Here is a 510,803-nt window from a genome sequence, read left to right on the forward strand (position 1 = left end):
ATCTAATTTAAATACCTTACATTCCAACGATTTCATTACATTGTGGGATAAGTCCATAGTTTAATGTAAGAACTACATCCATAAGTCTCGCCGTATTAGGTAGCCAATTAGAAGTTAATAAATTGTTGCCGTCATAAAAACCTTGGAAAATCCTACAGCAAAATGCTAAATAATAGAGATGTCAATTTTGCTAGTTTAACCAACAGGTGTATGAAATCAAGGTTGGAACACTTAGTCTGACAAGACAATGAACAAACCTATTAATATTTACGACCATAATCATGCTGTAAGTGTGAAAAACTAAGTAAATCCTTAAAACATTCAACAATTTTCTTGGCATGCGGTCAACAAAGAAGCTTTTGTACAAAAACATAATTAAAGTATTAATTATGGAGGTGTTTGTATCAAAGTTAAGACACAGTCGATAACTATGCATAAAAACAGTAAAATTCGTGCAAGCCTTGAGGGTAAAATATACCCAGAGCCAAAAATCGAATTTAGTGCAATTATTGTTTTGTCGATTTGTTCATAGATGGCGGTAGTCACTGGTTTTTATTCTATAAAACTTTTTTAACGACTAGTTTGATTTTAAAATCAATGATGTTATTATTATTTAAACAAATTTAAATTGTCAGATTTATTCTTACAAGACTTCCAAACGTAATTTCGAAATAAATGAAAAAATTATTTGAACTCATAAGTAAAATAAAAATATGTTTTATTGCTATTGACCCCTCCCGTATAAATAATTTATTATCATAACCCTAACAGGTTATAGGAAATTATTATTATTTAGGAGCGGTTGAAGTAGCGAGGTAATTAGCAAAACAATATTTTTTGCTTTAAATGTTATAATTGAGTTATAACTGTCGAAAGTTAACAGTCGTTGAAGTAAGTCATCAGTCATTACTAACTTCCTAAAATTGCTTGGCAGAGATAAATTTATTGCTTAGATTGAATAAGTAAAAAAAAAAATACTAAACGAGCATTAAAAACTAACTGACAAGTATATAAATGAATTATTACATAATTTACGGAAAAAAATGATTTCATACTTTTTTTAAGTGAAATCGTCTGTAAAACCCAGTACGTATAAATAAATAAAAAAACTGTTTCATAAAAATTATAATAAACTCTAAGATTTTCAAGCTCGGTAATTAATTCAATGCAGCAAAATTTAACTGTATGTAAAAAAACCATATGATCTGATTTCCTTATGCTGCGTAAAATCTTGGTTGAATGTGATTTTGTTCGGTTAGAGTTGATTCCTTCTGTTTTTTTAACACTTTAACAGCCATTCACGAACCTAATTCATGAGGTTTTTTTCTTCCTTAACAGCTGCGTATTTTAAAGATGGCTTTCTATGGTTCGCCGACGTTATTGTAAGATTTAGAGAAAAATAACTATTATAGTTAAACGCATAATAGTTTTTCTTTTTAATATTTATAAGGTGATCTTATATATTTTGAGGAGAATAATAAAAAAATAAATAATTTTGTTTTTTTATTTAAAAATCAGCCTGCAAAAAAGTTACATTTATTGAAATTAAAAAACTTATTTTGTAAGCATGCACTCAATAGTAACTAAACGGCGCGCAGGGCCGGCCCTGACACGAACTTGCCTGGCGCAAGTAAAATTTTGCGCCTCTTGTCAAAATCAGTAAACCAGCCTAGGAAGGTGATCACTGTTTATCAAAAATTCTCAGATGATTATTTGTATATTTATGTAGAACTGTTTTTATGAAAAAAGCTTTATCGTGATGTGTTTGGATTGTTTTAGCTTTAGCTTTATCGTGAGGTGTTGGGTATTATCAGCGCCTTGGCAAAACGGCACCTGGAGCGGACTGCTTCAATTGTGCCCGCATTGGGCCAGCCCTGACGGTGCGGGCGATGTTTTGTCTCTTTGCACCCGTGTACCTCAAGTAAATGAATTGCCTATGTTTGTAGACATTCCAATAACGCGGATCACGAAAAGAGCTTGAAATTTTAATCAGCCCCGATTAATTAACAGTGGTCAGCGTTTTCTAGGAAAAAACGTCACTAGTGAGGCTCGTGAACAGCTGACAAACTGTAACAGTAATTAAAATCCGTGGCTGTTAAAGTGTTAAGTTACTCCCTTCCCGTTTTTTTTTTTCATTGTGGTTTTTGTATGAATCTACAAAGATGTTGGCTTTTGGAGTTGATTTTAAGAGTTTTGTTGATGAAGTCTTTGTTATTTATATTACGTATCCTGTGTATCCTTTTATTACACAATAGTAAGCAATTAATTGCTTTAATTAAAGTCGCATTCTTTATTCCTGGCAGCTAATTGATCTAATCTAGGTAGATTAAAGTTTTGGTTTGTTGAAGTTGCTCTCCTTCTGTATCTTGTCCCTGGCAGTTTATTGAAGAATTAGTTGTTATCTGTCTATCTTTTTGTCCTTGGCAGTTTCTTAGTTTGGTTAAGTATTAATTATCGCTCTGCATCCGTCATTTGTGCCTCAGTTTCTTGACGTTGGTTGATCAAAATTTACTTCCTATTCGCCTGTTCTTAATTTATTTCCAACTAGCTTCATGGTCTTGGTTTGTGGAAGTTTTAGTTAATATCATCCTATAATTTTTCCTGGCAATTTCTTGGTCTTGTTGGTAGTGTTCTTTCTTATTATTTTGCTACTTCTCCATGACAGTTTCATGTTCTGATTGCATTTACATAAAATAAAATTTGGTGCTCATAAATCGGCAGTCAATTAAGTTACTTTCTATTCTCCTAGCACTTTTCCCTGTTATGAACATTACAGTTTCCTTATCATATTTTAGTTTTGTCGAAGTGTGACATTGGCAGTCAATTCCATTAGTTTAAGTTGAAGTTTTCTTCCTGGTGTCACTTCCTGCCCGTCCTGGACAGGTCCTGGAGTCCGTTTGACTGGTTGTTGCTGTTTTGCTGCTGTTGCTGCAGATGGAGCTGTTGCTGTAGTTGTTGCTGTTGGTGCTGTTGCTGAGAGGCGGTGGTGGTAGTCTGCGAGGCGGCCGCTGCAGCCATGGCCATTGAGAGAGGGATGGTGATGAATTGTGGTTGGCCAGTGCCACCTGGAAGCGGATAGTAATTATTTAGTAATAATGCAGAAGAATCCAATTAATAATAGAAAAAAAAACATTTTATAGTATTTTGAATCTTAAAAATGCTCCAAGCGCTCAAAAATATATTTTATTCGCTTGGCAAGGAAACGATTAATTATAATATCTTGTCGTTTGGTCACCTGCAATTGAATATGTGTAAAAAATATGTTGCAAAATTATATGACAACTGCCATAATTCAGATTTTCAAAAGTCATGTATGACTTAATTTTATTGTAAAGAACGCTTATACAGGGTGTCCGGAAACTCGTAGTACAAGCGGGAAACTGGTGAATCTACATCACATTTGGAGTCGATTTTGTAGTATATATTTTTTTTTATTTGAGCTTTCGTTATCGAGTAAATCGAGTTTGAAGTTGATTTTTTTTTTTTTTTTTTTTTTTAATCAAATTCTTATAAATTATTACTGAAGATCAAAGTACCCAACTAATTAAAACTATTTGAAAGTAAAACAAATGAAGAAACTCGGATTTGAAGCATTATTTTGAAATCACCCTTCATTTAACCCGGTGTAATCATAAAATATTTCTGCTCTGCAGGGTTAAAACATCTGTTATTCAACCCTAAACACCAGAAAAAACTTAAACCCTAAAATAGCCGAAAAATATTTTTTTTTGGTTTTTTTTTTGAAAATGCTCAAATCAAAAAACTTTATGTTTTTTTGGGTTCCCCATGTGGTGTAGATTCTCCAGTTTCCCGCTTGTACTACGAGTTTCCGGACACCGTGTATAGATGGAAAATATAAATATATTCAAGAATATTTTTGTATTTTTTCATTAAATTATATATTTTTTTTATAATATTGGAGAAAAAAAATCATTTCTCTGAATATAAGTAGGGGTCCTGGGAAAACTTCATAGGTTAGATATATATTTTTTTTTTTAAAGAAAGACAAACATTCCCGGGTTACGAATAACTTAACAATGTTTGAAAATCTCCTACTACCACCACAGAAAGCCGAAAATGTTGCTTGTGTTGTGATGGAGGACTTAGCCAGCCGAGGAATCGAACACGCGACGCTCGGGTGAGACCCAAGCGCTATGCCCACTCAACCACTGACCGGTCTATATATATATATACATTTATAAATTTATTTTTTTATTAATATGTAAACACACTATCTGGTAAGGCGGAACAATTCACAAAATCATCATTTTGAAAAAAAAAAGAAGTAATTATTATGAATAAAATGTCAGCAGGCGTACGGCGGGCAATTGGCATTTTACCAGTAAAATTAAATTTAAATCAGTACCCGTACTTTTATATTCGAGATCAGATATTTTATTTGTTATCATCCGATCACTATGATAGCAATGATTTTGAAGCGACAAAACCAAAGCACACCGATATGATTTCTCACAGCGGAAAAAAAACCCTTGAAAATATAATAAATAAAAAATATTTTTTTGCCTTTTTGATGTAATGGCATGCAGAGCTCCAGGCCAAAAATGCCCCTTTCTATTTCATCAGTTTCTCTAATAATAATTTCTGATCATCAAATGATATGTATTAATGAAGTAAGTACGATAAAGAAAATATAATTAAAACACTCTTATAAAAAAATGTGTAATATTACCATACACACCTTGTTCCTGTGCTGCAGCAGCTAAACTGAGGATGACTCCCGGGGGATATAGGACCGGCCCGCCGGGTCCAAATATTCCCTCAGGTCCTGCGTCCCTGGAAAATAATTATAAAACTTTTCATTAACATTGAAGAAATTAAGGAAAATTTTGGGTTACTTAGAAAAATGGAACAAGTCTATCCTGTCTATAATAACTCTCTGAAACATTTAGAAAATGACAGAGTGGTTTAAAAAAGTATGTAAAAAAAATGGAAGAGGGGTGATTTTGACACAGGATTTTTATAACATAACAAAGCCAAGATTAAAATATTTGCAGGAAGTTTCTCTACTCCACCGGAGTGTCATTTTTTTAACTCGCTTTAAATAATGTCTATGTAATGACGGCTTATTTTTTAACTCGCTTTAAATAATGTCTATGTAATTCTGGCTTATTTTTTAACTCGCTTTAAATAATGTCTATTTAATGGCTTAATTTATGATTGAACAAAAATCTTGTTAGTAGATATATTAATATACACTAAGGGCTTTACTTTTTTTTTTATTTTTTTTTTTACAGTAATACCGCACAAGAGTCCCAACTGCTCCCGTCTGGAGCCAGTGAGACTATGGCATCCCCAATTGGGGTATGTTGTGAGGCTGAGGGTATTGGGGAGGGGAGGGAGATGGGGAAGAGGAAGGTGGGGAAGTACCTGGCTATTCAGATCTGGTCACCAAACACGGCTAAAGCCATTTCAAGCAACGTTTCAATTCTGAATGGTGGTCTTACACCAGGGCGATACTGAGAGTATCTTCCACTCTGGAACGTGCCGCAAACATACTATATATTATTTTTTAATTAATTAATTGTGAAATAACACAAATTAATCAAATAAAATTTATTTGCGCACGCCGGGTTCGAACCCGCGACCTTCGGATCTGTAGTCAAAAGCGTATACCACTAGACCACGCCGGCCGTCAAAATAATAAACGTGTTTAAAATTGTACACAACTGATAAACAACCATTCACGGTAGATTAACCCCTGGAATGCCGGGAGTAAAATGCAAATCGCCCGCCGTACGCCGGCTGAAATAATTTACGTAATAACTTACTTGTTTTTTTGCAAAATTATGTTTTTTTTAATAGTGCTGTCTTACGAGACAATGTGTTTATATGTGCATAACAATAATATTATGTATATATATATTATTTATCTCTCATAATTATGTAGGATAGCTACTTATATTCGGAGTAATGTTTTTTCTCCCTCTAATTTTATTAAAAACATAGGAAAGAATTCTTGAGTTTTATTACATTTTCCAGCTTAATAAGAGTTATTATAAGTCATATGTGTATTTTACATAAAAATCGGAATTACGATATTTGACATGAAATTTAGCGACGTGCTTTTTCACAGATAAAATAAACATATTTGCAATTGACGAAACTAGAGGCTAGAATAATATTAATCAACATTATTTCCTTTCCAATTGAATACAATATATTTAAATGAAACAATATTACTTTGTTAGAACCACTAATATATTTTAATAACGCCGACCGGTTTCGGAATAACCGTTCCTTTCTCAGGGCAAACATACGTCTCTGAGGAAGGAACGGTTGTTCCGAAACCGGTCGGCGTTAATAAAATATATTATTTAATCTAACAAATTAATATTGCTTCATTTATAATGGATAACCACAAAGCTATAGCTACTTTCAAAAGAATACAATGTATTTTAGTATGCTAGTATTATTTTTTAAGGTTCAAGATACCATAAGCTATATATTCCACCTGAGCATTAATAAATTTAAATCCCTAATTAGGCAATTATGATTGTGTATTTGTATAATGTATATTTGTTATTGGAATTTTTTATTCTGTAAATATGCATTTAAAATAAATGAATAAAATCGTGGCAAGTTCGGCGGGCTACTAGCAAATCCACGGTGGATGTCTTGGCATACTAGGGGTTAATGCTACTTGAAAGCTCTTTGCTTTGATATGTATGATTTCCATAACAGATTCTTCTCAAATCTTACTATTTAATGCACCAAATAGTTTTTTTTTTAAATTATTAATTTATTTTACGCCTATTAAGGCTTTTACATACATGTATAACAATATTTAAGAAATTATACTCGTAAATAGTGCAGGAAATGACTGTTTAAAACACATATATACAAAAAATATTGTTGAATTTGAACCACACAGTATGTAGGTACAAAATATAAATATAAAAAATTTAAAAAAAAAAAAAAAAAAACTTTTTTTTTTTACCGGGACAGTGGCTGAGTTTGCAAACGCTTGGGTTCAATTCATCCACGGTGGATTAAATTATCAGTTGTGTAAAAATTTTCACACATTAACTAGTAAGATCCTAGCGGTTATTAGTAAGAATAAATAGTATGACCCTCCGCCCTTGTATAGTTACCTAAAGGCCCCATACCTGTGCATGTTCATCCCGTCCGGCGACGGACTGCGATCGCGCCTCTGGCCCGGGGACTCGGGCTCGCTACCTGACTCTTCCCCGCTCTCTTCTGCACCTGAGTCCATTGGTGACCGTTCGCACTGGAAATACAAAATCATATTATTAGTTTGTTGTCTTTAAAAACATTAATCCAGAGGAATAAATAAAATATATAAACAGATTTAAAGTTAAGTGATCAATGACGCTAGTTCCACGGAGCATCTTCCATTATGATACCGGTAGAACAAGGATGACGCCTGTGTTCTAAGGGTTTCAATACGTTTGTAAAGATGAAGCTTAATGCTAAATCACTATTTTCGATTAATCTTTATAACGAATTGGTTTACATTATGATTACCAAAAATATGCTGTAGATAAATTGAACGTTTTCCTAACGTCTCCCTCGAGTAGATAACAAATAAAAAATTTAATTATTCAATAAAAAATATAAATGTAAACTACTAAAATATATTTTTTAATAAAAATACAACTTTAAAAAAATACAATATTATAGCTAAGATTATCTGTGACAGTTTCCCTTGATTAACTTTTTTGTTTTGTTATAAAATTATTTACAAAATAAATTAAAACCACTTTTGTGCTTGAAATTGAGGGTTCTGAACTACGTTTTTCGAGCGATTTTAATTCCTATTATATATAAAATATCAGAACAATCGAAAACGATAAACACCTACTAAAAGCAATTAAAGAGTTCAATGTAAAAATACGAAAACGATGAAACTATCTTTTTAATTAATTATAAATTTTAATATTTATATTAGATAGAATTCTTCATCTTGATGCTCACCACTCTTTTAGACACATGCTCCAGCTTCTTTAGAAAAAGACCAATAAAAAATCAAAAGCAGTGAAAACTAATTTTATGAATTATTTTAGTTAACATTAATGATTATACTCTGTAAATTGATTAATTATTTTATAAAGAAAAGAAAAAAAAATATAATTACATATGTATATATTCGTGACGATATAAGTCATACAAATATACACATTTTTGGCTTGTAGCTTCCTCTTAAGGGAAGGGAATCTATTAAACGGAATGCCCGTTTCTGCAGAGTCGAGGTTTTTTTCAGGTGTTTTGGGCTCCAGACCAGAAGTAACTGCCAAATCCAACAGTAGGGATTTGTACAAGGTTAGCAGTTACTTTCTACAGTATCTGGGGGCCGTGTACAGTAAGCACAGCTTCCGTGAGGCTAACTTGACTCTGGCTTCGATGGAACCTCCGTGCCTGAGCTGGTCACTTTGAGTTGCACTAAGCATATCTATAACGTGTTCTATTACACGTAAATGAACTATAAATCAAATCCACAATAAATACGACAATGAGGAGCTCATTCAATTGGTTTTGAATAAATCACGGGAAGTGGAATGAAGGAACAGACTACCTTGAATTCCCCACAATCCCGGCAATAGGGCTGTCGACGAACTTGCACTATTCATGGGGTGAAATTTCCTCCGAAACGAGATAATCTTTAATATGATTTTGATATTTTGCACAAAGCATGTGAATAATACAACGAAGACACTACGATTGCACCTTCTTGCTACGCGACACGAATTCGAATGCTGTACTTGCGACAATTTACAATGCAACAAATATAATCTTCTTATTTTCAAGTGTGGGTAAGGCTGTTTTTAATGAAGGAAATGATAGATAGATATTATCCAAAACTGTTTCAATACCAAACAATATCTATGGAAGGCATCTTGGGAAGATTGTTTCCGATGAGATAAATGAAGCTCAAATTGTCTCTTGGATAATCTGATTTTAAAGCATTGAAATAATTAGGTAAGTACCTACATATTCTCGGCTTCCCCTTAATAGATTGTAGTTCGTAACTCAGTTTTGTAAAAAAAAAGATAAACTACTGAAGATCATCAGTAAAGTGCAAAACTGATAATATACCTTTATTTTCTTTGTTGCAAAACGTCGACAGGAGTAACATACATCAAAATGCAGAATAAATTAATTCCGACAAGGTAAATAATTGCAATTCAGTCAACGGTGCCATAAGGTCTCCACCATCGGCAAGATGCCCTTCTAGGGTCTCCCCCTACTATACCCTACCGACTACTAGAATAATAAGCCACCAGCCACTCCCCATACCAACCTCAAGAGGGGGGTGATCACTGCTCATTAACCGGACTGAAAAGCGCAAAGAGAACGGATTTCATTGAAAAAATGGAAAATTAATGCTAAGCATTGTTGCTATGCACGATCAGATAAATGATATCATAGTTAACCCATGTATATATACACATAAATGATATCGTATGAATGAATGAAATTCTAATGCGTTCATAAATAATGCGGTAAACTTCATTCAATGATAATATTTATGGCGAATAATTACTAAACATATATAGGAGGTATTTCAGAGCTTTACAGCAACCGCTAAAATTTGTTAAAAATGACCAAAAATGATAAATTTGGGTAATTTTTAAAGTTCAAAAAAATAATTTGTTGAAATATTAGACAAATACTGAAAAAATTTTTTTTTCAAAGATCCGGAAGTCTACCGAGGTCGAAAACTTTATATTCATTTGGCCCATCATGTACAATATACAAAATATCATAACTACCCCATTTGATGCAATGTAAGACGTTTAAATTTACTGGACTAAGGATATTACTAAAATATCGAAGTTGTTTTAATAAACGTAAATATTAAAACGATGAGATGAGAATTGAACAATTGATGAGATTTTTTTTGTATTAAAAAAAACTTTATCTGTTGTATCTCTACGGTTTTCTCACAAACTCATAAAGTCAATAAAACTCCGGCTAGGGATTGATTGCGTTGTAGATAGTGCCATCTATGGGTGAACTCAAACACTAACATCAAGGAAAGTACAGTATCTATATGCAAACAATATTATGCACACTGAATACGTAACCACGTTTTCTTTTACAAACTATGTGTAATGATTAATGATCTTCTTTTTTTTAACACGTTGACTGCCAACTACAAGATAACTCGTAGATTGCGTTCTTTGCTAGGACGCCGACTACGAGATAACTCGTAGTGTGTTTACTTGCCATATGCGCTAAAATACGATAAAATTCGTAGAATATCTGTGCTAATATGGATAGATGGCTTCTGAAAAGAGAACAAAAAATCAATGCTGGCTTACATAAAAGAAAATTTATTAATAAATGAACATAAAGTATAATTATAAAAAATTAGAGTTTAATTTAATTAAATGCAATTGGCTTTTTAGACCGGAATTCTGAAAATTACCGTTACAGTCAACGTGTTAAGGCGATGCACTACGTAGTAATGCAAAATCATGTGTTTTTGGTTTGAAAATTTGGTCGCCTAGAAATGTTTCAGATGCTTTAATTAAATACTGCGAGTAGTAAGCAAGTCTTTTTATAAGCCCAGAAAAATAATGTATAAGGCCTATGAAAACTGCTTTAAAGATCAAAATCTCCTATTTACGAACCCATTTTCGGTTATGATTTTATTGTATAATGTGGCAAATTAAGTTATTTATAAAATTATCGGAAAAAATTAAATATTTATGCCTGAACATCCACAAAATAAAATAAAATGCACTTTTTGGCCATGCTTTTTTCTTGCATAAATCAAAACAGGCGGATGGTGATAAGCGGGAATTTAAACCTTATCACCATCTACGTAAGGGGTGTTATTGATAGCGGATCGATTTAAAATATTACACGACGTAGTGCATCGCCTTAAATTCATCAGAGTTAATGGAACATTCTGGAAGAAAGTAAAAACATCGTAAGTGGCCTACGAAGGAGACAGATTTTCATTAGTTAAACGATTCCGATTTTTTGCAAAAGCTAAAGGGTCAAGGAAATTGCAAGACTTCTACAGCAGCCTGTATACGAAGCCACCTCTAGTATCTAGCATTATTAGCGTCCCCCAGTCTGCAAGGAAATATACTATGGTGAAATATTGGCTGCAAACAGGTGGCAGGTGGATTGCGTCAGCGGTCGTGGGAATGCTGAGGCGTTACTACGGTGGCAGTATGTCTTTGGGTACTACTTTGCAGTAGCAGCTATATACTGTACTAGTGTACTTGGTACCTTCTGCAAGTCAGGATTTAAATAACTAATTAAATGTGTCTGCAGTGACGCAAGCGCTTAATTGAATTTCCCAGACATTACGTTTAACGAATTATAATTTCATTGTTGGATAATTAAGGTAATCAGGACCAGACGAGCTTAAGCGCAATAAGATGTAAGCTTGGTGTTGTGTGAACGTTTTGGATAAACAAATTAAGGCGATGCCATACGTAGTAATGCAAAATTATGTTTGGTTTGAAAATTTGGTCGCCTAGAAATGTTTCAGATGCTTTAATTAAATACTGCGAGTGGAATACATCTTGGCCTTTGAAATAATCGAGTATTTTTTAGATAAGTCTTTTTATAAGCCCTGAAAAAAAATAATGTAAAGGCCTATGAAAACTGCTTTAAAGTTCAAAATCTCCAATATAATGTGGCAAATTAAGTTATTTATAAAATGATCGAAAAAAAATTAAATATTTATGCCTGAACATCCACAAAATAAAATAAAAGGAACTTTTTGGCTATCTTTTTTTCTTGCACAAATCAAAACAGGCGGATGGTGTTAAGCGGGAATTAAAACCTTATCGCCATATACGTAAGGGTTGTTATTGATAGCGGCTCAATTTAAAATATTACACGACTTACGTAGTGCATCGCCTTAATAGTATTTATTACCACACTCGCACAACAGTTGAGGACCTGTTATTTGTAAATGACTCGAACTACAAACATGTTCGGAAACCATTTTGATAAGAATTACCAAAATACCAAAATAAAGTTTTGAAACCTTATTTATGAAAAACTCAATTATTCAAATTATAAAAGAAAAAGATAAATACTCATTCATAACTGAAAATCGAACCAGACTTAAATATATATTTGCATGCCCTAAACTACACACTTCTTTTGCCCAGCACCATTATACCCACCGAGGAAAACATTTCTTCAATAAATTACCAGAAGAAATCAGAAGCATTAATTATTTTACAAGCAATAATTATTCGCCTGAAACACTCATCCACATTGAAAAAACTCCTTTTTTCAGATCGGAGATTTTTCAACGTGGATGAGTGTTTCAGGCGAATAATTATTGCTTGTAAAATAATTGTTACCCTTTGTGCTATGCATAAAAAAATCTTGTCTTAAACATTCTTCTTGTCGTTGTGACAGAAATGCCAGATCAAGTTCAAAGTCAAGAGGTGGAGGTGTTTTAATAGCAATTAAACGAAAGTACTCATCTAGGAAGTTACCGACGAAAAACAACAACATTGAACATTTATTTGTGCAAATCTCTACTGGAATGGAAAAAATTATTATTGGAACCACCTACCTACCACCACTCTCCGATATTCAAACATACAGAAACCATTGTGAAGACGTTGAACATCTGTTGTCAAAATATCCAAACTCAAAACTTGTTATTCTTGGAGACTACAACCTTCCAAATCTAAAATGGGAATCCAACGACAGCGGCTACATCACAAACGAAAGCGAAAATGACAGGGCACGAGAAATCTTGGACACAGCAAATTTTTTAAACCTGTACCAGCACAATTTCATCTATAATAATAACGATCGCTTACTAGACTTGGTACTATCAAACATCCCTAAAATATCTGTAGAACTGTCTAATGATCCGCTCCTACCTGCCGACAATCACCATCCTCCCCTATACACGAAATTAAACATACCCCGTGATAACGATGCCAAACCTGAACAAAAAACTCTGAACTTTAAACGAGCAGACTTTGACTCAATTAACTGCCATCTCTCAAATATAGACTGGTCTTTTTTGTGTGATGAAAATATTGATAAATCTTTAGACATACTTTATTTTACATTTTCTAACACTATTAAATCCTATGTACCTTTTTACACGCCGAAAAAGTATACTTACCCAGTTTGGTTCTCATCGGAGCTAACTGCCTCTCTTCAGCAAAAAAAAAGACAACACAAAAAATTCAAACAAAGCAAATCCATAGCTGATTATATAAACTTTAGGGAAACTAGGAAAAAATGTAAAGATCTTTCTAAACATTGCTACAAAATGTACATAACTACCATCGAGAATAATGTTTTTAAATCCAAAAATCTCTGGAAATTTCTAAAAAAAATAAACAATGAAAACACGGATTACCCACCAATAATGCAAATGAATGGAATCAGTGCAAACAATACACAAGACATTGTAAACCTTTTTTCAGATTTCTTCAAAAACGTATACGATGACGAAACCCCCGATGATAAAATACCCGAATACAAATTTAGTAATACTACACACTTAACAAATTGCCATATCACACAAAAATCTTGCGAACAGAAATTACTTTCCTTAGACACTGAAAAATCTGCTGGCCCAGACAACATTCCACCAATATTCCTTAAAAAATGCTCCAATGCATTATCTAAACCGCTTACAGTACTATTCAACCGCCTCTTGTTCCTTGGATATTTTCCAAGCCGCTGGAAATCGAGCTTCATTACACCTATCCTCAAAAAAGGAGACGACACTGACATAACCAATTATCGCCCCATTTGTATACAGTCAGTACTTTCTAAGCTTTTTGAATCAATGGTCCTTGATGAAATCTATCCCAAATTAATAAAACTAATCGACCAAAAACAACACGGTTTTATCAAAGGTAGATCAACCGCAACTAACGTAACAATATTTCAAAACTTTATATTAGAATCTTTTGCAAAAAATAAACAAGTCGACTGCATATATACAGACTTTTCAAAAGCATTCGATAAAGTATCCCATAAACTACTAACCCGAAAACTATTTGCCCTAGGAGTAAGAGACAACATGCTAAAATGGTTCACTAGCTATTTAACTAATCGTAAACTATTTGTTAAAATAAAATCTTTGCTATCGAAAGCTTTCTGTGCGACCAGTGGCCTACCGCAAGGTAGTCACCTTGGTCCCGTTTTGTTTCTCATTTTCATTAACGATATAACAAATTGCTTCGACGATGTCGAGGTATTGCTCTTTGCTGATGACATCAAGCTATACAAAAAAATAACTGATGTAAATCATTGCCAAATACTACAATCAAATATTGATAAGTTTAAAGATTGGTGCGTACAAAATAATCTGTTTTTAAATGTAGACAAATGCAAAACCCTGACTTTCTGCAGAAATAAAAATCCTGTTTTATTTGAATATTCCATTAACAATACAGCTTTAGAAAGAGTCACGGAAATGAGAGATCTCGGAATTATTTTGGATGAAAAACTAAGTTTCGCCAATCATATCCACCAAATTGTAAACAAAGGCATGAAAACACTAGGCTTCGTATTAAGAACAACTAAAAACTTTAACTCCATACAAGCCATTAAACTGTTATACATATCTCTAGTTAGAAGCATAATTGAATACAACTCAGTAGTTTGGTCTCCCTCTTACAAAATTCACATTAATAACATTGAGCGAATACAAAAAAAATTTCTGCGTTTTATAAATTTTAAATTAAATATCCCACTAGAAGACTTACAATATCATTTCTTATTAAACACTCTAAAAATACACACACTGGAAGACAGGCGTAAAATAAACGATTTAACTTTTTTATTCAAGATTCTAAACTCTAAATTCGACTGTTGCGAACTTCTGCAACTCATAAACTTACGAATACCTACAATAACAACACGACAAAATACACTATTCTACTGCAACACACATAAGCGAAATTACATTGCGAACTCCCCAATACAACGGTTTCACACTATGGGAAACCAATACTTAGGTGATGTCGATATATTTAACATTAACTTTGCGAATTTTGTGGATTATGTAAAAGACCTATTTCAATACTATTCCTAAATGGAAGTTATATTTTTGTAAACCAGTCAAATCGCTGTATTTTTTAATTTATGTTCTTGATATTTTTAATTTTGTTTCTCGCATATACTTATGTAATTTTATTTTTATTATTTCTTTCTTTTCTTTCTTATGTTTCAATACTGTCATTAAATTTGTACCACCCACATGTAAAAGCCCTCTGGGCGTTAAATAAATAAATAAATAAATAAAAATAAATAAAATAAATTAGTTTACCAAAAAAAATAATAATTAATAGGAGATTTTTCAATGTGGATGAGTGTTTCAGGCGAATAATTATTGCTTGTAAAATAATTGTTACCCTTTGTGCTATGCATAATAAAATCTTGTCTTAAACATTAGTTTACCAAAAAAAAAAAATAATTAAAGAAGCATTAATGATAAAAAAACAAATATTGAACTATATAAAAAAATATATTTTACTGATATTGAACTGATTCCCCTAGTTTCACTTGAAAATCCCACAAATTATCCTACAATAATCTATTAGTGCTACATAATATTTTTTTCTTTTTTCCAAATACAACAATTTGTTTGGATTTAAATTTCGTAATTATTTTTTGTGCTTACGTACGCAGCCGAGACGTGGGTTCTAACTAAGAAGAATGAGCGAGCACTGGACGTTTTTGAAAGGAAAATTTTGAGGCGCATCTTCGGACCGGTTCTAGAAAATGGATTTTGGCGCAGACGTTTTAACAATGAGCTCTATACTCTGTTTAAGGATCTAAACGTCACAAAATTCATAAAACTGGGAAGACTTCGGTGGCTAGGTCATGTGGAGAGAATGACCGAGCATCAAGAACCAAAGTCCCTGCTGAGCTCAAGACCGATAGGGAGAAGGAGCCTGGGAAGGCCAAGGTTAAGATGGAGCGACAACGTCCTCAAAGATTTGTCTGCCTTGGAGCTTCGAAACTGGAGAGAGCTGGCTCGGGACCGAGATGAGTGGAGGAAGACTCTTGAGGAGGCCAAGACCCACCAGGGGTTGTAGAGCCAAAAGTGATGATGATGAATTATTTTTTGCTTTGTAACCAAGTTATATTATTTTTTGGCAAATGTACACTCCTCTTCCATCCACAAGCAAATGCTTTTAATGGAAGTGTAGTATAAATTAAAACAGCATGAGTTGTAAACATTGTACATTTATTGTAAAAAACACAAATATTAAAATATGTATTAAATGTATTATTATTAAATATATTATGTTTTAAAAAAATGATGTATTAAATAAAAAAAAATAGATACTAGAAATAGAAGATACGTCACGAAAGTGTGATGACTGTCGCCCAGCTACGAACAAACTGCACGGACTATCAAAGCGAATGAAAGATGAGTTTGGTGTGTAGGTAAAAACAAAGACGGGTGGTAGATGCGATTTGCAGTAAAAAAGGACGAACGATGTTGGCGACACGCATTACGGAAACAGTTTTAAACTAATTCTCAACTGACATGACTCGACTCCCTCGTTTTTATATCTATGACCAAAACCATACCTTTATCGTACGACTGCATTAGTAACATCTACCGTATGACGGTTTTCATGAATATTTATTTATTTATTGATTAATTTTCGGGAAATCGACAATTTATATTTATTTCAGTTTGTACATAAGTATTATATAGCAAAAACAAAACCAATTATGGATTTCCTCCTTGTGACTTAACCTCTACTGAGACAGCATAGTAAGGAATAAGTAAATTAAATTTGTAAGAGAGGAATATGAAATCAAAAATTTATACAATACAAAAGATTATATAAAATGAAAAATTTACAAAACAAAACATTTATCAATACATTTATAGCCATGGAGAGAGGTTGTAGATATAAATAAAATCATAATAGAAATATAAATATAAACAATAGAGACATAACATTATTCACAAACCATCAGAGAAATATTCTTTTATGGACCTCTTGTATTAGGTAAGTTCGCAACTGAAAATATCCACCTTGGATAATACGCTATTGTAATTATTGCATAGTCTATTCAGGCAAGAATTCTGATTAGAGTTCGTTTTGCATCGATCCACCCTGAACAGGACAGAAGAGCGTGTTGAACGCGCAGGTACATTGAATTCAATCTTATTTAGCAACTCTGGGAATTGAATATTACTGTTGATTACTTTATACAGGAATAGTGCATCCTTATGATGCCTTCGTACACTAAGTGAATCAATATATTGCATAGTTATTAAATCTTACAAACATTTTTCAACAGAAAAAAAATCGGATTTCCAGTGCACATATTATAATTATTTTATCGACAGTAAGTCTGATTCTAGGAGTTTACACGATTTTTCAAAGACAGGAACATTATTTTACAAATAAGGCTCTATTTAATTAATTATCATGAACGTGTGAATTCGCTAAATTATTTTTAGACATGTTTTATAATCGTAAAATGAAATTGAGTTCAAGACTATTATTTGAAGATAAATGGATGTGATTTTTCAAAGTTCAATCGAATGATTTATTTAAATTTAAACCGACTGATTTATTGAAAGTAAAATCCAAATGTCTTTTTCAAAAAAAACTAAAAAAAACCTCCGAATTCGTGTGCAAACAGTATCTATATGGAAAATTTAAGTGCAAAAAAATTTTATTTGATAAAACAGTAATAAAATAATACTATTCTAGCGGATTCTAAACATTTTTATCGAAAGTTTTAAAACAACCTAAGATTGTGTGTTTGTTCTCATTGAAATGTCCATCCCACCGATGCCTGATGAATGCTGCCATCGGCGTAAAAAAAGAATGCTGGACATGATGACGTCCCCATTACAAAAAAAGGCCCCGGAAATGATTTCTCCAGTGGTTGAAGATGAGAAATCTGACAGGGCATTGGACTATTCCGACGTGTCTGAAAATGAGAGTGAAATCCCAGTGTCCTCAGTCCAGATACTGAACGACACTGAAGCAAGTCTAAGAGCACTCCAAGATGTCCTTGCTGAAAAGCAGTCAAGAGTCTCAAAGGATCAACAACTGCGGATAAGCGCATATGTATCCTCTGTATTCAGATCAGTTTCACAGCTGTTATTGGAACGAGAGGGCTTCAAAGCTGATCTGGCAACAGTCAATGCCAAATTAATAGTGGCAAAGGGAGAGATCGCGATTGAAAAAGCAGAAAACCAACACAGGTTAGAAAAAATATTGCAGTTGGAGTCGGATCTAGGACCAGTGATGCGTAGAGTAGCCGATGCCACGGAAGCAAGCCTATCATTTGCCGATATCGTGAAAAATGGCCCACAGAAGATGATACCATCAATCAACCGCTCAGGACTTAACGTTGGGACCCCCAAACCTGCTGTATGCATCTTCCCAAAGCTGGATTCTACAAAAGATAGCGACGATACGAAACAGCTACTAAAAGATACATTACGACCATCAGAACTTGGAATCCGTGTGACGGGCATTAGGAGCATCCGAAACAAAGGCGTTGTAATCCATACTGCAACACAAGAAGATCAGGATAAAATTCTGAAAACCCCATGTCTAGCAAACTCGGACACTCTAAGCGCTCGATTACCAACAAAACGGCTTCCAAGGGTGATCTTCTTCAACGTTCCTCGTGACCTAACGGACGAGTGCTTCCTGAAAAATGCCTTAGCAGGAACCCAGGACAAAGCAGGCCTAGATTTCGCAGTAAAAAGTTGCAAGCTAAGTCACCTTGCTGGCGCTCGAACTGGATCAACTTGCCACCGGGTCTTCGAGGTTCCTGCCCACATTCGTCACGTGCTGGTGGAGCAGGGGAAAGTCTTTGTGGACTGGAATGTGTGCCGTGTTCGTGACTTCATTGGACTTACAGTGTGCTCCAAGTGCCAAATGATCGGACATTCCTTCAAGTTTTGCAAGGACCAGCAAAGATGTGGACACTGCGCAGGCCAAGGTCACGCCCGGATAAACTGCCCAAAAGCCGCCGCCGAGCCTGTCTGCGCCACCTGTACAAGATTTGGGAAACCCGCTGCACATCCGACTGGAGACAAGGACTCCTGCCCGGCCTACAAGGCTGCCCTTGCCAAGGACTTTGCAACTATTGATTATGGCGTCTAATTACATTGAAGAAGATGACGAGGTAGATTACGAAAATACTCATAATTTCTGTGATTGGCTAAAGTTTCATAGCAACTACAATATGGAAAATATTAATATTGTTCAGTTGAATGTTAGATCAATTTATAAATACTGGGATACTTTGAATGTCTACTTAAATACTTGTTGGAAGCATATTCATGTGTTAATGTTATGTGAAACAGCTATAACACCGAATCTTGTCTGTCTGTATAATATTCCTGGATTTAATTGTTACAACTATTGCCGAACTAAAAAATCTGGAGGAGGTATATTGCTATATGTTCGAAATGAATTCACATTTCAACAGAAAACAATAGAAACAAATCATTTTGCTACTTTAAATGGGACATACAAATACACAAAATTTGTAAACGGCTGCGGGCGATAGTGGGTAGAATATACAAATTGAAGTGTTTCGTTCCTGTGAATACCTTAAGAATTATTTACATGTCACTCGCGGAATCAACTTTAAGATATGGAATAACCACTTGGGGACATTCTTGCAAAACAAATTTAAATTACGCACAATCAATACAAAATTCTATCGTTAAATTACTAGTTAAAAAAAATATTTTTTCGCAAAGACGAAACATTTCACTTTTGTATCAAAATTTAACAGTTTTGCCGGTGCAGGCCTTATTGTGGTATAAAATATTAATTCAGCACATATCTGACTCTGAGTATAAGAGGAAAGTTGAACATGGGCACAATACTAGGTTCACAAAGAATGAAGGCATGCTTGTACCTAAACATAATAATAAATACGGACAGCGAACCCTTGAGTATAATGTGCCTAAAATATATAATATGCTACCTGGTAATATTAAGAAATGCGAATTTCCAAATAGAGTCAGATATTTGCTGAAAACGTGGCTACTAGGTAGAAATAATTTGTATTAGGCGATTTAATGTGTAAGTTTATTGTTATTGTATAAATTAAGGTCTAAGTTGTAATCTGTAAAAAGTTGTAATATTATTATATTATAATATTATTGTTATTGTATAAATTAAGGTCTAAGTTGTAATCTGTAAAAAGTTGTAATAAAAATCCTGTTTGACAAACTACTTAACTGTAGTTTAACGGGATATATATGAAATAAAAAAATAAAAAAAAAAAAAAAAAAAAAATGTGTTCTTGGCTCTATGACACTTCCAAACAAGAGTATTTTAAACATCATAGCAATATACCGCCCCCCCAACTGTAGCCAACCACAATTTCTTAATGAAATATCTGACATTCTGCATACTATAAGCCCCAAAGAAAATGTTTTACTTATAGGAGATATTAATCTAGACTTGTTAAATTGTCAAAACCCTATTATTATGGCATATGAAAATATAATGTCGGATAATTATTTAATCAAATGTATTTGTGACGTAACTAGAGAAGCAGTTTTAGCAGGAAAAGTTACTCGTACTTGTTTAGACCACATATTTGTCCGATTTAACAGTGGATGTAAACAAAGCGATTCTCTTTCCTCATGTGTATGTAATAATATTACTATAGCAGATCACTTTTTAACTGCAGTTAATATTAAATATAGTGCAAGGAAAGAAGCCCCAGAACACGGGGAAAGAATTTCGTTTTTATCGCAAAACAAAATCGACAAAAACATTCATAATTTTAAGTGGCACTCCTTGCTTGAGGAACAAGACTGCAATATACTATATAGTAAAATTAAAAACAACTTTAAGAATTTGTATGAACAGAGTAAAATCGTTATGAATTATAAACCCAAAAAAAGACCTCTGTCAATAAAACCTTGGATAACTTCTAATATCTTAGAAAACATAAAAAAAAAAGATTCATTGTACAGAAGGTGGAAGAATTTTCCTAGCAATCAATTCTTTGAATTGGAATATAAAACTTTCAGAAATAAGGTGACAAAAGAAATTATTAAATGTAAGTCTACCTTTTTTAACAATAAATTCAAAAATTATTTTGGAAATACAAAAAAAACTTGGGATGAAATAAATAAATTATTAGGACGCAAGTCCAAAAGTAGTTGTGACGAAATAATCTCGAAATATATGTTAAATACGAATAATGAAGAAACCGTAGCAGATAAGTTTGTTGAATATTTTACAAATAGTGTTAGCTCTATGATACATAAATGTGATTATTTAGCATCGACCGTCAGGCCGAATGAAGTGCAACATAGTATGTACCTACCCAGAGCTACCTGCCAAGAAATCAATATTATTGTTAGCAAATTAAACAATTCAAAGTCACCAGGGATTGACAACATTCGAATGTTTGACATTAAGACACATATTAATATTTTAGGGCCTGTTATAACACACTTTATCAATTTAATTTTATCGCAAGCAGTAATACCAGATGAACTAAAAAGTAGCATCATTAGGCCAATTTACAAAGGGGGCAAACATACAGATATTCAAAATTATAGGCCAATAAGCATATTGCCAGCCCTAGAAAAAATACTTGAAAAATACATTTCCATAAAACTTAATAAATATCTAGAATCTTTCTCTTTGTTGGATCCCAACCAATATGGATTTCAAAAGAAAAAAAGTACGGAAATGCTGCTTCAGGAATTTTCAAATCACATAAATTATGAATTAAATCTAAAAAAACAAGTGTTGGTTTTATTCATAGATAACTCTAAGGCATTTGATACCATTGATACAAATAAACTATTAGAAACACTGGAGGCAATAGGAATTAGAGGAAAGCTGCTAGTTTTATTAAAAAATTTACTAACTGATCGACAAATAAGAGTAAAAATTCTTAAAAAATTTAGCAAAAGAAAATATATCTCAACAGGTGTTGCACAGGGGTCAATTCTAGGGCCAACCCTTTATATTATTTATGTCTCAATTATGAGAAAATTGTTTTCATTCGCTAAACATTTTGTATATGCAGACGATACGGCGCTCGTAATATCGCACGAAGATCTGGTTACTGCAATGAACCTTATGCAACATGATTTTATTGCCCTACTGAAATGGTCGCATGATGCAGGCCTCTTTATAAACGCCAAAAAAACTAAAATTATGCACATCAGATCTCCACACGCCAGATGTAATGTAATTCCTTCATTATATACACACACATTTGACTGCATACATAAAAAATGTTGCACAGCCCTGTTCATGTGAAACCATTGATTTTGTCAAAAGTTATGTATATTTGGGTGTTACTATTGACTGCTACATGAAATGGGATATACACATTGCTAATGTTTGTAAACGTCTACGAGCTATTGTGGGTAGGATTTATAAAATAAAATATTTCGTGCCTATAAGTACTTTAAAGTTAATCTACTTATCTCTGGCTGAATCCACTATACGTTATGGAATTACTTCTTGGGGACATTCTTGTAAAACTAATATAAGCTATATACAAACATTACAAAACTCCATTATAAAATTGTTAATCCATAAATATGACAATCAACACAGAAGTAACATTAAATTAATATACAAGTGTCTGAATATTTTACCTGTCAGAGGATTATTGTTTTATAATATTGTAAGTCAACATGTTATATTGTCTGATTCATTGTATAGGGAAAGAGTTTGCCATAAACATAACACAAGATTCACTCAAAATGAAGGACTGGTAGTTCCGAAATGTACTAATAAATATGGTGAAAGAACTTTAAACTATATAGTACCCAAATTTTTTAACCTATTACCAATGACAATTAAAAATAATAACATGTATACTGCTAATGTTAAATATAATCTAAGGAAATGGTTATTGGATAATAATGATTTATACTGATGCCCCTGAAATGGAATTCATATTGTTAGAAAATGGAAAAACAATTATTTTGTAATACATGACTACCTACCTCTATTTATGAAACTATTGATGTACTTGTTGATAATACTAATTTGTTCATACATTTATTTTTACTTGCTTATTATATAAGGCTTTTATGCTGCTATTTAAACTTTTCTGCAATGTAACCAATTTATGTAATTATGTACCGTTCAAATTGTATCTTATGATTTTATAAATGATGTCTCTATGTCCCTGCTGACAAACTACATAAGTAGTTTAGCGGGTTTAAATGTGAATAAATAAAAAAAAATAAAAATAAAGTTAATTCACGTCATTTATTTGAGATCATTCACATGATTTATTTTTGTATCAACCCATTAAAGATAAGATCGGTACACTTGGAAAAATGCAGTGATAATCATGTATATTAAAAAAAACGGGAGATGCTGGTTAAAGTGTTCACTGGTTTATAGAGAATGAAGAAAATTTTAAAATATTATTTAATTTTAAAATTTTAAATTTTAAAAGTAATTTTCATTGATTTTTTTCTACATTCTAGTACCAATCTAACGTTTAGTAACGTAATAGTATGATAATCGTGATACGTTTTTCGTAAACATCGAAAATCTACATTGGTTTTCTCTGTAGAATTTGGTAAAGCAAAACGATATTCAAATAAATGAAAACGGATGATAAAATGTTTTTCCTTTGCATTTATGGTGTGTTTTATTTCGTTTGATCTTTCATGAGAAATTTTCTTTATAGTACTCTTTAATAAAATCGGCATTTTTTATATAAAAAAAACATTTACAATTTGTTGGAGGGAGGAAACATATAGGTCACCAAATCATTCAATAGCATGAACTATTCGTAGAAACGACCCGTTCTCATGTGACAAATCTAAGTGAAAAGACTGTTCACAGGGATCAGTGGCGCTAGTTCGCGGGAGCATCTTCCATTAAAAGAGCGATAGAACAAGCACAGCATTGTCGCAATCCGTTTTTAAGATAGGTGAATCTATTAAATGGACGGCCAGTTTCTCCATTTAAAAAAATAATAACTTAAATAAATAAAATTATGAATCAAAACTTTTGAATAAAAAGGTCACCGCTTAATGTGCTCAAAAACAGCGGGAGGCAAACATGACCACATTAACCGGTGTAAACGGAATTATTAAAGTAAAACATGGGTTTATGTCTAACGACGCGAAAATTATACAAATAAGTTGCAACGCCTCTGGTGCCGCCATAATGGGGTGTCGTGGCTATTGGCAAGGTAGAATGGTACATTGGTACAGGTAGATTGGTAGAGAGAAGTAGAAAGACACAGGTAGATAGGTTGATGGATACAGGTAGATAGGTTGATAGGTAGATACTAGGTAAATTGCAGTGGCAGTGTCCGTGTCCAGTGTCGAGTGCCTACCATCGTTGGCCAATCGCCGCAAAATGCTGGAAAAGTTGCCATACGCGAATATGTTAACATTAAAGTTACGGTAGATACATTTCTGAAATGCAAATTCAAACGATTGGCTTGATGTGTATTTTATTTCTAAGCCTGTGTAAAGGATGATGACGGCCGGCATAGTCCAGTGGTAACGCATTGGACTGCCATTCCGAAGGTCGCGGGTTCGAACCCGGCGTGCGCAAATAAATTTTATTTGATTAATTTGTGTTATTTCACAATTAATTAATTAAAATAATATATAGTATATAGTATATTTGCGGCACGTTCCAGAGTGGAAGATACTACCAGTATCGCCCTGGTGTAAGACCACCATTCAGAATTGAAACGTTGCTCCAAATGGCTTTAGCCGTGTTTAGTGACTAGATCTGATTAGCCAGGTACTTCCCCACCTTCCTCTTTCCCTTCCCCACTTACCTTCAGCCTCACAACATCCCTCAATTGGGGATGTCATAGTCTCACTGGCTCCAGACGGGAGCAGTTGGGACTCTTGTGAGGTATTCACTATAAAAAAAATATAAAAAAAGGCGTGCTAATCCACTTTGTTTTTATCCTTTTTTTGCATAGTACGTAAGGCGAAGCTTAAGGCCCTGTATTAAGCGTTCAAAGAAGGTTTCAAAGGGAGAAATGTAAATACGAATGTTAGAGGGAGCGCGTTAATATTAAAAATGGTGGAAATATTTGATAAAACACGACTCGTTATATTTAATATTTAATAAAGAAAAAATTTCACGACAAATGCTTTAGTTGCATTTAAAGATACACTGTGAATTTTTTCATGCCTATAACATAATAAATAACAGAACAAAATTTTTTTTCAATAATTTTCAGAGCTTACGTTGCGATTTTTTTCTATCGAGGGAATTTCAAATAATTAACCTTTCGGCATAACAAACATATAAATGTTATCTTAAAAAATAACATTTATATTTTTTTAGAACTTAAAAACTTAACAAGTTCAAGAGAAACTTGTTATAAATTGGGAATGCGGGGGCTTAACGTTAAATCAATATTTTCGATTAACCTTTCATACGAATACATTATAAATACCAAAAAAATATGCATTGGATAAATTGAAGCTTTCCCAATCATTTTGTTTGAGTAGAATTAAAATAAAACAATAACGTAGTAAACACCACTTTTATTTTTTAGAATTAACGTTAACCGGTTGTAGCGAAACCCGGTCGCATTAAGTATAAAAATTAAAAGTTGTGTTTACTAAGTTATTGTTTTATTTTAAATTATAATTTCACATCGTCGTGTCTGATTTGTATGAACAAATAAAATAAAATTGTTAATTAATTTGTAAAAGTATAAGCGTAAACGATTAAATAATGTTTTTTTGTTATTTATGTTTTAATTTTCCACGTAAATTGACAATTTCGAGACTACAGTTTCTAAGCGATTGTTATGCCTATTACCTATTTTTGTGGTGATTTAAAACACACAAAGATTATATAATTTTTTGGCTTGTGTATTCCCCTGAAGATACCGCATTCAGAATTTCTACCGACAAATAATAACATACTACCCTTGAACACTCTCTGATAATCTATATTCATTAGCAGAGTTGAAAAAGTAATTAGATGAATTTTCCTTAATAGAAAAAAATCGCAAAATATGCTCCGAAAATTACGACAAAAAAACATCCGGTTCTGTTATGTGCTGTAGGCAATGACGTTCCAATATATATAGACGTGTTGTAGAGCACTCAAAGTGGCAAGCAAAAGAAACGCTAATTGTCGTACTTTAGTACTAAACTGTCACGCGTCCCGTAAGGTCGTGAACTACCCCTAGGTAAATTACGTAAGAAGTGCCAAAAAACCCTGCTATGCGATAAGAAATTGTTTCCAATTACACGGAAAATAATTCGATTATTTCCCCTAATATTTTAAGCGCTATTAGAGAAAGCGAGATAAGGAACACATAAGGACAACCTACCGGCAGTAGTTCGTCACATAGACCTTTCGTATTCATCTTAGTGTAAGCGAGTAAGCTTAAATAGTAAGTTGTCATCGTGAGTAGTATGATGTAGAATGTAGTATTCGCAGCAACTTTTAAATAAAAAAAACGCAGCCCGATCTTACATATATCTATTTGGTTTGTACACACATATTCTTTGAATGTCTATTTTTTGTCATAGGTGAACGACGACTAAATTAAGAATTTACTGGAAACAAAAGGGTGTTTGTTACTTACCACATTTAATTTAATTTTATGAGACCATATCAGGTCTACATGTATTGTAAATGTCATTAGCTACAGGTATAACCAAAAATCAAAGTGTTTTTTCAAAAGCTTCTTAAGATATTTGTCGAGAAATTTTTGCAATACATTAAATATGTCGTGTTTTACTAAATATTTTCACAACAGCCGTCATAACCATTTTTATAAATATTAGCGCGCTCTCTCCAAGATTCGTATATACATATCTACGTTTCAAACCATCTTCAGTAACCTTAATTTTGAACGCTAACTACGGAGCCTTAAGAAAAAATTCCGTATAACACTATCAGCATTATTTTTTTCGAAAAATTTCCATTCACTCATCAAAACATTCTATACGGAACACCAGTCAAGTACACACAAGGATACTCGCTTTCGTCTATTAAGAACTTTTGGTATTACTTGTGTCGATAGCACGTGGAACTGAAAGAGTATTAACCAAAGATAAGATGTTTAAGTACAAACAAATTAAAAAATACCTCCCAGCAGAAAAGATATGTAGTTTCGTTCTACCCGCTGGCTACACACACACCACATATTAGCACTGTGCGATCATGCGCAAGCAAAACGAGCTTTTACAAGAAACTACGAATAATTCCTCTTCCTGCCGCAGACTTTTTTAAAAGCTGCCTCGGGGACGTTTAGCAATTCAAATAATAATGGAGGCTTGCGTATCTCACGGCGCTGGGCACAGATTGAATGCATTCCCGTGTCTGGGGGAACATTTTCAATGGAACATTGTTAGCTGTTAGCTGTAAGCTCCGTAGGCTCTGTTGGGTGGACGGTAGGCCCCGCCGCTTGAATATATGCATGAGCCTTCTGCCGACAACTGCTGGCGATAACGGATTGATCAAATTTCAATAAATTTGCCATATAATAATTTATTAAGGATTTACTACGATCCATTGAAAATCGCTGTTTGATTCCGAACTACTTGCTTTAAGTGGATGAGACAAGAATTCAAGGAAACGCTTACATCTGAGTTCGAACGTGTGACATTTTATCCCCCTGTCTACGTGCCGACAGTGTACAATTTTTACGCCGATTGGTTTAACATTGAATTATTATAAGCAATAATTAGTCGCCTGTATATCAATACAAATTGAAACTCGTATCTCCCGAGTAAAAATAAATGCCGCCGACGGGAATTGAACCCGCGCCTTCTGATGTCCGGTCAGACGCTCTGGACCACTGAGCCACGTCGGCAAAGCCGACTAATTATTGCTTATAATAATTTATTATCTTTTATGCTATGCATCAAAACCTTGTCTTATAAACATTAATTTATAATTTAAAAAATAAGGTTTAATATTGATTAAACCGATACGATTAGGTGTTGTTTCAAACTTCACCCGTTCTGATAAGCAATTTTACTTAATTAACTAGATGAGTATTTTAAAATTATTTTATTACTAAATCATTGAAGAAGAATATAGTACTAACAAATCGAAACGAAACATGAAACAGAACACGACACATAAAATAAAAAGGTAACGGTCACAACTAGGAATCGAACCCAGGATCTCTTACTGGGACTGTTGAGACTGTCTTACTGGGACAGCGTCTTAGCCACTCAACCATTGGACCTAATTATTAAACTTCATATTTGTCAATCTCATATTTCAAATTCAGAATTAACAATATTATCTTGCAGCTAATTTTTCCCAATTTTTGACTTTTTTAAAATAACAAAGTTCTAATGAATTGGTTTGTAACCTAGATAGTGTCTCGGATAGACATATCCGATTTGTATTTACAAGTGAAACCTACTGACTTTTTCAAAGAGTCAATGAATATTCAATTTTTATTTAATCTTTTTTTAAAGTTATACACATCAATGGAATAATTTAAGACGATAATATTAACAAATATAAATATTTAACTTTTTATTTTTTATTTTTCAGTTTTATATTTATGAGTATTATATTCTTCTTCAATGAATACATTTATTACTTTTTTATACGCCCATGGGGCTTTTACATTGGTTACACGTGGTTAAAATGTTTTACTAAAAGGTTTTTAATAAAGATAATAAAGTTGAGATTAGCTGACGACCGAGAGAATGGTCGTCTTTAAATATATGAACGCCGCAAAGAATTGGTATAAAAATAGACATATTTGAGGTAGAGAAAGCCTATTATGTCCAAAACTATTCACCAGAATGTTTTAGAAGGAGAATTTAATGAAGGTGGTGCTGTCGCTTCAAATTCACTCGGAATTGTTGGTAGGTAAGCGTACATAAATTTTTATTTATTGTTTTTTTTACATGCGGTATCACTGTTTACATTTTAATTACTAACCTCACTAAGGACGGGTTGTTTCGGAGAATTTGAACAATTCATCAAATTTCAACGTTCATTTTCGGGTTCTGTGAAAGACTTATTCAAGTTCTGTTTTTATATCATTGTAGGCTAGTTGCTTGACAAAACTGAAATAAAAACAGAACTTGAAAAAATCTTTCACAGAACTTGAAAATGATCGTTGAAATTTGATGAATTGTTCAGATTCTCCGAAACAACCCGTCCTAAGACTAGCCTAAGCGAGGTATATATATATTTTTTGTGACAAATTTGGGCATTGCCGTTTGGGTGCTGTAATTTAACGTGATTCAAATAATTCACAGCTTTCGTCTGAAGCTTAAAAAGCAAATAAAAACTATAACATTGTTATCTGAAACAGCAGAGTCTTGTTAAATCAGGATTGAAATGTGTCATGCTCTATTTGCGTAGGCACGCTTTTAATGAACCGAGAAAGTTCATTCGCCCGAGATACAAAATCAAAACAAACAAACACATAAAATCCAAATGCAATTTGTGCAATGTGCAAGGCACGAGTGATGTCACTGCCGCAAATATAGCCGTGATGCGGACATTATAATGTTAAGACTTAAGGAGACCAAGCCAAACTACCACACGGATACAGTTTATACATTGGATGTAAACATAAAAGCTGTAAATAGATAACGATTGCTTCATCATCAGACACTATTGAATGAAGAAATCTATGAATTTACTTCAACCCTTCTCGTCGCTGTGCTTGTCTGTTTTAATTATCTAGTCCACAGGTTCTCCAACTTATTTCGACCACCGCCCACCTCGAGATTTGTAGTGGTACGCCACTACTTGACTCGAACGTTATTCTAGAAGTTTCCAAACAAGTTCTTGGATTTTCTTTTATTTTTTAAAATATTTGTTTCTGTAGCAACTGGAATGTTCGAGAATGTTTTATTTTCCACCTAGATAAGCGACAACGTGAACGAAATGGCCAGTACAGTACCAGCAACCGCGACATCGAGATCGAATTATTTTGCCTACGTGATGCGCTTCGGAACATTCTCGAACCTTCCTTTCGTAAATCATTTTGTTGTATTTGCTACGTTTATTTATTGTTTTCGGGTGCATTATTAAAAACCGCTTCAGCCAAATTTTGTTGTTATTTATTAATAAAAAGAATACCGAACATAACTACAGATTTAAAAAAAAATCTAGTGCCCCCCATATTTTTTAACTTATCCTTTTACATTACCATCTGTTGCGTATCTTAAAATAGTTATATATATATCAGATAGATAGGGTGTGAACCATATCTTATTACTGAGATCAAATAATGTTTCAATGAGAGGAAATAAAACTCATACTTAATCATTGTTACAAAGAATACTACATTTCAAAATTGACTGTCCCGAATTACTTCAATTTATCAATATCCATGTTCCCAAAATCATGCCGATATTTCTTACCTTTTTACTTCAATAACACCAGGACACTAGCTTATCGAAATTCTCCGATTCAACAAATATTCTGATCTGGGTGATATATTTCATCTTAAAACTAATCGGTATAAATGTTGTATATTCTGTCACTTTTATTCTTCTAGACACAAATAGACCTATGTACCGATATAAATTCTTTGCTTCTACTATTTTGTTTTGTTGAATCTTTTAAATTCAATTATATGCGTGAGGATTCTTAGTTCCTATGAATTTTGTTCTGTGTTTTTTTGCAACCTTTTTTGTCATTATTCTAATGTGTTTTTCATTGTTCATATGTATTTTGTTCTGTTTTTTTTTGTTACATCCTTTTTTGTCATTATCTTCACATTTTTCTTTATTGTATTAATTTTTAAGTGTTTAATCTGATTTTGATACAAATAGCTTGTATTTTTTATAAAAAAGCCCACTAGGGGGTGTAATAAATAAACAAATATTTAGAAGTATTAACATTAAAAGAAAGCTTTGAATTTTAAACTTTTCTAATGCGGAGGATGCATCTGATGCATTTCGATGAGTTTGTTAACATCAGGCTCGAATTCACTTAAAAACAGCTGTAAGTGTCCGCGTTCAGTAACTTGTAGCCGATTTTTATTTTTAGTTAGCAACATGGCTAAATTCACGTTCAAACAATATAATCATTGTTATAAGGAAGTAAAACAAACGAATATTATTTAATTCGGCTTGATTCCGTCAGATTTTTATAGATAGAATTTGTCTGCGGTCGTCCTTCTAGATTTCCTTAACACCCCCTAATTTTCTTTGAGCCTTCTACTGCCCCCCCTGGAAGCCTCCAGCGCCCACAAGGGGGCGTTATCGCCGGCTTTGAGAAAGACTGATCTAGTCGATCATAAGGTGGGTTATTCAGAAATTTAATTTTCGAATTCCATTAATTCCCGCATTATCAGTTTCCAATCATGTTTCACGTTTTATTCAAATATATGTATTCAATACAATACTTTAAAAGCCAAAGTTTTGGTGCTTAGCACATGGAAAAAAATACTAATATTTAAATTATTCGTAATCCGGTTAAAAACGGGATTGCATACCCTTAATGAATGAATTAATAGGCTTCCTAAAAAACTTGAACTAACTCTTGACAGGCCAAGATGCCAAACAACACGTCTGTAACCAAGTAGGTCTTCCGACGACCCCATGCATTTTTCTGTCTTATGGGCCTTTAAACTATAGAAATCCCAATTATTCAGTCAATTGTTAATGGTAACTTATGTATTTGCGCAGAAATACGTAAAATACTAAAAGGATATGTCTAGATTTTAAGCTAATATAAGGAGGATAGTAATTTTGTGTACTACCTACTCCCCCACTTGGCTGCGGGATAGTTGAACTACGAATGTTTTATTTTCCGCATTTCGTCATTGTATATTATCAAGGCAAAGTCAGGTGTATGAACACGTGTTCCGAGATATTGAAAATTTACTAAAGTTAACAAATAATTTGAGTTAGAGAGTTTTTTTAATAAAATTGCCGCAATTTCCTGACTCACAGTCAAATGCGTTGACAACAACTGAGGAAATATAACCAACTTAGCAAAATGGGTTTACGTTATGTTCATAAAGAAAAAAAAATCGACAGTATTTAACTAAAATCATTAAAGCTTTTTTGTCCGTTTAAACAGGAAAAAAACAAAAGCACCTGGTGGAAATAAAAACCAACCTAAATGGTCAAATGAGGCCGATGCATTTCGCTGAAGAAAAAAGTCGACGGTATTTAACGGAAAGCTCTAATAGGCAAGTTTGCGTAAAAAGCACCAGATGCTGTGCTGGACCTAGGACAAACAAAGCTCTACGTGAATATGTATTAAGCCTTTTTGCCATTTCAAAATGAGACACTTAGTGAAACAATAAAAGTTTTCTAATTATGTTAGATTGTGAGCAATTTAATGATTTGGTATTTTTTATTCCGGGTGTTGATTTTGTCGGCGGTTTTCAGCAGGGTTGTTGTTAGCAGGGATGGCGCACCGCTCTCAATTACAACGACCAGTTTAGAATTTAATTTATATAATTCCCACTGTCGTATTGTGCGGCCCACGCGGCGCGGTGTCCCTAAAGGACTCTGAGAGGGTATTCCGATAGCCAACTGGTTAAGGTAAACGATGAAGGAAAATACTAACATTCCAGACTAGAGGAAATTTGATGTAAACTGCATCAACTAACAAGTCTTCCCTTCACCGCTACACGAAGAAAAATGATATCGTTAAAAAAGTGATAGCATGCCAATTTCCTGATAAAATATTAGTCGTTCAGAACATATCGAGAACACGTATTCTTTTTCTAATATATATCATGACAGAATGCGACAATATCAGTATGTCAATATCAATATGAATAATTGTATGAACACGTATTCTGCCGTCCTCATAAGACATTCGCTTTCGACTGATACATTGTTAGGAATTCTGTCGATTCATTGGTTGAAGTCCTGCAGTCCCATTTTTAACAGGAACAGAATAATTTGACTAGATATTTTTATTTTATTTTTTTTTATTTTATTATTTTTAATAAGGTAATATTGTTTCATATGAGTAAGTTTTCTCTGTGTGGTAAAAACAATAAAAAAATCTTATTTTGTTCAATTAGTGATTTTTCTATGATTCTGAAGGCATTAAAAAAGGCTGTAAACTGATTGTCTTTAGAGTATCCGAAGATATTTAGTTATAACTGACATTTTGAACGCTCTACGTTAATGGCTAATATCGCCATAAAACGACTAGTTACTATGGCAGGAAAAGTGAAAAGAAGAAAGACTCTCTGGGTTTGCCAGGGCATATAAAAGCTTCGGAATATGTTTACACCCACGGAAGTAAGGTTTACACCTACAGAAGTAAGATTTACACCAATAGAAGTAAGGTTTACACCCACTGAAGTAAGGTTTACACCTACAGAAGTAAGGTTTACACCTACAGAAGTAAGGATTACACCTACAGAAGTAAGGTTTACACCTACAGAAGTAAGGTTTACACCTACAGAAGTAATGTTTACACTCACGGAAGTAAGGTTTACACCTACAGAAGTAAGGTTTACACCTACAGAAGTAAGGTTTACACCAACAGAAGTAAGGTTTACACCATAGTTATGTAAGACGGAAGGAACTCGGATTAAATGACGGATGAAAGACAAATACCAGAAGCGCATTCCACGTGCTTGCAATTTTACCAAAGAGTCGAAAACACGACTTGTTATCATGCTGGCGAGATCTGTTCCGCTCTTGTTTCTAGATTTGCTGATGTTGATGCTGATTTATTGAAAATATCTTCAAATTATTTGTCATTCTGTTAAAAACGGGATTGCAACGCCGCTTCCTGATGAAGTGTAGGTAAATTAGTACAAATATCGGATCCATCTGCGTTTTTACTATTGACTTTTATAAACATGTGTTCGGACATCGTAACAAAACATTGGTATTTTACAATACAACTTTTGGGCAAAAAAGCTTCTTATATCATAGTATTAAACTCTACAATAAAACACCACTTTCACTCAAAACCCTCAACATTATAACATTTAAATCTCAAATAAAAAGCTGGATACTTAATATAGGGAGATCTGAAATAGAAAATATACTGATATCATAGACATATGAATATTAGTAGACCTGCCCTAAGTGATTAAAAGCGTATTATCCCCACTCCCCATACCGGTTCCATTGGAGCCGGCTGGGCTCGCGTATGGCCTCAAGTGAAATTTGAAAACGTGACGTCATCATTCTTGTGCGAACTATGGTCGAGGCATCATCGGTTCATTTTACGAAATAACACGGCAAAATGTTGACTTGTGATATGAAAACTTGTAAAAATAGATGTGAAAAAGAGAATAAACCCAATTGTCGTATTACATTCCATAAGTAAGCATTATTTTACTTTATTTTAAGCTTATTCACATCGTATTATATGGATCAGTTTTAGAAACATATACTATCACATCACAATGTAGCGATTCTCAAGTGTGCTCATCGTTGTTTACTGGGGTAAGTAAATTATGAAACATTTGTAAAAGTGTCTTAACTAAATACTCTGAAACTAACTACGACTCTGCAAACAGAAGAAATTTATTTTGCCGAATTTGGACTTCGCAAATTAGTTCATAACGTGGCGAGTAATTTGCGCTCCCATGTAAAAATGTCTATTCATTCAAAAGCAGATTTTACTTTTAAGGACTAAATGGTGATATTATAATGCGAGATGCCTATTTACTGTCAGATTGATTTATTGACGAATCACAGTCAGCTTAACCCCCTTCGTTCTTCAACAGTTGATTTTACCCCTCGCCATTATCTTCTCGTCTATTAATTCCTATGTCTGTGACTGATATCAAACACAGACTAAAACCGAATCTACTAAACAGAACTATACAAAAAAAAACACTATCTTACTTTTTCTAAAATTATTTAAAAATATATATACACTACATGATTTATGTTTATAATTAAATTCATATGTTACTTTGTTGTAATATTAATTTCTTATAATTAAATTATAATATGTAAATGACATCCTCAGCACGGGAGATCCCAGTGAGGATATCATTATCTCTATATGTTACTAAGAAAAGAAGACAATAAATCATTATTATTATTATTTTACTTAAAGATTATCAGGATACATATCAATTCATCCGTTAGTGGCCACAATCACATTTTTAACAGAAATACGAATAATTTGAAGAGATTTTTAATAAATTATCAATATTCTTTAATTAGGAAGTTTTCTCCGTGCTGGATATCATTGTTGCTGGCCAGAGACAACAGGAGCCACTGTCATCGTCCCTCAACATCGCAGGTAACGGAATACTTCCCTGTACAATAGGTGGCTGTATGGCCGGCTGGTAGCGTGGGAGGGGTAAGGTAAAGGTAATACCGTCTGTCCAGCCCCAGCCGGTAAACACTTTGATAAAATCCCTTATCACCGCGAGATGGAAACAACAAACAAGCATTGTTCCCCACTTACCGACTAGATAATTAAACGAATGCATTATTTAATGTGATTGTATTCATATTAATAGGGATAAATGAACCCGGCCATTGTATTACGCGAGGGGAAATTGTATTATGGAGAATTATATGCAGGCTTTATTATGTATATGGGTGGCTGCCGTTTACAGGCGGATAGACGGCTACGTATGGACCGTCGATGACTCTGTTATTATCTTGAATTGTTAGCAGCTAATTAATATCGATAACAAAGGCAATTGAGATAAAAGTAGACAGTCCACTTCCTAGCGTTTATTAGCATTTTTATATAGTCTGAGTGTTATGGGGTTGATGGACCGCAAACAAGTAGATAGTTCATACAATGATTTTTCAAAGGCCTTCGATACTGTTAATATATCTATACATTTCCTTGGACGATCGGGGGTACCCCAAGGCAATAATTTAGGCCCACTCCTCTTTTGCATATTTATAAACGATATTTCAGAAGTAATTCTGCATTCTAGGTTTCTTCTAGGTTGTGTTTAAAAACAGGTTAGGAACAGAAAGACAATTGAACATGTTTTTAAACTTTTTAAATAAAATACACAAAAATATTCAATTTACATTAGAAATAGGTATAGATAAGAGTTTAAATTTCTTAGATTTAAATTTAACAATAATATGTAATAAAATAGATTTTAATATTTTCCGTAAAGATACGTACACTGATATTGTCATTCATAATTCATCAAATCATCCCTTTTCTCAAAAAGTCGCAGCTTTCCATTCTATGCTTAATAGATTAATTTCTATTCCTTTGTCGGATCCTAATTATATCTCAGAATTAAACATCATAAAACAAATAGCATCTAATAACGGCTATCCTAATAAATTGATAGATGAAATACTAAATAAAAAAATTAAACATAAATTCTTTAAACTTTATATTTATCCTATTTATAAAGATACAAACAAACAATGGCGTAGAATTCTATTTGTAGATAATGATACTTCCAAAATTATAAATAAAAACATTCCCTTCACTATTCAACCGGCGTTTTATACGAATAACAAATTAAAAAAATATATTCTTAATAATAAAGATATTGATAGTCAAACTAAAAAATCAGGTGTTTATAAACTCAACTGTAATGATTGTAATTCCTTTTATATAGGAAAAACTAATAGAAACTTTGAGATCAGAATTAAAGAACATCTTAGGGCTTTAAAGGGAAACTGTGAATCAGAATTTGCGGATCATTTATTAAATAACGACCATACTTTCGATATTAATTCAGGTTTTAAAATACTACATTCTGGTTACAAGGTATCTCAAATCAATAATTTTGAAATCCTAGAAATAAGAAAACACGTGAATATGAAAGCAGATATTATTAAAAAACAAAAAAATTTTATAAACCCCATTTTAAATATTTTCCCAATTACCCGGTCTTTCCCGTCTAATGACATTTTAATTCCTACTTTGAATAACCCTCCCCCACTCTTACCCCTCCCCGCTCCTTCTACCTCTTCTTTCTAGACCTAATTTTAATTATAACTTTAGTATAATTGTGCTCCTGATGAAGTGAACTTGGTTCATGAAACATGTTGAGATTTTGTATCGAAATAAAGTGATGTAAACAATGTTATTTGTGTTTTAATAAAAAATAAATAATGCCATCGCAAAGTGAAAAGCAGTTAGAAGAAGTTTTCTTCGAAAAATTAAATTTTATTTGATTGGTTTATGTAATTTCACATTTAGATCATTTAAAAATAGGGTGGAAAATACTCTCAGTACAGCCCTGGTGAAAGACCACCGTTAAGAATAGAAACGTTCCTTGAAATGGCTTTAGCCGTGTTTGCTGACCAGATCTGAATAGCCAGGTACTTCCCTACCTTCTTCTCCTACAATTGCCCCATTGGGGATGCCATAGTCTCACCGGCTCCAGGCGGTTAGGAGCAGTTGGTATTATTGGGAGCATTGTTTAGCATAATCCACATAAAAATAGTTTCAACACAATAAACAACTGGGTCAGTTAATTCTTTTCAGTGAAAGATTTTAAAGTTAAAATTTAGAAACAATTTCAAATTAAAAATATAAAAGCAATTTCAACAATAAAGTTTCAAAACGGTAAACTGATTTCTATAAATTTCTCAATGGTACATAATGATTATTGAAATATTAACATCGTGATAATGTATTCGAAACGTTCAAAAAATTTATCAGGAAAACTGTAAATTCATTCGTTAAAGGCCTGCAATCCCGTTTTAACCAGATTACCAATAATTAAACAAATAACCGACATACTTAAATTTAAATCATCACTAAAAACATTTCTTTTAAACAAATGTCACACACCTTAAATGAATACCTCTCATAAATTAAACACCTCTAATTTTTATTTTTTATTTACGTACTTTTGTAAACATGTAATTGTTGGGTTGTGTAATATAATGTGTATTTGTTGGATAGCTGGAAGAAATAGGATGTAACCTATAAGCTATACTATTTGTACTCTGTATTTTTGAGCAATAAATATTTTTTAATTTGATAATAGTCAGTAAATAACTTTAATAAAAACATTATGCAGTTTAATAATATGTACAATAAAAGAATATATCTGCTCTGCTTACCAACTCTGGCATTACCGTACCTAATTGAATTTGTCTAAGAAGGAACTGATCCATTTAATGTGGCTACTACGCTAATTATTTCAATTACCGATAGCGCTATCGGACGTGTTCGGGCACAGATAAGTCAAAGTGGATTATTCATACAAAGTGGGGTCAGAGTTTTGGCTGAACAAAGACTCCAGCGCATAAGCCTCCCCGTAAGGACTTCAATAGAGCCTACAACCTACAGGACAATAGACAGATAGCGAGCAAAGTCGCTAACAATGAGCCACAGCGAGCTTTGGCTAGAACCTTAACTGATAGTGGTGAGGGCGATAGCAGAAGGTGATTCATAAGAGTCAAAGCTTGTAAACGGTGGTTGGAGAATCGGTGCAAAGCTTTTAACTCCAATGCTACGTATACACACGCGAGCCGAGCTCCCTAACTCTACCTCAACTTATGGGAAAGAAACGAAGCAACCCTAAATGTCGCGAAACGCCGCTTGCAGTTGATTTGTTCCTTTCCCGTAATTCGTGGTGCGGTTCGCGTTTCGATTCGCAAATGTTTACGTACCCTAAGAGAAACAGTTGCGCAGCCTTTTTCACATAAACCTTAATTTTGGATTAGAGACTAAGATATTCAGCCTAGCTGAATTTATTTTTCTTAAATCGAAACGAATAGCAAATATCTAGTACGAATGTGAGATATTTTATTTATAAACCAAATAACTAACCATCACGCCGATCCCGCAGGGGTAGGCAGAGGGGACGAACAGCCAAACAACTCGGTCTTGGCCTTATTCACATTCACACACCGTCTCATTCTACCATTCACATTTACGTCATATATTCTCTTTGCACTCCTTTCTTCGCGCATTTACTCAGAGCATCACGTATTATATTTATTTGTGTTTTAAATCATAAAATATGGGCCATTAAATAATACGATTGTTCAAGATTTCATAGGCAATGATTTGTGAGTTGAAGATAATTATTTAAAATGGCTGACTCAATTATTTGGTGCATTTGAATGCTTAAAATACAAATGAATAATATACCTCAAATCCGTACTAGATATATTTCATATACTTTTGATTTTAAAATAAAATTATTAAGTTGGATGACTTGACTTCAAATCCAAAATTAAGTTTTGTATAAAATAGGTAGCCGTTTCTAGACATGACGTGTAAAAAATTTCGTCATTGAATAATTCTCACATTGGCTAAAACAAACTTGTTAAATTAACTAATTCGGCAGAGGTTAAAATCTTTAAACAGCGACTCTCATGTTAAAAAAAACGCATTCATTTGTATGTATTAATTGTGTACCGGTGGAAAAAGTAAACAAAAACTATTACTTTAGAGCACCTTCCATTGAAATATCAGTCAAATATACACACTTTGGCCCAAACGGAGAAAAATGAGTAATCTTGTAGAAAACTGGATTAACTGTTAATAAATTCATTTTTAGAGGAAACCTATCGATTCATTCGCTAAGGGCCTACAATCCCGTTTTTAACCGCATTAGGAATAATTTGAAGATATTCTTAATAAATTAGCAATATTCAGTATAAGCAAATTTTTCTCCGTGCACGTTTAAATTACTGCAATCCGTTTATTAAGCTAGAGAAATCTATTGGAAAAAATCGTAAAAACTTTGAAAATCGCGAAAAACGTAAACCAAGACACGTCACTGTATAGTCGTTGTGTGGTTAAGAAAATAATTTAACCTGTATAGAGTACCTACCTGTTAACCCCTCAGGATAATTTAACAAACAGCTATTACCCGTAAAGTATTTTTTTTCGCTTTTGGGAATAGCTCTTGTGGTATCATAGAAATCGTTGTATCTCTCTTACTGTCGTAGTGACAAATAAGATTTAAACGGCGTTAGAAAGAGAAAACACTACACTTTACATTAATATCTAAAAGTTAACCACAGAATAAATTAAATGTGCACCTATACGAAACCAAAAGTTCAGACCACAATTTGAGAAAAAATTGTAAATTTTTTAGAAATTATTTTTATATACAACGACAAAAAGTGGAGTGGAAATAATATTTAAAATGCATTTGTTTAATAAAAAGTATTTTTTCAGTGTTTAGACGAAAAAACCTGAGGTGAGTCATTTTTAAAACTTTTTGTTTTCATTAAAAAAATGTTAATGTAAAATGTACATGTTAATTTATGACCATAAAAAATTGGAAAGCTAATTTTATCATCTTTCATAAACAGTTTTTAGTTTTTGGATACGTTAAGAAATATTACATTTGTTTAAATTTTACTCTAAACCGAAAATACACTCGAATTCTTCGAACTTCTGACAGCGCTTTTAAGAAATGTAATGGAAAATATGTCAAAGTCCTGAGAAATTAATTCTAGATATAAGAGTCTAGAATTAATACTTTGAAAGAAACACAAAAGGTAGTTCGTTTCCATTCTATATCAGGCCACTTTAGAAGCCGAACGAAGCGAGAAGCGAAACGGCTACCGCGAAATGACACACAATTTCTATTGAAAGCACGCATTGTAAAAGCTCTCCAGAAATGAAAGAACGAACAGCTCAACAATGAATCCTTGTACAACTGCAGTAGTACATATCTCAGTTTCCATATTGGCGGTGAGTTATGACAGCAGAACACGTGCGAGCCGCGTGAGAGCAGCAGTTGTGGCAACAATTCTGGACGGGTGCGATTATTTATCTGCGGCGAACTGGACAAGGAACGGTGTACGCTACAAAAGAAGCTTAAAGCAACATTAAAGGAGATTCGGTTAATTAATGTGATACCATAGAAAGTTCTGTATTAGGGTGGTCAAGATACTTCATAAATTAGCAGACAGATATATGATTCAGATGTATTTCCTTTAAGATAGTCAAAACAACACAACATCTCGGTTCTTTTTGTACAAGTAGTAGTCGACTTTTATTAATACAATACATACACAAACATATACATGTACAGCTTGAACGTTTGAACAGATATCTACTGTAATAAACGTGTGACTGAAGTCTTAAGGTGGAAACACATTATTAAAACCCGACGCGACCCGATGAAACGCGATGCGTGTTGAGTCGAATCAAATGTATTGTTTTCTTATGACCAGAAACACACTATGAACATCCGACATGGCGTCGCGTCGGATGTTCATAGTGTGTTTCTGGTCATAAGAAAACAATACATTTGATTCGACTCAACACGCATCGCGTTTCATCGGGTCGCGTCGGGTTTTAATAATGTGTTTCGACCTTTATAGGTAATATGACAGAGACGGAATGAAAGCGAAACAACTGTATCTATGGATATCCGGTCTTAGGATCCGAATATTTATATTTATCGCAGTATATTACGCCATCCCAATATCACAGTGAAAACCTTAATAATAATAATAGTAATATTTGGATGATTTGTATAGCGCCGTTTCCGTACAAAATCACATCAAGGACACTTAATGTAAATGTAAGGGGCCATTATACAAAAGACACCAAATTATACCTACTTAGTCATTCGAAATTTCAGGTACCTATTTACGTATCGTATATATTTACGTAAACCTTTTTTATATCAAACCACACAAAAGTCAACTGCTCCCAACCGTCTGGAGCAGGTGAGACTATGGCATCCCTAATTGGGGTATCTTGTGAGACTGAAAGTATTGGGGAGGGGAAGGAGATTGGAAAGAGGAAGTTGGAAAAGTACCTGATTATTCAGATCTGGTCACCAAACACAGCCAAAACCATTTCCAGCAATTTTTCAATTCTGAATGGTGCTCTTGCACCAGGGCGATACTGAGAGCATCTTCAAAAATTAAATAAAAAATTACTTGCGCACGCCGGGATTCGAACCCGCGACACACGACTTGCTAGTGGAGAGCCTTACCCCTCAACCACGAAGCCATCTAATAATAAAATTATCAAAATCATTTTATTTTTAATTACCTACATACTGTAATAAAACAATGTACACTCCATTTCCAGCCACAAGCTAATGCTTCTATGGAAGAGGGGTCTTGAAATATTTGATCATATATTGTAACAAATAAACAAAAATGTACTTATATTATAATTAAAAAAAAATAATAAAAAAAATAAAAAATTATAATCGGAAATAATTCCATTGTCTCGAACAAAATTCCCAATTGGGGGTGTTATCACCAGGACACCCCTAATTGAGGAACTTGAAGACGAAACTTGTGAGACGAAAATAAGTAGGAAAAGAAAGAAAGGGAATGGTATTTATTCATAACTAGTTTACTAAATGGTTTCGATCCTGAACGATTCTATTGAATTTTTGTTGCAAAATGATTGCGTTGAAATTGCTATCGCCTGATTGCATTTATCCATTCAGCGTATGTCGGAAGGGAGTGCATAAAAAATAACGGCAAATTTATGTAACGCGGCTCAGGCATTACCGCCAAAGTACATATTCCCCGATCACGTCGACACCTCGCGTATAAATCCCCGGTGCCGCCATTAGAAGTAGACGGAGGCAGGGTCAGGACCGGATTTACCATGAGGCAGGGTAGGTGATTGCCGATGGGCCCGCGAGAATGCAAAAAAAATCAGAAAAAACTATTGTTAAATGTTTTCAAAATTTAAACACTAAAAAATTAACTTTGAATCAACCAGTTTATCCGAGTGGTTTCCAGATTACGTATAAGAGGTATAAATTTAATGATTTTCAAGGTTAGGGCCCGCGCTGACTAGGGACAAAATTAACTAGGAATCAACCAGTTTGTCTGAGTGGTTTCCGGATTACGTATAAGAGGTATAGATTTAATGATTTTCAAGGGTAGGGCTCGCGCTGACTAGGGACAAAATTAACTCGGAATCAACCAGTTTATCCGAGTGGTTTCCAGATTACGTTTATAAATTTAATGATTTTCAAGGGTAGGGCCCGCGCTGACTAGGGACAAAATTAACTCGGAATCAATCAGTTTGTCCGAGTGGTTTCCAGATTACGTAAAAGAGGTATAAATTTAATGATTTTCAAGGGTAGGGCTCGCGCTGACTAGGGACCAAATTAACTCGGAATCAACCAGTTTATCCGAGTGGTTTCCAGATTACGTATAAGAGGTATAAATTTAATGATTTTCAAGGGTAGAGCCCGCGCTGACTAGGGACAAAATCACAGCGATTATATGTAAAAAGTTATTTTAACGTCAGGTTATTTCAATAAACAGAATTCGATAGGAAAATATTTATTCAGCATGGAGAAAAGTGATCCTGTTAAAAAAGTGATGGCATGCCAATTTCCTATTGAAATTTTAGTCATTCAGAATATATGGAGAATTTTTTTTAATAAATGTCACGACGGAATGCGAATTATGAGTATTTGTATGAACAAGTGTTTTGCGGTCCTCGTAAAACATTCGCTTTTGACTGATACTTTGTAAGTAACTCTGTTTATTCATTCGTTGAAGGACTGCAGTCCCGTTTTTAACAGTAAAACGAATAATTTGACCAGTTTTTTAATAAATTAGCAGTATTTCATACCAGTAAGTTTTTTCTGCGTATAATATAGCCAAGTAGCATCGGTTATATATATGGGATGTATGGGACTGGGCACCAACATTTTGACTGTCTAGGGGCCTCCACGGGGCATAATCTTGCATTGGGTAAGGTAGACAGTTATATCGCAAAACAACGTCCCTTAATATCAGTTGCGCCCTTTAGGTTATTTTGCACAAAAACGGCGCTATAAAAATAATCTAAATATTATTATTACTAGCCTGCATCGCTCCATGTCAAAAGGTCGGCGGCAGTCTTCAACAAAAATTACGATTGAATAAGATTTACTATTTTAGTAGCCTTGAAAAGGGACTATAAGATTACTATACTTTGTTGATATAAATGAGAGTAAAAGTTATATTTTATAAGATCTACATTCTAATAATTCAAGTGTTTTTCTTTTTTTTTACATGACCATTTATATCTCCATTATTGCTCCACATTTTAATTACTGCTCAACTATCCTTTTTCTGTGTAACGACCGAGAACAAAATAAATTTCAAATTCTCCAAAATAGGGCAATGAGAACAATACTCAGACGAAATAGATATTCAAAAGTAAATAAAATGTTAAACGAACTAAATTGGCTAACGGTGAAACAGATGTTGACCTTGAACACGATGATATTTGTACACAAAATAGTAAACAACCTGCAACCCAAATATTTTCAAATAAAATTGTATACAACAAGGACATACACAAACATAAAACTAGGACGTGCAATGAAATCAGGCTACCAAAAAGGGACAAGGCGAATACTCAGAACAGTATATTATATAAAGGGATGAAATACTATAACGCGCTGCCGGAAAACCTAAAATCTGCCCCAATTGAAAAGTTCAAGATGTTGTGTAGAAGCCACATAAAGCAAGAAAAAACATAGAATATTAATATGTAACAACCAGCGTAGGGAGTGTGGCGAACCCATCGCTCAGGGAGTGGAAACACGACCTGCAATAGCCATCCCAAGCTAAGGTGTGGGATACCGTGCTCAGGGCTGAATGACACTGGGGAACAGTGTCACGAACGGTTCCTCCGAGACACAAGGTCGCATCTCGGAGTATACAGACCTTACCCCTGCATTCGGGGCTCTGCTGGGGTGGACCTTTTATTTCCCTAGATACTCGTGGGACCAAATATGGACTGCAAAAACAAAGACAACACTGACGAGGGACCTTTAAGGAACCTAGGGGGAGTGGAAGGAGGAGTTGAGGCCGCCTCGGTGGACTCATCCCTCTTGGGGCCTTTGAGGAACCAAGAGGAAGTGGAGAGGAGAGATGGGACCACCCTGGTGGACTCTTCCCTTGAGGGGCCCTCTGGGAACCGTAAAGAAGGACCTCCGACGGACGCAACGCGGCGGGATCCCCCAGGGGATCCAGACGTGGAAATGCAGGAACCATCAGGGGACCTGGAAAATAGCGCAAGTCGGGATAAGGAAGGCCACTTTCACGGTGCGCCCTCCTAACACCGAGGAGCGTAAATAGGAGGAATGACCCAAGGATTAGGCAGTAATGGCTAAAAACTTACAGTTCATTCAAATAAACTTGCACCGCAGTCCGGCAGCGACTGCAGTGCTTAGCAGTAGAGTCACTCGGGACAGTGTGGACGTCGCGCTGATCCAAGAACCCTGGACTTATAGGGGGAAGGTCAGAGGACTAAACATGAACCAAGGTCTACTCTATTATAACGAGTCGGGGGACAGACCCAGGGCCTGTATTCTCATCAGAGGGATACCTGGCACACTGCTACCCGAACACTGCAGTAGGGACTTAGTGGCTGTGAAGCTACAGGTCACGCTGGACCAAAGAAGCAGGGAAGTAGTTGTGGCATCAGCATACATGCCCTATGACTCTGTGGAACCACCACCCTCAAGGGAAATAACGAGACTCGTCCAGGACTGCAGGGAGAAGGGTAGGGAACTGATACTCGGAGCAGATGCTAACTCGCACCACACTGTGTGGGGGAGTACGGACATCAACAAACGAGGACAGGACCTCCTGGAATACCTGATGACAGTGAATCTTGAGATTCTTAATAGAGGTAGGGAACCCACCTTCGTTATAAGTAACAGACAGGAGGTGATAGACCTGACCCTAGGAACATTAAGAGTCTCAGGATGGAGAGTATCGGACGAACCATCCCTGTCGGACCACCGACATATAGAATTTAAACTAGAGGGAGAAACAAGCAAAACGGGGACCGATATATATAGGAACCCAAAAGCAACTGACTGGACTAGATACTCGGAGGAACTAAATATAGGAATGACAAGATTCCCAGCTAAATACGGCTGCCCCGAAGAAATTGAGGACGCAGTAGAAGTACTGAGGGACTCAATGATAAGGGCATACGAAAATAGCTGCCCTCTGAAGACAAGTACCAGGAACAAAACACCGTGGTGGAGCAGAAGACTGCAGGAGCTACGGAAAATAGTAAGGCAAGCTTTCAACAAGGCCAAAAAGTCAGGAAACTGGGATGCCCACAAGCAATACCAGAAAGAGTACAAGGTGGCAATCCAGAAAGCCAAAACATGCTCCTGGGAGAAATACTGTGGGGAGGTGGAAACCATCCCACAGACTGCAAGAATCCAAAAAATTCTTGCAAAAGACCCAGGGGCAGCAAAAGGCCCATTCAAAAAATCAGATGGAGGATTTACCAACAGTTGGGAGGAGGAGTTGGAGGTACTGCTGGGGAAACATTTTCCCGGCTACAAAAAGTTAGAAGCAGATGACACCGGTCCACCACCAGCCCGAGTTACACGGGAAGGTAAGGACTGGGACACTGCGGCTAAAATAGTTACTCCCTCCAGAGTTAAATGGGCAATCAGAGGGTTTGACCCTTTTAAAAGCGCAGGAGAGGATGGAATCTTTCCGGCACTTCTACAGAGGGGCCTAGATACAATCCTACTTCCGGTGACGAAGATCCTGAGGGCATGCTGTGCCCTCGGATACATCCCCATACCATGGCGGAAGACAAGGGTAGTGTTCATACCCAAACCGGGGAGAGCTGACTACGACCAACCAGGTGCATTCCGCCCAATTAGCCTCACCTCATTTCTTTTGAAGACAATGGAGAGGCTAATGGACAGGCACATAAGGGACGGGGCACTGAAAGAGAAGCCCCTCCACGAGTTACAATTTGCTTACCAAGCAGGTAAGTCAGTCGACGCGGCACTGCACAGGTTGGTGTACAAACTGGAGCAGGCACAAGCGACTGGGGAACTAGCGGTAGGGCTATTCCTGGATATAGAGGGAGCATTTAACTGCACCACTATTAAATCCATTGATGAAGCGGCAGAAAGACATGGACTCGACAAAACCACCAGAAGGTGGCTGAGGAACATGCTCTCAGGCCGGATACTTACGGTGACAAGGGGTGAGGTAAGCATCAAAGTGCTGGTGACACGAGGGTGTCCACAGGGAGGGGTCTTATCACCCTTGCTGTGGAGCCTGGTGGTGGACAACCTCATCCGGAAACTCAACAACAGGGGCCTATATACGCAAGGGTATGCGGATGACATTGCAACCATAATAAGGTGTTGGGATGCAGACACAACCCGAGGCCTTATACAGTCAACACTGGCAACAGTGGAAGAATGGTGTGAAGAAACAGGACTGTCAGTCAACCCAGACAAGACAGAACTAGTAATCTTTACGCGTAAAAGGAAACTAGGAGGATGGAGCAATCCAACCTTCTATGGAAAGGAATTAGAACCCTCTGACACGGTTAAGTACCTCGGAGTCATCATAGATGCCAAACTGAGCTGGAAAAACCAGGTGGAAACTGTAGGCAGAAAGGCCTGTGCTCTGATGTGGGCAACTAGGCGAATCTGCGGCAGAACGTGGGGTCTCAAACCTAAAATGATGCAATGGCTTTACACAGCCGTTGTAAAACCAAGGATCATGCACGCAGCCCTGGTCTGGTGGAGGAGAACAACACTGAAAACAGTGATGGTCACACTCAATCACATACAGGGACTTGCATGCAGAAGCATCACAGGAGCCATGAGAACCACTCCAATACTAGCCATGGGAGTGCTGCTGAACCTACCCCCACTAAACATAGAAATAGAGGGGGCGGCGATGGCGGCAGCCTACAGGTTACATTGCAATGGCCAATGGAGAGGAGAGTTGCCCAGAAACAGTCACACGGAGATAGGAATAAGACTGAGGGCAATTAGTCCGACGGCTGGGATGAAGCAGGACGGCAAGCAAGCCGAATACTTCTTCGGACAGCTGTTTAAAGTAACGTACCCCACAAGGGAGGAATGGGACTCGGTCCCAGGTCCAAACTCCAAACAGGAACTAATCTGGTTCACAGATGGGTCCAAGATGGAGGAAGGAACAGGGGCCGGGGTCTGTCTACAGGGATCTAAGAGGGAACTCAGTATACCTCTAGGAATGCACTGCACTGTGTTTCAAGCTGAGATGAAAGCCATCTTAGCCTGCGCACAGGAGAATATGAGTATCGGGTACAGAAATAAGAACATAAATATATGTTCAGATAGCCAGGCGGCCTTAATGGCACTGGAAAGTAACCGATGCGACTCCAGACTGGTGATGGAATGCAGGACTATCCTTATAGAACTGGCGACCATCAATAAAGTAACCCTGCTCTGGGTACCAGGACATAAGGGTATTGAGGGCAACGAGCGGGCTGACGAACTAGCAAGGAAAGGGGCAAAAGCACCACTTGCGGGATCCGAGCCGGCCGTAGGAGTAGCAGCTTGCCACACCAAACTACATATCAAGAGGTGGGTCAAATCCCAACACTGGAAGGAATGGAAGAAGGCACCCGGAATGAGGCAATCTAAAGTACTCATAAACGGACCGGACCCTAACCGAACCAGGCAACTACTCGATATGGACAGAAACTCACTGAGGGAACTGGTAGGACTATTAACGGGACACTGCCATCTCAGGAGACACATGCAACTGTTGGGAGTGGAAAACACCAACATCTGTAGGAAATGTGAAGAGGAGGAAGAGACTCCAATTCACCTATGGTGCCAATGTCCCGCTCTGCTGGGAATAAGGCTCAGATACCTGGGAAGACACAGTGTGGAACCAGAAGACATCGCCACATATCCAATGACAGCCCTGGTGAACTTCATTAAAGGGACCGGGTTACTGGCAAGGGAATGAGGTAAAATGGGAGATAGTACAATGGGCCTATGGCCTAAGTGCTCGCGGGGAACTTAAGTAAACCGCCTCCGACTTAAAAAAAAAAAAAAAAAAAAAAAATATGTAACAAATTAATTAGTCATTTGTAAACTTAAATGTACAAATTACTAAAATAAAATTAATAAATAAAACTAATAAAGCTACACAGTTTTTTTTCCGAGCTGGACACAGCTTTTCAGCCTTTATTAGGTATGTCTGTCGGTAGGCAGTGCAGGTATCGGGTATAAGGTACCGACCGAGTACTGACTAGGTATCGCTAGGTACAGTGGTACGGTGATAGAATACCCGCCCTCCATCACCGCGGCACTGGGGGCGCTCACGACCCAAATCTGCTAATCTGCAGAGATCTGCAGGAGGGTTTTAACTGGGTGGACTGTGGGGAGACTACACTGCGCAGCACTGCTTAGCTAAAGAACTGTGCGGTTCATGATGTGTTAATGTTAATTAACAAGTCCAAATTTGTTTATGTTTATTACTATAAATCATACTTGATGCACAAACTATTGTACTTTTAAATAAAACATAAGATAGTTGTTTTTAGCAGCATAATATAAAATCTCAAATTAAACCATATTTTGATCTGGTTGTGTTACACAGAGTCATTAACAACTTAATTGATAGTTCTGCCATCGTTGCCACTATTAAATTTCATGTGCCGACTAGGAATACAAGACAAAATATAACATTCTTCTGCAATACATACACGACCAACTATCAGACACACTCACTGACCAATAGGATGCATGATCTGGGCAACAAGTATGGGGGTGCTATTGATTTATTTATTGACTCCATTTATAGAACTAAGCATAATCTATACCAACACTTTGTCGAATCCTACAAATTGGAGTAGCGTTGGTAAATTAGTTTTGATGTTTTGTCTTATATGTAGTGTTGTTGTAATTTCTTTTTTACTTTATGTTACTCTAACGTTTACTAATATGGCTTAATATTTAGTTTTATTTTTATTTTTTATTATTTCTTAATATTTTCTCATTATACTTGTAATCACAATTTTACAATTTTTTTTTTTTTACCTACTTTACAATGGATTACATCTATTTACTCTCAGTATCTCCTGTATAATACAAATATTCTCTTATGTACACTGCATCATGTATCACTTTTATGTGAAAGCCTTTTTAGGCGTATATATATAAATAAATATTTTTATGAACTATAGTGATTTATTATTGGGGTATTATGCCATGTTGCGCTACCTCCGTCTTCATCCAACGTTTCGGAGAGCATTACAGTGTCCATCATCAGGGCAGATGTGTAAAGATTGTGGTGAAGTGTGTTCATATGTTGTCGCCAACTCCAATCCTGGTTATACATTATAATTTAAGATGGTTTTTCGCGTTTAGTTTCGGTGTAGCCGTCAATTATTATCGGATCCCAAGAACTATTGAGCTTAGCCCCGTCGTCTTTATTGATATTTATGGGATTTTTATAAATTTCAATTGCCTCCGTAATAAGGCGTGCTCTATGGATAAAGGATAAAGAAGGAGATAGTGAGTGCTACGCGACATAATTCCTCAAAAATAAATCACTATAATACTTTCGGCCGTGAAACTCTCAAATCATATTTTATGAGAGTTAAAGCTTTCGCATAGCACAGAACGCAGACTATGTTGTGAGAATCAGCCTTTAACTTTACACGATAATATATCCAATATCCATTCTCAATGCAGTTTTCCAGAATCTATAATAAATCTGCCAAGTGACAACTCCATGACGTTGCACGGACATCTCACGGAGACTCTCACAATTCTATAAAAAATATATTCATAGGAAACGAATGAGAAATATCGGATGGCATGCAGAGCGAAAAATAGTGCCAGCAATTAATACGTAAAAGGGTTTTACAGTAAACACGACAATTTGCTGAATAATTAACAGTTTCTTTTACAAGATCTAACTCCCGTCTGATTTATCTATGTCCTTTTATAATGTACAAGGAAATAGTTGATTCATTATAAATTATGAATATCTTATTTCCTTGCATGATTTAATAGGAATAACTAATTTAACCCTCAGTGTGCCAGCTAAAATGCCGAGCGACACTATTTTTAAAATAACTTACTTGTTTTTTGCCAAATTACGTTTTTGCAAATTGTACCGTCCTACCAGATAATATTTAAATACATTTGTAAAAATTGTATATATCTATCCCATGTGGTTTCCCCAGGATAGGAACATATATTTAGAGAAAAAAAATTCACACATTCAATTTTTTTTTAAATATATTAAATCATGTAGATATACAACAATATTATTGAGTTATATGAAATTTTTCATTTAAAAAACTATTTTTTACAATAAAAATAGGTCTTAATATGAGATTTTCCTTTAAAATAAATACAGTACTTTGACTGAAAATGAAAAATGATGACACTTGACAAAGAATTTCCGAGGTGCTTTTACACAGATAAAAAATCAATGTTTGCTAGAATAATATTAACACACATTATTTTCTTGACAGGTGAAAAAAATATTTGTTAGTATGCTAGGGGCATTTTTTAAGGTTCAAAATACCATAAAATCGTGGCAAGTGCGGTGAGTTCCTAGCAAATCCGTACAAATTCGCTGGTATTCCAAGGTTTAATGGGCTCGTATGAGAATTTAGGTAGAATGACTACTTTTTGCATTAAAAATATATATATAAATATATTTTTTTTAAAGAAAAACAAACATTTCCGGGTTACGAATAACCTGACAATATTTGAAAATCTCCTACTACCACCACAGTAAGCGGAAAATGTTGCGTGTATTGTGATGGAGGACTTAGCCAGCAGAGGAATTGAACACACTGCGCCTGGGTGGGACCCAAGCGAGATGTCAACTCAGCCACCGACCTGTCAAAATATATATTTTGTTTCACAAAACAAACCTAACCTAAGTAACAGTTTTCTTTAATGGAACAAATTATTTTGTATCCACTGTACACATACATTTAATACTTCTTTATCTTCTTCCAGTGTTCATAGTTTTAAGGGGGGTTTTCTCACAAATCTGAATTGTTGACCTACTTTGACTGTCTCGGGTTCGGGTTTCAATTCGGCCGAATAAATAAAATCACATTGACAATTTTCAAATTTAGGTAAATATGTAAGGATTTTCGGTCTAAGTTGATCCACCTAAGTGGCCTGGGGGAGATTCCGGCTACACGGATATTGTGCTAAACCTCAAAATTATTAACGATTTTACGTTAACTGCGATTCCAGTTCTCTCGCATGATAGCAGAATTGTCTTTAATATAAAATTTAGAACTTTTTCGCTAATGCGATTCCAATTTACTCGGATGACAGCTAAAAAGTCGTTAATATTCAGATTAACGACAGATCCTTATCCTTAAATAGTTCCGGAATCGCCCCACTGAGTTATGCTCAAATCAACAACGATAAAATTGATGGAAGAGGCCTGTGTATCATAACCCATATATTAACTAAGGTTACCACAGAATACATAATTCTAATTTGAGAGGGGTTATGGGTACCGCCGCCCCAGGAATCATTTATTGGCTAGCCAACACCTCTGCTATGGGTCACCCTAAATCTTTCGCTTTTTTTGGTGACTTAGCAGAGATGCCCGGGTTCATGTGGTGAGGTTTGTCCGAGTTTTGGCGACAGATGTGCCTGCCCACCAACTGCGTGGCAGGACAACTGTTTGAGGGAGACCTTTTGACCTCTCCAGCAGGTGGGAAAGAGGATACATACGTCCGTTACTCCTGAATGTACTGATCCCAAATTCCTACCCACCTCGCATACCTTTTTCCGTCCCAGAACTTCCTCCCTTCCTATCCAAAAAATACACGCTATACAGTATCCCCAAAGATGACATAGGTCCTGAGGGGATTTATTTTCCTCACTGCTTAATTACTGCCTTTTTTTTAAATGAGTACCGGAAAATCAAAAGGTACCTAACTCCAAAAACCTTATATTCGGAAAAAGTGAGAAAACTGTATAAAGGCCTAAATACCATTAGAATATTTTGAAATTATAGCTGATTTTAACCAACAATAAAAATAATTTAAATGAAAAAAATATTTTATCTGAACAACAAAAAGGTTGTCGCAGAAAACATATGGGATGTAAAGAACAATTAGTTATTGATTCTGTAATTCTAAAACAGATTCAAACTCGAAAACGTAATTTACATACTTGCTATATAGACTACCAAAAGGCTTTCGATAGTGTCCCGCACTCGTGGCTGATCAAAGTATTAAATATATATAAAATTAACCCCATTATTATTAGCTTTTTGGAAAATATTATGTCCTTTTGGAATACCAATTTACTTATCAATTTAAAAGGTAAGAAAATAGTAATACCGGGCATTTCAATTAAAAGAGGAATTTTTCAAGGAGACTCATTGAGTCCTCTTTGGTTTTGTTTAGCATTGAATCCTCTATCTAAAATGTTAATTAAAAGCAAGTTTGGAATAAAAGTTAAGGGTAATACAAGGGAGAGTAGTACAATTTCGCATTTATTATATATGGATGACATAAAATTATTTTCGAATTCTGAACAAAATTTAGAGAAAATGATCGAGGTAGTTAAAAACTTTTCAGATGATATCAAAATGACTTTTGGTTTAGATAAATGTAGAACGATCCATATAGAGAAAGGCAAAATTGTAGATGGGGACGAGAGTATATTTAGAAATTTCCAAATTACTAGTATGAAAAGGGATGAGGTGTATAAGTATTTAGGATACCCACAATCAAATAGATTAGACCATAGTAGTATTAAAAATGATATTAGGATTAAATTTCAAACTAGGATCAGGAAAATTTTAAAATGCAATCTATCTGCTAAAAATTTAGTAAAAGCAATAAATACTTGGGCAATACCTCTATTAACGTACTCATTTGGCATAATTAAATGGTCTAATACAGATTTAGATAACTTAGAAAGATTAATTAGAACTACGCTAACAAAGTTTAATTGCCATCATCCAAATTCAGCTATAGAACGAGTTAATTTACCTAGAAATTTAGGAGGTAGAGGTATAGTCAAAATAACTTCTTTGAAACATAATCAGGTAGAAATGCTAAGAACTTTTTTCCATAGGAAAGCTCATAGCTCAGAAATGCACAAAATAATTTGCAAGGCAGATATAAATATTACACCTTTAAATTTATACGATGAGAATGCCAACATTTTTATTAATCCCAACCAGGAATTATTAGATTCCTGGTCAAATTTTAAATTTTACACGCAAAACACTTCAATTATCTCAACCAAACGTATGTTGACAAAATTTCGTCAAACAAATGGTTGAGTATTGGAGAGTTGAGCGCAGAAATAGAAGGATTTATGCTTGCCATTCAGGATAGAGTCATTAATACTAAAAATTATAGAAAGCATATAATCAAAGATACAAATCAAATTGATGATTTGTGTAGAAAATGTTTGGCTTTTCCGGAAACTATAGAACATATTATATCGGGATGTTCTATATTAGCACCGTCCGAGTATACATTTAGGCACAATCAAGTTTTAAAAATAATTCACCAAAATTTGGTAATTAAACATAACTTGATTGACTGCCGTAATGTAGTACCATATTATGAATACGAACCAAATTCATTTTTAAAAAAGGAATTTTATAAAATATATTATGATAAAACTATACTAACAGACCGAGCGATTAGTCATAATAGACCCGATATAGTTTTACATGACAAAATTAAAAAAATAACTTATATCATTGATGTCGCTATACCAAATTCCTGTAATATTCAAAAATCTGTTAACGAAAAAATAAGAAAATACACAGATTTAGGAAATGAAATAAAAAGAATTTGGCATTCTCAGACTATAAAAATATTACCATTCGTTATTTCGGCTACTGGCATTATACCTAGCTCTCTAATTAAAAATTTAGGCGTGTTAGATTTATCAAAAAAATTATATATAAAGATGCAAAAGTCGGTCATTTTGAATACATGTAGGATAACAAAAGATTTTTTAAATATTTATGTTGAGGGATCAGTAGGATTTATAGGCCCTGTTAGAAGTTCTACCGAGCCGAACCCTCTGATATGAAAATATCTGGAGACGGTGAATTTTTTTTCCCATTTGATATCTGGTGAGTTGACGTGTTGTTGTTCTTGTATTGTTTTGTATTTATTTTACTTATATAATGCACTTACATAATGTTGATTGACTAGATGATCATTTGTGGAAAAGTGAGTGGAAGGGTTAAGTTTTTCCTTTGGGGAAGATTTAACCCGGACAACTAAATCGGAAGTAGAAAAAAAAAATGATTTTTTAAATTGAAAATTAATTTTCCATATTGAAATTATCGTGACGAACATAGTTGCATTCAAAGTTGAAAAAAGTGGAAATGGTAGTTAAGTACGTTTTGAATTTCAGGTACTTAAATATTAGAAAAGCTTTCCGTGTAGATTTGAATGGAAACAATTATATCGCCACCCCATTTGAATTACATAATGACAATGAATCACAGTTTTCTATTGGAAATTTAAAGGCCCGATCGGCCAGACTTTTGCATCACGAAAAACGCCCACTTCGCATTTCTTGTCTTCTTCTTTATTCTAGGGAGTTTACCCATAGAATCCATACATTATGTATTAAGATAATAAAAATCGCCTTACTTTTCACACAGTAACCTAAATCAAGATTTACGAAGCCGATTTTTTGCTGTTTTCTCTGCACAAATAAAATAGTCTCGATTCAGACTTTGAAAAGTCACAAATCAATTTCAATTGTCCTGCCAAATTATGAACACACAATATCATTTCGAAAAGCGCGTCGTGAAATTTTCGATTAAGGCGATTTTTTGTGGCAAAATGCTTATGGTTAGTTTTTTACAAACATATTAATATACAAAATAAATCCTAAAAGATAAAATATTTATACTATTTTTTTCCATGCGAATTTTAAAAACTTGCTGTCTCTCAACCTGAATAAATAACAGCGTTCGTCTGGTTGCCCACGAAATACCGTTTATTATTTTGTATAATATAACTATATCAACCGAGATGTTCCCCTTTGATCATCCACAATACGAAAGAAGAAAATCAAGTATGCAAAAGATAGACCTGATTAATTTGACGTACACTATAAGCTAAGATTATCATTTATGTTGTGTTAGGTCATGCTAAATCCACCCAGCAGTCTAAACCAGCGTTTCTCAACCTTTTTAGTGTTGCAAGTCGCGACTCCCGTATAGGGCAAAAAATAAACGTTTATTAAAGCACCAAATTACCATCGTAAAAAAATAATAAGTCTCAAAAACAAACTCAACCGTCGCATTACTTAATTAATTAACACATATTTATTTATTGATTTATTTAGGAGTGTGTAAATTTATTGTAACATTAATATAATTAAACATAATTTTTGTGTCTCCCATATATCAAATACTCTTTTTTCTTTGTTGCATTTTTTCTTTCCTTCTTGCATTTTATTTATTATTTATTTTGGGCACATCATTTGTGTTAAGCATTTGAGCGTATTATTATTTCATATATTTTTATTTTTTACACACTTCACAGACAATTTTACTGTTTTAAATGTTTTATTTTTATTAAGCCCTAATTTGTCTACAAAATGTATGTAATTATACTGCTACCCGGCTCAGAACAGATATTGTCTACTGAGTCGGGTATCGCACATGATTTTTTTTATTAAACTTAAATAAAAAAAAAATAATAAAAAAAAAATAATAAAGAAAAATAAATAAAAAATTACATTTCGGGGGTTTAGGCTCACAGGGTATCTACAAAAACATACTTTTGATATAAACGCAAATAAATATTGACATGCTCATATGCCTAACTGATATGACCAACTGTGTCTCTTAGAGCTAGACCTTCGTATCACTAATAAATATGATTGTAGCATTAACGAAAATCAGTTTTTGTATTTAGGCCCCTGTAATCCTAAGCCCCCGAGTTCAGATACCCGAGCGACACCCAGGTTGAGAAACCATGGCCTAAACCACATCCAAAAGAGATACATATCAATGTGAATAACGCATATCGCTGTCAAAAACATGAGGTTACCAATAAATCATATCAATTTATTATGTTTAAACGCATCAGACGCATGGATTTGGAGAAAGCTAATCCAATAAAACTAATCCAAAAGCTAAAAATCCAATAATATCATCCATGGTGTGTGGGGTCACACCCCATGAACTGAGCTATCTAAACTGTCTAAAAGAGTTACGTATCAACCTGAATAAGGCATATCCCTGTCAATAGTTAGGTTTCCTACGAATTATCTCACATCTCGTGTATCGATACCCGATACCGATCAAACGGTGCGAATCAGTCGTGACCGTGCACAGCCCCGGTCCCCGAGCGTGTAGAATTAGTCTGTTGGCAAGGGTCCGCACTCGGCTCAGAGCTCAGAGGGTATTCGCCCCGAGGCGATGCAGTGCGCGGAGCGCTGTCCGCCCCCGCCCGTCGCTGTAACTCGTGACCGCCCCGTGGGCCGGGGGGCGCCGAGGGGTAAGAGGTTAGCGGCTGCTAGTTAACCCTGCCCGATACCGGACGCGTCAATGTGCAAGATATGAGCTACTCATAACTTACTAAGTTAGGTAATTTACATGTACATACAAACGAGAACAGGGCGGCAAAATATCTTGCCAATATAGCGGGATATTTTTTTCATTTTGCTTGGTGACATGGAAACCTTAAGAAGAAAAATTTTGTAAATCGGTAATAGTCAAGACTTTTTACTAATTACTATGCGAAAAAATACAAGAATTAGGAAAGGTGGAAGTAAAGATTGTAGCGATAGCCTGGTAGATAGGATATTCACTGGGAGTTCTAATGAGGTTGAATAAAAAATATTAATTTTCCAACCAGAGTTACCTAAAAATATTCAAAAACTCTGTCCTCAACTTTAAACTAAACTCAAGTTAATATTCAAGTTCTGTTAATATAACTCTGTTACTATCCAAATACCATGAAACAATCTGCCACCGATGAAATAATAACAGTACTTTACCTTTGAAATTTTATGATTTTTTTAAATTCTGTAAAAACAAACCGTCCCTCTTCAGAATGCTTATAAAAATATCTTACTCACAATTGTTCGGAGTTTAGCCAACAATGATTTCTTCAGGGCTGATTTAGGATACTAAATATTAATGAGTACATACATCTTGTATTTATTGGGATTGTGCTGAACTCCGATATTTTTTATGTATGAATTAAATCGGAAAAAAAAATAAATTATAAAGCTTTTCACACAATTTTTTCAAACCATGTTGGTTTTTACAGAAAATATCGAGAATTCACTTTAAACATCATACAGATAAAAAAAGGGTAGGGAAAAAACAGAATAAATAAATTGTTTCAATGTGGCTTATCCTTTAACTTTAAAAATAAAATTACATTCGAAATTGGTTATAACGATCACGGCTATAGCGATTTCACGGTTATAATGAGCAATTACAAAACGATATTTTAGTTCATCCTTATCTTCATATAATTGTTGACTGTTACTACCTGTGAAAGATTATCGGCTATGTGAACCATTGCTATCCATGAATAATAAAGTAATAGTGTTATAATTCTTAATAGGAATTGTATTATTAACGATAAATATAAATATAAGGAAGGAATCAGAAAGAAATGTGAAAGTAAAACATATCGTGGAAATGGCGTGTTACTAAACATCGAACCCATAACAATTGAACAGATAATATGTAAATAAAAATCAAACTTTTTAAATCTTTTACAGTGACATCGATTCCATTCTTCTGCAAAATAATCTTGATTCTCTTTTCTAATGGCCGAAAATGAAAAAATTACCCGTCAGTTTTGAGAATAATAATATTTGGATGATTTGTATAGCGCCGTTTTTGTGCAAAATCACCTCAAGGGCGCTGTACAAATATATAATACATTTCTACATGATCTATATTATTACTAACTATATATGGAGATAATATACAGTACCATACTTACCTGGTAGGTCACTTAAGATTAACACTTAAAACATGAACTAATTGTTTAGGATTTAGGACATGATTGGAAAATTGGATATAATTAGTAATAATCTCAGAAATGGTGTATGTAATTTAAGGTTATGACAGCTTAAAATGGTAAGTTTTAGTTTAGACCTGAATTCTGTTGGACTTGTTATGGATCTTAGTTCCGGAGGGAGTTTATTCCAAGCCTTCGACCCAGATACTCCGAAAGCGCGATCACCAAACTTAGTAGTTGGCTTGCGCTTAGGTTCCATCAGTATGCCTTCAGCTGATGATGTTGCTGATTTATGTAGTTTCGTCACATTTACAAGATCCAAAGATACATTCCTGTTCCCTACCACATTAATAAAAATTATATTAACACGCTAAAATGAGATTCGAGACATTTGCAAACGGAATCGAAATACGGAGAACGTAATTAGGAAGCCCTTGTTTGCAGTATTCTGGAATATAGCTTCATGATTGGGGCCCCCTTCTGAACTAAACCATATCCTAGAAATAGAAGATGTACAAAAAAGGATAATGCGTAACCTGTATACGAGAGAATTATGTACAATCCATTCCTACATCAATTGTTGTTCTTAACAGGAATACTCGGTTTCAACACCTTAGGAGCAAAGCGGATTAATAAACAGAGTGACAAAACTGTTTACTGAGTCTACATTGACCATCGACATTTTCAACGTCACTTACAGACAGTTCAGCAATTATCTTTTGACGCAAGTCACAAAATAGTAAAACTGCCCCCCATGGCCTTTTATACTTTCTTAAATCTAAAATTTGTTTCTTATTAAAACTCTCAGATAGAACTTGATTTTGATTTATAAAATTATTAATGGAATTATAGACAGCCCTGATTTATTGAGTGTAATTACCTTCCATATACCTATAAGAACTAATCGATCCAAAATTCTTTTTAATTGCAACAAAAATATAAGGACCGAGTCATTTAGATAGCAGTTGGCAATGTTTTCTCAGAAGTAGTAGATGTGTTCAACTTCACGGAATATAGTTGTAAGAAGGATATAATAACATACCTCAAACACAATAATCAATATCAGGAATGATAATATTCTTCTGCTTGGCTCCTATATCATATTTTACTACATCTAAACTACAGGATTTTCCAATAAGAGGTGTTATTTTGAATAGCCCGCTATTTCGGTAGATGTTACTTTTGAAGCTGTCATTTTTTGACATTTGACAAGTAGAAACTACGCCATTAGTAAAAATGGAATGATACACGCTTCAACAACGCATTGATATTATTAAAATTCACTTGAGCGAATCAAATGCAAATCATCTTGAGTGATGAGGCCCATTTCCACCTCGGTGGCTTCGTCAACAAGCAAAATTGTCGCATCTGGGGCTCGGAAAACCCAAGAGTTATTGTTGAAAAGCCTCTCTATCCTCAACGTGTGACTGTTTGGTGCGGTTTATGGTCCGGCGGAGTCATTGGACCTTACTTTTTTGAAAATGAGGCTGGAGCAACAGTTACGGTGAATGGATTGCGCTATCGAGAGATGATTAATGATTTTTTATGGCCGGAATTGGATGGTATTGATCTGGACAACGTTTATTTTCAAAAAGACGGCGCTACGTGCCACACAAGCAACGAAACCATTGATCTTTTACGATTGAATATCAAAATAACACCTCTTATTGGAAAACCCTGTATTTACTTCAGATATCTTATAGTGTTAGCTAACATATGTATTATTTTATTAAAAAATATTATTTCTTATCCATAAGTATCATTGAATCGATGACAGCCCTGAATTGTTAAAGCCAAATTGCGATGTCTACCCAGCTATTCCAAGTACAATTAATTTTATGGGTAACAATAAACTCACTACTGACTATTATCATAGACACCTCATAATTCGACTTATACAAGCATAGTATAAAATAGTTCAACTATTGTTACACTGGAATAAATTTCTTTTGAATTATGCATTGTCTTCCTGCACTGCATCACTTGCAATAGTGTTTTTGTGTACTCATTAATTGTTCTTTAATTTATTGCTATTGTTATCCTGTTTACTGTACGCTTGTAATTCGATTATCACTGTATTGTAAAAGCCATTTTATGGCGTTTGAATAAATAAATAAATACCGTGTGACCAAAGTTTCATTTTTCTTCAATCTTCTCCATGATTGGTGAATAAACGTTTTATGTTAAACATAAATAAATTAATAAGAAATACTATTTTAAGGGTGGAAAAAACAATATGATTGAAATTGAAACAAGTGAAAACATTACATAAAAAATATGCCCATGGGTTCACGTGAAAATAGCATTAAACTTGTAGGTGTATCTAGGTAATAACATCGTGTTACCTGGCTGGTTAGCAAACGGCGTCGTGAGATGTCGCTAGCGGTCTGCCGGCGGGATCACTTAGCGGAGCCCCGAACCGTGTCATTAGCCCGCGCAGTGTGAGAAAGCTACCGCGCATTACCTGCCGTGTAGCATTACAACATGCACACACTACATGTACACACCCCTGGCAACAAGGTGATAATTTGGTTCTAGGCATCGCATCGCAACGATCCTGTAATGGGTAGTGATGTAATGACGCATAATCGAGATATCCATTTTGATATGATCGATTATTTTAAAAATCGAAACACTTAAATTCTACAATACATTATTTGTTATTTGCATTATTCTGTAAATGTTAAATTTCACGCAAAGACCAGTCATCGGCAATATTTACAACATAGATTAATGAAGAAATCGGTGCCTTCCATACATATTGTAATGGAAACAGATGATCCATTTAGCCCAATAGCCCAGTGCTCTGTCTCACTTTCGCTCGCCTGACATCGTAGATCTCCATCTTATTTGAATTTCGTCAAAGTTTTGTAATTTAAGTATTTATTTATTTAATAATTAACGGACTTACGTCCAATATATTACAAAGCCACACGAGATTTAGGACAATGTACAATGCAAGAGTAAAGGATGGTATATAAAAGCAGAGACAAACAGGGAATATATAAGAAAATAGAAATGAAATAGAAGTGTCAAGTCAAGACCTTGCTAAAACTAAAGTGATACAAAATCTCCTTATTTGCATAGTGAGCTCACTATGCAAATAAAAAACATTCTGACTAATTAGTAATGTAGGTAAGTCAATAATATTGTTGATAATTTCAAAGAGACAAATGAGATCAGATTTTTTCCGACGGTCTTCCAAAGGAGAAAGGTTTAGAATTTGTTCAATTTCATAATACGAGCACTCGCCTCTTTCTAATCCTAGCCTCCTAGCAATCCCTTTTAGGAACCGATGTTGAACGGACTCAATATGACGAATATGGATAGCAAAAAAGGAGACCATATAACACAAGCATATATTATTCAAGATGGGGACGAACCAAGGAGCAGTAAAGAGTTATAAGGGTTTTTATATTTTGAAGTCAGAAGTGATGAAGCCAAGTAGTTTGAAAGATTTAATAGCAATCACATTTATATGTTCCCGAAAAGAAAGCTTACTGTCAAGAGAGACACAGAGGTCTTTAATATATTGAAAATTAATTAATTAAGCTTCGATTAGGCAAATATTTTGATTAATGTGTTATTTTTTTATTATTTTAAGGCTTTCAAATTAAAAGTTTGTTATTCTTTATTTGAAGTGCACGGAAAACGTACTAAAAATCAAATGGGTAGACCCATCAATAAACACATCGATCGTGTAGACCTCTATGCAATGATGATTCGTGATTCAACAATAACATAACTAGTATCAGTAATCGAAATAACCACTTGAACCAAGATATCAGTTCAGAGACATCAACTTTTATTTTCCTTTCGGCGTTTTTAAACAAAATTCAGTGCTGTTTATTTTCAACCTAATATTTCAATTATTAAAAATGATTCGATTATGCCCATCACTAGTGATGTGTAAACGCATACTTTCAATGCACTAAATGTTACCTTCTTGGAACATTGATTATTACATCCCTTCGAAGCATAAATCAACCGATGTTCGAGAGCGCCACTGGCCTTTATTTGGTATATTTTTATCACGGTTCCTGATTTTATAACTTATTACCAGATTCGATTAATTGTGACGACAGCAGCGATCGATTATGGTTCGTTACTTTCTTCTTATCGTGTAATTTTTGCAGATAATTCCTTTACATTTGCCGAGTTCAAAAGGTAATTAATTATATGAAATTCTCTCGATAGAAAAAAAAACGAAAAGAATGGTACAAAAATTATTTAAAAAATCTTGTTCTATTTTTTAACATGTATGGGCTTGAAAATTTTCACCGTTTCTTTAAATGCTACTTAAGACATTTCTCGAAAGATTTTTGCTCTATTTTCGCTTTTTTAAACTAAAACCCAATCCCCTAACCTAACACGGAGAACAAAATAACGTTGCTAATTTATTAAGAATCCCTTCACATTATTCGTAATCCGATTAAAAACAGGATTGTAGGCCCTTAACGAATGAATTGATAGATTTCCTGATAAACTTTTTATCACGATTGCGGATTAGTGTTCATAAAAAAAAATCGCATTTCGGTGCATTTCAAATGCACATGAACACGTCTTCCTATACATTAGGAATTTACTAAGAGTTTATCAGAAAACGGCCTGACAAACTCTTTAAATTTTAAACGAACCATAATCGATTTCTGCTGTCGTTACGGTAAATCGAATCTGATAATAATAATTTAGAAAAAGTTATTTACCTTTTTTACTTTTACTGTCATACCACCCGAAGTTAGCGCACTTTACCCCCAGACACCCTGTATAAATAACAAGATAAACGTAGCTGTATTAAGAGGTGTTCCGATATATTATGAAAGTACTAATACTTTATTAGGAAATGGAATGCTGTCATATTTTTAACAGTATTTTAATAAATCCGCAATAATCATTTTTTCTTCGTGCACTGTTTTAAATAAAATTAAGAAAACAACCAGTGACTAAAGAGATTAATGAAAAAGTATTTTATCAAAATTATTTTGATTTTCATTTGTCAGAAAGCAGATTCTTCAAAGATCACTAAATATGTTCGGCTCGTACTGGCCGCTATCAGATTTGATTGATTCGAAAAACATTTCACGGATAGATTCAGTTTTTAATAATGCCCGGCAGTTTATAATTTATCCCCGGACATGCCGAGGAAAACAATAAATAACGCGGGGCTCGGGAGAACAGAATATTGAGAAGTTAACATGGAGCATTGGAACGAATACAAATTTCGAATGATGATTTATCAATATCTGATTCGATATACTTAATGAAAACGGACTGGAAAATTGAATTTATATAATATTCTGTCATCACCACATACAGTATTTTTTTAAACAAATAAATATTTATTAATAGCATAGGTTATTGAAAAAAATCTTTTCCATCATTAGTACCTATATGGAAATTATTCAAATGTAAAGTCTCTAAGCAAAACCTCTTAGATCACAAGGCCGGGACACTGAATCAAATCAGCCTCCTAACTTGTATGGGATCCTCATAATTTTTTTTAAAATTAATCCAAACATCTTGAGATGTTTTAATAAATAAGAATAAATTGAAAAAAAAATTAAAACGATTTTTTTGTAAAATCTTATACAAGTTAGGAGACTGCTTTGAATGAGTGTCCCGGCCTTGTGATCTAGGGGGTTTTGGTGTAAGTGGCTTCACCCAAAACCTCCTAGGTTGTTCTAGGAGGTATTGCTTCACCACAGTTGGATAATTCCTTCAGAAGGCAAAACAGCTGTCATGTGTAATAATAATTACACAGCACAGATCTTGTTTATAAATAATATGTTTTTTTTAAATAAATTGAAAAATAATATTGTTGAATATATAAAAATAAAAGTTTTTTATTTAATTTAATAATGCACAAGAGTCCCAACCCTCAGGAGGCAGTGAGACTATGGCATCCCCAATTGGGGTATGTTGTGAGGAGTGTAAACGGGAGGGGAAGGAATTGGGGAAAATGAACAAATTCAATCCGGACGTCGAATAATATTCAACGTCAGGAGTTGCTAAATAAGATTCGATTTAATGTACCTGCGCGCTCCACACGCTCTTCGGTCCTATTCAAAGTGGATCAATACAAAACAAACTGTAAACGAAATTCTTTCTTGAACAGACTACGTAATAATTACAATAACCTGATAACAAAAATGGACATTTTCATACAAAAAGTCAATAAAAAGAGTGTTCTTAGAAATTGTCAAGAGACATTTCTGTCGTCGTTTACACAATTCTGTTTTGAATTTAATTTGTTTTTATGAATCATAATAATGTGGTTTTTGTTTTATACAAATATGTTTTGTTAATTCTGTTCATTTCTTGACACAAGGAGGAAATATATAATTGGTTTCATTTTTAGTATAATGTAAACAAATTACATAATTCAACATTCAGTTTTTACCAAAAATTTAAAAATAAAAATAATAATATTATCATTATCGGTATTCTCTGCGCGTAGACCTGATGTTGTAGTTTCCAGTCGTTCGGCGTTAGATGTGATATCGTTCTAATTGGACGCACAAAAGTGTAACCTATTTTTTCGCTACATATCTCATCTAAATACAATATCTAAGTATAATCAACGATGACGGCATAGTTTTAATTGAAATTAAAACATCGCGCTCTGTTTAATCAACGTAATCATCTTATTGTAATGAAGGGAACAAATCAATTCGCACAAAGAAATATGTCTAGATTTTATTTCAAGAACTTTTAAACGGTATTTCTGATAGAATTGAAGACTATCGTAAACAAATGTTGGTGAAAATCTAAAACTTTTAATCCTCTTCAAAATAATAATATTAATAGAAAATATTATTATTATATTACAATATTACACAGATTTAGGAAATGAGATAAAAGAATTTGGCATTCCCAGACGATAAAAATATTACCAGTTGTTATTACGGCTACTGGCATTATACCTAGCTCTCTTATTCAAAATTTAGGCGTATTAGATCTATCAAAGAATTTATATATAAAAATGCGAAAATCCGTCTTTTTAAATACATGTAGGATTACGAAAGATTTTTTAAATATTTATATTGAGGGATCAGTAGGATTTATAGGTCCAGTTAGGAGTTCTACCGAGCCGAACCTCCTGATATGAAAATATCTGTAGTCGGTGAATTATTTTCCCATTTGATCTCTAGTGAGTTGACGTGTTGTTGATATTGTATTGTTTTGTATTTATTTTGCTTATATAAACACTTCCATAATGTGGATTGACTAAATGATCATTTGTGGAAAAGTGTGGAAGGGTTTAGTTTTTACTGTGGGGAAGATTTAACCCGGACATAAAGTCGGAAGATTAATAATATTAATCCGTAAGAAGTTTAAGATAATAAAAAAACACCACTGTATGAGCAATATTTCAGAATTTTTTCAGAGTTCATTGGTGCAATTTGATTCCCTTCTATATGCATTGGCATCATCTTAAATACACTAGGTACAAGATAAGTGAATGTTCGTTGCCCGTATTTGTAACCAGCTTTACCCCGCCACGCGTTTTGTGGCTCAGTCTGTATGTGCAGATAGAGAAACGCGTGTTGCTTTTACATCCAACAGATGGCACTGTTTGTAATATAGATATATAAAAACACACGCGTATTCGAATTCTACGTTGTGCCAAAATTTCAAAGCAATCGGTGAAACACTTTCAGAGATTTAAAATTTTGAACAAACGATCATTTACATTTTTGTTTATATAAATTTTTGGAATGGTCAAATGGCCATGCCTTTATTTTGACTAAATCTTATGTTGTGTGTATGTTCTACCTTTTCTTTATATGAAATTAAACAATAGGTTTTGAAATACAATTTTAAACCATAATATCCCCTTAGAGTAACAATATCTCCACTTTGTTCATAAATACTTTTGCTTAGCAAAAGCTTAGTTATAGATTGTTTATATAATACTGTTATGATTAGATTTACAGGGACAATTATTTAAAGAATCAAACTGATATCCTTAGTAATTTTTTAAATGACATAACCACAGAAAAAAAAAGTTAGTATCTCAATAAATTTGTCACAGATTTTACAAAAACATCATTGCTTTTAAATCAATTCAGGAAGATTGTCAGTTGTTTCGAAAACCGTTAGTAATAATTCAAACAATGTTGTTATTTACTACACTGACATTCGAATAATCTCTTCACTGAGAGCAATTAATACGACTCCTGCGATATGTGTACGCAGGTATTGCAGGTAGCATTGCAGGTACCCGGCTGTCCATTAGATGAAATGATCCTTAGTAATGGGCAGCAGAAACAACACGGCTCGGAATAAACTATTATTATCGGGGCATGTCGCAGCATCCTCGCGATTTCTCAGACCTCAAATCACTTATTTATTCCCGACGTATACGACACGCGGCCATCAAACCCGAGTCGGAGACAATACAGAGGTAAAAACTCCGCGATTCGATGCGTTTGAAGCGAGGGGTGGACACACTGGGTCCGCGAGCCGAACGATCAATTAACAGCAAGAAAGTGACAACATATCGACTGAAGATAAACATTAAACAATACCGCTCACATGCCACATCAAATTATTCAAGAGATATGAAAAACATATCGGGTATTTATATTTCAGATTCCTTCATACGTCATATTCAATGTTTGTTCGGTTTTTGTGTATAAAAATACTTGCACCATAAAATAATGTTACTGAGATATATTTACTTTAATATTACCTGATAATATTTTCAATAAAATTCCAAGGCAGAAAAGCTAAGACAAATAGTGGAGATTGACAGCATTTCTTATATAATGTGTTACTTATTTGATGCTTCGAGCTCCATCAAATTACAAATATATAAATAAAATCCGCAATCTTTTGAATTTCATTAAAATGTGAATTTTACAGAGGTGTTATGTGTTTGTCAAAGAAAAAAATTGGGCCTCAGAAATGGTTAACATTTTGATTAAATAACAGTGCAAAATGAGAAAGCTATTCGGACAACACGGTAGAAAAAAATGTTTATATTACACGTTACAGTTGATTTTTTCTTAAAGTGGAAAATTGTAAAACACGCAAGAACACTAAAGAGAAAGAAAAACACAGGAATTATAATTAAAATGTTGGTTTTCTTCCAGAGAGCTTAATATTTCGTTGTCTAAGTTAAAATTTTCCACTCATCACCGACTCGTAAATGATCATGAAGTTAAAACGAAGAATATAAATTAAACTAAAAAAATAACTGCTTGATGAGTGAATTGTACAAAGAAAATGTCAAGGCGCCACACTGAAATAATGGCGAATCACTACAAAGGCAAAACCATGTTTTTTTGGTTTGAATTAAAAAGTGATATAGAGTCATTAAAAGTGATGAAACAAAAACTAGGTTTAATGGTTACCTATGTAACCTATCACTTAGAGATATTTCAAATTCTTTAGTTAAATACTGCGAGTAAAATACATCTTGACATTTGAAACAACGTTTTATTGTTTAGTATTTAGTATTTTTACGAGACCAGAAAAAATAAACTATCAGACCAATAAAAACTGATTTTGAAATATAAAATTAAACTTACGAATCCCTTTTGGCCATGGTTTTAATGTATAAAGTGGCAAATTAGAAATTGATCGTAAAACATTTAAAACAGTTTTTGGCGATATTCTTTTCTTATATAAATCAAAATAGGCGGCTGGTGTTAAGCGGGAATTTAAACCGTATCACCATCTACACAAGGAGTGTTATTGTTCGCGGCCCGATTCCAATGTTACACGACGTGGTGCATTGCCTTAAACTTATTCGAAGAAAGGCAGAATACTGTAATTATAAAAAATATTTGCAGAGTTGCTTAATTGTGCGGAATAAATAATTATTGTACCTATTGTTTGATGGCTCTTTTAGATCATTTAAGTAAAAAACTACTTGTAAATGTCAAAAAGGTCCTGGACTCCCAGTGGACATGATCCCTGCGGCGGCCACACTGCTCGGCAAGAATAAGGTAAAGAAAAACGAGACGGATTTCTGGAATTTTGAGTATTTTTCGACTCAATTGTTAAACTTCAAATCAAAACGTTTGTGCAGATAATAAACGGTGATAAGGAAAGAACCCCCGACAGACAAAAGATTGGACCGACGATACGATCTAAATTATACGGGAAAGATTTTAAATACAAGAGGAGAATCTGATGCCCACAGTGTTTGAGGAATATATTTAGTATTGTAAGGCTCTTTATATTGCCGGAGATATTTAATCTGTCTGTTAGGATCAAATCATATTCAGAGATGGCGTGATTGTCATACTTTCTACGTGTCTAAAGTGGAAAATTCTGATCGTACAAAAGTTAACATTTCGGATATTTTGACATCAATCAAACTCATTGAATTTCAAATAAGTAAGGTAGCTACCTAAAAAAATGCTTTAAGAAAATAAAGGTAATGTTGGTAGTTCTTAGTCGAAGTACGATACAGTTAAAAATTACGGAAATTGAATGTACTTATTATTATGTTCAATGTTCAATTCCTCGGCTGGCCAAGTCCAAGTCCTCCATCACAACACAACATTTTTTACTGTTGTGGAGGTAGGACATTTTCAAATATTGTCAGGTTATTCGTAACTCATTCAATTCGTAAAAAATAAATAAAAATGTACTGTGTTATTTTTTTAAATTAAATAATCTACTTAATTTATGTACATATTATTTACTTTATTTATTAAAGTACTTAATTTGCTTATATTTATTTCCTTGTTATTATTTACTTAATTTGCTTATATTCATTTCCTTGCTATTATTTACTTAATTTGCTTATATTTATTTCCTTGTTATTATTTACCTAATTTGCTTATATTTATTTCCTTGCTATTATTTACTTAATTTGCTTATATTTATTTCCTTGTTATTATTTACTTAATTTGCTTATATTTATTTCCTTGTTATTATTTACCTAATTTGCTTATATTTATTTCCTTGCTATTATTTACTTAATTTGCTTATATTTATTTCCTTGTTATTATTTACTTAATTTGCTTATATTTATTTCCTTGTTATTATTTACTTAATTTGGTTATATTTATTTCCTTGCTATTATTTACTTAATTTGCTTATATTTATTTCCTTGTTATTATTTACTTAATTTGCTTATATTTATTTCCTTGTTATTATTTACCTAATTTGCTTATATTTATTTCCTTGCTATTATTTACTTAATTTGCTTATATTTATTTCCTTGTTATTATTTACTTAATTTGCTTATATTTATTTCCTTGTTATTATTTACTTAATTTGCTTATATTCATTTCCTTGTTATTATTTACTTAATTTGCTTATATTTATTTCCTTGTTATTATTTACCTAATTTGCTTATATTCATTTCCTTGCTATTATTTACTTAATTTGCTTATATTTATTTCCTTGTTATTATTTACCTAATTTGCTTATATTTATTTCCTTGCTATTATTTACTTAATTTGCTTATATTTATTTCCTTGTTATTATTTACTTAATTTGCTTATATTTATTTCCTTGTTATTATTTACCTAATTTGCCTATATTTATTTCCTTGCTATTATTTACTTAATTTGCTTATATTTATTTCCTTGTTATTATTTACTTAATTTGCTTATATTTATTTCCTTGTTATTATTTACTTAATTTGCTTATATTTATTTCCTTGCTATTATTTACTTAATTTGCTTATATTTATTTCCTTGTTATTATTTACTTAATTTGCTTATATTTATTTCCTTGTTATTATTTACTTAATTTCTTATATTTATTTCCTTGTTATTATTTACTTAATTTGATTATATTTATTTCCTTGTTATTATTTACTTAATTTGCTTATATTTATTGTTTTAATTTGCTTATATTTACTAACTTAATTTGCTTATATTTATTTACTTAATTTTCTTATATCAATTACTTAATTTGCTTATGTTTACTGACTTAATTTGCTTATACTTATTTAATTAATTTGCTTATATGTATTTACTTAATTTGCTTATATTTATTTAATTAATTTTCTTATATGTATTCACTTGTTATTATTTACTTATTTTTATATACTTAATCTGCATTTATTAATTTACTTATTTTTATTATATTTATTTACTTATTATTTTTTATATACCCTATTTGCTTATATTTATTTACTTACTATAACTTGTTACCTGTTAGTGTTTACCTATTTCTTATTTTCAATTAAATATTTTTGTTAATTCATACTGTTCCTCTTACCATTGTAAGTATGGTTACCCTATGATTATGGCTGATAGGCTAACACTGTTACTTTGTAATACTTATTTAGTCAGTAGAATTTTATTGTTACAAATGTACTGTCCGGCTGTAATTTTAGTTTAAATAACTGTAAACGGTGTTTATATTTGTAATAATTTTGTAGGTTTATATCTTCAATATTATATTAATTTCACTCACACTAATACTGACGAATAAGGAACTGCAGTGAAAAACATTATGTATTAAAAAAAAATATATATATATATATATTCGTATAGATCAACAAACGCTTATTCTTAATATACAAGTTTTATTATATATAATTATACATAGACTTTATAAATCGCCACTTACAAACAGTCCACATCATTAAATATCTATGATCTAAATTTTCTTCATCAGGGTTACCAATTCGAGGAAAATTCCCCGAATTGCGGGAAATTTAAAAAAATATATATTTTTGGGGAAAATGCGGGGATTCTGGGCATAAGTTAATTACCTAACGATATTGAATTAATTGTAATAATTATGAAAACGCACTATATTTCGTTTTCGTTAAAAGGAAATTTAAAAAAAGTCTATTTTTAGAAAGAAGACATGCTAAAATGCCTAGATAATAAAAAATAAATCGTAATTTCGTTTTCTTTTAGAGATAAAGGAATTTTTGGGGATTTCATGAAGATTTTTAAAATCTCTTCATCTCTTGTGGGTATTTCAGAACATAAACATTGGCAACTCTGGTCCACATTCATATTTGAACCGATGAAAATGTTTTGATGCAGGTTTTTAAACCCCGATAAATATTCGTCAGATGCTGTCATGGATACATTAAACACTTTGATGCAATATGACAATATTAGTGACGAGATGCTAACATATTAAATAGTTTTTTTTCGATGTTAAAAGCGGGTAATCTTAAGAATAAAAAAATGTCTCAACTTCCATACAAAATACAGCGCCGCTTGAAAAAAAACATAGGCGTTTTGACTGATCTGTCACCACAGATTTGATGCGTTTTTGGGAGACAAGAAAAATGAAAATTTTGTAAATTATCTTAACTATTAAAACTAACTATAAAACTTTTAAAAATATACCGGTATTTGATAGAAGGTCATTATTAAGTAAATAAATTAAATTAAAATGAACCGACACAGGAATTCGGATGATCAGTTTATGATTTTATTATAATGACCGACCAGATGCGACCAAATCTTTATCGTTTGAGAGTCGAAAAAATTAACTTGTATATTTATTTATGTACGCTAAAATGGATTTTTACATATTATGATACGTACATAATATTATAGCGATAAAGTAGTAAATTATTTGCTCATACAAACAGTTATGAGTAGTAAGACGGTGGAAAATTTTACATTTATATTTATTGACGAGATAATACGATATTATAGCCTTCATGTATCTAAATTTCATGGAAATCCATCAGCAAACTAGGTGCGAGCGAGCATCTAAATGACACCGCCCTTACAACATAGATTGGTACTTTTAATTATTATTTAAAATCACAAATTATCTCTTCGTAATTATCGTTTGTATGTTTTTTTATATGACAAAAAGTAAAATGAAGCGTTAATACTGAACAGACTTAATTACTTACACCAAGAGATAATAAGGCGAAAATATTTGTCGTGCGGATATGCAACAATGCTGTTTCAGAATATTATTACATTTATTAATTTAATCACGAAAACATAACGAGTGAGAACTTTTTACCGAACAATGATAATCATAAAATATTAAGTGAATCTTCATACGAGTGTTATGTTCAATTAAAATAAAACGTGTCCATGTTACAAAATTCCTGCTGCGATTCTTCTAAGGGAAGACCGAGTAATAAAAATTGGATAAGATGATATTCAACCACGCTGCACGTATGTATTTCAGTCGAGTTAGCTTTTTCAAAGGATTCGAAACTTTCCGTCATGTCGATAATGCGAGGCCTGTACGCTTGTCAACATATAACATATGAATAGTTGCGGACAAAAAGGAGAATGCCTACGTCCAATATGGTATGGACTTCGGCCAACACAGCTGATGGTGGAACAGGGGAAAAACAACGATCCGAGGATATTTCACTGCTTCCCGCTGATGCCATGATGCTGCGAGCAAGCAACGAACCAGCATATCGGATGAGCAAGCAGAGACGAGAAGGACAATAAAAAAGCCAACATTATCCAGTATCGTATAAACGCGAGTAAATTACTACCTAGTTTAACCCCGATATCTCGGGAATTGTGGCATTCTTTGAGATCTTTTGCAATTAACATTTTTAAGGATTGTATCAGTCTTTGAGCGTTACGCATTGTATCGTCAGGAAAATCTATAATTAAAAGAGTAAGCATTTCTCGTTTGGTTCTCGGTATCTGTTCGATGGCAACCTTTTTATTCGGCAAATGTTACACAGTGTATTTAGAAATATATTTATATGGCGTATTTTAAGAGCCAAATCAGGAAACGTCGTTCACGTTGACCACGTTTCATCAAATTAATTCATTGAAATAACGGTTTTAAATAACATAACATCAGATACACTTACAATAATAAAGATATTGAAAAGGATGCTTGGACGTAAACTATGTTGTACGAGTAAATAAATTGTAAGGTAGGATCAGAAACTTCGTTTTGTAGTTGAATGAATTAAAGAGAACAGTTTAAAATGATAAACTCCTCTTATTCAAGTTACCATAAAACAAACGGCCAGCCCTCACCTTCAATCTTCCGTTTGCGCACGTGTTGGAATATCGCTCATCCCTCTTCCATACATTACAAAGAAAACCATTTAGGAAAAACGAAAAAGAGTTGAGATATCTACTAGTACAATTGGATTGATGGGATGAAAAATGGAAGGCTGAAAGTGCTACAAAATTACGTCCGTACATGCGCCAGGACATCCCACGTCACAGGCATCACATAAAGCTTTCACTGACTTGGTATTTAAACTTAAAATAGAAGTATTTTCACTGACTATATAAAATTTTAAATGATGCATTTGACTGTCCAGAATTGTTGCATTGATAAGTTTTCCGATTCCATTACGTAATACTAGAAGTCAGGATTTATTTCAGAACAGAAATTCTGAGACTAACTACCATATGTATTCCTCACAGCCCTGAATATTTAAAGAGGGAAATAATTATACCAAGTCAATGGAAATCATTAATTTATCACTTAACGAATAAAAAAATATTGTTTTTGAGGCAGTTTAGTTATGTATACAGAAATATTTTTTATATTCATATGTAAAAGCTTCTAAAAAGGGAGTCGATAAATATTTAAAGAAACCATTTTGGAACCACGAAATAATGAGGTGTGGATTATAGGGATGAACAGGGGTGTTCAGAAGTGAGTGGCTCAAGTTTCTAGGTATGTTTAGGATTAAGAGCAGGTGTTCAGTTGAAAATTTATAAATATGGTTAATTGAGGGTTGGTTGGTTAGGGATAGTATAATGTATAGTGTCCGCATTGCAAAGGGACACCGTCGCTTCTCGTGCCGAGCACAAATACTATACGCTACAACCGGGCCGGGCTAGCTGGTTATGTGTCCACTATTACTACCGACCTTACTACCGCCGGCGTGCGTACAGCCCCTACATGGGCACGGGGCCGGGACGGGATTCCTCGCGGGGACACGTCCTCGGGGGCGCGAGGGGAAGGGGCCCCGAGGTGGCAGGGGAGGGACCTGCCACTGACAGCAGATTTCTGCGATTGTCAGGAAAACATTCGGTAAAGGGTATCGATGTGGAAAAGAAGCAACGCGTGGCACAATGGATTCCATAGATTGCTCGGATAACAATTTGGAAAATAAGGTACACGGAATATGTGAGATGTCTTAGGAGGATTGTTAGAAAGTGTTGATCACTTGATGTAGATACTCCTAGGCGACTAGTTACTAGGAAAACATTCGGTAAAGGGTATCGATGTGGAAAAGAAGCAACGCGTGGCACAATGGATTCCATAGATTGCTCGGATAGCAATTTGGAAAAGAAGGTACACGGAATATGTGAGATGTCTTAGGAGGATTGTTAGAAAGTGTTGATCACCTGATGTAGATACTCCTAGGCGACTAGTTACTAGGAAAACATTCGGTAAAGGGTATCGATGTGGAAAAGAAGCAACGCGTGGCACAATGGATTCCATAGATTGCTCGGATAGCAATTTGGAAAAGAAGGTAGACGGAAGATGTGAGATGTCTTAGGAGGATTGTTAGAAAGTGTTGATCACCTGATGTAGATACTCCTAGGAGACTAGTTACTAGGAAAACATTCGGTAAAGGGTATCGATGTGGAAAAGAAGCAACGCGTGGCACAATGGAGTCCATAGATTGCTCGGATAGCAATTTGGAAAAGAAGGTACACGGAACATGTGAGATGTCTTAGGAGGATTGTTAGAAAGTGTTTATCACCATGCGTAGGTACCCCTAGTCGACTAGTTGCCAGGAAAAAAATTGGTACAGGGTATTGATGTAGAAAAGAAGCAACGCGTGGCAAAATGGATTCCATAGATTGCACCGATTGCAATTTAGAAGCGAAGGTAGGTACGTGGAAGACGCGCAGAAGGGGTGAGATGTCTTGTGTATATCACCCAAAGATATTAGAAGAACGAGATATGCTATGTTGGCCGCCGGACCGTAGCCGGAGTACTACCTAATTAGGGTACTTTGAACGGTATCGGGACGTGTACGCACAGAAATCTGTTCTATGTATTAGTGCGGATACCTTAGCGCAAGCGAAGGTGTGCAGTAGTATTGGTGAACAAAACCGGCGACACTCGGCAAAACAATTCCACTCAGTACGAACTGCGCATAGCACATCTCGTTCTTCTAATATCTTTGATATCACCTCACTAGGGTACTTCTAGATAGGTATATTTCAAGTAGCTACCTAGTGAAAACAACCGTTAAAGGGCTTCGATGCAGAAAAGAAGTTATGCGTTGCAAAATGAATATCGTAGATTTCTCAGATTGCAAATTATAGAATTTAGAGTAGGTATGTATGTGGATATGTGCGGAGGGGATTAGACTCTTACAATGAGTAAACTTACTGATATAAAATATTGCCAATTTAATAATAATCTCTTAAAATTATTCGCAATCCAGTTAAAAACGGGATCGCAGGCCCTTAACGAATGAATTGATAGGTTTCCTGAAAAAAAATACCAATTTATTGTGACGATATCGGAACACGTGTTAATAAAAATCTTAACAATTTCGCATTTCGTCATTACATATTATCAAGACAAACGCAGGTGCATGAACGTGTATTTCGATATTATTACGAAATTACTAAAAGTTTATTTGAAAAAAGCCTGCAATCCCATTTTTAACAGGATTACCTATTATTTGAAGAGATTCTTAATAAAGTAGCAAAATCTCGTATATAACCTCACTTAGTTACTTCTAGATAGCCAGATTATCAGTAGTCACCTGCACTGTCGAGATGAACCGATAGAAGTGTTGTGTCCGAAGTAAGCGCAACTTTACCTTACTTCTGATCATGCTTATTGGGATTATCTGTTCAGTAACCACCAGCTACTGGCTATCCTCATCATTGCCTTCTGAAATCGGTACCACGTATTTGTTGGGCGTTTAATATACTACATGTGAGTATTCGAGATATATTACATTAATATTCGGTCAGCGTCGGGGGCAGTTTTGAACAAAAAATAGCATTCTTATGAACCAATTACCAGGACAAAAGTTTCTGGCAAGGCAATATATTATTATAAGGTCGTTTTTATTATTAAACCTCGTTGTGCTTTTGAGGCTGTCGACGGAACGGAAAACTTTATTACATTGAGGCAATGTGTTAAAGCTGTACGAACTACGTCAACTTAAAAAATATTTTTTAAATCTATAAAATAAATAGTGGTGATTTATTAAAATTCTTTAAAAAAAGTGATTCACGCAATTTCCCAAAAAAATATTTATCAGTACATTCAGAATATATCGGAACACGTAAGCGTACAAAGATAGTTTGAAGGGGAGATAAGTAAATACGAATGCTAAAGGAAGCACGCTTATGTGAAAAAAGCGATAATTTTAAGCTAAAATGGGGAAAATATATTAATAAAACACGACTCGTTTGAAATAAGAGCAAAAACCTCTTTACAAATGCTTTAGTTGCATTTAAAGATACACTGTGAATTTATTATTTTTCTCTTATTCCGCTTCACTCTTAATACGCAATATTTCACTTTCAAATAAATGTATTTAGCTTTATTAATTCAAAACGTGATTTATTATGTCGGGGGAGACGGAAAAATACGCACTTTTAATTTTAATTTCGTTTATTAAGTCACTTACGCGATATGTCAATTAGTATGCCGCGGCGACTATGTTCATATAAGAGTTGGATTATATTCATAGTATCGTATTAGAATTAAATCACAAACCAGTCTATACAAACCTAGCGTAGCCCACAAACTACTTGAAAACTGGGATATAACTCTAAAGGGGACGCGAGCAGGCGTTATTAAAGGTTCCCCAACATTTATAGTAACTTTGAGTAATAATATAACTAAATTCAAGTATTAATTCAAAGAAAACATTCCATATTTACCGTGAAGCGGAATTCGTAACCTTTACCGTGAATTTTTCCATGTCTATATAACATATTAAATAACAGAACTGTTAAATTTGTAGGTTTCTCCAGTAAGAATATTTTTTGTTTGAATACACTGGTTTATTTTATAAAATGTTACAATACATTCACTTGCAAATTGTAATATATTTACTACCCGGTTTAAATAGATTCCCCCAGATTATCACAGACCTTGCTGTTTTATTAAATTTGGTTAAAAATTACTCGCAATAACTAAAACATGCATTTATAAAAAAGTCCAACTGACACAAATAACAAAAATGACCCCCTCCTGAGCCTCCTGTCAGCGAATTTGGGTAACAAGGAATCTACTTCACCGACTGTCAGTGTTGCCAGAAAATAAAAACTAATTACCTCAGTAAATAATTACTTGAAAAATAAACAAGAACAAAACGTGTTTTTGATAATTTTCGAAGTTACTTTGCGATTTTTTCTACCGAGAGAATTTCATATAATTAACGTTTCTTCATAACAAAGGTATAAATATCATCTTAAAAAATTAAATTTTTTTGGAACTTAACTTAAAGAGTTAAAGAGAAACTTTTTATAAATCTGTATAAATTGGGAATGCGGGGGCTAAACCTAATAAATATAAGGACGAAAGGCGAAAATATTATAATTTTTATGAACACGTGTTCCGACAACCTAATAACATATTTGTATTTTACCGAGAGTTTTTTTATAAATTAATTATTTAAGGGCCTGCATTTCTGTTTTCATGGATATTTCAGGAATACGAATAATTCTAACATATTTTCAATAAATAAACAATATTTTTTATCAGTAAGTTATCTCCGGGTGTCGAATGGTGTTCGGTAAATTGACAGTAACATTTTCTTAAGTTTTTAGTTTATATATTCACTAATATTACTATTCACTTATCATTAGAGGCTTTAATGACGGCGAAACAGCTGTCATGCAATAATTACGCAGCAGGACTTGTTTATAAATAAAAAATTAAAAAAAATTAAATTGAATAATATTTATTTATTTATTTCACGCCTATTAAGGCTTTTACATACATATATATAAAAAATATTTACGAAATTATACACGAAAATAGTACAGGAAACGACTATTTAAAAAAATTGCAGAAAAATAAATATAAAGTCAAAATATCACTGAACTCGATGTACACAGCATGCAGGCACAAAACATAAAAAATCCAAAATATTTTTTTCTGTTTCAGTTGACAAAATTATTATGTGTTAATCAAATCAAATTAAATACCTTTATTAAAATATTCCACTACTTAGTGAAAAAAACTTCAATAGGATATGCTTATATATTGAAATTGATGTTCTAAATACGAGTATATCAACAACATCGTAGTATTTGTTTCCTAGCTGTTGAATCCGTCGCATAGGAGTGTGATATCGGGACGTTGATATAGAATTGCTACAATAATATGGTAGATACTGTCATGTAACCGACCTGCTTGGAGTATGAAAGGAGATTAATATTATTGAAAATATAAAAGAAAAAATTAAAATTTAAATGGAGTTCTTTCTACAAATCAAACATTATGACAATAATATTATGAATTATTCTATGAGGGTTGAAAAGCTATTCATACAAACGTGAAAATGTTTTAAAACGTCCATATAGCGCATGCATACAATCAACCTTTGATCAAATTTTCAATCAATCAATCAAATTTTGACGGCCGGCATAGTCCAGTGGTAACGCATTGGACTGCCATTCCGAAGGTCGCGGGTTCGAACCCGGCGTGCGCAAATAAATTTTATTTGATTAATTTGTGTTATTTCACAATTAATTAATTAAAATAATATATAGTGTTCAATTTTGCAGGCTACCGACATCTGTAGTCTAGAAATTTGAAGTTACTACGTTTAACCAAAATGGTGTGAGTCCTTGCTTAGAAAATATTGTCAATTTGGTCGGTATAGCAGGTTTCATTTTTACTGCTAGACATCACGATGACAAGTGGTTTATTTACATGTGGTGGTTTTTGAAGTCTTTAAAAAGGCTCGCATTATGTGTTTTTTGGTTCCTTTCTCAACAATAACTCGATAATAAACAAGCTCATAAGTCAGAGCGATCGTAGCAGTGTTATTCGCACAGTTCTTTATAAATATTATACCTGTTTCAATAGTTTGAAATAAATGTAAAGTTGTGTCAAGAAAACCAGTTTTTATTCAAAAAGGATCACCCCCCAATTTTTAACATTTGATCCTTCAACCGGATTACGATCAGGAGATTGTATGTAAAAAAACAAAGAACCAGCAGCCAAAAGGATACAAAATTGATTGAAACTGGAAATCATTAAGGAAAGTGGACCACATCGCAAATCTGAGATAAGTATTCAGTGCTTTCCTTCCTATCATCCATTTTATGTTTATTCAGGTCTCATGTAATTTAAACGAGATTAATCTTAAATAGAGTCAATATTATAAATAAAATCACTACCCACTTGAAAATAAGAATATAATATTATTGAATAGTGTTCTCAAATAGTATTGTCAAGGTTGTCGTGGTATTCTTTCAAACGGGTGTTTGCTAAAATAAAATAATTGTCAACCGATATTAACAAAATATAATTAAAAATGGAAAATATGAAGTCATTAATAAACAAACGCGGCGTAATCAAAGGAAAACTAACCCGATTCGCGGATTCCTTAAATGCATTGTCGGTAAATGAAATTAAATTAAGATATGAGCGGGTGAAATCATTGTTAGATGAATTCGAAGCAGTTCAACAGAAAATTGAAATGTTACCGGATTCAGACGAAATTGAAAATTATAGTCAACGAGAAGCTTTCGAAAACCAATATTTCTCAGTTTTGGCAACGGCCAAAGGTGCGATCGAATCCGTCGATCAAAGTAAGGTGGAAATTAAACTACCCAACCTCCAATTACGGGAATTTCATGGCGATCAGAAAAATTGGGTTAATTTCGTCGAAACCTTCAAGACTTTAGTCCATAACAATAGTAAGTTAAGCAACGTACAAAAATTCTTTTATTTGCAATCAACTTTAAAGGGAAACGCATTAAAGATAATTGCTAATCTAGAAATTTCTGAATTAAATTACATTTCCGCTTGGGAATTATTAAATGAACGTTATGCAAATTTAAGAACTACCGTTCATAAACACATCCAAGCTCTATTTTCATTAAAAGACATGAAACAAGAAGAGCCTGTAGCATTGAGGTATCTAATTGATGAAACAAACGTTAGTTTAAAGGCATTACAAAATATCGGGGTCAAGGTAGATCAATGGGATCCATTGGTTATTTATATAATATCAAATAAATTAGACGCAGCTACCCGAAAAAATTGGGAACAATATACATTACAAGACGAATTACCTACGTTAAAGGAATTCTTAAAATGTTTATCTGCTAGAGCCCAAGTATTGGAACTGATGAACGCTTCTGAGAAAAAATTTTCTAGCTTACATAAAACACAACTAGGCAACAATAATTGCAAAAAAGATTCATCAGTATTTTTAGCGGTAAAGGCTAACAACTGCATTTATTGTAACGAGAAAGGTCACCATATTTATTATTGTAAAAAAATTCTGAAATTAAAATTACATGAGAGGATTGATGCTACGAAATCAATCCAAGCTTGTTTTAAATGTTTAAAGGTGGGTCACCAGGCACAGAGTTGCAAGGCAACCTTTTCTTGCAGGCGTTGTGGCAAAGATAATCACAACACCTTGCTACACAATGAGGTACCTCTGCAGGAGGCCTCCAATATGGATGCTGATAACGAGGTTTCAGTATCGAATTTTTCTGCATCGGATAAAGCAGAAAAAATAATATTATTGTCAACTGCCAACATAGGAGTTGTGGGTAGTAACAATAAAATTTTTAAAGCCCGCATTCTGATTGATTCAGGGGCCCAGTCAAATTTTATGAGAGCAGAATTTGCTAATAAATTAAATTTACCATGTGAATTGATAAACAAACCCGTTTCTGGGATCCATAATAACATCACTCACATAAAAAAGAGAATTTCAGTGGAGATGAATTCGCTTCATACTGATTATAAAAGTGAAATATCATGTCTGATTTTACAGGAGATTATAAAAGTGAAATATCATGTCTGATTTTACAGGAGATTACAACAAATTTACCACAAGTGACAATGGCGAAAAAAGACTTCAAGTTACCACGAGGATTGGAGCTAGCTGACCCGAACTTCAATATAGCTGCACCCATCGACATCCTGTTGGGCGCGGAGAGCTTTTGGGAAATCCTAACCAACGATAGATTGAAACTCGAATCGGGACCAACACTTCAACGTACGCAACTGGGATGGATCATATCAGGACCAATCCACATGTACCCAAAGCAAAGGCCTGTATCAGATTGTTGTAATTTATCTATAAATAAAATAAGTCATCAAATAGAAAAATTTTGGAAATTGGAGGAGATTAATCCCACTAAGATTCTAAATCATGGAGAAAAGGCTTGTGAAGCCAGTTTTGCTAGTACTCATACTAGACAAGACGACGGTAGATACGTAGTAAGTTTACCGCGTCGAGCATGCATTGATCAGCTGGGAAGTTCATTGCTCACTGCTGAAAAAAGATTTAAAAATTTAGAAAGAAAATTTGTGTCAAATCCCGAATTGAAGACACAATATATACAATTCATGCGTGAATATGAGGAATTAGGTCATATGGAGGTGTGTGACCAGTCAAAGGGGGATCGTGAATCCTATTTTTTACCTCATCACGCTGTAATAAAAGAATCAAGCACTACTACTAAAGTGAGGGTCGTTTTTGACGGCTCCGCCAAAACTTCAAATGGAATTTCTCTCAATGACGCCTTGATGACAGGACCTGTTATACAAAAGGACTTATACACCCAACTATTGCATTTCAGGAAACATCAAGTAGTACTGACGGCTGACATCGAGAAGATGTACCGCCAGATTAACGTGTGTGAAGCGGACCGTGACCTGCAGAAGATAGTGTGGCGCGAGTCGCCGCAGGAGGTGCTCAAGCATTACCGTCTGAAGACAGTCACATATGGTCTGGGGCCTTCCTCTTTCTTAGCCACTAGAAGTCTACGGCAAATTGGTATGGATAACAATATAAATTTTCCTAGAGCTAGTCAGGTCATAGAAAATGACTTCTATATGGATGACTTGTTAACCGGAGGAGATGACATGGAATCCTGTAGAGAGTTAAAAGAGCAATTAATCAACATCTTTTTGTCTGCGGGGATGACCTTGAGGAAATGGAGGTCCAATGTCTTGGAGTTGTCAGCCGAGTCGGGCCAAGCTAAGATTGCCGAATCAGGCAATTCTGAAAAAATTATTACTGACAATCCAAAGACTGAGAAAATATTAGGATTAATATGGAATAATGAATCTGATTATTTTTCTTATGTAATAATGAAACCATCAAGTCGAACCGAGAGTAAAAGACAGATATTAGTACAAAAGAGATTCATGCGTTACCTATATATGAGGGAATATATGTACTACCCTTTCCTGTATCCATCCTTATTCTTAGCAGGAATGCTCGATCTTAATACATTAGAAGCCCGCCGAAAAATATTTTTAGGAAAACATTTTTTTAAGATAATCTCTGGAACTATACATAATCCACCTATTTTGAAAGAGATTAACTTATATGTCCCAGACAAGTATACTCGTGGAAGGTCCCATACCCTTTTTTATGCTCCAAAAGCGAGGACTTCTGCCTATCAGAACGCCCCAGTCAACAGAGCGACTGAACTGCTCACCGAGTCTGCATTGACCATCGACATTTTTAACGTAACCTACAGGCAGTTTAACAATTATCTTTTGACGTATGTCACAAAGTAGTGAAACTGACCTTTTTATGTGTTTTGCTATACTTTTTGTCTAATTTGTAATCTTCTCCATAATGTATTGGTGAATAACCGTTTTACGGAGAACATGAAAAATAAATAAATAAATAAATAATAAATAAATATTATCTTGCATCGCATCAACCTTCGATCCATTAGGTCTTCTAGGACCGATTATAGTTGTAGCCAAATTGATAATGCAGAAGTTATGGCAGTCTAAAGCAGCGTGGGATGATCCATTGCCTAATGAAATATTAGCACCCTGGAGGTCCTACCTTCAAGAATTAATTCAACTAAATGTGTTGAAAATACCAAGAAAAATTATTTGCAGGCAATCTACATATCTACAACTACACGGTTTTTGCGACTCATCTGAGAAAGCTTACGGAGCCTGCGTTTACATGGTGTCAGTGGACCATGTCGGTAAGCGGCATTCACATTTAATAACGTCCAAATCAAGAGTGGCGCCATTGAAGTGTATTTCCCTGCCCAAGTTGGAGCCTTGTAGTGCTGTGCTACTGGCGAAATTAATTAAAAATGTAAAACAAGCGCTAAATATAGTGGAGATCGACACACATTATTGGTGTGACTCCATGATAACGTTGTGCTGGCTGAAAGGTCAACCTACGAGATGGGCTACTTTCGTTGCAAACCGAGTAGCCGAAATACAAGAACTTAGTGATCCAGATCTATGGAGACATGTATCATCAGCCGACAATGCAGCAGATATACTTTCAAGAGGAACCACTACAGATAAATTGATAAATTCTGCAATATGGTGGAATGGACCAAGTTGGTTGACCGAGGGAGTCAACGCTTGGCCTATATCAAATATTTCGTGTTCAAACCCTCCGGAACTCAAAGGCAAAAATATTCTATTATCCACAGATATTCAAGAATGGGAGATATTTGAAAAATTCTCATCATTTATTAAATTGAAAAGAGTTACTGCGTATGTATTGCGATTTGTCAATAACTGCAGAAGTGTTAAGGGTAAAATTTCAGACAATTTAAGTGTGGCTGAATTGGAATCAGGCTTGAAATGTCTATTGAGATCAGCTCAAATACACGCCTTTCAAAAGGAATTGAAAGAATTAAAAAACCATGGCATCGTCAACAAGAAAAGTAATTTAAAATCTCTTAATCCCTTCTTACATGATGGTCTAATATATGTAGGCGGTAGGTTGAATTTGGCTACACATTTATCTTACCAACAAAAACACCCAATTATCTTGCCGGCTAAACATAAGCTAACTGAATTGATAATACGTCACTACCATTATGTAAACCTACACGCAGGACCTCAAGCTTTGTTAGCTGAAATACGATTAAAATTTTGGCCCATCTTTGGTAAAAATACTATTAAAAAGATATTACATAAATGTATTGTATGTTTTAGATGTCGTCCCCGAACCGGTCATCAAATCATGGGAAATTTGCCACCCGAAAGAATTACGCCGAGTCGTCCTTTCGCTATCACCGGAATAGATTACGCCGGACCAATTCTAATTAAAAGTGGGACGCTGAGGAAGGCTTCCCTCGTAAAATCGTATTTATGTATCTTTATTTGCTTCTCAACCAAGGCTGTTCACTTGGAATTAGTTTCGGATTTATCTAGCAATGCTTTTTTGAACAGTTTAAAAAGGTTTATATCCCGCAGGGGACAACCTGAAAAGATCTTTTCCGACAATGCTAGTAATTTTAAAGGAGCTAGCAGCAGGCTCAAAGAGCTGTACACCAGCTTGAGGGAAAACAACGACAATATTCAAAATTATTTAGTGAACAGAGGTATTGAGTGGAAGTTCATAACCCCTCGAGCCCCTAATCAGGGAGGTTTGTGGGAAGCAGCAGTAAAATCAGCAAAGTTCCATTTGTATAGAATCACTAACAATTCTTCATTAACATTTGAACTCTTGTATACCTTAATTTGTCAGATTGAGGCCTGTTTGAACTCCCGTCCATTAACTTCCTTATCCGACGACATCCATGATTACCAACCTCTTACCCCAAACCATTTCCTTATAGGCACTGAATCCTGTATCATTCCTGAGAGAGACGTCCGGGCGATACCGGACAACAGACTAACTCAATATCAGAGGATCAGTTCGCTAATTCAATCTTTTTGGTCTAGATGGAAGCAAGATTACCTGATGGAACTACAAAAGAGGACTAAATGGCAGACCAGCACTCAACGGGCACTGCAAAAAGACGATCTGGTGATTTTAAAGGAAGATCATTTACCTCCACCTTTATGGAAAATGGCCCGAATTCTGCATACACACCCTGGAGCGGATGGAGTAATACGAGTTGTTACCCTAAAAACACCTCAAGGAGTCTTTGTGAGGCCCATCACAAAGATATGTCTGATGCCCCTGGATTCAGACACTAAACCTGTAATTGACGTCCCGGACCTTACCAAGGATTGATTATGTACATTACACTATGATGCTTATCTTCTCGACTCCACCTTGGATGGATCAAGCAGAAGACCTGAGAAGAAAGAAGAAAAAAAAAGGAACAATAATTGTGTTGTGTTCAGTGTGAACTATATTATTTGTGTTATTGAACTATTTAAATATGTAAAAATTAGTATGCAGACGTGTGTAATTTAGTCATTTTTGAATTTTTTTTTGGTTATTTAATAGGATTAATAATTTTCTAGTTATTTTTAGTTAATTAATAGAGTAATTCAACAGCATTTATACAGTTAAATTTATAAGTTTACCAGTAGGGCATAAAAAAAAGGGGGTTTTATTTTGTTAATTTCTGCTATTTTGAATTATTTTGTTAGTATTTTTGTGGTATATTTAGATTAAGAATTTTTAGTTTATTCTGTTTGTTTTATAGTTTATTTTTAAATAGATTATCATTCAAAAATTTAGTGCAATTTTTGAATCCCGCCCCCTGGCAATATGTTCAATTTTGCAGGCTACCGACATCTGTAGTCTAGAAATTTGAAGTTACTACGTTTAACCAAAATGGTGTGAGTCCTTGCTTAGAAAATATTGTCAATTTGGTCGGTATAGCAGGTTTCATTTTTACTGCTAGACATCACGATGACAAGTGGTTTATTTACATGTGGTGGTTTTTGAAGTCTTTAAAAAGGCTCGCATTATGTGTTTTTTGGTTCCTTTCTCAACAATAACTCGATAATAAACAAGCTCATAAGTCAGAGCGATCGTAGCAGTGTTATTCGCACAGTTCTTTATAAATATTATACCTGTTTCAATAGTTTGAAATAAATGTAAAGTTGTGTCAAGAAAACCAGTTTTTATTCAAAAAGGATCACCCCCCAATTTTTATCATATAGTATATTTGCGTCACGTTCCAGAGTGGAAGATACTACCAGTATCGCCCTGGTGTAAGACCACCATTCAGAATTGAAACGTTGCTCCAAATGGCTTTAGCCGTGTTTAGTGACTAGATCTGAATAGCCAGGTACTTCCCCACCTTCCTCTTTCCCTTCCCCACTTACCTTCAGCCTCACAACATCCCCCAATTGGGGATGCCATAGTCTCACTGGCTCCAGACGGGAGCAGTTGGGACTCTTGTGAGGTATTCACTATAAAAAAATTTAAAAAAAACCTTTTTTTTTTTAAAAAAGACAAATATCCCCGTTTAAAAATAACCTGAAAATCTACTACCACCACAGCAAGCGGAAAATGGTCATTGTGTTGTGATGGAGGACTTAGCCAGCCGAGGAATTGAACACACTACGCCTGTGTGAGGCCCAAACGCGATGTCAACTCAGCCACCGACCGGTCAATTGTTATTGGTTGTTATATTATAAATCTTAAAAGTTTAATATAAAGTCCGACGGGTTTTCTCATTTGTTTATTTGACGGTCTGTCCGCTCTCTCTACCCCTACGGAGAAACGGCGTGGTTTTTTTTTCGTTTCTTGCTGATATATTATACGCGTTTATTGAAAAATTGTTTTAATGGTTTTATAGAATATAACAAACAATACAAGTGTCATAACTTTCTACAAAATTTAAATTACCTCACCAGGTGACCTGATGAAATGGTTAGTTTTACTTACGGTTTCAACCCTATAATGGATCAATTCCCTAAAAGAGACTCCCCTGAATATAAATGTTAACACAAAAACAGTTCCATACGCAACAATTTCTGAGCGTTTATGTTAGCAACTACGTTCTCGTCAAAGAATCGTCATCCCTCAAAAGTTATAATTCCTCAGAATTAACTGTGGAGACAGACGCGTTTATGTTAGCAACTACGTTCTCGTCAAAGAACCGTCATCCCTCAAAAGTTAGAATTTCTCAGAATTAACTGTGGAGACAACACTGCCAGACCCGGTAATGTTACAATCTCACCTTTGACAACACATCCAATATCTATGCGTTTTCTAAACAACTAAAAAAGCACAATTCCTTCTGTCTACAGGAATCTATTCCTGACCACCACATCGGGAGATTCTACACACATAGAGCATGGCGTAAATCTAATTAAACTATAGTTATCTAACTAAATTGGTATACCGCGTACCTCATATTAAAGTGACACCGTTTTCTTTTCAAGTAAACAAAAAACGATTAATCTTGAAATTTTTGACCTACAGGTACCCATTATAGATGGTCACCAGATCAATAACTTCTTAACAAAATAGTAAAACATCTCGTACATCAAATTAAGCTGTAACTATCCAGATAAAGAGATATAATGTTTTCTTATCGAATTCGAATGCAATCTGTAACTTTTGATATGCCAGGACCTTGCCAGCAACCCTGAGGTACGCCAGATTTAAAAGTCTTACGTTTTCACCCTTCCCGACACCATGTGGTGGTTGGTTGGTTGGTTGCTAGGTTTCCCTGTGGTAGTGTGCCGTCTCCCCGCCGCGGCACCGGTTTAGCGGCGAGTCACCTCATTATGCGTGACATGTCCTCGGCCGCACAAAGTAACGCGGTCCCTGAGCGGCGGGTTTTTATTGTCCTGGCCCCACAATGCCCAGCGCGAATAATGATGGAACTACAAGGGTCATCGATACTGCGGACCTTTATTTATATAGGAGACCGATTGGCGGAATTTAGATTTGCAAATGGCCACAGAAACTTGGAGGTATATAGCACACAGGTTACCCTAAGTGAGCCTATTTATTCTGGAAAACATTATTCTAGCTTATGTAAAAGATTTACACGAGTCAACAGTTATCAATAATGCAAGCCATCTTTATTTATATACGAGACTGAGTGAAGGATTTAAGATTGCAAATTGCTACAGAAACTAGAAGATATGAGGTATATAATAGTACACAGGTTACCACGAGTGAGTCTACTTATTCTGAAAGCATTATTCTGGAAAAAAAACTATGATCTTAGAAGATTAACATCAGTCAACAGTTATCGATACAGCAAGGTTTCTGTATTTATGTACAAGACCGAGTGGAGGATTTTAAATCGCAAATGGCTAAAAAAACTAGAAGACAAGGAGGTATATAGCGAACAATTTACCATAAGTTAGCCTACTTATTCTGAAAGCATTATTCTGGAAAAACCTATGATCTTAGAAGATTAACATCAGTCAACAGTTATCGATACATCAAGGCTTTTGTATTTATGTATGAGACCGAATGGTGGATTTTAGATTGCAAATGGTTATAGAAACTAGATGATATTAGGTATATAATAGTACACGGTTTACCACAACTGAACCCACTTATTCTGAAAAAAAAAACTGTGATCTTAGAAGATTTACATGAGTGAACAGTTATCGATAGAGCAAGGCTTTTTTATTTATGTACGAGACCGACTGGAGGATTTTATATTTCAAAAGGCTACAGAAGCCATAAGATAGGAGGTATATAGCGCACAATTTACCAGAAGTGAGCTTACTTATTCTGAAAGCTTTATTCTGGAAGAAAACTATGATCTAAGAATATTTACAAGAGTCAATAGTTACTGATATCGACATTGCAAAGGCTTTATTTATATATGAAACCGATTTGTGGGATTTAGATTGATTTGTAAGTTTAATGACTACGACAATAGTAAGATATAAAGTAAATAGCACACGAATTACGATGTTTGAGTCTTCTATTTTCCGAAAAAAAATACAAGCTTAATCCTGAAGTCAGAAAGCCGTCCAGAACATATTGTGATGTTGTGCAGTTTACAAGGGTCAACATAGAAGAATTACTTTGGTCGAAAGTCATCCATGCCGCAGACCTTTGTTTATACCAAAAACTGATGGAAGTTTTTGGTTGAAGTCCGGGAATGTTTGTTTTTCTTTTAAAAAACAAGAACGAAGTAAGAAGTTTCTCACTGAAATGTTAGCTAGGTACCGGGAAATATTTGTTTTAAACAGTTTATTAGTTACAGGAGGTAGGTTGTAAAACTCGATAAGGACTGCATTGGATAACCTTTTATTTGAGGTTGTTTGGATCATTTAACTAATTTTGAAAGTCCCTTGAGATGAATTGTTAAATATTTGTAATATATTCGATTGCCTGAATAATTTAAATGACTGAGCGTAGCGAGGTCCTGTTTTATCCCGACCGTTTGGCATTTCATCTGTTCGTAGATTTGTTTTTACATTCCGTTTTCGGTTCAAGATGGTAACCGTGCTGGATACTACATTTTTATTCATCTGCTGTCAAATTAGAATAGTAGATATCATGTTACCCACCTGCCAAAATAAAAGGTTTAAAAAATAATTTTCATTGGGGTAGTGTCGTTTCTTTAGACAATGTATAATTCCTTATTAGATTTTTTTAAATATTAAATAAAATATATGGCTCATAATTAAGTAGGTAGGTATTTACGTACCTACTTACACATCTTATGATTTCAGAGGAAATTTTGGTTTTGATTGATTAAACAAGAGAAAATTCTTTTTGGGCGCAAAGTCTAATAATGTTCACAGCATTATTAGTAATTAAAACATAAATAAAATTTAAAACATAAATACGTGATAGGTATTAAGAAGAATGTTGATTAAATTTTTTTTAATTTCACAGTTATGTAGACTACCGAAAAGGAAGCTCTAGCTAATTTTAAGAAACACACCGAAAAATACCTGTCATATTTTTAATTTAAGTAAATGATAACCGAGTAATTTTATTCGCGGTACTGATGGTCATGGAGTGAATCAACCACAAACTTCATTACAATGCATCAAATAATATAAATATGACACATTTTTAACCTTAGTCACGACTGTACGTGATAATATTCAAAATCAAAGAATATCGATGCGTAATAGAATAATTGCCTTCGGAACAATTCTAAATTTAATTACTAATCTAATCAAAGCAGCACGTGACAAGTATAAACAAATTCAAACGTGACATTAATAGCAATTAAGTTTTACACATTTGTCATCATAAGAAGTTACTTTATTGAATGCTCTTTTTCTTTTTTTTTAAAGGGCGGAGACGGTTTACATGTAGTTCCCGTGAGCACTTAGGCCATATGACCACTTAGGCCTCCTATTTTACCTCATTCCTTTCATAGTCATCCGGTCCCTTTATAAAGTTCACCAGGGTTATCATTGGATATAAGGCTAAGCGTTCTGGATCCACGATGTGTCTTCCCAGGTCTCATCTCTCCTGTCCACTCCCCTTTGGTCCATGAAGGCCACACGACGGAAGAGTCCACTACCCCTTTGTTCCCTGAAGGAACCACGAGGAAAGAGTCCACTACCCATTGGTTCCCTTAAGGCCCCACAAAGCAAGAGTTCACGGAGTTGGCCTCATCTCTCCTCTACAATCCTCCTTGGTTCCACGAAGGCCCATCGAGGGAAGAGAGCTTCGTTTCTCCTCTCCACTCCTCCTTGATTCCCTGAAGGCCTCACGATGGAAGAGTCCACTCTCCATTGGTTCCATGAAGGCCCCAAGAGGGAGAGGGCCTCATCTCTTTTCTCCACTCCTTCTTGGTCCCAAAATGCCCCACGAAGGAAGAGAGTTTTCGAATTTTCGTCCCACTAGCATCTAGGGAAATAGAAGGTCCACTCTACCAGACCCCAAGTGCTGGGGTAGGGTCTAAATACTCCAGAGATGCGACCCTATTTCTCGGAGGCATCGTTCGTGACACTGTTCCCCAGGTTATTCTGCCTTAGCACGGTAGCTCTCACTTTAGCTTGGGATGGCTATTGCAGGATGTGTTTCTACTACTTGAGCGATGGGTTTGCCACACTCCCCATACGCTACGTTATCAAAAAAATGTCAAAACAAGTTAACTAACAACACAATTTGGGAAGCGGGTATCGATACCGCCGGCCCGGAAACCATTGATTGCTTAACAAACACCCCTGCCCCAAGTGGTTTGCTACGTTTGGTGACTTAGTGAGGGCGCCCGGATTCATGGGGTGAAGTTTGTCTAGGTCTTGACGGCGGATGCGTTTGCCCAACTACTGCGTGGCGATTCGGATCGGAAACTAAAGGTTGAGGGAGACCTTTTGACCTCTCCACCCTGACTCTCTCGAACCGTCACCTTCCACCACAATAGGAGGGATGTATTCATACGTCCGTCACTCCTGGACACACTGACCCCAGATTCCTACCCACCCCTAATATATTTTGGCTTTCCAGAACTTCCTCTCCTTACTTTCCCTAAAAATTCCCTCTACACAGCATCCCCAATATTTGGGAATGAACAAGAAAGAATTCCCACTTACCATGCTGCTCCCAATATTCGATGTTAAGTATTTTATAGGTGTTCACTTACCTGAAACAATAAAGATAAAATTTGTCAAAATACATAAATAATATAGGTAGCCATCTACACGATATGATCATAATTAATCAAAAATTTCAACCACAAATAAATTACATGATGTAAATATCCATATAAAAGGATTGTATTAGGACATAGGTAACTATGTATGTTCTTCAATAGTTGCAAAATTTACTTTGTGACGTCATTTTATTTACATGAAAATGGATGATATTTTTAACAAATCAGGATGTTATAAATTAATTTGTTATGATTGTAACTTTTTTTTGTGGGTAAGAATTTTAGAAATTCTAACACCAGAGTTAAGGAGCACCTTAGTGATTGAATCATAATAATAATTATGCTGAATCTGACTTTGCCAACCACATTTTGGAAACAAATCATTCTTTAGATTTAAATAAACGATTACAAATTTTACATACGAATACAATGGGTTTACAAATTTAATTTAATAACTTTAAAATTTTAGAAATTAGAAAGAGTGTTAAGAGGTAGCTACAAGCCAAAAATCTGTATATTCTTGGTATACCTTATATTGTAGGTAATAGGCAATAAATCGCTTGACAAACGGAGTCTAGAAACGTTCGATTTCAAGCACAAAACTGTTTTTTTTTATTTAATTTGAAACAATTTTATAAGAAAGCAAAAAAGGTAATCAAGTGAAACTGTCACAGATAATCTTAGCTATTATACTGTATTTTTTTAAGTCGCTTCCTTTACCCGTTCATACATTTCTATTGAAAAAATATTTTTTTATTTGTTTACATTTATATTTTTTATTGAGTAATTTATTTTTTTATTTGTATTCAACTCAAGCGAAACGCTAGGAAAACCTTCAATTTATCTAAAGCATATTTATTGGTATTCATCATGTACACCAAATCGTTATAAAGATTAATCAAAATAGTGATTTAGCATTAAGCTTCGCCTTGGTAGTTAATTAAATATTACTAATAACCAAATAGTTTTAAAATAGCCATCTATAGATACCTATTTAATAATAATAATTTTATTTTTTAAATAGCCATCTATAGATACCTATATTGATAATAATTTTACTTTGTGTTTTTATTTTATTTATTTATACATTTTAGTTACTCCTTGATTATTTTATATTGAATTATAAAAGTTTTTGATTTATACATAATTTTGAAAGTCAAAATAAAATTTAAATAAATGTAATAATGAACTATTTAATAATTTAATTTTTATTTTTTATGATAATAACCACAGACATAGGAATTAATAGACGAGAAGATAATGGCGAGGGGTAAAATCAACTGTTGAAGAACGAAGGGGGTTAAGCTGACTGTGATTCGTCAATAAATCAATCTGACAGTAAATAGGCATCTCGCATTATAATATCACCATTTAGTTCTTAAAAGTAAAATCTGCTTTTGAATGAATAGACATTTTTACATGGGAGCGCAAATTACTCGCCACGTTATGAACTAATTTGCGAAGTCCAAATTTGGCAAAGTAAATTTCTTCTGTTTGCAGAGTCGTAGTTAGTTTCAGAGTATTTAGTTAAGACACTTTTACAAATGTTTCCTAATTTACTTACCCCAGTAAACAACGATGAGCACACTTGAGAATCGCTACATTGTGATGTGATAGTATATGTTTCTAAAACTGATCCATATAATACGGTGTGAATAAGCTTAAAATAAAGTAAAATAATGCTTACTTATGGAATGTAATACGACAATTGGGTTTATTCTCTTTTTCACATCTATTTTTACAAGTTTTCATATCACAAGTCAACATTTTGCCGTGTTATTTCGTAAAATGAACCGATGATGCCTCGACCATAGTTCGCACAAGAATGATGACGTCACGTTTTCAAATTTCACTTGAGGCCATACGCGAGCCCAGCCGGCTCCAATGGAACCGGTATGGGGAGTGGGGATAATACGCTTTTAATCACTTAGGGCAGGTCTACTAATATTCATATGTCTATGATAATAACTAATTAATCACCTCTCGTTATATATATTTTTTCTATATGTACTTATGTCTATTTTTAAATTCTTCACTTAATTTTCACTATCCTGACGAAGAAGTCACAGAGCTTTGAAACGTGCAGATTATTACAATTTAACTAGCTGACGTATACCCGGCATTGCTCGGGGTTGTGAATCATTTGGAGTAAAGTTGTGAATCATTTGGAGTAAAGTTTTGATGTTGTGAATTCTAGGAAAAAAATCGACTTTTCTATACTTTCTACAAATATAATATGCATGTCTTATATACATAAACCTTTCGGAAAAAAATCTCTAAATGATGGTGAAAACCCTTAGCTTAGAAGAACTTAGCGCACAAACAGACAGACGCGGATCCCGACTTTATTTCGTACTATATCGCTATAAGAAATATCGTGTCATTAAAACAATTAAAAAATGTTTACTTCGCGCTATGTTGAAGCCTTTTAACGTACGGTTTATCAGCATGGGGGGGAGCCGCTGACAAGTTTTATAAGCCCCTCAACACAACGCCTAAAACATTAATTAGGATTATGTTCAAAAAACCTTATATGCATCCAACGGAAAATCTCCTAATTACAAATAATATACTAGATATTAGGAAAATATTCATTAAAAAGATTATTCAAATAAACTGCATAAAATCCTCACCATGCCACGTAAGTCACCCATATAACACAAATGACGGCCGGCATAGTCCAGTGGTAACGCATTGCACTGCCATTCCGAAGGTCGCGGGTTCGAACCCGGCGTGCGCAAATAAATTTTATTTGATTAATTTGTGTTATTTCACAATTAATTAATTAAAATAATATATAGTATATTTGCGGCACGTTCCAGAGTGGAAGATACTACCAGTATCGCCCTGGTGTAAGACCACCATTCAGAATTGAAACGTTGCTCCAAATGGCTTTAGCCGTGTTTAGTGACTAGATCTGAATAGCCAGGTACTTCCCCACCTTCCTCTTTCCCTTCCCCACTTACCTTCAGCCTCACAACATCCCCCAATTGGGGATGCCATAGTCTCACTGGCTCCAGACGGGAGCAGTTGGGACTCTTGTGAGGTATTCACTATAAAAAAAAAAAAGGGCAAAATCACAGAATCAACTTCAAGTGCCAAAAATTAATTCAACCTTTGCCAAAAAGCACGAATCCTTCCTAGCACCTTACATCTTCAACACCTTCCTAAAAGAAACCACTTACTGCAACACTCATAAACACCCAAACAGTTTACTTAAACATTTCAACACATGGTTACTACATAAAAAAAGAGCATGCATCAGCAAATTTCTAGCAATCCCTTCTTAGTCTAATTCTCATTCCTTATTTACAAACATGTGTTATGTACATTTATAGTGATTTACTCTTTCTTATTAAAACTGCTTATGTTTTACGCATGCCTAATACCTAATACTGCTGTTTAAAACTATTCTTTGATATGTTATTATTATGAGATTAAGATTTAGATTTTGTAAATTTAGAGTTCCTACGAAACTCCTGTTTTCTTTTTTTTTAAATATATATGAATGTAACTATATATGGAATGCTCCATGTATATATTGATATATGTATATATTTGTATAAATGTATGTGTATGTGTAAACAAATATATGTGCCCGTCTCAGAACAGAAACCTTCTAGTGAGGCGGGTTACTTTCACATGTGTTATATTAAACATGTAATTGCAATAAACGCCCGGGTTTCCGACAATTAAAAAAAAAATAAAAATAAAATTATAGAAAGTGGTGAATTCATTTTCATATAACTAAGTATGTATTTAAAAACCATAAAAACATCCATTTAATTGTCAAAAATAAGACAAGAGTCCCTATTTTGCTTGGCCAATATATTGATACATTGTTAAATCAGTATGACCTAAAAACCTTGAACCTTGAAATTGGACGTTGCCTGGACTTAATGGACGAAGTTCTGTGGTCTATCGGCAAATTTCTCAAAATAATGCGATGAAGCAGGTACCTACTTACAACAATGTATGTTCATAAATATCAAAGGAGCAACATATACCGATGAAATATATATGTATGTGATTTTAATGCCCTGCAGAGGGTATGCGGCGAAGGCTTTTAGTTCAGACTTAGGCCTTACATCAGATCCCTGCGGTTCCCCAGGATTGAGATTTCCAGCTTTTGACCGCCTCATAACTTATTTATTTTATTCAGAAATACCCATACATTTAATCAAGTCCATGCCCAATACGCATGCACTTAATCAGGTCATAGAAATCCAAACCCATGGCACCACAACTAAAATATCAAAATTGCTAACAGACGTTGAGGATATGGGAAGTTCCTTTTGAGAAATGTTTTTGAATTGCAAGAAAAGCGTGGATGAATCTGGACCATTTAGGGAGCATTTTTTTCCTAAAGACGTACGACGGCGTCTACGGCGGCTGTAATAAATAGGGCGACAGAAATTTGTGAAGCTACTAAATATTTGAGGATTTGAGAGGGTGGTTCAATAATTGCTGGAAAAAAAAATAGTGTAAAATAATAACATTTTATTGGAGAAGAAGACTTGAAGATTGTATTGAACAAGACACAGAAAATAAAAATGGAAAAAATTGGAAAACGAACCCAGGATCTCTATTTTACTGGGACAACACCTCTATTCAAGAAGGCAGGTGCGTGAAGAAAAACTGTATGCAAATATCAAAGATTTTTATAATGTGAATATCGCGTCCCAACTAGTGAAACGAGGAAAATTGCGAGAGTTTTCATTTAAATGAAGAACTACAATCTCCTACAGTGAAATTTCATGTTATTTACAAAATATATGTTATATTAAATAAAGCATGCCGATGACAGACCTTTTGAATTTTTGGAAAATGTCGAATAGTTATCTTCAGTAAGTAATAAGTCTTCAAAATGTAAGTAATAAGTCTTCAAAATGTTGATATTTGCGGCCTGCCGATAAGCTTGTGATGTCACGGAATATGCAATGACTGGCCCAGCAGTTCTGCCATTTGAATCATGAATTGTATGTGACGTCACGAGACACGATTGTAGACATTTTACCTCCGAGGAAATATATATTTTACCCATTTTACTTTGAAAACTCATAACTTCGTCATTTTGACGATATAGATAAAAAATAGTTATTAGAAAACTTCATTTAGAATAACTTTATTGATAAAAATAAATATATTTCCAACGTATTAAAATTAAAGTTTTCAAGGACATTTTAAAATAGATTTAATGGTAATTTTTTTTTGTTTTTTACGGTTTGATTACTTAAGTTTACACCGTTAGTTCATAGTATATAAGTACTCTAATGTTATGTAAAAGCCTCGTGGGCATATAAATACAAATAAATTAATTAATAAATTTAAGCCTTTTCAATTGATCCACACCCAAAATATTGCAATTCTGAATTAAGTTTTATGTCGGACGCCGAACGTCCGACGGGTCTTTGATCAAAATCAATAATTCAAATTATAATAAAATATCTACGGATTCCAAAGCTCAAAAAATATAATGCTTTGTGAAGGGTAGGTCCCGAGTCAGCGGGGACCGACACGTGTTTTGGGGCCCAGGAACAAAGGACGTAGAAAGGAAAATAATGATTGGTCGTTACTGATTGATTTCGGTTTTGCTCCCATCTAAATGTGCATAATTTTGAAGGCATAATGAAAGATTGAGAATTTGTTCTGCAAGGCTTTTTTGTGGTAATAATAAAGACTTTTATGAATTTAAAAAGGAACAGAATGAATTGTTTAGTTTTCATGTGTTATATCAGTGAGATTTAACTGTGTTATTTTAAGGAAATAAACAGTTATATAATATAATAATAACAATGTGAAATAACATAAAGCAATTATGTTCCCATTAATTAAGCAGCTTATGCGTAGTACATTACAAAAAAAAAAAACAAAATAGACAAGATATTATAAGGACAGTAAAAACAGTAATCCAGAAAGATATCTGCTATAAAAAATTAGCGGAGAGATATATTATTAGATTAAAATAGTATTGGACATACGAAAACTAGATTTAAAATAAGAAGCAAGGCAAGTTTTAGAAGAGTTCAGAAAGTCATTATCTGCCATAATAAATGAAGAGAAAGATTAATATTATTAAATAGTAGGTATTAGAAATACCTTATAACAAATTGATTTAAAATACTTTTTTAAATTACAAAACTAATAAAAGTTTTAGGAGAGTTCAGAAAGTCATTATTAAATAGTAGGTGTTTAGTATTGAAACAGTTTGGGATATGGCAGCTTCAAGTTACAAAATAATGCTTCTAATTACACTATGTACACAATGGTCGGTCGCTTTGCATAGTACAGTACACAGAGCGTAGCTGTTTTCTGCCAGACTTTAGAAATGTAAATATTCTAAAAAAATGTTTTTATATTTATATATTTTTTTTAATTCACTCCAAAGAAATAGACCAAAAAGGTTAGAATATTTAAAAAAAAAAATTATTTATCAGTAAAATGATATCTCCACATCATTCTTAAAAGCGATTTTGGGACACTATTTTTTATTATTTCCTGAAAATTGTAGGTGTATTACTTCAAAACATACGAAATAATGGTCGTTAGCATTGAAGCAAATACGATATACTCAAATATCTTTTCATCCCATGGTTTTTAGATATTTCAACAATAGTAAATCACATACATTCCAACCCTTCATTACCATTTTTTGATGAAATAAATACATCGTCAAAATGTTCCCATTATACAACTGCATTAAAATTGCTATACTAAATATTTACCATCGGTCAGAGGCCTAAAATATTCATGCTAACGAATCACATTTCAATAAACGTTCGAGTTTTGCCATTGCAGCAAAAAATGAATACCGCCATCATATTATCAGCTATTTAAAGATGAGCTTTTGATTTTAAAAATCGAATGGTTGTCCTAATGGCAAAATTTTTTGTTTCGAGATATTCATATCACGCAAGAATGCTCGATGGCTGAAACATGCCATGAATTGATTTTAATAATTATTAAATTTAATAGCCATGAATTAATTGTTAAATAGACTTATGATGCAATTAAGACATAATTATGTCCTTTCAGACTAAGTTACGCAAGGAAAAAATGAGGATATAGTTCATTCCTATCTGAGTTTGGTAAAGACAATGCTATAAAATAAATTTGAAATGTGTAAAATGAATTTTCCGCGCTTTAAAAACGAAAATATTGAAACATAACATGTCAATCAATATTTGAGAAGGTTGTAAAGGTGTTGTCTCCACCGCGAAAATGTAAATTATGACATTATAAACGACCAAATTATTCGAAAAGATTGATAGGATTAATCTAGTATATGTTTGCCGTTAATTAACATGTAGGTAGATATATATATATATATATACCTTCGTTGTACTTATTTACATTATTTAATATATTTTTCTTCGTGGTGTCTATGATGGTTCGTTGTATTTTTTTACATGTTTTCATATATATTTCTTCGTGGTGTCTATGATGGTTCGTTGTATTTTTTTACATTTATTTATTTATTTATTTATTTATTTAAACGCCCATTGGGCTTTTACATACATTGTTATTAGAGTTATTACATTAACTATGTGACATTGAAAAGTTTACGTACATATATAAATAAAATAGTTATTATATCTGTAGTACATAAATGTTTTACAAATAATACAGAATACCATTATGGAGAACAGTTTTTTTTTTCTTTTTTTACTTACTTAGAAAAATAAATGGATTGAAATTAATCAGCATTTATAGGGACTTAAAATCATATTCGAGTTGTTATTTAAATTACAATATTAATTTGTAAAGTTAAAACATATATATTAAAGTTAAAAAGTCATAAAAGAAGTCATAAAAGAAAAGATTGAAAAAACAGAAGCTAAAAAATGGGTTTTTTACTATGGAGTGGAGAAGTCATACATATCAGCAAAGTGTTTATGTAGATTTCGTTTGAGCACTGCTACGGAATCTCTAAATATATCAACAACATTACCAAATTTATTACCAAAATTTTGTATTCGATTTAACGATATGTGCGCATGATAATTAGATTTGAAATTGTTACAGAAAAAGGTGGAATTTTGTCTCGTATTTTTGGAAGGTACAAATAATTTTATTGTGGCAAGAATTTCAGGGCTGTCGATTCTATAATTAATAATTTTATTTAGTAGAACAAGGTCGGAGATAATTCGCCTATCTGATAGCGTAATCAAATTTAGTTGATGCATGAGTTGGATATAATTTATATTTTGGATTGGAATATTTAGTTTAAAGTTAATAAATCTTAAAAATTTGTGTTGTACCCTTTCAATATTGTTGGAATGTACTTTATAAAACGGGGACCAAATAGGCGAATTATACTCTACTTGACTTCTTACTAAAGATGTGTACAGTGTGTTCAAACATTCTAGTGACTTGAATTCACATGCGGTTCTACATATAAACCCAAGCATTTTTAGGGCTTTATTTGTGATTTCATTTATATGCGGATTGAATGTTAACTGTTCATCAAATATAACACCCAAGTCCCTGATTTGAGTGACAGCTGTCAATTTTACATTATTAAGCGAATATTCATAAATTGAATGATTTCGTATTTTACAAAAACGAATGACCTGACATTTTTTAATATTAAGAAACAGAGAGTTGATGATGCACCAACGATATAGTTTATTTAAATTAAGTTGCAAAGTATAACAATCGTCTAAACTGCGTATTGTTTTATATATTTTCAAATCATCTGCGAAAAGAAGAACTTCTACATCTTTAAATATGCTACCAATATCATTAATAAATAACAAAAAAAGAATTGGTCCCAGGTGAGACCCCTGAGGGACCCCACTTGTGGCTTCGAAAATGTAAGATTCCACAGATTTTATTTTGACACATAGCTCTCTTTTACTAAGATAACTTTCAATCCAACTTAACAGATTACCCTTGATACCCAACATACTTAATTTTTGTACAAGGATATGTCGCCTAACTTTGTCAAATGCTTTGGAAAAATCAGTATATATTGAATCCACTTGATGCTTCAAGGCAAGAGAATCAGTTATGTAATTTTCGTATATGATCAAGTTACTTAGGGTGGATTTACCTGTGATAAAGCCATGCTGGTTGGGTACAATAATATTATTAATTTGTTTACATATTACATCTAGGACTAACGATTCAAATAGTTTGGGAATAGCGGACAATATACATATTGGTCTGTAGTTCGATACATCGCTTTTATCTCCCTTTTTATGAATAGGCGTAAGATAGCTTTTTTTCCACTGTTTTGGAAAACACCCTGACGACAAAGACTTATTAAATAGTAAAAATAATGGATAAGTCAAACTGCGAACACAAGATTTTAAATATATTGGAGGGAAACCATCCGGTCCAGCGGATTTATTAGTATCTAATGCTTTTATATACATGTTTTCATATATATTTCTTCGTGGTGTCTATGATGGTTCGTTGTATTTTTTTACATGTTTTCATATATATTTCTTCGTGGTGTCTATGATGGTTCGTTGTATTTTTTTACATGTTTTCATATATATTTCTTCGTGGTGTCTATGATGGTTCGTTGTATTTTTTTACATGTTTTCATATATATTTCTTCGTGGTGTCTATGATGGTTCGTTGTATTTTTTTACATGTTTTCATATATATTTCTTCGTGGTGTCTATGATGGTTCGTTGTATTTTTTTACATGTTTTCATATATATTTCTTCGTGGTGTCTATGATGGTTCGTTGTATTTTTTTACATGTTTTCATATATATTTCTTCGTGGTGTCTATGATGGTTCGTTGTATTTTTTTACATGTTTTCATATATATTTCTTCGTGGTGTCTATGATGGTTCGTTGTATTTTTTTACATGTTTTCATATATATTTCTTCGTGGTGTCTATGATGGTTCGTTGTATTTTTTTACATGTTTTCATATATATTTCTTCGTGGTGTCTATGATGGTTCGTTGTATTTTTTTACATGTTTTCATATATATTTCTTCGTGGTGTCTATGATGGTTCGTTGTATTTTTTTACATGTTTTCATATATATTTCTTCGTGGTGTCTATGATGGTTCGTTGTATTTTTTTACATGTTTTCATATATATTTCTTCGTGGTGTCTATGATGGTTCGTTGTATTTTTTTACATGTTTTCATATATATTTCTTCGTGGTGTCTATGATGGTTCGTTGTATTTTTTTACATGTTTTCATATATATTTCTTCGTGGTGTCTATGATGGTTCGTTGTATTTTTTTACATGTTTTCATATATATTTCTTCGTGGTGTCTATGATGGTTCAAAAATGGTAGAAACCTTCATAGAAAACTTTTCCCTATCCTCAGGCATTTGTTTTGGCTAAGCGGTAAAATCTTTGAGCCAAGAGATCCCGGGTTTCTTTTTATTATATATATGTTTTATTTGATACGATAACATAAACATATTTTAAAGCGTCCATGGTGAGGGCCCCCATTTTATAATTTAATAAAATTCAATAAAAAGATATTATTAAATAATAAATTGAATAAAACTGAGAAGAAATAAAATATGGAAGGCGGTAATGAATAGAAAAATAAAAGTGTGTATTGTGTATTCCGTATAAGTGTAACATTTAATTTTGTATCTGAAATGTCTTTTGTTTCCTCATTTTTTTAAATATTATTGAATGCTTATATTGCCTGGTGTTTGTGATGTCATTGTCCAAAGCTTGTATTTAATGTCGGAGTTTTTTTTGTAAGCTTGTCTAACTGATCTATTAATGACAGTTTGTGTTTGTTGAAAATTGTTTTTTTTTGTCAAAATGTAGTTTAGTAATGTTTTATGTAAAATTGGAGCATATTGAATTTTTTTTCTGTGTCAGTCATTTCATGTTTTTTAAAGTATTACCTTTAAGATAGTTTCCTGTGTGATTTCCATAATATGACCGATACCGGGTTCAAAGCCCAATGAAGGTTAATAAAAAAAAGTTTATACGGTTTCAATACGAATCAATTTAAAGCTTATTTATTTGCCTCATTTCAGGGAGGAAGATATTCTCGGTATCGCCCAGGTCAGAGATAATCAAAAAGTTGCTTGACATGGTTATAACTATGTTTAGTAACAGGACTTCAATAGTCAGATAAAAACTTCAAAACATGTCTTCCAAATCTCTTACCCCTCTATTACCTAAAAATAGATAAATAAAAATTATGTAATTAAAATGAATTAATTAAAACAATAAAATCTTTAAAACATGTTTTATTTTTTAAGACAGTCTCTGTGAATTAGCTGAGTTGAAATTTAATGATGTGTATGCAATTCTTTTGATTAAAAAAATCTCACGGCATGCCAAGAAAATTATAGACACATCTGGTTCTGTTATTTAGCATGACCTGTAACACCTAATATCTATGATTTACCTAATACAGGATTTTCCAATAAGAGATGTTATTTTGATATTAAATCATAAAAGATCAATGGTTTCGTTGTTTGTGTGGCACGTAGCGTCGTCTTGTTGAAAGTAAACGTTGTCCAGATCAATACCATCCAATTCCGGCCATAAAAAATCATTAATCATCTCTCGATAGCGCAATCCATTCACCGTAACTCTTGCTCCAATGACTCCGCCGGACCATAAACCGCACCAAACAGTCACACGTTGAGGATAGAGAGGCTTTTCAACAATAACTCTTGGGTTTCCCAAGCCTCAGATGCGACAATTTTGCTTGTTGACGAGGCCACCGAGGTGTAAATGGGCCTCATCACTCAAGATGATTTGCATTTGATTCACTCAAGTGAATTTTAATAATTTCAATGCGTTTTTGAAGCGTGTATCGTTCCATTTTTATTAATGGCGTAGTTTCTACTTGTCAAATGTCAAAAAATGACAGCATCAAAAGTAACATCTACCTAAATAGCGGGCTATTCAAAATAAGACCTCTTATTGGAAAACCCTGTACTTGTAACACATAATGTCTAATACCTGTAACACATAATACCCATGAAACAGGTGTTTCTTTAAAACCTACTTAAGACATTATTTGTCGAGAGATTTTTGCCCTATTTTAAATAAGTCGCGTTTTATTAAATGTTACAGTTTTGCTTACTTATATTAATTCCTTTTTTATCTTAGCACGCTTCCTCCAACATTTTTATTTATACATTAACTCCCGTTCAAACCATCTTCAGTAATCTTCTTCTTCTTTTTGAACGTACGGAGCCTTAATTCATGTTCAATGAGTATGTGAACAACCCTATTTGTTGGGACAATTTTACATTGATTTTATATTAATATATTAGATTGATCGGTCGTGTTTTTATAATTTGATTGTTAGCAGAATACTTACAATACCTACACGGAGAAAAATGGGTATTGCTAATTTATTAAGATTCTCATTAAATAATTGGTAATCCGGTTAGTAACGAGATTGCAGGAATTGCGAATGAATTAACAGGTTTTCTGATTTTCTTTTTTAGAACCGTCTTATTTATCGACGCAGTTTCGTAAAAACAATCTTATATCGACCCTAGTGTTAATTAATACATTTACCTACAGGGCCTACTTACTACATAAGCAGGCCTCGTACAACCAACCGCGAGTGCGCTACAATAAAGCATATAGTATACAGTTTGGCCTCCCGCACGATTGCAGCGCTTCGATGCTACGTTTATATACAGATCCATAAAATATTACCTGGCGTAACTCGCAAGCAATCAGGCTGCCTTATATAATAATAACACTCGTATTATGTAGTGCTTTTAAGCACAAACTGCTGTGCACTTATGATAATAGCAGGAATTGCGAATGAATTAACAGGTTTTCTGATGAACTTTTTTAGTAAATTACGATGTCGGAATACGTATTATCTAATATTTTTGCATTTCGTCATGATATATTGTGAAGCCTGCACGCGCGTTTGGTTCAATAATATACCATTTCGTAGACACCTACATATAGAATAGGAGTATTAAAAATAAAAATAAAACCGTTTGGGGTATGAAGATATTTCTCTCTGTGAAAGCGCTCCTCAATTCTTGAGATATTTCTTTTTATCAGAGGGAGTTGAATCATAATTTTCTTTAGGTGTATGTACATTTAATTTAGGAATGCTAACCAAAATTAACTATACAGCTCTATTATACTAGCGCAGACAAGCGAAAAATCACGGGATGTTATAATTGTTGCAGGATTTGTGAATCTGAAAGTATTTATAAAAAATATATTTGTTTCAGGATCATTGCCTTTCAAAAGACAGTCAAAAATTAAATTTTTAATGAACAAATTTACGCTATCTGTCAAAAATTTAAACAAAATAAAATATAATATTATTAATTAATACAATAATTTTGGTACCTACTTTATCGCTTTTCCGAATCGTGCCTAAAATCCGTTCAAATATTGAAAATAAATGTACATTCCAGGTAATTCCAGGAAATTATTATTTGTATTCAATAATGCGGCTATATCAAAAAAAGTTTTAATATACCTAATAACATGCAGGGGAATGATAAGTTTGTTTACTAGGCATTGAAGAGCAATCTCGCTCCAGTAACAAAATCTCTTTGGAACATATTTAATGCAACTGATTAGAGGAAAAATCTGATATTTCCTAGTTGGACCGACTGATAGCATAATTCATTTTTAAAAAATATATTGAATTTACTTGACATAACGAGAGTGGAACCGCCCATGTGGAGAGCAAAATTAAAAAACTATTAATTCTGCATCATATTCTTAAATATTTAGTTAGTCCATGTAAGTTGGGGTAAGACCGGGAGCATCCGATACTGTCAGCGCGCGCTACCGTGATCCCAGATTGCTACCAGGGACTTATAATATCCGAGGCGGTATTATGCTGATCGCTGCTTCGCTTACTTGTACATCGCGAGGAATGTTGGAAATGGCGCGTGGATATTATATTATTCAACTGCGAAGGGACTGACCGATACATCAAATATTATGATAAGCGGATGGATTTAATTAGTAAGATAAGTAGGTATATTTGTAGATAAATAGATTAAAGTTTTTGACCTACTTAATGTACTCATGATAACAATTGCGTTATCAGTCGACCTTTGAACTAGTTGTTATTATCAAGAGTATTAATGTATTTGTTCACACTTTCATCCCAGGAGGACAGAAATCATGGTGGAATGTATTTATTATTCATATAAGTAATTACTAATTACCTTGCTATGATATTTTGTACAAATTAACAGGAATATCATAAATGGGAGGTTAGAAAAAAATCCAGTGTTTTTAGTAGTATAATTTTTTAATAATACATCTATTTTCAAATGTCTTTTAAAACAAAACAAAAAATGGTTTGACAGAGGATCTGATGATTAACCTTACTACGCAGGAACTGGAGTCGACATCTCTACCAACCGAGCCAAGTCCCGATTGGATAAGACCGAAATTTATTGCGTATTTACTTCAGTAATGTCAGAGAAATGCGTACATGTGCGTGCGTAATTGCGAATGGTGAATGAAATGCATTGTCATCGATAACGAGTCTATAGGCTTTTTTTGGATGCCGGGAAGTGGATTTCAAAATTTGCACTCCTTCACGAAAACAAAAGTGAAATTCAAATAGAGACGATGTATTTCAAAATTAAGTTAAAATTGTTACGTCAGAAAAATCAGGAAGGTTTCAAGGAACTCAGAAAGGATAAAGGATGTTTATCACGAACTTCAATTTTAATAATTGAAGAAGATTTCTTCAATTATTAATTAATTAATTCAGGAAAATCTGAAGTCCAGAATACCAGGATCAAAGAAAATGCATGAGATATTTGGTTCCTGTTCATATATGAGTTTTTGAAAATATTGATAAATTAAAAAATGCTCAAAGAGTTACTGAAAAAATATTTCAACGCAATATTTGTTTCAGGAAAACCTGAAATAATCCCAGGAGCACATCATATACGGGAGGTGTCTAACCAACTCTTCCGAGCCCAGTAAACATGGTCAAGTGTGAATAGTAATCTACGATTGTTCGTGATTGTGTGCGTTTGTAAATATGTGACACAACACGTGACGTGACCGCTACATCTGGAACAAAGACGAAATCTATCCGTGTTCTTTATGTTCTCCTGGTAAAATTTCAGCAATAATTCCTGAATAATTTAGTGGGTAAACACTCAATTGTGATTGATTTAATAAAAACAATATAAAACGGAATAACAATTAAATAATGAAATTAATCAAGAGAACAGAACTTAAATGGATGAACACATTTTTTAATATTAAAGCTGTCATCAAGAGGGATTTCTTGTATTATTATTTAGTATACATTTTATTTCCGTAGGTACAGTTTTGTCACCATTATCATTTAGTGAGATTTGTTTAATTTTTTTACAACCAAATTAAAACAGGTAAAATTTTGTTAGTTGTAAAAAAATAAATACGCACAATTTAAGTAAAATCAACGAATATGAGATCAATCAGAATCAATCATCAGCTGATTTATTGTATCAACGTTTCCCTATAAGTACATAATGGGCAAAGATGATGGATGAAACGCCACATTTAATTTAGTCTTCTATCTCAAGTGGTATTTGATTTTTTGTTAATATGAATACATCAAGACGTACAGACTCCTTCCACCTAAATCATTAAACATACTGCACATATTTTAAACAATACTACCCGGATCACAGAAAGCCAAGAAATATTCATTCCATAATCATTAATTTCATAAATAACGACAGCAAAAACTGCACCCAAATCCACCGAGATCTGCCAGGAGCACAGAAGTGTAAAGAGGTGAGTGTTACAAATAATAATTTCTTTCCCGCTTAGAACAGCGGCACTACTCTGGCTTGCGTCACCCGTCATAACTCATAATCGTCTGGCGTATGCAACATGAGAAATGTTTATTATTCTTGGCTTTGTTGACATTACACTCGCAATCGCGCTCAATTTCATTTCAATATTATGCGTTTGTGTGGATAACCGTGTTAGAAAAACAGCGGAATTAACTATTAATAATAACACATATAAAAACATGCCCTTCCGTCTTATTTATCGACGCAGTTTCGTAAAAACAATCTTATATCGATCCTAGTGTTAATTAATACATTTACCTACAGGGTCTACTTACTACATAAGCAGGCCTCGTACAACCAACTACGAGTGCGATACAATAAAGCATATAGTATACAGTTTGGCCTCCCGCACGATTGCAGCGCTTCGACTGTGTGTTTATATGCAGATCCATAAAATTTTACCTGGCGTAACTCGCAAGCAATCAGGCTGCCTTGTATAATAATAACACTCGTATTATGTAGTGCTTTTAAGCACAATCTGCTGTGCACTTTTGATAATAGCGAGCGCTATATTATATGATAAAGGGAATGATATGCCCCATTGTCGAACTCGCAGATGCCGACAGAGATTAAGAAAATTATTGCACAGTTGGAAGACGGGTAATGCAAATGATTAAAAAAAGTTTTTTGAGAATACAACTCGACGATCCGTAGTTAAAACTAATCGTTAATTCTAAGTGTTATTTTAAAACGCATATTATAACCATAGCATAGAAAATAGGTTTTCAAGGTTAAGGCATCAATTCCTATGTTTGGCTGTCCCTGTACTGAACTTTAAAATCAACTTTAAAAATGGATGAATTGTTTTAATTCTGTGAAACAACTGGCCCTTTGTGTCTGAACACACAAACAAAATAACAAATTATCGAATAGGCAGGTACTTCCCACCTTCCTCTTCCAATCTCCTTTCCCTCCCCACTACCTTCAGCCTCACAACACACCCCGATTGGTGCCATAGTCTCACCGGTTCTATACGGTTCGGAGCATTTGGCACTCTTGTTCGGTATAAGCCATTTTCCAAAAGCAGTATTCCCATGTTCTTCACTGAAAATACAACATACTCAGTTCTAATAAAAATACGAATATCTCAATGAAAATGTACCTAACACTTCGTATAATCCTGCTCTCTTTACAATGGCAATATTCAAATAATAACAGTGTATGCCCGAGAGTTCCTATTTTCCATACAGAATGATCTGACAAGCATAGAACATACAAAAAATAACAAGTGCGTTCTTATTTTATGAAAATACACCATCCATGTTCTGGGTCACATTTCTCAAACACAGCGAATCGAGTAATTTCGCCATTAACAATGCAATATTCCTAAAATAACATTTCATGCCTGAGCGTTCCTATGTTCTGCACTGAACAACCTAACATACAGAACAGAACAAGCATACATACGGCAACAGAACAAGCATACATACGGCAACAAACATACAATATAACGAGAATCACACGACCGCAAACGCAACTGCGGCTGTAATGCAGTAATTCTGCATGGTTTGCTACCAAACAAAACATTGTCTTTGAATGTGCAACTGGCATAATGCACACATCGCGCACGGGCCAGACAATGGGCGGTACATAAAAATGCACGGTCGTAAAATATTAATTTGATAACTGCTACAGTACAGCCAAATTAAATTCAGTCAAATATGGAATGCGAACATTGTTCTTCTTCGAAATACACATTTTTTTATTAAGTTTATTCAGAAAACATACAGTTAATAAAAATAATAATATTTGGCTAATTTATACAGCGCCGTTTTCGTGAAAAATCACCTCAAGGTTGTACATAAAGAGCGTTAAGGGAAGTACTTGACTTACTGTAACCAGTGATTCCTAATATTATATTGATTAATATTTTTTTTATTAAAAAATTACAAACTTTACAAATATAAGGTAAAAAAGCCCCTATAAACTAGTTTTTATCAGTTTGTCTAACGGGTTCTTTACATTATAAATCTTATTATAGTGAGTTTACAGTTACATTTTTACAATTAAATAAAACAAAAATTAAAATTTTACACAAATATAGCAAAAGAAAATTATGAAAATATAAATAACAATTTTAAGTCTTGAGAATAATAAATCATTGTAAGCTAATACAAATTAATTCTTTCAGTAAACCAAGTCTTCAGTAAGTTCACAAATTGTTTGTTTTAGGCACAGGATTTAATTTCAGCAGGTAACGTATTAAAACAATTGGGAATCATATAGTTTAACGTTCTTTGTCCAGCGCCCTTGAAGTGATTTCTCACGAAAACCGTGCTTTATAAATTAGCCAAATATTATTATTTATTTGTATGCTTAGGTACAAAAACTTCTTCATTCAGATCTGACAAACTATTAGAACAGAATTTCCCTTATAGAATAGAATCCTAACGCTTTCTCTCGTTTCCGTCTCAGGCCTGTCCTTGGAAAGGCAGAAAAGATAAAATAAATTTTTAAAATTTCGATATAAAACTCGACAGCAGAGAATCTATCTACGCTGATTAATTTTAATTAGGATTTACGATACCCCTCCAAGCTCCTCCGAGATTAATTAAGATTCTCATGAACAATAATGCACATCAAAATCATTACTAAAATTATATTGCATTCCTACATCTTTTATTATCATTATAATAATAACTGTTGAAGATGGGTAAAGTAATCGACACTCAAAACGGTTATTATCCGTTCATTAGCGATAAAAGCTTCAAATTTATGACAGCTAGACAAATGTTAGTAATATTATACATAACCTAAAAAAACAGATCACAGACCGGAAAAAAATAAAGGCACACCAATTATCACTCGAAACCAAACAGGGAGAAAGAATTTTTACTCTTATTTGTCGATCAGTTAGTATTTTTTTAATAAAACTAGCAGCTTTCCTCTAATTCCTATTGCCTCCAGTGTTTCTATTAGTTTATTTGTATCAATGGTATCAAATGCCTTAGAGTTATCTATGAATAAAACCAACACTTGTTTTGTTAGATTTAATTCATAATTTATGTGATTTGAAAATTCCTGAAGCAGCATTTCCGTACTTTTTTTTTTGAAATCCATATTGGTTGGGATCCAACAAAGAGAAAGATACTAGATATTTATTAAGTTTTATGGAAATGTATTTTTCAAGTATTTTTCTAGGGCTGGCAATATGCTTATTGGCCTATAATTTTGAATATCTGTATGTTTGCCCTCTTTGTAAATTGGCCTAGTGATGCTACTTTTTAGTTCATCTGGTATTACTGCTTGCAATAAAATTAAATTGATAAAGTGTGTTATAACAGGCCCTAAAATATTAATATGTGTCTTAATGTCAAACATTCGAATGTTGTCAATCCCTGGTGACTTTGAATTGTTTAATTTGCTAACAATAATATTGATTTCTTGGCAGGTAGCTTTGGGTAGGTACATACTATGTTGCACTTCATTCGGCCTGACGGTCGATGCTAAATAATCACATTTATGTATCATAGAGCTAACACTATTTGTAAAATATTCAACAAACTTATCTGCTACGGTTTCTTCATTATTCGTATTTAACATATATTTCGAGATTATTTCGTCACAACTACTTTTGGACTTGCGTCCTAATAATTTATTTATTTCATCCCAAGTTTTTTTTTGTATTTCCAAAATAATTTTTGAATTTATTGTTAAAAAAGGTAGACTTACATTTAATAATTTCTTTTGTCACCTTATTTCTAAAAGTTTTATATTCCAATTCAAAGAATTGATTGCTAGGAAAATTCTTCCACCTTCTGTACAATGAATCTTTTTTTTTAATGTTTTCTAAGATATTAGAAGTTATCCAAGGTTTTGTTGACAAAGGTCTTTTTTTGGGTTCATAATTCATAACGATTTTAATCTGTTCATACAAATTCTTAAAGTTGTTTTTAATTTTACTATATAGTATATTGCAATCTTGTTCCTCAAGCAAGGAGTGCCACTTAAAATTATGAATGTTTTTGTCGATTTTGTTTTGCGATAAAAACGAAATTCTTTCCCCGTGTTCTGGGGCTTCTTTCCTTGCACTATATTTAATATTAACTGCAGTTAAAAAGTGATCTGCTATAGTAATATTATTACATACACATGAGGAAAGAGAATCGCTTTGTTTACATCCACTGTTAAATCGGACAAATATGTGGTCTAAACAAGTACGAGTAACTTTTCCTGATAAAACTGCTTCTATCCGACATTATATTTTCATATGCCACAATAATAGGGTTTTGACAATTTAACAAGTCTAGATTAATATCTCCTATAAGTAAAACATTTTCTTTGGGGCTTATAGTATGCAGAATGGCAGATATTTCATTAAGAACAATTTCATAGTGACAATCTGAACTTGAATAAAATTCGATCAGAACGACATGCGAATTTTAGAAGCAGACGGCTTGCGGTGGGTTCCTGGAATGCACGTTCTCTGAACAACAAGTTAGAGGAGGTGGATGATGTTTTTAAAGATCAAAAACTCCACATACTCACCATCACAGAAAGCTGGCATGAAAACAGTGAATCTTATTCAATCAAAAGACTTCAAGCTCTTGGGTATGTCGTTCTGGAGCAGGCTCGACCCAGAGCTACGGAACACTCTAATAGTATATCACACGTAAATCATGGGGGTGTCGTGATAATAGCCCGACAAGGACTGCGGCTTACCAGGGTCGAAAATGGCACATTCAGTACATTTGAGTACATTGGCTGCCGTGTTTCTTCTGCGGGATCGTCATTTATACTATTAACGCTGTACCGACCCGGTTCGAAAACGATCTGTGTAGAATTTTTTAAGGAGTTTTTGCGTTTTTTGGAATGGGCAGTGGGTCTTTCCGAAACTCTCATCATCACGGGTGATATAAATATTCACCTCGAGCGCGAGACATCACCCAACGCTATCAAATTCATTGACCTACTGGATAGTTTTGGACTCCGGCAATGGGTCAACGAACCAACTCATGATGCTGGTGGAATTATAGACATTTTTGTATCCATGTGTAGTAGCCCACCACTGACCGCTAAAGTCTGTGATATAGGCTTATCAGATCATCGACTTGTCCGCACCGAAATTCATTTCAACCCGCCAAAAGTGTCCTATAAAACAATAGAATCGAGGGAATGGCGTAAATTTAATTTCGAAAATTTCCTTGAAGATCTCAAAAATTCTTCTCTATGCATAGAAAGCAACTGGGAAATTAAGACGACGACAGATCTAATCGAGGAGTATAACACCACTCTTTCAAACTTATTAATAAAATATGCTCCAACCACCTCGAAAACGCGGAAAGTTCGAAAGTCTGACGGCTGGTTCGACGAAGAGTGCCGAAGCCAGAAAAGGCGAATGAGGAAACTAGAGAGGTCATATAGAAGAAACCCAGATGTTACTACACGAGATCAGTGGATAAATGCTCAAAATGAGTACAGAAGCAAAATAAGTGCCAAAAGATCCGATTATTGGATCAATAAAATTGACTCTGATCGGAAAAATCCACGACGTCTCTGGAACTCGGTCAAAACTATCATCGCTGGTAATACTGTTCCAACTGCTACAGAAATTACACCGCAGGCCTTTTCTAAGTTTTTCTGTGAAAAAATAGAAACCATACGCGCCTCCACATCTTCTGCCCCTCCGCCAAGATTTACAGCCAATTCCACAAGGATACTGTCATCTTTTGAACCTACAACGCTGGAAGAAGTAGGAAAGTTGATCCTTAGTTCGCCAAACAAACAATGTACTCTTGACCCTATCCCAACGTGGCTTCTCAAGAAATGTTGCAACGTGTTATCCCCTTTCCTGGTTCACGTGTTTAATAAGTCCCTAAGCACAGGTGACTTCCCGGAGCCACTTAAGTCTGCTGTAGTTACCCCAATTATTAAAAAACCACAGCTTGATGCCGACAACCTGGGTAATTATCGACCTGTATCAAATCTGCCTTTCGTAGCTAAACTACTAGAAAAAATTGTGGCTTCTCAAATAATCTCCCACTTAAATCTTAATAAATTAATCACAAATCATCAATCTGCATATAGGAGGTTCCACTCAACAGAAACCGGATTACTTCGTGTCCTGTCAGATATAACCCTTGCCATAGAGTCAGGTAAGTTAGCACTTATTTCACTTTTGGATATGAGCGCTGCATTTGATACCATTGACCACGACTTTCTCATTAAGAGACTAGAAGTAACGTTTGGCTTACATTCTAACATCAAATATTGGCTAGAATCCTATCTATCCAATCGCTCGCAAGCAGTAAAGGTTGGAAATAAACAGTCCAACTTCTCAAAACTCTCTTCAGGGGTACCCCAGGGATCCGTTTTGGGTCCACTTCTCTTCATTCTTTTTACAAATGACGTCGCAAAAATTATCGAGTCATTTGGCCTTTTATCTCACTGTTATGCTGACGATCAGCAAATATACTTTTACTGCTCACCAAATGAGATCGACGGCCTAAAAGTTCGCACAGCTGAGTGTCTAGAAGCAATCAATCTCTGGATGTCCTCAAATAAACTTAAGCTAAATCCTTCAAAAACGGAGTTTCTCTGGGCAGCCACACATAGACGCCAACATTTAATAGAAAACTCACCAATCGCTATTTCCGGCAACGACGTAACTGCTAAAACAACCGTCAAACTTCTGGGAGTTTATCTGGATTCAGACCTTTCTTTAAAAAGTCAGGTAAATAAGACCGTTAGCACGGGGTTCTTCTACCTTAGACAACTTAAGTCAGTTCGTAGAAACCTTTCAACAGAGGCAACTAAATTACTTGTGAACTCATATATAGTATCACGTCTTGACTATTGCAACGGCATTTATGCAAATCTTCCTAAATGCGAAACTGATAAACTACAATCAGTGTTCAACGCCGCAGCAAGGCTTATCACCGGGGTACCCAAGTTTTCGCACATTTCGGAACACCTCCGAAATCTTCACTGGCTGAAGTGTCCTGAAAGGATCCAGTACAAGCTATGCTGGATGGTGTTTAAAGCTATCAACGAAATGGCGCCACCGTATATTACTGAGCTATGCATTCCGGAAAATACTGGTCTAAGGCAGTCAACTCTTAGATCAGCGACATCATCTGCAATTGGAAGGTTGAAAGAGCCTAAGCGAAATCCGAACACTAAGTTTGGTGATCGTGCATTCGGAGTATCCGGCCCCAAGGCTTGGAATAAACTTCCTATGGAATTGAGATGTATAACCAGCCCAACAGAATTTAGATCCAAACTAAAAACTCACTTTTTCAGACACTCATTTCCATAAATCCGTCATTCTATCCAAATATTTCTTTTTTTTCATTTTTATACCGTAATTGTTACATTATCTAGCGATTCCGTTCATTCAATTTTGCTATTGACTTGCCTACCAGTGGACAATGGACAATATCAGCGGGAACATAACTAGTTAATCGGTTTAATTGTTGACAGATGAATCATCTAAATGCGTTTAAGATTGGCGATTGATTGATTTTATTCATTAATTTAATTCATTTAACATATAATATATCCAGCTAACAATAAATCCACCCTAATATAATAGAACTTCCTTCTTCTTCTGGCGTTAGTAAGATTAAATTGTTAATTTTAATTTTAGTTTTAAGTTGCCAAATATGTAAATACTCGTGTATATGTCGTTAAGATAGTAGTTATAGGCCTTAGTCGTAAGTCACTAGATATAAGTCTTAGAGATAAGTCAGTAGTTCTAGTATTAAATATTTAAGAAATATATTTGTACAGCGCCCTTGAGGTGATTTCTCACGAAAACGGCGCTATATAAATTAGCCAAATATTATTATTATTATTATTAAGAAATTGTGGTTGGCTAGAGTTGGGGGGACGGATATTGCTATGATGTTTAAAATACTCTTGTTTGGAAGTGTCATAGAGCCAAGCACACATTCAAAATGATTTGTTTCTATTGTTTTCTGTTGAAATGTGAATTCATTTCGAACATATAGCAATATACCGATAGATGCTTTAATTAAATACTGCGAGTAGAATACATCTTGGCCTTTGAAATAATAAGAGAGTATTTTTTAGATAAGTCTTTTTATAAGCCCAGAAAAAAAATAATATACAAGGCCTATTAAAAAATGCTTTAAAGTTCAAAATCTACTACTTACGAACTCATTTTCGTTTATAATTTTATTGTATAATGTGGAAAATTAAGTTATTTATAAAATGATCGGAAAAAAATTAAATATTTATGCCTGAACATCATCAAAATAAAATAAAAGACACTTTTTGGCCATGTTTTTTTCTTGCATAAATCAAAACAGGCGGATGGTGTTAAGCGGGAATTTAAACCTTATCGCCATCTACGTAAGGACTGTAATTGATAGCGGCTCGATTTAAAATATTACACGACGTAGTGCATCGCCTTAACACCTCACAGTGATTTTATGATTATTTACTTTATGATTATTGTAAAAAATAATAATATTTTGATAAAAATAAAAATTTAAATAAAAATTAAATACATTTATCTTGTTGTTGAAATCGGAGAGAAAATTATGATATATGAAATATAACTGAAAAGTTTATTGATTGATAAAAATTTACTTACTTGACTTTCAAAACAAGAAGGTCACTGACTGATTTCTAAAAACTTCGTGAAGCCCGAGCAAAGCCGGGAATTTCATCTAGTCAATAAATAAATAAATCTTGCTTTGTGTCCGAACGATTTCTGAAACATAATATTGGAGGAAAATACTATTTTATTTTAGTTCTAAAAATGTCAACAAAAAGTTTTCTTTTAATTTTTTTTAAATAGCTCTTCGCATTACGCTTATCAAGTAGACCGGTTAGTGGCCACATGTACAAATACCTCGGGTTCCTTTCCCACACTGCAGCACCCTGCGATCAATGATCAGCTCTCCATCATAGCATAAGCAACATTTTCCACTTATAAATGATGGTGAATTCAAATATTGTCAGGTTATTCATAACTCAAGAAAGTTTGTTTTTGTGTGAAAAAGTAAAGGAGAAAAATACCTATGGATAGCTTTATTTATACATCATTTCGAATTGAGTTCTTACACCCTTACACAGTACCTACGTACGAAAAGTCAATTTGGCAGGGCATAACATCCTTTCGGCAAGTCCTGTGATTGTGTAGGTTGTCCCTGCAACGAGTGACGTCACTGGCATTAATTAGGGGCATCGACAGGTGCCACGTCCGGACGCGCAATTCGTTCCGCGGTCAAACGGGCGCTACCGGCTGACGCTAATTGGCGCCAGCCCTGGCCGCCATCAGTCGGGGTCGGGAGGCTCAAAGCGATTAAGGGGGGAATTGCGAAACCGAACTGTAAGAAAATCGACGGCCAGATTTGATATTAATGGTCTCTAGATAAATCTACTTTAAACCTATAGGGGAATTAAGGAGGTAATAGACTCCACTATACGTACACTTCGGAGCGGCAGTACTGCGCGCCACTTCAGGACACTAGAAGACTGGACGAGTAATTTCGTCGTAATTTGATATATATTATTTTGGATCTTAAAAATAGTATCTGAATAAAAAAATGCAGATATAGCACAAAACGCTTATTTTAGGAAGTGTGATGTATGGTAATTAGGTTAAGTAGTTAACCGGTAGATGGCGGTAGACATAAAGCCTACGCCAGGGCCAGCCAGATGACGCAAGTATATAACAAGTACTTGCGAGAAATATTATCGGACAGAGCAAGCATTTGGAGGCTCAAAGATTTACCTACCCTCGGGTAACGAACAGTTCTATCTAGCCAGACAGGTTATTGTAATGTAAATAAACACTTTTATATAATGAACCTTTTACTAATTACAAGAATTCCCAACACCCAAAGTTTGCTTGAGTAAAGGCAGATATAACAGGAAGTGTAGTACCCCATTGGGAACGGGAGTGTTAACATGAATGATAGGTCTGCCACAACTCCCTTAACATCTCCAAGATCAATTCATACGTCCCAAATATCTTTTGACATTTATGTAAAATTTACTTTATGAATGGCCAATCTTGTTACACTTAAAAAAAATGTATTAAATATACTCAAAATGTGTACTCGAAAAAAATGCGTGCGATAAAATTTAATAACTTCACATAAATTTTTTATCTCCATCATAAGGTGAGGAGTTTTGTAACACCCACTACATTATCGAAAATAGGAAAATACGCCAAACAGTTCGTTACATATTTTAAAATGTATTTTTAATCAAGAAAAAATATTAAACCCGGGTACTTAATGCTAATCATATAATTAATAAAGAATTGGGTGTAAGTTGGGTGTAATTAATAAAGAATTGGGTGAAAGTTGTATAATAATACTTTTACCGTCATTCCCCTGGTCCATATAAACGTCCCTATTATGCAGTAAATTGAAATTCAAAAGAGTGGCTACTTAATAAAGAAGTTTGCCATGTATTTACGATCGTCCGTTGTTTGCAAACGTCATGTTAGCCGGTGTCGTATGAAAGGGAGCTTACTCAAACCGGAGAGTGAGCTTAACACAAAGCACGGTGTAAATTAAGATGAAACTTAAGCCTTGACGGTTGAAAGAAATATTTCGACGATAAACGGTATAAACTTTAACGGTTGATGAAAGACATTGGAAAAAACCAACTGCAACTTGTGAGAAAAAACGTTTTTGATTGAGCAAATGTACAATGAGAAGTAATTAAGTAGTTCGCTATTTAAATATAATTTTTATTTAATTATTATTTTTTTTTTATTGTGAAAAACAGTTTACATATATAACCAATTACATTCCACAATTTGTAGTTAATAGCTTAATTATAATAACATTAATTATATAATATAATAGGTAGGTACATTAATAATGACAGGTGCTAAAGAATACCATTATTTCGCTCTTGAAATGATTGAGATTCAATTGAAAATGGCAATTTCAGAAGAAAGGTTTAATAGTGAGGTCATTCTCCCCAGAGGCATGTTCATTGGTAGGTTGGTCCTGCCTCTGGGAAAAATAAACAGCCTGTGTTGCCTCGCTCTGGTGAAGTTATCGGGGACATAAAATAACTATAATTTAACTATAACTAGCCTTTAAGCTGATTTCCTCACGAAAACGGCGCTATACAAATAATACAATCATTATTATTGCACGAAGTTGGCAATAGTTACAAGAAGGACATAATAATATTAATATTATTCTTCCGTATCACTCATGAGATCTACATAATTGCATTAGCTAAAGTTAACCCTTGATTACTGTTGTATTATATTATTATGTATATTATAATGTTTGTAAAAGCCCTAATAGGCGTATAAATAAATAAATATTGGGTTTGTAATCGTTTGGACATCATAGTATTTTTGTCGGCAGTGAAAAAATATCAGGCTTAATACGTGGTTAGGTTAGTTTAGAGGGGTTTACATTATTTGCTAATCAACCTTGTTCCACTTGCTGACCACAAGTGGCTTCTTAACTGAAGATATTTTTGGCAGAACTGACAAAAATCTTAATATTATGCTGACCTAAATGAAGAGAACTTTTAAAAACAACATTATGTGGCATTTAATATCATTGGGATTGGATTTCACGATTAAGGTGCTTAATTCATGATCTGAATTTTGCTCAAATGTTGCAAAAATGTAGAAATCAAGGAAAGACCGCAGATATCATCAAGATAATCACCAAAATCGAACCTTCCTGTATCACATCTCCTCCCCCTTCTCACTTTCAAGTCTCCAACTGCTCTCAACCCTCTGGAGCCAGTGAGACTATGGCATTCCCAATTAGAGTATGTAGTGAGATTGAAGGAAGTGGGGAGAAGAAATAAAATTCAGATCAGATCACAAACACGGCTAAATCCATATGAAGCAACTTTTCGATTATGAATGATGGTCTTTCACCAGGGCGATACTGCGATTACCTTACACTTTGGAATGTGCTGCAAATAATGTGTACATTCTATCCATTTATCCATATAAATAAAAATGTTAATGTTCGTTTCTTCAAAATCTTAAATATACGAAAGTTCTACACCGATTGCTGTGAAATTTTGACACAATGTTCTGCCAACTAATTGTACGGTGAGACAATGTTGGTAGTGTTTATTCCACAGACATAGGAATTAATAGACGAGAAGATAATGGCGAGGGGTAAAATCAACTGTTGAAGAACGAAGGGGGTTAAGCTGACTGTGATTCGTCAATAAATCAATCTGACAGTAAATAGGCATCTCGCATTATAATATCACCATTTAGTTCTTAAAAGTAAAATCTGCTTTTGAATGAATAGACATTTTTACATGGGAGCGCAAATTACTCGCCACGTTATGAACAAATTTGCGAAGTCCAAATTGGGCAAAAAAATTCGGTTCTATTTTCAGAGTCGAATATTTCGTTTAAGTATTTAGTTAAGACACTTTTATAAATGTTCATAATTTACTTCCCAGCAACCAACCAGCTTTGTGTTTCGCGTCCAGACGTTTCTCGATGTTATAGTATATGTTTCTACAACCTATCAATATTATACGATGTGAATATGCTTAAAATAAAGTAAAATAATGCTTATATATGGAATGTAATACGACAATTGGGTTTATTCTCTTTTTCACATCTATTTTTACAAGTTTTCATAGCACAAGTCAACATTTTGCCGTGTTATTTCGTAGAATGAACCGATGATGCCTCGACCATAGTTCGCACAAGAATGATGACGTCACGTTTTCAAATTTCACTTGAGGCCATACGCGAGCACAGCCGGCTCCAATGGAACCGGTATGGGGAGTGGGGATAATACGCTTTTAATCACTTAGGGCAGGTCTACTAATATTCATATGTCTATGGTTTATTCGAAGTATGAAACAGTTAAATATGACCGGAGGAAATAGGGTTCCAGTAGCTCAGTTGGTAGAGCGATGCCCCGGCAAGGCAAGGGTCCTGGGTTCAAGTCCTAGATGTAAAAAAAATGATAAAGATAAAACAGATAAGATTGCACATAATTCAAAATACAGGCATGAGAGCAGTATTGAATTGTAATATGTATTCTAAGATAATTATTTTGCAGAAAAAAACTAGGAATGTTAAGTGTGAGACAGCGAATAATTTACAATACCCTAATATTTATATTTAAGCTAAAAAATGATATGCTCCCGAAATACATGTTTAAAAATGTGAATTTCAATTTCGTTATACAATGGCTACCCCACGAGAAACTGGAGATTTTAGACTTCCAAGGACAAATTTGTCGGGAACCCAAAATAATATCTATTTTTAATGAGCTACCGACGGATGTTAAAGAAGCTAAAAGCCTTGCTGCTTTTCGTAGGTTATGCCAAAATACTATAAAGAATAAATTTTTGATGTATTGTAAAGTGTCCTTAATGTCATAGAAATAAGTTTTTTAAAGGTTTATACTAGATATAAAAATGTAATGTTTTTATAACTAAATAAAAACATTAAAAAAGAAAAAGGTGTGACCGTATCTTTTTCTGTTTCAAATTTTCGTTTAGGAATTGCTAATAGTGTCTTTAATAATTAAATATTACAATTCGAGGTTTTACTCATTATGTTATTCCAAAAAATAAAATATACATCTTAGACTTGCAGAAAAAGTCAATAGATGTCGCAAATAAAAATAAAAATAATATATATTTATCTAAGACACTGTCTAGTTTGCAATTAGTTCGAGTTGAATCTTGCGTTCATATACGAGTATAAAGATAGCAGCCAATAAAAATGTGCGGTGATAAAACGAAGAAAATGTTGGTAGTTCTTATTCGAAGTGTGATACAGTTGAATATTATGTCCGAAGGAGATAGGCTCCCATTGGCTCAATTGGTAAAGCGGTGCCCCGGCAAGGCAAGGGTCCAGGGTTCAAGTCCTAGATGTGACCGTACCTTTTTCTTTTCAAATTTTCGTTTGGTAATCGCTAATTTTGTCTTCAATAATTAAATATTACAATTCGAGGTTTTACTCATTATGTTATTCCAAACAATAAAAACTTAAAATTTAGTTTAAATTAGATTTTTTAAATCGCCCAAATTCAAAAGCCACCACAAAATTGAATTTAATAACTCCTTTGCACACCCATTCGAACTTGAACCTTGCGGTAATATTCGATAAAATGTGACGTATTTACGTACCCACAGCAGCACAGCTATTTATTTATTATTTTATGATATAAAAATAGATTATATATATCATTTGACAAATGAAGAAGAGAAGTGGTAACGTATCTGTACCGGAAACCGCTAGTCGTGGGTTTGATTCTTAGTCGCACCTAAGCTTTTCTCAGAAGCAACTCTCGTCTGTTACATAAAATAATAAACCAACCGAGAAAAGCTTGCAGTGTCGATTAAACGTCGTTTAAAATCAGTCGCTGATTTCCTGCCATCCACAATACTAGTAAAATACTCCACGCCATACTACGAGATAACGGAAGATGCAGACATGCGTGACACAAAATACTGAAACCGGCCTGTTACTATCATTGTTTTTATTGTATTCTTGTTATTGTATTGTGGATTGGTTTCTGGTTTCAACAGTAAAAGACTCTACGTTAGGTAGTTGTGACTTTATGCTTTTAAAACTGGATGGCCAACTGCAGTAAGAAGTAAGTACTAGGCTTCTTGGGTGTCTCTCCGTTGGTTTCTGTCGCATCCGACCCGGACGCTGGTCGTGCCTTTTAGATCAGCGCTTGTATTGTTAAAATAAAGATATCTCGTGCCGGAAATCGACGATAGATGGTCAAATCAAGTAGTATTGTAGAACAAAAATATAAATAACAACGACTTAATTATTTAATACCAAAATTATTCATGCGGAGGAATTTAACACTCCAACCATTCCAACCGCCTGCACGGAAAAAATTACTGAAAACAAATTATTAAAAATCTATTCAAATTATTATACAGAACTTTAACGTATGAATTGACAGATTTCCTGATAAACGTTTAGTAAAATTCGAATGTATTATTATAACAATATCGGAAAACGTTTCGTCATTGTATGTCATCAAGACAAATGCAGGTGCATAAACACGTGTTCCGATATGGTGAAGGATTTACTAAAAGTTTATCAGTATATAAAAATTAATGTGTCCTATGGCTGAGTAGATTTTGGTATTTGTTGTACCTATTTGTATATTAACTGGGTTTTTATAACTGGATTGTTCTCACGTGAGTGATATCGTCTGTAAAAACCCAGTATAAATCAATAAATAAATCAGGAAATAGCCTGAAATCCGTATTACCAATAATTTTAAGAAATATTTAATAATTTGGCAATTCTCATTTTCTCCGTGTGCTAATCCCAAAAATGATCACCTATGAACGACGATAGATGAGATAGATAAGATAGATGAGATAGATAAAATATATGAGATAGATAAGATATAAAAAGACGAATCCGTACACACCTGAGCAAAATGTTATGTTTTAAGCGAGAGGATGAACTGTATATCATTGAAAAGGATTGTTGTTTATTATTTGATGCTAATTTGAAGAAGGCGTTCTGGGCAGAGAATACGATATACATAGATAAGATATATGAGAAAGATGAGATAGATGAGTAATACGATCGTTAAGATAGATTACCATATAGAATCCAGCTATACAAATCATCCAATTATTATTATTATATGATGGTAGTAGGACATTTTAAAACTTGTCAAGTTATTCGTAACCCGGGAATGTTTGTCTTTCTTTAAAAATATATATATATAATGATGCCACAAAATGAATTTGCAATTATTGAATAATACTTACTTGACAATTACTTACAATTGATCATAATACTGCACAATTACTTACAATTAATTAATTATTAATTTATATTGAGGGATCAGTAGGATTTATAGGTCCAGTTAGGAGTTCTACCGAGCCGTGCCCTAATATATGAAAATATCTGGAAGTCGGTGAGAATTATTTTCCCAATTGATCTCTGGTGAGTTGACGTGTTGTTCTTGTATTGTTTTTTATTCATTGTGTTATATAATGCACTTGCATAATGTGGATTGACTAGATGATCATTTGTGGAAAAATGTGTGGAAGGGTTTAGTTTTTCCTGTGGGGAAGATTTAACCCGGACATAAAGTCGGAAAAATTGAAAAACTAAATACGTACTTCAAAATTACTCACATTAATAATACTTACTTCACAATTAATAATAATATTTACTTCACAATATTACTACCGTATTACAATCAAACTTCATTTGTTGATTTTCAATGAATTAAAGCATTTTATGTTTTTTATAAAATTTTATTTTTAAGCGATAATTAAACATATAACAACAATATATAAATTGAAAAAAGCTTTTAAAAAAATTAATGCCGCCGACAATTGAACCCGCAGCATTCTGAGTGCCAGTCAGGTGCTTTACCAATTGTACCTAGTTATACTTTTGCCTTGCCTTTTAAACATATTGGGCCTTACTAATAAAGTAGTTTTAAATTTTACACAACTGATAAAAAACCATTAATATTTGGTAAACGGTTGTTAAAGGTTGTAAAACAGTTAAAATATGAAAACATAACAAGTAATTTTATGTATTCGTTTATATTTTGAAAGTCTAGATGAGAATATTCAGATTCCAAGGATTTATTTTGCACTAGTATCCCCAAAATGACTACATTACCGGCTACAAATTTCGATCTGTAAAACCTTGTATTTCAGCAAACATCCCATCGCAACAGTATACAGTATAATAGTATAATAGGCAACAGCAATATATGAAAACAATAATCAATCGAACCGGATAATAGAACATCACCAATCAACAGTGTTTGACGATGATTATTTTTCTATCACGGAAGACGCGCAGCATCCGCTGACCGGATAACCTCATCACCAATGTGGTTCATCCTCTTCTAGAACTTCTACCCGTGACACGTGCGGGGCGCAGAAACGCTCAACGGTATTTATAAATTATTATCGCCGGGTATGGGAGAGTGATTGAAGCGGCCCATCGCAGATTTGACGGGATACTACCAATTGCCAATTAAAAAGCTCATTATTTTATCTGGAGAATTGCCGATGGAATTAGGGACACGTAGAAAAGTGGTAAGAATCCTAAAGGTAATATAATTAGGAATATTCTAGCAATCTACCCGAATCGTTCAACAACTCTTATTATCTCATGGAATCTCAAATACACGAAGAAAACTTACTGAAAAAAAAAATATATTGTAAATTTCTTCAAACCAGTTGAAAACGGGACTACAGGACTTTAAAGAATGAATTGACAGATTTCCAAATAAAGTATCAGTAAAACACCAATGTGTTTTGGCGACGTCAGAACACACGACGTGTTCATAAAAATACTAATATTTTCGCATTTCGTCATTACATAATAATAGGATAAGCGCAGATGTGCTAACACGTGATCCGATATATTATGTAGGTACTGATAGTTTATTGGGAAATGGTATGCTGTCATCTTTCTAACAGGATTTTATTAAATCAGCAGTAACTCCTCTTTCTCCGTTTAACATTGTGAGGTATTAATAAATATGTGTCGATTAATTTAAAAATAGGTTTTACTGTTATGGGGTTTTTAAATTTATTTATTTATTTTATTTATTTATTTATTAATTTTTAAACAACATGACATATTACAGTGATCATTGGCTGTCCAACTAGGAGATTACCTGTTTTAGGACAGTCAGAAATAGGCAGATTTATTAAATGCGATTCTTGTTTAGTCTAGTGTATTGACTTTTACTTAGTTATTGCACTTTATAAATAATATGAAAAGTTTTCTTGGTTGATATAATTGTAATGCGAAAATTGTATGCGAAAACTGATTTAGCAGAGATCATAATATTGACAGGTCGTATTTTTAACAAAAACTTTATTCTTTTGGTGTCCTCTACTAACGAAGGTAGTCAATCATCAGGGTAATTAATCTTCACCTTGCAGGATGCAGCCTATAAACACTGAGAGGAACTGCAACAGTCGCAAACGTGTCGAAGTCATTTAGCAATACAAACTACTTTATCACACAATTAGCGAAATTCAGCAATCTGTGTTAACTGATAACCACAAAGTGTGCCAAAGATGTTCATCAATTAGCAATGACTCTTTCTTCTTCCGCTGTGACTGTTTCAGCCTCTCTCCGGAACAAGAGGAATCTTATCCGGCCTTGCGAGGTGGTCAGGTGGATGGAGGCAGTGGCGCGGCGGTGACAGTGTAGCCTTACGGGGTCACTATGCCACCGGATGCCGCGCCCCTGGGTCCGGCTCGTGGCGACACTAGATATAATATGTATCATTGCAAAGGAGAAATTGCCACGCGCAGGTATTTCATACGTCATTTCTGAAGCTACCCTCTCGAGCCCGAGAATAGAAAGTGCAAAAAAATATGTTACCTCGGGATTAGACAGTAATAAATAAAAATAAAGAATTGTAAAATTTAAAACAAAATTTGAGTAACAAATGTACATTGGAAAATAAAACTAAAATTCTTCACTGCTGTTCTGAAACGGTGGTTTTTTTTACAACAGAAAGAAAATGTTATAATTAAAAAAAAACATATATTGAATATCAAAAGCATCCTAAATTAAACTGTCTGGCAAAAGGGTTTGCTTAGAATAATAATATGGTTTGATAAAGACTGGTTCCTGAAGCGTTGTTGATGAACATTTTGGCAGAAGCCAATAAAATCTCTATACTCCTTATTATCTTTAAAATTATATAATTTATATATTTATTTTAATTTTTTCTATTATCTTCTATATTTCTTCTTATTTTCTTTTACATTATATACTTTTTACATTTCTTTTAAATTATATATATTTTACATTTCTTTTAATTTCTTCTTATTTTTATATTTCATACTTGAATTCTTTGAATGTACTGTGTATATAAAATCAACCACCACAACAAGGGGCTTGTGCCCAGCTCGGTGATCTAAATATTCATAAAAATTGTAATATCCATTTCAATGAATAAAAAAAATAATATATTTATCCGAGACACTCTCTAGGTTACAAACCAATTCATTCGAAAATAGTGATAATTTAAATAGGTAACTGCTAAAAATATGGAAGAATTATTTGCAATGCGATATTGATAAATATGAGATCGACAAATATGACGTTTCATAATTATGTCAAAATGGTCGAGTGCTTAAGATGCTGTCCTGGTAATCAAGAGATACTGGGTTTGATTCCTAGTTGTGACCGTTATCTTGATATTTTCTGTTTCACGGTTCGCTTAGATTCATTAGTATTATCTTCTTTAATGAAATATTATTGTAATCAAGGAATCTTTTATGATTGATTGAAATCGGATTGAATCACCGATGGAATATTGTATTTGTATGTCTTTCTTGAAAAAATTGAGTTTTTTCACGCATAAAACAATCCATCTTTATTAACACTGTGTTTCGCAAACAAATAATTATTAATATTTTAAAGCATAACTTGCAATAAGTATACTTTAATAAAATTATTAAATTAACGCGATTATAACGTACGTTACGTTTAACCTTTTAAATGATTGAACGATTGCAAATACATAATATATGATTATTGAAGACAATATTAGCGATTCTTAAACGAAAATCTGAAACACAAAAATCAGAAAAAGATACGGTCACATCTGGGACTCGAACCCAGGACCCTTGCCCTGCTGGGGCACCGCTCTACCAACTGAGCTAATGGGACCCTATTTCCTTCGGTCATATTTAACTCTATCATACTTCGAATAAGAACTTCCAACATTGTCTTCATTTTTCTCACCGCACATTTTTATTGGCAACTATATTTATGTATGATCGCAATCATCAATCAATCCGAACTAAATGCAATCTAGACAGTGTATTTAGATAAACATATCTTATTTTTATTTTAATGTGCGACATCTATTGACTTTTCTGCAAGTCTAGGATGAATATTTATTTTTTTGGAATAACTTAATGATTAAAACCCCAAATTGTAATATTAAATTATTGAAGACAATATTAGCGATTCCTAAACGAAAATCTGAAAGAGAAATAATATATGGTCCACTTTAGATACTGTTACAATAACATTCGGTGTATAAAGTGTTAAATAAAGTCGACGGTTGCAGAACCTGCGAAAGGGAAAAGCTCATGAGATAATTGAACCGGAAACAAAAATATTTTTTCAAAATCTGTTAACTTATAAAATGAAATAATTACTATCATCGACAGGTACCGGGTGTCGTACAGCAATTTCAAGAAAATTCAGTCCCAAACGTGATTACTTTTTTCATGGTAAATCTCATGGTAATTTCTATCTGCCAATAAAATAATGACTGTTAACTAAGAATTTATCAGAATGTAAAAGCAATTATTAGGCAAAATTATGCAATTACTTGGGAGACCAATATATTAATAATGATTTTACTTGCAGCGGTATTTTAAGGCTTCCTTTAATAATTAATGAAGACATAAGCGGGAATATCTCCAAGACATATATGGAAACTAAAATCCTCTGTTACTATAACGGTAGTAGGTTTTATGAAAACAGAATTCACCTAAGTATTAAAAGAGTATGGTAACGGAACAATAAAAAAAGGTATATAATAATTTAGTCAAACAATTAGGAAATGACAACGTTTCTTGGTTTGAAAGTGGCATACAGCAAAAAAAACAACAATTTTTTTTGCGAAGTTTAATATGCTAAATCGCTATTTTAATTAAAATTATAACGAATTGGTGTACATTATGAATACCAAAAAATATGCTTTAGATAAATTGAAGGTTTTCCTATCATTTCGCTTGAGTAGAATACAAATAAAAAATAAATTACTTAATAAAAACATAAAAGTAAACTACTAAAAAAAAATTTTTTTCAATGGAAATGTATGAACGGGTAAAGGAAACAACTTTTAAAAAAGATTATCTGTGACAGTTTTAATTGATTAACAATTTTGCTTTCTTATAAAAATATTTAAAAAATAAATAAAAACCAGTTTTGTGCTTGAAATCGAACGTTTCAAGACTCCGTTTGTCAAGCGATTTTAATGCCTATTACCTACAATATAAGGTATACCAAGAATATACACATTTTTTACTTGTAGCTTCCTCTTAATGTGAATATCGCACAAGAACCCCAAAACCAGTGGCGGCTTGTTACTTTTGAGTGTGATAAAATGCTAAGTTTAAAAAAATTGACAGTATTTTTGTTGTATTTAGTCCAAAACGATTCTCATTTTTTGGGAAATTCTTTTTTTTGTATGAAGATTTTCAGGGAAATTTCAGTTTGCCCTGCAGCGATTTCCTTACAAAAAAAAATTAAAAAAATAAAATAAACCGTTCTCGGTTTCGATAACATCACTAATGACATTTTTTTAAATTTAATTAAAATCAAATTTAATAATATAATTATTAAGTTCTACAAGTATTTCTTGGTTTTTGTTATTGTTACAGCTGTTTCGGATTTCAAGGCCATTTTCAACCTGTGGTTTTAGCCACGTTTAGACGACTTATTTATATGATATTTTACCTCCTCCCAATTTGGGAGTTGAAAAAAATTGTCATGATTGTTATTTTAAAAATGTAATCTTCCTGGAGCGACGAAAAACATTTTTTTTATTAATCTCGTTGCTATATTGTGTTTTTTGATGTTAAACATCTTTAAGCGCGCCTAGGCAGGTAAAGCCGACTCTTGCGTAGCAAGCGTGGCAAGACGGAACGACGATTCCTGCGGCCAGTCATAGTCGGCTCTTTCCGCCCAGCAAAAAACTCTGTGCGGTGTATTTGCTTCTCTTCTTACTAAAATTACAATGGTTCTATTCTCAATACATTTATAATTTATAATATATTTCTTTATGTTTATTCTAATAATAGGTATTAGAATTATTTACCATAAAAAATATAAAGACTTGTTTACTTTCAATTTCACTTTCAATTTCACTCTTCATTGGAGTAGAAATTCAATAACATATGTTTTTCCCTATTACCTAATTTTATGTACAATGAAACAATGTTATAAGTTAAACAAAAAAAAAATAATAAAAAAATAAAACTTCATTCAATAAAAATCAATGTCAATGTTTCACATCTACCAAACGTCCCGTGACGGTTATTTTTTTTATGTCAGTAAAAAAATATCATATAATGATTAATAATTTTTTTTAAATATATTTTATTAAGTACGTGAAGGCAATGGACAAAGAATGTGTATTTTACCGTTAATTAAATGAAATAAAGTTTTTACAACCATTCTCTAAAATTGACGGCTAGGATCGCATAAATATGGTAATAACGTTAATGAATTATCCATGCAAACATAAGACGTAGACTCAGTGTGGTGAATTTTGAGCTTTGTAACGGGATATTTAATAGGGTAGGTACTTGCAAAACAGTTTTAATAAAGCGACTTGAGTATAGACATTCACATTGATAGACCAGCCAATCAAGGAAAGGGAAACAAAGTGCGCGGAGGGGGAATCGGCGTGACTGCCTCCCTTTCAGTGATATATTAATAAATGAAGCTCGTATTGTAATCTACGCCAGGCAGTTCGGTTAAAAATGAACATTCTGATACTGCGCAGGAAACTCTGCCTTACTTCAGCGAACTATACGTTTCTGGACAAGGTCTGGTTATTTTAACGTGCGCTATTCGGCGGTCAACTACGACTGATTTCGTTGTTTATTCAAAGCACTGTGAAATTGAGGCACTGTAGAAATTTCTTTTGAATTGTTTTATTAAATATTTTTAATCCATCAGGAATAACGAATATTATAAAAATGGTTTAAGTAGAAAACGTAGATGATTTTTCTCAAAACAACCTTAATTATAATTATCAATCCTTGAAATATTTTAACAGGATTAAAAATATTATTGATTGAACAATTGCAGAGAACACCCTTTTTAGGTTTTCTAGCCTAAAAATATATCTTATAATACACATTTATAAATACGCATTTCCTAATTAGTTTGACAAGTTCACAAATGTGTGATTCCAGTTAAAATGATGATCTATATATATGTTACAGCCAAAGTAAAAAATCTGGATATAATATATACTATCCAGCCATTATTTATAATGTATACCCAATTTAGACAAAGTGATAATTGACACAGAATTAATCACACCGACTAGCAATTTTATATAATATCTTCGAAGACTTGGATATAGCAATAAAAAAAATAGGTTTAGGTAAAGATTATAAAATTATATTTCAATTTGCCTTTAATTTATAAAGTAAATTTAAACTAGGTTGGGTTATTATAGTTAAGGTTAGGTTACGTTGAGTTATGATAGGTTAGGTAAGGTTGGGTTATTATTGGTTAGGTTACGATAGGGGGGTAACAATTCAGTTGGACCGTATTTATTACTTTGGCTAACTGTGACCCGATATTATGAATAATATCCGGAGAGCGTGATTAATTTATCCCATTGTCTAAATTTTGTTATTAAATATAATGACCAGTAATTATGTATTATAGCTATTTAATCACTGTGACTATAACATGAACACCATAATAAGATATTTAATTTAAAAAATTGCACTTAGTATAATACCACATGCTTGATTGCAATTAGTTCTATTAAATATAAATTAGTTCCAGTTGCTCATTTCACGAGTTCTTTTTGAAAAGACTTTTGAATTTTCACAGACCATGTATCAACATCGAAAAAAATTGGTAACCCCAATCGCTAAATAACTTATCAGTCTCAGATGATTGTAGGTTGCAGTAGAACATACACAGGAGAACAGGGGCTCTATTCCTGAATCGAGGGCGCTCGTAATCGCCGTCGAAAGTACGTACGTTGGTCGTCGTTGGTATTCCCGAAATTGGTCGAAGGTACATACTTCGACGCCAAACGTCAAAAGTCATTCCACACAACAACTACTGGGTATAACCAGTAGAAACATGGCAGCGAGTGGTAGGTTGTTGGCGTTTCTATGGAATTGGCTGTCAAAATCTAGTCTAGCTGTCAATTTTTGTTTTACCGCGCGGATTCCGCAAATGTAAAAGTGGGTGAAAATTTCCCACTTACTAAGTCTTTATCGGAGCTTACAAGCTCAATTAAGAGTTGCTTTTGGCAATTTGTAATTTGTCTGTTTGACAGTCACACCATAGAAATCCCAAAAACATCAGGAACATAGACAATATTCACAGGGGTGACAATATAATCATCTCTTCTACCAACTTCGACCGTTCGACGCTCAAGAATACGTAAAATTGAAACATTCCAAAAAGTTAGTCGCGACGACTAGTAGTTTTTCACTCGAAGACGGCGCATACGAAAACGATTGATCGTTTAACTCCAGAATCGCAGACCAGACAGGAGAACGTGGCTATCGGTCTCCCCGCGGGGGATAGCGATAATTACTGTATATCAAGGGAAAACGTACTGTAGCAAACAAGTAACTGCACATGCTGTAAGATTCTTAATATTATTATAAATATTCAAAAAAAAAATTGTATGTTTCAAAGTTCTTTCAAGGGTTTAACCCTTTCATGTGTATATTTGAAAATTAGTAGATTTAAGAAATTTTTACTAAAATTCATCTATTTTTATCTTTGAATGAATTAAAAAAAAAAAACATTTTTTATTTGGTTTTATTGAGAATTGAACCTTCATCCCCAGGGACTGGAGTAAACTTCGTTTACGACTGAGCTAAATCCCAATTGGGTAGGACCGAAATTTATTTCGCATATTAACGATGTAACGTAATCCGATTTCAGAGAAATGCTTACATTGGTGCATACGTGTGATTGCCAGCAAACGTTGAATGAATGCATTGTCATTGATAACGAGTCTATCAGCCGAGTTTCAGCTCAATCGGATGTCGGGGAGTGGGTTAATTTCTGCTTCGAAGATTTGCATTCTTTTATACCCGAAAACAAAAGTGAAATTAAATTATTAACTTATTTGAATTTTAGCTATTAGTTCAGGCGGTAATCATTTTTATATTTGAAATGTGTTTTTGCTTCTAACCTCCCCTCTTTGTTTTTTAGATGAATGTTTTGAAGGTATTTCAATAAGTTATAAGTTTTTTTTTATTTAATAAATATAAATATCATATTTATGGCATAAAGTTTAAGATTTGTCATATTATTTGAAACACGCTCTCTGAGACCTAATGTCAAAATGATAGTAGCAATAAGTTTTAAACCATTGAAAAAAAATTCAAATAACTACCAATTATTGTTTTTTTTCAAGTATCAAATATGTTCTACCACTGTCAGTGTTTTAATTCGGGTCTGAAAGGGTTAAAATAAGGTGGCCAATTTTTTTTACCTTAAAACGTGACATCAGTAGAGATGCGGGTTGTGAAAACTCTGAATAGTGTCATACATTGAATGCCCAAATTAAGGTCAATTGTCCAACTTCGAGTGAAATCGGTCCAACATTGACAAATTAATATCGAAAGTATTTTTTTTTAATCAAATTTCACTGTTTCCAATTGGCGACAACAGTTTTTCTTCCAATGGGTACTAGATTTATTATACACTATACATTTTCTCTATTACGTTGGTTGTGAAAATTCTTGGCTCACATTTTAATGTCGTGAGTAGCCTGCTTTCCGAAATCGGGACTTTTCCGTCTCCCGACGCTTTCCTTTGGAACAGCGGGACAGTGTCCCTTAAAACGGGACGGTCCCGCATAACGGAACCTACGGCCACATTAGTTTAAAAGTAAACTATTTTAAATAACTACTATCTATCTTCCTCGGGGTTTGATGTATTAAAGAGAGGAAATACGAAGTAAATATATTTTTCAAACAAAGAGACCTCAAATCTTTGAAATCTTAAACTTTCACTGTGTAAGAAATGAATTCTTAAACATATATTTATGTTCAAGGTGTCCGGGGGTAAAGTGGACTAACTTTGGCAGGTGATTCTACATCTACATGACAGCACAAGTAAAAAGATTTTTGAAAAAAAATCTAAATTCCAACGTTTTGAGATAGTTTTCAGGTACCAAAGTTGAATTGTTTTAATGGAAAAAATGGGGAAAAAACCATGGAGTTATTAACAAAAATTTTAACTTTTTTTCCTCCACCATCATTTAGAATCACTTCCCGGTGTTAGTGCATTTTATCCCCGGGCACCCTGTACAAAATCCTTATTTCTAAATTATTTCTTAAAAGTATAAATAGTCCTATTTATTTTATACTGGATTCCGAGAGATGGGTGGTCGGTGACAATTTAAATAATTAAATAACGTATAGGTTTATAAGAATAGAATAAGAAAAATGGAAATCTAAATTGTAATTTGTTCTGCAGTTTAAAATACAGTAAATTTAGAAAGGTATTCTATAAAGGTATAATTATTAAAGACAATGAAATATACATGATAATAATTGAACAGATGTCAATAAAACCTTCTAAGAGCAATTAAAAATTAATTAAAAATAAAAGAAAAATAAATAGTATCACAATTCAAAAAAAATCATATTGATATCAACCCAGAATCATCCATCTCAAAGAGTGGCGTACGCACTACGCACTCCTCAGCGCGCATGTGCCTATACTTGATGCCCTTCCGGGAGGCGCAATTACAAAGCCTATATAGCATTTCAGTAACGGTCACGACTGTAAGAGAGTAGCATTTTTGAAGGAAAATAATTTACAAAGCCTATACCATTTTACTCACGTCGACGAGTGTAATCTGTAATATGTTATGTTTTGTTTTTCAAACTTAATTACAAAGGCTATAAGAATTTCAGTCATAATGCCGTTTATTACATAATTATTTTTTTAATGATAAACTTATGTTTATAAGACAAGGTTTTTATGCATAATAATCATTGACGTATTATACTAGATTAGCCCTGTCTAGTTAAATTCATTTTAAAAATAACGCCACGTAGCGTACGTCACAAATATGGAGATGAACTTAACAACCCAACTCTGTTTAAACTCCTTGTACAAGCGTTCAAACTCGTAAGCGAAACTACGGAGAATTTGTTGTCAGAGGTGTTGTAATATGGACATAATTCAAATTTAAATATTTGGAACTCGGTTATTTTTGTGATTGAAAAAATGAACTTGCCCAGCATAGCTGAGAAGCAAAATAGACCAACAAAAGGTAAAACGCAATGCACAGTGCCCATTTCGCATTGCGACATAATGCGTGGGCCTTTTCATAAATGTCCATGTGAACCAAACCAAAATTGTGTTGAGGTTATTTTTAAATGAATATGCCGTGTCTAGTCTAATTTAGTCTATGATAATAATTTATTATTCTTTGTGCTATGCATAAAACCTTGTCTTATAAACATTAGTGTATCATTAAAAAAATAATAATATTTGACAAGTCAAAATATTTCATCAACAAATGTAGATACAATATATTTCGATGCCATCTAGTGGGAAATTTAGCACTAACAAAGCCTTTCCTACAAAAATAAAGTTAGTTGTTTACAGGTGGAAAAAATACAATAAGCTGTAATTGTTGATTGAAGTACTAGTACATATTGAATTATCTGGCTGGTTGGAAATAAGCCTACGTGGCTCAGTGGTCCAGAGCGTCATGCTTTTGTTTGTGGAAACTGAACTAACCTTACCTATAGACTGCGTTAAACGATACTTAGCTATCATAATGCATCTTCTAATCTCAAATAAAATAAAGTTTATGGACTTAACAGTCGTCAATGGTATAGGCTTGAAAATGATTTTGCACAAACAAAAGCTACACTAGTACAGTCGTCACCATGGCTGAAATTGTTAGGCTTTGTAAAACCACCTCCGGGAGAGGGAGATGCGCGTCAACGAACTGAACGCGTGCTTTCCCACGGACTGCGCGCGGACTCTTAAATTAGCGGGGCCAATCACGTTGGCGATATCTGTCATCGGGAAATATCGCCAGCTCTAATAAGCATATTGTCGGGTAATTAGCGGGATAAAGACCCTACTCTTGTCACACGAAGCGCAGTGGAGATTGCCTACCTAAATTATATGAACCTCGTATAATATATTATGTTATATGCAGTTAAAAATATACCCTAATACAGCGGTCGCGTTTGGGGAACGTTGAAACAACGCAGAAAATTTTCTTAAGTTGCGCGGAAACCTGAAAACCCTAAAGCCTTAAAATTAAAGTAAAATATATTGTCCATGCTATAAAATTATATAATACCCTTACTATTGAAATTAAAAACACCATGGATATAGAAAAGTTTAAAAAATAATAATAATCAAATTATGGCTAAGTAAACATGAAGATGAGGAAATCAATAAATTTATGAAGTAACCCCAACGCAACCTACAGACAACAAACATAAATACTTTTTGCTTAATTTATTTTATATTTTGTGGGAACCAACAAATAAGAAGATGAGGAAATCATGATCAAAACACATACAACATTCTACAGTCCGCCTCGGAACAGGAATACCTAGCGAAGAGGACTGAGAACAAACTACATCACTTTATATTTTTATTTTACTTAATATTGTATCTTTTTTGCTTCACTTTATATTCCCGTTAAATACAAAATAAAAAAAAATGAAATAAAATAAAAAAATATATCAAAAACTGTAAACTTTAAACCTGTGGAAGTAAAATAGTCACACAAGCTTAAGTAACAAGACTAATAAGATATTATATATGCTACGATTCATAAATATTTGATAAATGTAACGTTGATGATAATTACCGCTCCTAGCTTATTATATTTTTCTTGTGAAAATTTAATTTCTTCTTCTTCTTCTTCGATGGCGCTACAGCCCATATCGAGCTTTGGCCTCCTGCAACAGTCGCCTCCAACTCCTCCTGTCCTCAGCGGCTGACTTCCAGTTTGTCTCCTGGAGAAACTGTGCTGCATCCCCTCTTACCTCATCTTCCCACCTCAGTCTGGGTCTTCCCACTTTTCTCTTTCCACCTGGGTGACCAGTCAGAATTCTTTTTGGGACGCGTGTATCCGGCATTCTCTGTACATGCCCGGCCCATCTCAGCCTGAGGAGTCTCATGTGTGCAGAGATGCTAGGGGCCTTATATATATCGTACAATTCTATATTGTGCCGGATACGCCACTGTTCGCCCTCTTTCACGGGTCCACATATTCTTCTCAGCACCTTTCTTTCAAAAGTATCCAGCATTTCAGCCATCTTTACCGTCAGTGTCAGCGCCTCACATCCATATGCCAATACAGTTCTTACAATGGTCTTATATATGGTTATTTTGGTTTTTCTGTGGACACTACGTGACTTAAACACTGGCAGCAAAGAGAAGTAAAATTTAATTTGGTACCTGCTTATTGTGTTTACTGAATATCACACCGTATTGGGGTAATTTACCAACGTTTTCCCAATCTCTGCCCTAAATGGACATCTCAAAACGTATACATATATTTTTTTATGAATTTAAATGTTGACAACGTAATTAAGGTTTAAATTACTTCTGTTGGAAAACTTACGTATTTAATGATGTTAGTATATGCAGACATATCTCTTCAGGGGAGTATAAGAAAATTGAAATGAAAATTTTCTATTTTTTTTATTTATTTTTTTTTATATTCAATAATATTGTTATTGGGTTTATAAAAACAGTATATTTAAAAAAAAATTCTACTGTGTAATTATTATTACGCGTGACAGCTGTTTCGCCCTCTGAAAGCATTATCAAACTGTGGGCAGCCCACTTACACTAACACTACTAACAACTGTCACGCGTAATAATAATTACACAGCAGAACTTGTTTAAAAATAAACTTTTTTTATAAATCCAATAACAATATTATTGAATATATAAAAAAATATTAAAATGGAGTTCTACAAATTAAACTTGATAACAATAAATAAAAAAATCTAATTTTAAGTATCCAGTTAATCCAAAATAAAGCCTTCACAAAAAAAAAACAATTAACTCGATGTCGACCATTTCGGAAACATTTTTTTTCCCATTCTCGCAGTCGTAGTAACATTATTTTACATCCTTGCAGTCATAGTCACTTTATTTTCTATCCTTGCAGTCAAAGTCTCTTTATTTTCTATCCTTGCAGTCACAGTCACTTTATTTTCCATCCTTGCAGTCACAGTCACTTTATTTTCCATCCTTGCAGTCACAGTCACTTTATTTTCCATCCTAGCAGTCAAAGTCTCTTTATTTTCTATCCTTGCAGTCACAGTCACTTTATTTTCCATCCTTGCAGTCACAGTCACTTTATTTTCCATCCTTGCAGCTATAGTCACTTTATTTTTCATCTTTTCAGACATAGTCACATAATTTTCCATACTTGCAGTCATAGTCAATTTATTTTCCAGTATTGCAGTCTAGTCACTTCTATGATAGTACATTACAAAACTAAAATTTTGAATCACTAAAAATTATACACTTGTCAATAAAATGTCAAATATGTTGTTGTAAATATACATAGAAGCCATGTTAAATGTTTTATTTATAGAAAAAATGCCAAAAATGGTAATTCGGAAGACATGCAAATTGAAATGGAAAAAAGATATATTTGTTTAATGTCACAACATGTCACTATTCCATCCATGTCATGTTCATTTGTCATGCAGTACAATTTACATGTCACCTTTATTTATTTCTATGCTCATTCATATGTACAGTTTACAGGTATATAGATGATAATTGCAAGTAATACAAAAATGTTCTTAATATAAAACATGATAGTAGAGTGTAAAATATGTAAATTGTTAAATAGTAATGTTTTGTGTAAATAAATAACCCCTCACTAGAAAAAAATCATGTTATATAGCAGTTAAAGTAGGTACCTACATCATAATAGTTATATAGACATAGTAACTATAGTAATAATGTAGTAACCGATCAGTGGCTAAGTTGGCATCGCGTTCGGATCCCACCCCAATTCCTCAGTCCACCATCACACACAAGCAACATTTTCCGCTTACTGTGGTGGTAGTAAGAGATTTTCAAATAGTGTCAGGTTATTCGTAACCCGGTAATGTTTGCCTATTTTAATTAATTACAAATTCATTAAAAAAAATCGTTATGTTATACAGATATTAGCCACCGCTTCCAAAAGCTAATTTAATGTTTAAATTAATCTTTGTACACTGTGCATGATCCGAATATATTTTATAAAACGAGCCACTGACCAATGGGCGGGTTGGGCCTCTGGGCGAGTGACGTAGCGCAGGAAAAACGAGATCGGCGCGCGCGGCCCCCGGGCGGGGAAGCCGCCACTGCAGCCCCCCGGGTGACTCATCCCGCGGGCGGAGTACTTCCGTTACGCCACTGAACCAATTCTAATACTTTCATATTATAATAGACTGTATGGGTACTTATGGGCAATTTGTTGTAAGTTATAAGTTGTAACACAGTATCAGTCTGCCAATATATATAAACGAGATTGTGTGTGGGTATTTTGATTAGGCAGAAAAAACATGTGTGTCAAAAAAAACTGTTATTTTTGTGTTAATTTTGGAAAGGGTAATTTAATGAACTTATAAGTAGGCGAATAAAATAATCACATCAAACATACTAATTTCAGTTGTCGGTGCGTGAAATGAAATATTCCGACGTGAAATTATTCACGTTCTATGAACTCAAATTTTCTTTTGAATTTAAGTATCATTTTCAAAACTGGAATCAGTTGTGAAGAATTCAGTAATAAAGTAGGTATATAATATAATATTTTAAAATAAAAATTACTTGAATAAGTATTAAAAATTGGAATTATAATATCTTGTGATTTCACTCGTTTTCCTCGGGTCTGCGCTAAAATTAGACTGATAATTATTAAAGTATTCGATTTTAAACAAATAAAATTCATATTCCTTCCTTTTATCAAAATCTGATGTTATGGTGAAAATTTTGGTTGCTTGAGGAACTATGAGAATAATGATCACAACACAAGCAATAGTTTCCGCTTACTATGATGGTAGTAGGAGATTTTCCAATATCGTCAGGTTATCCGTTACCCGGGAATGTTTTTCTTTCTTTAAAAAAAAACAAGTTTTAAATGCGACATTTTGAAACCCATAAAAGAGTTGTGAACGATTTCAGGTGATTTCCAAAACATGTGAGCGATCTTCATAAAGCATTGTTGCGTTGTTCAAGATAACGATAAAGTATTGATTGCCAGTTTTAATTGATCGCGGCCGCTTGATTTTCCAAACACTATTGTAAATTATTTTTCATTACAGATTGCATATCTTTCTTTCTTGTTATATCAGCCCACCCAGCGTGAGTGAATGTCTACCATTTTCAAAAACATTTCAAGAAAATTTAGCCTGTTTTAGGTAGGGACTGCAATCCTCTGAAGCTCTCCTTGGTCACCTTCCCTTCTTCTTGTCCCCTCGTCTCCCAAGGACCAGGTCCAGGCAGCAACAACTTTTTCACCCATCCGACAGGTTTACCCAACGTACGGCAGTAGTGGCCGCTTGCTCCAAACCGAACTATTCCTCCAAGTCGTTAACCTAACAATACGTCGACTGAATGCGTAATGCGATGTCGAGAGAAGACGAGGGTTTGCGTAAGATGGGAAGACGAAGGAGAAAGGAAAGAAATGTACAAGAGAAGAATATAAAACCAAAATATTGCAACTAAAAATACTCAAAGAGAAAGGGGGAATACTGCAAGGACGCTTAATTGGTACTAAACTGTTTTAATATTACATACATCTATTAAAAAGATAATCTGAAAGGCTAAAAAGATAATCTGAGAGTAACTAAGGTGAAGTGTCTAAGATTTGATGGAATAACATAAATATATTGATCCACCTAAAAGCAGAAATTCGTATATAACTTTGCATATGAAAAAAGTTCATCGAAGGCAAAATAAACATTTAAAACAAAATCAGATAATGCCGAAAACAGAGATAATTTTAAGAAGTATCATGAAAGACTAAAAGAAGAATGGGTAGATAAAGAACACCCTTGCTATTGAACGCCAAATTACTGCTGGCGCAATTCGCATGCTCCCATCTGAGATTTAATGCCATCCAGAGCAAATACAATACAATAGCTTGAGGTTGGATTCTTTAGTGGTAAAAAAAGATCGGGTGATTAATATTTTGATGCGCGTATCGGTCCTGTGCCGGGTAAGGAATGCGGGTTGTTTTTGGATACTGGATATTGTAGGTAGCCAGCGTAAATATGTAGTGGAAATAGTACTACGAGAAATGAGGCCACATGGTCGTACTTGACAGGTGATAAGGGTGCTTCCGGGGGTATTGGTGGTGTAAAATGATTTTTAAGGTGCAGGGGTACAGAAATACTGATTGAGGTCAAGAAAAACCAATAATTAACAATATTTTCAATAGACGAAAACTGGTTTTGAACCAAACGTAATGTCGTGATGCGACAAAGGTATTTTCATGATTTGTTGGTATAAAAATATTTTTAGATTTTCTGGATACTGTTTAGGAGAATCCTGCATGGAATAAATTAAATATAAACGTTTAGTTTACGTTTTGTTAAATTAAGTCTTCAAAGCTCAAATGTGACGAGTTTTGGATTCTGTAGATGTTTAAGCAGATTTAAAACAAGTACGATTTTGTTGTAGAAATATTTTGTACATAATATTACATGTTAAGACTACGAGTAGTTGGTTGATCTTGATTTTAGGTTATCTTCTGTAAATTTTTCTGGTGATTAGAATAATTAACCAAAAAAAATAATTCACAGGTTATCGTAATTTTCTATCACGTACAATAAGGTTCTAGAGAGGCACAAATAAGTTGGCCCACGTGTGGGAGACACGTTTCCGCCATTTTCGTCTTCAATTTGCAAGATGGCGCCGCTGGACTTCCGCCCGGCTTATCAAAATACCCGCCAAACGGAAGCGGATGACCGTGTCCGAAATACGAACGAGATTCAAAATTTAAACACCGTTCTAGAGCCGCCCAAAAAGGGTGTAGTTCGAAAAAAAAATACCGCTATACGAATAACGTAATTCCGCAAATAAGGACCGGGGATCTAATATGGAAGTCGACAATATGACACGCATATCTGTGTGTCCGTGTGTGTCGTCAGTAGTCAGTAGTCATGCTATAGATATCATTTGCGCCATTAAAACTTCTGGATATGGCAGAAAACGCATAGCAGAAGAATAAGTACCGGGGAAATTTATTACCGAGAAATTAACACTGTTATTTAATATCGGTTTTTGTATTCCTGATTGCAGCGTATTGTTCCGTTCAAACGGTGGACATTTATCTTATCGGTACCTATAATTGTAGAGCAATCGTAGGCGATAAATCAAGCAATTGAATTGTCAACATGTAGCATCGATTAGACATGATTTTCATAGATTTTCATCAATGCATTGGATGTATGGTTAATAAAGTATCTTTTTTTATCAGGTATCAAAAAATTCCGTATTTATTTACAAGATTATTTAGCTTATATTCAATATCGTACAAGAAATAAAATTATTTTATCTGGTTCAATTGTTTTGTTTGGTCCATCTTAACCTGTACACGTAACCCATTGGGTATCCTTACTTCTTCTACCAATCACATTCGCGTAATATATTCTTCTTAAACTCCTTTCTTCGTTCATTCGCTCTACATCCCCAAATCATAATTTCAGATAAGCTATAAAGTAGGTACAAAAATTATTTTATGAATGATAATTCTTTATTCGAAATGTGTATTTATTTTGTTCAAATGCTTGGCAGATGCTTAGATGAAACAATAGAGTGGAGATACGTCACATGCGTGGACATACTTAAGCGGCCCGTTCATATAGGTTGTACTTTTTTTATGGCTATCCTTTTCATAAGCGGTGCAAATTTTTTTGTTCGATTAGTATGAATATAGAGTATCTTATATTTTTATAATGTCATGTTTTATAAATGTTTTCTTTTCAAAGGAAATGATCCTGAGGCAAATATATATAGTTTTTAATACTTTTAGTTTCACATATCCCGTGATTTTTCATGGGTCTGCCGCTAATAATAAAGGTTTTTCAATCATTATGAACCTATTTTTTAAGTATAATTAAGGTTCACTATACAGGGTGTCCGGGGGCAAAGGGCACAAATTTCGGGAGGTAATTCTACATGATAGTACAAGTAAAAAAGATAAAAACTTTTTCGAAACTTCAACAATTTAATGTAGTTTTCAGAAACAAAAGTTTAATAGGTATTATGGAAAATAATAGTCTTTTATGGAAAAATACGGAATATCGAAAGATTTTTTAATCTTTTTTACTTCTACCATCATGTAGAATCACCTCCCGAAGTGTGTGCACTTAACCTCACCCTGGACACCCTGTTTACACCTATAAACAACTAGTCGTAGTACAAAAATGCCGGCCAAATTATAGACGCGGAATTAACGGGCTGCATATTGCATCAGACCGTCAAAATAGTATATTAAAAAGTCATAAACCCCATCAAACACACATCTCCTGCATCCCAAACAGGGTTATCAACACGTTCCTATCAAAAATATTAACATTTTAATATAATATTTCAGTCATCAACACTATTTTAGGTTAATATATTATGATTATTATATAAATTTGAATATATTTGGCCATGCATCGTGGCTGCAGTCGTGGTGCACCTACCCAGTGGCCAGCAGGTAGTTCCGGGCACTTCCGCATGGCGGACAAACGGATGGATCCACCGTCACGTGTCCTGTAGCGGAAATGGCACACATCACACGCACGGTGCACGTGACTGGATAAATCGAAATACTGATTTTGATGTGTCTACGACTTCATTGATAAAATTTAATGATTGATGAGTTGACGATAAAAATCGTAAAAAGGAGACGTAAAATTTTACACTTATTTAATCTTTATCACTTTCGTACTGCTTTCTTATATACAACCTTCTGAAGTGTCCACCATCCTAATTATTGGGATTAATAAAATATATATACCTACCTACTAAATATATATATACATTTTATATATTTTATGCGAAACGACACGAGAGTCCCAACTATTCCCAACCTTCTGGAGCCAGTGAAACTATGGCATCCCCAATTGGCTGAGGGGAGTAGGTAGAGGAATTATATGGGTAAGAGAAATGTGGGGGAAGATGTAGGTAGGTAAGTGCATAGCTATTCGAATCTGGTCACAAAACATTGTTTAAAGTAATTTCATGTTTAGATTCTGAATGGTGATATTTCATTGCATGTTGGGTGAGTCCGAAGTAAGGTCAATTACCCCTTATTTTGGGTGAAAATTGGCTAAACAATCAATTTCATTGGCTATCCCGAAAAGTCTTCTATGTATTGGCAAAATCAGTTTCCTTTAATTCGTACATTATTTAGAGATCACATTAACTTCAGCGTTTCTGAATGCTAAAAAAAAGGATTAGTATGAAAATTTTAATCAATTTTAAAGCCTACCACACAAATACAGGATATTTCTCTACTGCACCGCGAACATTAAGAAATAATTTCGCTATACACTGCTCTAATAATGAAAACGGCGATTTTAATAACCAATTTAAACACTTAAAAAAAGGTTTTGCCACTAATCACATCAAGCTGATACTGTGATGAAGCCCTTTATTTAAAGACAGGCAATATTGTACCTACCAAATCAATATCTCATCAGTAGTTACAGGTGACAATAATGTCTCATCGGTAGATACAACTGACGATAATGTCTCATCAATAGGTACAGGTGACAATAATGTCTCATGGGTAGGTACAATTGACAATAATGTCTCATCAGTAAGTACAGATGACAATAATGCCTCATCAGTACGTACAGTTGACAATAATGTCTCATCAATAGGTACAGGTGACAATAATGTCTCATCAGAAGGTACAGTTGATAATAATGTCTCATCAATAGGTACAGGTGACAATAATGCCTCATCAGTAGGTACAGTTGACAATAATGTCTCATCAATAGGTACAATTGACAATAATGTCTCATCAGTAGGTACAGTTGACAATAATGTCTCATCAGTACAGGTACAAAAAATTCATTGTTTTAGACATATTTGTATTCAACCTTTAACACATTCTTGTTTGTCATTTACTTTTGCATATTTGGCTAATTATTTTTGTCATTACTATATATTAAAACATCCATGTATGTAAATTTTTGGGCATCATGCCTGTTTTATATACTTAAATAAAGTAACTTTATTTTTTTATCTAACTCCTTAATTATTATTTGAAATAATTTTTCAACTAATAACAAACGATGCACGCCTGCAGTATACACTAATGACGTCTTTAACAAAAGGCAATTATTGTGAAGTTATAACGCTACAAACGCCCAATAAAAGTCCTTATCAGAAGCCATTAAAAGCCAATAATGAATAATCAATGCCCAAGAAGGATCAGGATTGTTCAATAAAGGATCCCGCGCAACGCCGGGCGCATCCTAATCGCCAGGCCGGAACAGGTGGCTAGGCGTGCGCGATTAGAACGTGACTTTTCACGTGGTGATGTGCGGGAAAATGGCGAACGGGTTCAGACTGAGGGCAGAAAGACCTTCCGGTCGATGAGGGTCAAGTTTTAACAAAGTTTCTCAAATATTGAAACAAAATAATAACACATTACTATTTGGAGAGAGTTTCAAACATACTTTTATTTATTTATTGTTTAGGAACATTTACAGACTATTAACATGAAAAAAAAATCATTAGATAAGCGCTGCAAAAAACGTATATGTCAACACTCCACTTAAAAATGTTTACATCGTGCATAGTTTAAGTGTCATTATACACTATGTATACGTTTGTCGATATATATATTCCGTGAAGTTGAATACGTCTTATAAGCAAACTACATGCAATCCAGGTACAAGGGAATATCTAAATGACTCAGTCCTGATATTATTGTTGCAATTAAAAAGAATTTTTGATCTATTAGGTCTAGTTGTTATATGAAAAGTAATTAGGGTGAGTAAATTAGGGCTGTCTAAAATTTAACTAACAATTTTAAAAAGTTTAATAACTTTCATTCTTTAATCAAGTGGTTGAAATTTATAGATTCAATAGATCAAGTTTATAGTAGAAATGTATACTGATTTTTTTCAATGGAATCGGGGTAGTTTTTAAAGTGATAGAATAATTATATTCCACTTGATGTATAATGTTGAATAGTTTTGAAGTCTCTGCCATTGCGGAGAATGAAGCCATGTTTTTGTAATCCTTTATTTGTCACTGTGTTGATGTGAGAAAGAAATTTTAATTAGGAATCGAAAATAATTCCAAGATCCATAATTTCATTGAGAGAGGAGGGGAACATTGATAATTTGATATTGAAGTTGAAAGGCTAATTTGTTCTGAAAAATCTTATTATGTAACATTTACTAAAGTTTGGATAAAGTTTGTTAAGTTTGCACTAATCCTGTAATTTATTTGGATGTGAATACTGTCAGTCATATTTAGTTTTTATAAGAAAGAGTTTTAAATCGTCGGCAAAAAACAACACTTTAACATTGTTATCATATTATATAGTAACGATATTATTATTAAACAGTAAAAAAATATTGGAACTAAATGTGATCCTTGAGGTACACCGCTTGTAGCCACGAGTTTTTACGACATATTAATACATATATATGAGTTTAGATTTTAACGTCCATGGTGATGATGGACACCGTAACGCGGAACGAAATGTCGCTAAAGAAAAAGGAAGCGCAACACGGCATACAAACCCAAATATTAATCACGATAAAATAATCAAAATAAGACGAAAATTACTGTCTGTTACTGTCTAATCTGATGTCTAAAAATTCTGTGTAAAGCCCGGGCAATGCCGGGAACTTCAATGAGATATTTCTTAATATCCACTGCTTTCAGAAAATTTTGTATTTTATTCATAAAATGACATTTTATGAAATAATAATTCATGTGACTAAATAAAGGTGGTTTTGTGGTTAAAAAATGATAGGCAAATTCCTTGCGCATGATTTTTGTTCTGAAATTTGATAAGAAATGCGTGGAGGTACGAAAATAATATTTTGTTCTATTATGGAATTTTTTTCTTACAATGCGTGGGAAATTAATAAAAATATTGTGATAAAACCGCATTTGAGAACCGCAGGTCACGTTAAGGATCTAATATCTAATCCCTACACCGCTTCCTTTCCGGGACGGTGATAGTTAAGTGTTTTTTTTAATGTATTCAGCACCGCCCCTCTAGGCACAGCTGTGTCAATGATCTTAAGGATGGTAGACAGAAATAAAAAAATAGAATGTGCAGACAGGTATTATTATTATTTTTTGTATATTCGAGGACAATAAAACTATTTTGGAAGCTTTTTATAGACTTGATGCACAAAGGAAAAAAATATTTGCAGGGAAAGAGTTATTAATACAATACTGAATGCAGTTCATTGACCACAAAAATAGTTAGGACGGGTTGTTTCGGAGAATCTGAACAATTCATCAAATTTCAACGTTCATTTTCAAGTTCTGTGAAAGATTTTTTCAAGTTCTGTTTTTATTTCAGTTTTGTCAAGCTACTAGCCTACAATGATATAAAAACAGAACTTGAATAAGTCTTTCACAGAACCCGAAAATGAACGTTGAAATTTGATGAATTGTTCAAATACTCCGAAACAACCCGTCCTTAGTGTTTTTGGTGATTTGATTTTTTTTAAACACATATTTGAGTACCACACTGACCTGACCTGAATTCCTAAAACTGTCTGGAATCAGAACCACAACAATAGCCTTTTTACCATTGTTGGTTGATTACAAAAATAATTTGTTATTTACAAAAAATATATATTTGAGTACAGCATGAGAGTCCCGACCGATCCCAGCCGTCTGGAGCCAGGAGTCTATGCCATTCCCAATCAACATTTACACAAATTTAACATTTCCCAAATCCGTCAATAACATGGCAATGACATATTTTGACTGTAAATTTGTTACCTCAGAACAGGTTACACCTGGTGAGGTAGGTAATGTAAAGGATACAATAAAATTATATAGAAAATGAGTTATGGTAAGTACTAATAATGTTGTACGAAAAATTAAAAAGTATATTTCAATAAACGCCGATTAACGGCACAGAACTAAAAAAATAGTACATTACTACAGTATTTTACCGTACATACCCTGCTTACCGTTTCTTTGCAAGCAAATTTATAGCGAAACTGACATATTACATTGGAGTTAGCCCATTTTTGGTTCAGCCGCATAAGGGCTGCCTAACCCCAAGTATAATAAGATCAACCTTTGTAAGGAAGCTGACAAATCTACAACCTCTAAAGCTGTAAGCTCTCGGAAAGCTTAACAAACAACAAGGCGGGGAGTGCAAAAGTTGAAAGTTCTGACCGCGGCGACCGTCCCACATGCCCAAATTAGTATTAGAGTCACCCACCTCCGCACTTCCGGACTGCGCGGGGGCAACGACCGGAAGAAAGGTTTGACCACTAAATATGTTTGTTATTATTATTATTTATTCCTCTGGATGAACCGTGATGAACCTCTGGAACGGAAGTCACATCGTTTTTTTGTGCAGATCGATATAATAATAATGGTGACCGGATAAATCATCACAATGATAATTCATCACATCTTTAAAAAGTTGAAAAGTGATGAAACAAAAACTTTATTAACTGGGTTAAATAGGTTAGGTTATGTTAAAACAAAAATCATCGTTTCTAATGACTTTATATCACTTTTTAAAAGTGTGTTGAATTGTCAATGTGTTGAGTTATCATGGAACCAGAATAAAGTACGTAAGAAGTTTAAATAATACACAGTAAAATGAGAATGTTTGCTTAATTATTAAGAATCTCTTCAAATGATTGGAAATCCGATTAAAAACGGTAATGTTGACCCTTAGGGAAAGAATTTAATAGGTTTCCTGATAAACTTTTAATTAATTACGAATATATTATAACGATGTCGGAACACGTGTTCATACAAATCCTAATATTTTCATTATATTTTATCAAGGCAAATGCAGGTGCGTGAACACGTGTTCATAAATATTTTGAATTTACTAAAAGTTTATCAGGAAACGGTCTGCAAACCCGTTTTCACCTAGATTGCTAATAATTTGAAGACATTCTTAATAAATTGGCAATAGTCATTTTTCTCTCCGCAATACCTATATATAAAAATAGGCTCAGAACATAGACATATGAATATTAGTAGACCTGCCCTAAGTGATTAAAAGCGTATTATCCCCACTCCCCATACCGGTTCCATTGGAGCCGGCTGTGCTCGCGTATGGCCTCAAGTGAAATTTGAAAACGTGACGTCATCATTCTTGTGCGAACTATGGTCGAGGCATCATCGATTCATTTTACGAAATAACACGGCAAAATGTTGACTTGTACTATGAAAACTTGTAAAAATAGATTTGAAAAAGAGAATAAACCCAATTGTCGTATTACATTCCATATATAAGCATTATTTTACATTATTTTAAGCATATTCACATCGTATAATATAGATCAGTTTTAGAAACATATACTATCACATCGTGAAACGTCTGGACGCGAAACACAAAGCTGGTTGGTTGCTGGGAAGTAAATTATGAACATTTATAAAAGTGTCTTAACTAAATACTTAAACGAAATATTTGACTCTGAAAATAGAACCGAATTTTTTTGCGAATTTGGACTTCGCAAATTTGTTCATAACGTGGCGAGTAATTTGCGCTCCCATGTAAAAATGTCTATTCATTCAAAAGCAGATTTTACTTTTAAGAAGTAAATGGTGATATTATAATGCGAGATGCCTATTTACTGTCAGATTGATTTATTGACGAATCACAGTCAGCCTTACTCCCTTCGTTCTTCAACAGTTGATTTTACCCCTCGCCATTATATTCTCGTCTATTAATTCCTATGTCTGTGGCTCAGAATGTGGAATGAAGAAACAATAGACTTTTATCACATAGGTACTAATAATAATTTCAGTCGTATATGCATCCTTATTGAAATCTGGTTCAATAATCTCAAATTTGCTTTGAATTTAAGTATCAATTTAATTTTTTTTACTGATTGAAGAATTCAGACAAGCGATAAAAACGTATAATAAAATATTTTAAATTTTTAACAGAACATTATTTTAGTCATCTGTATGACCTGCATGAAATCAAATTCAATGAATTCAAATTTGCTTTGAATGTAAGTGTCACTTTTAAAAATTGGAACGGATTATATGAAAAATTTAGACGAGCGATAAAGAACCTTCCTAAAATGTAATATTTTAAATTTTTAACATAAAATGATGTTTCCAAAATTGGAACTGATTTGTCGAGAATTCAAACCGTCCCTCCTATTTATCACGGGTCTGCGTTAATAAAAGAAATAATAATAATTTTAAAACAACTACAAGGTAGCTTCAATCAAAAGTAATAAAAAGGGTTCATTTAAATATTAAGATTTATCAAATAATATGTACGGCGTTTTAATATTTGCTTCCTCCAGCACTAAAAGTCATCACTGCCCTTGGATTGATTATTATACAAAACGGTGAATGTAAGTGGCCTTACCATAGTTTGATAATGCCTTCGGAAGGCGAAACAGCTGTCACGCTATAGCAGGAACTTTTTTTATAAATTATAAATTAAATAATAAAATTATTAAATATAAAAAAAACTTTAATTTTTCTACTAAATGCAACAGAAGTATCATTATATTGTTGCATAAACCAGCATAGAATTTTCCTTTTTTATGATCTTAGAAATTTGCTTTTCTGGTCTGTATTTGACAATAAATAACGTAATAAAGATACATCAATATATATCTTTCACTAATAAATTCTTTACACATCACATATCTGACATTGTCTCCCGCGCCAACAAAATGCTTGGATTTGTTCTTCGTAATGCGAGATCATTTACTAATGGAATTGCAATACGGAGAACATATGAAGCACTTGTCCGTAGCATCCTGGAATACAGCTCCATTATTTGGGCCCCTTCTGAACAAAACCATATCTTAGAAATAGAAAAAGTACAAAAAAGGTTTATGCGTTACCTGTATATGAGGGAATATACATACTATCCATGCCTGTATCCATCCTTGTTCTTAACAGGAATGCTCAATTTCAATACATTAGAAGCCCGCAGAAAAATCTTTTTAAGCAAACACTTTTTTAAGTTAATCTCTGGTACAATACACAATCCGCCTATGCTGAAAGAGGATAACTTTTATGTCCCTAACAATTTTACTCGAGGGAGATCCCATGCACTCTTATATGCTCCGAAAGCGAGGACTTCTGCCCATCAGAATGCGCCAATAAACAGAGCGACTCAACTGCTTAACGATTCTGCATTAGCCATCGACATTTTCAATGTCACCTACAGACAATTCAGTAACTATCTTTTAACATATGTCACAAAATAGTAAAACTGCCTCTGTAAACTTTTTAATTAGTAATCTTCTCCATGATATATTGGTGTATAACCGTTTTATGGAGAACATGAAAAAATAAATAAATAATCTTTCGATTTCTCCGATCAAAAACTATGTTTATCATTTTTGTAAAGTACGCGCTAAGTTCTTCCCTGAGAAAGCGATTATTCACAGAATCATTTAGTGCAGCAGCAGAAATTAAGCATTCTAGGGATTCCCCGATCGATATAATCTAGTGGCTGACACCGATCCTATATCCTAATGAGGATCTGCCGACGGACCCGCAGATCTCGTATCACTTCGTGTCGAGACTGCAGACCGCTCGGACCACTGTGCCACCGTACCTGCCGCTGCACCGAGGGGAGGAGATCGGAGATTTGTATGCCTGCTTAATAGTAATTGGTCGGTAATGAAGGGGAATAAACAACAAACAAAAAGGAGATAAAAGTAGTTTAAAATCATGTAGACAGATAAAAAAATCATTGATTTAGCATCGAAAAATAAATAAAGAAACATACTAGAAGATGTTTAAAATACTATTTAATTCAATAATTAATCAAATTTACACGCTGTAGGAAATAAGCATTAGCCAACAACTCCTTTGGTAAATAAATAATCATGTTTGTTCTTCAAAAAAACCAATTCACTGTGTGGCGTAATTTTAAATAAAATAAAATAAATAACTTTTCAAAATCATAATAATCTCAGGATAAACGTATAATGAGAATGAACAAATTTAAGAACAGTCAAACATTTTGTTGGCAATCACGCATACACATTACACATGCAGACATGTACGCATTTCTCTGAAATTGGATGATATTTATACGAAATAAATGTCGGTGCTATCCAATTAGGATTTGGCGCAGTCGTTAGCGGAGGAAGGTTCAATAATATTTAATCCTCAATTATAATTAGTAATAAAAATAATATAAAAATTATTTAAAAATTTATATATAAAGATGCAAAAGTCGGTCATTTTGAATACATGTAGGATAACGAAAGATTTTTTAAATATTTATGTTGAGGGATCAGTAGGATTTATAGACCCTGTTAGAAGTTCTACCGAGCCGAACCCTCTGATATGAAAACATCTGGAGTCAGTGAATTATTTTCCCATTTGATCTCTGGTGAGTTGACGTATTGTTCTTGTATTGTTTTGTATTTTTTTTGCTTATATAATGCACTTGCATAATGTGTATTGACTAGATGATCATTTGTGGAAATGTGTGTGGAAGGGTTTAGTTTTTCCTATGGGGAAGATTCAACCCGGACATAAAATCGGAAGTTTTAAATAGATTTGAAGGCTATTTTCCTTTAAAAAATCAATAACTTAGACATTATGCACTTCTCTCGTTTTTCTGTACTTCAATTTTTGTACATTCTTTTACCTTTAAATTCACATGTAATTTTTTTTAAAATTTGTTTATCTCCTTAAGTTAATCCACGAGAAATAGTAAAGATGAGAATTCTCCAGTTATTGTCTTATTAATTACTAGTTATATCTGTGATTTCTCGTAAATAAAATAGTTAAAAATTTCATGATTTCAGAGGAAATTTTGGTTTTGATTTATCAAATAAAAGAAATTTAAAAACAAACATTTTTGAACGCTAAGTCTACTGTTCACAAAACTACTAGTCTACAAATCCCTAGCTAACCATAAACCAACGTAACTGCTGACTTAGATCCCCGTCAGATATCGCTACAGCCATTGCGCGTGTCGAATGCGAACTATAAATTGTTTCATCCTTCATTTCGCATTCAGCAGGGAGGCTTTTCATCGCCTTTCCATCTCCCTTGGTCCGAGGACGTGATAGGCGACCTCAAAAACAATGATTTAATGAGGCAAAGCTACGCAGAACCTTTACGATACTTGTTTTTTTACGTGACAGACCAAAGAAAGGAAAGACTTGATATAAAACAAATCGTTAGTTATATCCCAACAAATAGCTTGTATCAAATACGTTGGCAAGAATACTGATTAACATTAACAAGCTGTCAGTATTATTTTAACACAAGGCCAAGCATTTTGACGGAAATTGAGCAAAAATGATTTTAGGCTTTTACAATGCAAAAAAAAAGAAAAAACCGTGTACTACAGGAAAGTTTTATTTATAGTAGTTTCATAGAAAGGTCGTACGTACAACACCGACAAAAAATCTTCTTTCGTACATGTCTTGTATGAAAACAAAAAAGACAGAAGATACAAGAACGATGATGTCACTTGCGAAATCTTTTTGGGACTACAATAACACTATTTTCAATGTTGTACACTCGGCACTCGGAGAAAAATGAGTGATGCTAATTTATTATTTATTAAAATCCGGTTAAAAACGCGATTGGATGCAGTTTCATGTAAAACTTTTAGTACATTCCTAATATATCGGAACACGTGTTCATGCACCTGCATTAGCCCTGATAAAATATAGTGACAAAATGCGAAAATGTAATGATTTCGAATGCGATAGTATATTCCATTTTAAATCAAAGTTTAACAGGAAACCAATTAATTCATTCATTAAGGGCTTGCAGTCCCATTTCTAGCAAGATAACGAATAATTCCATGAGATTCTTAATAAAGCAATATTTTATATCGGTAAGTTTTTTCAGTGCAAATTGGCATTTTTTACTAATTTATTTATTCAATATTAACGTTATAAACATAACGTTACAATAAATAAAAGCATTATAAAATATGTACTAGAAATAATTTTAAAGCGTAATAATAATTAATGTGAAATTTGATCATACAGTGAAATCAGAAAGTATAAAATGAATACAAGCTCATAATAAAGAGCAAGAGATTCAAATATATAATTAATCAAACGAGGATCTGAAAATATCGCGTCATTTTTGGCTAAATTCGCGGTATTTTTCAGCAAAATTTGTGGTATTTTGTAATAAAAGTGATGACTTATTAATTTTTGAGGATTTTCTTTTTCAAAGTGGAAAATGATTTAACATTAGGTACGCGTCATTTTCGACGTGAAGTTAGCGGCATTCCATTCAAACCCCTAAGAATAGGCCTGAGAACATGAAAATGGAAAAAATCGCATTTTTCGCGTGAAAATTACGAATTTCGCGTAAAAATTCGCGTTATCGCAAACGCGAATAAAACTGGTCAAGTCATATAACAATAACTTAGACCACCATATTACGGATATGTGTCTATCTGGTAGTCGTAAGAACCTATGAAACCCGAATTCAATTATCGCACGAATTAACCTTAGTAAATTTATGCAGTCGCAGAAATAAAACATGTCCATATTTCTGCGACTCGTGTTAGCAATCTTTTACCCTCCATTATCATAGGTATTGTCTTAAGTATAGGTGCAAAAAAAATTTCTCACTTACCGCGGTGCCCTCAACTTCTTAACGTTGCTAAGTAATATAGGAGTTCACTTACCTGAAACAAAGAAAAGAGTATTGGTTAATATACAAAAATATTAATATTACGTTGACCTATAAACTCTTAACAGATTATTAATTACTGTTACTTGTAAATATTCTTGGCTTTCAGAAAGTTTAATGGTATTTAATGCATGGTCAGTAATAATTACAAGTAATTATTTCAATATGTTTCATTAGTCTATTTACCAGAGTGAAATTAAAAGCATTATAAATGTTCACAATTAATTTTGTGAAAAAACCAAAAAATTATATCATATATTCATTGTTAGTCATGAAAACAACATAAAAAAATATTAAAACAAAATAAAAACATTCAAACAACACAAAAAGTATATCCTTATTCTTCGAACAACATTGAAACAACACAAAGAGTAAATAATTATTCTTTTAACAACATTAAACCAACACAAAAAGAATATTATTATTCTTCTTAAGGTGATGCACTACGTAGTAATTGCAAAATCATGTTTTTTGGTTTAAAATTTGATCGTTAGAAATGTTTAAGATGCTTTAATTAAATACTGCAAGTAGAACACATCTTGGCCTTTGAAATAATTGTCTTTATTTTATAAGCCAAGAAAAAATAATGTATAAGGCCTGTAAAAACTGCTTTAAAGTTCAAAATCTCCTACTTACGAGCCAATTCTCGGTTATGGTTTTATTGTACAATGTGGCAAATTAAGTTATAAAATGATAATAAAACATGTCCATATTTGTGCCTGAACGTCCGCAAAATAAAAGTAACTTTTCATTCGTGATTCCTGCAAATCATTTTTTAACCGGATTACCAATAATTTTAAGATATTCTTAATAAATTAGCAATACTTATTTTTCTCAGCGTACGGTGTCAAAATAATATGGTAGGACGTTGAACCCTTGGCTAGCAATTAGGCAAACCGAGTTCCAAACTCACATCGGGTACCGATATGCACACCAATATAGAACAAGGTTTGAACAATAAATTTTTAAAAATGTATCTTCTAAAAGAGTGCTCTAAATTTTCAACCGTAAAGCCTCAATTTTAAAATATCAAATGACAATTGAAATATATATCAGATACGGAACGAAGTCTCCAATATAATACATTATTGTCTTACAGCAAAGTGACAGCGAATAGTGGCAATTTAAACATATCTCTTTGTGGTTAACGGTATTGATATCGATACATATAAAAACAGCAATAAATTCATTAATCCAACATTTACAGCGTCGCAACTAATAAAAAATAAGGCGTCGTACTCTTTGATAAATGCGCCTAATTTTATGATGGCCGTTGACCGGTATCGCCCACCGGCAAATCAATATGTTCCTAGTCGATTAGCGTGGGTGCAGAGGACCGTTGTGCGATATAAATCAACGTGATACTCAGATTATAAACGAAGATGGACCGCTTACAAGCTATAAAATTTAACAGAAGTCAATACTATTGGATGATCTATAAACTAAATACTAAAATCAATTGGAGCAGTCAGTGGCGCAGCAAGAAACTCCAAGCTCCGGAATAAGTTGGTAAGCCAAGCTCCAATCTTTGAAACCGATTGTCAAAAGAAATAAATGATTTTTTTACGTAAAAACGCATAAGTCTGAAAGGGTTCCATGATAAATCAACACATGGACAATTCAACACAACTTTAAAAAGTGATATAAAGTCATTAGAACGATGAAAAAAAAATTTACCTCACCTAACCTCACCTGACCTAACCTACTTAACCCAGCAAATAAGGTATTTTGTTTCATCACTTTCCATGACTATCCGGTTACCGTCTGAATGACCGTCTGAAGCCAGAGAGAATATGGAATCCACAATTGGGGTATATTATAAGGTTGAAGGTAGCGGGGAGTGGGGAAGGAGATAGATAGGAGATAGGGCAGAGAAACCATTTCGAAAGGGCCCGGGCAGTTCAGTTTTTTTATAGTGAATACCGCACTAGGAGTCAGAACTGCTTCGAACCGCCTAGTATTATTTAGGTGCCGGATAAATCATCACAATGATAATTCATCACATCTTTAAAAAGTTATATAAAGTCATGGAAAGTGATGAAATAAAAACTTTATTAACTGGGTTAAGTAGGTTACGTTAGGTTAAAAAAAAATTCATCGTTTCTAATGACTTTATATCACTTTTTAAAAGTGTGTTGAACTGTCACTGTGTTGAGTTATCATGGAACCATTCTAGATCAAATTACCAAATACAACCACGTTTTCTCGGATGCGAAGAATTTTTACTTTTCATAGAGCCAATTTAAAAATTGTACTAAAACTAAAAAAATATTTAGCAAAACATTTAATTTTTGGAGTAAACATAATTAATGGGAAAACTTATATAAATTAAAAATTACATAATATAAGGCAAAAGACGGACCTAGGCACCAAGACAGACCTAGGCACCAAGACGGACCTAGGCACCAAGACGAACCTAGGCACGAAGACGGACCTAGGCACCAAGACGGTCCTAGGCACCAAGACAGACCTAGGCACCAAGACAGACCTAGGCACCAAGATGGACCTAGGCACCAAGACGGTCCTAGGCACCAAAACGGACCTATGCATAGGTACAAGAAGCGAAGGATACAGATGATAAAATATACGATTTATCTCAATCTAACTAACGTGTACCCGGCGTTTCTCGGAGGTATGAATGGTTTGTAGTAAAGTTTTGACCATACGTAATAATTTTACCGTACATAAGTATTTGTTTCACTTTATCGTGCCATGCCTTTCTCGGGCGTCCCAAGCTTCTTCTACTATTCTCTTCCACGTTATACATTCTTCTGACACCTCTTTCTTCGTGACGTACGACGCCTCAGTTTGCCACAAATAATTTTTTGATTCGTGTCTTCTTCGACTATCTATACAATTAACTACTGTATATCACATTGTCACATTAGAAAAACTAAATTAATTCTACTCCGTATCTCATTTCTATGCAGAAATAATGCTAAGATCTTCCTCAGGCATCCCCGCCTTTTTCTACATTTCAAACTACTTTCTAAACACTCCTGGCACTAACAAAAACAAACTTTTATTTCAGTGAAATCGGTCCAGTAGTCGGTAGGTTGCCTGGGCTGAACGATGGTCGCTACGCCACTGTCAGAGTTTAGTCATTATTTACTGATTTTGTGTTTGCAGAAACATAATATTATTTCTGACAAGGCTTTCAAATATAATTGAGTAAGATCGGATTCCGAAAATCCTCATGAGTACATTTTTATCGTTATTTACCAAAGTAGTAATATAAATGTGGGAAACGAATTTTGTGTGATAATTGTTATATCAAAGTAAACAAGGACATAGTTTCATACGTATTGTCAAGGTTGTAATAATAAAGAATAGAAGGCCCTAAACATTGCAACAAAAAATTCTAAACAGATATTTTCAGAAAATCAAATCTACTAACGGGAGTCATTTTCTAGCTAATGTAAATGTTACCTTTTAAAAATGTCATTTGTTGGAAACACATGTCGCTCTTCTATGTTGAGAAATGATTTTATTTTAATAATACTGAGTGGAAAATAACCCAGAAATAATAAGACAGGTCGTTTTTACGACTCGGGTTTTCTGGGAGTCGGATCGCATTTGGAACGAGCTACCAATGCCCTTGAGGTGATTTTGCACAAAAACGGCGCTATACAAATAATCCAAATATTATTATTATTATTATAACATCTATTCCTTCATACAATCTGGGACTCGCTCTCAACAGGGCGGTGAAACAGTTACCTCGTCTTTAAACCGTACAGACAGGGGCGCTCTTGCAAAGTGTAACTTATTTATAATTTAATCAATTTTTTTTTTATTATTATTTTAATATACATCATATGGGTTACATTAATACATACATATTTTGCAAAATATAATATTAAGGTTCATATATGGTCATGTATACCTTATCAGAAAAATAATTAATTACTAAATTAATTATTTTTAAAGTTAGAAAAATTGGGAAAACCATCAGTCATATGGATGCATGTGTTCGATGTCAAAAATGTTAAGTAATAAACGTGACAAATCATATTAATATTGATTTCAAATAGGTAAAATCCATTAAGCCACAGTGAAACATGTTACTGTAAATTCACTCAAACATGTTACTGTAAAGTCTCAAACATTTAATTCGAAAGGGATGCAATTCATCACTTATTTTATATTTTTTAAAGGTAAAACTATGTTTTTAGAAGACAAGGTTTTTATGCAAAGCACAAAGGATACTAAATTATTATAATCAATAATTATTAGCCTGAAACACAAATATAAATTTTAAAAAATTCTGATTGCCGGTCAGGTGCACGGAACCGCTGTGCTACTTCAGCTTATTTTTAACCGCCAAATTATTTAATGAATCTATTAATGATGGTTGGATCGATTTAATCGAATAATAATCGATGAATGATCGTTTGATCGATTTAATCCAATAATAATCTCTTAATGATCGATTTAATCCAATAATAATCTGTTAATGATCGATTTAATCCAATAATAATCGATTAATGATCGTTTGATCGATTTAATCGAAGTATAATCGATTAATACTAATTTGATCGATTCAATCGATTAATGATCATTTGATCGATTAATGATATTTTGATCGATTTAATCTAATAATAATCGATTAATGATCGTTAGATCGATTAAATCGACTATTATTTCCCTAAATCATTTGATGTAAATTCATTTCCTTATAATAATAATAACATGGCATTTATATAGCGCAGTTTAGTGTCATTTCACTTCAAGTGTGCTTAACTACTTGTATTACAAACTTAAAATATGGTAATTCAGTATTAGTGGTTCTCAAAATTATTCCTACAGTGTGCCTTACCCAATGCAGATCTAATATTATAACACTACAAACTTTATACAAAGTGATGAGAAAACTTAGAATAACAATAACAGCAGGACAGGACAAAAGAAGAATATTAAAACTAAAACATAATATAAAACAGGAGGCAGTTTGTGCTCAGAAATGAGAATTTTCTGAGCAGACACTTTAAAAAGGTACAATAAGGAGACACCCGAAACCAAACAATTACCGGAAGTTTTAGAATATGGCTTATTATAAAATATTGGAAAGAAGTTAAAATTTATGAATGGTAAGATTTTTTAAATAATTTTGTTTTCAAAGCCCGTTTAAATTCAGCCAAATTCTGGAGATTAGTAAGAGCTGAGGGAAGTCTATTCCAGATGAGAGGGCCTGTTACACTAAAAGAACGATCATAGTAAACAGCTCGATTTGACCTAGAAAGTTCGATTAGACAATTTCTAACATCTAGATCTGCTGACCTTAGAGTAAGCTGTCTGTTGCTTAAGTTTTGTCGGATACATAGTTCCGATATATAGGCTAGCGCCATTCCTTGCAATTCTTTGAAGGTCATTAAGCAGATCTTAAACTCTATTCTTTCAGGGCATCGAAGCCAGTGAAGGCGATCCCTTGGAAACTAACAGATGTATTAAAATGGGTAACTGATAACTCTCTTTATTTCTGCATAGTAGTTGATTAGCAAAGCATCAAATCATTTAGTAAATAAAATAAACACGGCTTGTCTTATGTTCAAAATAAGTACTTCCTTTTATAGTCATAGCAAATTTATAACAGAATTAATTAAGAACCATACAAAACGTACGCCAGAAGTGGAGATAGAACAAGCGAAATCATCTTATAAGGAGAAGATTTTTCTAAGGCATTAATGAACTGTCTATTTATATTTTTACTTTATGAATAGGTTATTAATATTCTTCCGATTATTTATAAATAAATACATAAAAACGTCATTACACCGTTAACGTCACGTGGGAACCGCATCATGAATACGATTAAATGCGGGTCGGTGACACTTACGTATCTGACTTTTATTTTATTTATTATGGATAAAATATGTTTTTAATTACTTTTAAATTATTGATGAGTAAAGGGATGTTTCAGGAATTGCAAAAAAATGTGATAAATAACGATTGTTAATTTTTTATATTTTGAAAGTTAATTCGAATTGCGTTAGTGTTGAACTGGCGTTGGACATATTTCAGATTTTCGAAATATGGCAAAAATAAATACGCCAATTGAAAGTTATAGAAACGAAAGGGCACTAATTACAGGTTTAATATCTCATTTTACAGATTTTAGGATTATTTTACTGAAAACAAAACATTATCAAAAAAAAATGATAATTTTAAATTAGTGAACTATATCCTGAAACTTCATCTTCAGTAATGTGATCGAAAATAATAATGTATCTATTATGACGAGGTTTCCCTCAGGTACGGTGTCTCCTTTGGGATATTTGTAGGAAAACGAGGTCTATGCTAGGGTATTGAAGAGACCCATGCTGTACTGCAAGAGAAGAAAAAAAGTCGTTCCAAAGTAATCCACAGCCAACAAAAGAATAAGTTGGAAATACAGAATAAGATACTGGACAGGGGAGGTAGGTACCTCCCCTGTCTTTTATGACCTGTTTTGATAGGGAGGTAACGTAGCCTCCCGGCTCTAATCTTCGTAAGCATGTAACGCGTGCATAAATCGATGACAGAACGGCTAATGTCATGTTTACACCTGTCACTTTGTTCCGCACGTTACCACTCCGGCGACGGGTTGTGACGTCACTGACGCCTCCGCTTCCTTTGCTTATCCTGTCTCCTTTTATGGCGGTGCGGGCTCCTAGCCGCTGGGAGGCAGCTCCGAGCAGTCTAGTCCGGCCCACGCCGGGCACGTAATTGCCAATTGCCGACAGAGACAAAGGCTTTTACGGTATACAAATAAAAGCCTGAACGCAACACAGCAGAGCGAACCGTTCACGTGGAAAAACGAAGAGAAATAACGTACATGAATGCCATCAAATAAGAACTGCGTACGATGACGCATAACTAAAAGACAATTCAATTCACGTGAAAGCAAATATCATGGAACACGTAGACAGAGGAGCAAACCGTTCACGTGGAAAAGGGAAAAGAGATAACGTAGGTGTAATTCATATTTATACGAAGATAGGTACTAGCACAAGATGAGAATTGAATACGATGACGCATAAATCAAAAGCAATTAAATTCACGGGAAAACAATACGACAAAACGTAGACTTATAACGTAGAATTATAAGATAGAAGACAGCGCACATATGTAAGCGGTTTAATATAATATTCCTGAATTGATGGTAAAATTTTAATCAGGCAATTCACCTTAAAAAGAATGCTTTGTGAGTAATACAATTAAACGGAGGTTATATTCTCCCGCCAAGTACAAAACGTGACGAAAAGCGTTAAACATGAATTACAAATCGCAAATCAAAAGCTGCACAGACTTGAAAATAAGTGAAGTTCAATTGAGACGATACTAGGTCCAAACTAAAATAAGTGTAGTTCAATTGAGGTTTACTGTAACGATACTAGGTACAAACTAAAATAAGTGTAGTTCAATTGAGGTTTACTGTTACGATACTAGGTCCAAACTAATATAAGTGTAGTTCAATTAAGGTTTATTGTTAGGAAACTAGGTACAAACTAAAATAAGTGTAGTTCAATTGAGGTTTACTCTTACGAAACTAGTTCTAAACTAAAAATAATTTTATTTTAATGTTTTTGAGAGATCTATTAAGTATTTTCAGGTGCATCTTTTATCGTAGCATTTATTTAGCTATGTTCTGTTCAGAATTAGACGTTATAAAGGTTTCCTGTATTACAAACATGCATTTCAACTAACTACCCTGATGATGGACCCATTGACGTTGTCGGAAACGTTGGCTAAAGAAGGAAGAAAAGCAACAAGGCATAACACGCCAAAAATAAATCACGATAATACTTTTAAACGTGAAAATCTCAAATCATATCAGATATTCTCGGGTTACGAATAACCTGACAATATTTGAAAATCTCGTACTACCACCATAGTAAGCGGAAAATATTGCTTGTGTGGTAATTATGGAGGACTTAGCCAGCCAAAGAATTGAACGTGCGACGCCTGGGTGGGACCCAAACGCAATGTCAACTCGGCCACCGACCGGTCATAATGAATTGCTCTTGTTTGTAATTCATGTTTGAACATATATTTGTAGTGACATTTCCATGGTCTCGAAAAACCTATAGCAATAAGTTACAACCATAGCGTAATTTTTATTTATGGCCTTTGTCAAAGAGTACTCGTATATCGGTGTGTTAATATTTTTGGGTGCCTGAATAAAAAGATCCCGGTTTAAAATTATTTTTTAAATATTTTCAATTCAATGAGTACGTTATTGTGAATCTATCTATATCTATACTATCTCCTTCACAAGAATCGTTTGAAATGCAAAAACGCAAACTGAAAACCCTCAAAGGAAGCACTATCATTCGAATCTGTTGAAAATGAATTTGTAAAATAAGATGTTTTAAGAATAGAAAAAGACCAACAGATCGGAAATGATCGCGGTGCAGTCGACCGAACCTATCTAATTACTTCTTTTCATCTTATCATGTATACAAACATTTATTAAACTCCTTTGTACAGCTTAACTATAATAATGTATGTGCGTGTAAAAAAGCTTTCACGGCTCGAATAAATTAAATACCTATGAGATCCGCAAAGAATGCAAGGTTGATGTAAGCGTAATGAGTAAGATTAAGAAAGGAACGCTTAGATGATTTGTGCATGTAGAGCGAATGAGCGCAGAAAGGAGTGTAAGGAAGATATATTACGCTAACGGTAGCAGAATTCGGGGAAGCCCGGGGAAACCCATTCGGGCCATGTAAAGATACAGAATAATAAAAGGGTTTTTATGAGACGATGTATGAATGTGAATGAAGCAAGGAGTGTGTGCCAAGACCGAGTTGTTTTGTGATCCGTCCTGTCTGCTTACCCCTGTGAGGAAACGGCGTGATGATTACTCAGTTAGTTAATTACTTTAGGTTCGAAATACGATCGAGTCAATGCAATCGTAACTAAAATATAAAATGAATATAAATTTCTATTTGAAACAAGTAAAACACGCAACCAAAGTGACGTCAACAAACGTAGTATTTTATCGAAATCTTTTCACATTACTAAGTCAGTGATATCGAAGTGTACCAGCCAAGAGTACTCTCCTTAAGGAAAATTGTTACTTATATAATTATATATAGAACTGCAAAGGTCCCAGAACAGTCAGAACGTGAAAATTTAATAAAGATATAACAACATAGATTTCAATTTTTAGAAGTTAATGGTAGAAGATGTTTGGGACGCCCGAGAAAGACATGGCACGATTAAGTGAATCAAATACTTGATTTTTTACGATTTTTTTAGTGAAAAAGTAACATTAACACGATATTAACACAATAACATAAAACGTTCAACACGCTCTTCTGTCCTGTTCAGGGTGGATCAATGTAAAACGAACTTTAAGCAGAATTCTTGCGTGAACAGACTCTGCAATAATTACAATAGCGTATTATCCAAGGTGGATATTTTCAGTTGCATACTTACCAAATACAAGAGGTCCACAAAAGAATATTTCTCTGATGGTTTGTGAAAAATGTTATGTCTCTATTGTTTATATTTATATTTCTATTATGATTTGATTTATATTTACAACCTCTCTCGATGGCTATAAATGTATTGATAAATGTTTTGTTTTGTTTTGTAAATTTTTCGTGTTATATAATCTTTTGTTTTGTATAAATTTTTTAATTCATATTCCTTTCTTACAAATTTAATTTACTTATTCCTTATTATGCTGTCTCAGTAAAGGTAAAGTCACAAGGAGAAAATCCATAATTGGTTTTATTTTGGCTATATAATACTTATGTACAAACTGAAATAAATGTAAACTGTCGATTTCACAAAAATTAAAAAATAAATTATTTTTTAAAACATTTTTTGGTAATGTGGGCCTCATATTATGAATGTAAATAAAGAAAGGAGTGTGTGCCGAGACAGAGTTGTGTGGCTAGGAAATCCTTATTAAATTAATAGTTTCAATAAGAAATAAAATTGAAAAGATGAAAAATATGATTCAACTGTTACGAATAAAATTCGCACGAATGTCGCAAACTTATTCAAGTAATTATGGGTGGTAACGTATTGCATACAACACACAAGTAGGGGAGTTAATGATGTCTGGAAAAAACTTGAGTTATTCTCCAAGGTTCAAAAATAAATATACGACATTTTGTACAAATAACAACTCGGCGATGCATTTTCTTTAAATTTAAATACGCATTTTTTACCCTAATAAAATACCCATTCCACTTTTCCGATTGGCACTGCCTACAAAATTCGCGGAACCTCAACTAATTCAATAACACTGATTCAAAATATTCACATATATAAAAAGGGAGTGTTTTCTTTATGTGTGATAATGTTACGTCGAGTAAGTGAATGTATTGAGCTTATTGATTGCCCCGTTGTTTTCAATTGGACTTGTTTGGTAAAGACAAGTCGGCAAGGACAGCCTCGATGACGCAAGCTCAGTAGGCGTGTCCTCCTCTCAGCCAGGGGGAGAAGTGGCAGGTGGAGGGGGGAGGGGGAGGTACCAAGCCTTCAGTACTGCCGCGGCCATCGTCCACGAAGGTTGTGTTGACGGCTTTCGTTCCAATAATTACGTAAATAAAAAGTGAAAAAAAAGAAAATTCATCTAGAAACGTGTGACAGATCGCCTTCAAAATTAAACACAGCTTTTGAAACGTTAAAGAAACAAGTGAAGTGAAGGCATTTTAAGCAAAAAGAATATGAAAATGCAGAAAAACAATGGAAACAGATTTTCATGCAGCAGAGCGGGAAATCAAAGAAAACTGGCAAAAGTTTTAGAAATTTATAAAATAAAACGTTGATAAGAAAGCTGAGAAAATATAAGAGTGAAATATATAAATGGTGAAAGGAAATTGTGTTCTTCGCACTGAGAAATTAGAACGAAAACTGACAGATGGCCCAAGCAGCGCGCAGCCGGCCGGCGCATATGGAAACAAAACAACGAGAAAACAGTTGAAAATGTGAAAATTTCAAATAAAAAATGGCGGCATTCTTTTTTTGCAACGTAAAGCAAATCGTACGTGAAGAAAAATATGAAGTTCTTTGGATGAAAACGCATTGGCGCCAAGAAGTCTGTACAGGTGGGTGTATTGTAATTTTAATTCGCGTTGAATAAAAGCATTTCTCAATCGTTAATTCTTTTGAATCTTCGGCTTGATCTGGCGTAGGTGATAACGACGAGGAATAATAACTTCTTGGTCAGATTAATGGCCCGAGAGTAATTAATAAATAGCCGACGGGACAGGGTATGCTAATTGGGTTGAGTAAGTTTTGTTAACTAGCGCCAAGAGTCTACATATTATTATAATGAATTTCATTTTTAATTCGTGTTTGATTTAGAAATTAATCTTTGTTATTTTAATTATCAACAGATGGCAGATGATGTCAAGCAAATTGATGACAAGGAGCAGATACGCAGTGGCGGCTAAAATTTCACTATAGAAGACAATCAACAAAGGTAATATATATGTTTAAATAATAATGGACAGGAAAAATACATAATATGGACATTTTTTAGTATTTGGAAAATGCACATGGAGCATAAAAGTAACAGGACATATGTAAAAACGTAAGTAACTTATAACATGTAAAATGCACAGAAATTGATGGAACAATTATAGGAAATGCCATTTACTAAACAAATTTAAAGCGATTGTATGCAATTATATTGATTTGTTTTTGGGGTATTATGCCGTGTTGCGCTACCTACTTCTATAGCCAACGTTTCGGACAGCATTGCAGTGTCCATCATCTTAAATCATACCCGATTGTATGCAATGTTTCAACTTCAAATGGTTGGTAATCTTTCAGCGGGGCGGTACTGAAATTATCTTCAATTGAGGACTTTTTAGGGATGTCGCTGAATTTTCCAAATCGAATTTTAATGAAATTTTTGAATTTTGAAAATTCCTTCTTTCTTGAACTATCTTCTGAAATTTGAAAATTCCTTCTTTCTTGAACTATCTTCTGAAATTTGAGAATTCCTTCTTTCTTGAACTATCTTCAGAAATTTGAGAATTCCTTCTTTCTTGAACTATCTTCTGAAATTTGAGAATTCCTTCATTCTTGAACTATCTTCTGAAATTTGAAAATTCCTTCTTTCTTGAACTATCTTCTGAAATTTGAACCTCATAAATAAAATAATCAATTATTTTGTCATTCACTCACTCGGTACAAGATTTATTTTACAACAAGGGACGCAACCAATAGGAAAACAAAAAATATATTTTATTGCTTTGTTAACTTTGTTGATAAAATATTTCCAAATATTACATTTCTTACTTGAAAAAAACATTATGATAGATCATCTGGCAACATCAAAATTCTATATACATAGGTGGTATAAGTACCAATACATTCAAGGAAATTTCTTAAAGAAACATGTTTGTGTGGAGAAGTAGTTGTAACAGGTAGAAAAAACAATTACATATTCATTTATTTCAAGCAGTCGGTTAGACAGAATTGTTATACTAATTACTCTTAAATGGTAAAAATAAAATCGGTGACAAACTTAAAGAGTAACTTGTGTTACAATGTACGGGAATCGAAATCGTTACTTCCATAAAAACAATAACAGATCTAGTATTAAACTAACCAATCACCACGCCGCACAGTGGGCTGAAAATCGCCTTTCATAGACATAGAGACTTGAATTTTCAAGGGTATTTTTTTGGCTAGAAATGGATTCTGCTGATCATTACTATGCTATAAAATTTCGTACGAAGCAATTGCGTGTAAAAATGAAGGAGTTATCATATTTTTAAGAAAAATTTGTCACTGACATTAAAAAAGAGGCTATCTCTGGAATCACAAGGTTGGCCATTCTATCTTTACACACAGATATACTTCTATTTAGTTGTATTTTTTGACATACTTCGTATTGTGGCGCAACATGCGATTTTTTTTTTAAATTCTCAAAGTTGAAAAAAACACTTTTGAATGTTAATGAATCATTTTAATGCTAAAATGCTTTACATACGAGTATGCTTTGTCTAGTTTACAATATTTTATTTACACTGCAAGCCAAAACACTGTGCACAGTGGGCTTTGCTCTGCCGTTTCTAAGCAGGGTAGGTGAGATAAGCAGGGACTAAAAGGGATGGACCGTCAAACAACACTACTTGCTTCTTTCATGCATACACAACACCTAAAATTAATTTCATCATGTCATTCTCTGGCTTTGCCGAGATCTCTACTTGTCTAAACCATCTAAGCATCCATTTCTTAGCCTTATTCATCATGAAAACACTAGACTTGTATTATTTCCGTAACTACACGTTGTTAACACGGTCATACATAGTTTTACCACACACACTCTCTCCATGGTTGAGTTCTTACGAGCTTACCTACGATCCGGTGGTCACTGGTTCAAATCTGACGTGCGCAAGTAAATTTTATTTGATTAATTTGTGTTATGTCACAATTTAATAATTAAAAAATAATATGACATATATTTGTGACATTTTTCAGAGTGTTAGATACTTTCAGTATCGCCCTATTGAAATACCACCATTCAGAAGCTAAACGTTGCTTAAAATTACTTTAGCCGTGTTTGGTGACCATATCCGAATAGCCAGGTACGTCCTTCCCGTCTGTACTAACACCAGCCTCACATTACACCCAGATTGGGGATGCCATAGTCTCACTGGCTCCAGACGAACAGTCTGGATTCACATAAAAAGGAGTATCATTTCTGCAGCATTCAGTCTACTTTGATTCTTCCTCTGTCATTTGCTTGACTTTGATAACTACGATATAAATAATGATGGTGTTTTCAATATTAGCCCTCTGGCACGTGAAAGTTCAGCAGCTAATGTCTAAAAGTTTATGGAAAGGTTCTAAATTCAAGGGGTTCGTGATTATAAACCGAAAGTCAATTCTTAAAACAAATTTATGCGTTAAGTTATATGATTTTCACACGTTTCAAATCCCAAAACAAGACTGTAATCATTTGAATGATTTTAAATTATGGAAATAATAGTTGATGCCGTAAATCGAACCTCCTATCCGTTTACCATAGCGGAGCAGTTTGGCTGGGGTATCGGCCATGGGTACCGAACTATGTATTGTGAATTGTAAGCACAAGGATCGTGACTTATAAATTAAGGTGATTCATATCTGAATTACAAACAATATCGCCCGTAATTCGTGCGCATGCGCCAACTTTTATTTTCAGGAGGCCCCGTGGACCTAAACTTTTTTCTTTATTCAATGAGCTTTCTTTACGTGCTTTGTTTACTGAACTTTAAAAAATAAATTCAGGTACCTACCTACATTTTTAAAGTCCTTTATAAGAGATTCCATGAAATAAACCTAATTAGTTTGGCTACCTAATAGATTTAAATTTTAAAAACTATGTTTTATTTTGACAGACAAATGCTTTGTTAGGTGAAAAGACGTTGTTAGGTGAAATTTACTTCATTGATTCAAGTAGTTACAGAATGAAAATTTACAAATTTTATGACGCCAAAGCTCACCGTTTGTGAGTTATTATTGTTTTTTAAGGACGGGTTGTTTCAAAGAATTTGAACAATTCATCAAATTAAGTTAAATTTTCACGTTCTGTTATTATAACATTATGGACCATTTGCTTCACAGAACTTAAATAATTAGAGATTTTGAATGGAACTTTCACAGAACTTGAAAATTAACTTTAAAATTTGAAGTATGGCCAAGTTACACATATTCCAGTCAATCGCTAAATTAAAGATCAAAATGATTAACTTACAAATTGTAATTTTATAATCCGGAAATAAAAGTGATAAAAATCAATAAATAGAAGAAAAATTGTACTTTTCTACTCATCGATTCGTGATAATTTTCAATTATTTCGTACAGAATACAATGTCACGATATCTAAATTATTAATCATTTATGTCCACAGATGGCAGTGACGGAGAGTGTGAAGCCGTGAAGATGACACACGGGGCCGGGGCGAAACGTGCCGGAACGACAAAAGGTATGCCACAACAATCATAACATATTATTATTAATAGTCCAGAACTCGGTCAATTTCTCAGAAATGGTTCATATAAACAATAGACAAACATAAGCTAAGTTAGGCACTCGTACTATCATGTTAAATATTAATCGAATTCTATTTACGCGAATAAAGACGGAATTTGCGTGGTACAACAGTTCAATCTTTTTATTTAATTTTACGTTCAAAATTAACTTCATAAGTTAAAATCGCTCTTAACTCTTCGTCGATGTCACCTCAGAAATATTTTTTTTGCAGAACTAAGATTTAAAAATTCGTAATGACATTTTCTACATAAATTAAATAAAAATAAATAATATTAAATTGTGAATTAAACAAAGTTAACATAAAACGATGACAAAAAGTGAATTTACAATATGACCGAAGAAGATATTTTTTAAATAATTTTCTTTTGTTTTTAAGTTCCTTAATCATTAGCGTATAATATTTGCACAACGAAATTTTATCTTTGATAAGGCTGTCACAGTTTTTTGCTTTACTAGAAATGTTATCTTCGATGGGGCAGTCTCCGTTTGCTACCTTACTAGAAATGTTATCGTCGATGGAACAGTCACCGTTTGCTACCTTGCTAGAAATGTTATCTTCGATAGGACAGTCACCGTTTGCTCCCTCACTAGAAATGTTATCTTCGATAGGACAGTCTCCGTTTGCTACCTTGCTAGAAATGTTATCTTCGATAGGACAGTCACCGTTTGCTACCTCACTAGAAATGTTATCTTCGATAGGACAGTCACCGTTTGCTACCTCACTAGAAATGTTATCTTCGATAGGACAGTCACCGTTTGCTACCTTGCTAGAAATGTTATCTTCGATATGACAGTCACAGTTTTCTGCCTTACTAGAAATTTTATCTTTGATAGGGCTGTCAGAGTTAGCCTTACTGGAAAATTTATCTTCGATAGAGCAGTCCCAGTTTTCTACCTTACTAGAAATGTTATCTTCGATAGGGCTGGGACAGTTTTCTGCCTTACTAGAAATTAGTAAGTAAAATAAACGTTTTCATAACATTACCAAAATTTAAAAAAGAAGTTAAGAAAAACATTTAATTTTTTCTTCATATGAAGCGGTTACTTCGTGATGTGACATTATAATTTAAAATTAACAATAACTTAGTAAACATCACTTATAGGTAAATACTTAATGCCGACCGGGTTTCGCTACAACCGTAGCTTCATCAGGGCAGTATGAAACCCGGTCGGCATTAAGTATTTACCTATAAGTGATGTTTACAAAGTTATTGTTTAATTTAAAAAAAAACATTTAATAATCACAAACGTTCATAAAGTTTCCCTTTATTGTTTTTTATACGAAGTAAAGTATAAAAAACGATTCCATAACTTACGCAGGTGAACTAAATCGTACACGCTTCAAATCATTTTAGAATTTGGTTGATCCATTATTAACCAGAAGCTGTTTTACTCCATTTATATTCAGATTCATACGATATCGTACAACATACAACACAAACACGGTGATTTTGAGAAATACGTTGTCCGCTGTAATACCTGTAAAGTTAAACGTTTACTATGCGCGTGTGGGAGGATTTGAATGTTTGTGTAACTGCTAGACTCAGTGCAATATGTTCACCGTCTCACGCACGGTCCACACGTAAACCCACGTGAACGCACTCAACACTCAATTTATCACATAAAAACCATAATTCAAGGCGTTTCCCACACGTTTCCGACAGCATCTACGGTAAACATATCGAAAACGCCACAAAATAATGTATTATATTCATTGATGGCATTATTTGTGGACACTTTAAACACGAGCTTAGTTCTTAAATATCGGAATATTTTAAATTTATTACAAAATGCATGTAAGCGTGTAGGTTTCTATGATACTGACTATCGTGACACGAGATGACAATCGAATTAACGGCTATTTAGAGATATTAGCCGTATACCTATAGCATAGTTTTCAAGATATTCGCGAATCGAAATATATATGTGAAATAGTCCAAGAAGTCAATTGCTAGAGGAATGGCGAAAGTAACGTTAGGTAAATGCAGTCGAAATCATATTCCTGAGAACTACCTATGACATGCTATTTGTATTAATACCATGTATGACCGAAATACGAATGAGAGGAATGCAAGGCCGGTTATAAGCATGATTAATTCGCTTAGATCTTTTGAACACGTAGGTCGGATGGATGAAAGAGTTGAGAGAATATTATATTACGCAGAGTGCAATGAATCGGAGACAGGACAGAACAAGCGTAGCAATGAATCCTCTCTGATTTAAATTAGCCTACGTGGAAACAACGTAATAATTGATAGTTATGGTAGATATAATACGATATATTGTATCTATTTTACGATCCAGACGAACTAAAGATATTGGAAAATGGGCAAAAAAAACTAAACAGAGCAACATCGTAATTTTAACCGAGCTTTTAATATTCGTCTCAACTTCATTGCGGTTTTCAAATAAAATCAGGATTTATTTATTTATAGTATTTCTAATAGTTATAAAGTCTTAATACGTCCATTATTTGAATGAAAAACATTAATTTAGAATAAATCAACGACATATTTTCATAATTTTCTTATTCTGGAAGTCTTATTTCATTTCTCTTCCTGGTTTCATGTATTATTTGTGCTGCAGGTTTTTAATTTATCTTGTACATTCAATTGATGATTGCCCATTATTGGCCGTTATTTTGTAGATTTAAAATGAATGTACATAAGTAATTAATTTGTTTAATTGACAAGATATTTAACTCCTTCAATATTTCCTTGATTTTCAAACATCTATTTTTCTTCAGTATAATTCTCAAAGCAGTGTTTTAATTTTTTTCATTTATCCATCGTTGGCTAAGAATATAATGCTGATACAGTAATTAACGTGTGGTACAATAATTGCGCTATATACATTATTACTGAAGGATGTTTAGGATTAAGGATCTCCTTATTCTTCCCAGATTTAAATTTATTGTGACTAACAAAGCGCCAGATATCGTATTTTTTAAATACGTAAAAACCAAAACAAAAAAACACACAACGAATTTGGCTAACAGCATTTTGCATGATTTTTGGGTTAGACAAAGGAAATAAAGCTAGGCGTGTCAACTTAACGAAAAAAAAACATAAAACGATCATTCTCAGCGTCTTCATTTCGTCTTCACAGCTCGTGAAACGAGAACGCAACGAAGAACATAAATCACTCAAGTTAAAAATTATTCGGACAACTTAACAGAATAGGTGGGTATCCAATACCCATGGACCAATGGACCAATGGTTCGAGTCCAGCCGTGACCAAATATCAATCATCCTCAGCGCGGTTCGATAAACAGAAATTATATATTCAGATTGCCATTAATAATACACTATTTAACCTAAACGGCGCGACGGTAACTCTTTTGATGGAAGATTGATGTGGTGTTTCATGATCGTAAAGAAACCTACAACTAGAATTATATTATTTTAATTAGACATTTGAACCAACTCACATTTCATAAATATCTTTACTTTCTAAAAAAAATCGATTAAATTTTTTTACGACAAGAAAATCTATTTTATTTGTGATGCTTTACATATTATATATAACGTGTTAACTTACAAGCATAATCTGGTTGTTGTAAGTTTTATATTATGCTACCTGACACTTACCCGGCGTTGCTCGGGGTTATGAATGGTTTTAAGTAAAGTTTTGAGTACCTAAATGGTGGATGCAAGTGGATATAATATTATTGTTAATATTTTTTAATGTGTTTGTTTCATTTGATCGTGCCATGGTCATGCCAGGCGTCCTCGACTGCATCAACCATTCACTTCCACATCATACATTCTCCTTACACCTCTTTTTTCGTATATCACATACGCTACATTTTATCACGATTTATTGGGCATCTCCGACTTTTTATACTATTCACTACTCTATACCACATTTTTACTATTGAGAAACTACATTATATCGAATATTATTAGTGCAAATATAATGCGATTTTTAGGTGTCCCCGACTTCTTATTTACTTCAAGCCATTATCTAAATACGCATGGCACTTATAAGAACAAACTTCGAAATCGGTAGAATAGTTTTTCAGGCGCACACAAACTGACATTGACTGTAAAACTTAAGTTTTTTTATAAAAAACTGAGAAGAAGCCAGTAGGACCTACACCGCCAATTGCGGAAAATTTTGAGGTGGGAGTGGAGGAGATGGGGAAGCTGAAGGTCGGGAAATATCTGAATATTCGTATGTTATAAATTTATATATCTAAGGCGAGTCAGACAAAATTTGAAATCAGACTTATTATGTCTCCCCAGAACGTTTCTGAGAATATCGTATACTCTGGAATTAGCTACAAATATGAGTCCAATTGTTTTAAGTCTCCATGTGAAATAGGTAGTGCAATAACGTACCTAGTATAAACGCAAAGTTATTTAATTGACAAAGACAATATTAGCGATATTCAAACGAAAATTTGAAAAAGAGAAAAATTAGAAAAAAATAAAATGAAAGTCCTGGGTTCAAGTCCCAGATTCGCCCATATTTTTTAAAAATATTTTTCTGTTTCAAATTTTCGTTAGAGAATCGCTAATATTTCCTTCAATAACTAAATATTACAATTCAAGTTTTACTCCTTAAGTTCTTCCAATACAATTCATCCATTTAAATACATTTTTACTTATGTAAATCAGCAGATATATAACACATACCAAATATACGAACATTGAAACCAATAATTACATTGATTCTAAACAGAGTTATTTTATTCAAATTATAATTATTTTCCTATTTGTCACTTTAATCGTCTATTAGAACCCTATTTAAATTTCACTCAACCCGATCTGACATAATATCTCAAATTACATTCTCAATTCTCTATCTATTAAAGACATCTCCTTAGCATTATTTCGATGTTATCTTCGTTTCAAATCATATAATTAATTGACGTAGAGAATATACCCGGTACCATTGGGGAGACTACCGTGTGCTCCAAGAAAACCGTAACTCGCCGCTAATTACCACGTTGGACGGACACTTAACTTTTTTCAACTCGCTCCTCGAATCTCTCGCTAAGAGGCTGTTAGACTGTTGGTTAACTTGTAACTGATGAATAATTATTACGTGTAGCTTAGACGCGGCTTTCCAATACCGGAGAACAAAATAATTTTTTTAACCGTTCAGGCTAATTTGTTCGCTTTTGGGAACAACTCACATGGTTTCACAGAAATCATTGTATCTCCCTTATTGTCATGGTGAGAAATATAATCTAAACGATATTAGAAAGAGAAAACACGACTCTTTATATTCAAATCTAGAAGTTAACCACAGAAGAATTTAAAAAGTACATCTCTATGACACCGAAAATTCCGAACGCAATTTGAAAAAAATTATTAAATATTTTTTTATGAAACGACATAAAAGTGAGGTGACAAAACGTTTGTATTACATTGTCTAATAAAATGCGTGAGTTTTTTTTTTGCTATAATTGTGAAAAAAAAAAATTAAGTTTGCATTCAAAATTTTTATACTTCAAAAAATGTGTTTATTTTTTTAATAATATTTGAAAGCGTATTTCATCACTTTTTAAAAACAGATTTTAGTTTTCGGATACGTTCAGAAATATTCCGTTTATTTGAATTTTATTGCAATGCGGAAATCCTCCGATCATCTGTTAAAATATGGCCGAGGCCAGAGGAGTTAAGGAAAAAAGAAAAAAACGTGTGTAGCATTTTATGTCGTACACCCATTACTTAAAAACATAGTTTTCAACTAATGAAGAATCACACAATCTCGTGTGGAGGTTGGCAAAGAGGATAGAATGCGATACAAGTCCTTGCAAACACTCCTGTTTTCAAAACTATAATATCCTTGATGTTAGTTCATGCTAGCTTACCAATAGATGGCACTTGATTCGTCTATTAGGTTACTCATAGAAGGCGTTAGCTGTCAAGAAAAATAGTATACTAAATAAGGTGAAAACTTCAAGGTCGGGGTCCATATTATTCCAACCACTTGCAAATTAAGATATCGGGCCCATTGTCAATCTATCACAATATATTTTATTAACTTGATCGTGTTCTTCCCCAACTTCCTTTTTCATCAATTTCGCGTCACTTATCCCATTGACAATGTATAAATATGAACTGACACTCCATGGTGCTCAATTGTTACGAAGTAAGCATAGAAAATGATAGCAACTAATTTAGAACTAACTTTTATCTTTTTCCTAATAAAGTTAGTATAACTTTGTCCTGGCGAAGGAAGGATTCTTATGAAACCGGTTGATGGTTGAACTAAATAGTGTGGTTTTTTCCGAAAAAATTGCCGAATTCGATAATTGATACGGTGCCTAAATATTGAAATGACCGCTTCCCTTTAATTAAATATTAATAATCCTGCATTATTACTTTTTTCAGTAACTTGTAACTTCTGCAGTAATTTGCAAGTGCATGATGATTCCCATGCAAAGCGCATAGCATTTCCATATTGAGAAATCCTCAATTATGATTCATAATTAGAACAGAGGAGATAACTAAACCATTACTATGGGTTTCTGTATATGTAAAGTCCTACCAACCATCGCTTAAGTATGCTTCGTTCTAAATAATAAGTTGAACCAACTATTAAAGTATGCCTCGGGTAATTAAAAAGTGTGAGTTTTTTTGTAACTTGCTGTAAAATGTGAAAGGTTTAGACGAAAATCTTAAATGGATCATATTTAGATGCTGGGACAAATCGTTATTTAATAATTAATGTTACCATATGAGGGGCCGAAAACCACGTAATTTCTCGGTCATAAAATATAACTTCATAACCAGCAACATTCTTCAATGGTGTCCTTCTTCCACCGCTAAAATAATCATTGTATTGAAATATTATAATTTTAATTTCACTAGTTGTCGACAGTTCAAGAAATAAAACAGCTAAATTTGTTATCCCTGGAGTAAATGATATCAAAACGCATCGTGTTTAAGTTCAAAGTGTATTGAATGAAATCAAAAGAAGTATAAAATAGCTTATTTAATGTGTGATATCAATCATGACTTAGTAATATATCTAGCTTATTTATTTAATAAGAATACATAAATTGTGGGTCGCATTTGATCTCCCGTTGGCAGGTCTATATTGACACAACGCCAGCTTCATCTCAATCTTCGAGACACTGGATCTAAGTCAGGAAAATATTAGTATAAGGCCGCTGGGCACGTGTGAAAATGCAGAATTGCTAAATACACAAGTAAGCAAGAATATGACGACAGAAATGCTGAACGCTTGTCTTTGTTTCCTCGGGAGTAGTTAATTGCGAGCGTTGCATACATTTTTGTAATTATTATGAATAAGGTTACATTTTGTGATAATTATTTTTACTCATATAAGTAGTATAACTTAATCTCGTTCCAAGCATCATACGTTGGACTTTAACCTGCATAAAATTGCACTAAAAAAAAATCGAAAAGACTTCGATATATTTCACCGCTTGAAACATTTTTATTAATCTCGAGTTAGACCGTTGCGCGTTGTACCAAATACCTGTACGGAGAAAAGTGAGTATTGCTAATTTATTAACAATCTCTTCAAATTATTTGCAATTATTAAAAAATAGGTAAATTATTGGCCGTTTCGCGATAAACTTTTAGTGAATTTCTAATATCCTAGAACACATGTTCATGCACATTTGCCTTGACAATATATTTATTTATTTATTTATTTAACGCCCAGAGGGCTTTTACATGTGGGTGGTACAATTTTAATGACAGTTTTGAAACATAAGAAAGAAATTGTAAAAATAAAATTACATTAAAAAATAATATGCAAGAAACGAAATAAAAATAGCAATAACATAAATTAAAAAATACAGCGATTTGACTGGTTTACAAAAATATAACCTCCATTTAGGAATAGTATTGAAATAAGTCTTTTACGTAATCCACAAAATTCGCAAAGTTAATATTAAATATATCGACATTACCTAAGTATTGGTTTCCCATAGTGTGAAACCTCTGTATTGGGGAGTTCGCAATGTAATTGCGCTTATGTGTGTTGCAGTGGAATAGTGTATCTTGTCGTGTTGTTATTGTAGGTATTCGTAAGTTTATGAGTTGCAGAAGTTCGCAACAGTCAAATTTATATATAATGACGAAATGCGAAAATATTCGGATTTTTATGAACTCGTGTTCCGACATCGTTATTATATTATTATTTTACAAAAAAGTTTATTAGGAAACCTATTAATTCATTCGTTAAGGGCCTGCAATCCCGTTATTAACCGAATTACCAATAATTCAAAAGTAAGCAAAACTCATTTCTCTCCGGGTGCATAGCATTTAATGTCCTTGACAATAAGGTTTCATGTATATTGTGGAACACGTAACATAAAATTTTAACTAATATTGAGAAAAAAATAGATAAATAATCATATAAAAGCGAATCGTAGGTACCATATTACAATTACCTACAACTTTCAAAAATACGAAAGTTTAACATAAAATTTTGAAATTATAAAAAATTTTCGTGCAATCGGACCGCACGTCAAATATTTATTATCTTCTTTATTTCTTGACATGATGTAAAATATACATATTTTTAACCATTGGTTATCACGGGGTTAATATAAAATAATATCATCTTTGATCACTGTGCAGACACACTGGGTTTATGCGTTTACGATACACACTTAACAATACATTACATTACAATAAATTACATCGATAGGCGTCCTTGCAGACCAATAATCTGTCTGTTAACGAGAGTAGGGACGGAACAGCCGCATCATCCTTGTCAATTGGACCAATGAAGATGTATGGGCCGCACAACACCTATAATCATTTAATTCGATTTCTTAATCGACACCGTCTGACCTTTTGGCAATTTGTTAAAGCTAGCTCGAAATTCAAAAATTTAAGTATTCTCATTCTCTTTTTAAAAACGTTGCAATCTCTACTATAAAGAAGGAATTCAGTTTTATAATTACGTTACTTAAGATTACTTTAGTGAAGCGTATAAACCTCGTTTTAATATTATTTAATCACTGAAGATAGATAATATCAACAACTCTCAATAAAGGTTTCCTTATGTACTCTATGGAAATAGACGAATTTAAATAAAACAAAACAAAAAAGATAACGGTCGCATCTGGGACTCGAACCAAAATGCTCTAGTCGTATCGTGATTGAAAACAGAGATTGATAAAAATGACCGAATGTAATTATCAGGTATCAATAGTTCAATTGGTAGAAAGTGTATTTGGGTTTGAGTCCCAGTTCCTACCTTAAGCTTTTTGTTTTTCGTGTATTCGTCCATTTCATAATTCAATGAAAGTTAGTTATTGACAATATATTATCTTCTTAATTTACAGAAATTCAATTTGTTTATCTCACTAAAAACAAGAGAACGGTGAGCTGCGGCGTCATTAAAAGTGAGTGCAACTATTTTTAGCTCGCAATGACATTTCCATTATGAGCTATGGAGTTTTTAAATATTATAAAAACTGGTAAAAAGTAAAGTTTAGAAATACTCTTATTGGATATTAGACACAATATTAATAAAAAATAACTCGAGACTAATTCAGTGACTGCAAAAAAAATCAATATTCACGAAAAATAAATTAAACATTTATTGCGGTCGTGTTATAACGTAACGTTAGGTTGCAAACAACAGAACATTTCCACATCCTGCCTCTTAAAAATAATTGTTTTTTTTTTCAATAGTTATTTAAAAATGAACCTACTTGAAAGCTAGCGAGGTGTCGGTGGTGCGAATCTGACAATTTTCAATTAAATCGTCATTCGCTTATCCGCGAACTCAATCTGAGATTCGAATTTCAATATTTTCATATCGTCATCGAACATGAATGACGGAACGTGATCGAAAGAACGATAGTGATGGTCATCCCTAGTCGACAACAAAAGGCACGGATGAAAGTCGTGTACTGATAATACAATACAAAAATTTATTTAAAAATGATTGTTTCCAAACAGTTTTTTTGCTTTAATTTCCACTCAAAATAACAATTGAAAAAATATTAGTATTTATGAAAGGGGGACAGGTTTACAAATGATTAAATACATTATTCATATACATTGATAATACAATATCTTAATCAGCATATTCGATGTCTTAAATAAGTTTATATTTATTAGCCAACCTCTTTGGTAGGAATAAAACTGGCCAATGGCAAACTGATATTGTAACAATCACCTCTCAAGAATAACGAAAGATTAAGCAATATTCGTTTGAGTCGGCGATACACTAGCGACACTTAAAAAACACATATTTACAATCGTTTTCAAGAGGAAGATACTTACAGTATCGACTTGCTTATAGAATTCACGGTTTAGAATAGAAACATGCTGTACATGGATTTATCTACGTTTAATTTTATTACCAGATAACAGTCTCTTTCCCTTCCATTATCAATTTATTAAAATGATAAAAAGTTATTCATATTGGGGGTCCCATAACAGGTCATCAAATGGATATGGCCTATCCTACCGATTTGTTTTGGGTATATTCGGAATGAACCATCTACGGGTCAAGTGGGATAATATCCTATTTGATCGCATTGCTACACAATTCTTCAGACTGGTTCGTGGATAGTTTGAAAACTCGGATATCATGGAGAACAATTATTTCCATCTTCCCGGTGGTTATCTCCGTCACCGACATACTGTTCTATCTCCCAGCCTGCAGAACTAACATGCCAGTAGTTATGTCGGTGGGGAAAGCAATCTTGCTATTGAACAGAATCAATTCAGATATAGACATTATTAAGATGAATAAAGCTGCCATTAAACGGCAAGCTCTGTGACTACTAGTAGAGTTATATACCATATCTATATATGTATGTAATAATTCGTATTTAAACGCACTAAAATGGACAAATTCTTAATGTTTTAATCGAATTGAGTAGATTAAAACCCAGATTTTGTATGAAGATTGCAATCGCCTTACTTTACTGCCTACCCAGACAGGAGTAAAGAATTATCGATGATATATCTACATGACAATAGAATAGGAGGAGAGCGGATAGTACTGCCGAAGAGAAGCAATCAATCTCCGAGTCGAGTCGCATCGCATCGAAGTCTATCGGATGAACAAACAGAATAAAAGAAACCTAAAACCGGCAGAGTAAAAAATCTCCTCTCGCTAAATACATGCTGTCTGAACATATCAAGTTTTTGTACATTTTTTAAAGATAGATTGCCAGGGGTTTAAGCGCAGTGCGTTCCTATTTGTTATTTTTTTATGATTGTCGGTTCAACTAGTTTTACTATTCAAATTGCAAAGTCAGTTAAAGGATATTACAATGAAAGACAGTCTTTAAAAGTTGTATTCTAATTGAAAAAATTGTTTATCTTATTTAAGCTAGGAACCTAATATAAGGTATATTGGCATCCTAATCGAGGTCACATAACTCACAATTTCGCCAAGATATCCTGATATACTAGCTCAACTCATTCATCACAATGCTTTCTACCTTTCTTCGGTTTGCGTTTTTACGATCGTTTACGGATGCTACATAAATGATAATTACGGAAAAAATATTTTGATTTTAATGTTAACTAATACCAACAGAAGCAAATGCATATATAGCCACTAAGAAATACCGCAAAGGCGAATATTCAAAGAATTGTAAACAAGGTCATCATTGTGACAGAAAGGTTGTCACAGAGTACCGGCTAATAACACGCATTCGAGTAGAAACAACGCATCAAAGCCGAAAAAAGATAGCAAAGAAAGTTGACCACATCTGTTCAACTGTCAGATACAAAGCGCTACCGTGCCGCGCTTACCAAATGAACACATGCCGGAAAAACGTACAATATCCGGCAACAGCGAAGTGATTTCCACGTGCGACTTGCGCACTTCCGTCCGCGCACGCGCCCCGCACCCACTTCCGGGAGGACTCGCGAATCCGAAAGGGCGGGAACACTTTACGCGGGAAATTGCAAACAGCTGTTCTGCCTCTAACGGGCAATTCCCAGAACACTTTGCCAGTGTGAAAAAAGCCGAGAATATCTTCGCCTCATGTGTCGGAAACAATTTTTCAAACACTCAAGATTTTTTGTTTGTTTAATTTATTGCATTAGAGTGTTGATGATGACCTACAATGGTCTCTTTCTTGAATGAGAGTCGGATTAAAAATATTGTTGGTACAACATTCCGCTTCTGACAAATTACATATTATCAAACTAGTTCCGTACGCCGTTCACAGAATTCACAGATAAGAAATCATATTAACAAGCGGATAAATTAGGCACAAAGCGGCTTGTTACGTTAAGGGAGAATATTTTCATACACATTGCAATTAATATAATTCAACATGTGTCTATTATTATTTGTGGCCACGGCATCCTGCTCTAATTAAATTAATTTCAGAAAGGTACTGAATGAATAAAATGCAAAATGTAAATGGATGTTAAACACTAAGAGAATCGTACTCAAATTTTGGAAAAAACAAGTGGAATTAATGTTCTAGCAACTAACGCCTACAAGTTGACACATTGTATGCATTTTTTAAGCTTCTCCCTTTTCCCAGACCTTAAACCAAAACTACCAGAAGAGTCCCTATATCTAAGAATATAGTTTTTTAAAGTATAAACTATGCTAAGTACAAACTAGGGAAATACATTACATTATAACTTTATCTTAACTGTCCACTTTTGAAAGAAAATCTCCTCAAGAAAATTCCACTATTTCTCAATAAGCCACGTGTATTCGTCATTTAGTTAACACTGCGCGTGTTTAAAACTATTAAATTTAAAACATTATCGGAATATATATACAGGTGTACAGGGGTAAAGTGCGCTAACTGAAAAATGATAATGAAAAGCTTTTTTCGAAATTCTAATGTTCATTTTCCCAAATAAAAATATTTTTTGATAAAAGAATATGTATTTTCCCATACAAACCAATTATCTTTTTTTAACCTAAAAACCACCTTAAAACATTACAATTTAGTTTAAAAAAATAATCCTTTTTACTGTACACCTGTATATATATTAGAAAAATTGTACAAAATAATTTTTATGGAAACAAACTTTTGATGTTTCTAAGTAAATAAAATACTAGAGTATTTACACTAGTAATAATTAACTCATGCGTTATGATTTTTAACTTAACTAATTTTAAAAAGCAATACCATGTACTTTCTCTACCATTGTTACCACAACAAACAGTGAACACAAGTAAATCACTTAAATTAATTTAATTTTAAAAAAGCCCACTAGGGCGTAAATTATTATTATTTTCACATTTAATATTTTTGAAATACATAACATATGAAACATTTCAACAACTTATAATATTGTTACAAAAATACATAGTGAATGGCACAAGAACAAAACACTGAAATATATATTTTTTGTATTTCTACACCAATGAAGAAAACTAGCTCTTGAATTTGGTGAGTTTCATAAATAAACGCTTAATGTAACTGAAACTTCCATGAAGAAAAGAAGCACTCTTTGAGAAGAAGTTAAAAAAAATGTTAGAGATGGTTAACCCCTCGGTTTAATTTGTTCGCCTTTGGGAACAGCTATTATAGATCTCATAGAAATCACGTATAATGTCATGGTGATAAATATGATCTGAACGGTGTTAATAAGATAAAAAATCATGCTTTATATTCAAATCTAAAAGTTAATCACAAAAAAATTAAAATTTACCGCTCTGTGAAATCAAAGTATCCGAAAGCAATTAGAAAAAAAAAGTGATTTTTTATTTGTAATTTTTACATGAAACGACGAAAAATTGAGGTGAAATATTTTCGTTGTTCTCCTTTCTCGTTATTGTCGCAAAGTGAGCCATTCTTAAGCTTTGAGTCTACATAAAAAAAAAATAACTTTCAAAAATGATGTTTATTTCTAATAATAAAATTTGAAAGTTTATTTCATCTCCTTTCAAAAACAGTTTATAGTTTTCAGAAATCTTCATTAAGTTGAATTTTACTGAGTTAGTTTTCAGAAAGTTCCATTAATTTGGATTTTATTGCAAAGCAGAAATAATCTGACCGTCTTACAGAATATGCCAGAGGCCTGAGAGATTATAAATAGAACGTAGATGTTTCAGGTGTCGTGAAATGATAAATCCGCTCTAATACCATCAGTTCCCGTCACGTGTTCGAAGGAAGGTAGGTACCTACCTTCTGGCAGCACAGCCTTTGACGGGCCGCGCAAGGGTTCGAGATTCAAATTTAGAAAGCAAGACACGCTAATTGCACCTTGTCAGAGGTATGAAATGGCGCCGACGCGAGAAGGTACATGCCACTGAGAAGCGATTTATTGTAAGCAAACTGTTGAAAACATAAGTGTTGAATTTTTAATATCAACGAGAAAAATATGTACAGTTAAAATGATAGCGTAAAACTACGGGCGACCGAAAAGTTGTGATGGAAACTAACGTTAATGTAATAGGTACATACACGGTGTCCGGAAACTCGTAGTACAGACGGAAAACTGGTTAACTTGCATTAGGTACATTTGGAGTCGATTTTTAAGTATAAATTTTTTCGATTTGAGCTTTTGTTTTCGACTAAATCGAGTTTTAAGTTACAAAAAAAATCAGGTAGGAGTTTAATATCAGTTGTCTTTTAAAATTCGTTGAGGCGTACACCAGGCTCTAAAAGTTTTTGATGTGAACCATCTTTATTTATAATAACTTTAAAAGTGACGATAAAAATATAAAATAAATCCTTGAAAAGTGTAACATAAAGAGGGGATTCTACACGGTGGTATAAGTAAAAAAATAATAACTTTTACAAAATAACATTGGTTTTTTTCCATAAAAATAATCAACTTTTTGCTTCTAAACTACCTTAAAAGAATGTAATTTCGAAAAAAGTTATTCTTAATTTTAGCTAGCACTATCATGTACAATTGCGTTGCGCTTTACTTTGCGCACGGACACCTTGTATAAATAATAATATCTCAAAATGAAACACTCTGTTTTAGTAGAAATTTTTAGGGACCAATGGTCCCTTCCCCAGGATGTAATGCTCACTAAATTATATAAATTTATATACATTCAATTTACCTATCTATGTACAAATTATTATTGCACGTACGTAAAAAAATGTGTCAAAATATTGTTGAAAAATAAAAAAAGAAACACGGGGGGAAGCTTCGTAAAACTTATTTTTTTTCAATTAATATTTTAGCCTTGCTTAACTATAAAACAGCAAACATACTTAGACTAGATAAACCCAGCCAAAGCGGCTATTACTTATATCGAATCGAATAACACAGCGAACCTATCAACAAAACGTAAAACATAGCCATGATTGGTAACTACATATTATTACAAAACCAATCGGGCTGAATATCTCACGTTCTATGGACCACTATATTCACAGCTTCCTCGCATTAAAAACCATCCAAGACTAGTTATCAGACACTAGTAATTAATTTATCATCTCAGATATGTAACGGAATACGACAAAACACTAAAACACTACCTATCGGATTCTTAATTTTGATTTTAGTAATTATAAAGGTACGAGCATTTAATACGAGTGAAATTGAGCAATAAATCGGGTTTTAATTAATGTTTATCCTGACGAAAAAACCATTAGTTAAAGAAAAAAATTAAATTAAAATAAATTTTATCATATTAAACTTTGAAACAGGTAGATAGATCATTTTGATTAGTAGTGTATACAAAATATAATATTTTATTTTAATTTAAAAATTCCTTCCTTAAAAATCAATGATACTTTTTCTTCTGTTCATTTTATTACGTGTTTTTGAACATAAATAGACTTCAAATGACTACTTATCGATACTCCTTACGACAACTGGAAAGTTATTTTTGTAAGCACATCAAACTTACAAAACTACCAGACTTATAAAACCCAATAAGAAAAAATTATTTAAACTTGTATTGAGGTACGTGCTGAGACAGGAATCAAAAACGCAACTTCCTGACTCAAAATCAGATTCGTTTACCACTAGGCTAAAGATACCGTCCTCTCCTTAAGTGTTTCAGAGTAGTAGTAACTCTCAGTATCACCCTGGTGATGCACCCAGTATCTCTTCAGCTGTACAACATTGGGGATGTAATTATCCGATTGGCTTCGAACATCCGTGGCTATGATATAAACCAAGGCTGCCCAACCTTTTTAACAGTTGGGCCAAATTAACGATTTTGAATCACTGGCGGGCCACTGAATACCTGACGGTTCCTATTTCCATAGGGGGGGGGGGTTGTTAGAGAATTTCTATAAAACATAATTCCTCACAAAAAAAATTCAAAATGAGTGCTCCCCACCAAATATTTGAAATCCATGGGGGGGGGGATGTATGTGATCATATGTGATTCCCCACAACAATTTTTCGAATTCCATGGGGGGGGGGGGGGGTGGCTACAAGATTCCATTTCGGACGCAAAAAATACTATATCAAAACCGGTGTATTTTTGTATAAAAGGTAAGTTCAACAGGTTAAATTTTTTCGTCGCTGATTCTCGGTCTGAGTAGCCCAAATAGCGATACTTTTTCAAATTGGCGGATTGGCGGGTTTTTTGAAAATGGTTCACGCGGGCCACTTATAATTCGTTCGCGGGCCACATTATGGCCCGCGGGCCTGTGGTTGGGCAGCCTTGATATAAACAAAACAAAATAGGGTGCAATTTAAAATAGTGATGGTATCATATATACTATCAGATTACGATATTTAGGTAACCGTGTAACTCAACACAGTAATAATTCAACACACTTTTAAAAAGTTTTGAAATAAAAACTAGGTTAAATAGGTTACCTAGGTTTATAGGTTAGTTTTTCGATAGTTTTTAATGATTTTATATAATTTTTAAAGGTGTGTTGAATTGTCATTAGGTGAGTTATCGTGGAATTCGTTATGAATAATAAATCATCCCAAGTAATTTACTATATTCGGAGTTCCTGTACTTGGTCCCTGTTTATCCTAAACCAAAGTTTGGTAATCTAATGCCATCTGGCGTACGCAGCCGGAAATAAGGTAGAAATTGGAAGCCGAGTTAATTACGCAAATTATCGTACATAATATTAACACGTGATTGGCCATTACGCGAACGGGGCATCCACTGCACGATTCGCGGACTGATGGTGATTTGATGCGGGTGCAAACCTGTTAATTAAAGGACGTCTACCAGATTGCTCGTCGGTTTGTTATTTTATCAATTAACCCTTGAATGCCAGCGAATCCGTAGCGAATTTCCTCTTGCCTAGATTTTATTGTATTTTGAACCTTAGAAAATGCTCCTAGCGTAAGGTAAGCATAAGATATCTTAATACAGGGTTTTCCAATAAGAGGTGTTATTTTGATATTCAATCGTAAAATATCAATGGTTTCGTTGCTTGTGTGGCACGTAGCGCCGTCTTGTTGAAAGTAAACGCTGTCCAGATCAATACCATCCAATTCCGGCCATAAAAAACATTAATCAACTCTCGATAGCGCAATCCATTCACCGTAACTGTTGCTCCAGCCTCATTTTCGAAAAAGTAAGGTCCAATGACTCCGCCGGACCATAAACCGCACCAAACAGTCACACGTTGAGGATAGAGAGGCTTCTAATAATAAAACACGCATAAATTTTGCACGGTATCGGATACACGGATAAATAAAAATAAAAATAAAACTAACGGATAAAAATATAGCTATTAATATATATTTATATTATTATAAATTTTATTCGTACTCCTATTAAAAACGGAACTGCATTATTATATTTCCTAACAAACTATTTGTAAATAAAGACACATATTTGGCAGACTGCCTGAATCCCCGACGAAACACAAGTACCGAGTTCCTATTAGACACAGGACATGTGTAAGACGTGTAACGAGTAGAGTACAGGCCCGGGGTGATGGTTATATCGCCCATGTGTCAAATAACGCGTCCCCGTCTATTAATCTGTCCATTAAGCATAGACGAGAAGTGATTGATGTAATTCGAAACTGATTTATCATAGAAGATGCATTCTTCACGAGGTGCTATTACCCGATGTGATTAACACGGGCCGCTGCGGACTCTGTTATTATTGATAGCGCTCTTGAGGATCATGATCTAAAGAAAGTATTCAATTCAACCATGAGAAGTGAAGTTTGGTAATAGCTTAAAGTTTAGCCAATTATAAACATAAATTATTGTATGTTTCCAATCTAGTGAAAACATCGAAAAATACAACAACAAATGTTTCAGTTTTTTTTTTTTTTAAATACAGACGATTCCCGGGTCACGAATAACCTGACAATATTTTAAAATCTCCTACTACCACCACAGTAAAATATGGAAGACTTAGCCAGCCGAGGAATTGAACTCACGATGCCTGGGTGGCACCCAGACACGATGCCAACTCAGCCACTGACCGTTATTTATATATTATAATTGTATTTCATATGGGCACCGTGGAGGTAGGTACTAAATCCACAGATAAATTCGTACGGCAGATCGACATACTTAAATTTGCAATCGATGGCGTAGCAATGGTTAAAATAATAGTTGGTTAATTCCTACCGTGGCGCCTGCAAAGATGAGTATCAAGCTGAGAGTATCCATCAGGATGTGAATACATATGTATTTTATAGAATGTACACATTTTAGTAACAATGGAATTATAGACAGCCCTGATTTAGTGAGTCTAATCACCTTCAACATACCAACTAGAACTACTCTGACTGAGGACTACAGGACTGAGGACTACAGGACTGAGGACTACAGGACTGAGGACTACAGGACTGAGGACTACAGGACTGAGTAATTTAAATACTCGCTTGTACCTAGATTGCATGCAGATGTGTTTAACTGCACTGAATATAGTTACAAGAAGGCTATAATAACATATCTCAGTAATAATAATAATAACAATTGAGATTAGCGTGGTACTTTTCTTCTGCACTGGTACTACATAATTTTAAATGAAAATTTTTCTTTTGATGCTCCACTGAATTATTATTTACATATTATCTATCATATATTTACAAAAATCCATATAAATAAATTATGAAAACGGGTAATTGCTGCGAACAATCGTTAGTTTTTTTTAAATTAATATGTAAACTCGTAAAGGTACATACATACCAATGTACGAGTTCCCAGGATAGGAAAGGTTAGTTTTCGGCGTGTGAGAAAGTCGCGCGTCTCCCACGTCGATATTTCTTACTAATAGAGGGAAAAAATTCGACGCCAATTTAAAAATGCCGTAATTGATTTATGCATGAGAATAATATCGCCGTCGTTATTCGGTCTTGCGGGCCCCCTTTCCCGGGCCTTTCTGGCGGGTGATTGAAGTCCCGGGCAAAGCCGGGCCTAAGTGTAATCTATTAATAGGGAGATTAATCAACTCTGACGGGTCGATGAACCAGATGAGATCAATCAGATATCTCGGTACATGAAACAAAACGATAACACAATATATTATTATATTACTTCCAACTTGTTAGATTCTTACGCGCCGGTTTAGCGTTGAAATAGTTGAGCCGGCATTAAGCCCGTTTAAGGCAGTTTTAACCATACCTACATCACGATAAAAGTTACACCGCGAATACAAGGGGAGTGGGTTAGAGGCTTACTGCGGATGCACTGTATCATCCTCTTTCTCGTAAATGATGCGTTTAACATAAAGAGAGGGTGTAGTGAAGCATTCCTTAACAAAATAAAAAAGACAACTACATGAGATCAAACGATAACACAATATATCGTAGGCGTACTGGCAAAAAACGTTAAATCGGAAATTTTAAATTTTGACTTAATAATTCAGTATTATGAAGTTATTTACGCTCTATACACTGATTTCTCCTGGTAAATATAAATTTAATTTTTAGTCGAAAAATAATATTTTTATAAAAGACGTTAAATCGATTTGTAGTCTATGGATGTGCACTTATATCTGTCCTTGTCATTTTCGACAGAAAACTTTAATTAATTACTATTCTTCGGTAAACGTCACATAACAATATTTACATGTATTTGCTTTTGCTTGACAGTTTGATTGAAACATACACTGAAAAGTCAACATAGTTGTTTTTGCCAGAACAAAGACGTCTGGCAAAAAATTCTAAATGTTACCATTTCGGAAATAAACTTAAAAACCGATTACATAATTAAAATTCAAACAGACATAAACGAAAAAGATATTCGTAAATGAACACATATCATGATATTATATTTTTGTATCACAAACTTCAATTGAATTTGATAAAAAAATGTTTTGAGTTAGCACAAACCATAAATGCATGTTTTCTCAAAACAGCGACTTTTAGAATTAACTTTTTTGGTCAGTGTAATAACGATATTGTTACATTTATTCTACTTTTAAGTTATACGGCGTACCGCTGATCCGTTTCACTCCTTATCGTAAAAGAAGCGTGTAATTGAAAGAGAGGGTGAAATGATTATCGGTTGTGCTCGCTTAGAAATAATGACGTTTGACACGAGATTAAAAAATACCCTGTCCCTGTCAATATCTGTGTGAGGAAGATGTTTAATAATAATTATATGGTATTTGATGCTGTTTTTTGTTATAATATTCCCACTGTTAAAATAACTAATAAATATGTCCCTATTGTAGGACAATAATTATGGATGAGAATCTAAAAATAATCTTATTTCTTAACCATTAATTTCGGTTATACGTAGGTACTCGGAGACTCGTACTTGATAATCCAGTTAAAAACGGGATTACAGTCCTTACAGATGAATTAAGAGGCTTCCGGATAAATTTTTGTAAATTACGAAGTGCATTTGCCTTCAGCAAGACGAAATGCGAAAATATTCGGATTTTCATGAACATGTGTTCCGAAATCGTGATAATATATATTCGTAATTTACTCCGAGTTTATCAGGAAACCTCTTAATTCAATAATTTGAAGAGATTCTTAATAAAGACAACTCTTGATTTGAATAAGGATGATTAAAAAATATACGTAAGAAAAAGCTGTACAAAGATACCAAAATAAACAACGGATTTACCTAATAACACTGAAGAAAACTTGTTTTTATGCATAGTTCATAGTATAAATAATGTGTTTTGATAAATATAATTAATTTATGCTTAGAATAAACTGGTAAAAATTGAGTATTATTTTGACAGTTATTTTCCAAAAGTAAAATTTCTTTAGTGATTAATTGAGCTATTCTCGAGAAACGTCATACGATGTGAACATGAAATATATTCATATGATTAATTAGATATATTATCTGGGAAACGGCAAACAATACAAAAAACATTGTTTTTATTCCGATATTTAAACAAAACTTATCTCGTCTCATAGGAAACAGGCTAATACATTTACAGTGAGACTAAGGACGGATTGTTTCGGAGAATTTGAACAATTCTTCAAATTTTAAAGTTAATTTTCACGTTCTGTGAAAGATTTTTTCAAGTTCTGTTAATATTTAAGTTCTGTCATGCAACTAGCCTATGATGATATAATAACAAAACTTGAATAGGACTTTCACAGAACCCGAAAATGAAGGTTGAAATTTGATGAATTGTTCAAATTACAAAGTTAATTTTCAAGTTCTGTTATTATTGTAGTTCTTTCATGCAACAAGCCTATGATAATATAATAATAGAACTTGAATAGGACTTTGACAGAACCCGGAAATTAACGTTGAAATTTGTATGAATTGTTCAAATTCTCCAAAATAACCAGTCCTAAGATACATAGCAGTGATGACAAAAACAATGTGGCAAATCCCGAAGTGATTTTTCAACAATACTCAGGGGTTAAATTGGAAAGACATCGGGACAGCAATAATTGCGACTTTGTACCGAGCGCGGGCATAAATAATCGGACAGGGCGCCCGACACCGGGCTCGGTGGCGCCTAGCCAACAGACGACGGTCAACCTGAGCGGTCAGCGTTGAGCGGAGGGCGGTCACTTGACCACTTGAATTCGGAAAAAGGAAACAAAATATTTGACTTTATAAACAAGAGCAGCCTCGTTCATACGAGTGCGAGAGTTAGAGTGATATTTGGAAACATGCGAGTTTTATTTATTTAAGAGCGCAATCCGCGAAAAATCACAGGATATTATACTTGTTGGATTTGTGAGTTGCCTCAAGATAATTGGTTGCCTATCAAAAAAATAATTAGGAAGACTATCAGAAATTTACCTTTCGAATGAACACCATTAGTTAACTTTAAAAAGATTTAGAACTGTCTAAAACGTAAATAAAATAAACACAGATTTCAAATATAGAATTATTATGGAAATAAAATAATGTTAGTAACTACTTTATCACTTGGTTCTCACAAACAGAAGTTCATTGAGCGTGAATATTTTTTTAGATTTACAAAAGTATAGTTGACATAACACACAACATCACAGACTACCGAAATTAGTATGTTTGATTTATTTAGTTTTCTCAATTTTTTATATCATTATAGATTTCAATCTAAATCGTTATAATTTTACCAATTGTACAATGTGTATACAATGATATAAATCCTGTATATGAGGCGCAATTGCATACTAATATCTAATTTATCGAAACGTGTTCCACTATTAGAATGCTATAAGCGGTGCGCGTAGACCGGATTCGATAGTTTTAGATAGATCTTTCGGAGCGTTGGAGGTAAAAAGTGGAACCTATTTTTTAGGTTTCATCAAAATATAATACATCAATTGTGATAAAAAAACATATCCACAGTATGTTCCATCACTTTTAGGAAAAAAAAAATACGTCATACAACAAATTACGATAACACTTTTGCCACAAAATGAACGATCATCCCTGGTTTCGCTTACGTTTTTAGAAGCTTAAAAAGATTATAATGGGTTAAGTTCACCTCTATGCCTTGTGACGCGACACCTTTCAGATCTGCTATTGGCCGATAAAATTAACAAACTACAACATGGGATTGAATGATAACTTTGTGCTCTATTTTATATTGTGGGGAACTTGCATTTATAATTCGAAGGAGGCGTCGGAATTCGATGGGGAGTTGTATTATGAAATTAATCTTAGGTGGTGTTATTTTTAGATTGGAATTACGTATAAGAGGGCTAATCTATTGTTATTATATATCGATGCCGTCAGGATTATAACACGGTCCAGATAAAGGAATGTTACTGCTCTGCCACTTGTTATGGTTTTATACGTTTGTTCGAGAAATAGTTAGTTATCACTTTTAATTAATGTAACCTGATACAAAAAGTTGATGTAATCAATAAATAGTTTCACGGTCATAATCAGCCATAAGAAGCGATCAGCAATATAAGCATGTACCATGTGCACCCGTCAATCATCTCAATCTCTTACCCCAGCATCCTGCGGACGTGATCAGAGGCGGAATTCCTACCTCTAGGAGCGTGTCGTTTTCAAAATACTAGGCGACTACTTTAACCCGCGGACAAGTTGATAAATCTGTGAAAAAATTACACGGCTGGTAGCACAAGAATTGATAAATCGAAGGCAATCAGAGAAAGTTCAAAGGCACGAACTTGAGCGTCAATTACACTAAGAAGTCTATTCGCGTACACTTTCTAGTGGATTAAAAAATATTCGGAAGAACAGGAATTTTGTATTTTTACTTTGTGAGGTCCACTATATTAAATCGATAATTTTGTATGCACCTCTACGACAAATACATTTTGAACGATTTACGTACGGAGGAATTGACAATTTTCGCTAGTTCATGTTGTTGAAACGAAATTATAAAATAATATTTAATGATTTGAAATATTTTCACGATCATGAACCCTGTGATAGTTGGTTATTTCCATAATATTAAAAAAAAATTAACCCGATTTCAGTTACGTAATTTTACAGCCATATAATATATATATTTACTATTTTATGCGCCCAATGGGCTTTTACCTTGGGTGCATTGAAGCGTTTACAGCAATGGTTGCAAATAATTAGTAAATTAAAAAATATATAATAATAAACCGAAATTATCAGAAATAATACCTTATCATAAAAAAAATGCTTAAGTATGTTTTCAACAACGTATTTGTCACATTAAACATGTTCTTATTCTAAACTATGAAGGCGAAGAATTAGCGAGTTTGCTACACAGTTTGTTTGTGAATGGTAATATAGAAATAGGTCCTTGTGCGTTGTCCATTGTGTCGAGTAAGTACTCTTAATTGACCAGACTCAGAAGTTCGCAATAGTCTAGCTCTGAATTTATAAATTTGAAAAAGAAGCATAGGTCGCTTATCCTACTCCTGCGTACAGCTCGAAGACTATTAAAGTTTATATGCTAAAGTTGATCAATTTCACCAGAAGAAAGGAAGATTTAAGCTTAATTCGGGCACACGGACACGCCCATGCCACATTTCTATCGGTGTATATCTTCAGTGGGCACACTCGATACAGTGCGGCGAATTCAGCCATTTATTTATTTATTACTTCGGCTGGAAAACTTGTCGGGTGAAATTCCTTTCGGAACTGGTGACACTGAACTCTAGCAAAAAGTGCGCGCGCAGATGGTCCAGAATTATTCTTGTGAGATTTGGATGTTGTGAAATAGATGGAGAATGCGCGGTTGATTTATAAGACGAATGTATGTTACATCTGTCACGACTTAAAAATGTATTATAGTTGCTGGCATATAAAATAATACGCCCAGCAAAATTAGTGGTGAAATTGATGACAATTAAGAGATCTCAATATACGCGTTATAAAATCGGATGAAAAAATCTGTTATGTTTATTAAAAATTCCGTTATGTGATATTAACGTAAGAAACGGGATACGAAATATTAGTTGGCACATGTAATATCTTTGGAAGTTCAACTTCAAATTTTATTGAACTAGATGCGTAAAGCTTAGATCAAACGGATATTATTTAATTATTGAAGACAATATTAGCGATTTCTAAACGAAAATCTGAAACAGAAAAATCATAAAAGGATACGGTCACATCTAGGACTCGAACCCAGGACCCTTACCTTGCCGGGGCACAGGCAAGGGTCCTGGATTCGAGTCCTAGATGTGACCGTATCCTTTTCTGATTTTTCTGTTTCAGATTTTCGTTTAGAAATCGCTAATATTGTCTTCAACAATTAAATATTACAATTTGAGGTTTTACTCAATAAAGTTATTCATTAAAATAAAAATGAAAATTATTTACATCATAAAGCTCAAATCACAATCATTACTGGTGTTGGAAGATTGATTGTGGACATGAAATTGTGACCAACTACAATAGCAGTTCAGTGAAATCATGACTTCCTTCAGGTGCACTGCAATGTGCAGTGTGCAGAACTAGGTTTTAAAAGTTTTGAACGCATTTCAATACTGTCCATGAAAATTCCTAAGTAAAATATTGATATTGTAGATATCTGTCAATTATTTCGTTTATAATTTTCAATATTAGATTTGGCTTTGAGATATTTACAATATATTACCCGGCTTCTAAGGGTTGAAAGACAAATGCTATTACCTGGCTATGAAAAACATGACAATATCCGAATATTCCTTCTACTCACTACAGAGTATGTGCAAGTCGCATTGATCATTTCAAACGAGGAAAAAACATGGCGTGAATTCGATTTTTTCTAACTAAGTTAAATCTTGATTGCGAAAAAAATCCTAGAGTGTTTCAAAGAAAGAAGTAGAGAGGAAATAAAGTAGAATGAAAAAAAACAGAGGTTCCTATGAAAGAAGCAGGTAGAAAAGAAAGGTTTTAAAGAAAGAAGCGTGAAGGAAACAAAGTTTTCAAGGAAAGAAACAGGAAGGAAAGAAAGGCTTTAAAGAAAGAAGCGTGAAGGAAATAAAGGTTTCAAGGAAAGAAGCAGAGAGGAAAGAGAGGTTTTAAACAAAAAAGCGTGTAGAAAACAAAGGCTTCAAATAAAGAAGCGGGGAGGAAAGAAAGGTTTTAAAGAAAGAAGCGTAAAGCAAACCAAAGTTTCAAGGAAAGAACCAGAGAGGAAAGACGCGTGAAGGAAACAAAGGTTTCAAGGAAAGAAGCACGAATGAAAAATAGAAGCATGAAGCATAGGCCCGCATAATGGAAATCAGTGTAGCAAACAGCGAGGAATAAATTCCCCGACAAGTGACAGTCATGCCTGAAAAACGCTCCAGTTCGAATTTAAAATTGAATTGATCAAACTATTTATTTTCGATTTAATTTACATAACGATAAAGAAACGTATTCGACTACATGAAAAATGGTCGAAAGCCTGGAAAATTGGGATACAATCAACAAACAATCATTAACTAACTATTTAAAGTCTTCATTTTCTTTGCATGAAGATAAACAATGAGATACTAAAATAGTTTTTAGCATTCATAGAATTAAATTCACGGTCAAAACAATGTGGTAAAACTAGCAACACTTGCGTAAAAACTAAATTTCAAGGGCGTCGTATGCACTTTTTTTATTACGACTTTCTTATACTCAGCCCACTGCAAATAATATATTGAGGAAGCTATAACCTTTCCTGCACGGGTCATATTATAATGACCCAGCATTCACCCTGTCCAGCTTAAATCTAAGACAAAAGGGACTACGTGTGTATTGTATATCGTATAGCGCACATTGTATCGAAAGACGCACATAGCAAGGTGCTGTGCTGTGTAACGCACATTGGGCAGGGGTATATACTAGGTAGGGTATTATACGGATACAGGGTGCCTGAGAAGCCTATTGTCGGCGCCGTGGCCGCTTCCATATGTATTTATTTATTTACCGCGTGCCTGGCAGCCGATACTACATCAAATGCGCATTACCCTAAGTATTCGCCGGTGCGCAATGTGTTTCGGAACACGGGTAAAAAATGCACCGTCGTTAGCGGTCGACGCGTCGCAAACAATCCTGCGCGCTTTTAGCCCCTACTCTCGTGCAGCAGAAAAAGTGTAAGGCTGGTAGCTACCTACTTACTTAGATTTGGAAAAAATCTTTAAAAGAGCGTTATCACATAATAGAATGACATGTTTAACTTTAAACGTGATCGAAAGAAATTTTAACACGTTTAACTTTAAACGTGATCAAAAGAAATTTTAACACGTTTAAAAAACAATCATGCGCACTTTTAGCCCTCGTGTAGCAGAAAAAAATGTTAGGCAGGTAAGATATGAAAAAAAAATTAAACAGATATCTCATACGGTTCCATGATAACTCAACACAGTGACAATTCAACACACTTTTAAAAAGTGATATAAAGTCATTAGAACGATGAAATATTTTTTTAACCTAACCTAACATACTTAATAAAGTTTTTGTTTCATCACTTTCCATGACTTTATAAACTTTTTAAAGATGTGATGAATAATCATTGTGATGATTTATCCGGTCACCATCTCATACAGTGACAAACATAGACTAATGTCTTATTACGGTTCCATGATAACTCAACACAGTGACAATTCAACACACTTTTAAAAAGTAATATAAAGTCATTAGAAACGATGAAAAAAAAAATTTTTAACCTAACTTAACCCATTTATTAAAGTTTTTGTTTCATCACTTTCCATGACTTTATATAACTTTTTAAAGATGTGATGAATTATCATTGTGATGATTTATCCGGTCACCCTTAATACATCAATGGTAACAAATCAACGAGGAATTCTTAGGACGGGTTGTTTCGGAGAATTTGAACAATTCATCAAATTTCAACGTTTTTTTTCAAGTTCTGTGAAAAAATTTTTCAAGTTCTGTTTTTATTTCAGTTTTGTCAAGCAACTAGCCTACAATGATATAATAACATAACTTGAATAGGACTTTCACAGAACCCGAAAATGAACGTTGAAATTTGATGAATTGTTCAAAATCTCCGAAACAACCCGTCCTTAAAGTTTACAAAAATTCATTGGATAAGAAAAAATCAAAAACAAAAATCCTTGTTCGCTTTATCATTTATAATTTTGAAACTGTCGATTAATCGTGGAAATTTATTTCAATGTGAAATTATGATCAAAAACTTGTAACTATGTTATAAAAGGTTTGTAAACAATCCTGTTATACATCTATACGATTTCGCAGTATTCTGTTATTATAATATAAGCTTCCTTTCGATATTTTAAAGAAAGTACTTAAAACCTAGATAGATATTTATTTCTTAAATATTAATTATAACTACACCTTTATTTACTCTTCTGTATTGGTTTAGTGAAAATAATTTTAATTAAAAAACTTATATTTTCTTTATTAGACTTATTTTCAGAGTGGAAGATACTACCAGTATCGCCCTGGTGTAAGACCACCATTCAGAATTGAAACGTTGCTCCAAATGGCTTTAGCCGTGTTTAGTGACTAGATCTGAATAGCCAGGTACTTCCCCACCTTCCTCTTTCCCTTCCCCACTTACCTTCAGCCTCACAACATCCCCCAATTGGGGATGCCATAGTCTCACTGGCTCCAGACGGGAGCAGTTGGGACTCTTGTGAGGTATTCACTATAAAAAAAATAAAATAAAATAAAAAAAATATTTGCTTTATTTAAAATAATTGCATAGTATTTTCCGATAAAATGTAATACAACAAAAAGTGAAACCTTTTTCTTTTTATCCTTTCCCAGCCGATGTAAAGATTTACGACCGTAATAAATATCGGCATCAGAGGAAAAGTTGATCAATTTCAGATTTAGACAGACAACTCTCAATCCTACTTTACAACTTTGCGAGAAATCAATAAGTAATCAATAGTGAAGATATTTCCCCCAAGGTTGTAATGTTAAAAAATTTGAATGCAAAAAAATAAATTATGAAATAAAACCATCAACAATTCATAGTACCTTACTAACATAAGAAAAAACAAGTTTTTAAAAACATCAATAATTATTTTTCAACATTTTGTATGGGTGTAACAAAAACACTTCATAAAAAGTTACAACATTAAATGAAGTATACCCCACATGCCACAAATATCAAAAATACATAATTCTCAAAACTTCTCGCCATGCTGTCCGACCAAAAGCATTTTCAACTTTTTTTCCATGGATTTTTCACTCGTCGCATTCCACAGTTTGAAGAAGGATCCGCCACCTGTTGTTAAATTCCTGAATTAGCATAGAAATTCCACAAGTCCCAACACAATGCCACTATTAATTAAACATACACTATTCGATATCACCAATGATATTACATATATAATTAAAATATAAATTCCGACCATTTAAGGACCTTATGTACATATCACAACCATATTTGGACATTATATTTCATATATAATTATAGAAAGACACTTCAAATTATACATAATCCTGCCGTTTAAAGACATTACATATTTACAAGGATACAATGTTTATGATTATTGTCTATGTGCTTTGTCTTTGTAGCTACATTAGGTACTACTGCATGTTTCTGAATGATTTATATTTTATAAAGGTGAACTGTTTTATTGCTATTCCGACAAATTGCAATTAACAATCAAGAACAGCTAAAGAATTTAAAAAATGATAGAATTTTTTTGAAAATATAATATCAAATTATTTTAAAAATTATATACGTGATAAATTTTAATTAATTATTAAAATATCATTGAAGAAGGAGATAATATTAATAAATCTAAACGAAACGTGAAATAGAACAAGACACAGAAAAATAAAAAAAGATAAAGGTAATCATACCATATATGTTGCAAGATGCTATTGAAATATGATATCAACAAATATGACGTTTAATAAATAGGTCTCAATGGTCAAGTGGTTTAAAATGCCTATCCCGGTAAGACAAAAGATCCTGGGTTCGATTCTTAGTCACGAAAACAGCGCTATATAAATTAGCCAAATATTATTGTGACCGTTATCCTTTTTTTATTTTTCTATTTCTTGTTCTATGTCATGTTAAGTTATTCGTTATTTTAAAAAGTTATTCCAAAATATTAAAATATTTTTTACAAGAAAAACAATGTTAGGTAACATTAAAATTAGAGTGTGTAAAAATAAACCATCAATTGAATCAGTACAAACACCACTAAGCACTTATGTTGTAGGTAGTCGTAGGATTTTCTTTTAAAAGGATACACAAAATAATATCATTCTAACAAATAGATAGAAAATCAAAAGTAGCTTAAATTTATCTAGACCATTTGTATCCTACACTAAATTTATCTAGACCAGTTGTATCCTACACTAAATTTATCTAGACCAGTTGTATCCTACACTAAATTTATCTAGACCAGTTGTATCCTTCACTAAATTTCAATTAAAAACTATTTTCCAGGAGATAAACACAATGACGTTGACTGATTATACTTTATCGTGTCGTGTAGTTCCCATCATAGATTGATATATATTCTCATAGCATAGAAGCATAGATTCTCTACGTCATTCTATAACAGTTTTTACCCAACGGATTTTGTAAAATGTGTGTAAAATATGTACGTAAAAGAATAACAACACAAAGAGAGAAATCAAAACAACTTCTATTTCCAACATGAATTCCGCGCAAAAAACCTAAACAATAATAATGAAGTGCTGCGCGCAACAATCGTGCGCATGTGACATTCATCTCCTACTTCCTAGTTTCCTGATACGAGGGCGCGCACCTCTCCAGCACAGCGGCGCAGCCCGAGGGCGGCAGAGCGGGCGGGTCGCGGGGGGACATCTTATATTTACGCCCATGGAATCACAATAAGGTCGCGCGGCGGGTTTTTTGCAAGTCCCCGGGTTCGAGTATCGTGGGAGCCTCTTCAAACTGTTTTATTATGGGTGACGGGGAGAAAGGATCACATAACATTAAATAGATAAAGGTATACAATCGACCAACTACATCGATAGATATACATTATCCGCGCAGCCTTAGAGCATCTGGAGGAACGTAATGGCTAATCGTACAAACTACGATGGCGAGTTTGTATAAAAAAACGTAAAAGCTGTTTGTGGAGAGTGATAAATTTTAATGGCGTTTCTTTAAACTTCTTTTACTCGGAGTAATCGCGATGTTTACTAATTTAACTTTGGTTTGACAGTTAGACTTTTGTAAGAACTGCCATCAGGACAGGAATTGAAATGATTCCGCAAACATATTTACATTACACCGTTCACTTGTACTAAGGATCAGTTCTACGTAAAAGGACTCGAAAACAGTTTAATGATTTTGATTGTAAAAGAGATATGTATAATCACGGATTATATAATGTAATTGGTTAATGCGGCAGCCTGGTAAGCATAATATCCGGATTCAAAACCCAGTGGCATCTGAAATCCTTTTTTTCTTTTCATATATCTTCTATTAAACATTTTGTATGTTATTAATATTTATTTAATTTTTATTTATTTATTTTATTTATGTCTATTCTTGAATACACGTTTTACAAATTATTACAGTGGTTTATATTGCATGACAGAGAAAAAAGTACAGAAAAAAGGTATAAAACATGAAGAACATAGGTTGATTTAGGTAAAACTGTGTGTGGGTGATATTATATGTAACGTGAGCACCTCACTAGGAGAACCTGTGCTGAGGTGTTAACGTGTTTGTGATTAAGGGTGACAGGTATGTGTTATTGTTTATATGTGTTAATTAATTAATTTAATTATGTGTTATTGTTATTGTTATTATTATTATTATTTATGTGTTGTGGTAGAAAGTTATTATTATTTTTTTATTGTATGGATAGTTAATATTAATTTACATTGATGGACACGTGAAAAGCGACAGGCTGCAATTTATTTTGCGTTGATTAAAAAATTCATAAAAATGTAATAACTTCACCTGATAACTAATCATTGCACTGCACATCTCGATACAGGAATGCCCTAGTGAGATGTGCAGAGTATGTTTTTTTTATATTAAAAACTGTTTTTTGAATAAATAAATGAATAAAATAAATTAATGATCTAAATGGAGCATACATTGCAAGCCTACGAAAAGCTTATCTCAGAATTAAATGGAGGATTTGTATACAATATGGCGACCCTTTGTAGGAGATACTTAGATACGTGAAACATGATAAGTTTTATTTTTTTATCTAGAGTCATAAATGCGTAATTAAAAAAGAAGCATGCAATCTGACAACTAATCATTTGATCACATATATTATATACCTGTGAAAAGCTTTTTCTAAGAATTAAAAGTAAGATTTGAGGACTTGGCGACGCTTTACACGGAGCTTTAAAGCCGCCGACACTATGGCATGATTGGCGTATTCCCCGTCACGGCGTGACACTCTCTAGTGGACTGCGTGACGCGTGATGTCAACTGAGTCCACATTACTCGCGGCAAAACTGACGCGTGACGTGCTCGCTTTTCTCCTGCCTTTCGAAGCCCTTATTGACAGAGAGGTAGCAATCAAAAGGCCACAACAAAAAATCTTTAATACTACATACACAGATACTGTGCAATTGTACAATTGTACAAAAGCGCTATTATTTGTCACAGAGCTTTTCTAGTTATATTAGGAATACGATTTTAAATGTTACTTTATGTATCACCGTTTAATGATTAAATCAACTCATGGGCGCTTCACATAAGTTATTGGATGTTGCGGCAGTTCCAAAAAAAGGGAATTTTACTTTTAAAGTATTCAACGCCAGCTTCTGACCTTCGATATTTTTATAGCTTAAATATACCTAAAATGCGACATTTTATTGAAATAACTTGCACTCCAGAGTTTAATAATTATCTCTCTCATAGAAGCACAAAACCAAATTAAGATATATTAGATGGTAAATAAATTACAGATGTCTTATTCAAAAAGGATCGATTTAAATTTAATATCGATCGAAAAAGTACTTGATCGGAGTGGGTAATGAACCGGGATTACTCGTATCGTTGGAGGTGACGCAACCAGTCGATGCTACTGGCTACCAGGCGAGCAGAGCTACCACGCGGTGTGACGCATAGGGTCATTTGCAGAAGTGAAGAAGAAAAGAACTGGTCGAAAGGAGAAGCGACGCCTGTATTATTATTCTGCGAGGATTGCCGCTTAGAAATAATTGGATTGTATAAACGATCGTTAGGGCCGCATTGTAGCAGCGTTTACACACGGTATAGGAATTGTTATTCAATATAAAGGTAGTCAGAAGCGCAGTTTAATTGCATAATAGACCGTAGGAATAGAAGAAGTCTAACAATAATAAAAGTAACGTTCTAATGCTTCTTTCGTCTGTTCATAGTTGAGATATTTTTACAAACCTAAATTCATAACAACATACTGAATAAATATCTTATGTTATCCTGATTGAACTTTGTCTTCCTAAGGAGTCTCCGAGTTCTTCTTCCACCCCTCTCTCCGCCCAACCGCTTTACATGAGAAAAACCACGTAAGAATCACTTTCTAAATCGTGTAATTACGCTTACATCAGTCTTGCATACTTTTCGGATCTCCTCATACATAACACGGTGTTACAGTGGTTTTATCATGAACAAAACGAAAAGGATTTCATTTCTGCTGCAATGTATCGAGTAAAAACAACCATATTTACCCATTCAGAAAAAAAATCGCACGTTTTTCAAACAATAATTTCCAAGATATGAGTTATAGATTAGATTATCGCGATTAATGTATGGATTATTATGCCGTGTTGCGCTTTCTCCTTATTTAGCCATTGTTTTGGACAGCGTTACAGTGTCCATCATCAGCTCAGAGGTGATATGTTATCACGATAAGAGCTCTCTTGGGAAGATTTTAATGTTAAAATTGTCATATCTCTTTCTTCTCGTGTACTCCTGTCCCGTAAGCTTTGCGCAAAGTGTAGAAGTAAGAAGTAAAGAGCGTTGCGGCGAGAAGGGTTGTAGGTGGAGGGGTATTCCAGTGGTTGCATTTGCGGGTGGGTGATGAGGGGAGTGAGGTGGAGTAAGAATTGTGCGCGTGCGCGGCGCACATGCTTATTATTGCCCTGTCATTTACTGTTCCCCTGTTACCAATAGCCGTGAGAACCTCTCTCCGCTCGCCGGGCCTTTTGACGCTGCAAATTAACGTGGAGCGGTGCAGACTTGCAGACGACAAGATAAACAACCGCGAAGACGAGGCTCGTTAAACCGCACTGGATCTCTTTAAAATCAATATAGGTACAGTTAGAACAATTTGTTTGCAAAATTATGCAAGCATTGTTTTCCTGTAACAAATTTGAATTAGAGTACTTTACTTCGGTTTTATATTAAATTCGATACAATTTTTTTATTGGTTTGACTGAGGATTGAACCTTCCTACCCAGGAACTGGAGTCGACAACTCAATCAACCTCCCCAAATACCAATCGGGTTGGACCGACATTTATTTCATATATTAACTGCTTTAATATCATCCGATGTCAGAAAAATGTCTACATATCCGCGTGTGTATGCGTAATTGCCACCAAAAGTTAATAGAATGCAGTCATCGACAAATACTCTATCTGCTGAGTTTCAACTCGATCGGATCGGTTTAATTCCGCTTACAAGATTTTCATTCATTCATTACCGAAAAAAAAACGAAATTCAAATAGATTTATTTAAAAAGGATAAGCGGACTATCAAAATGATATATGACGGTTTCATCAAATAACGAAAGTTTTCCGTAAACAAATATACATTTGCATCTATAACAACAATTCAACACGGAAAGTTTAATAAAATTTATTATTTAAAAAAAAACGTAAAGACTGATACAAATTCCTGAAACGGGAATCCTTCCTAGTTGGACAGTCAAAATCATAAAATGTAATCAATATTGTAAAAAATAAATAAATATTCATGTCGAAAATCGTCAAAACGAAACACATGTTAATAGATAGAAAAGACATAGATAAATAGCAAGAAGGTTCCGATTTTCACAGCCATATTTGAACGAGTGGAAAAGAACAAAACCCGTTAAAAAATCGCTTTTTTTTCTTTCGGCAAAGGTGAAATTTTCTTCACCGATGGATTTTTTTTTAAATATGTTTTTCCAGTTTATTTACATGTGCAGTATACAGTTTACGTTCTTTTGAAGTAGAAAATTCATAACATAAGCAGGTATTTTTTATCAAATAACACATGAAATAGTAATGTCTAATTAGCACTTCTGTGAACTATTATCAGTAGACCTCCCTTCAAAAAAGTAGGTTTCAAATTAATAAATCGAAACCAAAATTTTCTCCGATATCATAACATTTGTAAGTAGGTACTTGAATAAATCAATTAAGGTGTACAATTTTTCCAAAAAAACGTCATCATCCCAATGATAACAAACTTTCTAGGTAGCTTTTCATTAAGGTACCACAATACTGATTATTACTTTTGCGAACTCTGGCAGAATAAAAGGTATTTAGTACCCAATTAGACCACCATCATGAACCGGAAACGGTGTATTATTCGACCCGGTTTCCTAACTTAATTGTCATCATCTTGTTATGTTTTATCAGAAGAATTATTAAATTAAAAATTCAGTCGGCGTACCTTAAAAAAATTCTGCACGTTGTTGAAAGATTTCTTCAAATTACAAACCGCACTTATAGCTTAATTTGTACTTCTTATAATTCTTAGCACTGAGTAAAAAGGAAAACATTAAAAATTAATAATTTTTGAGTTTACACGCAAAATTTATATTCCTTTTAGTGCAGAGCAAAAGCTGTGCATTTAAATTAAAACGAAATGTATAGGTACCTGAAAACTGGACTGAGCTTCCTTCAGGCTATTCGTAAACTATATTACGGGTCTTGAACTATTTAGATATCTGAAAACTTTTCAAAGGGGAGCTTTATGGCAATAAATATAATAAAAGCGTTGACGAATCGTAACATGCCTTTGCTTGCTTAACATGCTTAACATCCTTAACATGCTTTTGACAAAATTGTTGAAATGTACCTAAATATTTGAACAGACTTTTGGATGGGTTTTAAAAGATGTATTAGTTGATTCACTTGGTTTATGAATTTCAATGTTTATTATGAAGATTAAGGACGGGTTGTTTTACAGAATTTGAACAATTTATCAAATTTCAATATTGATTTTCAAGTTCTGTAAATATTTAAGTTTTGTGATATAACTGGCCAATAATAATAGACCGGTCAGTGGTTGAGTGGGCATAGCGCTTGGGTCTCACCCGAGCGTCGCGTGTTCGATTCCTCGGCTGGCTAAGTCCTCCATCACAATACAAGCAACATTTTCGGCTTTCTGTGGTGGTAGTAGGAGATTTTCAAACATTGTTGGGTTATTCGTAACCTGGGAATAATGTTTGTCTTTCTTTAAAAAAAAAAATGATATAATAACAGAATTTGAAAAGTACCTTCACAGAACTTGAAAATCAATTTTGAAATTGGATGAATTGTTCAAATTTTGTGAAACAACCCATCCTTAGGACGGGTTGTATCGGAGAATTTGAACAATTCATCAAATTTTAACGTTCATTTTCAGGTTCTGTGAAAGTTCTATTCAAGTTCTGTTATTATATCATCATAGACTAGTTGCTTGACAGAACTGAAATAAAAACAGAACTTGAATATTTTTTGCATAGAACTTGAAAATTAACTTTTAAATTTAATGAATTGATCAAATTCTCCGAAACAACCGGTCCTTGGATTCAAATAAAGTTGAATAATTCATCCACTTTTATCAAAATAATTGATATTTGTAACCGATTTTGAGAGAGTTTTTATGCAACTGGATGAAAGAAAAGAAAATAAGATTATTGAAATTCAATATAGTGACAGCGGGTTTAAAGATCGAAAGGCAATCACGTATAATGATAAAACAAACTAACATAGCTTTATTAAAACTAATTACAGTATAAACTTATAGCAGTTCGTGGCTTTGAAATCTACGTGACTGATAACAGCGTAATTCTACAGTGTTTTTCGGGCTAAAGCAAAATAAAAATTGTCTTGATAATAGCCAACCTCCAATAAGATAGAGCATTGCTAAAAAGTTGTGAAATAACATAAATTAATCTTGGACCCGCGATCTTCGGATTGATAGTCGAGACCCTTACCCCTCGACCACGAGGGCATTCAATCGTTTATTTTACAAACATAAATTATAAAAAAATAACCAACTAATTATATAGTATAATCAACGGATAAGATGGCGGTGATTACAACTTTGCATAAAATAAGTTAGCACGATGGATATATGATACATACGAGCATGGCATTATCTAACGCTAATAAGAACTCTTTCAGAGCACTAATTTATCACTAAGCGACGGGAAAATAATAGCATCTCCGGCGTTGATTTATATTTCTCACGAACACTCATGCATTTCATCACGTTCGTCTGTGTTGGTATTTCATAAAGCATTTCACGAGGTTGACGCAAGAGACAGGAGGAATTTCACGAGGTTTTTGCTGCAAGGGAGATAGATATTACATTTTAACTCTTCCGTGCATCCCCTTGCGATCTAAATACAGTGTAGTTGCAACAGAGCTGCATTTGTAACACATTACTGAATAAGATGCCAAATGCACTTTAAATTAACTTAAATCATTTGACGAGGTTGACGCAAGAGACATGAGGAATTACACAAGGTTTTTGCTGGAAGGGAGATAGATATCACACTTTAACTCTTCAGCGCATCCCCTAGCGATCTAATTACAATGTAGTTGCAACAGAGGTGCATCTGTAACACATCACAGAATAAGATACCAAATGCATTTTTGGAAAAGAAATTTAATTCTATAACCAAATTTCAGCTTTTATGCAATAGTCAATATTCTAATCTTAAAATGTCAAGTGAAGTTTGAAAGAATTAATTTTTTTTGTAATTATGAATTTTAAGTATTTAAATACTCTACTTCTATCTTGACACATGTATATCCTAGTAAGACAGGCATCTAAAAAAACACTTAAACATCTGTCAAAAATTGTAACAAAAGAAATGGATTTCTAATAAAGTATTATTTATTAATTGAATAATTTTAGTACTTTATTTGCTTGTCTGATATATGATAAGTTTTCAAAAAGTATTTCCAATTGGAAGTCAAAAGTTGAAGGTTTAAGCAGAATATAATTTATTTTATTTATTAGGAACATCTACATAAGTAGGATTTACACATATTATTCCAGTGTCTGTAAAAATGTTGTTATTATTTTCATTACATCACCGATAATAAGCAAGTTTAATTCGTGTAGAAATTTAACACAACGTCATATTTACGAAGACTTCAGAAGAGGGCGAGAGAGAGATACGCATTTGATTTTGTTTCGGGAGGGTGTGGACTGTGGGTTTGTTAAGTTTTTTTAAACTGAGCCTTTTAGATATTAATTGAGCATACTTTGATTACTAGTTAAGTTTGATGGACGTTGCATAAATGGATTTACAACTGTGGAATAAATAAGAACAAATTAAGCCATTTTTTTGGGATTTTCACAAAAAGTTGCAAAAAAATATTTTTCCTTTAAAGTCTTAATATACGTGAAGAAAAAATTAATATTGCAAACTTATTAATAATCTCTCAAATAATTCATAGTCCGGTTATAAACGTGATTGCAGGCCCTTAACAAAACGTAAAATGTGCTCATTATAAGTGGTATTAAACTTACATATATAATAATATTAATACGTACATGTTTAAAGAGAATTGCATTGAAACAAAGTTAACAATACTGATAAAAATATTACTAATTTATTAAAAATTTCTTAAAATTATTCGCTATTTAGATAAAAACGGGATTGCAGGCCCTTAACGTATGAATTGATAGGTTTCCTGATAAACTTTTAGTAAAATACGAATGCATTATCACGACATCGGAACACATGTTCATAAAAATCCTAATATTTTCGAATTTCGTCATTACATAATATATTATCAAGGCAACACGTATTCCGATACATTAGGAATTTACTAAAAGTTTATCGGGTAACGGCCTGCAATATAGTTTTTAACCGGATTACCAAGAATTTGAGAACATTCTTAATAAATTAGCAATACTTATTTCTCTTCGTGCATGTATTGATATTTTTATCATGATAAATGATATTTCAAATACATAAGAATATACCTTTTCTAATGTAGAAAATCATTTGTTTGGCATATTATACATGTATTTTTTAAATTTAAAATTAAAATTGATTGAAGCCTTCACAAAAAGGTTACAAAGCTGTCGTAAGAGGCATCGCTAATAAAATATAAATACTGAAGAGCGGCCAAATATTAGTTGCAAAAATTAAATTTCAAAATGTTTTTATGCTTAGCGGAATTCTGTTTGCAAGGTATTTTTTTCTAAACAGTTTCTAAATGTCATTAACTCTATTGTGTAAAAATCACATCAAGAGAAAAGTACACAACGAAATTGCGACATAAATTTGATGCTCAGGTAGTTAAAAGTCTATGCAAAAGGACGTTTGGAGCGCTGGGAACCGCCTGAGCATGATTGTGTAGTCTTGAAACTCACAGGTCGCTGGTTGCATATTGTATATTCTCACAAGTATGGCGGTGAACTTTGACTCGAGATTTAGTAAACATAATATCATCTTGTGTTATCTGCCATCAACCACGGTGACCCGCTGAGCGCAGTGGCGTGCCGGGCTTTTTGGCGAACCACAAACCAATATATCTATTTAGTATTTCTAATTATTGTACTACAGATTTTATTTAATCCAATTAGACAGTACAAGATGTCTTATTTTGACGTTCTTAAGGCGATGCACTGCGTCGTGTAATATTTTAAATTGAGCCGCTATCAATAACGACCCTTACGCAGATGGCGATAAGGTTTAAATTCCCGCTTAACACCATCCGCTTGTTTTGATTTATGCAAGAAAAAAAAAATTCTAAATAATCGTCACACCAAATAGCAGGGTAAAGGCTTTAAAAGTACGAAATTTGGTTGAGTTCTTAAGTAGTATGTATTATACAAACGTATGTGTAAAGGGTGCATAGTCAAATATCCGACAGCAAATGCATTAAGTAAAATGTACATAATATGACTTTATCATATTAATTTTAGAATATGTACGCCACTGTTGACTATGAAACGATATGATATTGGTACAATAGTGCAGGCACGGTGCTATACAAAGATATTATCCAAATTGCATCAATTTATCTATTATTTACTCAGAAATGACCTTTTGACACGAACCGCGAGTCGCTCAACAAAATGCATTCAACTTCAACTCAAACCCATTCAATAATTTAAAATGATTGTGATATTAGTCACGGAATTACTCATTGTCAATGTCAATTCCCACATATTGTATTATTAAACGATTGTTTGGCAAATGCAATGCATTATGTTTAATTTTTAAATGGCTTGTAAACCTGACGGCTCGAATGGTGTTTTTATGCGGAAGTATTACATTATTAATACATAAGTACTGTAATGTGGGGGTAATCGAACAGACCTTGGAGATTTAGTAGCTATTCAAACAAGAGTAGTGATGGTCATAATCGAGATATTGATTTCTAAATAATCGATTCTTTAAAAAAATTAGGAAATTTAGTCAACGAATAAAAAATAAGCAAAACATTATGAAGTTTTATGATTCACTAAACTATTTTTATTTCATTTATATAAAAAAAACAATGGGGCAATTAATAAAATTTTTCGACAAGATTTTTTTTAAATTCATTACAGATATTCAGAAAACATAAAAAAAAAAAACAATTTAAAAGATTTTATGTTACCTATAACAACACTGAAAATGTAAACTGAATACACTAATATATAAATAAACAAATAGTGAAAATATAATAACACATTCCCCATACATACAACCTCGGGTTAAATATGGAGGTACGTCTTATACAGGGTGTATCGGCACTAACCCGACAAACTTTAACCAGCTATTCCTTAGCACATTTGGAGTAAAAAATGTTATGTGCACTTTGCTGTCCGGTAACGTTTTTTTTTAATAAAAAATTAATTAAACATATTTTCACCACATGTCACCACTGTTTTATCCTTTGTCAAAATTTGAAAGCAACATCGCAACTCTCGCGTGTTGCTGCGAACGAAGCCCGTATTACATAATCCAGTACCAGAAAAGAAATATTTTATTTAACAATAATGATTATTCACATTTTTCGTATGCGAATCACTGATTGTCTTCTTGTATTGTACACATCAGTTTTATTTTTGTATCTAAATTGTTTCACCTCTGGAATGCTTTGGTTTCACCTCTTACGCGTTTCACGTATTAAATAGTCTAATTTTGAAACTAAGAAACTAATTAGTAGATTTCCTGAATTTATAATCGAAGTCCAATAATTCTGAGCACTTTTAAAAACAATTTTCCTCACTTAGGTACTTATCAATAATAATAATTGGATTATTTGAACAGCGCCGTTGTTTTTTAAATCACCGTAAGTGCTCTGTCAAAATGTTACTTGCTAGGCTATCCTACAACGTATATTTTTTAATAAATTTAGTTATTTACAACTTCGCGGAATGTGATTTATGAATATTATTGCTTATGTTAAAAGCCTTCCAGAATTACCGGAATATAACGAGCAGCTTGACACACTTAAGTTTATTTCCACTAATTTGAAGGTACAAAGAATGTATAGTTTTAAAAACAATCCCGATGAATCAAAAAACGGTTCATATAAAACTGCTGCGCAACACACTGAGACAAAGGAAAGCACTCACACAAACGTCATGACTGCATTGGATTGACCACCTGCAAATGAATGCTGCCAGATTGCTAATTTATTTAAACAATAATTATTAAATTTTATTTAAAATATCGCAATTTTTTTAAAAAATCGACAATAAATTACAACTATAATTTAAAAAAAATATTCTTAACCCCACGCTTTTTCGTAATTGATTAATTAATTCAGAATTTAAACGTTGCTTGAAATGACTAGCCGTATTTGGTGACCAGATCTGAATATCCAGGTTCAGAATTTAAACGTTGCTTGAAATGACTAGCCGTATTTGGTGACCAGATCTGAATATCCAGGTTTAGAATTTAAACGTTGCTTGAAATGACTAGCCGTATTTGGTGACCAGATCTGAATATCCAGGTTCAGAATTTAAACGTTGCTTGAAATGACTAGCCGTATTTGGTGACCAGATCTGAATATCCAGGTTTAGAATTTAAACGTTGCTTGAAATGACTAGCCGTATTTGGTGACCAGATCTGAATATCCAGGTTCAGAATTTAAACGTTGCTTGAAATGACTAGCCGTATTTGGTGACCAGATCTGAATATCCAGGTTTAGAATTTAAACGTTACTTGAAATGACTAGCCGTATTTGGTGACCAGATCTGAATATCCAGGTTCAGAATTTAAACGTTGCTTGAAATGACTAGCCGTATTTGGTGACCAGATCTGAATATCCAGGTTTAGAATTTAAACGTTGCTTGAAATGACTAGCCGTATTTGGTGACCAGATCTGAATATCCAGGTACTTCCTCACCTTCCACTCCTTCCCTTAGCCATAAAACTTACCCCAATTCAACATAAAAATTGTTTAAATTATCGGATGTAATGAAATGCATAATAATTAGACCCCAAAATACTTAATTATTCAGGGAAATAAACCCCTGAGTCATCAGTTGGAAATACCAACGACATTAAGTGAAATTAACAATGCAATAATCCTATTATTGCATTGTTTAAAATTTCACTTAATTATTAGCATTAGCAAATAATATTGGGATTAGCAAATAATAATTTACGACAATTTACTCGGAAATCAATAAAGCCAGAATAATAAAAAAAGAAAGTTATCACTTACGTCGTCTGTAAGTGGCTTTACCAAAGTTTGATAATGCCGTCAGAAGGTGAAACAGCTGTCACGCGTAATAATAATTACAACTAGCAGAACTTGTTTATAAACACACTGTTTTTATAAATTTTTTAATAAGACTGTTAAAATAAAAAAAATCTCTAAATTGAAATGGAGTTCTACAAACTAAACTTAAAATCAAATAAATTTATTGCGAAGGTTCAAAGTACTGTACTGTAATATTATATTAAATAATTTTTACGTGTTTAATTATTGTTTAAAGTCAGATTAAAGCGATTAAAAAACCCACCTGGCAATTCTTATTCGAGTTTCGTTGTTTTTACGTATTGGCGCGCTTACAAGCATCAGTCGTCTCATTTTTAACCATTAATATTTAGTGTGTAGGAAAGAGAGAAGACGCTTTTCGACACACTTGTCGAAAAACTTGTTGAATGCCGACGGGCATACTCTTCTACAGATTTTATTAAATATTGATATGTAGGTAATATTGATGTGTAAATGAATGACATTGTGAGAATTTTACCAATAAATAATAAATGAAAATGCGGACATGTAGTTTATGTTAATTTTTTTATTGGAGCATTTGTTCGAAGTGACTACCATTATTTTCGATGCAAGCGTGTAGTCTTGTTATATTTTGATTATTTAAGTTTGCAGGATTTGCTTTAATTTCTGCAGCGGCTTCCATCACTCGTTCGAGCAGTTGCTCTCTTGAGGCTATTGGCTTAGCATACACTTTTTCCTTGAGAGCCCCCCACAGGTAGTAATCCAGGGGGGTCAGGTCGGGTGATCTTGGTGGCCAAGCAATGGCCGGACTTCCACGGCCTATCCAACGACCAGGAAACTCGACATCCAAGTAGTTCCGCACGGCAATCGAATAGTGTGGTGGGGCTCCATCGTGCTGGAACCACATTCTCCGTAGTAATTCGAGGTTCACATCTTCCAGAATCTCGCCCAGTTGCACTTGTAAGAACTCCAAATACATCGGTCCATTTAGTCTGGGAGGCAACTCGATTGGACCGAGTATTTGATTTCCCAGGATTCCTGCCCACATGTTGATGGAAAATCTGTCCTGGCTCGACGACTCCCGAACAAGCTTGGGGTTTTGTTCAGCCCAATGGTGCAAGTTGTGCACATTTAGCACTCCTGTTTTAGTGAACTGTGCTTCGTCGGTAAACAATATGTTTTTCATGAAGTCTGCATCTCTTATGACATTATGCAGCATTCTTCTGCAGTACACGACTCTGGAAAAGTGGTCATTCTCCATGAGGCCTTGGCAGCGCCTATAGTGAAAAGGTTTGAGCCCGTGCTTCTTCAGAACTCTCCATACCGCCATGTGTTCCCTGTGTCCTATCATCAGAGCGACCCGACGCACGGACAGCGTGGGGTCTTCGGTAATTAAGTTCAGGATTCTCTCCTCAACTGCCACAGGAACGATGTTGTGTCCTCCGCCGGCGCCTTCAATCCGTCCGATGCCACAGTCACGCAATTGTTGATACATCTGAAACAAAACAACAAATAACAACTGCTTTTATTATTCAGCTCAGTAATAATGTCAAATAAACAATCGCGGGCTTTTTCACTCATTTTATTTTTAAAGAACACTTATTTTAGGCACATATCAGAAAACTTACGTTTTCTCTTCATTTATTTCATTTTTTTATAGTAAAATGTATAACAAAGTGTTTTAAATTATAATTTTCTTAACTAGGTACGGTTGATATCTTGGATTCACAGGGGTGAAATTGAATTCAAGTAATTTAAATAATCCCATGGTGAGAAAGGGAGTGAATTCAATTGCAGTGAATGATGCATTTATTAGAGATTAAAATTAATTAACTTTTTAAAACGCCGTTTAGTGACCACTGAACACAAATCACCTAAAGTACAATTTACATTTTTAAAGTTGGTGGCCCCTTGTTATGTTTTTAATGTTCCCAGTTTAAATTTCAAAAGCGCTTTTTGGCATTATCAATGAATGTAAATAGTTTCAATAAACAATTGATAGGGTACAAACCTGGACAAAGGTAGCATGGTGTGGGACGCGTCTTCCAGGAAACCTCATGCGATACTCCCTTACGGCTGCTCGTGAATTTCCATTGCAAAATCCATAAACAAAAACAATATCTGCTTGCTCGGCAGGTGGATAATTGAGGGGCATATTTCAACAGTAAAAACTTAGATAACAAAACAAAAACGAAACTAGAAACTTGATGACATGCGAACTCCCAAAACAGCACTGACCACTGATACGAGACGGGGTGGCGGGAACCACACGGGACTTGAGACAGAATATGTGTGAAAGAGATGACAGTAGCGCGGCGTTGCCAATTATTTTACCCCTATACTGTGGGCAGTAGCGGAGTGTGGAAATTTTATTTATTTTTTGTTTTTAAAAGAAAAAAAATGTTACCGGACAGCAAAGTGTACATAACATTTTTTACTCCAAATGTGCTAAGGAATAGCTGGTTAAAGTTTGTCGGGTTAGTGCCGATACACCCTGTATATTGTATTTTATAAAAAATATTATTACATTGTAACATTTTTTTTAATGATGTAACATTACTTTGCATCAATTTTGGGGTTAATTTTAAGTTATATCTGGATATTCTGGGATACGGAAAACATAATTTTCTGCCGTTTCGGCGTGGTCGAGAGTTGAAAAACATTGAAAAATTAATTCGAAATATTATTCGATTATTTACATGTTTCGCACCCATTACTAAACTGGCATATATATTTTTAATTCTATGGACAAATGAATCGAAAAGCTTTTATGCAATGACGTTTTCTACACCTGAACAATAATGTTCATTATTTTTGATACTGAAAAAAATCGTACCTACGTAAGTATGCCAAGCTTCGAAAGCGCAGTTAAAATTATAAGGGATGATCTTTTATAACTTTTGTACGATATTAAAAATATATAATCCTCCCTACCAAATAATAATGATTAAACTTCCTTTGACCGCTGACCTGACATAATAAGCAATCGATACGGTTCATTAAACAATGAGTTTAAACTTGTCGAGCATTTCGAAAGTCCCCACTAATCACTGTGTGAGATACCCCACATAAAACAATTCCCATACTTGTCACAGACATCAACAACAACAACAGACAATAATAGACTCAGACTATGGACCGAGTTCATCAGCTATTCACCATTGTTATCGGATATTGGAACTGACCATTCTAACCCAATGACAGAACTGACGATCTGATAAGAATTATTCTGTAATGAGTCACACGATAGGACCTATTCACTAAATTTAATGGCAGTCACAATACAACTCTTGTAATCGAATATTCATGCATATTTATTTGAAAAAAGTTTTTGCATTACCTTTCTTTCACTGTTTGAGCTAGGATTTACACTACACGAAAGTTAAAATTTAAATCCGCTGAAAATCTATCAGCAGTTTTTTTTAAATAGAGAGCAATCGGAAATAGGAATGTTGACTTGTCGGTGGCTGAGTTGACACAGCGTTTGGATTCCACCCAGGCGTAGTGTGTTCAATTCCTCGGCTGTCCTCCATCACAACACAAGCAACATTTTCCGCTTACTGTGGTGGTAGTAGGAGATTTTCAAATATTGTCAGGTTATTCGTAACTTTTCTTTTTTTTTTAATTTTTAAAAAAGTTATATTATTTCGGTGAATTTTGCTGATTTTCTAACGTTGTTTACTTTTGCGTTCTTAACTAACTAACTAACTAATTATCACGCCGTTTTCCGCAGGGGTAGACAGAGAGGACGGACCGCCAAACAACTCGGTCTTGGCACACATTCCTTGCCTCATTCACATTCATACATCGTCTCATACATAGTCTTCTATTATTCTGAATCTTGACTTGGCCCGACTCAAGTATCTCATTCACTTGATCGTGCCATGTCTTCCTCTGGCTTCCCCGACTACTTTTGCGTTCTTAAATACTTGTTAGGTAATTGAGTGCTTTCACGGATTATATATATTTTTTTTATTCTTAAATAAATTAGTATTACAAAGGTATAGTATATTGTCCTCCACGCTAGGAGTTCACCTGTGTTGTGGAGGACTTTTTCAATGGTAAAGTTATATAATAATAAACAATACAGTGGAGACTAGTTACACAGAGAAACAATACAAATTAAAATATAATATCGATTTTTACATAGTTTTAACAAAAACACATGCGATATATAACAAAATTAAATATTTAAAAGGATTGTAGCCAGTTCCATATGACTTTTTTGTATTCTGTAAGATTAGATGTTTTATATTGTGTTGGAATTGAATTGTACAGTTTTATAGCCTGGAATCTGTAGTGTTTTTGTCCAAAGCGCATTTCACTTGACGGAATAATTTAAGCGTTGGCATAGCATACTTAAAAACGATTAAATTGTGCAGTTTTGATGTACTTATTAGAAATAAAGGTTTGAAATTAGTATTTTCTTATCCGTCATTTTTTTAAATAAACCATTTTTAGGAAGACAAAAACTTTTTAAACGTTTAGGGAATTTAACTTTTTTATGTAGAGTTATTTTTTCAAAATGTTTATCTTTAACTCTGGAAAATAACTAAGCTTCTAATATTAGAATAGAAAAAAACAAGCAATTTTGAAATATCAAAGTGTTAAGGCGAAGCTTAATGCCAAACCACCATTTTGATTAATCTTTATAACGAATTGGTGTACATTATTAATACCAAAAATTATGCTTTAGATAAATTGAAAGTTTTCCTATCGTTTCGCTTGAGTAGAATACAAATTAAAAAATAAATAACTCAATAAAAAATATAAATGTAAACAACTAAAAAAATTAATTTTAATTAGAAATTTATGAGCGCATAAAGGAAACAACTTTTAAAAAATACAGTATTATAGCTAATATTATCTGTGACAGTTTCACTTGATTAAATTTTTTGCTTTCTTATAAAATTATTTACAAAATAAATAAAAACCAGTTTTGTGCTTGAAATCGAACGTTTGTCAAGCAATTTTAATGCCTATTACCTACAATATAAGGTAAACACATTTTTGGCTTGTAGCTTCCTCTTAATTCTTTCTTCAATAATAGCAAAACCACCATGAGGCGTCATTTTAATAAAATAAAAGGGAATATACTTTATTAACACCCCTATTTAATAAAAATTATCAACATGCTTCGAAAAGTATTATATTCATCCTGATGAAGGAATTGTCGGTTTTGATACATGTCGATAATTTTTATTAAATAGTGATGTAAACAAAGTTTGTTATTTTATTAGGTTCATACTATCTTGCAACTATTGTAACTAAAATCGTTGCTTAAACTATAATAAAGTCTCGATTCAGTTGATATTAAATGACACTGGAATATATTTATGAATGCAAATATGATAGCTGGCGTTAGTCATACACAATAATGTTTATTCAGTGTATGAAAATGACAATGTTTCATTGTTGAGGGGGGTTTATTAACCTTGGCTCGCATTATTTCGCAGTAAAGGTGATTATAACAAGTAACTTCGAGAGATATTGTGTTTTCTGATTGAAGTGTCTATGAAGAGACGATGAGAATTATATTTCAGTTGAATTTTCAATAGATATTGCAAAAATTATAATTATCACATGAAATTATTTTTTTGTGGGTAGAATGCAGCATTGTCAATGGACAAAGTGCTGGTTGATAGTTGGAGTAGAATGAAGAATTTTAGTGAAAATATAGTTTCAGAAATAGAAAAAATACGTTTCCCGGAAGGGATGAGGTAAAAAAAATATGTTATAGAAATACCTGGTCCAGAAGAAAAATATTATGAAAATACGTGGTCCAGAAGAAATATATTATGGAAATAGGTGGTCCGGAAGAAATATATTATGAAAATACGTGGTCCAGAAGAAATATATAATGGAAATACGTGGTCCAGAAGAAATATATTAAGAAATAGGTAGTCCAAAATGAGGACAACTTTTTTACTAACAATTTTCCACCGTGACGTAATACTAACGATGCACGTAGAAAAATGAGTACTGCTAATTTATTAAGAATCTCTTCAAATTGTTGGTAATCCTGTTAAGAACGGGATTTTAGGCCTTTAACGAATGAATGAACAGGTTTCCTGATAAACTTTTGGTAATTTGCGAATGCATTATCACGATAGTGATAGTATATTCATTATTTGCTAAAAGTTTACGAGGAAACCTGTAAATTCATTCGTTAAAGTATTAACGGGATTAGCAATAGTTTGAAGAGATTCACAATGAATTAGCAACCACTCATTTTCCGTGTGATAACGTTTATAATTATTATCTTTGACGTTAGAATCTTGCAGTACTGATTTAAATATATTATATACACACAAAACAAATTATAAAAAATACTGAAAAGGGTTAATTGAAAAACGAAACTTTTAGGATCCAGAATATTCTCAAAGACTTTTACGTGTTTAAAATTAAATACAAGAATATTAAATTAAAAATTACATTTAAATCTACACTTTCAGTGAATAAACGTGTCTCCGAGATTTCACGTGTTCAAGCTATCAAAATAGTAATTAATATCCTCAGCTTTCATATAAATAATAATATAATAATTAAAATGGCTCGTTTCCATAATATAAATCACTAATGCGTGCAATGTGAATCGACGTTGCGCATGCGCGCCATATGGCCCACGCCGGGTGACGTCACGGGCCCAAGCGCCCCCACAGTCGGCAAGCACGAACAAAATAATAATAATACAGCGCTTAGCGGCGGCAGTCAGCGGAGGTGATTTGAATTTGACCCACGACCGCTGATGCGACCCTGGGATACCGATGAGTTAGGGGGCACGCGTCATATGACTGATGTGCCTTGGATTCGTGATATTAATTATTTATCTATCATGACCTAAACATCCGAATATTAATAAATAGATAATTATCTGCTTCGTGTGCGATTCCCACTTAAAATTAACCAGTTATTTTTTATGTTCATGTTATTAGAACAGTTATAAAAATTAAAAATACAATTTCCATGATTTAAGAATTTATTAATTAAGGTATTATAAAATTTATTTTTGAAGGATAAATTATAAAAAAGTCAAATATAAATAATTAACTACATTAAGGCGATGCCATACGTAGTAATGCAAAATCATGTGTTTTTGGTTTGAAAATTTGGTCGCCTAGAAATGTTTCAGATGCTTTAATTAAATACTGCGAGTAGAATACATCTTGGCCTTTCAGACAATCGAGTATTTTTTACGTAAGTCTTTTTATACGCCCAGAAAAAAATAATTTATAAGGCCTATGAAACTGCTTTAAAGTTCAAAATCTCCTACTTACAAACCCATTTTCGGTTATGATTTTATTGTAGAATGTGGAAAATTAAGTCATTTATAAAATGATCGAAAAAAATTAAATATTTATGCCTGAACATCCACAAAATAAAATAAAAGGCACTTTTTGGCCATGTTTTTTTCTTGCATAAATCAAAACAGGCGAATGGTGTTAAGCGGGAATTTAAACCTTATCGCCATCTACGTAAGGGTTGTTATTGATAGCGGCTCAATTTAAAATATTACACGGCGTAGTGCATCGCCTTAAAATAAGACAACCAATTTAAACCAAATTCACACTTGCTGCATGGATATCGAAGAGGTAGGGAGCACGCGTGTTATGACTGACGTGCCTTGGATTCGTGATACAAATTCAACATGTGAATTATGCTTTGCGTGCATTTCCCCCTGGAAACTTAGGCTTTATTTCACACCTTACTATTATGTGCATGTATACCCTGGTATCCGAATAATTATTAAAGTAAGATAGTCTGCGCGGAACATTTCAATTTTACCGTAATCAGAGATGCTACCCTGGTATACTGATAAGTTCGCGGTTCGCCTTATGCTATGTATACATACGCGAGCCGAACTGCCGAACTGAACCTCAACTTATGTTTTAATTCGTGGATCGGTTCGCGTTTCGGTTCGCAAATGTATACGTACCATTATATGACTGACGGCCGGCCGCCTAGGATTTGTATTAATTGTGTAATCCCTGTGACCCAAGCTCCAAATATTAATAAGAGAAAAATAGCGCGCTTTAAAAATGATTCCCACATTTAATTTTACCCGTGACCTAGGTTTATCTAATGTTAGCATCATGACACGAACATCCAAAAATTAAATAAATTATTATCTACATGTATTTTGTGCGATAATAGTCAAGTTTCTAATTCTTTGCGACATTTTTAATGGACTAATTTGACTGATAATAGGGTATAGATAATTAAATTGGATTGATTGCCATTTTGGACGAGTGTGATGATTTTGCATCATAGCCCAAACCCCAAAAGTAATATAAAACTAGACAATGTTCGTGCAATGGCAATAAAGTCAACTTAGGATCTCTAGATTTCGATTCGCGTTTGGATTGACCCAAATGACCCTGGGGTATCGATTAGTTAAAGGTTAAGTGCTCTGTGACCGATATTTAAGTGGTGATTTATATGTGAAAAACCTATTTTTAAAACTGATTCGACACATTTGTACAGCAGATTCAAAATTAAACAGTATCAAAAATGAAAACCGGAATTAATTATATAATGTATCGAAGTTTAAAGTTACTTCACAAAATTCAGCATCTAATATTTTGCACTCCGACACACAGGTCCGAATGTATTTAAATATGTTTTACACAAGCGTTGCAACAGAGTTCTACATGTCCATTGCAATCTACAATCCATAACTTAAAGAATCAATATAAATTTTAACAAAACTACTTCTATAGACAATAAAATATATTTTATATATATAGATTTTTTTTATTTTCATTTTATCAAATATTTCAATACATTTAACATATTTTTTACAGTACATTAACTAAATATTTTTTACATGTTCCACATTATATTAATATATATAAAGACAAATGATAAGCTTTTCCTCACCATAGAGAGACAAAGCTCTAAGTTTGGTGAGGGAATTCAAGCTCAAATAATACAATCATATAAGTAATAAAATATTGTAAATAGTAATAACAAGAAAATAAATGAGAAAAACGCAAGATTAATCGAAAGCAGATTTTTTTCTGTAATTTAAATAATAATAAATAGCGACAATTATGAAAATCAAGAAGATTTTCGATTTAAATGAAAGTTATTAAAATACGTTATTCCTACATAGAGAAGCGTATTTTTAATATGCCAAGTGTTCAATTTTGAGATTTTAATGTCATTCTGATATATTAAATTGAAAGTTATTAAACTGTTTAAAAATTGGTATTTTGAATATTTTATGTACATTTTGTCTATTGTAGGTATATATTTAATATTGTAATAAGGGGAAAGTTGTAGTTTCACTAGAAAATGTAGATGTAAATGGGTATATAATATATTTCGTCAAATTCTTGAAAATATCGTATTTCTATACAAAATTCCAAGGAAATAAAAAGTCTTAGTTTGCAATACAAAATGCTCTAGAACGAAGGAAAGTCCGCCTTTCAGAGAGCGGAGCGCCTCGGGTTTGTATCTGACGCGTTGATATCTCCTCCGTGGTCCTGTTCCGCAAAGAAACCGGAGCACAAGAGCGAACAACGCCGATGTCACGTAGGGTGGCCAAACCTTACCATAACTGTTTAATTTTGTAAATAATTGTTTAGATTTTCAACTTGTTTAGTAAGTAAGTTGTTTAGCTTGGATTTCCTAGTAGCTTACCCCACTTGTCTCAATTTTATAGAACTTTGAACATTAAAAAAATCAATTCATAAAAACACGTTTTTTACTGTAATACATCTTTAATTTTGAAAATTGGTTTGGCTGAGGATAGAACCTTCCTTCTCAGGGACCGCAGACAACCGAGCTACCCACTTTGCCAGATGCCGATCGGGTAGAACTGACATTCATTTCGTATAATAATTTCGTCCGATTTTAGAAAAATTCAAAGACGCATTGTCATCGACAACGACTCTATCTGCCCAGTTTCAACTCAATCGGGAAGTGGGTTAATTTTCATCGATTCCCGAAAACAAAAGTGAAATTCAATTAAATGTATTTAAAAATGAGTAACTTGTTTTTTAATTGTAATTGGCCACTCTGGACGGAAGGATTTGGGATCGATGCAAAGGAAATCCCAAAAAATTATAATTTATTTTGCGAAAAATTGTCCTGTCACAAAAAAAACAAAGTTTCCCTAGAAAACAAAAAATAGGATTAAATAAATAAAAAATACATTAAATTAAATTTTTTAATTAAATAAAACAAATATTATATCGACATATAATATGTAAGAAATCAGTGCATTTAATAATCTATAATAATAGTTGGATTTGGTAAAAACGCATAATTATTATGAAGTAAATATAAAAAATTGCAAATAATGTTTATATTGAAGTGCGGTCACCGCGCATATAATGCCTTCCGATTTTTCGGTCATGTCCCCGACTTTGTACCGATCGGCAGTCCGCGCGGGGGGAGGGAGAGAGGGGCATGTTGACCGCCGGCGCCGCACCACCTGTCACTTCCCGCCCCCGCCGCGGCGCCCCGCTCCACAAATAGCCGTCGCGACGACCGGAACTGAATTCATTTCCTCTTCCGCTTCCTTCGCGCGCAAGCGGCGTGGTTCTACGACGAACGGTTGAGATTTTAGGGAGGATTTTCGGGGCATGTGATTGCCTTATTTGGTAGGTTGTTCGCTGCGTCCCGCTCGCACTCGCAGGCGGGGTGGATAGGGACTAGAAAGTATTAATTCTACACATCGAGAAAATAAATAATACAGTCGGTAAAACCATTCAAAATTCTCTAGTCATTTATTTGCGAATGATTGTGTCTATTAAATTGTTATATAAATCATTAGCGAGATGCTATCGTAAGAAACATACAGGTTAGAATTTACTGCTTTGTTGATGATAAACAAATTTTTGTACAAAAAAAGTATCTTGGAGATGTGTGGATGATTTGTGAAATCAGTAGAACCTCATAATTAAATTAATGGAATATTTTTTTCCAGCGGCAGTCCTAAAACCAATTGTTTCTTGCACACATAAATATTAATTGTTCAACAATACCCGTACGGGCATTTGTTACTTCTACGAGATTTCGATTTTTTGTTTTCGTGAATGAATTAATGCATATCTTGGAAATTGGAAGTCAAAATTAACCCACTTCCCGACATCCCATCGAGCTAAAACACGGCAGATAGACTCGTTATCGATGACAATGCATTCTATCAACTTTTGGTGGCAATCACACGCGGACATATAAGCATTTCTCTGAAATTGGATGGCATTACTACGTTAATGTACAAAATAAATGTCGGTCCTACCAATCGGGATTTAGTTCAATTGTTAGCGCGGTTGAAGCCATTCCCTGGGGAAGAAGGTTCAATCATCAGTCAAACCAAAAAAAATACATATTTTAGTGAAAAAACGTTGTTTTTACGGGTTCATTTATTTAATAAGTGGGCAAGGCAAAACATTTGTAAAAAATCATAAAAAGCACTAATTAAAAAATAACTTGAATTAACGCAATAAAAAATTAGTATTTTAATTTTAAAAGATTTTTTTTTTTGAAATTAACCTTTTTGTAAAAGTTTCGAGTATAAGCTTTTTTCGAGACAATTTGATGGCCTAAATTTTGTGACACCAAAGTGCTGATAATCTTATGAGTTTATTTGTACATACAACCAAAATAACAATCACGAAGAAAATGTAATTTCCCGGTAGTTGTTCTTGATTCTATCGCGAGATTCCCAATGCTGGCTCGCTATCCTGCTACCTAGCCTGCTCGCTATCTTGCCATGTCTCGTCTCCTGTCTCCCGGGTCTCGGCTCGCGGTGACGCGCCGTGGCAGCGGACACCTGTTTCGCTGCTGCCCGCGCGGCCCAACCGCTATCGTCGCGCGTATCGATACGTCCGCGTACAACCTGATGCCGGTTAGCGGTCGGCTGATACCGGTATTGTAGTCGATAGCGCTAACTTGTCGGCCGGATTGAGAACTTTTAAACACTTTTTTTTTCATTGATTTAAAAAGTCAATACTGTTGAAATTTGTATTCGTCAGGTAAAACGATTGGACGAATGGTGAATATGTATTGTTCCACTAACTTATCGGCCGGATTGAGAACTTCGGAATAGTGCTGATTAATTAAGATTTTTGTATGGTTTTTAAAATTAAATATGCACTGAATGAACGTGTTTCCGTAAGGTAAAATAGTTGTACGATATCACCCGGATTGAGAACTTAGGATTAATGTTGATTTATTCGAAATACTTTTTTAATTGGTTTAAATGCTCAACACTTTTAAAATTTGTACATGCCGGATAAAACGATTGACAAATAGCGCTTACTTGTCGGACGGATAGATAACTTCAGGATAATTCTGATTAAAATTAAATTAAATACATGTCCGGTAAAACAGTTGGCCAATACCGGTATCGTTGTCAAAACGCAAACTTGTCGACCAGATTGAGAACTTAAGGATAATAATACTGATTTATTAGAAATACCTTTTTCACCGATATAAAAAAAAATATAATATTAATACTGGTCAAACTAAACTACATACAATTAATCCAGAGGAAGGGATCATTCTTCCCGAAACATGTCGAGATAGCATCGATAAAAAGTGTGTTTTTATCATTAGGAATTTATATTTATAAATCTTTTCTGATAATAAAACTAGTCAGCTAGCGACTGGCCTATGCCGATATTGTAGTCGACAGCGCTTACTAGAATGGCGTTGATTAGGGTTGTTGATAGCGCTGACTTTGATTGAGAACTTCGTAATAATACTGATTTGATTGAGAACTTCGTAATAATACTGATTTGATTGAAAACATTTTTTTTTCATGGCATTCAAAATTTTAAACTGTTAAAATGTTCGGATAAAACAAAGTAAACTAAACATATTCAAATCTGTTTGGTGACAAAACGTTGCATAGGCCTTTGTGCATTGTTTACGACCACACTCAGTACGTTTATGATAACATTTAAAAATTATTATTGAGTACGTTAGAGGCTGCACCGACATAGTATTTTTAACTTTTTTATCGGAGCTTCTCGAATATTTGTTTAGACAGTTATTTTATCTACCGGATATTGATAATTTTCTCGAACAACGAAAATTAGCAAGTCTGCATTAATATAATGAAAAAACCTCAAAATGATAGTGAGAAATAATTTTACCGCAAAAAATAAGTAAAATAAGATATTTTTTTAGAACCGACAAAGTTTATTTTACCTTTACACTGCAGATTTGCATTTCGTATTTTAATGACACGTTTAGGTTGGTAGCCGGAATTGAGAACATTTGAGGTGTATGTTATGCCGATAAAAGTACTAGTACTTCTCAGAATAAATATATTGTAAGAAATAACATTATTCTGGCAACCGTTCAAATATTAAATTGATTGGTTTTAAGACTGACTTTAACAGATGTTAACTAAAAGCTCGTTGTATTTTTTTTTATAAAAAAAGTATTGTCTACTCGTGTGCACTAAAAATAAATATGATTGATTCCGAACGATCGTGACTCATGACAATAATAAAACTTCTATATTTATAAAAATCGGTCAATATTATATTGGTTTGTCACAAGGTTAAAAAATCCAGACTTCTATACTCTGTTTGTATCCAATCCGAGTCTGCAAACACTTCATGTTGTATGTAAATATTATTTTACTGCTGCGTAACGCGACCGTGGGATGGCGCCCGCGCGCTTAGTCATACACTGCCACTAGACATTTTCATACAACAAAACCGGCACATAAAAACAACGCACTAATCAAAGGGGTCATTTCAAATACTCCCAAACACATAAAGCTCTATACAAATGATAATATTTTTTACTTGGTTCTCCTGCTACTAAAAAAACTTTGACAAGTGGGGATAGCATTGAAGGTCTGATCAGACAAGCATAATATCAAATGTGACGACGGAACAATTAAATTATTACACAAAAAAAAGACTTTTCATTTGTATCATGAAAAAATGTTAACGATACAGATGAAACGCGTTTTTTATAAATTAAAGTAAACTGTAGTATTTTTTCTTTGAAGGTTTATTCCGCGAGTAGGTTAAAAATTTTGATGGAAAAGTTCCGTTCTGACATGACCTAAAGGCTAGACAGCTGATATAGTCCTATATTCTACCGATACAATCGGGGTTAAAGCTCAATAAACAGTTTATCCCTATAACCAAGTTCGATATTTAGATTGAATCTTTTAAGATCACGTTAAAATAACGGATGAAAAATTTCAACTTCGTATACCCGTGTAACGAAGTCAAAATACTTCCCCTTTATTTAATCGAATCTTATTGAGACGACGACGCCTAAAATCGTTAGGTCTTTGTAATATCCTAGATATTAGTTTGATAGGTTACCCATATATGGCGCATGGCTGTCAATAATACAGGGATTGCGATTTATACAGGTGTACGGGGGTAAAGTGCACAAAATTCGGGAGGAGATTCTAAATGATAGTAGAAGTAAAAAATTATAGATAACTTTTTTCAAAAATCCGATGTTTTTTTCCATACAAAAATATTTTTTCATTGAATAATATTATTTTCTCCATACAAAAAATTCAAAATTTGTACCTGAAAATTACCTTAAAATTTTGAAATTAAAAAAAAAAAAAAATTATTTGTAGAATGTAGAATCGTCTCCCGAAGTTTAGGAACATCAAGGTCAAGACCCAGAATAATTCCTAACGCCTGCTTATAAAGGCCATATGAGCTCATTGCAATCTATCGCTAAATAAATATCCTGTGTTTTGTATAAATAAAGTGTTTTGTTGACAAAGGATTTTTTTATTTAAAAACTTTGTGAAAAGCATCGGAGTTACAACAGTTAGAAGGTGCTTCCATGTACATACTTGTAAATGTTAGATTGCATAAACATTATATTGACAGAAATGCCAGAATTCACGAGGAAATTGTTGTACAAATATTATAGCAATTGATTAAATTGGTATTATTTTATTTCACATATAAAATTATTATTCATCAATAAAACAGTGTTATTCAATAAACATAATAAATTCAGTACAATACATAAAATGATATATTAAATCTAACATACTGATATATTAAACACGAATTTGTTAACAGTGTTAATATAAATAACTAAATTATCAGACACATTATTTATAAAACTACGATATCTTATAAATATTTATAGCCATTTTTTAATTAAATCACATAATATTTAAGATTGGGTACACAATTTAAATTGCAAAAGTAAGATTTTAATTTTTTATTTTATTTTTGTTTCAGAATCTGACCAAGGACATCGAAATAAGAAAAAAACGAATGCATATTTTCACATTTTTTTACAACCTAACCCCAAACAAATCCTGGCTTATTTTATTTTTGAATTAAAGTTAGGTCAGAGTGCTAACAAAAATTAAATTTCACAAGTGTTCCCCTGGTCGAACTGTTGTAAAGAAAGTGGAACTCCTTGTTCCGTGTTCCTCCGAATTGCTCCGTGATTACACTTTTTTTTTCAAATTTTTTATTTTATTTCAGTAATCGAGAAAAGTGTTAATTTTGTATAAAAAAGGTCCTACCTAAAATATATTTTCACTTCTTCAATAGTCACAAATTTACTCTGTAGAATCATTTTAATTTAACGAAAACTTTTAAATAAACCACTAATTAATAAAAATAATCGACATGTTGCATAAACAATGGTTTATTTTCGATATTTGATTATTCCTTTGATTATTACATAGTGGTGAAAACGAAGTATTTTATTTCTAAAATATATTATTTGTAAATTCGATTACAAAATATGAAATAGAACAGAAAAGAGCACGCCAATAGGTTTGTGACGGGTTTATCAAAAATAAAATATTTACATTTGGTTTCATTCTGTATTAAACAAATAAACAGGATGTCAATAGTACAAGTATAAATAACTTTTTTCGAAAATTTAAAGTTTTAAGTACATTCTTTTCAAGCAAAAAGATGTTTTTGTGTGCAAATTTTCGTAATGTAAAAACAATTTAGAAAAAATTTTAATTCATCTTTTTTTATTTGTACATCAAAAAAAACTATTTCATCAGATATAGTTTCATTCAGTATAAAAAATATTGAGATTTCTGGGGGTAAAACTGAATATAGAAGTAAAACAACTATTTTACAAAATCTAACGAATTAAGGTTCCTTCTTTTCAAGCAAAAGTGTACAATTATTCGTATGTAAAAATATGTTTTTTTCTTTGCAATATTTTTGTATGGAAAAGAATTTTTTCTATATTTTTTTTGTATGGAAAAAACCATTTCGAAAATTTTTTAATTCATTTTTTTTAAATTTAAACTATCATATAGATATAGAATAATTTATACTGTATATATATAAAAATATTTTTAAGTCATGATTTTAGCTCTCAATACTTATAAACTATTTATTTAATATGACAGTCAATTGACTAGTAAAAACTTGTATAAATTGAAAATAAATAATATTTTAACTTTGTTTTATTCACTCCCTTTCCCAAATGCATAATATGAATGGACATTGTTTAATTAAAAGAAATAAAAGCAAGTCAATAAATTGTTTGATTTTGTAGAATTTTATTTCATTTTATGTTGAAAGCTCAAACATTTTCAAAATAACACAGGCACAAATAAAAACATTAAAATAACATTTGATAGGTTAATTATAACGAAATACGATTCCCTAATTAATTTTTATAAATTCCGTACGCAATCTTGTATTTTATGACGTTTTATTCCAAACACAAATTTAAAATATTTCAAATTTAATCATAACTTTTTGAAAATAGAATTTTTTCTGCGATTTATAATTTGTGTCAAGAAAGTAATAGGAAAAAATATCTGATATAATTCAGGTAGGTACCTAACTGAAATTCGTATATATTTATTTCATAGGGGTTCAGGTTCGAGATATCGGATGGGTAGGTACCGATAAGTTTACCGGCGCCATTGGATCGGGAACTTTTGAATTTATATTGTATGCTCGGTCATGTCATCGATGACGAAAATTAATTTCCGTACATTCGATTGAGAGAGAAAAACACAGCTGCATTCCGCTCCTGCGCTAATTTATCTTTACAAAATTTGCCGCCAAAACGATGGCCGGTCCAAATTGCTCCATCGATTTTACCCCAGTACAGTGGACAACTGGCACTATTTTTTTACAAAATACACTTGCATACACGACGTTGAATAATTAATGATTTAAACAGATATAATTACGAGCAGCTTGATTGCTTACAGCGTTAAAAAGAGACAATCAAAAAAAAAGGTTGGATAATTTAAATTTTGGACGCGAATTTTTGCCAATTATGGGATGAAAGGTTTAATTGAGCGGTAGGTCTATTTTGCGATAAAAAGCGAAGCCCCAGACGTCTACTGGGTTTGGCGGGAGTCCCAGCCATTAATTACGTCTGTGAGACAGACGGAGAATTCAACGTCAATATGTTCCCGGGCGCGGGTAAAAAGCGGCGGAACCTCCCGGGCCCGGCTGCCGCTACGGGCCCTGAATACGTAATCCGGTATCGAAACCGAAGCGTCGCGAAACCGCCGTCCGCGCAATTCGGACTGAACTTTTTTTAGCCCTCTTTTCGCTACATACCCGATCTGCGCATGAGCAAACGACCACAAAAGGGTCAAAAAACGCAGCCTCGTGACATGTCCAAAACGTCCGATGCCCTGCAGACGACGTTTTGTACTACAAGATTACATACAAAATGGAAACTTTTTTTTACGATTTCATTTAATTTGCGACGTCACGCTTTGAGAAAGGGAAAACAGAATATCGGTAATTGCCGGATTGATTTCAGATTCTTCTAGTACTATTCAAAATCCTTATATTTTATCTTGTCAGTAAAATGTGATTGTATTCAAAACTTTACATCGTTGCTAAAATAAATGGCGGAAGTTGCGGAAATCGTACTAACTCGATTGTGACGTTCATATTATTCTTTATTCAGAAAAAATAAATCGAAAAACGTTAAAAAAAATGTGAAATGAATCGTCAAACCGAATGAAGATGATGAAATGAATCGTCAAACCGAATAAATATGATGAAATGAATCGTCAAACCGAATGACTATGATGAAAAGAATCGTCGAACCGAATGAACATGATGAAATGAATTGTCGAACCGAATGAATATGGTGAAAAGAATCGTCAAACCGAATGAATATGATGAAAAGAATCATCGAACCGAATGAATATGATTTTTTTTTGCCGAGTTTTTCGAGGAAATCCGAAAGAATAGTCAATAGACAATTAGGTAAGTTAAACATAAAATCCCAATAGCATCCCTTTTGGGTATTGCAGGAAAAATTATCATCATTTCGTTTTGACAATGCAAAGGAAAAGTCGAAACAAGTGAGTTAAAAGAAAGAAAAACAAATGAGTTGTGTGAGGAAAGTGGACAAGCCACGAAAAGTATGAACAAAAGGTTAATAATGTTTAATTTATAGAACAAAAACTGAATGAAACAGTTTTACTGCGGTGGACAATGAAGCCGACGCGAATCTTTTCATATAATATGTTCCTATTTTTTTTTTAAACAATATTTATTACGAAACTGCAGCCGAGTCGCCGGGGACATGATACATCTCGCAACAGCGTTATTCATGCGATGAAATAACTAGAGGATATGGTGCTTTGATCGCCAAAACTGTGTGCAAGGTAAGAAGTTAACGAGGTGTTTCTAAGCTGAGAATGTCTCAAAGGCAAACTGTATATATTGTTACGTTAGTAAAATAAAGTTTTTGAAACAATTTTTTGTGCTTTTTTGAGAGAGGTGTGATTTTCGAATTTTCATATGATATCGCTTTAAAATAAGATAAAAAGAAGGAAGAGGACAATCTCTAAATATTCAAATAAAGACATGATTTCAATGACTTCTACAGTAGAAGGGAAAAATCCATCAGAAGTTTATGAGAAATAGCTATGATTTGTTTGCTAATTCCTTAATGTGGTAGTTTATTCCGGTGGAAATTGTGTATGTCTTAAATAGTCGCTGAAGCAAATATTTTCGGAATAAGGATGAGAAATAACTTATTTGCCAATTTATATATAATAATAAAGGCGAAAGATGAAAATTCCAGTTAAATTCCAAGAATTCTTTTCTTTTCATAAATGTGACCTGGCGCCAAATTGAATTTTGTTTAGCTGGCATAAGTTCATACCTGTGCTATCTCTACAATTATATAATCCGAATACATACTCACAGAGTCGTCATCATAACTGAATTAAACATAATATCAAATACAATCTTCGAAGAATTATTTATATCTGAGATTATTTATGCGAGGGACTTATGAATTGATCGAAAAGCGATTGCTGGGCTTTTTACCAAGTTTAATAAAAATCATTTAGCTTCGTAATAGGGTAATATTTTTGAAATTGCGATTTATTTAGCCATCTTGTTGAGTAATGGGTGGTTTCAACGAGATGGATTGGCGACTGTAAGTAATCCGGTGACCAGTCAGTGTACAATAAAATATCATACGATGGTTTAAAAACTTAAGGTACTGTTTTTTTTGCGCCATATTAATAGCTATTCGAAACAAAAGCACCTAATTGATGAACCTATTTCACAAGTCAGAGAAAGCTCTAACATTTTTTTTTAATTCGAAATATTATTGTTTTAGTTATAAATCGCAGAATACGTACAGTGCATATTTTATTACCACTTTATAAAAATGATTTTACTTAAAAATCTTTGTGCATTATTTACAGAGATATGTGTATGTTCCTTTTTTTTGTTTTGAAACCTGTTATCAAGTAGTTATGTAAATGGAAAACGTTTGAGCTCTTCAAACCAATTAGTAAATAATAATTTACTATGTTATACAATAAATTGATTGATATAAAAATTAATATTTATTATGGTTAGGGGGAATGTCATGTAAGAGAATTAATAAATAAATAAAAATAGTTCTTTAAGTACGATGAGTATCATTTCGTTTGATTTATTATCACGTTGCAATAACAATACAACAAAATATGAATAAATATAAAAAAAGTTTTCTTTAGTCTAGATTCGATGTTTTTTTAATAAATTCTTATGCTAATAATAATACATAAAAATGAAACTTAAATATTTTGCTATAATTCATAGTCTACGTATAAAACTAGGGAATCTATACAAAAATATTTACAAAATTATAAAATATGATAATGATAATTATTACACTAACTAAACTTATTTAACAAAGATATTCCATTGCAAATTCCTTATATGCAGAAAAGCCAACAATTAATTTTCACTTACTTTATAATTTTAATTGATTTCAGTTAGTTTAAACATTGCCTTTCAATTTGATCATATTTATTATAATACTATATACCCATGTATACATTATTCAGTCAATTTAGACAATGTTTAAACCTACGAAAAAATACATACTTATAATGCAAATTATAGTCACTCATAGATGTGGAAAACAAAATATTCTTCTTGGTGACTCCAAAAACAACTATCAAATCTAGTAAGGCTCTATTCAGATCGGGAGTAAAAACACAACACTTTATTTGTTACTCCTGTTTGAATAAAGACGTATTTTGCAGGCGGACCTACAAACAATTCCACCGTATTTGAAGCTACATTCACAAAGTGAGTTAAAATTCGATGCGATTTTCTTATTTTGGGGCGAAAATTAGCGTTAAAAAAACTCTTTTTGTGAATGTGGCTCAGTGAGACGATTTATTTTGCATAGAGGTACATACTAAAGAACATTACAAATAGAAACCTCTACATAAACAGTGTCAATAAATAATAAATCTTTTTTGCACCACGAATATTAATACATAATCATTTACATACCAATAATTATAGAACTCGTGTCCACATCTAAATAATAAACATATGAAATTAACTGTTTCCTTAAAATAACATGAATCTTTATTTATTATAACATCTGCAAATTTGTTACATCAAAAATCTTCAAATTTATCATTGTGGTTTCACTTGAAAACATTTTTCATCTGAATGTTAATTTTTATACATTAATTGCTTGTCCTATTTATTAATGAACGGGATCGGGTACTTACGAAATAAACTACAAAAAAATATTCAATGAGTCAAAATCACCGTATAATGTAAATCAAAATATTCATGAGAAAACATTTAATATTATTAAGGCTTCATATCTGTCAAAAGTCGTAATACGAATTATATATGGCACTCAACGTTACAAATGAGATAATAATAAACAGATTATGAATAAAAGATCATTGAAATATATTTAATGCAGTGACGTAATAAGCTATCAACAGAAGCATTCTTCAAACTATCATCAAATGAATGAATCTTATTAATTTGTAGAAATACCCAAGAAAGTTCATAGATTGCAATCTTTTACGGACCTTATAATGTTTTGGACATAAAAGTGTATTTACGTGATATTTAGTGGCAACACCAAGTGAAAAATAATTTTTTTTTATTTTTCTTTTAATCGATATCAGAAAAATATGCAAATGTATATTTTTTAATAGGCCACTTCTGGAGATTTTGGCATCACATTGGAACTAATGTGTTATTTGAAATAAAACATTCTCAAAATTAAATATTTTAAAACCATGAGAACAAACAATTGAAACATCCTCTGAAAATTTCCGAATATAAAATATAATTATGTCATAGTTGTTGTTATTTTTCCAGAGACATTTTCACTAGGTCAGCATGTATGAGTTATATTACAATCGAACAATAAAATGAGGTTACATAAACATAATGTTTATCAAATAAAGAATGACACACGACAGAAGCGTTTATTGATTTGAATGCAGGAGGTATAGTAAACGATTGTCCACAGAATGTATTATAACCAAAACACAATGCGTCATACGAATATTTTAACAATAAATCACTCACAGAATAATGGGTTGTACACTTATGATAAATATTAAAGAAAAATCTCTGTAGGGGTGAAAGCAAGAAATAATCTTAAAACAAAATATATTCCATCACGGAAGTCACAATATATAAAAACTCACTAATAATACGGATCGTGAGAAACATTAATATTTAAAGCTTTAATTCCAAAGCTTTTCTTAATTGTATTATAAACCAATTTTTGCCTACTTTACAACATTTTTCAAATGCTTTTGTGCTACAGGGCCATCATTAAAAATGTTGTTTTGAGCTCGGTACGAAGAAAAAAAGTACATTTGTTTGCAATTCATGACAAAAGTATCGCATTATAGTTTTAGAAATATCTTAATTAGGCTTCACGTAATGTAAATATACAGAATCTTCAGCAATATTGTAGGCGTTAAACTGTGCGTTAGTAATATAGATGAATAAGGAATGCAAAGAATTAAGTGTATGTAATTGTAATAATATGCGTAACGCATCAGTACCAGAGTCCTACGGTTAAATTGTAATCAATAAAACTTTACTTACAGTGGTTATAAAATTTAATATTTACTCAAATATTTCAATACCTAATTAATATCAACCAAAAATCATTTAAATAAAATGAGTAAATACCGCCATAAAATGTCGTTATTCTAATCCCAGATGGGTAAAATGTAACATACCAAAGCATGGTGCCAAAAATACATCACGTTTTCAGAATTCCTAGGGGCAACGACATCCAACGAAGCCACAACAACACGCGGAGATCTTCATATAATTAATTGTTAAGCCAAAACAATAAGTAATCATTGAAAATCTTTAAAAAATAACTAAAACACGAACAATTTCCAAAAAGGGAAGTTCAAAGACCATTAATTAAAACAATATAAATATCATATTTGAGTGGTTTGACCATTTGGAAAATAATTATTATCGACAAACTTCAGAATGAAATAAGATACCGATCGCATGTGGGAACGAATGATATAAAGTGTAAAAAATGGCGCCCACAGAAATTATTTTTGAGGTTGGAACTAACAATCACTGGTTTCTCTCAAATTATACAGACTTTCTCCATTTACTTATCATGCGTCACACCAAGCCATAAAAACAAAGGAATCTTGACGGTCAAAATGATAGATCTAGGGGATATGAGATGCGAGTTGACAAAATCAGGAGAATTTAATATTTTAACAGAGGAAGAGTGTCCTTTAATAGTGGACACAACGCGAAATAAAGAAACAAAAAAATGTTCTTTGTAATAAGTCTGCAGAACGAAGGAGTGTTGGAAAACCCACATTTGTGAAGATGATTGGACGGTGTAGGGACCAATATTGCATCGCTGTGTATAAGTAACCGGAGGAAGACAACAGAAGCCCGGAAGGCGTGAAAATAATAATTGTATAATTATTGCATAGCGCCGTTTTAGTGAAAGTCACCTCAAGACACCGTGTACTTAAAGTGGTCAGGACTCTCGAAGGATTGTTGGGTCGTTGAAGATAACGATGGTGCAAATTACGAATTGACGAATCTGAAATATAACATGAACTTGTACAAGATCTTAAAAAGAGGTTTGTGTGGATACATTACCATCAGTTGGTTATTTAATTGATTGAACTGCAAAATAACTGAAAAAATTAAATCAAGAAACCTCGTCGACATGATAACTTCGCTCTGTACTCCAGTTCCTATGGATACAGAATATTATTCTACCTTTCAACTCAACGATGAAATATAAAAAAGAAGACTCTTTAATATTTAAAGACGTGTGTGTAATTTTTTTATTGTTATCGAGTTTAATTTCATTTAATGTCTGCAGGACTTGTTAATAAGTAAACTGTTTTTTCTTGTTTTTGTTTTAATCAAATAATAATATTATTGAAAATATTAAAGAAAACTTTATAATAGTGTATGTAATGTGTATGTGTGAGTAATAAGATAATATCATCGATATATCAAATATTCAACCGTTACGCCATTGAAAAAAAATAAGAAAAAACTAATTAATTTCAATTTTATTTTTTTGAATAACTATAAACGTCGACGCTTTGGGATTAGTTGAGATGTGTTTAAAACACCCACCACCTAATCGTACACTCATTAAAATACCAAGTTGTCACCGACTACAAGTACTATTATAAAAGTTTTTAGATGCGTTTTAAAATCTTGTTTGTCATTAAGAAATTAGGTCGAACGCTGTCCCGGTAAAATGTGGCACAAGACGGATAAATGGGCACAGTATGAAAAGAGGAACATCACGCCAAAACGAAACAGTAATGGGAATATGTTGGGTTATGAGGAAAAATACAAGAAAAAGAGGAATCACGAAAGCAAGAACTTATTATTGTTACAATAAATTGACAGAAATATACTACCTATGAAAACCTGGTACCGACATAGCTGTAAGATAGATGTGCAAGTAAATATGTGGACAAGAACTGTTAAGTTAAGAGAAACGGCTACGCGGCTTTCTTAAAGTAAAACTTTTTTTTAAAGAAATACAAACATTTCCGGGTTACGAAAGATACATTTGAAAATCTCCTACCACCGCCACAGTAAACGGTTAATGTTGCTTGTATTGTGATAGACGATTTAGCCAGCCGAGGAATTGAACACACTAAGCCTGGGTGGGACCCAAACGCGATGTCAACTCAGCCACCGAGCGGTCATAACAAAACTTAAATTTGGATTTGACGCCAAAATTTGATTGTGTTTTAAATTATAAAATATAGGCCAATAAAGAATTCATTTTTAATGATTTTAGAGGCAACTTTTTTTTATGAGTTAATAATAATTATAAAAAAATAATCTTCCCAAAACTTCTACGAAAAATATACCTTATTAATGTTTAAATTTTAAATTTATTCACGGCAAATTTGTGTTCCAACGTAGTTTGTATTTTTAATTTAAACCCCCAAAATGCTTTTTTAATAATTGGTATTTTATATTTACATAATCATTTTTTTTAAATAATTATGTTAACTCACAAACGATTATCAAAATTTCCTCGATTTATTAAGAGTCTACATTTTATAATTTGAATAATAAATAAATAAAGTAGCACATGTCCGTACTAGATATTTTCTACACTTTTTGATTATTATTCAGTTTGGTCAAGTATTTTGACTTCAAATCCAGACTTGTATGAAAAGGCCGCGTAGCCGTTCCTCTTGAATTTCCGTTTATTTCTCGATCTCTGATATTGTGGAATCCGGAATAGAGTTATTGTGCTACGGCAACCAATTCCTGAGATTTCTCGTCTCCTGCCAACCCTACTTTCGACGTGCATTATTAACTGCATCATAATATCGATAGCCCAGCGCACACATTGTGTTAAGTGCAGTTTTAAGTTAATACAGTGACGTGTTTTGTAAAGCATTTGTCAAGATTATTTTTTTAGTAAATAGACGTTTCGTGGGAAATGTACATCACCCATTTCATTAATATTATTTTTTTAAATCTCAAAACAAACTTAGAGTATTCTTTTGAGTTGCACTTAACACATGTGTGCGCTATGCCCTCAATAAATTAAGCCGATTTCAAATCAGACAGCCTCCGTGGTCGAGGAGTAAGACTCTCAACTACCAAGCTGAAGGTTGCGGGTTCAAATCCCGGAGAACGCAAGTAAATTTTATTTGATTAAATTGTGTTATTTCACGATTTACTCACTAAAAATAACAAGTAGTGTGTTTGCGGCACGTTCCAGAGTGGAAAATACTCTCAGTATCGTCCATCGTCGTAAGACCACCATTCTGTATTGAAACGTTGCTTTAACCGTATTTTGTGACCAGATCTGAATAGCCAGGTACTTCCCCACCTCTTCACCATCCCTTTTCCCTCCCCATAACCTTCAGCCTCACAACATACCCCGATTAGGGATACCACTGGGGTCTCACTGGCTCTAGACGGTAGGGAGCAGTTCGTAAAACTTGTGGGGTTTCAAATAAAAATAAAAAAGTCAAATAGGCCAAGAAGTCGAAGAAAGCTTTCGCTGTGGGTAACTTTGATCCGAGATTTTTAAGATCTGTTTAAATCAGCAACTTATAAAATAGTGAAATTCTCACTAAATATGTTTTAATTATTCGTAAGTGTTATTACACAGTGTTATTTAGTAAGTACGTTTAGAAAGGGGTATTATAAGTACCGTGTAATTTGTAGAGTTTAAACGCTTCCTCAAGCGTTCCCAATGAGCGGACGTAAAGAGCCAAGAGCTGTTCGGTGGAAGGAGTAAAGGCGTAGATAGAAATAAACCCGGTCTTGGTCTCGAAATAAAATTACGAATGCCCTCATTTTTTTCACAATCTACTCGACTATTTGCCTTTTCTTGCTGTCGGTATAAAAATGCGTTGGCGCACACTAGTTCTTGAGACCAAGGATGGGAGAAAAACGAGAGAATCTTCCTTTTTCAGGCCGAACCCGACATTTTGTGAAAACGATTCGTACGAAACGTACTATTATTACTGGAGATATTTTCGAACAGCATTATGAAAAAATAGGCAACTTTTCGACGCGCCATACCCATATAAGTTATTCTGTAAATCTGATACTCTACAAGAATGACCTTTGAATGTTTTTTTCGGAAACTCACAATTAATTATCATGAAAATTTTAGATTAAAAATGTATGAATTTGCACAAGTCAAAAACTGATTATTCGCATTTGATAAAGCTTTAGAAAAACAATGTTTGCAACATAAGCAACTCGGAGTAAAAAAAGATCACACAAATCTTACAAACACATTTTTTTTTATATAGAAGTCGATCAGGTAGACAAATTACTTTCAGTTTTTTTATTATTTAACAAACGAGAAAAAATATCGATATATAATTTTTTCAAGAGCTTTTTATCTAAAATTGATAGCCCTAGCCTTGGTTTACTCCGTGCATGCATCTGTGTTGTACGCAGACTAGTCAAAACACATTAGAAAATAATTCACGAAGGAAAGGGAAACATGAACGTGATGCCAATTTTCCGCGCCAGTTTATTTAAGCGCCAAATAAATATGGCTTACGAAAAAATCTGGGAAGTCTTAAGGAAAGAAGCGTATCCACTCGATAGTTTATTCACATCCAATTCAGATGTGGGGGGATTATTTTCGATGAACAAATCTTTTGTATAGCCGATGCAACGCTGAATTTATCGTACTCCGTTTACTCAACTTAAATGTTGGACTGATTTAGTGGCAGAATCATTACACGCTGTATGACCCAATGTGTAAGGAGACAAACATTATGGTGTAATGTGTAATACAACCAAAACAATAACTTGTGGGGTAAAGAAATGATCTTGAGACAGTTCTGAGATTGTGGGCTGAATAAGATGTTAAAGAAGTATCAAATTCTGGGTGGGATGCTTTAATGAATTACTTCTGTTGTATTGGTGGAGTGGAATGCACTGCGTGATATCCTTAACCAGTATTAACCTCGAAATAAGCTTTTACGTGATCGTATACTTCTTTCTTTCATTCATTGGGCAGTGATATATCAGTTTTGAAGTCCTTTGAATGTAGGTTGTCATCACTTCTTGTTTCGCACTGTTTGTAGTGTACAACACCTCGCACGATGACGCAGGCGATAAATTACATACTTTCGTTCGATCGGGCAAAAGAAGCATTAACTCTGATGACCTGATGATATTGGTCTGTATCTGTTTTGCTATTATTTTTGTCTACATCTCCAGAAGAACAATGTTAGTCTCATGTTTGTTTATACAATTTTAATCACCTCAAACTTTGTTTGTATATTATATTGTGTTCATAAAACCTAACTCTATCAAAGATCAGTCAACTTTTTTTTATTGTTTGCCTGTTTGTGAAAATATCGAGAGTAATAAAATACTTGAAAATATGAAAATGCCAACATATCTCACGCGCACAATTAAATCGTTGCGAAAGTGCTTCGAACATCCGGCGATTTCACAGTAAAGCCACTGCGCAGCGTGGTGCAGACCGACTTAAAATTTACGATTGTGGGATGCGAACCTAACACCCACGGACAAACAGCCGAGTGCTTAACCGCTCGGCCAACAGGCAAGGCAGGAACCTATCAAGTACACAAGTGGGCTGATATTTCGAAGCCACGAAGCTAATGGGAACCCTACAGTAACACCTTGCCTCATAAATTATGATCGAATTAGTTTTTTTCTCCGCGGTGAATTTTTGAAGCAGAAAATTAAGGCAGTATTCAAGATGATGCTGTAAAAAAAATATTATTTTTAAAAGGTTTATGTGGGAAAATACAAATGAAAGGATATATATCAAGAAACTTATATGATGGATTTATATGGTAACACATTTGGTTTTGCACGGACATTGCACAATCATTAAATTATAAAGTTATAATTGAGTGGATGATAACTTACTTTGCCATATTATAATGGTAATTAATCACGAATGCATTTTATGACGAATTGGAACGATTGATGATTGAATTATGTTGTAATTATTTTTTTGTATTTACTCCACAGGCGGAGGGTATTTTCGAGAAAAGGATGGAATTAACCTGGGTCTTGGAGAGACCCATATTGTGGGAGTTAGGAAACACAAAAGCCATTTTATTGAGTCTGATGAATTTAGGATAAATCCAAATATTTTGGTAAAAAGTTGTTATGATTTTAAATGCATGTGAGTTCGGATGAATTCTTTTATAAAATAAGCACGGGTAAGCACCCAGTGATAACCGCAATACCAAATAAAGTTTTTAAAGTAATGTTATTGCATCAATACAAAAATTAAAAAAATTAAATGATGGGCAGAAATGAAGTATCATTTAATTACGTGCTGATTTTACGATTTCGAACAACCATTACCAGTAATGAGTATTCGTCTTGGAAAAAGTTATTGTTGAAAGTGAAAAATGAATGTATGAATATTTCGGAGCACAGATTAATTTAATTGGCAAATTGTACAAAACATTGCTAATGACGCATTGAAGCTGCGTGCAAACTACAATGTATTGCAGCCAGGCGTCTTTTTGTAGTCAACAAACAAAGACCGGTATTGTAGCAACAAAATTCGTCTATCGAATAACAGTAAAATACTGGACGGGTTGTTTCGGAGAATTTGAACAATTCATCAAATTTCAACGTTCATTTTCGGGTTCTGTGAACGACTTATTCAAGTTCTGTTTTTATATCATTGTAGGCTAGTTGCTTGACAAGACTGAAATAAAAACAGAACTTGAAAAAATCTTTCACAGAACTTGAAAATGAACGTTGAAATTTGATGAATTTTTCAGATTCACCGAAACAACCCGTCCTAGGACGTCTAAGTAACTAATAGTGCGAATACAATCACTTGCCTTTGGCGTTGGACTCTGGAATTCCGGAGTGGAAAATACACGTGAAATGTATGAAATATTAGAGCAAATTTTATTTGATTTGAGTCTTATGTGAGATTTTGGGCACAGAGAATTGAAGACTGCATGCCCTGATGATAGCCAACCTCCGATAGTAGAGGGCAAAAACAAGTAGAAGAATCACAGTCATGTCTGTAATCTTCACGGAATCGAACACATCTGAAATGATATTGCTCAAAGATGTGTATTTTTCATGTGCAATTATGAAATTGGGCTCAATTGCAAAGCTAAGGAAAAATTGTACTCCTTTAACGTATCTATATTATTGTGAGGTTTGTGTCGATGATGGGCTCAATGAACATAGATACAGACAGATCTTTTTATATTCAGTGTATAGACGTTTTATAGCTTAATGCGCCGGAACCCCACAGAGATAAGCCGATGTAAATAATGCGGTACTGTATCAATCAGGAGAATTCAAGTAAGTAGTTGCCATACAAAGTGAGAATCAAAAAGTGATGCAGTAGTATCATTTTCAAGATCTATTATGACGGCAGAGGGAAAAATATATTAGTCAGTTTTTAAAGAGGAACACATAAGCTATTAATATAATAAAATAAAATCATTAAAAAATTTCAAGAAAAACTTTAAAAAGCACACAAAACATGATTATATTATGCAACAGATGTGATGCCACTAAAAGTTTTTTTTTATGATGAGTGAAATTTTATGGGAATAAAATAAACGATGGATGTTATTTAATCATTTATTTTTTTCCCAAAATCATGCTAACGGAAATGCCACCTGAAATAAATCACTTCTGTAAGTTGAGCTATTTTTTCATCATTATAGTTTTATAATTTCTAACATCCTCTCGGGTAACGGTTCCGACCCTATTTACGGACGATAACGGAAACTCACAACAAAATGACTAAAATAAATTATTTAAAAAAAAACTCGTTGACGCATAAGTCCTTACTAAATTCGTCCAATCCGGGAGCCCGAGACGCGGTTTTCGTTCTATTTTAGAACTACGGCTAGCTGCTAGGCGCGCGTTCTGTTTGGGCCCAATTCAACTCGCTCTGTATTCTGTAACCCTCTCTCTCTTAGTTTCCTCGCTGTTTCCCGCTCGCACGCACGCTTTACTAAATCTCATTTGGCCGCACTATTTCGGTATCTGGCCGGCGCAAGGCGCGTGCCGAGAACGCCGGCCCGTGCGCCGCAGGAAAACAGGAAAGCGTCGGATCGGCGGAACGCGACGCGGGCATATCCGACACGCGGTATGAAATCATGATTGATCGACCGTTTTATAATATCATCCACCAAGATATGGAAGCTTAAACAATGCGTAGGACTGGGCGAAACATACAATATCATTCTGATTATACGAACTGATCATTCTGATTATGTGAACTGATCATTCTGATTATGTGAACCGATCATTCCGATTATGTGAACTGAACATTCTGATTATGTGAACTGATCATTCCGATTATGTGACCTGATCATTCTGATTATGTGAACTGATCATTCTGATTATGTGAACTGCTCAAAAACCTAAAATTTAGACAACTAAGACAAAACACTTAAGACATTAATTTGTTCATTCTTGAGTGTTTGATCTGTTTAAAATCCAGAAATTAAGATACTCTAGATACATGGAGACATGTCTTTAGTTATCGAATGAGCACGTGTAAAGTTTTTAAAATCCACACAGAGCAAAAAGTCTATTTATTAAGAATCTCTTCAAATTATTGGTAATTCTGCTAAAAAAGGGATTGTAGACCTTACAAATGAATAACAGTTTTTCCTAGTAAAATTTTAATATTACGAATATATTAATTATCACGATGTCAGAACACGTGTTTACGAAAATTCGCCTATTTTCGCATTTCGCGATGATATATTATCAAATCAAATGCACGTGTATCAGGAAACTTGTTAATTCAATCGTAAGACTTGCAATCTCGTTTTAACAGGGATTACCAAAAAAATGAAGAGAATCTTTATAAATTAACAATACTCACTTTTCTCCGTGCACAAATTTATAGCTGAACTTCTTCAGAACAATTGGTCCTTAGTTTTTTTTATATGAATAATCATAGCAGATATTTCCCATAGTATTATATTATGGGGCTTAGTGCTAGAAGGGTGTAATAATGATAATAATGGGAGTGTTAATATTGTGAATCGCTCGGGAATTGGCGTGAAAAACGCTGAAAAAATATTTTGACTTTTACATTAGATAGGCCACCATTTCATTAATCTAGAGCACCTGGTATAGGTATTTATAGTATTCAAATAAGTCACGTTTTTAAGTACTTTCTGGTACCTAAATAAAATTGCCGAAAACTGACAGGCACTTCTAGCATTCCTAACTAACCCCCAGTCATTACTATCTAAACACATGTAAAAAATTATTATTGCTAATTTGTTAAGAATATTTTCAAATTATTGGTATTCCTGTTAAAAACGAGATTGCGGGTAGTTTCCTGATAAACTTTTAGTAAATTCGTAATATATCGGAACACGTGTTCATGCACCCGCATTTGCCTAGATAATATATAATGACGAAATGCGAAAATATTAGGATATTTATGAACACGTGTTCCGACATCGTGATTTATTTATTTATTTTGTAAGAAACAAACAGCTTTTATACGAGATAAATATACAAGTTAACTGAAGTCAAGCCACAGAAGTTTCTTATGTCAAAGTGCATTAGAAATGAAGTTTTAGTATCTTAAAATTAATTTGGTGTTAAAGGAAGGGGAGAGGAAGAGGAAAATAGGAAGAGTATAGGAGATGCTGCCGATACATTCCATACTCTCATATTAATAAACGATCGTACGCATTACTTCATATCGATATTTCTTTAGGTTATTACCAAAAATGTCACTGCTGTAAAATTTTGTGTTATACTGTGCACATATACGAGGAATTGGAGAATTTTTTAGAATGTTTGTTCTACACAAGGGTAGATAAAATAAACCAGATTGTCGGGTTGATCTAGACGGAATATGAAGATTTATTAAATTGGTAAGTTCTGGTGAGTCCAGACAATTATTTAGGATTTTAAATAATAAGATTTGATCAAAATTTAGACGTCGTGTTTGGAGGGAGATAAAATTATGAAATTTAATGGATTCGGTATGATTTGAGAAGTGTAAGTTTAGTTTATAATTTATGTGTTTAATAATTTTTTTTTAATTCTTTCTATTCTTTCGATATGGGCTTGGTATAAAGGAGTCCAGATCGGTGTACATTCGTATACCTATTGATATATTCGTATATTACTAAAAGATTATCAGGAAACCCATTAACGCATGCAATTAATCCCATTTTTAAACGGATTTCGTATAATTTTAAGACTCATAAATTAGCAATACGCAGTTTTCTCAATGCAGGAAAAGTCAAATAAAAAGACATAATAATTTCACCGATTTTAGTATCTCTTCGTTGGGCTGTGGTTTGTATCTCGTTGTGTTGTGTGTTTGGAGGCTGTATGTTAGGCTGTGCGGCCACTCGTGTTAACAGATGTATCTCGGCGTTTGCCTTGTATGTCCCGGTCGGGGAGACGCGGCCCACGCGGGACGATCGGGACGATTAAAAAAATAATATAAAAACATCGACGATTATCAATGGATACGTTTGGGTACGTTGGTTACATTGGGTACACGCGCCGATTTCGGCACAGTGGACTTGGGGAACTTTGAAAAAATTCGACAATGGAGAATTTCAGAATACTGCGTAAAGTAAAGTGTAATCAAAGAAAAATGATCTGAAAGCGTGACTATTTTAAACAAAACTTAATATATGCTCATTATTAATGGTACTAACCTAACATAAGTATGATAATAAAAGGTACATTTTGAAAGAGAACTGCATTGAAACAATGTTAAGTATTAAATAAATAAATATGGATTTTGACTATTCATATCAATTATACACGGAGTGAAAACTTACTGATATAAAATATTGCTAATTTATTAAGAATATCTTCAAATTATTCTTTATCCGGATAAAAACTTGATTAAAGGCCCTTAATCAATGAATTGATAGGTTTCCTGTTAAATTTTTTAGTAAAATACCAATGAATTGTCACGATGTCGGAACACGTTTTGATAAAAATCCTAAAATTTTCGCATTTCGTCATTATATATTATTAAGACAAACGCAGGTGCATGAACACGTGTTCCGATATTATTACGAATTTACAAACTTATTTTATCAGGAGGCGGCCTGCAATCCCGTTTTAACCGGATTACCAATAATTAGAAGAGATTTTTAATAACATGAAAATGAAACATTTTGTATATACCTATATAATAATTATTATAATTTTCATTATCCTGACGAAGAAGCCATTGGATTTGAAACGTGTAGATTAATTTTTAATTCAAATTGGTGTATACAAAGTGTTTAATTTTCATATAATTAAAATGACACCACAAAGTAATTTTGCAATTATTGAAGACCATTTTTAATAAATTAGCTTATACTCATTTTTCTCCATGTAGGTTGCCCCGATAGCTTAGTGCTTTGACGCAATTTCCCATTATCAGAACTGCCTAAATATCAATAAACGTTCTCGCAAGTAAACTATTTATGAGGTGGTATTCCATTTCACATATTTTCATGATTAATTTTGTTTCAATATTTAAATAGAGATGCCGGTTTAGTAAAGGTGAGACACGTAAATCGTCAAATGGTAATACAAATTAATCTAGAAATATTATTCAATACGTCTGGCTACTTATAAATAATCTTTTTTTTTTCAATAGTAACAAGTCCACTAGGTTTACCAGAACACGAAGGCGGGCCTAAGTCACCCGAGCACTTCTGATAAGGGCCGAATCGGTCCGAATATGCCCAAACGGGGACCGCCGATCGCGACCGATTTCCCAATACATGCAATGGAATTAAACACTCACACACATTGAAGCACTGAAATGTATATTATAGTAGGCAGGTCGATAAGGTAGGTTCCTACTTAATTACCAAAATGGAAAAGCCCACGTGACACGCCCAAATCCGACAGTTATCTCGCCGAGGAGCCGATTGATGGAAGCTGGGTATATTATACCTGTGTATTCGTTTTCAATTAATAGTCAGTCTGGCGAACGGAATAACTGATTGGTGTTTAGGACTGGCAACATATAATAAAAAGATTCTACTTTTAACTAAAACGAATACTTCATCTCAAAAAGCTGAAATTAAAAAATAGGTTACGAGAAATACTAAATAGATTATTTTTTATATACATTTGAATTCCATTGCTGATCAGAAGAAAACTAGAAGTACTTCCACTGAGTGGAAACCAATGTGCCACTGACTTTTGGTTCTAGACTATTTAGCACGCGGTCTGTCTCTCTTACACTTGCCTGAAATTGTATATCGCTTTCCCATTTGAATTTAATAATCATGGTGCAACTCAGTTTTGAATGGAAATGTAGGCTCAGATTGGGCTTATATTTGAATCACGAAACACGTCCACAAAACACTCCTTGTGTTATTCTTTATTCTCAAACCTTCACAAATATGAATTTTTCAAAAACTAATTGAACATTGATTAAAGGGTTGAAATTTTACTTAAATTTTGGTCAGAAGTTGTGGATGAAATGCACATCAGATCGTATTGTGGAAATTAAATTAAAAATGGCTTTATCGTATAAATCAACTCTCTATTTAACGTAGATAATAGAAACAAAGGGTAATATGGTATGGAAGCGTTGCCGACTGTCGCCAAAATACTACAAAACTGCACGGACTGCGTTTTGTTCGTAGATGCGATTTGCAGTAGTACTTATAGGTGAACGATGTTGGCGACACCTTAGTGAGCGCAATTGCATACTAATAACGCTTCATGGCATATCACCCTCGTTTTCATTATAATTAACCTATATATAATTATAAAAATGTGATAAATAACATGACATGAAATGTGTTCAATAGAGATGATGATCAACACATTTTTGAGTCACAGTTGACCGTCCCAATAAAGTCATTAAGCTGTTCACCTGATTTTTGGCACTCAAATTAAGTTCCCTTAACAACCTAAACGAGTGGCGCAAAAAATCTATACATCAATCTTGTATTATTTTTTTTTTGATTATTTCGACACAGCCGTTACTCGGCACCATCTCTGTTGGTCTAATGGTCCGGAATATGCACAATGGACCGCATATCAATAATATTTTAATTACAGAGATCTTGTTTGGATAATAAACGGGCAGATCTTTTACCATCGCGTTATAATATCCGAATTTTAAAGATGTTTAGTAATAACGTATGTTTAACGCGTACTAGGCGGTATTTGACCTAGCCATATGGCTAGAACTAGGATCAAGAATAGAATATCCCAACTATTGCGGAAATATCAAGGCCATTCGTACACGGAGTTACTTAAAAGCGACTCGAGTTTTGTGCGCGTAGCATATGCGTCGCTCGCAAGTCTCTGTCATACTATTTTGCTAGTGTTCCGTCAGTTGCATGCTACTGGCAGTGTTGATAGCACGCTACTATAGTTTCATACACATCTACTACTCATTTGACAGAAAGTGTCCGAGCATGATTTGAATGTAAAATTTGATCTGGAGGTGGAAAAATATATTTGTGTATATTACTAAAATTGTCAATATGTGTTAAAGGATTTGGTGGAGGAGGCGTTGGATTGAAGTTCGAAAAAAAGTCGATTTGACATCATTCTTATGTAGTTCCTTGGCGGGGATGAATGCCTATTTATATTTAATTCGATGTACGAGTGAAACCAAAATCAGCTTTTAGATCTTTTTGAAGGGAAACTTCTTTACGCGCGTCATGCATTTTCGAGGACCGGAGTAAAACCGACTTATGACCGTCACGAAAAACCGTGATCATTTGGTGGTGGGGGTACGGGACCCTCACCACCGCTCTCCGTTCACTGTCGCTCTCTCACCGTAGTCGCTTACTGAGGTGAGGGAGCCACTGACGAACGTTCTCTCTCTCTCTTCTCTCTTTTCCTCTCTCTTCTCTCTTTTCCTCTCTCTCTAGCCAACGACGCCACGCCAGGCATCACCTGCTTGCTTCGTGTACTGCGCGGTGAGTGTAATACGAGTGAAATAGGTAATTGATTGTGGTTTATTCGATTTGGAACAGAGTTTTAGTATCAAAAATGAGTAGTGACGAGATAGAAGTGAGAAAAACATTCGTGGCACAAGAGGAAATATCCCCTGAAAATCACCAAAGAAGAAGAGAGTCTGATTCACACAGTGATGACATTAACGTAAGGTAAACATAACCAAGAAGAGTGGATAAATATCTCACAAAATAGTATTGTTGTTGTAATAGCATGATAGGATTGTTTAACATATTGGCGAGATTATACTAACAGTGAAATATGATGTAGGGATGTCGTGCCTACAACCGAAGCGTGTGTAAACAAGCGTCGAGTGGGACAGCGCACAGAGGCCAGCAGTCGGTGGAGACAGCGGGAAAAGAAATCAAAGCCTCCCAAACCTTCATCTAAAACGGCTGCAGAACGTAGTAAAACATACAGAGAGCGTCAAAAACTTCTCCGATCTACTGCAGCTGAAGCTATAACACCTGCTCAGTAAACAGCAATATTAAGTTTCACTTCCGTCGTGCGTAGGCTTGCCACACACTGTATTTTTATATTTATGGTTAGAAGAACAACATTATTTTCGTCATCGCTAGGGTCACTCGACACGTATTAACTCCACGCAAGCACATGAAAAAATTATCAAGTTCAGAGTAATTTGGGTAGCGCCGTGTACGGAAATCAGATTAAATTGTAGCATATCAGTAGGCGACTTAAGGTTGCAACACATTCACGTAGCTTGCAATATCTCTGTGTACGAAGGGCCTAACACAGTCGCATTCCTTTGCAACTTAAGTTTATATACAAATGCACATAATACGTATATGACTAACAAAAAAGCGTGTGCATGTTACTAAAGCTTCTGTTTAATACAACAGGATGTTCTAATTGACGAAATAGTAAAGTTGAATTTATCCACAAAGCAAATTATTTAGGTTGGGATTTTTGAACCCCTGCCACATTTGATCGACGATTCCCGTTAAATGTCGATTTTAGACCCGTTTCAGCGTCTGATTAAATATTGATCAGCCGTCGATCTTTTGCTATTCAAAATTGCGCTTATCGTCGATCAAATGAGACAGGGTTCAAATAACCCAATCTAAGATGGGCTGTTTCAAAAAGAATGAACAATTCATCAAATTTCAATAAAGATTATCAATTTCTGTGAAGGTTAAATATAGTACAGTCTGTGAATGATTTTTTTCTTCAAGAATGTATTTAAAATAAAATATTTCCAGATGTCAACAAATTTATGGAATAGAACGGAACCTTCACTTTTTCAGATATTTTTATTATCTATTTATATTATCATAACAGAACGGAACCTGTGTTTCTATTATATCACTACGAATAGGTGCATAAACAAATAATGTATGGAAACAGAACGAAGCTTTTTTAAGGGGCTGTCAAATTAGTGAACGCTCAGTCCAAAGTGGCTGACGTATCCGAAGGTATTTAAAAATTTAAATAATAAGATAGGCATTTAAATGTCGCCGTTTGATTGGCGGCCGATGGGGGCCGCGGGACATCAACGGACCAGAGGCGGAGATGGGATGAGATAAGGAGATCATCTGCGGAATAGACATGTCAGGAGTGATTGGAAAACATGACGGGCCGAGGATTGGACACTAGTTAAAGTGCTCCGGTCAAAATATAAAGGTACCAGCATCTACGCTGACTACGGTCGCTGGACAAATTAACGGATGCGCTATACATTACGAAATTATTTTAGTGGGTGGTTGCATTTTATCTTGCGACATCTGTAGCCACAATTTCATTCATCTTGAGCGACTACTCTAGGCATTTGCAGCATTAAAATAAAGTACTTTTAAGAGTATTTCCTGATACCTAACTCGTAAGATGCAAATCAAACATGGGCACTATTAAAGCCTCAGATTTATAAGAAAACAATCAATATCACAGCGCTAAAGACTGCCTTCAAAATGTACTTTTAAGTATTCGATTGTTTTATGCATTTGGCGGTTCTTATGTAAAATTGTTCATTCGTTTATTTGTCGGGCGCTAAAATAGTTTTTAAGTACTTGTAACGATTTTTTTCATTTCATTGGAATAATAGCACTAATACTGAAAAAAATCTTCACGATGTTTCTAAAAAAATATTACGCTCCTAGATGATAATATTCCACCTAATCCAAACATTATTAACTCTCAAATATATGTATATAAAAAGATTTTTTTGTTGGTCATGTAAAATCACTTGAGGCTTATCTATAACTATCATGTATAAGGCACATACGATTCGTAACTACATAATAATATATATTCTACTCAAATATGGCCGGAAATACTTGTAATTACGTTCTACAAATGGACGGAGTTAATTATCGAAGTATCATGTTAAAAGTACTGAATTACATATTAAAATATATTTTATTATCTTATACATAGCATTTATAAAAAATAAAACATATTAATGGCTACACGGTAGCCAGTACTCTAAAAACATTCCACAATATGGATAATATCAGTTGTTTAGTAAATCAATACAAAATATAAGAAAATAATATTTATAAATAAAAATACTTAAAACACGATATATATGTATATAATACCAAACCATGCACATATGAAATGAAAAAATATATCAATAATAATTTTTATACAAAATATTTTCGGAGCTTGATTTGAAATATATCTGACAAACATTTAATATTTCCTTTATATTATTACATCTTTAGTATAAAAACTTGAAAATTGTAAATATGCGTCAAATCAGATTTCAAGAATGTAAAAATATTTAAAATATTTTTTTTTCATATATAGTATGAAATAATAATGCTTTATGCTTTAATTACATGATATATCTACAATCTAAACGACAAAACGTATTCAAACAGCTTTGAATGTTGTATTTTGTAGAATTTTACGGATAACTAAACACAATTTCAATGATAATTATACAAACCTTACAAAAAAGCAATCGGTGATCCGTGAAGAATATAGTACATTGCGTCTATGTCCCATGTTTCCAAACGGTAATTGAATTATTTTTTAAATTAATGGGTTAAAATTTAGAACAAATTTTTTGAAAACTATAAAAAATTGGGCATGACTGTACATAATTTCATTTTGTAACAGTCTTGTATTTTTATACTGTTACATGATAGGTACATATTAATAAAACGTTATATTTTAGTTAAATTATTATTTATATAGATACGAATTAAATAATGAAAAATCTTACCGACCAAGACTTGAAGTACAACGCCTTTATACCACATCCCCTTATTAGGATAAAATAGGTATATGCTAGACGACTATTATAAAATTATACAATATAATATGACTAAATAAAACATTGGGAATTTATACATCAATATGAGAACGTTTGAACACCTGTACACTTCTATTCAGATCTGTCGTTATTTATGAGGAGAGAAAAACAAATAAAAAATGTATTTCATATTAAAAATTAAAATAACTGCATAAAAAAACAATTGATCTGGAAGAAGAATAGGGATGTAGTGCAGTGAGAAACTGACAAGATATCGATATATTCACACAGAGTAGCAAAAAACTAATGCAGTTCACTTCAACATTTGCCAGGCAAAAAGCACAACACACAAAAACGTAAACAACACAGAAACGACTAAACTAGGTACCAGCTGAGGGCGTGCAATCAAACTACACGTGCACACGTGCTGGGCTTGGGCGCGTCTTCTAGCAGTCGAACAGAGAACTAACCGCGAAAGCAATAGAATAGACAATGCACCATTTGGTTTACAGACGAACAGTTAGGGACGAAAACATGACTGTGGTAAAAAAAACGTCGTGGTCGTTGCAATAAAAATGGTCTATGATGATTTTAAGACCTTGAAGTGCTTGTTTTGGTTTGAGCATAGCAGCAAAACTAAGCTGGAAATCGAATCCAACAGTTGTTTCAATGCTAGCTTCCATATTTCCTAATTTGCTTCTGGCCCAAAGACTGGAGAACTTCAGTTCTACTTTGGTCTCGCTCTATTCGACTGCCAGCGCTCCAGGGTTGCCACTGCACTACCGCTGCGTGTGGTGCGACATGTGCGGGTGACCATACTGCTGAGCCAGCGAGGGCGGCAGCGGCAGCGGGGAGGCGCACGGCCCGTGCTGGTGGTAGCCCTGAGGCGACACGCCCATCCCGTGATGGTCCATGTGCTGGTAGCCCTGAGGCGGCCCGCCCATGGGCGAGCCCCCATAAACCAACTGCCTTACTTTGGACTCCTCGTCGGCGATGTTGTAGGTGAGCTCCGTCTCCTCGAAGCCAGTGGCGGACATGCGCTGGTCGCCGCCGTGTCCTGGCGCGGCTCCCTGCGGCGGGTCGGGCGAGTTCAGGCAGGTCTGAATGAGCCGCTTGCCCGAGTCGGAGGTGATCATGGGCTGCAGCTTACGGGTGGCGAATGTGTACACGTGGCCGGTCTCGGACGCCACTAGCAGCATCACTTGGGTTCCGGTCAGCGTTGAGAGCTCGTATGCCTATGAAAATAAAACAGGAATTAATATGTGCTAATGAAATTGCCAACAAACAAACCTTGCATCATCCATTTAGATCGATTTTCTGAAACATACTCGTCTATTATTCCTACAAATGACATGGCCTGGTTTAGTTGGATGGTTAAAATACTTTAGAAGGGTCTAGAACTCGTTCGATAAATAGAAGAATGTATCTAACACTGGCGTTTCAAAGAGTCAAAAAAGTGTCTATCAGGCATATAAGGGTTAAACTAAGCGGCACTTGCGATATGTACAGGATCAAAAGTTGTATAAGAAGTATTAATATTATCGTAGCGGTTTTTAGAACGCCCACCTTGCTTCCAAGGAGCCCCCGTGTCCTTATCTGGTCACTTACAACTTAAACACAACCAGTATACTATCTTTGAGCACCAAAATATCAGGACAACAGTTTATAACAGAACTAAAAAGTTTTCGATGTCTTAAGCATATCAAAGAACATAACCCTGGGTGGCAAATATACACATACTCGAGTGTAGAATTTGTTTTACAAGAAAGTCACAAAGATTATTGCACAAGATGTTAAGAATGTCCAAACAATATCTAGTGTGCTTGACGTGTCAACAAAGCTAACGACACAACATGAGCTTCGCATAATATATGAAATACTTTTTGTGTAGGTCATATAACAAGCCAAACACAAATGGGTATCTAATTGAAGACTACTTTACGTTTTTTTTCTATTTCATCGGGCACTAGTAACGAACTCCATTATTCATTACATTCACCAAAGAAAAGTTTTCAATATATCTATGAATCATCTGTCAATAAAATGAAAGAGCTTTTCGTTGTCGGTTATATTTAAATTACAAATTGAATGAAACGCGAAGTTCTTACACAATTATAATACACATTGTTGTAGCTGATAATATTTTCAAGCAGTTAAGGACTTATGAAGTCACCTGCGTCTTTTACAGAAATCACACTTTTTAAAATATTAATTATTTTGTATTAAACGTGAGAATTCGCATGGTTTTCATATACAAAAACCCAAAGAGACACCATTAGTAGAAATAATTTTACCGCGAAATTTGGGCAGAACTCATAATTTACGCCAAAGTGTGGTCTATTTTTTTATGTACGAGTTTTATAAATGGATTTTGTTTCGCAATGAGTGCATCACAAGTTACTACATGTCAATTAAAGATGTTTTGAGATAAAACGACATAATATGTACCCATGCGAATCAACCTGCACCATTGAACTCAAAAAAATGGTTGATAGATCAAGATATTGTTATATTGATATTATTTATAAATAGACTAGTAATGTCCATAGATTGCATGCATGTAATTGTATAAATATTCCTTTGCGTGTGTTTAAGTACGTTGTGTGCCTTTGAGTGTGTGTTTGCCTATGAGCATGTTGACTGTGTTCGATCTGTGTATGTATTTTATGCCTTTGCATTATAGTCACTTGAAATGTTATTCTTTTTTATCTATTTTCTATATTGCATATTCTCGTTATATGTATTCTTAATTAATAATATTGTGAAATTTACCTCTTAGCAAACTGCTTTGGCAGTTTAGCGGGTTTTTGTAATGAAGAATAAAAAAAATAAGAATGGATTCGAATATATGCGAAGATATTAGGAGAATAAGTGTTACACAAAATGTTGCACACAAAATATACATTTTTGCTCAGTTAAGTCGGTAAACATGAAGCAAAAAAACAATACCTAGCCATATGACAGAAAATAACTGTAAAAACTTTAACGTTTTAGGTTCCCATGGAAAATTCCGAGAAAGTTTCCGTAGAAATTTCACAAAAAAAGTCGACGTTACGGCAATCACTATTCAAATACGAAAATCCCGATAACGTATGCATGTCACTCGCCGCGTCGCGAGAAGAATGCCACGTTTAATATACAAGAACAGAACCGAGTCCCGTAACACTTTCGATGGGCAAGCAATAAGTCATAATTTCGGTGTTCCTCAAGGCACCGAAACACGTCCACACAAACACGGGGTCAGAAAAAACTACAAAATAAAAAAGTAACGAAACAAAACATGACGGATGAAAACACAAAGAAAACGCACGCAGATGGCAATGTATCTTGTACGATCTCAGATACAATGAGTCGCAGCGTGTCATACAAAATGTAACACCGACGTGAGATGAATCATTATTGTGGGCTAGCCTAGGTAACTGCCGTGGGAACTGAATCGTAGGGAATAGTCCAATGATGTTATTGTATGGACCGTCATGTTAGAAGAGTCTTTGTGGACGTTTAGCTGGCAAATGAACTGAGGGCCATTCTACTCTGTTACCAATAGGATTCTAATCAATAATCGATTTGTTAGATTACAGAGATAGGCCAGTTTGCGGCATATGGTCCAATGCGTTGGGTTAGAATTGGATATTCCATGTCGAAACCTCACTAAATGTCAAGAAATTTCTATGAAACTTATTGCGTAAAAACACGATTCTATATAAAAATAAGGTCATGCCAATATACTGTTGTAAAACGCAAAACATTTTATTTCATAAAATATATTTTTTATCATTTGGCAGTTACCTACTAACAAAACATTAAACGTTTTATAAATTCCGGGGTTTCTTGTGTTACCTATGTCTATTTCAGGAAATTAAAAATGTTCAAGTCTAGTCAAAGTTCTTGCTAGTCCTTCGTAATAAATCAAGACATTATTATCTTTATTATAGAAGGAAGAATTTAAATAATGTCAGGTTATACGTAATATTAAATCTATTAAAACTGCAATCTCTATAATATATTTACATGCACAACTAATAATTAACTATAAATACATAATTAAAGCGTGCCATAAATCTTATGCAAAATCCACAGAGATAATTTTTTTTTTAAGAAAACCACAACCTCGTGTGAATCTATTCAATTTCACCAACTTTTATTAAAAAATCAGTAGTCAAAATCTTACTTTGCCATGGGTTCGATGATTACCTATTTAGGTCACGAATTCGACACAGATTATTCCGCACATGATGATTACGCACATTGAAAACTCCGAACACACATTATACCGAAACTATGATTTGATTTTTCCAAAGAGAAATCTGTGTTCCGAATTTCAGTGCGGAATAATTTGTGCACAATATTTGTGGTCGAAATAGCCGTTGGGATGATCAGGATGATAATTCAGGAGCTTCCTTTCCAATATTATATATATTATGAGGAAATATTTTTGAAACTTCATTGGTATTACTACTTATTATATTATTTTTCGAGTCACGAGTTCGAGCACATCACCGCTTGTCGATTAAAACTTTTTACCCTGCATCCTGAGACGATCCGGGATCTGCGGGCGTCTCGGGGCATCGCGACCGCGAACGTATACAATGAAGGTACACAGTAGAATATGCACTATAGTTTTTATAATCGATATTACATAATTTGTACATTTTATGTCTTTCAAATTTCATTATCTGAATGTCCAAATATTTTAACTAATAATGTACATAATAGGGAATTATCAATATTATTTTAATTCTCTAAAAAAAAAATAGATAAAGAAGGCATTTTTATTTCATTTATTGCGTTGACGAATAAATAATCTATATCGTTTTAACTTGTGATTTCCTGCCAAAAGGACATATTCGTTTTTATTTGTGAGTTTGGCCGGCCAGTTAAGTAAGGTTTTATGCCGACTAACGTCTGTGATTGCCTCCTTACCAGACATTGGCGATTTCTATGTCATGATGACGTTGTAGCCAGTTGTAATCGCTTCGGATTGTGAAATTTTAGATATTTTTTTTAATTAATAATTATGGATGAAAATATTGAAATTTGACATTTTTAGTACAACGACTCCATAGGAGGACTAAATTAACTCTATATCTTCTTCACATTTTCAACGTTATCATTTGTGGAAATCTCCAATACGAGACTAGAAATTTGAATAAAGTAATATTTCAATGTTATATGAAAAACTAGAACAGTTACAGAACTGCCTATTTTTAAGAGGGCTTAAAGTGTATGATAAAATGCAAGAACGTATGATAAATGAAGGAAGAATGAGTGAAGGTATTTAAAAAATAAATGTTACGCTTACCTACTGAAAAACTTCATGCCATAAAAAAGCCGTGTTCATATTTGTTTAAAACATGTAATGTATTACGAACTCAATAAAATTAAAAAAATATATGTTAATGTTTATTTTCAAATGTTTGTTATTTGAAAATATAAACAAAAAAATTGTGTACTTTTGACCCAATAATAAAGTTCGGCTAGGTTGACGAAAAGTCACACTGTGCGTCGGGAGGACTCTCCGCGATGCGCCGTGAACGGAGACGTGGAAAATTGTGCATTTCTGTTTTATATGCGCACTGAATGTCTTTGTGTATTGTCTTAATACATTACAAGATATTACGGGCTGAGTTATGTCCAATTAAAACGGAAAATGCCTGGTAAATAATTTGTAAAATATAAACTTAAATGCATAGCTATTTTTTTTTACAAAGTTTGTTACATTGGTGCACGTAATGACTTCAAAAGAAAATAAATAGTTGTCTGCGATAATTATTTTGACGCGAGATGGTATCATAGATTGATTTTTTTTCTGTCGTTATCGCAAAAGCATCCCAACTACCCGAAGGAGCCAGTGGGACTATGTCATCCTCGATTCGGGGAAAGTTGTAAGGATGAAGAAAGTATAGAGTACAACGAGATGATAAAGGGGTAGGTTAATAAGTATCTGTCTATTTAGATCTGAGCACTAAAACATGTCCAGTGCCATTTCAAGGAAAATGTAGAATCATGAAACTAAGAAGAGAAAATAAAAACATTAGTTTCTTTTATATATATATGCTGAAATGTTAATGAATATCCAATTATGTACTTGTGCGTGATATGAAATGCAGATTAAATAAGGCTATTGCAAATTATGATGGCATCGGAATGCAGAAGAAGTTAACGAACTATGCTCGCTATCTAACGAATGCTTACTATAAGAATTTGAGACCTTACCGCCAAAGACGCGGGAGAATTACACAACGCCACAAAATATATTAATTTATCACAATTGAACAAGAAATTAAACGCACTTTTATAATATATCATAAAATACCGACGATAAGAAATATTATAAAGCAAAAAATAAGCGATAATCCTTAAAAATAAGTGGTACAATCTTACAATTTTAAGAAAATCACAAAGGATTAGGTATTCGTAGATTAATATTAGGTATTCGAAGATGAATATTAGGTATTCGAAGATGAATATTAGGTATTCGTAGATTAATATTAGGCATTCGTAGATTAATATTAAGTATTCGTAGATTAATATTAGGTATTCGTAGATTAATATTTGGTATTCACCCAAAATTCTCGAATAGTCAAATTTTCTCAAATAAAGTTCTGGCTTCATCACGGTTACTTTTTAGGCAATTGATTCGTAAAATAATCGAACAATACGAAATGCAAAATTCGATTATGACCATCATTAATTCAAAAGAAATGTATCTGGTTTTCTCGTGTGTTCAGAAAACAGGGTCTGAAGATTATTTGACGAATTTTCAAATATTTGTCAAAAATTAAACAACTTGTTCAGATGTTGTTTCTCTTATATCAACAAAGAAGAGTTTTTTTTAATAAAAAAATAGGTAATTTTTGGATAGGGCCTGACACGCTTATTACGAATATTTTTTAGAAAAAAACTTTATATTCGCCTTAATTACTATAAAAGAACACTTTTTGCATTTCGGGCGGCGGAAAATTATGAATTTAAATTTTCAATTGCGTTAACCAAAATTCACTTCGCGAATCGATGCAGCGGCAATCAGCTGCCATTAGGTACGTCACTGTTATGTTGGTATCCCTGATACATTGATTTGTATCACAAACCATGTTACACAAACCTAGCGTAGCCGGTAAACTAGTTGAAAACTGGGATGTTTTTCTTGCCTTGACGCGAGCAGGCGTTATTAAGGGGCACTTTCCTTTGTATCACAAACCATATTACACAAACCTCGGCATCCCACGAAGATAGCAACGGTCGTATTTAGCTCTTGTTAATGCATCAGTGTCATCAGTGATACCAACATAACAGTGCGTTCCTAATGGCGTCGCGTTGTCGCCACATCGATTCGCGAAGTGAATTTTGGTTTTATGCAATTGAAAATCAAAATGCATAATTTTCCGTCGCCCGAAATGCAAAAAGTGTTCTTTTATAGTAATTAAGGCGAATATAAAGTTTTTTTCTAAAAATTATTCGTAATAAGCGTGTCAGGCCCTATCCAAAATTTACCAAAAAATATTTTATTCTCACAAAAATTTATTTTATTTTTATAAAAATTTATTTGTTATAAAAAAATACATTTTGCATTAAATAAATAATAATTGCAAAGAAACATATCTAACAATAGCAGTGAAATTAGAGAAATAGCAGATGTGGTATTTTTACACAACAGTGTTGGTGAATTCACGGATATTTAGCGATTTTCGCACATGTGGTTCTTTTGAATAACTTGCATGGGTGAAGAAAGTAGTTTATTTCTCGTTGGAAATTAAACTCCGTAAGAATATTAAATACTTCACCAGCAATCTCTTTTTAACGCTATTACGAATAATTTGAAGTGATTCTTAATAAATTAGCAATATTTTATGTCAGTAAGTTTACTCCGTGTATATCATTATAAATAGATACGACATTTAAAGATGTTAAAAAGATTAAACAATTAGTAATTAACAAAAAAATATTAGTAGATAATCGAGGATCGTATTCTCGTTGTGTAACTCGAACCCTTCGATAAAATTCTTGGCATATTTACACCGAGAATCACCAAAGGTTGGCATTCAAACTTTCGATCCAAACATTGATTTATTAATGTTCTATTTGGACAATAGAAAAAAAACATCACGCTTGTACCGGGGGAGATATAAAACAAAGAAGATCGATTGCATTGAACAACTAAACAATATCATTTAGTAATCGATCTTCAGTGTTAGATAATTTAAAGAAATACCTACATTGGCTAAAAAATATTCAGAGATATTCTAACAATTTTTTGTCAACTCGGCTACTAACTACTCAAAATTAATTTGTTATGCTTGCTGGTTTCATTAATAATTGTTTAACTTTACGTACTAGGCAGTGTGATTAAGATAAATTCAGAAATTTACGTAAATAATTTATTTATTTATTTGTAAGAAAGAAACAGCTTTTACATAATATACAATGATAGATATAAATATACAAGTTAACTGAAGTCAAGCCACAGAAGTTTCTTATGCTAAAGTTCATTGGAAATGAAGTTTTAATATCTTAAAATTAATTTGGTGTTGATGGAAGGGGAGAGGAAGAGGAAGATAGGAAGAGGAAAATAGGAAGAGGATAGGAGATGCTCCCGATGCATTAATCCAGAATACAGAGGAACCATCCTAAAACGATACGAGAATCTTTTGAAGGGAGTAATTCATATTATTATAAAGAACATTGACACCCCTCTCCAATAGTGGGTACTTACTGATTAAATAAAAACATGCTTTTGGCAACATACCGCTTAAAATGCGGTTAGTGGTTTAATTATAACAAAATATCGGCATTTCAGGGTGGAGATCACGGTTGTCTCGATAGCTCAGTGGTTCTCAATCTTTATGGGTTGATTGCCCAAAGAAGAAATTATAATAATTATAATAGATATTGTACACGTTGGGAATCGGTGATTTTATCTGGTTTTACACCCAGCCGGGATTTTAAAAGGATTTTATATGCAGAATATACCTAGATTATGGTTTTGGACTATATTGGAGTTCTCAAATAAAAACCATATTTCACGTGTACCTAATGGGTATAAGATTACTGTTTCAATGTTTAAATCCAATATATCCTAACGTTGCATACGTACTTCAACGGGGTTTGAACCCGCAGCCTCTGGACCCAGAGCCAAGGATCATAACGCTATGTAAATGAGGTTATAAGAAATCGCTAATATCTGATTACAAATCAGTGTCAATTTAATAACACTTTTCCTTATATAGAACACAGATATTACCATACAAGGGTACAATGGTGTATAAATAATTACTAATTCCATTCATTTTCTTGACAAAGAAATGGCTTAAAACAATTACGGATCGTATAATACAAAATTCGATTGTGACCCTCTCTCACTGTAACTCCGGTAGAATGAACTTTTGCTTTGAATTTAAGTATAATATTCAAAATTGGAAATGTTGGTTTTGATAATTCAGACAAGCCATATAGTAATCTACTTAAAATATAATATATTTACGAAATTTGCCATTTTCAAAATTGGAACTGATTTGCCGAGAATTCAGACTTTCCGTGATTTTTCACAAATTTGCTAGTTATTGATAATCTTCTATAGCGATAAAAAAGCATGGACTACCTGGCACAATTTATTCTATATTTTTTAAATGAAAATGCATTGTAAAATACATTACATAATATAAAATCACGATCTCCTAACAATGGGCCGTATTACATATTCTCTCTCACGACCGTGCACTTAACTTGTGGCATTTTTTGCATACAGAATCAGCTCCGGGGCGCTGAGTTCAGGCGTGAGTTTAGTTCGTAAATTCGGCTGCACGAGGAAAATATATTTCTAGGCGTCCCATTGTGCAAAAACGAGTGACTTCATGAAAAACGGCACTCGTCTCAAAATTTTAATAAAAAAACGTTATTAAACTTTTAAGAGTTGTTAAAATTGGAGGGATGACAAAAGCGTAGATTTCGTGAAAGCAAACCAAGGTCGCCACCAAAAAAAACGCTTGATTTGATCACTAGACATAACTTTAAGAATGGGTTGTTTCGCAGAATTTTAACAATTCATCAAATTTCAACGTTCATTTTCGGGTTCTGTGAAAGTCCTATTCAAGTTCTGTTATTATATCATTATAGGCTAGTTGCTTGACAGAACTAAAATAATAACAGAACTTGAAAAAACCTTTCACAGAACTTGTAAATTAACTTTGAAATTTGTCCTAAGTATTGCATTTGAATAACATGTTTAGTAAATTCAGTTGCTTCAAAGAGATGGGAAATAGTGCTTACGTAATAAAATCGGCATAAAATAATACATAAATGTAAATTTCTATATTTTTTTGTAAAATATATTACGGATCCTTGAGCGCCTTGCAGCCCGAACTGTTTGCATCGCGAAGGGAAAATCCGAGTGCCATATGGCCGCGATGCCGGGAAGTTGGTTGAGGGTCGAGTTCACGGGGTCTGACCTGGCCGCGGAGTTAATCAGGCGCGCGGGGTCACGGCGGGCCCCCGCCACCCCGGGGCGCCCCGCAAGCACCCCGCGTGTACCCCACAAGTACTCCGGCAGTCCCGACACGGGCACGTATTGGCGAGGATATGGGAAGCAGAGAAAAGGACTATACAGTTTATTGGTTAAGATGTAATGTTTCTTTATTTTATTTTTCACACGCAGTCTTTTTAAAACCCTTTGATTTGTAATTCTTAGACATTGTCTTTTTTTACTGTACTTACTAGTAAAACTAAAACTGTATTTAAGTAAAACTAGCTGACGTGTACTCTGTCTCTGCTTTCTATAAATATAAAATGCATGTATTATATACATAAACCTTCCGGAAGAAATTCTCTAAATGATAGTGAAACCCCATTAAAATCCGTTGCGCAGTTTATAGGAAATAAGCGCACTAACAGACAGACGCGGATAGCGACTTTATTTTATAGTATTTAGAGACTTTTTTTTAATAAAAGTAAAAATTATAATATGCATGTATTATATATATCTATATAAACCTTTCGGAAGAAATTCTCTAAATGATAGTGAAAACTTGTGAATCAAAATCCGTTGCGTAGTTTATAGGAAATAAACGCACAAACAGACAGACGCGGATAGCGACTTTATTTTATACTATTTAGCGAATTTATTTTAATAAAAGTAAAAATTAAAATACAAAAATTAAATTGCCACGGGATAGAATCGAAGACCTATCAATTCTCGTTAAAGTATGCCCTGCTAAAATGTTTAATTAGTACAGGTTTATATACTTCAATAGAGGCGTATTACAAACATCAGCCAACATAGAATAAAAGTTACCAATGGTGTATAATCCGTTTGCAAAAATAATAATAAATGTACCATCGGTTAATGGATAGGTTAAAAAATCACCAATCAGAATCTAACTACCTTCTTTTGAGCGGTAAACGTTTTAATCATAAAATAACTTTAGGTATGTTTAATGGAACACATAAATAAAAACAAATTTAAAATAAAAATCAATGTTTCAAATCTATAGTAAGCAGATATTAATCGCAACCCTTTTAATCTCATGTGGATGTGACCTACCAGGTAAGTATGGTACTGTATATTATCTACATGTATAAAATGTAAATAAATACTAATAGCATATGTACATTCTAGCATCACATTCATCAAGCATTGTACATATAGCTTTGTATTAGTGATCGAGGAACCAGTGGATGCAAACTATTAGCTATAAATTGACTAGTCTATATTTAATAATAAGATAGATAATTGTAGAACTGTATCATATATTAATACAGCGCCCTAGAAGTGATTTTCCACAAAAACGGCGCTATACACATCATCCGAATATTATTATTATTCTACTTTCCTTTCCATATTTCCTTCTGCCTAGCAAATTTCCTCATTTGGATACACCATAGAACCAATTAAACAACTATACTCAATTACATTCATATGTACAAAACCCAAGAAATAACAACAAACACGTACAATAGAAACACTAGATCTCATGGTCAAAAACTTATCCAACAAATAACTACTAATACAATTTTTGGAAAAAAAAGCCTCTTATATCATAGTATTAAACTCTACAATAAAATACCACTCTCACTCAAAAACCTCAACATTATAACATTTAAATTTCAAATAAAAATCTGGATACTTAAAATAGGGAGATCTGAAATAGAAAATATACTGATATCAAACACGGACTAAAACCGAATCTACTAAACTGAACTATACAAAAAACAATATCTTACTTATTTTAAAATTATTTAAAAAAAAATATATATATACTACGTGATATATGTTTATAATTAAATTCATATGTTACTTTGTTGTAATATTAATTTCTTATAATTAAATTATAGTATGTAAATGACATCCTCAGCACGGGAGATCCCAGTGAGGATATCATTATCTCTATATGTTACTACGAAAAGAAGACAATAAATCATTATTATTATTACTATCCCTAGGTAGCGCATCCCTTATAAGGCATTCACATTTAAAAAAAACATATTTATTACCGCTGCTACGTCTTTCACAGGGTCTTACGCAAAATTCCAAATAACATTCTGCAACTATTTATTGAACTATCTGCAAGCCTTTGAAATTCTTCAGTAGACGATCCTCCCCAGAATGTATCCGATGCAACGGCTTCTTCCACCCCGGAGTCAAGGGCCTGGGACTAACTACAAACTAGCTTCATCCAGATGGTCCACACTAGCACAGATTCCCAACTAGCAAATAAATAATTAAGCCGTCAAAAGGGTAAAAATAAGTATATAAAATAACATATGACTAAAATAAAATGTTTAAAAAAAATTAAATTACATTACATGGGTAATGTATACTGTGACTTTCTCGCTAGGTATTTAATAAAATCGTGGAAGTCTGATCTGTCTTGATGGTGATCAAGAATCGGTGTCCGATTTATATTTAGAGTAATTTGTGTTCTGTCTAATGTCCACTGGAAGTGCATTGTTAGCTTTGTTACAAAGTATCTAAAATTTCTTATTTGGCCAAACGTTAACAAGGCGATGCAGCACCTAGTGTAACTATAACACTCCTTATGTAGATGGCGATAAGGTTTAAATTCCCGCTTAACACCAGACGCCTGTTTGGATTTATGCAAGAAAAAAACATCGCTACAAAGTGTATTTATTTTATTTTGCGAATTTCAGACACAAATATTTAGTATGTTTTATGATAATTTTCTAAAGAACATAATTTGCCATAATAATAAATTAAAACCAAAACTTTTTTTTTCTGGGTAATTCAAAAAGAGTGCTCGATTATTTCAAAAGCCAATATGTGTTGTATTTGCAGTATTTAATTAAAGAATCCAAAATATTTCCGGATTACCGGATACCGGATTTTTGTATTTATTTATTTTCAATAATAACTACATTACTTTGTTAAGTCATTATAATTTTTTTTTTAAATTAAATATTATTAAATTACCAATTTTGTTTACACCACTATTTGTAAGTATAATTTTTATTTCTATTAATGTTCAACTATTGCTCGATACTTGTTCGTAATTTTCGTCGCACGCCTCTCGGGGTCTGGACGAAGCTACTGAAGAGTGGCCGAATGGTCTGGAGCTTATTTATAAACCTGGCTATCCATTTGCCGTTTACTCGCGCTCGGTTAGCTGTGACGCATCGGAAGACGCGGTTTGTCAGCGAGTGGAAACGGTGAAAAAGCCACATGCGAATGATACAATTCTTGGTGAAGGACAATTTAATAGTTATATGATACATAAGTTTCACTATAATACTCACGAATATAGGATAAATATTTTTAAAAATCACACAGTATTTTGCATCACATTATTTTGTTAAATAAATTAATACACGTTAAATAGATCACAAAAGTCGAGTGGTTTAAGACGGTTCAATTCCTAGTTGCGACCGTTATCTTTTTATTTTTCTGTGTCTTGTTCTGTTTCATGTTTCGTTTGGATTTATTAGTATTATCTTCTTCTTTCTTAGCAGATATGTTTGTAATTTAAACGGGAAAATGTTTCATCGTTAGTAATTTTTGGGTTACAATGCCGTGATCTGCTTCCTCCTTTTTTAGCCAGCGTTTCGGACAGCGTTACAGTGTACATCATCAGAGCAGAAGTGTCGCAGTGCGAAACTTTACGAGAAGGATACAGCGTAACACGACATATTGACCCAAAAATAATCACAATTACACACTTTTCCCCTTGCTAATAAAATGTTTTGAATTTTACAAAAATGATTGTTTGTCAATTGCTTAAAATTTAAAACAAATTTATTAGTAAGAACCTTACCACTTACTAGTTAGCTGCTCAATTATACCATAGGGTTTTTAGAATTGATTTTTTAATGACCCGAAAAAATAAAATTAAATTTAACAAATCACGTCGTATATCATGTTTAAAAGTTAAATTAATATTGTGGGCTTCATATCTCATGACTTAAATGACGATTTTGCAAACTAAACAACAGTTGTGATAAAAATTGAAAAAAATAAAACATGAAAATTCCATTTCAATTTATAGAACACTAGAAGCAAAAAAAAGTATCAAAAATAGATTGGTAGACAGGTACCTGCCTATAATGTCTATCGGTTGGTAAATTGGATTTTCAATACTTAAGTAGCACGTGCTATAGAAACAACATCACCATCTTGTTACGTTCAACACTTAATTATTATCCGTTTTTCATTCATTGATCTGACTAGCATAAGCATTATGCCAAAGGGTATCAACCATAGAATAAAGTATAACAAAAGAAGCGCCTTGTGGGCATGTTTAAATAGAATATAGTGTGATCCAAATATAAGCCTAATTTTGGCCTATATTTCCGTTCAAAACTGTGTTTCACCATGGTTAAAAAAAATCAAATAGGATGGCGATATACAACTTCATGCAAGTGCAAGAGAGACAGACCGCGTGATAAGTGGTCTAGAACCAAAAGGCGCTAAGTCAGCGGCAAATTTGATTAAATTCAAATTAGTATATATACATATGTTTTTATATTAGTTCCATGTTGGAGGGCCTAAGGAAAATAGTTTTCCTCAGGGCCTATGTCACCTTTGGGTATGTTGGGTGGGGGGTCTATTTAAGGACAGCAAAAGTACGAGGGGTGGGTAGGAATCTGGGGTTCAATGGGCCCAGGAGTGACGGATGTATGAATCCATCCCTCCCAATGCGGTGCAAGGTGATGGGTCGAGAGAGTCCTGCTGGAGAGGCCAAATGGTCTCTCCCGATCCGGCCCGCCACGCAGTAAGTGGGTTGATGAATACACCGCCGAGACCTAGAGAAACTCCTGCTAAGTCACAAAATGTAGCGAACCACTTGAGGTGACCCATGGCAGAGGTGTTGGTTATCCAACAAATGGTTTTAGGGTCGAAGGCACTTCTAGATTTCTTCTTTATTCTATGGTCTCAACACTTTTAACAATAATTATCGACGATTACCTTTATGCAAAACGACTAACGAGGTAAATTACTGTCGCTATTACACTTGCGGATAATGTCAGCAGTTTGTTTACTAAATGTGTTATAAGGTTTAATTATTCAACAGATAATTAGTATTTTACTAGATCGGGTAGACTACAATGCTAGGTGAACCACTTAGCGACACTCTCAGGCCAAGGTGACTAGACGCATGGCGTCTAGAAATTTTCTTATATCTTGCTTATTTAAATTAAATGAAAATTGGTGTAAAAGTTTCAACAAAGAAAAGTATTGATTTCGGAGGAGAGAAAACTGTGGTAGAACGACAAGTTCCCTGCCCTCAGAAAACAGACGTCGCAATGTCCGACGTAAGCACATAACAACTAAACACTTCAAATCGATATAACTACTAACGCAGACCCGTGAAAAATCACGGGATGTTATAATTGTAAGGTTTTGTGAAGTTGAAAATATTTATAAAACATTAATTTGACAGAAATTTACCTATCAAATGAACACCGTTAGAAAACTTGAAAAACCACGAAATCTGTCAAAAATTTTAACATAAGAAATACACATTTCACAAATTGAATTACTAATTAATTATAAAAATAATTTAATTTTCTTATTACAGGTAGATTATGTACATAATCGCTCGTCTAAATTATTCTTAACTAAATCAGTTCTAATATTGAAAATACATACTTAAATTCAAAGTGAGTTTACTGAACTGAAATTAGTATGTTTGATTTGTTGCAGAGTGGAAAATTTGATTCTCGGTATCGCCCTAGAAAGTAACCGTCCCTCAGAACCAAAACATGACTAGATCTGAGAAGCTAGTTAATCCCTAACACTTCCTTGCTTACTTTCCTCTCATTCTGTCAGCCTCCGTGGTCGAGTGGTTAGGCTCTCGACTAGCAAGCCAGAGGTGGCTGGTTCGAAACCCAGCGTGCGCATTTAAATTTTATTTCATTAATTTGTGTTATTTCACAATTTACTCATTACAAATAATATATAGTATATTTGCGGCACGTTCCAGATTGGAAGATACTCTCAGTATCGCCCTGGTGTAAGACCACCATTAAGAATGGAATCGTTGCTTGAAATGGCTTTGCCCATGTTTAGTGACCAGATTTGCCAGTATTTCCCCACCTTCCTCTTTCCCATCTCCTTCCCCTCCCCATTAACTTCAGCCTCACAGCATACCGCAATTGGGGATGCCATGGTATCACTGGCTCCAGACGGTTGGGAGCAGTTGGGACTCTTGTGCGGTTTCACACTAAAAAAAATCACATCTTTGAAGATTTATGTGATGTTATGATCCCTGGTAAAATTGTATCTTACGCTGATGATGCAACAATAATAGTGAATGGAAAATTACATATGTCTCATCATGGCTAAAAAGTACTCTTAGACTCTTCTTAAACTATAATAAAACATTTTACCTAACCTTTTATAAAAATAAACCCCCCAATAACCTTAAAATTAGAATACATAATGCTAACTGTAATCAAGAAATATGCTCATCTTGCTTTGAACTCGGAAAAGTTAAAAAGATAAAATATTTAGGTAATATATTGATACAAAATTAAATTGGCAGTCACAAATTAATAATACCGTCTGTAAATTAAGATATCTTACATACACATTTTACAGACTAAAAGAAGTGCTCAATGTTGAAAAACTGAAAATTATTATTTTTTCTTTGGTGCAATCTTCACTCATATACGGAATAATAGGATAGGGCGGTGCGCTTCATGCACATTTAAAACCTTTACAAATAATTCAAAATTATGTATAATCAATATTCCCACAATATTCCCCAAATGGGGATGCCAACATTCCAAAGAAACTACGTACCCAATCAATGTATGGATATAAAAAGAACATTGGAAAAGTGTACTTCCGAAAATAACTAACTCCGAAAAATAGATAGATAATTCAAAGTTTTAAGTCTCGTATAATGGTTTACTAATTTATCATACCCTGGGCTAAATTACTCTAGAAGGCGTTGCAAACCTAGAACCTTAAAATAATAAATACCAAACGCAACTTGAATTAAAATTAATGCTCTCATCAAAGTGTGTAGCTAGCTGTCGACCTCGATGACAACATTAAAGTGTAAATGATATAATATCCCACATTGCACAGATTATAACCAGTGTTGCCTACTATCTGGTGCCTGGTTCGTTGTGAAATCATTTAGCTCAGGTACCTACTCGCCCAAGACCTACGTAGGTCAGTTTTTCCCACGCCTTCCGATATAGTGTGGGCAACACTGGAACTTGATTTGTGTGGACTCAGCAAACATTCGATGAAAGCAAACAGATAGGTCTCATCTTAACCAGAACAAAAAGTACAGACAAAGTCAGGGCATTTATCAAGAAAACATTAAATTGACAAAAACTCAACAAACAAATTACATTACACCATTACTCTTAAGAAGAAATGGCATTGTTTTTCTATTATACACAATCTGTAGGTAAACACAGGAAAATCATTCCTTTATGTAAATAAATATTTCCACGACCGGGAGATCTCCTGATTTTCGGCCCTTTCTAAATGGTCTTTCGTCGAAGTGCTAAAATAGTAAAAACTAACTAACCATCACACCGTTTCCCCGTAGGGGTAGGCAGAGAGGACGGACCGCCAAACAACTCGGTCTTGGCACACACTCCTTGCCTCATTCACACCCATACATCGTCTCATATATACTCTTCTATTATTCTGACTCTTGACATGGCCCGATTCAATTATCTGATTCACTTGGTCGTGCCATGTCTTCTTCGGGCATCCGCGACTTCTAAATAGTAAATATACAAAATGATAGTAAACGGGACGATAATACGAACAAGTCTTCTATTCTGGAGTCACCTCATTTCTGACTTTGTGCAGTGCTTACTCGTGAGTTAAAGGTAAAAACGATTAAAAACGAACAAGAAAAAGCGGGAGCAGTTCTAAGAAACCACAAACATGTGCGTATAAATATATATTTTACGAACTATTTTGTGCTAAAATTGATGAAACCGTAAATATCTATTATATAAAGTTGATTATCTGTGAGGGGCGGGCGGGCGGCGTGGATTTGATTTGTATACAAATCTACAGTTTTATTCCAAGGTTGATGAAAATTTGCACACTTGACATTCAAAACAAGAGGAAGGTTACTGTATAAGTCTAATTATGAAAAATTCGGTGTGAGGCACGGGCAACGCCGGGGAGTTCATGTAATTTATTATAAATGAATAAAGTTACTTTTCTTCAAGAGGGTTTATTTATCGCATTTAATTGAGTTTCCCGCGATTTGTCAAAACTTTTAGAAATGGAGTTTTGCTCATTTATTATTTATAATGGAAATCTGCGTTGCATTTTGACTCGGGGTCCTGACAACTGTTTAAGATTCTGGTTGAGTTGTAGACGTACTAATATATGCCTAGGAAGTCACCCACTGGATCTATTACGCTGTGTAAACATTCCAAAATACAAACAAATAAACGAAACCTAAATAACCACCTTTCGTATTCCAGTAGTCGTGAGTTTTTGGGAAAAATAATCGATGTGAAATTCTTTAAAGGTGTGGATAAGTAGGTAGGTTCTATATAAGTAATTACTTGGTCGAAAATTATTTTTGAATATTATCTATACCAAGAAATATAATAATCAGTTGAGTTGATAGCGAATATTATGCATATCACGTATAAATTATCATTTTTCTTAGTAAAAAAAAAAACAGTTAAGCCAATATTGTAAAAACACGAACAAGCCGACATGGTAATGTAGCATTACATCTGCTTACTTTGTAAAACCTTCAGATAACATATAAAAAATAAATTCTAGAGACAATTACAATATGAAATATTTAATGCATATTTTTCATAGAGTTTTCATCAAAATATTTTGTTTGTATTTTATTTCGATTTTTCATTTTTTTATGAAATTGAATTGTGTTGATTTTGAATATCTGAAAAAGAAACATTTACAAAAAATTTACGAATAAAATCGATGAGAATTTTTCAAACGTTTCCAATGATTTCATTAAAGTGAACAATAAAGAAAATTAATTTAGTGATACCCAGTTTATTTTAAGTAATTCGACTTCCTTTATATGTTGAAACCATAGACATATGAATATTAGTAGACCTGCCCTAAGTGATTAAAAGCGTATTATCCCCACTCCCCATACCGGTTCCATTGAGCCGGCTGGGCTCGCGTATGGCCTCAAATGAAATTTGAAAACGTGACGTCATCATTCTTGTGCGAACTATGGTCGAGGCATCATCGGTTCATTTTACGAAATAACACGGCAAAATGTTGACTTGTACTATGAAAACTTGTAAAAATAGATGTGAAAAAGAGAATAAACCCAATTGTCGTATTACATTCCATATATAAGCATTATTTTACTTTATTTTAAGCATATTCACATCGCATAATATGAATCAGTTGTTACTATCACATCGAGAAACGTCTGGACGCGAAACACAAAGCTGGTTGGTTGCTGGGAAGTAAATTATGAACATTTATAAAAGTGTCTTAACTAAATACTCTGAAACTAACTACGACTCTGCAAACAGAAGAAATTTACTTTGCCGAATTTGGACTTCGCAAATTAGTTCATAACGTGGCGAGTAATTTGCGCTCCCATGTAAAAATGTCTATTCATTCAAAGCAGATTTTACTTTTAAGAACTAAATGGTGATATTATAATGCGAGATGCCTATTTACTGTCAGATTGATTTATTGACGAATAACAGTCAGCTTAACCCCCTTCGTTCTTCAACAGTTGATTTTACCCCTCGCCATTATCTTCTCGTCTATTAATTCCTATGTCTGTGGTTGAAACTATTTGAAATGATTTTCTCACCGAGTTAAATTAAGGATAGGTACTAAAATAAATTAATTTGCTTAGAAAATGCACTTGATTATCGTTTAGATGTGAAAAAGCAAGTCAAAATATGCACACCTTTAAATTTTTGAGTGAAAAAATATATTTTGTTTTCAAAACAATTTTTTTTTATTTAAAGATTAGAAGTTAAAATATGGATCCATTTTATTTTTACACATTACTTGGGATGCACAGACACATTAGTGTTTCCAAATGTAAGTACTTAATTACCTACAGTGAGTGTCCAAATTATTAGTTACACGTGTTAAAAATTATCATCCGTTTGAAGTCGTATAACATTTGCGCGAATTAATACATTTTTTTAGTCAATTTAGCTATTTCTCACACAATTAAAAATAAATTATTTTATTTAATAATATGTTAAGAATAATCTCTTAATGTTAAATAGCTTCCCTTGGCGTAAGTTACAGATTGCACAATTTTAGATGTGCTCTGAGTGAAAGCATTACAGCGAAAATAGTAACTCCGGCTTTATTTATAATTTTCGTCTTTCGCACTCCTAACTTGCGTAATTCCTTCGTACATTTTCTCCTGTTTTCCAGACAAATGTCACGAATTTTTAGTTCATTTTCAGCATAGTAAATCGCTTTCCTCCTTGTTTTGACTTACTGTAGTTTTTATATCAAGTCTATTAATAAAATTAAGTGTGCATTAAAATCGGTTAGTTATTATATAATAAGAAAAAAGAAGCTAGTGTAACTAATAAAGTGGACACCCACTGTAATTCAATTACACAATGAATAAATAAATTAATTCAACAAGATTAACGAATGTTTGTTTTCGAAGAAATTAACAGATCTTGGAGATACAATAATATACATACGTTGGGTTAGTGGGTATCTTTTTATGTGAATACCGCACAAGTGTCTCAATTGCTCCCAACAATCTGTAGCCAGTGAGACTTTGGCAACCCCGATTGGGGGGTGTTGAGGGGCTGATAGTATTGAGGACGGGAAGGAAATGGAGAAGAGTGTGGGGGGTACCTAGCTATTCAGATCTGCTCATCAAACACGGCGAAATCCATTTCAAGCAACACTGAATCGTGGTTTTGCACCAAGGCGATACTGAGAGAATCTTACATTCTGGAACATGCCGTAAATATACTACTTATATTGTATTGTGAAATAACAAAAAATAATTTAGTAGCGCACGCCGGGATTTAAACCCGCGACGTCCGGAATCGTGGCCGAGGATGGTAATCACTCAAGCCGTTGAATATCTCAAATATAATTTTAAAATTCTTTGTAGATTTATACCGCGTAATTCTGGGGTTGAAATAATTCCAACTGGATTTTATAGCCTGAATCAGAAACCCAATAAACCAGTCCCAGTCTGCACATTTCTTTTGTAAACCACTCCAGGACTAAAAATAAGAAAACATATTAATACAGACGTTAGGGGAGCGAATGTAAAGATTATTTATAAATAACTCGATTTTGAATAGCACGAGATATTATAAGGATAAATTGCCAAAGACGCATTGAATTATTCTTATATACGAACGAACGAACTCACAGGTTATAAGTTATCTTGTATATTTAATACATAAAAAAATTAACGATCATCGAATCTCTTCTTTAACGGTCCTAATGGAGTATGAAATTGACTCGGGTTTTGCTACATATAAACGGTGCGAAACACCGTTTGCGTTTTAGTTTCGTTTTGTTCCCATAATTCGTCGTTCGGCTCGTGTTTCAGTTCGAAAATGTATACGCAGCACAATAGTCCTGTCACAACGCAGAAAATCATTGCTAAGAAATAAATTATTATAAAAAATATGGGCGTTGAGATGTTTTTTAGGTGATAGTTCCAACTGCTTCCGACTGTCTGGAGCCAGCGTAAATGTGGCATCCCCATGGAGGGAGTGGGGTAGCGAAGAAGATTGGGAAGATGAAGGTTAAGAAGAACCTGAATAATAACGGATAAAGCCATTTGAAGCAACCGTTTCGATTCAGGTTGATATTTTGAAAGACCAACATTCTGAATGGTGGCCTGTCGCCAGGGTGATACTGAGAGAATTTACCAACCTATACTTCTAACCTTATTTCTAAGACGATTGATGAAACCTTTGATTCACCATTACATCAAACGAACATAGAAATAATGATATCGACATTTTTATCATAACTAATTCAATGATTAAAATATAGTTTTATTGAAGTCAAAAAAAAAATCCTGATTATTTTTTTTAATTTTATCCCATTAAGGCGATGCACTACGTCGTGTAATATTTTAAACCGAGCCGCTATCAATAACAGCCCTTACGTAGATGGCGATATTAAATTCCCACTTAACACCATCCGCCTGTTTTGATTTATGCAAGAAAAAAACATAGCCAAAAATTGCCTTATATTTTATTTTGTGGATGTTCAGGCATAAATATTTAGAAAAATTCCAAATTATTTTATAAATAACTTAATTTGCCACATTATACAATAAAATCATAACCGAAAATGGGTTCGTAAGTAGGAGATTTTGAACTTTAAAGCAGTTTTTATAGACTTTATACATTATTTTTTTCTGGGCTTATAAAAAGACTTATCTAAAAAATATTCGATTATTTCAAAGGCCATGATCCCATGATGTATTCTACTCATTTTCTACATTTCCAGGCGACCAAATTTTCAAACCAAAAACACATGATTTTGCATTACTACGTAGTGCATCGCCTTAAAGCAATTGTGTTTATGCAACCATTGTTTATTAACTTGTGTAAAACATTGTTAACATTACATGTACCAGACGTAAAAGCCTCATGGGCGTATAAAATAGGAAACAAATAAAATTATTATTTCTTCAATTTCACAATCACTTTGTGGCATTATTTTAATTTAATGAAAATAAATCACTCTGTCTATACAACTTCATAAACAAAATAATCGAGTTTTTGAAACCAGTGAATTATTTTTATTAAAAATATTTTTATTAATTTTCTCAAATTGTACAGATTATTCAGTAAACCTCTTTTCACAAATAAACTTAGTTGAATGGAGAAATAAGTTACACGTATCCAGTATATTATTATCAATATAACTTTATATTTAAACACACTGTATCGTACCTACCAATGATCATAAAAAACAAATAATTTGAAAAGATAAGATAAATTTAAATTAGGTTCAATCGAAGAATGGATATTTACCGCGTAATATTAATTTACTAACTTGCATAAAAAACGTGTTATCAAAAAAGACATGTCAATCAATCAAACGTTCTATTCATGTCATCTGTGTAAATAACTTCCACAATTACCTAGTAATTCAATTTATAAAACACGCCTAAAACAGACATTTTAAATTGTGAAAAGATAGAGGTTAAAATGAAGCTATCGGTGGTGAAAAATGGGTTTATTTATTAAAATTCTGTTAAAAACGTGATGGCACGCTATTTCCTAATAAACTATCCTATTGCATTAAAAAAAATCGGAACACGTGTTCATGCAGCTGCGTTTATCATAATAAATATAATTACGAAATGCGAAAAAGAAATTAAGAGCACGTGTTCCGACATCCCCGTAACACATTAGTGTTTTACTAATAGTTTGTTAAGAAACCTGTCAATTCATTCGGGGCCTGCAGTACCATTTTCAACCGGAATACGAATAATTTGACAAGATTTTTTATAAATTTGCAATACTTTATAAACGTGATGGCACGCTATTTCCTAATAAACTATCTTAGTATATTCAGAAAAAATCGGAACACGTGTTCATGCAGCTGCGTTTATCATAATAAATATAATTACGAAATGCGAAAAAAAAATTAAGAGCACGTGTTCCGACATCCCCGTAAAACATTAGTGTTTTACTAATAGTTTGTTAAGAAACCTGTCAATTCATTCAGGGTCTGCAGTACAATTTTCAACCGGAATACGAATAATTTCACAAGATTTTTAATAAATTTGCAATATTTTATAACAGGGCGTTATAAATATTGTGTAGTGTATGGATTTACAATGTTTGCAATTATGGGTTTATGAATAAATGACGCTATATAAATAATATTTTTGTTCCAAAACGATGGATAATCATTTCAACATGTTTGACTTTTTTTGCGGCACGTATCGCGACAGAATCACCCGGTGAAATACCACAATTAAATTCGAAACGTTGCTTTGTGGTTTTAGCCTACTTGATGACCAGATCTGAATAGCCAGGTATATCCCAACCTCCTTCTTCTCCATTTCCACTCACTTCAGCCTTACAACATACCCCGATTGGACTTCATTGTCCCATTGACTCCTAACAGTTGGAAGCAGCTTGAACTCTTGGACGGTATTCACATTGAAAAGCGCGTAGTACATCTTACTGTAGAATAAAGCCAAATGTGAAGTTTTTGGCATAAAATCTTCCAAAAACAATAATTATTTTACAGGATAAGTCCTCCATCACGACACAGGCAACATTTTCCGCTTACTGTGATGGTAGCAGATGGTAGTATGAGATTTTTAAATGTTGTCAGGTTATTTGTAAACCCGTGAAGTTTAAATTATTATTTACAAAAGCGGAGACGGTGTACGGATAGTACCCGGGAGAACACCCGGGAACATTGTTCTACATCCCATTTCACCTCATTCCTTTGAGTTTTCTTCCAGGTCCCGTGAGAGTCCCTGTTTCTTCCTAGAGGATCCTGTGGCGGTAAGGGTTTTCTCAATAGAAATCCCTCTGGTTTGGGTTCTCTGAAGGCCCCAATAGGGAAGAGTCCACCGAGGTGGCCTCAACTCCCCTGTCCACTCCCCCTAAGATCTCCAAAAGCCTCTGTTTTTTTTGTATTGTCGTTTTTTTGATCCCACGTGTATCTAGAGAAATATAAGGCCCACCCCAGCAGACCCTGAGTGCCGGGGTAAGGTCTAAATACACAGAGAAACGATCCTGTGTCTCGAAGGCACCTCTTGTGACACTGTTCCCCAGTCTGAACGCGGTAGCTCACACCTTGGCTTGCGATGGCAATTGCAGATCGTGTTTCCACTCTCTGTGAAATTAAACAATAAATATCATGCAATTTTTCACAAATTTGCCAATTTGAATACTCTGAAGTATTCTGTCAAAGGAATGCGTCTATTTGTACAAAAGTCGCGATGATAGGAAAAGGTTAAATGGCATTTTTTTCTACGCGTGTTGCTGCCAAAACGTGTTCAAAATGGCGAAATATTTGCGGAAAAACTCATAAATTTCCCAGACTAACTCAGAGAAAGTAATAAAGATGTGTCGGCACGAATCCGAATCTACTTGGACAGAGAAAAAACATCTTACTGGCAAAAAGTAGTCTGATTATATCCGCCCAATTAAAATCCGCTTCTAACCAGTTCGGAAATTTTGTATTTGGAAGAGATATTCGATTTTCAAGGTTTAGAATTTAGCGCAAATTTAAATCTCAACATTCGAAATAATAACGTTTTAGATAGATAGATAGGTACCTAAATAGTAGGATAATAATAATTTTATAATTATTATTGCAGTTGGGGTAAATGAAATAAACAATTTTCCGTCGTACCTGCTTACAAAAAATTTTAAAATTTCTAATTTTTTTAACGCAAGTCATTCGAGATATTCTTTATCGAAAAATTATATTCGTTTCTTGGAAAAATAATTTACATTTACGTTTTTCCTTGGCTTATCATTTACAAGAGGTAGTATTTTAAATAAGAATTTCTGACAAACATTTAAGGAGTTTTTCATTTAATACAAAAATATTAACATTATCATGATGCACCAACGTTTTATATTGAGTTTTCAATTGCAGATACCTAATATAAATGGCATTTGATACAAGACTATTCAATAATTATCATTAGCCCAATATTGAATTGACAATATAACGTTGAAATATTACGTCTTCCTTATTTATTTTAAATGTGTTATTTAATGTTTTGTGTTTTATTACTGATAGATGACTCTTGCAATCTTGAGCACTGGCGCCATGTAGAATAGGAATGCTGTCCTTGTTCTACAAGTATTTCAATGGAAGATGCTCCGAGGAACTAACGTCATTGATCCCTTCGGCATCGGTGCGTAGTCGGTAAACACGCCAAAAACACGCGCCCAACAATTGGACACGTTCACCATACGGCGACCCCAAAGATTAAATATTTTATTAATCGTAAAAATTGTTACCATAATACATTGTTTTCCAATAATAGGTGTTATTTTGAACAGCCCGCTATTTCGGTAGATGTTACTTTTGAAGCTGTCATTTTTTGACATTTGACAAATAGATTCTACGCCATTAATAAAAATGGAACGATACACGCTTCAACGCATTGAAATTATTAAAATTCACTTGAGTGAATCAAATGCAAATCATCTTGAGTGATGAGGCCCATTTCCACCTCGGTGGCTTCGTCAACAAGCAAAATTGTCGCATCTGGGGCTGGGAAAACCCAAGAGTTATTGTTGAAAAGCCTCTCTGTCCTCAACGTGTGATTTGTTTGGTGCGGTTTATGGTCCGGCGGAGTCATTGGACCTTACCTTTTCGAAAATGAGGCTGGAGCAACAGTTACGGTGAATGGATTGCGCCACATTACGTGCCACACAAGCAACGAATTCATTGATCTTTTACGATTGAATATCAAAATAACACCTCTTATTAGAAAACCCTGTATATCTATTTTTATTAATAGAAGTTTTATTGACGGATGATTGAACCTTCCTTCCTAGGGACTGACTAAAATGAATGAGCTGCGCTATCACTTGAGCAAAATCCTAGTTAGATGCTACCGAGTTTTATTTCGTACATTACTGCTGAAAATGTTTATGTCATCCAATTTTCAGAGAAATATGTTTGGGTAAGTACCACCAAAAGTATAGAATGCATTGTCCTCGACAGCGAGTTTTAAAATTTAAAAAATTACAATTGTTTAATAATTATGTACTTACTAATACTTTACAAATGAGTTTACAAAAACCAGCCTTTCATAAGATGAAATAGTTAAACGTTAAATCGAATTATAAACAAACATGAAATCATCGACAACTCCACAAATATATATATATTTCGGCCCCGAAATGATTTCACGTTGTATAAATAGTCGCGTGGCAATGATTATTTTTATATTTTACTACCTGTACACCGCCAAGCGTTGCTGTGGCTCAGTCTGTCTATGCAGATAGAAAAACAATTGCTTTTACCTCCAACAGATTTTTCAAAAAAGCACTTTCTTCCAACAGATTGTCAAAATTTTACAGCAATCAGTGAAGAACTTTTGTAGATTTAAAATTTTGAATAAACGAACATTAACATATTTTTATTTTTTAATGAAAAAACTAATGTTTATAAGACAAGGTTTTTATGCATAGCATAAAGGATAACAAATAATTATAAGCAATAATTAGTCGCCTGAACCTTGTCTTATAAACATTAGTTTATCATTAAAAAATAATAATATTTGACAAGTCAAAAATATTTCACCAATAAATGAAGATATTATATGTCTCGACGCCATCTAGTGAGAAATTTAGCACTAACAAAGCCTTTCATACAAAAATAAAGTTGGTTGTTTACAGGTGAAAAAATATAATAAGCAGTAATTGTTGATTGAGGTACTAGTACATATTGAATCATTTGGCGGGTTGGAAATAAGCCGACATAGCTCAGTGGTTTCAGAGCAACTGACCGGCCATCAGAAACCACGGGTTCAATTCCCGTTGGTAGCATTTATTTTTACTCGGGAGATATTTTCAATTTGTATTGATATTTCAGGAGACTAATTATTATTGCCTACAATTATTTATTAACATATTTATTTGTATAGATATTAAAAGATTCATTCATATTAATGTTTGCGGTTTAACATGTAAAGTTTATTCTTAAAATGATACTTGTCATAACTACACGTCATGAATCATGACCATGTTTAGCTACCTATAAGAAATTTGTTTAGGTAAGCATATTTTAAAACCGCAATAATTCATGATACTTCTTCTATGAAAAAGATAGAGTGACACAATAACTATAAAAGTATTAATTGTGCTAAGACAGTTCATAGTTCTTAAGAAAATGAGATTGAAACAAAGTTAGTAATAAATCCATTGATATTTAAATGTTTTACCAACATATCGTGCATTGTGAACGTTCTTACATTATAGATATTTGTATGCAATTACAACACAACTGCAAGGGATTAGTGGCTGCATGTACTCTCAAAAATGGGTGATGCACTAAAAACATTGTCAGTATCCCCTAAGCCGGGTACAGAATAATAGCAATTTTTAAGCAATGTACTGTGTAAAGTGGTGCCATCTCGGCGCGACAAATAAATGTATTTTGTATTCGGGTATCTTAGCGCCGCTCATATTTCGAACAAATTTCAATACAATCGTCAACATCCACGCTCTACGCGTATATGTAATTGATATTCCCAGGCGACATTTATCGGTGAGCGATATGGAATCTGTTTGCACCACGTGACTTATGACACGTGCTACAAAGAACGAATTTGACTTCTTAAGGCGATGCCGTACGTGGTAATGCAAAATCATGTGTTTTTGGTTTGAAAATTTGGTCGCCTAGAAATGTTTCAGATACTTTAATTAAATACTGCGAGTAGAATATATCTTGGCCTTTGAAATAATCGAGTATATTTTAGAGAAGTCTTTTTATAAGCCCAGAAAAAAATAATATGTAAAGGCCTATGAAAACTGCTTTAAAGATCAAAATCTCCTACTTACGAACCCATTTTCGGTTATGATTTTATTGTATAATGTGTCAAATTAAGTTATTTATAAAATGATCGAAAAAAATTAAATATTTATGCCTGAACATCTACAAAATAAAATAAAAGGCACTTTTTGGCCATGTTTTTTTCTTGCATAAATCAAAACAGGCGGTTGGTGTTAAACGGGAATTTAAACCTTACCGCCATCTACGTAAGGGTTGTTATTGATAGCGGCTCAATTTGAAATATTACACGACGTAGTGCATCGCCTTAATAGTTCTATTACTGTTGTTTGCTTTGATTTTTGGTGGTATTATTATTGATTGGTAATTATTGTTTGTATATTGAACGAAATTTAGGGATTTCGCAACTACAACGCGGCACGGGACAGCAATCCACATTACATACAGTTTGAAGGGAAATAGTGAGTTGTTTGAAGGTACCTAGCTATTCAGTTCTAGTCACTAAACGCGGCTAGTGCCATTTCAAGCCACCTTTTGGTATTTTTAGTTATTTTTTTATTTACCTAGTAAAGGTCTGAATAATAGATTTTAGATATTAATTATTCTTCTCACTACATCTGCGATAAAAATTGTTTATTAAAATGATTGAATACGGGAGGAAACACGAAAGCTCGAATTCGATAAACATGCGAATAGTTTTTAAAATGAGGACAACTAAATATAGCTAAAACACCAATAATGTGAAATTTTTCAATATTGTATAAACTCAAGACGGATTGTTTCATAGAATATGAACAATTCATCAAATTTCAAAGTTAAAATTCAAGTTCTGTGAAAGTTCTATTCAAGATTTGTTATTATTCCATCGTGGGCCGGTTGGTTCATAATACTTGGATAGAAACAGAAATTGAAAAGGACTTTCACATAAACTGAATATTAACTTTGAAATGTCCTTCCTAAGTAATTACATTATTTTTAAGAAACGTTTCGAACATGGCAATACTGATCATATCTTACATTCTAGAACGAAGTTCAAATCAACGAGTAAATGAAATACCCTGTTTAATCTCTATTCAATGGTTCAAAAACGCAAATTAATAACAATTTACTTTTTATATTACATAACCTTAAACATAAATAACAGTGTAAATTTACAACTACTGAATTTGGGAAGAGAAACTTCTGAGCAAGAGCCACAGAGTTCGTATTTTGAAATATAACATTTTAATTCATGAGCTGTTTTTATCAGAAACGCATTTTGAATAACGAATGTTTTTTGCTAGGGATGTTACCAATGGTATCGATATTCTGTTTACCAGGAAAACTAGTAGGGATGGGTGACCTTTAGAACGCAGTGTTTGCCAACGCACGTCAATTTCCACTCTGCAATTGCAATTATCACCTGCCCTACCGGAATATAGTAATGCATATGTATTAATTAATATTAGGTACCTACGAAAGGTGCAAGCCGTCTTCATATTTGATGGATGTTTATTTCATTAAATATCTGTGTTATGATTGTTATGGGTGCTACATATTAATTAGTATCGAAGAAAGGGCAAATTCCAAAAATGCATTATTTAGGCATAATATTTTCATAACTGATCAATCAATATTTTTCGCACCTCTGTAAAAAACTTGTTATGATAATCAGTGGCGGCCGGTGGTCAAAATATGTGGGGGTTCACCGGATTACAACATTAAGTCATAAAATAAATTAAATAAAGGTACATACCTATTTATAAAGAAGTTCTATTCTCTGTTCATTTTGTTTAGCAAAGACCTCTATCAATGCTTAACACTGATAGTGCGTTCAGTCTGTCCTGGCTCAACGTGTTAAAAGATTTTATTCTTTTTAACGTTGAGAAACATCTTTAGCTTTCAACTGAGGTCATTCCAAAGGTCATGAATGGTGCACAAAAGTTTTAGTAATTTCACAGTCTCGGGAAAGTCTTCTAATAAACAAGTACTATAAAAAAGTTGTAAAATTGATAAAGCGCCGTTAGCTTTTGAAAAATCGTCGCGGGCGTAAATTGCACAGAGTTTACCTTTTAGGTACTGAACTTTATTTAGGAAGTCATACGTTTTAAGCGTCACATTGAAATCATGTTCTGGGAAATTTGACCTGTATCGATTTTTATTAAATAGCTCATTATGGTGTTTACCTTAGGCACGGTAGCCTGAATCCAATTGCATTCTGATGTCAACTTTTCCTAAAACCTTTAAGCTCAAAACTTTTTGTAAATGTAAATGATAAGAATTATGTTTTTTGATTTTTTCAGAAAGGTGAGTTACATCAGTAACACCGCTGATTGTCCAAACTGAATCAACATCGTAAATTAAACACGTAAAACAAAATAAACTATTCAATTGATCACATGCACAGAGCTACAAGCTTTGTTATACATTGTTTTGTTAAATGATCGAGTAAACTTCTTCGATCCAGATTTGCACTCTTGTTTTATTATCAGTTCAGGTTTTAGGTGGACCGGCATTTTTTATTATCACTTTGTTTTCAAAACTCGACCTATTATTCTGTATTCCACATTCAAACTCATTCTTAATTTATACGTTGAACAAACACAAAAGTAATCATAAATTAGTATAACATGCAATTGATATGCCTTATTAATAATTGATATACAAGATCGATATAACCTGCAATTAAACTTCAAAACTTTCTCAGAGTAAGATAAGTTTTAAATTCAAGAGACAATGCCTGGCAACGGCGAGTACTGACTGAACTGATAATAAGTAATCTGACCATCACTCATCTCTTAATGACAAGTTTTATCCTGTATGCTTGTATCGAAGAAGCGTAACATTCGCTGAAAAATAGCAGATGGTAAATTGAAACAACGATATCGACAATAATATCAAACATACGCGTTTTAGTTTAACTTTCTACTGAATAAACCGTTCCTTCTGATGTGGTGGTAAAACTCCGAACGCCGTTCTTGATATGGTATTATTTGCAAAGAATAGTATGTAATGGTATGGACCCACGCTTTCGACTGTTCCACAGAATATGCGACAAAGCAGTTAAATTTTGGATCGCAATCGAAAACGAACTGCTACGAACATGGCACAAGTCAAAGTCGGTCTGCAAGTTAAGCGCGCTTAATAAGTAGGTACCTTTTGAATGAGATATTATAACCGAACCGAGTTTCGTATTGTGATTAGCCATGTCGGAAATCTTGTTGGTTGTTCGGCGCTCGGGAGCACATATTAGCTGGCCGCCACTGATGATAATATAATGAATTTTTATTATTCCACTAGTCTCGGATGTAAAATTATATTCTTTTACCACGGGGTCTAGTTGTAAGGGGCTCAACTGTAATTCGGTTACAGTTCGAATACCGTATATGTAGCAAAGATCAATAAAAAATTGTAAACTTAATTAACTAAAAATACAAGTTGAGAGGAATTATTACCCCTCTCTACTTGCGTGGATGCATTAATAAGTTTACGCAGTCAAAGGAAAATTTATAAGTACATAAAAATAGACGAGTTTGTTTTTTTTTTGTCTTAGTTTTTTTGCTCGTTTTACCAAGAGGAAAAGAAAAAAAATTATACTAAAAAATACAACCGTTTTATTCAATAAATAAACATTGTAAATGTCTGATTTGTAAGTAAGTAAATAAATTTGTGAATTATAACAAAAAATAAAGATGATTGCTACAAAATAGTAGGTATGTTTTGAGAATAAGATTCGAGGAATTTCACTTTAATTATTTTTTCTATCGCAGTGAAAAAATACGCATTTTAATAAGTGATAGAAAAAAATGATACGATAAACATTGATCGGAAAAAATATGCATAAAACATAAAAAGTTCGAATGTTTCGTGTTAAAATTCAAAGACACATATTTTACTTCGATTATATCGATAAAAAAATAATTTAATCAAACTCCGTAGGTTGTACTCCGAGGTCCTACCTGGATATTATATTGTCTAAAATATTACTTTATGATAGGTACCTAATGTACAAATTTTATAAAAATTAAATAGGTACCTACCTGTATTGCCTATAAAAATAAATAATATCGCTGTGGGCGCATACAAAATTGAGGTAAATATTCCAGAAAAATGGTTATTAAGCACTATTAAAAGAAAAAACCCTTTGTTTCAATTAGATAATAATCAGAATCGCATTTTAATAATTATTTCGTCAAAATTAAAATTGATTTTTCACTTGGCGGCCATTGTCACTATTGTTAAAGTTTTAGGGTTAGTTTTTTTTATCTTATATCATTTAAGCCAAGATATTAACTTATGATCCTAAAATATTTTGTGTTAAATTAAAAATATTTTTTAAACCAGTTAAAAAAATATATTAACTTTATTATGTCAAAACATGGCGCGAAGAAAAGTTCCTAGACTGGATTACTTTCTTCTCATTATTATCTAACAAATACAGTGTTTTAAAAAAAAATGTGCAATTTTTTTTTTTTGGTTTTAGGCATTTCACCCTGAAGAGTGCTTTGTGAAAAATGTGCATTAATATGCGCGTGTCTCTATTTTCTGTGTTTTTATCTACATCCCCAATGCAAATTAAAATGCAGAGACAAATAGATAGATACCTACTTATTAACATATTTACGAAAAATAATTTGAAATATCTAGTGTTGCGTTAACTGATATAATACAAACTAATTACTGGAAATTAATCAATTATTGTGACGAATTGTCGCCCAATTGAAAGTTAAAAAATTACAGTTTGGTGACTGTATATTATTTATTATGATGTATTGTGAATTGGTGGTCATTAGCTTGAAATTTAAAGAAATGAACTCGTTATATAGGTGGAGACTCGTGATTGCACAGAGCAGAAACGTGAAAGAAAGTCAGACAATGCAAACAAAACACCAATCGAAAAAGTATAGTCCATCCACATGGCAAATTTCTTCCGTTTCCCTTTTAGGGGATCCTCTATTCAGATTAGCCAAATAAAACTTTGACTGCATTTCCCGACAAACTAGAAAATGGCCGCACGAAAAGCACCAATTAACAGAAGCTCGGTTGTTATTTTAAGAATTTTCCACCATTTGTTGTCAAAAAAGGCGAGCGCATGGCCTGAGGGGAGAGGGGCGGAGAGGGGGGCAAGAGAACTGTCAAACTGCGGGAACACGGCTCGGGACCGGGGGGGCAGGCGGACCGAGACAGGGCCCCGTGGGCACACACTTCACGCATCCACGCACTGTAAATCGGTCAGTAAATATGGAATAATGCCAAAACAATAGGAACGCACGACCAACAAAACACAGATGCAAACATCCGTGAATCCGCAGACGCGCGCGGTCCCGCTCCCGCTCGCCGCTAGACCGGGCGTTAGAGCGAGACGCCCGACCGGCTACAGTTTGACAGCTGATTTGGGTTTTAGGTTACCTTCTTCATAATTCCAGTCTTCCGCTTGGAGAACGTTGTGTAGCGCCTAAGTTTGTTGTCTATATATTCCATTTTGATTTTCACTCTGCCTTTAGTCTTTTTCCCGTTGGACGGGGGAGATTTCTTGGGCTGGAGAGAGGTGTAGCTGTCATCGCCGATGTCCGGCACGACGCACTGCTCCAGGCCCATGCCCTGCGAGCTCATAGCCCGGTCGTCGTAGCACTGCTCACTGCCAGGTCTCTTGAGGCCCCGGGGCAGGCCGCATCCTCCCTGCAGCAGCCCCCCGCGGCTCATCTGCTGCGCCAGGGCGCTCGGGGGTCTACCAAGGGTGACGTTGGGGTTCCCGTAGATCTCCGGGGGAGACTCTCCGCTGAGGAGGCTCATGTTGTAGCCCAGGTTAAACCTGGAGTCCCGCGCTCCTCCGGGACCGTCCATTATCACTTCACAGTACGCCACAGTAAATCAAATCACAAACAGAAAACACGCGAAATGTTTACGTTCCGCGAGTACTTAGAGCAAGCGCGGCGACACTGAGCACTGGGCACTGGGCACTGAGAGCGACACTGTCTCCGCGAGGTTGCGAGCGCGACTAACTTCACTTCGCAATCGGCGCGGCAGGCCGGCCGCAGACACTCTGCTCGCCCGTCTCGCCGTCTCGCTCTGTCCGCCCCCCTCCAGTCGCGAAACAGAGCGAGACGACTAGCGAAAACATCGACTCGATTGTTATGAGAATCACGTAACCTGACACAAGTATACTGGATTTATAATCCGCGAGAACATAGTCCTGAAGCTTCAAACTTTATTCCTGCGATGGTTTTCAGGGAAAAGTTGCAGGACGTTCGCGAGAAGTTTTTTTCTTTCTTATCCTCGTGAAAAGTAGGAGGACTGTTGTCTCTTATTAGAGGAGCAAAGTAAATATCCGTGTTTATGCGCGCTTGCAGTTAGCGGTGGTAGGCCGGCCCCAATGCCATATTTAGAATCTTCCGATGCCAAATATGGAAATCTTGCCCTAATAAGGCGCGGTAAAATCCCTCCTTCTTCGATTAGTACCGTGCGGTTATAGACTGTAGATCTCTTATTGAGCGTATTTGCTAAGTATCCTCTAATTTACATTTTACCTGTGTGGCGTTATATCGGCCTACGCGTGTGTACCTAGTACCTACCTACCACTCTGCAACTAGCTACATCACTCTTCAAACTAACTTGCTAACAACCACAGATAAATAAATACGTACTATTTTATTTGATTAAAATATTAATATTTATGTTTAGTATTCATTTTCACTATGTGTCTAACTTCGACAACAGAATACGGCTGCTAATTCTATATTCATACAAACTTGTTAATTTTATATTTACACCACCGAATACTGATAGGTATAATATCAGTACCTACATATAATAAAAAAATAAATAATAGATTTAAAATAGGTTAGGTTAACACCAAAAACTTTGCTGGCGGCCAAAAGGGGAACTAATAAACTAACTATTGTTTAAAATCCATAGACCATTCTGTTTCATTAGATATACGGATACCTATTATCTATAGGTATATTATTAGTAATAATAGTTAGATTAGTCCAACTTGACAGCAGCTCCCCACCACGCAACGCTCATACACTCTGGCGGAATAAAAAGGTACTCTCAAAAATGGCTACCATCTTGACAGGATTAATCGGACATGGAACACACAAACAAATTTACCGACAGTCGAAATATAAAGTGGTCTAGTCAAAACAGGGCTTTGCCCTTTCAATTACCTATGGGACTCCGTAGTTTGTCATAGATACATGATACATACGAATTAAAAAATTAACTGCCATTTATGGGCAATGTAATTAAAAACACAGTACTTATTTAAATGCGTATTCAAACGTTTATCATCGAACTCTCTGATAATGAAACGATTATTTTTATATCTAGGTACTAGGTTCCTGTACACGTTAACATGATATTATTATTGCATTATATCATTAGGTGTGCACTTATAAACATTATTTACTTTCATAGCTATTCTATTTATAGATAAATTATTATAATTTTATGCGGTAAACCACTTTAAAGGCCAATGATTAATCTACTGCGCCTGTGAGAAATGAATTGGCAATATCACTTACACGCTTTCGGTGTAATATTAATTACCTAATTATGGTCAAAACAGTTAATTTACTTTTTTAAGCTTTACTAGAGAACCCCGCAATTTTAATATATTTTTCGGGCGTCTCTGACTTATTCCATCATTCACTACTGTATACCACAATGTTACTGTTAAAAAACTACATTACATCGACTTTAATTCCACTCCGTATCTCATTCCAGTGCAGAAATATTGCATTTAGTATTCCTAGGGCGTCCTCAACTTCTCCTACCATCGAAGCCACTCTCTAAATAGTCCTGGCACTAATAAGAAAAAAAATGAAATTTTCAGCGATATCAGTTGACTCCTTTTCGAATTTTGCGTGCGCAAACATACACAGGCGGATTTTTTTGTTAAGGCGATGCCATACGTAGTAATTCAAAATTATGTATTTTTGGTTTGAAAATTTGATCGCCTAGAAATTTTTCAGGTGCTTTAATTAAATACTGCGAGTAGAATACATCTTGGCCTTTGAAATAATCGAGTATTTTTTGGAAAGGTCTTTTTATAAGCCCAGAAAAAAATAACGTAAAGGCCTATGAAAACTGCTTTAAATTTCAAAATCTCCTACTTACGACTTACGAACACATTTTCGGTTATGATTTTATTGTATAATGTGGCAAATTAAGTTATTTATAAAATGATCGAAAAAAAAAAATATTTATGCCTGAACAAGATAAAATAAAAGGCACTTTTTAGCCATGTTTTTTTCTTGCATAAATCAAAGGGTAAGGGTTGTTATTGATAACGGCTCAATTTAAAATATTACACGACGTAGTGCATCGCCTTAAGAATATTATATTACTTGCTGACAAAGCACAACTAATAATATTAAAATTCACAAAAGAATTAAACAATTTCATGAAAATTTGCTGCAAATGTGAATGGTAGCAGAAGTCGGGGACGCTCGAGGAAGTCATGGCACGATCAAGTGAATCAGATTCTTGAGTTGGGCCATGTCAAGAGTCAGAATAATATAAGAGTATGTATGAGACGATGTGTGAATGTGAATGAAGCAAAAAGTATGTGCAAAGACCGAGTTTTTTTGGCGGTCCGTCCTCTCTGCCTACCCCTACGGAGAAACGACGTAATGGTTAGTTAGGTAGGTACTATATCGGATACGATAGACATATTTGTTCATCTCAAATTTTTACTGTGAAACATCTTTTTAAAATCCTTATCATGTCTGTATCCTGTATACATGATACTATCATATCATATGACACTAACAATCCTTATCTCGTTTACTCAACCTAAGACAATGCAATAAATTGTAATGATTTTTCTGCCTTATTAGGCAGTTAAAAATAATGTGCTGTATTCAACTCTGCCATCTCATACATGCGTGTGAGAAGGTAATGGTGATCGCCACTATTAAAATAATTAACCATACTAAACACATGTGGGAGATGTACAATTTTTCCCAATAAACAGAAAAGTGACTGGTACAAGCAGTCATTCCTCATCCGACATTACTTGTGAAAAGTAATATGTTGTTTTATCGACTATCTTCCTACTGGTCCAACAAAGTTCATTGCAAGCTGGACTGCTGGACTCTCAGGGATGAAGGAGACTCAACAAGACTCAACAAGACTCAACTTGTCCCATACACGAACCTTCTTCTTGGTAGGAAAAATGAATGGTCCGCCCAAATTAACGTGATTAAACACCCCCTAAGTGGTTAATCCTTGTTATTTTCATGTTTCTGTACTAAAAACCTGCCTTATCACCAAAATATCGATATTATCGACTTGGGAGTGATGTCATTTGATTCAGCGTGAATCGCGGAGAAAACTTACTCATTAATTTATTAAAAATCTGGTCAAATTATTCGTTTTCCTGTTAAAAACAGGACTGGAGGTCTATATCGTATGATTTTTACAAAATTCATAACAAACTATCAGTACCTAAAGCACGAATATGTTATAATAAAGTCGAAACACGTGTTCTTAAAAATAATAATATTTTCGTATCTCGATCATTATATTTATTCGGCCAAGGCTATTTGCGTGAATACGTGTTCAGATATATTCTGAATGACTAATATTTTATTAGGATATGTTCATGCATTCACATTTTTAACAGTATCTATATAAAAAAAGCCGTACTCATTTATCTCCGTGTACCTCCATACATGTTCTGTACATATAAAGAATAAGAATAAATAAATAATAACAAAACGTTTGGAATAGATATTTCTCTTTGCTAAAACTCTCCTCATTGTGATGAGATCCTTATACCTAGTGAGGAGGACTATAAATTAACTCCTTGACTTTGTTTTTTAAGCCTTTTCCTACGTAAAATAAAATAAAACAATGAAAACGTTAAATTAAAGTATCCGCGTTTAATTCATCATTTCCCATCACGCCCGCACCTTTCTCAACGCAATAAATAATAATTTCTGATACTTCTTATGAATAACAAATTAATTTATTTTTTATATCATTTGTGCTAACGGATTAATTCACTTATCACGCGTTGTCGGTGAAAAGGGTACCTGCTTCGCCATCCTTGTAAGAAGTGTCAAATTTATTCCGGAAATCGCAAAGCGGAAGCTCGTGACTGACTCCTTGAGTAGGTACCTACCTGAAAACTTATAAGGTTTGCGCTTACCTAGGTTAAAATCAGAGATGTGTTTTATTTCAAATAAATCCATTTCAAATGGAAATGCAAAATGCAAAATAGGTATTTTCCATTTTGCATTTTAAATGCTTTTCTCAGTGCATTTTCCATTTTAAATGCTTTTTTGCAACATTCTTCCTACTATCATTACTCATCTTTTTTTCATTAACCCCAAATATCAGTCGGTCCTCAACCTCGCTATGAGAGATAATTTACATTTGTCAAGTTGCTCCCTGGTAGGAGCCCTGACAATTTAGTGATACCATTACAAAAAATACTGATTCAAAAACTGAACATGGGGCCATGACGCTGTAATATATTATTAACTAATAAGTTTCTATGTTTTCGTTTGTTCTACATTGATATCCATTATTATGACAAAAATGTTTAAAAATTCTGTAATTATTTTATTGTTTGACCTGAGAAACCATTTTGCATTTTCAATGCATTTTGAAAATAGGTATTTTGCATTTGAAATGCTTTTCTAAAAACCATTTTGCATTTTGCATTTTCAAATGGAAAAATTTTGACCCATTTCCATTTTGCGTTTCAAATGGTTTTGGGTACCCATTTTGCACATCTCTGGTTAAAATACGTGGGTACACAGACACTAAAGTAGTTACCTAAGCTTGTTAATAGTTTACTTTATAGGCGACTTAACGAGAAATGAAATAATTTTTTTGCATTCACGAAATCTACACTAGTTCGCCATTTTCTGAAGATGTGTATTACAGGGAAATATTTATAATTGCATTATTATTTTTCTTGTGAATTCTCGTCACTTAAACCAATTACTATAAAGTTTTCCTGAAATTAAATACAGTCATTTGGTCATGCATTATAAAATATGAGCTGGTAGATTGGAAATCTTTATTGGGCAGAACATGTGGCTTCTGCCCGGTATGAGACAACATTATTTCCGTCCAGCCCCTTTGCCTTATAAGAATTTCAAAATAACTCATTTGAACACTGAATGCTTCAAAAATACCAACTTTTTCGAAGCACAGATAAATGTACGTACCTACTCGTGAAAACTTAAAAATATATCTAAGCTTTGACACGTGTAAGTAAGAACCTGCACACACCTATAACTTTTAATGACTTACCTATTTATAGATCCTCAGCACCTACCTACCTACCCGGTATGTTTTCTATATTTATCCCTGTATGTTATTTGTTCAGTTTGCAATATTTCAAATGCGCTATATAAATCTTATATTTTTTTTAATTTTCCGTAAAAATAAATACTACTTTAGAAATAAGATAAAATTATCTTTCCGGTGTACGCATTTAAAATAAACATTGCTATTTCTAAATAATAAAATTTTTATATTAAATGTGAAAAATGTTGTCAAAAACCACATTTTTTACTCCAATTATAGAAAAAATGAGAGACCTCGATATTTCGAAAACACATTCGTTTTGTTTGAAGGATTTGTAAGAAAATTGTAACTTCATGTTTTTCTCGTTCGTATAATAAAAAATAAGAAAAATTTTTCTAAGTTAAGCCGATTGTTACGATTTTCTTAATGGCATCCAGTACGAAAACTAGAAAGAATTATTTATTTATATTTCTAACATCAAAAAATTACGTATTTTCGCATGATAGAAAAAAAGATAATAATAATTTTATAAAATAAGGACTCCCGGTCATATATAGCCCGGTCATCAATGACCTTAAAAGGCTGTAGTGGTTAAAACTCCTAAAGCCTCTGCAAATTAAATAATGCTAAACTTTAAAAGATTCTTTTACATTATTTTATTTTGAAATACGTTCAAAAACAGCGACTGTATTCAGAATCAAATGTGCAAATACAACATATTTTCCGCGTTATATGTATCCTGATCGTTCTCCTAAGCGAAGTAAAGTAATCGCCTTTCCATGTAATTATCAATTGCAAAGCCTTAAATAATAAAAATAAATAAACGAAAAATTGTCTTAGAATGTGATGTAGAATCGTCTGCCTAAAAAAGTGGAAAGTAGGTACCACTAATTTCAGAACATATGCCTTTTTTTACAAGTCATCGTGGTGTTCAACCTTAAAAAACGCAGCGCCATCAATTTTTGTATACTATTAAATTTCAAAGTATCGAATTCGAATAAATCACCGTCTTGAAATAAGTAGTTTAACACTATTTTGGTGAATAATCTGGAAAACATTTCTGGGAAAGTTTGAGGAACTAAAATAAATAATAAAATTCCCACCAAAAGCTCACAGCCCCGCCATCTATCGGTGATAACTCGAGTTATTTCAATCCAAGTATAAAAAGATTTTTACTTGACGCGCAGGTTTTCCAGAACCGCGCTGTCTACCGCCAACCAACTCGGGCAACCTTTGTAGGATTCGGTAAGCTATGAAATTATCGCACGTATATTAAATATTAATTACATTAATTTGCTCGGATTATTGTCCCAATATGATTTAAAGGTGACATAAAAATACCTATTTATGAAATACATAATATATGTATTCCACGGGTGCTGGATCATTAGTTTTTTTTAACTATTGAAGACAATTTTAGCGATTCCTAAACGAATATTTGAAACAGAAAAGTCAGAAAAAGATACGGTCACATTTTTTCTTACTTTTCTGTTTCAAAATATTAAATATTCGTTTAGAAATCGCTAACATTGTCTTCAATAATTAAATATTACAATTTGAGGTTTCACTCATAAAATAATTAGAAAAATAATTTAAAATTTAAGTTTTTTGTTATAATTTGATGTATGTGAAAATCTGTCATTAGATTTTTATTTACATTGTTTAAAAATTAATTAGAGAACTGGATGATATATCCATCACTCCTGGATCTGGACCCCCAGATTTCTACCCACTAATCATGTATTTTATCCTTCCCAAATCTTCCTCTCCTAAAAAGACACTCCGTATAGCATTCCCAAAGGTGACGTAAACCCTGAGGAGAATTATTTTCCTCGGAGCCTCATATGTTGATCTAATGTAAAAATTTTTTTTAATAAAATATGTTTAGAACAAGCGACACGGTATCTTGTCTTGTCTTATTTTTGACAGTTAAATGGATATACGTTGATAAAAAATGTGAAACGCGCCAATGTAATAATTCTGGGTAGTTACCTAAGTTTAAACCTCAATGTTGCCATACCATGTTAGTTGCCATATCATATTAGTGTATATATAAATATACACTAATTCAATCAAATTGACAAATAGAATGCCAGCAGAAGACAGAAGTGGGTAGGTACCCATTTATAATGGCGAGCAACGAGTAGTACCTAACAACCTTCATCCACAAGTCACAAGTAGTAGTAGTATTATAGCCTATCGAGTATCATGTCCTTTGAAGGAAACTAGTCACCCGTCATGAGTCGCCCATCCTTCTTCCTTTCAACAATCTCCCCCGGACCAGTCAATCTCTCCAGGCCTCGAACATTTCAGCAAACGAATTGAACTATATCTCCCCGGAAACATCAAATCGGTAGCATTGTTCAATAGATCGAATGCTACAGAAAAGCGTTTGAAGATTGAATGTGCACGAGTGAATAAAATGATGTTATTGCAAATGTAAAACATGGACATGTCAACAATGCAGTGATTAATTTTTTTAAAACCGATTCTTACCCAATTTTCACATAAAATAAAGTTTTTTCCATTTGTCTGTACAGTACCTACTGCATTCCGAAAACTGCGTAAATCGGTGACGGGATAACTCATCAAAATAACCACTCAACACACCATTAGAAGTGAAATAAAGTCATGAAAAGTGATGTAACAAAAACTAGGTTAAGTTTTCAGATTAGTTTTTTTCATCGACTATAAAGACTACATCATTTTTAAGGCCGTGTTGAATTGCCATTATGTTGAGTTATCATGAAACCGTGTAACATTAATTGCTTTTTTTATAATGTACGCATTGGTAATTTTAAAAATATTCACGTTTGATTTAACAGATTGCCCAGCGAATTTGATCATTAGGAAGTATAATGGGGCGGACAGATTTCGCTATACCCATCATGGCTTGGCCTATTTCAGCATATCGCTCACCATACAATCTCAATAGCGATGTATGGATATGTATATTAATTAGGGAAAGGAACGAATCAACTGAAAGCGGCGTTTGGCGCCATTTGCGGTTGCTTCATTCCTTTTCCATAAGTTGAGGTTCAGTTCGGCAGTTCGGCTCGCGGATGTATACATAGCTTATGGCGAGCGATATGGAGAGCGATATGCCGAAATAGGCCAAGCCACAAGAATATAGCACGCTTATAGCGTGGTCGGTCACAGGCTTTAATTTGGCTAAACAATTTTATATCCACGAAGTTTTCTAATATATCAATTCAAAACAAATGGGTAGGTACTAGGTATCCTTTCTTTCTCTCTTTAATGTAATACATGTAAAATAATGGAAATATTTCCCCACGTTCTACATTCAATCCTGGTAGGATTATTGTTCATAGATTTGGATCAATTTATCAAGTAGAACTCTCATTGTTTTCGGGGCGCGACTTTCGGATTGGAACTTTGTGAGGAAATCTATGTATCTCCCAATGTCTGCATTGTTATGCATATATTTTATTAGTTGTATGATAAATACTTACAATAAACCACACGATGTCGTATAGTAGCAAGTTATAAAAGTATCGTTATAAAATTTTACGGTGGGTTATAATAATTTTAGTGGATAAAAAGGACAAGTAATAAACAATTTCCGAATTGCCCAGATTGGTTGATATGCGTCAGAGCTGGTAGAAATTGAAAGAGACTCCGGTTGTCCAATTCCAGTCGCCCAGTTAAACCGAGACGTTACAAGAAGTATCCGGGGAACAAAGGCGCAGAAGAGATATTGCGGTAGCCGACAACACCTACACCAACTTCTGCCCTGATACAATGCTGATACGGAATTTAAACAGACAGCCAGTGCGCGCGCATGTAAATAAAATAAAACTCAGATTGTGTAACTCTTTCGCAGATAACGCGGACAATAATGTCGGATTGTTCCTCCTCTGCCATGCAGTATGCACCCCTGGCACAAAGAGAACAATAACAGACCGCGACGTTTGCTGGAATAAAACATGCTCGGACCTCGGACCCCTTTACAAGCGTGTAATTAGTCCATTATTTACCGCGCAGTGTCACCTTATTTATGTGTTAAGCAAAGCTGTTTCTCGCACAAACAAAATAGATCCTTTTTTATCGTGTAAGGACTGCGTGCCCTAATCGTTACGCATTTCGCTCAAATCCTAATGTCGCAATTAGGGCATGAATTTGTTTAACTGTAGTTAGATTAAAATCGGCTTTCCTGTTACACAATGCGAACAGAATTTTATTGTCTTATACCTATTAGGTACCTGCATTTGCAAAGTTGAAAAAGTATGTCGATTGTGCACTAAAATGTCTGTCTACATAAACAGATCTATTATTTTCCGTCACTAAACTGGTACAAATTGGGAATTTTCATAATATAATTTTTTTGTGTACTTATGCTAAGTATGCGAATTTAGATCAATTATACGCTAATATTTTCGGGAGTAACCATAAATCGGTCTATCATCTAGGAATGGCGGGGGGAATTGCGGGGGAATTTCTGGGGGGAATGGCGAGGGGGAATTGCGGGGGAATGGCGGGGGAAGGGCGGGGGAAGGGTGTGGGAAATAGTGGTGGAGCGGGGGGGAGGGTGGGGGAAGAGCGGGGTGAGAGCGGGGTTAGGGCGGGGGGGAGGGCGGGTGAATAATAGGGGCAGGGCGGGAGGGTAGAGAAGGGCAGAGCGAAGGGCGGGGAAACACCGGGGAGGGCCAAGGGTGGGAGTAGTGGAAAACGTGAGGGCTAAGAGTGGGGGGAGGAGCGGGGGGAAGGGCGTGGGGAATGACGGGGGGAAGGGCGGGTGGGGGGGAAAAAAATAGGATTTAAAATAAATATGGAGAGTACATTATAAATCTATGATGAATTTTTTGTCGGTCGCACTAAAAACTTTGAAATAAATCTGTGCGACTTTAAATTATGATTATTACTTTAAAAACGGAAATCACCAATTGTTAAAACATCTGTCACCTTTCTGGCGACATTTCTATTTTTCAATCTTTTTTATTATTTTTGTGTTTTCGTAGAACTCCATTATTTTAATCCTTAAGGGCCCGTTCCCACTTCCGTTTTCAAATCGGAGGCGTGTCCCGTTTTAAAAACGGATGACCAATGGCCCTGTTCACACTACCGTTTTAAAAACGGACCATACTCTACGAAAAAAAATAATTGTCGATTCAACAAAAACATGTTATTTGCTCATTCTTCAGTAATGGTGTGCAATGAACGACGATGAAGCTCTTGTTGTCATGTTGTACTTATCAAAAAGAAGGAAAAAAGTGAAAAGAAAATTTTGGGTACACCCAATCATAGCCGAATGATTTTCTGTAGGAATTTTCCAAGTGTTAATTGGTGAGTTGAGAAGTGATGAACTAAAGTTCTTTAATTATTTTAGAATAATAATGATTGGATTATTTATATAGCGCCGTTTTCACCATGAAAAATCACCTCAAGGGCGCTTAATGGCTTAAGAGAATGTCTATCACTTCCTTTAACCATCTACTGGAATGAGTTTCAAAGAACTTAACATATCAAAATACAAAATTGAGAAAGTGCATTTGTCCTGAAGAAAGGCTATCGATATTTTAAAGTAAGAAAACAATAACAACTCAAATATTTTTTATTATGTGTTTATTAAAATAATAAGCTCTTCCGTGCATCTCATTAAAGCTTTAAAATTTAAAAAAAGTAAACTTAAAAAAATAAAAATAAAAATTTTGATGTACAAAAGTTGTGTACACCAAGTGTTTTGTTTTTATTTGGTTAAAGATAAAATATTACCATACTCTTTCTTCGACCAGCGGTATTAAATTTTCGGGATTTATTTCCTTATCCATTATTGTAGTTTTGATTTATTTACTTAACAAAATAACCAAATACAAGCACGCAGCGTGACTGCTTCCTTGCGACAGGGAGCGGGCGGGGAGGGGTCGGGGTTTGGCGGGGACTCTGCCGGAACGACTGGACGACAAGTGTGAACAGCTCCATACAACACTATGAGCGAGCGTGTTCCGACACGATTTGAAAACGGACGCGCTGCGTAGGCGAGCCATCCGACAAAAAATGTCGGATCCGTTTTCAAATCGTGTCGGACAAGTGTGAACAGCTCCATACATCCACTACAGCCACTAGGGCATCCGTTTTTAAAACGGGACCCGCCTCCGATTTGAAAACGGAAGTGGGAACGGGCCCTAAGGGCCCGTTCCCACTTCCGTTTTCAAATCGGAGGCGGGTCCCGTTTTAAAAACGGACGGCCAATGGCCCTGTTCACACTACCGTTTTAAAAACGGATCCGTTTTAAAAACGGACCATACTCTACGAAAAAAAATAATTGTCGATTCAACAAAAACATGTTATTTGCTCATTATTCAGTAATGGTGCGCAATGGACGACGATGAAGCTCTTGTTGTCATGTGGTACTTATTAAATAGAAGGAAAAAAGTGAAAAGAAAATTTTGAGTACACCCAATCATAGCCGAATGATTTTCTGTAGGAATTTTCCAAGTGTTAATTGGTGAGTTAAGAAGTGATGAACTAAAGTTCTTTAATTATTTTAGAATAATAATGAATGGATTATTTATATAGCGCCGTTTTCACCATGAAAAATCACCTCAAGGGCGCTTAATGGCTTAAGAGAATGTCTATCACTTCCTTTATCCATCTACTGGAATGAGTTTCAGAGAGCTTAACATATCAAAATACAAAATTGAGAAAGTGCATTTGTCCTGAAGAAAGGCTATCGATATTTTAAAGTAAGAAAACAATAAACACTCAAATATTTTTTATTATGTGTTTATTTAACTAATACGCTCTTCCGTGCATCTCATTAAAGCTTTAAAATTTAAAAAAAAGTAAACTTAAATAAAATAAAATAAAAATTTTGATGTACAAAAGTTGTGTACACCAAGTGTTTTGTTTTTATTTAGTTAAAGATAAAATATTACCATACTCTTTCTTCGACCAGTGGTATTAAATTTTCGGGATTTATTTCCTTATCCATTATTGTAGTTTTGATTTATTTACTTAACAAAATAACCAAATACAAGCACGCAGCGTGCCTGCTTCCTTGCGACAGGGAGCGGGCGGGGAGGGGTCGGGGTTTGGCGGGGACTCTGCCGGAACGACTGGACGACAAGTGTGAACAGCTCCATACAACACTATGAGCGAGCGTGTGCCGACACGATTTGAAAACGGACGCGCTGCGTAGGCGAGCCATCCGACAAAAAATGTCGGATCCGTTTTCAAATCGTGTCGGACAAGTGTGAACAGCTCCATACATCCACTACAGCCACTAGGGCATCCGTTTTTAAAACGGGACCCGCCTCCGAATTGAAAACGGAAGTGGGAACGGGCCCTAAGGGCCCTAACAGCTCCATACATCCACTACAGCCACTAGGGCATCCGATTTTAAAACGGGACCCGCCCCCGATTTGAAAACGGAAGTGGGAACGGGCCCTAAGGCCTTTGGAATATTGACTGTTATATTTCTTAAAGATGCTGTCAGAAAATCGGAGAATTTTTGTGTATTTCCGTTTCTCAATAAAATCCAAAAAATGCTATATTTCTGCGTATCAAAAAACTAAAAACTGTTTTTGAAAGGTGATGAAATATGCTAATAAATTTTACATTAAAAAATAAGCATATATTTTTGTAAATACTAAAATTTTGATATCAAACATATAAAAATAAAATAAAATGGCTCACCTCACGTTTTTTTTGTCTAAACACTGACGCAAAATTACTGACAACGAAAAATATAATTTCATATTTTTTCTCAAATTGCAGTTTAGTAGAGGTGTATATTTCAATCATTCTGTGGTTAACTTCTTTCTATATTTGAATATAAAGTTTGATGTGTTCTCTTTTTAACACCGTTTTATATTTCCAACTATGACGGTAAAGGAGATACAGCAATTTCCATTAGACCATATGAGCTGTTCCGAAAAGTGAATAAAATGACTCTACAAGACAAAAAAAAATACCCTTGTTGTTGAAAATAAGCTAAATGTTTCATATTATGTTATAAAATACATTATATGCATACACATATTTTTGCCAAGTGTATAAAATTTTAAACTAAAGCCTTAAAAGAAAGACTTATTTTGCATAAATATGCAATGCCATTTTTTAAGACTAATATTTAAATGAAATCTTAAGAAACTATATTATTAAAGCACTCAAAAACACAAATTTACAATAATCCTAGTCTGCGCAGTATTTTAATACTTTGAGAATCTCCCAAATAAAGATGCATGTTATGAAGGTATCTCATACCTTGTGTTGAGTATCTTCCGATGTGTCATATCCCTTCACATTTACTCCTTTACTAAAGAAGAATGTTTCTCTAGTATTCAAATACTAGGGAAACTAGTACATATTTGATTAGTATTTTGAGTGTTTGACTAGTATTCAAATACTAGGGAAACTTGTTAATAAAATATTTCCTACAGCCCCTACCTTACCCCGCCTCACAAGGCTGCCAATCCGGGTGGCAACATACCTCCCATGTCTTTACACTATACAGACAGGGGCGCTCTTGTGAGGTGTCACATTAAAAAAATATGTTTTGAACATCATTTTTGACGATGATTTATAACATCAACTTGAACGCAGAAGGCTGCATGGAACTAACACAGGTTTGCTGAATTAACTTTAAAACTTTTATTTTTTATCGTTTAATCCACGTTTTACAAAATCAAGAACATTTTATTTGCTGGATTTATCGAAATCATTTCACCAACTTGTAATGATCTGTCCTTTTCAACTTTTCCTTCTCTTCTTTCTACGATAAATTTTCTTCAAGTCCCATAGGTAACTTTTCCAGAAGGCTTTGGTTATGTATATATCCGGGGTAGGAATGTCCTCCCTGCCGTCTTTACAAGCCCTTGCCCCTCTCTTTATTACACACCCCTTCAAGTGTGTGCACCCTAGTTTGTCTACGTGGTTTACGATCTTGAACGTAATCATTTCACGTGACGGTTCAGTATAAAAAGGTTTCACCGAACGTTGTGTTGGCTTTTTTGTTTCTCGGTATAGAAACCTAGTTATCTTTGTATGTGTGTGGTATCCCTCGGTTCTTTTGAGATAGAGTGAGTTGAATCCATTACCGCTGTGTTTTAAAGCCATTTCATAAACCTCATTCTCTGACTCGCCTGCTCACCGACTAGCTACGTGATTCTACCTGTCGTAGGGTAATGTGAGTATAACAAGGTGTTAGATTTTATATGTGTGATAAACATACGATAAATTTATGGTGTTAGTTGTCGGCGCCATCCATGTATATATTTTGGGAGGGGAAGGAGAGGAAAGGGAATGAATTTGTTCAAGTTAAAGTTGGCTCCTCCTCTTTACCAAACAAAACCGATGGATGATAATTTGAACAAGGCGATCGATATCTGCGTGTCTGGATATCACAACCGGCCGGGTCTCCCCTTGTTCCAAATCGGCAACCGTCACGCCATTATAAAGAAAACCAGGTCTCCTCACCAATTTCAGAATTGCCCCAACCTCATGCACCTCCAGGAAAATCTACTTTACTGAGTGTAGAAGGGGAAAACCATGACATCCCTTGCCACGAATCTAGTCGCGAAATGTGACACGTAAGGTCCTAAGTTACGTGCCACCTCTAGAAAACCCTGTAAATTCCTCGTCGTCGGGAGTTTACATCCCTTTCTAGGTCAATAACATAGATAACACACGACGATCTTGTCGACATTTAGCCCGCTTCTATCGATAGGTTGTGTGCCTACCCATTCAGCCAATTATCATGTGAGATATATGTAAGGTTTACTCGAAATGCCAAATTTAGGATGAGGACTGTCTGTATTTTAATATTTGGTTCCAGTAATTATTTCATGAGGATACTAGCATCCTCGTGTATTAGGTATGGGTAACTTCTATTGAATACCTATCCTCTCAGGTCGGTATAAACGGACAATTGGTTTGATTTTTGCATTTAATTTAAAGAGGCTGCCTACCTCTCGAAAGGTACCTGTTGAGAAAAGTTGTTCGGTTGGTAGTTTTATTTCGGACATTACCATCTCCCTCTTTTGACTCTAGATTTGTTTTTGTGCATCCCAATTTGTAACTTAGAAAGTCAAACAATAGATGAAAAGTATTAAATTAGAAAGTCAAATAACAGAAGAAAAGTATTCATTTTTGTTCTGTCTGGTTGCATCCGATCGCTTTCTATTCGGGCGGTCATACGCTAGCAAAACTTCCCCTTCGACTGACTGTACACCGCGCCTCGGCCTATATATGAAAAGGTCATTGGCCCGTCTCCCTTTTTCAGCTGATAGATAGTCTGATTGACACATTCCCTTTTGAAACATTATTTGGGCTGCAGGGGTTGTAAACTTGGATGCTGTATCCGTCCTTTAAAGGGTCTTCTGGAATTTAATAAATAATATAAAAATCTCACCCTGTTAGTCATCTCCAAATCCTAGTGTGAAAACTTACCTGGTTACACACTACATAGCTAAATCAGTTTAATTTTCGGTCTCCTCCCTACACCTATAAAAGAGTAATTAAATAATCCTGTAAACAAAATTATATCTCCCTAATCTCTGTCGGGATTCGAACCCGAGTTTTATGATTTGTTTTATTCTCTGGTTTACGGTCTCCGTGGATAGAATGCCATCTCGCCAAATCAATTCCTCCCTAGCCCGATTAAACACTTCCTGCCTTTAAATATGTTCACTCTGTTTTAAAACGCAATCATTATTATTATTATTTCCATGTTTTTAAGACAAGTAATTTAGTTTGAACTACATATTTACGAAATCACGTTTAATTTAAAACATTTTTTTTAAATATTTCTATTTTTGAGACCGATAATAAAATATTATAATCGCGATCGCACAACTTTTAGCGCCCCTGGGGTGATTTTTCACAAAACAGCGCTCTACAAATTATCCAATTATTCCTATCCTCACTGAGTACAACCACTTTCACTTCACACAAACACCGGTTCAATAATATTTCACTTTAATTCAATATTCCACAATACTTTTAACACCATCTGAATTCACTAATTAACTGTAATCTCACACATCACTTCTGATTTGTATTGATTTCTCGGAGCTGTCAACGTACCCAAGTTCAAAAACCGACTGTCCCTCCTGCGATCTCTTCTTTTCTTCCTTCCCGTGGGAACATGTTTACTTCAAGCCCGCCTGTCAATAAATCTTATGTTGTTATTCCAACCAAAAAATTTTTTGGAGCACGTTCGTTTCGTTTATTTATTTATGTGAGTATTCAAAACATCACAAACTTTAACCAACTGCAACGTTTTTTGGCATCTTGAAAAAAGACTTGGGAGTGTTTTTGCTAGTTGTTCGTAACTTGAACAACGGAACCCACTTTTTTTTATCAAAATACAAATTAGGAAGTGCAAAACACTGCCACCAAATACTTAATAAATTCAATTTTCCGCCATTGAAAGGAATGTCAAAGTCAACATGCTACAATGCTTCTTCTAGCAGCTAGAGTTATTGATATTGATAATATTATAGGGTATTTGGTACCGGCAAGGAAAGGTTAAACCCGAAAGGTACAGACTAGGCCCCCTGATCACCAAACACAGCTAAACCCATTTGAACCAATTTTTTTAATCTCAATGTTGGTCTTTCAACCAGGGCTATACTGAGAGTATCTTTCTTTCTGGAATGTGTCGCAAATATACTACATATAATATTTTTAATTAATAAATTGTGAAAAACACAAATTATTAAAAAATACATACAGGGTGTATCGGCACGTACCCGACAAACTTTAACCAGCTATTCCTTAGGACATTTGGAGTAAAAAATGTTAAGGGCACTTTGCTGTCCGGTAACATTTTTTTTTAATAAAAAGTTTACTATTCATATTTTCACCACATGTCACCAATGTTTTATCCTTTGTCAAAGTTTGAAAACCCATCTGGCAATATTTTGTTCGAGTTTCGTTGAATAATGTACGTACGTACCTACATTTTGGCGCGCTTTTACAATCACAACGAAATGGCACAGCACCATTCGTCTCATTTTTAACTATTATTATTTAGTGTGTATGAAAGAGCGAGGACACTTTTTGACGCACTTGCTAATAACAGCTGTTGAACGCGAGAAACAAGGCAAATGACAGTGACGGAGTGTGGATTTTTTATTTATTTTTGGTTTTTAATGGAAAAAAAATGTTACCGGACAGCAAAGCGCCCATAACATTTTTTACTCCAAATGTGCTGAGGAATAGCTGGTTAAAGTTTGTCAGGTACTTGCCGATACACCCTGTATATTTACTTTCGTACGCATGTCGGGATCTGAACCCGCAACCTTTGGATTCGTAGCCAAGGATCGTAACCACTCAACCACGGAGGCCAACAAAAAAAGCTAAAACAAACTGGATATCAAATGCATGCATACAGTAGTTTTCACTCTAACTACAAGACTGTATATTTCATCAAATATTATTCTGGTAATTAGCTTTATAAAAAAACATGGGTAGATGCTAAATATTTTCTTTAATTTCTTATAACAAACTTACATAAAACATTCAATTCTTAAGGTCTTATTAAATTATGATAAACCAGAACTGACTTTGAATAATATTTTTTGTTTTAGTATCCTTTGTGCCCCCTGAACCGCATGCGATTATCCAACTGAAAATAAAAATAAAAATCAGAATTAATAAAAATAAGACAATTTGTATAGTGTCGTTTTTGTGAAAACTCACCAAACGAACGAAAAAAGGAACTCCGGTAAAAAGTATTTTAGCTTTCAAGCAATATTTTCATATAGGTCAACAGACGCCGATTCTATGTATATATGTTTTATTATAATATAATTAAAAATGAATATAACACTATCCCTTCAAAACGCCCTGCTTGCTTGGCATCGCCTTTTTCTAGCGTCAGGCCGGAGTCTTTGCGGGTATTAAATTCAGATATTGTATGAAAAATTTCATGTTTCAGAAATTTGTGAACCTAATATATTCACTGTTTTTGAATGTACACGAAAATGAATAACCGTTTTTAAAAGAATATGAAAGATTCTTTCAGATTTTAATATTACAAGCAGACACATGAAAACTGTAGAAATAACACTTAGGGTGGGTTGTTTCGCAGAATTTGAACAATTCATCTAATTTCAACGTTTATTTTCGGCTTCTGTGAAAGTCCTATTCAAGTTCTGTTTTTAAATCATTATAGGCTAGTTGTTTGACAGAACTGAAATAATAACAGAACTTGAAAAATCTTTCACAGAACTGAAAAATTAACTTTGAAATTTGAAGAATTGTTCAAATTCTCTGAAACAACCCTTCCTTAATATGCTTGATACTTTTTGAATAATATATTACAATTTTTTGGACGTAGTAATAGGTATCCGGAAATATTCCTTGACCTAATATAAATTTTTCATAATCGGGAATTTATTTATTTTTACTAAGAAAGTTATTCTGAATGAGGTGTTGTATTTGATGAAAATGCATTACATTTAAAAAGTCAATAACGACACCAAATAAGTTTTTCAATATCTCCAAAAATGTCAAAGTTATGAGCATCCAAAGTGAACAACACGTGTACAATTGTGTCTTGTGATGTCTCACGAGACACAATCCATAATTCAAATGGTAGTACTGTTGTGCCAGTCATTGTATGTATCTTGATATCACATGCTTATCGGCCAGGCGCAAATATCAACATGTTGACGGCTTATATCTTCCGTACTATTTGATATTGTCCTAAAATTATAAAAGTTCTGTCCTCAGCATGCTCTAATTAATATGAAACACTAGCTGACGTGTACCCAGCGTTGCTGGGGGATATCCTTAGGAGATAGACATATATATATATATATATACACCATCGCGGATTTTCTGTAGGTATTTTTAAGATATACAATTCAGTAGTACATTATTTTGATGTATCTCATAAGGTTTAGCGAGCGTTAGCAATATAAACGCCTGAAAATTATTTTTTTACGACTTGATTACAAAACATTGACTTTCCTCTAATTTCTATAATTATAATATGCAAGTATCATATACATAAACCTTCCGGAAGAAATCCTCTGAATGGTAGTATCAAAATCCATTTCCTAGTTTAGAAGACTTTAGCGCACAAACAGACAGACGCGGAGAGTGACTTAATTGTATACTATTTAGAGATTTGTATATAACATGGGAAACAGCCTCATGGAGATTTCTCCATTTAGATGAAAACTCCCGCAATATACCCTATTTTGGGAATACTCCCCAAAACACCCATCACTTTGGATGTGTACGGTAAGCTTTTAGATGCAAATACAAAGTGTGGTGTTTCCTCTCTAGCACTGCTTAAATCATATATCTCACCGTATTATAAGCATGTCAATTCACATTATCACCTTAATGTAATATCTATCATAAAGAGTATAAGTTTAAAAATTTTAGATTATTTAATTTTTTTCAATCTTAGGGATAATATGTTCACATGGTGTGAAAGTAAAAACCTGGAAAATATATTTCAATTAAAAATATTTTGTCATTTGTTACTAAATCACCCAATAGAAGCACTCACAGTTCGTAAATTTGAAATTGCTCTCCAAAAAACTTATTGTTTGTGACTTGTACTCTTTATGCTTAGCATGATAGAAATAGTCTGCTAATTTAATTGAGCACACTAAGTTAAGATAATACTGGTTAGTAGCCAAGTGAACAGATCCCATGGGAGCCCAATGCAGCGTCGCGGGTTCAATCCTCTACTAGCTAAGTCCACCATCATTGCACAAGCAATATTTTCCACTTACAGTGATGGATGTAGGAAGGATTCCAATATTGTTAGGTTATTCATAACTCAGACATGTTTTATTAATTGAAAGAGTTAGTCAAATCTGATTTTGAACAGTTTGGGATTAAAATTAGAAGGAAAGATGAATGCCGTCAACTCAATTACAAAATGATTCAGAATTAAATTTTCCTTTGCTTACAAATTGATGGGCTTTTAATAAAAACATATTGTAGGTAATAATATTATTGATAACTTACAATAGACCTTTTGCATTCAAAGAACGTATTCCTAAGACTTTGGCAATGCAACGGGACAGAGCCATCAGTTGCTTTCAGGCACTCGCGGGGAGTTTTTTTTTGCTGAAAAGACACAAAAGTTTAAATGCTTTTGTACATGAAATATCATTATATTGTGTAAAAATAAAAACAAATATTCTAGAATTTTCGAAAAAACAGAACTATTTTGATTACTAAAGTACATCAAAAAACTTTATTGTTTTTATTTACAACGAAATTATTATTATTCATTATTGGTTTGTTATGCTGCAACGATTCCGACAGTAAGCATATTTTAGCTTCAAGAATATTTGCCGAAAACAACACAACATAAATAATACAAAAAAGAATAAGTAGGTATATTATAACCACAAAAAAATGACTGGCCACAAATACGAATATATTTTTTTAAATTTTGATTCAACTTAACCGGTCAGCAACGTAAGCAGATATACACGATAAAATAACGATAGCAGTCAAGTACAATAAGCGTGTTTACACGTCAACGCGTGTGTTTCCACAAAAATCGTCATAACTCCGTTATTCTTCTAGTGACATCCCTAAAACAAAAAGTAGAATATTCGTATTGAATGAAGCTTCACATCTCTATTCAAAGTTATCCATAGAAACCCGTAAAAAGACCTACTCAGTGGAAGCAAATTTTACCCGCCAAATCGTAAAACGACGCCAAGAAAGCCGTTTGACGTGCCGACCCGCCTCGCAAGTTTAATTATTTTTTTAAAAATATATTTTGTATGAAATGGTCAAAAAGTGAAGTGACAGAATTGTTTATTGTACATTTGTACGATGAAATAAGTGTTTTTTTTTTACATTATCCGTGATTTTAGTATCGTTTTTACATAAAACATTACAGGTGAGTCATTTTTACAATTTTTTCATGTTTCCATTCTAAATTTAAATATTTATAAATGTTAATATTTATTTATGATACAACAATTTGAAAGCCTATTTTGTAACCTTTCTAAAACAGTTTTTACTATTCGGCTCCGTTCAGTAATGTTTCATTTATAGAGCTTTGATTGTGAGGCGGTAATAACACAACGTTTTCGTGAAATTGACATTTCGATAAAGACATTTTAGCTTCAAGTTCGCGAAAAGTCGGAGGGGTTAATAACTATAAAAGCCAATTATTTACATCCGGGGAAATGAAAAACACTGAAATAAAGTTTGTTTTTTGTCAATAATTTTGTCAATTTGACAGTTCAGCCATGTTTTGTTTTGTTGTTTGACTTTAATAAGGAAGTTGAGTCCATTTTTTTTATTTTTTTTTATCAATGTTCGCATTCAAACTTAAATACGAGTATTTTTTTTTTTAAAGTTTGTTTTCATAGTTAAATTAATTCTCAAAGTTTGAATTTTATTAAGCCCGCCAAAACGAGCGGAATCCGAGCGGTAAGAGGCGGGGTGTGGGTGTGACGTCATTCAAACTGTAAGAACCACGTCGCTTAAGCATTTTGTATGGAAAAAAAATTAATTCTTCAATAAGGAATTCCAGTAATTTTTTTACCAATGTTAACCGTCTATTAGAATTGATGTTATTAAAAAAAAAAGAAAATTGATTAAGATGTCATAGTTAAATTAATATTTTAAGTTAGAATATTTGCTTTTCCCGCCCGGTACGGTATTTCCGTCGCTATTTGTTGACGTGCCCCGCGCGAATTCAGGACCACCGCGCAGAAAAGTAAAGACCAAAAGTAAAATAACGGTTTACAGCCCAGTTTACTGTGAGACTTTTCTGGGCAGCCGGCGGCCTGAAGTGTATCACATGTTATGTGACATGTATGATAATAAAAACTTCTAAGTTATGCAATAAACAACATATTATTATAAAGCACTATACGAATATGTATCTTTAGAAATCCATTTCATATAATAATAACAAAAAATACGTACATATATTTGACAAACCCAAATAAACGTTTGGCCTATACACCTCTCTCATCTAAGTTGACCATCTCTCATGTAATAGAAAGAGATGCACCATAGGTGATCCGTTGTACGTACAAGTCACGACACATGTGACGTCAGAATTCTTTCGACCAATCGTGGAGCGTATACAGTCTATTGCTATTGAATGCTTTTTCAAGAACGTTTAACTAATTCTAAGAATAATAATATAGAAATATATTTATATATTTAGAATCGATATTTTTTGATCTACATGAACATATTTTTTATAAGCCAAAATATTTTTCACTCAACTTCCTTATTCGTACTGAGTGGCGCAATCAATTCTAAAAGTTTACTAAAAACAATATTAATCTCGACGAATTCCGCCACAAGCTTAATACGCAAAAAATTACAAACAGCAGTTGGTTTCAACTCAATTACCACAAGAAATAAGTATCTATGTGGTGGGGGATGGTATAAGAAGCATATTGTTCCATTTTTTCTCAATCAAAGATATCTTTGAAAGTTATGAAATACGCACAAATTATCAAAATAACCCAAACTATACCTATTTTTTTTCATGTTTACTTAAACCTCCCACATAAATAATTGTCTCCATTCGATATTTAAGTTGAAATCAAGAGTTGTTTTTATAAAGAGCCTTTGCATGCAGCGGAATTCGACAAGTATTCCATAACAATTATTTGTCTTCTTACCAACTTACAGCAATCGGATTCCAGCAGGCACATTTTGAGATCTGCCCTGACTCCAGCACAAGTACTCTTGTCGGCCAAGGTCTCGTCGTCTTCACCATATTTCATCATCTTTACAGCTTTTTTTCAATATCTATCGTACTTTCAACTTGAAGACAATCCAATTCAAATCCTAAAATAAAGATAGGTTATATATTATTTTCTTTAAAAAATCCTATAGGTATACTATTAAGTTATGAATATTAAGTTTCTCATATTGAATATCTGGTTTAAGAAATATATTATGTTGATGTGATCTGATTATATTATAAAAATATAGCAAACCTTAAAAAATTTACGACTTTGTTATGACATAAGTTAACCATAGAAACAGTGTTCCCGAACTCAAAAATTCAAAATCGGGAGAATTTACGCCTAAAAATCGGGAGAAATCGTGAGAAATCGGGAGATTTTCTTAGAAATCGGGAGATCACTAGAATTATTTTAACAAAATTTCTCCTTTGTCAATAATGCGAATCCCTTTTATTATTCCGAAGCATAACCTTAACAACTAACGAAAAAACCCATAAGCAGCGCCGTCAATATGATTATTGTAGATGTTGCCCGTGGAATAACGCAATTTGCCCTAACGTTTAACGGGGACTTATTTTACGTCTGGCAACTCGGCGCAAATTTTTGTGAAACATCGACCTTGGACTGTCACCTGTCACTTTGCGAGACGTCAAAAATCATGTAATACCTACTTACTTTTAAAAGTGAGCGACATTCATACAAGTAACGACCTTCGTCATCGGGATGTGTACAATTAAATGAAACGAAAAAATTTATGAATTTTAATTTTATTTAGGAACCAATCAACCACCTCATGGGCTTTTTCAAAACACCTGTCACCTGGCGACAGATGCTTGATAACGGTAGGTACACTGTTTAGTAATCCTTAATCCTTTATTAAGAAATACCTACAAATATCTCAGTTGAATCATCAAAAACAAAAAGAAAGTGCATGGGCCAAATTAAAATTGTTAATGAAATTATACAGAAATTGTTATAAATGGAGTTATATTAGATTAAAATTAGACCTTTACAAGCATGCTGAGTGTATACAAAAGACAATTGGGCAGTAGAATCTCTTATCTGGGAAGAATCCTTCAAAAATTATCCCAAAAAGCTGTGAGCGCAGTATACAACTCCGCATTTCTATCACTGCTCAACAATCCTTTTTTTGTACGATGTACAAAGTAAAACAAAGATATCAAAAACAATAATATTTATACAAAAAAAAAATAATAATAAACAATGTGTTACCAAAATAATAATGATAATGAAAACATATTACAAAACAATATCATAACTATAAGGAATAAAAAATAATAATGTGCTGCCGGAAAGCATAAAAATAATACCCATCAATAGGGTCCTTCCACATAGAAAGCGGGAAAAGCAGTCGGCGCATGGGCGGCCGCTTCAACTATCAACTATCGTCTCTATCGTATCTAGGCCAGTCATACTCAACCTGCGGCCCGAGCTATTTTGTGCTGCCCTCAATACATTTAATATCAGGAACATGATTTACAAAATCTGGCATTCTATATCACGTTAATTTGAGATTAATTGCGACTTTGACGTACAGACATTGAAACCCGAAGAGGATAGTATAAAAATAATATACTATCTATATAATATAATATGGTATAAGAGTGTTGCTACTGCACACCATAACTGCACAAGCTTGGACCTATCTCTAAAAAACAAAGATTTGACAGACAAATATGCGCGCAAATAATTTTGCTCGTGGCAACACATAAATTTTTGACAGTTCCAAAGATAAATGGTTACCAGTGTTACTTGTTACTACCAACGAAGACGTAGTACCATTTAGGCTACTAAACATAACAAAAACCTATCTTTATATATCTATTCTATTTGATATAATATTTTTTGCGGCCGGAAATTTTCGAAAACGGAATTCCGTAGATACCCTCCCCCCCATGGATTTCGAAAAATTGTTGTGGGGAATTACATATGATGCTTTTGGCTGTGCGGAATTTTTTTTTAGCGAAGTTCTGTAACAACCCCCCCCCCCCCCCCCCCCCATGGATTTGAAATATTTCGTGGGGAGCACTCATTTTGAATTTTTTTTGTGGGGAATTATTATGTTTTACAGAAATTCTCTAACAACCCCCCCCCCCCCATGGATTTCGAATAATAAAAGGGGGAATCAAGCTCACACCGTTGGCAACACTGACCAGTATAGTGTTGCGGCCCGCGTAGCTTTACAAACATATGAATGTGGCCCCCAGAAGAAAAAGGTTGAGTATCACTGATCTAGGCCGACGGCCGACAAGAATGATTGTATGTAAACGTAGTAAAGCGCACACAGTGAAGCCAGATACAGACTGCCGCAACTCGGTACAAAATTCGGGCGCTGGGCGCGGGTAGTCCGAAATACGAAACACGCTTTCTATGTGGAAGGACCCATAGATAGGATGCAAGTATCACCTAGTTATGTTTAAAGATAACATATTACAAAAGAATATCATAACTATAAAGTAATAAAAAAATATCGGTTATCGGTTTTGCATGTAATAAATTATAAATCACAGCACAGCTCGTAACTCGTAATTGATCGGTTCGTATTGGTCTATAATGGCGAGTTCTGACGTTTCGACTTTTGTTGGCCGACTTTTATTTTACGAAAAAAGTTGAACAAGATTTGGTTCACACGTATCGATTTAAGTTGAAGCGATTTTGACATTCAAAATGGCGTCAACTGAAAATTATAATTAATTAAATTAATTAATTAACCCATTCTAATCGGAACTATAGAATAAATGCCTAATAATTAAGGTTCATAGCTTCTTTCAATTTGTTCCTCCTTTACGACTTCTAGCCAATGGGCATATTGCATTTTGAAAATCCAATATGCCCATTGGCTAGAAGTCGTAAATTTACGAAAAAACTTACAAGTCTAAAGCTAGCCTAAGAATAAGGTATTTTTTGTGTGAAAATGCGGAGATTCTGTGCATTACTTGACCGTCCAACCTTATTAAAAATAATATTCACAGTAATTGCGATTAAGTGCTATACTTTCGTTTTCTCTCGCGAAATTTTCGAACAATTTTCTGCTTTTAAAGCCTCAACAAAATAGAAAACCTGAAGATTTAATGCTAATTTCAAAAGAATTTTGTTTAATTTTTGAGTTAAAAGAACTTGTGGGGAATTTGAACATCTATTGTGGGTATTTAAGAACACATGCATTGGCAACACCGCTTACATTATTTTGACATTTGACATTTCTAACCTTAAAATATTATGTTTTGTATCGTTGATCGGCGATTAATTAACGGTATTTGTTCTGGTATATATCGGTTTTCAATAAAGCGAAAAGTGAAACATAATGTTCGTATGACGAGTTTATGCTAATTTAGACAATCATCATCCAGTATGAAATTTCTAAGGATTCCGGCAGGAAGATTGTGGTCAAAAAATTTCACCAACCAATTTAAATTACAATCTACATATAATCATGTAGAATGGCAGCAACCTTCAGGCTCGGACACAGGTATATCAATATATAACTGTATAGCCAAGAAAAAGGTTCCTTTAATATTGAATAACAACCTTGCCACTTGGTATTCCTGTGGTCCAACCGTTTATGACTCCGCACACATTGGCCACGCTAGCTGCTATGTAAAACTGGATATTATTCAACGAATATTGATAGACTACTTTCATTTAAACCTCATCACATCTATGGGAGTCACGGACATTGATGACAAGATCATCAAACGGAGTCAAGAGTCTGATAAGTCATCGGAAGATATAGCTAAAAAATATGAACTAGAGTTCTGGAAAAACATGTCGGATTTAGGAGTTTCCCCACCAAACATAATAACAAGAGTTACAGAACATATTCCCACGATTAAAGAATTTATCGCAGAAATTGCCAGGAAAAATCTAACATATTCCGGGCCAGATAAATCTGTTTATTTTGATACTGCAGCTTTTGGGGATTATGGTAAGTTACAGGGCGCTCAGGAAGGAGAAAAGGAGCTGGATTCATTCCACAAAAAGTCTCTTGCAGACTTTGCATTGTGGAAAGCGCATAAACCAGGAGAGCCTTATTGGGAAGCAGACTGGGGCAACGGCAGACCCGGCTGGCATATAGAATGTTCCGCCATGGCCAGTCGGTTGTTTGGTAAAACAGTCGACTTCCACGCTGGAGGAATAGATCTACAATTCCCACACCACGAAAACGAAGAAGCCCAATCCTGCGCCTACCACGGAAGCAAACAGTGGGTCAACTACTGGCTTCACCCCGGACACCTTCACATCAAAGGAGATGTTAAAATGTCCAAGTCTTTAAAAAATACTATAAGCATCAATGACTTACTCAAATCTCACAGTGCATCCACATTCCGAATGGCCTGCCTCCTGTCACATTACAGAAACCCTATGGAATACAGCGCAGGCTTAATGAAGAATTCAAAAGCAGTTGTCGCTAAATTAAAATACTTTGTCGAAGAATGCTCTACTTATATGAACAATAATAAAGGCACTGGAGTCGTTGATGAAGTCAAATTACTATCAGATCTTCAAATTACTGACCTGGCAGTTCACAATGCTCTCAGAGATGACTTTGATACTGCAAAATGTATGAATAAAATAATACATCTAGCTTCAGAAACTAGCAAAATGTTATTGGCTAAACCGTTACCAGAATCTGTGACCAATGATTTTAAGCCAGTTTCTGTAGGATTAGTTGCTAAATATGTTAAGAGTACAATGAGTTGTTTTGGAATTAACTTGGATAAACATCAAATAGAAGATACCAATGTTCCCGATATAATTGATACTCTTGTTAAGTTCCGGCATTCGGTGAGAGTCCAGGCGTTGGAAACTAAACAACTCATTTTGCTGAAGGAGTGTGACAATGTTCGCAACGCACTTCAGAATTACAATGTTAAAATAAATGATCAAGGGGCTTCACACACAGCATCATGGATTTACACTGAATAATTTTTACAAAGATTACAATCGTTACATTAATGCTCCCATCTGGATGGTTTGTTATTAACAAACAGAACATTTTTTCTAAACGTACTTACGTAGCAATATCATAAATTATCCTGGCAATTAAATATTATAATATTTTGAAATGCAAAACTGTATATTTGTCAACTTTTTGGTATAAGACATCTGTTTATAAGTTATAAATGTTTTTTATTATAAATAAATATTTTATATAAATAATATAATGATGTAAGTTTTCTTTAGTTTTAATTTGGCTTTTATCTTGATATCCACTCTTTTTTATATTCAAATAAAATAAAATGTTTATTTTTCAGAATAAATTTATTGCGTAAAACCTCAAATTGTAATATTTAAATATTGAAGACAATATTAGTGATTTCTAAACGAAAATCAGAAACAGAAAAATCAGAAAAGGAAACGGTCACATCTGGGACATGGAAAGGAAACGTGACCATGACCATGAACATGACAGGAAACGGTCACATCCCAGATGTGACCGTTTCCTTTTCTGATTTTTCTGTTTCAGATTTTCGTTTAGAAATCACTAATATTGTCTTCAATATTTAAAATAAAATGGATATGAAAAAGTTTTTTTTACTACGCACAACATTTTTTTATGATTGTGCCTGTTGTCCCATGGGTCGGTAAGCAATCAACATTTATCGAATGCTGCAAGACCCTGCGCAGAAAATTAAGTTTGCAAGTGTGGAACTTCTCTGTGAAGAATCTTACAGCCAGAGGCGGATTTGCCCTTAGGCCTATGTAGGCCCGGGCCTAGGGCGGCCAGATATTAGGGGCGGCCAATCGTGACAAAAAAGTCACAGATGATAATAAGAAATTACTTCCTAAGTACCTAAATATTCTACGTACGAAATAGCGATATGCAAGAGCGTGTTCACACACAGCACACAGCGCGCCCCCACGCCCCGCAGCCGCCCTCGCCACACCTTACCTTAAGTTGACTTTTATTTAAAAAAGGTGCTGATTTCTTTTATTTGTTTGGAGACTTAATAATAACTTTTTATCCAGCCCGTATCTGGCAACCCTAATTGTAACTGTGAAACACTTATATATTATTGTATGAGAATAAACCTGAAACTAGTTAGATAAATTAAACCTAAAACTGTTTTAAATGTTTTATTCAAATCCTTGAAACCTTAGAAAGTATTACATACTAGCAGCTATTATAGTTAACTAAATTTCTGAATCGATTTCGATAAAAGTTGTCAATAAAGTAAATTCAATGTAGTCTATAGTTTATATCAGGCAGAGGCGGATTTGCCCTTAGGCCTATGTAGGCCCGGGCCTAGGGCGGCCAGATATTAGGGGCGGCCAATCGTGACAAAAAAGTCACAGATGATAACAAGAAATTACTTCCTAAGTACCTAAATATTCTACGTACGAAATAGCGATATGCAAGAGCGTGTTCACACACAGCGCACGACAATCGACAATTATACAGTAATTGAACTAGCGAATTTAGCAAGCGTATTTTTTTACATTAATTCCACACAGGAGGCTTTGAGGAAAATATTTTTCCTCACTATCTATGTCATCTTAAGTGATGCTGTGTGGAGGGTCTTTTTAAGGAAGGGAAGGATAGGAAGTTCTGAAAAGGAAAATGTATCAGGGGTGGGTAGGAATCTGGGGATTAGTGTGTCCAGGAGTGACATACGTATGAATACATCCCTCCAACTGCGGTGCAAGGCGATGGGTCAAGATAGTCCGGCTGGAAAGGTCAAAAGGCCTCCCTCACCCAGTCTCTCTCGATCCGGCCCGCCGCGCAGCAGGTGGGCAGACGTATCCGCCGCCAAGACCTGGACAAATCTCACCCCATGAACCATGAATGATAATGGCAGGAAAATTAAAACGGTTTTGACCCTAGGAACTTACTGAAAAGTTTGGATACTCCTGGTCAATATGATGGGTACTGAGAAAGGGGCGGCTATATGGTCTGGGGCCTAGGGCGGCCAAGACTGCAAATCCGCATCTGCTTACAGCATTTGGTTTATGTTGATTGCTTACCGCCCCATGGGATGACAGGCTAAGTTTGATATGTATGGGTACCTACATGGTTTTTAAATAGTTAAATTATTGTGTTTTGGGGCAGGTACATTTTGTTCAATTGAACATATCGAGATAAAATAATAATGTTATATTTCATTTCTCTATTATAACAAACATATTTGATTATTAAAATATTTACATAAAAACTTTGAAAAAAATTAAACTTAGTTTTCAAAATAATAACATTTCAACAAGTTTAGTGCTAGAGGAAATTAGAATCTTCGTGTAGAAATTTGATAATATTTTGTAATCGAAACATTTCTTTAAAATAAACGGTTTGATTGAATATATTATGTACCTATGTGTACATATATTTTTTAAATTTTCCATTTTACTAAAAGCCAGAATAATCGAATCGAATTTACAATATTTCAAATTGACGACTTTACTTAATCGACTTTTTAATTGCGCTCATATTAAACCATAAGACATCCAATTATTTTAATAATAGATGCTAGCAGCTATTAAAGTAAATAAAAATAAACCACACACAAAACAGTGTTGCACGTTTAAACTTCATGCCCCGGAATAAAAACATATTTGTCGAAAATAATGTCGATACTGGCAACACAAATGTATTTTCGTCTTTTTCTCACTTTGACGTGTGCGAGATTTGTTGTTGCTGCTTTGCAATTTTCCATTGTTATGAGCAACGTGTCTGTAAGGTGCCAAGGATTGACTATTATAAACTTTTAACATGTGAGTGATGAGTTGTACGGAAAATGAAAGCGGACCTCTTGTTAAGTATATTCTACCGGCGGTATTCGGCGGGTTGACTCTGCTGTTGGCCAAACGTTGGGCCAATATCCAGGCGCCTCACATATCGACAACCGCAGTGTCGAGGCGGCGTCGAATTGTCAAAGACCCTCTCGTCAAGCGACCTGTTACTCTAAACAATACCAAAGTTATGACACAAACTTCCAACTCCAAAAGGGTGGAATCAGCTATAAAAAAGGTAAGATAAACAACTTGACATCCATTTTTTATGTACCGTGAATGCAGCTGCAAATCAAACGTCAAATGACGCAGTTGGTAGCCATAATAAACAAAGTCACGTTGATTTCATTATTTGACTTTGACATTAATTTATGGGTTTGTTTGTAGAGTTCTACGCCATATTTAGCCCCAGAGGAAGATTCACTGGTTATTATGCCCCCGGGTAACCGCCGTATGCAGCGAAGTACCCGCGTGTCCCCGCCCGCGCCCCCGGCGGCCCCGGCACCCCCAGTGCCTAGCAGCAGCGAGTATGTCAAGTGTAACTTCAGCCCCAACACGGGGGCCAGTCTGTCCACACTGGGGTACGAGCTGCCGTTCGCCCCTAGGCACATCCCCTTCCCCAACATCCCTTATGATGGGGACCTGCTGTTTGAGTCTATGATGTTTGTTTTCACGGCGCTGGCTGCTGGGAGTCAGTTCCTCAACTTGTACAGAACAGTGTGGTGGTTACCGCACTCATACACTAGTCAGACCATGGTGAGTTTACTACAATTATCACAAAACATTCTTACATTTACTGTCTTCCTATCGCAAAACACAATTGAATATCACATCGCTAAATCAATCATTGAAAGAGTACTTTTTTTATCGCCCTTGGGGTGATGTTATTGGATTTATATTATTATTTCATGTCATACAATAGTTGTAAATAGCATATATACAACCATTTCTATTATTACAATATTATATAATCTTAACTAAATAATTGTGCCAATAATTGTAACCTCTTGCCATTCAGTTATATTTGTGAGAGATAATAGTTATATTCAATCTTACAAACAACATGTTATATTATTTACAGTAACATTATAAGATGACCGGTTACAAGTCGTCATAATAAATAATTTTACTATTATGTTAATATTGTATATTATGTTTCTTTTCATAATTTAAGAGGAACGACCGTATTGCCCTTTTCATACAAAACTTAAATTTGGATTTAAAATTAACAATGAGGACAAAATACTTAACCAAACTGAAATATTATTATTAGTATATTAGTCAAAAGGTAAAGCAAAAATCTATTATGGAAATATACCACTTTATTTTTTGTGTTTTAAATTATAATCCATTAAAGGAATCAATTTTTTCTTGATTTTAGAGCAAACTTAGAAATATTTTGTGATGTAATAGTAATTCTGCCCAATCAACTATGTTAACACATTTCTGGCGGGCATTTTTTGCCCTGGCACTACGCTGTCTCCAGGCGAAAATAAAAGTCCCGTTAATTTCTTTCATTCGTTTTAAATCGCTTAAAAATAAATTTGTACATAGTAACTCAGCATACCCAAGCTTTTATAGCGTACTTTATGTACCAAACGAAAGCTGAATATTATTTGAAATTCAACTCAATTAACCTTGTGATATGTTTATTACGGTCCGCCTATCGGTATTTGCCTATACCTGCTTTCTTTAAATATGCCCGATATCTCTTGCTCACTTGCACGTAAGAGTTAAGTGGGGCGGAACAGATAGAGATTTGAATCGGGTTTCATGGTCATAAAACCCTCATTCAAGGAATTGCATTATTACAATAACAAATAATATACTATCCATGTGTTGAAATACCGAAGTAAACGAAAGGCACGAAGATAAATATAAAAAAAATATTTGTATTACGATTCGATAATTATGTACATATAGTTGGGACCTTTACAAAGAGATTGGTATATAATATTCATATAAAAACATTGAATAATTCCGTCTTTTCTGCCATTGAAATGAGGCCGGTAGAACTACCATTCCCGGCGTTAAGCATCAATCGACTGAACGGATTGAACTACCTTTCCCGGCCAAAGTGTGTTAATATAATTAAATATAAAATTAAAACATTGTGTCAGGGTGTTTGTAAGAAAATAGCTTTTTAGCGTCGGTCAGTTTATTTATCTTACATATAGGGTTCACAGCTTATAGTAAAAAACAATGATCACTTAACATTCTCAATAGCACTTAAACACAGCGTAATAGCCACAACAGAGGACCCGGGGGTCTCTTAGTTGAGTGGAGATTCTCCCGACAAGTAATGTCCCCGAGGGAGCTGTTACTTGAATTCCCAAAGAGGACCGGAGGGTTCTCTCGACTTGGTACTGGGGAGTGTTTAACTGGGCAATGACCACTAGGATTCTGTTGCTTAGTTAACCAGGAGACTGGATACTCTGCCTTCAAAATGGGCTGCACGGCGTTATATACCCTTTGAGCAGGGCAGTACCGGCCGCTGACGGAGGGGTGGGGGTAGCTCGGCCAACGGGGTGTCTTCCTGTACGGGGAATGGGCTGTAAGTGGCCGAGCGAGACGGCGCTATGCGTGTGAGGGAGAAAGTATTCGGATCCGTGCGTCGGTCGAAATACCGCGCGCTACAACATTGTAAAAAAAGGGTATTTTGGGTCTAAATTTTAAATTTACATTCAACAAAATTTGAGTCCCAATGTAAATCGGACATTTGTAAGTTAAATTTAAGCCTATTAAAATGCTTTTTTTAACCCATCGGCATACTAATTTTTATTATTATATTTGTTACATCTGTGCATACTTCAGACGGATTCTTATTGCATTCTTACTGATTCTTATTGCACCTCAAATGAAACACTTTTCGTACTTTTATATCGATTTCATAAAAATTGTGATTTTATTATAATCTAAGTAAGTGAGGTGAGTTTTGCAAAAGCAGCCGCCCAATCTTGGCGGCTGGTATGCCGATGGGTTAATAATTTGTGTTTTATAAAAATATATTTATTGTTTTGGTGTTTAATTCGTAGAACTCCATTTAATTTTTTTAAATAAATTTAAAATAAATCAAATTTAATAATGTTATAATAATTATTAAGTTCTGCAAGTATTTCTGTTATTTTTACAGTTTTTAATTAATGGCCTCAAAAGCCGAAACAGCTGTCACATTAAAAACTGTAAAAATAACAGAAATACTTGCAGAACTTAATAATTATTATAACATTATAAAAATATGTTTCATTATAAATAATTATTACTCTCACAATAATTGCCAAAGTTGCCTCTAAAATCATGAAAAATCGACTTCTTCTTAAATATCACATATCCACACTAGATATATGTTACACATTTTAATCAAAATATTTTTTTTCAGTTCATTTTTTCAGCCTCTAATTTAAATTTAAGTTTTGTATAAAATAGGGTGAAATTAATAAAAATCCTAACCTCAATTTTTGCAGAACTTCTACCTGATAGACCGGCACCTAGTGTTGTTCATTCTGGTGGTTCTGGGGAGACGTTTGCTCTTCTGTCTCATCAAGGCAGGCGCCACAGCTGTCACACCTGCTAAATTTCTACCTCTCATCATACAGATACTGAGGTATAACAAACACCAACAAATGAACTTGTCTCCTCATTTTTACAATTAGTTTTATGATGTCTCCAAAAAGGACAAAGTTTTGAGCTTTCAAAGTGAACTCAGGTAAAACGTATGCAATGCGATGAGACACGATTCAGTACAATTCGAATTGCAGTGCTCCAGTACCGCCACGCATATACTGTAAATATCAATATTTTGACGGCTTATGTCTGCAGTACTATTTGGTATTTTACAAAATTTCTAAAAGTTCTGTCCTCATGCATGCTCTAATTAACATTTGTAAAAAACATGAAATTTCATTGTACGAGACAAACTCATTTACTTAATATTATGGTTATAAATTATATTATGCACAGCCAAAGACTATAAAAGTTTGATTTTTATCATCATTGCATAATTGAGCCCTTACGCGGAAGACATGTCCATTCAAATTACGCGCCATTTATCTATGTACGTTCACTGAAAAAATCATTTTAAAATCTCAACCACAGAAGGCCTGCAGTGACAGCCGGTAGCGCGCTTTTTCCGTATAGTCGAGACAATCGTAATTAGGAACTCATATCCGTTTCGTAACACAAAAACACTGACGTTATTATATAACACACTAGTCCTAAGTGTACTTGAATCAAACTCGATCATCTGGGCTCCACATGAATTAACATACACTTTACGCATTGAAAGAGTCCATAAAAATTTTTTAAGGTTTTTATTCTCGCGGCTCTATGGACGTTACCCTTGGCTTTACCCATCGATTTATATATTAGGCATGACCAATTACCACTCCCTAGAGACACGTAGAGGTATTGCTTTGCTTAAATATTTTTTTCAACTAATAAACGGTCACTTATCTAATAATGAGATACTGGCCCAATTAAATTTTTTTGTACCAGAGTCTCACTCTCGAGGACGTCATCACAATATTCTATATAGTAGAGCAAGCCGCACTAATTTATTTATGAACTCACCTGTGGGGAGAGCTACGTGCTTTTTGAATGCGGTAGATAAAAAAATAGATTTATTTTTTGTGTCCTATAGCGCATTTGCGATATTTTTGGCATTGCATATACACTGCATAAATGGTACAATTATAACGTCTTAGGCTATATTACCTGTAATTGTTATAAATAAATGTACAAATTATATATAAATAAAATAAAAATAAAAACAAGTCGGTCGTTATATTAAAACTGCATTGTGCAATCATTAAATTATTACATTATTATGTAATATATTATCGAAGAAGAACATAATACTAAGAAATCTAAATAAAACTTGAAACATAACAAGACAGAATATAAAAAGATATCGGTCTCAACTGGGAATATCTCAGTTATCTCTATCTTACTGGGACAACGTCTTTATCCACTCGACCATTGGGACTTTTTATTTTCTGTGTCTTGTTCTGTTTCATATTTCGTTTAGATTTGTTAGTATTATCTTCTTCTGCAATGATATTATTTTTAATTGTGTTGAAGTAAAGCGCACTTGAAGTGAAATAGCACAAAACTGTAATCTTATGTTATTATTATTATTAAAATGGTAAAAAGAGTTTGAGGGAAGAATGGCGTTATTTTCTTCTTTTACTTTCGGTTATGGTTATGGCTCAATTCTTAAGATAGTTTTACCCTTTGCCTGTTATTGATGGAATTATTAAATGTTTTCCAGGTTCATAGTGTTTGCAATAGTAGTGGGTGCCTTGGGATGGTGCACCTATCACTTGATACAAACCCACCCCATACTGAGTATCTTCTACCTGTGTTATCCGTAAGTACCGACTCTACATTTTCACCTACTCATTAAACTCTATTCTAATTCCGGTTATTGGTTTATCTGTCTGTGTGTGTGTGCAACTCTGGTTCAAGGAACTCGTATTTGTTTTGAATTTAAGTGTCATTTTCAAAATTGGAACTGACTTAAGGATTCAGTCAAGCGATAAAGTACCTTTTTATGTTTTTAATGAGTTTTATTAATCACAATGTACATTTGTTACGTATAAATTTTATTAATTAGCGACCGGTTTCGACATGTCCGTGTCATTAACTAGCTATTTTAAAACTAAATTTTTAAGTGCAGAAATATGGGGTTTTATTTAGTTTGGTTCTTTGGTGGGAGGGGATTTGGGGGAGTGGGAGGGGGTTGAGAGGGAAACGGAGGGAGGAGTCTACATAACGGGAAACATTGTCAATAGAGGTGATTTGCAATGTGAAATGTGAAACTCATTAAAAACAAAAAATGTCTAGAAATTGTTACATAGTGAATGCCAAAGAAATACAAAAAAATTATAAAGTACCTACCTGTAATATAATATCATTTTAATTGTCATTTTCAAAATTGAAACAGATGCGTCAATAATTCAGACAAGTACCGACCTATAGTATAATATTTTTTTATCAGAAAATTATTTTAATTCTATATTTGAAATGTGCATTTTTTTCTTTAAATTTCTTAGGGTTATCTTGACAAATAAAGTCAGATTTCTTCATTTTTCAAGGGTCTGGGCTTTTTAGCCAACATGCAATTATCAATCGTACAATTATAAGATCGGCGCTAGTCTGAATGACAACCAACTAGATTATTTTACTCGTAACCACAATCTAACTTACTCCTTACCGCAATCCATTCGATAACTTACTCCTAACCGCAATCCACGAGATAACATGCTCTTTACTGCAATCAACCATGTAACTTACTCCTAACCGCAATCAACTAGGTAATTTACTCCCCAGTGCCAGTGTATACCTGCTGATGTTTGGGTGCCGGCAGTCCTCCCTGCCAGGTCGTGACGGCCCTGCATTTCTACGCCCCGCTGCCGAACATAACCTAACTAGAATTAACTAGTTAACTTTCTCCTAACCGCAATCAACCAGGTAACTTGCTCCCCAGCGCCAGTGTGTACCTGCTGCTGTTTGGGTGCCGGCTGTCCCCCCTGCTGCAGGTGGGCGCGGGAGGTGTGACAGCCCCGCACTGCTGTGCTGCCGCTGCCCCGGCCGTGCGCCTCGAGGTTGACGAGCTGAAGGCGGACTTCAACGCCCGCCTGAAGCAGGTCATCTTCAGCTCTGTGGTGGGAGCGTACTACTCTAGCTACGTGCCCTGGTGCTTCGCGCAGGTAAGCTTTGTTTTTTGTTGGAAAATGCAGTGCAAACATTTGATATCTATATAGGCCAAATGTTTTTTGAAATTTCAAAGTGTCGCCGCAACGGGCGAGCTCTTCGGCAGTATGCAAATGTATAGGAGAACATTCGAACCTTTAACTTTAAACCAAAAAATTTGAATTTTACAAAAAAATTGAGAGCTGTGTTTGTTACGAAATGCGTGTTTTAAATTTTAGCACATTTTGTACATATCTACTATAATCCACCGTTTTCACTAATTGGTCACTTGCCCGGTTTTTGGGGTGGCAGATTAGTGGGAGTATTATTCATATTAACAAAAAATTTCTACCCTCAGGCCTCTGTCATATTCTATCAAAAGGTCATGAGTATTTCCACTTTGCAATAAAATCCAAACAAAGGGAATATTTTTTAATGTACGAGGCGTATCCAGAAAGTAAGTGTACTGAATTTTTGTAGGTTACAAATCTTTTTATTGAAACAAAAAAATTACATGATTACCGTAGTACATATGTAAGCTATTTTTAGACATAGTCGCCATTCCTCTCAATGCAGGTGGTGAAGCGGGGTATCAATTTTTGATGCCTTCCTCGAAGAAGTTTCCCGCCAACCCCTTCGTCCACTTCTCCACCTCCTCCTTTACCTCCTCGTCGGTTGAAAACCTTTTTCCACCCATGTACAGCTTCAAGGAGGTAAAGAGATAATAATCTGAAGGTGCTAGGTTAGGGGAATGCGCGGGGTGGCTCAGGATATCCCATTTAAACGAAGCAAGAAGTTCCTTCGTGGCGTTGGCCGTGTGTGGTCTGGCATTGTCGTGCAGCAGGCTGCCTCTCCTCTTGTTATGAATCGCCTTCCGCAATTTTTTTAGGGTCTCACAGTATCTTGCAGAGTTGATGGTCTCCACTTGAGGCAGATATTTAATCAAAATTATGCCTTGACAGTCCCAAAACACGGATGCCACGATTTTCTTGGCTGAAATTGTGGTTTTGAACTTTTTGGTGGAGGGTGAAGAGGTGAGAACCGTTTTTAAACTCGCGATACCACTTGTACACACTCGTACAATTCATAGCTTTATCACCATATGCAGTTTTCACCTCATTATAAACCTCAAACGGAGGTTTTTCCTTCCAAACGAGATAACGGATGACGCCGCGTATTTCGCATTTGGCGGGAGATTGGATTGACATTTTTCACGAAACGTGTTGTCGCGTTGACACTTCTCAACGTACTGACCTTGAACAGGTCTCGTTGCGGAGGAGAAGAGTCAGGCTACACGTAAGTGTAGCCAACATATTGAAAATAAAATTCATTCGGTCGTGAGAGCCTCAGTACACTTACTTTCTGGATATGCCTCGTATTTGAAGACTAAAAACTGCTTTTGAAAGGCGATAAAATAAGTTTTCGAATTTTCTTATAAATAAATAAACATATCGACGGTAAAAAGGCTAAATGACTGATGCGCTTTTGATTTTGTAAATTTTACTGGAGAGGCAAGTTTTTTTTTTTAAATGAAAAATTAGTATAACTTTTTTATTATTAATGAAAACTCTTTGGTCAGAATATTAAAAAAAAGTTTTCTAGTATTTTAAAAAATATTTGGATAACTTGTAGATACTTTTGTTTCTAAGATACCGGGTTGAAATACGTAGTACAAGAGGGCTTTTGATATAAACACCAAAAATGTTGTTAGGCCTGCATAGGAGTTGACTCACTCGATGCAGCTTCAAATTCTGAGAAAAACTGTATATATTACTCAATTTCGGGTAGGGTGGCGTATCAGTCATTTTGCCTTTTTACCGTCGATATAATTTTTAAATATTAAAATTTTGAATGCAAACATAAAATTGTTTCGAAAATGGCTCGTCTACGTTTTTTTATAAGTAAAATTACGGATAACTAAAAAATAAATACCCATTTTATTTCACAAATTAATGTTATTGACACCTCACTTTTTTGTTGTTTCAAATAAAAAATAATTTGTAAAAAATTTGCAATGTTTCATAAAAATTTTCAAATTGCGGTATTACCTTCTTAATTACCTTTAGATGATATTTCTCACCATGACATTAACACTTTCACTGCGTTATTTTAATATGGCATTAACCAGCTGTGCTGATAAAATACGTAATTTTCATAACGGGACTACTTCCCTAATCCGATAAAAATGGGGACTTTTGCATGTTTGGTTTATTATTGGGAATCACACCTACCAATCGCACTGCCTGACAGCGCTACATACTCTCCAGTTGTTGTGTAATTGGCAGGACAAGATAGTAGGCGTCATTGCGTAATGGTGAGTTTACACTAGACATTTACTGCACAATTTATTCATCAAGAAATTTTAATTTTTATAAATTATTAGTAAACTCAAGATTGATTTTTTTACTACTACTAGCTCACTGCGCGTCCCTCGCGGGGTAAACAGAGAAAACAGAACGCCAGACTGCCCTGTCCTTACACACAATCTTTGCTTTCACCACGTTCATCCAGTTTGTCATATATAGTATAGTTATAACCAATTGATTTTGACCGCCTAAAAAGGGTAATTATATAGTATTGTTATAACAGTATTGTTATAAAAAGAGAAAGTGCAGGCAAAACCATTGTGAACAGGTAATTATCGGTTTGAAATGAAACAATACGGTTTTTATAGATTATTTTCATCATGGTAATTCCTAAAGCAGGGTTCGATACAAAATCCAGGCATCTGTGGACATTCCTTGCAGCAATAATTGGAATCGTTCCGTTTTTGATTTTTTTCCCAGCAATATTTGCATTGCCTCTTTTTTACTTTTCCTTTGTCGTTTCTTTCGCATAGGGCTGGCAAATGTCTTATATTTGACACTAATGGATGAGGAATGGCAGAAAGAAGAGGACCAAGTAAATTATCGATTACTTCCAGTCTAAAATCATATAGACTTTTCTTATGCTCACTCTGTGCATTGTATAAGTAGTAAGCATTTATTAGCATTGATTGGAAAATGTGAATTCCCAGTTTCTTATACCACCTCAAAGTTTTTCGACGACATGGGTAGTAGGCAAGCATTTGGTCGTGAAAATCTATGCCGCTCATGTGTTTGTTGTATTCAATAATCATGTTTGGCTTACAAACCTCCTTTCCTCGACGACTGGTAGTTTTCGTCAATTGCCCATCGAATTCGGAACATATCGTCACAATTTCACGTCGATCCTTCCATTTTGTGACACATATCCCTTTATTTGTATACATGCTGGTAGACTCTCCGGTTTTTAATTTTTTTTCAGTAATTTCCTTCGGTGTGTCCTTCCGGTTTGATCTGAAGGTCCCAGTAACAAATGTTTTGTTTTCTAATAAATGCTCCGTCAATGGAACGCTATTATAGAAATTGTCCGTGTATAAACTGTGCCCGACTACAGTCTTTCCTTCCATCAATTTCTTCACCACTTTGTTGGTGTGGTCTTTACCACCGAGTTTGATGTCTGCTGCACCACCATAAACAATTATTTTTAGGGCCAATCCATTTGACTGACCCAACATATACAGTTTTATGCCATATTTCGTTTTTTTCCCTTTCATGTATTGATGGATCAATAGTCTCCCTCTCCAGGGCACCAGCGATTCATCGATGGAAAGATTTTTACTAGGAGTATATATAATCTCCATCCTATCATAAGTAAGAATCGATGAGTGGCTGAATTTTTCCTAAACTTGTTGATTCTTCCTCATTATTATTGAAGTGAAGCACTCTAAGGATAAGTAGAAACCTATCTCGAACCATGTATTGAGAAAATGTCGGCAGGTTGAATAAATGATTTTTCTTCCAATAGTCGTTTAGGCGATTCATCCTAATAGTTCCCATGTGGAAAATAAGCCCTAAAAACTTCCTGAATTCCTCGATTGTTAGGTCCCTCCACCTTGTGATTCGGCTTTTATCACCTTTCGACTTTGATAACACCTCTACCGCATAATCGTTTGTTTGTTTGATGACCATCACACAAGTCATCATTGGTGATCGATTCTCTTTCAGCTTCCATACAATTTATGCCAGATACACCGGTAAATGGGATGTGATAGTTTGAGTGAATTTGACCACTGTCTTGGTTCGGACATTGATGGCTGGTTTGGAGGCAGTGGTGATACTGCCGGTACTGGCTGGATAGTGTCATCTTCATCCGATTCATTGTTATCCATGTCTTCCAAGTCATCTTTATCCGATTCGGGGAAGATCTCTGAGTAGCTTCTCGAATCGTCGAAATCACTATCGGTGTCGCTAAATTCGTCATCTAGCCTAGCTTTTTTGGATGTTGATGGCTGATCCATATTTCAAGGTATGTATAACACAAAAAAAATATCAAAAGTCCAACACAAAAATAATAATAAAAACACTTTATAGTAAATGAATTCAATATAAATTACTTGTAGTCTAAAACAAAATATTTTGATTCAAAAGTCCGAACACACAAAAAATAATAACGAAAAGTCTAATAAAAAATACTTATAAAACAAGAAGACACTTTGTATAAAGTCAATACCAATCACAATTATCGCACACACATATAATTCGTTGTAGTTGTGTGAAACGTATAGAAAAAGTCGTGTGTAAACTCGCCACAACGGTACTACGGTAGAAAAAAAACAATAGCGACCAACCCACGCAACATATAGATGTATACTGAAGTTATCTTACATGCTGAGGGTATTATATACACAATCCGTTTGTGCTAACGTTTTTTTTTTTAATCATTTCTCTTAGTTATAAGATCCCCGTACCTTGTACGGGCAGCGCATCCCGCGAACTTTGTATCGCCCGTACCTGCTACGGGCTCAGCACTGGACGTGTTAAGGGAGATTCAACGATTTCTTTGAAAGCATATGAGCTGTTCCCAAAAGCGAACAATTTGGCCTAAGGGGTGGAAATGAATAGTTAATCTTTATTGAATATCAATAATTACTTTTGCAGCCGTTCCTGTATTTTGACGTGTACCGGGTGATAAGGCACCTGGCCCTGGTCTGGCTGGGCCTGTTTACCCAACACGCTACCCACTGCCTCTCCGCCAGGTATTGCGATCACCTCCACAGAGCAGCGCTTCACCTGGGGAGGTAATTATCACAGATTGTTGAAAAGTTTACCTATGTGACCTATTTAACCTAGTTTTTGTTTCATCACTTTTCATGACTTTATATCAATTTTTGGAGGTGTGTTGAATTGTCATTTTGATGATATACCCGGTCAACCATTATTATGTACAATGAACACAGTTTCTAACTTACATTTTCCTATTTCCAGGTGGGTACGGGGTGGTTCTGCAGGTGCCACTTCCACCCAGCCCCCGGGCACCCCAGGGGACAGACCTGGCAGCGGGGGACCCGCCTGGTGTCAGCGCACCCTGTGGGCTGCAGGGGCCTCCGTGCGCCATGACCGTTCGCTGTTCACTGCAAGGGGCTGCATGACGGCGGCGGAACCGGGAAATGAGATGCACGTTAGGTTCTACGTAAGTAGAAAATTACTTATAACTGAATTTTATATACTTGATAATAAGCTTTATAAATTCAGAAAATTTGGATGAAAACTAACTGCAGTCAATTTACAAAGGAACAATAGTTTTAACAGGGTGGCCACAGACCTGGAAAACCGGGAATTATCAGGGAATTTTACCGAACCGGGAATTATCAGGGAAATGTCAGGGAATTTTAAAATATTCTTAAAATATCAGGGAATTCCAAAAATAAAACGAAATTCGTTATTTACGATTTGTGAAGTCCCAAAGTTGTGTTTTATTACTTTTACTTGCGGCGTGTGTAACAAAAGATATGCCGACAAAGACAAACTAGATAAGAAGGTATTTTTTTATTATTATTTTCTTAAATAGCCCTTGCAACACAATCATGTCGTAAACCACCCGCCTTGGTTTTTCCCCTATACTATGTAGGTGCGAAATCTGTAAAGAAAAAGCTAGCAAAGTTACAACAAAGTGTCAAAAGGGTCGGACACCCAGTACGGTCGTAATAAAATTTAAAGATCATCATTATCAACATTTTTACAAAGTGTCAATACAGTAGAACCTTGTTAATTCGAAATCCACGGGACATCAAATTTCGAATTAACGAATTCCCACGTAATTCGAATTTTTATGAAAAAAAAAAATACGCCGAAAATCGATTTTCTCGGCCTCCTCTTCAAATCCGGGTGGTATTTTAGTTGTAAATTCGTATTTTAATACCAATTATTTCTTTATTTTCGCTTCCGATTACCGTAGCGGCGGGCCCTTTAAATTCAGATATTCGCAATAAATTCGTAAAAATGTTATATATTTACGCGTAAATCGAGATTTCGCTGCCGATTTCGGTCGCGGCCTACCCTTTAAATTGAGATATTCGTAAAAATACGATATATTTCCACGTAAATTAAAATTTCGCATCCGATTTCCGTCGCGGCGGGCCCTTTAAAATTCAGATATTCGAAATAAATTCGTAAAAATACGATATATTTACGCGTAAATCGAAATTTCGCGGCCGAGTTTCGTCGCGGCCGACCCTTTAAATACAGATATTTGGTGTAAACTCGTAAAACTACGACATATATACGCGTAAAACGTATTTTCTCGGCCCTTCAAACTCGGATATACGAAATAAATTTGAAAAAATACAACATTCCAGTGTAAATCGATTCAGATTTACAAAATAATAATACTAATTTGGACGATGTATAACCACGTAAAAATACATTTTTCGGCGTTTTACCGCCACGGCTGACTTTTAGATTCAGATTTACAAAATATTATGATTTATTTTGCAAAAATCAAATTTTTTCGAATTTCACGAACAAATTTTCGTGCGCGGACAAAAATAAATTTCGAATTACGAATTAACGAATTTCGAATTAAAAAAATTTTTGTATGAAAAAATTTTTCTGCAGAAATTTTTTTGGCGAAAATTTCGAATTACACGTTTTTTCGAATTATCGGGGTTCTACTGTACTTAATTTTGTTTATTTGTCTATTTTTGTCTGGTCTTTTCATTTGTACACAAATTGTCTTCAGGCGAAATATCATAAATTTGTAATAAGTGTATTTTGTTTTGAATGGATCATTGTGGTGCAAGGAAATAATAAATGCTTTAGATGACGGAATTCCCTTTATTTATGTATCTGTTCTAATTTTCTGGCGTAGATGAAAATCGTGTTTCAAAAATAAAATTTTGAACGATATGTCCTTATACCAAATAAAACATATCAGGGAAAAATATAGAAACTGCCCTGGAAAACCTGGAATTATCAGGGAATTTTGAAATCCGTTTTTTGTGGCCACCCTGTTTAAGCATATTTCTCCATTACTTTCTGGATTAACGCATTGATTTAATTAAAACACAACACATTGAGCGTTCTTCATTTTTTAAATATAAAAAAAACCTTTTTTTATTTAAAAAAGGTAATAACAATATTGTTACCCAATTCTTCTTATTATAAAACGACCAAAATGAATATTGGAATTTACATAAACTTATTAGATTCTTATGAACCTGTTCAGTGTTGGTATGATTATACTCTTGTGTGCCAAGGATATTTTCAAAAAATCATTTTGCTGAATATAACTCTACCTATGGTAGATTATTTACTATTTTTTTTAAATATATTAAACATTATCTGGTATACAATTTACAAATATATAATTTTGCATAAGACAAGTAAGGCTCACTTGAAGTGAAACACTAAACTGCGCTATATAAATGCCATGTTATTATTATTATATTATTACGAAAATAGAATCACCTGACGCACTGCGATAATTTAGTGCTGACAACACGAAGAATTTTAAAAATACCTGTGCCATGGTAATAAGTCATGTTTTTCACTATTCCAACCTTACGCACCGCATAGCATAATATTTACACTGTGATTATAAATAACGGGGAACAGATTTAAAAATGTACAAAATATGTTTTTGTGTTTACAAAACTGCTTCTCTCCCAATAGCTCAAACTAATTAGCATGTTTTTATTTCCAGTCATTATTCCACAACCCCTCCACGATCCTCTGCGTTCTGCTCTGCCTGCAGATCTCGCTGGTCCTCCTACAGCTGTTCCTCCTCTTCAACACCACCGAGTGGCACCACGTCCTCTCGCTGGCGCTGCTTCTCTTCTCTAATTACTACACCCTCTTCAAGCTGGTCAGGGACTACCTGGTAACCTGGAAGGTCTACCAAGCCGAGTTCACCATACAGGACAAGGCCTCGCTTCCCGTCAGCTAGTCAGGGGATACTCGCTACTCTGTTAATCGGCCGATTGCTTACTGGTAACCAGGATAAGGCTTCTCTGCCCGTCAGCTAGTCGGAGCATTTTTGCTAAATAAGAGATTGTTAATAGTCTGATAGCTCATGGGAAGATTGTAAATCGGTTGATTGCTTATCGGTAGGTTGCCGATTGGGAGATTACTAATCGCTGTGAATCATACACTAATCACTAAGTTATTTAAGGTGTAATATATTTTATCATTTCTCATTAACGTGGCATTTACTTTATAGGAATAAAATTAAAAACTTTTTTACAATTTGTGACTTTTATTTTTAATAAACAACACCCTGTACTGGAGAAACCCAGTTCCAGGGTAAAGGTTTCCCTGATGATAATTAAAGTATTTAAATTATTTTGTTATAATGGCGAAATAAAAAATTTACCTAATGTAGGAGATAGATTTACCCACGGTGGAAGGTAGTGGAGGTTGGTCATACGAACATTTCCTGCGAGACCTTTGCCGCCAATTTTGTCCACGAAGAACACAGTGGCCTGGGATGTAGGGGAGGATTTCAAATTGACATGCCCATTCATCGCGGTAGTCATGTTAGCAATAGATGGCTCTAATTAAACCAAAAATAATTTAAACTTTGAATAAAACTTATTGTGAAGGAGGGTAACAAAGGAAATAAATAAATATCTTACAATATTTTTTTTTTTACCGATTTTATGTCCGGGTTAAATCTTCACCACAGGAAAAACTAAACCCTTCCACACACTTTTCCACAAATGATCATCTAGTCAATCCACATTATGCAAGTGCATTATATAAGCATAATAAATACAAAAACAACACGACAAATCACCAATCAGAGATCAAATGGGAAAATAATTCACCAACTCCAGATATTTTCATGTCAGAGGGTTCGGCTCAGTAGAACTTCTAATTGGACCTATAAATCCTACTGATCCCTCAATATAAATATTTAAAAAATCATTCGTAATCCTACATGTATTTAAAATGACTGATTTTTGTTACGTTTTAATTATTGTTTATTTTATTTATTTATGTAATTATGACGAGAGGCATCTAGCTGAATTAAAAAAAACAATAAAATCAACATGGCGTACCGACCCTCTAGAATAACAATGTTCCATTTGACAAGCCAAAGCCATGCGATTGAGACTTCTAAAGTAACTTTTTTCAAAGCCCATTATCGCATAACATTGCTCTACAAAGGAGTCTGCTTTGTCAAAACGCGCCACAAACAAGTTTCAGAAACAACAATAACAATACATACTTATCTTTATCTTTCTCTCTGTTTGGTTTTTACAAAATTGTATACTGCATTTCATCTTTTAAAGGTAACAATAGCACTTTATAGCTTATGGAGGAACAATCTGCTCGTGCCGAGCGATGAAATCATCAATCGACCTAGTAAGCCACGCCCAATTGTGCACAGTTGAGTTTGTTTGATGTGATGTGCCCAGTTCCCCTTCATTGAGACCTCAAACTTTTTTGTGTAAATTTATTGGTGAAAGTAAAAAATTTATACAACTTTCAAAGCCATGGATGGTTCTGTATTTGTTTTCAGGAAACACTTGTATAATTATTTTATTTTTAAGAAACACTTATTTAACTTTATGGAAACTATAAAAAAACTTTATTATATACTAAGTTCCCGGCGTTTCTCCGGCTTTACGCATAGTTTTACGAAATCAGATCATACAGTGATCTTTCTCTTATTGAAGGTCAAGTTTGCAAAACTTGGCAGTTTCGAATTAAAACTGTAAATTTGGGTAAAAATTATATAAACACATAATCTGGTAAGATGTACAATTTACAAAAATACCATTTTGCAAAAAAAAGTAAGTAATTACGAAAATATAATCAGCTGGCGCACGAACCATGCGAAAATTTAGCATTGGCACACGGCGGACGCGGGAGCTCGCATTCCAAAAGTTAATGAGCACAATTTATTTATACATATATTAATGTTAATGTGTTGCCAGCATTATTCTTCAATTGATTTCCTATGATTTTTGTTTCATGGCAAGTATTTGAAGATATGTAGGGCCGGTAAATCAGTTGCTTTTTATGCTCGCTATGAGAGAGATTTACTTTTGTCAAGTTGCTCTCTGGTAGGAGTCAGTAATATTCCGGTCCATAGTATGTAAATTCATTAACTACTATGTACGGTGACCGGATAAATCATCAAAACGATGATTTATCCAGTCGATTTATACTGGAATATGCCACCTAATCCAGTAAGTTACCGTATTATTATATTTAAAATAACTATTAGGTTATCTTTTTAGTGGTATTGAATAATTATTCATGCTTAAAATGTTAATATGAATGGTACGGTGACCGGATAAATCATCAAAATGATTATTCATCACATCTTTAAAAAGTTATATAAAGTCATGGAAAGTGATGAAACAAAAACTTAATTAACTGGGTTAAGTAGGTTAGGTTAGGTTTAAATTTTTTTTCATCGTTTCTAATGACTATATCACTTTTTAAAGGTCTGTTGAATTGTCACTGTGTTGAGTTATCATGGAACCGCTATATACAACGTGTCCCAAAATTCAACGCCAACCTTTCAAGGGGTTATAGGCCAGTTCTAAACTAATCAGAATATCTAAATGTGGCCTCAGTAAAAAGTCGCTAGTTTTCGAGATATTTGCACTTTTACGATTTAAGGGAAAATCTACACCTTTGGTCAGTTTTTTAAATGCCAATGCTACAAATTTCCATATTTTTCAATTCTAATTTAATATAATAATGCTGCTATTGGACACAGTCCAAAAATGTTGTTAATGTGCTTACATACTAATGGTTTTTGCTTGCCTATTAAGTGTTCTTGTTTTGCCTGTAGATTTGGATTTAGTTTATTGGAGACTAGCTGACGTGTACCCGGCATTACTGGGGGTTATTGTAAAGAGATAGTCGTATAACATCGCAGACATTTTTGTAGGGTTTTTAAAGATATACAGTTCCGTTCTTTTGACGTATCTCGTAAGGTTTAGCCAGCGTTAGCAATGTAAGCGCCTGAAAATATTATATTTACAATCTGATTACAAAACACCGACTTTTCTCTACTTTCTATATATACACATAATATGAATGTATTATTTACATAAATCTTCCGGAAGAAATTCTCTAAATGATAATGAAAACCCTATCAAAATCCGTTGCGTAGTTTAGCAGAACTAAGCGAACAAACAGACAGACGCGGATAGCGACATTATTTTATACTATTTAGAGATTAGTAAACGAATTGATCAGCTTTCTTCTGACCAAAATAGGATTGCGTGACAGAAATTAGAGTTGTAAAATACGGAATTTTGTAGTTGTGGCATTAAAAAACTGACCATATTTCATATTTAAATATGAAATTTAAACAAAAAAAAAACACATAAATTTGTTTTTATTGTAAATTATGATGAGCCACAAAGTGAATGCTTTTTACAATAATGAAATTTAATTTTTATTAAAATTATAAAATTTTGTGAAACGGGGTTTAGTAAAAAAATGTTGTTCTATAATATATTTTAATATATTCTATTTACCAAAAAAATCAGTTTCTTTCATGCTAATATACAATAAAATTCTTAAAAATAAATAACTATGAACTAGTTAAATAACATTAAACTGCCATAATTTATTCTTTGGACTATGAATGCAACGAAAAGTTTACATGAAAATGAAAACCTTATAAAGATCTATAAAATAAATTTACATTCATGACATTATAACATTCATGACATGGCATTTAATCATTGTTGAGATTATTTTATTTATTTATTTAACTACAGTATAAATCATTTCTAGAGGACCTACTTATTCATTTGACACCTACTAGAACTGGAGTATTTATTAAAATGCAACACTGTAAAACATTTGATTGAAGTCATGTACCTAAAAAGCCCTGGATGGAGCTATTCGAGAACAATTTGAAGTTGCAGGGCGATTGGGAAGATGCATGGAAAATCCCAAATCTACTGAATTTTTTTAATGACTTATCCCATTTATTGTCTCATCAAATACCCCCAAAAAATTCATGAGCTGTTATAATTGCATTGGCAATACAATAAATTATTATAATAGTTCATTATGCACCACTTTGCACACGAATCCAGTCAAAAGTTAGTCATACAAGATGGCTGCCAGGCAATTTCCCCTCACCCTAGATTTGGCGTAAATGCCATTCATACAAAATCGCACTAATTGAAGTCCATGATTGAAGTTTACATGTCAATAAGCAGATAACCAACATAATGATTTCACAGAACTTAACCATAAACATTTTAAAACCCAAATTGCAATGATTTGTAAATGGACTGCATTTCCTTAATTATCTCGCTTGCAGAAAAAAATGTTTGAACAAGATAAGGTAATTAGATAATTACTGGATAAAGCATATTGCTTCAGAGAGTTCTTTGGAGACGCCTGCTCTGTTTGTGTAATTCATTAGATCCTATGTTCAAAATGCTTAAAAAAAATTGTGATCATCTGTGTCTATATACAAAGAACGTGCATCTGACCCTCTGTGATATATGTACAGATACCATTCTTTAACCTATTCTCTCCGAGCGGCCACAATTTATGGCTGCCATCTTAAAATGTCTTGAACCTTCATAAATGATATTGTTTATTTATAAGTACCTAGAGTGATTCAATGTTAACATAACATTATAAAAAAATATTAAACAAATACTAAACTTATGGCATTTTTACTACATCAATTTAGGACAAGTTCGCACAAGAAATTAATTCAGTGACTGTGGTCAGTTTCAGATAAAAAAAACTAGTACGGAATTCATCTTGAGTTGCTAATAAGTATGTACCATTTAAAATGGTCATATATAAAATGGAAAATATGTAAGCATTACATTTTATTAAATAGAAACTTGGAAAATTTGATAAACCTTTATTTGAATAAGATTTAATTAAGTAAATAAGTATAAGATATCCAAGTGAAATACACATACTTACACTGTTGATTAAAACATAAAATAATCAGCTTAATTGTTCATGACCTCCATAAAAAATGTTATATAATAATGCTTCACCAGTAATATATTTGCAACTAGCACATAATTACTAGTAGTTCTGAGAACAGTAGACCTAAAAAAGTATGTTTCTAATTTACTCTTATTTAAAAAAATCAAAACCAAAATTCCTCTGAAATCATTACATTTGTAAGTACAGTTGACCTGCGGTAATCCGGCCCCTGTCTAATTCGACCTGCTTATAACGGTACATAAAAAGCACATTTAAATCTTCTTCAATGCATGCTGTAACTTGTTGGCGGCACTGTGACCTTAGCTCGAAGCGTATTGTCTCAGTTTGATTGTCAATATATTAAGTCAAGACGATGATGACAAAGTCATCGCAACTACTCCACAAGTGTCAGCTAACGATGCGATTAACGAATTTGAGCTGGGTATGCAAAGGGATGAAGAGAATGGTGCATCGTACAACTAACTTTTACTTCTGAAACTGAGAGAAAAGGCCTTACTCTCGCGTTTAGCCAATGTAAAACAAAAGAAAATTGATATTTTGTGTTCCTTATCGATGCCTGGAATCCATTATGAGAGAGCTTGCTCTTTCGCCCTTTTCATTTACATTTCACACTTTCTCTCTCTACTTGCTCTCATAATGGATTCCAGGCATCGATGGAAACAAAATATAAATTTTATTGGTAGGTAAAATTATTTTATTGCTATAAAGTGCTATGGAATTAATGACGTTTATTTTAGGCTGCCTTTACACTTGTGAGTTTTTTCCTGTAAGTTGCTCACGTAAGCGACTTACGACAAATTTACCAATGTAAACGACACCATAAGTCGCTTGCCGTAATTTATACCAAGTTACAGAAGTTTTTCTTACTTAAGTTTTTGACAGGTCTAATCGCTCACGCGGGAATTTACGGCTCTCTCACAGCTTATCAAAACAGATTGATAAGTTGAGACGCTTACCGTAAGTTTTGACGTCACTATCGGGATGGTAAAACAGAAATCTGCAACACTGACAGTAAGATGCGGTCTTTCCGCCGTTGCTTCTCGGGACTTGTTTACTTGTCGCCTTATAATAAACCCTATGCTATCTATTACAAGGCACTCCTTTTCAAAAGTTCCAGACTACAATGGGTTGGCAGCAGTACACTATAGTCCGAAAAATGCAATCATCCGACATCGACATGCAAAACGTTTTTTGGATTACCGCAGCTCAACTTTACTTATTTAAATTCCTACCTACTTAAATACAAACCATAAATAATTTACGTAACATTTTTAAAATTTCAAATAAGGAATTATACAATTTTTCCAATGAAATGTTACCTAAGGTTCTTAGAATATTATTCTAGGAAATATTGAATGTCATCGTCAAGAGGCGGTGCATCATCTCAATGACAATTCTTTTTTCAAACTTTCTTCAGGCCGGTAGGTACCATAATATTGATTATTCTGATTTGACAGCTCATAGTAGGAACCACGATCATGCGAACTCTGGCGAGATAAAAAATTTGTGTCTTGAAACGGAACATAACAAACAAATTTAAACACAGATGAAATGCCAAATTGTCGAGTAACAACAGGACTTCGCCATGCAAAGAGTGTTAATAATTAAATAATAAAAAAATAAAAAAAATAATCATTAAATAATTTGGTGAGATGTATCTCCACACACTATGACTAGAATACGCCTATTTTCATTCAATAAACTATTAATATAATCGGTTTATAATAAATGCTAACACCATTATACATTTCATACAATAAGTAACATTTAATTATTATGGATTACACAGAATCAGATTGTTATTCCATCGTAACAACATGATTTGAAAAACATACAAATTCATTTCACAAAGTCATACATGTTTGGTAACTAATCAATGCTGGCAATTCCTGCTGAGAACAGGCTTTCTGTACCATAGAGCATCCAATAGAAATAGAAACCAATGTTGAATCAACTTTTGTTCTATTCTATATTGAATAGAGCAAATGTAATTGCACCACAATTTTTTATTTTATTACTTTGGTGATGTCTATGCCTGTCTTACTAAGTGTTGAGAGCAGGCGCAGTCTATAATATAAACAGTTTACAACAAAAATAACAACATTTAAAACAAAATACAATCAGCACCGTATGTGGAAATACATACTTATAAACATGTTTTAATAAAAATTTTGATGTTTAAATTGTCTTTGCTGATTTCTATTTTCTAATTCCTTTCCATTTTCAAACGGTTCGTTCTATGAAGTAGATCATAGATTAGACCGGGTGGGATCCCAGCTTAAGATATAAGATTGCTTTGTTTTTTTGTTCAAACTAAGGTTCTGCACTAAAACCATTCGGAATGTAAGTTCAACTTGCCACATTAAGCATTGATATTGTTAAATTTTTTTGGTTAGATCTCAGGGATTGCGGTAAAGTACATTTTCCATGGCTGAGAAATCTCCCTCCTGCCAGAATGCGAATAGATCAAAAATACCAAATGTATGGATACTTATTGAATGCATATAAAGGGCAAGTTTTCCACTTTGGAGACTCCATCTTTTTGCACCTACCTGAACAATGAGGTTGACAACACTCTAGAAACCCACAAATGCGCCACTATAAAAGTGTGCACTAGCTTCTGCAAATTTTCTTTAATTTAAACATAATATTTCAGATTTTCTTGGTTTTGTTTATAAAGTCTTAGATATTATTAAATACAAAACCACACATTGCTGATCAATTCATACTATGTATGCGCAGGAATTCCTTCTGCTGATAGCTCTGTCATAAACTCTCTTTCTGTTACATATATTGTTCATTAGAAAGAGGTACAAGTTATAATGGAGCTATCAGCGCTTTGCAAGAATTCAGTGTGACCATTGGGAAAAATTCATCTACTATCTCTTTATCTATAAGCTCCCTATGTCGTTGAACCACTTTAGTTTCTGGGGGAAGTTGTCTCGGAACAGCACCGGGTCGGCCCTGAACTCCACGGTCTTCAGAGCCATGCGGCCGTAGACCTTGGCCAGACGGTCCACGCAGGCGGATCTCTCGGTCATGTGGCCAATGTCTGCGGACAGCATCTCCGTGTTGGTGCACTCGGGGCATTTGAACTTCTTCCGTGGGGCAACCTGCGAATATGAAGTAACGATATAACTTGTAGGGATAAATATGTACAGTAATATAAATTTGTATCTGACAAAAATCTTATTTTCTATGGTTATTAGAATGAACTATTTGAGGTGAAGGTTAAAATGGCGCTGCTGTAATATTGGGTAAAATATGATTATCGTCTAAAGGTGTTGGTGCTGACATAAAAAATAACAAGCTTTATAAATAATTTCAATATGTACCTTGATGGGAGGTTTGTTGGTAAGGTTGGCCACCAGGAAGTTCATGGCGATATCCTCGCAGTTCATGTTATCATCTACCCACTGCCTGATGTCCCCGGGCATGCCTACCGTGTAATACCAGGACCACAGTTTGTGGTGGAAGGCTGCCCCGGTCAACACCTGGAGGAAATCAGAGAGTCTAATAATCACTGCAAGTAAAAATCTTTTTGATTTAGTTTAACTTCTTCTGTGCCAAGAGCGAGTTTACTCGCATTCTTGGCCGTGCCCAGCAGGCCAGCCATAGAAAAATAGCGAGTTTACTCGCTCTTCTTTGAGCATCTGTATCATAAATATGTCCCGTTTTTTTTAAAATATATTTATCTAAGTGAAGGGAAGTAAAAACGTCGAATATTGAATAAATTTGGTAAGTCATTTAAATATCCTTTCAAGGTGTAGTATTTTTAATTTATAAAAATAAGATTTAAAAATGATTTATTTTGATTAAAAATTCACGGCCTGCTGTGCACATCTACACTTCTACCTACTGGCATTAAAAAGGTTAAATGGGGTGACAATCTTAAGAGAACTACCGGCTTCCGATCTGTGAGAACTGCCAGGAATCAGCAAAACAGGAGACATTTGAAGGAGCCCTATATCCAAAACTGGATGCCATAAGGCTAATGAGAAAGAAGACGAAATTTTATGTAACGTTATTTAATATGGTAACCGCCCCAAAACACTACTCGTGGGTAAACTAGGATGGCACTCATTAGATTTTTAAGAAATATTTACTTCTAATGGTTCTAGGGAAGTTTACCGCCCATAACTCTAGGTTAAGTTAGGTTAATTGCAGTTGCGGTTTATAATAACGGTTTTACTTTTCCGTGTAAAAGCTGTAAAAAGGTGTTAATAAATTAATTACCCTAGTAAAAAAAAACAGACATCAAAATAATTTTCCCCGCGGTGAATTTTGGTCGGTAAATAGCAATCAGTGAATTTTCATAGAACCATATATTAATAAAGTAATGAGTGCCATCCTAATTTATAATAATTATTACCATAGATATCTGGTTTGTCCACTCGCTATGATATTTCCATGTCTCTGTATCATTGTCCCAGAGGTGAACTCGCGAGGGGAAGCCGACGATCCTGTCAGGGAATTCCCGCCACACTTCAAAGCTGTAATGAAAAATTTTAAACCATTTAAATTTTGAAGACAATATTAGTGATTTTTAAACGCAAATCTGAAACAGAAAAATCAGAAAAGGAAACGGTCACATCTGGGACTCGAACCCAGGACCCTTGTCTTTCCGGGACAATGCTCTACCAACTGCGCTAATGGGACCCTATCCTCATCAGGCGTTGGTAGAGCATTGTCCCGGAAAGACAAGGGTCCTGGGTTCGAGTCCCAGATGTGACCGTTTCCTTTTCTGATTTTTCTGTTTCAGATTTGCGTTTAAAAATCACTAATATTGTCTTCAATATTTAAATATTATAATTTGAGGTTTTACTCAATAAGTTATTCCGAAAAATAATAATTTTAAACCATTAGTTCAAATAAATATATCTTTCGCATGACAGGTTCAGCAGCCTCTGAAGTGGCTTACAAATTCGACTTGGAGTTGGCATATTGCAGGTTCGATTTTTCAACAGTTAATAGTTTGACATAGTTAACAAATGTTCTATGCAGGATCATATTATGGATAAGGATTCAGATGAGATAATTACCCAAATTCTAGTTCATCCGGAGTCAGCATTATGATATCATCATCAATAGTAAGGAGACATTCTGTCTCAATCTCTTCGTAAGGATAGAATCTGTTGGATAGTTTGTTTTCCTTAGTCTGTATTACTTTCAGCGGTTTTGTTATGGCAGGCCACTGAGAGGCTGTAAGAAAATAATAATGTAACAATTTAATACTACTAAGTATGAGGGATATAAATCAAATCAGATCAGAAATATTTGAATACCTATACGTATGTGGTCTATTGAACAAAAGAAAGACTAATGGATGCAGAATGCGCAAAAAAGAAGCAAAGCAATGCAAGCCAAAAAGATCAATTCTCGAAACGCCGACTGTTTCAACAATACATTTTACATTACCTTGTTATCAGAAGTGTTTGATAATTATAATAATAAGGACGGGTTGTTTCGGAGAATGTGAACAATTCATCAAATTTAAACGTTTATTTTTGGGTTCTGTGAAAGTCCTATTCAAGTTCTGTTATTATATAATTGTAGGCTAGTTGCTTGACAAAACTGAAATAAAAACAGAACTTGAAAAAATCTTTCACAGAACTTGAAAATGAACGTTGAAATTTGATGAATTGTTCAGATTCTCCGAAACAACCCGTCCTAAGTGTTTTATTATCTATTTTTTGTAACAAATGGATATAATGATATCCTCACTTGGATCTCCCGTGCTGAGGATTTCATTTACATTTAATTAAAATTTAGTAGTATGGATAATCTCTAAACAGTATACAATAAAGTCACTTTTTGCGTCTGTCTGTTTGTGCGATTAGTTCTTCTAAACTATATCGGATTTTGATAGGGTTTTCACTATCATTAAGAGAATTTCTTCCGGAAAGTTTATATATATATAATACGCGCATATTATATTTATAGAAAGCATAGAAAAGTTGATGTTTTGAAATCAAAATGAAAGAAAAAAAAATATTTTCGGCTGGCTAAACAAAAATTTTATAATTAAAATTATAAAATTTTGTGAAACGGGGTTTAGTAAAAAAATGTTGTTCTATAATATATTTTAATATATTCTATTTACCAAAAAAATCAGTTTCTTTCATGCTAATATACAATAAAATTCTTAAAAATAAATAACTATGAACTAGTTAAATAACATTAAACTGCCATAATTTATTCTTTGGACTATGAATGCAACGAAAAGTTTACATGAAAATGAAAACCTTATAAAGATCTATAAAATAAATTTACATTCATGACATTATAACATTCATGACATGGCATTTAATCATTGTTGAGATTATTTTATTTATTTATTTAACTACAGTATAAATCATTTCTAGAGGACCTACTTATTCATTTGACACCTACTAGAACTGGAGTATTTATTAAAATGCAACACTGTAAAACATTTGATTGAAGTCATGTACCTAAAAAGCCCTGGATGGAGCTATTCGAGAACAATTTGAAGTTGCAGGGCGATTGGGAAGATGCATGGAAAATCCCAAATCTACTGAATTTTTTTAATGACTTATCCCATTTATTGTCTCATCAAATACCCCCAAAAAATTCATGAGCTGTTATAATTGCATTGGCAATACAATAAATTATTATAATAGTTCATTATGCACCACTTTGCACACGAATCCAGTCAAAAGTTAGTCATACAAGATGGCTGCCAGGCAATTTCCCCTCACCCTAGATTTGGCGTAAATGCCATTCATACAAAATCGCACTAATTGAAGTCCATGATTGAAGTTTACATGTCAATAAGCAGATAACCAACATAATGATTTCACAGAACTTAACCATAAACATTTTAAAACCCAAATTGCAATGATTTGTAAATGGACTGCATTTCCTTAATTATCTCGCTTGCAGAAAAAAATGTTTGAACAAGATAAGGTAATTAGATAATTACTGGATAAAGCATATTGCTTCAGAGAGTTCTTTGGAGACGCCTGCTCTGTTTGTGTAATTCATTAGATCCTATGTTCAAAATGCTTAAAAAAAATTGTGATCATCTGTGTCTATATACAAAGAACGTGCATCTGACCCTCTGTGATATATGTACAGATACCATTCTTTAACCTATTCTCTCCGAGCGGCCACAATTTATGGCTGCCATCTTAAAATGTCTTGAACCTTCATAAATGATATTGTTTATTTATAAGTACCTAGAGTGATTCAATGTTAACATAACATTATAAAAAAATATTAAACAAATACTAAACTTATGGCATTTTTACTACATCAATTTAGGACAAGTTCGCACAAGAAATTAATTCAGTGACTGTGGTCAGTTTCAGATAAAAAAAACTAGTACGGAATTCATCTTGAGTTGCTAATAAGTATGTACCATTTAAAATGGTCATATATAAAATGGAAAATATGTAAGCATTACATTTTATTAAATAGAAACTTGGAAAATTTGATAAACCTTTATTTGAATAAGATTTAATTAAGTAAATAAGTATAAGATATCCAAGTGAAATACACATACTTACACTGTTGATTAAAACATAAAATAATCAGCTTAATTGTTCATGACCTCCATAAAAAATGTTATATAATAATGCTTCACCAGTAATATATTTGCAACTAGCACATAATTACTAGTAGTTCTGAGAACAGTAGACCTAAAAAAGTATGTTTCTAATTTACTCTTATTTAAAAAAATCAAAACCAAAATTCCTCTGAAATCATTACATTTGTAAGTACAGTTGACCTGCGGTAATCCGGCCCCTGTCTAATTCGACCTGCTTATAACGGTACATAAAAAGCACATTTAAATCTTCTTCAATGCATGCTGTAACTTGTTGGCGGCACTGTGACCTTAGCTCGAAGCGTATTGTCTCAGTTTGATTGTCAATATATTAAGTCAAGACGATGATGACAAAGTCATCGCAACTACTCCACAAGTGTCAGCTAACGATGCGATTAACGAATTTGAGCTGGGTATGCAAAGGGATGAAGAGAATGGTGCATCGTACAACTAACTTTTACTTCTGAAACTGAGAGAAAAGGCCTTACTCTCGCGTTTAGCCAATGTAAAACAAAAGAAAATTGATATTTTGTGTTCCTTATCGATGCCTGGAATCCATTATGAGAGAGCTTGCTCTTTCGCCCTTTTCATTTACATTTCACACTTTCTCTCTCTACTTGCTCTCATAATGGATTCCAGGCATCGATGGAAACAAAATATAAATTTTATTGGTAGGTAAAATTATTTTATTGCTATAAAGTGCTATGGAATTAATGACGTTTATTTTAGGCTGCCTTTACACTTGTGAGTTTTTTCCTGTAAGTTGCTCACGTAAGCGACTTACGACAAATTTACCAATGTAAACGACACCATAAGTCGCTTGCCGTAATTTATACCAAGTTACAGAAGTTTTTCTTACTTAAGTTTTTGACAGGTCTAATCGCTCACGCGGGAATTTACGGCTCTCTCACAGCTTATCAAAACAGATTGATAAGTTGAGACGCTTACCGTAAGTTTTGACGTCACTATCGGGATGGTAAAACAGAAATCTGCAACACTGACAGTAAGATGCGGTCTTTCCGCCGTTGCTTCTCGGGACTTGTTTACTTGTCGCCTTATAATAAACCCTATGCTATCTATTACAAGGCACTCCTTTTCAAAAGTTCCAGACTACAATGGGTTGGCAGCAGTACACTATAGTCCGAAAAATGCAATCATCCGACATCGACATGCAAAACGTTTTTTGGATTACCGCAGCTCAACTTTACTTATTTAAATTCCTACCTACTTAAATACAAACCATAAATAATTTACGTAACATTTTTAAAATTTCAAATAAGGAATTATACAATTTTTCCAATGAAATGTTACCTAAGGTTCTTAGAATATTATTCTAGGAAATATTGAATGTCATCGTCAAGAGGCGGTGCATCATCTCAATGACAATTCTTTTTTCAAACTTTCTTCAGGCCGGTAGGTACCATAATATTGATTATTCTGATTTGACAGCTCATAGTAGGAACCACGATCATGCGAACTCTGGCGAGATAAAAAATTTGTGTCTTGAAACGGAACATAACAAACAAATTTAAACACAGATGAAATGCCAAATTGTCGAGTAACAACAGGACTTCGCCATGCAAAGAGTGTTAATAATTAAATAATAAAAAAATAAAAAAAATAATCATTAAATAATTTGGTGAGATGTATCTCCACACACTATGACTAGAATACGCCTATTTTCATTCAATAAACTATTAATATAATCGGTTTATAATAAATGCTAACACCATTATACATTTCATACAATAAGTAACATTTAATTATTATGGATTACACAGAATCAGATTGTTATTCCATCGTAACAACATGATTTGAAAAACATACAAATTCATTTCACAAAGTCATACATGTTTGGTAACTAATCAATGCTGGCAATTCCTGCTGAGAACAGGCTTTCTGTACCATAGAGCATCCAATAGAAATAGAAACCAATGTTGAATCAACTTTTGTTCTATTCTATATTGAATAGAGCAAATGTAATTGCACCACAATTTTTTATTTTATTACTTTGGTGATGTCTATGCCTGTCTTACTAAGTGTTGAGAGCAGGCGCAGTCTATAATATAAACAGTTTACAACAAAAATAACAACATTTAAAACAAAATACAATCAGCACCGTATGTGGAAATACATACTTATAAACATGTTTTAATAAAAATTTTGATGTTTAAATTGTCTTTGCTGATTTCTATTTTCTAATTCCTTTCCATTTTCAAACGGTTCGTTCTATGAAGTAGATCATAGATTAGACCGGGTGGGATCCCAGCTTAAGATATAAGATTGCTTTGTTTTTTTGTTCAAACTAAGGTTCTGCACTAAAACCATTCGGAATGTAAGTTCAACTTGCCACATTAAGCATTGATATTGTTAAATTTTTTTGGTTAGATCTCAGGGATTGCGGTAAAGTACATTTTCCATGGCTGAGAAATCTCCCTCCTGCCAGAATGCGAATAGATCAAAAATACCAAATGTATGGATACTTATTGAATGCATATAAAGGGCAAGTTTTCCACTTTGGAGACTCCATCTTTTTGCACCTACCTGAACAATGAGGTTGACAACACTCTAGAAACCCACAAATGCGCCACTATAAAAGTGTGCACTAGCTTCTGCAAATTTTCTTTAATTTAAACATAATATTTCAGATTTTCTTGGTTTTGTTTATAAAGTCTTAGATATTATTAAATACAAAACCACACATTGCTGATCAATTCATACTATGTATGCGCAGGAATTCCTTCTGCTGATAGCTCTGTCATAAACTCTCTTTCTGTTACATATATTGTTCATTAGAAAGAGGTACAAGTTATAATGGAGCTATCAGCGCTTTGCAAGAATTCAGTGTGACCATTGGGAAAAATTCATCTACTATCTCTTTATCTATAAGCTCCCTATGTCGTTGAACCACTTTAGTTTCTGGGGGAAGTTGTCTCGGAACAGCACCGGGTCGGCCCTGAACTCCACGGTCTTCAGAGCCATGCGGCCGTAGACCTTGGCCAGACGGTCCACGCAGGCGGATCTCTCGGTCATGTGGCCAATGTCTGCGGACAGCATCTCCGTGTTGGTGCACTCGGGGCATTTGAACTTCTTCCGTGGGGCAACCTGCGAATATGAAGTAACGATATAACTTGTAGGGATAAATATGTACAGTAATATAAATTTGTATCTGACAAAAATCTTATTTTCTATGGTTATTAGAATGAACTATTTGAGGTGAAGGTTAAAATGGCGCTGCTGTAATATTGGGTAAAATATGATTATCGTCTAAAGGTGTTGGTGCTGACATAAAAAATAACAAGCTTTATAAATAATTTCAATATGTACCTTGATGGGAGGTTTGTTGGTAAGGTTGGCCACCAGGAAGTTCATGGCGATATCCTCGCAGTTCATGTTATCATCTACCCACTGCCTGATGTCCCCGGGCATGCCTACCGTGTAATACCAGGACCACAGTTTGTGGTGGAAGGCTGCCCCGGTCAACACCTGGAGGAAATCAGAGAGTCTAATAATCACTGCAAGTAAAAATCTTTTTGATTTAGTTTAACTTCTTCTGTGCCAAGAGCGAGTTTACTCGCATTCTTGGCCGTGCCCAGCAGGCCAGCCATAGAAAAATAGCGAGTTTACTCGCTCTTCTTTGAGCATCTGTATCATAAATATGTCCCGTTTTTTTTAAAATATATTTATCTAAGTGAAGGGAAGTAAAAACGTCGAATATTGAATAAATTTGGTAAGTCATTTAAATATCCTTTCAAGGTGTAGTATTTTTAATTTATAAAAATAAGATTTAAAAATGATTTATTTTGATTAAAAATTCACGGCCTGCTGTGCACATCTACACTTCTACCTACTGGCATTAAAAAGGTTAAATGGGGTGACAATCTTAAGAGAACTACCGGCTTCCGATCTGTGAGAACTGCCAGGAATCAGCAAAACAGGAGACATTTGAAGGAGCCCTATATCCAAAACTGGATGCCATAAGGCTAATGAGAAAGAAGACGAAATTTTATGTAACGTTATTTAATATGGTAACCGCCCCAAAACACTACTCGTGGGTAAACTAGGATGGCACTCATTAGATTTTTAAGAAATATTTACTTCTAATGGTTCTAGGGAAGTTTACCGCCCATAACTCTAGGTTAAGTTAGGTTAATTGCAGTTGCGGTTTATAATAACGGTTTTACTTTTCCGTGTAAAAGCTGTAAAAAGGTGTTAATAAATTAATTACCCTAGTAAAAAAAAACAGACATCAAAATAATTTTCCCCGCGGTGAATTTTGGTCGGTAAATAGCAATCAGTGAATTTTCATAGAACCATATATTAATAAAGTAATGAGTGCCATCCTAATTTATAATAATTATTACCATAGATATCTGGTTTGTCCACTCGCTATGATATTTCCATGTCTCTGTATCATTGTCCCAGAGGTGAACTCGCGAGGGGAAGCCGACGATCCTGTCAGGGAATTCCCGCCACACTTCAAAGCTGTAATGAAAAATTTTAAACCATTTAAATTTTGAAGACAATATTAGTGATTTTTAAACGCAAATCTGAAACAGAAAAATCAGAAAAGGAAACGGTCACATCTGGGACTCGAACCCAGGACCCTTGTCTTTCCGGGACAATGCTCTACCAACTGCGCTAATGGGACCCTATCCTCATCAGGCGTTGGTAGAGCATTGTCCCGGAAAGACAAGGGTCCTGGGTTCGAGTCCCAGATGTGACCGTTTCCTTTTCTGATTTTTCTGTTTCAGATTTGCGTTTAAAAATCACTAATATTGTCTTCAATATTTAAATATTATAATTTGAGGTTTTACTCAATAAGTTATTCCGAAAAATAATAATTTTAAACCATTAGTTCAAATAAATATATCTTTCGCATGACAGGTTCAGCAGCCTCTGAAGTGGCTTACAAATTCGACTTGGAGTTGGCATATTGCAGGTTCGATTTTTCAACAGTTAATAGTTTGACATAGTTAACAAATGTTCTATGCAGGATCATATTATGGATAAGGATTCAGATGAGATAATTACCCAAATTCTAGTTCATCCGGAGTCAGCATTATGATATCATCATCAATAGTAAGGAGACATTCTGTCTCAATCTCTTCGTAAGGATAGAATCTGTTGGATAGTTTGTTTTCCTTAGTCTGTATTACTTTCAGCGGTTTTGTTATGGCAGGCCACTGAGAGGCTGTAAGAAAATAATAATGTAACAATTTAATACTACTAAGTATGAGGGATATAAATCAAATCAGATCAGAAATATTTGAATACCTATACGTATGTGGTCTATTGAACAAAAGAAAGACTAATGGATGCAGAATGCGCAAAAAAGAAGCAAAGCAATGCAAGCCAAAAAGATCAATTCTCGAAACGCCGACTGTTTCAACAATACATTTTACATTACCTTGTTATCAGAAGTGTTTGATAATTATAATAATAAGGACGGGTTGTTTCGGAGAATGTGAACAATTCATCAAATTTAAACGTTTATTTTTGGGTTCTGTGAAAGTCCTATTCAAGTTCTGTTATTATATAATTGTAGGCTAGTTGCTTGACAAAACTGAAATAAAAACAGAACTTGAAAAAATCTTTCACAGAACTTGAAAATGAACGTTGAAATTTGATGAATTGTTCAGATTCTCCGAAACAACCCGTCCTAAGTGTTTTATTATCTATTTTTTGTAACAAATGGATATAATGATATCCTCACTTGGATCTACCGTGCTGAGGATTTCATTTACATTTAATTAAAATTTAGTAGTATGGATAATCTCTAAACAGTATACAATAAAGTCACTTTTTGCGTCTGTCTGTTTGTGCGATTAGTTCTTCTAAACTATATCGGATTTTGATAGGGTTTTCACTATCATTAAGAGAATTTCTTCCGGAAAGTTTATATATATATAATACGCGCATATTATATTTATAGAAAGCATAGAAAAGTTGATGTTTTGAAATCAAAATGAAAGAAAAAAAAATATTTTCGGCTGGCTAAACCTTATGAGAACAATCAAAATAATGTACTACGAAATTGTATATCTTAAAATGGCCTACAGAAAAGTCCACAACAATATATGTCTATCTCCTAATTATAACTCCCATCAACGCCGGGTACACGTCAGCTAGTATAAAGTAATGATAAATATATTGAATAGTTTGATAGATTCCCCAATCTTAACAAACGGACTGCAATCTTTAGAGCACAGGCGTCAGGTAGGTATGCTGTCCTTGTTCTATCGGTATTACAATGGAAGATGCTCTGAGGAACTAGCGTCATTGATCTCTTCGGCACCGGTGCCTTGTCGGGACACACGCCAAACGCGCGCACAACATTTGTACACGGTTGACATTTGTCACATGAGAACGGGTCGCTTCTACGATTCATTCTTAGATTCAACAGCTCGGCTGTGGAACGAACTGCCGGCCTCTGCGTTTCCTCCCTCCTACAACATGGGACTCATCAAGACCCATGTTCACTCCTTCCTCTCCACAAAAAGACCCTCCACACAGCATCCCCAAAGATGACATAGGCCCTGAGGGAAATTATTTTCTTCAGGGCCTCCTGTGTGGAGTTAATATAAAAAAAGTGTTTGTTTCTGAAATAATTATAAACAAACATATTACAAGGTGTTTTTTGTTCAGTTGAGTGGTTTCGGTGTCTGTTTGTATTTGGTGTCAGTATATTATCTATTTCTGATCTCCCTATATTTTGTATCCAGCTTTTTAATTGAGATTTAAATGTTAAACTATTGTTATGAGTTTTGAATGAGAGTGGGATTTTGTTGTAGAGTTAAGCACCATAGTATAGGAAGCTTTTTTGCCTAAATGTTGTGTTTGTAGTTGCTTGTTGGATATGTACATATGTATATGTATTACATTAATAGATGTGGGAATTATAGTTTTCACAAGCCCTGATCCCTCTTCTATACTATGATTTAGTACAAATGTTTCTTAACCCCTGAAAAACGTCCAATAATTCGTAAATATTTCAAAACTCAAGTAAAAATAAATAATATTCAAGAACGCTTCTTACAAGAATCATTATAGTTTTGTCATATTGAGTCGTGATAACGAAGTTATGAAGTAAATCGACCGGTTGGTGGCTAAGTTGACAAACGTGTTGAGTTCCCACCCAGGCGTCGTGGGTTCAATTCCACTGCTGGCTATGGAATTCCATCACATTATACAAGCAACATTTTCCACTTACTGTGATGGTAGTAGGTGATTTTCAAATAGTGTCAGATTATTCCTAACCCGGGAATATTTGTCTTTTTTAAGGAAAAAATATATAAATATGCCGTTGTATTGGAGATTTTAGTTTCCGTCATTGTGCATCAATAGCTCTGGTGAAAGAATAAGTAACTAGTCGGTAAATACTTCAGTCTAATAAAGAGACACTGTGATTCTTCAACACAACAAATGCATAATAATTTACCTGGTGGTGGCGCCTTCTTCTGATTATTCCAGATGACCAGAACCTTCTGCAGACTCGGTGTCTTCACCAGCTTGTTGATGAGAGTGAAGAGACTCTCCACGCGATCGTACGTGAGGATGACGGCCGTGAAACCGGGAGCCTTGGGGGCCGTCACGGGCAGGAACAGCGGATTGGATGCCGCATTCTCAAGTTAAAAATTAAAACACACATATTACAAATAAAATACTACATTTGCAAACTGATCTTTTAGAGAACATTTTACAGGCCGCCTCAGAACACGAAACCCTAGTGAGGACTGTGAAAAAAAATTAAATTTATACTTATATTATACTTTATACCTTCATCATGTACAAACTTTGCAATTGTAACTAATAAAAAAAGAGAATGTTACATACTGTAACATTATAAGCAATTGGGTTTCATTATTCGCATTACAAAGCCTTTTACGGTAGCATACACCCTAATTCTGTTATATATGTCATATGTACGGTCACAACTAGAATTCGCCTCAGTAATTTTGAATCCTCAATATCAAACATATATTGATCGCATTGAAAATATTCAGAACAAATTTATAAAACACCTATCGTATCGTTTTAGTGACCATCGATTTGTCCCTGTCACTATATATAAACGCAGAAAAATCTCTGATGCATTATTCTTACACAAAATCGTGAACTGCCTTGTTGATTCATCATATCTGTTAGAAAGGATTGCATTTCGTTGCCCCAAGCAAAACACCAGATCGAACAATTTATTTAGAATACCACATTGTAAATCGAAAAAATACGCGCAAAACTCTGTAATAGTACGTATCTGTGAAACTCACAATGCCTTACGAGATGTAGACATTTTCAAACATAACTTGATATCATATAAAATTCAGCTTAATAAATGAATAAATTAAAATACTTTTATTTTATTCGATTTTTTTGTTGTGAAAATTACATTATTATCACCCATAGTGAATAGTATAGCTATGCGAAAAGTTGTATTTTTCTATTTGTTTTTAATTTCATGTATTTCTTTATTATGTTTATTTTTTTGCCATTTAATATGTTGTGTAGGTAAAAAATACTAAATCAACATTTAACTTAATGGAACTTAATTGGTCTAGAACATATGAATGTTTATTGTTATAATTTTTTACTGTACGACTGTTTGCTTCCTAAATAAAAAGAAATAAAATAAATTTAAAAAAATACTGAAGAGCTATGCCTACGTTAAGTAAAGGTACCATTAAAGAAAATGTGTACAAGAATTTTTTATGAAAATGTTTTTTTTTTCCATGAATTTGTGTGTATGTTTTATATTATTCTGCAACGATAAATTGTTTCTAAATACATATTAGACAATTTTACACTTTTTACAATAATTTTCAAGAAATACCGACCAATATAAAAGAAGAGGAAAATGTATTAAAATTTTAAAAAGAAGTGACGAAATATGTGAAGTGTAATTTAAAATTTTTGTTATTTGTAAAGTTTAATTTGTTGTCTTAAATACTGTACATAGTTTGTGACTTTATTGCAATATATTATCTAATCTTTATATTAGCACATAATATGTAGCATTGGACATATATGTACAATTCATGTTAAGGCGATGCCATACGTAGTAATGCAAAATCATGTGTTTTTGGTTTGAAAATTTGGTCGCCTAGAAATGTTTCAGATGCTTTAATTAAATACTGCGAGTAGAATACATCTTGGCCTCTGAAATAATTGAGTATTTTTTAGATAAGTCTTTTTATAAGCCCAGAAAAAAATAATGTAAAGGCTTATGAAAACTGCTTTAAAGTTCAAAATCTCCTACTTACGAACCCATTTTCGGTTATGATTTTATTGTATAATGTGGCAAATTAAGTTATTTATAAAATGATTGAAAAAAAATTAAATATTTATGCCTGAACATCCTCAAAATAAAATAAAAGGCACTTTTTGGCCATGTTTTTTTCTTGCATAAATCAAAACAGGCGGATGGTGTTAAGCGGGAATTTAAACCTTATCGCTATCTACGTAAGGGTTGTTATTGATAGCGGCTCAATTTAAAATATTACACTACGTAGTGCATCGCCTTAACATTTTAATCATGAATAATTATTCAATACCACTAAAAAGATAACCTAATAGTTATTATAAATATAATAATATGGTAACTTACTGGATTAGGTGGCATATTCCAGTATTCGTAACTCTTTGCCATCAACGGGAATACTCGGTCATTCATAATATCCAACACAGTCGTAGTCATCTGTTCAATAGACGAGAAATATCTATCGAACAACCACTTGGCTTGGGCGGACATCTCTTCCCTGCGTTCCTTTGAAACCGCAGTCAAGACTGTAACTAGAGTGTTTAGGTTTTCTTCTGGAATGAATAGGGCAACCCTATGCCAGTCTATAACAGACTTGAACGGCATTACGATGGAATCGATGACTATTACGGGAATGCATCCAACGGACAGAGCTTCCAGTAGAGAAGGCTGGGCTAATCGTACACCTCTTCCAATGACACAGAAATGCGCGTGCTTCAATACTTCCGGATAGCTAAACAAGTTTCCGGTCTTGTACTGACACCGTATCGTGTGGTTTGCAGGTTCATCTTCGTCATGACAAGATTGCAGTAAAAGCAGTTGGTCATTTGCATCAGCCAAGTCTTGCAAGTCAGTGATGAGATCGTGGTATAGATTCATCTGAGAGGAGACTACGAGGTGAGTCTTATCTTTAGGCGAGGGCTCGGTTGATATGGCATACGGAGTCAGGAGGGGAATGGAGACATCGAAGCTAGTGCGATATGTCCAGGAGTCGAAGCCGGCTCCAGCGATAAGAGCTTTGCCGGTGTTGATGTCTATCACCGTGTGGTAGTCAGGGTCTGCTCCAGGCAACATGTTGAATAATATGTGATTCTCCCCATCTTCCCAACTGAAATTTACATCCCATTATTAATATTGTAACATTATATGGTAAGAATACAAACAAAAGAATTATGACTAAAATATAATTCTAGGATTTAATGCTAGATTGTTAAAAGAATTATTATAACCTCACTTTACTGATTACCAATTTTGTATACATGTATTTTTAAATTTGAATACCGCACAGAGTCCTAAATGCTCCCAACCGTTTGGAGCCAGTGAGATTATGGCATCCACAATTGGAATATATTGTATGACTGAAGTTAGTAGGGAGGGGAAGGAGATAAGGATAGATAAGTTAGTCCACAAGCTTAATTTATCATTGCACTCAGGACACGAGAATGGTTTCTTCGAATTACGTCGGCAGATAAGTCTGCTACTCAAATTTTTAAATACACTAGACTTAGCTATACCCCAACACGTGTTGCTGTGGCGCAGTCTGCCTGTGCAGATCAAGAAACAAGAACGCGTGTTGCTTTTACGACCAACAGATGGCACTGTTTAAAAAAAACGTGTTTGTCCAACAGATGGCGCTGTTTAAAAAAAAAAAGATGACATTTATATAATCTAGGTACACAAAAACACACATGTATTCGAATGCAAAGTTGTGTCAAAATTTCAAAGTAATCGATGAAGAACTTTCGGAGATTTAAGATTTTGAACAAACGAACATTAACATTTTTATTTATATACATTTAGGAACACAAGACTGATTTTGCGAGACTGATTAATCAGATCTGCATTTGAGTACGCAAGCGTTATCTTGCACCCGGAAGATGCAAATGGTTTTATTCCGAATTATGACAATTTTGCATCTGTGACCTACCGTGAAAGAAAATCAGGTAAATATTTACTGTTCCGTCACACTAACAATTCTTCGTTTTAACCTTATTACTGTAAGAAAAAATTATTTAAATTACTGGAATTGGGAAATAATGCTTCTAAATAGCAATTTATATGGATAATTTTGCGTCTAATTCGCGGCCATCTGAAATATCAATGTGACATTTGATGGTTAGTACTGCCAAATAGAACAAAAAACTCAAAATATTTAATAACAATGGATTGTTTGCTAATCCAATGCCTTATTTTCCAATTCCGGTAATTTTAATATTTTTTTCTTACGAGAAGAAGTTAAGAATGTGGCAGAATAGTAAATATTTACCGTAAACCGTTCTCGTGTTCTGAATGCTGCTGGTATTATCAACTTTTGTGTTGTGTTATCAACATTATTGCTCTTGGACAACCGACAAGCAACATTCATATTTGTGCACACATATACACACAGACTTATTGAATGTTAAGTCTAAATTTTTATATATTTAAATTTTATTTTTTGCCTTCTGTGCTTTTGGTAGACTGGACCAAAAGTGGGTATTTACCCACTATTATACATTTACAGAAAATAGAGACACGGTTAATACGCACTTTTAATAGAAAAAAAAAGTATCAGTAAGATAATAATGAGAAGTAAGTATTAATAAGTAAATAATAATTATTATTAATAAGTATTTCAGTTTCCGGAAATGAAAAATATTGCTTAATAATTGTAGTTAACAATAATATTCAATGCCCAGAGTTGCTAAACAAGATTCCATTTAATGTACCTGCGCGTTCAACACGCTCTTGTGTGCTGTTAAGGGTTGATCAAAGCAAAACGAACTCTAAACAGAATTCTTGCCTGAACAGACTATGCAATATCTACAATAGCGTATTATCCAAGGTTGATATTTTCAGTTGCGAACTCACCAAATACAAGAGGTCCATAAAAGAATATTTCTCTGATGGTTTGTGAATAATTTTTATGTCTCTATTGTTTATATCTCTATTATGATTTGATTTATATTTACAACCTCTATCCATGGCTATAAATGTATTGTTTTGTAAATTTTTCGTTTTATATAATCTTTTGTTTTGTATAATTTTTTTGATTCATATTCCTTTCTCACAAATTTAAATAACTTATTACATATTATGCTGTCTCAGTTAAAGTTACAAGGAGGAAATCCATAATTGGTTTTATTTTACTATATAATACATGTGTACAAACTGATTAAATGTAAACTGCCAATTTCCCGAAAATGAATAAATAAATAAAATAAAACACTTATTATTGTAAATTTTATTAAGACCGACCGGTTTCGCTCCGTAGAAGAATCTTCAGTTAAATTTTGAACCCTGAAGATGCTTTTACAAAGCGAAACCGGTCAGTCTTAATAAAATTTACAATAATTTGTGGTTTTTAAACAAAGTGTTTTATCTTTATTTTATAATATGTCAAACCACAAAGTGACTCCTTTTTACCAAAATGGAAAATATTGCATATTAATAGTTATTTGGTTCAAATTAAAACCGATTGTTAGTTAGCTGCCATTTGTTTTGTTTTAAAAAAAGTAATTTTAACACTTTGATATCAATAACAATGGCAGCTAACTAACAATTGGTTTTCATTTGAACTAAATAACTATTAAAATGTATTATTTTCCATTTCCGGAAACTGAAATAATCGCTTCTCATTATTATCTAACTACTATAAGTATGTTTAAAATAAAAAGTGCGCATTAACTCTTTGCACGCGGCCGTATCAACTGTTGTTACGGCAAAAAGTCCATACTCATATGCGGCTGTATCAACAGTTGATACGGAAACTTTGAATGCCGATATTCCAGCGGTCTTTCGACATAAATTTATTTCCCGCTCGCTTGAACATTCGTAGAACTATTATGATGCTGACATCTACAAGAATTTCTCGAAAATAAAATTGTATTTCATTAAAAAACATCGATAATCAAGTGAGCCTCTTTGCGCCTTCGAGTGCTATAGTTTACAATTTTGTCAACGGATGGCGCTAGTCCAATTTTGTTATTATATTATGTGACATAAAATTTAAGTGTTCAATTTTAGAAAATGTTTTCATAACTAAAAATGATAAGTGCTCATGGTGACCCACTTGTGTCTATCAACGCAGTGGCCTAACCTGTACACACACGCCGAGTGAATGGCGGGACCACATTCAAAAGACACGGTTCGTCTATTATGTTTTTGTTTTTATAAACATCTAAGAGTGTTGACACATGAGGATTTGTTATCATATTGTTGAGAATAATCTGTTCGGCCTATATAGTCCAATAAATCATGCCAGAATGCTTTAATTTGACATTTAATTGCGTGCATAGGTATTTGAAAATATGTACCGCGTACGGGTATAGATAAAACGGAGCAAATTAACGCGGTTAAAAGGTTAAGCGTGTTCCTGTTTTCTGTATATTTACCCAAAAGTGCTCACAGGCCAGACCGAATAGCCTCTTGGGCCGGTTCCAGCCCACAGGTTCCCCACCACTGGTTTAAAGCAAAATAGTTTTTGATACAACCGTGTTGTTTAAAGGGATTTATACAAAAATCATGTAACACATCTGCCCTGATGATGGACACTGATATGCTGTCCCAAATGTTGGCTAAAGAAGGAGGAGAAGAGCATGGCATAATACTTCAAAAATAAATCACAATAATACTTTTGGCGGTGAAAATCTCAAATCATATCTAACAAACCATCTGTATTTCGTCAAAGATTTTTGTGCAAAAATATTACATGTTGGCATCATTATTATACTTACAATGGCAGACTCTGCAGTGCTTGTTGAACTAACTTCAAATTAAGCCTGTTTTGATTTAGCATATCAATGCTGGGTACGAACAGACAAGCCTCCGAGGGATTTATTGTGTAATATTTGCTATCCACAATTGTTTTAAGCATGAAATAAAACTCCTTGGACATAATGGGCGATGCTGTGTTGCCTTGGAAGTCAACAAACTTCTGCGGAGGATACACATATACAGATATTCTATTATGACCCTTCTGGCCACAGCGGTAAACATTGAAGCAATCCCAATAGGTGCATTTAGAATTCCTGTGTATCGGTTTTGGGGAATCAGCCGCCAAAACAACCTCCGGTAGATCTTTCACATTATTTAGCGATAAATGTGTATAGTTATCTTTAGTACTAGAATTGATCGGTATCAAATGGAAAGCAACTAGACAAAATATTGACACAATCAAAACAAGGAAAAGGGTAATGAAAAAGTGTCTGTATGATGCGGTGTTCCACATGGGAACACTTTTTTGGGAATTACTCTTTATAAAAAACGTCATTTTGATTACCGTACACTAAATACTTTGATATAAATCGAGGTTCAGTGTAGAAATTAATCCAATGGGACCATAATGGGACCATCTACCGATTACTACCGCCCATTTTGACGTTTGTCAATGTCAATTTTCTGACTTTTGTTGAAGTTGAAAGCCATAGATAAAAGATGGATTATTCCATAAATGAACCACTCACGATAGTCACGATTATTCTAAACTGAAACAAAATATTATGTTATTTTATGATTTTGTTCCGTTGTTGGGTAAAAGCGAAAAGTTCTGAAAAAAACTTTACTGTAAAAAAACACTCCGATTTAACTTTACTATAAAAGAAACTATTTACGTCGGAGGAGTTGGAAAATTCTGTATTTCGTTTAACTTGCTTGTTTATTTGGCGGTCATTTTTTTTAAAGTGACAGTTTTAAGATTAGTTTTTTCTTCTTTTATTTAACCAAAAATATGATCCTTTAACAGGTTCTTAGTTTGGGTTTAGATAAAAAGTAAAAAAAAACTGGCCTTAGAAACTTATTTTGATATTATTATGTCGAAAATATCGTGAACAAAAAGCATCAAATTATCCGTATTTTGAATAAAATAGCTGTTCATAAGCAGTATTTTCCATATATCTCTTTTCTATCGGCGTTAACAGTTGCCTTTTACAGTTGCCTTTTTTAATCGAAGTATATTTAAAAAAAACGTTTATAGCTACTGTGAAAGTTTACAAAAATATCTTTTCTTCAAGTTTACCGAGAGTGGTTTATTTATGAGTTTACCAATCTGAATATTTTGCGAAAGTTTTCTGCTGTCAACGATCAGTGCCAGAAATAATTGTATTGTGTTTATACTGTATTTAGTCGCGTAAATCGGTCGAACTTGAATATTTTTGACCGTATTTTATGTAAGCAATTTACTACAATCAAAAAATCATGGCTGTTTTACCGCCTGATCCCGTTTTTAGCCTGAGACACATTACAATGGGTCCGGTGCATAGTTTGTGCTTTTCCTGTCCCTCCGGTGCATCGGAGAGATTACTTGCAGGTACACAGGACGGCTACGTATTTTCTTGGGATTTAAAGGTAAAATAACATCAATTTTAATTTATAAATTCAAGATTCGCTTATGTTTCATTTAACAGATTGATTTTTGTTCATTATGATGATTCATTTTAAACATCCCCGAAATAAAAGTAAATATATAATTATGTCTATAGTGGATCGATTGTTGTCAATGGCGATCGAATACCGTTAATTATTTCAGACTTTTCTTTTTATTTTTCCAAGAATCTCACAATTCTCAACATTTGTTTCATGATATCAGTTTTATTTACCCAGATGTACAAAAGTATAATTATACGATTTGAAACATTTTTCTTTGTATACCAATCATATTGAGGTCAACAATTTGATTTTATATACGAGGTATACGAAATAATGAATTCAAAAGTGTGCAACAAAATATACTGAGTAGTAAACAAACAGGCAAAATAATTAAATAAATTGAACATAATGTTAAGAATAATCTTTAACTTTTTCAGTCCAACCGTCACAACAAAAAACTCTCTGTGGGACAAACTCCAGTCCTCAGCATTCACCACACAAGTGATCACATGTACACCCAGGAGAAGGAAGGAATAATAAAAGTATGGACCATGACGGAGAGCGACTACACCCTGCGAGACACCCTGGTCTCCGATTACTGCGGGTTCTGCCGCTGTGAAGTCAATGAATCAAGTAATGTCCTCATTCGTCCTCAGCGCGATTCGAAAATAGAAATATTCACCCTTACCGGTGAAGAAATCATGACTTTGACCCCCGACACGGACATTAAACTCGGCGAAGTAATGTGCTTCAAGTTCCTGGAACTGCCCCACAATCAGTACGTGCTCGCAGCTTACGAAAGCGGAGACATGTATCTGTGGGACATGAAGACCCGCAAACCAGTCAGCCAGATAAAGTTAAGAGATTGTCCTATCACATTGGATTACGATCTTTCAACCGGGCGCGGAATCTATGGCAATGCATCTGAAAACATTCAGGTTTTCAGCATGTCGAGGACTGATTTGAGCTTATCGCTTAAGTGTGAGCTGCTTGTTAAGAATGCAGGGATTAATGTTCTCAGAATACGGCAAGACAAGAAGGTGTTTATGAGTGCGGGATGGGACGGACGACTTAGGGTGTACTCTTGGAAGTCTCTCCGTCCCCTGGCCGTCCTCACGGAGCACAAGGCTTCCCTGCAGGATGTGTGCCATTCTGGGAAACCAGTCTCCCTGTGGAATTCCCCCATAATGGCAGCTGGCGGCTTAGACTGCACCATCACCTTATGGGATATATACAACTGATGGTATCAATAGTCAGACTTTTATATATTCCTATCAAATGATCTTATGATTTTATCCTATTAAAATAGGTGACCACGTAAAAAATTAATATATTTATAATGATTGGGTGCCAAATGCATCACCCTACAAAGTGTTCATATTGTGTAGCTGAAATAACATTACAATCGGAACTGATTTTAAAGTAATCCGTAATTTTTTTAAATGACTTTGGAAAAATTTACATTGTTTTATACATCATTTTTAGTAAATGCCTATTGAAGACATTTGTTGTTTAAGAGCCGTACTAATAAACGATTTTAAAATTTTACACAGCTGATAAACAACCAAATTAATTTAATTTCGGTAAATGGTTATTTATCAGTTGTGTAAAATTTAAGACAAGTTTATCAGTAATGGGGTAAATGTTAAGACACTTTACAGCTATAACCAGATGTTTAGCTTTTGTTATTCCCTAGTTCAATATACATAAATCGTCATATTAATAATTACAAGGTAAAAAAATAAAATATAACCTTAGAAATATTTATAGAAAAATGTGACTTAAGTTTACAATATTTTATTAGTTTTGTAGATATATCAACCAAAGCTAAAAAGATATTTCGTCTATTCTGACCAAATCAATAATTTAATGCCTAGCATTAATAAAGTAAATCAACTTTTTTTATCAAATGGTGTTCATTATAAATATAATGTAACTTATTATTTTGGTCATAAAAAACTAAATTGTGTTACAAAAATAATACTTAATTTTGAAAATCTGTGTAAAAATACATACTCCTTAGGTTTTTTTTGTAATGTTCCTGTACGATTATATACAACCGTAAAAAAATATGTGATTTGAGCATTTTAATTGATTTATTTAAGCCAATACTTACGCTAAATTAAAATATGTGTTTTTAAATGTGTAAGTGGGTTTTTAGGGTGATTGATTTCAAACTTATGCTAAGTCATAGATGTTAATTATATTCCTTATAAAACTCAATAAATAATTGTGATGATTTTCAATACAAACACCAGGTACTTGGAGCAAGCCATGTTTTTAACCTTTCCTTCTGTGGTGTGTATTTAATACACATTGCTTCTAATAACTTTAATAACTCTATAAATGTAATAAATTCTGGGTTCAGATTTTAGGTATTCCTCCGTCATACATTTATGCACTGAATTAAAAAATAAAACTTTACATAGTTTTCAAATTCAATTAAAAATCAGAGATTTTTGTTAAAAATCTGAAACAAATACACCATTACAATCAACTGTGTGACAATGCTACGCAAAGAGCGTATGAGGAAATGACACGCTATTGATGTCCCGCTTTAGTTCGCCATGCGGGAACATGAGAAATCCACACGTCCGCAGTTGTATTTTTATTTAGACCATCGATACCTACGACCGTATAGCTGTGTGTGTGCTAGCACTGCTAGCCGCCAGCCAGTTGGTCGCGGACCATCGTTAGATGTGGACCCCTCGCACGTTTTTTTAGTATCTGCCGATGGTTTTTTCATGTTTTCAGCAATTAAATTACAATTATTATCACTTTTGATATAAAATATAATAAACATAAGCGATTGGCTATGAATATTCATATTTTTCTGATATTAAATTGCTTATTTTGAGATGTGTATTGACTACACAGCACCGGAATGCGTGGATTTTTTTAGCACAGTAAGGGAAAGGTTAATCTGCTTTTCTCCAAACCTGCTCCAGTCTAATATTATTATATTAAAATACTCAGCTTGCAGTATCATGTTGTTATTCTTCCCGACAACTGTTTCTATAGTGTAAACAACTTGATATTGAGTACTTATGGGAGAAGTTGTCAACTTTCTTGCCACTGTCAACCCTTGAAATGTGACAATAACTTTGACGCCATGTATGCAGCACAACTCTCGATACTTTGTACGAACTTTGCTGCTACTGCACACATCTTTGACTTCACTGTATAATCATTTTATGGTTTCGTTTCTCAGAAACACATTATTATACATAAGTGACTTTTTATTTTCAAATTCTGTGCTTACTTCAATTGAACATGGTTAACTTTTAATAGAATAATTATAAACATAGATAAAATATGTACTTTTATATTATTGAATTTAAGGAAATCAAGGTATGATACATTTATTGAAACAAATGTTGCACAAAAAATATTGACTATTTATTATCTGTAATTGTTAAGTAAAATTTAATTTAAAAAAAAGTAACATTATATCATAATGAATTATTTTAAGCAATATTTCTCTGAAAATTGATGCTTTTCATTACCTTTCCGTTAAAATGTATCTATTGTTTATTTTTAAAGAAATTTATTCAAATCAATTCACGCAAATAGAAATTGTTGAATTTTTCACATGGTGTTTGTTATTCTCGTGAACTCTTGTATCCATTCTATAGTATTCCCAGGCAGAGCTTGTATGCATGTCATCGTGATGTATTCCAATGGAACGTATGTCATAAAAAGTGGAGGCTCGTGACTTTGATTGTGATGGAATGCTTAATTTGATGTTTAGTCCAAAATGATTTTTTTTTAGAAATTCGGTTTTGTATGAAGCTTTTCAAGAAATCGGTGCAGTGCACTGCCAAACTGAAATTTCATGAAAATTTTCATACAAAAACTGAATATTAGAAAAAAAAATTTCACTAAACGATATCAATAATGTTGAATTTTTCAAACTTAGCACTCTCACACCCAAAAGTCATAAGCCATAACTGGTCGTAACTTGCTTGTTATAATATTGTAGGGTGGCTGTGACCATTCTTCTATGATTAGCGAGACTTTTACAATAGGATATCTTAAGGATGCAGTATTAATAAGTACCTACATCGGTGATTAACGAGTCAAACGCCTATCGTGCTCTGGAGACATTTTCAGTTTATATCTGAAATAAGGAAGTTGAGTCCATTTTTTTTTTTTTTTTTTTATCAATGTTCGCATTCAAACTTAAATACTGGTATTTTTTTTTTTTTTTTAAAGTTTGTTTTCATAATTAAATTAATTCTCAAAGTTTAAATTTTATTAAGCCCGCCAAAACGAGCGGAATCCGAGCGGTAAGAGGCGGGGTGTGGTGTGACGTCATTCGAACTGTGAAAACCACGTCGCATAAGCATTTTGTATTGAAAAATTTGTAATTCTTCAACAAGGAATTCCAGTAATTTTTTTACCAATGTTAACCGTCTATTAGAATTGATGTTATTAAAAAAAAAAGAAAATTGATTAAGATTTCATAGTTAAATTAATATTTTAAGTTAGAATATTTGCTTTTCTCGCCCGGTACGGTACTTGTACGGTATTGCCGTCGCTACTTGTTGACGTTCCCCGCGCGAATTCAGGACCACCGCGCAGAAAAGTAAAGACCAATAGTAAAATAACGGTTTACAGCCCAGTTCACTGTTGGACTTTTCTGGGCGGCCGGCGGCCTGAAGTGTATCACATGCTATGTGACATGTATAATAATAAAAACTTCTAAGTTATGCAATAAACAACATATTATTATAAAGCACTATACGAATATGTATCTTTAGAAATCCATTTCATATAATAATAACAACAAATACGTACATATATTTGACAAACCCAAATAAACCTTTGGCCTATACACCTCTCTCATCTAAACCGACCATCTCTCATGTAATAGAAAGAGATGCACCATAGGTGATCTGTTGTACGTACAATCACGACACATGTGACGTCAGAATTCTTTCGACCAATCGTGGAGCGTATACAGTCTATTGCTATTGAATGCTTTTTCAAGAACGTTTAACTAATTCTAAGAATAATAATATAGAAATATATTTATATATTTAGAATCGATATTTTTTGATCTACATGAACATATTTTTTATAAGTCAAAATATTTTTTACTCAACTTCCTTATTGCTGATAGATCATTTGTGATGAAATTATTTGCAGTTCGATTTTAACCTTTATGCTTTGAAAAGAAGACAAAATCAGAATCGTTTGAGCCAATAACACTGCAGATTTATTTCTTATTTCATGAAGGTGGCCTCTTTGGACTTTCTAGAAAGCATTTTATCTGTGCATGTAAAAATTCATTTTCGTTCAATGGCGTCCCAAAAATGATAATATGTATTTGAATTTTCAAAGGAGTATCAAGGTCATTATATCTTTGAAATACATCTTTTTTACTATCATTTTTCGTGTAGGATATTTATTTAGCTTTATGTAGAAATAATAAAATTTTAAATTTTCAGCTACGACTTCAAATGTTGTATTTTTCAATCTTACCACTCTAGCTCATTGAAAAGTCACGATCTGCCACTGGTGCACACAACCTCTTCCTGGGAATAGTATATTACAAATATATTATATTCTTGGAGGAAATATATACAATTATATTAATAGAACTTTCTGGAAAAGGGTCACTCGAGTTTTGAGTCAATAGTGTTTTGTAACCTGCTAATTTTAGTAAACATGTTGATAAACCTTTTATCCGTGGAGTAGAGATTTTTTTGCATCCATAATGTTGTTAATGTTCAGCTGTTATGTTAAATATTCAATAAAGCATTATTTCAGTATGTATCTACTATAAAGCTGTTGATATGACAACAACCATAAATTAAAATAGTACAATATTGAATGACTGTGTTAATTAATATAACGCTGCTGTGCTGATTTCTGCACATTTTTGTTTAAATACTGCTTATTCACAGTAGATACAAAATACATTTGCTTGTAAATCAGATTGAACAAAAAGGAATACAAATATTATGTATTCATTAAATATTTGATATCGAAGTGATTGGAATATAGTATTTAATGGTTGCTTGGGAATCTATTTAGTTTGAACCTTTTATAATGTATTCACCCACAGTAAACGAATAGTAAGAAGAGTCCCACAATGGACTGTGCTTCAAAACACATTCCATGACAAACACTTTTGAAAAGTGATTAAAAGAGATGGAAAAAAAACTAGCCTAAAAACCTAACCCAGTTCAAAGTGGGTCATTATATAGTTTTTTTTTTTTTTTTTTGTATTAGGCAATTCACCCTAAAGAGAGTGCTTTGTGCCGATTGGGTTAAGATATATGGTTAAACTGATGTGAATTATCTATAAGGGGACTGGACATATCATATATTAAAGTCATTCAAATCTATAAACTTATAAAGAATAGAATATACGCGAGAGTTGTTGAGAGACAGCAAATATGGAATACTAAGGGGAGACTGGTGGGTGATTTTAATAAGCAATCGATACATGCCCTTGAAAGAAGAATGGTTTTTACAATTGAAGAAGACATGGTCAAGAGTCTCATCCTCCACACCACACTGGCATAATGAACTTTCGAGTACCCGAATTTTAAACAAATGAGTTGCTATAGAGCAGTGGCCAATTCTCATTCTCGAGATACAGGAAATAAATCTTTTGGACTTTTTTATTCCGTGGAACCAGGGTTTACTTGGAATATGATTTTGTATTCCAGCATAGAAAGATCCAGTTTGAGTTTTCGTGACTGTCCAATTTTCTTCCCAGGAACGAGACATGTTGGATTTAAGAATAGAGAAGACGTCAGAGACAGGAATTTTAAAATCTAAAGGAATAGAACCAGATACAGTTCCAAGTTTAGCGAGAGAATCAGCTTGCTCGTTACCCTCAATTCCTAGATGGCCAGGCACCCAAACCAGTATTGTCTCAAACATAGATTCGTTTAAAGAATCGAGGATGTTTTTAATATTACAAATAACATAGTCTTCTGGACTTCGAACGATATTAGAGGAAATTTTTAATACTGCACTTAGAGAGTCAGTACACAGTAAGGCTCGACGAATATTGAGGAGTTGGATTTGAATTAAAGCTTGTTCAATTGCGAAGCATTCTGCAGTAAATATGGAAATTTCTTTAGGCAATTTATAAGACAGATTAACATTGAATTCAGGAATATATACCGATGCGCCACATTCTTTGTGGTCGGATTTGGAACCATCTGTGTATATGAGGGAAAATCCAGGAATCTTTGAAAATATAAAGTTTTTAAAATGTTCTTCAACATTTTGAAAGTTATTAGCTGATGATAAAATGTTCGTCCGGAAGTCAGAAATTATTACGTTTGGGATAAAATTAATAGCATTAAACGGGGTACTGTAAATAGGAAGGATTGGATCATCTTGTAGATTTTGAAGGTTAGAAGACAGAGATCTAAATGATAGAAAACTTTTTAATAAGAGAGGGAACCGATCTCTATCTATTACCCTCCTTCTGTTATTCAAAATACTGAACAAACGATCGAGACTCTGTTCCAATGAGTGACGCGATAAAGATAACGCTTTGAAGATATATCTATCCGCGAGGTATTGTCTTCTCAAAAATAAGGGAGGATCTACACATTCTATCTGAAGAGCATTAATTGGAGAAGATTGCATTGCCCCAATAATCATTCTGAGCCCTTTTGATTGGATTCTTTCAAGTTTCTTATCCAGATATTTAGGAAGTGGGTCGAAAAGAAATGTGCCATAATCCAAGTGACTTCGAACGAGGGAATTATACATTAGTTTAAGAGTAGTAGGATGGGATCCCCACCATACTCTGGAAACAGCTCGCATCATATTAAGCCCCTTTTCACACTTAGCAGAAACGTTCTGAATATGCGGGAGCCAGGAAAGCTTATGGTCCAAAAGCAGGCCAAGAAATTTTATTTGCTTAACGATTTGAAGGGGGAAATTATCAAAAGAGACTGTAAAGTGAGGCAGTTTTCTTTTGCGAGTAAAAGCCACTACCTTGGTTTTAGAGGTAGCTAAATTCATTCCATTTGTCAACATCCAAACTTTAATATTATGTAAGGCCAAATTTAATTCCTTCGCAGCATGTGATAAATTTTTGTGAGATAAATATATGAGAAAATCGTCCGCAAAATAAAGTCGCTTAATAGACGAAGGGATTACAATGTCTAAATCACTAATATAAATATTAAATAATAATGGACTGATTACAGACCCCTGGGGTAGCCCTTTCCAAAGTTTGCGCTTCAATATGTTTGAGGAAGAGTGGATAATAATGGATCTGTCTGTTAGCAAGTTGATAATAAATTGAACTAATTTTATAGGGATTTTTATTTTAATTAATTTTTCCTTCAAAACATCAATTAATACATCGTCGTAAGCTGAAGAAAGATCTAGAAATGTGGCCAATGTACAAGAGTTAAGGGATTGAGAAATACGGATATCTGTTGTTAACAAACTTAAATTATCCATAGTAGATTTCTTTTTCCGAAAGCCGTATTGATTAGGAGGGATAATACTGTGATTTTCAACAAACCATTCTAATCTGTTCTTTATCAAATGTTCCACTACTTTAATTAAACACGACGAAAGAGCAATAGGACGATAGGATGAGACTTCGGACGGATTTTTCCCTGGTTTTAAAACCGGGAGGATTTTTTGAACTTTCCAGACATCCGGAATAAATCCTGTTTCAAACATGTTATTAATTAAGGATAAGAAATATTCAACCGACATGTCGGAGAATGCTTTAAAGAAGCTATATAATATTCCATCAGGACCCGGAGAAGAGTCAGAAAGAGATTTAATTACTCGTTTTAGTTCACTAACTAAGAAAGGAGAGTCTAGCCAGTTAGAGTGAGATGGATATGAAATAAAAGAGGGCATTTCTTCACATCTGGCAACTGAAGGAGGGGCAATCTTATCAGCAAAACCTATAATAATTTCCTCCGGAATATGTTTGGTACGCTCCGGAGCATATGACGAACCGAATTTTTTTAAATTAGTCCAAACAGATGACTGGGGAGTTTCAGGAGACAAGTTTTCACAAAATTTTCGCCATCCAGACCGCTTTTTATTTTTCAAAATACGTTTAGTTTCTGATTGGACGCGTTTTACTGATAAGAAATTTTCAAAAGACATGCATTTGCGGTAAATGGAAACTGCTTCTTTTCTAGAGTTAACAGCACGAGTGCATTCTTCGTCCCACCACGGAGTCGAATGTTTAGTTTTAATGTTAACTTTACGCTTTGGAATGGATTTTTCTGCTGCTTTTATAACTATACTAGGAAATAATTCACATTGAGTTCTGATGTTCCCAAGAGAAGATTTTACAGAGTGAACAAGAGAGTCTAATACAGAAGAAAAAAATCTCCAGTTCGCATCTTTCGTTTTAAATTTAAAATTATTGTTAATTGTAAAGGAATGCGAGGTGGTTAGATAGTGAAAGAGGATTATAATAGGGAAATGATCACTGGAAAGGGGGTCTTTAAGTATGTTCCAAGAATATTTACGTATCACCGAAGATGAACAGAGAGATAAATCAACAACACTTTTCCTTTGTTGAGGGGGGGTGAATCGGGTTGGAGATCCGTCGTTTAAAATACATAAATTATGGGAATCAATAAAATCTAAAAGATTACGGCCAGAACGATTCGTTAATTCACTACCCCAAGAGGTAGAATGAGCGTTAAAGTCGCCCAGTAACATATACGGGGGACGGATCTGAGACATAAATGATGACCATTCGTTTTCATCAAAAATAGTGGAGGGAGGGACATATATTGATAGTATTGTAATATCACATACAACAGCTGCTACTATCTGAAAATTGTTAGAGAGAGTATGAAACATGATTGGTTTGAAAGGGATAGAGTCATGGATGATTAAGGCAGCGCCACCTTTACCATCCAGTCTATCATGTCTAAGACAATTATATCCCGAAATCTTAAATAGATACGAGGGTTTAAACCACGTTTCAGAAATAGCGGCAACTGAAATTTCATGTTCATCGAGTAATTTTACAAGTTCAAATTTATTACAGATTAGACTTCTGATATTCCACTGAAGAATTCTGTTCAGTTTCGGAGACATTAGGAAGACAGGATAGTAAAGATTTAATGCAATCGGCAGCGTTGGACGGTATATTATTGTTGTTTGAAAGAATAGAAATTAAGAGGGTAATTAAAGTCTGAATGAAAGCAGAATTTTCATTCACCACTTTCCCTAAATTAGGGGAAGATTGGGAACTATTTAAAGCACTCCCATTGAGTGTCTGAGATTTATAATTCCCATTTGGGTTAAACAAAATATCATTATGTTGATTTTTATCAATAGAAGCAATAAATTTTGGTTTTGGTTTTAGTGGTATAAAAATTGTTTCCCTGTGAGAAGATGATGGAGGAGATTTAGAGTAAGATAGATTGCAAGGAATTGAGGTAGATGTTACCTCTGCAAACGATTTTATTGCAGGTGGGAATAATTTTGATGCCTGGAAATAGGAAATGTTGTCTGAAGCCATTGATTGTTCAATATTCCTTTGTCTGGTCAATTCTGGACAGGCCACACTAACCGCTGTATGATTTCCCTTGCAGTTAATGCAACGTGGATCATTCGATGATTTTTGGCAAAGATCAAAGGGGTGGTCCTCTCCGCAATGAAAACAACGTGGAGGGGAACGACATATGGGTTTAGAGTGTCCGAAACGGCAGCAGTTAAAACACTGTATCGTCGGGAATTTATATACTTCCACAGAGAGTGCGTTGTAATAAATAAATACCCGAGATGGCAAAGTTTGGCCTTCAAAAGTAATAACAACCGATTGTGAGGGTTTCCATGTAGTGGTTCCATTAGATGTATCTTTGTAATTTAATCTACGTGCTTTTAAAACCTTAGGGGTCACTTGAGAATCATTAAGTGCATCAACAATTTCAGATTCTGAGAGATCGGTTGGTATACCTCTCACTCGGCCCATTCTAGTAAGGTTGTAAGTTGGAATATAAGCTTTAAATTTGTGGTGTGAAAGCGTATCAATTTTTTGGACAAATTCATTTGCAAAGTTTGCGGATTTAAATTCTAGGGATAACTTATAGCGGCCTTCCGGCTTAATAGATCCGTTAACTATGCCAAGGTTATTGTTTTTTGAACTAAAAATGAATTTCCCGAAATCCAGAGGATGAATAATTTTTCCTTGTTCAGTACTTTGGACATTGACAATGAATGGAGCCGAGGAGGATGGGGAATAACTTAGTTCAGTATTTTTAGATTCTGATAATATGGTATCCTTACGAATTTCCTTAGGGTTTGAGGTTTCATCGGATTGCGAAGGTTTAATTTTGGGAGGTACATTAAGACAGAGCGATGGTCTTCGTTTTCTGGAAGGGAGTATTATAGAAACATCCGATTCATACTCATCTCCAATATTAAATATGGACTCGGGGTCAGGAGGTCGATCTTCATCTTCCTCCATATTTATAAATTAATTAACAAAAAAAAACAATAATACAGTCTATTTGATTGACTGTACACACGAATTTCAAAACCTAAATATAACAAACAAATAATAGAAAACAAAAATGTAACAATAATTTCTTATCTGTACGAAGTCCGCGACAGCAGGTAGGCAATTCGTCAAACACAGAGCACGACTATCCACTACCGTAGTTCGATGACTAATCCATTATATAGTTATGATTATATAATATTATCACTTTTCAAAAGTGTGATTTGGCACTGTTCTGATTTTTTTCTCTTTCACACAGAATGATTTTTTAAAACATGTTTTTTGTATTTACTTGTGTACGCTGGGATTTGTACCTTGTTGTGTTCGCACAAACAGTTCTCCAAATCGTCGTGGAAGGAGTTTATAATAATTGGTTCTTTTAGAATAATCAGGGATTTATTATTACTCCGCGTAATATAATGGTGACTCGATAGTCGACCTAACTAGAAGCTGGCTAATTGGAATCTGGACAGTGAGATTCTCTGAGAGCCTACGCACTGGCCCTGGCGACAACTGGCTCCATCTTGCGGACTTCCACGCAAGCTCTATGCACTGCCATCTGTGCGTGCATCTATGAAACTCTTACTTCCTAACATACCTCGATCTCCGGATTAGTATTCGAGAGCTTTACCCTCTCTAAAAATTGAATGAATATTTTATTCTAAAACCCTGGTTGCAATAATTTGAACTTTATTGGCCAATAAGAATTCTCCATTTAATTTAACATATCTCTGAACCAATCCTAAATAATTTAGAATGTAAGTCCTATTCCAACAATTCCATGAAATCCATAAGTACTTGTATTTGACTGGCGCACACAACAGCAAATTTTTGCGACTCGGATTTCAGTTGCGCGTAAACCACAGGTAAAACAGCAAGTCATCAACATAACACCCAGACAAATAATACATAAAATCATATCAATGTATTTTTGCACAGCGGTGAGAATATTATCAACTTCCGAATCTATTTTTGCTTCAATGCCTGAACCGGGGTGACCATCTAGTCCAAGCGATGACCTTAAAAATCCAATCCACCTACACCAAATAAGTGCTGGGCATTAACATCACATAAGATTAGTAAAAAAAGTGTTCTGCCAGATTTCTACTCTGGAGGAATCCTGGAAACGTACGACGTGTCATTTTTGAGTAGTTAATACCCAACATGTCACATAACTAAAACTAACGGCAAAAGTTCACGGCTAGTTAGTACTAAAAAAAATGCATTCTGCCTACTTTTAGATGGGAAGAAGTACCTAGCAGACGACCTGAAAGGTCAACTTCATTAGCCATAAAATATCTCATTGCTACCCGAATAAAACTGATGCCAGTATTTAGGTATAAGTTCCCTCTTTACGAATATATCGTTCTTCCAACATAATATTGAGGAGAATACTACGGCAGTCAAAAAACTAACAATAAAAATGGAATGAAAAAAAAAATATGAAGCTACTAAAAGTAGAAAAATTTAGTTTTTTTACAGTTTTATTCTTTACATCTTTTTCAATACATAGCTCTAAAAAGACCACAAGTGCTTCAATCCTGGCGTCTCAGAGTACATCTTGCTTATAGTATATTCCATAAGCAAGTTAAATCCTTATATAATGTAAAAAATCTGACAAAACTTCACATTCGGTTCAACTTTATTTCAGTGGCTAATTATTTATTTAATACATATTATCGTGTTTATTTATTGTACGTTTTACACATTTTTGTATTGTTATGATTCTTACCTCTTTTCGAAAATGATTTGTGAATTCATTAATTGCTACCTAGAGTATTGATTTTTTGACATGCAATGATTATATTTTTTCATAAAGCCCCATTCACATTATAAGTGTCCGACAATGTATGTACACTTGCAAATATCATATATAATCTTGTGAAAATTTGCATAATTATTATTTTTTATAGTAGTAAGTTTTGGAATTGAAATAAAGTGTGTAAATATAGATATATTTTCAGAAGAAAATGTGTCAGTTCACCCCCATCACTGACTCCGGCAATAATATTTGTATCAGAAAATTAATATTGTTTACCTTTATAATAATAATAAATGTTTTAAAATTTGTATGTCTGCCTTTTTTATATCATGGTTTATTAGGCTAGCCTTTACACTCATTGAAAGGTTAAATTTACGACTTTTGTAAGTTTTTGATAAGTACCTACTCACAAGTGTGTTTACATATTGGTTCAACTTAATGTTCACCTAAGTTGTTCAGAAGTTTAACTTATATGTAAGTACTCACTGCGACCGATACTCTTGTAAGTTTATTTTAGCAAGTAAGGTTTGCCACAACAGTTGCTACTGTCATAATTTACCCAATTTAGTCAATAAAGATGAAAAGGCCCAAAAAGAGTGTTGAAATAGAATTTGAATTGAGAAAAAATTCTCCGGGTGTTTTTGTTCCGTTGAAGGGATACTTAAACGAATTCATAATCTGCACTTTGTGATGGCGCTACTATTATTTTATGAAAAAACACTTGTGCAAGTTATGCTTTAAATTATTTGTTTGTTCACATATATACGGAATATGAGTAAATAGTTTTGTCCGTATATGTAAAAACACTATTATTTCAAGAAAGGCATCCAAATAAAATGTTAGATTGAATCACCAATACAATATTGTATTTGTATGCTTTTCATGACACAATATATCAATGTGATTGAAGCAAGAAGAGTGTGGGAAGATCGGGTTGTTGCTCTCTTCGTAATCCTGCGGGAAATGGCCTGACGGTATTACATTATGCTGCCATGACTTAAATAGTAGGTAGGTACCGACTTGTGTCTTGTATGAATGTGATTAAAGATTGCAGAGTGTGCTAAGACCGCGTTGTTTGGCGGCCGATTCTCTCTGCGCACCCCTGTGGAAATGTCCTGATATAGTATGTCGGCATGACTTAAATAGTAGGTACAGACTTGTATCTTGTATGTATGATTGTGATTGAAGCAAGCAAAGTATGCCAAGACCGAATTGTTTGGCGGTCCATTCTCTCTGCAAATGGAATAGGCATGAGGATGGAAATGGCGAAATGAATGATGGCCCGGTATATCAGTTGATTTTAAGCTCGGCGTTGAAATGTCAAGCTTAGCTCGGCTTGGAACATAATCCTTATATAAGTTGTAAGCACGTATTGTCTATGATTTTAATACAGGAATGTGCTTCTTTTTTCATTGTAAAACCAAACTACTGTCTACTTGAGTGGTATATCTATGTTCTCTACTGTTGATGCCGACGGCAGCATTTAAGAGTTTATTTTTGTTAAGGTTCCCCACTTTAATTATATATTAGAGGATACTAATTTTAAATAGCATTGTTTTGCTGGACTCTTTATGAAATAATGACGAAACTAACCATTGAAAACAAACTGTCCTGATGTATGTAGAAGTATGAAATTATTTACGTAAACTGACATAGACTCCTAGCCCCTCGGTGTCTAAAGAGGAACCTATTCTAATATATGTATTAATATATATGCACACGGGTGTCGACAGGGAGGCAGCAGTTCCTCCCTTTCCCTCTGACAAATAGGTGAACAAAAAATTTAAATATTATTAATTTATGTAGCAATGTTTTGCTGCATACGCTTAGTGAGATACAGGTTAGTTACTATTGTTGTTAAAATAAATTATTTAAAAACAAAAAACATGTTTTGTATTTTTTATAATATTATATTGACAACATTTAAAGAAAACATTATTAATATGTGTGTTATTCCAAGAGTTATTTGATTTTTTTTTCGATTTTGCAACACATTTTAAGATATAAAATGAAATAGTCTGAAACTTTGAAACTTGTGTATTTTACTAATATTTGGTAGAATAATTTACTAATGCTAATAGTACAATAAGCACAATCATCCCAGCTTAACGATAATGACTAAATATACAAACGTGAACCTACATAGCTACTACATTGGATACATATACAATATATTTTACACTTGCTTGCTTTAAATAATACGCTCGGCTATTTTAGGAGCAGTCTCGTATCTAAACATGAACTTGTTTTCTTGTTTTAGCAACTACCGGAGCGCATTCGTCCTCTGTGGGCTCCACCAATCTTCTCCTCTTCCGTAGTGGCCTTGTGGATTCTGATAACTCTTTGGTTTTTGGTATCACAATCTTGGCCATTTTCGCACCGAGTCTGGTTATTTTGAAGCGTGGTAACGTTTGTTCCGGATTGGATGAATCTACACTTTCCAAATGACCGGGAAATTCATTGTCGATATTTTGTGTTCCAGAAATGTTTTCCTGTTGCTGTGTCTTTTCCGCAGCAGGTGATAGTTTTTCCGCTACCGGAGGTGGAAGTGGTATTATGTTGTTGTTGATATTATTCATATTTTTTCTGGGTCCATTCATTGTAAAGTCCAGCGGTTCATCTGAAGTACTTTGCTCGGGTTCGGTTTTCGGATGAGTTTGCGTTTCATTTGGCCATTTTTTAGATTCGTATGCTTTTACAAAGTTCATTATTGGGATGGGTATGGGGATTGGTAAAGGAATGGGTATAATAATGGGATAGGGGACTAAAACAGTCAAAGGGGGGGGAGTCCCCAGGCCCATCTGCTGCAGCGAGGGCGGGATGGGGGGGCGGAGATTCTCATTCTGGTAATACGGTCGAGGAAAGAAATTTTGCTGTGGGAAAAATGGGGGTCTCATCATTCGGGGGTTTTGGAAAGAATGCGGCCCCGTGTCTGACACCGAGGGTTGCTGGAAATTGAGTAAAGGATTGGGAAAATTGCCAGGGTGTATATTTGGTATTCTTGGATTAATCGCAATAGGAGGCGATGGTATGATATTGTGTGGAGCATTTAAAAGCGACGATGAATTAGGAGAACTCTCATGACTTAATGATGGACTTCTGATGGTTAAATCTTGCGGTTTCATCATTGCTGGTGGAGTATTGTGCTTTTGTACATTTAGAGATGTAACTGTGGATGAACATCTGGAGTTTCTACGTCTTTTAGAGTTGGTTTTAAGTATTCTATTTTCTCGCCGCATTTCTGGTGTAGTTTGCGCTTTCATTCTATCATCCAAGCTCGCAGGTTTTGGCCGCATTAGTTTAGAAGGTGGGGCAACCGTGATCATCGGATGGCTCGACGTTGGCTTAGTCTGTGTTGTATTTGTGATTGTCACATCTGGGGAAATATTCAAGTTTATTTTCGAGGGGGGAGAAACGTTTTCTGGCAAATCTTTTTCCACATTGGGGGAAGCAGAATGATCAGATGTCGGGGAGACGGATCGACTCCTACAATTTTTTAGCCACAAATCCGGAGTGATGAGATTAGTGTTTGACGTGGTGGCGTTGATTAAGTGAGGGTTCAAATCCAGATGTGCTTGTGTCTCTCTGCAGAAGATATGCATCTTGTACTGGTTGAGGCACTTGTCGGAGCAGAACTGGAGTTGCGTGGCTCCGTCTTGGAAGTCCACGTAGGAGACGGTGTGGCGGATGTGGCGGCACCAGTCGCAGGTCTTGGCCCTCTTGAAGGTGGCCCTCCTTGACTGGCTGAAGCAGAGCTCGGAGCAGAACTTGTCTCCGATGGACTGGTTGAGAGGATTAGAGTCCGGCGTTATGGGGTTGTTGCACCAAGCGCAGTCATCTGAAATTAAAGAGAAGTAAACTCATTTTAATATGATACAAAAAAATATACTAGACATTGGTTTTATCCAATCCAGCGGGTTTTTAAAGATTTCTGGAAACCATGTTTAAAATTTCTGAAAAACTGTTTTTATGTGTAAAATAAAAAAAATAAAACATCATATCACCCACTCGAGAAGAATTATTGAGGGTGTGGCAAATATTTTTTACAGCTACCCGATGGAAGTGACGATGTGAGCTTCATAGTTACATTGACCAGAAACTAGAAACTCCAAACAGCAAAAGTTATGAAACATATTTTATAAGCCTAGAAAAAAATAAAGTATCAGGCCTAAAAAAAAAACTGTCTAGTGCAAAATATCCCATTTACAAGCCCATTTTCGGATATGATTTTATTGCATAATGTGGGAAATTCATTTTTTTATTGGATTATCGGAGGAAATTTTCATAAATGTACCAGAACTTCACAAAATAAAACAAAATATGCGTTGTTTATTTTTACACGAATATTGATTTTCGAGGAGGGGAACATTGAATTTGCCATTGTGAAATAACCTCTATGCCGTCTACGCAGGGGTTTCACGCTTTTCATCTAATTAAATAAATAAATAGTATCTAGTAGGTTGCAGCAGGTACTGAATTATACTAATAATATTTGGATGTTTTGTATAGCGCCGTTTTTGTGCAAAATCACCTCAAGGGCGCTGTACAAATATGTAAAACATTTCTACAAATGAACATATGTTTTTTATTTACATTTTGTACAGGCTGATAATATACAGTACCATACTTATCTGGTTGGTCATTTCAGATTAACACTGTTTATTGTTTATTAGAGAAATTTAGATACGGTTCGCACGCACATGACATAATTGGACTTTTTGGTGTGTTTTGGTGGGAAAATTTAACTATGAAAACTAACTGAAATAATATGTACAATTATATTAACTGGTATTTAAGTTAGAAGGTCAATATTGTCTATTTTTTAATAAAAAAAATTAACTGTAGTCCACTCAGGCACTGGTAAAAATATTTTATTTAATTGCTTAGTTACTGTAATGTATGGTAAAAAGTTGGGTATTCTAGCGATAGATGGCACCAGCCATAAGCTTACTCCAGAGTCCGACAGATGTCGCTAGTGTGTAGCAATTGCCTGTGGAGTATCCTTGTCAGACTTCAAGCTAGTAGAAAGAGAGAATTACCAACCCTCGGGTAGTGAACAGTATAGCTAAATCCAGACGTAATTTATTGTAACGTAAATACACGCAATTAAGAGTAAAGAACCTTTTACTTAATCAAGAGTTCCCAACACACACTAAATCTGCTAGTAAGCAGAGATATATCTAACAGTTACATATTTAACTTTTACTAAATCGCCAGGCATATTTGTAGAAACTGTATAAAAATACCCTTATCACGGCATCTAATGCACTTTGCAGCTTGCCTATTTTCATGCGATAAATCATAACTGGCGCACTCGCCCGGGCCGGTTTCGGAAATGATTATTGAAAAGAGATTAGATGAATAGTCAACAGGGGACATGGTATTGGCGGACTCGGTCCCGCCCTAGGACCGCATTGGCTACGCGCCCTGACTTCTCTGAAATAAATCATATGCATCGCCCCATCCGGATCTTCCTGACTATATGCATATTCGATATCAGGAGTGCTCAAGTTCATACAGGATCCGATCGTGTCCGATCTCATGTTCATACAGGGTGTACTAATATCTCTTGCGTAGACCGGATTCGGTAGTTTCAGTTACCTATGTTTCGCTTCATGTCTCATCTAAGTATAATACATCAATGATACAGGGTCGATTATTTTGATTCAGATCTTCAATTTTCGTAAAGGTGTTTTATAAAAATTATTTTTAAGAGGAAGCTAAAAGCCAAAAATTTTTATATTCTTGGTATCATATTCATTATGTTGAAGGTAATAGGCAAACGGAGTCTAGAAACTTTCGATTTCAAGCGCAAAACTGGTTTTTATTTATTTTGTTAATAATTTAATAAGAAAGCAAAAAATTTAATCAAGTGAAACTATCACAGATAATCTTAGCTATAATACTGTATTTTTTAAGTTGTTTCCTTTACTCAAGCGAAACGATAGTAAAACCTTCAATTTATCTAAAACATATTGTTTGGTATTCATAATATACACCAATTCGTTATAAAGATTAATCAAAATAGTGATTTGACATTAAGCTTCGCTCTAATCCAAAAGTATGGATATTAAAATTGTACATTTAGAAAACCGTTCATTCAAACATTCCAGAAAACCCCGAAAACCGATTTAGAGGAGGTACGCACTTATTTATGATTATATAATGTAATTATTTAGAAAATACTACAATGTTACCACAATATTTTGAAAATCATCAGTATTTCAAATATTAAAGCCACTTTATACACATTTTCAGAATTCAAATTTTAATAAGGCGAATTTTATGGGAGTATTTGTAATATATCGGTTTTTGCAATTGAAGAGGAGCAAAAAGGCAGCATATTAAAATTTTGGAAGCAAAATGGAGAAGGTACCTAGGTAACAAAAATGTTGTTATTGTAATAAAGGAAAAACTGCAATAATTTATTAATTAGCTACAGATAAAATTTAAAAAAATATTCGACATCATCCATAGCCACAGCAATAATAAAGAAATACCGTGAAAAAACTGTTGTCGCGTTATGAATGCAAATTTTTGACGGTGCATTCAGCAGACCGTACCAAAAGTGCTCGCGGGTTGCACCATAAAGCCTCGCGGGTAGCTGTTTTCGCACCCCTGAACTAATCATAGAACTAGTAAGATATGTCTACATAAATATAAGATCGTACATATTAAAAAAATATTGTTCTACCTACGTAAATTATAATATGGCAATACTGACTTTATTTATTTCTCAGAAAAAAGTACCTACTCTCCGAACATGTAATTCAAATCCGCCTCGTCCATCTCATTTAAAATTTAAAAAAAAATTCCCTCCCATTTCCCGAATCTGAAATAATTAAATGGAAAAGTGCATTATTTTTTTCCCTTCATTAAGACGTGCCTTGTTTAATGGGTGAAGGTAAAACAACGGATGGGGAAGGGTGGCCGCGCGAAAAAAATAACAATGCCAGTAAGTTCCTACCTATCTTCTCGGTACGGCAATAGAAAAAACAAGATTCGCATTTTCAAATATAAAAATGGCGTCTTGTCGAAAAGTCTGCTAAATTCAAGACGGGTTGTTTCCAAGTTAATTTTCAACTTCTGTGAAAGATTTTTTCAACTTCTGTTATCATTTCAGTTTTGTCAAACAGCTAGCCTATAATGATATAATAACAGAACTTGAATGGGACTTTCACAGAACCCGAAAATGTACGTTGAAATTTGAAGAATTGTTTAAATTTTCTGAAACAAGTATATTGAAAGAGATCCCAGAGGCGTACGCGTGAAAACTCAATAAATAGAAGATTTGCTAAGAATGCAAAACCCATTCAGCTCGGGTATTGCACCATCATAGGAATAAAACATGTTATTATTTGGACATTTAATATTATTATGGATGGAAGTAGTTGGTTGGGTCAAGGGGTGGGTTGGAGGGGGCTCAGAGGGGTTCACGCGAGCCCCTTTGTTAAATTTGACTTAGGCCGGTGAGCCCCCTATTAAATTAAGAAAAAAAAAATCTTATATCAAACCCAACTGCAAATTCCGTAGATGGTTTAAATGTATTATTAAATAAAATAGTATCAGTGTTGTGTAAATGTGTCTATAATTAACTCGTGTTCAATGAACTCTAGAACTTGAATTTGCTTTGAGTTTAAAAATTGGAATTGATTGCGGGAACGATTCAAATAAGCGATAAAATAGGTACCAACATTATTTTACAACTATAAAGTTTTTTGACAGATATCATATTTTTTTCACGTTTCCTAACGGTGTTAATTCGAAAGGTAAATTTCTTTTGAAACCAATGATTCTGAGGCAAATATTTTTTTTAATAAATCATTCAGCTTCACAAATCCTACGATTATAATATCCCGTAATATTTCACGTATAATATTTAACACAACAATTGCGTTGACACAGCCAGATATTAATTATGTACTAGTTTTTTTCAAACTTTAATGCGAATATAAAACAGAAGATTACTACAGATAAGTGAAAGACAATTCTACTATGTATGTTGAAATTCAGAAAAAGTTAGGAAGTACCAACATAAATACTAGAAATAAATTCAAAAATAAAAGATGGTATTCAGACCATAGACTAAATGGTTCAGACAAGTAAAAGGTAACATCAAGTAGTGACTTTGCTTGAAGGGAAGGTTCACCTGTTATTCCTATTTTCACTGGGCAGACTCATCAAATGATAGAACTGCCGGTTTCAATTACACGAGGTCTCATTAAAAACAATCAAATTATTTTTTACAATTCGTTAAAATTTCTCGAATCAGGAACGTTGCAGCGATACTTTTTTTTACGTATTAGACCTTTTATTTTGCTAAATATCCATTACCTTTCAGCGCGTTTTGCTTCGTAGTTAATAAAACAACACTGATAAGTTTAATGTAGATAATGCGCACATAAAGAATTCGCGAATAATTAATCAAATATACAATAATTATATTATTAAAACAGTACTCGCTTTAAAAGCTACCAGTAAAGGTTAGGAAATAATTTCTGACAATAATTGTTTTTTGTTTGTTTCGGGGTTTTTTTTTCTTTATTGTTTATTTTGTTACATGTTTTTTTCCCAGATATATCTTTTATTGTTTGTTAATTTACAAATAATGTTATTGTTACTGTTATCGCCGCAATTCAGTTGTCATTTTGACAAATTTCAGAAAATAAAATTCTTACAAACAGCAATCATCATAAAATATGTAATAATATCATGACTCCATGGCTATAAAGGTTTTTATTGTAAATTTATCGTTTTATATAATCTTTTTTTTGTATAAATTTTTTAATTCTTATCCCTTTTTTACAAATTTGATTTATTTATTCCTTAATATGCTGTCTCAGTACAGGTAAAATCACAAGGAGGAAATCCATAATTGGTTATATTATGGCTATATGTACAAACTTAAATAAATGTAAAAATGAAAACTGTCGATTTCACAAAAATTAATTCATAAATAAATTACTGAGTTGAAAAGTACACATGCATGTCACCGCAATTTAAAGTTGGACCAAAAAAATAAAAAAATAAAAATACCTAATACATATATTTAATATTATATAAAATATTTCTGCTGTAATTCTGTAAACAGAATGTTAAGGGACGCACTTGACTTACTTTAACCAGTGATAACCAGTAAAAAAATGTAACTGACTTTTTTTCAAAATTAAAAACTTCTCACTATCCAATACCTGATTTTAATGTTTTTCATTGAAAAAAAACATGGAAATTGTCACCGTAGACCAATATTTGATTCCCATATTTTACTCCAAATAATATTCAGGCAACACTGGTTAAAGTAAGTGAAGTACGTCCATTAACACCCTGTATATAAACTCTAGGTATAACTCATTTAACAGAAAATAATATCCAATCATCCCTCAAGTTTATACTTTTAACTGATTGCAAAACATATTCTAAAATCTGCGTAACCACTTGCAGGGTATATTATTCGGCACCCAATTAGTATCACAAATTCATACCACGCAAAACAAATAACAAAGTGTGTTTTCCATTTAATCTAATTTTATATTTTTTCCTCACTCGCCAAGAGAAGATGATACACCTCTAATAATCCAGTTTGCTTAATTGAACGCACGAATTCTTATTATTATTATTCGGTCGTTATTATTTTACGAGATAAATTATTATATCGATGAAAAGAGAGTTATTAATTTCCAGTAACCAGATCGCCCGCGATTGGAGTTTTCGACCTATTAAAATGGCTGGCTTTATTGGAAAATGATAGCGAATTGTGTGGAGTTTTTACTTGTTCGTCGCTTTCTTTCCATCTCCGTATTCATTTTATATATTTTTAAATGGTATTTGCCAGGTAGGTTATCAATTATCACTCTTACAGGTGCCTATTAGCGGGAATATATATCTTGCAGAAATATACAACGTCAAACATTTAAACAATACTGTTTATAAATTCAGATTTTTACTATCGATCTCATTTTTACTATCCGAGCAAATCTAAAAAATGCAACTAAACCTACATATTTATAATAATAAATGTACTTGTATATATGTATTTATTACAAAATAATATAACATTTCAAATTATAATAGGATATGGTATAAATTTTTTTTTTGCCCCATGAGGTAACCGGATAAATCAGAACAGTAACAAATCAGAACACCTTTGAAAGTGGGAAAACTAGGTTAGGTTTTTAGGCTGGGTTTTTTTTTATCTTCCGATTGTCATCGAAACACAAAAATGTGAAGTATAATAAAATAACTTATATAAATAAGATAAGTTTAAAAAAAAAACAAAGTACATCGATCTGTATGAAACAAGTTAATTTTATTTCAAAAATATCGCAGGGAGAATGAATAAAATTTGTTGTCAAATTCAATGCAAATTTTCAATAATGCATAGCTTTCTACTAAATTATAAATTCTACTTCAAGATGTAGTACTTACCTACGGTCTATACCACCTAATCTATCTATATTAATTTCTGAGGTTCCTCTACCTGAGAGTGTATGGCTACTACCCGTGGCTCTATCCTACTGACTTTCTCTTGGGCATGCTCGGTATGAACCATCTACGGGTCAGAAGAGATGTGTATATTGTATCACACTTTTTCAAACTAATTCGTGGATGGTTTGAAAATACAACTATCATGGAGAGTATTAGTCTCTATGTTCCTGATGGTTATCTCCGTCACCGACAGCATAGACTGTTTTATCTCCCGGCCTGCAGAACCAACTTGCCTGCAGGTCATGCCGGTGGGGAGAGCAGTCTTGCTGTTGAACAGAATCAATTCGGATATCGACATATTTAGCTGAAGGTGAAGCTGCCTTTAAAAGGCAAGCTCTATTGATGCTGGTATAGTTGATACAACGCTTACTTATTATGTAATACCATTTTACAAATGTACTTAAAAACGAAATAAAATGTAATTTTGTAATGTTTTTAAAGGAATAAACTAATTGAATTGAATTGAAAAAAAATCTGGCTCACCGCCCACTTTCTAGGTATATTTTTCTTCACTTCTGAATCTTTTTCTGTCTTTATTCGTTTATATAGTGGGAACTAGGCTTAGATATTTGAGGAGACACACCGTGGAACCAGAAGACATAACCACCATACCCAATAACAACCCTGGTGAACTTTACTAAAGGGACTGGGTTGTTGTTAATAATAATAATATATAATGACGAAATGCGAAAATGTAAGGATTTTTACAAACACGTGTTCCGACATCGTGATAATACATTCGTTATTTACTAAAAGTTTATCAGGAAACCAATCAATTCATTCGTTAAGGGCCAGCAATACCGTTTTTGACGGTATTACGAATAATTTAAAGACTATTCAAAAATTGGAAAATCTATTCTTTCCATTCATTCCTACCAGACGCCTGTGCTCTAAAGATGGGAATCCGTTTGTCAAGATAGGGGAATTTATTTCAAAACGCATACCAAAAGCATGCAAAAATATATATTCATTCTTTGTCCTAGACTTTTGACGGCCGGCATAGTCCAGTGGTAACGCATTGGACTGCCATTCCGAAGGTCGCGGGTTCGAACCCGGCGTGCGCAAATAAATTTTATTTGATTAATTTGTGTTATTTCACAATTAATTAATTAAAATAATATATAGTATATTTGCGGCACGTTCCAGAGTGGAAGATACTCTCAGTATCGCCCTGGTGTAAGACCACCATTCAGAATTTAAACGTTGCTCCAAATGGCTTTAGCCGTGTTTAGTGACTAGATCTGAATAGCCAGGTACTTCCCCACCTTCCTCTTTCCCTTCCCCACTTACCTTCAGCCTCACAACATCCCCCAATTGGGGATGCCATAGTCTCACTGGCTCCAGACGGGAGCAGTTGGGACTCTTGTGAGGTATTCACTAAAAAAAAAAAAAAAAAAGACTTATGCGATAAAAAATAAATTATCATCGATGTAGGTTAGGTAGATAGGTACCTATAACATCTGGGACATGAAGGAATTCCTCAGAATAGAAGTTCACTTTTACCTCCCTAAAGTATTTAAAAATTTGAAATCAATCTTTCGACAGTGTTGCCACAAGACAAAGTTTTGCATCAGAGGAGTCAGGCAGGTACCCACTGGATCGGTACCTACCCACATTACTCACTACCTACAGTAAGTACCTACACAGTACTACAGTACCTACCCCGGGTTCCCAGTGTTCCCACAGGGGCAGGCTGGCTGGCTAGGTATTCGATTCCCCGACGTGTAACTAAAATGGGTATGGATTCTCCCTTAGAAACTTCAGTCCGTAATCAATTTCAGTTAATTTTAATATCAAGTGCAAAAGATGTCTTCCTTCTCGAGTTTCACAGCCATACTTCGACTCTCCTACGTTTTCATTCTGCTGAATATATCCAATATCAAGCGTAAACTATCGCCAGTCGGAGGAATCTCGCAAACTGGTGTGTAACTTTCTGAACAATTTTGCATGAGTTAATGAGATGAAATCTTAGAAAAAGTGCTAGATTAGTTACTTATTAACAAAAGCGTTGAGTAACAATATGTTTTATACTAAATTGTAGCTAAAAATAAAACATATGGTATGTTATTTAGAGATTAATTCACATTAGGTATGCAAGCTGTAGATGATGGTATCAATGGTAACTCTAAAATACTATAGGTGCGCCATAACGTTTTTTTCCGTATTCACTAAATTATATTTTTTTGATGCCGAATAACAAGTTTTTAAAAATGCTGTGGGCAAGTCCTGCATCTGTAAGAGTAGGTACCTAATGTGTTTGCTTCAACTCCGGTAACGATATCTATACTACAGTATACTTTCGCTACATTTTTTAATTATTTTTTTTACGTGAAACCGTAAAAGGCCCAACTGCTCCCAACCGTCTGGAGCCTGTGGGACTGTGGAATCCCCAATTGGGGTATGTTGTGAGGCTGAAGGTAGTGGCGAGGGGAAGGAAATGGGAAGAGGGAGGTGGGGAAGTACCTGTCTATTCATATCTGGTCACCAAATAGGCCAATGCCATTTCAAGCAACGTTTCAATTCTGTCTTACACCGGGGCGATACTGAGAGTATCTTCAATTCTGGAACCTACCGCAAATATAATATACAGGATGTCCGGGGGTAAAGTGCGTTTGATTCTACATGATAGTACAAATAAGAAACACAAATAACTTTTTTCTAACGTTTTAAGGTAGTTTTAATTTTTTTTAAAGCATTACAGAAAACAACCGCTCTCGGTGTATTTTCCAAGATTTGTTAAGGAACCAACAGATCTGTATGTAAATATCGCATAGGAAGCTTTCACGCACATAATGACATATATACTTACATCAGTACACAAATCATTAAAAAATATATTTGGAACCCCATATTACTTGAATATTTCAAAACAACTTTTTTGGCAATGTTTTTGGGGGAATACGTTCGAACGAGCTCCCGGACGCAAGAACGTATGTGAATTATTTTCGATGATAGGGTTAACGAATTCTTTCTCAATGAGCATAGATACCGTAACCCGTAGCTCCGTAGGACCGTAGAGCGTCTACGGCCGTACATAATATGGTAGGGGTACTTAATTAATTAAGGCGATATTCGATATCTCTCATCATTTAGTTGCTGCCATCTGCCGTATCGGGTGGCGTGTCAGTCTGGAGTTAGAGCGGGGCAGGAGCCTGTACTACAAGCTACAGATACGGGATACCCGGACCAATCTAGGAACAGGGCCGGCATATCAAAACTATACACTTAAGTGGAAGCTGCAAGCCAAAAATGTGTATATTCTTGGTATACCTTATATTGTAGGTAATAGGCATTAAAATCGCTTGAAAAACGGAGTCTAGAAACGTTCGATTTCAAGCACAAAACTGGTATTTATTTATTTTGTAAATAATTTTATAAGAAAGCAAAAAATTTAATCAAGCGGAACTGTCATTTCATTTCTATTGAAAAAAAAATTTGTAGTTTTGTATTTATATTTTTTACTGAGTAATTTATTTTTTTATTTGTATTCTGCTCAAGCGAAACGATAGGAAAACCTTCAATTTATCTAAAGCATATTTTTTGGTATTCATAATGTACACCAATTCGTTGTAAAGATTGATCAAAATAGAGATTTAGCACTAAGCTTCGCCTTAAGACGAGACAATACCGTCGGAATTTTAACGACGTAAGTGAAGAAACCATGCTCAAAAATATGCGACGCGCGGCTCTGGTGTATTGGACAGACCTGCAGTAAAATTTGCCTTAGCAAATCTCTAAAAGTAAGTAGGAATCTACAATACATTTTTCTTTCTTTAAAAGGAAGACTAACATTCCAGGGTAACGAATAACCTGACAATATTTGAAAATCTCCTACTACCACCACAGTAAGAAGAAAATGTTGTGTGTGTTGTGATGGAGGATTTAACCACTCGAGGAATTGAATATACTACGCCTGGGTGGGACCCAAACACGATGTCAACTCAGCCACCGACCGGTCATAAGTGATGAAGTCATGTACAAAAAATATACGGCGTGCGGCCCGGCGTAATGGACGGACCTACGGTCGAATTTACCCCAACAGGCCGTGAGGTTTATTTGAACTATTTCTGATGAACGTATTACTAAAATCTCAGATGTTTCTAAAGGAATCCCTCAGGCAGTTACTAATTCATCGTCTAGAAAAATAAAATCTGGTGCTTACAGCTAAAAAACATTTTATAAAATTTTCGTCTTAAATGAAATATTTTTAAAGTAAGGTACTGTTTTTATTAATTTTAAATATAAATCCGTAGGGATCGCTATAAAAAAACGTATATTATCGTTACGAATTCGTCGGAATTAATTCAAATGTGAGCTTAAGCAAACTTGTATAGCCAAATGTGATGAACACACACAGTCACGGTCTTGAGCTAAATGGCGCATTGGATGGTTATTTTTAGACGCCAAAAATATATTGAAACAAAAAAACGGTCAGCACGAACGTGCAAAATTTTGTTTTTTTTTTCATTTGTAAAAAATTCATGTTAAAAAATAAGTATTGCTGATTTATTAAAATTCTGTTAAGAACTTGATGGCAGGTCATTTCCTAACAAACTATCAGATCATTCGGAATATATCGGAAATGGTATTCATGCAGCTGCGTTTATCGTAATAAATATGACGACGAAAAGCTATATAAAATATTACTATTTTTATGAAAACGTGTTCCGCCATCCCCATCCCATAACACATGTTTTATTGATAGTTTATCAGGAAATCTGTCAATTCATTCGTTAAAGGCCTGCAGTCCCGTTTTCAACCGGAATACGAATAATTTGAGTAGATATTTAATAAAATAACAATATTTTACATCAGTAAGTTTTTTCCGTGTGGTAAGCACGAAGTACGTCAATTTTGGTACCATTAGTACTAAGCTGTCACGTGTCACGTATGGTCGTGTGCTACCTCTAAGTAAATTGCCTTAAAAAGTGCCAAATGCCCTCGCGTGCGAGGAGAAAGTGTTTTAATTACTTGGAAAACACTAGTAAAAACCTAGGAATAACAATTCATTTGTAAATAAGGCAAATTACTTTTAATTTTTTAGATTATTATAAATAACATTTGTTTCCTGCCCGAAGTTTTTATGCGTCATAGAGAAAATGCAAGGCTGAAAAGAGTAGAGTTTTGGGCGCGCAACAGCCAAATTGCAAAGTCAGTGCTGTCTCCAACTAAACTTCACTGTTTAAACAATCTAATCTCAAAACAACAAAAACGCTAAAAAAGGTTGCGGAAAACAACATACAAATAGCAGTAACAACGAGTATCAACAACAATCGCCGCCATTTGCAAACTTTCGTTGCTTTACTATGGAACGGTATTTACTTGATCACTTGACACCTCAAAATCCGTCAGGCGCCCAGGCTTGTAACTCTAGTTGGTCTTGAGGGAGTATTCGACGCAACTTTTAAACACCAAAACGTGGCTCGGTCCTATCGTTCATTCTACGGTTCTACACGCAGAAAAATGGCTATTGCTAATTTATTAAGAATCTCTTCAAATTATTGGTGATTCAGGTTAAAAACGCGATTGCAGGCTTTGCGAATGAATTAAAAGTAAATTACGAATATGTTAGCATGATGTCGGAACACGTATTCATGAAAACCGGAATTTCAAAGCGATTTGCTTTGATAATATACCATGACGAAATGCAAAAATATTCTAGCAATTAACAGAAGTGCTGCCACCTTTCTGATAGTAGTATTACCCTAATGTGTGTTATACTTACTCGCTCCGCACTCCACAATGTGCTGTAGACGTGGTGCAATCTTTAATATAGGAGCGCATGTAACCAAAACCTCCTAGATTCCGAGGCCGGGACACTCATTCAAAGCAGCCTCCTAGCGTGTACAAAAAAATGCGTTTTAATTTTTTTAGTCAATTTATTCTTATTTATTAAAACATCTTAAAATGTTTTAGTTAGTTTAAAAAAAAAAATTTTTTTTCACATACAAGTTTGGAGGCTGATTTGATTCAGTGTCCCGGCCTTTTGATCGGTTTTGGTGTAACTCGCCTTGCACAGTGGTTATGGGAAGCATGTAGGGCAGAAATTAGGATATATATACTTTCAGATTATTACACAGCGAAGCTTGGGATTTGGGATGGTTTATACTTGACTGATTAATAAAAATAAAGAAATAATAAATATAATTAAAATAGTAGTGCCTGCTCTGCCTGTTGCAAAAGCTGACGGGGAAATGGGAGTAACCGGAGTCGCTAGGTAAGAAAACACCCTCCGCAATATCTAACTGAAAAAACATTGTTCGTCAAGAGGATCCGAGGGAGATTATTCCTTGTAATGAGAGGTCTATGAAAAATCTCGTTTCGGCCATTAATATTGTAATTTGTATCGGATATCAAGTACCTACCTACTTAATTAAATTCTGATGAACGTCGACCATTTTTTAACGACGGATCAAATAATCAAGTGCTTTAGATAATGTAGGTACCTACCTACAAAAGGTTGTGAAAAATGATTCTAATATAACCACGTTTTTCTCTGTTTAACATGTACAAGTGCTATCTTAACAATTTGATCTACTTATTTATGGAATTACACATAAGTCCTTCCATCTTAGAATTGCTACAACAGAACTACGGATGTACATCTACAGAGTATTGTAACGACTACGTAGGTTTATAAAACTATTTGCGTTCCCGAGCAATTGCAGCGCTTCAACGTAGTTTACTGAACAAAACAACTTTAAGCTGAAAAACAGAGCACCTTTTAGTGAGTACTTACAGCCTTATTTTCGGTGCCGTAAAACGTTCCTACTTTGCTCCTGCGAGGTAACTGTGCTCCAGTAAAATAAAAAGATTTGACTTTTTCTAGATGGAAGCACTCGCGTATTTTAGTCATTTAAAAAGTGAAATCGGTAAATACTATTCTTCCTTTGGCAAAACTAATATGACAGATTGCCGGAAGTCGAACTTTTTTTGACATTCTCTGTCATGACCTCTGAGTGTGAGCTTACTGTGGTTTACGTTCTCCGTCAAAATCCATTTGCATCTGAGAATTTTTTGAACGAATAGAGGTGAGTGTTATCTCATTTTATAAGGAATTTCATAAACTAATTGTGGACAAAATATTTTTTTAATTTGGTGTATATTTTTGGAAAAATAGGATATTTTCGAGATTGGGTATTCTTTGCACATACTTTTGGGGATACAATGCTCCTCGAGCAATGTACCCCAATGGAGAAATTTATCCCCTAAATATGCAACCTCTCTTAGATCGACTTCCCTGTACTGGTCCTATAGATAAAGAGGCCATAAACAGTTCTTTCTTAGAGAACCTTCAAAACAAAAGAGTCGAATGGACTAACGGCATCAGCCAGAAAGGACGTAAAAAGCTAAAGTTAGTGCCAGGAATGAGCGTTGCGGAGCAATTACTAACAGAACCAGAAGAAAATATTGTGCAACAGATTTTATCGGAAACGACTGGGGAAATGGTAAACATCATGCCCAGCACGAGTTCCAGAAAAACTCGTAGCAATCATAGCTGTAGCGAGGCTAGTGATAAAATGTCATTTAGAGATTCGTCTGAAGGACTTTCTGATTTGGAAAATGAACCACCTAATGCTTTCGAAGGCCAAAATCAACTAGATTTGCAACCGTTAGTGAGAGAGGTGGGCCGGTATGTCGTGTTTTTTATACGAAGGAGAAATGTTTCCGGGGGTAATAACAAAATTCGATGGGAATGGTCCCACTATTTCGGCAATGGCCCGTTCATTAACAAATTGGAAGTGGCCAAAAGCTAAAGACGAAATTATATATAAATGGAGCGACATCCTGGGATGAATAAATCCACAAAAAAAAAATGGGAAGACGCGAGTTTTACTTTGTACCCGAGTTAAACCACTTATGGGGGGTTTAACTCATAAATTTGCAATGTTAAATGTTATTTTTTGGAAATTTTATTGCGTTTTCTACTTGATTACCAAAGGACCATGTCTTGCTTTGTTGAAAATTACATTGAAAGTTATTTTTAAATTTAACCAAGCATTTTTTTTACTATGAACCAAAGTTATGTTGATGAATCTCTCAAAAATATATGTGATTTTCATTTATAATTGCATTTTTCTTAATCCTGGGTCATCTCCCGATAGCGCAAAGTAAAAAAAGTAATGTATTTTATTGCTCCATAGCATAAATAAACGTAAAACTTAAGGAAAGACAAAGTGGAGCAAAGTTACCCTTATCAAAGGAACTACTTTGCTCCAAAAACAAAGTTTTAAAAAATCAAAACAAACCATTAAACTTAAAAAAATTTCCTGTCTTGCTAAAGCTTAAATGTGCTTCTGATCGGTCAAACCAATAGAAGAGATGTACAATACGCCTTTCTCAATTTACAATAAAATTTATGAAAGTGGAGCCAAAATTGGTGCAAAGTAGGAACGGTTTACGGTGGTTAAGTTGTAAATATATTAAATTATAAACTGGCAGAGGAAGGATGAAAGATGACGTTTTAAATTCTTGCTGATTGAAATCGATAGAATATGCCTGTTAGAAAAGATATTTTTTTTTTAATTTGAAGTAGATTAACTTTATATTCAGAGGGTCGCGAGTTACAGTCACTATTCTGAGAACCACTGAATCGGAGGGAGGATCTATACAATTCTTGGAACAATGACGGTCAGCATTCATTGTTTCGGTGCTTACCTACAACTTCTGCCAACACCGTTTGGAAAAGTACCTACTCAGAAGGCCAGGCACAAGAGTCGCTGGAAATTCAAAAATATACCTTCTAGCCTTTAGTTCCTGATTTCACCGCGAGTGTTGCTGTACGTGCACTGTAAAGAGATTGAATAGATAATAATATGGGTACAGGCAAATCATTTTGAATGTATTATATTATGTACACAGTGACTACACACTAGGGCTTACAAATCCCGCGGGATTGCGAGATAGCATTTAGAAATAACGCGGGATTTGCGGGATTTAAAACTATATACTATTTGTACTTATATCCTCTATGGGATGTGTGGGATTGCACTAACCTCCCCACATCCTGGAATAAAGAATTTATTTATTATTATTTATTTATTTAAAACGAAATAATGCCTATATTTAATTAAAAAAAATTGTTATTTGGTAGCAATCATCTTTCGTATTAGTTAAAATTTTTGTTACAAGTGCAGATCTGTCAATTTTTTTCCGATAAGCTATGAGTAGGATGACGCTTGCCCTGGTGATAAACAAACTTCGATACGAGAGGACACTTGGAAAGGAAGATTGATTTCTTACTAATTTCAATAATAACTGTAATTCTAGCTTGTCCAAGATGAAGGACTCTTGCATTACAGGTGATTGAAATTATTTTCAGTCAAATGAATTACTATTATTATACAGTGCATCGCCAACACAAACATAATATTAAACTCAATGCACCATTTATCGCGGAATGAGTTGATTCCTGTCTTTGTGTTTACGCCATTCTAATTCTTTGAGTTATTTCACAGTTGGTTTACCCCTATTTTTTATTACAACAGCATTTCCCAGAAATTATATCTATTTCATCATTTTAACCGACAGCACTATTTCCGCTATAGAGTAAATGCAAGGTCATCAATAGAGAGTAGGGAGGTAAGAGGTAATTACCTAAATACACTATTGTTATTATAATAATTATTATTAACTAGCTCAGACTTGTGAAGAACAACGGGAAAATTGCAATTTTAAAAACTCCGCATTAAAATGATTTTCTGTTTTAATATTATAGTGGGTGTCCGGGGGTAAAGTGCGCTAACTTTGGGGGTTGATTCTACACGATTTTAGAAGTAAAAAAGTAAATGATTTTTTTCGAAATACAATGATTTAAGGTAGTTTTTAGGTTAAAAACTTGAATTGTTTGTATGGGATAATAAATATTAAAATTTCGTAAAAAGTAGAATCACTTCCCGAAGTTAGCGCACTTTACCCCCCGGACACCCTGTATTTACATTACTTTATCATCGCCTATTTTAGCCCTCTGATCGAAATGTGTCGACTGTATAGTAAGATTGAGTGTGCTGAAGTAGATATTTTTGTCGATAATGGATTCAGACAAAAAAAACTGCAATTGTTAAATAATATGTTGCACTGATTATATTATGTATTACTTGCGTTTCTTACTTTTCTGTAATAATTGTATTTCATATATATTTTTAATTTAGAATTTTTATTTTTATCTGTTTTATATTTCAATCTTTATTTAGGTATATGAAAATTAATGTGTACTATGGCTGAGTAGATTTTGCTAATTATTTGTATGTCAACTGAGTTTTTATAACTGGATTGTTCTCACGTAAGTGAGATGGTCTGTAAAAACCCTGTATAAATAAATAAATCACCTGTGTGAATAATTCTTCAGACAACTTTCAAATTCAAAGCGAATTTGAGTTAATTTAAAGTGAATAATTTCGCGGAGGAATATTTCTCATTTCACTAACTCACCGACAGCAAAAATTAGTATGTTTAATCATTTAAAATATTACAAAGTTAACGTACAGTTTTATCTTTTTTTATTCTGGTAAAGGAATTGTGGATAATACGAAAACAGTTAATGCAAAGCTTAATGCCAAATCACTATTTTGATTAATCTTCATAACGAATTGGTGTACATTATGAATACCAAAAAATATGCTTTAGATAAGTTGAAGGTTTTCCTATCGTTTCGCTTGAGTAGAATACAAATAAATAAAAATTACTCAAAAAATATATAAAATATTTTTCCAATAGAAATGTATGAACGCGAAAAGGAAACAGCTTAAAAAATACAGTATTATAGCTAAGATTAGCTGTGACAGTTTCACTTGATTAACTTTTTTGATTTCTTATAAAATTATTTACAAAATAAATAAAAACCAGTTTTGTGCTTGAAATCGAGCGTTTCTAGACTCCGTTCGTCAAGCGATTTTAATGCCTGTTACCTACAATATAAGGTATACCAAGAATATACACATTTTTGGCTTGTAGCTTCCTCTTAAAGATCCTTAAAATTCCCTCCGTTGCAACCTATCTTTCTGTTAAATGCTTCATTTTGAGAAAGAGGGACAGATTATAACGTAGCTCTCAGTGGCAGGAATAGGTTTTTTTTAAATATTTTTATGTGACACCTCACAAAAGCTCCCCTGTCTGTATGTCGCCACCCAGTTGGGCAGCGTTGTGTAAGGTTTGAGGTTAGGGTTAAGGCGGGTTGTGAGGTAATGTATTAAATAAATAAATAGCTTAAAACGAAGTATTTGCAGAATAAGGTTTGTATTTACCGTTTTCATCGGGGCTCTTGGGGCTCTTGGTGTGGTCGGGGGGCGGCGCGGCGGGACTGGGCCCCCTCTTGCCCAGCAGAGCGCGCCCCCCTCTCGAATCGTATCCGTACCACCCCAGCAGCTCGTTCATGGCTGTCTCCGCGAAGTCCTGGGGAAAATACGAACAAAACTATTAATCAATTACTCAGGTATTTACTAAAAGTTTAATTTGTTTTTCGAAAGTTTCACGAAATAATATTTCTTGATCATAGAAAATATTAACAATGTTTCAGTTTCATATTTTTCATTTAAAAGTTGTTAACATTTGTTTCCTTCGCTTCGATGATTAAATATTACAATTTGAGGTGTCACTCAATAAATTATTCCACTAAAAATATTGAATATTCATCCTAGACTTGTAATAAAGTCAATAGATCTCGCGTATTAATAAAAAAAGGTGGATGTATTTATCGACGACACTATATGTACTATAGATTGAAATTTAATTCAGTTAGAATCTTGCAATCGCGCACGGAGAAAATTTTTAAAAATAAATATAACAATTTGAAGTTTTACTCAGTAAGAATATTGAATATTCATCCTAGACTTGTAATAAAGTCAATAGATGACGCATATTATAAAAAAATGGATGTATTTATCGAAGACATTATTTAGATTGCAATTAAATTCGGTTATAATTTTGCACATAAGGAGAAAAATTTTAAAAACAAATAATACAATTTGTGGTTTTACTCAGTAAGGTATTCACTATAAAAATATTTTATGATTTTTTTTAATTATTGGCTTCAGTTCGCACTCGGCTATAAACGAAGCAATGTTTAAATTTTTGGTGTTTTTAGACATGAAGCGAAAAAATAAGTGTCTCTTTTTACCTCCAATTGACCTCTAACGCTCTAACTCTAACCGAATCCGTCCTAAGCGCAACGCTTAGGCTGGCCGCATACATACGTTTTTCGTATTCGATTTCCGAATTCGTTTTCCGTATTCGGACATCCGAATGCACGGAATCAGTAGAAAATACATTAACTGCCGCACACGTTCGTTTTAATTCCGAACGGAACAAATTCCTTACGCACGTTCCGAATGCGAGCCGGCGCTTTCGGAGAAACCGGATGGAAAAAACCTAATGACGTCATGTGGAACGCAGCTATTGCATACAGTTTGTTTGTGCCGACGCAAACGTACGGAAATTTGCGTTCGTAATTCAGTGTTGCCAACGGATCTTGACCTAATATCGCCGTTTCTCATACATAAGGTAGCGTAAAGTAGCCGAATTTGCTGTTAGGTGGGACATGTATAAAATTGATGTTTTTACGTGAAAATAAAAATTTCGTGGGGGGGGGGGTGGCTAGAGAATTTCAAAAAAATAAAATTTGTCTCCAGAAAATAAAAAAAAAATTCATGGGGGGAGGGTGGCTAGAGAATTTCAAGAAAATATAAAATAAATTTCATGGGGGGGGGAGGTGGCAGTGAAAGAATTTCGGGACATGTTTAAAATTGATGTTTTTGAAGTAACTTAATTGGCGACCAGTCGCCTTTTAGATTTTTTCGGCACCGATTCTCGCTCTGAGTAGCCTAAATGGCGATATATCGCCCTCGTTGGCAACACTTGTACTGACGTTTATACATTCCGAATGAAGAAAAACGAACGTTTGCGCTAGTCTCACGGAATTCCGAATACGGAAAACGAATTCGGAAATCGAATACGGAAAACGTATGTTTGCGGCCTGCCTTATCGCTTCATAATAGTGGAACACGCATCGACGAGATATTAGTATGCAATAGCGCCTCTATAGTTTTTAAACGCAGCGAGAAGAAATTTTGATTTATTTATATAAATCTTCTGCAGGACCGTAGGGCAACCACAATAATATATTAATTCATGTAGCATTTCTGTGGTTATTATTTGACAATTTTATATGCCTACATATTCCATACATAATATTAAAAACCATATAATTAATCAACAAAATATAAATCATAAAATTGAATTTCATATATATCGATCTAACATAAAACGCACACTGTACTATTTATTATTTTTAATGAAATAATTATGAAACAACACGTTCTACGTTAAGATTAACTGAGTTGTGAATTGAAAACAATGTGTCATAAAATCTATATAATTGTTTATGATTTCACCATACAATACACGTAGGTACATATCACACGTACACGGTATTATTATGTTATTACAGTGGGTCACTTTCGTATGTTCTTTTTAATTTTCTAAGCAGTGAGTCATACAAAAAAATATGATATCAATATTACTAATCTGACTTGACACCGATAATATTGTCAACATATACAAAAAATAGGTTAATTTACTCATCTATATTAATTTGCAACTGAATGCTTTTAAAGACTATCCTAACCTATATAAAGAAGTTATAACATATTTTTTTATAGAGTTTCATTATATTTAGATTCGTTGTTAATAGGACCTATGCACATTTCGTGTCATACTTTCATCAGAAATAAATCAAATATGAGTATCGAGCCAACACCCGTTATTATTAGTCTTACGTCGTCTTAATTGTTATTTTTTCACCTATTAACCTTTCCCTTACTGTGCTAAAAAAATTCACGCGTTCCGGTGCTGTGTAGTCAATACACATCTCAAAATAGGCGATTTAATATCGGAAAAATATGAATATTTTATAGCTTATCGCTTATGTTTTATATCAAATGAGATAATAATTGTAATTTTACTGCTGAAAACATGAAAAAACCATCGGCAGATGCTAAAAAAACGTGCGAGAAGTCCTCATCCATAAATGAACCACTAACTAGATCAATATCTTCGGGTTTTTCGTACTGAGCCCATGGGTCCTAAAGTTTGCCATAGATAAAAGTCTGTTCCTGAAAAATATACGTCACTACAGTGTAGTGACTACACCAGTGTTCCGCAAACTTTTTATGTTCACGGTACACCTAACTAATCAAGAAATTTTAACGGTACACCAAAGAAAAAAAAACAAGGTAAATTTTGGATAGGATTGGCTAGGCTTATTACGAATAACGGCGAACTTTGAGGTTAAACTACGAAAGCTGCATGTCATCATAATTTAAAAAAACATCCCAGGTTTTGAATGGTTTGTTTGGCAAAGCAGGGTTTGTCTAGCCGGGTTTGTGTGATTATAATTGATATTATTTGACCGGTCGGTGGCCGAGTTGACATCGCGTTTGGGTCCCACCCAGGCGTAGTGTGTTCAATTCCTCGGCTGGCTAAGTCCTCCATCACAACACAAGCAACATTTTCAGCTTACTGTGGTGGTGATAGGAGATTTTCAAATATTGTCAGGTTATTCGTAACCCGGGAATGTTTGTCTTTCTTTAAAAAAAAAAAAAAATAAATAAAAAATTATCACATACCAGTGGCAGAATGACCGCGAACTGTCACCGAATCGGTTCGAGAAGTGAATTTTAATTTTACGCAATTAATAATTAAAATGCATCTTTTTCCGCCGCCACCAAGCCAAAAAGTTTCCTTTTATAGTAATTACGGCATATCTAAAAATTATTCGTAATAAGCGTGGCTACTCCGAACCAAAATTTCCCAAAAACAATATTTTATTAATATTTATTATTAAAATCAATATAACATGAAAAGATATTTAATGCGAAATGTGAGCCTGTTTAACTGAACACAGACGATCAAAATTTGGAACAATCGTTGATAACGCTGCTCGCATCTCTTCGTCGATCGTCCTCAGGCGTTCTCTTTTTTTTGAGTTTATCGTTGTGAGAGTTGAAAACCCCAATTCGCATAAATAGGTCGTGGCAAATGGTAATAGAATTGCAATAGCTCGCTTTGAGAGCAGTGGATACTCATTTTTTACGTGGAGCCAAAAATGTGCTAACTCTGTTTCAGAAAATTTTAATTTTAGTGTCCGATCAGTTTTAAGCTCCATGAATTCTTCCTGCTCGTTTATTGGTAAATGTCCAAGGGAAATGCTTTCCGAAAATGGATTTCTTACCCAGTCCATAGGTTGCAGGTCACACTTGGGAAAATATGAGTTCATTTTTTCTGCTAACAGCTCCAAGTGTTTCACTATCAAAGCCTGCACTTTTTTTTCTGAATCGGCAGCCATGACATTTGGAAACATTTCGTTACTATCATTGGTAGCGTGGCTGATCCATAGCACCAACTTAGCGCGAAAGCTTTCAATCTTGTCCGAAGACGTTAAAATGTTACAATTTCTTCCTAGCATTTTTTTTTTCAGCTCATTTAATTGAGCGAATATTCTTCTTTTTTAAATAGAGAAGCAAAGTCTGAACCCTGGGTTTCTAGAAATGTATGAGTCTCATTTTTCAGCTCCGTTTTTCGTTTCCGAGAAAGCATTTTTCCGCGAGAAAGCCATCGTACTTCTGTATGAAACAGAAGTGACTGATGATCTGCTCCCATTTCCTGACACAATGCATTAAACAGACGAGAGTTCAGCGGTCGTGACCTGATGTAATTGACAATTTTGACGACTTCTTGTAAGACAGACAACAATTCATCAGGCAGAGACTTCGTCATCAGTGCCTCTCTGTGTAAAAAGCAATGTACATTTTTAATATTAGGATTTTTTTCAGAAGCCCTGGTTATAAATCCCCTAATTTTTCCTGTCATAGCTGCTGCTCCGTCTGTGCAAATGCTTAAGCAGTTGCGCCATTCCAAATTATGTTCACTAAAGTACTGGTTTGTTACTCTGAATATTTCTTCTCCGGTGGTATAACCAGGTAGTGGCAGACAAAATAAAAACTCCTCTTTTATTTCATATCCATCCGTGTACCTCACATTTGTGATGAGATGCGCGTGACCACTGATATCAGTAGACTCGTCGACTTGTAGCGCGAAAACTCCACTTAGCCTTATTTTTTCAATTAACGTTGATTGAATGTCGGTGGATATTTCATTAATGCGACGTGAGATCGTATCTGCTGACGCAGGTATTTTTTTTTATTTCCTTAACGGCTTCTTGGCTAATCATAATTTTGACAATTTCTTTGCAGACAGGTAAAATTAAAGTTTCAGCGAGAGAATGAGGTTTCTTTGATTTAACCAGCATATTAGCGATCACGTAGCTTGCTTATTGCGCTTTGCTTGATGTATTGAAAGACGAACTCATGAGAGTTACCTGTTTCCTAGACTGGTCTTTCATACGGTGAAAGAAGGCTTTATCTTTGTGAGCCACCGATGGGTGTTTAGTTGTTAAATGTCGTGAAAGTTTACTGGGCACTATCGAATTATTAGCCAAAGTTTGTCCACAAACAAGACATTTTGGGATTAGGCACGATTCGTCACCGCAATATATAAAGCCATAACGCACATAGCTCTCATCGTATTTCCGATCAAAAAGCTTAGGTTTTTTCTTTGTTGACTCTGCTTCTTCTTGGGAATCATTAGTTTCACTTGACAAACTTGCGGTACGTTTAACGAATTTATCCATTATATACACGTAATATGGGATATTTTTTTGCAATAAAAAAAGTCAATTAAATTCGCGACGACACAACCAAACACTAGCATTAACGAATGACTACTAAACAAGAGGGCGCAATGTCGCCGTCGTAATTCGTAATGTTATGTTGTCACGCGCATGCACCCCGATAGCTCGTGCGCAATCACGTGATAATGTAGCAATAGCACCCCACTTATGTAGTGTAGCACACGTGATAATGTAGCGTAGCGGCATAGAACAAGGCCACTTCGCAGCGATCGAGTCCCACCCACGCCACCTCCGGCCGCCGCGCCGCACAGAAAATTAAAGACCGATTAACAGAGCACTTTGTGAGAAGTGACGTGGGACTCACGGCACACTTACAAATGGCCACGGCACACCAGTGTGCCGCGGAGCACACTTTGCGGAACACTGGACTACACGACATACTCATCATCGACTAGGATAGAAACTATAAAAAGGCGTAACCATAGACAATATAATTCTCATTCGGAGCCAATCCCATTCACTAGCCTAAAATCGGCCAATGACAGCGGCCTATAAACATGCATGAAGTGCGCACTGGTTTGTGGAAAATATACGTCACAAGTCAGCCATAGAGATTACCGTGTCTTTTTTTCTGACCCACTTTTTTCTCGGAGTTATACCCCCCTGTCCTCATCTAACGACGGTCCCCCGACTGACTGGCCGCAGGAGCTGGATGGATAGGCCATGGGCGCTGGACGCACACACACAGCTATGCGGTCGTAGGTATCGATGGTCTAAATACAACTGCGGACGTTTGGATTTCTCATGTTCCCGCATAACGAACTAAAGCGGGACATCAATAGCGTGTCATTTCCTCGCACACTCTTCGCGTAGCAGTGTCACACGTATTGGTGTATTTTTCCCGATTTTTAACAAAAATCTCTGATTTTTAATTGAATATGAAAACTATGTAAAATATATTTTTTTAATTCAGTGCATAAATGTATAACGGAGGAATACCTAAAATCTGAACCCAGAATTAATTATATTTATAGAGTTATTAAAGTTATTCGAATTAATGTGTAGTAAATACACACCACAGATGAGGAAAGGTTAAGCTAAGGCGAAAATTATCCACTTCAACTTGGATCTAAATGCGCTTCGATGAAACTTTATAAACGTCACTTTTCCTTGTTGCCTTTTTTATGTGAATACCACAAAAAGTCCCAACTGCTCCCAACCGTCTGCAGCCAGTGGGACTATGGCATCCCCAATTGGGATATGTTGTGAGGCTGAAGGTAGTGTGGAGATGAAGGAGATGGGGAAGAGGGAGGTGGGGGAGTACCTAGATATTAAAATCTTGTCACTAAACACGGCTAAAGCCATTTCAAGCAAAGTATCAATTTTAAATGGTGGTCTTACACCAGGACGATACTGAGAGTACCTTCCACTCTGGAACGTGCCGCAAGTGTACTGTATATATTATTTTAAATGAATGAATTGTGAAATATTATTAATTTTCTTGCGCACATCGGGATTTGAACCCGCGACCTTCGAATTACCATTCGATAGCCTTACCCCTCGACCACAGAGGCCGTCGAGGTTACTTGGTTACTTTATTACTTTGTTGTCAAAAATCTGCAATAAAAGAAATCATTGCTAGCTGAAAACAGTCACATTTACCACTAGTAGTTCTGACCTCGCGTCCAAAAATGTATGTTTTTTATTTAATAAATCAATACTAAAAATTCCACTTAAATCATAAGATTTGTAATTAGGTACTTTACAATTCTTTTTCCAAAACTTCTCCAGGTTTGGTACCACAATATTAAAAAAAGGGAATAAGAATGTTCAAATTAAAACGACCATTTTCATTTTAAAAAATAATCTTTTCTAAACCATTAAAGTAGCCATCATCTGGAACCGGAAACGGAACCTACAAAAAAATTAACTGAGAGGCGAAAACGGTGCTTTGCTACGGTTCAGTGTAAAAAAACGGGAATCTGTACTGTTTTCATGACTTCATGTTCACTCCTTTTGATATTTTTTGCTTTGAATAAACAGATTTCTACCCAACTGTATAAATAAGATTTTAATAACTGTATTTTATTACATTGCAACACCCTTTTATTTTACATCAATTTTATTCTCAAAATGATTAGTGAATTCGAAACGAATATTTTATCAATAATTATCCCCATCACTACTCCGGGCTACGTGCTCACAAAGGTGATAAAAATATTAAATCTTTATTCAATGAGGTATCTACCCGGCTACCGGTCACCTACTGGGTGGGTACTGTGTAGTTAGGTACCAGGCAGGATCTGTAATCTGTATACGTGTCGGTTGTGGCGCGTGTGGGGCGAGCGGGGCTAGCGGACACCCCGGCGCGGCGGGGCAAGCCGGTGTCGAATTATCAAAAGGAGAGGCTCGGGTAACGCCGAACCGTTCCGTTTACAAAATCTAACGAATCTCCTCAATAGGGATGCCACTCACTCTGTCAAATACATATTCGTTAATAAATTCGTTTTGTTTCTTGTTTGCCGGAATGTGGAGATTTGATTATGAGAACATTAGTCTAATAATTAACACATTTATCATATTAGTAACTAGCCAAAAACAACCTTGTGAATATAAATATTATGTTTTTTATTTAACGGTTGAAAAATATGAAACAAACAACAAGGAGGGTTACTATCAATAAAAACTTAAATATTGTCCTACAATATAAAGACAAGGATAGAATACATAAATTGATAATTTATAGAGTAGGTACCTACGGTTTTGTTGTGAAAATGAAAAGATCAAAATCAACTGAATCTTGTATTGATGTAAGCTAAATACAAAACATAAAAAAACATACAATGCGTTCAGTTTATCATGTACAGTTACCAAACTATCCAATTTATCGAAACTAAAATGATGTTTCTATCAAAATTGGAATTTTTAAATTTGTGCTAATCTACTGTCCGTAAACAAATTTCCTAACACGTTAGATATTTAAATCAACATTATTAATAATTAAACATTAAACATTACATAACATTTGACCGGTCGGTGGCCGAGTTCACATCGCGTTTGGGTCCCACCCAGGCGTAGTGTCTTCAATTCCTCGGATGGCTAAGTCCTCCATCACAACACAAGCAACATTTTCAGCTTACTTTGGTGGTAGTAGGAGATTTTCAAATATTTTCAGGTTATTCGTAACCCGGGAATGTTTGTCTTTCTTTTAAAAAAAATATATATATATCAGAATCAAAATTAAAGTAGGTTTACTAGAGTATCAATTAATTTTATCTGCTTAATCACTTACTTCAAATAACATAGTCTCTAAACGCAGGATAAAGTATGAACCAATGAAACACAGTACACTTGGTGCGAGCACCATCCTCGCAATATTAAATTTCAGAAAGAATATAACAATATCAAAGAAAATTTGGAAAGGAAAATCGGTGTGGATTGTCAACATATTTCGTTTTGCCCCTTCACCTCGTGACCGGCTTTACGCCACAACATGCCCCCTACTCCCCCACATAATAATATAATATATTCTCGAAGAGGTGTCGGTAGCTACGTGCAGGTGTTGCCAGCTATAGCCGGTGGTGACGTGGAGTACTAGAGTAAGGTTCTCACGTTTCGCAGACACACAAAGTATTAAAACTATCACTAATTAATCAGCATACCTGCCTTATTGCTCGGTTATCGTTTTACACAAATATTAAACACGGTAAGTGACAATTACTATAGGGTGATCAGAAGAGCATTAAAGTTAAGTGTGTCGTTAATAAAGCTTGATAGAAATGTATGAAAGGAAATTACTGTCCAAATAGTGTTGTTTTTAGTACCTACTCAAATTTTTTAAACTGTCGATTCGATGTGGAATGAAAAATGATTTATTTTGAAGTTATTAACTAAAAAATATCTTTTCACCGGTCCGCGAATTTTTTTTGCCGTGTTCAATTGGAGGCAGTACTAGAGTTTAGAAATATAATTAGCGTAACAAACCCGTGCGTGTTTCAAGGTAGTACTGACGTACTGCCTCCTATTGCACACGAAAAATGAAATGAAAACCTATAATCATATTATAATGATATTATCATATTATAATTAGACAGTATCATATTATAATTAGATGTTATCATATTATAACTAGATATTATCACAGTATTAATTTTATAGTTAGATGTTATAATATTATAACTAGATGTTATCATATTATAAGTAGATGTTTTCATATTGTAATTAGATATTATATCATAAATATAATTAGATGTTATCATATTATAATTAGAAATTATCTAACGAACTCTAAGCAGAATTCTTGCCTTAACAGACTCTGCAATAATTACAATAGCGTATTATCTAAGGTTGATATTTTCAGTTGCGAACTTACCAAATACAAGAGGTCCATAAAAGAATATTTCTCTGATAGTTTGTGAATAATGTTTATGTCTCTATTGTTTATATCTCTATTATGATTTGATTTATATCTACAACCTCTCTCCATGGCTATAAATGTATTGTTTTGTAAATTTTTCGTTTTATATAATCTTTTGTTTTGTATAATTTAAAAAAAAAATCATATTCCTTTCTATCAAATTTAAATTATGCTGTCTCAGTTAAATTCACATGGAGGAAATCCATAATTGGTTTTATTTTACTAAATAACACTTATGTACAAACTGATTAAATGTAAACTGTCGATTTCCCAAAAATTAATAAATATATTGGTTAAAAACATCTTATTAGTGTACCTAGAGTATTTATTGATCGTAATTAATGAAGTTTAAAAAGATTAGTAAAATAATGTTCGAAAGAAGAATCTTTGAGATATTCACGAAAATGGTGTCAGATTTTCGTCGTTGTACACTGTCAACTACGAAATAATTTTTGTAACACTAAAAGAAATTTATCTGAATATTTTTTTTTATTCTATTGTTAGGTAAGCATAGGTATCAAATTTAATTAGCAGAGCTTAATTTTAAGTTAATTTTTTTACCACATTTTTTAAATTGTCAGAAATTTTTACCTTCTTAAATGTTTTAATATTGTTTAAATTCGACTAAATGTCGTTAAACTGGGGCAATTGGTGTTTCTTATGTAACATAAGCACCTACATAGAAATAACATAATACATTGTCTATAAGTGGCTTCAGTTCGATAATGCCTTCGTAATGCGAAACAGCTGTCACGCGTAATAATTAATGCACAGTAGAACTTGTTTATAAATATTTTTTTAATTGGATAGTAATAATATTTATACACATAAAAAATTGATATGTTTATCTTTTTGATTTAATTTAAATTCTTTCTAACGCATTCAAATGAATTATATGAAACATATAATTGTTTGCGGCTTATAATTAAATAATTTATGTTCCTTAAATAAATATTTATTAGTTTTGAAAACGCCTTATAGCACCTTCGCCGAAAGGGTTCCACGAAAGATGAAAAGACAAAGAAGTGGAAGCATTTTATAACACCCTGTACAGAGAGTACCTCCCCTTTGTCACCGGACACTCGTGCGGTGCTCGTTAGTCGCTGGACACCCTGTACCTCCACCCACAGTGTTCACTGTCTTTTGGAACACACGATACCACAACCCATAGATACATAGTAGCCATGTATTATATTATTATTTTAACATGGACACAGTGTGTAATATATTATAAATGATGCATCTTTACGCTATAGAGAGGTGATTCTCACAAAATGTTAACCCCAATTAAAATATTTTAGAGATTTCTGAAACTTTTCGTACAATCTCCAGAAACAAAGTATGGAATTACCAGGGCCGGCCGGAATTACGCGGGATCAATTGGAGAATTGGCCGAATTTCCCAGGCGCTAAGGTGCTGATAATACCTAACACCTAACAGTCCTAACACATTGCCCTTGAGATTATTTTTCATAAACACGAATCATCCGAATATTATTGATCACAGTGATCACCTACATAGGCGTCTACTGGTTTTAACAAGGGGCGCCAACATTTTACTCGCGCCAAGCGCCATTTGACCTAGCACTGTTAACGACCGTCCGAGTTTGGGACCCAGATATAATTTTATGCGAAAGACATGATACATTTATTTTTTAATGATTAACTAATGTTTATAAGACAAGGATTCTTATGCATAGCACAAAGGATAACAAATTATTATAAGCAATAATTAGTCGCCTGAAATATCCATTAAAATCAAAAATATCTCCCGAGTGAAAATCCCTGTCGGCGGCATTTCTTTTTACTCGGGAGATATTTTCAATTTGTATGGATATTACAGGCGAATAATTATTTCTTACCATAATTTGTTATCCATGATACATTTACTTGCTGAGCGCTCGATTGCATAGCTATATGGACGATTTCGAACGAAAGGGGAAAAAATTCGATTTCCACGGGGACCTCATTATATGAGAACAATAATCTACATTCAAAATGATCCATCAAATTTCAAAACACTAAACATATTACAAATCCGATAACAGAAAGTAAAAAATTTTATACATACGAGTCCTTTCTCTTTTAAGCTTTTTAAAAATGTTTTCTAAATAATTTTGTGTTACAGTGTGTCAATCATTTAATTTTGTAGGCAGACATAGCTGTATTTTTGATTGCACAAATTCTAGTCAGGCTGTAGATTATTTTTTCCGCTGTAGTCATTATTTTTTCTATGATTTATTTTATATCCAAGAAAGTCATGAGATAGAAAACCCTATAATTTTCAAATACATCTATTTGAATTTCGATTTTGTTTTCTTAATTGAATGAATAAACGAATGAATGATTTGATATGTTATGTTCATTTTATGTGTATGTTATGTTATTTTATTTATTTTATTTTATTTATTTATTTATAAGAATAAAATTACATTTGATAAAAGCTATTCAACAAGTCATACAAACACAAGAAACAAAAACAGAAAATTACAGCTATTTGTTGGTTTACATAATGTGTTTAGGAGTATTGTTGAAATAAATGTTTTAAATGATCCACAAAACTTGCAAAGTTGGTATTGAATATGTCAACATCACCCAAGTAATGATTTCCCATGGTGTTAAGTCGTTGTATCGGAGAGTGGGCAATGTAGTTACGCTTATGTGTGCTGCTGTAGAATATTGTATTTTGTCGTATTGTTACTGTGGGTGTTTGTATGTTAATAAGTTGCAGGAGTTCACAACAGTCGAATTTAGAGTTAAGTATTTTGAATAAGAACGTTAAATCGTTTATTTTACGTCTATCTTCTAATGTATGTATTTTTAGAGTATTTAATAAGAAATTGTATTTTAAGTCTTCGGCAGGGATATTTAATTTAAAATTTATAAAACGTAGAAATTTTTTTTGTATTCGCTCAATGTTGTTAATGTGAATTTTATAAGATGGAGACCAAACTACTGAGTTAGTTATGTTATGATATGTTTATGTTATGTTCATGGTATTTTTGTGTTATGTCTATCTTTATGTTTTATAATTACATTTATTTACTCCCATATGCTGTATTTGTTTATAAGATTGCTAATTTCATAATTCTGTTAAAAAAACGCTTTTAGAAAAATCTTTGGTAAAATAACGAAAAACGCCCACTTATATTGTACACAGTTTCCTATTTTTATAATTTTATGATAACCTACTGTTATCAGCTCTGTACCGTTTATTTTAAGTATGTTTTATTTTATGTTTATGTTATCTTATGTTTATGTTATGTTTATGTAAGGTTTATTTATGTTACGTTATGTTATGTTTATGATGTGTAATCGATTATATTCTGTAATTTGTTGTATTCGTTAATAAGAAAAAATTTTAATTGTGTATGACCAAGATCACCCCTAATGGGTGAGAGCGAAAATAAAGAATAATAAAAAAAATAATTATCAATAACATTCTATGAACTTTTTGTGACAATCACGCAAACGCACGCGGGCATAAATTTCTCTGAAATTTGATGACATTACAGCAATACTAAATAAATACCGGTACTATCCGATTAGCATTTGGCTTAGGTGTTAGCGGTGTTGACTCCAGTCCCTGGGAAGAAGGTTCAATCCTCTGTCATCAAAATTTTAGTTCAAAAATTGAAAATGATATTTATAGTAAAAAAAATTGTTTAATTTTTAATAAGATTATTTATGTGAATTGATTCATTTACACGTCCTAGAATAAATCTCCCTGTTTAATTTAAACTGTTATCATTAGTATCCGGATAAATTTTTATTAACTCGTTAACTAGCAAACTCCGTCATTTCCATTAAAAAACTTGTTTTATTTGCTAGGCGACGATTCCTGAGAATTTATAATCAAATTGATCACAGTCATAACTTGCTTTCAGATTTATGAAGAATTTTAAAACTAAATTCATCACGTCGATTATTTGCACTAGGTGCAGCAAATAGGTTTGTCCGGGGTCTCGAAGTTTGTCGCCACGCCACTGACCGGTTTGAACTATTGCCCTTTATGCTTTTTTAGACCTTTTCTGTCTGGTATTTCTAATACAACACGACTCCTTTTAGGTCAACACGTAATCTGAATAAAGATCTATGGATCTTTGATAAACCCATTTAATTGTGTATTAAAATAAGTCATACCAATTCTTTTCTCCACTTCAGCAAATTGTTATTATTTTCAATCAAATGTTTCAACCCTGGCGAAACCGGGTAGTAACCGCTATTAAAGTGAAGCTTAATGCCAAATAGTGATTTTCGATTAATCTTTATAACGAATTGGTTTACATTATGAATACCAAAAAACATGCTGTAGATAAATTGAAGCTTTTCCTTTAAGTAGAATACAAATAGATATTTTAATTACTCAATAAAAATATAAATGTAAGCCACTAAAAAACGTATTTATTGAATAGAAATGTATGAATTCATAAACGAAACAACTTTTAAAAAATCATTATCATGGCTAAGATTATCTGTGACAGTTTCCCTTGATTAACTTTTTTGCGTTCTTAAAATTTTTTTTACAAAATAAATAAAAACCACTTTTGCGCTTGAAATCGAGCGTTTCCTGACTACGTTTGCCAAGCGATTTTAATGCCTATTACCTATATTCATGACGGTACAAGGTATGATTGAATGAACCGTTAAAAACTCAATTCTTATCTAATGAAAGTCGATTGGAGGCATGTTATGGTTAAGACTTATGACTAGCGAGAATTGTTTTGACGAAAAGATCAATTCCTTGAAGAGCCCATAGCGTCGTCTCAGTCAAAATGCGTAGTAATGCATCGAAGAGGAATCGGAAAATTGTATACATAATTAATTATTACTATCCCAACTTCTTTTTATTCTTGCTCTTATCAGAGTTTGGCTAACATGATATCTTTGGATACACCTTAGCAATGTTTTTTTCAATTTCGGAGGCGGGTTTGGGTACCGCCGCCCCGGGAACCATTCATTAGATAACCAACACCTCTGCCGTAAGTCACTCCAAGTGGTTCGCTACGTTTGGTGATTCAGCAGGGGTGCCGGGGTTCATCGGGTGAGGTGTGTTCAAATATGCCCACCCGCCAGCTCGGGAGAGGCTGGTTTGGTGAGACCCTTTGAGCTTTCCAACTGGTCTCTCGACTCGACCCATCGCCTTGCGCCGCAGGAGGGTTATATTCATTCGTCCGTCGCTCCTGGACACACTGATCCCTAGATTCCTACCCACCCGTCAAACCCTTTTCCTTCCCAGGACTGCCTCTCCTTCCTTTCCTTAAAAAAGACCCTCCACACAGCATCCCCAATGATGACAGGCCCTGAGGGAAATTATTTTCCTCGGGGCCTGTTGTGTGGAGGTTAATGTAAAAAAAATGCGTACTGCACCTAGGAACAACTCAGAAGCAGAACTGCACTAATTTATGAAGTGCAATTCTGCACTCGTATCAGTCATGTAAGTTTTGAAGTCGTGAAGCGCAGCGTTGAGGTCGTGAAGTGCAATTCTGCACTTGTATCAGTCAAGTAAGTTTTGAAGTCGTGAAGCGCATCGTTGAAGTCGTGAAGTGCAATTCTGCACTTGTATCAGTGAAGTAAGTTTTGAAGTCGTGAAGCGCATCGTCTTCTAATATTTTATCTATCGTTTGATCCAAACGATTGACATTTTACCAGTAAAGAGAACCCCCTTCTTAATATGTCTGCAAAAGCAAGTAGGCGTGGTTATTATTGAAGGAAATATTTTACCGAATTGAGCATTGATCATGATTGTATAAACTTTAGGGATGCTGTGTATATGACTCTTAAAAAGGGGGGATTGAACCGGGTCTTGAAGGGATCCCATGGGAAGGAGGAAATCCAGAAGAGGCAAATCGTTTTACTTCAACAGTTAAGACAATTAGCACAAAGCACCCGAAAACGTCATCTATCCACAAAATTTTGAGCTGTCTTTAGGTATGTCGTTTAGAAGTTTTTTCAAGGAAATGAAGGATCGACTGAGGGTCTTGAAGATACCAATGGTGTAGGAAGCAAGAAACACAAAATCAGACAAATCATTTGACATCACAAAATTATCCGGTTTTCTTGGATAACGGAAAACGTAGCCCGTACACAAATGGTGAGGCCGCGTTTGACGTATCTTACCACTGGGAAATCTGTGCGTAGGAGTGCCCGTTTATATATTAAAAAAAAACTGTACGGTGAAAACAAATATAAAAAGGAAAAAAAGTCAATTAAGGAAGGATAAGTAACATACAGAATTACAATTTTCTAAATTACAATAGTGACGAGTACGTTAATAATTTATGTTTTATAGGTAGGTATTATTAACATATATGAAAATCTTACGTACATAGCCTATTAGAACGTGATAAGTGGTGCGCATGGACCAGATTCGGTGGTTTTAGTTAGAGCGTTGGGAGAGTTGGAGGTCAGTTGGAGGTAAAAAATCGGAACTTAATTTTTCGCCATCTATATATATAATACATCAATGGTTGTGTGGAGGAAAAATTCAGAATTCCTGATTTTTTGACACGTGACCCTAGTTTAGTCAAAATGCTAATTACAGCAACGCGATACTTGATCGTGACTGCACTGCTATTGTATGTTTAACGTGTGTACCATGTACATGGTGTCGCGGCAGCGGGTCTAGCAGCCAGCGGGCCCCGTGGGCCACCCGATACCGCAGGCCGGATCAATCCATTAGTATTGTTTGTCGGCTTATTAGGGCCGGGCGCGCGGCTCCGCTTACTCCGCAGCCCAAACTAACTACACTCGGTACAAGCGATAAACGAGACACCTCGTGCATTTGTTAACTTAATCGTGGCACACACCACAGAAAATATTTCGATTTTTCCTACTATTTATAATTTATAATGATTATAAGCAATTATTATTAGCCTGAAACTCCCATATAAATTGAAAAAACTTCCGAGAAAAAATAAATAAATACCGCTGAAGGGAATCGAACCCGCAGCCAACTTGCCGCCGCACAGTGGGCTGAAAATCGCCTTTAATAGACAAAGAAACTTGAATTTTCAAGGGTATTTTTTTTGGCTAGAAATGAATTGTGCTGATCATTACTATGCTATAAAATTTCGTACGAAGCAATTGCGTGTACAAATGAAGGAGTTATCATTTTTTAAAGAAAAATTTGTATGGCACTGACATTAAAAATGAGGCTATCTCTGGAATCATAAGGTTGGCCATTCTATCCTTACACACAGATATACTAATATTTATTTGTATTTTTTTGACATACTTCGTATTGTGGCGCAACTTGCGATTTTTTTTTTTTAAATCCTCAAGTTGAAAAAAAAACTTTTTTATGTTGATGATTCATTTTAATGCTTAAATGCTTTACATATGAGTATGCTTTGTCTAGTTTACAATATTTTAACACTGCAAGCCTAAAAGCATTGTTCAAAGTTGAAAAAACACTTTTTAATGTTGATTCATTTTAATGGTTTATTTAGCATATTAACTGCTCTAATGTCATCCGACTTCAGAGAAATGCGTCGGCATATGTGTAACTACGTGATTGCCACCAAAAGTTGATAGAATGCTTTGTCATCGACGACGGTCTATCTACAGAGTTTCAACTCGATCGGATGTCGAGAAGTGTGTTAATTGCCACTTCTAAGATTTGCATTAATTCAATCATTCATTTGCGAAAACAAAAGTGAAATTCAAATAGATATCTAAAACATACTTGAAAATTGAAGAAATTAAAATTTTTTCATTCATCAAGACTTACATATTTCATTTTTGTACAAGAATTCAGGCCTAAACTAAAAACTTACCTTTTTAAGCTGTCATACCCTTAAATTAAATATACCATTCCTGAGAGAAAGTCCAATTATATCAAATTTTCTAATTATGTCCTAAATCCTGTATATAAATTTCGCTAATAAACAATTAGTTAATGTTAATCTCAAGTGACCTACCAGGTAAGTATGGTACTGTATATTATCTCCATATTTATTTAGTAGATTTTTTTAAATTTTTTTATTAGGAACATTAACAGGTTTATAACATAACATGCATAGAGAGAGAGAAAAAATAAGTAAAAGAATTAGGTTACAACCCAATAACCAATGTTCACATCATGCAATAAAGATAAAGAAGGTTAAAAAGCAATAAACAAACAAAGAAAACAAAGAAAGGTTAAAAACAAAGAAATGTTAAAAACAAGGAAATTGGTAAGGTAAGAGTGTATTATATATTTGTACAGCGTCCTTGAGGTGATTTTGCACAAAAATGGCGCTATATAAATCATCCAAAATTATTATTATTATTTTATACCGGTAAGTAACGCTACTGAATTTTGTTCTTCCACATTTACGCATCGTCGCAAACATAGGCCCGGTATATCAGTCGGTCCGTATCCTCGCTATGCGCCACATTCCTCACTCAAATTTAAGCAGGCTAAATCGGCCGTTTAAGCCTAGGTAAGGCGTAGAATAGTTCCTATTCTAGACGTGGAGGCGCTTGCAATAACAAATGTCAAATATGACGTTTACGTGATTAATTACGTACTTCTATCTCAACATGGGTAAATGTATATAATAACCGAAATATGCGTAAATTGCCTGTATTTATCACTATGGAATAGTATGGACGTCTAATCCGTCGAACAAAACTTTGTGCTCCATTTTTTTAAATAACTAATAGATTAGAATAAAATAAGGTAAAATAATAATAAATATAAATAAATACCTTTAATAAATAATAGATAAATACCTTTGAGACGTACACGACATACAGTGCTATTCCACACGCTAAATTATAAAACAAATGCAGCATCTAATTCGACAATTAACCGAGCTCTTCATACTCTAAATAATATTTGTCTTAACTCTAACATTGACATTTTTTCGGATTCACTGCCCAAATTCAAACGTGGCATCTTGTCAATAATTTAAAATATTCAATGCGCATACATACAGACACAAACACTCACACATACATTACACTCTTCACACACACACCTATAAACTACACAAGTCACCTGGTAATTAAGGAATAAACATACCACTTAGCAGACATTTCAAGGAAACATATTATAGGTGCACAACATGAAGTATCTTATTCCTGTATATTGTTTCAACTCTGTAAATCATGTACTGTTTGTTTCTATAATATAAAATAAATAAAATAAGCATGTTTATAATAAACAACACTAAAAATACATTTTTTAAATTAACCATAACATTATTTCCCAAAACCCTGATTTCATAATGAGGATAAAACTTTAAAATTGAGTTTACTCCAAAGCATGTTTTTGTAAGTTACCAACTTTTGACAGTAACCCCGCGATATATAAACACATTATCTGATAAGACGGTACAATTTACAAAAACATAGGTTTGCAAAAAATAAGTAAGTCTTTACGAAAATAAAATCAGCTGAATGGTCAGTAAATACTATTTTTTCAAATGTGTCGGATCGTCAAATTGTCGTGCGTCGTGTTTATTAATTAAGTTGGTAGGTATTTAAGTACCTACTTAAAAATCACCAGCAAATTAATTACATTGACATCGTTAATCGCTAGTATGACAGTCCAAACTTATAAAATTAGGCAATTTCGGTGATATTGAAAGTATTCAACTATTTACGTAAAAATGTCAAATTTGACATGTGACTGGTAGCGCCTCGGCGTCCAAAAAAAAAGAAACTATTCCGTGGTTTATCAAGACTTAGGCGGCAGATTTAGCCCGCTTTAATTTTGAGCGAGGAATGCCTTACATAGCGAGTATACGGACTGACTGATATACCGGGCCTACAATATCGAACATGACATAAAACTAATGGTGCCTATGATTAATTTTTAACATTTTTTTCCTGCCACCCTCTATTGCAGATATGTGACGTCACTCAAATCAAACCCGATAATGGTCTCTTAAAAGGTTGCCACTGAGAAATTTAAACCGCCTTAGTTTAATGTGGGAGGAAGTGTAAACTGTCATGTTAGAATAACGTCATCGGCAAGTGCAATCATACCAACGTAAATATTATATACATAGGTACCTACATATTATCTGTAATACATGCCTCCAGTTATGATAGATATAAAGTTTTTTTTAAATTTTACTTACTCATTTTTAGATTACTATTTATTTATAGAATGTTATGTAACCGTGCACCGACTATTTTTTAATACCGTGTAAATTTAATTCGGTACAATGTAAGGGTGAATAATTTATTAAAAAAATGTATTTTACCAACATTATTTTTAATATTAGGTAAAACATTCCTCCCCGGGGATTGGATCCACAGATGTAAACGTTTAAATTTTCTTTTTATACTTAAAAATATAATAATAATAAATAAGTAGATAAAAAACCCCCAATCGCAGGTTTGGGGTCCTGCAAGAGGCTTTTCGATGGGCTTCGCCCAATTTATTTAAGTTCTATGATGGTATAGTTTTGCCCCTTTGTATGTACATCAACAATTATTAGAGTGTGTACAAAATTTTAATTATCACCTATTTATTTTTCAATCCAAATAAAAACTATTTGTGAATGCTTACGTAATATATGTATTTTGCGTAATTTTGTTAATTTGAAATAAACTGGACGAATGAAAACTAATTTCTACTAAATAACAAACTGCCATGAAAAAATAAATATACTGTCAATCATAAATTAAAGTACGCCGCTGAAATTGTGTATTTTGACATAAAATTTAAATGTCTCCCCCCAACCTGTCAATGGTTCCTACTTTCCCTGAACTAATGGCTCCCCTATAATTTTTATCAAATTGGTTTGAGAGCTCTAAAATGTAAAGATTATTATTTACAATAAATATATCATTGTAGATATTTATTTGTTCATAGCCACTGCTCACATTTTTTAATTTTATAAAAGCCAAAAGTAACCAATTCCAAAAATAGCCAGTTCCTTGCAAAAATTATATCGGGATAAAAACGGTGACAAGAATATGGTCGTAAATGAAGTTGGGTTCATGAATTAGATTTTTTTCATTTCAATTATTATGTTTGACTTTGGAAAAAGTTATGCTTGGTAATTATCTTTTTGATTTTGTTATTCGAAGTTTGCAAATTTTGCATGTTGGAAAATTTTCAGCCCTGGAAAATTGGTCGGATAATAATTCGATAATTTTTTTAAAATACATTTATCTCTTTCATATTTTGTGAATTTTGGCAAATTTATATATGTAAGGGAAATTTTTAATTTCTGAAAAAAAAAATATTCAGGTAAAATTGGAAAATATGACACTTGAAAATGGGTCAGGAAATATTTTATAAAAACATTTATATTGTTCTTTTTAAATTTAACGAAAATAAAATTTAATAATATTATTATTAAGTTCTGTGAGTATTTTTTGGTTCAAATATATGTGGGTATTAAAAAATTAGAAACGTTGCACTTCACTCACAAACTGAGCAAAATTCTTTTTTTTAATAAAGCTTTTTTATTTTAAAATAGTGCGAGTATGAGAACCGCCATCTTCATTTCTCATAAATATGGCGGTGGTACGAGCATTCGTTTTACGTTGACGATCCGAGATAAATAAATATCACTTTTAAATTTGAAGATAGATACCATTTCTCGTAAATTATACAAATAATTTTCATCACTAGCGAAATGAGATACCGTTCCCTTTTAAAAAATCGGAGTACTTCTAAAAATATTAATCCCAAATAAGCAGCCCTTTGATGGTGAGTGACGCAGCCATCGTAGTGATGATCAGTTCTCGGTACCTACCCGAGTGGGTACCTCTCACGAGGCTGTATCGAATAACACCATGGCTGCTTTATGCCATAAAATTAACGATATATCGAATTAGTCGTTTTGTTTACCGCGTCTCGGGCTGGGTTTCGTGGTTGTATAATGGTATACCTAAGTATCAATTACAATAATAATATACTGTTTTATATTATTTGAATATGGCAATAAATGAAAATATTATGTTTTTGAGCTTTCATTCAGCGGTAGCTCATTTTGATGTATCATATTAATGTCAGTACCTACCTACTAAACAGATCAGGTTTTTGGGTTTATGTATATAAATCGGAGAATATGAATTTTTTGCTTTAAATAAGTTATCTCATCTATCTACAATTTACATATAATAATTAGAAACCCGCATAATCTACATAATTGTTAATTTTTTAATGAACATGTTATTTAGTTACAATTTCTTCTTATTTTACATAAACATACATATATATGTTTAAGTAAATTATGTAATATACATATATAGATTTAAAAAGCATAGTCAGCCAAAACGATTAACATTTTCATGAAAAAAATTCAGCTTTGATAAGTAAGTAGGTATCTACGTAAGCATCTAAAAAATAATTGCATAGTCTGCAGATTTCGGATTCGATTTGGTTTATTACGTTGGCCGCCCAACGGCCCAACGGCCCAACGGGGATACCAATGTAATAATAATAAAAGCTCGCGCCGTTTGCGTTTGTGACCGAGCCCGCGTAATACTAAACTGTGCGCGTATCAGGTGTCGCGTGCAATATACAACAAGCAAGTTCCAACTTTTAATGCGTTCCGTGGAAAAAATACTGTGGAGGAATGAGGAGTGAGTGCCCGATAAAGGGTTATCGGATTTCATTATTTTTATTCCATTATAATGTGGAAAAAGTAGGCGAGAGTTAATGTAGGGTGGTAGGTACATGGGTACTTAAATTAGTTTTACGTGATTTTTTAATGCTGTTAACGGAAAACGTAGGTTAGGTACTTACCTACCTAGGTGTATCAATTTTTTAATACATTTATCTAGATATCGACGTATAAACAGACACAAGCAACGGCTTTAGGATGTTATGGGGCGTCGCGTCGTCGCGTTTTCTTCTCTATCTTTATCTCTATTATCTCTAAATAGAATAAAACAAAGTTGCTATCCCACGTCTGTTTGTTTGTGAGCTTATTTCTTCTAATCTATGCAACTGATTTTAATAGGGTTTTCAAGATCATTTAGAGAATTTCTTCCGGAAGGTTTATTTATGTATATATAATACATGCAATGGTAATGGTTAGTAGATCTGTACCTAACACGTTCCTCTCCAAGGCTAATGTGACATCTGAAGGTACTTTTTTAAAACATTTAAAACGAAGAAAGTCTTAATCAATCAATTCCCAATGAATTATACTTATAAATAAATCACATTTTTCCAAAACCAACCCTGTACTTATGTAATTTGCAAGTACCTAGGCATTTTTGTTTATTTCTAATGTCAGTACGAATCAAATGGATTTCCACAACAGACTTCATTAGGTAGGTGCTCATTTTCACGACTTTGACAACACTTTTCTTACGAAAGGAGAATAATTCACAAAGGGATATCAGGTTACTGCATGCACAGCGTACAAATGAAACAGAACGCTGACGTAAGAATTAATTGCGAACACAGACGGACTCACCCTCACGGCATTAATTATAGAAGCCGAACACACGTCGCCATCTTTGTTTATCGAAACGTCAAAGTTCATTCGACATTGCAATAAAATAAATTCAGGTCATATTCCAACATAAATCTGCTGTCAAAAGGGTTAAAATGCAGCGAATCTCGCATTTCAGTTCTCATTCGCCCGTGACAAGCGAAAAACGGCTTTAATAACACGCGCCGAAGGGACGGATTGCTTCACAAAAGCTGATAAGGGTATCGGATTTCTTTGCGCGCATGCGAAATATCGAGTCGCCACAGTTTGCCGCTCTTGACAAACCAACAGGCAGGCGTTCGAAATTCAAAATACGCAAACCCAAATAAACGCAGCATGGCGTACCGTTGCCAGAACTTACCCACTCATAAATTAGTCGAGTAGGTACCTACCGTAATACCAAAATTATTTGTATCTCGTACATTGTACAGGTAGGAGCCGATACTTAGAATGACGTATTTAGAATGAATTATTAATGATTAATGAACTTGAATATTCGAAAAGCATATTTGCATAGGTTACCAAATCGGTTACAGCCATTGATGTGGGTACAATATATAAGTGTATTATTATGTATTTTAGGAGCTTTTTGGTTACAGCTGAAGCGCAAAATAATAGTTAAAAACGGAAATGCAGGCCTTTAACGAATGAATTGACAGATTTCCTAGTAAACTATCAATAAAAGGGGAATCTGTTATAGCGAAGCCGGAACACGTGTTCGTAAAACTCTAATATTTTCGCATTTCGTCATTATATAATAACAGGAAAAACTTATCCCATGAACACGTCTTCCGATATATTATTAAAGTACTAAGAGTTTACTGGGAAATGGCATGCCTACACGTTTTTAACAGGATTTTAATAAATCAGAAATACCTTTTCTACGTGATCACATCACTTTTTACATTTTTTTCTCATTTGTATCGCTTTCATAAAAAAATGGAAAACAAAATAAATGAAGCAACTCAAATGAAAATATTTTGACAGCCATTACAGTATAAACAAAACGTGTCGCCTTTAGTACCAAGTTGGATATTTTTTGTCACCCAAATAATAAATTGAACATATTGCTAAATTCAAAAAAATCTATGGCAATTATTCTATGGCTTACTTTCGCACACTGGGACAACATTTCAAACATTCAGACAATGGAAATTTCTACGAATCTAACTGCACAATCGATGTTGAAATTAATAAATAATAAATATTATGTAAAAGTATAATTAATCGTGGTCACAGTGACAATATTATTTTGTTAACATGACCAGAGACAGTCACTCACTGTTCTCAATACAATACGATATATTATTGAACTCAAATGTGCAACAGATACAGAAGTGATACATTACTAATATTTGTAATATGAGATACCAATATTATTTTAATAATGCGATCGCGCTTACATGGGTCGCTGCATTCGTGATGCCATTATGATAACAGATTATAATATCGATGTTTAAAAATATAAATGACATTATGAATCAATGTTATAGAAAAATATCTCTTGGGTGTGGGCGATATTTTATAGAGCCAAAGATGTGTAATTTTGTATTAGAGAATACACTGAAAAGATAAGAAGTGTGCAGTGGGAGTGGCTGTGGTCAAAGTAGGGTCAATTTACCTTACTTCTTAGGAGAAATTGATTGAACCTTTTCAATTGCCGAAATTCTTTCTTGAACGGAATCAACTTGAACCTGAACCTACACGGAGAAAAATAGTGTGAGTAAAAATGAGTTGATTTATTAAAATCCTGTTAAAAACGTGACGGCACGCCATTTCCTAGCAAAAGTTTTTTTAAAGTTTTTTCGTGCCTGGAAACGGTACAAGAATCCTCTAGATTACCTATCTTTCTCAATACTTCGCAAAAGACAAAAGAAAATTTCTAGTCATACTCATAACGCCTACATTGCTCGATTGGAATCAGATATACAAAATAATGTTAAAAAAATATGGAATTATGTTAAGACGCAAAGAAAATCTCCCACTATACCAGAACATATGACCTATCATTCGACAACGGCACACGATAGCAAAGAAGTTACAGACTTATTCGCTGATTACTTCTCAACGGTATTTAGAAATGAATTTCTAACACTCAATGTTAATAATAAGGAAGATCCTCTGAACAACACATTAATATCCTCAATTAAAATAAATGAAGAAATCACCTTGAAATACCTTTCAAACATAGATATTAAAAAAGGACCAGGAATTGATAGGCTACCCGGAGTTTTTATACGCAACTGTAGTAAATATATCTGTCTTCCGGTTTGCGCCATCTATAAAAAATCATTGACAGAAGGAACGTTTCCCCTCAAGTGGAAATCAGCAGTTATCACACCCATCTATAAAACCGGTGACAAGCATGACGTTAAAAACTACCGTCCAATTTCCCAACTTCCTATTTTAAGCAAAGTTCTAGAAAAAATCGTCTTTGATCAATTATACTCGGCTATTTCCACAATAATTTCACCGAATCGGCACGGATTCATGAGAGGTCGGTCTACGACATCCGACCTGACCCTTTTCATTAACTTCTTGCATAGCAAGATGGATGACAAAGAGCAGGTTGATACTATGTATACAGACTTTTCTAAGGCTTTCGATCGCGTAATACACTCAATTCTTTTGAAAAAGCTTGTCTTATTTGGTATACACGGTGACCTATTTAGATGGATCAAATCTTACATTAGTAACCGTAATCAAGTAATCTTAATCAACGGCGTCTTCTCAAAATCTATTGAGGTAAAATCTGGTGTCCCCCAAGGGTCCCACCTAGGTCCGCTAATGTTCAACATTTATATAAATGACATTGGATCATTTTTTCAAAATTCCAAATATGTACTTTATGCCGATGACATGAAAATATTCAAAGTTATTCGTTCTCTTTCTGACTGCGAAGCGTTACAGAGTGACCTAGATAGGCTTTGCAAGTATTGTAAAGTTAACTGTCTAGATATAAACGTTTCTAAATGTCACACTATGACATTCACCAGAAATAAACTCGTAATTAAGTACTCATATTCACTCAACAATGAACCTGTCATCTCTAAAACGGAATGTAAAGACCTCGGCGTTTACCTTGATAGCAAACTTATATTTAATAAGCACATTGACTCAATCGTTAATAGGTCATATAAAATGCTTGGTTTCGTGCTACGTGTAAGTAAAATATTTAGTAATCCGCGTACAATTGTAATGTTATATTTCGCATTAGTCAGAAGTACACTGGAATATGCATCGCCTATTTGGAATCCGCAATATAAACTTTATATAGATAGTATAGAACGAATCCAAAACAAATTTATAAAATATATTACCCACAGATTCAACAATAATTTTGAGTGTACATTTGAAACTTTGCAGCGAAGACGAGCAGTAGCTGACTCAATATTTATGGTGCTGCCAGACGCAAAGCTCACATCAAAAGTTAATGTACAGCGCATCATGTTTTCTACCGACACACGACGCTATCAAATATTTCTTCCTATGGTAGGAGAGGGGGTCAGTTGAATTCGAGAGCGGCCGAGGAACATAATTTCATCTGTCAAAGTGACAACTTTACTTACTGACAGCTTGAGCACGTTTTCGAAATGGATGATACTTGTCGCCTATTGCTGGATCTGTTGGACAGCTCATCCTCAGATGATGATGCCGCCAACTATATAATTATAAATGCTATTTATAAACTGTTTAGATTTTAAACAATCTGCGCGTAAATAGCGCATTTTCACATAACCTGACATAACCTCTCCGTCGAATCAGGAAATTCGCAGTTCGCATGCCGATCGACGAAAGCGACATATAATAAATTATTGTAAAATAAGCTCACGTCGATTTCTAAAAATGTCGAAGGCAAAGGCGGCAAGGACCAACACCAGGGCAGGGAACGAGAAGAGAGCACGAGAGCTGACGAGAGCAAACCAGATTACCCAGTAAAACAATTGAAAACAATCAACAAACGAACAAACTAGAAGCTTCTCTATGTAGGTTTCGGGCCGTCCAACTTTATCAAAAAACCGAATGATATTACCAAATAAACATACTGAGTTAAAAATATGATTAATTTTGAAAGGGCGAAAATTTGTTTACTTCAAATTCAAATATTGATTATATTTATATTTTAAATATATGTTAAGTATGTTTGCCAAATTAAGTTTTTTTATGTTTCTAAATTTACTAGCACACATGACGATATGAGCTAACATAATAAATAAGAAATGCATTATTAGGCTGCTTATGTCATGGCTGTCAAAGGGAACACGGAACTTAGTTGGTAGCTCCGCAATTAAAATGACCCCCTCTCCTTTTTACGGCGGAGAGGGGGACGCATAACTTTTCAAATATCGCGTCGGGAGCGGTTACGTAAAATAAATTCGGTTAGCGAAGTTCAGAACCACACTTATAGCGCGTTATCTTTTTACGTGTGTCGGGTCTGTATGGGATTGTATGGCGAGCGCTATTGTGCTTTATATTATCTGTTGATGTGAGCTTTGCGTGTGGCTGCACCATTATACACAGAATTTTAAACAATGAGATTGACTGTTCTGAACTGTTGTCCCTTATTAACTTTAACATACCTTTGAGACGTACACGACATACAGTGCTATTCCACACGCTAAATTACAAAACAAATGCAGCATCTAATTCGACAATTAACCGAGCTCTTCATACTCTAAATAATATTTGTATTAACTCTAACATTGACATTTTTTCGGATTCACTGCCCAAATTCAAACGTGGCATCATGTCAATAATTTAAAGAATTCAATACGCATACATACAGACACACACAAACACTCACACACACATTACACACGTCACACACACACACCTATAAACTACACAAGTCACCTGGTAATTAAGGAATAAACATACCACTTACCAGACATTACAAGGAAACATATCATAGGTACACAACATGAAGTATCTTATTCCTGTTTATTGTTTCATCTCTGTAAATAATGTACTGTTTGTTTCAATAATATTAAAAAAAAAATATTAGTGAGCAAAAGATTAGATAACTTAGAAGCTCTTGAAATCAAAAAATCCCTAAATAATAACGCTAGTATATTGAATAACCAAATTAATTTATCGTTTAGTCCCATTCTAGATATATTTCCAGTAAACCGCTCTGTTATTGCTGGAATTCCCCCAATTACCCGTCCCCCTTTATTAACATCCCACTCAAACACCTAAATTATATTTTTTGTGTATATATCTGTCAACATTTTGTGTCATAGGTTAGTTTTAATATTCTCCTGACGAAGGAAGGGTGCTTCCAAAACCGGTAGAGTACAATTAATATTAAAGTGGTCTAAAAAAAAATTTATATCTTTTATTGTAAATTATAACGAGCCACAAAGTAAATGCTTATTACAAATATGTAAAATATTAGTACATCAAGAATATATCGGAACACGTATTAACGCAGCTGCGCTTATTCTGATAAATATAATGATTATTTTTATGAACACGTGTTCCGGCATCCTCATAACACATTCGTTTTTTTTACTGATAATTTGTAAGGAAATCTGTGAATTAATTCGATTCGCAGTCCCATTTTCAATAGGAATACGAATAATTTGACCACATTTTTAATAAATTTGCAATATTTTATATAAGTAAGTTTTCTCCGTGTAGAAGTTGAAATGGTCTTTTTTAAATTGGTGACATCAGTTTTCTTCTAGCAGCACTCTAACCGATGATGGGGAAAAAAATCGTCTATCAAAGGACTATAAATTACATATGTTATAAGGAAGTCGGAACACGTGTTCTTAAAAATAATAATAATTTCCCATCTCGTTCGTGTATCTATTCGGAAAAGGACACTTGCGTTGAACATGTGTTCAGATGGTTCCATGATATTTGATCAAAATGAAAATTCAACACACCTCCAAAAATTGATATGAAGTCATGAAAAGTGATGAAACAAAAACTAGGTTAAATAGGTTACATAGGTAACCTTTTGATGACATACCAGGTCACCGTTCAGGTATATACTGAATGACTAATATTTTATCAGAAAATGATCATGCAGTCATATTTTTAACAGTATAGTGATGAAAAGGCCGTACTCCTTTTTCTCCGTGGGGATGCCATAAACCTACTGGCTTCAGACGATCAGGAGCAGGTGGAACTCTTGTGCGGTATTCAAATAATTTGTTTTAATCATTCGAGAGTGAAGACACTCTAAAAATTAAGATTGGAAACAATAAGAAGAGAAAAGAAAATAGATTTTTAAAGTTGTGTTACTTCTCCCAATTTTTATTTCTTCTTCCCTTCTCCCATGTCTGTTAACATCATCAAAGATATTACCTAACCCTAACTGAGGGTGCCACAGTCCACCGCCATTTAAATTGGGATCCCAACTGAGAACAGTTGAAGTTGAACAGCTCAACATTTTCTATGTGAAAAAGTTGAATTGATTACAACTTTTGTTCTGTAAATAGGTGGGAACCCAGCAATCTAGGTACATTCATTGGCTTTCAACCTCAATAGGCGATTTATATGTTTCCATTTTAATATTTTGTGGAATTATATTAATTAAATAATATAGTAAATGTACATATATATAAAACAATCGCGCGAGTCAATAATGAAGATAGGTACCTACTGCTTGAAAAAGGGTGGTTGAACTACCGTTCTTACGTAGTTACGTAGGTACCTGCATTATATTAAAAAAACAAACAGTTGAAATTAAATCAGTTAATCCGTGAATTTCTCAAGTATACAAAACGATAAATTATTTATTTTTCCCACAACCCATACGCTTAAGACCACCCCTTTAGCGAATGGAAGCCCATAGATCTCCGACGATACCATCTACTCAAAAGAAAAACATCATCATTGGGATCTAAAATTACAGTAAAATTAAAGTCAGTTATTCATTTCACTGGTAACCCGACACCGAGCAGTTTTACCTTCACTAAGCATGACAGAAGCGTAGTTCGCGATTAATCTCACATTCGTACGGAGGTAGATACTAGACGCTGCGTACACGATTGCTTATTTTATGTGGCAACACTGAAAATCCAATACCCGGCCCGTGGGGGGCGCACTTACGGTCAGCTACTAGAAAAATTACGTTATTATACTATTTAGATGTTTTTTTTTCGGTACTCCTATCGGAGATTTTCTATGTTCTGGACAATCAAAAATATCGGTAAGAACTTAAGAAAGATTGGCATCTTCTAACATTCTGTTAAGAAAGGATGTAGGTAGGTACAATATTACTAACAACATATTTATATTGATAATGCCTAGTACCTGCCCACTAGCTCCGAACAGATTTTTCTATGCATTGCCGGAACCCTGACCTTTATTGAATTTTAATTGGAGGCGTAATAGACACGTGCGTTTTCCACCTCAGCAGATGTTGTCTAAGACGAGTTGAATAATGATGTATTTGTTTTTTTCTGTAAAGTTAATTTGTCCTCAAAATACGCTAGTTTATAAAAACTTTTAATCTTTTTTGTCTGAACATTAAACATTTTTTTTAGTAAGAAAATCAAAATTTAGCAAAACAACAGATTTTTAAAAACCCCATTGGGATTACCCCACGACAGTGAAAAATATAATAAAGCCAAGGCTTTACGTGTTTTCAGACCATAGTTTCCGAAAACAGATAAAGACAGTTATTTTCCTTTTATTTTGGACTTCAAGTGTGCAAAATTTCATCAAAAAGTATCCAAATTCTGCTTTAAGGAGTGGGGAAAGGGGATGGGGTGGTTTTTCTAAATCTCTGTAGATAGTCACTTTCCTCTTAACGGTAAAGTGTAAAAAATTTCATCGATATCGAAATAATACTGTAGATTTGTATTAAAAAATAAATAAAGCCACTCTTACAGACACTTTTCTTTATTTATAGATTACCTATATTTGGTGACTACTATATATTTTCCAAGATAAATTTTTTCTTCTTTATGTCATTTTTAGTCGTCATTAAAAAATCAAGAAAAAAAATAATTGCTTTGATGTCTAGATCTAGAGAAGTTTTATGCAGTTTTTCCATAACCATTGTAATAATGTTTTGTGATGTTATAATAAGGTGTTCATTTTTTTTTTTAGAAACCCACTAATTCCTATTCCGCCCCTGGTTCTCATAATAATACATAAATATCACAATACTAACGTCGGGTAGTCGCTGATAATAAATATGAACGTTCACTAGTACATACGATATTCCTCCATTAACATCACAGAAAGATCTCTGGTGGAGGTGGCATCTTATGTTACAAACGTTGCGGGCAAGTCTCACGTTACCTAAACTCCAAATTATCCCGACCAGGACTGGGGAAGCTACCTACTACAGTAGGCTCAACGGAAATACCAAATACCACCTTGCTGCTTGCTGGGGAAACTACATTCTAGGTCGCCGGCTAAATACTGGCTATTTAGGATATTGCTAGACTTAAATGCGAGAGGAGAGATTTAAAACTGGCCAAAACCCTGGAATGAACAATACTCCTGTTGTTAAATCGGGTATACGTAAATCGGTAGTTAAACTATGAGGCAATTTGGTTAAAACATCATATTTTAACCTTAAAAATCTTGAATTTTGAACGCTCTTTTTAGTGGCTTTTTTAAACTGCCTCAGTAACAATCTTTTGTGTTCGTTTAATGATAAATTGAAGATAGCGCCCTTCAGGTGATGTCTCACAAAAGCGGCGCTATATAAATTAGCCAAGAATAAATTAATAAATCTGATATCGGATTAAAAAAAATATATAACTAAACTGCCTCAGTAACAATATTTCATGTTTGTTTAATGATACATTGAAGATCTGATATAAGATTAATAAAAAATATATATAACTAAACTGCCTCCGTAACATTCTTTTGTGTTTGTTTAATGATAAATTGAAGATCTGATATCCACTGGCTCAGCTTAGTATTCCCTCCATTAGTATTCTGGGCAATGAGGAATACATGATATGGTAGTTAGTCCCAGAATTTCTGCATTGAAATAAATTCCGACTTCTTGTACTTACGTAGTGGAATCCGAAAGCCTATCAAAGCAAGCAATTTTGTTCTTCAAAATGCATCATTTAGAATTTTATTTAGAAATACCAAGTCAGTGAAAATCCTTCTGTCGCATATCCGTATCATTTAAAAGAGTGTTGTAGTTCAACAAATTGCTGGAAAACCTATTTTAAAACTTGTACTTTTAATGTAAGAATTTATTTTGTAATCTTTCAATAGTTTGTAGGTACATGAATATTGTAATGTGGGTTCCGGACGGGAAAATTGTACTCAAGTTGACTTCTAACATAGGCAATATATAACAGTTTGATACACTTGATAACCTCATTTGTTCCGTGATTATTATCACTATCGGTACAGATTAAATACTGAAGTAATTCTTCCATCTTTACAAATGTCTTTCTTTTATGTCAGCATATTTCCATCGCTATCACTCCCACTGAAGAATCACTCTATAGAGGTCATTATTACAAATTCAAATTTTTGTTGGTTCCGTTTGACCCTAGAAGTAAACTCCTTATTTAGCCAGATTAACTGAGAAATCAACAACAATAATATTTATAGTATTCCGGGATATCAGTATCCGCACGAAGTCCGAGAAAGCAGATAGCCGAAGCTGCCTTAAAACTTACAGAAATGTATATTCCTTGCCAGAGAAGTGAGCCACCTCTTTGTTGTATGCCAAAGCAGGATTCCTGAAATATAATAATTCCCCATCCATTACACGGAGCAAGACGTCATTGTATACAGTTACAAGCCCGGCTCTGGTTTCTCCTGGGCCGAATTCGTCCGGTGATATTTACACTGCGGTGGATGTTGGGACTTTCGGTGAATATTGCCATTATACCCGTTGTGGATATCAGATAGTTGGGATGAAACCGGACACCGCGCGCTTCGGGTCGAGTGCTGTACAACTGTACAGAGTGAGTACTGAACGTAGTGTATTGTACCCTACCCACTGCAGTCTCCAGCCAGTCGATGTACCAATCTGCCAATGTGCAATCTATCATTGCAATACAAATGTTCTCAGATTGTCTGGATCTAGATTATAATTAAAACATTATCATGCTATATATATCTTAGCGTCCATCCGTATCCACATCAGCAATCGAATTTTTGTAAAAGTATCACGAATTCGAAAATCTAAGTCATCATAAATGACGGCCTCTTCTAGTGGTAAGACTCTCAACTAGTTAGCCAGAGATCACGGGTTCAAATCCCGGCGTGCGAAAGTAATGTGTATATTCTTGGTATACCTTATATCATAGGTAATAGGCATTAAAATCGCTTGACAAACGGAGTCTAGAATCGTTCTATTTCAAGCAAAAAACTGTTTTTTACTTAATTTGTGAATAATTTTATAAGAAAGCAAAAAAGTTTATCAAGTGAAACTGTCGCAGATAATCTTAGCTATAAAAGTGTTTTTAAAAAAAATTGTTTACTTTAGGCGTTCATACATTTCTATGGAAAAAATATTTTTTGTAGTTGTTTGCATTTATATTTTTTATTGAGTAATTTATTTTTTTATTTGTATTTTACTCAAGCGAAGCGATAGGAAAACCTTCATTTTAACTAAAGCATATTTTTTGGTTTTCATAATGTACACCAATTCGTTATAAAAATGAATCAAAATAGTGATTTGGCACTAAGCTTCGCCTTAATTCACTCATTCAAAACAATATATTGTATATTTGCGGCACGTTTCAGAGTCTTATATACTATCAGTATTGCCCTAGTGTAAGACCACCATTCAGAAATAAAACGTTGCTTGAAATAGCTGATCTGACCAGATCTGACTAGACAGGTACTTCCACACCTTCCTCTCCCCATTTACTTCTCTTCCCCATTACCTTCAGCTTCTTAACATACTCTAATTAGGGATGCCGTAGTATCACTGGCTCCAGACGGTCAAGAGCAGTTGGGACTCAAATAAATAAATAAATCGCGAAAACATCGAAAATGGAACACTTCCATCCTAAAATAAATATATTTTTCTTTTGATTGTCATGTTTTAATTTCGAATTTATATTCACTAATTACCACTTAACATTTTCCTTGGCAGCCAGCGTTTTTAGGTGTTTTAAAAGTATTTTTTATCTTTTTTCTATCATGCGGAAATACATAATTTTGTTAGAAAGAGAAATAATAATTCTTTCCAATTTGCCTCAAATATTTATAGTGGAAATCATTAATAAAATCCTAAAAATAGCCAAAATTAATCATTCATATTCCGCGCCCCTATCGTGACAAACGGTTTAACTTTAAAAATGAATTCTTATTTTTTCTTATATGAACGAGATAAAAGTGAAGGTACAGTTTTCTTACAAATTCCATAAACAAAATTAATGTGTTTTCGAAATATACGATTGGACTAAAAAATTAAGTAAAAATGTGGTTAGCGTTAGCCAAAATTTTTCACGTCTGATATTAAAAAGTTTTTTTTATTTAGAAATGTTTATTTTAAATGCACACACCATAGAGATAATTTTATCTAGTTTCTAAAACAGTATTTGTTTTTACGGAAAATTAAAATATAAGCGCATTTGAAATTTATTCTGCCAATGGCTAACTTCAAATTTTCTAAGTTACAAATTCTTACCTTTCAATAAGTTATTCATTTTTACTCGTATTTGTCGTTAATTAATTTATACAGGTTTGTTACAATCGAAAGCCTGCTCTATGGTAGATGTAAAGTGGACACTTTGAAAGCACTATTACTATTTATGAAGTTTAATATTATTATGTTTAAACACTGCGTGACGACTATCGTTGGTACAGGCACTAATATTTAGAAAACACCAGATTTATCATAATTTAAATGATTTGTAAAAGCTGTACCAAAAGAGATTACAAATCTCGTTTAGTAGAATCGCGAGAGCTTTAGCCACTTAGCCCTGGCTTTGTAAGTAATGTTTCTCGCGAATTTCATTCGTATCAGCTGTTCAATGCCTTTGTCTCGTGTTACCGGTCTATTTTAATAACATTTCATAATATCAGCAGCACGATACACGCGGATTCCGAAGTTTCCTCGACTTTTGGATTCATTCCAAAGTTAATAGGTAAAGAGCTTTCGGAAGCAAGAGGACGAGTTATCAAGGAATCATGTTGATATGTTGCTGTTTTCGATCATGTGGGATCTACGCAGCTAATTACATATTTTACCCAATTCTCACTAATTCTTTTTATTGTTCGTGGCGTCATATAGCTTCGATGCAGTCAATTCCCTATCTTTCAAAATCTAATTTTTATGTGAAACATATTTTGGCGCGCCTAGGGGGTAAAACCGACTCGTGTAGCAATCGTGGCAAGACAGGACGACGCGCTTGCACGGAACGACGCTTCATTTGGCCACCCTCGTGAGTCGTCGACCCTTTCCCGCCCGGCCGCCAAAACTCTGTGCGGTAAAATTTCTTCTATTCTCAATAAAATTTTCAATTTGAATTGTTTACTTTCGTTTTCACTTTCTCCGATAAAACTCAATTTCCATGTTTCACATCTATCAGGCGTCCCGTGACAGCTAGTTTGTAGTGCGTTATCTACTCTCCTACATTAATCAATTCCATTAGGTACTAGTGGTTTAAATCTCATATGCCTACGACGCAAATTTCCTATTTTCAAACTTCATATTATATATTATTTTTCTGTTATAAATTACGTGGCTTCTATACAGATAATGATTGACATCCATTGTTGTCGGCTTCTACGCAATTCCACCAATTACCAAAACTTATCTTCAACCTTTTGATTTCATTGGTTTCATTACTTTTGAGCACATGGCTTTCTACGCAGCTAATTCCCGATCTTTACTTTAGTTTTAGTTTACATTATTTTGTCTCTTAAACAGGCGTACCTGGGTATAGTATACCTAATTTTAGATCGTTTGATTTCCACGAAAACAATACCTATCTTTACAAAATTCCACTAATTTATGCTTAGATCGTATGGCATCTACGCAGCCAATTACCAATTATCATCGTGATTCATTTTTGGGTTATTACACCGTGTTGCGCTTCCTCCTTATTTAGCCAACGTTTCAAACAGCGTTACAGTGTCAAAGTATTGTGTCCAGTATCGAAGTGTTGACTTCTTTTTTCCCAACTGTTCCCAACCATCTGAAGACAGTGAGACTATGGCATCCCCAATTGGGGTATGTGGTAAGGCTGAAGGTAGTGGGTAGAGGAAGAATACGGTGGGGAAGTACCTGGCTATTCAGATGTGGTCACCAAACACGGCCAAAGCCATTTCAAGCAACGTTTCAATTCTGAATAGTATTCTTACACCAGGACGATACTGAGATTATCTTCCACTCTGGAACGTGCCAAAAATAAACTTGTTTATTATTTTTAATGAGTAATTATGAAATAACACAACTTAATCAAATAAAATTTACTTACGCACGTCGGGATTTGAACCCGCGAACTCTGGCTTACTAGTCGAGAGGATTACCCCTCTACCCGAGGGTCGAGGTAATAAAGGAGGAACCCAAACCCACGAACAATTAATCCGGATAAGTAATACTATTAGCCGTGAACATCTCAAAACATCGAATTGTCGTTCAATTTATTAGGTAGGTACTGAATAATAATAATAATAATAATAATAATTGGATAATTTTTAGAGCGCCGTTTTTGTGAAAAATCACCTCAAGGGCGCTGTACAATTTATTTCCTAGGATCTACATTTGTTATTTAGACCAACTGTGCCAGCACGAGGTTCGTCATCCTTTCAGGCATGTGTCTGCCGCCAATATAGCGCTGACATGTGTCTGCTGCCAATAAAGAGCGCCGACACAACATCCTCACATAGACAACAAACCTTGGCAGCACCGCTGTGACGCTCGACGAAGACAGAAGATGGAGACTCTTCTGCAAGAGTCCTAGGTAGCGAAGGAACTGTACCAGCTGCTGCAGGGAGAGAGACTACCCCGTCCACCAACTGTGCCAGCACGAGGCTCGTCATCCGTTCAGGCATGTGTCCGCCGCTAATATAGCGCTGACATGTGTCTGCTGCCAATAAAGAGCGCCGACACAACATCCTCACATAGATAACAGACCTTGGCAGCACCGCTGTGCAAAATCACCTCATCCTAGTCTACCTTAGTCTCTCCAGTCACCTCTCAGCCTTTCATGCCACCTAGTGCATCCTCTCGACCCTTTCAGACTCCTTCCTGGCTCCAATACCTAAATAAAATCCAGCAAAAAAATTAAAATTCTTTCTATTGTCGTGATCCGACGATTTCACACCTCTGTCTCAGACCCTTAGGGCTCGCTTATCGCAGGCTATCCAAAATCTTGAACCAAAGTCAAAGTGAAGTTTATGTGTGTCATCTGTAACAAAATACATAAACAAAAACAGAAAATAAAAACCAAAACAAAAACTTTAAACTCTTTTTTCAATTCTTTTGAATAATATTATTTCCACCTTTAAAATAGGCCCAGTTTTCATACAATAGAATTCACAACCTCAAAACCCTTGCACATAGAAAGGAAGGGCCTTAGATTAAATTTACTTGAACAATTAGAAATCAATAAAAAGAACCAATGACCCTAATATAACATTAATTAATAAATTCATTCATTCGTCATTCTACCGTGGTAGTGTGTAGACGTGTTTATAGAAAGACAATACATTATTAGAGAATTGTCACATTTATCTAAGTTTTGCCGGGAGCGAGGTGTTCCGCGAGGCGGTCACAAGCTTAACCCATTATGGACGTGCTGTCGATAATAGAAAACATAAAATTAGAAATATCAAATATTTCTACGGTAAAGGACTCGAAAGCTAAAAATAATCTGGAATTAAATATAAAACTATTAGAAGAAAAATGGACTCAGGAAAAAATATCTTTTCAAAACGAGATTGTTTGTCTCCAGTCAAAAGTAATTGAAAAATTAGAAAAAAAAAAAATCGAGAATACGAGCAATTTTGAAAAAAAAACATACGCAAGTTGTCTCAAAGTAATCCCGGAATCCAAATTCTCATTGATCATCAAAGGTGAAGATTCGAACATGACATCGGATGCTATTAAAGAACAAATCGTAAAGAAAATTAAAATAGCAAACTTGGGTATCGCAGTGAACGGAATACGAAAAGCCTCGCAAAATAAATTAATTATATCTTGTCCTTCAAAAGAACATGCAGAGAAATTGACAGATGAAATCAATAAAACCCTTAAAAAAAACATGGTTGCAGAGGAATTAAGAAAGAAAAATCCAAAAATATTCATAAGAAATCTTCAAGTAGATTTAACTGAAGAGGACATAATTGAGGCAATAAAAACACAAAACGATGGAATAAAAGATATCATGAATAGCGATACTAAAAACACGATTAAACTAATAAAAATGTTTAAACCAAAAAACCAAAATGGACTCACTAATTATATATTTGAAACCAGCGGAGCAGTAAGGTCATACCTCATGAAAAGGGAAAAAATTAACATTGGTTTTAGCAGAGTACGAGTGGAAGCTGCCAGCCCCTTGACGCAATGCTACCATTGTCTCAAATTTGGTCACACTGCATTAAAATGTTTTAATAAGGACAAACGTGCGACGTGTTTACATTGCGCAAAAGATCACGAATGGAAGGAATGCCCTAACAAAAACACTGAAGAAAAATGTAGTAACTGTGCACATCAGAACACCTTATTCAAGATGACCCTAAATACCAATCACAAAGCTAATAATACTAATTGTTCTTACTACAAAAAGATGATGCATATCGCTCAAAGTCGTATAGACTATGATTAGGTATGTATTATAATTCTAAAAAACAATTACAATGCTAATCACAATTTTTTCATTTTTTAACTTCATATTATCATTTTCATTTATGCATCGTAATGTATATAATTTATTGAGACATAAATATTTCATATCCTTGCCGAAAAATTTTGCCATTTATGTTACAATGCATTATCCCATTGCCACAGTGTTAAACGCTAGTATACTGAAATCTATGATTATATTGATGTTCGCGCACTCTTCGTGTATTCGTATGTGTAGAAAAAGTTCAATATGTAATTATTGGTGCCAATTAGTAAACCTACCTTGTTCTGTACAAAACTATAATCTAACCTGGAACATATCGGAAATACTTACTGCTATATTGTTATGTATCTATCGTATTTATATTTATAAATCCCAATACATGTTTATATATTATTGCTGCCAATAAAAATATTATTCTATATGGGTGACTTGAACTGTGATTTTGATACAGCAGAAATAGATTATGAACGCACGTCAATTTTTGAAAACTGGGCTGCAAAAAAACATGTGTTAGGAAATAATAAAATAACTGCCCTCAACTTAAATATACGATCTTTATCTAAATATTGGGACACTTTACTATTAATTGTTTCTAGCTCTTTGAGAAACATCGACTTAATTTCGCTATGCGAAACGTCTATTAATGAAAATAATATAAATCTTTATAAATTACCGGGATTTAATTCGTACCATTTTCGTCGAACAAAAAGATCGGGTGGCGGTATTATTGTGTACGTGAAAGATCACCTTACATTTGAAAAAATAAATATTATGACTAATAATTTTGAATGCGTTTACGGAACCATTTCAGTAAACAAACATATTCGCTTACATCTTTTAGCAATATATAGACCGCCTAATACAAAAAAAAATATATTTCTTGATGAGCTGGAGACAATATTGGGAAATATTGATATAAAAGAATCCGTATTGGTTCTAGGTGATACGAATATTAACTTATTAAATGTACACGAACCCATAACTATGCAATATGAAAACCTCATGTCTCATTTTGGAATGACCAGATGTATAAATGATGTGACTAGAGAAGCGATATTGACTAACTATGTAACGGCTTCATGTTTAGACCATATCTATGTAAGAGTGAAGGAGACGACCGAAATCAGTTCATGCGTATGCGATTCAATAATAGCTGACCACTACCTTACTGCAGCTAGTATTAACTTCTGTTACTATGATAAATGTACCGTCGACAAATCGCACCAAGAATATTACACTGCACTATCGGACAAAAGGATTGATTTATTGATCGAAATCACCGATTGGAATGCAATGTTAAAATTGTCTGAACCAAACATTATTTATCCAGAATTAAAATCGATTTTTAAAAATATTTATGAAAAAAGTACCTTTACAAAATTAAAAACAAAAAAATTTCGAAATAACCAAAAAACTTGGATGAATGACAGTCTCGCTGAAAGTATTCTAATACGAGATGCCATGTGGAAAAAGTGGAAAAACACGCCTAATAATAAAAAATATGAAATCGCTTTCAAAAAATATAGAAATAAACTTAATAAACAAATATTAAACACAAAAAGGCATACTATAATAACAAATTTAATTACTGTTTCAAGGACATTAAAATAATTGGATCATTTCTGACCCACCACCGAAGTCTTTGTGTTAAGCGTTCGATTGATAGATAATATTATGTTTGAGTATTGTTATTAACTGAAGACAGAGATTAATTATTAAAATTCTGAAGATTTTTGTGGCGGGCGTTAAATTTAACCTTTCAATACTTTCATGGCCTTTGTACAGTTTGCAATGTTTCTGTGTATTTCAAATATGCTTCATATATTTTTTTTTAATATTCCTTAAAAACAGATACTGTTTTAGAAACTATGAAAGTATATGCATTATTAATTGTATGCATTTAAAATAAATATTAGTATTTCTAAATAATAAAATTTTAATATCAAACATGAAAAATGTTGTCAAAAACGCTAGCCACATTTTTACTTAAATTTTTAAACAAAGAACTCGATTTTTCAAAAACACGTTGTTTTGTTTGGAGAATTTGTAAGAACACTGTACCTTCACTTTCATCTCGTTCATATAATTAAAAATATTTTTAAAAGTTAAATATGAAAAAAATCATTTTGACTATTTTTAGAATTTTATTAATGGATTCCAGTATTAATATTGAAGACAAATTGGAAAGAATTATTATTTTTCTTTCTAATGTTAAAAAACATTAAGTTTTTCCACACGATACAAAAAAAAGTTTAAAATACTTCTATAAAATATTTACACCCGATCAAATATGACCCTCAAACGCTAGAGGGGTTAATAGTTTTATAAAATATGGACACCCGGTTACATATGACCCTCAAACGCTAGATGGGTTAATAGTCTTATAAAATATGGACACCCGGCCACATATGACTCTCAAACGCTAGATGGGTTAATACTTTTATAAAATATGGACACCCGGTTACATATGACCCTCAAACGCTAGATGGGTTAATAGTCTTATAAAATATGGACACCCGGCCACATATGACCCTCAAACGCTAGATGTGTTAATACTTTTATAAAATATGGACACCCGGCCATATATGACACTCAAACGCTAGAGGGGTTAATACTTTTATAAAATATGGACACCCGGTTACATATGACCCTCAAACGCTAGATGGGTTAATAGTCTTATAAAATAACATGTGGTTTCCACGCAGCCAATCCCCTATCTTCGAAAAATCGTTGGTTCATTGCGCTAATAATATAGTTATTTCTTATCTATAAGCTCGTTTCACCTTTCCTTGAATAATATACTGTTATATTGTCATATCAACTATCAACTACCGGATAGAATAGATAAAGCGAGGTCAAGGGTCCGAGACGCTAGAGGAAGGCATAGGAAATTCAAAATTGTGACTATTTTGGAAGAAACAACGAGCCGACGGTTATTTGCAGTGAGAAAAGATAAATAGTGGATAGTTTCCACTGGATACCGTAGATAAAATAATGATACTTACCTTAGGGTCTATAAGACCACGAGGAATATCAAATGAAAATAGACTTTACGATAAATGACTGCAACCGAAAAAATCTTTACGAGGCAATAAGACCAAACATATTGCAGATATTATTTGGGAACCATTTTCTTCGCTCTGATTAGGTGAATAATAGTTCTCAATTTAAAACTTCGTATCTAAATTTTTTTGCATTATCAAACATCAAATTTAATATTACCTTTTATGATCTTACGACCTCATAATAGGCATTAACCTGTACTCGAAAGTCAGCATTTAGAAATTCACTGTTATCTGGTAAGATACATACAAATTAAGAACCAACACCAAAATTAGTTACATTATTAGATACATACAAATTAAGAACCAACACCAAAACTGAATAGTTGCTCTTAGTTAATTGAAAAATAGATAATGTAAATACAGTTTTTCTCAGCTCGGTAATCGAACCCGCAACTTCCTGACTCAAAGTCAAACGCCTGATAAAAAAGTAACCAAGTTATCGAAAGTTCTTCTTTGGCTGGTCTTTATCTATATTCAATTATCCAATTCGTATGTCTGGTTTAGTTACACTGTACAGTTTTTGTTCGACTGGTCTTTCTCTATATTCAATTCTCTAATTCATATGTCTGGTTTAGTTACACTGTACAGTTCTTGTTCGACTGGTCTTTCTCTATATTCAATTCTCCAATTCACAAGTCTGGGTTAGTTACACTGTACAGTTCTTCTTCGTCTGGTCTTTCTCTATATTTAATTCTCTAATTCGTAAGTCTGGTTTAGTTTCACCGCACAGATTCCACGTTCCATTTTAAGCGAGTTTTTTTCTTCCGTTCGGAATTCCCGGTATAGATTTATCCTCATCTCTCCTTACTGAACACTGTTCGATCTACCACAAGCTCCAGCAAACGATGTTGAATACACCTGACGGTTTTACACTATCAGACCAAATTCGCCAGTAGGAGATACAAGACCTAAGGATGACCTTTGGAATTATACAATGTCATTGTATTACGTCTTTGATACAGAAGCACAGGTCGCCCACAGATAAGATGAACTTACGAAAAGAACTACAGGTCTCGAATGAGTGAAAGATACTTAGAATCGCCAAAACAGGAGAAATTTGAGGGAGACCTATGTCCAAAGCTGAATGTCAGACAAATTTCCGATTAGTAAGAGATCTCTGCAAAAGTTTGAAGCTCTGCAAAATATCGACATTGGTTTACAATGATCTTTACAACGATTTCAAAATGAATACCATAATAAATTATTTATTAAACATATCGTGTTATCCTTTTGTTTTCACTTGCTTTCAAATATAGTTGACCAGTAATGGAAACGGGCCGATAGGCGATTGGATTTTGTAACTCAATACTTCTGAGGCTCCAAATCGGATAATATTATTTTCCGATAATGGAAGGTCCATATTGAATATTCCTATGTTTCTGGCTGGTATATTGTTTTGATAGAAATATACACCGTCTCCCATTAATTTGGAATTTAATACGGCTAAATGATATGGAATTTCTAGGTGGAAAGGACTCGTGTTTAAACAGAAAGCTTAAGGATTCGGCTATCTGGATTTCGCTGCTCATTGTTCATTTCAATTTCCTTTGTTGTTTTATCATAATTCGCTGACGTAATTTATTTTTAAATACATATATATATAATAAATTTAATTCCTTTATAGAAAGAACATACCTTCTGCAGGAATTTGAACTTATCCTACATACGCAGTTTAGCAAATAAATTACATTTGACTATATTCGTTTTATTACCATTTACATTTCTATTAAAGGGGTCGGTCGGGGTTAAATAATGGATCTTATCAAAATGTGTTACCTCCACAGAGAAAAATGAATATTGCTGATCTATTAAAAATCTCTTCAAATTATTGGTAAAAACGGTATTGCAGGACTTACGAATGAATTAACAGGTTTCCTGATAAACTTATGAAATGTATCATCATGATGTCGGAACACGTGCTCATTAATATCCGAATATTTTTGCTTTTCATGATATATCATCAAGGCAAATGAAAGGCGATTTGACTGTTTGAGATTTAAGAAACGGTTCGGATTCAGGCACGCGATTCTGATTCAGAAAATCATTTAAATTTATTTTTTAAATAATTCTTTTTTTGAAATAAGTATTTCTTTTGTTAAATTTATTGACAGATGTCATATTTTTTAAAGTTTGTTAACGGTGTTTATTCATGATATTAAATCACTAGATTTTTTTAAAAATCTCAAAGTGTGCGATGGTCTAAATAAGATCGAGAACATGTGATTTGTTTTTTTGTTATTTATTTTTGGGGTATTATGCCGCAACACGGCATAATACCCCAAAAACAAATAACAAAAATACTTTTGGCCGTGAAAATCTTAAATCATATGTGATTTGTTATTTATTTATTTTTTATTATTCAATATTTGTATTTTTTACTATAAATATCTCATACAGTATTATAATGCGAAACATAAATAGCCATTCCCCACCACGAAGAGACAAGGTTCTTGTGTTTGGTGAGGTAATTCTGGCTCATTATAAAAAAAGCATATGAGTGTTTAATAAAATAAATTAATTTAACGATATTCTTCGTAAAATATATTATTGTGGGAGGGAAGGGTGGCATGAGGGCAAATAAAATGATGATGAACACTACCAGAACGTTAATCGAAGAAGGATAAGTAATATGTAACTTAATACCTCAAAAGACGATAAGACAAAATCGTGAAAGTCTTCAATTAAATGACCCAAATGATCAAATAAATTACTGTGTTTTTTTAAGTTTCTTGTTAGTTCATTCTTTAAAAATTGTGAGTACCGCACAAGAGTCCCAACTGCTCTCAAAGGTCTATGAAGCCAGTGATAATATGGCATCCCCAATTTCGTATATTGTGAGACTGAAGGTATTCGGATTCAAAGGAGGTGGGGAATAGGAAACTGAGAAATACCTGGCTTTTCATATATGGTCACCAAATCATTTTAATCAACGTTTGTATTTTCTATGTTTATCATTCAGTTGATTTTAATTTTTATATTTATTATAATTTATAAAATATGTTTTATTTATAATTTCTTAGATTTCTTGTTGTAACATTATACCACAACGTATGTAGGACTACCATGATGCGGACAAGAGCTTAGTATAGTAGTCTAGAGAATATAAAGAAATTGTGAAAATATAAAAAAATTATAATAAATAAAAAATAATTTTCTTACAAACGTTGTGTTCTTTCACCAAGGCGATACTGAGAGTATTTACAACTATGCAATCTATCACAAATAAGGAATAAAAGTAACTACATTATTATTTTTAATTAATAAATTGTTGTAACACAAATTAATCAAATAAAATTTACTTGCGGACGCCGGGGTTGGAACTTGATTTTCTTGACTGAGGCCAAATAATAAATTAAATATACTACAGGAAACGTATTACGTATATGAAGGATGTCCCTTACAAAAAATAGTTATTATTTAGTAATGCCTTCCTTAACCGCAAGAAGGCAACCTTAGGCAGTAATCCCCGCGTGCTCGAATCAAAATCAAGCTTTAAATGTAGTCCTGTAATTATGATTTAAAGTTGCCTCAAGACCTTTGAATTTTGAGGCCGGTGAGTCGGGTTACCGATGTGCCTCGCTCACCGTATATACTTGTCACTACAGCCACGTACACCGTACAGGCGTGTATACTGTATAGCCCCTTATAGCCGCGGTATCGCCTAACATGACACCCTGTCTTGTGAAAGTGGAAACCAAATTCCTCCCCACCTCTCATAGGTAGGGTTGATTCAAACAATTGTATATTTATTTATCATTTATTAGGAAAAATTATTTTTAATAAGTGATAACAAAGTATACAAAAAGGTAAAATAAACACACACCACATAGAGAGAACCACAAGAAACTCTTTGATTCAAGCATTTCTATAAAAATAGAATGATTATTTTTTTGCATTCTTTTCGGCAACTAAAAGGTAAAAAAACTTTGGAGTCCGGTTTATGCTTCAACGCAACTTAAAAGACAGCAAACAGCTGATTTACCCTTTGGCGAGAGGTTTTTTTTTTAATTCTACCCAAAATAATTCCATCTTTGGATTCAATTTACTTGAAAATGAAATCTCAAATTAATAAAAGTTTTACCACAAAATTGGCGCCAGATGTGATGGAGATTCACCCGTTTCCCGCTTGTACTACAAGCTTCTGGACACAGTGTATCATAGTGTATGTAGTAGAAAAAAAGAACAATAATATGAACAAGTGCAAATTCAAGTATAACGTAACAATTTATTTTTTAATGCCAATTAAGATTTGTTTGAATTTTATAAGTGAGTTGGAGAACTATATGGTCAAAACGAAGTGTTTATTATTTTTAATTTATACATAAATTAATCAAAAAAAATTAAGTTAGGAAAATGTATGTTGTGGAAACCCTGTTTGGTGCAAGATCTTTCTGTTGGGAGAATGATAGGACACCGCTGTATCGGGTTACCGCGCTCGGGTTACCCTCAAGGGTAGACAGAGGGTGGAAGAGCAAACAGCGATTTTTATTTACATATTTTATTAATGACTAGTTGTTATGGCCGGCGTAAGGCGATGCACTACGTCGTGTAATATTTTAAATCGAGCCGTTATCAATAACACCCCTTACGTAGATGGCGATAAGGTTTAAATTCCCGCTTAACACCATACGCCTGTTTTGATTTACGCAAAAAAAACATGGCCAAAAAGTGCATTTTATTTTATTTTCTGGTGTGTTCAGTCATAAATATTTAATTTTTTCCGATCATTTTTTGAATAACTTAATTTGCCACATTATACAATAAAATCATAACTGAAAATAGGTTCATAAGTAGGAGATTTTGAACTTTAAAGCAGTTTTCATAGGCCTTTTACATTATTTTTTCTGGGCTTATAAAAAGACTTATCTAAAAAATACTCGATTGTTTCAAAGGCCAGGATGTATTCTACATAAATTGAGTCAATGATATTATAATTCTATAAAAAAATATTTGCTCATGCCTTTGAAAAGACGATCAGAAATTCACTTCTCGAATGAACACCGTTAGTAAACGTAAAAAATTACGACATCTGTCAAACATTTATTAATTAGTAAAATAATGTAGAAATTTATCTAGTTTATCGCATGTTGAATCGTTTCCACCACTAATTCCAAATTTTGTGAAATCAAACAAATCCTTTCTCTAGAGTTCATTGAACCCGAGTTACACATAGACACAAAGCCCCAAACCACCGAAATTATTATTATTAAGGCGATGCCATACGTAGTAATGCAAAATCATGTGTTTTTGATTTGAAAATTTGGTCGCCTAGAAATGTTTCAGATGCTTTAATTAAATACTGCGAGTAGAATACATCCTGGCCTTTGAAATAATCGAGTATTTTTTAGTATTTTTGTAAGCCCAGAAAAAATAATGTAAAGGCCTATGAAAACTGCTTTAAAGTTTAAAATCTCCTACTTACGAACCCATTTTCGGTTATGATTTTATTGTATAATGTGGCAAATTAAGTTATTTATAAAATGATCGGAAAAATTTAAATATTTATGCCTGAACAAGAACATCCACAAAATAAAATAAAATGCACTTTTTGGCCATGTTTTTTTCTTGCATAAATCAAAACAGGCGGATGGTGTTAAGCGGGAATTTGAACCTTATCGCCATCTACGTAAGGGTTGTTATTGATAGCGGCTCAATTTAAAATATTACATGACGTAATGCATGTTACATTTTTCTATGGATTTTCAAATCCTGCCGGTAATTTTACCGAAATTTTGGAGGAAATATTCAAATGCAAGAAAATTATTAAATTTTGGAACGATAGTCATGGAAGTTACCAAGTTACATAAAACGGGGTGATAGGTGGTGTAACGAGTTTAATATTTATACAATATTATTATCATTGGCAAATATTGCGAATCCGATACAGACTCATTAGCATTCTATGAATTTTTTTATATCCATAATAAATAATGACGCGAAGTCGAAATGTAAATGATCCCGGTAATGGGGGAGTTACTAAATGTATATTTTTAATACCTTTGATTCGGTAGTTATCTATTTTCACGAATGGCTTTTTAAAAGACAGAAAACACGAATGTTTTATTTTATATGCATCAGTGTCAGGCCCTAAAATCTAATTTACATAGGCCCGGTATATCAGTCGGTCTGTATCGCTCAAATTTAAGCGTGCTTAATCGGTCGCCAAAGCCTTGGTAAGCCGCGGAATAGTTTCCTTTTTAGGCGTCGAGGCGCTAGCAGTAACAGATTACGTGAATAATTACGTACTTCCATCTCATGCAAATTTACTAAAATTGCCTAATTTTATCAGTATGGACTATTACATTCGTCTAGCGTAAAGGGATGTTGATGTTATTAATTGGTAATCAATGTAAAATAAAATATGTGAGAGGGAGCAATAAGAAGGATATTTCAACGCCAGAACAGTATTTTCAGCGGTTTGTTCGTCATAATTTCATGAATAGAGTATTGACTTCAGCAAAACAAATGTTATTTAAAATTATAAATCACCATTCTGATTGAAGTGAGGAACTTTATAAAAAAAAACTTGTAAATTAAACCCGCCTAAAACATTTGACATTTTAATGCTCTTCATCTCCCGATGACAGTAGAGAGCAAAGATATACCACTCACCTAGAGAGTATTTTTTTTTGTTTTACATCAAGAAGAAGCACATTGCTCTGTTTAAATCGTAAACAATATGTATAATATTGCTGATATCTAGGCTTATGACCTATGTACGAATTATATTCCAAGCCGCGCTAAGCTCAACATTCCAACCAAACCGAGCTTAAAATCGACTGGTATACCGCTCCACAAATAAGCTAGCGAGTTAGCTTAAGTCTCTTACAGAATATATTATTTTGTGCAATAGTGCGCAAATGCGTTCTACTGCTTTCCAAAAAGTCAGAAACTTTTCACGATCCGTGAAATTGTAAATAACTAAATATTTAATTATAAATAATAAATGATATTTCAAGTTCAGTAACTTGACAAATAAATACAATTTTATAAACAAGATAAAATTACTTTTTAGATGGTTGTATTTGAAATATGCTTTAATATTTATGAATTGGAATATTTTAATTGAAAAAAGTGAAAAAAGTTGAAAAATTGTAGAAAATACCTGATAATGAGAAAATACGAAATTTTTAACAGATATGTTATCACTTTGTCACTTTATTTAGGAAATCTGAAATAAAAACTGTCGCTACACTTTTTATCTCGTTCATACAATAGAAAAATATTAAAAATTATAATAATTATTCCAAGAAAAAAAAAAGTTTATTTTTTTGCGCAATATGAACGTCGATTTCTTGGGTTTATATTTACATGCGTAAAACATTTACATTATAAACATCACTTCCATAGAATTATTGTAAACTTCACGCGGTGACAGTCAATGAAATAATAATATGCCAATAAATAACCTAACGTTTTCAAAACGGGAACCTCATGTGTAAGTCTGCCAAAATGCGATGTTGCGAGCTCTTTCGCAGCCAGTTTAAGACCTTTTTTTATTTGAAATAATTCGAAACATAAATTGTACGATCTCTATTCAATGTGTAACAAAAACACCTCTTAACTGTTTTTTTATTAGTAAGGCTGTCAGTCTGAAAGTACAAACATTACAAAATGGCTTTACGATAAAGTTTTCGCTAGGAACATTAGATATATAAATAAATAACAAAACTGTTGCGATAATTGCACGATAATAACGTCAACATTTCAATCTTAATATCGCAGTAATTTACGTAATTTGATATCAGCCAATCTCTGAGCTAGGTACCTATCTATGCTCGGTGCAGTTTACCGAAGAACGTCATTGGTGGAAAAACGTTTTATCAAAGGAAATCGATGAACGGAACCGAGCGGAACATTGCCGTCATTAATATAAAGACAGTTGATATTAGTTAGTAATGGTAACAGGTATTCCAATTTGACAAGCGGCACGTGTAGACTCACAAAAATAATGTCAACCAGTGCTGACTCGATTGATTACCTACTTCAATTTGTAACCTGTCAATAATTATCGACTTATTTACTGTAACAAAATCTTAGTCAATTCTTCCATAACTATTAGTTCTGCACGGAGAAAAATGAGAATTGCAAATTTATTAAGAACTTAATCAAATTATTGGTAATCTGGTTAAAAACGGGAAAAAACTTTTAGTAAATTCCTAATATAACGGAACACGTATTCCTGCACCTGAATTTGCCTTGATAATATATAGGTAGTGATGAAATGAAAAAAAAAGGATTTTTATGAACACGTGTTTCGACATTGTGATAATATATTCGTATTTTACTAAAAGTTTATCAAGAAAGATATCAATTAATTTATTAAGGGCATTCAATCCCGTTTTTAACAAGATTACTAATAATTTGAAGAGATTCTTAATATATTAGAAATTCTCATTATTCTTCGTGTGTGAAAATTAGACCTTGCGTCCAAAAATGTAGGTTTCCAGTTTTCTCTTAATTAATACAGAAAATCCAATTTTTCCTTTGAAATCATTAGATTTGCAAGTGGGTACTTGAATTCCTACCTATTTGATTATAATTTGATTATTATTTTATTTTTGACTAGCTACCATATGTATTCCTCTTTGCCCAGAAAACTAATGGAGGGAAACAATTATGCCAAGTCAGGACATCTTCAATTTATGTTTAAACAAATATAATTTTTTTATTTTTTATATATTCAATAATATTGTTATTGGGTTTATAAAAACAGTTTATTTTTAAACAAGTTCTGCTGTGTAATTATTATTACGCGTGACAGCTGTTTCGCCCTCTGAAGGCATTATCAAACTGTCTTCAATGCCTTCAGAAGGCGAAACAGCTGTCACGCGTAATAATAATTACACAGCAGAACTTGTTTAAAAATAAACTGTTTTTATAAACCCAATAACAATATTTTTGAATACATAAAAAATAAAATGGAGTTCTACAAATTAAACTTAATAACAATAAATAAATATAAAATGTAGTTAATTAAGCAATTCAGTTATGAAAATAAATTTATGGTTTATTTATTAACGCCCCGAAAAAGGGCGTTAATAAATAAACCATACATTCTATTTAGCTAAAAAAAAAGCAATTTTTTCCAACGAAACGTCACTACCTCAATGACAATTCTTTTTTCATACTTTCTTTAGGCAGGCAGGTACCATAAATCATGATATTGAAAAAATACAAATAATAAAGTCCAAATAAACACGAAGATTTCACATTTGAAAATAAATTCGTTCATTTCTGAACCATTGAAATCGCCACCATCTTGTACCGGAAACAGAACGCACAAACAAATCTACAGACAGACGAAATGCAAAACGGTCGAGTTAAAACAGGTCAATTATAAAAACGAACCTTATGTTCAAATAACATATTTTACGTTGAAATCATATTGAAATAATACGGTATTACAAATTAAATTACTTGCTTTCTGAAACACGAAATAGGCCAACATGCAAAATTGAAAATACCCTGTTTTGGAAATTGATGTGGAAAGCATTCATTAAAACGCCAAAACGTTGCAATTTTGCATTCAATTCGGAAAACAGCTTATTAAATGCATTACAGTTTATCATTTATGCTTTATTGCAATGTCTTCCCTAGACGCATCCAATGCTGAATTCATGAAATTGCAGGAATTCGCTAAATTGCTAAGTGTGATTTAGAAACACATTGACGTGATTTAAGCGTGCCAGAGGTCATGAATCTACAACTAACTAACTGTGAGGGAATTCACAAAATCGATAAGTTTTCTTAGAAAATCCCTAGTTAAAAAATAATGCAAACATCTGCGGTTTTTTTACAGAAGTGAATTTCCTGTAAAATTCACGTACATATTGTCAATAATGCTTCTCATTTTTTTTTTTTTTCTTTATTCATAAAAATATATTTGGATACAGGTTTTTTACATGCTTTTCGACTACCACACTAGACACATGTCCGTATTATTGACTAATTGAGGCAAAAGAATCTACAGAAGTATTATAATATCTTCTTCAGTGTAGAATTTAGAATAGGGAGCGAACGTAAGACATAAAAATATTAATTATGGTTGTCTGCACGGAGAAAACTTGCCGATAAAAATTATGACTAATTTATTAAGAACCTCTTCAAATTATTCGTTTTCCGGTTAAAAACGGGATTTCAGGCCTTTAACGATTGAATTGATAGGATTTCTAATAAAATTTCGGTAAAACACTAATGTGTTATCGCGATGTTGGAACACGTGTTCATAAAAATTCTAATATTTCGCATTTGCAAGTGCATGAACACGTGATCCTATATATTAGAAATGCACTAAAAGTTTGACAGAAAACTGCCTGCAATCCCCTTGCATTTTCATAAATATGCAATACTCATTTTTCTCCATGTGTGCGTTAACTTTAGCTGCGTAAATTTTTTCGGTGTGAAATTATTCATGTTCGATAAACCCAATTTTTTGTACTGTTCATATTTAGACACTCTTCTACGATCATCTATTTATTTGTCTAAACAGATTTGATGTATTTGTTAATATAAGTTTGTCTATGCCATGTAACTGAATTTTTGTTTGTTTCTTTAATATAAATAATTTAAAAAAAAAAATACTCTTTTCAATGACGAAGAACGCCCGCTATTATTGTACATTCCTATCTTATACATAGGTTCCTATTTTTATAATTTTGTTACTATCTACACCAACTGTACTGTTTATGTTGGTCACTCTTCTATAATCCTGTTTGTTTACTTTCATTTACTGTATTTTTTATAAATAAGTTTATTACTTCGATGTCCGCAGTTTAAAATAAAAGTTACAAATTTAAAGAGAAAATCTGATCAAGATCAACGGGTGAAAGCCATTTTACTTTATAGGAAAAAAAACTCAAATTTGCTTCAAATCTATATATCATTTTCAAATTTGAACTGCTTTTGTAAAGAATAATTCAGACCTGTAATAAAGTAGGTACCTACCCATGATACTATAGTTGAACAGAAAAATATTTGAATTGTCTTTTTCAAAATTAGAATTGTTCTATTCTATATTTTAAAATGATTGTTTCATTAAAAAATATAATATTCTGGTCATTATTTATTGTTTTAAAGTTTAATTTGTGAAAATCCATTTTAATTTAAATTTCTTCATATTTAATCATATTACCCATAATTTAATAACTGTTTCGCCTTCCAAAGGCATTATCAAACTGTGAAGACACCATTTAATAATTACATCGCAGAAATTGTTTACAAATAAACTATTTTGTAAAAAATAAAATAACAATATAATTTCATAAAAAAAAATCTTGTCATTATTGACAAGCTGTCATCTTCAAGTAACTACTATTAACTTGATGTATTTATTTTCCAGACATTTGGAGGAAAAACAAAAATTACACAGCAAATTACAAGTATCCAAAACATGACAAAAATAATAAATGTAATTATGGCTGTGGGAGGGGCTAGACTTTCACCGTCGATGTCTGCAGATGGCGTGTTATGATTTTAATTATTAATCATAATCAGGAAACCCCTTCCAAATAGGTTTGGTAGACATTAGACACCACCCACTTTTAGCACCTAGCTCACTAGCAGACCAGGATTTGAAAAAGAGGAATGTAAATTATTATTATTTTTTTTTGTTATTATATATTACACACTTTACAAATATAAGGTAAAAAAGTACCGATAAACTGCTTTTTAGCAGTTTGTCTAACGGGTTCATTACAATATAAATCTTATTATATTGAATTAACAGTTACATTTTTACAATTATATGTATAAAAAAAAAGAATTAAAAATTTTACAGAAATATAGCAAAAGAAAATTATGAAAAACTTAAATAACAATTTTAAAAGTCTTTAGAATAATATATCATTGTAAGCTAATACAACTTGGAAACATATAGTTTAAAGTTCTTTGTCCATTTTTATTTGTATGCTTTGGTACAATAAGTCCTTCATTAAAGTTAAAACGAGTATTATGATTGTGTTCTATCCTGTTTATATATAAGGGGTTATTTATGTGCTGAAATATAATTTTGTACAAAATTTGTATTTTAATAGTATATTATTTAAGCCCCCTACATACCACACAATTTAGTAATCAGGTTAAAAACGAATGAGTTAACAGGATTCCTGATAAACTTAAATACCAATACATTATCACGATGTTGGAACACGTGTTCATGAAAATCCGAATACTTTTGCATTTCATCATGATATATTATCGAGGCAAGTGCAGGTGGATTTGCCTCTTAATTTATTCGTTAAGGCCTGCAATCCTGTTTTTAACCGGGTTACTAATAATTTGAAGAGATTCTGAACATAAGATTTTATCATTTAAAAAAATGGAACTGATTTGACAAGAATCGAGAATTCAGACTCTCGTGACATTGCACGGGTCTGCGTTGGCATATATGAACAAAAGGTAATCAGCAACTCAGACGGTCATAATAAATGTTGGATAATACATTTTCACAAAACTCGTGTACGTATTTAAAACGTGAACAATATATTAAACAACAGAAAATGATAATAAAAAAATAATCCTTGGCGATATATTGTGTTATCGACTTTTTTCCTTACTAATAAAAAATAACCCTTTGAGACAGAAAAATAATAAAAATCAAATTATAAAAAAATCTAAATTAGTGAGCAAAAAAAATGTATAAACAATTATTTGATGTAATGTTTATCAAGATTAAAATATGGTATATAGGTGGGAAAAAAGTGCGGTGAATATAATAAGATTCGCTAATAAACAATTAGTTAATGTTAATTAATTGTCAATCTCAAGTGATCTACCAGGTAAGTATTGTACTGTATATTATCTAGTAGAAATGTATTATATACTTGTACAGCGCCCTTGAGGTGATTTTGCACAAAAACGGCGCTATAAAAATCATCCAAATATTATTATTAATCATATGATAAAACGATATTGTACACTTAATCGCCTGTCCAAATTTTTTGTTTGTTTTTAATATACATATATTTCTCTTCACATAACAAATCGGTTCTTAAGGGTTAAACATATTCTTCATTAGAAAAACCTCTGTGGAAAATATGGTGACCAGATAACTCGTCAAAATAATAATTCAACACACCTTTATAAAGTGATATTATTGATATGTATTGTATCAGCGCACTTGAGGTGATTTTTCACAAAAACGGCGCTCTACAAATTATCCAATTATTATTATTATTATTGAATTTTCATTGAGTTGAATTATCAAGGAACCGAAAAATATATATCTCTTCCAAGGGAAAAACTCACGGATTTTCAATTTTCATTATGTAATCGGTTTTGTTGATTTCTGCTCAATTTCGTAGGCTATTTGTTTTCAATTAGAATAGTGTTTGTGAAAAAGCAGCCCCTCCAGGAGTTGGTCTGTCGGTTGGTTACTCCCCCCGTGATTAATAACGGAATGAACTGTGCATTAGCGAAAGTCCAGTGCGCTATGAATAACACATCCGTTTTGCAAATTGGCGCCGGTTCTAACCACTGTTCTGGCTGAATCACGAAGAGCCTATAATTAGTACCTATCTTCCTGCAAGGGACAGGGTGTTACACTGAACAGCTAAACGAAGGGAAGGTGTTGACGTAGACAATGCATTGTTGATTATTTATTGATATATCTACCTATACAAAGCCGTGATTCCCAAGTGGGCGAAATCTCCTCCGTGGTATCAGAAACTGAAAAACAGTAAGGTGATCATAAAAAATTCAATGTGCGTTTTTTTGCATTTTTCATTGTTTTTCTTAAAATGTGCATTTTTACGAAATTATTTCAACATTTGCAATTTTTCAGTAAAAATGTAGTTTCCTACTGTAAAATACCTTAGTAACTGTAAATAAATTATTCCTGAAATCTCCAACACTCATTCAATTTTAGAAATAGGTAGGTACCGATTTCGAAATATCTAAATACCACCATAACTTGGGCACGTGGTTTGAGCAACTATATTTTATGCGAATCTTCTTATTTTTAGAATGATTTATTTATTCAGTTGTTTTTTTACATTTGTATTTTACATAGCGCCTTACAAAACTGAGAAGTATTCAGTTTGATTGTAAGAAATCTCTCATTTTTATAATTTTTCAATAAACAAAGGTATTATCATTATTATTTTTTTCTAACAAATAACTTTAATTTATTCATTGGTACGATGCATTATACAAAATTTTTAGCAGTATACTAAAACTAGGTTTGATTTTTACGACGTCCATCTTATAGGTACGGTACGTCTTTTTACATATTGCATATTAGGTATTATACATTCATTTATACTTAAGTAGAAAGACCTGATTTTTTTTATTTTATTTTAGAGATAGATGTCTCTCTTTTTATGTCTTCGGGTAATGCGTTAAACATTTCAGAGATTTTATGCCTCTTTGTTCTATCTCCGTACACACTCTGATTTGTTAATTATAAACATTTCTGCTTTTCTATGTCTAGTGGGGTAATTGTAGTCAATAGGTTTTTTGAATTCTGTGTTTCAGAATTCATCCAGCGTTAATTGGTAATCTACCTTATTACGTATGGGGAGTACGTTACACAATGAAAACATTTTTTTATAATCGCCTTCAGATAATTGGATTTCTTTTGCCTGCTATCAATTTTAGGAAACGGAGTTGTATTTGCTATATTTTATTTAAGTACGTTAATCCATAGCTATTGACTCCGTATTATATAATTGATTCGGCTAATGCATTATACATACAGTATAATAAATTTTTGCTAACAAGATTTTTTAGGAAGTAAAATATTCCTAATATAGATTTAATCTATTACATAAGTTGTCAATGTGATTTGACCAGTTAAAATTAACATCTATTGTAAGACCGAGGTTTGTATATTCGGTTCCGTGATAACTCAACACAGTGACAATTCAACACACCTTTAAAAAGTGATATAAAGTCATTAAAAACGATGTTAAAATGAAAACCTAACTTAACCTAACCTACATAACCCAGTTAATAGTTTTTGTTTCATCACTTTCCATGACTTTTTAAAAATGTGATGAATTATCATTTTGATGATTTATCCGGTCACCGTATATTTGTTTATGCCTCAGGGATCTTTTTTGACAGCATTCAATCTGCGTTCGTCCTTCTTCTGCCAGTTACATGTCTCACTGCCACACATCAGGGTAGGTACCAGTTCTACATTGTGTACTGCTAGCTTCGCTACTTTGGACACTTTTTGCTGTTTTATTTAGGTAATACTTACATAATAACATGCATATTTCTAAGTAAAATCTTCCGCTTACTTTGCATTACCCATATAACTTGTCGTTCTTACAGATTCAATACAACAACTCCTTGCAGACGTTTACCATTAAGATAAACGTTATCTTATCGGTGAAACGAAATGAGTTCTTGTGAGCTTTGTGAATGGAAGTGTTTTCGTTCCGGTTAAAGATAAAAATTCCTTCTGTTCAATAACATAATAGGATATTAGTCATATTATGTAGCGAAACATTAAGCCCGAGGTCCCACGGGTCGGTGAGCAATCGACATAAAACCAAATGCTGTAAGACCCTGCGCAGAAACTTTCCACACTTAACTGCGCTGCAGACCGTAACCTTGCAATTGCGAACTAAATTTATTGAAGAAATACACATAGAAAAAAAGGTTTTTTTTTAATATTGATGGATAAAAAAGGCACACGGAAAAAAATAAGAATTGCTAATTTATTAAGAATGTCTTTAATTTTTGGTAATCCGGTTAGAAACGGGATTGCAGGCTCTTAACTTTTGAATCAACATGTTTCGTGACGAATATGTTATCACGATGTCGGTGATAACATATTCGTGAACATAGACGTGTTCATAAAATAGCAAATACTTTCGAATTTGGTCGTTATATACATTATACGGTCTTCCTAAAACACATACTAGCATAGATATTTTCGTAAATAATATAACTTGTTCAAAAGAGATATCTCCACGTTTTATGTACCTAAAAAAAACAATATTGTTTGTTGATTTTGATGGTTTGATATTTTCTATTATATACCTAATTTAAACATATTTTGAAAATTATTTTGTCTTTTAATTGTTGTAATTTTAAGCTTTGTATAAAAAATACTGATATTGTTTTGTTTGCTTCTGTGCATGTGCTAATGTGATTGCTGCAGACACATCAGTCTAGGGACATCTATATTTTTATGTAAACTTATTTTATACTGCCCACAAGAATATACTTTAAATGTCGTGTTTGTGTCTTAATTAAATAAAAACATATATTTATATATTATATCAAAGTAAATGCAGGTGCATGAACACGTGTTCAGATATTATAGAAGAAAAAGATAATATTAATAAATCTAAACGAAACATGAAACAGAACAAGACACAGAAAAATAAAAAGATAACGGTAACAACTAGGAATCTAAACCAGAATCTCTTGTCTTACCAGGACAGGCGTCTTAAACCACTCGACCATTGGGACCTATTTATGAATAGTCATATTTTTCGATATCATATTTAAAATTCAGAATTAACAACATTATGTTGCAACTAATCTTCGATTACTAGTTGTAACAGTATTTTTTTTTTCTGTGTCTTGTTCTATTTCATGTTTCGTTTACGTTTATTAGTATTATCTTCTTTTTCAATGATACATTAATGAAATGAGTACAAATTGTGCTGGTTGGTGTTTTAATCCATCAATGAAATGGCCCCACCCAACATCTCTGAACTATGCTTCCCGGAAAACACTGGTCTGAGGCAGTCAACTCATAGATCAGCAACATCAGCAGCTGTAGGCAGACTGATGGAACCTAAGCGCAATCCAAATACTAAGTTTGGTGATCGCGCTTTCGGAGCATCTGGCCCGAAGGCTTGGAATAAATTTCCTCTGGAACTAAGAAGATCCATAACAAGTCCAACAGAATTCAGGTCTAAACAAAAAACTTACCTTTTTAAGCTGTCATACCCTTAAATTAAATAAACCATTCCTGTGAGAGAGTCCAGCTATATCCAATTTTCCAATTATGTCCTAAATCCTGTATCTAAATTTCGCTAATAAACAATTAGTTAATGATATTTAAGTAATAATCTCAAGTGACCTACCAGGTTAGTATTGGACTGTATATTATCTCCATATACAGTTAGGACGGGTTGTTTCGGAGAATCTGAACAATTCATCAAATTTCAACGTTCATTTTCGGGTTCTGTGAAAGACTTATTCAAGTTCTGTTTTTATATCATTGTAGGCTAGTTGCTTGACAAAACTGAAATAAAAACAGAACTTGAAAAAATCTTTCACAGAACTTGAAAATGAACGTTGAAATTTGATGAATTGTTCAGATTCTCCGAAACAACCCGTCCTTAGTAATAACATAGAAAGTTGTAAAAATGTATTATATATTTGCACAGAGCCCTTGAGGTGATTTTGCACAAACACGACGTTATACAAATCATCCAAACATTATTATTATTATTATGGGTATAACTTTCAATATAAGTTAAAAGAAAATAGATGTTCTTGTAGATTCAATAAATTAATGGCAATACTCATTTTTCTCCGTGTATGTATGTACGCAATAATTATTTGGTTGAAAATTACAAACAAAAGTTTAAAAAACAAACATTAAGTTTTGCGAACCGCAAATGACGTACAACGACGCCGACAAGTATAAAAAAACACAAACAGTCCTCGCCCTGACATGTGCTACTAACTCTTGAAGTATCAGTATAAAAACTTTAATTCCCACGATTCACGATGGTCCCAACTTGCAAGGCGAAAACAAACAAAAGAAAATAATAAATATTATTTGCTACCCGTGAATAATATTGATACAGTACAACTAATATTAAGTTTAACAACGAGTATTGTAAATTATTAATAAACGTGTGTGGGCAGTCATATGACACAATATACAGGGTGTCCGGGGGTAAAGTCACTAACTTCAAAAAGTGATTCTACATGAAGGTAGAAGTAAAAAATATAAATAAGTTTTTTCGAAATACGATGTTTATTTTCCTAACTAACTAACTAACCATCACTCCTTTTTCCGCAGGTATAGGCAGAGAGGACGGACCGCCAAACAACTCGGTCTTGGCACACACTCCTTGCCTCATTCACATTCATACATATTATTCTATTATTCTGACTCTTGACATGGCTCGACTCAAGTATCTGATTCACTTGGTCGTGCCATGTATTCAACGGGTGTCCCCGACTTCTGCTACCATTCACATTTGCATCGTACATTCTCCCTACACTGCTTTCTTCGTTAATTCACTCTTTGCCCAAACCATCTAAGCGTCCCTTTCTTGATCTTACTCATTACGCTTTACGGATCTCCACATTTCTCACACGATCATACATGGTTTTACTTCACATACGCCTCAGGAATCTCATTAATAGAGCATTCAGTCTACTTTCATCTTTTCTCTACCAGTTCCATGCCTCACTTCCATACATCAGGGTAGGTACCAGCACTCCATTGTGGACTGCTAGCTTCGTTTCTTTGGACTATTTTTGAAGTGAAACTTCTTTACGCGCGTCATGCAATTTCTAGGACCGGAGTAAAACCGACTCATGACCGAAACGAAAATGCGGGTACCCCCACCACCGATTAAAGTTCATTTGATCTAGTCAAAGTTTTGAAGTAACATATAAATGCTTCTTAGCTCATCCCGACAACTGGCGTTGGTGGTGTAATGGTCAGCATAGTTGCCTTCCAAGCAGTTGATCCGAGTTCGATTCTCGGCCATCGCACATTATTTTTTTGTTTTTAACGCCTTTTTCATTCAATATCTTATTTTTTAGTAGGTCAGAACATTTTTTAAAAGAAAATAATATTGCAAAATAATAAAAACACTTATCTCACTGTGATAAAACATTACTCCGCTAGAGCGCGCTTTGCGTTATTGTGTTGGATTAAAATTATTATCTAATCCGTATATTATGATAATTGTATTACATTTATTTAATTAATTTATTTATTTTGATAATATGTAATAATTTACAGAAAAAAAAATTAAAACTATCTCCCTCTGATAAAATATCCGTTCGCTAGAGCGCACTACGCGATCTTGTGTGGGATTCTATTTCTGTACATTGTACATTATTTTTAAAAATATATTATATTTTGGGTGTGATGTAGGTAACATTATAAAACATAACAAGCTCTCATATTTTCAGAACCTACATAATATAATCAATTTATGCGGCTTTGCTTACAGTTGGTGCTCAGCGTGGTTGGCTTTCAATCAGTTAAGCGAGGTTCGATTCTCGGCTGTGGCATTTTTGAAGTGAAACCTTGTTGAGGTGGGGGAGCCGCTCACGAACGTTCTCTCTCTTCTCTTCTTTCCTCTCTCTCAGACACCAGCGAACTGCGCCACGCCAAGCATCAGCTGAAACTAGAAGTTTCACTTCTGTCTTGCGTAGGCTTGACACACCCACTTTTTTTGTTAGCGCCAACTGCTTTCAGTCCTCACTATGTTTATTTTCCCATTAAAAAATATTTTTCCATAAAAAATTATTTATTTTCCCATATAAATGATTAAACTTTTTTTACCTAAAAACTACCCTAAAACGATGGAATTGCGAAAAATGTTATCTCTCCTTTTTACTTCTAAAATCATGTAGAAACACCCCCGGACATCCTGTATACACGAGTTCAATCTGCAGTGGCAGGTGACGTTACCCATAACCCAACACAATAACAATTCAACACACCTTTAATATAATCGATATAGTTATGAAATGCGATGAAAAAACTGACCTATAAAACTTTCCTACATAACCTATTTAACCTAGTTTTAGTTTCATCAATTTTCATGACATTTTATCACTTTTAAAGGTGTGTTGAATTGTCATGTTGATGAGTATTCCAGTCACCAAAATTTTTTTTAAAAATTGTGTTTACTTAATATTAGTACTAGGTCCCATTTAGTAGGTACCGAAACTTTCTTGATAATAACAATAATAATATATTCAATAATTCATATTTCGGTTGTGTGTCCGTAACTCTAGTTCAATGAACTCTAGAACTATATTTAACCAATTACCTCCAGATGTAAGATTACAAAAAAATACGTTAAATTCGAAAACACCATTAAAAATATAATTCAGTAGTATTTCTTCAATTATTACACTTTAAAATAATATCATAATTCTCGAAAATAATATTAGATATCCTTTTTTTCTGCTTTCTCCTTTTTTCTTTCCTCCTTTTTCTATTAATTTTTCATAAAATTTTTGTGTACATTTTTTTAAATATTTCTTTGTTTAAAATAAAAAATAATGTTAAAATAGTAATTAATTACGTTTCTCCGCCTCTTTAAACACGAGAGTTTCCTCAAAAAAGGTGTGTTACGATATTCTTTTTGATATTAAAAAAAAAATTGTAATATGTATAAATTATAATTTTACCTCTTTAAACCAATAATGAATAAAAAATAAATTTAAAAATATTAGTTTTGAATTTAAGTGTCATAATTTCCAAAATTGAAAGCGTTTGTTTGGACAATTTCAAAGCAATAAAGTACCTACCTATAATTTAAACAGAAAATTATTTAAATTGTCTGTTCAAATGTGGAAATATAATATCCCGTGATTTTTCGCGGGTCTGCAGGTCTGCACTAATACTAGTTAAACTATATACTAGTTGTCTCCCGTGAAAAATCATGGAATATAACTTAATTTTCCAAAAGCTGAGAATTTTGATTTACTACGGAATCAAAAAATATTACACAGCGCCCTTGAAGTGATTTTTTACAAAAAACAGCGCTATTAAAATTATCCAATTATTATTAATGCTTCTTCACAGTCAATAATATTGGCAATACGGTAAGTTGTTGGCGAAATTATAAATTCCCAAAAACCGATCTGGGTTGATTGGAAGAAATTTCCATCTGGCAATAAGCCCATGTTTACACAACTATGTAGAAAATGTACATAAATTGTTAAATAAAAAAAGTGGGTGTGTCAAGCCTACGCAAGACAGAAGTGAAACTTCTAGTTTCAGCTGATGCTTGGCGTGGCGCAGTTCGCTGGTGTCTGAGAGAGAGGAAAGAAGAGAAGAGAGAGAACGTTCGTGAGCGGCTCCCCCACCTCAACAAGGTTTCACTTCAAAAATGCCACAGCCGAGAATCGAACCTCGCTTAACTGATTGAAAGCCAACCACGCTGAGCACCAACTGTAAGCAAAGCCGCATAAATTGATTATATTATGTAGGTTCTGAAAATATGAGAGCTTGTTATGTTTTATAATGTTACCTACATCACACCCAAAATATAATATATTTTTAAAAATAATGTACAATGTACAGAAATAGAATCCCACACAAGATCGCGTAGTGCGCTCTAGCGAACGGATATTTTATCAGAGGGAGATAGTTTTAATTTTTTTTTCTGTAAATTATTACATATTATCAAAATAAATAAATTAATTAAATAAATGTAATACAATTATCATAATATACGGATTAGATAATAATTTTAATCCAACACAATAACGCAAAGCGCGCTCTAGCGGAGTAATGTTTTATCACAGTGAGATAAGTGTTTTTATTATTTTGCAATATTATTTTCTTTTAAAAAATGTTCTGACCTACTAAAAAATAAGATATTGAATGAAAAAGGCGTTAAAAACAAAAAAATAATGTGCGATGGCCGAGAATCGAACTCGGATCAACTGCTTGGAAGGCAACTATGCTGACCATTACACCACCAACGCCAGTTGTCGGGATGAGCTAAGAAGCATTTATATGTTACTTCAAAACTTTGACTAGATCAAATGAACTTTAATCGGTGGTGGGGGTACCCGCATTTTCGTTTCGGTCATGAGTCGGTTTTACTCCGGTCCTAGAAATTGCATGACGCGCGTAAAGAAGTTTCACTTCAATAAATATCTAAAATATGACATGTTGACATCAAACGCTGAAGCTCGTAGAAGCAAACAGACCCTGTTCATGTTGAGAGTAAAAAAGCACTGACACCTATGTGAATATCACATTCAATGAAATTAATTTTAATATGCCTCGTTTACAAAACGAAGCATAATATTGTACATTTGATTCAAACATTATTGCTTTGTGTATTTAATTAACACGATGATCGAGTGTTTGCAGGATATTAAACTGAGCGGGGGCCTACTTATTCGCGTGGGAAATTACGCAAAACTTGTTTATTTTATCTGACATTTCTTTCGTAATGGCAACCCTGACAACTATAACAGCGATGCCTACACTCAGATGTGCGTAGGCAAGTACCGAATGGAAAAATAATATCCCATTTCAAAAATATAGAATAACAAGGTCTATCGTGTTACCGCGATGTCCAATGTTGAATGTCCTGCTCGGCGTTCGGGTATATTGTATACTGGCAATAATTTATTATACTAACTATAAATAGTCATGAATCGTGGATAATATGGCACGCATTTGAACTAGGTGTGGTGTGCGTTGGGTGTGAATGTGTGCGAGTTTATGTGCAAGGGGATATTTTTGAAAAGCACGCCCGTGTATATCAAACAGACTTAAAAATACGATCCCGGCGAGGCGGTGTCGGGTTTCAGCTATCGCTGTATATCGGCTTCATGCCAGAGAACTGAGAAACGCACAGAGGACCGAACTCTGTGAACACTACACAACTCAACAGCAATATTCCGTAAGAATACCTACGCTATCGCAATACTTCCGATATCATTATATATTATTGTGAAAGTTATTGGTATACACAGGAGGAAACCTAAAAATATGTTGATATACCTAACGGTTATGACAAATATAAAGCAGAAAATCTGATTTTGAAAGCACCTTTATTGATCAACCAAGTTAAAAAATTACTGCACATAAGTCGGCATTTAAAAAAATAGAACATGTTTTTCCTGCACGAGAAAAATGAGTATTGCTAAATTATTAGGAATCTCTTCAAATTATTTGTAATCCGGTTAAAAACAGGATTGCAGGCCAATTCTTGATTAATTTTTAATAATTATTTAATAATATTAACGTTTGTCTTAATATACAATGACCAAATGTTAGGATTTTTATGAACACTTTAATTTTTTAAACAGAACAAAACATTTTGTACAACATTTAAACATTTAAGCATTTAAACAACATTTAAACATTTTGTACAACAGAACATTCATTCCAGTTACAGCACAATTTTACATGCAGTACTTGTATTGTACGATGTATTGTCACATATTCCGACATCGTGACAATACATTGGTATTTTACTAAAAGTTTATCAGGAAACCTATCAATTCATTCGTTACGGAAATCCAATCCCGTTTTTAACCGGATTACGAATAATTTGAAGAGATTCTTAATAAATTATATTTTTATCGGTAATTTTTCTCCGTGTATAAAACATCTCTTTTAAAACCTATAAAAATGGTTTGGCTGAGGATTGAACCTTTCTACCCAGGAACTGGAGACGACAAGTCAACCGACCTCGCCAAATGCCGATCGGGTAGGACTGACATTAATTTCATATATTCTACTGTAATCTCATCCGATTGCAGTGAAATGCGTATACATGATGCGCCTGTCCATCAGCTGCGCGGCATGCCAGATCGGGAGAGGCTGACCTCTCCAACAGGTCACTCTCAACCCATCGTCTTGCGCCGTACCGGGAGGGGTATATTTACACGCCACCCCTGGACACACTGCTCTCTATATTCCTACCCATTCCTCATACCTTTGTCCTTCCCAGAATTTCCTCTCCTTAAAGATACCCTCCACACAGCATCCCCAAAGATGACATAGGTTCTGAGGAAAATGATAATTAAAAAAATCTGCAGAGTTTCAGCTCATTCGGATGTTAGGAAGTGGGTTAATTTTCGCTTCCAAGATGTACATTAATTTATTACCGAAAACAAAAATGAAATTAAATAAGTTAGGTATATTTAAAAAAGTTTATGCAAAATCCAGATTCCAGAGAGAATTTTGATAGTGTACAATGCAGTATTCAATGTACATGTTTGATTGTAAACAATGTACAAATTTCACAGTGTACAAGTTGATTGAACACTTTGGTTGCGCACAATGCACAATTTTGAATGTAGGTATGTAAAGTACACAATCAAACATAGTTGTGATTCAATTGATACAATGAAAGCCATAAAAACTGTCTCAATGTTGGGTGTATCCATAGATCATAGAATTAGATGTATCCAAAACATGCAGCAAAAGCTTTAAACTTTAACCTAACCTACAAAAAAAATCTAATTGGGATAGTCGACTCAGTCTCAGTATATTCTCCTTACAATCTTTCTTCGTTCATTCGCTCCACCAACCCAAACAATTCAAGGGTCCCTTTAAATCTTACTCATTATGTTCACATCTTAATCTTCACATTTTTCTCACGATCATACATGGTTTCACCGCCCATACGCCTCAGGGATCTCATTTCTACAGCATTTAGTCTAAGTTCATCCTTCCTCTGTCAGTTCCATGCATTAATAAACCACTCACTAGATCGATATCTCCAGAGTTTTTGTATGAAACAAATTGGTCATTTATTTAACCATAGATATGCTAATATTTAAACAAATTTTATTCAAGTGACAATATGACGTCACAAGACTACCGTGTCTTTTCTACGGTTCCAATTTTCGACCGGAGTTTAAGGATGCCTCACTGCCATACTCAGTGTAGGTAAAAATAGTAATACTATATCTTAAGCTTTCATCCTTTAGTGACAAGTTGAAAAGACTTGCATCTTTCGTTCGGTAGTCACTGAATAGATTAATCGATAGGAGTGTATTGTGGGCGTGTCTGTTGTGCCCGAATTATTATAAATTTCCCCTAACTTCGAGTGAATTAAGCGAATACTTCAAACCGAACCATTAAATACCGAATTCATTATTGAACAGACAATAAATTTCATTGGCTTGTGTTGAGCACAGGAGTCGATAAGGCTTATGAAAAATGCCGACATTACTTTACACCTAAGTTTAGTTTATATCGCACTTCTAAGGATTTTCTATTCGGTGACTAAAAACTTCAAATGTGATGCTTAGTTGACTGAGCGGCTGTTTTATCTCGACCGTTTTGTTGTAGGCTCCGTTTTCGTTTCAATATGGTGGCGGGTTTTAATGGTTCATTAAAGATTATTTTTTCAAATCGTTGTGTTTAAGGAGATGCACTACGTCGTGTAATATTTAAAATCGAGCCGTTATCAATAACACCCCTTACGTAAATGGCGATAAGGTTTAAATTCCCACTTAACACCATCTGCCTGTTTTGATTTATGCAAGAAAAAAACATGGCCAAAAAGTGCCTTTTATTTTTTTTTGTGGATGTTCAGGCATAAATTTTTATTTTTTTCTGATCATTTTATAAATAACTTAATTTGCAACATTATACAATAAAATGATAACCGAAAATGGGTTAGTAAGTAGGAGATTTTGAACTTTAAAGCAGTTTTCATAGGCCTTATACATTGTTTTTTTCTGGGCTTATAAAAAGACTTATCTAAAATATACTCGATTATTTCAAAGGCCAAGATGTATTCTACTCGCAGTATTTAATTAAAACATCTGAAACATTTCTAGGCTACCAAATTTTCAAACCAAAAACACATGATTTTGCGTTTCTTATTGGCTTTTTTTTCAATATTATGGTACCTACCTACACCTACCTGCCTGAAGAAAGTGATGTCTCTTGGGACAAATTTTATAATTCTTTATTTGAAATAAAAAATATGTTACAAAAAATATACGGTTTATAATTAAGTAGGTAGGTATTTTAGTACCTACTTACAGTTCTAACGATTTCAAAGGAAATTTTGGATTAGATTTTTTAAATAAGAGAAAATTAGAAACGAGCTTTTTTGGACGCGAGGTCTATTGTACAAAGAACTACTAGTATAAAACAATTAATTTCTTGTCTCTGTCTGCCAACCTCGTTCTTCGTGATCATAAAATAGAACACCCACTAGGAATTTATCGTAAATGCTCATTTACCGGAGTTTAGTTCAAATTACAAGGAAATCCAATATACTACTTGCGATCTGGGTAGGTATTGTAGATACATTGTAATAATTATTACACTGTGGTATTTTACTGCAATTACCTTTAGAGAGTTATGGAGATTTGATTAGAATTTCACGTTTTAGTAATAGAAAATAAAAACACAAGATTATTAAAAGACAGATATTGTATTCATATAATTAAGAGTGTTTGTGCGATGGTGACGGGCGAACGACGTTAAATAGATATTTTATACAAATCTACAGTGTTTTTCGAAAATTGATGAAATTTTGCACACTTAACTTTCAAAACAAGAGGAAGTTCACTGTCTAAGTCTGTGTGAATCCGGGCAACGCCGGATAATTATTATGACGGAGTTATTTAAAGATGGTTTGAAACGGAGTTGTGTAAATACGAATGATAGAGGTAGCGCGCTAATATTAAAAAAACTATAATAATTTTGCGAAAATGGTGAAAATATTAAATAAAACATTACTCGTTAGAAATGGAGCAAAAATCTTTCGACAAATGCTTTAATTACATTTAAAGATACACAGTGATTTTTTCATGCCTATAACATATTAAATAACAGAAGAAAACGTGTTTTTAATAATTTTCGAAGCTTACTTTGCCAGCTTTTTCTACCGAGGGAATTTCATATAATTAACGTTTCGGCATAATAAATGTATAGATATTGTCTTCGAAAATAACATATATTGTTTGAAACTTAATAACTTAAAGAGTTAAAGAGAAACTTTTAATGAATCGGTAGAAATTTGGTATGTGGGGCTTAATAAATATTAAACCTCCGTAAAGTTTACAATTTTTAACCTTTTAAAACAATAAAAGTACTTAATTACCACCCCAAATATATTTACCTGTTTGCATCGCAAAATCTTTTAATTTCAGTGACATTCTGCGGCAATAAACAGACGTGTAATAATTTATAAACCGTTAAGAGGTAATTTACGAAGTGAAATTGATACAAGTAAATGAAGAATTCGCCCTTTCTATAAAAAGGCAAGGAATATAATATTTATTATGTGCTTTGATAATGTTCGTTAATATCATTAGCGACATCTGCAGAGAAGTTTTATGGAAAACTACTAGTTTTTGGAAATAAATATTCAATAACGATTGAATAATGATAATTTGGAATTCTTGCATGCTGCTACCGGTCATATTATTAATCCGGTAAGGTTAGACCGCTCATTAAATATTATAAGAAAATAATTAGGTATTATCGCATTGGGGAGATAAAATATATCTCAGCACAGAAGTTGGCAACCTTTGAAAGGTGAATCTGTGACCTGGCTATTAAGATGGTCTCCAAACACGACTAAAGCCTTTTCAGGCAACTTTTCGATTCTGAAATGCAGTATTTTGCCAGGATAATACTGAGAGTATTTTCAACACAATATTATGTCAATCATTCAAAATTAGTCCATGTTTATACAAACATACAGTGTCCCCTCCCATACCGCGAAACTTCGGGAAGTATAAGAAAAAAATCCTAGTAAAGTTGTTTTAAACAAAACCCGTATGGTTAACAACAAAAAAAATTGTCCTGTGTAACTGTAAATTTACTTTTGTAAGTAATGCACGTGTCGGATACCAAAATGGCAACCCTCACATTTCAAATCTTAAATACAGGGTTTTCCAATAAGAGGTGTTATTTTGATATTCAATCGTAAAAGATCAATGGTTTCGTTACTTGTGTGGCACGTAGCGCCGTTTTGTTGAAAGTAAACGTTGTCCAGATCAATACCATCCAATTCCGGCCATAAAAAATCATTAATCATCTCTCGATAGCGCAATCCATTCACCGTAACTGTTGCTTCAGCCTCATTTTCGAAAAAGTAAGGTCCAATGACTCCGCCGGACCATAAACCGCACCAAAAACACGTTGAGGATAGAGAGGCTTTTCAACAATAACTCTTGGGTTTTCCGAGCCCCAGATGCGACAATTTTGCTTGTTGATGAAGCCACCGAGGTGTAAATGGGCCTCATCACTCAAGATGATTTGCATTTGATTCACTCAAGTGAATTTTAATTATTTCAATGCATTGTTGAAGCATGTATCGTTCCATTTTTATCAATGGCGTAGTTTTTACTTGTCAAATGTCAAAAAACGACAGCTTCAAAAGTAACATCTACCGAAATAGCGGGCTATTCAAAATAACACCTCTTATTGGAAACCCCGTAGAGCACCCATTGAATAGAGAATAACGTATTTTCTTTAGTAATCGAGAACAGCTGTCCGACAGAGAAGAAATAATTATTATAAAGGCTTTTGACTGTCACCAAAAGTTGATAGCATACATTGTCATCGACAACGAAGTTACCTGCTGAGTTTCAGCTCGATCGAATGTCGAAATCGGGTTAATTTCCACCTCCAAGATTCCACATCATTCATACATTCATTCAAGAAAACAAAAATTAAATTTAAATAGATGAAGTTTAAAAAAATTTCATCGTTTTTTGCAAAGTTGAATGAATGTGAATAATCAATCACTCCCCAAAGTTTCGCGGTATGAGCGCGGAGCACGGCGTATATCCAAAAAGGTTTTCATTTCTCGTAAGGAGCATATTTATACCACTATTGATTTCGATATTTTTTAAAAACAGAATAAAATTTTCACATTTAACCAAATGCACTATGAAGCCTCGTTCCAATGAGGAGTCATTTAACGCTATTTCATTTTGTGTAGTCAATGTACGAAATTTGACAGGGGTTACAGCCAGGCGATTTTGGCCATCACATCACGTTTGATAGGAAACAAGCATGGATTTGTCATCTTGGCACATCACTCCTTCGTCTTCTGGGAAATCTTATTTAAAAATGAACAGGTATTCAAAACGTAAACGTCAAACAGATGAGTGCGCTTGTAAGAAAAAGCGCACAACTCCCGTATGAATGGACGGGCGCCAAATCTCACGCCATATTTTTGTATAGAGAGACAGAAATTCCCGTGTTACTTGAATACTTGAAAATATTTTTATTTATCTTACCTCCATCATTGAAGGCGGAAATGTTATACTTGTGCAATAATAAAGGACTCGTCTAGGTGGGAACCCGACGCATTCGTCCACTCAGATTCTAAACGATTGAATTATACAATAGTTTAACGGAACTGGTGGTGGGTATATCTCGTCGATCGTGGCATATATTTATTTTCTATAGTTTTAACATTATTTTAAAATTCTGACTACCTGCATTCGTCATATCTTCAGCACATTTATTGTTACTGAAAAATATAAAAAATTGAAACAAACAATATGGAATTTCGTCTCAACTTTTGATAGATATGTAAATAAGTATTATAAGCTTCATTGCTCACGGTGGAAATTACGTAGAAAAAGAGAAATTCCAGACTGAAGCAACAGTGCCAATTTCCTTGTGCCAGAGCATGCTTTACAAGCTGAACAAGATTTACAAAAATCTGAGTATATTCCTGGCCAATATTAGCGTTATAAGCAAAAAGACAACTAGGAATTTGCAATAGTCACATCCTGATGTACATACGGGACTTTTCACCTAAATTTATTTATTTTCGGGAAATAAACATATAATAGTGTGTACATGAGTGGAATAGCTAAAATAAACCATGAAAATTTAAATAAAATTATATAAAAACAAAATATTGCTCGTGAAAATTATCAGCTGATTTTTTGCTTACGATGACAGTATTTCCTGTTTAATAGCCTAATACAGCACTTTATGGTGGTCGGTAGAGCTCAAGTAATAATGTAACATTTAAAGAAATACAATAAAATTCAGTTGAAAAACTACTAATTTTTTAATGTTTTGTAGTTAGTCTCGTGCAGTTTTGGTATTTTTTTGTAAATGGTTGCCGATCCCTTTGTTTTAGTGTCTTTAAATGGTTTTATACTTGTTTTAACAGGGACGTACCTCTGACAAATAATCAAATTACACACGTTTGTAACGCGAGACGGCTTGAAATCGGATATTTTACTACAATTTTATGTAAATAATTCCACGAAGACTCGGAAGAAGCCGAGACTAAAATTACAGCAAATTTATGGACAAGATGAATGAATAATAAACGGAGGCAATTTACTTAACAAACATAATTAAATTTTGAAATGGCAATAACATGATGGCGAATGATAGTAATAATTATTTTATTTTATGGTTCGTATTATACATTAGACAAAAATAATTTATTTGAAAACGTTCAAGATACTACAATAATACTATTCCTCCTGCCGAGATACTGCAGCGCTACGGAAATGTTCCTGGAGGGACCAGTGCACTCTTTCAGAGCACTTCTCCGCCACCACATGGGAAGCTTATGGCGCAGACTACGCCAATCAAATAACACTATCATCACTGCCATGGTTGCCTGGATGGAGTCCCCCCTGATGGTCCTCTGGAGACGGGAGATGTTCAAATATCCTCCATAAAAGGCTGCTTGCACACATTTTTGTGTATATCTTTTTTCAGCTAAATTCCGCTTTTTTTGTTCCTATCGGTCCGTTTGATAGATTCCCCAATCTTAACAAACGGACTACAATCTTTAGAGCACAGGCGTCAGGTAGGTATGCTGTCCTTGTTCTATCGGTATTACAATGGAAGATGCTCTGAGGAACTAGCGTCATTGATCCCTTCGGCACCGGTGCGTAGTTGGAAGATACTACCAGTATCGCCCTGGTGTAAGACCACCATTCAGAATTGAAACGTTGCTCCAAATGGCTTTAGCCGTGTTTAGTGACTAGATCTGAATAGCCAGGTACTTCCCCACCTTCCTCTTTCCCTTCCCCACTTACCTTCAGCCTCACAACATCCCCCAATCGGGGATGCCATAGTCTCACTGGCTCCAGACGGGAGCAGTTGGGACTCTTGTGAGGAATTCACTATAAAAAAAAAAATTTAAAAAAAGTCGGGATACACGCCAAACGCGCGCCCAATATTTGTACACGATTGACATTTGTCACATGAGAACGGGTCGCTTCTACGATTCGTTCTTAAGTTCAACAGCTCGGCTGTGGAACGAACTGCCGGCCTCTGTGTTTCCTCCCTCCTACAACATGGGACTCTTCAAGACCCATGTTCACTCCTTCCTCTCCACAAAAAGACCCTCCACACAGCATCCCCAAAGATGACATAGGCCCTGAGGGAAATTATTTTCTTCAGGGCCTCCTGTGTGAAGTTAATATAAAAAAATCTAAGTATTATTACTATCCATATTCTAACTATTTTAAATATTATTTAAAATATTGAATGTATTGCATTGCACTATCCATACATTCTGGAATAAATTCTTATTTTTATTAACCAAACATTACGGTTATATCAGTGTTATATAGATTTTACAATAATCTAATATTTTTTCGTGACAAACCATTCTTTCCAGATATATTTGTTTGCGTATATTATTTTTTTTATTTATTTACTAAATTCAATTTATTATAACATTGCAGATTTAGGGTTTAAGTCGTTTTAATATATGTATCGTTTAAGGCGATACACCACGTTGTGTGATATTTGGAATCGGGCCGCAAACAATAACACTCCTTATGTAGATGGCGATAAGGTTAAATCCCGGCACACCACCAACCGCCTGTTTTGATTTACGCTAGAAAAAAAACATCGCCAAAAAGAGTGTTTTATTTTAAATATATATAAAGAAAACAATTTTAAACTCTTTTACACTTGTTTTTATTTGACCGTGACCGGTTTCAGCCTGTTAGGGCCATCTTCAGACTGGTGATGGACCAGTGGAAAAAAACAAGTGGAAAAAAGTTTAAAATTGTTTTCTTTATATATATTTATAATGGAATTCAACCAAGAAATAACAGTTTCAAATATTAAAATATTAAAAAATGTTTTATTTTACTTTACAAAGTTTAGGCACAAAAATTAAAATAATTTTCTAAAGAACTTAATTTGACACATTATACAATAAAGCCATAATCGAAAATGGGTTCGTAAGTAGGATATATTGAATTTCAAAGCAGTTTTTACAGGCCTCATCCTTAATTTTTTTGGGCTTATAAAATGACTGCCAAGATGTGTCTTACTCCGAGTATTTAATTAAAGCATTTAAAATATTTCCAAGCGATCAAATTATCAAATCGAAAACATATGATTTTGCATTACTACGTAGTGCTTCGCCTTATAAAGTACCTGCATATTCAGATCTGATCAACAAGATGTGTGTGCCATAACCTTGTAAATGCGTAAATAGGACATGAAAAACATATCGATATTTTGGTCAACTGCATTTAAGAAGTACATGGCTCTCCTCACAGACATAGGTGAGTTCATGAATAAATTGGTGCGGCTGGCTCTACAATAAAGGAGGTTATGGTGCCGTCCTCGAGAGTGAGACCACAGTGAGGTACAGAGAAATACGTAAATGAGAGACAGATCTCATTGTTACATATAATAATAAAAATAATAATAATTGTTTATTGCAGAATGTGGGGAGGTGAGTGCAATCCCACACATTCCATAAAATATAACTACAGTGTTATATACAGAGATTCAAGTAAGTACAAATAAAATAAAATAAAAATGTAACTTTGATAAAGCAAATAAAACATAAGAAAAAGTAAAAGGAAATATATAGAATGGAGAGTGATATCATAAAACATTTACATTTCTTGTAAGCTTATTGGTATATCGGAGCGATAATTATGGGGTCCAATATTTTTCTCCAATGTTTTTCGATGCTCGATCCTGAGGTCTGGCGGGATTCGATAATGAGGACGTTTCTGGGGTTGTTGATCCTTCCCCTCATTCCTGCTACCCTGGTTCTCATTAGGGCTGCAAAGCTGGGAACTCTCCCCTCCATGAACATCGAGGAGGCACTGCAGTTCCTTGGAAGTCCGAACATTATGCGGTAAGCATTGTTATATTAAATCCGAAGCCTTTCCATGGTTCGCTTTTTGAAATTGGCCCACAGCTCGCAAGTATACAAGGTAGTGCAGAAAGCTGAGAATAGCGTCCTTTTCACCTGCGGGCTGCAGAGAGTGCAGAGTCGAAATCTTCTACTAAGCATGTTACTTTTTATGCTCGGTGCTCGCTTCTGCCTGTCGATGTCGTCGTCACCCGTTAAGTTGTTGGTGATGATATGCCCTAAATATTTCATTGTTTCTACTATTATGAGAGGTTCTCCATTCAAAAATACTGGGGGAATATTTTTTGGTCCTTCTCTGTTTAATCGGAGCAATGCATCCACTTGTCTTTAAGGAATGATAATTGGTCTTACTCAGGATGTAAGTAGATGCCAGGGGTAATATCCATAGAGATGTAAAAATAAATCTCTTTAAAAAATTTGTGGACTCTTTCAATTCACAAAATGTACGTTAGTTCGTGTGGGGCCCATATGATTGAATTAGACTCCAATACACAGACTAGGATGTTATATAATAGCCCCAGCGTTTGCGGGTTGTCAAACGAATATGAATTTCTAATTACGAAGCAAAGAAGCTTGAATGTTCTGCAAATGTTAACAAAACGCGGGAAGCTATCTTATCTTTGGGGATGGTGTTTTGCGGATCTTTTGAGGATAGGAACAGACCCGTATTATAGGTGAGAGAAAGCACATTAGTCGGCAAATCGTACTACAGCAGAGTTGTTGGACATGAGGACGATCATGAGGCTTTCAACCGCACGGAGAAAACTTACTGATAAGAATATTGCCAATTTATTAAGAATCTCTTCAAATTATTCGTATTCCAGTTAAAACGGGATTGCAGACCCTTAACGAATGAATTGATTGGTTTCCTGATAAACTTTTAGGCTGGCCGCATACATACGTTTTCCGTATTCGATTTACGAATTCGTTTTCCGTATTCGGAATTCCGTGAGACTAGCGCAAACGTTCGTTTTTCTTCATTCGGAATGTATAAACGTCAGAACCAGTGTTGCCAACAAGGGCGATATATCGCCATTTAGGCTACTCAGAGCGAGAATCGGCGCCGAAAAAATCTAAAAGGCGACTGGTCGCCAATTAAGCTACTTCAAAAACATCAATTTTAAACATGTCCCGAAATTCTCTAGCCACCCCCCCCCCCCCACGAAATTTTTTTATTTTCACGTAAAAACATCAATTTTAAACATATCCCACCTAACAGCAAATTCGGCTACTTTACGCTACCTTATGTATGAGAAACGGCGATATTAGGTCAAGATCCGTTGGCAACACTGAATTACGAATGGAAATTTCCGTACATTTGCGTCGGCACAAACAAACTGTATGCAATAGCTGCGTTCCACATGACGTCATTAGGTTTTTTCCATTCGTTTTCTCCGAACGCGCCGGCTGGCATTCGGAACGTGCGTAAGGAATTTGTTCCGTTCGGAACTAAAACGAACGTGTGCGGCAGTTAATGTATTTTCTACTGATTCCGTGCATTCGGATGTCCGAATACGGAAAACGAATTCGGAAATCGAATACGAAAAACGTATGTATGCGGCCAGCCTTAGTAAGATACCAATGTATTTTCACGATGTCGTAACACGTGTTCATAAAAATCTTCGCATTTCTTCATCATATATTATGAAGACAAACGAGGTGCATGAAGACCTGTTCCGATATTATTAATAATTTACTAAAAGTTTATCAGATATCAGAAGATATTCTAGCAATAAGTACTAATAACAACTTAATATTGGGCACGCGTTTGGTGTGTATCCGGCTACGTACCAATGGCGCTAGTTCTTTTGAACACCTTTTGCATTGAAATGCAGGTAGAACAAACGCAGCCTTGATTTCTGATTCAAATTCATCCATGAAATGTTCAGTTATTTCCATTTCCTGTATATAGTTTTCGATGATCCTTTTTTTATCACTGAACCAATAATCCTTCGAACCAGTCATCGCCCATTACGACTCCTAAGCCCTAGACAGGCCCAAGAAATGGTCAATAAAGAAATTCGATACCTATTTGAAAATGTAAATTAGATTACTTAGGGAACACGGACCCTTTATCTTCTGATATACATATAGATGGTATATTCGCCTTTTATGATTATTTCTGATTTTTTTTTCTTTGGGGTCCCCTTTAACTTGGTGCCCTAGGACCGGGGTCCTTAAGACCCTTGCCTAGAGACTACCCTCAATATTAAGAGGAAGGACTATTTTGAGAATTGAGAGATCAAAAGAGCGATCGAAAAGACGATAAATTTAATAACGGTAAAGACAATTGACCCTTGGAAATATTCGTATTGAAAACTTATATTCAAAAATATACTAGTAGTTCTGTGAACAGTACATGGAGAAAATGAGTATTGCTATACATAAAAAAAAACCAGACGTTTTGCAAATCTTACAATACTTAATTTTTAATATAATTCATAACTCTATTGATGACCCTCTTGGAATGCTATGGCTTATACGTGCCAGAAAACTTCAGCCGTATTCGTCCCCATGACTTGTTCAAGATACCACACGGCAGAACAGATATTCTAGCACAGCATAGCAAGACACGAGGAATGGTGATGTTGAATGAAATTTTTGAAACAGTGGATGTATTTAATTCCTCTTTAAATAGCCTTACGACTTGTTTGTATACTTATCTTCTCAGATGGTAAGAGTGTCAGAACGAGAAGGTTGTAGGTACTATAAATGGATTAATTATCTGACGTGCAACAATAAAAAAGTGGGGGTGTAGTTACAGTCAGGAACGTTTTAAAATCTTCTCATAGTATCTTAATTTTTTTTTTAAGTTGAGTTTTCGATGTCCTTAGGCGTAATTCCTAAACACGGCCCTGAGTCCAGGGTACAGGCACAGAATATCTCCCGTAGTTCTCTGAGGCCTGTAACGATGTGACGGCCAATGGCTGGTATCCAAAACTGTGTTTATAATTCGATACATCAGTGTATTCCTCTTGCGTCATAAGTTTCTATCAACAAGTTTACATAAAGAACTTCCTTTTTATTATGTTATATTTTTCTATGTAACTATTTTCAGATGAAATTCCACGTAGGTACATTAATCCTGAATTTAAGTAAAATAATTATGTTAGATTATAGACCTCAAGCGGTTAAGGCTCCATAGTAATCGTTCAAAAAGAAGAAGAAGAAGTTACTGACGCTAGTTTGAGATAATGTAAATACGACTGTTAGAGGATGCGCGCTAATATTTAAAAAAATGCGACTAATTTAAATATACATATATAAAAATTGAGGGTGCTTATGTTTCAGCTCGCAAAACTCGAAAAGTAGTAGACAGATATCGGCAAAAATTTCAAAGTTTGTTCTTATTAGTGCCAGGAGTGTTTAGAGTTAGGTTTGAATGGTAGAAGGAGTCGGGAATGCCCGAGGAATACTTAAATACAACAAAAACCTCTCGACAAGTTTAGCAGCTTATTATTTATTTATTTTAAGTTTTTAATTTACGGGTGGATAGTGCAATTCGAGTTTTCCATATTACATGATATATACAACTATTACTTTGAAAATAAAAATAATAAATGAAAGAAACACTGTGAATTTGTTCATCTATAACATGTTAATTGTGTGTTTTTTAAATAATTTTCGGTGTATATTCCTTGTGATTTTTGTTCTATCTAGAGAATATGTGTTTCATATGTGTAATTGATTTTCAACTCGAAATTTCAAATTCATAAAAAATTTATATTTAAAAAAAAATTCAACTGTTCGAGTTCCTTTAATGCCGGCAGAAATTCGGAATATGGGTTTTTTCGACTACAAACATGAAAGTCGCGGATTCGAATCCCGGTGTGCGCATATAAATTGTATTAAACTATATATCTTCGTGTCACCTGTTCCTGTACTTCATTTTACTTAACTTAACTTCACTTTATTTTTGTAACATTTTTTTTATAATACCTGCATCAACTGTAAAGCGCCCCTGAGGTGATAGCTCACAAAAGCGGCGCTATACAAATTGTCAAATAAATAAATTACTTGATATGTTTTGTTTCACTTTGAAACAAAAAAATATATAAAAGTATTATAAGGAATATTTGCAAAAGAATGGTAGAAACTCTCAGCATCACCCTGGTTGCTGTAAATGGCTTTAACCGTGTTTGGTAAGCACATCAGAATAGCCTAATTTACAAACTTCCTTTCCATCTCCTTTTTTCCTCACTCCGTTCAGCCTCATAACACACCCCATTTTGGGATGCCATAGATCCACTGGTTCCGGACAATTGACACTCTAGTGCATTATTCACATAAAAAAGGAATCATTTAATTTTTTGCAGTCAATAAACTCGCTTGTACATCAATGTATACTAACATGTTGTCACTAGAATCGTGCACGTGAATTCAATTTAGAAATCAGGATGTCAACTGTAAATAGTTTTGCAGCACAAATATTTAATTTGAATAAAATAATGTCTAATGAGTTTTACATTTATAATAAGAGTTTTTCGTCATAACATGTCATTCATGAACTAAATGAAGATAAGAACTTTTTTTTAAATTTAGAACTTTATAGGTAGATATAGAAACATACATTGAATAAGATGATAGAATATAGAAATTTTGTGTTCTTTTTCAAAAGTTTGAAATGCAAATTATTGTCGTATAAAACAAAGCGCCTACTGAATTAGAGTTAAAAGTTGCTAGTTCCTACCTTGATCTCATCATCCGGAGCTTCCTTCTTCACGTTTCTTGCATCCAGCAGCGGGGGGCTGGCGGACGATGATGCAGGACTCTTGCTGGACATCATCAGATGCATCACCAAATGAAATAATTAGTAAAATATACAGAAAACAAAAGACCTATCTGGCCAACACTCACTTCACAGAAACCGCGCGGCGATCGAAAATAGACGCATTTTCCGTTCTATTCCGGGTGCTTTGGGAAAAGTTTATACATTTCAATACGTGTGTCATGTTTCGTAAGTTGAACGCCGTGAAATGTTATACCAATTCGGTCTCCGCGGAGCGCACGTCCTCTCGGCAAGAGGCTTTTTACCGGACTGAAATTATTTGGCTATTCGCAAAACTCCTGGAGGGATTCCGGGCGAACGGAGCGCCCGGAAAATAGCGGTAGCAAAATAGCGGCAACTCGTAAAAATTGGAATTTTGTTTCAACATTTGTTATTGCTAGAATCAAACCTTTTCACTAAATATTCTATTTTTACTCAGCTACTAAAACACACAATCACCGTCGATTTTCGTATTCGTTTATGCACCATAATAGTTTATCAAAAAGGTATTATAATTTTTCAGGTAATGTAGATACCTACTCAGAATTTACACCAATATTCAAGATATTTCAAGTTTGAAATAAAGTGAAAATCTCTACTAACTCGTCTTGACAAATGGCGGGATTTCAAAATTGAATACAATGAAAGAGTTGATGTAATAATATAAATATATTGTGTAGATATAAATTCTTCAAAAGTGACCAGCTTCTAACCCTATATTAATCTCAATTACGCTCAATAACTGAATTTGGGAGCCACCTCTGGGCTGGAGCCCCACAGTACTTACTTGATTCTGATTGACAATCCACTGTTAACAGACCGATTGCCATATATGATGTACAGACGCAATGTGGGCATGCTGAGTCTGTTCTACGGGTATTTTAATGCAACCTGTTCTAAGGAGCTAGCAGCACTGATAACAGTGCACCGATGCATGTACGTGAAAATCGATGTACACGAGCGGAACACCCGTTCACAGTAGTTGATTTTGGTTTCATGAGAACGGGCCGTTTCTTCGACTACCGGTAGGTATCTGTTTTGTCTCCTTCATGTAATCCGGGCCTATTCAAGACCCGCATTAATAAATCCCATCCTACAGCCCTTGTCGTAACCCGCCTCAAAACGCTGCACAACCGTGTGACGACATAGTTCCCCCGATTTTACACTGTTCGACAGGGGTACTCCTATGATATAAATTTAATAAATCGTAAATATGTTTAGTTTGACAACGTAATAAGTGGAAATAAGTGTTTATAAAGCTCTATTAACAGTTTTATTCTCGTATTTATTTATAATTTCCTCGACGCTTAGTGTATGCTTTGGTGTACATCTTAAGTTTCGTTAAATGGTGTCCACCGGATGTTACGAACGCTTCGAATTTCAAATTAAAAAGAAAACTACTCCCAACTTCCGGTAATTTAATTTCAAAGTCGTTAACATAATATTATTTTCATTTTATAAGCGATGTGTTTACGATTAAATTTTATATGGTTAGGTTTTAATTTAATTTACGGTTGGAAATACAAAAAAAACTTTAACTAACAACCACGCCCTTTCCCCGCAGGGGTAGGCAGAGAGGAACAGCGGAGAGCGCCCTTGAGGTGATTTTGCATAAAAACGGCACTATACAAATCATCCAATTATTATTATTATTAAGTCCACACTTCTTTCCGCATTCATATGTATGCATCGTCTGATACATACTCCTCTGTTATTCCAACCCTTGACATGACCAGACTCAATTATCTGTAATTCCGACACTTGACATGGCCCGACTTAAGTATCTGTTATTCCGATCCTTGACATGGCCCGACTTAAATATCTGTTATTCCGACCCTTGACATGGCCCGACTCAAGTATCTGTTATTCCAACCCTTGACATGGCCCGATTCAAATATCTGTTATTCCGACTCTTGACATGGCCCGACTTACGTATCTGTTATTCTAACCCTTGACATGGCCCGACTCAAGTATCTGTTATTCCGACCCTTGACATGGCCCGACTCAAGTATCTGTTATTCCAACCCTTTTTTAAATTTATTTATTTATTAAGTTAAAAGAAATTTACATTTCACTTTCTTAACTTAAATATATAACATTAAATAAGTAGTTTTCTAATATTGTTATAATAACTTAAGATTAAAAAGTTTTTTTTAAAATACATTTATACTCTCCGTTTTAAGTTTATCTGGAAGGAGATTGTATATTTGTATTAAGTTTATTTGACATGGCCCGACTCAAGTATCTGTTATTCCGACTCTTGACATGGCCCGACTTAAGTATCTGTTATTCCGACCCTTGACTTGGACCGACTCAAGTACTCGTATCTGGTTCACGTCATATATTCTCCTTACATTCCTTTCTTCGTTCATTCGCTCCACATGCCCAAACCATCTTAGCGTTAATTTATTAATCTTACTCATTACGCTTACATCAGCCTTGTATTCCTTGGGAATCTCCACATTTCTCACACCATCATACATGGTTTTACCAATCCACGCCTCAGTAATCTCATTTCTACAGCATTCGGTGTATTTATCAACAATTTTTATTTGAAATTTTGACAGTTGACACATACATACATAGGGTTTGAACTTGGATATGGGGAGAGCTCCGAGAAATCAATTAAAATCAGTGGTGATGTGTGAAATTACGCTTAGTTAGTGAATTCAGATGGTGTTAAAAAATATTGTTAAATATTAAATTAAAGTGAAATATTATTGAACCGGTGAAGTGAAAATGATTGGACTCAGTGAGGATACGATTAAGTGTTGTGCGATCGCGGTTATATTATAAAATGTGTTAATTTAAACGTGATTTCGTAAACAGTTCAAACTAAATTACTTGTCTTAAAAACATAATAATAATAATAATTGCGTTTTAAAATAAAGTGAACGTATTTAGCAACAGGAAGTGTTTACCATATCGGTTAATCGAGCTAGGGAGGAATTAATAATTAACCAGATGGCGTACTATCCACAGAGACCGTAAACCAAAGAATCAAACAAATCATTAAATAAGAGTTTATGTAACTCTGGGATAAATCATAAGACTGCGGGTTCGAATCCTGACAGAGGTTTTAGGGAGGTACAATTTTATTTACAGAATTATTTAATTACTCTTCTATAGACATAGGGAGGAGACCACAAAACTGAGCAAATTGCAAGGACTTCGCTAAAAAGAGGAAGGAATGCCGAGAGAGAAATTAAACTAAACTGATTTAGCTATGTAGGGAGGAACCAAGTAAGCTTCATACTGGGATTGGGTAGTTTTTTATATTATTTATTAAATTCCAGAAGACCCTTTAAAGGACGGATGCAACCGTGGAACAGGAACAAGGTTTATAATACCTGACATGCGGCCGGAACAAGAGGCACAGAGTACAGTCAGTCGAAAGGGAGGGAGTTTTGCTAGTGTATGACCGCCCGAATAAAAAGCGATCGGATGCAACCAAACAGAACAAAAATGAATACTTATCATCTGTTATTTGACTTTCTAATTTACAAATTGGGATACAAAAGAACAAATCTAGAGTCAAGAGGGAGATGGTAATCTCCGAAATAAAACTACCAACCGAACAACTTTTCTCAACAGGTCCCTTTTCGTGAGGTAGGCAGCCTCATAAAATTAAATGCCCAAAATCAAACCAATTATCCGTTTATACCTTTTTTTATTTTTTTTTTAATATATTTTTTTTTTATTTAACAATTTTTTATATAAGATAATGTGTCCTTACTGGGGTACCCCGTTCTAAGGTCACATTTTACATGGTTATATGTTTGAAATAGTATAAGTACATATGTTAAAATACTACATAGAAAATTAAAAAACAATATTTAGTGAAAAAATAAACCTACCTGAGAGGATAGGTATTCAATAGAAGATACCCATAACTAATACACGAGGGAGCTAGTAACCTCATAAAATAATTACTGGAACTAAATATAAAAATACAGACAGTCCTCATCCAAAATTTGACATTTCGAGCAAACCTTACATATATCTCACATGATAATTGGCTGAATGGGTAAGCACACAACTTATCCATAGAAGCAGACATAATGTCGACAAGATCGTCATGTGTTATCTGTGTTATTGACCTAGAAAGGGATGTAAGTTCCCGACGACGTGGAATTTACAGCGTTTTCTGGAGGTGGCATGTAACTTGAGACCTTACGTGTCACATTTTCGCGACTAGATTCGTGACAAGGGATGTCATGGTTTTCCCCTTCTACATTCAGCAAAGTAGATTTTCCTGGAGGTGTAATGAGGTTGGGGCATTTTTGAAATTGGTAAGAAGACCTGTTTTTTTTTTATTCTGGCGTGAGAGTTGCCAATTGGAACAAGGGGAGACCCGGCCGATTCGGATATCCAGACACGTAGAGATCGATTGCCTTATTCTAATTATCATCCATCAGATTTGTTTGGTAAGCGGAGGAGCCAACTTAGCTTGAACAAATTCATTTCCGTTTCTCTCCTTTCCCTTCCAAAATATACATATGGATGGCGCCGACAACTAACACCATAAATTTATCGTATATATTTCACATGTATATAAAATCTAACACTTTATCATACCCACATTACCCTACGACAGGTAGAATCACGTAGCTAGTTGGGGAGCAGGCGAGACAGAAAATAAGGTTTATGAAATGGCTTTAAAACACAGCGGTAATGGATTCAACTCACTCTATCTCAAAAGAACCGAGGGATACCACATACATACATAGATAATCAGGTTTCTATACCGAGAAACAAAAAAACAACATAACGTTCGGTGAGACCTTTTTATACTGAACCGTCACGTGAAATAATTACGTTCAAGGTCGTAAAACACGTAGACAAACTAGGATGCACACACTTGAAAAGGTGTGTAATCAAGAGAGAGAAGCAAAGGCTTGTACAGACGGCAGGGAGGATATTCCTACCCCGGATATACATAATCAAAGCCTTATGGAAAAGTTACCTATAGAACTTAAAGAAAATTCATCGCAGAAAGAAAAGTTTGAAAAGTGCAGATCATTACAAGTTCAAAATCTCCTACTTACGAACCCCTTGCCGGATGTTTTTTTCTTGCGTAAATCAAAACATGCGGCTTGGGGTAAGCGGGATTTTAAACCTTATCACGTAAGGAGTGTTTTTGTTACCGACCCGATTCCAAATATCACACGACGTGGTGCATCGTCATGAATTACGAAGATTTGTAGGTCACTTTGTCACATTTGAATTTAGTGAAATGATTTATACTGTGTTAGAAACTCATTTCTTATCTATCCAATGTTGAACACGGATAGTAAAAAGGGATAAAGAATTATAATTGTACTCAATGCATTGTATATTTTATGAGCGATGAAGCAGATTTGTCGCTGAGCGAATGTGGTTCTAGTTTTAGGGTCACGCATCACAGGTTTGATGAAAAGCGGGTGTATGCTTGATGTTATGGAGACACCTGCAGGTTATTTTCCATATGAAGCATGCTTTGTTAATAACTGGGGAATATATAAGAACTTAATTTTAGAAAGGGGTGGGTAGGTTGGCATATTACTCTGCAGGCTATTTTGCTCGGTTTTTTTTAACAAACAGATATTATCTGTAGAGTCAATTTGTTCGTTGTACAGAACAACGGTTAGGTTTGTATCTGTCTTACCTCACAAAAAAGTGAGGTAGCAGTAATTTTTATAATACATTTGACTAATAAAATACATGTTTTTTTCATTATTAGTCATTTTAGTTCAGTACTTAGATGAAAAAACCTAAAGCGAGCCATTTTTAAAACTTTTATGTTTGATTTCAAAATTTTAATATTTGAAAAATTGTATGTTATTTCTAATCAAATTTGTAGGCGTATATTATCACCTTTTCAAAACAATTATTAGTTTTGGGATACATTCAGAAATATCCCATTTTTTTTAAATGTACTGAGAAGCAGAAATAAAGCGAGAAGTCAGTATGCCAGAGGCTTGAAGGGTTATATATAATTCTCAAAAATTGATTTTGCACTGTATGTCTATAATAGCCAGGTAACATTATATGAGGTAAAAATTGTGAGGTGCATTTGACACCGTTCTATTTGTACAAAGAACGTTACCTTTAGCGGTGCTGCCAAGGTCTGGTATCTGTGAGAGGATATTGTGTCAGCGCTTTATTAGCAGCAGACACATACCTGAACGGATGACGAACCTCCTGCTGGCACTGTTTGTGGATGCGATGGACTCTCTAGTTGCAGCAGCTGGTCCAGTTTCTTCACCACCTAGGATTTTTGCTGCAGAGTCTCCATCTTCTATCATCGTGTCACCTGTTCCTGTACTTCATTTTACTTAACTTAACTTCACTTTATTTTTGTAATATTAATATTTTTTGTAATACCTGGATCAACTGTAAAGCGCCCCCGAGGTGATATCTCACAAAAGCGGCGCTATACAAACTGTCCAATAAATAAATAAATACCTTTAAATTCGGTAAATTTAAATGATTCACCTCATGGAAAATAAAAATCTAGAAAATGAAAAAAACACCTGTTTTCTGTAGTTCAATAACGTCATTACAAATACATAATTCATTTATGAAGTGCTCCGTTCAACGAATTGATCTGCAATTGAATGAAACTACTTTTAGAGGCTTGGTCCTAGTTTGATCCATTTTAAATATTATCTTGATTCATTTACTTGCGCTGTCGGCATTCGGAAAATGTATTTTCTCACAACTGAGAATTTCGGCCAAATAGTCGCATCCATAAGTTTTTCGTATGTTGACTCGGGGGTCCCAACATTGAAAGCTCGATATTTGCCAAACTTAGTTTGTAATTCTTATGCCACTGCGTCAATACCACTTTGCTTGAGAAAAGAGATCACATCTTCGCAAGTTGTTGTTTTCTCCAGTCCTGTGACGAGAGCATATTTCGTTTTTTGCAGGCCTTTAATTTCAGCAATTTCGTTACTGCCCAATATAATTGGGGTTTTTTTCCATAGAGGCTGTGGTCCTTTATTTGCCTTTTTCTTTATAGATTTAAAGTCTCATTTGACAAACTATCATGACAAAGATATGACAGGGAAAGTGTTGAGAATAATTGTATTTATACAAAATATATGTATCTACCACCATGTATATATGTTACAGTCATAGTGATTAAATAGCTATTATACATAATGACTGGTATATATAATAACAAAATTGTTTAGAAAATGTGATAAATTAATCACTTTATCCGGATACTATTCATAATATCGGATCAAAGTTAGCCAAAGTAATAAATACGATCCAACTGACTTGTTACCCCCCTATCCTAACCTAGCCTATAATAACCCAGCCTAACCTAACCTAACCTATCATAACCCAAGCTTACCTAACCTATCCTAAACTAACCTAACCTAAACCAACCTAACCCAACCTGACCTATAATAACCCAACCTAACCTAACCTATCATATACCAATTTAATTTATATGGATTCAGAAAAAAAATGCTGCTATTGTTAAAAATATGTTGCACTGATTATATTATGTATTACTTGCGTCTCTTACTTTCTATAATATTTGTGTTTCATATATATTTTTAAATTAGAATTTTTATTTTTATTTCTTTTATATTTTAATCTTTATTTAGGTACTTATATGAAAATTAATGTGTCTTATGGCTGAGTAGATGTTGGTAATTGTTGTACCTATTTGTATATTAACTGAGTTATTATAACTGGATTGTTCTCACCTAAGTGAGATCTTCTGTAAAAACCCAGTATAAATAAATAAATAAATCATAACCCAACCTTACCTAACCTAAGTTATAATAACCCAACCTAGTTTAAATTTACTAAATTAAAGGCAAATTGAAATATAATTTTATAATCTTTACCTAAACTCACTTGTTTTATTACTTTATCCAAGTCTTCGAAGATATTATATAAAATTGCTAGTTAATGTGATTAATTCTGTGTCAATTATCACTTTGTCTAAATTGGGTAGACATTATAAATAATGGCTGGATAGTATATATAATATCCGGATTTATTACTTTGGCTGTAACATATATATTTATAGATGGTGGTAGATACTTGCAGTATCACCTTGGTGAAAGTCGTGAAATACCACCATTCGGAATCGAAGCGTTACTTTAAATGTCTTTAGCCGTATTTGGTGACCACATGTGAGTAGCCAGGTACTTTCCCACCTTCCTCTCCTCATTTCCTTCCACTCCCCATGCCTAAATAGTCCAAACTGTTTTCATCACGTAAATGAAAAAATAGAATTTATTTATAATACAACGCCCCTGCTAAGTCACCAAAATTAGGGAACCACTTTGAGTGACCTATGGCAGAGGTGTTGGTTATCCAACGAATGGTTCTCAGGGCGACGGTACCCATACGTAAATTATGTAATATAAAATTTTACAAATTATAATGTTTCGGGGTGTTTCAAACTAAATCACATTTAGATTTTTCTGAAACAGTCAAATTGTTTGAAATTATTTGTCATCCTACCAGTGACATCTATTGCGACGTGTTGTCAACTTTGTTTTGATTTCTGTTCTTGTACACTCTTCCCACTTCTAGTGACATCTATTGCGATATGTTGTCAACTTTGTTTTGATTTATGTTCTTGTTCCATTGGCACATTCTTCACACTACCAGTGACATCTATTGATACGTATTGTCAACTTTTTACCATGAATTGTTATGATTTCTGACAGTTCCGTTGACATATTCATTACATAACCTAACTTGCGTAGTAATGTTTTACTAGTTTAGTGAAAATAATGAATAAAAAACAAACCTATACAGCTTTATTTTAAATTAAATCTACCCTACAGGTTGATTTAAATCCCTAGGAAACATGAATAAATTACCAGGAACAGCGTTGAACTTGAAACAGGTTTGAAAATCAATATTATAAAATTATTTCCTTCCCTAACTATTGTTGTTTGTAGTCCATCTAAAATCCGGTAACAATTTTCGAGACTACTAGAAGCTTAGTTTTGAAGATATTCATTTAGTCCAGTGATTCCCAAAGTGGTCTATATCGACCCCCAGGGGTCTATGACAACCTGCAAGGGGTCTACGTCAGCGAAAAAAAAAATTGGGGGTCCATGGAATGAAAATGGGGGTCCACGATAGTGGATCTCAACATAAACTGATAGTACCTATTTACTTACACTATTTACCGACACTAAAAGTGAATCAATATTTTATGTTTTGAAGGATTACTTCATTGAAAAAGCAATCCCTTTATCAAATATAATGTCAGTAGCTACAGATGGAGCACCTGCCATGGTTGGACGTTATTGTGGATTTATAAGCTATTTAAAACAAACTTTTTGAGACTATTTTAGAATTTCTGGATACTAAAGATAAAATTTAAAAGACAATTTAATGAAGTGGAAAACAGACATCGCCCATTTAACAGATTTGCTTACAAAATTTAATATGGTTAATTTGCAGTTACAAGGCGACAGTCTAAATTTGATTAAAACAAAGTCCATCTTATCAGCGTTTCTTGCCAGAGTTAAACTAATGAAGCAAAATATTGGACGGGGCGAATTTTCCCAGTTCCCCAATTTGTCACAGACAAACTACCAGGAAGACGACGTTTCAACCTACGTTCAACATTTAAATGCCCTCTATTCAGATTTTGAAACTAGGTTTGAGGATGTTTTGACTATGGTAATACCACCGTGGATAATTAACCCATATGGTGACATAGAAGAAACGAATGTCATAAAACAAGAGGAACTGACTGAAATAAGTACAAACGAAGAACTTAAGGTTCAGTTTAAGCACGGATATCAGCACTTCTGGCTGCAAAAAAACATACCCGTTACTTATCCCGTATTATGGAATATAGCGAGGAAATTTTTAATTTCCTTTCCATCGTCATACCTAGTGGAAAGGGGGTTCAGCGCTGTTATCAATCTCCTAACGAAAAAAAAGAAACAGACTGGACATCATTAGCCGAGGAGACTTAAGATTAAACCTTACAAAATTGACGCCAAATGTTGATAATTTATTATTAAAGCATCAGGTTCATCCTTCCCACTAAAAATATTTACTTATTGCTTAGTTTATTTTATGTTACATTTATTTTATATAACAGATACAAAATTTTATTTTGAGTAGTTTTAATTTAAATTCAATTAATAAATGTATAAAACTGAACATGTGTTTTTACTTTAAGTTTTTAACACTAAACTTCACTACAGTTAGAAATTTACAAAAAATCAATATCAGGTAAGTAGGGGGTCTACCAAAAACAGAAAAACATGGCAAGGGGTCTACGACACAAAAAAGTTTGGGAACCTCTGATTTAGTCCTTAGTTACTTGCTCCTTTCCACTATTCTTTGCTGATCATTGATGTTACATATTTGCAATTAATATGGTATTGACTGCGAATCGTATATTTTATCGGCCTACATTCACCATTATTCAAGCAGTTTTATAGAAAAACCTAGACATAATTTATCTTGTTCAGGAAAAATACATTATCTATTAAACTACAAATTAAAGTATCTATTGAGTCACAATGTTTAGGGTTCAATAAAAAATCAGGTTGCTTCACGCTCGTATTGGGAATTTGTTGCTTACATGTTTATTGCCTATGATGGCTGCACCTGGTATCGGATCTCGCGTCCAAAACTGACCGAGACCAAAAGCCGTCAAGCTGACAGAAGCGTGTTTTATGAAGTTCTGGTGACCGGTTCCTCTTTAGATCAGGCAATAACGAGAAGAAATTATTTCAAATTGTTTTTTTTTTTTGCACTGTATATTTGTTATTGAGTGTAAATATGTATATGTACTAACAAACGCTACATGCAGGGATACTGGAGGGTCTAGAGTCGTTCATAATAATTAAATGTAGTAGAATTGAAATTTAAACAAATTTTGCACTTTCTTCCACTTATTTATTTTCACCAGGACCGGTTTCATTTACTAAGGACATTTTCAAACTGGTAGTTGAAATTCTTATGCTACGGAATTTATACAAACTTTTAATAAAATAAAATATCAGTAATCACAAACCTTTTCAATTATCTAAATTCATTTATACTCATGTGCATTAAAAATATCTATTTACTATGTAACATGCAAAAGTTGTTTAAATTTCAATTCTAATATAATGGAATTCCATCACAAATTAACAGTCCAAAAACTAGACTAATTAAATGTAGCTTCGTTTTATTCAAAAAAATTTGAATCTTGACGTGTACGACAGAGATAAACAATCAGTTTCCTTATACTGTCGTTGGGAAAGTGGTAGGGGCCCTCCAATGACCGGTCACTCTCGTCAAGAGTGTAGAAGAGACATTTAATTTCAACCTGAAAACTTTAAAATTACAATATCTTTAAAGATTGCAACTTTTGCCTGAAAAACACAAAGTAGTAGTAGAGTTATTCTCTAATATTCAATCTCTTCTTTTCAGTTTTTACTCAGGGCTGAAGTTAAGAAGCTTTACCGACAAATTCTAAGAACAATCCGAGAAGTGCCAGACGAGAAAAGCCGGGCGGAACTCCGACTTTGGGCCCGAACAGACTTTCAAAAGAACAAACACCACACGGATGAACTGGTCATCAAAATGATGATGAAACACGGCCAGCAAGCAATGAAAGAATTAAAAACTAGCCTAGATATGTGTAAATAATTATTTATTAAAATTGTACAAAAAACATTAAAATTAAATAGGTATACAAACATCATTGTGATTTAATTTTAACTAACATTATTATTAATACGTAATATTCTCTTAAGTATCATGAATATGGTTAGATTTAACTTACTTAATGGCAATAAACAATATTATTTCTACTCTTCTCTATTTGTGAAAAATTAACTATTGCGGGTGGAACCCTACATGTATTTTATTTCCAGCTTTGAAATATCCTATGATATTCTTCAACAATTCCTCGCTGGAAGAAAATTTACAATCTGCTCTTTCGTAGTGGCGCTAATTTAATTATTTTAGGCAATTTGGTTGGTTCAACTGTTGTGTATTAAACATCGAGTGTTGTGTACAGATTAAGCGATGGTTGGTTCAATTACACCAGCTGCTCCTCTGGGGAACACACGCAGCATGTCTCCTACGTTTTTTTAATAATATTCTGCTGCCATTCTATTCTACTCTACATGCGCACTCTTAGAATGCTGGATATTTTTGAAAAATCTTATTTTTTATAAGTTTTTTTTTCATAATGATTATTAGATGAAAGGAACATCAAATTTTACAACAAATATCGGACGAAAATATTTCTTTAAAGGGACTGATGTCACATTTTGAGGGCTTAATATCAAAAAACGTTATCTAAAAAATCATACTAACAATTCTAGATCCTAAAATCAAGTTTTCTAAAAAAAAAGCGTTCATAATTTGAGATCTTTTTGTCGAAAACATTGTTTGACTTTAACCTCTTGCTGCATAACCTATCAAATCTATAAATAAATTAAAAAAATACATGTTTTATGTTAAAGTATGCGAAAAAAATTTGTTTTACTAAATTATATTTTTTAAGATTTTAAAATTTTTGTTACCTAAATCATATCATATAAAAATCATATTTGTTATTGTCAAATATCATTTAGGTAAAAAAATAAATTTATATCTGAAAAAATATAATTTGGAAAAAAAAAAATTTTTTGTAGTGGCCAGGTTATTAAGTTGTACTTATAGATATATATTTTTAATTTTTATGTAAATGGAGAGGTGTAAAAATTCAATTCAACCATTAATTAGCAATAATTTTCGATCAATCAGTCCCATTAGAGTTGTCATAGACCTTCCTCATATGAATGATGGTATCACGTGAAGCCACATGTTTCAAACCTTATATCTGTACCTCAGAAGTCAAAGGTCGGTTGTCCAATTTTTTGTGAAGAGTTATGTATGATACCTTATTAGTTTTTTTCAATATCTACACAGAGGTATAAAGACGGTTGTCCTACGACAATGTGAAACTAAGTTAGGTCAACATAAAAGCTCTGGTATCCCTATAATGTTCAAAAGAAAAAATTTACTATTTCCTCTCTCCTGAATAATTTCAAAAATGTGACAACCGACCTTTGACTTCTGAGGAACAGATTTATAAGTGTTATAAATAATTTTTCATTAAAGAACATCTAAGATACAATAAGAAGGGTCTCATTAGTGTTTCGAAAAAACTCTTACGTACAGGGTGGGGCAAAAGTAATCACCCGATGTTCTTTGGCTGTAATTTTTTTTTTTTATGTTAAACTTTGGTACTGCTTATTATTCCGCGTTCTTGCGGAAAACCGGTTCATGTCTTGTCGATTTGTATTCTGCGTTTGTTTACTTCACAAATGTCAAAACCCAATTGACATTAGGCGCCATTTGCAAAAGTTATAGCGTGTTCCAATAGGATGATTACTTTTGCCCGACATGTCTTGTCGATTTGTATTCTGCGTTTGTTTACTTCACAAATATCAAAACCGAATTGACATTTGGCGCCATTTACAAAAGTTATAGCGGTTTTCAATAGGGTGATTACTTTTGCCCCACCCTGTATAATAAGCATTTTTCATTGAAAATTTTAATTTATTTGTTTAGCAAAACAGCTTGCGTCAAAATCGGATTTATTGTGTATATTCATGTTGAATTATGAAAGAGGGACAGTGTTCAACGTCAAACGAATTTTTTTTTTATTGATTTGACTTGAAAATAGCTTGAGGCCTTTATGATCTCTGTTTGATGAAAAATGAAGAGCGGGAGTCGAAGTAAAATTTTGAATTTCCCGTATGTTTTTTGTAGATAATGTTTGATTTTAAGAACTAAAATTCTTTGTATGTTTTTTGTAGACAACATTGTTTGACAGTACGTCCTCGATTTGTGATATCAGGTGTTGAAGAGTCGTGCCCACACATGGTACGACGCACTGCAATTGCAGTGTCGACCTTACTTATTCATTTAGCCTTCGGATATTACCTCTACTGGGTTAGTTAAAGACAAAAATAAAAATTTCACTTTATCAAGTATGGTATTGTCTACTTATTGGCTTTAATAAAAAAACTTTTTATTTATTGAAGTTTCACGTCGGTAAAAAAAATAATTATATTAAACATGCTACTTAAAATAATATTATTATATAAAACAAGTGGAGACTTGGAAAGGGAAGATATATCACAATGAGATCAGAAAATTGGAAAGAAAATACATAAATCAATAAAAGTAACTAATCATGTGACCACAAGTCACTCAACATAACCTAAGAAAAATGAATTTGGAAAATGCACCCATTTGTCAATAAAACAATATGTTTTCTCAGTCTCAAGACATGACTTTTTACAGTTTAGAAATGAACATCTTGAAAACATTGTTTTTAATAGAAAAATAAATTATTTGAAATATTAGACACTGTAATAATCTTAAAAAATAAAATATAAACAAAAAGAAGAAAAGTGTAACTGAGTTGGAGATAAACTGACTCCATGATCATCCTATCAACCAGGGTTCAATTCTGGCTCCAAGAGCTTGACTATTAGTCTCAAGGTTCCTAACATTTCTTCAAAAAATAAAAATATAATTTTTATAGTCACTAACTTAAGCAAAGCTATTACAAAAGCTTTACAATATAATAATTATTTCAAATAAATAATATTATGTACCTAGTTTAAGTTAATTATTTTAATTCACAATACAAATGAATATACGCTACAGAACAAAATACAACCAAACCGCATTATTGCTTTAGTCAATTACTGAAGAAGCAAAGATATGCACTTACATCAAGGACGGTAATTTGCACGCTCTCAATAATCGCAATGAGAAAGTTGATTGTTAAGTTTGGTACCCTTTCATACTTGTCATAGTATACATTCATACTTGGTAAGATGTCTTTCGTTTTGAATTTGAATCCAATGTTTAAATGATCTAACAGACTAATCAAATTAACATTTAGTTTATGCTTTAAAACCTTTTTGTATAATTTTCGATTGCTCACTATACATATTCTGTTCTTATCACAGAAACCCAAAGATAGACTTGTCCTAACATGAAATCTGGGTATCATTTCGACCAGCTGGAAACAATCCATGTGACCATATTTTTGGCACCAGGGGGGTTTGAGAATGCTTTGAATAAACTACGACATCAGTTGTACGTTGACCGCCGAAGAGCACATAATGAAGTAACCAGATCTTGCACAGTAAAGTAAAGTTCGCTAAAATAAGACAAAGGTTTGCAGCGCAGTACATTGTTGGACTTTTCTAAGAAGAATCGGAATGTTCATTTTTAAACAAACCGCCTTGCGTAGCGACGCAAAAGATGAGTGAGTTGGTAAATTACAACACATTTGTAAAGGTGTCTAACTTTGCAAGTAAGTTTTTTAGGCAGCCAGCAATTTGCGCGCTATTATAAAAAGGAATAATGATATTACAATGCGAGTTGCACTGTCAGATTTATTTATTGACAAATCACAGAAAGTGAGACAGTCACGCCCCTCTTGGTTCGTTCCCCTTTCCCTGATTGGCTGGTTTATCAATATGAATGTTTATGATTCTTATAGTCTATGTAAAAGCCCAACTGGGCGTAAAACTGAATAAAAAATAATAGATCTTAATTTTATGCTAGCAATGATTCAGTTGTAATAATAAAGGAAATAAATAACAGTGAAAATTAATATTGACTAGCTCGTGAGGGAAAAAAATGTACGTGTATTATAACTCAAAAAATTGCCAAAGTTTCCTATAAAATAATGAAAAAAATCAAATGGCATACATTTCTCACACACAAGAGCGTAGCTATAGCATTCATGGAGGGTTTAAACCCAACGGAGACAAAAGAAGAAAACCTGACTATTCTAGTCACTATATTTAGCTATAGCCATTTGAATTATACAATAATACGCCCACCATCCCAAAAACTGGGCAAGTGTCGAATTAGTGAAAGCGGCGGATTATAGCGCATACATTCAAAAATGCTGAAAAATAAATACATGTATATATTTCATAAACGCAAACGAACACCGCTATCGATCTTTCGTAAAATTTCCATATTTTGGTTTAAACTTAAGGTGTTATGTTCATACTTGCAAGACTCCATTTTGTAAACTTATTTAAACAAAAAAACACGGCAGAACCTTAGAGTAACTAAGGCCAGAGCGAAATGAACAGAAACAGTTGCAAAAATATACAGAGGACTACCAAAATGTCCTAAAATAATAAACCCTAGTGACGGGTAAAATGGTCAGCGGGAGCTAGACAGCGGTTTAGTGACTGAGTGTGGAGTAAAATAATCCAACCTGTCAGTGTACAAAGCTTGGAGATCAAGTATACGTAGGCGGCGGATTACTGAATTTGACATACCAATATTGGCGAATAAGAGAGCTTGCTTTTGTGCTTTCAACTAGTAAAAATAACAGTGGATTATAATAGTTGTCGGATAATCCAGCTGTAGTTTCAAATCTGAATAGTGGTTTATCTCTGGGACGATTGTGAAAGCATGTTTTTCTAGTCTATAATATCTGGGAATTAAAATAATGTGGGCTAGTGCAGTGCGAAATGTGAAAAATTCTTTCTTGATTTATCATACTATAAAATAATTTCATATGTACAATATCAAATACAAGAAAAAAAACATCTACAAGGTTTAACTTAGTTGGGGAATTACTATCACACAATATTCTAAGCAGTATTACTACACCATTAAATTAGGTTTGTGTGGTGTAGATGAGAATACTTTCAGTTTGGCAAAGAAACAAACTTTGTTTGATTTAAGATCTATTGCTAAACCTATGCTCATAATATATCCCATTCTTTATTGGGCATGATAGCTGTTATCAAATTTTTTATACGAACTGAAAGATTACACGCTATTTTATAAAACAGAAAGAAATTTATAGATAGTACAACTAAACTAATCATTTCATGACTAAACACTTAAATATATAAATGCAAAAGCGTTGAATTCATTGGTACAAATAAATATTTTCTCTTATGTGTGCAAAAGGCTGGCAGTCTGGAAGTCCATAAACTGGAGTTCAGAGTTATACTGCCTAAAATTCTAGTATTTACATTACTAGGAAATCCCAGAATTTTCAACCCCTCACATCTATGTAATATGTACATATAAATAATGAGGACAGATTGTTTCATAGAATTTGAACAATTCATCAAATTTCAATGTTGATTTTCAAGTTCTGTGAAGGTTCTATTCAAGTTCTATTATTATATCATTATTAGCCAGTTGTTTCACAAAACTGAAATAATAACAGAACTTTGAAATTTGATGTATTGTTCAAATTCTGTGGAACAACCCGTCCTTAATGTTTTGAACTGGCTCCTATCAAAGTGTGAACTAAAACAAATGATATTTAATTGAATGGCAGAATGAAACCAGTCGTCTATTCAGAAATCTCAAGTTGCCACCACACTTTCCGCTTTTCCAACTCTCCGCCTGGCCAAGTAACAAAACTTAAAATGGACAAAGCGAGATGTAATATTATTACACTGTCTTAAATATAGCTAATGAAACTATCATTGTTATAAGTCGTTTACGGTACTAACTGTAAACTGTGACTTTTTACAGTTAGTATTGTAAAGTCTTCCACTACGCTTGCAGAACAAATGATTTTATTTAGAATTTCAGAAATACTTGTCAACACTGGAAAGGATAAATACTTGTGAATTGGCATACATGTGAGGCATTTTTACCGTAGAAATCTTTTTACCAATAATGTGATAAAAAACAGCTCTAATAGAGCGATTAATAAGTATTAAGCTGTTAGTATTGTTAGAGTTAATTGTATGTTAGTAAGTTTGTCAGATTGAAATGTAGACCTACTATCACAGATATTATCTACATTAGTAGTAATGTTGTGACTTAAGTCAATTTATGCAAATCATCATTAGTCAAATTATGTGAACGAATGTAAAACTAGTAAATTGTTATTTAAAATCACACAAAGTTAACCTAAGCCATCGTCAATGCTTGTTTGTTACGTTACAAAGTTTCAGAAGGATAATTTCCTTTGAAAGCGATGATTATACTAACTGCTTCCACAACATAGCTGAAAACACTATGACTAAAATTATCGTACCAATCAGCGTGATACAAAAACTCATATTTCTTACACTATTTGGCTTCATTTTGGATATGAAGATCAGATGAATAAAAGTCTGAATTATGAACTGCCCGTCGAATACAAAGCAAGGAAAAACATTCACTACTGCGAGGCCGATTGAGAACATAATTATGTACTTCATGGCTTTCTCAAACCCTTCCGGAATGCTCGACGGGAATAGTTTGGATTTGGGAATGTACTGCGATACGATGACCGTGTGGTGAACATCAAACGGATGACCGATGTACAGAACATGGGGTTTGTTCATCCGCTTGATGACCATCAGGCTGGTGGTGTTCTGAAGTATCGGCTTCACGCAGTGGTATTCCATCGGACAGTTGAATCCTTCCGTCAAATAACACTTTTCAAATTCACTCTCAATTATCCGTCTCACGGGCAAACACATGTGCTGCGGCAGCTCCACGATGCCGTGAGCAGGTTCCAAGTATTCGAAGCACAGGTTCTGCCCGTCACTCTTCTCACAGCATTCCAGCAAACCGCTGTTGGAGTGTTTAATCTGGACTGACTCGTCATATTTGTGTACAAAGTCCGGAGAAACACAGACTCCCCACTGTTGGGAAAGGACACCAATCAGGCAATCTTCCCAATCCAGCTTATTATTCACAGGACACTCGTTAATGTGGGTTATTGTATCCAGGTAATTCACTCCCTTAGGGCCGAACAATGGGGACTTGGATGATATTTCAATAACCTGAACACCTTCGTTAATTCGATAGGTATACCCAAAGAAAACAGGAATTCCCAGGAATAAGACGTAAGCCAATACCGCCAACACTGTATTGTGCCATATTCCGGCAGAGTAAACCCTTAACTTCCTCCAAGGGCTTAAAGAGTGCAACTGTTCCGTACTCATCACCACGAAAGCGATTGGAATAATGAATACAACATGAAAGCCAAAGTTTATCAGAGGGACGTCTTCTCTTACTGCAGCCAGAGCGTGACCCAGTTCATGGATGACACTACTTAACACGAGTGAGAAGAGATAATAGCCAAGATCCTCGGCTGGTAAGTTTACCCCGGGAATGGCTGATTCAAGGATGGGTCCTTTCCTCACGTACTTCCCGTCATCCGGTGTGAGGTAATCGGCGCCCGACTTTAGGACGATGCCGACAGCGACTGGCAGCAGAATGAGGGTCGTGTAACAACCTAAGCTGAACCATTGCTGTAAGAATCTGGGAGAATTCGATCCCCATTTGTACACAGTCCTGTTAAACGCCGCAGTATACCATGACATGTGCAGGAATCCAAACTTCAATCCGGTTCCTTCCAACAGAGCGAGGTAAGGGTAGTGCATGCAGCTCTGAAACAAGAAACATTCAATAACATCGACGCGGATATTGATAGGTTACATTCATTCATATTATCTCAAATACACACCTTGAAAAATGAATCAAAGAAGAACAAAATTCCATAAATTATAGCGACAACAATAAATAATGTTGCGAGATCCATCTCTGGGTATTGTTTTTAAAAGTATTGAACAAAAAATATTTATTTGCAATCCATATTATTATTACGAACATTTGACAGATTAACCATAGATAAATGCCTCACTCGCATTGAGATTGTTTTGGCGAGAAACTAAAATTTTTTCATGTTTGGTAACCAAATTCCACTTCCACCACTGCCCGCTAAAACCATAGATAAAGGTCGACAAAACGTCAAAATAATACAGACTTTTTGGCTGAGTACGCATGTGTCAATTGTCAATTCCATGTCTCTTATTTCAACAGTAAGTTGTCGTTTTCAACGATTCAAACAAGCATTCGTGAAATGTGAGTGGTTTATTTATGCGTGAAATGATTTCAAGAAAATAACAAAATGCGTGTTGCTTATTTAGCGTTGTTAGTTATCTTCCACTTGACTGTCAACCATGCAACCTTGCTGGCCGACACTCCGCAGAGCGAGTACGTACCCTCGGGCCCCCTCGTCAAGTGCAACTTCCTACCGATGCAGTTCATTCAGTGCGATTTGCCGATCGACCACAAGGGCAACAAAACGGCGAAGGAAGAAGCAGGCCATGGCTGCATCAAATTCGGTGGCGCCAAATACGAAGACGTTGAAAAAACTAAAGTACAATGTACAGTGTTACCAGACATTGAGTGCTTCGGACCTAGAACGTTCTTGAAAGATGGCTTCCCGTGTATCAAATATTCAGATCAGTATTTTACAACAACGTTGATTTACAGTATCCTTCTTGGATTCTTAGGGATGGACAGGTTTTGTTTGGGACAGACTGGTACAGCTGTAGGGAAGTTGCTCACTCTAGGAGGTCTGGGCATCTGGTGGGTAGTCGATGTGGTTTTACTCATTACAAATAGTCTTCATCCGGAAGATGGAAGCAATTGGAATCCATATGTTTAAGAATTATTCATTTTATGTACATATTTTATACCTAGAATAGTCGGCTGTTGGAGGCAGTAATCAAGCGGACAGTTTTCTCAAGCAAAAAAAATGTTTCCTGTATTCGAGCTTAATCAAAATATACAATAAGCTAAAGATTAATCAAATGGATACGGTACCTATCTTGCGTGTTATAGATACATTTGTTCTTAGCTAAGAACAGGAATTTGTTTGAGAAGACTGTTGAAGTAATTAATAATAAGTAAAAAAACAATGGTAAAGTTGCCGGATTCTGCCTCACGCACTATGCAATATTTTTTTAAATAACACTTGATTTCAACTTAATTACTACAAGAAACAACCATTTATATTGGGGGAGATGGAAAAATATGCAAAAAATGAGGGTCTTAGTTTGGGTTATTTTAATAATTTATTCCTAACTTTCAAAGTTAACTTACGACAAACGTCAAATGATACAAATAAGAAAAAATGTGATGGTCGCACTTGAAATTTCGAACGTAGAAAAATGGAACTTTAATGCATCTTGTACTTTCTCCTCTGACATTAATATATAGTTGTTTCTTGTAGTAATTAAGTTGAAACCAAGTGATATCTTTTAAAAAATTGCATATTAAGCGAGAGGCAGAATTTGGCAACTTTACCATGATAAAATTTATTTGAGAAATTTTAACAATGCATAATTTTTATAAAATTACTTAGCTTTAAGATTTGATTTCAGTGAATGTTTTCTAATTATTGTACTTACCATGAATGAAGGATTGCATTATGCGGGATTTAAATACAAGAAATATGAACCTCTCAGACCGTTGTTTCAATCACTTCACCACAAAAGTATGACCCCTCAAATTAGACTCTATAAAATGACAACCTCATATGTGTACAGTAGAATCATTTAAAAGAGATTCTTGCTTGTGTAGTGGTGTCCTATATCGAGGACTTCTGCGGGAAGAGAAGGAACTGCGAGCGGATGTTCCAAACCAATTTGAACCAATTCACTTGTCAAGAGGTCAGATCTGAACAACTTACCTTTCAGCATCATCAGCACATGTACAAAATCCAAAGATACTTTCATGTTCCCCTACCACATTAATAAAAATATATTAACACGCATAAATGAGAGAGACCTTGGCGTGATTTTCGAAGCAAATCTCTTTTTCAGATCCCAAGTATTTGACATGTCTCCTCCACCAACAAAATGATTGTATATGTTCTTTTTAATGCGAGATCATTTACTAACGGGGTCGCAATACGGAGTACATAGGAAACCCTTGTTTGCAGTATCCTGGGATATTTATTTAATTTATTTATCTATTCACTTATACATACATACAGTTTATAGGTATACATATTGACATTGAGTGCAGGTAATACAGATAGATGTTCCATTTATAAAACGTGGTAGTTTCATTCTAATGAAATGTGATATGCAACTGTATATACATGGTTGAAGCTTAGGTAGTAATGTTCTGTGAACACCTCACTAGGAGAACCCGTGCCGAGGTGTTGGCATGGGTGTTATTCTGCCGTCATAGGTGGAAACACAATATCCTCCTCGGGAGTCTCCACCGTAGTTCCACCCATGGTGGCAGTATTTTACATCATTAGGTTAGGTTACTGAAAATAATTTAAGAATGAAATCGTTTTTAATAGATATAGTCATAATTACGAAACCAGAAATGTAAATAGAAATAGATTGCCACATATGAAGAAATCAAAATCACAGAACTGCCTAATGTACAAAGGACTAAAGATGTATGATGAAATTCCTGAAAGTCTGAAGAATGAATGTGTTTAAAAATAAATGTTATTTATTTATTTAATATCAACGGTATAAATATACCATAAACAATGATAACATGTCACAGTTAAAATATTTTAAAAAAAGAATTACAAATATATGTGGCATTTGATTGTGAAATGACATTAGAGAGTAAGTAGGTAAGTAAGTAAACAAGAGATACAAGTACATAAGTTTGTATAGTGCAAATAAGGTAGAATTAGATTAAATTAATATTGATTGAAAAGATTTGATAGCATAGCCCTCTTGTACCTACCTTGCGTGCAGTTAAATAGATCTGCCACATCTGCGTATCTATTACTAACTTCATGCAACCTAGGTACAAGCGAGTGTTTGGAATACTCAGTCCTGATATTGTTGCATTTAAACAAAATTTTAGAACGAGTAGCTCTCGTGGGTATATGAAATTCAATGAGGTTAATTAAATCAGGACTGTCTATACTACCATTTACAATTTTGAACATAAATATTAAATAAATATTAAGTCGGATATAATTCTTCGATCTGAGAGTTTTAATAAATTTAGATTTTTCATCAAGTAATTATAATTTATATTTTCAATGGGAATACCGAGTTTAAAATTAATGTGTCTTAGGAATTTATGTTGAATTTTTTCGATTGAATCTGAATGTAATTTGTAGTGGGGGGACCAGATCGAGGAGTTATATTCGACTTGACTACGAACCAGGGATGTATACAAAATTTTTAATGTTGAAATATTCTTGAAACCTCTGGAATTTCGAAGAATGAAGCCTAGCATTTTCATTCCTTTATTATTAATATTATTTATATGCGATATGAAGTTTAATTTAGAGTCGAAAGTTATCCCCAGGTCATTAATTTCTTCGACAGAGGTAAGGATTGAGTTATTGAGTTTATATGAATGAATAATTGGTTGATTTATTCTGTAAAATTTAATTGAATAACACTTATTTATGTTCAGATGAAGTTTGTTAAGAGAACACCAATTAATTAACCTGTTCAAATTATTTTGTAGACAGATACAATCTTCAGCACTTTTGATTATTTTAAATATTTTTAAATCATCTGCGAAAAGTAATGTATTAATATCTTCATCAAATATATTTACAATATCATTTATGAACAGTAAAAATAATATTGGGCCTAAATGAGACCCCTGTGGTACACCACTGGTAGCTATAAATTGATTGGAAATGAACAAATTGATTTTTACAAGTAAAACTCTATTAGTTAGATAGCTAGCAAACCATTCTAAAAGTTTTCCGCCAATACCGAGCTTACGTAGTTTGATCAGGAGAATTTTATGGCATACTTTGTCAAAGGCCTTGATAAAGTCCGTATATATGGAATCGACTTGAGTTCTGTTAGCTAATGCGTTTGATATATAGTTTTCATATAACGAGAGATTTGTCAGAGTTGATCTACCTGACAAAAATCCGTGTTGATTCGGAACAATGAGATGGTTAATACATGGTGAAATTTTATCAAGTAATAGTTTTTCAAAAAGTTTAGGAATTACAGATAGCTTACATATTGGTCTATAGTTAGTAACATCACTTTTATTACCCTTTTTAAATATAGGAGTTAGATAACAACGTTTCCAAATATCAGGGAAGCACCCTGTGTCAAGGGATTGATTAAACAATAGAAAAATCGGCTCAGCCAGTGAAGTAATGCAATTTATCAGGATATTGGGATGTACATTATCAGGTCCAGCCTTTTTGTTTTTGTCTAAGGATTTGATTTTACTTATAACATCGTTTATGTTGATGTGTATGGCAGGGATATGTATGCTCTCGTTAAGCGACGAAGGTGGTGTATAATTGTCTGGGATATCTTCGTCATAGACGCTTTTAAAATAATCAGCAAAATAGTTAACTTTTACATTCATGTCAGTACTACTCTTTTCTTTGAAGTGCATTGAAAGGGGTAAACCTTGTTTGTTTTTTCTAAGAGAGTTAACGTGAGTGAAAAAGTTTTGTATATTAGAAGGTATAGAGTTTTCGATTCCATTTATATAATTGAAATATGAATTTCTTGATAGTTTTTTACATTGATTTCTATAGTTGTGAAATATCTTGTAGTCGATAAGAGAGTTCGATTCTTTAAAGTTTTTGTGTGCAATTTTTTTACAGATAACTAGGTTTATTAGCTCGCCACTGAATCATTTTGGGAACTTCGCTTCCTTGAAGTGTGAAAGTGGTACAAAGCTTTCAATGGCCTTATTAATAATTTTGTAAAATAATTCAAGATTATAGTTAATAGTATTATTATGGTGAAGAAATGACCAGTCTTCATTTGCAAGATATTGATTCATGTTAGAATAGTCAGCTTTGGAGAAATTATAAGTTAGGTTAGGAAGAACAGTTGTGTCATCTGGTGAGTTATTAGTAGTGATGGTTATGCTTAGGGCGGGGTGGTGGCAGTCTAGGGGGAGAAGCTCGTCAACTGATTTAGCAATATGGACTGAGGTATCACTGCAGAATACTAAATCCAGCAGTCGATTATTGGTATTGTAGACTTGATTGACTTGATGTAGAGAGAGTAAGTTCGTCATATCTATTATTTCGCGGGCATTTTCTGGTAGGCTTAAGTTGTGATAAGAGTCCTTATTCATCCAATCAATGCAAGGGGTATTATAGTCACCAAATAAAATTGTTCTGGCATCAGGGTATTTATTTTTAAAGGTTTCGAGGTCATCTATGTGGTTTCTGTAGACTGTGATATTGGATCCAGGAGGAATGTAGACACATCCCAGTAGAATTTTGCCTGATTTAGTTTTTAGTAAAACGAATACCTGTTCCACGTCCAGATGTTTACAAATTAATCGAGTGGATGGCAGTAATTTTGTAACGGATATAAGAACTCCTCCTCCTCTGGTTTTAGTACTAGTGGCTGGATTTCTGTCAAGGCGGTAGGTGTTGTAAGATGAAAATCCAAGTTCCTCGGTGTGAATATCAGGATCAAGCCAAGTTTCGGTAAGAAGAAAAACTTCAATGTGTTGGAGTAGTGGAAGAGTAGTTTGTAGCTCTATGAGTTTGGTACGGCAGCCTCGGATATTTTGGCCGTATCCGATGATGTGTTTGAGTTTTTTGAAGTTGACCTTATTATTGTGGGCTTGTTATTCATATATTTTATTGTTAACCCAACTTCTCCTCCCTTTATCCGAGTTTCCAATTCTTGGCGGAGGTCCGACAAGAATTTTCGTTGGTTCGGTGTTTGGTCGGAAAAGATTTTAACAGTGGAGTTGGTCAGATAAAAGTTCTTTCTCCTGAGGATATTTATTTATTGTAAAAATATTTAAAGCTACATAATGAAATATTATCTTGTTTATATTCAAATGTTGTATAAACTAACTCAATAAATAATAATAAAAAAATAAGTCAGAAGCTGTTCATCATAATATTATATAGACACAATATAGTAATTTGAGGTAAGTTACGTATCAAAATGTTCTGTAGACAGACTGTAGTACAAGAGTACAGATACAGTGTACGAATGTAGAACATGATTTAAACTTCATACATATTATTATATATGACTAATGAAAAGAAAAGTAAGAAATATACATGAAAGGAACTTAATGAGCAGTTAAGCTGAGAGGGAAAAAAAGCAAAACAGAAGTTATATTACAGATGTTTATATTACTATAATACATTTTATTAATATGGCTTCATTATTTGAACAAAACCATATCCGTTACCTATATATGAAATAATTTACATTGACAATTTACTATCCATTCCCGTATCCATCCTTGTTCTTAACAGGAATGTTCGATTTCAATTACTTAGAAGTACGCCAAAAAATATTTTTACATAAACATTTTAAACTAATCTCTGGAACTATACTTAATCCACTTATATTGAAGGAGGTCAACATAGATGTGCGTAACAAGTTTAGTCATTGGAGATCCCATGCACTTTTTTATACTCCGAAAGCGAGGACTTCTGCCTCAAAGAACTCAACCTATCGCAAATCAACAGAGCGACTCAACTGCTTAAGGATTCTGCATTGACCATCGACATTTTTAACATCACTTGCAGACAGTTGAGCAACTATCTTTTGACGCATGTCACAAAATAGTAAAACTGCTTCCATGACCTTTTATACTTACATGTATCATCTTCTCTGTAATATATTTGTGCATAACCGTTCTATGAAGAACATGAAAAAATAAATACATTCAAATGTGTTTTCTTTGAAAGGATTTGCTTGTAACGGTACACTCTTGAGACCAGTATTAATGCAGCGCTGATGAAGATAAAAATATGTATGCAATATTTATTTATTATCAAAAATATAACAAATATAAACATATGTACATACAAATCAAGGTAACATTAGATATTTAAAAGAACAGTGATAGAAAAATATGTATAAAGCACGGTAATAACAACAGAAAAATAGTTGGACATAACTATGTTTTGTTTGTATACAATTTACTGTCAATGAGTTTCCTAGGCTCTACAATCTTTGATATTTTCTACAATAGTGGTAGTTTTGTTGGTTTAAATAAACTCCGTTATTAAAAAATATATATTAATGTACTTACTAAGGTAAATCAGTAACCATACTGATGGTTCACTGTCGTTTTTATCTGCCTGAATTTCAATGATGGTATTTTCTTTATTAGATTTATTTTTACTACCCGTTATTTCTAGAGTATACTACTACTAGTCCACCGCTCCACCCCCAAAGTTTCCTTACCCCTGGTCTAGATGTAAAGTTTGACTCTTAGACAATTATACAGGGTGTGCGGGGTTAAAGTGCGCTAATATCGAGGGGTGATTCTACATGATAGTACAACTAAAAAATAAAAATAATTTTTAATTTAAACCGATTATTACGATAGCGGCGCGAAATATTAATTATTAATTTTGGCTATTTTTAGGATTTTATTGATGACATCCAGTATAAATATTTGAGACAACCTGGAAAGAATTATTATTTCTCTTTCTAACGTCAAAAAATTACATAGTTCCGCATGATAGAAAAAAAATAAAAATACTTTTATGAAATATTGACGCCCGGTCAAATATGACCCTAAAATGCTGGAGGGGTTAATTGGGCCTACACAGATTTTACGCTTGAGGCAGAAAATAGTATAATAACAGACCCCACTCAATTTTGGGCTTACATGAACGATCAACGCCGCGGCTATGACAAACGTAATCACATGAATCTTAACGACAATAAATATGAAGTATGTTCTAGGATCGCGAAAGGTTTTGCCGATTATTTTCAATCAGTATTAAGCGACAAGATTCTCAACTTGACATTTCCTCCATAGCTTCTTCATCATTCGATTCTTTATTTATACATATTCTTGAAATTAAAGGGGACGATATTGTAACCGCTTTTCGTCAATTTACTATCATAATATTTGATCAGTATTTTTAATGAGAATTCAACTTTTAAGTGAGATGTTCCCCCAATATTTGGTAAATCAAAAACAAATTTCTGTTTTCATTTAGGTATACTCAATGGCCACCGTGGTTGAGAGGTAAGGCTCTTGACTATTTATCGAATGGTTACCGCTTCAAATCCTAGCGTGCACAAGTTAATTTTATTTGTGATTTAGTGTTATTTTCACAAATTATTCATAAGAAATAGTATATTTGCAGTGCGTTCCAGAATGAAAGATACTCTCAGTGTTGCCCTAAATGTGAGACTACCTGTACAATATACACATTAAATTTTTATTTTTTTTACATTAACTCACTGACCTGGGGTAATAATTTTACCTCAGGGCCTATGTCATCTCTCGGGGTGCTGTGTGGAGGGTTTTTTTGAGGAGAGACAGGAGTGAACATGGAGAAGAAGAGATCCATGTTCTAGGAGGGAGGAAACACAGAAACCGACAAATCGTTCCACAGTCGAGTTGTTGAACTCTAGGACGAGCCATAGAATCGTCCCGTTCTCATGTGACACAAATTTCAAATTGTTTAAATGTTTGGGTGTTTGCCAACTGTGCACAGATGCCGAAGGGTTCGCAGATGCTAATTCCTCGGACCAATTTTCATTGAAATACCGGTAGACGGCATTCCCACCTGATGCCTGCGTTCTAATGATTGCAATCCGTTAAAATCGAGAAAGCTATCAAACAGACCACCCGTTAAGTCAAGAGTATTTTGGTTTTCCAGACCAGAGGTGGCTGCCAAATTCAACTGAGGGACGCACTTGTGATTTGTACAGGGCTCGCAGTTGAAGGATATCCCCGATACAGACTGCACGTCATTCGTAATAAGTCAATAAACTTTTATTGTTGACAAATACTCAATGCAAATAATTACAACAATAATTAGTCGAGTGAAATATCAATACAAATTAAAAATATCTCCCAAGTAAAAATAAATGCCGCTAACGGGAATTGAACCCGTACCTTCTGATGTCCGGTCAGGTGCTCTGAACCACTGAGCTATGTCGGCTTATTTCCAACCCGCCAAATAATTCAATATGTACCAGTACCTCAATCAACAATTACTGCTTATTATATTTTTTTCACCTGTAAACAACCAACTTTATTTTTGTAGGAAAGGCTTTGTTAGTGCTAAATTTCATACTAGATGGCGTCGAGACATATTATATCTACATTTGTTGGTGAAATATATTGACTTGTCAAATATTATTATTTTTAATGATAAACTAATGTTTATAAGACAAGGTTTTATGCATAGCATAAAGGAAAACAAATAATTATAAGCAATAATTAGTCGAGTGAAATAATTCCCGTTGGCGGAAATTATTTTTACTCGGGAGATATTTTCAATTTGTATTCATATTTCAGGCAAGTGAAGTGATCTAAAAATAAGTGTTTAATAGAGCGTTTAAAAATAATAATAAAATAATGCGTTTAAAATTTTAGTTATTTTTCCCTAGATTACAGCACCGGTGTTGCCGCAGCGTTTACATGTCCTACTCATTATGCTTACATCAACCACGCTTTCTCACAGCCTTACTAAAAAACGTGGTACAAATATCACACGGCACGCAAGGTACAGTGAAAAATTTGACTTATTACCATGGAGTTTTGGGTTTGCCAATGTCCCGCTCTGCTGGGAATAAGGCTCAGATACCTGGGAAGACACAGTGTGGAACCAGAAGACATCGCCACATATCCAATGACAGCCCTGGTGAACTTCATAAAAGGGACCGGGTTACTGGCAAGGGAATGAGGTAAAATGGGAGGTAGTACAATGGGCCTATGGCCTAAGTGCTCGCGGGGAACGTAAGTAAACCGCCTCCGACTTTAAAAAAAAAAAAAAAAAAAAATGGAGTTTGGTTAAAACAGTCTTAAACCAGGCTTGAGGCCGGCTTTACCATACCAACGTTGAATCATCGGGCATCTAAAAATCTAATTAGTAAGATGATCAGTAGCAACAGAAGCAATGGAGATGGACTATGAACAAAAATGTCACCAAATTCATTCACCCATACTGCTGCAAATCACATTTACGTACAGCGGCACTCCCTTGTTTCTACCTACGCACCAAATGCATAACTCATTGCCTCTGTTTCTTTGATAGTCTGTGCAGTTTGATTGTAGCTTTGCATCAGCCGGCACGCTTACATGCCATATCTCCATCTGTTTTATTATCTATGACTGTAACTGACATAATATCAGTGTTGCCAACTCAACTAATTCAAAATATGCTAGTGATGGGAAACATATGCTAAATTCCTTTAAAAAATGCCAAAAAAAAGCCAACATAAATTTAACTTAGTATTTATTGAGAAATTAATATAGTGATGGGAAAAATATGCCAGAAAAATGCTAAATTACTTTAAAAAATGCCAAAAAAAAGCTAACAAAAATTTAACAAAGAAATAAAATCAGTGAAATAAAATATCAATATCTTCATCTTTATCTTCTTCATTAACAGCAGAACTTTCTTCGGTCCCAATGCAGCGTAGTACTTCGTCAGGAACAGTGTAAGAATAACAGCACTTTCCTACTCTCTTTAGGCCAAATCTCACGTACAAAATGGAATTTAGGGTTCTCACCGCCAAACGATTTCGTGGTTTTGTTTTGACCAGACTCATTTGGCTAAATACACGTTCAATGTCCGCATTTGAATGCGGCAATGTTAAAATAGACATTGCAAACTGACATAAATCACCGAAGGGGTTATTATTAGCTGCATCTTTATATTGCATGACTTGATGACTTCATTCCAAAACTTTACAGTGGAAGTCAAGGATTCCCATTTAATGTGAACTATGTTTCTCCATTGAGACACCAGTTTTTCAATCAATATCATTTTTGTTAGTTAAAAAATTGGTTTTTATTATTTTCATGTTTCTGTAAAAATAAGCCAAATAAATATGCTATATGCTAAAAGCATAATAGTTATGCTAAACATGGAGTAATTATGCCAAATTTAGCATATAATATGCTAACTTGGCAACACTGCATAATTTGGTAAAAATAAGGGGAAAATAACAAACATTTATTAAATTAATGTATTTATTCTTTCAATAAACATCTATTTAGTTTTGTCTAACATTTTATACACGCTATCTTTTATGAAAAATATACTCTTATTTACACAATATACCTATATTAATTATTATAGAGTAAAATTTCCATAAATATTAATAATGAATGAGAAAAATAAAATTAAAAACTATGCAAAGGTGTTCAGAAATAACAATAATATTCGGAAATAGCCGCCTCCACGCACATAAAAAAATAAGGATATATGTTGTGATTTATATATAGACAGCTGAAAATTAATTTAAAAAAACTGAGTGCTTGCATATATTTTTTAAATGGTTCCTTTTATAAATTCTTGAACTGTATTGAAAAAATCAACATTTTGAATTTTTTCCACCCAGAGAAAATCCAAAAATATCTAAATTATTGTAGTACGTTATTAACCAATAAATAATAACAAAATACGATTCCGCCATAATAAATTATATTTTTCTAAAAGTATTACATAATGCTTTAATAATTCTAGAAATGCACCAATATTTAATGTTAAGTCAATATTTATTAAAATGAACAATAAAAATAGACAGTGCCCCTAATCAGAAAAAGAAAGGAAAAATATTTAAATTAAATCAATATATAAAAAGAATATTATGTTAACTGAAGTGAATTATGATAAAACTTTATTTTTACTTTTACTCAACTTGAAAATAAGTAAATACATAAACTACAAAACCGATAAAAAGTTAAATAAATTATGTAAATTTACATAAAAAAGATGCAGTTCAGAAAAAAAAATTAAACAAATTCATTGACAAAAACCCAATAATAAATTAATTGAAAATATATTATATTCATTGTGTTTTGTAATTAAAGGATTCTTATAAAAAACAAAGAATAATTGCACAATACTGTTTAATGAAATATAATCATTTATAAGAAGAAACTATCAGAGATGGACAGCACTTCAAACAAATACCCAATTAACTCTCTCTCAAGTTTTATTGACCTCGTTTATGTTTAATTCACATATTAAACATTGAAAATGTTCTAAATCTACAGACATACCTCGTTACAAATAATCTGACAATATTTGAAAATCTCCCACTACCATCACAGTAAGCTGAAAATGTTGCTTGTATCGTGATGGAGGTATTAGCCAGCCGAGAAATTGAACTCACGACACCTGGGTGCCACTGACAGGTATTCCAACCACATAACATAGTGAGGTATCAACAATGCTGAGATGGAAACGCGGGCACTGAGAAATTTGAATTACAGATATTTTACAAAACTGTTGCCGTCACTGTCACTATTACCCCATAGAATATGAATATTCTATGTCTACTTTTTGCTTACTGAACTTCTGTTGATGGCGTCCGAACTAGGCAAATTTAAAGATTTTTGCAGGGTCCTAACTCCTATTAGAAGTAAGTTGTGGGGGGCTTAGTTTTTGAAGTACCGGGTTCTGCCGGTAGAACCGTGCACAGCTACCTCACCCCAGTCAGTATGCCAAGCACTATGCTGGAGAAGTCACCCTTTTGGCTGGTGTGAATTTTTTGGTGACTGTTGTTTTGTGTGCTCGCCGTTTCTAAGATGACTGATTTTCGTGAACAGAGTTCCAAATGACTCAAACTTTTTATCCAAGTCGTCACAGGTAAAGAATGATGGTACTATGTATGAGACTCTGAAACAAAGCGACAAATAATCAAATGGAAAACTCCAAATTCGTCTCGCCCCAAAAACCTCGTCAAGTGAGATCAAACATCTAGAAAATGCTGATTTGTTTTTTCGATGTGAGAGGAACTTGTTCTTCATTTGAGAACCACAAACATTCGTAGCTCTCAAATTTGAGTTATCCCCGTAGCATCATCCTTGTACGCCGTTTTTAACAATTCAAGAGTTTCTATGCCAGTTTTCAAAACTTCACGGCCGCGCGCTGTTCACCAAAATCAGCCATCCCAAAAACGACAAGCACACAAAACAACCACCACCAAAAACTTCACACCAGCCGAAAGGACGTCTTCTCCAGCGCGGTGCCTATCAACTGACTGAGGAAAGGCAGCTGTACACGGGGTCCTACCGGCAGAACCTGGTACTAAAAAACTAAGATCCCCACAACTTAAATTCGGTTTCTTTTGGGTACCCCCTCGTATATTATACCAAAAAACATTTAAATCCAGAAAGGAAATAGGAAAATACGTGTTTATGAACAAAACACTGCCAGCGTTTCCTCTAAATAGTGATTAAAAAAATATTTACGTAATTCTATACACTTAGAGCTTTAACTATTTATAAGGTTCCGCCTCTAATATCACATTCTAAAATGGAAATTAACGGGGATATAATTTTATATAACTTTCTTTGTACCATAGATAAATTTCTTCAAAACGGGATTCAAAGACGTCTATTTAATAAAAATAATATAATATACTTTGCATGATAATTGACAAAATATTTATCATTTAAAAATTTTGTACATTTTTCTGGAATCAATAAATTTACATCAGATATGAATGGAGACAATTTACAAAATATAATTATTTATTCTTATAATAAGGAGAGGACGGAAATAATTTTTTTTCTTGTGTAATATAAAATTTTTAAACTCGGGTTAAGTTGTGGTGGCTCCAGAGTTGAAGTTATATCTTTAACGAGCCTTAACTTTTCATGGTGAAAACACAAACCGGAAGCTTTTTAAGCAAACATTTGAGATGGGCGGTGAAGCTGTTTTCGTTGTAGGACAATTTCCTCATATTGCCTAACACCTTCATCATCTCTTTAACCGCTTCACGCTTTTAAACGAGTCACGCTCGTTATTAACTTGACGTTAGTGAAAATAATCTTAAATTAAAAATGTACAAATCAGAAGATGGCAGCAGGGTGCCAATGGTTCGGTAAATAAAAGAATCAAGTAGAAAAAAGTTATGGTGTGTGTTTTAATCATACACAAAAATTATATGAAAATAATTATTTATCAATGATTAAAATAATTTTTCCATCTCGCTAAAGTAAGATCACAACCATTGCATTATTTCTAGAGATATATAGATAGATTCAGAAGCAGAAAACTGCCTACAGACTTATCAGATTAGAACGAACTATGCAGACAGGGATAGATAAATGGGCTTGGTTTAAGGATAGGATGGTTGTACGGCCAAGCCTACAAACATGGTTGTTTCACTTAGTATGGATACAATTGGGTGGTCTGCAGGTAGTTATAAAACCAGTGCTTAACACTTTGTATGTGGGAGACCGAGATTAGTCCTTCTTGTTTTATATGTAGATAGCAGGAGACTAACATCTCCGTTTCGCAAATGCGCATGTACAGCGGGTAATGAGTTAAAAACTTTGTAATACGACACAGTGTTTACGTGTATATCTCATCATCGTTTTGATGACTTTGGGTCACAGGGCAACTCACACGTGCAAGATGGACTGTCAAGTTTATAAAAAATCAACCAGTAAAAAAATAAGTTTTTTTTACTATAATACATCAATTTTAGAATATCTTTTAAAACTAAAATTTATTTTTTATAGTTTGAGTGAGGATTGTATCTTCCTTCCCAGAGACTGGAGTCAACCGCGCTAACAACCTGGCACAAGCCTTGAGCCAAATTGTCAAGGGAACAGGATAACAAATGTATCGAGAGAGCTAGGGCTAGATTCCAACACAGATAGAACTTTACTATCATTTTACACCTGAATGAGTTTTGTATAAAATAAAGAGCTTGAATAACTGAAAAGAGGAGCTAATACTATCTCTAACAGCAAAAATAACAGCATTAACAGCACTGATGCTGTTCGAATCAAAGTTATTTCGGCGGCTCCATCAACTCTGGTTGAGTGGAGGTGAAATCGTAGTTTATGTCTGAAGAGCCGCAAACGCCTATGATAATAATAGGTGAAAAGTCTGAATGCACTATCGCAAATTCCTAGCTGCCTTTTCTTACGACAAAAGTATAATATTGCAACACTTTTTAATTAGATGTCAACTTACTAGTTTTTGTCTAAAATAGTATTAATATATCCAGTTTACGCTTGTATTGAAGGTCATAATATACCCATTTTAAGTATGTAATAAAAGTCATAATTCCACCCACATACAAAGTGTTATGCGCCGCGTAATATTTTCACGTTTTTTAGTAAGGCTGTACATAATGAAAACCTAGTCAACATAACATGAGCTTATAAGTGTAAATTACACTATTTCATATAATAATTCGGGCGTACAACTTATATCTATGATTTCGACTTCTAATACATATATGTATATGGATTATCTAAACCGCATAAATCCGATAATCAAAGCACAACCAACGAATGAGTCGCTTTTCTACACACAGTCATACCTTTGAATGAGTTACTTTTCTACACACAGTCATACCTTTGAATGAGTTACTTTTCTACACACAGTCATACCTTTGAATGAGTTACTTTTCTACACACAGTCATACCTTTGAATGAGTTGCTTTTCTACACACAGTCATACCTTTGAATGAGTTGCTTTTCTACACACAGTCATACCTTTGAATGAGTTGCTTTTCTACACACAGTCATACCTTTGAATGAGTTGCTTTTCTACACACAGTAATTACCTTTGAATGAGTTGCTTTTCTACACATAGTAATTACCTTTAGATGTGTTGCTTTTCTACACACAGTCATACCTTTGAATTAGTTGCTTTTCTACACACAGTCATACCTTTGAATGAGTTGCTTTTATACACACAGTCATACCTTTGAATGAGTCGCTTTTCTGCACACAGTCATACCTTTGAATGAGTTGTTTCTCTACACACAGTAATTACCTTTGAATGAGTTGCTTTTCTACACATAGTAATTACCTTTAGATGTGTTGCTTTTCTACACACAGTCATACCTTTGAATTAGTTGCTTTTCTACACACAGTCATACCTTTGAATGAGTTGCTTTTCTACACACAGTCATACCTTTGAATGAGTCGCTTTTCTGCACACAGTCATACCTTTGAATGAGTTGTTTCTCTACACACAGTAATTACCTTTGAATGTGTTGCTTTTCTACACACGTCATACCTTTGAATTAGTTGCTTTTCTACACACAGTCATACCTTTGAATTAGTTGCTTTTCTACACACAGTCATACCTTTGAATGAGTTGCTTTTCTACACACAGTCATACCTTTGAATGAGTTGCTTTTCTACACACAGTAATTACCTTTGAATGAGTTGCTTTTCTACACATAGTAATTACCTTTAGATGTGTTGCTTTTCTACACACAGTCATACCTTTGAATTAGTTGCTTTTCTACACACAGTCATACCTTTGAATGAGTTGCTTTTCTACACACAGTCATACCTTTGAATGAGTCGCTTTTCTGCACACAGTCATACCTTTGAATGAGTTGTTTCTCTACACACAGTAATTACCTTTGAATGAGTTGCTTTTCTACACATAGTAATTACCTTTAGATGTGTTGCTTTTCTACACACAGTCATACCTTTGAATTAGTTGCTTTTCTACACACAGTCATACCTTTGAATGAGTTGCTTTTCTACACACAGTCATACCTTTGAATGAGTCGCTTTTCTGCACACAGTCATACCTTTGAATGAGTTGTTTCTCTACACACAGTAATTACCTTTGAATGTGTTGCTTTTCTACACACGTCATACCTATGAATGAGTTGCTTTTATACACACAGTCATACCTTTGAATGAGTTGCTTTTCTACATACAGTCATACCTTTGAATGAGTTGCTTTGAATTATCAAATTTACACTGCGCAATGAATGATAATTGATATACTGTTGTAAATATACATATTGCAAACAAACATTTTCACTGAATTCATAAAAAACTATTGCACTTATATAAAATATTATTCTTATTGAGACAGACACTTCAATCAA

The 510,803-nt window shown here is 33.9% G+C and overlaps 12 protein-coding genes and 1 long non-coding RNA gene across 19 annotated transcripts; 7 read left to right on the top strand and 6 right to left on the bottom strand.

The window, feature by feature from the left end:
• Positions 1-1,117: 1,117 nt before the first annotated feature.
• bs (serum response factor blistered) lies at positions 1,118-285,813 on the bottom strand. 5 transcript variants are annotated; one of them, XM_089637294.1, is made up of 5 exons: positions 285,244-285,813; positions 251,918-252,178; positions 7,128-7,249; positions 4,700-4,794; positions 1,118-3,065 (listed from the first exon to the last, which is right to left on the bottom strand). In XM_089637294.1, the coding sequence occupies exons 1-5, from the start codon at positions 285,676-285,678 to the stop codon at positions 2,860-2,862; spliced, it is 1,119 nt and encodes a 372-aa protein (XP_089493420.1). In that variant the 5' UTR covers positions 285,679-285,813; the 3' UTR covers positions 1,118-2,859. The 5 variants fall into 5 exon arrangements, with proteins under 5 accessions (XP_089493420.1, XP_089493418.1, XP_089493421.1 ...); XM_089637292.1 differs by having other exon boundaries at positions 4,691-4,794; XM_089637295.1 differs by having other exon boundaries at positions 1,118-3,008; positions 7,113-7,249.
• Positions 81,783-86,369, top strand: LOC149419777 (uncharacterized). Its single transcript, XM_089637022.1, has 2 exons — positions 81,783-82,398; positions 85,287-86,369. Exons 1-2 carry the CDS (start codon positions 81,969-81,971, stop codon positions 85,304-85,306), a joined length of 450 nt encoding a protein of 149 aa, XP_089493148.1. The 5' UTR covers positions 81,783-81,968; the 3' UTR covers positions 85,307-86,369.
• On the top strand, positions 164,636-227,555 carry LOC149419778 (uncharacterized). Its single transcript, XR_016302762.1, has 4 exons — positions 164,636-165,183; positions 165,475-165,560; positions 168,987-169,061; positions 226,745-227,555. It is a non-coding gene; the product is annotated as an uncharacterized LOC149419778 (long non-coding RNA).
• A 17,729-nt stretch (positions 285,814-303,542) lies between the features above and the next one.
• On the bottom strand, positions 303,543-309,248 carry LOC149419779 (cytochrome c oxidase assembly factor 5). 3 transcript variants are annotated; one of them, XM_089637298.1, is made up of 4 exons: positions 309,030-309,248; positions 308,709-308,877; positions 306,064-306,165; positions 303,543-303,697 (listed from the first exon to the last, which is right to left on the bottom strand). In XM_089637298.1, exons 2-4 carry the CDS (start codon positions 308,814-308,816, stop codon positions 303,656-303,658), a joined length of 252 nt encoding a protein of 83 aa, XP_089493424.1. In that variant the 5' UTR covers positions 308,817-308,877; positions 309,030-309,248; the 3' UTR covers positions 303,543-303,655. The 3 variants fall into 3 exon arrangements, with proteins under 3 accessions (XP_089493424.1, XP_089493425.1, XP_089493423.1); XM_089637299.1 differs by lacking the exon at positions 309,030-309,248 and having other exon boundaries at positions 308,717-308,966; XM_089637297.1 differs by lacking the exon at positions 309,030-309,248 and having other exon boundaries at positions 308,709-308,931.
• A 2,767-nt stretch (positions 309,249-312,015) lies between these two features.
• On the top strand, positions 312,016-313,899 carry CysRS-m (cysteine--tRNA ligase-like protein, mitochondrial). The gene has a single exon (XM_089637023.1). The coding sequence runs from the start codon at positions 312,150-312,152 to the stop codon at positions 313,722-313,724; it is 1,575 nt and encodes a 524-aa protein (XP_089493149.1). The 5' UTR covers positions 312,016-312,149; the 3' UTR covers positions 313,725-313,899.
• A 2,491-nt stretch (positions 313,900-316,390) lies between these two features.
• Positions 316,391-331,756, top strand: LOC149419781 (transmembrane protein 39A). Its single transcript, XM_089637300.1, has 8 exons — positions 316,391-316,761; positions 316,911-317,279; positions 319,988-320,127; positions 321,793-321,891; positions 323,011-323,233; positions 328,178-328,317; positions 328,505-328,709; positions 331,221-331,756. The coding sequence occupies exons 1-8, from the start codon at positions 316,513-316,515 to the stop codon at positions 331,461-331,463; spliced, it is 1,668 nt and encodes a 555-aa protein (XP_089493426.1). The 5' UTR covers positions 316,391-316,512; the 3' UTR covers positions 331,464-331,756.
• A 3,293-nt stretch (positions 331,757-335,049) lies between these two features.
• On the bottom strand, positions 335,050-341,655 carry LOC149419782 (exostosin-2-like). The gene is made up of 4 exons (XM_089637302.1): positions 341,521-341,655; positions 340,851-340,971; positions 339,814-339,972; positions 335,050-339,591 (listed from the first exon to the last, which is right to left on the bottom strand). Exons 1-4 carry the CDS (start codon positions 341,547-341,549, stop codon positions 339,370-339,372), a joined length of 531 nt encoding a protein of 176 aa, XP_089493428.1. The 5' UTR covers positions 341,550-341,655; the 3' UTR covers positions 335,050-339,369.
• A 953-nt stretch (positions 341,656-342,608) lies between these two features.
• Positions 342,609-358,663, bottom strand: sotv (exostosin glycosyltransferase sotv). The gene is made up of 7 exons (XM_089637301.1): positions 358,017-358,663; positions 353,650-354,409; positions 351,487-351,670; positions 349,080-349,239; positions 348,410-348,530; positions 347,373-347,531; positions 342,609-347,150 (listed from the first exon to the last, which is right to left on the bottom strand). Exons 1-7 carry the CDS (start codon positions 358,550-358,552, stop codon positions 346,929-346,931), a joined length of 2,142 nt encoding a protein of 713 aa, XP_089493427.1. The 5' UTR covers positions 358,553-358,663; the 3' UTR covers positions 342,609-346,928.
• Positions 358,664-359,359: 696 nt separating this feature from the next.
• Positions 359,360-363,021, top strand: LOC149419784 (guanine nucleotide-binding protein subunit beta-like protein 1). Its single transcript, XM_089637024.1, has 2 exons — positions 359,360-359,625; positions 360,084-363,021. Exons 1-2 carry the CDS (start codon positions 359,476-359,478, stop codon positions 360,885-360,887), a joined length of 954 nt encoding a protein of 317 aa, XP_089493150.1. The 5' UTR covers positions 359,360-359,475; the 3' UTR covers positions 360,888-363,021.
• An 11,786-nt stretch (positions 363,022-374,807) lies between these two features.
• Sobp (Sine oculis-binding protein) lies at positions 374,808-474,517 on the bottom strand. Its single transcript, XM_089637025.1, has 3 exons — positions 474,181-474,517; positions 394,613-394,760; positions 374,808-376,722 (listed from the first exon to the last, which is right to left on the bottom strand). Exons 1-3 carry the CDS (start codon positions 474,283-474,285, stop codon positions 375,116-375,118), a joined length of 1,860 nt encoding a protein of 619 aa, XP_089493151.1. The 5' UTR covers positions 474,286-474,517; the 3' UTR covers positions 374,808-375,115.
• Positions 474,518-482,664: 8,147 nt separating this feature from the next.
• LOC149419786 (LYR motif-containing protein 2) lies at positions 482,665-489,877 on the top strand. Its single transcript, XM_089637026.1, has 2 exons — positions 482,665-483,121; positions 485,665-489,877. The coding sequence occupies exons 1-2, from the start codon at positions 483,083-483,085 to the stop codon at positions 485,881-485,883; spliced, it is 258 nt and encodes an 85-aa protein (XP_089493152.1). The 5' UTR covers positions 482,665-483,082; the 3' UTR covers positions 485,884-489,877.
• Positions 489,878-490,053: 176 nt separating this feature from the next.
• Positions 490,054-493,845, bottom strand: S2P (membrane-bound transcription factor site-2 protease). Its single transcript, XM_089637027.1, has 2 exons — positions 493,709-493,845; positions 490,054-493,631 (listed from the first exon to the last, which is right to left on the bottom strand). Exons 1-2 carry the CDS (start codon positions 493,781-493,783, stop codon positions 492,231-492,233), a joined length of 1,476 nt encoding a protein of 491 aa, XP_089493153.1. The 5' UTR covers positions 493,784-493,845; the 3' UTR covers positions 490,054-492,230.
• Positions 493,846-494,012: 167 nt separating this feature from the next.
• amrt (TM2 domain-containing protein 2 amaretto) lies at positions 494,013-495,487 on the top strand. Its single transcript, XM_089637030.1, has one exon. It carries the CDS (start codon positions 494,153-494,155, stop codon positions 494,693-494,695), a length of 543 nt encoding a protein of 180 aa, XP_089493156.1. The 5' UTR covers positions 494,013-494,152; the 3' UTR covers positions 494,696-495,487.
• The last annotated feature ends 15,316 nt before the right edge of the window (positions 495,488-510,803 follow it).

The sequence above is a fragment of the Hesperophylax consimilis genome, chromosome 11 (genome assembly GCF_061612785.1).
Source record: "Hesperophylax consimilis isolate HC1 chromosome 11, BYU_Hcon_1.0, whole genome shotgun sequence".
Lineage (NCBI taxonomy): Eukaryota > Metazoa > Arthropoda > Insecta > Trichoptera > Limnephilidae > Hesperophylax > Hesperophylax consimilis.

Excerpts from the sequence above, each read along its gene's own strand:
- LOC149419777 (XM_089637022.1), top strand. The coding sequence starts at position 81,969 with ATGCGTGAATATGAGGAATTAGGTCATATGGAGGTGTGTGACCAGTCA. Across the intron at positions 82,399-85,286 it reads TAGAAGTCTACGGCAAATTG|ATGGAAGCAAGATTACCTGA; the intron begins GTATGGATAACA and ends TTTTTGGTCTAG.
- bs (XM_089637290.1), bottom strand. The coding sequence starts at position 285,678 with ATGGACGGTCCCGGAGGAGCGCGGGACTCCAGGTTTAACCTGGGCTAC. Across the intron at positions 4,795-7,112 it reads CACAGGTATGGGGCCTTTAG|GGACGCAGGACCTGAGGGAA; the intron begins GTAACTATACAA and ends ATTATTTTCCAG. Across the intron at positions 3,066-4,690 it reads ACAGGAACAAGGTGTGTATG|GTGGCACTGGCCAACCACAA; the intron begins GTAATATTACAC and ends ATCCGCTTCCAG.
- LOC149419779 (XM_089637298.1), bottom strand. The coding sequence starts at position 308,816 with ATGATGAAATATGGTGAAGACGACGAGACCTTGGCCGACAAGAGTACT. Across the intron at positions 306,166-308,708 it reads AATCCGATTGCTGTAAGTTG|CAAAAAAAAACTCCCCGCGA; the intron begins GTAAGAAGACAA and ends GTGTCTTTTCAG. Across the intron at positions 303,698-306,063 it reads TTGAATGCAAAAGGTCTATT|TTGGATAATCGCATGCGGTT; the intron begins GTAAGTTATCAA and ends TTTTATTTTCAG.
- CysRS-m (XM_089637023.1), top strand. The coding sequence starts at position 312,150 with ATGAAATTTCTAAGGATTCCGGCAGGAAGATTGTGGTCAAAAAATTTC.
- LOC149419781 (XM_089637300.1), top strand. The coding sequence starts at position 316,513 with ATGAGTTGTACGGAAAATGAAAGCGGACCTCTTGTTAAGTATATTCTA. Across the intron at positions 321,892-323,010 it reads ATCTTCTACCTGTGTTATCC|CGCCAGTGTGTACCTGCTGC; the intron begins GTAAGTACCGAC and ends CTTGCTCCCCAG. Across the intron at positions 328,710-331,220 it reads AGATGCACGTTAGGTTCTAC|TCATTATTCCACAACCCCTC; the intron begins GTAAGTAGAAAA and ends TTTTATTTCCAG.
- LOC149419782 (XM_089637302.1), bottom strand. The coding sequence starts at position 341,549 with ATGCTGACTCCGGATGAACTAGAATTTGG. Across the intron at positions 339,973-340,850 it reads GGACAAACCAGATATCTATG|GTGTTGACCGGGGCAGCCTT; the intron begins GTAATAATTATT and ends GATTTCCTCCAG. Across the intron at positions 339,592-339,813 it reads CCAACAAACCTCCCATCAAG|GTTGCCCCACGGAAGAAGTT; the intron begins GTACATATTGAA and ends TCATATTCGCAG.
- sotv (XM_089637301.1), bottom strand. The coding sequence starts at position 358,552 with ATGACGTTTTTTATAAAGAGTAATTCCCAAAAAAGTGTTCCCATGTGG. Across the intron at positions 354,410-358,016 it reads GCACTGCAGAGTCTGCCATT|TTGGGAAGATGGGGAGAATC; the intron begins GTAAGTATAATA and ends TGTAAATTTCAG. Across the intron at positions 347,151-347,372 it reads CCAACAAACCTCCCATCAAG|GTTGCCCCACGGAAGAAGTT; the intron begins GTACATATTGAA and ends TCATATTCGCAG.
- LOC149419784 (XM_089637024.1), top strand. The coding sequence starts at position 359,476 with ATGGCTGTTTTACCGCCTGATCCCGTTTTTAGCCTGAGACACATTACA. Across the intron at positions 359,626-360,083 it reads TATTTTCTTGGGATTTAAAG|TCCAACCGTCACAACAAAAA; the intron begins GTAAAATAACAT and ends TAACTTTTTCAG.
- Sobp (XM_089637025.1), bottom strand. The coding sequence starts at position 474,285 with ATGCATCTGATGATGTCCAGCAAGAGTCCTGCATCATCGTCCGCCAGC. Across the intron at positions 394,761-474,180 it reads CTCCGGATGATGAGATCAAG|GACTTCGCGGAGACAGCCAT; the intron begins GTAGGAACTAGC and ends TATTTTCCCCAG. Across the intron at positions 376,723-394,612 it reads CAAGAGCCCCGATGAAAACG|ATGACTGCGCTTGGTGCAAC; the intron begins GTAAATACAAAC and ends CTTTAATTTCAG.
- LOC149419786 (XM_089637026.1), top strand. The coding sequence starts at position 483,083 with ATGAATAAATTACCAGGAACAGCGTTGAACTTGAAACAG. Across the intron at positions 483,122-485,664 it reads CAGCGTTGAACTTGAAACAG|TTTTTACTCAGGGCTGAAGT; the intron begins GTTTGAAAATCA and ends TCTTCTTTTCAG.
- S2P (XM_089637027.1), bottom strand. The coding sequence starts at position 493,783 with ATGGATCTCGCAACATTATTTATTGTTGTCGCTATAATTTATGGAATT. Across the intron at positions 493,632-493,708 it reads TCTTTGATTCATTTTTCAAG|AGCTGCATGCACTACCCTTA; the intron begins GTGTGTATTTGA and ends TTCTTGTTTCAG.
- amrt (XM_089637030.1), top strand. The coding sequence starts at position 494,153 with ATGCGTGTTGCTTATTTAGCGTTGTTAGTTATCTTCCACTTGACTGTC.